We start from the raw sequence: 538,881 nt of genomic DNA, 5'->3' as shown, positions 1-538,881 counted from the left end.
AGTAGGGTTCTGAAGCTGGATCATACCAATTTTAGTTAAATCCATAATGTTGCTGCAATCCACAAGACTAGCTCATGAGGCTTGCCTTTCCCATTCAGCAGTATATTCAGCTTCCTTTGTAAACAAGATGAACTCTATCTGTGCTGACATTATTTGACCCGATGAAGAGGGTGAAAATATCAACTGATGCCTCTAAGGACGGAATTGGTGCAGTACTCTTACAGGCTGAAGGTGAGCATTGGAAACCAGTGGCCTATGCATCCAGGTCCATGTCAGAGACCGAGTGTCGATATGTTCAGATAGAAAAAGAATGCCTGGGTGTTTGGCCTAGAAAGTGTTTGGCCAAGAAAGGTTCCACGACTACATACAATATGGCCTACCCACCTTCACTGTAGAGACAGACCACTGTCCACTAGTTGCCATCATCAAAAAGAAGCTGAATGTCACCAAGAATTCAATAGCTCATGATGAAAATGCAGAGATATGACTTTGAGCTCATCTACATGCCAGGAAAGCACCTGATCCTTGCCGACGCACTCTCACGAGCACCCACAGGGAAAAGTATGAGTATAACCGAGGAGGACGGTCAAGGTCATGTGAACATGGTGTCTGCTGCGCTTCCTGTATCAGACACAAAGTTCAGACAAATAGCTGAGGAAACAGCAAAAGACACAGAGCTGCAACGTGTCATTGATAACATAAACAATGGATGGCCTGCAGGTTCCTGTCCACTGTTCTACAACATCAGAGGTGAACTGAGTGTTGTTGATGGACTGTTGCTGAAGCAAAACAGAATCATCATCCGACAACAATTGAGACAGGACATACTACAAAGACTACATGAAGGTCATCTCAGTGTCGAGAAGCGCAAAAGGAGGGCGAGAGAGACAGTCTTCTGGCCTGGAATTAATAAAGACATTGAGAGACTGATAAGCAGGTGTGAGGTATGTCGGAAACACGGAAACAAGAAAACCAAAGCGTTTCTCAAAGGTCAAGACTTTTTAGTGGTCATTGACTATTATTCAAACTTTCCTGAAATGGCATTGCTGTCAAACACATCGTCAACCTGTGTCATAACACACACAAAATCAATGTTTTGCCAGACACGGCATGCCAAACGCAGCGATGAGTGACAACGGACCATACTTCACCAGCACAGAGTGGCAGAAATTTGCAGAACAGTATGACTCCAAGCATGTGACATCTAGTCCTCCATATGCACAGTCAAATGGAAAAGCTGAGAAGGCGTCCACATTCTCAAACAGCTCCTGAAGAAAGCTGCTGACAGCGAGACAGACCCCTATCTGGCTCTGCTCAGCGACAGAGCATCACCACTTGAGTGTGGACTATCACCTGCTGAGTTGCTGATGAATAGAAAGCTGCGCACCACACTGCCGAGCTACTCAAATCAGAAGAAACATCCCAAACTGGAACAAAAGCTACAGCAACAAAAGATGAAGCAGAAGTCATTTTATGACAAGACAGCCAAGCAGCTTCCACCACTCTATAGTAATGATGCAGTCAGGATTGAGGATCCTGATGGACGGAGTACGAGAGCCACCGTTCTTCAAGAAGTCCAAGGTCATTCGCTGTGAGGACGGAAGAAGGACAGATCTTCAGACGCAATCGTCGAAGTCTGCTCAAAACACAAGAGCCAAATCAAAAACAGTGACACCTTTGAAAACGCCTCTACAGACGCAGTGGGACATGCCAGCAATCAACAGGTCTGTTCTGGTTTACCGAAGCAAACAGATGCCGCAGGTCCTGAGGTCAAAACATCTGCTGAAACATGCAGCAGACAGACGAGCATTATTACGAAACCGGACAGATTAATTGAAATGTCTGAGATGTTAAAAAAAGTTATTTAAGTGTATTGTATTTTAAGAGCTTTCATACTGTTCATCCTTAAGGAAAGACTTTTTTACGGGAAGATGTTTTGTTAATATGCCTTTGTTAGGAACTGCGTTACCCAGAATCCTAGATGTTATGTTGCAGGCTGGTGACGTGCTGAGGTCAGAGGTCAGGACGTACGAACACGGAGTGTGGCGTGTGGGATAATAAAAGCTTCGGCGTGACTTTAGAAAAGGTCTCGGTCCGTTCATTTTAAAACAACAAACAAAACACCAGCCAGACACCTTCGACACACCTCCCGCACTCCACACGACGACGCCAAAAACACAGCCAAGGCTAGGCGAGGCTGCCGCCAGACCGCCCTCGGCGTTCCGGAACTGCCCGTCTGCACGGGCTGGACCCACTGGACGCAGCAGACCGAGCTCTCCCAGCCGTCACACGAAGACGTGGACAAAGGCACTGCGTGGACGATAATGGGTGAGGCCCGCAAATTTAAGTTCGCGCCACCATCTTCCCACACCGGAAGCGGAAGCTTAAGTTTGAAACGACCTGTAAGCTTTCAATGCGGCATTTCAGTTCAAATATTTTGCTAATCAACAGCATAAATAAACCTTTACAAAAGAGACTCCCAGTTCCCATGAACTTGAGGATGTGGAACGTTTACCTGAACCGAACACACACACAGGGGCGTCCGGGCAGCATGGCGGTCTGTTGCTGCCTACCAACACGGATCGTCGGATCGAATCCTCCTGTTACCTCCGGCTTGGTCGGGCGTCGCTACAGACGCAATTGCCGGTGTCTGCGGGTGGGAAGCCAGATGTGGGTATGTGTCCTGGTCGCTGCACTAACGCCTCCTCTGGTCGGTCGGGGTGCCTGTTTGGGGGGGAGGGGGAACTTGGGGGCATAGTATGATCCTCCCACGCGCTACGTCCCCCTGGCGAAACTCCTCACTGTCAGGTGAAATATAAGCGGCTCGCGACCCCACATGTATTAGGGAAGGCGTATGGTGTCTGCAGCCCTCCCCGGCTCAGCAGTGGGTGGAGCAGTGAGTCGGGTGATTGACCGGATATAATTGGGGAGAAGGGGGGGAAATCTAAGACACACACACACAAACACACAAACAACAACATCATCATCATCATCATCGGCAGTCACTCACGGTTGACTGTCCGTCCTCCCTCTGGGTCCTTCTGGGTCTTCAGGTCGGCGTAGAGGCCGATCCTGGAGCCACATATTTTGGGTCAATGTGCACAAGGGTGTGAAGCAGCGGTTGAGGATGTGGTTTGGGCCTTTGCTCCTTTCTGAGTCCGTGCTTGTTTTCAGCGGCACAGTGGAGGTCATGGTTGGAGCGCCCAGCACCCTCACGGACAACCAGTTTCCAGGCCTCCATGTTTTCTGGAGGTCGAGGCCAAACCTCTTGATGTGGGCCTTGATGTTATCTTTATGTCGCTTCCTTTGTCCTCCAGGGACATGGCGTCCTGTCACGAGCTGAGAGTGAAGGACTTGTTTCAGGAGGCGAGAGTCAGACATGCAGAGGACGTGTGCGATGATGGCGGTTATAGTAGGCATGTTGGCCTCCTCAAGGCCGGTGAAGATAGTGTGCTTATCCTCCCAGCTGATCTTAAGGATCTTCCTCACACATACACACACACACACACACACACACACACACCATCTGAGCTGCTCCTCTGCAAAAACAGCTCAACTTATGAATTTGTTTTTTGTATCTGAATCATTAGATATGTAACAAAGAAACACAAATATAAGGCATGAACCATGGACGAGCAATGGCAAAACTGAGCTGGTTATTATTGGAAAGAATTCTAAAGGCAGAGGTGAAGTACAACTGTTTTAATTGCAAAAGGATTAACCGGTTAATACATGAAGCACTGAAACAAGCCACTGTGACATTGCAAAATACCACTTAAAAAAAGACATCGTAAATTCCCAAGGAAAAATGTCATTCATTCAACGGAAAAATGCGAACATGGTGCTGTACTGTATGTGAGAGGACAGGAAGGGAGCAGGTTTCACACTGAGATAAAGTGTCCCGTAACTCTACAAAACAAAGTATGAAGGGAGCTCTCCTCATTCAAGACACTGAAAAAATGTTTTACAAACAGTTTCCTAACAAATAACACGTCTTTAAGTTTTTTTTCCCATTTCATGTTTTATCAAAAGACAGTCATCTAAAAAAAAAGGCACCACTGTAGGTGATGAATTAAGATTTTACACCATCCATCTTACATGGCGGCGGTAGGGGAGGGGGGTCACACAAAACGACTGACATTTACCGTTAATGTTTGTTAAACACTGTAGAGCTGTTAGAAGCAGTAGAAAATTTAGGGGAAAAGAGACAAGATATCGAACAGCTTGTGAGGTTATACAGAGCTGATTTTTTTAAACTTTTTTTTTGTTTGTTTTTGTTTTTTTTAAAAATGACTACAAATGGGTGTTTTGTACAAAAGCTGATTCCCGTAAGGTGAGAGTGGGCCCTGCTGTTGGGTTAGCTGATGTTAGCCGCTGTTCTGGCATCGTAGTGTTTCCCTGCAGGAGACGGGTGCAACTGACAGACCCTGATGACTCTTGTATGGGTCAAATTTAGCTAATGGGCCCAGCAAGTCAAAGCTTCTCCAAACAGTGGGGGGGGGGGGTCACCAGACATATATCATGACCTTCAGACTGTTGCAGCACCACGATGGAATAACCGAAGCAAAATTCATCATTGCAACTGAACTTAGTGGTTCCCCTCCCTTTAGGCTATCTTATGTCAGTGGGGATCCCTTGAAGAAGAGAAGTGGCTTTCATTGGTGTGTTGTTCTGAGAAAATCCAAATGCATAGATGTCATTTTAAAGTATGCAAAGCGTGCAACGTTTTCTAATCGTAAAATTTTTGGGGAAAGAAAAAATAGCGGTAGTTGATGCGTTTTGTCATCTGCGTTGAGAAGACAGCGCATGACGGCCAGTGTGATGAGAAGTAGCTCCCTGCCTTGTGCTTTCATGTAGTCCACATCTCAGGCTTGACCCCCTGCTAAAAAAAAAAAATCTGAGAAAGCCCTCCCTGCAGACGAGTGAGACGCGCATCGAAACTATTGGCATGGGGGAAATGATCAAAAAAATATGCAGAACAAAAGAGGCTAGATTAAAAGTACCACTCCTCGTTGTGACGGTTCATTTGACGGAGAGAAGATCTGGAGAAAAAAATCTCAAAACGGGTCACCCCCTTTATAAGTTTCAAAAGTTTACAAGATTTTACAACCTGCACGTAGATTGAGACAGCCTTCGTTTTCCCCGCGTCCCTCTATCTGAAAACTGTGGTCTCGAAGCGCTATGTTGAGCCATGCAAAATATGAGAAGCCTCACTACTGTTTAGGATCCTGCTAGAAAAATCTAACTGCTATGGGTGACTGTGGTCTAGTCTGATGCTATTTTCGACGCGAGTAACATGCATAAATCGCCATGTGTTTCCGCCAGAGCATTTACAGAACATTACAAATAATAAAATTACATACTTTTCCCCATCTCTATATCTCTCATCCCAGTACATACTTTGGCTTTGACACTTTTCTCTCTGGATTTTACTCATATTTTGCGAGATATAATAAACCTATTGCGCCGCTAGCCTCGGTAGAATCCGTTACAAAGAGCAGAAGGGACATGAGGCTTATTTAGCCTCGATAAGATTTATTCAGCCTCAGTCAATTCATGGATGCACATGTGTTTGTTTCCAAAGGGGTCAAATCCTTGGCCTTTGGTTATTTTTCCACACTATAAGGTCTTCCAATTCAGCTTATTACATGCCTGTGGTTTAACAACCATTTAATACTACCATGCACTGCAGAATGTGAAAAACCTAAAGTACATTGGGTATATACGTACCATGTATAGCCTATTATGTATGTATGCATAGGGTCAAAATAGAGGAAACACCAATATCAAGTTTTCCCAAACGGTGATGTGGGATTGAAACGTCAGTACTAATAATTCCTTTCACACAACATGGTGGCATTCCATGTTCCTGATGGTTTTGGGGGGGGGGGGGGGCATTTTTACATGCAGCATAGCAGTCGCCTGGCTGTTTGTTCAATAGGGAGCGTACGTTCATACTGCGAAGGCATTGGCTTATGGGATAGCAACCACGCCAGGCTCAATATTTGTTAATCATTGGTGCCTTATAGGTCAAAAAGGGCACAAAATATGGTGGGGGAAAAATCCATCCACCAAGAAATGCATTAAATGATGCTGGTAATAAGCGGGGATCGATATATTAGTAGTAATACGAGTTTGCTCACCCGTGTTTGGGATCACTGCGTAAAGTCCATGCCAGGAAATGCAATCCACACATCAACCCAAGTGTGGTGGGGCTTCATTTTGGTTTTTCTTTTATTTTGACAATACCCTGTATAATGCTGAGTGACCGTTAGACAGACATTGTACTGATGCTATGGAAGAACAGTTGTGGACACTGGGCGACGATGTTATGATAGCTATACACAGTATTTACAGCAGATGAGAAAGACCTTCCCCAACTTAGCGGTCTTCCCCAAAAAAAAAAGAAGGTACCATTACTATTCACACCTTACACCCTAGGGCAGAAAGACAGGAGGAAACAAAGCAACATTGTGAATACAAGTGATTCAAAACTTGAGTCAGTTCTGACCAGTACACCCCAAAAAAAAGTTCCATTTGCTGCCTGGAATTGTTCTGCGGATATTGCGAAGAAAGTAACAAAAGAAAATCTCATCATTGGACCTGTATTAGTGGTGAATTTTTGTGCTCTCTTAAAACAGCAGCTTACTTTCACGTGTTGTAGAGCAATGCCGACTGACAATACTGCTGTTCAAACTCCTTTTTTTTTTTTTGCCACAAAGGGATTTTAAAGAGGTTTGCCTGTGTAATTCTCAAGCAGCAAATGGTGACATAGCCCTGGTGGCTAAGGCCTTCATAGAGAGACGAGAGTGATCCTCCTAGACGATAGGTGGCACTGTTAGTGAAGGGGGGGGGGCACGCAGCAGAGGTAAATACTTCTGCCTGTCAGGCCCAAAGGAGGCAGGCTTCAGCTGCGAGGAGAGTCTACATGGATTCACCGAGAGAATCGTCATCCTCCAGAGATAAGGGCAGGTACAGATCCTACAGAGACGGAGGGAGCAAAAGTCACATTTATAACCGTGCGTTTTGGGGGCATAACAGGATTGAGCAGAAGAGTGAGGAGGCGGGTGGTGGAAGATGGAAGGGTAGGAGCGGGGGAGAGGGTCGGCGTCGGTGAGGTATAGGTACCTTTTGCTTGCGGCTGAGGCCTGGGCTTGTAGGGGTGGAAGAAGTGGGGGAATGCTTGGATATTGGGGTGGAGAGCTGGCTGCTGGAGCCTGTCCCATTGGCTGCAAGAGCCCATACAAAGAAGAAAAAGAGGGAGAAGGGGAGGGAAGGGAGAGAAGTTGACAGAGGGGAAGGAGAGAGAGAGAGAACAAGAGGTAAACAAAGAAGGGTGTGGATTAGCCAGTATGTTAAGAGAAGCCTGCAACCTTTCCTTGGCATTAGAGGTAAGTCATCCCTGAGCCATGGCCTCACTTGGCAGCAATGCAGACAGTTTTGTTTGTGTGTGTGTGTGTGGGGGGGATCTAGGTGGCTGACTAGACTGTTTGTTCCTCTCTACTAGATGACATTTTATTCACTTCTCTCCATCCTGCCAGGTTGCTAGGATCCCTCCTGTGTGGCACATTGTGTTTACATCTCAGTGGTGTGATGTGATGTACATTGTGAGCTAAATGTTTTAAAGACTTTTTGTGTATAACAGATAAAAAGATTTTCAAAGCCCATGAGCCAGATGGCCAGTGTAACTTTGTGCCAATGGGCATTGAAAACACAGTGTGCAAGACGCTTTGTTGTTAACCAGGACTAATGCCACCAAGTTCATCTCAACAAACGGCACCGCCAACTAAACCAGACTAATGAGTTGGGATTCAGAATGAAATAGCATTTCCAAGAAAATAAAACTTCTTCAAACAAATAAATTAGCCTAGAAATTAATTTGAAATTACTATCCCTATGATCTAAAAATGAATAATTTTAAACATAAATAATACTCTCCAAGCCCGCCAACTAAGAGGACAGAGATTCGTCATCTCACCAAGACACCAAAATTTGGGGCAGCTCATGTGACACGGATTTGGGTTCCATTTTACAATAAAGCACATTTTATAAAGGGTTTATAAGTGTTACTAATTACTTTATAAATGGATATTAACTCATTTTAATGCATTACAAACCAGTAACAAAATGTTACAACTCAATACTTTTTGAGTTGCCAGGTTCAGGACCCACGTTTTATCAATACTAGTCTCCAACTACGAGTTACAGAGCTTCGGTTCAGGATTAAGGTTAGTGAGCCATTTAATGATTTTACCGTCTTCATCTAATCCCGTGGTTTTGAAGAGAATTTCGATGGAGACCGACCCTGCAGGCTCCTTATGAAAACCCCAAAGTTTTTTTTTGTTAGCAACTTAATACCGACCTAATACATGAATTCCCTGTTGACCACTAATAAAGTAGTTAGCAACCACTTACAAACGATTTATAAAGTTTGCATCATTGTAATTTGGAGATTGATTTTGCAGATTAACACTGTATCTCGACATCCTAACATGGTTTAACTTAATTGTAATGCCCAGGCAAGGTCTAAGCCCAATCGAAACCACATTGTTAGCAGCAAAATCTCCTCCAAAATTGTCATAGGAGGAGCTCCATTACCGTGCGTCTGATTTCTGGATCTGCAGGTGGAAACTTCTTGTTCTGCAGCTGGTTTAGTAAAACGCTCTATTTTCTAGCATTGTGGCTGCTCTCCAACCAAACGTGGGCTCTTACACCCTCGATGCCTTGCCAAGCACACTTGCCTTTCAGCTTTTCAAAGAGCGGTGGTGCACTTGAGGTGGCTGGTAGAGGCCAGGAGATACAACCAGGCACAAGGGAGACTAGAATGCATTGGTTTGTCTCCTGCCATTTAGTTTACTTAGACTTGTTTCTTAGCCAGGACTGACAGGTGGAGATCTGAGGTCATTCTCCATCCTCTCAAGTGGGCATCACTTGCAGGTATGACTTCTTGTGGAAGGAGGATTTTTTAAAAATATATTATTTATTTATTTTTTCTCTCTGGTTCAGCTGCAGGTATTTTGGGGTTCAGAACTAGAAGTACCAACAGTTTGTAGTGTAGCTGAGGTTTAAAAACAAATGAGACGATTGTTTAAAAGAAGGTCAGAAAAGGGTTGAGTGGAAACATGCACACGTTGTATAAATATATGGCTTTTATTTTAAAAAATAAACATGATGGGAAAAAAAAGACAAAATGCCAAAAAAGCAGCAATGATTCCAGTTTAAAACATAAGTGTGGGTACATACACCTGCTTTTATTAGACAATGAAAGATGACTTTTCTTATACCAAAACTTCAGCAACCAGATAAAGTACTTAAAAATCAAATGTGTTGTGAAATAACTGAGATCCCACTCTTGTGTGATGTTTTGTTCCTCTGCTTATGATAATGAGGGGCAGTCTAAGTGTTTAAATAGGGGCAAAAAGTGTGAAAACTGTTTTAAATGACCTTTTGTTTGGTAAACTCTTTCCACCACTATTTCCCATTTCCATTCCCAGACAACTTAGCCCTGTGAGACAACTCAAACAGCATCCTCTGGGAAGACACTGTCACCTTACTGGCCTTGGCAGCGCTATGGACCCCCTGTCAATGCGGGGGTGGTTAATGCTTTCTATATTATGGCCCCAGCAGCTGCTTGGCCCTTCAGTCTGCCATCCTAAAGGCCAGGCCATCTCCCATGAGTATTTGCATAAGTATTAAAGGAGAAAGTCAGTCAGCAGGTCCTGCAAGGACAAAGGTCCCTGCCACACAGGATGTGGAGTGGAGTGAAACTTATATATCGGGATAGGGGAGCAACCCACTGCCAGCCAACTGCCCAAAGGTCAAAGTAAAATCATTTGCATGTACACATGATAGAACACCTTTTGGGTCATGGCCCCCCCCCCCTCACTCCAGTCCATGCCACACTGGTTGCTTCAGCACCCCCAGCAGCCTTGACCATCACCCTGTCCATTCCTTGCTCTCTTCAAATTATGAGTTAATTTGATTAAAAATCTCTACATCTCGTTCCAGTCAAACTGAACTAAAACAAGAAATAAGCAGTTTAGTTAGTTGGTGCATTTCTTCTCCCTGCGGTATGTCTGTCAGTCCCAGCTCATAAATAAAAAGTGGGCAACATGGCAGATGTTAACAGACAAACATCCGAGAGGTGTTTATGGCCCTCCGCCACCTTTGTTTGCCTTTCATCTTCCAACTGATGTAAATGAAATGACTAATGCATCTGCAGTAATAACATTTTGGGGTCCTTAATCTCTTTAGATTACCCTCAATAAACACAGACGGGATTTCAGGCGTCCCCATTCTGCTGTGTGTACTGGGCCTTTATGAGGCGTTGTGCTGGGATTAGGGGTCGCTGTCCCCTGGACCCCCAGTGAACGGTTTACTTCGTGGGCCCCGTGCACAGACCAACAACAATAAAAAGAAGCAAGCTTTAAGCTCCTACTCCACCCTTTTGTCGAATCCCAGACTGTCCAAGTCCGATTAGAGATGTAAACAAATGTGCGAGAAAAAAAAATTAAATTAGAAAAACAAGAAAAGAACAAAAAAAGAGCAAAATCACATACCATGCAAATTGATCAATTGAAAAAAAAAATCATATACCCATTAAATTGACTATGTGCTACTTTGACTGATGTCGGATATGAACAGCAAAAATGGATAGGTAAAACTAGTGCGATGCCCCAAAGTTAGACTTATCACCTTTCAAATGTAAGATAATGTAATTATCTTGTGAGACGCAGTGTGTGCACTTTGTTTTTGATTGCTCCCCCGCAGATGTGAAATGTGTCTTTCTGAATTCAGCCTCTCAGTGACGGACTCGAACCTGCAAAAAAAATCAGCTCGACATTTTCACTAAAATTCCTACGTACATGTGCACAGATTTATATATTATATATTTATATCACATAAAAGAGCATTAAAACCCCGAGCATTGCACACGCCCAGTTTGTTGTGTCGGAGCGATGTTCGTTGATTTGAATGACAGAACTAAGCGAACGCCCGTTTGTCGTCAACGAGAAGACAAGCAAGTGTGCTTTCAGATAATCATGGGCTCACTCGATTCAGTGGGAGACTTGCTGCGCCTGACCGGGCCGGGACTTTTGGCTGAATTCCTCTGAGCTTTGGGTCCCTTCATCACCCTGCACTCTGTGGAGAGAAAGACACACACACACACACACACACACACACACACACACACAGTTACAAGAAAAAGAAAGCGGTTTTGTTGCACTTCCCATGTGAGGAGCTGTGTGTGGCTGGCACATTCCTGTCCAAAACACATAGTTAATCAAAATAATTGTAATCAAAATGATTGGATATGAAAGAAAAAAGACATTTTCACAGGCCGTCATAAAATTTCGTTCTCAGTAAAGAGACTGATGAGAGCTGATCACTCTAATTCATGGCAAAACTGTACAAAGATATGTCTGCAGCAATAAGCTTCATTCTTGCTCTATGCTGCACTGCACTGCTTGCTGGGAACAGTGCACATCACAGCCCTGTTCCGGTATTAAAGCCATGCGATCGTTGTCGTTCATAGTTTTGATGCCCTATTCCACTCCCCCCGGTTTTATTTCCCTTGATTTTTCTACATTTGTCTCCCACAGTCTTTTGATCGGCGGCCAGTCGATTCAATGCAAATGTGTGGCGGCGAACTGGTGTGTACCGCATGCAAAAATGTATGCTGCGGTGTAGTTTATTCTGGGTCACTGTATTAATCAGGGTAGACAGAACCCAGACATCTTTACCCCTCCCTCCCCATTTTTACCCTCCGTTTGTACTCTCTCTCTCGCTCTCCCTCCGTCTCTCTCTCGGCTAATTATACTATCTGTCCTCCCTCCGTCCCCCGAGACCTCACAGAGTCTTTCTTCCCTCTCTTAACCTTCACACACTGGTGGAATCAGACAGACACGCACACTCAGGCGTCGTTGTTTGTGCGGCACGTCACCCTGCTTTCGAATACACTTCAGACTGACGGCTTGTCTAGTCTGCTCAGTACAATCCCTGCTGAGTGGCCCGGGGTCTGTGTGTGCAGAACACTGCTCCACTTTAAGCGCCGCTCTTAATGTAGAAACGAGCAGAACATACAATATGAACAAACCTCCAGACTTGCTTTTTTTCTTTTTCTTTACCAAGTGCGTTTATCTATATTCTCCTGCATGTATAGGGTGTGAAAATTCAGCAAAAGGAACTGAAATTTATTTTTAGACTTGCCATTCAAAAACAAAAGAATTTGACTGCGAGGCATGGGGAGTGACCGCCATTACAAAGGAGCTGCCTGTGTAATAATGTCCGTACGGCATGGCAAAGTCTTTCCCTGTCCACCCAAACTAGGCCAGCTCAGTGGCAGCCCTGTGCTCTAGACTTGATGCCAGTTTGTTCGGCATCACCCTGCTGACCTTGGGTTATTATAGACCACGTGGACCAATTTAGGTTTGGTTCCACTGGGCTACTAGGCTATAAGGAAAGGGGCTGGATCGTTATAGGGACTTGGGCATCTCCATCCTCCCCAGACCCACTTAGAAACTGAAAGGGAGGGAGTCAGGGAGGCGGCAAAGGCGCTGCAAATGACAAATCAGCCCTTTGCAGAAGATGTTTAATGTGTAGGAGACATTCTTATTCACGATATGTTCGGCGCGTTGGAAGTACAACGCGGAGGCAGGGGACAATAGTGGAGCGAAAACGCAGCGGATTGCGTCATTAAAAATAACATTTTCAGCTCCACGGGAAACAGAGAGGCTCAGTGAGAGGAGACGTTTTACATCTCGTCTCCTGTACTACTTAACCCTATCAGCACCACTGGATCAACTGGCCCAAACCTATCACCACCTAGATTAATGGCTGCTGCAAAACCTCTCCCTATCCCTGCTGCTGGCTGCAGATAACAGTCTTTTCTTTTTCTCTCTCCCTCCCACAAATCCCCCCCCCCCATCCTTACAGACATACATATCTTCTCACTATAAACAATGAGCCGTTCGCTACAAAAACATCTGTTCCTTACAAACAAAATTCAAAGAGAGACCCCTGACAGACCAGTGTTTTCTGTTAAAACAGCACCAAATGAACTACATCTTAAACGTATCAATTATATACTGTAAACTTGATATAAATTGGATACGCAAGTCAGAAACCAGGATCTAAGCTTTGGGTTTAGTGTCACGAGTTTTCATAATACTTAGTAAGCAAACTTATTTCTCATCTCTCATCTCATCATCAGCTGCTTCTCTAGGGTCAGGTCGCGGTGTCAGCAAGCTAAGTAGGGAACTCCAGACGTCCCTCTCCCCAGCAATGCCCTCCAGCTCCTCCTGGGGGATCCCAAGACCTTCCCAGGCCAGATTGGGTATCTAGTCTCTCCAGCAAGTTCTGGGTCTACCCCGGGGTCTCCCCCGAGTTGGACGTGCCCAAAAAACCTCCAAAGGAAGGCATCCAGGAGGCATCCTAATCAGATGCCTGAATTATCTCAACTGGCTCCTTTCAACATGAAGGAGCAGCAGCTCTACTCCGAGGTCCCGCCGGATGTCCGAGCTCCTCACCCCATCTCTAAGGCTGAACCCAGACACCCTATGGAAGAAACTAATTTCAGCCACTTGTATCCGCAATCTCACCCTTTCGGTCACTACCCAAAGCTCATGACCATAAGTGAGGGTTGGAACGAAGGCTGACTGGTAAATTGAGAGCTTTGCCTTCTGGCTCAGCTCCCTTTCCACAACAACGGTCCGGTACAACATCCGCATTATTGCTGATGCTGCACCAATCCGCCTGTCAATCTCCCGCTCCATCCTACACTCACTTGTGAACAAGACCCTGAGATACTTGAACTCCTTCACTTGAGGCAACAACTCATCCCCAACCCAGAGGGAGCAAGCCACCATTTTCTGGTAGAGAACCATGGCCTTGGAGGTACTGACTCTAATCCCGGCCATTTCACACTCAGCTGCAAAGCGCCTCAGTGTGCACTGGGGGTCTTGTTCTGATGAAGCCAACAAAACCACATCATCTGCGAAGAGCAGAGATGCAATTCTGAGGTTCCCAAAACAGACACACTCCTCACCTTGGTTGCGCCTTGAGATCCTCTCCATGAATATCACAAACAGAATCGGAGACAAGGGACAACCTTGGCGGAGTCGGACACCCACCAAAACATGTTTGATTTTGTGCCGAGAATGCGGACACAGCTCTCACTTTGGTTATACAAGGACCCGATGGCTCGCATCAACTGCCTTGGTACCCCATACTCCCGCAGTACCCCTCACAGAGCGCCCCGGGGTACATGGTCGTAAGCCTACTACAAGTCCACAAGTCCATTTCTCTGAACTGAGAAACACTGTCTTGTCAAATGTGAATATAACATGTCAATATTTGACTTTTCTCCTATTCCAGAACACTTGAAGTGAGTTATTTGTATGATTATAACAGGATGGCCATACACTAAATGCCTTTAATTAGAATGGCTCTCGACAAATAACCAATAACATCAATCTCAACCAAAGACAAAGTTTCTGATTCCCGCCTATGACGTTTATGATGACATAGCTGCATACGGGTGCTAGCCAAAAAAAACTAAGATGAATTCCTGTCTTGTTTGTATCATTGCTATAATTATTGCTTAATATCACAAAGTTATCGTTTCAGAACAGGTTGCTGGCCTTTTATAACAGGTATCTGGTAATAATTGAGCTCTCCTGGTCTGAAAAACAGTAAATACAAACTGAAAGATGTGTAATTTTGGCATTGTAAAAGTGACTTCACTTGCAATTACTGCTTCAAAGCTGCCATCTTGTGCTTTCATAATAAACAGTGTGTAATAACAGTGGAGCAACCTCAGCATCCTAGTGTACCAGTGGTAGTATTGATTAAAATGTACCATGACTGACTCGAGAAGGTAGAATTTTTCTTTTTGAATTAAGCAATACTTCACACAGTTTTCAGTTAAACCGAGAAGAAAGGAAGCGAAGTGTTTTTAATAATTTTGTACAATCTTATATGATTAATAATTTCATAGAAAGATTCTCAATGGCTTACACAGAATACATGCACAAAAAAACCCCACAACTGCTTGTGTTGATGTCTTTATAAAAATTACCTGCTATGAAAATAATTTCGGGTAGTTCTCCTTAATTAGAAAAAATAACTGGAGCGAGGGTATGACATGCGACACACTGATGAGCTGGATTCAAACCCAGGACATTGTGGTTGGACCTGAGCCTGGATGCTAACTGCTTATTAACTGAACCTCAATGGGTAACTAGTTAATCAGTTTTAGTCATTAGACTGTTGTAGTTGTGCAGTGTGATGTGAGGAGTGATCTAATGTCCTTGAACTTACCGTTCTCATCCAAAGAGAAATCATCCTGCGCATAACGGAATTTCTCTGGTCCACATGCAATAAAGACGTCATCTTCACCGAAGAAATCTTGCAGGCAGGTCACCTGTGGAGTTCAGAAAGAGAACGCTTGAAAACTCGGATAATCTGGCATCAGTTGGCCGCAAATGTAAAGGGACCGTCCAAACCATTACCACAGTGAGAAAGACTACTCCTGGATGCACAAAGTTAAATTGCATTGATAAAAGACTTACAAAAGAGTCACGAGTTACAGAAACCAAGCGCTTTCAAGCCCCGAGAGGGCATTTTCCGCTACTTTATTATTATTCATATTCAAATGAAGTGCATTTGAAATGCTGATTCAGGGCTAATTAATTAGGACGAATTAAAAAATGATGTTCCCCCATGCTTTGGTTGGGGTGAAAAGTTACTGTATTTAGTTGGAAATGCTGCATAGTGTGAGGTTGTGCAAGTGGTGTGACAAAATTAAAGCTTCAACAAAAGCCATTGTTAACTACCATTTACATATGATGGGAAAAAATATACAGCAGGGAATTCTGAAATTGTCTGGATATCCTAATTAAATAGTCGGCAGACCTATGATTAGGTTACACCTAATACAATTTAAATATTGATGACCAGCAGCAGAGTCTTTTTGGGGAAAACACATCCTTTGTCCATTAACCAAAGGTAGTATTGAGCTTCAAAAAAAAAGTAGGTCAACTATGTGTTATACATACATACGTTTGGGCTACAGTTGCATTTCACTAGACACAACCACTATGGCATGCACACACACACACACAATGACACCTATACTCAACGCCAGTATAAAGTTACACCTCCCCTGTAATGAATAAATGATTGAACTTAGTTAAGGCCGGCGTCTCCAGGGCCTTTTCCCACTACAGCAGCTGTTGTCACAATATGGCCTACTTAGTGGACAGATGTCTCTGGCCACTCCTTCTCCTCAGCTCTCCAATCTATAGACCCTGTCACTAGCTATATTAGGCCTATTACAGCCATTTGAATAAGGAGCCATGTTGCCCCTGAATTTCTTGTAGCAGTGTGGCCAGAGGTAACCAGAGTTTCACGACCCAGCGGCCTTTCGGGCCAGTTTATCATGAACACTGAAATGTTTCTGATGTGAACACTGAACTATCATTAGGTATGTTCAAGTTGATATGCAATTCCTCTCTTTGTTTTACCTTTGCATGTTTTATACAGGGTTTCTACAAGCAGGGGTAACTTCTATCAAAGGTGGCTGCCTCTGCTGGGTTTATATAGGGGAAGCACTGAAGAGGACTCTCCCCTGGCCTCTCTGGACCAAAGTACTTAAGTTTATACTCTACTGGGAAGCTCGCCAGAATAGCTAGGATGCACCATGGCCTCCTTTGTGACACACATCCAAACTATGAGCTGCAGATAATTCTGGATCACTCCACCCAAGCAGCTGCCATGTTGGTTTTCTGTACTGCTAGACAAGCTAAATGTGTGCGATGGTGACTCGCTGGCGTGGCATCTAACAGCTGTACCCTCTCTGTGTCCTACAAGATTCCCTGGATATAAGGCAGGGGAGAGGAGATGTGGCACAGAGCCGGTATGAAGAGGGAGGTCTGACTCCCATAATCAAACTCTAATGCACAATCCTCGTGAATTACAGTATCTCTCTCTCTGAGTCCTCATTCAGATATTAGACATAAGCTACTTTCATGAAGATAACTGCTGTGTGGCATTTGCTAGGTAATGAGATGGGTTGAGCTGGGGTTGGGGGCCATGGCAGGAGGTCGTCCATGTTTACAAGGCTGAGGCCTCAGCAAGCATGGGGTTATTAGAGTGGTAAGTGTCCACTGACAGGCAGCTGTAAACTCCCTGGATGAATACACTCAAGGTTTGTGTATTTTCGCTGTCCAATCTGCCTTTTGGAAACAATGGGCAGCATGGTGGGACTGTGTCTAGGGAGCCCACCTATCAAAATGGAAAACATGGGTTCATTTCCCTAAGAAAGCAAGTATTCACCCTCATGGTGTTTCCTGAGCAAGATGCTGAATCACTGCCAGCTGCAGTGGTTTTCTGTGGCTCACACTTTGGAGTGGGGGGGGTGTAAAGTGTACATGAAATGTCCCCACAGGGATTGATAAACTAACACAGATCTTTGCATTGCGATGACGAGGATGCATTGTTTACAAAACTTAAACTGGTACTGCGCCCAAACGCCGTTGCATAACCCCACAGTTTACACGCACAGCAAATTCAATACAAAAAGCCCAAAGCGATATCTTTACATCAGTGTTAAATATTTATTTCAATCTGAAAACCATTTGAATACATGTGGTTAGTAAAAGTCTGGAAAATCCTTTTTTGGAGGTATACTGGGGGTTGAAACTCACCACAACCCCCTGACAAATTCTGGGCCAGAATTTTATCTACAATTTGACAGACTTTTTTATGGATAAACAACTCGGTCCTGCGTCCATTTACATTCAAATGTGAAAGGTCACAGTCCCTTTCGGACCATGGCTTTGGTCAGAAAAGGGCATGCCATCTCCAGAACGTTTAGGTTTAGGAAAGGGAAGTTCATCTTCTGTCTGAAAAGGTCAGTCTTGAGTCAACCGGAGCCACCTGGTAACAGTGTTTAAGGGAAGGACAATAGTAGAAAACATGACAGCATTCCTCTTTCTCAGCTCAGTCTTAAACAGTGTTACACTTCTAAGCTCCTATATACATTACATACGCAATGTCCAAATCTCTCTCTCCCATCCTCCCTCTCTTTTTATGTGTGCGCGTGTGTGTGTTGGGGGTTGGGGTGTCCTGCTAGGAGACTGGCTCCTCCCAGACTCCAGGTGCCCACCACCCTCTGTCCAACCGAGCCCATCCCTAATCTCTGCCTCACCAGCTGTCAGGACCACATGACCACCCCCCACCCCCAACCCCAAACCACCAACACCACCAGAATCTGAAATGGGGATCCAACAATTACAACAACTGAATTATTCAAGTTCTTTTACCCCCAACTCTGCACAACGGCCAATGGCCACAGAGGCTGCATGAGTGGTAATAGTAGCGGTTTGGAAAATTCAATAATGGAGTGCTCCTTTGCACTGCCCCTTCAACTAATATAATATAGGGGACATTAGTGCCCCCATAAACTGATGGAAAGTTCTATGACCTCCCTCCAAGGCAGTCAAACCACATCCTTCCAGTTTACTTCATAAGAAACGTTTGAAGCACATTAGTTTAGATGGTTCGCCTTTTATGGCATCGATTCCCAGGCAATCGTAAAATAAAGCCGGTGCAGGTACAAACTAAATGAGGTGCAAAATATAACCTCTAAGACAGGTAATATAACCGAAAGTATGACATCCACTATTAGAGGCAGCTATGAAGATTAAGCTGAAGAAGAGAAACAACTCCCACAGTTATACATCCACAGAGGTAATATGTCACAGTGAAAGTGCATGAACATATGCTGGAACAATTTATGCAGAACCACAAACAGAACCCAAGTCTGGGCAAATGACCTCAATCATTAGGAATTGGATCAACCAGTGCCAGCTGGCTTCAGAGACTTCTGTGTTAATTTCAAGCAGTGGTGAGGGCTATGAATTCCTGCGTAATTCAAGATGTAAATGCCAACTACATGTTACCCACTGTGGTTTTAGTATAGTTTAATCACGCAAATCAGTCGTCTTAGAAACAAACTGTGAAGTTTTTCAACTCAGCTCAGATACTTAAGACAAGTGCTTTCTACTTGGGCCAAAACTGTTAAGTAATTAGCAACCACCTCCTCCAAACATGGCTCACACGTTGGCCATATTTATTGTATTGTTCACCATTTACAGCAGAGTTTCAGTTTGGATCCTCAGACATGAATTAATGAACAGCTGGTGACACCCCCAAAGTACCTTCTGTCTCTTGGCACCTCTGCCGAGACACAATCGTGTTAACTGATCTTTTAGCAGAAGTAACGTTTAATGTCTAACAGCAGTGTTTTGACTCTTGTTAACTTGAAGTCTCATCTAACCAGCTAGAAGCACAGGCGGCTGCATGAAACATGTGAAGGGAATGCACTTGTCTAGCAACGGCTCCATTGCGGTTACTTCAATTTGAACGGGCACACTTTCCGAATGCTATGATATCATGAAACAACTTAAAACTGCCATATAAAATATTAAAGCCGCCCCAAAAATGAGATATGGGCTGTGGGAAAGTGCAGATCACAGCACTTTCTACCATGGCTTATTTTGTAGGTTAAAAGAGGATGTGGCTCCTAAGAAGATGGAGTCCATGGTTGCCAAATTTAAAACTAAAAGGAGGGGTGCATAGGTGAAACAAACAAAAAAACACAAGACATCCCCATCCCACTATCATGTCACTTTTCACTGGATGTTATTTGGACCAACATTACCAAGTTGTGCGCAAGACAACACAAGAGAATTTCCTGAAAAGACAAAAGGCTGAAGCAGAGCTAGAACCCGAGTTTGTTGCGATGCCCATGAGGCTACTCCCACTCTTCCACCACTGCAGAAACTCAAACCTGATCAATAACATGGCCTCTGCATACAAGAGAGCCGTTATAGCTCCCAAAAAGGCACACCGTTTCTCATACCATGGCCTGAAAGCAGGCACGCACGACCTCTCTGAAGCAATACCTTAGCTTTAAAGATGGAATCCATTTTGTAAAAGGAACTACAGCAGGGAAGTCCATTTTGTTTGAGCGTTATCGGAGGGGAAAAAAATACACAAAATACCGATGGCTCCAAGCACAAGCACCTTTCATGTCACATAATGACAGTCCTTGTCATTCAGAACTCATTCGTCAAGTGCCCGGGTGGGGAAAATGCCCTCAGTCCAATCAATGCCCTTCGACAGCCACTGTAACTCAGCACGGAGTGTCAAACCTCAGTTCCAGATTATGCTTCCAATAAGGGGCATTTTGTGTTTTTTTTTCTTTTTAAAATCACTGACCTCTCTTTATCTGACTATGACCCTGCTCACTAGCTCTGAGCTCTGCACCCCAATCACTAACCAAGCGCTAGTGTGGAGTGCACCGGATGCAGTTGGTCCACAGATGTGTCAGGCAGGCAGCAATATCTGCACAGTCACAGGGAGCAGCTGGTGCCTGATATCATCCTCCGCACCCAAACCCCCTGCCTCCAATCCCCCTACCCCATCCATACGCATTGAGGAAGTCAGCTTGCCATTTAGCTGACTGATGTGGCCTTAGCCTTATTAAATTATGTTTCTGACTGTCCCCGGGTTGTGCTCACTTGTTGATGTGGTACACACGCAGGAACAGGGACGGGGATGGGGAGCGGGGGCAGCGGATGTGTTTTCGCTAACATGTCTATTTGAGATGCTTCTCGTTATGTCTGCAAGCCTGTGTTCCTCCCTCCCTTTCACATTTTCTGCAAGTGTGTGCGCATAAGCGTGTCGAGTGTGAGATGTGGGTTGTCGGAGGGTGAGGGGCAGAGAGTAGGCAGGTAGAACCAAATGGAAAGAGCATACTCAGCGTATTACAGCCATTGTCATAGACAGAAATCATCACTGCAGAGCTTATTGCCATGACAACTGCCTCCGCTGCATGGCGAGGAGCAGGCAGACATCATGAGCACTGATAACCAAGGAGAGGCAGGCTTTTTTTCCCCGTTACCTGATGGACTCATTTGTTATAAAGCCCTAAACCCGTGCTTATATCCGTCTCCTAGCCAAGTGAATATACGCTCGGAATTAAAATCTTTTGTCAGACAATAACCGACTTAGTGCTTGACTCGTGAGCTCTCAGAGAATCGATTTATCATCTTTTGTGGCTCTTTTCAGAAAAATATATTTTAAAAAGACTGGCAAACCTTGTAACTAGACCATGGCAGAATAATGAGTCTGCAAAGCTCTAGTAAGGTCACTTACAAGGCACTGCTCTCATCAGCATCAAAAATAGTTTAAGAAAAAGACAATTGGCACAATATTATAAGATTTCGACCTATTTTACGTGCTGCAATGACAAGTGAGTTCACCATCTATTAGTTAACAACCTCTTTAAAATGCACTTGTTGTGATAATCCAATTCTTATACATTGAAAATCAGAACCATTGTACGAGTCAACCACTTTTAACAAAAGGGATTAATATAAAATGGCCGCCAGCAATTAACTAAAATCTCTGATTTAATGTGCCCTTTAGAGGTGATGAGAGTAAATTTAGGATTTACTCTCTTTTTTTTTTTGGTCGAAGGAATAATAAGTCTCCATCAGTGAATACTAAATGATCCCAATTTGCTTTAAGGGGGGGGGGGATGCCTCACTCGCCCCACCCTTCCAGACTGAGCTGAAAAGCACAAGCATTTGAGGGGAAAATGGGCGTGATTTTTTTTTTCAATGACAAAAAGAAAGAAGGGAAGGTTGTCTTTCAAGTCTACACGGCGACAGAGAATGGGAAAGTCGATGTTCAGTGGAAAAGTGGCAAGCAAGACGCGAGTGTGGCCATTTTATAAACCGTTGCACAACGCCCTCTAAATCTCCCACCAAGTCCTCCAACCCTCTGGCATTTTTGTCTCTCGCCCTGACACATGCATGCACACATGCACACTCTGAACTCGTTCACAGCGATGGAGCTGCGGAGAAACATAGATATATAAAAAAAAAACATGACAGGTGATTCTTTCAACGGAGGCTTGCGTAGACAGTTGACTTCCATACACGCTACAGGATGTGGTGAGTGACAGACCAGTCCGCACCAGCTGGGCTCTCTTTGTGCCTGGGATGTGGTCTCCTAGCAACCAGTCCTAGCAGCTATCGCTATGGAATGGGAAGAGGAGGAACAGTGCAGAGTCAGGGAGGGGCTGGCGCTGCATCAATATTGCCTCTACCATATCACCTCCACCACAGAGCAGCTGCAGTCTGCAGCCTCCCTGCATCTGCACACAAAGAGCCCCTAAAAATGCACACGGCATTTCTCACATTTCTGTGCCTTACAAACAGAATCCATGACAACTTGGTGATCAATGGCCAGACCGGTTTATACAAAACTGAAATCCTATGCACAGGACCAAACTTGAGCAGAACCAATATGCTCTGGGTTAAATAGCAAGCATGCAGGTTTTTCATTTTTCAGGAAAAAAATTCACAAGTCTGACCAGAAAGAAAAAGTTGGGGGGGGGGGGATTAAAATTAAGATAGCCATCTTTTCATTTCAGCTCCCCTCCTCCAAGAGACCGTGATGCAGGCCTTGTAGCAAGCATATCAATAGGGGGGAGACTGAAGGAGCACAGCACCTTCCACATCAATCACCAAGCAGCAAAAATCAGATGAAATTGTACAATGGCAGTAAGGAGGATTTTCTTGCACATTGTGGCCCCCAATCTTCCCGTTATGAATAATCTAATCAGAGAGGTCCCTACACAAGGATTAGTGAACATTTAACCATATCAAAGAGATAGGATTGAGGAAACAGATGTAGACGTTTATATCCCCACGTGCTCCGACGTTTTCTCCACCTCCTAATTTGCCGAAGAAGTATAACTGTGGTTGTTCAGCTTATACAGTAAATCGTTACCACTTGTAGTTATAAATTATATAACATCTCAATATCAAATAAAAAATTTAGGAATTATTCCTCTAGGGACGACTTTTGAGCAATATTTTTAAAGTGTGTCGAGTATATAAATCTAAGACAGGGAATGAACAAAAAAAATTCAAATAACAGGAAAGAATTGGAAAAAATAGAACAGATAATTTCAATATATATATATATATATATATATATATATATATATATATATATATATTAAAAAAAAGACAAAAGCCGTTTCGGTCTCCAAATCAAACACTTTGAGTCTATATGTTCATACATCCAAAAGGAAATTGTGCTGCAAAAAATAAATAAATATGCTACATAGACCAAAATTCAGACCCTGAGGTTTTAATCCACATCCTAAATTAGTCTGGCTACATTAACATCACTCAGTTAGAAAAAAAATACACCAACAAGCTGGATACAACCTTCCAGGCAGGTACTGGTGCAATTAAGCTTATCCCCGCATCTCCCATTAAACCACACTTAACGTTTGCCTCTCTCTTGCCCCCCTTGGGCTTTTGCTTCAGGTTATGGCATGTCCTCTCATAAATGTGAATGGTCAAGACCAACTGCTACCGCTGCCAGCACACCTCTGCCTTCTTACAGTTACTTTTATTTAAGACAATTACTAGAGGCCAGCTGGCCTTTACCTAACATCCCTTTTCCCCTCAACCTAATTACTATACAAGCCATACTTCGAGGACTGGCTTTTACAGCCATCCATGGCTGATTCTAGCTCCAACATAATGAACTGCTCTCCTTACCGTTTCTATCAACGACTAAAAAAACCCCCTAAAAATATATTTGCAGCACAGTATATTCAGGCAGTATAAAAATAGATCTCGACAGCCGCTATTGAAGAGGCGCTGCATTTTCTATGAGATCAAACTGCTCTGTATATCATTGGGCATTGTTTCAATAAAAGTCTTTGTTGCTCACTACCGGTCAGGTAGAGCAAATACAGCCAAGGTGTTCACAACCGCAAATTTCCCTTCAGTGTCTCCTCATGGGAAATACATATGCCCTGGATTTTCCATGGCTGAACACATCCTATAGAGCACTGACCTGAGCACATGAATGGGAAAGTCAAGGTTGTTCAGGACACTGCACCTTTCTTGTTGTGGACTCCCATTATACTGAACAAGACGCAGCCTGTTCTAGCACCTTAATGTGGGTTCTACCCAGTGTAGTCTTACAGTGGTACTTAAAACTCGCTGAAACTCTAGAGGAGTCACTACCTTTCACATGTCTTCTTGATCTCATGTTTCCGAAGGCACTTCTGCTTTTGTTATATGCTCAGAAGAGGCTGATGTCTTCATGAGCTTCCCACACCATTTTCTCAACCTTTTTTTTCTCCCCCCCCCTTCGCTCCCCTTGATGCAGATCTGTGTCTGAGCAAGCTGACAACTAAATGGAGGGAACCGCTGACACGTTTACAGGATTCCAGACGAATACCGTCCCCTCGACTTTCATCTCGGCGAAATCCGGGGATGAGCTATTTGTATGCATCTTCACATCCTGCCCGTATTTTTTTCTGAAAATGGAAATAGAAGGAATAGTCCTAATATTGCCATGGAAACTGAGTAGCCTAAACGGAACAAGGTGTATATCTCAATATCCCAGCCATTAGCGGTATAAATGTGGCAGTTTTCAACACTCAGTTAGGCTTTTCTTTATTCTCATCCTGGTACTTTTTTCCCCCCCTAACACACCTGCGAGCACCAACCCATTTAAATTAACAACAGAACACAAGTTGCAAAGATCAAATACAATACTGGGTTGGGTCCTGTGTACATTGGTCGGACACCATAGCGGGTGAACCAAAGTGCTTTCGAGCTTTCTGAAAGACAGATGGACTCAGAATTGCCAGTGACCTAAAAAGTCCCCTCAATGACAAAGGCTGATGGACAGTGTGGTAAAGATGGGTGAGACAAAGAGAAGGAAAATGCGTTTCATGAGATAGAGTTAGCATATAGACCGTGGACAAAGCAGGTCATTATGTACAGACAGGTCATTCTCATGGACTTTCATTGTGTCACTACTGACTAAGGGCAAGAGTAAACAATCGCATTTTGTCTTCTACTGTTCCTTGAAATAGACACCGGGTAAGATCTAATCGGCTTTCGAGAGGAACATCTACATGTGTGGTGCATATCAAAGCAAACCCTTTTCATTCAGCTTTCCTTTTGAAACTAAGGATAGCAGTCTGCATGCGGGTAGCCGTTTGAATGAGGAATTGTGTCCACAGTGTTTTCAACAATGAAACACTGTTACCAACTGTTAGCCATAATTCCTTCATCTAGTTTTCTCTGGACCTTCGTGTTATGCAGACATGTACCTGGTTACTGTGTCTCAGAAAAGATCTCCTGACTTCTGACTTTTCATCTACATATGTGCCCCCCCCCTTTTTCTCCCTAATTGTACACAGCCAATTCCCCCACTCTTCTGAGCCATTCCGGTCACTGCTCCACCCCCTCTCCCCCGATCTGGGGAGGGCTGCAGACTACACCACATGCCTCCTCCGATACATGTGGCATCGCCAGCCGCTTCTTTTCACCTGACAGTGAGGCGTTTCGCCAGCGGGACGTAGTGCATGAGAGGATCACGCTATCGCCCCCCCCGTTCCCCCTCCCCCCCGAACAGGCGCCCCAACCGACCACAGGGGGCATTAGTGCAGCGACCAGGACACATACCCACATCCGGCTTCCCATCTGCAGACACAGCCAATTGTGTCTGTAGGGACACCCAACCAAGCCAGCAGTAACACGTTTATGTGGTTTTTCCCCAACAAACTGGCGCAGGGCAGTAGTTCTGATCCCATATCTTCTGTCTGATGAAGAACAGGGGGTGTGCCAAGCCACGACTTGAGGTTCAACTCACCTGTTTGCCATCCAGGGTGTAGATCCTTTTGACCACGCCACTCTCGAGCTTGATGGCCTCTGTGATGTCGGTGAGCACCTGCTCAAAGGAGTGTGCCGTCTTCTTATTGAGCAACACGCGCACAGCCTTGCGCGGCTTGACGCCACTGCGCATCACCGTCACCAGCTTGGGACGAACAAAGTCCTTGGTCTCTTTGGAATCACCGGCAGCCTTGGCAGCCAGGGACTGCATGTTTTTCTGGTTGGCCGAGGCCTTCACGTTCACAGACCAGTTGGGGTTGACGTTCTTTGTGTAGTCAACCTTCTTGTAGAAGTTCTCTGATGCGCAGACGTAGCTTTCGCCTGAGACAACAGAGGAAAACAGGGTTAGAGTGTCGCGAGGGACATGATGAGCTATTGAACTTTGTTGGACATCTGAGAACCAAAAACAGCTTCCAGATCAGTAAGGGGGGAATCACACCAACAGGAACAAGAGTCATACAAAGTATTAGGGCCAGTGGATTTCAGAACAATCTCAAATGTCATATAATGGAAGATCGATTTCTTAACTTCTGAGAGAAGGAAATCTTACTACATTACATGATGTTAACGTTGGCTGCTTCTCAGATACCTCTAGTATTGTTAAGCACAGAAATAAATTCAGAGAAATATATCCAGCATATGAGTTTGTTAGGACGTTCATTACCTCATATACTGCTATGATTTCTCTCTGGCAATGTACAATAGGCATATTTCTTCTCTTTTGTTTTTTTTTGGGGGGGAATTTTTCCACCTTTTTCTCCCCAGTTGCACTTGGCCAATTACCCCACTCTCCGAGCCATCCTGGTTGCTGCTCCACCCCCTCTGCCGGGGCCGGGGAGGGCTGCAGACTACCACATGTCTCCTCTGATACATGTGGAGTCGCCAGCCGTTTCTTTTCACCTGACAGTGAGTTTCACCAAGGGGATGTAGAGCGTGGGAGGACCACGCTATTCCCCCCAAGCTCCCCTTCCCCCCTGAACAGGCACCCCAACCATTTGGGGGGGGGGGGTGAACGGCCACAGGAGGTGCAAGTGCAGCGACCAGGACACATACCCACATCCGGCTTCCCACCCGTAAACATGGCCAATTTTGTCTGTACGGATGCCCAACCAAGCCGGAGGTAACACGGGGATTTGAACCGGCGATCCCCATGTTGGTAGGCAACGGAATAGACCGCTACGCTACCCGGATGCCCGATCGGCATATTTCTTGAAGTGTGGGCCTGATTTACACCTTGACTGATGGTGATGCCAACCCTGTCACTACGGGATAATGAAATTCTGCTCATGAATGCTTGCTTAGTAAGTGGGTGGTGTTTAATCAAAAAAATAATAATTCTTAAAAAAATGAATTCCTCCTCTTGTGAGAGAGCAGCAGGGATCAGTAACCTGTTTTACATTACAAAACAAAATGTTTTCTGTGCGCAACAGTGGCTTGATATTAGTCGTCCTTTCCCAAGTGAGCATAAATTGCTCATCATGTAACAATTACTCCATCCCACTAACAGTGACTTTAACCTTGGGTTGACTGCTTTGTCAGTCTGGACACATACCCACAACTGACTCAGGATGAGGTCATCTAACTAAGCATTCCTTAGCAGTGTGAGCTTTCCTCACACCACATGGCCAGGGACCTAAGAGACACTAGTCCTTCAGCCTAACCTCGAATTCCCTTTTTCCCCCCTCAAAACTCTTAATCTTTTTCCATCTTCCTCTCTTTTCCATTTTCTATTCCCTAATCCATCTTCCATTATTCTCTCTAGGTTGTGCTGATACCGCTAACAGGGTAGGAGGAGGGAGAGGGAGAGGAGCCAAAGCCAGGCGGCAGAAAGGAGAAGCGGTAGAGGGAGTCTAGAGGGCATATATTAGTCCAAATGTGGAGAAATGTGCTAGAGACAAAGGCACCAACGGAGATGACTTCAGGCAAAGACGTCCGAGTGAAAAATTCAACCCCACAAGAAGAACAGTGTGTTATTCGACAACACACACGGACATACCAAATACATACACTCTTACCCTCCGAGAAATTCATCTGTCACTCTGCTCACTATGGTACACTGCCCACTATTCCTGTCTTGCACCCACCCACCCAAATACACCCACATGCACGCACACACATTAAGACCACATCCAAAATGCAGAAAAACACAAGATACAGACACAACCTCTTTCCTAAGCAGCTCCAAAAAAAAGATAATCACTTCATTTTGAACAAATTAAGATGGGATTAATCTTTTGCTTCACTTACATTATCCAAGCTCACCTCATCCACATTATCCTACTTCCATGCTAAAATCTATCTTTATGGAAAATAGATTTATTTACCAAAGTTGGGTTATGGCAGAATTTAAAAAAAAAATCTATCCAAGTCCATTTATTCTACAGAAAAAAATCTTATAGTTTTTGTTGGAAAATTATGTTATGCTGCAATAGCAAGTCCAACTCACTGCAATGCAAGATTTAATGAACAAAATCCTATTGCCTAGCTGATAATTAACCTAATGAAGAAGATGTGTTTTCTTGCATTAATCTCCAAAATACAAGTCCCAAAAATAGATTGTTACCCAAACAAATATTCTGTTTAAAGTGAGCCCCTGGTTTGAATGTTCAAAAACCAACTCCCTCCTTATCTTATCTAAAATTTGGAAATCATGTGTGCCCTTAACATTTGAATCAGCATGTTGTGCACTTCAGTAAATCTTTTTTTTTTTGGGGGGGGGGGGACTTTTCCCCCTTTTTCTCCCAAATTGTACCCGTCCAATTACCCCACTCTTCCGAGCTGTCCCAGTCGCTGCTCCACCCCCTCTTCCGATCCGGGGAGGGCTGAAGACTACCACTTGCCTCCCCCGATACACGTGGAGTCGCCAGCCGCTTCTTTTCACTCGACAGTGAGGAGTTTCACCAGGGGAACATAGCGCGTGAGAGGATCACGCTATCCCCCCCCCCCCCCAAATAGGCACCCCGACCGACCAGAGGAGGCGCTAGTGCAGCGACCAGGACACATACCCACATCTGGCTTCCCACCTGCAGACACAGCCAATTGTGTCTGTAGGGACCAAGCCGGAGGTAACACGGGGACTCGAACCACTGATCCCTGTGTTGGTAGGCAACGGAATAGACTGCTATGCTACCCCGACGCCCCACTTCAGTAAATCTTACACTGAATAGTTACTTAGAAGCAAACAGATATAGACCAGATTTCCATGCAGGCAATTGCTTGCTTGATTTCTACAGGAACATGCTTTGGTTGCATGCTGGTAACAGTCTGTGTGGGCAGCGAAAGGGGGCGGAACGCATTGGGTGAATTGTCATCTGGACCTAAAACACCTACAAAAAGTATTGATGTTTGTGTATTGTGTGGAGAAATATTCGACTCGTGTCAACTACTTGTGAAACAATCAGGTCGTAGACGCCGTCTCTCAACTCCAACTCCACGCTCCCGTCTCAAATTGCTAATCTGACTGTAAACAATGACAGAAGAGGAAGTCTTCATAGGAAACGGAAACGAGCAGCCAGCAGCTACACCGGAAGCCCTGAAATATTGGCCGTTGTGGCGATTTAGCATCTGGGTTCCGAGACTGAATAACCTCTGGCTCTGGTGAGCCCTTTGATTCTGAAAAAAAAAAGCTATTTTAGACAACCTACCGGAGCAGTAAATGACGAATCATTTAAATCAAATGGCTGGAAAATGGTTTTATGGGATTTAACTTAGCTCAAGAAGAGTGTTGTCTGCTTGAAAGGCTGGCCCTTGTAAAGCTTCTTTCAAGTCATCTCAAAGGTCAAACTTTACAGGGGTGACAATGTTTTTCATTTCCAACCTTTGGAAATGACTAAATACAAGATAGCATATTTTAGGTATATATTTTACATCTTCCTAGGTTCCGTTTGTAACAAAAGCTACCAAATAGCTTTTTTGATAAATAATTAAAAAAACAGGTGAGAAAAGCTCCTTTGTAAAGACCCAGTAAACAGGTTTCATTTCAGAAGAGGTAGCACTCCCACAAACATTCCAGCTGGCTCATGGTCATGGCCATTTTAAAGTTATTTTGGCTCCGTAGGGAAAACTAAATCTAAATCAAATTCACGAAAATCTACAGAAGCAGCACCCCTTGCCTTATCTTACTGTCAAGATTCAAGGCAGATGATGCCCACATTCACTGTACACTATTAAAGCAGTTTGACAGAAAGAAGCACTCCAACCATTTACACCAAACAAAGCACTGTGCTATGCTCTGTACCAGAGGAACCCTTCAGATTACAAATTCATACTTCATATGAAGGGATTCAGAAGTCTAAACCAAACAGATTAGACTCCTAATCTCAAAGTACAGAAATGCTCATGTTTCCAAATCTTCTCTGCATTGACAAAGGCTTAAAACTGCAGACCCTACTTAATAAATAGGGCTGTGATGTCTCGCTGTGATTTCAAGAGACACATTTAACCCATAAAGTAATCGATGACTAATTGAGACTAAATAATGGAAGTTAGGTAACAGAATTAGTCACAACGTAAGTAGCCACTTCAGAGACCCACAGAACTCTTGTCCTCCTCCAATGAGCTTACCTTCCTCTAGCTCATCCATGGATGAGATTTTACGTGTGCCATCAATGGTGAAGATGAAGCGGACGCCCTGTGGCAAGTTGATGTGGTCAGACAGCGAACGTGTGAGGTCAGCCAGGAGGGAGTCAAAGGTGCGAAATCGGTCAAGGGCCACAGCATACACAATGCCCTTGAAGTAGCGGTCTCCATTGCGGTAGAAGCGCACCTTTTTGGCCTTCTTCTCATTGGTGAGGGCCTGAAGAGTGCGCGTGCGGTAGAAGCTGCAGTGGGCGCTATGGGTGGGGCTGGGCAGTCCATTCAATCGGCCGCCTCGAGGGGTACGGGATGACTTGTCTCGCTCGTCAAAGTGTCCAAAGTCTAGCTCCATGATGACTGAAAGTTGTGAGGGCTTGTGACAGATGTCTGACACTGGCTGTGGGGGTAGCTTTTGGAGATTCTAGCAAAAATGGGAGAACAACACTGGGTTAAAATCATAAAATATTAAATTCTTGACCAATTCACGACAATTTACTACAGTGGGCATGTAGGTGTTTGGTGTGTTTTCAAGAAGATTATACATACAAATCCATCTTAATCCTACAACATGTTGATAATTCATAATTGAATATTGTAATATTTTGGTATTTTCATGAAATTCTGGAAGAATAATCTAATTGTATTGATTGTTATTGACCCTGGGTATAAAAAGGTTCAAGCGTTCAAGATTATCTTTATTGTCCCACTAGAGAAACTTTGTTATGTAGCCAGCGTTCACAGAATACAAAAGGACAACATCAACAATAAATCAGAGAAACATCAATAATAAATCACAAAAAGGTTTGTGTACAAGTGTGCTTCTTGGAGTTAGTTAACCAAGATGCTTTTCCAAGCATGGTTTGCTCATCCAATATCAGCAAGAATCAATTCTATCAAAAGTCAGAATTAATCAGAAGAACACTACAAGGTGTTAACAGACATTTGGTATAATTCATTTTTTCTAAAGACAGACTGCAGCTAACTTCCATGAATAGAAGTGCATTTACTAAGTAGATTCTGAAAATCAGCCATGACTATAACGGTTTCATCTGCATACAGGCTAGTTTAAGCCACTTGGAAGAATTTTTTTAAAGAAACTAGACTGATTTGGACCTGTTGGACTAGGGACTCAAACAAAACAGAAAATTAACAGTATAAATGGGCAACCTCGTCACAAGTTGCAGGTCTAGATTAATCTCTTCACAGAATGAGTTTCCTGTGCACATGTGGGTTCAAAGATGAGCATGCAATAATTTACTATCCCAAAATTTCACAACTCTTCATGTACTATTGCCTCCGAGTAAGAACTGTTATAAATATCTTCCAGTCCTGTTCAAAGTGTGAAGTAAAGGCTTTTCAGCTTTTACATAGACCAAGCCCTGATAGTCTGGAACCCTACATTAAAAATTCAGCTCTGTGGCAGTGCCAGGGGCCCCTGCACCTCAGAGACTCCTGCAGTTAGGATGCTCTTGGGCACCTGCCTCTGATGAATGTCTCATCTGGTGAATTAACGCCCTCTTAACAATAAAACACTTTCTTAATGCCATTTTTAAAAGCGACTCACTGGGGAAATGTATTAGAATAAGGCATGTTAAGATTTGGCACAAAGCCGGGCAATCAAGATGGCTGGCTGAGTGACTGACTGTCAGACAACAGCTAGGTTTCCATTGACCCAGATTTTTTTTGTTTTTTGGAAATGCCATGAGGTAAAAATATGAATTACTCTACCTAATAAGAATAAACTTATTTCTGAAAAAAATATTTTTCAATCTAAAAAGTTTGTTCGTGACAAGTTCCATTATAAGTATTTCAATTCTTATTTTGACAAGTGTTGATGGAATTAACTGGATTACTTTCTTAGGAGAGCTTTGCTCTATAGACAAAGCAGACTATGTAAAGCCCAGACTGCCATGAAGTTAAAAAAAAAATTGGAGAACAACTACATCTCACAAAATAAGGAGACCATTTTGCTGATCATAGCTTAGAAGAATTTAGTGAGCCATCCATGTTAACCAAGTCATGCTGTAAGGTTGTCCATGTCTTACGTTTCATCCTCTTAACAACCATAATCAGATCTGCACTATCATGAAATTATGAGAAAATTGAAATATTGGGCTTTTAATCCATCTGTGTACAACTGATTAGTTGTAACACAATTTCATCAAAAATCCCAGTATTGTGTGTGTTTTTTTCTTTCTTTTTTTTTTTTACATTCTCATGTTGAGTAAGAAGGCCTCATTTGTTTACATTTAAGAACATTATCTAACTGTTTTAGCTGCTGCAATGGAAAAATTTCAGAACACATTGTCACACCAAGAGTGAATGTAATCTTTCTGAACACACAGACATGGGGTAAGTTAATGGAAACCTGGCTGTTAGCGAGGAGATCTGATAAACTTGTTAAACACATGTGAATTAATGGCCCAAATGGCTACTGGATTTCTGTACACATCTGTTGTTGTCAGTTTGGTCACACATATGGGCAGAGAACTGTCTCTACAACAAACCAACCCTCCAGCTTGTCACTTACCCCTCCCCTATGCAATGATACCTATATTGGTAACATATATATAGCTGGTAATGAGTTAAAATAAGATATGACAATCCAAGAATCTCTAATATCAAGCTGACAGCAAGAGATCGTGTTCTAAATCAAACCCAAGCAACTTTCTGTGCTCTTTTCATTCAAGAGAAGATGTTAGATCACAATAATTCTAGTCTAGTCCCATTAATACAGCATATATTTATGCTATTCGGTATAAGTAATGGATTGGATCAGTGCCTAGTGGTGATGGGCACTTAAGTTCTGTCATTTTATCAGTTCAAAGTGGCATCCTGACCCAAAGTACTGTCCAATTTTGCAAGAGGAAGTGTGAACAACCTGATGCCTTCACATATATGGGTAGGAAATCAGCTTCGACCTTAGGGTGCAGATTGGACTTAATAGCTACAAGCAGATAGCAAACACCAGCCCCTTGAGCATTCAATGCAATGATTTATGCTTGGGGATTCAGAGGCTCCCCTGAATGAGACTATTGCCTATAGTTCAATTACTAAAATAATAAAATTAAACTATTTTAACAGTTCTATAGTCAGGTCTCCTCTAATAACCCAGTTTACATGTGAAAAGTGTTTAATGTATGAATTCAAGCCAACTGCTTTCAGGCAAGATATCGCTGAACAAACAAAATAAGTAAAATCATCAACTACACATGCACAACTTCTCCATTTCTAATGAAGTACAAGCAGGGTGTTGACATGTTTTGATTGGCAAGTAAAATCAGAGTACTCCACATATGCTGCTGTGATAACTACTTGTGATACAAATGCCCCTTTTTTTCTGTGCAAGGAAATGCGGCCGCTAAGTCGGCAGATTGGCCAAGAACACGAGTAGCTTAGCCATTTAAAAACAGGTCACTTCCTGTTAAATCCTCACACGTTGGCTGTGACCTCACCTCAGGCTTTATAGCCACAGACGGTCAACGAGTGAAACCTTTCAATTTTAGCATTTGTATAAACCCATACACACCCATAGAGACCTAGCCCCAACCTCACGCGCACTGGAGAATCCGGAATGAGTAAATGGGTCCAGTTACCTAATCAGGTCATTCACATTTTCATGTTCTAACACAACAGAGGCTGGTTCCAGTTATTTCCATAATGCCAGAACACTGATGCACACATTTGTGCATCAGATGTCTTTCAGCTGTGTTATAAAGTAATGCTTAACTTGCAGCCCTTGCTTGCTGATGTCATGTTGTTTGTGAGGGCACTGGGCTTTGAACCTTATCCAACTGTCAGGGTTGATAATTGAAAAACACATAGCCTACATTTTGCAGCTAATCCAATACATTCTTGCCTCCCTTAATGCAAATTTCACTAACACCTTACACCATTATTTCTTATCTTTTGTCCTTGTGTTTTTATTTCCATCTGTGTGCTCTATTTGTTGCCTTTTTTCAGCAATTAATCAGTGCCATGAACTTCCAACGTTTCTGACAGCCTTTAATAGACCTTGAAAACACCTAAATGTGGCAATCTCCATAGAAATCTCTACTACTGTCTTTTTTTTAAGCTGTTCCTCCATCACCTCCTTTCACAATTAATAAATTAAACCAGTAAGCATACTTTTTCGGTTTATAGAAAATGTTAGTGTTTGTAATCCTTCACATGTCAATGGCTTTTATGTGAAACCACCACAAGGACAAACAGGGGGCACTAAAAAAAAGAGGGAGAAAATACATTGTCGCCGCTCATAAATTTGCCTGGGCCCTCCAGTGCAATCCCCAGTTAACCCCCCGACTCCAACTGGGATTTTATGACAGGCGGAGAAATAGGGGTGGGACTGATCTGGAATGGGTGCTCCTCAGCTGACAAAGGCCAGGTTTCAAGCCCATCTGCTCCACTAATGGGCAGAGCCAACAGTGACCCCTTCCCCACCGGAGCATCAACTAGGACGGTCCATTGTCTCAAAAAGAGGGTGCCTTCGGTGTGACATCACCATCCCTGCCTCTGCCAGTGGCAGCAGCAGCAGCAGCATTAGCCTACGTATCCTTCATGCAGTAACCGCACAAGTCAAGGAAAGTACACCCTCGCAAAAAGAAAGTGACATTATTTTCATGCTCTCTTCGTGGCTGGAATAGGTAAACCTCAAAAGCAATGACATCCATCATTAAGAGAGCTCAATCTCTTTCATTGCGAATGACTGCTACAGCAGATAAAATAGATGGCGGGAGGGGGACGTATTGATGGGGGCATGCTTCCAATCCAAATCCGGCATTAATCAGCAATGCGGTGACACTGGGTGTTCGGTTTGGTCCTGCGTTACTGACAGAGCCCACCCACAGATTTATTAGTCACCCCCAAACATCACATTATTACGCTCCGGCCATCTTCACGGTAACACAGCTGATCGATGTCATCCCTAATGACGCTAAACCAGTCTGAGCTCGGCTTTGCACGCAAAAGGAGAAAACGAGGAAAAAAATGAGAAAAAAACTTTTCGGCACTAAACTTCTCGTTTTCGGGTGAGGTTAGACCTGTCGGTGCGGCAGTCTGGCGAAAGGACGGCGTCTTAAACACAAGTTTGAGGAATCGGCTTTGGGCGTGTACGCACCTACGTTGAAAACCACCTGCTCATCAAGACAGCGTACGCAGCCGTAAAGAAATTTTAAAAAAATATAAAATAATAAAAAAAACCGCTCAACATCGTTTAATACTCAGATAACAGCGGTGACATCTCACTTTGTGTCAAAATACTGAATTTTTTTACGTATTTTCCCCCCGTGTTATACTGGTCTGAATCGTATCTGTCGGAGACGTGAACTCACCTGCGTCGCTGGGAGCTCGTGCGGAGGGAGGGAGCGGGTGTCGATGCTGCGGCGGAGCGGCACGCGGTCCCTTTGCCTTTGTCTGCCTCCGGTCTGCGCGAGCGCTGCCTACCTCGCTCACCATGGCGGCGCCGCCGGGTCCTAAAGCCCGCCCGCAACCACGGAGCACCGCCCACCTTGCGCCGATAGTCCGACGTTGAGCTTACTCCAAGGCTGATCTGGAGTTGTCTGATTGGGATCGGAGGAGGATCCTGACTTATTTATTCCACCACCTGCAAGATTAGAGAAGATATATATTTACATATATGTTTGTTTATTTTAATTTTTTTTGGGGGGGGGGGCAAGTTTTTACAGCGTGTGTTTGTACTCTTGCTCGGCTATATTTGAGTGCCAATTTGAGTTTTTAATCCATAAGAGTGAGGGGAGCTTTTTTTTGGTAAGGTGAGGACATTTCTGCCAGTTCTCAGATCTTCAAACAGGGGTCAGGATCAGGATTGGGTGTAAATTAAACAAAATTGATAATTAAAGTGTGAAAGCTGGGGTTAGGGGCGAGAGAATTAATGTAGTCAACGAGGTTCCCCACAAGTGTAGAAAAACAAGCGTGTGTGTGTGTGTGTGTGTGTGTGTGTGTGTGTGTGTGTGTGTGTGTGTGTGTGTGTGTGTGTGTGTGTGTTTCAAGGTGATGAAGGGACCCAATGCGAATGAATGAGAATGCGTTCATGAAGAAAGTCTGTTATATGTAGTTTATGTGGGATAAATGTATGTAGCTCACATTATGTGCTATATAGTGTTTGTGACCTGAGCTGTTTAATGCTACCATTATGTTATATTGCACTGTTTACGATTGTACGTTGAATACTAGTTAAGCTAGTCTATTAGCCATTTATGCTTATCTTATTATATTTCTTATTCTGTCTTACAGAAACCATTCAGTTGTTCAGTTGTTCTCCTGCTCACTACACATTATTTGTTCGTGGATATGTTTAACCCTTGATTGTGCAAAACTTATACAAACAGCCGACACTGTTCCCTGTGTCTACTGGATAAAGTGGTCCCAGCATTAGCCAAGTTATCACAAACACATTATCCCAAATAGTTTACGCACGCGCACACATACCAGTTTGATTGCACCACAGTGTATACCAGTGTCCGTGTGCGTCTGTGTCCAGTCTATCTCCTGTCTGTTTGTGCATGATCCAGTCTACATCTGCGCATAATCAGCTAAGACAAAGCCACCAGAGTGTGTCTCTTTGAGACAAATCACAGCAGTTACTTGGGTTCTGCTAAGGCTCTTTGTTGAAAGGAGATTAAAGCACGAACACCTCTGTGCTTGCACGGCTGCTTTTGGCAGCTGATGTTATAAAAGAGATATTTCACTCCAGCAGCAGAATGTTATATTTAGTATTTTATTTCAGTGTGCCTCGCTCTGCAGCAGTTCAGGAAAGGTTTAACATCAAAAACGCTTCATACCGGAGAGTGAGGCGCTCTTCCCACACAACAAGAGCAGTGGAACCGTATATTCATTAAGGATTTTATTCTGGTCTTCAGATTATATGTGCTTTTAAAAATATTATCTGCCTGTTTGCAGTTTCTGACATTGCGAGCTAGTGTGAATAGTAAGGGGAGTATTGATGCTAAAAGTTTCTATATCCCCTAAACTAGTAGACATACCTTCAGGAACAGTTAAGACTGGTCTTAAGATCAAGACACTAATTTCATAGCACTCTATAAATAGTTCATATTTACATGTATTAAGTGAGGTCATTAGCTGTACTGAATAAACACTAATTGCTACGCAGAGGTATATATTGATCACAGTGGGTCACACTGGAATGACAACAGTTTTTTCAACATCTTGGCGATATAACTTCTTTTTTTTTCAGGGAAAGGGCAATGTGCTGTAGTCACTGAAGTGCGGTTTCGACTTTATGTGAAACCTCGAGCAAGCTTGTGGAGACTTGATGGCGTCATGCACTGGAAAAGATTTGAGGGATGCATCATACGATGCTCTTTGATTTGAGAGATGTCATCATAAGATGCTCTTTAAAAGGCCCAAATGTGTCAAAGGTAAAAACAATGTCATTCCAGAAGTCAGAAGTACCATGAAGATGGGAAAAAAAAGAAACACTGTGGTCAGATTCCTTGAACAATGATGAATTCTGGGTCTCACAAATAGGTCAAAATACAAATGTGTAATGTTTCATAAAGCTCATGTCTAATGTGTCAGTGGTCGAGACTGCAGGTCCGAACTTATCACAAATGTACTTTACACCTCAAGAAACAAAAAGAGCAGTGACGGTGGCCATTAGGCAAGCAACCCTATCACCTACCATCCTACCAAAGCAAACATGCAATTATATATGTAATATTTAGAGCTCTTGGATCTGCTGTTGCACCACAGGGGTCCATAGGGAGCGATTGTCCCGCCCCGGTTGTTTCCGTCTTTAGGCCTTTTCCTAGCACATAATTCTGTCTCTAAAATATTGGTTTTTTCTGCCCGAATCCCAGTGGACGTCGTGAATTCACTCGAGCTCTCAGCCGCCGGGGGCTTGAGGATGTCTGTTACAAAGGCTTAAGATGGAGGAGCCCAGGTTCATCCCGATACGAGCACACCCGCACCATTTAATTAAATATGTACGACATCTGACATCCACGACGGGATTCAGTAGCCGTTCTCCCCTGGAAGAATTACACGGGGTAAGGCTTTGTTCTTCTTTAAAGGGCTATTTTAAAAGAGTAATGTTGACTCTCGTCACAGGAGGCCACTCTACTTTTTCTTCTTTCGTTTTTTTTGTTCCCCAGCTATTCCTCTCCCCTCGGGCGTAAAAGCCTCACTTTTGCACTCAGCTGTTGCCACATTCTGGAGTCTCTCCTTTTGCATGTCACGCATAACTCTAATTCACTCTGACCGGTGCCCCCTCCACGCCTCCCCACCCGAGCCCCCCCGAGGACTGCTGCCCATTCATTGCCTGTGGAGTGACGGGGGGCGGGCATGGGCACGGTGGGGGTACTTCTTTTTTTTTTTTGGTGGGGCGCATACACAGAGGGGCAGATTTTGGAAAGCGGTCTCTCGGTAGGGTTGCCATGTCACACAACGCTCCACGCCAAAGGGTACAAGCGCTGAATTTGTTTCCAGATCTGATCCACACAATTCTTTGTGTCCACCACTGTACAGCCGCCGGCAGGGCGCTTTGTTGTCAGGATGGGATTAGCAGTGATAAAGGTGGACAGATTTGTGTTTGATGTGATGATCATCTGCCGACGAATTGGTGGTGACTCCGGAGGTCTGAAAATCTAGAGGAGGGTGGCGACCTGATGAATTTTAAAACTAGACTTTTGGATTTCCTTCCCTGATGTTAAGTGTGAAAACTTTTCCCGTGTGACAATACCCACTGTGAAATACAGTTTTAGGGAGGGATACTATAAATTGGATAGATTTGATAACAGCCTGACGTTAGTGACCCGGCTCTACCCCAGTCCTCCCCTGTTGGACATGTCCTCGTGGTCTTGAAGAACAGAAATGAAACAGAAAAAGTGAGAACACTTTTTTTTATTCAAATTTCTGCACAACTCTAAAAGATTTCTGTGCTGATTTTTTGGTAAGTGTATTCAGGGCTGGGTAATTATAAGTTGCTCTGTCCTGGAGTTTCCAAGATGTCTCTTTATGTCTTCCATGTTACCCTGACCACCATCCATACACACACACACACACACACACACACACACACACACACACACACACACACACACCATGTCACCCTATACTTGTGGTGACCCCTCATTGACTACATTCATTCCCTAGCCCTTAACCCTAATCTTAACCATCATCACTCCATGTCTAATCTTAACCCTTACCCTAACCTTAACCCAAGTCTTAACCCTAACTAAAATAGACCCTTTTCCTCATGGGGACCCATAAAATGTCCCCACAAAATGTCCCCATTAGGATAGAAATACCTGGTACACACACACATGCACACACATGGACACACACTCAATTTGTTTATTTCATAGCTTACCAAACTTTGAGTAGAAAAATGTCTACAAACCACCATTATACATGCATCAAATTTACATAACTTTTCTCTATTAGTTAAAATGGTATACATGGGAAAAAAACATATTAACAATGCAAAAAAAAAAGGTGGTGGGCTAGCTGTTGATGTGACAAGGCTGCAGAGGTGGGCTGCGAGACAAGCATGAGTGGTTAGCAGCTGGTGTTTTGGGGCAACAGGAGAAAAGGCTGGAGAGGGAGGGCCTGTGATGGGAGGGGCTCGGTGGTGACTGTGTGTGGGGGGGGGGGGGGCTGCAGCCATGATGACTGGTGCAAGAGGAAGTAAACAGATGTCCACAAGCTGGCAGGCCGGCCGGCCCAGGCTGGTCGAGCCACCGGGAGACAGGTGAACATGCAGGGACGTCCCTACACTTTAGAGACTGGATCACCAAGACTGAACACTTCTTGAGAGTTTTGTTCTTCATTATTTAGGAGCATCAGAGTGATTTTAACGACTTTACAAGAAATAACCCGTATAATAGATTAAAAAATGTAAAAAAATAGAAGAATCTTTCTTTTTGCCGTGGAGGAGTAATATTCGCAGGAAGTTTCGGTGTCGGCCTTATTCATTGCTCTCCTGTCGAAGAAATCCAACTCGTGAAAAATGAATCTCAGAGTAAATTTCCAAAGTAAATTCCATCGAATCAACTTGTTGCTTTGTCTTACCTCAAGTAAACTGACCACACATCCTCCCCGTTTACTTGCATCACATGAAAGGTAAAGCTGGGATGATGGACACTTTATACTTATCTGAAACATCCCTTTAATGACAAAGTTGAGTAAATTTATCCTCTAAAAAAATATACTGGATACAAAAAACTGGATCATAAATTATGACAGACTATCTTGCGTTGCATGGAAACAGTATCTGTAATCAAGCCCTGGCATGTAAAGTTTATTAATCCTTTCTGCAGTTTTGAAGTCTATCTTAATTACATCGAGGTCTAGCAGTCACCTCACCTCAAGTATATTCGATCCAATCTGAACCAATATATTTGGGGTTTTTTTTTTGGTAAATTAACTGAATACAATCAATTAAGACTGGTTTCCACACAACAGTGGTGGAGAACTACATATGGACAAATAGTATGAACGATATTACCTGCCATGATGGAAAAAGGTGACTGGGTCTGAATAAACCGAGCTTTTGCTGTTCTGAGGAAAAAGTCTGATCAGCACCAGTTTGGTGGGAGTTTGAAACCTACAAACAAGCCGGGTCTGTTTTCTGCACGCATGCAGCAGGGGTCTCGTGGTCAGAGGGCCGAGCTTGTGCACAGAGAGCCTCCATTTTGAATCCCACGGCCAGCTGCAGAAATCTGAGAAGAGGAACTGTACAAAATACATCCTCTCCCCTCTCAGCAACAGTTAACCTTGAACAAGAGACGTGAGATCCCACCGCTCAGATCGCTCTGATGTTCGGTGGACAACAGCGTGGGACTACACCCACCAACACCCAACGTAGACAATACAGCGCTGTCTGTTGTACAGAAGTTGTATTCATCGCTCCGTAATGCTGATCAGGGCGGTGAGGTGGGACCAGTTAAAGGGGGGGTGAGCAAGAACATCTCTTTTAAACGGTGACAGTGTTGCCAAGACATCACATCATCAAATTTAATGTGAGCTCATCTTTGGCCGAAACGGTCATGTGGCTGTGAGCCAAAAAAAGTTCACCCACATCCAAAAGAAATATTGAAAAATAAATAAATAAATAAATAAATAAGTGCACGGTGGACAACAGATCAATGGTGATGGGTGCTGAGAAGCACACAAGTGCCATCTCTTTAACACAGCTCCTCATTACTATCGTCTGGCTCAGTCGTCTCACATACTGCGTGTGTGTGTGTGTGTGTGTGTGTGTGTGTGTGTGTGTGTGTGTGTGTGTGTGTGTGTGTGTGTGTGTGTGTGTGTGTTGTGCACCTTGCTCCCTTCCCCCCACATCACATTGCTCAAGACAGTCCTTATTGTGCGGCAATCTGAAAGTTATAAGGGCAGATTGTTTTTATTGTTTACAGCACATAACGCCAGGCCTGCGTGTTCGTTTTTATCAAAGTACACCGGAAACTGGTCAACGAGAGAGCGAGGTGCTGCCTGTGTTGGCACGTGGAAGCCTTGGCATCCTGTTTTAGATGAAACAAAGCAGGATGTTACTGAATAACTGGTTGGATGGGCTAGGATTAAGGAATGGGGCTCCCAAAAAAAAAAAAACCCAAAAAAAAGAAAAACAAAAGATATGACCTGGATTTCCTCTATGGCTGTTTTGAATCACCATGTGGTGAGTCACTATTGTGCAGTCTCAAGTAGCTTTGTCTACATGGCAGATTTTCTAATGAGAGGCTTTGGGAAGGGGATGACAGGACATGCTGCCTGTTCTCTTGGGGAGGAGGAGCATTTAAAGGAAATGCCCATGACAATGTGCACGGGTGTGCTTAATACTAGACCCCCCACCCACCCACCCACCCAGATGTCCTGCTGGCAGCTTGGCAGTACAATTCAGACTGAGAGGGGTGGTATTAGTCTGAAAAGCTCATTATGCTGGATAAACTGAAAACCTCTAATCTACACAGGAAAATGATAGGGGTTAGATTTAAACCCGACTGGGATCCACCAGACATCTGAAACAACTTTACTTACCTAGTAAAAGCCACGTCCAAGCATGTAGAATAGTTTCCAGTTAACTGAAGTATGCTTTACATATAGATAACTTCGTCAATATAGTCTACTTTTTAAGAACTCCTTTGCACACATGTCCCACTGAGACGCCTCAGGAGTCAGGTGAAGGATGCCCTGATATGCATTATGTCTCCAAAGATCCCAGATAATGTGACTGCTCATGGTGCTCATGGAGGAGCACCGATCTTTGACCTTTGATCAACGAGTCGGTCAACCACAAACAGGTGAAGAAGAAGAAGGCCGAACAGCAATAAATTAAACCCAGACCCGAGTTGGTCTCCATTTATATAAACCAAAGGCGGCTTCTATGGGTACATTTCAGCGAGTCTTACAAGTCTTGCAAGTCTTACAAGTCTTTTGACACGACATTTGCACAGAAGCTGGAATGGGCCCCTCTTCATAACGGCTATTCATTGGGAAATGACTTAACCACTAACGGAATATAGTCCTTTTTTTGGGGGGGGGGGGGAATTTCCCCCCCTTTTTCTCCCCAATCGTATCTGGCCAATTACCCTACCATTCCAAGCCGTCCTGGTCGCTGCTCCACCCCCTCTGCCAATCCGGGGAGGGCTGCAGACTACCACATGCCTCCTCCAATACATGTGGAGTCACCAGCCGCCTCGCCAGGAGGACATAGCGCGTGGGAGGATCACGCTATTCCCCCCAGTTCCCCCTCCCCCCTGAACAGGCGCCCCGACCGGCCAGAGGAGGCGCTAGTGCAGCGACCAGGACACATACCCACATCCAGCTTCCCACCCGCAGACACAGCCAATTGTGTCTGTAGGGACGCCCGACCAAGCTGGAGTTAACACGGGGATTCGAACCGGTGATCCCCGTGTTGGTAGGCAACGGGATAGACCGCTACACTACCTGGATGCCATGTAGTCCTTTTTAACACTCAGTAATTTCTTAAATTAATTCTGTAATTGATTCAGATTCTGACCGTTCCCAGGTCAAGACAGTGGGGATTACTGTAGAGAGACACTGTTTTGACACAATTTTGAATTTGTTGCATCCGTCCTGTATACAGAGACAGTATTCTGTATGTTTCTGCACTCTTATCATACAGCTCCTACATATATAGATGTAACATGTATGTTGCTTCTGCAGGCTTGTCTCACTACATCTGTATACAGAACTTTGTTGACATTCTGTTGTGTTTGGATTACTTTTTTTTTTGCACAGAATTCCTGCGTCATCAGACCATCAACCTTATACACATAGTATACATTACTTTTTTATATTACTTTTGATATTTTTTTACCTATATTAGCTTTTCCTTCCTATATTTCTTTTTTTACATATTCATGTTTAAGGGTCGCAGATGGCAAAGTAACGAATCAAATGTGAAATCTTGCTTGCAAATGAAACAGATTCTGACTTCCACTCTGATTTGGATTTGGATCCTGATTCAGTAGAGGGGATTGGACCACATAGTAAGGTCTGCTCTGTGATCCAGGCAAGCTCCCTCTCCTGAGGGGAAGCTGGCTGCACCAGTAAAAAGTGAGATACAGTTTGAGGTGTTGCATGGATAGCCATTTCTCTAACAACACCCTCGGCCTTGCCATAGGGAGACTCCTGCTGTGCCCAGATGCCACTGCAGAGCCTTCACATATGATGTGACGGTTGAACCCTGGTCCTTCTACATAAGCGTGAGGTCTGTAGAGTCGTTTTAAGGGCTGAGTGATGCTTTCAAGTCACAGCATTTTCCCAGGTATGTCACGCTAGGTGGTTTTCTTTGCTCCATTTGATATCTTAAAGCTGTTGAAAAGGCATTGTGCTGCGAGTCGGATGTTGAATCGAAGCAGGCCATATCCGGCTTGCCGATAGCTGTAATTGTTCCTCGACCCTAGTGGTTGTTGGATATCTCTCAAGAGCACAGTGTTTCTGGCCAAGCATATCAACTGAACATGTTAGCTTCTCTGAGTCTAAAGCACTGAGTTACCCACAGGTCAGTGCTCTCTGAACTGTCAGCTTGAGGCAAGAAGGGTACAGCCGGTGGTCCACTGGTGGATTTGAAAAGCCCGGCACAGTTTGCCTGTGTGTGTGTGTGTGGGGGGGGGGGTTTAGAGATGGTCGTTCCCTCTTCAAATAGATGGCCTCTATGACTCCCCGTTCAAACCAGCGTTTCTCCCTATTGAGGATGTGCACATCCTCATCCTTGAAAGAGTGGCCACTGGCCTGTAGATGGGTGTAGACTGTGGAGTCCTGGCCTGACGTGTTAGCTCTCCTGTGTTGTGTCATCCTCTTGTCCAGCGCCTGTTTAGTTTCTTGATGTAGAATGTGAAGAGGGAACGATCATCCCTGAACCGGGGGGGATGAGGATGTGCACATCCTTGATAGGGAGGGATGCTGGTTTGAACGGGGAGTCAAAGAGGCCATCTATGTGACAAAGGAACAACCATCCCTGAACTGAGGGGGGGGGGGGGATAAGAGTACATCTGTTGCTGTCTTACAATGCTGTGATTGCAAACATTCCCAAATCCTCTGTGAATAGCGCACATGGCCACTGTAACTCTAGTTAATGGTCACACCCATATTTGCATATGAAACTGATTATTGGTTTTGGTCGTTATGTAACTGTATTGTTTATAAGGGTGGGGATACCTGCAGTCAGTTTAGACTGAAGAGGTCACTTAGATGAGTGATGAAATATTTCTGTCAATAAATGTTGTATCCAGATGAACTGATTCAAATTTCTGTGATTTTCTTAACTGGATTATTATATGCATAAAGAGACTTTCCTAGAAAGCTATGTTCATGACATTGCAATTGTTGAGTTTTCCAGCAGGTGGAAGTATTGCAAACAAGGTATATTGACTATAAACAGGTTTTTAAAAGGTTTGGTTTTTGCACACTTTATTTTCAATCAATATTGGTCACTTGAAATTGCACAATTACTAGAAAGTAATTTTATAACTGTTCAATAAAAATGGTCTATACTTGGTCTATACTGTCAATGCATGGGTCAAAAGCCTCTTGGCCTCTTGGCCTCTTGGCCACATTTTCAGGAAATTTGGCATTCAATTTCACTGCTACGCAGATGACACCCAGCTTTATCTATCCACTAAGTCTACCTCCACTCTTTCACCCACTTCCCTTTCTGACTGCATACTAGAAATTAAATCCTGGTGTTCATGCAACTTCCTCAAACGTAATCGTGATAAAACTGAGGTCCTCTTAGTAGGAACTAAATCTGCTTTGGCTAAACCTAGTAGTTTTTCCCTACCTATTGACAATTCTATGGTTCCTCCATCACCTCAGGTTAAGAGTCTGGGTGTCATCAGACAGCACATTATCTTTCGAAGCTCACATCAACAATGTTACTCGGTCTGCATACTTCCACCTACGCAATATCAATCGTCTTCGCCCGTCACTTGTACCTAACAGCACCGCCATACTCACTCACACCCTGGTTACATCCCGTATTGACTACTGCAGTTCTATCCTCTTCGGCCTTCCCCTCGAGTGTCTTCATAAGCTGCAGTTGGTCCAGAATTCGGCTGCCTGTATCATTACCAGAACTCCTTCCATAGATCATATCACTCCTGTTCTTCAGCAACTCCACTGGCTTCCTGTTAAATACCGTATCGACTTCAAGATACTGCTTCTCACCTTTAAGGCCCTTAATAACCTAGCTCCTTCATATCCACACACCCTCTCGCACTGTCAGATCCTCTTCTGCTCTCCAACTCACTACACCATCGGCCTGCTTGACTGCCATGGGGTCTAGAGCCTTCAGTCGGGTTTGCCCCGCGGTGTATGGAACTCCCTCCCGCAAGACATTCGCAACATTGACTCTCTTTCAACCTTCAAATCCCATCTCAAAACGCACCTTTTCAAACTGGCATATTCAGTCTGATCCACACTTCATTGAGTTTTGTGCAGATGACGATTTTATACTTATCTGTTCTATTAACTTTTTATTGTCTACCCTGCTTTGTTTTGAGTTTATGCTGTCTGATACAGTGCTGCTTGTTTTTTTTAAGGTGTCCTTGAATGCTCTGAAAGGCGCCCACAAATAACATATATTATTATTATTGTTACATTACATTACATTACAGTCATTTAGCCGACGCTTTTATCTAAAGCGCCTTACAATAAGTGCATTTAAGGTAGGAAATCAGGAGAACTGCTAGTCATCAGAGGTCATAAGTGCATCTTCTCTCTAAACAAGCAAAACCAGTGCGAAAGTAAAAGCGCAAGAAAGATATTTTTTTAAATGAGTGAATACAATAAGTGCTAAGAGCAAGCAACAGGCTAGTAGTTTATTATTATCATTATCATTATTATTATTATTGTTATTATCAAAATACTTTTTTTCAAAACAGAGGCAAGAATATCTGTTCTTCCAGGCAACACCATGAAAGTAAGTGAAAATTAGAAATGGCCAGCATGTCATGTTTGGATATTAAATTCTTTTTTCAGCAAACGCTTCATTTTGGTGCCCCTCCTGATAAGAAATACCCATGAAAGTGTATCTGCTAATATCTCTGCTGTAAATGTGTCCTGTGCTTCTACTTGTGGCTGCTTCTACAGATAGAAGTAATAATAGCAACAGCGCAAATGTTGTTTTTTATCATCAGTTTTGCGACGACCACTTGCATCAAAAAATGTTTCTTTGTCGCCATCTGCTGGCTCTTTCTTGCACATTACAATATATACATTTAAAGCTTTACACCCCCGTGCATTTCTCAATCAATATAATCACCTAACCCACGTCGACATGAACATCAGCAAATCCATATCTCCACCTATTCCTTGCACGCTGCTTTGTCTACACATTTATATGACGGAAGTTATCGCAGTGATTTTTATCTTCCATGTCCTATGCCCTGTGAGCTATCCGATCCCCCAAAATACGATCAGTTTGCATTCCCATGACGTCATGCTTACTGTATGGGTGACCGTATCGCTGACACAGATATTGACGCCCAATTTTTTATTTTTTTTTTGAGAAAAATGCTTGCGACAAACTTGGTAAACTATGACCGTCCACCCAAAAAAGGTTGGTTCGTCAAGTTACGTTTAACATCAACAGGAACGTTTAGGTTAGCACGTTTGCCTTCAAAATAAAAGCACACAGCATTACATTAGGCTTCTACTACTACTACTACTACTGCTACTACTACTACTGCTACTACCATCAATCAAGTTGTATTTTATATTGCGCTTTTCTAGCTACAACAACAACAACTACTGCTATTACTACTACTACTGCTACAACTGGTGTGTGTCTGACATTCTTCTGTGCGTCTGACAAGAAGTGGGGTTGTTGTAAAGCGTCTAGTGTGTTGGTGTAGTGTTGTGTGTCTGTCACGTCTCACTCTCAACCTTCACCGCCGGCTAGCAGAAATGCGAACAGGAGAGCCGAGCGCGTAAGTCTCTCCCTGCCAGTACATAGCCTCTCCAAACAGCGAGCCCTATGTAGTGCCCCCTCGTGGCGACACATGGTAACCGGGTACACCTTGGACCCTGGCTGAACTACAAGGGACTCGGAGGAGGTCTGGCCCCTAGACGTGCGGTACGCAGGCCCGCCGGTGTGTGGATATTCCCTGATGCCCATGAACCAGCCCCCAGCTATGGGTTAAATAGTGCCACTGCCTGGTGGATACCTCGGGAGAGGACTAGGCTGCGGGAGTAAACCCCTATAGAAAATCAACGTCCACAGTGCTGTTGTTTTTTGTTTCTTTTGTATGTGTTTTAAGTGGGAGAGTACTGCTGGCGTCGTGTGTGGCTGCCGCTTCTCCCTCTTGAACCATCCCCGGCGGCACTCCCCTTCATATCGTGAGTAGCTAGCCCCACCCCACCCGCGCTCTGTGCTATCCTTCCTACGCTTCCAAGGTTATTAACCCACCCGTCAACTGGTGTCATGGAACCAATACTCTGCCCTCCTCTGTTTTTACTTACTTACCCCCTTAATACGGCTACATGGAATACCCTGGTTCCCCTTGTTATTTTCTCCCCTGATTGGCTTCCCTCCTCCTCCCTTACACTACTCTCCCGAAGAACTCCTGTCCCTCAACAAAAACTACCTGCTATTCCCCACGCACCTCCACTCGGTCTGCTTGCATCCTCCGCTGCCGCCTTTATCTCCATCGCGGCCCCAGACACTCCCGCCATCTACATCCTTCCACTAACCCCAATATCCAAACGGTATCCCACATCCAAACCCTATGCCCCCCCCCCCACTGCACCTCCCAGCACTGCTAACCTGGACAACCTCAGACATCTCCAGCATGCCCCCACTACATTGCCCTCTCATTCGATCAACCTTGCCCTCCGTAACGCCCGATCATTAAATAGCAAAACCCTCACCCTACACGAAATAATCCTGATAATTCTCCTGCTCACTGAAACCTGGCAACAACCTGACGACTTTATCTCCCTCAGCGAAGCATCCCCCTGGTTTTGGCTACACCTGCAGACCTCATCCCTCCCGTCGTGGAGGTGGTCTTGCTGTTGTATTTAACCGGAATTTCAGGACCACTAAGCCCTCACTCCCCACCGTCTCATCATTTCAATTCCTCGCCTTTAAAACATATTGTTCAATGATTGCCATGCCCATCTACCAGCCACTCACACCAAATCCATCTTTCCTGTCTGACCTCTCTGAACTACTCACAATAGCCTCATCTCTCTCCTCGCGCTTACTACTGCTTGGCGATTTTAACATCCATATTGATTTACCCACCTGTAAGTTTCCATCAGAATTCATCACTCTATTGGACAATTTCAACCTCACCCAGCACGTCACTTTCCATACCCATGTCAAAGGCCATATCCTTGACCTGGTCTGCTCTGTCAATGTACCGGTACACAACATCCATTCATCCCCATTTCCTCTGTCAGACCATAATCTCATCCAATTCACTATTCCATCCCCAACGCCTCGGCCACACCTCCTCAGAGAAATAACATTCCGCAATACTAAATCTATCGACCCCCTCCAACTCTCTGACCAGCTCTCTACTGCTTTCCCCTGGAACCAGCCTCTACCTCACCTGATGATCTCACCAATCACATCAACGCCGCTCTGTCTGCCTCCCTCAACACACTGGCCCCTCTCAAAGCAAAAATAGCCTCCTTCAACACCTCTGCACCCTGGTTCACACCTGAGCTCCAAACACTGAAACAGACTGCCCACCAACTGGAATGACTGGTCAAGAAAACATCTCTCACTGTCCATCAAGAAGCCCACAAACTCCACCTCTCCGCTCACAAAGATGCCCTCACCGCCGCCAAGTCTGCCTGTTTTTCCACCATCATTGATGACTCCAACCGTAACCCCCACACCCTCCTCTCCACTGTGAACAACTTCCTCAAGCCCCGTGCCGATGCTGTCTCCAACTCTACTCCTGAAAAATGCAACTCATTTCTCCAATTTTTTGCAGACAAAATCACTGCTATTAACAAATCACTATCCCCTGCATCTGACTCAGCAGCCCCTACCCCGGCCCCTCTTCTCCCCATTCCTCTCGACCTCCCTACCCCTCCCCCTGATCGCCACCTCTCCCAGTTTGTTCCAGTTGCCCCTCAAATTATCTCTGAACTCATCAGCTCGTCAAAATCCACAACCTGCTCCCTTGATCCCCTCCCCACCCCCCTACTGAAGAAATGCCTCCCTGCCCAATGCCCCTACCCCACCAACTTTTTCAGTTCCTCACTGTCCCATGGAATTGTCCCCTCTGCTTTCAAAACTGCCACTGTCACCCCAATTCTCAAGAAACCAGGTCTTGATCCATCCTGCCTCAACCACTACCAGCCAATATCCAACCTCTCCTTCCTCTCAAAAACCCTGGAACGCATTGTCGCCACACAACTCCAAACCTACCTACACTCCAACAACTTACTCGAACCCCTCCAGTCTGCTTTTCGCCCACTCCACAGCACTGAAACTGCACTCCTGAAAGTACTCAACGACCCCCTCACCTCTGCTGATACTGGAGCCCTTAGCATCCTCATCCTCCTCGACCTGAGTGTAGCCTTCGATACTGTGAGCCACAACATCCTGCTCACCAGTTTGAAAGATGTCGGTATTGAAGGCACCGTACTCAGCTGGCTCCAGTCCTACCTCTCCAACAGGTCACACTTCGTCTCACTTCACAACCATTCCTCTGTTCCATCCACAGTCACACAAGGTGTTCCCCAAGGTTCTGTACTCGGCCCACTCCTTTTCATCATCTACATCCTACCTCTTGGTCAGATTCTCCGCCATTGCAACTTGGACTTCCACGGTTATGCTGATGACACCCAGATATACCTCAGCACCAAATCCCTTCACAATCCACCCCTCTCTCACATCGACTACTGTCTGTCTGCAATTAAAGTATGGATGCAGCAAAACCTCCTCAGACTCAACAGTGACAAAAGTGAACTCCTCTTCGTTGGCTCCAAGTCCACTCTCAGCCAAATCAACAACCTCACACTTAACCATCGATGGCACTACTGTCTCCCCTTCCTCCCAGGTACGTAGCCTTGGTGTGATCCTTGATCCCACCCTCTCCCTTGAGCCCCATATCTGCCAAATTGTCAAATCCTCCTTCTATCACCTTCGCAACATTGCGAAAATAAGACCATCTCTCACATGCCCTGCTGCTGAGACACTGATCCATGCCTTCATCTCCTCCCGCCTTGATTACTGCAACTCACCCCTCTATGGCATCAGTGCTAGCTCTATCAAGAGACTCCAATTGGTCCAGAACGCATCTACCTGACTTTTAACTTTCACCGAATCCACATCACCCCAGTCCCAAAAGACCTCCACTGGCTACCCATCTCCCACAGGATCAATTACAAACTCCTGGCTCTCACTTATAAAGCCCTTCACCAATTGGCTCTCTCATACCTCACCGACCTCCTCTCCCCCTACCAACCCTCTCAGTCCCTCAGATCCACCTCAGCCTCCTTTCTTTCCACCCCCAGGTCCAACCTCTGTGGCTTTGGTGACCGAGCCTTCTCCAGGGCAGCTCCCAGGCTCTTGAACTCACTCCCCCAATCATTAGAGACTCAGAATTCCTCCCACTCTTCCAATCCTGTCTCAAACACACCTCTTCTCCATTGCCTTCTCGTGCCCCCCCCCCCTTATCAACCCCTAATCTGAGGCAGACTAAGGACCGAGCACTCAACCTGCTGCCCCCTCCTCTTGGAACTCCCTCCCCAAGCACATCAGACACTGCTGCGATCTGCCCACATTCAAGTCATTAATCAGGACTCACCTCTTCAGACTTGCTTTTTTGTGTGATTTATGTTGTGTTGCATGTTTTTGGTGTGTTGCTTTTAAGTTTATTCTAATTTATGTAAAGCGTCTTTGAGTATGATGAAAAGCGCAATATAAATAAAATAAAAATGCATTATTATTATTACACCCTCCAGTTATGTTTTAAGTCCAGCTGAAAAATAGTTGAATGTCGGCTTACTTTTGTTAAAAAGCAATCTGTGCTGGCAACTCTGTGGGTGCAAGACACAAGCAGAACCACATCTATTTGTAGTAAATGAATAATCCCTTTCATTTTCGCTACCTGCCACTGGTATGAAAGCATTATTTAATTTGTAGAGTTAAATGTTATGCATCTTTTCTTTAAATTTTCGGCTTTGGGTTTTGACTCCTCCTTAAATCTTTTTTGCAGTCCTGTCCGTGTTTAGCCCTCAGAACAAGCAGAATTCATCTCCGGGGCAAATGGGTTCAAAATGGAATCCAATTCTTTTATTCTAATAGTGGACCTTCTCTTGAGATAACTTGAACGCTAATTTGCTTTTGAACTTTTGGATCAATCGATAACATTTTCTTTTTGCGGCGCTACTCTGACGATAAGTCAACACCGGGGGTGGGGGCTTTTATTTTGTAAACAAAAAAGGCCGAACGACCGCAAACCGGAAACAGCGTAATTACCATCTTTTTTTTTTTACACTATTCTCACTATCGGTAACGCAGCCGGAGACGGACGGGCGGGTAGACGCGCGTCGGTAGCGGACCGGAGTGCATGGTGGCCTCGACCCAACTCAGCGAGGGCTTTTTGTCGTTCAGCTTAGTATGAAAAGATGTCCGTAAATGAAGTCTTTGTTTTCCGACCGTTCAAGCTGATCGCTCTGCTCTGCGTTTTTCTCGCACTGTGCCTGGACGTCGTCGCGCTGCTGAGCCCGGCTTGGGTGACGGCGGAGCATTTCTCCTTGTCGCTGTGGGAGTCGTGCACCCGGTCCGGGGCGCGACATCTGGGGAAGGAGGCGGAATGGAGCTGCTTCTCCACCCTCACGTCAGGTGAGAGCCGTGCTTTGTCCTCAAGGTGTGCGAGTTATTTGCCCGAAGTTTACAGAGGACAGGGGTGGTTGGCTGGACACGCACGGATGCTTTGTTGGCAATCAACCATGCATCACATTCCTCCGAGGTGAATCGTGCCAGTCACCGAGTCGATGCTTTGGAACGGTACATCCAGAGCAACGCAACAAACTTTATACAAGCCATCGAGGCTAGTAAATGAGAAACGGGCACAAAGTGCTTCTGAAATCCAAACTTTTTACACCAAGTCATTTGAAAAATGTTGTGATGGGTTTGGAAAATCGTTCTCTTTTTTTTTCTGCTGTAACAAGGACAAGACTCGCAAAAGCAACGCCACCCCAGTTGTAAACCTTATTTCACTGCAAATGGAACATGGAGATGATATCGTTGCACCAGTTTAACTGATAACTTCATTTCTCGAGGTTTTCTATTTAGTTTCTGTTTAGTTTATTAGGAAGACATAACTGTCTATAACAAAGACAGAATATATTGCAGTTTGGAGATGACACGTTGTTGAAATGAGCTCCTTTGTGTGTGTGTGTGTGTGTGTGTGTGTGTGTGTGTGTGTGTGTGTGTGTGTGTGTGTGTGTGTGTTGAGCACTTTTATCAACATCGTTGATGGTTTCTGGAAAAAAATGCTATATATATTAAATATATGTATGTGTGTGTGTGTGTGTGTGTGTGTGTGTGTGTGTGTGTGTGTGTGTGTGTGTGCAAAGGGAGGGAGCTCATTTCAACAACTCTAGCGAGAGTTAATGAGATGCCGAGCATCTGTGTCAGCATCCATTTTCTTAGGCAAGAAATCACCGGGTTGCCCTTTTGTCATCAAGACCGAGCAGTGTTAACTCAACACTTGTATTTACTCAGCAGTGCCCCCCCCCTCCCCATCAGGGTAGGAAACACCACCCCAACAGCCAAATGGTGGCATACAATGGCTGCAGCCTGTGCTGAGTTTGCCTCCTCTTCCAATCACTTTGTTATAGGCAGCTGGTCATCATCAGGAGTTTTCATTTCAGCCATAAAAACCTCAAGTTGCGATTGGGAGACCGTTTACGCAATACGAAAGACATACAAGAAAAAGTTTTATTGATTTTCATCAATCTAAAACTTCATTAACAGCTGAATTTCACCATCGTCAACTGCCTTTCCATACACTCCATCTAAATTAACACCGTTTCGCAAACATAGTCCATGTAATCCAGACACTGCACTGTGACAGATATTTCTGTAAGTGTTGAAATGGTGCTGGAGCTGAGTGAGAAGTTGTTATTTGAAATTTCAGCTCCATCACCCCCCCACCCCCCACCCCAGAGTCAGTGCAGGAAGGCTCACTGGGTGTGAGTGTGATTGATAGCTCCCTGATGTTGAGGAATGTGTCGGCCTGAAAAGGAGGCGGGTCGGTCCCAGTGAAAGGGTGCCCGGACTTGCTTATTAAAAGCCACGGTGGAGGGGTGTGTTTGTGCGAGAGGGACTGTTTATCCAAACACCACTTCCGATTTACCCCGCTCTTATACAACACAAATTCCCCCAAATTATTAACAGGAAAAAGTAGTGCATATACTTAGATAAGCCCAGGGAAATGATTGAGTTTATATTATGATCATTGGTCATTTCTAGTCTTTACAGGTTAAGAAAGCATCTGAGGCATAAGTGCAGACATTTGAGCTTCAGACGGGGCATCCCAGTAATGCAGCCATATTGATCACAGCCAGGGTCCATTCTGAACATTGGATGGATGCAAAGGAAGAAGGAACGAATGTGATTTGGATCTATTTGGGATTTAGCAAAATATCGGGCAGGAAACCGAATAAGCTTAGTTGAAGTAGTAAAATTGTTTGCCGTCACTTATGTACTACTTTGCTTCCACATTATTGACACACAACCAAATTAGATTGTAATTTGAATAGTCTTTTTTTTTCAAAAAAAAAAACCCAAATATAATTTCAAGGGATGTAAAATTAGCCTTCTTTCCATCATCTCACAATATTGCAACACTTCAACCCTTCAAAATGCATCTGTTGGTCCAAGTGAACTTTCTTTGTACCCAGTCTGACTTGTCATACACAAGCTTTCATGAGGAGGTTCCCAATGTCCGGTTGTGTATAATCTATGATCATCACCCCTGCTCTAAAGTGGTCCCGGACCGCCATTGCTTCACACATTCGCATGTCTACCTCTGTGGGATTTAGCTCTTGTTTTCATGTTTGTCAACACAGCGGTTCAATTCAGCACAAATGGTGCAGTGCTCATAATCGAGCCTTTGTTTGGACGCTCTCCTGTAAACTGTATGTATCCCCTCCTGCAGACTGGCAGATCGCCACCCTGGTGCTGCTGATGGCAGGAGCTGTGGTCACTCTGGTAGCCTTTCTAGTGGCCCTCATCTCTCTGTGCTATGGGACACAGAGAAAACACTACCGCACCGTGGCTGTGTTCCTCTTCACTGCCGGTGAGTCTCTCTCTCTCTCTCTCTCTCTCTCTCTCTCTCTCTCTCTCTCTCTCTCTCTCTCTCTCTCTCTCTCTCTCTCTCTCTCTCTCTCTCTCTCTCTCTCTCTCTCTCTCTCTTCAATTTCTTTTTCAGTGTCAGTGTGCTTTATTGGCATGACAAAACACGTGTAATGCCAAAGCATTTAGAAATACATTTGTGATTCCTTTGCCTACCAACACGGGGATCACCGGTTCGAATCCCCGTGTTACCTCCGGCTTGGTCGGGCGTCCCTACAGACACAATTGGCTGTGTCTGCGGGTGGGAAGCTGGATGTGGGTATGTGTCCTGGTCGTTACACTAACGCCTCCTCTGGTTTGTCAGGGCGCCTGTTCAGGAGGGAGGGGGGAGCTGAGGGGAATAGCATGATCCTCCCACGCGCTACGTCCCCCTGGTGAAACTCCTCACTGTCAGGTGAAAAGAAGCGGCTGGCGACTCCACATATATCGGAGGAGGCATGTGGTAGTCTGCAGCCCTCCCCGGGGGTGGAGCAGCGACCAGGGCGGCTTGGAAGAGTGGGGTAATTGGCCAAGTACAATTGGGGAGAAAAAGGGAAAAATCCCCCCCCCCCCAAAAAAAACTAAAGTAACTCAGGTTAACAGCATTTAATGGATAATGGGGGGAGAAGGGATTACGTACACAACTACTTATTCCCTCCGGTGGGGCAAACAGAACACCATGGAGGATATTACACAACCTTTATTTATTTATATTGATTTATATATTTGTGTATCGGACGCTTACTCACTCATGACACACGCTCGTGCAAATACACACACACACACACACACACACACACACACACACACACCAGTATGGTCTCGTCTCTCAGAGGAACAAACATACACACTCATTTACTGTCTTTCCCTCTCACTCTCACACACACATGTACACACATACACACATCTTTGTGAATTATTGTATTATAAAACAGAACAACGGAATTGAACGAATGAACACATGTATTTTGAACAACAATAAATACCAATTCTACAGATAAATCATGTCTGTCTGTCTGTCTCTCTCGCTCTCGCCCTCTCTCCTCTTTTTTTCTGTCCTTCTTGCAAACAAGAACCCAAAGCATCTTTGGTTCGCACTCACACTCAAGAAGCACAAAGGTGTTCTTCTGCAGCAGTTTTCAAATAGACTGGCCACCTTTTCTTTCTGAAGACATGTTCCAGTGTTTAGATGAAAAATGGGGGAGAACGGAGAAGGAAAACAGTGGCAGAATGATTCATTTTAGTTGAGCTCACTCTCTGTGGTCTGGAGTCGGCTGTGTGCCCCAAAGAGTTCGTCTCCTCTGCCAAGAAAAAGCAGCCGCAGAATTTCTGCAGCTACCAATGGGGAGAGGTCTCTGGGAAGGAAAAACCATTCTCCCAAAAAATCCTCACCACCCAGCCCTCTTTTCACTCGAACTCTGGTTCTTATAAATTTACACATATGTGAAATGATCTTTCCACAAAACTATTTGAAAATAACGATTAGACTCAATTACAGATTTGATTTAATCTAGGAGACTGTGGAGCGTAGGCCTATGTATATGGCCTATGTAATAACAGAGGGATGGCCGGGGCTTCATTGTGTAGTTTTAGAACACTTAGCTGGTCCCAACCTTGTCAAAGTTTCCAATATAAAATCAGATTGTATAACAAACAGATGTCCGGTTATGCAGTTTGCTTCATATACCCTTCCTCCTGCTTTTGCAGTTTCATGTTGCTCTGACAGAGGATGGAACTTGCTGTCAAATGAAAGTTATAATCCATATATACATATATATATACACACACACACACACTACATGTGTGTGTGTAACGTGCATGGATAAGTAGACTCGCTAGCCCTTGGCTAATTGGTTGGACCCTTTAGTCGACTGCTTAATGTTGTAACTCGTGGTGTGGGAGATCTGGGTTAGCGTCCTGGCTGCGGCGGTTCCTGGGCTGCCCCCCCCCCCCCGAATTCGCTACACATATCGGTCGACCCCTAATATATATATATATATGTGTGTGTGTGTGTGTGTGTGTGTGTGTGTGTGTGTGTGTGTCTGCCCTGTGATGGCCTGGCAGCAGGGTGTCTCCTCGCCTGCCGCCCAATGACTGCTGGGATAGGCTCCAGCATCCCTGCGACCTTGAGAGCAGGATAAGCAGTTTGGATAATGTATGGATGGATGGATATATATATATATATATATATATTATTTATCCGTGCACGTTACACGTGGACTAGGCATCGATCCTTTCACTTCGAGGGAACAGTGACTGTTCAATGATTCGTTCAGTGAACGAATCATTGAACGTGAGCCATGAGTGATATAACAGCCCACCCCTCTCCCTCTCTCATGTCTTTTTTCCCCCCCTTCCTCTCCCCGATTGTATCCAGCCAATTACCCCACTCTTCCGAACTGTCCCGGTTGCTGCTCCATCCCCTCTGCCAATCCGGGGAGGGCTGCAGACTATCACATGCCTCCTCCGATACATGTGGAGTCGCCAGCCGCTTCTTTTCACCTGACAGTGAGGAGTTCCGCCAGGGGGATGTAGTGCGTGGGCGGATCACGCTATTCCCCCCAGTTCCACCTCCCCCCCGAACAGGCGCCCCGACCAACCAGAGGAGGTGCTAGTGCAGCGACCAGGACACACACCCACATCCGGCTTCCCACCTGCAGACACAGCCAATTGTGTCTGTAGGGCCACCCGACCAAGTCGGAGGTAACACGGGGATTTGAACCGACGATGCCCTTGTTGGTAGGCAACGGAATAGACCGCTATGCTACCCGGACGCCCTCTCTCTCATGTCTTGAAGTCTCGGAAGTAGGAAGTAGTACCAAATATTTTAATAATTAGGTGTCGCAAAAATATACGTGCTGTACATAATAGGGTAGGACTCTGTTACAGTAGCTCTGTTTGCAGACGATATCTTTATCCAGCTAAATTCTCAGTTCATTGGCTTATCACGTCACAAAACGACTGCTCTCAGTTACTAGTTAGCAAGCTGAACTGAATGCTCGGTTGTGTTTCAGTTCAGCGAGAGGGACTCTACGCAACCGGAGCTCCGGTCAAGCACTGAACGAATCAGTTCAATGAACTGATTCAAATGATTCAGTACACTGAAAAGAACTGCTTTGCCCATCACTATTCAGATTGTTTGTGTCAGAGAGGGTCTGAAAAGGAAATAGACTTACGTTTGGTTTAGACTGTCAACTTCTGACCAGTCTGTGGTGCTCTCTTAGGTGTATTTGATACTACTGTTTTCCATTTGACAGGGTCTACCTCCATAGTTTTATTTTCGTTAATTAACAAGAAGGCTGTTGTTAGCTAATTTACATGGAAAATTGCTTTTATATTCATATTCAATAAAACTCAACAACAGTGTATACTGTCTAGTTTGGCGATTTTTGTTTTTTTGCCATGAAATTGTATTACTTTGTCCATTAACAGGTATAGAAAAAGGCCTTAAAAGTAATTAGATTTGTACTTTAAAAGTGTGCCGATGCCTGACTCATTACAACATTTTGACTTAGGAAATCTTTGTCATGTTCATTTACCGGGTGGAATGTCACTCACAAAGGACCAATATATCCTGGACCGGATTGGGGCGGGTGTAGCTCTGGCTGTTAGCCATTTACTGAAAAATGTAGGAATTGCCATATTTTTCTTTTTCCTATGTGCAATTACCTTAAAGGACGTGTGAGAATAAAGTCCCCTTATTGCCCGGGAGTCCTGGGTTGGGCAGAGGGCGTCTCTGTCAACTACCCCTTGGTAAGAGTGAACGTATGGATTGAAGTGTGGTATTTTTTCCGGCGACCCGAAATATGACCTCACTAGTCAGTCATCTCAGTCTGGGCTTCATCAACACGGCCACATTCTTGGGGCCGATGTCCTCCCTCCTGCACAGCCACTGCCTTGTCCTGTAGGAAGGAAAGGTGGAGTTGTTAGTAAATTACTCCAGATCCCCTCTGGTTGAGTCAGTCCACCGACAGGCAGAAAGGAACTCTAGTCACCGGTATGTGAATAGGCCATTGTGCGCCTTTTGATCGCATGCAACTTACCCCACAGACACACTCACGCTGACGTCGACCGACAACCGCCGGGGGAATTTGTCCTCCCAGACAGAATGACAAGCCAACCATTCAGTATGCTGGAAGTAGTGAGGTCATTGTACTTCTGTGTTTTCATGGTTAAAATCATAATTTGGATTGGTAGATGCCGTTTCTAGCATTTAACGAAAGAGAGGGATGTGAAAGACTCAATGCAGTGCAGGGCACAGAAATGGTAAGAGGATTTAAAGGGCGACTTGTTAGGCAGGACACTCCAAAACAGACACGGAAATGATAAATCACATTAATTTCAACTGAATAAATGTCTCCATGTTTTTCCTCCCATATTGCAAAGATTTGAAGCCAAACGGACTGATTTTTATTTCAGTTCAGAACTCTAATTCATGGTTGTCTTCTCGATGTTGCGAGTATGTCAGCATATTTAGAAGCAAAACAGGAATTCTGTCTTCAGTAAAACAAAAAAAAAGTCAATTACTGTGATGTTAAAGGGATAAGAAGTTCAATTTACCAAGAACAATATTCATCCACTATTGATGGAAACCAGATGGGTTATAATTGGCACAACCAATTAGGCCTATTTTGGAATTTTTGTTTTTGCAACTGGTAATTTACGAATGCCAGCAGAATTAGTCTAATTTCCCATCCTTATTCCTTCTGCTGGTAATCTCTTCGCATATGGAAAGTCTTTGTGGTGGAACAGTCCACCGAAAGACACGTTTGGATGACATCATTCAGTTTGGGACAGGAACCAGCAGTAACTGGCAAGATATTCATATTTATATAACCGGTACGTTAAAAATAGTATAGGAATTCATTCAAAATTTCCTTCGTCCCACCTTTGGGTCCTGTCTGTTTGTTTTAAAAAAGGAGTCTTTCTCTCACTAATACTTCAGCCTTTTGCAGCATCTTTATCCCTTTTAAACCTGTTTTACAGTTCTGTTCCAGTCGGGGTGAAGGTTCACATCCCTTCTAAAATAATGAAAAAATTTGTTTTTATCCACAACAGACTAAAGGTTGTAAACACATTCTGTTAATCTGTTAATGATAATGTTAAATGTAGGAGTTGAGGTTTGCAAAAAAAATAAAGTACAAAATTGGTGGGATTTAAAGGATTAGGTTGGATTTTTTTTTAAATCTTCCCCTATTTTATCATCACTGCTCATGCCGTACATATGCAGATTTAATTTGCATCGTCGTCCGTTCTTTTCCTCATACTGGACATGCAGCTCCAGCTGGGGGGGACAAATCCACAATCTTCGTTCAGTGCAACAACAAATAAAAACCACACTCCACCGTTCAGCCAAAGCTAACATGACGCTACAGCAGTTTGTCACAGCAAATATGAGTGGTCATTTAAAAAAAAAAATTACAGTTTTTCTTGCTAAATTCCCTCTTAGGGTTGGCTCTGCCGTGCCCCAGCGGAGTGACTCCTGCTGGCAATTGCTTGCAGGCTGTGTTGCAGGAAGTAACACAGCAGGAAATGACCGTATCATAAAAAAATGCAAGCAATTTTAAAAATGACCTGTTGAATTTACTATTATATAGACTGTTGTTATGTCATGTCAGCTTTGGCTGAATCGTGAAGTGTTTTTTTTCCACTCTGAACGAGGATTTTGGATTTGTCCGCCATTAATTCAATTGAACTCTAAACGGCATGCTGGAGCTGCATGTCCAGTATGAAGAAAAGGATGAATCACTGAAAGTGAAATCTATTCCTGTACTACATGTGCAGTGAGTATAAACAAATGGACAGACTCAAAAAAAAAATCCAGATTATTCCTTCAAGAATTAACTTTTGTTTTTTGTTTTTGTTTTGTGTTCCAGTGGTACTTCAGGCCTGTGCTCTGGTCCTCTACCCGATCAAGTTTATTGACGGAACAGTTCTTCAGACCTATCACGAGTTCAACTGGGGCTACGGCCTCGGCTGGGGAGCCACCATCTTCATGTTGGGCGGAGGAATCCTCTTCTGCCTGCGAACGGACATTTACGAAGACGCGATGTACTGAATCCCTTTCACTGGGTCGGGGAAACGACCCCCTTCCCCCCCAGCACGCACAGTACAAACAGACATGCATAGATAGGCATATACACAAACGTAGACGCGTATCTTCCCGCACCGGGCGATGGTGTGCTTCTACCTTTGCTCAGCTCACATCGAGTGGTCTATATTAGCATAAACACGCTCTCCACACACCCTCCCACCCCACCCCACCCCACCCCACCCCACACACCCCTCTCGCCCTCTCTCTATCTCTCTGTTACTTTGTCATTTTTAGACAGAGTGCGAAAACCTATTCTAGGTCAGGGCTGTGTGGATAGAATAGCCCCCCCGCCCTCCCCTCCCCTCCCCTCCCGTGGCCAATGGGTACCTCAGCTCTGCCTGTATCAGGGCGAAGCGGCGGTAGCAGAAGCACAGAGAGCTTTCCGGAAAGAGTCGGGTCTGTTCTACAGCGCGTTTTGCCGCAGATCTCTATAGTCAAAGAAACGAGATGTTGGGTGGTCAACACAGAACTGTATGCCCAGAGGCTGAACATTCAAAACGGGATCGATTATATATTTCCCCTTTTGCTTTTTATTCTTCTTGATGCATTTCATGATGATGACTTATACTGTTAACATATTGATGGTATCTTTATTACTTTATATATATATATATACACACACACACACATTGAAAACCCAAACCCGTGGCTGGCCATTCGTGTTTTCATAGCTGAGACATATCTAGCAGAGCTAAGGGCCTCCTGACCTTTTGAAGTGTTAAGTAGTCAGTGATTAACAAACGCTGTAGCTGTTCGTTGTCCGTAGTTTGTTTGGAAAACTCACACTAGTTTGCCTGAAACTGTAAATTTGTACAAAGCATTTCTACAGGAAGTAAAATTCAGAGGAAGCAATTTTAAAACATTGTGATAATGAATCCTTGATAAATATGCAACTTGAGAGTTTTTTGAGGGTTTTTTTTTCTATATAACTCGTGTTCAATTGCACCATCCAGTCTGACCAATACACTTGGGTGTTAGAATAACCATCCTGGATTTTGAAATGTTAGCAGGGTGCTGTTACTGGGGATTATCTCCTGAGCAAGAGTCAGGCCATATATATATATATATATATATATATATATATATATATATATATATATATATATATATACACACACACAAAGAAAAAAATGCAAAATGGTTCCTGCTGTTACATTGTTGTGGGGTTCCTATGAATCCACCGTCCATAGAAACGCGGTCCTTATTAAAACACCATCTGCTCAGAGTTGTGTTACTTGTTCTGCAAAAGCAACAAGTGTTGCTTAAACTTCACATCTCATTTGGACCTTAATGACAAATATAAAACTCGGATTTTCATTGCCAACCAATATTGCATTTAACAGCGGTAAATTATAGGTGCCCAGATGATTATAATTTGAAAATTTACTTTAATGGTGGGCAGTTCTGTTTTATTGTGAAAAGTTGAGTTTATATTCGCTGCTAAACAAAAAAAAAAACAACAACAAATTAATCTGCCGTCAGCGGCGCTCGGCTGCAAGGTTAATTTTCCATAAATTATCACAGCAGTCTGATATAACATGTTTAAAAGTGCTGTTCTGTGTGTCCACTATACTGTGAACTGAAACAGCTGCTCAGCTGGTTCTCGCATACCCGTAATAGGAAAACTTTAAAAAAAAAAAACAACAACAACAACTTGAGTTGAACCTATTTCTGTTTTAGTGGTACCATTGAGAAAGTTCTTCATTTTTGTGGAATATTACAGCTACAATCACGTTCCAAATTACCACGTTAACCTAAGATGGAGGATGCTGGGTTGCTGTGTGTGTGTGTGTGTGTGTGTGTGTGTGTGTGTGTGTGTGTGTGTGTGTGTGTGTGTGTGTGTGTGTGTGTGTGTGTGTGTGTGTGTGTGTGTGCGCGCGTGCGTGGGCCAGGTCAGTGGTTGTCCCATAATAGACGTGAAGTGACCTCCCAGGAATTTACGGACTGCAGCTTATTGGTTAGAGGCGACATGGTTACATGGCATGTGGCAGAGGAAACATAGTACATCATACGAGCTTCCAAAACATGACGCTTACATAATTGCGTTACACATGGAGGTGGAACCTCCCCCTGCACCAGACACATACAAAGCCTGTTGTCTCGGGTTAAACATTTCTCTGGATGAAGAACACATGCCAAGGGACATTTTTGTTGGGTAAAAGAGTTTGAACTAGTGGAAGGGTTGTTCAGTACTTCCGATTTTAACCCGAAATGATTCATGTTGGCAAAGCATTTTCACTTTTCCGCACGCACACGCCTCCACCTAGTAGTAATAATAGTAAATAGGCTCAATTAACTCTTGAAAAGTGTGACGCAGGGTAAATGTTGATGTTTTGTAGATGTGGCAGAAATGGGTTTGTTAGACTTGTCTTTCCAAGTCAAAATAAGGATGTGATGCTTACTGCAGGTCCCCATTGTAGCCAAATGTATTCGCTGACTTTTCATGAATTCCTAGGGCAATGTGCACCCATTAAATGAACATGTAGGGTATATTAGTAAGATTTAGAGCTCAAATGGGGGGGGGGGCATACCGACTAAAAGGTTCATGAAGGCTGAACATTTTGTTATCAAATGGTTATATTTTTGTCCATGCGGGAAATTAAAAGTCCTCTCAAACTCCCCACACTGTGCAGTTTTCATTGTTTCGATAATGACTGCCTAAAGAATTGGCACAAATTACTTTGCACGCCCTGTAATCCCTCTCATTACAGTGTGACAACAACGCCTATGGCATTATGGCTCACACCGTTAACGTTATTCCCTTCCGCCATCTAGTGGTCAAGTGGTTTAAAACAGTTATTTCCATCGTCACCAATATCAGTGTAGTAGTTAAAATTCTCTCTCTCAGATCTGTTTCCCCACTTCATGGATTAAACGATGGTTGCAGCTTTGCCTCACTGGAACGTTTGGCCCCGATGGTTATTTTAAGAAGCAAGATAACTTAAACGCGTGAGCATTTTTCAACATGCTATATGAAGAGTCGCAGAATCTAGGGCTTCCGTTTATACCTCTCTAGCTCTTGGGGTAAACTTGCTCTTGGAAAAAAAACAAACAAACAAGATCTCACTCATCAGCAGGATGTTTCCCCAGCTGTTACCACACATCCTTGCCTCCTGGAAGTGTCAGTTATTAACACCTTGTAAAATCTCAGCCTCTTATTGCCGCACCTGACCACCCCAATTGTTGGGGGGGAAATGCCTCTTCTACATCCAATACTCATTCCAGCCCAGTCTGTCTCTGTCTGTCAGCAAATACATCGTTGGGAGGGGACAATGAAATGTCCCACAATTAAAAGCAATGCAAGGAAAAATGTTTCGGCAGCAAACGCACACAAAAATAAATAAATAAATAGATAATTCGTCATTCACACTGTAATGAGTAACTACTGTAATCCTGTGCAGTCTGTGGTGAACAGCCTGTCCCCTGGGTGCAGTAACCAGACAGGCCCTGCACTCTTTGACTCTGCAGGGACAGATTCCAGTTACTGAGCCTTGGGGACAGAAGAGCGCTGGGGAGAATGCACGCTGCCTGAAAGAGGAAAGCAAAACAAATCAGCGCTGTTTCACAGTTGCCACAATTTACTATTCTGAACATGCAAAAGAGGAAATAGCTTAAAAGAAAGTACACGAGGGGTGTTATAGAAAAGCAAATGTGAAAAGTTAACCTTCTCCGTGTCTTTTTAGATGTTCTTGTGGGTTACAATTCACAGCAGTTGGATCCCCGTTTCGACCAGCAGTCTTCTATCGAGCATGGCGGCTAGGCTATGAGGGCAGCTACATGGACTGAAGCTCAATGTCTGAGCTATACATTACCCTTCCTCCAGTCCTCTATCAAGAATGGCTCCGCCAAAATTACATATTAACCTGGCAAAGGTGCACCACACTCCCCCTTCATTGTCAAGTTTCTGTTCTCCCTCTCTTATCAGGGTCTGGCCAGCACAACATGCTGTATGCCCACAGAGAAAACCGATAGCTACATGGGCAATTTTTAAATGGCATGAAACATTGCTCATGGAAAGATTTTTGCTTGTGAAATTTTGTTTGACTACACCAGTTGGATGTTTCATATCCATAGTTTGCCCAATGGAAACTTGAGTACTGTGCAAGTCAGTGAGCTGCACTGATCTATTCTTTTTCTGATGCATGGAGCAACAGAAATAAGTAGCTCATCAGGAGTGGCAACACAATAGCCATTAAGTGGATTCATCCAACTTATTTGTATACTCACTGTTCAACCATGCCACAACAACCAATTGTCGCTGGTAGGTGCGTTTTGAATTTTGATATACTTTATTAATCCCCGTAGGGAAATTACGCTCTGCATTTAACCCATCCTAGCTGTGTAGCTAGGAGCAGTGGGCAGCCACCATGCAGCACCCGGGGACCAACTACAGTTCATTTTGCCAGGCCTTGCTCAGGGGCACAGACAGGAGTATTAACCCTAACATGCATGTCTTTTTGCGTTTGTGCTGGGGCGTAATTTCCACTGCGGACAGGGGGACCCCCCTCTTTTCAAAATCTCGTTTATGCCCCCGCCCCCCCCCCCCCAATTTTCAAAATCTTATTTCTTTTAACCACAAAAAATGTGCTTAACACACTACTGTTTGGCCAGTCATCAGATCTGGCTAAGAATGTGAATTGAGCTGTTGATTGTAAGGCCCTGATATACACAAAAATTGCCATGGACAAGTAGTGGACAAGAACAGCCTGCCTACGCAGTTCTATATAGGTCTGGGTATTGGCAAGGACCTCGCGATACGATACGTATCATGATACATGGGTCACAATATGATTGTATCAGGATACATTGTGATATGAAACATATTGCGATACACTGCAATACTGTACATAATTTACTGAACATTTCAAATATAGCTGAAAATAAAACTTGCTGTGTACCACCTGGGTAGTCTAATATATTACATTATATTTTGATAACTGCAGAAAGATTGAGTCAAAACTATTTTATTCAAAATTTAAATTCGAATTTATCAGAACGGCATCTCTGCATTGCACAGTGCACACTGTGTCACTGAACACACTGAACTGAAATTTAGATGCCACAACATTATCTACTACCACTACTTTCAGCTGCTCCCGTTAGGGGTCACCACAGCGGATCATCCGTTTCCACTTCTTCCCATCTTCTGCATCTTCCTCTGTCACACCAGCCACCTGCATGTCTTCCCTCACCACATCCATAAACCTCCTCTTTGGCCTTCCTCTTCTCCTCTTCCCTGGCAGCTTCATTTTCAGCATCCCTCTCCCAATATACCCAGCATCTCTCCTCCACACATGTCCAAGCCATCTCAATCTTGCCTCTCTTGCTTTGTCTCCAAACCATCCTACCTGGGCTGTCCCTGTAATATAATAATTCCTAATCCTGTTCTTCTTCGTCACTCCCAATGAAAATCTTAGCATCTTCATCTGGCAACTCTTCACTACCACCCAGTACCTATCTTAACTCCTCCCTGAACTCCACACAACAATCTTTCTTCTTCAACTTCCACCATTTGATCTTTGGCTCTGCCCTCACTCGCTTCCTCTTCTTGGTCTCCAAAGTCATCCTACAGAACACATGTGATGCTGCCTAGCTACGTTCTCCCCTGTCACCACCTTGCAGTCTCCAATCTCTTTTAGATGGCGCCTTCTACATAAGATATAGTCCACCTGTGTCCACTTTCCTTCACTCTTGTACATCACCCTGTGTCCCCCTCTTCTTGAAATATATATTCACCACAGCCATTTCCATCCTTTTCGCAAAATCCACCACCATCTGTCCTTCCACATTTCTCTCCTTGACACCATACTTACCCATCATCTCCTTCCTCATCACCTCTGTTCCCTTCACCAACACGTCGGTTGAAGTCCGCTCCAATCACAGCTCTCTCCTGCTTGGGTACCCTCTCCACCACGTCATCCACCTCACTCCAGAATTCTTCTTTCTCGTCCATCTCACACCCAAATTGCAGGGCATATGCGCTGATAACATTCAGCAATACACCTTCGATTTCCAGCTTCATACTCATCACTCTGTAAGAGTGTGCTGGAGATGCCATCAAGTATTCTTATTGTGTCACCAAACACATTGAACTGAAATGTAGATGCCATATCATATGAAAACAAAGTGTGCATCTTAAGTATTCTTGTTGTGTCACAGAAAACACTGCACTCGACTGCTACGTTGATGCCATGACATAAAATAAAGTGCAGATTAAGTATTCTTATAAACAAAACTCATAAAACTGAATTAGTCAGTATGCTGTAAATAAACTGTAGACATTAACATACTGTAGTCCAACTCAAAAGTTATTTGCAAGTGTCCGCTATACTTTGATATTAACTCTTGAATGGTTACATTTTAAGTATTAAGTGTTTTGACCGTCTGGCCTGTCTTTGGCGGAGTCACTTTAGGCCTGTCTGAGGTGAACACTGAACAGACACCTTTTTTCCTTACCTCTCTGCAGAGGTAAGAGACATTCCTAACAGTTTTCTTCACCTCTTCGTAAAGCCTGGGCACCGCTATATCCGTCACGTGTCGGCGAGTTGGGGGGGGGATCACATAGCGCAGCTCCATAGTGTTCGCCATATTGTAACGTGCATGGATAAGTAGACACGTTGGCCCTTGGCTAACGGGTCTGACCCTTTAGTCCAGTGGTTCTCAACCTTTTTGGGGTCCTGGACCCCCTGCGTATTTTTGATCTACCCTGAGGACCCCTCCACCTGATCTTGGGGGAGGGGGGTTGCAATTTGATAGAAACAGTAGAAACTGCATTTTAAATTGCATTATAGCATTTATTCACTCTTTGGGGCAAAAATAAGAGCTTTCAGTTGTAACTTAGATATAGTTAACAAAACAGAATTTTTATGCAGTAACTTTTAACAATGCAAACGGGAGCGAGATCTCTTATTAAAATACAATAAATTACACTTGTGAAACAGATGTAATTAGAGAAAAAAGTCCTGTTACCCTTTATAGTTTAGGTAGATAAAAGTCTCAGTCACATTTGAGTAAAATAATCCTATTTCTATAAATGCCATAGGATCTTTTTTTTAAAGATATTTTATTTTCACGGACCCCTTGCAATCACACCACGGACCACTAGGGGTCCGCGGACCCCCGGTCGAGAAACGCTGCTTTAGCCGACTGGTTACTGTTGTCACTTGCGGAGTGGGAGACATGGGTTCGCGTCCCGGCTGTTTGAAGCCGGGGTTTTCAACTGCGCTATATGGGCGCAAGTCTTGACAAACAAAAAGCACCACCGACTCTGCAATCTACTGTGCACGAGTTGACGGAAGCCTGTAGGTGTGTGTTACCGTCCAGTGTAGTCCGCCTTGGGTCCGCCGGTTTCGGATGAGGCTACTGCGGTGCTATTTTATCTGCGTGGTGTCTTCAGTTGGTTGTGTTTCCTGAATATTTTATCAAAGCTTGCAAACGGCATTAGGTTTATCCAAATCGTTACGTCTTTAAAACCAAAGTGCGCCCAAACGTCGACTTTGAAAGACGAAGGCGCTGCCTTAACATTTTCCGCCACGCCGGCCTCGGAGATAGTGTCGGGAGGCAACCGGCCTACTACTAGCCCACAGCGACATCTACAGGAGCAGAGGTCATAGGCTATTTGATCACAGGAATTTGAGGGATATTTAAACGCATTTTAAGTTTGTTTAATACACGAATCATTTTTATGCATCGATACAAGGGGCTGTAAAATCGATAAAGTATCGTGGGAAAAATATTGCAATATTGGAAGAGAGGAGTTGGATGCGCCTTCATATCAGAGATCAGGTGAGGTGGAGGTATCTATCCTGGGGGGGGGGGGGTGAGGGGGTTTCCACTGGGGAAACGATTATGGATAATACTCCCACTTCTTCACATCATCTTCCCAACCATCTATTATGGACGGCAAAGGTATTCTCATTTCACCCTTTTTGAGCTCCGTGAGGTTGTGTTCCCACATCATTAGCTAATTTGGCTTGCTAGATCTTCACGAATGAATGAGGCGCCGTACAAATCGCTCTAAGACGGTGAGTGTACCGTTACCATGGAAGTCGCGCCCATAATTCACACACGCTATCATGGGAGCTAGGAATAAGGTGGATAGGGCGAGGTGAGGAGAAGTAGCACTGAGTTGCAGGTAGGTTGTGATGACCAACTTAATTATTTCCCGAATTTTGTATTGGTTACTGTAGTCCCTAAATGTGGGTAGAAATGCAGGAAATGGGAGTCACAAATTTCTTTCTGGGGGAGCACCCAGACCCCCCCCACTTTGTGCCCCCCACTTCTCAAACCAAAGTTACGCCCTTGCATTCATGTATCATGCACAGAAATCTTGATGGGGCACATGCAGTCAACCTGAGGTAGTAGCATTGCTTCTCTCACATTCATTTCTGTGCTCCTCTCATCCCACTGAGTTTATGGGTGGGTGGTCGCTTGCTTTGAGACAGGATATGAATCCCTTCTGATTAATCAGTGGTGAAATCTGACTGTTCTATAAACAATAAGTTGAACTGAGTGATTTGATTAATAAAATGTCTCCTTATAATGACACCCATTCATCAATTATTCACACGTCATGCATGAATGTGTGTACAGGTGCGCACGTGCGCGCACACACACACACACACACACACACACACACACACACACAACACAAATAAAACATAAGCCCAGTTTGGAAGAAGAGATATAGTGTGGGAAGTAGTCACCTGCTCTGCTGACCTTGTGAAATTAAAAAAAAAGACCAAAAACGGGGTGGACAGGGGCCAGATGGTGTTTCTCCCACCTCTGCAGATAAATATTTATATGTATTTCAAGAGACTATTCTATACCAAATTTATGCCTCTGTAGCAACTACAGAGGTATAAAGTTGATCAGTCACAGCATGAAGATATGGGAAAGAGTAATAGAAGCTAGGTTAAGAGGAGAGGTGATGATTAGCGAGCAGCAGTATGGTTTCATGCCACGAAAGAGCACCACAGATGTGATGTTTGCTTTGAGAATGTTGATTGAGAAGTATAGAGAAGGCCAGAAGGAGTTACATTGTGTCTTTTTGGATTTAGAGAAAGCATATGACAGGGTGCCGAGAGAGGAGGTGTGGTATTGTATAAGGAAGTTGGGGGTTGCAGAGAAGCATGTAGGAGTGGTGCAGGATATGTATGAGGGAAGTGGGACAGTGGTGAGGTGTGTGGTTGGAAAGACAGATGGGTTCAAGGTGGAGGTGGGACTACATCAAGGATCGGCTCTGAGCCCTTTCTTGTTTGCAATGGTGATGGAAAGGTTGACGGACAAGATCAGGCAGGAGTCTCTGTGGACTATGATGTTTGCGGATGACATTGTGATGTGTAGTGAGAGTAGGTTGCAGGTGGAGGAGACCCTGGAGAGGGGGAGGTATGCACTGGAGAGAAGAGGAATGAAAGTCAGTAGGAGCAAGATGGAATACCTATGCGTGAATGAGAGGGAGGAGAGTGGAATGGTGAGGAAGGAGTAGAGGGGACAAAGGCGTATGAGTTTACATACTTAGGGTCAACTATCCAAAGTAACGGGGGAGTGCAGGAGAGAGGTGAAGAAGAGAGTGCAGGCAGGGTGGAATGGGTGGAGAAGAGTGTCAGGAGTGATTTGTGACAGAAGGGTACCAGCAAGAGTTAAAGGGAAGGTTTACAAGATGGTTGTGAGACCAGCTATGTTATATGGTTTGGAGACAGTGGCACTGATGAAAAGACAGGAGGAGGAGCTGGAGGTGGCAGAGTTGAAGATGCTAAGATTTTCATTGGGAGTGACGAAGAAGGACAGGATTAGGAATGAGTATATTAGAGGGACTGCCCAGGTTGGATGGTTTGGAGACAAAGCGAGAGAGGCAAGATTGAGATGTCTTGGACATGTGTGGAGGAGAGATGCTGGGTATGTTGGGAGAAGGATGCTGAATATGGAGCTGCCAGGGAAGAGGAAAAGGGAAAGGTCAAAGAGGAGGTTTATGGATGTGGTTAGGGAGGACATGCAGGTGGCAGGTGTGACAGAGGAAGATGCAGAGGACAGGAAGAAATGGAAACGGATGATCCGCTGTGGCGACCCCTAACGGGAACAGCCAAAAGTGGTAGTAGTAGTAGTAGTAGTAGTAGTAGATTCTAGACCAAATTTGAATTTGTCTGAAACTTAACTGTTGCCAAAACGAGGAGAACAGGATAACATATTATGACGTAAAAAAAAATCACCTTTTACATGAATTGGTTTTGGGGAGGAAATCCAACACAGTAGCCCATAACTACTTAAAAACACTTAAATACAGAATTGAAAAAAGAAAAAGAAAAAAACACCACCACATGCTGCACACTTCAGACTCAGGACAAGACCTTGTGATTATGCATTTGCCATCTGCCAGCACCTTTTGAGCACATGCTGTGCATGGGCTTTTTCCATTTTTGCATACTTTAAGTCAAAGTCAAAGTATCTTTATTGTCCCTTACAGGAAAATTAGTTTGCAGCCAGTATATATAAAACTCCCACACAAAACAAAACATACAAACATCAAGGCAGAACTGACACATCACTAATGGACAACAAAAAACAACAGGACATAGCGGGCGAGGAGAACCAAAGGAGTTCAAATATACAGACCACGCAAACAAGCGATCTGCAGACAACAGATGAATACTATCTACCATTTAACAATTGAACGGCAGCGGGGACAAAGGAAGCCTTGTATCTCTTAGTCCTAATACAGGGCATCCTCAACCGGCAACCTGAAGGGAACAGCTCAAAGTCTGGCCGAAGGGGGTGACCTTGGCGCTCCAGGTGGGAAGTATTCTTTCTGAATGCCTTCCTGTTATAAAGGTTGGTAAGCTGGGCTTGACTTCTCGCTGAAATCTTAATAGTCCATTTGATGAGTCTATTAAGCCTTTTTTTTTACTGGCCAGAGTCAAATTATCAAACTAAGCAACAATACAGTACATTAAAACTATTTCAATAAAACGTGTATAAAAGAGAGTCATCATCTGGGAGGAGACATTAAATGTACACATTTCCCTCAGGAAACAAGCCTCCGTAGATGTGGGAGCAACATGAGTTTCAAAGCGCAGTTTGTTGTCGAGAACAACCCCCAGATATTTGTAGCTGTACACAAGCACGGTGTCAGCACCTTTAATTCTGGTTGGTACAGGACCAGGAGGAGTCTTTCTAAAGCTGATTATCATGTCCTTAGTTTTAGACACATTTTAAGTGGCGACTCATCACACCAAGACACATCATCGACCACAGGTCCATGTTGTTCCTCCTCCCCTTCAAGAAGACTTAAAATCCCTTGAAACATCTGCAAATGTGAATATGTGTCTATTGTTAAGGTTGCTATAGCGACAGTCATTAGTTTACAAGATGTAGAGTTAGCGGGGAGAGGCGACAGCCGTGAGGGGAACCGGTTGAAGAGTACAGCTGATTGGAAAAGAGCCATTAACCCTCGCACACTGGGACCCATCAGTCAAGAAGTCCAGTATCCAGCCAACTAGGTCCAGTTTGAAAAGATGAATTAGCTTTTCTGCTAACAGATGTGGCTGGATCGTGTTAAAGGCTGAGGAAAAATCTATAAACAACAGCCTGGCATGAGCATTTGTCCCCTCAAGATGGCGGTACAGAAAATGTAATAGTGTTACCATGGCATCTTGTACACCCCTATAGGGCCTGTATGCAAATTGCAGTGGATCAAGGATTTCTCCACCTGTGATAAAACCTCGTTTTTAACGAGCTTCCTAAATATCTTCATGATTAGAGAAGTCTCAGCCTTAGCGATAGGGTGAGAAGCTCGGACATCCGGAGGGAGCTTGGAGTAGAGCCGCAGCTCCTTCGTGTCCAAAGTTGAGGTGGTTTGGGCATCTGATTAGGATGCCTCCTGAGCGTCTTCCTTTGGAGGTTTTCTGGGCACGTCCAACTGGGAGGAGACCCCGGGGTAGACCCAGAACTCGCTGGAAGGACTAAATGTCCAATCTGGCCTGGGAACGTCTTGGGATCCTCCAGGAGGAGCTGGAGGGCGTTGCTGAGGAGAGGGGCATCTGGAGTGCCCTACTTAGTGCCCTACTTGCTGCCACCGCGACCCCAGAGAAGCGGCTGATGGTGAGATGAGAGATGAGATCAGATGAAATAAAATTTGTTTAACTCATCAGCCAACTGTTTATCTGAATTAAAACCAGCCCGAGCAAATTTCCTGTTGCCTTTGTCTTTTACACCCAGTCATAGATTTCATATCGTTCCAGGCTACCCTTAAATTGTTATTGCTCAGCTCAGCTTCTCTTTTATCTCTGTACCTGAGTTTAGCCTTTTTGATTTCTGACCTGATCTCCTTCTTTGTTTCCTTAACTACAGTATCATTGCTCTCTTTAAAAGCATTTTTCCTTTTATGAATCAGACCCTAAAGGGCTGATGAAGCCCATGGTTTGTTGTTAGGGAAAATCTTGACAGCCTTGGTTGAAATCACATTGTCTGTACAAAAGGAGATATCGCTACACATGTTGGCTCATCAATATTGTCTGAGGATTCAGTAAACACTGACCAGTCTGACCAGCCGAAGCACCCCTCCAGGGCGCGAGAGGAATCAGCAATCCAGACCTTCACCTGCCTTACGTTCACTTTCTCTCTCCTCAACAGTCTTATAAATAGGCAAAGGATGCACCGTATTGTGATAGGAAGATCCGAGGGCGGGGCCTCCAACTTGTACGCTGCCTTTATGGAGCCATAACAGAGGTCCAGAGTTTTAATATGATGTGTAGGGCAGCTGACATATTGATAAAAGCTATTCAATGTTTTCTTTGATAATACAACTCTATCTCTAATAAAACTTTTTTTTCTTTGTAAGGTCAAATCAAGTGAGAAACGCAAACACATGAACATGCCATTTTCTTCCAAGGCTATGCATATTATTAAAAACCATGTATATTGCAAAACACTGGATGTTTTTTTTCTTTTTTCAGTTCTCAGCATAATTCCTGGCTCACTGTATTTGTCACTAAGCATGAGAGGCAAACCTGTGAAATTTTGTCTTAGGTGAGAGAACACAATCTAAACAAGCGGCATTGATCAGTATTAGCTACAATCAATCAGGTCCAGTGACTGCTAAGTGAGCTTATCCACATGTTGCAGGTTTTTTTTTTGAAGGTGCAGCTGATACAAATATCCATGAAACCATGAAAATTCCATATTAATATCTCTAGTATGAATCGTTACGCTGCCACAGATCACAAAGCTAATACCACACAGCCATCTAGTGGTGTTGTATGGTAGATCAACTGAGGCTCAGTGTGCTGGAAAAAAATTAGATCAGGAATCAGGAACGCTGTCATTTCGAAACAAGGTCTGTTTCGAAATGACAAAGTGTCAAGCTGGGGGACTCCAGCCCGCAGCAGTGCAACACAAAGACAAAAAGCACATACTAAAAACTACAAGAACGCATATCGAATTACAAAAAACAAAAAAAAATCACTGTCCGAGAGAACGAATGCCAGGATGACTGGCGGAACTGCCGGTCTGCATGGGCTAGCAGTTAGCTTAGCCCGTCCCGCCTCCGCGGCCTGTCAGACCGCCCTCGGTGTTTCCTCCTCGGGCGCAGCTCCAGGCAGGGCCGTGGTCCCTGAGCCCACCGGATGCAGCAGACCAGACTTCCCCAGCCGATCCAACGCGAGCCCTCCCAGCCAGACACCTTCGACACACCTCCCCGCACTCCACACGACGACGCCAAAAGCACAGTCTACGCTAGGCGAGGCCGCCGCCAGACCGCCCTCGGTGTTATCAGAACTGCCGGTCTGCATGGGCTAGCTAGCAGTTAGCTTAGCCCGCCCCGCTTCCACGTCCTGCCAGACCGCCCTCGGTGTGTCCTCTCCGGGCAGGTCCGTGGTCCCTGGGGCCACAGGACGGATCAAACCAAGCTCTCCCAGCCGATCCAGCGCCAGCTCTCCCAGCCATCAAACGAAGACGTGGACAGGCATGGACAAAGACACTGCATGGACGGTACTGGGTGAGTCCGCTGCAAACGTAAATTCGCGCCGCCATCTTCCCACACCAGAAGTGGACTAAATAAGATAGATAATAGTTAGGTAAATAAGATAGTCATTACTATTTTTAAAATCACATTAACCTCTAACAAAAATATTTTTCAAGAAAATTGCTATTTAATCTAACTTTTCAGCAGATTATTGATGATTATTATTGCACACAGGTTATTGATTTTATGGTTTATTGATTTTTTTTATTGATTTTATTTCATTCTCTGCCAAGTCTCCAACATGCCGTCTATGTTTTGTCAGGTCTACTTCAGCAGCTTTCTGCTGTTAGGTGATTTACACCAGTTTTCCCCACAGCAGATAACAACAGGAGCTTTGCCACATTTTGCATGTTTTAATTATGTATAAAAGAGTGAAATGTAAATATAATGTACAGCTCCACAAAGCTATAAAAAAGAAACTACAGTCAAACTGTTTCTGAGAGTGTAATGAATCAGCATTTCATATTGCAAAGTGGATAATGACTTTCTGATATTTGCAGAATGTAAATTTTAAAAAAAAAAGTCAATGGACACTGAGTTGAGTTCAAATCAGCTAATTTAAGTCCCTGACACTAAAGTCAAAAGTATTGTGTCCACCTTCTCTGGTCTAGTTTTTCTCTTATTAAAGTCAATGGTAAATGAACCAGGGAACTCACACTGAAAATGTAGCCCTCTAAATTCTCAAAAGCATGGCAAGGAGCACATAATTGTTTTCCTTTGTAACAAGAATAGGTACTGAGCTTGAAAGTAAGATGAACCCATTCCACGCTGTGTGCTTGGAGGCTAAGTGAAACATTCAACCCAAAACCCATCTGTTACAATAAGGAAAGCACTAAATATCATTTTCTACACTTTAAGGAGAATAAAAACCCATAACCCTGTTGTCTGAAAGTAGGTGTGTGTGTGTGTGTGTCTGTGTGCATGTGTGTAGGGAGACTTTTGATATCACCTGGACATTTTCAGATGCAAAGCACCTCAAAATTGGTTTCTAACTCACTCATTCACAAAATAACAATACTTATGAGATACCAGGGGCGTAGCGCCTCCAAAAACATCAGTCAATGCATCTAAAAATACATGTTGCATGACGTTCTCTCCCCCCCCCCCAAGACTACAATCCTCATTAGGAAGAAAATTGGCAAAATATATATTTTTCTGCAACCCTACCACTGTTCTCTCTTAGCCTTTCCCTTGTTTTCTATCACTTGGTTTCCATCGAGGTACCCAGGTAGCATCCGGATGTGGTCCACTTCAGGCAATGATGCGGCACTGATGGCCTTCTCCTGGCCCTGACAAAATGGATGTGAGCCTGAAGTGGCCCACATGTACAATAGCAAATATGGCCCAAATAGCCAAATCAAATGTGGGCCTTTTTTGGCAAAGATGCGGTGCTCTCGGCAACATGTAATCTGGATGTGACCGTGAAGTGGCCCGTGTGGTAAATGGTGACTATGGCCCAAATATCACAAAACAAATCCGGGCCACCTTTGGCAAATATGTGGCACATGTGGCATTGCTATGGCTTGGTTCTGGCAAACGGGTGGACCGCCGAAGTGCCATCATTCCACGCAGTATGTGGGCCGGATGACGTGTCGGGTGTGAGACTGGTCCGGGCCACAGCAGTTTTGCTATCTGGGAGGGTTTCACAAAGACGGCAGTGACAGAGGTGCAAGTAAGACCATATATTCAAAACTATTCATTTAATTTTTACTTTGATGAATACAGCAGCGATGTTTTGCAGCTTTGTTCAGCTGTACAGACAGAGCAATGCAAAAATACACCTTAGTCAACCAGCAAGAGCTGTGGCATCACAATACCTGACACATATTTTGCAACTGTGCATTACAGTTCTATCATAGGAAATATTATGACTACATTGAGCAGTTATGCCATCAAAAATGGGTCCGTTTAGTGACTATAATGGCACAAAATGTGAAGACCCCTTAAATATAATCATTCTTCAACACAAATCTCCGAACGATGAATACAAAATGTGTTATACGAAGTGCTACATCAAATTCTCCTACATTGTCTACTACAATAACTGGCAAGAGTTGTGGCAAAAAGTAAACATGCAACAGAAAGTAAAGTCCTTAATAACGGCGTGATGGTCTACAATCAACCCGGTATCATGTCTTTTCGTGTCATAGTCACGAATGATTAATCGATGGCTGTTTCGTGTCTGCACCACTTTTTTTTTTCTTTCCCCTTTTTCTGTCAATCGGGATTCCGGAGCACAGAAGCCGTATATGTAGGTTAGGGTTAGGGCCGGAGAGGATAGATCTGTGGATTTTAAAGACATCTTTAACATTTCTCAACACAAAAACACCAACGTGTCCTTGATACCTCAGCAATATGACAGGCTAATGTTACGCCCATCCGTTTTCATTATTTCCCCTTCGATTCTGAGAAATCAAGCTTGTTTCGGTCGGTTTCAATAGTGGAAGGCTACGTTAGCCTACCCATGATCCTCAGAGAGTTTGAAAGTCATGCTGAGTGTCACGAAAAAACAAAAACAAAATTTGTGTCCGTGTACACGAATCAATAGATTGTCGTGATGATTTTACGAACTGCTGTGATACCGGGCTGCCACAGTGTAACATTTCCACACACCGGCCAACTTTAGCGAACACATTTATCATCACGTACAAGCTATAGCAGGGAAAATGTTAACGATATAGTCTGGAAGGTGTACCGTCTATAATCCTTGTAATGCCCCGTGTGCATGTGTGCTAGTGTGCATGCATGCGCGCGCGCGTGTATATGTATTTTGACAGCTCAACTGATATTTGTAGTCCTCCCAGCCGTTTAACATTAAATATTGTTAGTAACAGCCGCTCCTGCAAAAGGTTATATAAACTCACATAGTGTCCATAATCTAAATACACGGACTATTGCCAAACACATCATTTGACACTTTGAGACTGCACCAGAGCATGCAATATAAGAGAGGACCGAGGCCTTGTGCATCATTCGGCGGTGGTCCTTTGAACTGAACTGAGGCCTCTAGATTATCAGGTGTCTTGAAGATGAACATTTCATCAGGCTTTTTCGTGCTCTGCCGCTGTAGCACTTGATTTACTGGCAAACACATTTTAAGACTTCTTTCCATCCTTGGGCATGACCTACAAGTGAAATAGATTAATAAAATAAAAATTAATAATAAATAGAAACAGTATGTGTGTGTTTGTGAGGAACAATTTTAGGTTTTCTTTTTCTTTTTAGTTAGGATTTGGTTGTAGGGTTAGAGCTAGGATTAAATTACGGTTAGGATTAGGATTGAGATTAGGTATGTAGTTCTGCTGGTTAAGGTTAGGGTTTGGAGCGAAGGAACGAATGCATTCAGAGAGGATCCTCACAAGTATATACAGGGTTAAAAGATTAAAGAGTCAAAGGTTTATTTATCACATTCTTCATGTACAAGTACAATAAGCAGTGAAATTCTTAAATTTTTTTTGCATCTCCAAAACTGCAAAGAGAAATGACCAACAACAATAATAGAATATAATAAAATATAAACACAGTACAATTAAAAAAAGTTAAAAAATATCCAGGGAGTATACAGAAGGTATATCCCACTAAAAACATACAGTTAGGTCCATAAATATTTGGACAGTGACACAATATTTGTAATTTTGCCCTGTACACCACCACAGTGGATTTGAAATGAAGTAACTAATATGTGATTGAGGTGTGGACTTTCAGCTTTAATTTAAGGGGTTGGACAAAAATATTGCATTAACCGTTCAGGAATTACAGCCAGTTTTATACATGGTCACCCCATTTTCAGAGGATCAAAAGTAATTGTACACTTGACTAAGAAGTGGTTTCATGGGCAAGTAAGACCTTTTCCATCATTATTCCACAACAAATTAAGCAAATAAAAGGTCTGGAGTTCATTCCAAGTATTTACATTTGCATTTGGTAGCTGTTCATCAGAACTCTCAACATGAAGTCCATAGAGGTGTCAATACAAGTGATGGAGGCCATCATTAGGCTGAAAAAGCAAAGGAAATCTATCAGACGGATAGTAAACACTTCAGGAATGGCCAAATCTATATTTTGGTACATTCTTAAAAAGAAAGAATGCACTGGCAAGCTCAGCAACACCAAAAGGCTTGGAAGACCACGGAGCACATCTACAGTGGATGATCGCAGAATTCTTTCCCTAGTGAAGACAAACACATTCACAACATCTAGTGAAGTCAAATCACTCTTGAGAGGTAGGGGTATCATTGTCCAAGTCTACAATCAATAGATGCCTGCATGAAAATAAATACAGATGGTTTACGACAAGGTGAAAACCCCTGGTGTCACTTAAGAACAGGAAGGCCAGGTTAGACTGTGTTTAAAAACATCTAACAAGCTGAGAAAGCAACCCAAGAGTCTCTCAAGGCAGAAAAGTGGAATATTCATCAGTGAACAAGTCAGTCACCTGACCTCAACCCAATTGAGCATGCTTTTCACTTGCTGAAGATCAAACTAATGGCCAAAAGACCCACAAACAACCAGCAGCTGAAGGCAGCTGCCGTTAAGTCAGAGCATTTCAAAGGAGGAAACTCAGAATTTGAAGATGTCGATGGGTTCCAGACTTCAGTCATTGACTGCAAAGGATTTTCCTCCAAACATTAAATAAAATTGTTATAGTAATGATGTTTGTTTGTCCAATTATTTTTAAGCCTCTGAAAATGGGATGACCCTGTATATCCATGGCTGTAATTCCTGAACAGTTACAGCCATATTTTTATCCAACCCCTTAAATTAAAGCTGAAAGCCTACTCTTCAATCACATCTCAAATACTTCATGCCAAATCCACTATGGTGTTGTACAGGGGCAAAATTACAAATATTGTGTAACTTTCAAATACTTATGGACCTAACTGTACATAGGTATAATGTGCAGCTGCTCGGCGGTCGCTCGGGGTCGAGTATGACTGTCCTCCTTCTTGGTCCTTGTGGGTCTTCTGGTGGGCGAAGAGGCTGATCCTGGAGCCGTATATTTTGGTGCAGTGTGGGCAGGGGTGGGCAGTGGTAGTCGTGGGATTGGTTTGGGCCTTTTTGGTGGAAACTCCCTCCTTTCTGAGTCTGCGCTTGTCTTCTGCAGCACGGCGGAGATCATTATTATATAGTGCAGCTCCTTCCATGACAAGTTTTCTCCAAGTCGCCTTGTTGGTTGCTGTGTCCTTCCAGGTCTTAGGGTCTATGTGGCATTTTTTGATGTTCGCTTGGATGTTATCCTTATACCTTTTCTTTTGACCTCCCGGGGAACGTTGTCCTGTGAGAAGCTGGGAGTATAGGACTTGTTTTGGAAGGCGAGAGTCAGGCATACGGATGACATGGCCAGTCCATCTGAGCTGGTGTTGGGCGATGGTGACAGTGATAGCGGGAATGTTAGCCTCCTCCAGGACGCTGGTGTTGGTGTGTCTATCTTCCCAGGTGATCTTGAGGATTTTTCAGAGGCACCTCTGATGATGTGCCTCTAGTGCCTTCAGGTGCCTGCTGTAAGTGGTCCAGGATTCTGATCCATACAGTAGGGTGGGTCTTACAGTAGGAAAAGGGTCTTTGAAAACCGTGACCTCCAGGCCAGGATGAAAATTCTGGTCTACAGAGCGGTAGTGTTGCCCACCCTACTGCATATATAATATAATGCTATCAGGGATGGCTGGTATAAATGGGCTAACAGGGCTAAGCCCTCCCTATCTTTTATAAAAAAGATGAGAAAATTATTTTTTTAAAAACCTTACAAGATTATTTTAAATTTTGGTGGAATCTAAGAGCAGTAAATGCACTAAATAGTCACAGAAAAACACTAAATACATCTATCCATCCATCCATCCATTGTCTTAACTGCTTATCCTGCTCTCAGGGTCGCGGGGATGCTGGCGCCTATCTCAGCAGTCATTGGGCGGCAGGCGGGGAGATACCCTCGAATGGGCTAATTTTTTACAGCCCAAACACATCAGCTTCCATTCATCTTCGTGTTACGTGAGTGACAGGTGTCTTGGCACGTCCCCTTGACTTGCTGATCATTTGGGCTGAATTCAATCAGCCCAAAGGCCACTGACTTTTGACCAATGACAGCACAGACAGTACGTACAGTGACGTGCTACTTGTGTGAGAGTGGGAAGGGAGAAAAGTGAGTGACTGTGGCAATGGCGGCCGCGGGCATTAGCATGAACGAGGTGGATTGTTTACTTTCTTATCCATTTTCTTCAATGTCTTTGGAGGAAAATTTGTAAGTGAAGAGACTGGGGACACATCGCCCAAACGATGTTTAAATAACACAAAAGTACAAACGAAAAAATCGTAAGTTTTGTGTGACTTGGTTTCAACAAAAGGACTGGCTAATGGCAAGTGTAGCTAAGAATTCACTTTTCTGTTTCCCATGCTTGCTTTTTGGGGGAGACACGGCTTGGACCCAACAAGGAATTGTGGATCTGAAACATTTATCCGACAAAATTAGGGAATATGAATGCAGCATAAATCACATTGGAAACAGCGTAAAGCGAGCAATGCTGGGTAAAGTTAGCATCACCCGTCAACCTGATGAGGGCCACTGCATTTCTGTACAGGGACACAACGAGCTGGTAAAGAAAAACAGGCATTCATTATCACGTATTGTGGACTGTATTAAATTTTGTGGGGCACATGAGCTAGCTCCACGGGGGTCCAACTAATCTCCGACTTCACTCCAGCGGGGCATGTTTCTGGACCTCGTTGACCAGTTCTCTTTTTTGGATAGCCAGTTAGTCGATCACCTGTCAAACACACAGGTTGCCAAGTACACGTCTAAGACAAGCCAACATGAGTTGCTTGACTGTATGTTAGCTGTTTATGTACAAAAATTGGCTGATGAAATATCGCAGGCGCCATTTGTGGCTGTACAAGCTCATTAGACAACCGTAATAATCCTTTGAGCCATCCTGCACTGCCTGGTGTGTACGGGGCAAGTGTGGTCCCGGTGGTACCCTCAGCCAAATGTACGACTCTCTGCAGGGCTTTTTGTCCTTGAGAGGTGCAGTTCCCATACTGGGCGGTGATGCACCCTGCCAGGATGCTCTCGATGGCACCAGAGTAAAAGGTTTCCCAGATCTGTGGTGAAACTATGAACTTCTTCAGTTACCTGAGGTGATAAAGATGCTGTCTCACCTTCTTCATCAAAGTGTCTGTGTGAAGTGTCCATGTTAGGTCCTCTGTGATGTGAACACCAAGGTACCTGAAGCTGCTCACCCTCTCCACTGGGACCGTGTTGATAGAGAGAGGGGTGTAGGTCTTTTGCTGTGTCTTTCTTAAGTCTACAACAAGCTCCTTGGTGTTACTGACGTTAAGGGAGAGGCTGTTGGCCTGGCATCACAGTGACAGATCCTCCACCTCTTCCAAGCAGGCCGTCTCATCGTTGCTGGGGATCAGGCCCACCACTACTGTGTCATCAGCAAATGTAACGATGGTATTGGAGCTACTCGTGGCCACATAGTCATTTGTGTACAAAGAGTAGAGCAGGGGAGTCAGGACACAATCTTGGGGGGGGGGGCTCCTGTGTTGAGGTTGTGAGAGGTGGAGATGTAGCTACCCAGCCTAACCACCTGGGGTCTTCCTGTCAGAAAGTCAAGGACCCAATTGTACAGGGAGGTGTTCAGACCGAGTTCCCTAAGCTTGGTGGCTAGTCTGGGGGAACTATGGTATTGAAGGCTGAACTATAGTCAGTCAACAGCATTCATGCATAATTAATTAATTTACTTGAGGTGAACTCACGGGGAAGGTAAAATGGATGACATTTGATCGTCAGATGTTCCAGCTGAGGCGAGAAGGAGCGTGAGAGGGCTGAAATGTTCCGGGGGGGGGGGGGGTCCTGTCATACCACATGTTGTTGGACATGAAACAGGTTCCACCACCTTTGGGCTTACTGGACTCAGCTATTCTGTCCATGCGGAAAACTGTGAAGGAATCCGCGGGTTGAATAGTTTGGTCCGGAACCACAGGGGTCAGCCATGTTTCTATTAGGCATAATATATTGCAGTCTCCGATGTCTCGTTGGAATCAGTTCCTGGTCCTGATGTCATCCGGCTTTTTCTCTAGGGATCGACAAGCAGGATACCGGGCAGAGGTGGACGGAATTCCTGAGATCATAGTCTGTTCCAACTCCAGATCTGCCCGGTGTTACGTTCCTCGAAGGCGCATCTCTATTGTTGTGTTTGGCACCTCGCAGGATGTCCTCTGGCCATGAAGAATTGGATAAACTATATTTTACGTGGTTAGTTATCCTTAATCCGATGTTTAAAATTGCACTCCCATCATAAGAAATCTGTGCTGACGAAATAGGTGCACAGTAATAACAAAAACTAACAAATAAAAAAGAAATGGAATGTAAGCACAGCCTAAGCGGAGCTGCCAAGTGCGCGTATGGACACAGCTGCACTGAGTAACATTTAAAAAAAACAGTAGGGTTACAATAACAGTTAAAAAACAAACGTGTGTGTGTGTGTGTGTAAGTTTGTGTGATCACACGTTAACATCTATGTTTAAGACTCCATAGTGATATGTGCACAAACCTTGACGGCATTCCACTTCTTTCCGTCACCATTTTTCTTCTTGTCTATGACACACATGGGGGAAAAGAGATTTAGGCAAATGTACACACACGTACACACACACACACACACACACATACCTCTTTTTTGTGGAACTGATAAGTGACTGTGTATCATAAAATACAGGCTAATTAATTACATACATAGAATGCATTCCAACATTTGATATTCTTACTGTAATCATTTGTTTGCAAGTGAATACAGAAAAATCGTAAGTCTATTGTTTAGTAATGCTTGGACCATGGAATAAAGCTCTATCATTCTATTCCCTTTAGGTCCCCCATTTGGGGACATTAAGACTTATGGTTATGGGCCAGAGAGAGATCGATTTACTGCAGGTCTGCAGTGACAAACAAGAGCTGAGGGACAGGAACGGTATACTGTCTGCATCTTGACTAGGCCAGTGGGGGCTCGAGATACATTTTGATGTTATTCTCCTATAGAGAAATGATATCAACGTCTTTAGTCAGGTCTGACCCACACCAAGTTTGCATGAATTTCTGTTGAAATCAAATGTAATTTGGGGTGTCCGGGTAGCATAGCACTCTATTCCGTTATCTACCAACACGGGGATCGCTGGTTCGAATCCCTGTTACCTCCGGCTTGGTCGGGCGTCCCTACAGACACAATTGGCCATGTCTGAGGATGGGAAGCCGGATGTGGGTTTGTGTCCTGGCCGCTGCACTAGCGCCTCCTCTGGTCGGTCAGGGCGCCTATTCAGGGGGGAGGGGGAAGTGGGGGGAACAGCATGATTCTCCCGCGTGTTATGTACCCCTGGCGAAACCCCTCACTGCCAGGTGAAAAGAAGCGGCTGGCGAGTCCACATGTATCGGAGGAAGCATGTGGTAGTGTGCAGGCCTTCCCAGATCAGCAGAGGGGGTGGAGCAGTGACCGGGGTGGCTCGGAAGAGTAGGGTAATTGGCCAGGTACAATTGGGGAGAAAGGGGGGGGGGGTAAATTGTAAATCAAGTTTGCCAAATTGAGAGGAATGGTAGGCAGCTTAGCACAATTTCCAAATTGTATGTATTTTTGCAAGGCCACGATCGTTTAAGGCTGATTTAATAATCCGGACCTTCATTTTTACTTGTTCTTGACCGAGGTGCTTCAAGCACTTCTTGGTAATTTCGAGCAAAGCAGAGACAGCTGAATGCTGAATTTTCAAACAGGTAGAATAAACACAAGTTCTTAGATAACGTTCATAGATCCTCTACTACTACTTTTGGCTGCTCCCGTTAGGGGTCGTCACAGCGAATCATCCATTTCCATTTCTTCTATCATAACATTCGTAGATCAAATTAATAAAATCCCATTCATGTTCAAAACATTTACGGTTCCCAAAAAATGAGATGGCTAGAGTGTAGCCAGCTAGGTTTCCACTAAAGTGGAATTGAGATAATTCACTTATTAGATGTTGCTTCACTGCTTTGTTGATACAAGGTGTACATTCATCATCTGGGAGCATCAGCAAGCTCATTCTCGCAAGTTGGATTTGTGATGGTGTAATTAAATGGTCTGAAGTTATCTCATTGCTTAGTTTACATAAGGTGCAAGGTATTGCACCTTATCTAAACGAAAACCTTCAAAACAAATTATTCTGCCAAGTAGTGTGACTCTTAACTGCAAAAAATGTGGGGGAAATTGTTGGTTTATGAAGTTTTACTCATAAATCCTTGGTTTCCTGCTCTCAAGTGTGGAAGTTTATATATACTGCTCAAAAAAATAAAGGGAACACCTAAAAACACAATATAGACCTCGATGAATGAAATATTTCAGCTGAAAATCTTTATTTATTAGACAGAGGAATGTGTTTAGAGCAAAATAACCTAAGAATGATCAATGGAAATCAAAATCATTAGCCCATTAAGGTCTGGATTCAGAATCATACTCAAAATCAAAGTGGAAAATGAGAACATAGGCTGATCCAACTTCTGTGGAAATTCTTCAAGACGATTCAAAATGAGGCTCAGTAGTGTGTGTGGCCTCCACGTGCCTGTATGCACTCCCTACAACGTCTGGGCATGCTCCTGATGAGACGACGGATGGTGTCCTGAGGGATCTCCTCCCAGACCTGGATCAGGGCATCGGTCAACTCCTGGACAGTCTGTGGTGCGACATCGCGTTGGCGGATGGTACGAGACATGATGTCCCAGAGGTGCTTGATTGGATTCAGGTCTGGGGAACGTGCAGGCCAGTCCATAGCATCAATGCCCTCGGCATACAGGAACTGCTGACACACTCTGGCCACATGAGGACGAGCATTGTCATGCATGAGCAGGAACCCAGGGCCCACTGCACCAGCATATGGTCTGACAATGGGTCTGAGGATCTCATCCCGGTACCTAATGGCAGTCATGGTACCTCTGGCTACCACGTAGAGGTCTGTGCGGCCCTCCAAGGATATGCCTCCCCAGACCATCACTGACCCACCACCAAACCGGTCATGCTGGAGGATGTTGCAGGCAGCAGAACGTTCTCCACAGCGTCTCCAGACTCTCTCACGTCTGTCACATGTGTTCAGTGTGAACCTGCTCTCATCTGTGAAGAGCACAGGGCGCAATGGCGAATCTGCCAACCAAGATGTTCTCTGGCAAAGGTCAATCGGGCTGCACGGTGTTGGGCTGTGAGCACAGGCCCCAATTGTGGACGTCGGGCCCTCATACCATCCTCATGCATTCTGTTTCTCACTGTTTGAGCAGAAACCTGCACATTAGTGGCCTGTTGAAGGTCGTTTTGTAGGGCTCCGGCAGTGCTCCTCCTGTTCCTCCTTGCACAAAGGACCAGATAGCGGTCCTGCTGCGGGGTTGTTGTCCTCCTGCGGCCCCCTCCACGTCTCCTGGTGTACTGGCCTGTCTCCTGGTACCTCCTCCATGCTCTGGACACTGTGCTGGGAGACACATCAAATCTTCTTGCCACAACACGCATTGATGTGCCATCCTGGATGAGCTGCACTACCTGAGCAACTTCTGTAGGTTGCAGATACCGCCTCATGCCACCTCTAGTGGTGAGGGCACTAGCAAAATGAAAAACTAACCAAAGATCGGCCAGAAAAGATGAGGACAGGCAAATGGTCTGTGGCCACCACCTGCAAATCCATTCCTTTTATAGGGGTTGTCTTGCAAATTGTCTAATTTCGACCTGGTGGAAATTAGACAATTTACCAACTTGTGAAATTGAGTCACAAATCAGTGTTGCTTCCTAACTGGACAGGTTGATATCTCAAAAGTGTGACTGACTTGGAGCTACATTGTATTGCTTATGTGTTCCCTTTATTTTTTTGAGCAGTGTAGATGGTTGGGCTGCACTGCATCAACTGCAAAAAGTTCCCCCAGAGTAAGTTTGATTTTGCTCTTGTTCAAAACAAATTCTGAAGAAAAATAACATTAATAAAGATGTATGGGAGTGTGCCACGAGTTTCCTTTGGAAACAAGATATATCATGGCTTTTGAAGGCCTAAGTGATTTCCTATTGAAAATCACTGTTTTGAAGCCTAGCAAGAAATGTCAGAAAACTGCTGTTTCTCAACGCTGAAACGATCAGTGATGGATTTTTTTTCTTCTTTTTGTGTTTTTTGTCTAAAGATGCCCAACAATTTTTCTTAATGAAGTATGGGTTCAAAAATAGTGAACATATCCTTTGGCATATTTAGAGCAACCATCGGAAGTTCCCTCAGCAATGCATGATTAATTATTGGATCCTCATGAGATTTGATATATATTGTTGTGAGAGTTCCTTTTTTTCCAAGTTTGTACCCTACAGAGGACTAAACATCATGTTGAAATAGATTAAAATCTTTGTTAAGAGTGAATACATTTTTACTACCCGACCTATTTTCAAAACCAACATAAGGGGGGGGGATTCCACATGAGTGGTTGGATGGGGTTAAAGTTCATTTTATTTATTTTTCGTGCTCTCATTTCAGACTCATTTTAGATCCCCTGAGAGAGGGAGCCCATTTTAGCTCTTTCGCGTAATGGATACTGTGGAAGAAATCTAGCCTAAGAATACACTAGCTTTTTTATTGTAAAGTCATAGCTCAAACTATTCATGTATAGATGAGTTTTCCCACCCTTACCTAGGGCGCCGAGGTGGGTGCATTGTTCTTCCAGTCTAGACATCTGTAGCTGGATGTAAACATGCAAGCCTAGATCTGCGATATCTTCAACAACATTAAACATTAAAAATGGACATTAGAAAATCAAAAAATGGATCAGGGACACGTTGTGCGGTGCGTGACTGTACTAATACATGGAAACGCCTGAATGAGTGGTTGGATAAAGAGTGTGTTACCCATCGACCTGCCACAAAACGGCAATGTCCCTGCATTCCATTGTTTTCCTTCCACAGAAAACCAACAGCAGATTTAAAATCATGGATGTGGTTGAAGGCTTTGAATTTGAAGAAACCACCGAAAAACATCTTTGTTTGTTCCCATCACTTCATTGTCAAAAAGCCAACCAAAGAAAACCCTTTCCCTGAACTGTGGCCAAAAAGCTAACCAAAGAAAACCCTTTCCCTGAACTGTGGTAACTAGGTAGCTAAACCGTACACCGGAAAAGAAAAGCATTAGTCCAGAGGCTTAGCACACATATTAGGGCGTACCGTTACGGAGTGGATAAAAGCACCAAATTTTGCATGAGGCTTCTCTAGGACCAACTAAAGGATTTTAGGGTAGGAGCCCCACAACAATATTGAAAATACCCATACAGAACACAAAAGTTGTTCTTGTATTCAAAAAAATATTTTTTCTGAGTCATAAAGAGGACATTGATGATAAATTGTTATTTATTGCACACAAAAGAAGTTGAAACTGATTTTTAATTGTCCCCTGATTATTAACCCCCCCCCCTAATGATGTGTAAAATGGAGTACAAAGACACCTGGTGCCTGTACATCTTCCATATAGCCCTGCACACAATAGGCGGGAATTCAAAAAAAGTGAGAAAAATGCCCTGTTCATCATGGAGTGTTATCTCTTTAATTTTTGTTTTAGATTTTAGCATCAAGTTGTTCAAATATAAAAATACTGTGTCACTATACATTCAGACCACCAGATGGCGCTACACAAAATAAGCTCAACTGTCAAAATGAATTTCCCTCCATAACTCATCACATATCAGCATTGTCTCAATGCAACACAGTCTCACACAGAGCTGCAACCAAACAAGTGAAATTCAGGTAAAAATCACAATAATAATCAATGAAAATGTGCTGTATGTTGCTAAATGAGCATATGGAAGTAAAGATGATTAGCTAAGCTATCTCCATTAAACAGCTAATGCTAGCACAGAGGTCTGTTTTTCAGCTAGCAACTAGCTAGGGCTTGTCAAAAATGTTAGCTGGTGCAATCTGGAATAGTTGTTGTGTTGTTGTTGTTGTGTGGCCCAGAGTTGGCAAGATTGCTAAGGGAATTTGAAGATGGATATCTCAAAGATAATGAAGAGAACTTCCAGCACCACGAGCAGGGTATTGCAACGCAGAAGACCTTTCAGAGACAAGTCAAAAGTCTATCTGAAACCATGAAAAGAATGGGAAATCCTTTCTTGGATGATTTCAAAGATTTTGTGACTCTTGACAGCCGGAACTGCACAGATAAATCCGTCGTGAATACAGTACTCATCTTGGAAGAGACAGGAAAGAGACAATATCAGGATTTTGTCAAGAAGGTGCTTGAAGAACAGACACGCTCCATCCATGATCCAATCAAGAGGAATGCCTTGGCACTCTTCAGGCAACCTCAACACAAGACAATGGCGAAACATGGGAAAAAGATCAAAGTGCTTCAGAACAACGTGGCACTCTTTGGCCAGCTATATATAGCTATGCAAAGCCGTGAGAGTAACTTGGATGAATTCTTCGCACATGAGGTACAGTCCTTCCCTCCTTCCCTCTCAGACTTTGGGAAACTTCATCTGACCCGCACCAAATCTGACCTGCTGCAATGTCTTGAGCACTCAGGGCAACCAGAGCCACCCTCAACCTATGACTGCAAAGTCCTTGATGGAGCAGTCATTGTCCACTGCCTGCCCACTGTGAGAGTGACCACATTTGATACCTATGCAGATGAGGTTTTCATCCCTTACTTACAGAAGCAGCTACATAATACCAAGCGGCTGGATGTTGTATGGGACACATACATCCCAGACAGTTTGAAGGAGTCCACCCGCGAAAAGAGAGGACAAGGTGTTCGCAGAAAAGTGTCAGGCCTGACAAAGCTGCCTAGAAATTGGATGGATTTTCTCCGTGATCCAAGCAATAAGAAGGAGCTGTTTGACTTTTTGACATCCAAGATTGAACTGTTCAGCTGGCCACAAACCAAAGCTTTGCATGTCACATCAGGGCAAGCTGTGTCGTCTTTTGGTTCCAGTAGCACAATGAACTCTTGCAATCATGAGGAGGCTGACACTAGGATTGTGGTCCATGTACAACATGCACTGGAGCATGGAGCAAAAACTGTCCTTGTGCGCACTGTGGACACTGATGTCATCGTCATCCTTGCAAGCTTGTTTCATGATTTACTGGTAATTCAACCCCTGACTGACATCTGGGTGGCTTTTGGGACGGGCAAAAAGTACAGATTTTACCACATCAACAGCATGTGCAAAAGCCTGGGGGAACCTAAATCCAGAGCTCTGCCTATGTTTCATGCGTATTCTGGCTGTGACACTACATCTGCCTTCAATGGAAAAGGTAAAAAGTCACCTTGGCGGGCCTGACAAGCCTATGATGCTGCCACAGAAACATTCATCGACCTGGCATAGCATCCCTTCCAGCAACTAAATGTAGATAGCCAGCAGTTCAGTGAGCTTGAAAGATTGACTGTCATCCTGTATGACAAATCCAGTCCTTTAAACTCAATTAACCAAACAAGAAAAGAACTCTTCTGTGAAGAAAATAGAACAATGGAGAAACTACCTCCTACCCAGAATGCACTCCTCCAGCACGTGAAACGGGCAGTCTACCAAGCAGGTATCTGGACCACCAGTACACAAACCCACCAAGCCATTCCTTCTCCAGAGAGCTACGGATGGACCAAGGAATCGGGATCATGGGTGCCAGTCTGGCTAACAATTCCTGAGGTCTCCAGAGCTTGCAGAGAGCTCATCAGATGCTCATGTAAAGGGGATTGTAGCTCTTGCAAATGCAGCACTGGAAATTTGGACTGCTCACCTCTTTGCAAATGCAACTGTAACAGATAGACACAATAAACAGTAACTCACTTCTTCTACCCCATGTTTTCACATTAAGATGCATGTTCATTTGTATTCATCATTGCATTAAATGTGTTGTTGATAATACTTAATGTTTGGGGACTTTATTTCTGTAAAAGTTGGCCAACTTTATCACATTTGGAAGTGATTTGATGATTTTATGATGCATATTGTCTGAAAAATACTAGGCGGATTTTCAGATACTTCATTGACATTGACAGTGTTGCAATTTGATATTTTAAATTGAGATTTTCCAGGGGCTCCTACCCTAAAATCCAATAACTGACCCTAAGGAACCATCCTACCAAAAATGGCGCTTTTATCCGCTCCGTAACGATCATTTCACTAAGCCACCGGATTACATAGGGTGGCCCGAATGCAGAAATGCTGTGTAAACTTGTGTATTGGAAAACAAGAAACTGAATTACTTATGTGACAGGTCCATTGGCTCCAGTCACTCCAGAAGCTGTCAGTAGCACAATACTTATGCATCTGGCACCGGACCCTGAAGCAGTTCCTCTTCGTTCCATACATGGGGAACTTAGTCAGCATCATCTCCCTGGTTAAACTCTTCTCCTGTCAAAAAACAAATAAAGACCTCAGTATTCTAACATCACTGAAAAATATCTTTTCAGTATATTTATCTCATTTTTTTTACTATTTCTACAAAAGATGTGAAAGGTTAGATTTAATGTTACATCCTCTGTCTAATTACCCCCCCTCCAAACTTTGCAACTTAAATGACTTGCAAAGGCACATTTTTGAGGGGCGAAAGCAGTGACAATTTTTTATGGTTCTGTTGTTTGTACAAGCAGGTCAAATGTAAAATGTCTGTCTTGGTAATGTGACAAACTATCTTGTCGTCACTACTTCACCAGCTGTCAGGACCCATTAAATGCAGCTGCTGGTGTACTATCTTGGAATCATACAGCTATCATCATGAAACCATAACACAATCATCTAAACCTCCTTGAGATGTTAGGTCAAGTCATGTTTATTTGCATAGTCCTAAATCACAGATGCAGTCTGAGGGCTTTCCTGTCTCTACATCCCATATTCGGGTGGTGAAAAACTCCTCTTAAGGAAAAAAAAAGAAAGGGAAAGCTCAGGAAGAGAATTACAGGAGGAGTGCCTCTTCCAGGCCTCCATATTACACACCTCCTGGAAGAGGCACTCCTCCTGTGATTCTCTCCCTGAGGTGTGCAATATATGCTGAGTAGAATTCAAGATGAAATTTGGAGTCATAGCAAGTCAGCGTGTTATACCACTTTCAGTGCTGGGATAACAGTCGAAATCATATGCCCAGTCTAGGAGGTAAAGGCGTAAGGGATAAACTGTAAATGTGCCTCGCTCTGCAAAGCCTTTATCAGTCTTACACCTGCTCCATATCCCCTAAAAAGTATTACAGAAAACAAGATTTTTCTAGTTTTGGGGTGGACTTTGCTTTCAGTGAGGAGTGTAATTTCCACGCTTTCGCTGCACTTTTGATTCATTCATTCATCATCAGTCGCTTCTCCGGGGTCGGGTCGTGGTGGCAGCAAGCTAAGTAGGGCACTCCAGATGTCCCGCTCCCCAGCAACTCCCTCCAGCATCTCCATTCCCAGGCCAGATTGGTCATGTAGTCCCTTCAGCGAGTTCTGGGTCTACCCCGGGGTCTCCTCCCAGTTGGACATGCCCGGAAAACCTCCAAAGTAAGGTGCCAAGGAGGCACCCTAATCAGATGCCCAAACCACCTCAACTGGCTCCTCTCGACGCGAAGGCGCAGCAGCTCTACTCCGAGCTCCCTCCAGATGTCTGAGCTCCTCACCCTATCTCTAAGGCTGAGCCTAGACACCCTACAGAGGAAACTCATTTCAGCCGCTTGTATCCGCGATCTCACCTTTTTGGTCACTACCCAAAGCTCATGACCAAAGTTGAGTGTTGGAATGAAGATATACTGGTAAATTGAGAGCTTTGCCACCCCCCACATTCTTGGCTATTGGGCTATTTTGCGCTCTTGGCTATTTCATTGGTTGGAATATTGATTTATTTTTATGTATTTTTTTACAGTACAGATTTATTTTATTAACATTAGTAACATATTCAGCTTGGTAATGAGCTGTTTCTTCGATCTGCCAAGTAAACTAAATCCATGTAACGTAATTATTAGCTTGCTAGCTATCCTGCTAACGCTAGCTACCTCACATGCACCTCGACTTCCAAAACAAAGAATAGAGAAACTCGGATTACAACACACACAGAGGGAGTATGACGTCATTCTCTGCTCAGGACGCCATTACTCCACTATTTCTTTACATAGCAAATAGTTGTTTGCTACTATATTAATGTTCAAAATCTCATATGTAGCACCTTTAAACAACATCTGTTTCACCAGCTTTTTTATATGATGAAATAGCACCATTTGAACAAGCCATTCAGAACTGTCCCCTTAGAGTGATGTCACACAGGGAATAATCAACTGATATTTTGCATTAAGGCACGTGCCGAGAGCAAGTTAGCATCTCGTTGGGCAGCCAGTGTTTCTGTCAAGGGCAGGGGCAGGGCCAGCAATACTGCCTACCAATTTGCATTTCAGCTCCTTAATAATGCTATCATTTTGTTAATGGCCCCCACCCCAAAAATCCTGTTTCATTAAAGGTGAGTATGAGGCACTGGGAAGTGGGAACTGAACAACTTTTGGTGAAAACAAACTACCTTTGGTGAAAAAAATGTCACAGGTATGTTTAACAGGCATAAAGTAGTTATACCAGTTTGTCAAAAAGTAGGAATATAGTATCTCCCCACACATCCAATAAGAACCAGGGAAACGGGGCATGTCCGTATGATGAGCATGAGGGTAAGTAGTAAAGAACACATCTTGTGTTACTGTGAGTAAACCATACCACCAAATGGCTTCCATTAGTTCTCTCTTGGCTGTGTTCCACCTCCCACTGCAGGCAGTGTCTGGGAACCCTCCCATCTGGGTCTTCCCAGTGCAACTTTAGCTGCTTGTCTGCATCTGTCTGCAGATACAACTTCTTTGTGGATGCAGGCTTAACTACATATTTAGGGCAAAAAAGAAAGAAAGAGGAGACAGATAATGTCATTAGCATTACCGTTATTACAGTGGAAGGTCTACTCCCCACTGTAAGCTTTCTTTTCCGATAGGCAGTAATGCATGCAGGACACGCATAATAGAAAAACATAGTAGAAAAGGTTTGGAATGATTTGCTACAAATGTGCATACCATAGTTCTGAATCTGGAGGTAGAGGTAAGCTGGCAGCAGTGGTCCCTCAGGAGAAGAGCCATTCACGCAGAAGTTTATATCAGTGAAATCAGGGAGAGATTTCCATGTAAAATTACAACCATGCCTGACTCCATTAGAGACAATATATTCTGGGCATTCCTCAACTTGTCCCAGTTCCATGTGCCTGGGAAATGAAATTTTCACAACCCATATTAAGAAATACATCAATATCTCTTCTACACAGAAAAGTACAAGCCCACTTTACACTTGAGATCCATTGTTTGAATTGAAGATGACGGTTTTGTAATAGTAGTGCTATAGGCTGATTTCACAAGTCATAATCACAAGTCATTAATCTCTCTGGCATCTCATCTCAACTTTCCTCCAAACTCTCCCATCATATTTTTGTTGCCATGCAAATAATGGTTAAAAGTAGATTAGAATGATTTTAATCTTGATTGTTGACTGTTTTTGAGGCAAGCGTTATCATTTTGGTTGTGTCAGTTTAGGGTTAGGTTTAGTGTGGGGTTTCTAAAATGTTGTTTGCATGCTTCGCTGTAATTGAGCTGTTCAATTAACTTTGGTTGATCAGCATGACATACCAGTAATAGAGACTCTGTTGTGAGTTGACTGGCTGTACTGGGCCTTTCTCCCAGTTGCACTCAATGTACTCCATCTTGTGGAAAATGCAGGTGAAATTTTGGACCATTGTGCCCTCAACACCTGGAGAGAATTTGTGAGAGGTTGACAAAATCAAATCATGTTCAATGTAACATACTGCTGAAACCAAAAAAGCCTTATTATATTTCATTTTGGTAGACCATTTCCAATTTTTCACAAGACTTCACTGGAAGAGTAGAAAACCCACAATGTCATACGGGGGTGACCTCCCAGATATCAAAATGCCACTGAATCAACATTGAAATGTCGCCAGGTGGAGGCATTGAATCCACATTGATTTACGCGTGGATTCACTGTTGAAAGCGCTCGATACGTCCAATGTTGAAATGGCATCGAATGTTCATTGATTTCCGACACTGATTATATGTTGAAAGTGCTCGTTATGTTCAACGTCGAAATAACGTTGAATTTTCAATCATGGCTGATATTGAATCAATATTGATTCAGCTATTATCTAAAAGGTTAAATTTAGTATATTTGACATTGAAAAAATGTTATAATACTCATTTATATGCTTTACAGCATGCTCTTCATCTGGCCTAGGCTATACTAAAAGAAACAGAAGAATCATAATTTTTTCTTTATTGTACAATTTTAAGTTGAAATCACTTTGAACCTGAGGCAAACATCTTGCAATTCCACACTATCAAAACAACAAATTCCAAATATTTTCTGTTATCGTATACACTTCTTCAGTCACTACTACACCACTGGGTTTAACTAGGGCTATAAGATAATATACACGTAAATTATCAGTGCAAAGTGAATTTTAATCAGAAACTCCAGAACCATCCAGGCCGTCCCACCCACAAGCCAAGAGCACATGACGAGCAGCCTCTGAAAAGAAAAAAACAGATTTTAAGTTGAGAGATAAAGAGATAATGCAGTGGATGTGTTCCATTCCAAAGTGACTTATGTATTAACCCTAGTTTATTGGAATGCAAACTTAACAGACTTTAATAGAGAATACCTCTTTAAGAGAAGCAAGGGGTTATGGGACAAGTACGGAAGTAGGAGGGAGGAGCAAGCATGTATGCAGGACACACAGCATGGATGTATGAACGCCAGAACGAGAGTGATAAAATAAAGCCCCAGTTATTCGTTCACACAGTCGTCCCGTGTATTTGTGGACATTACACCATCCTGATCATGCAAGCTCATATTGTTTTTCTCTACAGATCAGTCTGGACTTTCTCCATCCAGACCTATTTAAGTGGGCGGGAGTATTTGCTTGACAGACAAACGCCTTCAGCCAATCAGCGTGACAAAATATTTGATGCCAAGAGAGCAAGTTGATTTTGGTTTCTGCAAATTGATGTGGATGGGAGAAAGTCCACGCTGATCTGTGGAGAGCAGAATGTGAGCGCACGTGATCAGGATGGTGACGCCAGGCTAATGCAAACTCACCAAACATGCAGTCTTGCACCACTGTCTCTTTGAAGGGCCTCTTATTCCCCTTGCCTGCCCAGTTGAAGCTGCAGGCTAGAGTGTTGGTGATGGTGAAACACAGCATTCTACGAACCATGGCCTGTGATGTACTTCCTCCGATTAACGCCAGGCAGGAAACTTTAACAGAGAGAGAATGGATGGTTAGTGTGATCAAGTGTAGTGGATTATGCATATTCACAAAGATGTGTGTGAAGATTGTTCACCATCGTTCGACGGACAGAGTCATTCCTGAGTGCTGATTCCGCCTCGTTGAAGTCCTCTTCACTGGTTAGTGGCAGCTGGATGGGGAGCATGTCAGTGGTAGAGTCAAGTCCTGCTCCATGAAGAACTCCCAAGGTGGCTTCGATGTCCGTGATTTCAGTCTTGACAAACTGGATCTCTCGTGACATTTGCTTCACCTCCACAAGTAGCTCAGCAAGCACTGAAGTAATTTTGTTGATGGTAATGTCTTGAGAAAAACAAGACATTGGTTTCAAATTAACATTTGAAGGATAGGTTCACCATTTTTCAACCCAGGCGTTATTAAAATGTTTTCCTTAATTTAGAATTGTACATAGCACCTCACTGATAGCTTAAGTATTGAGAAATGTACCCCTTTGCTCTACTGTAGCTTAGAGCAATCGTTTAGGCCTTCAAATACCATAATAAATCTACTCTTTGAAGATGAGGAAGTTGCAATATAGAGGGGTACGTTTCTCAATACTTAAGCTAAATACTCTGTGAGGTTGGCATTATAAATTATAACCCATGCTTAAAGAAGCAACAGACACCTTTTTTGCTTTAACGTATCATTATGAAAAAAAAATGTAGATTACAGTCTAATGTCTATAGAGAAATTACAACATCAGCGTTTAAGCACAGTTGTCTTTGCGACAGCCGTGCAGACAATAATACCACTTGGAAACACTAGGGGGCAACACTAGGGTGGAAAAGTTGAAAAGGTATCTGTTGCCTCTTTAAATAACTTACATTTTCAGAAAATATAACTTGCCTTTTAACAGTTGCCTGGAGTCCCCTTGGCAGTGCTTCTCTGGTGCTGAATCTTTAAAATACAAACACAAAATAGTCAGCACTGCACATCAAGACATTGATTATGTTTGTGTGGTGTCAGGCTAATTATCAGCCTTAGCATTGGTGAAATCCTGAAGTTGGACACACTTTCCCCTCCAAGTGGGGTGCCATCAACAACCTCTCCTTCATATTGATTGGAAAAAGGACCCACAGAGGGCTGTGTGCCATCTTGAAGGATAACACCATTACATAGTTTAAAGATAATTTGTTGTTTAGATGACTTGAAATTAATATCTAAAAAAATGACACCGCATAAAGCTTTTTTTTTTTGTTGCTTTCCCTCCCTCATGGGGTAGGAGCAGTAGGATTGGAATGGCTGCAGACTCAGAACAGCATGTGCCATTAATTAAACCACAGCACACGTGCGAAATGGTGCTGCGAACTGTAGCATTAGCAGCTTACCATCTTGCCAACTCAAAATAAAGTAGCTAGGCTCATGATAGCTACACACTATTTTATGTTAGGTAACTGGAGCCTAAAGGAATGACACAAGGCCAATTTGCTTACCATCATAATGGGGCTGGATGATAATCGGTCTATGTGCGTGTGCCTGCAACCCCTCTCCCAGTCCCCGGAGTCTGCTCCTTGCTAAACACGCGCTCCTTGCGGGAGTAGTTAGTACTAAACATGTTCTGCTTGTAAGCTAACAAATGTGGTAGCTAAATTAATTGGCGCTTCATCTGAAAACCTCTCCGGCAGCTTGTAGACTCTTTTTCGCCATCATTAATACAGTAAACAGTTGCTAAGCAAGCAATGAGCTGCCAAATGAGCATGTAGACTGTCCATCCTAAAACCAGATAGATGGCCACCATTGAACAACTAGCCAACTCTATGACGTTAACGTAGCCGGCGCCATTTTAGCTCGCCAAATTAACTTTAAATCAACTTGCTAAAGCAGTTCACAACACAAGTGTTGCATAAATGGAAGACTGTATTGACAGCTGATTCAAAGATTTCTATTAATACAACTTTCTCGCTAAACTAACATAGCTAGACTATCTAGCTATTACCAACTGGCAAGCACCATAGAAACGGAGAATTCCGTTCAGTGGGTTTTTTCAGAGCAAGCTAGCTAATGTTAGCACAGTTAACCTACTACAGCCGAACCCAGATGAGCATCAGACTTCACAATTATTTAAGACAACCAGCACAGTAATGTGTCATGGCAATAATGTACAAGTTTAACATTAGCCTTAATTAAAAGATCATGACTTACCACACACTGACAGAAAAGGACTTCGAGGACGGTGCGAAGGACCAACGTGTAACGTGCATGGATAAGTAGACACGCTGGCCGCTAGCTCGCCGGTCGACTCTTTAGTCTAGCGGTTAACGATGCCTCCTGCGGTGCGGGCGATACGGGTTCGCTTCCCGGCCGCGGCTGTTCCTGTGGTTGCGTTGTCCCCCGAATTCGCTACAAACGGTTTTGCGTTGTACTAGCCTCGTGAGATGATGCAAGCTCACGTTCTGCTGCACGACGTGCGTCAACCAACTGACAATAAATTCAAATCGATTGAGCGCCAACAGAGAAAGCAGTCTAACCAATCAGTCAGGCGGGCGTTGTGCACATTGAGACATTGATTTAATGTTGCCGTTTCCATCCTGAAAGCCTAACCCTTATTGCAATGTGGATTAAACATTGTTTTTTTAAGTGTTTAAACTGTGTCTGTTATTAAATCTTAAATCAATATTGATTTCTCAACCTCAACCAAAAACAACCATTTTGACCATAATTAAATGTTGAATTAACAACTTTTGCTATCTGGGCTGTTATCACAGGAATCTGGAATTGTCGGTTTAAGTGATAAACCGCTTTAATAACCCAGTGGAATGGAAAAGTATCATTTGCAGATAAGTGTTTGTGTTGAGCTCTTATGCCTACCTACATGTGCTGTATCGTTCATGTCTCAAAGTTGCCTGTCAAGTATGTTTTCATTTCATTCGACCCCTCAGGGATGAATAAACTATTGTAGCGAATTCGGGTGGCAACCACAGGAACTGCCGCGGCCGAGACGCGAACCCGTATCACTCGCACCACAGCAGACATCGCTAACCGCTCGACTAAAGGCTCAGACTCGTCAGCCAGCGGCCAACGTGTCTACTTATCCATGCACGTTACAGTATTCTGATTCCAAATAAACTTTTGTTTATCCCCGGAGGGAAATTCAGGTGTCATAGCAGCAACAGCAATGAAGATGAAACACAGGAAAGGTACAGATGAGCATAACAGTCCAGAACCAACCCAAGATAATAAGAATAAAAATATAGCCCTGAGCAGGGCGTCCAGGTGGCGTGGCGCTCTATTCCGTTGCCTACCAACACGGGGTTCACCAGTTTGAATCCCCGTGTTACCTCCGGCTTGGTCGGGCGTCCCTACAGACACAATGGCCGTGTCTGCGGGTGGGAAGCCGGATGTGGGTATGTGTACTGGTTGCTGCACTAGCGCCTCTAGTCGGTCGGGGCGCCTGTTCAGGGCGGAAGGGAAACTGGGGGGAATAGTGTGATCCTCCCACATGCTACGTCCCCTTGGTAAAACTCCTCACTGTCAGGTGAAAAGAAGCAGCTGGCAACTCCACATGTATCGGAGGAGGCATGTGGTAGTCTGCAGCCCTCCCCAGATCGGCAGAGGGGGTGAAGCAGTGACTGGGACGGCTCGGAAGAGTGTGGTAATTGGCCAAGTACAATTGGGGAGAAAAATAGGGGGGGGGGGGGGGATCCACAAAAAAAAAATATCACCCTGAGCTGCTGGCCCTAAATATCTGCACTGGATCTCTGAACGAGTGAACATATGTACAGTCTATCAATAGATATAAATGTACATATATGAATATGAATGAATATACAAATTAATTAATATATGAGTCTATGTGCAAGTACACCAGAGTCCATGCAGGATTCAGTAGTTAAAAGTCAAAAGTCGGGGGTGCCCCTGTAGCTGAATGGTTACAGCACATAACAAATGGCCACGTGGTTGCAACCATCACCGGTTTGATTCCAGCTGGTGACCTTTGTCGCATGTCATACATCTCTCGCTCTCTCTCTCTCCCATTTCCTGTCTGCCTCTTCACTATGCTGTCTAACAAAGGTAAAAAATGGTAATTTTTTTTTTTTAAAGTCAAAAGTAAGTAACGGACAGTACAGATCTTCTCATATAGGGGTCAAGCTTTGACTGGGGAGCCTGATGGCTACTGACACTAAGGACTGGCCAAGGTGCTTTGTGGTGTGCCAAGGAAGGATGAATGTTTGGACTGTCATAGAGGGAATTTGGGCCGATAAGTCTGATAGGCCAGTATGTTTTATTTCACTTTCCACTGAATTATATTCATCAAATAGTAATATGTCTGGCAGCGGCCTCGTCTGGCATTGACTGTGGTGTTTTTGGTGTCGTCGTGTGGCGTGCAGGGAGGTGTGTAGAGGGTGTCTGGCTGGGAGAGCTGGCATTTGATTGGCTGAGGGAGCCTGGTCTGCTGCGTCCAGTGGGCCCAGGGACCACGACCCCTGCCCGGAGCTGCACCGAAGAGGAAACATTGAGGGCAGTCTGACAGAATGTGGAAGCAGGGCAGGCTAAGCTAACTGCTAGCCCATGCAGACCGGCAGTTCTGACAGTGATCCTGGTTGGCGTTCGTTCCCTCGGATGGTGATTTTTTTTGTTTAGTTTGGATATATGTGTTAGTTTGGATATGTGCGTTCTTGTAGTTTTCGGATGTGTTTTTGTCTTTGTGTTGCACTGCTGTGGGCTGGGGGAAATGATATTTTGTTTCTATTCATGTACTTGTATACATGACATGACATGACATGACATGACATGACATGACAAATAAAGTGTTCCTGATTCCTGGTGATGCACAGATAAGAGAAATCACAAGATAAACAAGAGTTTGCGCACACCCCAGTGTTAAGGACCAAATAAATGTGTTTTTATTTGGGCAAGAGTTTTTTTTTGTAGGTTTGTCAGACACAGACATTTAAAATTTCACTGGAAAATGCAGATGTTAATATTAACCACCACAGTTTTATGCACTTACTGACACATTTATTAATTTTATACTTGCTGGATGTTGTGAAAAGTCCCTTGAGGCAAATTTGTAATTTATGGTATTGGGCTATACAAATAAAAATGACTTGACAACTTTATTACTCAATGTGTAAACAGTGGGCTGAAAGCATCAGCTATTTTCTAGTTTCGCTTTGAACTTAGAGACAAATATTTTACTCAGTACTAGGCAACAGGTCAGACTAGCTGAATGCTGCTTTGAGTACATGAAAAAAATAAAACCCTCACCGCTCCCTGCATCACATATTCACATATTCCATTTAAAGTCACAGCTTTTCTTTTTTTTTTTTTTTTTTTTTGCACGTGTCAGGCAATAAACACCATCTCATGGCGCTTGAAAAGAACCCAAATTCTTAGATTGTGTGAGGCGTTAAGCTAAGACTGATTTGTGAGTAACTTACCAGAAGAGACGGGGGTCTTAACAACTTCAGTGTAGCGTGAGCTCATGACCTCTAAGCCATTCGTGCAGGGTCCTTTCAGTAAGGTGTACACTCTGACCCTGACCTCTTTCGTCAGATCAAACAGGGCACTGTATGTTGTCTTAGTGGTCCTGATGGCCTGCCAACCCAGAAACAATATGCCGTTACTCAACAAGTGTTATACTCACACTGGAATTTTATATTTAGGGTGAAAGATGTTTATAGTGACTGACTGTGCCTTCCTGAATGCTTGTATTCAAAGCTGGTTTGTTCAAAAGGCAATATCAAAAAAAAGACAAGTTCTTGAATCACATATCAAGTTTCAGCTATAGCTCTTTGGCAGGAATCTTATGAGTGGAGTTTGTAGCCCTCCATCATATTATCCCATCACCAAACAAGCCCGGAGTCATTGGCCATCTATCAGCTGTGCTGCATGGCAGTGTTAGTTAAATTATCATGTAATCAAGGAAAAGAAACCTGTCACTAACCTATTAAGATTGATCACCTCAACAAACCTCAATAAACACGTATGCTTACAGCAATCAACGCTCCCTCAAATATCTAGACCCCATTCACACATGGTATAAACCAGAGATGGGGACTCGAGTTTGCGAATTGGACTCGAGTCACACTTAAGTCACACACACAGCGGCTTGAGACTCGTCCTCAAAAGACTTGAGACTCAACTCGGACGCGAGATTTGGGACTCGTGAACAATCTTTATTTAATTTTTTCATTTTTTGGCGCATTAACATTAAGGAAATGTCTGACGAGCAGAATGTCATTCCCTCCCTTATTATCATGCGTAATTTTAAGCATGTGCACGGCCACAGATGACTAAGCTGCAGCAGCAACACCATGACCATGGCGAGCACACCTGCAGTTTAGTGCTACACGATTAATCTAATTGCAATCGTGATGTCAGCCTGTGCAATTATATAACTGCAAAAGACTGTGATTTAATTAAATTATAAAACGTGTGTGTGAATGTCTGTTCGTGTGAAGTCTGCATATCTACGCCCATAATTGAGATGACCAATCAGTCTCTGTTGAGACGATGATGTGTGTGCAGTCTGCGGTCACATGACTATCCGGTGTGCTGTGTGCAGACCAGAAAGAAGGGAAAAATGGACACCGATGACAACGAGCAGATTAACGCTGATGAACCGGTGGCAAAAAAACAAACAAAAAAAAGACTGTAGCGGACTATATGAGCACATCCATCCACCCATCCATTATCCAAGTCGCTTATCCCAATTGGGGTCGTGGAGATGCTGGAGCCTATCCCAGCAGTCATTGGTCGGCAGGCGGGGAGACACCCTAGACAGACCACCAGTAGGGCCCTATTTCAGCAGCTCAGATATATTCTGTATTTCAAAATCCTCTCCCAGATCTTAAATCTCCTCACTAGATTTGAAGGTTTTGTTTGGTGTTCAGTATTATTTATGTTGATAGTCAAATATGTTGTTACCGTTCTAATAAATTGGAATAGACATTCCAATACAGAATACATAAAGAAGAAATATGTTAAATATGTTCTGATATTCAACTGAATTCACACCCAACGTGGTTGACTAAATGATTTGGGATTAGAGGTGACTGGTTTCATGTGGATATTTGGATATGTTAAGTGGTTAAGGAAAAACACATTAATCCAACAAATGAACCAATGCAACCCGTACTGTGACCGAAATGTGATCTGATCTGCCCGACCTCAACCAGAGACAGAAAGTGACAGCTGTAAATGCAGTTGCTTTGAGAAAATTGGATTGACGCTCATTGGTGCAGTGCGGCTCAGTTGAAAAAGGAGTTGAATTAGGATGAATACATCATAGGTGGTTGGATTTGGGACAGGCTTCAACTTTGCCAATGAAATCAGCTCCTATGTCACCCTTTAAATCTGCTGTAGCACAGCGTATTGCCATTTGCGTGATGGATGAAGAGGGAAGCCTATTGGCTATTAAAAGTCCTCTTAAGTTAACTGGATGAATGAAATCCGGTAGAGGTAAATTCTTTCCTGCACCACTGCCTTCATCATATTATATATTCCATCCCTATAGATTGTGACTAAAACAAAATAGACGTAATTTGAAGCAGCACGCAAGGAGATCATTATTAAACAGCCTGACTGACATGAATTGCCATCAGTGTTCTCATATTATGCACAAGCCTACAGAGACTGAAAATGGACACAAAGGTTTAGTCAAGAGTCTTAGTGGATTTTCACAGCCCGATCCCAATCCCGTAAACAAACTCTCTTGTCCCGTTCCTCTCATAGTATTGACAATGAAAGCGACTCAAAATTGCTTCATTTTCTCATGTCTGGACAGAGCATTACTTTTAATTGTCAACCTACACTCACCGGCCACTTTATTAGGCACACCTGTCCAACTGCTCGTTAACGCAAATTTCTAATCAGCCAATCACATGGCAGCAACTCAATGCATTTAGGCATGTAGACATGGTCAAGACGATCTGCTGCAGTTCAAACCGAGCATCAGAATGGGGAAGAAAGGTGATTTAAGTGACTTTGAACGTGGCATGGTTGTTGGTGCCAGACAGGCTGGTCTGAGTATTTCAGAAACTGCTGATCTACTGGGATTTTCACGCACAACCATCTCTAGGGTTGACAGAGAATGGTCCGAAAAAGAGAAAATATCCAGTGAGCGGCAGTTCTGTGGGCGAAAATGCCTTGTTGATGCCAGAGGTCAGAGGAGAATGGCCAGACTGGTTCGAGCTGATAGAAAGGCAACAGTTACTCAAATAACCACTCATTACAACCGAGGTATGCAGAAGAGCATCTCTGAACGCACAACACGTCGAACCTTGAGGCAGATGGGCTACAGCAGCAGAAGACCACACCGGGTGCCACTCCTGTCAGCTAAGAACAGGAAACTGAGGCTACAATTCGCACAGGCTCACCAAAATCGGACAATAGAAGATTGGAAAAACGTTGGCTGGTCTGATGAGTCTCGATTTCTGCTGCGACATTCGGATGGTAGGGTCAGAATTTGGCATCAACAACATGAAAGCATGGATCCATCCTGCCTTGTATCAACGGTTCAGGCTGGTGGTGGTGGTGTAATGGTGTGGGGGATATTTTCTTGGCACACTTTGGGCCCCTTAGTACCAATTGAGCATCGTGTCAACGCCACAGCCTACCTGAGTATTGCTGCTGACCATGTCCATCCCTTTATGACCACAGTGTTCCCATCTTCTGATGGCTACTTCCAGCAGGATAACGCGCCATGTCCTAAAGCTCGAATCATCTCAGACTGGTTTCTTGAACATGACAATGAGTTCACTGTACTCAAATGGCCTCCACAGTCACCAGATCTCAATCCAATAGAGCACCTTTGGGATGTGGTGGACCGGGAGATTCGCATCATGGATGTGCAGCCGACAAATCTGCAGCAACTGCGTGATGCTATCATGTCAATATGGACCAAACTCTCTGAGGAATGTTTCCAGTACCTTGTTGAATCTATGCCACGAAGGATTAAGGCAGTTCTGAAGGCAAAAGGGGGTCCAACCCGGTACTAGCAAGGTGTACCTAATAAAGTGGCCAGTGAGTGTATGTTTGTATAATTTAGTTAATTAATTCCCCGTGGGCTGTAGGCTGCTAGTATACATAACATACCTGAGGTGGATGTGGCAACAGATGAACTACGAGCTAGGCAGTTGAAAACTGCATTTCTCTGCCTGTATGTGATGCACTTTCACGAGATGTTTCGAAAGATTGCATGTGTTTCCACCCTTAATTAAAAGAGTTGTCGCACTTGTGGCAACAAGCAATGTGTGCGCGTGTGTGTGTGTGAATTAATTGTAAAGTGCTTTGAGTGGCTGTTGCAGCAAGAAAAGTGCAATATAAAATGCATCTTGATTGACTGATCGGCTTCCGTCCTGCAGGATTTCCAACCAGATGTCAGGATCAAGTATAGACAGTTTGTACTAGTGGATACATCTGTCTGGATCAGATAGACACTCACTTTGACAAGTTAGGTTAAAATGTTTGATGCATGCATCATGATGAGTGCAAACTGTTTGAGTCACATCAATTTCAGAAGCCACATGTGGATACTTTTTAAGTTATTAACAGCATTGCATTCAATTTTTGTTGATTCAATGATTTATTTCAGTGGGGTGAAATGCATAGGCTAACATCCATTTAAACACAAGTGAGTGTTGATAATTCAACACTCACTTCGATCAGTGACAAATCCGTCAATTGGTTTGTTATCTCTGACGACCTTCACATATCTGCCATGTTTGATAGTTTTATTGTGCTCTTCTTTTAAATCATCCAGCCCACCATGTTTAATGGAAATGTCGCATCCACAGTACTCACAATACGCATAAAAATCAGAGAGTTTACTTGGCTTGATAAACGAAAATAGTTTAGAATAGTCATTTCTAAACTTTTGGTGGCAAGTCCTGACGTTATTGGAGGTAGACGCCGTCGTCATTAGGACTGCATTTAATTTTCTCGTTAAACTCACGCGGGTTCTTCTTGCTACAGAGAAAAAGACCGCTTACGTTGCAGCTGTTACTGAACTCTCGTTGTCGTGATTAGTCCCGCCTATTTCTCTCATTGGATGCCCAAGTTAAACTGCCATCGGGCTGGTGGGTAAGTGGTGGTGGTGGTGGTGGTGGTGGTGGTGGTGGTGGGGGGGGGACAGCATTTATGACCTTTCTCGTAGCACTGTAGCAGAGGGTCAAATCCGTAGCTACTACGGGTAAACCGGAACAGTTGGCGCCACTGCAAGGGGCTTTACAGCAACACAACATCCTGTCCTTAGACCCTGGCATGTTGGAATGTGTAGTTTGTTTGGGGGTTTGACTCAGACTAAATAGAAGACTGTCTACTGACTGACTGACTGTAGTACCGTGACTTAGACTAACGTCGCCAGTTGTGACCTGGGGGGCGGGGGGGGGTGTCGTTGTGTTGTTGTCTGTTCCAAAGGTAAATAAAAGAGTATTCCCGGGGCTGTGCGGTGTATGGGGCACAGGGAATGTCTGCCTCTGTCATCCATTCTTCCACACAAGCTTGCCAGAATACTAAGTGTAAGTGGGGTGCTAAAGTAAACTGGTTGGTTAAGATTCAAACACTCTGTGAAAGGCCTCATTCACATTCCTCTGTCAAGGCTCCTAACTTTTCGGTGTTGCTTTGCCAGTTAAGCCCATAGGCCAAAGCCCCTATTGTTTTCCCAAGTTTGTTTGTTTGTATTTCCATCATTGTTGTCACTCTCCATTCATTTACTCTCTTCCCAGTGAGATAGTTGAAACTTTGCACACTCATTGATGTCTTTATGCATGCTCAATAATACAGGTAAGAAAATCACAGAAAGTCACACTGAGTGTGTGAAATAAGAGCCGAATACAACATTTCCTGACGTGGCCACACGGTAGCGCTATAGTTAAAACTGGCACTACAATGGCCAGAAAACTATCTCCAAATCTGCTGAACTAAATATCCACTATGACATTCTGATGAACCATATAATGTTTTATATTTAAAGGTTTTATGCTTCACGAGTTAATAAATATACTGATGTTAATGAGACATATTAACTTTTATTGTATTAATAACTCAACCATGGTTCTCTTTCATAACATTCGTTTCGATGTCTCACTATGGGATACGCCCCTCGTGTATTCACAGAAGAGGTGAATACGTGAGGGGGCGTATCCCGTAGTGAGACGTCTCACTCATGCTACTCAGAGAACCGGGGTTACGGAAGTAACCTAAAGTTTATCATCTCCATTGCACTTTTAAAACACGGTGTGGTCTGCTTGTCCACTGTGTCCCCACTTTGTTAAAATATACATCTATGTCAATGATAAATATAAACTTCCACCATAAACTTAGGCATTCAATGCACAATCTTCATTCAATTCTGTCAGTACAAAGGATGAGATGAATGTTGAATTCATTTGTGCTGTGGTGTTTTTATAACAACCGATATGGACACCACAAAGGTAAAAAATTATGAAATTATGTGAAATTTTGAACTCGTGCTCTAGGACCACATCCAAGTCACAAGCTATCCAAGCCTCAAAAATTTACCTTGGGATCAAGTCCTTGTATTTTCTGCTATTATGAATATTGGGAAACAATTTTTTTCCACCTTAAGGCTTTTTCCTTTTTTAGGGATGACTAGTTATGCCAGGACTCCTAGGTGTGGCTTTTACAAACACTGCTGGCACCTCTCCTCTGGGCTCTGACCAAGGACCAGGCGCCTCATGAGGTGTTTTCCTGGGCAGGATGCCGAACCATGATAACACACTTGGTGATGTGCTTTTACAAAATGAACTGAACAAGGATCATTTGCAAGGCGGGACGTTGGTACATGTTACCTGCTTAGTAGTGTTTTCTGCATAAGAAACGAATAGAAATAGGATGGTTCACAAGTCGGGACGTGGGATTATTTTAGCCAGCTTGGTGATGCGCTTTTACACATAGAACAAAGATTCTTTATTCTTTTATTTTTTCACGGGGGGGGGGGTTCCATAGCCCCAAGGCCCAAAGTAATGTTAAGGTGCCTGATACCTCATGTAGCAATTAGTGCTTGCACCATGAAATTGCTGCTTGTAATTTCATTTACAGGTTTAAAACACCTGTTTTTTTTCTATGCAACAAATTCTCCAACCCATATGATCACATAGGTCGTTTGTCCTCTAATACGACCCACAGGAACGTTTCCTAAATTAGCGCCCCTACCGGTGGCAGGAGATATGCAGCAGATACTTTTAACCTCTGTGCATTGTGGGTTTTTAAAACATTTTGAGAACAACAGAATATGTAGTCAGTGCGTTTTTGTGTTTTTTCATCGTCTAGTACAGTAACTAAGATTGCTATTGGCAGTATGTTTACCTATGAGTACCGTTATAAGAGCTAACTTAACGTTAGCCAAAAGTTAGAAAGTCAGCTAGCACGGACATTATAACCGGTATGTGACATTAAACTTTTATTTTATTACTATTCAGTCTCGCGATAGCTTATGGAAGGAGATGGCTTATTGTTACAGGGAAAGTAACATATTATAATTATGGAGGACCGCGAGGAAGTAGCTTAAAACATAACTATAGGTCGTAATAAGCTGCTTGTACAAACGACCTATGGGGTTGTTTTTTGGTGGAGGACAGTCTCTTTTAATGATATCCTTGTTGTCCTTTTCTGTACATCTGCTCAGTATCCTATGAGATGATGAATCACAGAGACTTGATCTTTGCAAACTCACAGTCACTAAGGCCAGACTTATTGCTCATAGCATTTCATTTATTGATGTCCATCGGGATGTAAAGAAAAAAATACCAAATATTACCAAAATGGTAAATACCAAAATTTTAAAAATTAATTGCCTACCCTGGCTTTAAATGGTTTAAATCCCCTTGTTGAAGCTTGCTGCGATATTTAAGAAATTATATTGCTCTTTAGGTAAGGGAAATACTCATCACAACCAGTAAATCAGGTACCTTTTGTGTGTTTCAGATGCTTTGTGTGTGCACATCAATGGGCCGATGCAATTAAATATAATTTGACAGCAATGTCTAGACTCGTGAATTGTATGTGACCTGTATTAATAAATATTACCAGAAGGTCCTTTTATTGAAGCCTATGATTAAGTGTAACAGGTTTGTCCTTATAACTTACTCATCTTGCACCCCCCCCACTCATGGCTTTTCTTTTCCAGGTTTTCACCCCCGCCCCCCCAAACCACTCATCCATCCATCACACAAATTAGAACATGTGCACACTATGACAACACAGTCACAGCTGCCAAAGATAAACAAGTTTTAAGGGTCTATTAACTAAGTCTGTGCAGGTACTTACAGTCCAACTGTCCTGGAAAGTGTTGAAGTATTCCAGTTGAAATCGCTTGTGGCTTTCTGTGGCATGAAGCAAGCTGAGTGGAGGTTTCCAGTGAATTTGGAGAAATCCAAGTTGACCTGGGTCAAATATCATCACATCTTCAGGGGGGTCCACTGCAAAGGAATGAAATTTCAGTGAATAGGTCCGGTTCAGACCATTACATGGGAAATAACGACATGGGTTATATTAAGTTGGCTAAGCTACACTTCATCAATCAATATTTGCATTTGAAAAATAGTTTGCCCATTAAATAGCCATCTGAGGTAAGTATTCATTCTAACACTCGGCCTCAGTTTATTTTTATATAGCCCAATATCACAAATTACAAATTTGGCTTCAATCGCAAAGCCAGAAAATTGGTCAAACAACCATTCCTTACAGCACAGCACATGGAGTTCACTGTAAAAACGCCTTAGATTTCCCCTCAGAGGCAGTTAATTGCTGAAAATACATCTAAATAATACAATTAATCCTGGAACGGATTCCAAAGCTGGAGTTACCTGTTATTTGCTGGCATTCCAGACCTCGGCTCTGATCTAACAAGAGCAGCATCAGTGTGGCTCTTACAGTGAACAGGAGTTTTCCCACAATCATCCTGTCTGTCTGTCTGTCCGTCTGTAGATGTCAACAACTGAGACACGGATGACAAGGATCACAATAAAGACTCCAGATAACAACAGTTGTTAACTTGAGACAAGTAACAAAATGTGGAATAAAAACCAAATTACCAATTGATCAATATCACAATGCTAACACATAAATACGACTACAGTGAAATTTGACATTCAACATTAGCTAATAGCATTTAACCGTTTCTGTCAATGAATACGAAAATAAAATCATGATTATTTTTTTAATATTTTTTTCAGATACTTTTGAACCAGCAAATATCCATAGTTCTTTCTCCTATGATTCATACTGCAAACGTAACAAAAGCTGAAAATGTTATTTCTTAAAAAATAATTATATATAGATAGATAGATAGATAGATAGATAGATAGATAGATAGATAGATATAGATAGATATAGATATGTATGTATTTGAAATGTGTAAAATTGCAGGTAGTAGGCACGGACAAACAACGGTAATTAGAATACTTACATTAATCTAAGTGATGAGTTTTTCTCCCTGCAGGCTCTCTTGTAACGGTGTGTTATGAGACTGGGGGTGGGAGGCTTGTCCTTTTTGTGTGCTCTCCACAGGATATCTGGAAATCCCAACACTCAATAGACTGTTAGAGATCTCAACTGGGTGCGTCAACATCTGTGAGTACCAGCACAGGAATGGGAAAATCACCATTTCGGCAAGTGCTTTACTTCTGAGTAACATGGAACTCTCCAGAAGTCTTGCACCAATCAGGGAAGAGCTACGCAAGTGAAGGAGGCATTTGAAGTGGCTTGAAGGACGCGTGCGTGTGTGTGTGTGTGTGCGTGCGTGCGTGCGTGCGTGCGTGTGTGTGTGTGTGTGTGTGTGTGCACTTTGTGTGCAGCGTTGCTGCACAGTAGCAATACAGTGGAACATGATGTTTTCTCTCCTCTTCCAGTGTAACACATCCGCTCGTTCCCGTGTACGACCTCTCATCTCGTGATCTCGCACACGTGTGTGTTCCCCGTGCTTTAAAACCCACCAAGCGTCAACCGTGTAAAGCTGTTGGAGAAATGCTCCCGCGGTGCCCCTCTTGCAAACACACGTGTGTAAAGAGGCGGAAGGTGCAGAGGTGTCAGCAAACAGCACGCAGAACATGCAGGGTGCAGAACATGCAGGGTGCAGAACATGCAGGGTGCAGAACATGCAGGGTGCACCTCTGCACAGAAGACTGAGGAGATGAGAGGAATGGTGAACGAGGCAGGCTGAGTTGAGAAGAATTTCATTTTATTTTTTTTTGTTGACCTTGTTTGTCGAGTTTTTTTTTTTTAAGAAACTCCCCGGTATATATACACACAATATGTACAGATGTTGGGCTTGGTCACTCATTACCCTTGCATGCGTTTCATTTTGCTTTTTCATACAAAAGGTTTATGTACATGAATAAGTTCTTTTGTTCTTCTTGTTGTTGTTCTTGGCAGTATCGCGTGTAGACAACTGATTTTCTCTCGAGGAAACGGCAACATGACTTAACTCCACACAGCAGGGGTGGTGACACGCGAGACACACGGTGCCGATACAGTCCGGCTGTTGTGATGCGGACGCCCACAGGAAACTGCAGGTGGCCTTGAAAACAAACACGTTCTGGTAACAGGAAAGCGAACACAAGCCACCGACGCAAACGACCTTGATCCAATCACCACAGACGCGTCAGGGTTCGAACACATTCGGCGATGCATTCAATAGTTCTGCGAGTCCAAAATGTTTTTTGACAAGTTGCCCTGTAAGGAAAATGACAAAACCAAAGGACAGTTCCGCACATATAAACCTGTTTCCTTAATGCGCATACCCTGTTGTTTTTCTCACACAGCTCACTGCCGGGCAGACGACACAAGGTACAGGAAGCTGCCCTCGGTTTGGGAATCCCCCCCCCCCCAGCGATGCTCTTCGACAAAAGCGATCTCTGCTCATGTCTCCCACAGTACAAATGACTCATACAAAACCTGCCAAGCATTCATTTCTTATTCAATCAGGGACTTGGCACAAAAGGGGCAGCAGAGACATGCCGAAACACATGGGGAGCAATGGTACAATTTGAAAATGAAGATGGTTTAACAATAGTTGTTAAAAATAATAATAAAGGTAAACGGGCACAACCTTTCATTTATCATTTCCCACTGGCATTAGCACACACGGACGATCAACTGAGGTCAAGTCGGCAGCATTCTGCCTAGGGGAGAAATGGGAAGGATAATGATGCTGTTCAGGGTGGCGCTGGACCACTGCACGCAGCGCTCAGCATTTAGTTTCGATGTGACACACAAGTCAAGCTTGAGGACATCAGTACCAAACTATCCATGTGGGCCCTAACGCCAATACCGCTGGCACTTTGTCATTGATGGCAGATACTGTGTTAAGACATAGATAAGAGGGGCGTTCGGGTAGCGTAGCGGTCTACCCCGTTGCCTACCAACACGGAGATCTCCGGATCGAATCCCCGTGTTACCTCCGGCTTGGTCGGGCAACTCTACAGTCACCATCTTGCCGTGTCTGCGGGAGGGAAGCCGGATGTGGGTGTGTGTCCTGGTCGCTGCACTAGCTAATGCAGTTTCGCCTGCTTGGGGGGGGGGAATAGCGTGATCCTCCCACGTGCTACGTCCCCCTGGTGAAACTCCTCACTGTCAGGTGAAAAGAAGCGGCTGGCGACTCCACACGTATCGGAGGAGGCATGTGGTAGTCTGCAGCCCTCCCCGGATCGGCAGAGGGGACGGACGAGCGACTGGGATGGCTCGGCAGAGTGGGGTAATATTGGCCGGGTACAGCTGGGGAGAAAAAAGGAGGGAGGGAGGGAGGGGATCCCCAAAAAAGACATAGATAAAGCAGGTTTATGTGGAAATGAATAAAATCCGTTTAAACGTTCCATGGCGCGGAGATAAGACGAGGTTTCATATGCTTGTGAGAGATAAACAAGTAAGGCATGACTGCTAGTACATGAGGGCGAGAACTTTTCGGGGTTGACTTCCTTTTGAACTGATAAGTCGTTATAGATTTCAGTATATACAAACCAAAGCATTAAACACCAGTAACGCACAAATTTAATTTTTAAAAAAAAGAAGAAAAAAAAGGTGCTGCACAAGCCATAAGTCTTCAGCATGTGTGTGAGTGACGATGACTGGTAGGCACAGAGGTCAAAAGCAATACAATAGGACATGAAAGGCGATATGATTCACGAGTAGACGGCAACACCCACACCACTTGTTTTGGGTCGTCTGTGGTGCGGGGATTCAACTCCCTCAAAGATCCGATTCCGGATTTCTAAAAAAAGGTCAGTTCCTGCCCACCGCTCACATCCGCGTTGATTCATTAAAAAGCGCGGGCGTTTCAGCCCCCGAGGACCCTGCTCGAGGTATTTATCATCACTCCCCTCAAGTGACACGGCTTAAATACGGCCGCATGACAGTCGCGTGACAGTGCTCAGCAGTGTTGCAGGTGTGTCCACGAGCACATATACAACAGCTTAATTATTTAAGCGTCCCTCAGCTGCCAACACATACAACATCTAGACACGTTCAGAATACGTTTGATATTACTAAAAGATGTAGGGGGAAAAAACCACTTTTAACACATAGCAGTAGGAACTGGTTTCGTGTGTCACGCACTCGTCAGCTGCTGCTCCTCATTTGTTGAGCACCTCTATCAACACCGGGGACGGTTCCCTATGACTATGCACCGTAATTAGGGGCATGGCACGAAGCAACGTAGTCTTCGTTCGCTGGGTTTTTCCTTTGTTGTTTGGCCACCATGGCAGCTGATGATTGCGTGACACAAGAAACAGGCTCGTACTGTTATATATATATATATACATATATATATATATATATATATATATATATATATATATATATATATATATATATAGTAGCGTTTTTTTCCGAAACCGTCAATGGTGTTGTAAGTGCTCGACAAACGAGGAGCGGAATATCACCACTGATACAGGGGGAAATATTTTAATACATTGCAGCACATGCCTGTTTCGTGCATCTCGCACGAATATATATGTAAAAAAGACTCCGACATTTATAGCCCCCCCCTCCCTTCAAGACTGCCTGCCCCTTTAAGACTCTGGCCAGATTCTCCGGTTGTGAGTGACGCAGCCTATGTTCAGTTGTAGTTTGAAGCTAGATGCCTTGCCTAGCGCACGTTGAGACTGTGTTCGTGTTATAAGTGCACACTACATGTAGTTCTCCCCTGCAATACTCGTGTCTAGGTGTATAGTGAAGTTATCCTCATTTGTCCTTTTTGCGATCCAGTTTGTTCTTTGTGTCACTGACGAAAAACTCGCTATAATTTATGCTGGATTTCAATACAGTTCACGCAAACGAAGTCCACGTCTCCTCTTCATTCCTGTGTTCTGACCGACACACCATCCTGTTTACTCTCTACCTAAGACAAACTAGCCATTCCAAATTATCCCACTAACATATATATAGCGTTTTTTTCTTCCAGAAACCGTCAGTGGTGTAGATAAAAGTGCTCAAGAAATGAGGAGTGGAATATTAATATTACTTAATATATATTTATCCATTATCCGAACTGCTTATCCTGATCTCAGGGTTGCGGGATGCTGGAGCCTATCCCAGCAGTCATTGGGCGGCAGGCGGGGGGACACCCTGGACAGGCCGCCAGGCCATCACACAGGGCCGACACACACATACACACACACACACATACATACACACACATTCATACCTGGGGGCAATTTAGTATGGCAGATTCATCTGACCTACATGTCTTTGGACCATGGGAGGAAACCCACGCACACACGAGGCGAACATGCAAACTCCACACAGAGGATGATCCGGGATGACTGGGACTACCCCGGGGCTCGAACCCAGGACCTTCTTGCTGTGAGGAGACCACGCTAACCACTGCGCCACCGTGCTGCCCTAATCAATTAATAAATAAATAAATAAAATATACAAGGCATAGCTCAAGTCTACAGTATACAAATGAACCATAGGGTCCTATAACTTTAGATTCATCCATGTATTGATTTAATTAAACCAAAACACCTTTTCGGGAGGACAGGCCCAGCCAGAAAAAGGACAAAAGAAACACAGATGTGGGCTGTCATGTAATTATGGGTGGTGTGTCAGCACTGTCACTTCGTCACTTTGTCAGTCATAGGTCGTGAGAAAGGTCCTCGCGACTGAAACATTGACACTTTCTAATAAAAGAGTGCAGAGGTGGGAGGTGTGTATGGGAGGGGATTTGTTTTCTTGGGAGATGTGATTCATGCCAATGTGACTCATAGGGGAAATGGCATCAACACTGCAACCACGCACACATCGAAACAAATGTAACGTGTGTAGCAGTTCAGGAGGTGCAGTCTAGCTGGTTTTCCATGCTAGTGCTAAGTCAAAATTGTGTTGCACTTGCCATTGCTTAGATATATCCTTCTCCGCAGAACTCAAAAAACATGAAAATGTGTTACGACTAATGTGGTTTCAGCACTAATGTACAGTCTGCTCTTCAGTTAATGGACGCGGCAGTAAACTGTGCCGGTGATTAGGCGAACTCATCTGAAACTGTTATATACGATGTACTTCCTGCTCTCCGTTCTCCATAAGAACAGACAAGACAAGAGCACTGTTGGTAGTCATTTTATATTATACCTCCTGGTGAGTATGCAAATTAATTCACTTTCTTCACAGTTTGTATTATTCATTAGCATCCAAAGACTGTCAAGGCCAGCTAAGGCTCATGTTATGCATTCTTTTTTTCTTTTTGGATTTTCCCCCTTTTTCTCCCCAACTGTATCCGGCCAATTACCCCACTCAACCGTCCTGGTTGCTGCTCCACTCCCTCTGCCGATCCGGGGGGGGGGCTGCAGACTACCACATGCCTCCTCCAATACATGTGGAGTCGCCAGCCGCTTCTTTTCACCTGACAGTGAGGAGTTTCGCCAGGGGGAAGTAGCATGTGGGAGGATCACGCTATTCCCCCCCAGTTCCCCCTCCCTCAAACAAGCGCCCCCAACCGACCAGAGGAGGCGCTAGTGCAGCGACCAGGACACCTGCCCACATCCGGCTTCCCACCTGCAGACACGGCCAGTTGTGTCTGTAGGGATGCCTGACCAAGCCGGAGGTAACACAGGGATTTGAACCAGCGATCCCCACGTTGACAGGCAATGGAATAGACCGCCACACCACCCGGACACCCCAATGTTATGCATGCTTGTGCCTTTTTTACATTATTATGCTTGATGCTTCCTATGATTCAAATAACTTCAGGGCAAAAACTGGTTTGTATGATAGCATGTCTTATAGCGTTCTGCGTTCGTTTGTCTTGAGGATGTTTTTGGATTAACGTGGGAATTGAAACAAAAAAAAAAGCGGTTTGTTCACCGTATGACAGCAGAGTACACAAGGATAGAGGTAGCGATTTACTTACAACAAAGGTGTAAAAACTTGACTTCAGTATGTTACGGAATACAAACGCATGTTTACCTTCTGTGGTTTCAAGTTGTTTGTGTACTAAAACTTCTTGCCCGTAGAATTGAATGATTCCTTCTTGACTGGCAATTAAGGTACAGATATCCTACAGTTACAATCTCAGCAAGCCAGCCTTTAAATGATTAAGTTTGAAGAGGAGACTACAAGATGTTGGCTGGGAGATATACCAGAAGCCAAGGCAATCGGTCAACTGGAAAAGGAAAACGGGTTAAATTTCAAGCCAGCACAGACATGTGATGTCAGCTGCAGATTATAGCAAACTGGTATGTGAAGAATTAGACATCTTCAGCCAGCTGCTTTGTGCACACTGCAGCAGACGGAAGTCAATGTGATGCATTGCTTCATCTGCAAGTGTGTCCTTTTGCTCGTGTGTATGGCGGCTACATTTTGTTTCTGCAGTGAGTATGTGAAGAGAAATATGGAAAACGTTAGGGTGCTTCGGGAGGGCACATCAATTGGAGGGGGAGAATAAACCGACAAAACCGTCATTGAAAACTAATTTGAAAAATGTTCACTGAAATAACAGTCTGGCCACTGAGATAACGCCATTTGTATTCTTTGAGGATCACCGCTCAAGCGTAAGTAGGTGCAGTTAAAGATCTTGTGTTTGTTTCTGTACTAGCCTCGTGAGAAGTGGCAGCCTCGTATTGCTTTGGAGCTCTGTGGTTTAAGTTCTTTGGAGTCCCATGGCACTGAGTGGGTTAAGGCGACCTGAGAGGCTGTATCAAGGCATGATAAGTTAGTATTTCAAAGGGGGCATGGTAACAGCTTTTGACTTTAAGCTCCGTTTTCCCATTTTATAAAAATGTACTTTACCTGAAATTCCTAAAATGCCAGCAACGGGCGAAACGTTAACAGTTATGCAAAATATGCCTTAAATGCCATCCATCGTTTTGTAAGGACAGTCGTCAGTTATATCAAATGGTGCACATCACACTTTGGAATCAAAAGAACCAGAACAACTGCCAGCAATTTTTATGGTCATCCAGGCATGGACAGCACAGAACTGACACCGCAAGATGACTTTCGTTTCCCCATTTAAAACAATCCCTATCTATAGTACTGTTGCTCAGGAAGAATTGTTTGGAGTAAATGAAATGCAGTTTTTAAATAATTAACCAAAAAAAAAATGAAAAAGAAGGTTTTTCAGGGCTAAGAAATCCTGTCACATACTTTTTTAAGCTTTACAATTCGATATTTTTAAACAAACAACTTTCACTAAAAGAGGAAAGCAACAGAATCTGCCCTATGTTCCTTAATGTTGTCAAAACAAAACCAGAGCAGCTCTAATGATGATGACAGAATGACTTTGTGCCTGCTAAATATTCTTTAGCTTTTACACTTGAATAAACTTCAAGCAACATCAAAGAAATATGAATCAAATGAATAAATACATAAATAATTTCACGTCCCTGGTACCTTTTGTTAGCACACAGCAAGATGAACCAGTAACAGGTAAGGCCTTGCTGTGACTTGAAAGATTGTAGGTGTGATTACCACAACTGTGTCTCAAGCCCGTCCACCATTTACCAAGACACAGAACCCCTGCCGGAGGAGGCCTTTCCCTCCAACCCCTCCAGTGATGTCGGCATGCCTAGACATGCGACAGCTACACACACACGTATGCTTCTGTCAGGGCACATGTTAAAAACTATAAAGTGTTTTGCAACTTTGTGGAGAATGTGGCAATCTCAGGCTCCAAACAGAAGAGTAAAATGACAGCTGGCAAACGCTCATACTTACAGCAAAGTTGGTAGCTCAAAACAAAAAACAAAAAAAAAATTTGTTAGAAAAAATGTCTTTTGGTTCTATTAAACTTTTAAAAAATAAAGCCTTGCTCACGCAAAGAAAAATCCTCCAATCCATGAACATTGTGCTTTTGGCAAATGCTCAAACGGCCACAGCCAATCACATGATGTCACAGTGGTCAGAGGTCCCAGACGTCCCATCTACAGTTGAGGTCTTGACTTGACAGTGAATGGATACTTGCATCACAGTATTATAGTGCAGAGCCACAGATGATAACCGGGCATTCGAGTATTACCCCACCCCCTGAAACAGTGTTTATCCATATCTGGAATGCTTTGCATTTTAAAGGTCAGCCTGCCATTTATACCTTGAATGGCATTATTACTGTTGCTGTAATTCTAGAATATTTTGGTAAATATTTCAACTTTTGGCAATAACTGAATGTGCCAAATTGGATTAGTTTTGACAGCAGCTGCACGTCTAATGAAAAAGATAACATACGAAAAATGAGTGTTGCATATTACAATAAAGGTCTTATGAAAATGATAAAACAATTTCATGGAAAAGAACAAACTCCACAGGAAAAAGAAAAATACCTCAAGCGTATAAGGATCACTTGAGTCTGTGGCTAAATGTCCAACATGGAGCTCGATTCTCTGAGTGAAAGAATGAGTTGCATGCCTTTTAAATTGCCATCTCTCATTACTGCCAATATCATGGGCACCATCACTGAAAGTCTGTCAGTATTGGCACTTCCAAGCTCAATCATCACTGAGCATGGTGAACGAGGTGCACAGTTCTCAGTTCAGGAACCGTGTCTCTGTAAATGTACCCTTAGCAAATCCAAACTACTATGCAGCACAATAAGATAACACACAGTCAGTCACCTTGGCAGTCCACACACATATAGTATTACCCCAGTAAGGAGGCCAGAAAACATGTTTGAAATGCGATGGACAGGAGGTGGGTCCAGGCTGACATCATTTGAGGAGGTGGGCCCATTTGGTCCCTTAGCTCCTGATTCAGTCAGCTAGAAGCAGACCTCCTTCTCCCATGGCAACCGGGTCCTCACCCTTAGGGGCTTCCTGGGCTCCGGCGATGGGGTGCAGCATTGAGGTGGGGAGTGGGTATCAGGATGACTACAGGATGGGCACAGCATTGAGGCTGGTGTCAAACAGCTGACAGCTGTGAGCTTTTAGAAGTAGGCAGATCCAGCAGAGCCTGGACAGTCACACCCACTTTCACCAGACCACGCTCCTCTAAAATGTGATGGGGCAGGCACAGCTTGTCCTGAGTAGGCAGAAAGACATCCCTCGTCAGTTTAAGAATAAGCAATAAAGAGAATAAAATGTGCAAGAATATTTACATCCTTTCTCCAACATTACCCAAAATCCGTTGTTTCCTGATCTCTAAACCCTGAATTTTCCCTAACCATAGCAACACACACTACATAATGGGATAAAAAGAAGCAGAGAAAAAAAAAATCGACCCTCCTATGGAGCATTACATTTTTATATAACTAAGCTCCCTTTCCAAAATTCCAGTCTTTTCTGTCAGTGGCTGAGATCCTGATCCATGCTTTTGTTTCATCCGGATTAGACTGTCCTTTTTTCCCGCCTGCCACACGCTAGCACTACAATTCTTCAGATGGTTAAAAAAATGCTGCTGCTAGAATATAACTAAAACAAAGAAGTTTGACCATATTACGCCGGTTCCAGCCTTCCTTCACTGGCTCCCTAACTTTTTTTTTGTTGGATCCCCCCCCCCCTTTTTTCTCCGCTCTTCCGAGCTGTCCAGGTCGCTGCTGCACCCCGTCTGCCGATCCGGGGAGGGCTGGCAACTACCACATGCCTCCTCCGATACACGTGGAGTCGCCAGCCGCTTCTTTTCACCTGACAGTGAGGAGTTTCACCAGGGGGACGTAGCATGTGGGAGGATCACGCCATTACCCTCAGTTCCCCCTCCCCCCTGAACAGGTGCCCTGACCGACCAGAGGAGGCACTAGTGCAGCGACCAGGACACACACCCACATCCGGCTTCCCACCCGCAGACATGGCCAATTGTGTCTGTTGGGACACCCAACCAAGCTGGGGGTAACATGGGGATTCGAACGGGCAATCCTCGTGTTGGTAGGCAATGGAATAGACTGCCATGTTGCCCCAACGCCCCCTACTTTTAATCTATAAAATACTCAATGGGCTTGCCCCCTCATATTTGACAGATATTATACAACTTTAGAGCGCAGGCCTCCTCTGTGTCCCCAGAGTTAAACAGAAGTCTACAGGCTGCAGAGCCTTCTCTTACCACACCCCCTTTCTTTGGGAGAGTCTCCCAGCCACCATCAGAGAATCTGACTCTGCAGACTCTTTCACATCTAAACTGAAAACCTATCTGTTCTCATTAGCGTTCAACTAACGGTCTTATTTCTGAGGTAGTTTGACTTCCTTCCGAGCTCTGTCATAACTGTCCTCATCTGGGAGGGTCTCAGTCTCAGTGTATTAGCAGTCATCTTAGCAGTCATCCCTGGGTTTTGTCCTGCTGACAAGAATGTTCCTAAACTTTCCGACTGCATCACACCATCCTAACTTTGTTTCTATCTCTGAGCACATGTGTGTGCCTGTCCCCCCCTCGCTCTTTTTCGCTCTCTCTTTCTCCGTCTCTTTCTTGTTTTCCAGGACAATTTTTCTTCCTTTATGGACTGTCTGATGACCATTATTTTTGTTTTATTTTTTCTCCTATTGTTCACAGTAGTTGAGTTTGTATCGTGCAGCACAACTTGCATAGAATTTGAACCATACAGTACAGTGGGAATTGAGTTTGAAAGGTGTAGTAGCTGAATTAACTTAAGAGTAGGTGAGAAGGGGTAGGAAAAAATAAGTGTATACTTCCTCCTACTCCTTTTCCAACATGTAACAAATAATCTGATGCACACGGACATTTGCTCACTGAGTTTGAGGTGTGGATTTGTTTATCACTTCAGATTATTGGCAATGGCTTATTTATATGTTATATCCTGCTTGTTTACATGTTCAAAATAAATCATCATCATCCCTCTCCCCCTCTCTCTCTTTTGACCGCCTGATGACTTCGGAGCCCGTTTGTGATGCATCCTGTTTTCCCTTGGTCACAGTCCCACCCTGCTGGAGATTAACCAGGAATCAGGGACAATTTATTGTCATTTCTTTCATTCCATTTCCCCCAGCCCACAGCAGTGCGACACAAAAGACAAAAACACACATCCCAAATGTCCCAAAAACGACACCACCAAAAACAGAGAGAACAAAGCAACAAAAAAAAAAAAACAGTTATGCTATCGTTTGTGCTGTTCTCATTTAAAATTGCTTTTATACTATTTGTTTTAGCTATGACAACTTCTGCATCACTCTCATCACTTCTCTCTTCTGTGTGTGAATGCTGTGTGGAAGTCTGCCTCGCCTCTTGTGTGTATGTGTGGTCTCTGCAGGACTCCACTGAGCAGAGCTGGTTTGTGGCGCGGGGTCCCGCCGCCTCTCGACTGCATCTGTGGGGGGTTCCTGACGTCATCTTGTATGGACACTGAGTCACTAAATTTGCCTTGCACTCTCTTTACAAGTTTATTACCCAGCACATTTAAATGTGCTAAATGTTATTCATTAACTGTATGTATTCCACATTACCTTGCTCTGTGTAATCTATGATGTCACATTATGATTCTGTTATTTATGTGTGCTTTTTGCATTTGACACTTATTGTACGTCTGTCTGTCCTGAAAAAGGGATCCTCCCTCTGTTTCTCTTCCTGAGGTTTCTGCCATTTTTTTTTCCGTTTCCTGATAAGGGTTTTTGTATGGAGTTTTTCCTCATTCGGGTTTGGGGTCCAAGGATAGAGGGTGTTGTATGTCATGCATTGTACTGATTACCCTGTAATTTGGGCCATACAAGTAAATTTGACTTGACTTAATAACTGAACTGATTAAACTGGTGTGTATGAATGCACAGGTGTGTTTCTTTTACCTGCGGGACACCGAGTTTCTTGCAAGCCTCCAAGAAGTTTTCTACATTCCTACGGCACTTAGCCATGCTAAGTTTTGGCTGGAAACCAGAATAACAGTAACATTAGCAACAAATCAAACTTCAGGACATAAAGCTCAGTTAATACATAGAATGTTTAAGATAATCCCCTTTTTGTTCATGTACAATGCCAAAAGTGAAAAGACATTTACTATTACAAGGTGGTGCAGTCCAAAGTCTACACAGGTATACCTTTATTTAACGTGGTCTCCACAATCCCAGCTTTATACTGAAAGGCTGCTTAGTGCTTACCACTGCAGGGGAGGGTACATGGATGCTGGCAACAGACCGAGGGCAAATGTGATTGGCTAGATGGCAAAGGACGACTCCATCCATCAGAGCAGCTCCGACATCATCTGGGAGAAACACCTTCAGTCTCGATTCAATATTCTGAAATCATGTTTCAAAACATTCCCTTTACATAACTGCCTTTTCACAAACAATACATAGCCATCATTATTACCTATTCAGAAACAATAAAACACATGCAGAGCTTGAAAGGTTCTACATTTTCCCAATTTTCAGCAATTCCATCCATTTCATTATGGTCTTTACATCATATTGCTTAAAAAAAGAACAATTACCAATTCAGAATAAAACAGGGTACGAACCCTGATAAAATCTAAAAAAACAAAACAAAACAACAACAACAAAAAAAGAATAACTGGGTGTCCGGGTAGCGTAGCGGTCTATTGCATTGCCTACCAACACGTGGATCGCCGGTTCAAATCCCCATGTTAACTCTGGCTTGATTGAGGTTCCCTACAGACAAAATTGGCCGTGTCTGCGGGGGGGAAGCCGGATGTGTGTATGTGTCCTGGTCGCTGCACTAGCACCTCCTCTGGTCAGTCAGGGCGCCTATCGGGGGGGGGAGGAGGAACTGGGGGGAATATAGTGTGATCCTCATACGCACTACATCCCCCTGGCAATACTCCTCACTGTCAGGTGAAAAGAAGCGGCTGGCGACTCCACATGTATCGGAGGAGACATGTGGTAGTCTGCAGCCCTCCGTGGATCGAGATGGCTCAATAAGAGTTGGGTAATTGGCCGTATACAATTGGGAAGAAAAAAAAAGGGGGTGGGGGAATAACCAGCACCTCTCTCTCTCCACTGAACTTTAGGTACAGTACATTTTTTCACATATGTAATATTCATTGCCCTGGCTGAAAGCCTGATCGGGTCTAGTCAGTTGTGCTGCAAATCCAGAAATGAACTGTGCTTCATTCAGAATGCACTTGGGAGAGAAGTGAGACAACTTCTACTTGGTGTTTGTTATACATACATTTCAACCACTTCTTCTGATTCCCTGTATCAGAAGAAGTAGCTGACTACACAAAGATTTATTTGCCCATTGACAGCCAGAAACGGCACATTTGACATGACCAGCTTTACTTATCAAGTAATTTTGCAAGTCACTTGTCCCTCTTAACTACGCTAATCATTCTGAAGACAGATGTGATATGATGGCCATTACTTGGCTCTCAGGAAAAGCTGACCAGCAGTGAGTTTACATGAATTACGAAATCATAAATGATTGATTGAAATCACAGGGACCCAAGGGTGATGCAGAACCTGGCACCAGTTGTGATTGGCTTGTTCAGTTTGGTAAAAAATAAAATTCCCCTGATACATGACCACCAAAATGGCAAGAAGTACCGACTTCATGATATCTCTACACATAAATATTTCATACTGCTGTCGATACCAAGACTAGGCAAACCCCTTTTAAAAATGCTATAGGACTGTTAAGTATTTGGTAAGCAACTCGTGTTCAATGCTCTGGCACCATAATCTTGTTTTCATTACTATAAATGAAAAAAAAAATACCTGGAAAGTCAGCCACATTTTCTACACCACTATGGCTAACTTGTACATGCTCCCCCTATTTCAAGGTGGCAAGCGAAATGAATAACAAGTATCATTAAGGATGCAGTCATTGGGACATGGAGGCTCAGTAATACCAACATGCAGTTGATAATTTCTGGTTCCAAAATCCTGTACTTTACTTGATATACATAAGTTGCATTTCATGATTTTGCATTATTTTCACATATATTTCAAAATAAAAACCAGATTAGCTCTTAGATCCCGGGAATTAATAAAATAGGCTAAAATAGTACTATCATACAGTAGCATGTACTGAGCAGTACTGAAGAAGAGATCCTGTGCTTCTTTTTATTAGGTGACATGTTTATACTTGATATCATGTGCTGTTTACATTCATTTCAAATTTAAAGCATTACAAATGCAAGGCAAGATAGCTGGATAGTGACGCTCTCAAAGTGAAAAAACCTAATGTTGATCCAGAAAGTTTGCAAGCTGTGACTCATCCACCGAGTCAAGATCATGGCTATCATTGTGGAGTTATTACTTGATGCATAAGAATTTCACAGAACATACATCTTTTTTAGCACGTTCATTAGGCCAGTGTTTTTCTAACGGATGTAGTAGTAAATTCAAATTAGATTAGAAAACCAACAGTGCCATTTGTCCTTGAAGCCTGGACTGAAAATCACAGGACTGTGTGCTATGAATGCTCAACTGTGTTAACCACACCTGCAATGTGGCAGTCAGTTCAGAAAGATCCACGCTTGACCACATAACTTCCATAGCTATCCAGACAACAGCCGGCAACCACTTAATTCCCAGGAAAGTGTCCCAGTGCAGATTTACTCATATAAACAAAGGCATTAACAGGCTTTAACATGTCTGACCTGCCGTAGGAGTCCTATTTGCTCCATTTCCTCTCTCAAGTGCTCCATCTTCCGCCTCATAGTGAAACTGGGATCTGTAGAGCTGTACTCCTGGCGGCTTCCTCTAGTAAAAGCTGAAACAGAACAGCATGTATTGTTTTGAAAAACAGATGCGGACAGAGATACCACAAACCACACAGCTACCACAAACAACTCCACCCTGAAATGAGCGGGTCAAGGTCACTGTACCAAGACCTCAGAAATAGTTGGAAAGACAGGATTTGCAACCTTAGACAATTCATTTACAACAAATAAGATACTTTTTTTGGCGCTCAGTGAAATATGTGATGTGTCCACGTTTTATAACTAACGTCATCGATGTAGCAGATCAGTGTCTCACTCCCATGGGCCAATTCATAAGACAGATATTCGCTGTGGTCGACACATACTTAAAGGTGTATCACAACGATGTCCGTATAAGATGTCTGCACACTACACAAATTTTCTGTCTGGGTGTACCTACTACTGTAAACGTTTCAGCATGGGCTTTTAGTATGTCCCAGTGTATTCAGAGTATGAAAGGCAAAGAACTGCGGACTGTCTGTCAGCATACATGCATGAGCTCCGCATTTTAAAAAACCCCAAGAAGAAAGCCACTTTATTTTGTCACTGTAGTTGTTAGGTTACAATGAAATTTGTTCTCTGCATTTAACTCATCCTATTGTATAGGAGCAGTAGGCAGCTGTGGTGCAGCGCCCGGGGAACAACTCCAGTTCTCTTTCCATTGTCTTGGTCAGGGGCACAGACAGGGGTATTAACCCTAACATGCATGTCTTTTTGATGGTGGGAGGAAACCAGAGCATCTAGAGGAAACCCAAGTAGACATGGGGAAAACATGCAAACTCCACACGGAAAGGACCTGGGACGGTCTAGGGTTCGAACCCAGGACCTTCTTGCTGTGAGGCAACAATGCTAGCCACTGGGCCTCCGTGCCCAGATAACATTGTATTTTCTTAACTAACAAAATGATGTAATGTAAGTCTTTGACATGTGGTAGTTTTAAACTAAATTGGAGAACCTGTATTGTTAAATCCTTTCCTGGATGTCTGTAATCTGATAAATAAACCAGAGTATCATTTTACATTGATTCATGTAAATGGAATCCTGATTCAAGAGTTTTATTTGCCAAATAGCAATAATCCTCGTACAACATGTAGTGAAATGCTTTTTTTTAAAATATTTTATTTATAAAATTTTCAATTAACAGGGATAGACAAGACAGATCACAAAAACAGTATACATCAGAAAAGCATTTAAAAATATCTGACCAGAACTTATTTAGTTTAGGGCAAGACCAAAAAAGATGGCCCAGTGTGCCCTCCGCTGCTTTACACTTCGGGCAGATTGGGGATACAGCGGGATAAAATGCGTGTAGCTTGGTACAGGAGTAGTGCAGCCTATGAATCACTTTAAATTGGATAAGTTGGTGTCGGGAGTTTATAGAACAGCTGTGGATAGCTTTAAGGCTTGTTTCCCAGCTCTCATCATCGATTGCCATACCAAGATCCTCCTCCCAAGCTTCTTTTAAGTGCTGCGTGGAGACTGAATCATGTGTTGTAAAAACATCAACAAATCTAGTAAAAGTCTCCTTGAATGAGGGGGCTGATTCCTAAGGGTATGTACAGTTAGGTTCATAAGTATTTGGACAGCGACACAATATTTGTAATTTTGCCCCTGTACACCACCACAGTGGATTTGAAATCAAGTAACCAATATGCGATTGAAGTGTGGACTTTCAGCTTTAATTTAAGGAGTTGGACAAAAATATTGCAATTACCGTTCAGGAATTATAGCCAGTTTTATACATGGTCACCCCATTTTCAGAGGATCAAAAGTAATTGGACACTTGACTAACAAGTGGTTTCATGGGAAGGTAAGACCTTTTCCATCATTATTCCATGACAAATTAAGCAGATAAAAGGTCTGGAGTTCATTCCAAGTATTTACATTTGCGTTTGGTAGCTGTTCATTGGAACTCTCAACATGAAGTCCATAGAGGTGTCAATACAAGTGACGGAGGCCATCATTAGGCTGAAAAAGCAAAGGAAATCTATCAGATGTATAGTAAACACTTCAGGAGTGGCCAAATCAACATTTCGGTACATTCTTAAAAAGAAAGAATGCACTGGCAAGCTCAGCAACACCAAAAGACTTGGAAGACCACAGAACACATCTACAGTGGATGATCGCAGAATTCTTTCCCTAGTGAAGACAAACACATTCACAACATCTAGTGAAGTCAAAAACACTCTTGAGAGGTAGGGGTATCATTGTCCAAGTCTACAATCAAGAGACGCCTGCATGAAAATAAATACAGAGGGTTTACGACAAGGTGAAAACCACTGGTGTCACTTAAGAACAGGAAGGCCAGATTAGACTGTGTTTAAAAACATCTAAAAACCTACCCAGTTCTGGAACAAGGTTCTTTGGACAGATGAAGCAATGATTAACTTGTACCAGAAGGATGGGAAGAGGAAAAGTGTGGAGAACAAAAGGAACAGCTCATGATTCTCAGCATACCATATCATCTGTCAAACATGGTGGAGGTAGTGTTATGAAATGGGCATGTATGGTTGCCAGTGGAACTTGGTTATTGGTGTTCATTGATGATGTGACTACTGACAGAAGTAGCAGGATAGATTGTGATGTTTATAAGGATATACCATTTGCTCAGATTTTGCTAAATGTCACAAAACTGAGAAGACGGCGCTTCACACTGCAGATGGACAATGACATAAAACAAGCCGAGAAAGCAACCCAAGAGTCTCTCAAGGCAGAAAAGTGGAATATTCATCAGTGACCAAGTCCGTCGCCTGACCTCAACCCAATTGAGCATGCTTTTCACTTGCTGAAGATCAAACTAATGGCCAAAAGACCCACAAACAACGAGCAACTGAAGGCAGCTGCCATTAAGTCTTAGCAAAGCATTTCAAAGGAGGAAACTCAGAATTTGAAGATGTCGATGGGTTCCAGACTTCAGACAGTCATTGACTGCAAAGGATTTTCCTGCAAACATTAAATATAATTGTTATAATCATAGTTATGTTTGTTTGTCCAATTACTTTTGAGCCTCTGAAAATGGGGTGACCCTGTATATCCATGGCTGTAATTCCTGAACAGTTAATGCCATATTTTTATCCAACCCCTTAAATTAAAGCTGAAAGTCTAGTCTTCAATCACATCTCAAATACTTCATGCCAAATCCACTGTGGTGGTGTACAGGGGCAAAATTGCAAATATTGTGTAACTGTCCAAATACTTATGGACCTAACTGTAAGTTGACAGCGGCAGGGAACACCTCAAAGTTAGGCAGGTTGGTACGGACGTAGTCTCTAATCTGGAGATAACGGAAGAAATGGGATGCAGGGAGTGCATACTTTTCCCTCAGCTGTGCGAAGGTGGTGAATGCATTATCTATATAAAGGTTTGCAATAGTGATGATACCTTTGTTTCTCCAAATTGTGAAGGCATTATCAGTTAGAGAAGGGGAAAAGGCATGGTTGTTGCAAACAGGAGTATAGGCAGAGATGTCAGGTAGAGCAAACACTTTCCTAATTTGATACCAGATTTTTAGAGCGTTAATAAGCATAAAGTTATCACCCACAGTGGCTTTTGGAGGTACGTTCCTAGCGAAGAGAAGAGCGGGGAGAGAGCTTTTGGTGATATCCTGCTCTATTGCAAGCCATGAAGGGGTGGAGGTGGTGAGGCTGTTTGTGTACGCACCTTGCCAGTACATCAACGCTCTGCAGTTGGCAGCCCAGTAGTAGGATTGGAAATTAGGCAGACTGAGGCCCACCGCACTTTTGGGTTTGAGTATGTGCTTTTTGGCTATACGATGTGCCTTGTATATCCAGACAAAGGGAAGGACAATAGAGTCTAGTAGCTTAAAGAAAGACTTGGGCAAAAATATTGGTAGATTCTGGAAGAGGTATAGAAACCTGGAGAGAGCCACCATTTTAACTGCGTTGACTCGTCCTATCATGGATAAAGGTAAGAGCCTCCAGGTTTCAATATTGGATTTCAATTTGTCTACCATGCTCAAATAGTTCAGTTTATAAATCAGTTTGGGATCTCTAGGGATGACCACGCCTAAATATTTAATCTTATCTGTAGTAATGCGGAAGGGAACATTTTTTACAAATGTTGAGTTCAACTTCCCTTTAAGCTGCATGAATTCGGTTTTGTCCCAGTTTATAGTGTACCCAGAAAGCTCACCAAACTCTGTAATTAGTTCTAGTAAGGGTGGTAGAGATTCTTCGGGGCAGGAGAGAAGCAGAGCCACATCATTCGCGTAGAGCAAGATGAGGTGATCCACCTTGCCTAACATCAATGGGGCTATAGAAGGATGATTTCTTATACTAATAGCAAGGGGCTCCATGACGAGTGCGAATAGTAACGGGCTTAAAGGGCAGCCTTGATGGCAGGGGCGGTGCAATGTAAAGGCGGGTGATTTATCACTGTTTGTGATAACTGAGGCTGTTGGGCTGGCGTATAGCATTTTGACCCATGAGGTGAAATTGTCACCTAGGTCAGACTCTCTCAACACTGTCAAAATATGTCTCCATTCAACCTGATCAAAGGCTTTTTGGGCATCGAGTGCCAAGACAGCAATACTGGCATCTTTATCATATTTAGAGTACATTATATTCATTAATCGTCTAACGTTAAAGAAGGAAAATCTTCCTGGGATAAATCCAGTTTGGTCATGGTGGATTATAGTTGCTATAGATCTATTAAGTCTGTTTGCCAGTATCTTGGTGAACACCTTTAAGTCACAGCCGAGGAAGGCAATAGGACGGTATGATGCTGGATCAGTTTCACCCTTATCTTTCTTCAATAACAGGGATACGTTAGCCGCGTACAGGGATTCAGGGAGATGTCCCGTTGCAATAGAATGATTAAACATCCTTAACATAATGGGACAGACTTTGTCCGAGTATGCTTTATAGAACTCTATGCCATACCCGTCCGGTCCGGCATCCTTCCCATTAGGGAAAGAGCGTATTGCTTCTGTAACTTCCTCTAAAGTTATATCTGCATTTAATTCAGTTTGCGCCAAGGCACACAGTTTAGGTAGGTGTAGCGCGCTGAGAAAGTGTGAAATCCGCGCTGTATCAGCAGTGATTCTCGAGGTGTAGCGATTCTCATAGAATTCACGGAAACACTCGATCTGTTTAGGGTCTGTGGATATAGAGCTCGTTTTGGTTTTAATTTTATTAATCATTCGTTTGGCCTGAATACCCCTAAGTTGGCACGCTAACAGTTTATCCGGCTTGTCACTCATCTCAAAGTGTTTTTGTTTCATTTTCAATAACGTTTTGCTGACCTGTTCGGAGAGAATAGAGTTATATTTGAATTTTAGTTTCATTATGTCACTAAGTGTGGAGGGTGAAGCTGACGATCTATATTCATTCTCAAGTGCTGAAAGCTTAACAGTAATTTCCGACATTTCTTTCATTCTGTCCTTTTTCAATTTGGCCTCGTAAGCAATAATATGGCCATGTACGACAGCCTTAAGGGCTTCCCACAAAGTGGAGTGCAGTGCAGTCTCTGAAAGAGACTGGAGACTGCAAGGTGGTGACAGGGGAAAATGAAGCTAAGCAGTATCAGATGGTGGCCTGTAGGATGACTTTGGAGACCAAGAAGAGGAAGGTGAGTGAAGGCAGAGCCAAGAATATAACAGTGGAAGTTGGAGAAGGAAGACTGATGTGTGGAGTTCAGGGAGGAGCTAAAACAGGCATTGCGTGGTAGTAAAGAGTGGCCAGATGGCTGGGCAACTATTGCAAAAATGGTGAGGGGGACAGAGGAAGGAAGACAAAGAGACTTGGTGGTAGAATGAGGAAGTACATGAAAGTGTACAGAGGAAGAGGTTGGCGCAAAAGAAGTGGGATAGTCAGAGAGCTGAAAAAAGTATGTGGCGTAAGGCAACAAGAAAGGTGGCGAAGGCAAAGAAAAAGGTGTATGATGACTTGTATGAGAAGCATAGACACCAAGGATGGAGAAAAAGCCTTATACCAATTGGCTAGCTAGAGGGAGCAAGCTGAAAAGTATGTGCAGCAGCTTAGGGTGATGAAGGATAGAGATGAAAATGTGAAAAGTTTGACAAGTGAGGAGAGTGTGCTGAGAAGGTGGAAGGAGTATGTTGAGGGGCTGATGAATTAAGAAAATGAGAGAGAAGGTTGGATGATGTGGGAATAGTGAATCAGGAAGTGCGGTGGATTAGCAAGGATGAAGTGAGGGCAGCTATGAAGAGGATGAAGAGATGAAAGGCGGTTGGCCCAGATGACATACCTGTGGAGGCATGGAGGTGTTTAGGAGATGGCAGTGGAGTTTTTAATTAGATTGTTTAACAAAGTCTTGGAAAAGTGAGAGGACGCCTGAAGAGTGACAAATAAGCATACTGGTACCGATTTTCATGAATAAGGTTGATGTGCAGAGCTGTAGTAGCTACAGCAGTATAAAATTGATCAGACACAGCATGAAGATATGGGAAAGACTAGTGGAAGCTAGGTTAAGAGGAGAGGTTATGATTAGCGAGTAGCGGTATGGTTTCATGCCAGGAAAGAGCACTACAGATGTGATGTTTGCTTTGAGAGTGTTGATGACGAAGTATAGAGAAGGTCAGAAGGAGTTACATTGTGTCTTTGTGGATTTAGAGAAAGCATACGACAGGGTACTGAGAGAGGAGGTGCGGCATTGTATGAAGACGTCGGGAGTGGCAGAGAAGTATATGTTAGAGTGGTGCAGGATATGTATGAGGGCAGTGTGACAGTGGTGAGATGTGCAGTAGGAGCGACGGATGGGTTCAAGGTGGAGGTAGGATACATCAAGACGCCGAGCCCTTTCTTGTTTGCAATGGTGATGGAAAGGTTGACGGACAAGATCAGGCAGGAATCTCGATGGACTATGATGTTCGCGGATGACATTGTGATCCGTAGTGAGAGTAGGGTGCAGGTTGAGGAGAGCCTGGAGAGGTGGAGGTACGCACTGGAGAGAAGAGGAATGAAAGTCAGTAGGAGCAAAATGGACCACATATGTGTGAATGAGAGAGAGGACAGCAGAATGATAAGGATGCAAGTAGAGGTAGTGAAAGTAGCTGAGTTTAAATACTTGGGGTCAACTGTTCAAAGTAACAGGGAATGCGAAAGAGGTGAAGAGGAGAGTGCTGGTAGAGTGGAGTGGGGTGGAGAAGAGTGTCAGGAGTGAGCTGCGACAGAAGGGTACCACCAAGAGTGAAAGGGAAGGTTTACAAGATGGTAGTGAGACCAGCTATGTTGTTTGGTTTGAAGATGGTGGCACTGACGAGAAGACATAAGATTTTCGTTGGAAGTGATGAAGATGGACAGGATTAGGAAGGGGTATATTAGCGGGACAGCTCAGGTTGGACGGTTTGGAGACAAAGCAAGAGGTGAGATTGAGATGTTTGGATATGTGTGGAGAAGATATGTTGAGTATACTGGGAGAATGATGCTGAAGATGAAACTGCTAGGCATGAGGAAAAGAGGAAGGCCAAAGAGGAAGTTTATGGATGTGGTGAGGGACGACATGCAGAGATGGAAACGGATCATCTGCCATAGTGACCACTAATGAAAGTAGCTGGAAGAAGAAGAAGCACAAGCAGAAGAAGCAGCAGCAGCAGCAGCAAACCAAAAACAGAAGTGTGCAATAGAAATGCATAAGGTGCCAGAGTGGAGATAAATCGAGAGACTAAGTGTGTGTGAGTCTCCAGTGTCCTTATAGTGGCTGGTTGCTTCACAGTCTTATTGCCAGTGTGTAGAAGCTCTTTCGTAGTCTTTCTGGGGCCTTGAGGCTACAGAGGCTTTTTCCTGACCTCAATAGTCTAAATAGTCTGTTGCAGGGGTGGCTGGAGTCTCTGAAGATCCTGGGGGCCTTAGTCTTGCACTGCCTGATAAAGATGTCTTGTAGGGCAGGGACTGAAGTCTTGCGATGACATGCTCTGTTAGACACACCACCTGCTGTAAGGATTTGCAGTGCTGGGCAGAATGGCTCCCATACCAGGCAATGATGCTCCCAGTTAGGATACCTTTAATGGCTCCAGTGTACAAAGTCTTTTGGATGTGAGGGGGGACCTTGAAATTCTTAAGCTGCCTGAGATGGTAAAGCCACTGTGTAGCCTTGCTGATCAGGAAGTTGGTGCGTGCCATCCATCTGAGATCCTCTGTGATGTGGACCCCGAGGTATTTAAAGCTGTTCACTCTCTCCACAGGGGTCTCGGTGATCATAACAGGAGCATAGCTCCTCTGCCGAATCCTCCTAAAGACCACGACAATCTCCTTAGGCTTACTGATGTTCAGGCATAGGTGGTTGGCCTTGATGTATATACCCTCTGGCACACTGTTAACATATAGTTGATAAGTAATCACACTGGCTTTTCCAATAACTGTGTGAACTTGATTTATCCATCTTGTTGTCTCCAACGGTCGCGGGTGTTCCGGTAACATAACTCCACGGTGTCCTGTAATGCACATATCAATTTGGCTTTGCAAATAAGGATGTTACATCCCCCTTCTTTTAATAAAAAACCAAAAGGAAATAATAGTAAAATGCTCTTGGGTACAACAGATTAACATAGTAGTCCTTACTAACATGTAAACAAAACACAATAGGTCATTTCAGGTTAGTAAACAGAACATAACAGGTGCATTCACATTTATTTATTTTTTACAAATCAAGGACTTGTTTCGGTCTGATGGTGTAGCCGTATCTCGTGGTGTAGCCAGACTGCTTGCTGTTGGTCAGCTGACTGCCTGTTTGTGGGTGTTCCACAGCTTCAGGCTGTGGGAGCTCTGTGTTGTTGCTGTGTGTTGGTTGTGAACTCACAACTCACAACAGCTGTCACAGTGATGCATTTACCTCAGAGAGCCGTGGTGTGAATTTGGCCAGATAGTTGATCATCCCGAGTAGGGTTTCCAGTTCAGCCTTGCTCTGAGGTGGTTGCATCTCTTGGACTGCCTTCACTTTTAGTGGGTCTGGTTTGATGCCTTCATGTGAGAGCTTGTGCCCAAAATAGCTGACTTCTGTCACACATATACGAAATTTGTCAGGGTTCAGCCTCACCCCTCTCTGTCTCGTGTGCTTGAGCATGGCTCTGAGGTTGCCATCATGTTCTTCTTTGTTTTTCCAAAAACAAGGATGTCATGAACTATAGCAGCTATGCCACCAAGTCCTTCACACGTCTCATCCGCGGCGTCTCTAGAACTCATCTTGGGCTGAGCTAATCCCGAAGGGCAACCTGAGAAATATGTATCTGCCAAATGCTGGGTTGCAAGTTGTCAGTAGCGATGATTTGGTGCCGATTTGGTGGCCCAGTAGCCTGATCTAGCGTCTAGAACACTGAAATATTGGGCTCCGGCAAGTTTTGTTGTGACATCCTCTAGTGTGGGTAGAGGGTAGTGTGGTCTTTGGATTGCATTGTTGAGGTCTCTGGGGTCTAGGCTTACTTTTAACTTGCCTGTTTGGGGCTTTTCGACAACCACCAAAGCATTTACCCATTCTGTGGGCTCTGTTATCCTGCAGATAATGTTGTTTTCCTCCATCTTGTCAGGCTGTTGCTTCAGCTGGCTCCGTAGCGCAATGAGGATCCTGTGTGGTGGGTATACAAGAGGTGTTGCATCTGGGTTAATGTGGAGGTTACACTGTTCTGGGAACTCTCCTATGCCCTGGAAAACATCTGCGTACTCCTTTAGTATGCTCTGTGACTGTGGGTCGTTGTCTGGTGACTGTGACTCACTGTCTGGTGGTTTGTAGTTTCCTTCAGTCACTGCCAGTACTTGATTGATCAAGTTCATGTCTAAACAAGCTTTCAGTCCTAAAATGGGTGGGGCTTTAGTAGAGCTCGAGCATCATGTTCTGTCCTTGTGTTGACATTTCAACTGACAGGTGCCTCTCACTCTCAAGTCTTTCATCTCCATAACTGGTGAGCTTATGTGTGGCTGGTTTTATGGCAGTGTTATTGAACAATGCATCAAACATGTTTTCTGGGAGGGCGTTGATTTGTGCTCCAGTGTCTATTTTGAATTTCACTTTCTGATCTGATGTGCCAACTTTAATTTCTGCATAAGCTTGATCACTGCTTGCTTTTGTCTGTGTTTTCAGCTGTGAGGCCGTCAATGTACAGTTCCTCCTACTCTTTTCCGTCATCCTCTCTGATGGTGTGTACATTTCTCTTGTAAGGTTTTGTGTGCTACGAATTTGTTTTGCATGTCTTTGCAAAATGATTTAATTTTTTGCATTTTATGCATTGTTTCCCCTCAGCTGGGCAGACGTCTTTTGTGCTGTGTGAGCCTCCATATCTGCTGCATACCTTATTTGCTGCATTAAACTCCCTTGGTCTCACAGTTTAGCTGCTATCTTGCCATTTTGTTTCTGGTCTTTTGTTTACTGCATGCACAGTGTCATGGTTTTTGTTGTCTTTGCTGCCGACCATTTCTTTCAGCTGCATCTGTGCTAACTCATGTGAGCGGGCTATGTCTATAGCTTTATCCAGCATCAGCTTTGCACCCTGGCTGAGCAGCTTCTCACACACGGGGGGGGGGGGGAGTTACTGGCAAACACAATGCGATCTCTGATCATTTCGTCACTGTTTGGGTAACCACAGTCTTTAACTAACAGTTTTAACTTGGTTACGAAGTGTTCAAATGTCTCACTGTTTCCTTGCATTTTCTCATGGAAACGATATCTGGCATATATCGGGTTAGACTTGGGAGTGAAGTATTCTGTGTACTTATCATAGTACTATGTCTTTGGCGTCTTAGCTTCATCTTCTGTAAGCGTCCAGGTATTGTACACATCTCTTCCCTTTTCCCCGATCCACAAAAGAAGATAACTGCATTTCTCTTGTTTGCATTTCTCATGCAGGGGGGCCTGTGAACATCAGCTCTGTATGCTGCTGGAATCGCCTCCATGCTTCGGGTAAGTTCGTTGAATCCCAGTCCATTCTGGGTGCTGGAACGCCGTACGTGTCCATTTCTTTATCGGTCGGTGGGTATATGAATCTCTACTCTGACACCATGTTGTATATGCCCTCTGGCGCACTGTTAACATATAGCTGATAAATAATCACACTGGCTTTTCCATTAACTGTGCGAACTTTATTCATCCATCTTGTTGTCGCCAACTCTCGCGGGACTTCTGGTAACCCAACTCTACGGTGTCCTGTAATGCACATATCAATTTGGCTTTGCAAATGAGTATGTTAGAGGCCTGGCAGCACAGCACCAGATTATCCACATCATCCAGGTAGTCACTCTCATCATATTCGGTTCCTTTTGTTTAAATTTTGTTGGCCCTTATTCACGGTTTGGAATATATATTCACGTTGTGAGTGGTGGGTGACTGTTGGAGTTAGGAATCACCCCCTTCACTCACATATCATAGATGTAGCACAGTACAATACATGTTCCCATGCAATGATGGAATGATGGTTGCTTTTCTTCAGCTAATCTGCTGATAAACTCTCGTAAACGTCTCTCACGCTCCAAAATAGAAAAAAGAAGAAAAGACACTCGAGCTCATCTCACTGAGCAGGATAAACACTGCAACAGCTTGGAACATGTACTCCCCCCCCCCCCCCACCGCATTGTTTTCCATGTCTTCCAGTCATGCCTCTTAAAGCTAAAACAAAATCGTCTCATTAGTGAGTTTCATGGTTATCCACCTGAAGCAGACTGCATGTTTTTTTTCTTAACAACTAGAGTGGAAGATTAAAATCATGAAAAAAAACTGCCAGCAAAAATAAACAGATACGAGTCCAATGACAACATTTCATCTCACTGTGCCTTGTGTACTTTACACCTAATGAAGAATCTGGCATAAGCGTGTACAGATCCGTGCTTCCCTAGAATCCTTCCCGAGTTCCAGAGAAAAGGGGCCGGCTTCATATTCATTGTTTTGACTTGCTAGCACAGCACATTCTAGTTAAACGGATGACATGGCCAATGACTTACGTGGAAATAGTACAAGCATTTGTTGTGTATAAGTAGGTTGGTTTGAAATTTGGCTAGACACAGTACTTTTTTAACTTTTCCTTAACCTTTAAAAACAAGATGTGCATGACAACTTTCATTTTCCAAATTTGTTAGCTAATCTTATTTTTCACTGAACACCCATGTCTATAATAGGCATATACTATTCATTATCATAAGAATTTAACTTTGGGAATTTCAGTTTGATAAGTTTAATAATAAGTCTAATAGTATATGTAATAAGTTTGATTTCTTTTGGAGACTTCCCTTGCCTTGCAACATTCTCATAGGGAATGCATATGACTGTTCCCTCATCCATGACTCTTCAAATACATCTTATTGTTGGGGCCTTGTATGAAGGTATTAATGGGGCAAACCAACTGAGCAATGTGACAGTGGAATTTTAAGTTGTAGAAAATAGTCACATGTATATCAATAAATTTGAAATCACAGAGAAAATGTGTTAAAGAGTTGCAAACATGTAGATTTATTTTTCTCTCCCACAAACACAACACAACAGTTACACCTTCTCAAATTCTTCATTGCAGGTGCACCAATCCTATTTTACGAATCACAACTTAATAAACTCATACACTCACATTTTTGCTATATTTTGCTGCAGTGAATATGGTGCAAAACATATTCACACACCTATATCACAAAATGTGAAGTCATGGACAAAATTTGCTCATCCACAAATCAGTACATGAATTCATGCGATGAGAGTTGCACACCTGTACAATATTTTCTCACAAATACTTTTTTTTTGTAGATATTTTTCAAGCACAAATACATGTCAGTAACTTGTTGTGGCGATTGCAACCCAAGATAATTTGATCAGAGTTCACATCATGGTTAAGCCTATTTAGTTGAGCGTGTTCGATCTGGTGTCTTGCCACATTCCCCATCTCTGTGGCGCTTCAGTTCAACGTATTCCTTTGCTTGAGCCCCCTGTCTGAAACATTCTGGAACTTCTCCATGAACTATTGTTGCTGTAAAATTTATAGTTTTATTTTTTGCTGGATTAAGTCATACAACCAAGGAGTAGAGTCAGAGAATGAAAAAGAGAGTGCAGCAGGACAGACCAGGACAGCACAGAAATGAGCCACACAGTTCAGCAGAAGCAGGTGAGGCAGCACACTTAGCAGAGGGGACTCATCCAGGAGCACAGAGAGGAGCAGTGCAAGGCCAGTCACGGCAGAACGGAGGACAGAGCAGGACTGCAGAACAGTTCAGTGGGCCTATACCAGACTGTTAGAGTGATGCTCAATTTGAATATTAAAAAAAAAACCTTTCCATTTATTGTAGTTAATGACAAAAGAATTGGATATAAGATGGATGCTGTGTCACTTGCGGTATATAGAACAGCAAAACTAAGATATTCATTCTCTAGTGCAATGGTTCTCAACCTTTTCGAATCACAACCCCCAAGAATAATCAGGTTGGTGTTCGCAACCCCCCCGATTAACACTGGGATATTTAACACACAACGCCCTGATGCAAACACATTGATCACTCATAAACTGTCTGCCCAAGACTGTTCAGGGATTACTGTAATCTAGCACGTGAAAGCAGCCAAACTCACACAGGAAGACCATTGCTTTGCCCACAGACAGATTTACTGAGATAACAGCACCTCGTGTGCACACACTTTGATTCTCACAAACATACTGAATAAAATCTATCCTTTTGGGGGGGGAGGGGTTATCCCCCTATTTCTCCTCAATTGTACATGACCAGTTACCCTATTTTCCAAGCCGTCCCGGTCGCTGCTCCACCCCATCTCCCGATCCGGGGAGGGCTGCAGACTACCACATGCCTCCTACGATACATGTGGAGTCGCCAGCCGCTTCTTTTCACCTGACAGTGAGGAGTTTCACCAGGGGGATGTAGCGCACGGGAGGATCACGCAATTCCCCCCAGTTCCCCCTCCCCCCAAACAGGCACCCCAATTGACCAGAGGAGGCACTACTGCAGTGACCAGGACACACATCCACATCCGGCTTCCCACCTGCAGACACGGCCAATTGTGTCTGTAGGGATGCCCTACCAAGCCGAAGGTAACATGGGGATTCGAAACGGCAATCCCTGTGTTGGTAGGCAACGGAATAGACCGCTACGCTACCCAGACGCCCCATAAAATGTATTCTATGGCAAATTATATCACTGGTACAGGCGATGTAATGTAAAAAGCATTCCCCAGTCTAAAATATGTTATTTTATTTTTCCCACGGCGCAGCAAAACTGCTAATGTGGGCTATGCCACGCAAACTGGCCACTCACACGCAAGCGTGTCCTACTATTGATCTTTTAACTATATACATTAACCTTCTTGTTCTGGACTGCACCTGCTGTTAGTCTGCTATTGTCCTCGTTCTCCTTCGATTGTCACAACTCATGTGTCCTATTTGCATCTTTGCAACACTTTATTTGAAGTGGTAAGAGTGACATGAAGCCATCATAACCATAACATGACATCTGTAATGAACATGAGGGAGTCTTTGTGAATGTTTATGACTGTTGTCATTATGTGTCATTTGGTCCATTATGTCATTTTTAATGCAAAGTTGACATTGTTTGAGGTGTTGGGCTGAGGATGGCCGGTAGGAATCCCCACCCCCTTTTACCCCCAATTATCTCTGGCCAATGATACCACTCTTCTAAGTCATGCCGGTCCCTGCTCCACCCCCTCTGCCAATCCGGGGAGGGCTGCAGACTACCACATAACTTCCTACGATACATGTGGAGTCACCAGCCACTTCTTCTCACCTGACAGTGAGGAGTTTCACCAGGGGGACGTAGCATGTGGGAGGATCATGCTGTTCCCCCCAGTTCCCCCACGAACAGGCACTCCGACCGACCAGAGGAGGCGCTAGCGCAATGACCAGGACACACACCCACATCCAGTTTCTCACCTGCAGATATGGCCAATTGTGTCTGTAGGGACGCCCGACTAAGCTGGAAGTAACACGGAGATTCGAACTGGTGATCCCCGTATTGATAGGAAATGGAACAGACCGCCACGCCACCCAAACGCCTGGTAGAAAACTTCTGACACATCGCCGAACCCTAAATTCTCTGCTGTGAGAGATAGTGCAGATGGTGGTCCATACTACAATGCTTCATGTGTGGCTATTCAGACAGGTTCCTTTCATGGTGTGCCTTTACAGAAGGACAACAGACAAAAGGTTATTGATCATGGCAGGTTTTATGGTGCATTAAGCACAAGCATGACAAGTAATGGTCACAAATGCTGAATGTGGTGGATCACCAAGCTCACTGCTATTACTGTATGGTGAAAGGAAGTTCAAGAACTTTGCAGAGTTAAAAATAGGGTTCTCTGGAGTCAAACAGAGCTACAGGGATTTCAAGAAAAATCCAAATATGCCAGTATATGGACGCCTGATGAAACTCAAGCATGCAGTGAAAATGACTGCTGTTAGCAGTGCAATGTGTGAAAGAGGTCTTTCAGAAATGAATAATGTTGTCACACCATTGCACAGTCAACTCAAAATTGTAAATACATCAGCTCTATGTTCATCAAAATGGTTGGCCCTCCACTTGAGTCTTGGAACTAGTATTGTCATGATACCAAAATTTTGACTTCGATACCAATGCCAAGTTTAGTATCACGATACTCGATACCGAAACAACACTTGAAACTGAAATGATACTGATCCGATACTCAACACCTAATAGATCAGAAACAGAATGTCCACAAGGGTTGATCACATTTTTGAAATCACATTTTATTAACAAATTCGTAACACTGTGAGATTGCTGGAAAAGTCCCAAACAAACTTGTTTTTCGCTGGCTCTACAAGTCAAAAAAACACTAATTTAGTGTCAAAATGTTCAGAACACTTTCAACTTGTAAGGGAAGGTCCCATGTTTAGCTCAATTTCAGTGGTAAAGAAAATAATAGCCACATAAAACCTCTACATCTCTCATTGGAGTGAATGGAGTTCGTGCCTGCTCTAGTCTGCTAAGGTGGAAGGGCAGTAAACCTGCCAATGCTGCACCTTGTGTAGCTCACGTGACAAATTAAGGAACGTGAGAAGGATCTGGTTAGTCTCCTTTTGAAATGTTTCTGGTGTAAGTTAGAACAACACCATATTACTGCGAGGCAATAATGGTACCGCAGCCGCCAAGTATCATGGGAGTAGAGCAGCAAGCACGAAACCGTCCAGATCCACGGCGGTGTTACACCGAAATCTGTGATCCTTCAGATTATGTGACCATGCTTTTAAAACAAGTAATTTCAGACATGATATGGCAGTCAGATCGATGCGGTTAAATTTAGGCATAAAATTAGAAATGGTTAACATTAGGCATTCTGTTGGAGAAGGTTAATTTTTGACGTGGGTTTGGTGTGGTTAAGATTTGAATTAGTGTCTGGGGGACAGCCTAAATAGCGCATTTTATGGGCAGGGTCACATAATCTGATGGATCACAGATTTTGGTATAACACCGGCAGTCACTGAACTAACAACTGCGGGGAGAGTGTGTATTTTTGGAACAATAGGCCTTCGGAGCAATGGCCGTTTGTTTTCGGGATAACGGGCTGTCGGGCAAATTGCCTTTCGGTCCAATGGGACATTTTTCGGACTATTGAGGTTTCGGAATAATGGGCCGTCGGAATAATGGTATGGCAGCACATGTAGCTAGTAGCCCTATGCTATTTAGCTATTGAACCGTTTAAAAAGCACCAAAACAAGACCCCCAAATAACTGTAGCTCAATACATTTGTCGTTCTGGAACTCAAATTATCTAATATGCTATTTACGATACAGAGTAGGCCTGGCATTGATAAGCTACGTATCTTGTATAATTTAGCAACTCATCGCCATCCTATCAGCTGGCTAGCCAGCTAGCTTATTCGCCAACCCGTCGGGTTTTGTTCTCCTTGGAGAGGTCTTGGTGTCTGTCACTGAGGTGCTTGGCGAGGTTTGAAGAGGCAGCAGTCCAGCCGTTTACGGGACTATGTGGTTGAGGCCCCGAGTCATCAGATGACCTGCGCACACAGCTTTTTTCTCCGGTAATTGACAGGCTGGTCAATGGCTTGAGGAGACGCTTCTCCACAGATGTGGGTCATGTGCTGACAGGGGTCTCAGCCCTCAACCCAAAACACAAATCTTTCTTAGATAAGCAGTGCATATTGCCAATGGCACAGAACTATGGCATCACCGAAGATAATTTAAATGCTAAGTTACACCAAGTCCGACGTATACTTGAAAGTAAATCACAGCAAGGACACACCGTTAATACTACTTTGGAATTTTTGTCACTGATGGCACCATACAAGAACGCGTTTATGGACCTGTGCAAACTCACATGTATATCCTTGACACTTCCCGTTACATCTGCATCCTGTGAGCGAACGTTCTCCCGTCTCCAACACTTAAAGACATACTTGAGGCGCACCAGCAGGGATGCTCATACCAGTAACCTTGGACTTTTGGCCGTGAATATTAGGACAGCAAGAGCCTTGTGTTATGTATGCACACATCGACAGTGCTGCATTTGATTTGGTGCTGTTCTATTGTGCTGGGATCGATTGGTGATGCCTGCGGGCTCTGGGTTGTTTGATCGGGTCTGCCTTTGATGCTGTGTCAGTCTAAATAAAGAATGCCACGGAGAGGTTGTGTCGAGCGACAGCGCTGTGTCCTGACGTGATTTCTAAATACAATATTGGCGACGAGGATGGCTGATATCTCTCTCCCACCACCTGCCCCCTTCCTGGCATTACCTGGCGAGCCTCCGGTACCATGGACTCGCTGGCTACATAGTTTTGAAAATTACATCATCGCCTCAGGGCTCGACGACGTGAGCCAGGCTAGGAAGACGGCTCTGTTGCTTCACTGCTTGGGAGCAGAGGGTCATCGTGTGCTCGGGACTCTGGGGAACGTCACAAGCTTTGCCGAAGCTGTGGGACTTATGAGCACCCATTTCACTGCTCCACAGAGTGCCCTCCTTCGGCGATTTATATTCCGTCAGCGACACCAACTGCCTGGTGAGTCTGTGCGGCAGTACGTAGCTAATTTGCGAGGGCTAGCTAGCTCATGCAAGTTTGGCCCGCTTCAGGACGAGATGGTTCGCGACCAGCTAATCGAACACACCAACAACGCAAAGGTGCGTGAGACTCTCCTGCTGGAAAAAGATGATCTGCTGCTGTCCAGAGCAATTACCATCGCACTACAGGTTGAGGGAGCAGCTGAGTGTGCTGCTATGCTAAATACACAGCAAGTGGCCACCTCCAGTCAAGCTGCCAACGACTCCTCCCTCTACTCACGGCTGCCCCTCGGGACGCAACCCAGCCTCTCTCATGCTAGGCCGGGAACTGTGCATGCCCCTTGACAGGCTCCGCCCCTCCACACCTCAGGCACCTCCCTCTGGGGTCAGAGCCTCAGTCACTCATCAGCAGACGCGGATGAAGCAACGGTTTGACCAGTCAAAACGAACCAGGGTGCCAGACATCAATGTGTCAGACTGGGTCAGGGTCCGCAGGCCCCACAGGGACAATAAAATGGCTTCATACTGGTCATCTCCTCTCCAAGTCACCCGTCAGCTGGGCCCAGCCACTTACCTCCTCAGCGATGGCACTCGGTGGCACTCCAGTCGTCTACGGAAGGTGTCAGCTCCGCCACACACAGCTGGTGACACAACCATAGCCATTCCCTCAGCATGGCGAGACGCCCCGGGGCTTCATGCAGCTCCTACACGGGCCCCAGACATTTCTGGGCCTCAGCTCCCCCTGCCATCTCCCTCCCCACCTCGGCCTGCCCAGCCTCAGGCCGCCCCGCGACCTGTTCGCACACGTTTACGCCCTGGCCACCTAGAGGACTTTGTGTCAACCTTTCATGTTTGAAATCCTGCCCGGGGGGGGGGGGGGAAATGTTATGTATGCACACATCGACAGTGCTGCATTTGATTTGGTGCTGTTCTATTGTGCTGGGATCGATTGGTGATGCCTGCGGGCTCTGGGTTGTTTGATCGGGTCTGCCTTTGATGCTGTGTCAGTCTAAATAAAGAATGCCACGGAGAGGTTGTGTCGAGCGACAGCGCTGTGTCCTGACGTGATTTCTAAATACAATACCTTGGATGTCCAACAGATCATCAATACATTTGCCCTCAGCCACAACAACCAATTGTCCTTCTGTGAAACGTCGACTGGTAATTGACTGGTGTTTTTTTTCCCCTCATGGCGATGGGTTGAATATTATGTTGCATATTGTGAATGATTGTAACTGTGTTAACTATTATCATATAGATAGACATTTAGTTGTTTTGGTATCATATCGCATTGACGGTTATAACCAATTGCTTCATAATTATGTGGATACTGTGTCTGAGTTCCCTGCAGTTTTGTGTTTTGACATAGAGGCCTCTGGCGTTAGGTTTGCGCTTTGCATCGTGTGTGTCGTGTTGTGATTATACTATAAATCTAGCTGTTTATCTAAATCTGTGTGGAACGCCACATTTGGCTTTTGTATTGGGTGAATGTCAGCCATTGGCATTATAGCAATTACAGTTCTGTGATACTTGCGAACTAATATTAAATTAGCGTGCACACCTGTTTTCGTGTTTTGTACCTATGCACTAGGCTAGCCTATATCTCAGAGCTCCCCCAGTCAAGGATCAAGCACCCCCGTAGCACCGGCAATCAAAGTTCTCTGGCGCTGCCACCGAGTACCGAATGTTGGGAAATTCTAATACCGAACTGTTTTTAACAAAAAAGTACCTAAATTTTGGTATACCGTGCAGCACTACTTGGAACCCATGTGGAAAAAAGTGGGTACTTACCAGAAGGCCGGCTGACCATTTATAGGGTGACCAGATTTTAAAAATCCCAAACCGGGACCCTAAAAAGTGTACCACACGTCCGTGCACGCGCACACGCATATGTACGCGCTCACACGCTTGTCTGTCTCGCCGGACATGATAATGGCAGGATTTCTATCTCCTCCCACCAAAAAGACAGGCTTGAGTAGCAGAGTTTTTTTTTCTTTTTTTAACTTCACACACACAGACAAATCAGTGTTTAATTCACACATGTGGTGCAGTGCTTATGTTTTTTGGTAGAATTAGGTAATACTGAGTGGGACAGAACATGGGAAATGTCTCTGTAAGCGCTGAAAACAAATATAATATTCAATATTTTTTTTAACTGCCGTGAAAACCGGGTCATTTGGGGGATGGATGTTGAAAACCGGGACATTAGACTATTTTACAGATATCTGTTGGGACTCGGGACACCCTGCTTGAAACTGGGACAGTCCCGGACAAACCAGGACGTCTGGTCACCCTAACCAATTGACATGTAGAAAATGGCGTCTTATCACACAGGGTTCAGCATACCAGCCTATTTGGGATCTGATAAACTAAGAGTGTATCTCAGCGTGCTGTGACCTAGCAATTAGCATTAGTCTATGTGGCATTCTGTAGGATGCATTTAACCATCTTTCCAGAAGATGAAGCATATTTTCTCTAAATGAACATCGGGGAAAAAAAGGTTTTATATAATATTGTTTGTTTAACATTGTAGAATTCGGGTGAATGTAATTGCGGATGTAATAGTGGTAAACATTGTTAGTGGGTGAGAACACAGTAATCTTTTTCTTGTCTACCCTGCTTTGTTTTGATCGTATGCTGTCTGATACAGTGCTGCTTGTTTTTTTGTTTTTTGTTTTTTTACTGTGTTCTTTAAGGTGTCCTTGAGTGCTCTGAGAGGCGCCCACAAATAAAATGTAGTATCATTATTATTATTATTATTAATCGATGTGGAAAACACAATTGTTATGTAGTATATTGTTTTTGGTATTTTGCATTGTGTTATTCAGAATTCAGGGTTGATATGGTCTAACTGTTTACGAACAAAAAATATTGACACACTTCACTAAATGTGAGGTCAAATAAGAGTCAAACTTGCAGCATTGAGAATACATTCTTTCAAATATCTGAGAGATAGACTATTGTAATTTGCCTTGGTCAGATAAGGCGAGCACTCCCAAAAATAAAACTTTTATGAATTATGAAATGGAGAATTGAATTGTGTCTTACAATTTTATTTTGTCAAGCATACTCAACTCAATAAGTCCTTATGCTATTTATAAATCAAACACCGCCGTCACTGCAGCCGTCAAGCATGCACATCCATGCCAACCCTGCTCAATCAGGACCCCACCACATAAATTCCAGTTTAACCCCTGCCTCTGTGCTTCCCATAGACCCTTTTACAGCCTACGTCATTAAAAGTATGCGCGCGCATTTAGGCAACGGAAGTGAAATGCTACCCCCAAGTCTCCCATTCATTCACAGATTCAGACGAGGAAGAGGAGATTACAAAGTTTATTCAGAAGTATAACCAGTATCAAAATGTCCGATTGTTGTGTGTTTGGCTGTACGAATCGCTACTCTACCAACAGCGGACTGACGTTTTACCGAATTCCGACGGGATCACGGCCATTTCAGAGCAACCGGAGGCGCCTGTGGATGCAAGCCATCAAACGTATTGATGAAAACTGGACTGAGGACACTATCAAAAATGCTGGCGTTTGCAGAGCCCATTTTATATCAGATAAGTTATCTATCTACTCTTTGGTTTCACTGGAATGCCTGGTTTAGATGGAGACTAATATCTAAAGTAACCGATAAGCAGCGTTAGCTGGTATTATTTGGCTAATGTGGTGTCTGGCTATTTACAGGTGAGGTGTCACTGGACTCGCAGAATCCTGATTTTGTGCCCTCTACACACATGCTTCAGCTGTAACTGCTGCTTTCTCTGTCCTCCCCATCCTAACACAGAGCTCAACTTTAAATAAAATTGCTGCTGCATGGCTGCAGCATGACCCAAGTCTGAAATGTGAAAAAGACAGAATAAAAAATATTGACTAATCCAATATATGTTTAAATTTGATGACCAGGGCTTGCAATTAACACTTAATCTCAGTCAAAATTAGACCGTGGCTGAGAAGACTGTAAATTCTACTATATAATTTCGCATTTTTCCACTGCAAACTAATTACATCCACAGCTGGAACTCTGAATCAACAAGACACTGTGTGTAGTTCATGATAATGTGAATTTCATGCCCCGTTTATCATGACTGAGTTACAGGGAAAGGCACATTTTGATGTGATGAGGGGAGAAAATGACAGTAAAATAGAAGCAGATTTAATGTTTGCACAACAACTAGGCCGATATCATTAACCCTGAGCAAACTAGAAAAGCAACACGACAAAAAATACTCACCCTGCCATGCATGTACAATTGGCTGTGAGGACGTAGTTCTCAGGTTTGTTTATGATGACCCGTGCCTCGTACATAGCCGCCTTGTGTCCTTGTCTTGGCAAGACTTCGTATTTCAGGACACAAAACTCAGAGTCTATGTCATGGTATTTTACATTTTGTATGTGACCACAGACAACATAGTTGTAAGCATCCAGTGACTTGTACGCTCGTAACTTCTCTCTTGTGTATACGCTCGGTTTCTCCACCAAATATGTATATACTATGTCTGGCCACTGGATATTAGGCCACTTAGTAACGTCTTCCACCCACTCGGTAATACCACACGGATCTGGAAGTCGGTTGCCGTTCGCCAAAGTTAATTTATTCAGGTAGCTTTCGCAATCTTTTGTCGTTAATCCCCTTGCATAGTTTGGCAAACTAGCTAACTCCGCCATACTTCCGTTGCCTAAATGCGCGCACATCCACACCTACATCATCACTGTTTACAAACTGTAAAAGGGTCTATACTGCAATGGAATCTAAATGCAAACTAAATGGTACACAGATTGCATTTATATAGCGCTTTACAATCAATGAATGCCTCACATTCACCCCCCCCCCCCACACACACACACACACGCGCGCACACACACACCGATGGCGGTGACGGCCATGCAAGGCACCAATCTGCTCATCGGGGGCAGTTAGGGGTTAGCGAGGCACCTCGACACTTTTGCATGAAGCAGCCGAGGATCGAACGGACAACCCTTCAGTTACCAGATGACCTGCTCTACCTCCTGAGCCACCATAACCCCCACTAATGTGTATTATATAATGGTAGAGACAACTGAAATTGATAAATGTTTTAGCATGGTCATAATAATTTCTTCCAAAACCTTGTGAAGGAAATGGATAGTCACAGTGCCCCAATTCCAAAATGTCAGTTTATCCTTTTCTTTGTAATTCCTTTTTTATCTATCCTGAGTTATCATGTTTAGAATAGGGACTTATCCATTACCTGACCGTGGCTTTAGTCCAAACACCGTCAGAGTTGAGCTGAAATCAGCGTTGCGCAATCCCTCCTGTGCAAAAAAACAAAACCCCAAAAAAACCCATACATGTATGATTTAATGACAGTTGAGATTTTCTATAGTGCTGCATTATGTTTTACATTTGGTCCAAAATCAGTAAAGAAATTAAACTTTTCATGTCTAAAAACCTGGAACATGGTGTAAACCATTCAGCAAACATTTATTTGTAAATTACACTTTTATCCATAACTGTTCTCTATTGTATAAAGATCTGCGAGGGAGTGATCTAGTCCTCAAAAACTGAGCTGGCCCAGTTAGGAGTACATGCAAGAATTGGTGAGGCGGGTGGAGGGCTTTTCACAGTTTGATGACTTGATCTGATAGGCTGTATGTAAATGATGTGTCCGACAACGTCATGAACATCCGGGAAAAAAAAGATCGCTCACCTCACACTCCTCATTTCCACTTGAGGATTTCCGAGCACTCTGGCATTTGTACTGTGAAAAGCAAAACAGCTTCACTGTGAAATATATAATGATGCTCAATGTAATTGGATCCCACTAAGGCAGCTCCTCTGTTATCCCCAAACAATGCTCTCTTGTCCAGCACTCTGTCTATCACCCACTGGACATCCTGCATTTGGCTCGCCTCTCTTTAAGCATTAGAAATTTATTCCCCCCTATCCCCCCCCCCAATTGTACCCGTCCAATTACCCCTCTCTTCCAACCCGTCCCGGTTGCTGCTCCACCCCCTCTGACAATCTGGGGAGGGCTGCAGACTACCACATGCCTCCTCTGATACATGTGGAGTCACCAGCCGCTTCTTTTCACCTGACAGTGAGGAGTTTCGCCAGGGGGACGTAGCCCGTGGGAGGATCACGCTATTCCCCTCAGTTCCCCCTCCCCCCCGAACAGGCACCCCGACTGACTAGAGGAGGCGCTAGTGCAGTGACCAGGTCACATACCCACATCCGGCTTCTCACCCACAGACATGGCCAATTGTGTCTGTAGGGACGCCCGACCAAACCGGAAGTAACACGGGGATTCAAACTGGTGATCTCCGCGTTGGTAGGCAATGGAATAGACTGCTACGCCACCCGGACGCCCCCCAGCATTAGAATATTTTGACAATTATTCAAGGAAATTTTCATGGAAAAAAAAAAAGAGTACGTTGGCTAATCTGTCACTGCTGCTCACTGTCTAACTGGTTCAAGTTGTTCTAGTGCACATTAAGATGTTCATGTAATTTGTCAAGAAAGCAATGAAGGTATCTATAAAACTGAAAACGTTACAGTGATAAATGGTTTGTCAATTTTGTTGTTTCAGATTTATTGCAATCTAAATATTAAGGGATTCTCTGTGGTTACATAACAATGAATTCTCCATCATTCAGATTTACATTGGAGACAGTGATGCAAGGGTTGGTAGTTAACAGAGTTGCCTCACAGCAACAGGCATCTGGGCTTAGCCACAGTCCCTCTGTGTTGAGTCTGCATGTTCTCCCCTTGTTTTGCATCACCTTTTTGGTGGGTGCTGTGATTTTCTTCAACAGTCCAAAGCTTTGCATGTTGGATTAACGGGAGACTCTAGATTTCCAATGCATATGAATGGCATTTTGAGGGATTGTGTCCTGAAATGAACTGGTGTCTTTTTCGAGGGTGTCTCGCTGACTTCTGATCAAGGTATGTTGGAATAAACTCCCAAAACCCTCGCCACAACACCTGCCTCTAAGTGGTTTTTGTGCAACCAGTTAGGGGCAAAAAGATGGCCTAGTGGTTATAATGTACAAGTCAAAGTGTCCTTGAAGGAGACGCTTATATGCTTCGTCTCTTCTTCCTGTTCCAGAGGCATCACACTGGTGTGCCGACCCTATGGCTCAAACACAACACTAAGAAAACAATTTCTGCCTTGGGTGAGTAGAATATCAAGTATATCAAATCCGAAATCATCAAGTTTAATCTATCATTCATTATCTTGAAATGAAGAATGATGGATGAAAAAAACTAGGATACTGCTCTGCATGTCATGCATAGGGTTAGGGGTTTGCTAGTTTCAATATCTCTCAGTCAAGAGGACTTTCAAATAACTTCTGCGTATAAGTTCTTCTAAAGTTTCTCCACATAAAGGACTGTCCATTTCATATTTCAATTAATCATTTTTTTCCACTTATTAGCCTGAGGTAAGAGCAAATAAATAGGCAACTGCCACCCACTCTTTTGCTCAATATTTCAAATAAGAAGCATGAATCAACTTGACCTACACTGGGCTATATATAGCTGTGTACACAGGCTCTCGTACCTTCAGATAATCTTTTCTTAAGTATTTGTTCCTCCTGCGGTCCTCATTCTGGTTAAGTACTGGTGGGACCTCAGGCCACTTTGTCTCTGACTCACACTGCTCTGTCTTCAGGCTGCCGTCAAATGAGCAAGAGGAGGAGGGCTAGAGAAGCACAGTTTAAATTCAGTCACAGGTCACGGCAATTTTCCGTGACGTCAGAATTCTTACCATGACAAAAAAACAAAAAGAAAAGAACAACTATTAAAAGAGAAATGAAAAGAGTTCCGTGAACAACAGAGAAATGAAATGTAGAGCCATAACAGAATAAAACACAACTAGTCATTTTTTTTGGGGGGGGGGGGGTTCCCCCCCTTTTTACCCCCAATTGTATCCACCCAATACCCCACTCTTCCGAGCCGTCCCTGTCGCTGCTCCATCCCCTCTGCTGATCCAGGGAGGGCTGCAGACTACCACACACCTCCTCCGATACATGTGGAGTTGCCAGCCGCTTCTTTTCACCTGACAGTGAGGAGTTTTGTCAGGGGGGTGCAGCGCGTGGGAGGATCATGCTATTCCCCCCGAACAGGTGCCCCAACTGACCAGAGGAGGCGCTAGTGTAGTGACCAGGACACATACCCACATCCGGCTTCCCACCCGCAGACACAGCCAATTGTGTCTATAGGGATGCCTAACCAGGCCGGAGGTAACACGGGGATTCGAACCGGCGATCCCCATGTTGGCAGGCAATGGAATAGACCACCACGCCACCTGGATGCCCAACTAGTCATTTTTTTAATGCCATGGTAGCGTTTTAAAGGTAGGTACCTGTCCACTCAGCACTGATGCTCCGCTGCTTCCTTCATCCAGAGAAGCACTGGGAATGAGACAAGTTCAAGATTAGGATTGAAATTCCCCAAAGATTATATCATCAATAGATAAAAACATACTTTAAATTGAGGCAACTTTAACCGTAAGGTGCTATCTGGAGTCAAGGGTTATGGGTTATAATCGTTAAAAATATATAGTTTCCATGTGCTTTATGCGCCTTTATAACAGAGCAGCCCTGGGCTAGCATTTTTGTACATTTTCTATGACATGTACTTGTCTTGCACTTTTATCTAATATTTTTAATGTTATTTGTGTATTGTCTTGCTTTTTCAACTGAGTTTTTCTGTTGTAATGTACTGGAGTTCTGCACTGTGAAATTCCAATTCGGGGTTTACTGCATTTTGCAAAACCATTGACTTGACTTTATTAACCTTTCAGTTGTAAATGAACCTCTAAATTTGTCTGCTATAATGTCACCTAGGAATGGTATATAGGCAACAAAAACAAAACAAATGATATCCTGATATCATTCCTGATATTTTGGGGTATTTTGACAATTATAATATGTTGGCACTGTTTTGGTTGAGGATTCAGCTGATGTGGGAAAGTGTTTTGTTGTTTCCAGTTTTGTTTTTTGGGGGGGAATAAAAAAGGCCCAGTCACCTGGCATCCTTGTTCTAGCATTTGGAACAACAAGAAAGACCCAAGTCTGTGGCTCTAAGGCTGCACAATGGCTCATAAGGGGTCCAAAGGTCTGTAATATAAATGGGGTCCAGACACAGCCTTAAATCCTGAAACCCACAGGTAGCCAGTGCAGGGATGCTAAAACAGGGTAGACGGGTTTCCTTTGCATGATTCTAGAGAATATGTGAATTTTTGAAGAAGTTTCAGTTAGTTAAACAGCAAGTCAATCTTTTTAGGTAGCAAGTAAACAATGTGCTGAGCTGCATGAGACAAAGATAGGGGACCAGTTCTTCTGCATCTGGCAATAGGAGGAATGATATAACTTTTGCAATATTTTGAGTTGATAAAGTCTAGCTAAAGTTCATGATTAATGTTTGGAGTATTTTTTGATGCAGAGTAATAATAATATTAATAATAATAATAATAAATCAATCTTATATAGTGCTTTTCTAACACTCAAAGTCGCTTTACAATAAATGGGGTGAAACAAGGCAACAGATAAACATAACACAAATATCCCACACAACTCCCCTTCTCATGTCCCTACACTGGCTCCCAGTAGCTGCTCGCATCCAGTTTAAGACTCTGGTGTTAGCCTACAGGGCAGTGAAAAGAACAGCTCCTTCCTATCTCCAGGCCATGGTCAAGCCCTACACCCCCGCCCGACCACTTCGCTCGGCTACCTCGGGACGCCTGGTCGCCCCGTCGCCCAGAGGCCCCTGCTGCCGATCGACCCGGTCACAGCTCTTTCCTGTCCTGACCCCACAGTGGTGGAGTGAACTCCCCACTGATGTCAGGACAGCGCAGTCGCTGCCCATCTTTTGGCACAGGCTGAAAACTCACCTCTTCAAGAGCTACTACCCTACTTGCTCTTAGCACTTATTGTATTCACTCAGTGCAAAAAATAAAAAAATATATTTCTTGCGCTTTTACTTTAGCACTGGTTTTGCTCTTAGATGCTTGTTTAGATGCACTTATGACCTCTGATGACTATTAGTTCTCCTGATTCCCTACATTAAATGCACTTACTGTACGTCGCTTTGGATAAAAGCGTTGGCTAAATGACTGTAATGTAATGTACAATATACAGGAGTGGATGGGAAGGGGGGGGCTACGAGAGGGAGAAGCGGTAGCCACACATGATGTCAGCAGTACTCGCCGACTTAAGCAGATACAAAGGGGCAAGGAAAAAAAACAAAACAAGAGTAAATGAAATGATAGCACTTGTACGATTAGGCAGCAGTACTTACCTACGAGCCGCTGGGGCTGGTGACCTCTGTTTGCTGCTGGAGCTTCCAGAATGACTCAGGAACCTGTTGGCAGAAACCACCTCTAATGGAGACAACGCTCTAATGCCAATAGCTGGTTTCGTATGCAGGGGAAAAATCCCTTAATGAAAAAGTTCTCTCCTATTTCCAAAAGGAAATCACCCCATGTACTGTAAGTGAACTAGAGTAGCCCAAATAAACCCAGTTAAGCTGAAAAGTCGACCGTACCATTTTAACTCTGATAATCCTTTTGACAGGGGAATATTATCCTGCTATTATAAATACAAACTTTTGGTAGCATTTATATTATAGATTATGTTATAATATTTGGATCTGACGTTTTCCACCTACACTCTTTTTGGAAAGTATGCACGTTCTGGGGTTTTTTTTTTTGGACTTTAGTATTTAAATCATATGAGTGAGCAGTGAACAACGCTTTGGCATTTTAGAAGATATACTTTTCAGTTCAAGTAATCCACAATTTTGACATTATAACAGAGTGTTGTTCTTCACAGTAGCTCCAATTATGCCTCCACAGCTGAAATGGCAGTCACGCACCTACTCTGACAGACAAAACAAATACAAAAATTGGAAATGAATAGTTGTTTAATTACAGGTGAAGTCTGAAATTACCAGAGTCCGCTCATGAGTGTGTGGTTTTCTGTACAAGTAAATACACGCTGAGGTATGTACACTATGTGTTGAGCTTCAGATAAAATCAGGTTCAGAAAGAAGATTAGATAAAAAATATCTTCTTGAGATCTTATTCACTGTACGTTCTTGCTCACTGTCTGTGTGAGGCCAGTGATGTTTAGGTCCGTGACGCAATTCTTGTTTTTAATGCCCTTTTTGTCTCCCCGCCTGCCGCCCAATGCCTGCTGGGATAGGCTCCAGCATCCCCGCGACCCTGAGAGCAGGATAAGCGGTTTGGATAATGGATAGATATTTATTGTGTGTTATTTGTTTTTATGTGGCACCAAGGTCCTTGTGAAGTGTAATTTCGTTCCCTTGTATGTATGTGACATGCATATATGGCAATGACAAATAAAAGCAGTCTAAGTCTATCTATCTATTCAAGCTTCATGAACACTGATGGCCTTTGGGTTTCCGAGGGCTTCTGGTGCGTTTGACGTCACTGGGGGCCATCTTCTCATCCTGTAACTTACCCTGTAACTACACCTTATATGACGCAAACTGTCTTTAAATGAAGAAACAATGCCTCTCCCTTCACCTGTGTGCACGGCCAGTCACCCGCCGTCGGTGAATAAGACTCTCCGCTCTGCACATGAGAGACCGCCGTCTAGAGGCCATGTACCATGCGGGCACCAGCCACAGTCAGGGAGAGAGTAGGGGTAGAAAAGATGGTTGAGGCCAGAAAAGAGGAGGCAGAAAGAGAGGAGAGTAAAGCTGATGAGAAACCAGTTTGTTAGTGCGGAGCAAAGGTTATAGAGCGGCAGCATGGTGACAATGGAAAAATGCTGGGAGAAGGGCAGAGAGTTTCTCTGTGCTTCACGACACAGAGAGAGCAGTCAGCAAATCATTCTCATCATGTTACACAGCACCAAATCTGAATGACTCACTCTCAAAAGAGAAGCCCATTCTGAAAATGAAGTGCTGTAAGCCCAGAAAAATGCAAGAAAATGGCCAATAAACATGAACCGGACACCGGGGACAGCTTGTTTTATCCTTAAGTGTTTATGGTGAGTTACATGGAAAAGCACACACCCCGGCCTTAATCATCATTTGCGTACTCATCAATATAGGATGTCAAGATGTAGAGGAAGCTTTCAGCGGTACAGGGGATAGAAGTGTTAATACATGGTTCACTGCCATACTAGCAAAGTTCACATTTGTTTGTTATGCTTCTCAAAGTGCAGGAAGTAATGGTGAAAGGTAAGGAATAAGGAGCAAATGAGGCTAGGAGCCACCCAAACACACCTATTCTGTTGCTCCTGCTGCAGGAGCTGAACCGCAATCTTCCTTAGGTCCATTACCTCCTTCAGCTCATCATCCTCCTCTTCAACTGGCTGCTCCTTATCAGAGCTAGAAGAAGTTTAGAATCAGCAATTCCCATTAAAAACTGACGGTTAACCCAGCTTACTTATGACGCGTCATCTTTTGACTCAGTGATGATGCTCGAAAAAGCTTCTTCTCGTCCTTCCCGGATATATTTTCAATATTCTGTAAAGCATGTTGAGTGACTCATGTCTTAAACACAAAGTCCATTAAAGAGAGTTATAAATGCTTTAAAAAAATAAAGGAAAAATTTTAAACCAACTACTCACCCTGACTCCTCTTTCCAGCTGTCTTTATCTTTGTTTTGGTGTGACATACTGAGAACCTTCTCCAGTTCCTGAAACACAAAAATAACAAGAGCATTTACCATCTATAAAACTGCACTGGACCATACCACAATCATTCTGTCATCTTTCATCAGAGGCCTTTGTTCTTTTCAATATCAAGGACCAACACATAGTATATGTTTTCTTTGATCGCTTAACGTGAAATACAGCTGAGGACCTCCTTGTTAAAGACATTTTGTATTTTAATTAGAATGGCAAGGCACATCACAATGTGGCAAGGTTGTCTGTGAATGTTCTCATTCATCCAGGTCATGGTTATCCACAGGAGTTGAATCAAGTGCAACTGGACTTGGTATATATCCGTGAAGACGTTTCGCCTCTCATCCAAGAGGCTTCCTCAGTTCGTGCCTTTCTGACTAGACCAAGCTAGTCTGACTGGCTGGTGATGAGACTCGGAATTTATCCTCTAGGAGTCGTTGTCAGAGCTATTGATATGCGTGGCTCTTTGTAAACATCGGATCACAAAGAGCCACGCATATCAATATCATGTTATGCCAACAGTAATGTTGATGGTAGCAAGTGTTGGTTGACAACACTGCTGCAATAGTGACTCACCAGTCAGCAACTTAGTCCATTCGTCAGTCTGTTTGGACTTTTTGAGTGACATGCACTGAAATGATAAATCTATTGGAACAGTTAACATGGAAACCCATTCGGCCATGTCAATGTGCAAAGCCTGTGTGCTATTCAGAGGCTCTGATTCATTCCCATGTGGTAATAATGGAAATGGCAACGTTAAGTACAGGAAAATAACTTTGTAGTTTCTGGTGACCATTCCACTGCTGTCACCAATCCATTATCTGCATACCAACTAAGGTCTGTCACTGGTCTGCTTAATGTCAATAGTCTCAAACGGCCCATGTCAAATCTTTTTGTAATACACGTGTGAATAAGTTAATCGTGGTAAATCACATTTCGGTGGCCTTACGCATATGAAATAGATAGCGATTGTACAGAAAACGGCTTGTGTTCTATTGTAACAGGTGTTTGAAATTCAGATTTGATCAGAAATGTCAAGCGCTTTGGAGTGGCTGTTGCAGTTAGAAAAGCGCTATATAAAATGCAACTTGATTGATTGAGTAATAGACTATAAATCAGTATAATGGAGCAAGAATCCAAAGCACTGGCACTACATGCAGTAAAGTAAAATTTAGCTTCACACCTCTGGTCACGAGAAATCTAAACCGTGGATGCATTCTATCTCATCCTTTGCCTGTGAGGGGTACTGATGGGATTCACAGTAGCTAGCTTCACTGAGCTGCTGGCTGGCTGGGTTCTGTAAAGAAAAGGGTTTTGTATTTTCAGATAACTGGCTCTCCTTCTGGGGTAAACCTAGCCTGCTGAAAGCAGATGGCCTCCACCCTACTGGGGAAGGTGCTGCTATTATATCCAGGAATATAGATAGTTGCTTACACCAAGTTTGATAATGGTGACTTAAGGCCTGGTGGGCTGCAGGCAATTAGAGAAACTGCTAGGCACAATTTTAGTGCAGGTGTGGGGGCTACTAAATCAGTCAATGTGTTGATCCAGGTCATCTCAATAATGTAGGTAATAGCGCAATTTCAGGAAGTGCAGTTTATCAGACAGAGACTGTCTCCTTCCCCTGCCCTGTCAAGTGCAAGTTTGCTTGCGGACCAAAGCTAACCACAGCAATCTAATCACTATATCTACTTCTGGGAATGGCAATGTGAATGAAAAATTATCTCAGGCCTCCCAGTTCCTCAATTGCTACCCTTAAGACATCTTGCCCCAACTAAAAGTACCTCACCCACTGCTAGCCCCAATCAAAGGCCTATCCCAGCAAACTTCAGCAGTACACAATCTCTGAACATTGGCTTATCAATATCATATCACTGCCCAGAAACGTTATGCTAGTAAATGACTATCTTGGAGCATAGTTTTGATAGGCTCAGCTTATGTGGAAGTTGGCTGAAACCAAATGTTTTCTTACCACTAAAACTCCCAGTAAACTCTGGTAGTACATAATTCCTGATAATTAGATTAATCAATGTCAGATTACTATCTAGCAAAGTGATGCTGGTAGATCGCTAGATCTTAACAATAATAATAATTATACATTTTATTTGTGGGCACCTTTCAGAGCACTCAAGGACACTTTACAGAACACAGTTTAAAAAAAAAAAAAACTTGGAGCATAGTTTTGATATGCTTGGTTTACGAGAAACTTGGCTGAAACCAAATGTTTTACCACAAAATGACGCCACATCGCCTGACTACACTAGTGCTCCTGTTGCTCAGGTTACCAAACAAGGTCGAGGTGTTGCCCTAACTCATGACTCTATCTTTACTCTTGGCTCAAAATCTGATAGTAAATTAAAATCTTTTGAGGTGTTAGTCCTGTCTCCTTCTGCAACAGCGTGAATAGCTCTCTCCGGAGTTAACGAACTCCTGCCATTTTAATTTGTTGTTCTCTACCAGCCACCTACAGCTCAAACTGGACAAAAATGGGTAAAACAGAAGCCATCAGAGCATGTGAGGAGAGAGCGAAATGGCGGACAGTTGTTGAGCATGTTTTTCGGCGGCCAACATCATAGCTGATGATGCCGACTGACCAGCCACCTGGAACTATACTTGCAATTTTTAGATGATTTCACGGAATTCTGGTCAGACCTTGCTTCTCATGCGGACAATATCTTAATACTTAGTGATTTCAATATCCATCTAAATAAAACATCTGATCCTCTTGGGTAAGTCTTGACGAGCGGTGACCTTTGAAGCTGGGTATGCTACCTCGTCCCCAACCCCCACCCCGGGCACGCACGCACAAACGACCACCCGCCCACCACAACCCCCTCCCACCACTGCAAATGACACACTCGCACCCCTCTCACACACACACACACACACACACACACACACACACACACACACACACACACACACACACACACACACACACACACACACACACACACACACCCACCCTCTTTGGTAACGTAGCTCCAGACTGTAGAAAGCTGGGCAAAGTTGGACACATCTGTTTCGGCCGCGCACAACACACTCTGTCACAAACAGGCCCATGGAGGGCATCAACTGCCCTGAATAGAGTCTGAGCTTGGTGCTACTTGGCATCAGCGTTAAATCTTTCTCCCTCAACAAACGTCTGCGTGTGCCCTCCTTTGCAATGCCAAGTACAACTTTGCAGACCCAGCACCAGACACAAATTCATGGGCGGGCATTACATTTTTTCAGGGGGGGCACAAATGAAATCAATCTCATTGCATAACATTGATTATCTTTCAAATGACCACGTATTGAGATTTGATTTGTTATTGAATCAGATGAATCCGAAACGGAGGCTATGAACAACAACCATTACGCAGAACCAGAGGATAAAACGAGGAAAAATTGCATTAACGTAGGCCTACCCCTTGAACCATATGAAAGCAACCTAGAAGCACCCTAAGCACCAGTAGGCCCCTATGTATTTAAGCCATTTAATTGTCATTATAGCCTATAGCTATAGGCTAACCTTTTTAATGCATTTTGGAAGTTTTTGGCATGTTTTATTTTAAGTGTCACTCGCATTTTTTTTCACAATGCCTACACAAGGCCTAGCCTGCATAAAATACAAACCATCACAGTATACTGTAAATAGTAGATTTTTTTTAAGTGAAGGATTAACCCCATAATAAAGATGTAATTCATTTGAAAAAATAAAAAATGGCGTAAACCCAAACGTGAAGTCTTTCATCTTACATGACATACTTTCTGTTAAGTTATAAATGAGCACCGTCAGCTGCGAAAGCAGCACAATTTTTTCCCCACCTAATTGATGCCAATCAACACAAGCCGAAATGTCTCTGACACTGTAGCTAACTTACTCAAAAGCAACCTTCCTGCCAATATTAGGATTTTTAAATACTGGCTTCAATATGACATCGCTGGTTATCGAGGCAAACTCCACCATGCCTGTATCACTGAAGGCTCTAGTACACTCTTCTATTCATTCTTCCACTTCCTCCTATACCAAGAATGTGATTGTTAAAATCGCTCTTAAAGAGAGACTGACATGCCCTTTCTGAACACATTTTTTAACAATGGGAGTTTGAATCATAACCGAAAATAGGTGTGGTTTTATGAATTCAAAGCTATTGGCTACTGTCTTCCTGGGTGGTTGTTTGGGTGTGGCTCGGTGTTCGCATGGATGGGCTCGGTAGCTCGGTACCGCTCATCACTTGCCGCAGAAAAAATGAGAAATTCAGTGGTGCGAGGATTTGAATAACGTGCTTGGGAATCCAGGGACCACGCATTTCGCATGCGACCATGGCATGGTGGTAGGCCTACGGCACGGCAGTGCAATACAACTTGGTGAATAATATGTTCGATGATATAAATAACTTAGATAGATAGATGATAGATATTTAGATAAATAGATAGATAGCAATATGTCGTAGCAAGATCGATAATAAAGTCTCAGCAGAATAGCACAAACTCGAGCCAAGTAGCCAGCAGGAGGGGGTGAAAGAACGGCTTTTCCGTGGTTTTATAGCATCTCGCTACGGACACACCTTATATGCAAATTGACCGGTGTCTATGTATCCACCGGCACAATTTGTCATAGGACACCATCTACAGTCAATCACAGATCTCTCTCGAGTGGCCGCAGACACACTGTTTTGGCAACTGAATTTCTCCGTGTTCACATTCCAACTTGGAACATAGCCTATCAATAGGAATTTTCAGATTTTGATGTCAGTATTACTTTAACATCAGCTGAAGGCACCCAACCAACTTGTTTCATTGAATCCGGTCTCAGAGAAATATTTGGTGCCGATGCTTACTCCCGCCCTATCCACCTTTTTCCTGACTTCGCGAGTTTACCCAGTTTTGCTCTTGCTGCTGAACACTTGTTTACATTTGCGTAGCTAGCAGGGATGCTGTAAAAGCCGAGGTTCAGCCATGGATTAGGTACAAATAGACAAAAAACGGAGGTGGATACACACTAAAGATGCTTTAAAAAGTCGTGAGGACATTACTGTAACAGTGCCTCACCCGTCACTTCCCACGGAGTGGGTAGATGACATGAGACAGCGGCCTGATGTTAGCTACATCTACTACTACTTTCGGCTGCTAACGTTAGGGGTCACCACAGCGGATCATCCGGCGATGTTAGCTACATCAATATTGTTAATTACCTTGTGTTTTCTTAAGGTGTTGATGGCGAAGAATTACGCAATTACAAAAGCACGGAGGCATGTAAACCTGCGCAGTAACAAAATAGGTAAAGTCCTGTTAAAAAAAACACAGCGACTTTGTATTTCTGAAGGCAGCAGTAGAGCCCAGCCAAAGCGTCAGTCAAGCTAAACAGCATGGGTCATGCTGAAGGAAAGTGGAGTCGTGGAGACAGTCGGCTGTTCGTGCATTGCCGGGTTAGGGAAGTCATGTAGCCATGCAGCAGCTATTCTGTGGAAGGTATTCATAAACCCAAATTCCTCCTCTCTATTGTTGAATTCAAATCATTGATCATACTGTCCATTCTGTTACATATCTGTTATGACACTGTAAACCAGTGGTGGAAGTAGTATTCAGATCCTTTACTGCAGCAAAAATACCAATACAGAAAAGTAAAAATACTCCATTACAAGTAAAAGTCCTGCATGAAAAATCAACTACGGTAAAAGTTCCTAAGTATTATGAGCTTGATGTGGTTAACATATTGCAGTAAAAGTAGTGGTTTGGTCCCTCTGACTCAAATGTAAATTTATATGATATCATAAGAAAATAAAACTGTATTTAAATACAGTACTTCAGCAAATATGGTAACTCTCCACCACTGACTGTATACACTCACTGGCCACTTTATTAGGTACACCTTGCTAGTACTGGGTTGGACCCCCTTTTGCCTTCAGAACTGCCTTAATCCTTCGTGGCATAGATTCAACAAAGTACTGGAAACATTCCTCAGAGAGTTTGGTCCATATTGACATGATAGCATCACGCAGTTGCTGCAGATTTGTCGGCTGCACATCCATGATGCGAATCTCCCGGTCCACCACATCCCAAAGGTGCTCTATTGGATTGAGATCTGGTGACTGTGGACGGTGAACTCATTGTCATGTTCAAGAAACCAGTCTGAGATGATTCGAGCTTTATGACAGGGCGCGTTATCCTGCTGGAAGTAGCCATCAGAAGATGGGAACACTGTGGTCATAAAGGGATGGACATGGTCAGCAACAATACTCAGGTAGGCTGTGGCATTGACACGATGCTCAATTGGTACTAAGGGGCCCAAAGTGTGCCAAGAAAATATCCCCCACACCATTACACCACCACCCTGAACCGTTGATACAAGGCAGGATGGATCCATGCTTTCATGTTGTTGACGCCAAATTCTGACCCTACCATCCGAATGTCGCAGCAGAAATCGAGACTCATCAGACCAGGCAACGTTTTTCCAATCTTCTATTGTCCAATTTTGGTGAGCCTGTGCGAATTGTAGCCTCAGTTTCCTGTTCTTAGCTGACAGGAGTGGCACCCGGTGTGGTCTTCTGTTGCTGTAGCCCATCTGCCTCAAGGTTCGACGTGTTGTGCGTTCAGAGATGCTCTTCTGCATACCTCAGTTGTAATGAGTGGTTATTTGAGTTACTGTTGCCTTTCTGTCAGCTTGAACCAGTCTGGCCATTCTCCTCTGACCTCTGGCATCAACAAGGCATTTTCGCCCACAGAACTGCCGCTCACTGGATATTTTCTCTTTTTCGGACCATTCTCTGTAAACCCTAGAGATGGTTGTGCGTGAAAATCCCAGTAGATCAGCAGTTTCTGAAATACTCAGACCAGCCCGTCTGGCACCAACAACCATGCCACGTTCAAAGTCACTTAAATCACCTTTCTTCCCCATTCTGATGCTCGGTTTGAACTGCAGCAGATCGTCTTGACCATGTCTACATGCCTAAATGCATTGAGTTGCTGCCATGTGATTGGCTGATTAGAAATTTGCATTAACGAGCAGTTGGACAGGTGTGCCTAATAAAGTGGCCGGTGAGTGTATATCTTAGCACATTCATACCTACCTCTACTGCTTAGTCTAAAATATATGATACATACAGTATGTACATTACACGGCACTTTACTGCTTCTTTTGCACGTCTGGTTAGATGCTAAACTGCATTTTGTTGTCTCAGTACTTGTATTATGTGCAATAACAATAAAGTTGAACTTAATCTAATATACTTATGTTCATGCCTAATAGAAATGTCAATAGTATGTGGAGAAATTATGGAGATACTATTAATGTCATTATTTTAGGTGCAGAATGCAGTGGGCGGTGGAAAGACAGAACTTGCATGTACAGATGAACAGCACGGGTGGAATGCAGGGACATCGAAGAACCTTGAGCCTAAACGTCAGAGCCAGATTAACTTCAGGCACCGCAAAGCAGAACAGCAACGCAATGTGAGCTGTAGGGCTGTAGTGACTCAAGCACTCCCAAATACCCCACATCATCTGTCACACAAAGACTTCAGAGATAGTGTGGACGAAGCCCCTATCAGACCACTTTTTGTCCTGAAGAACACTTAACTTGAAAAGTATTAAAAATTAAAAGTGCCTCACCATCAGCACAACAAAACAGTGCAGTTGATAAGAGATTTTCCAGTCACACCAGACTCACAGTTATGATCTTAGCTGTGACTCATGCAAGACATTCTATCCGGCATACATTGGAAGTTAGTGATGCGCAAGCAACTCAACTAGAATTAGAAATGAGAGACCAAAGTGCATCTGATTTGTGGCACAATTGTAGGAAAATCAGTGACAAGTATCACCCCCCCCCCGTTTTTTTTCTTCCTTCCCCCCTTCTCTTTGCTTTCTTATTACCTTCTTTTCCCCATTCAAGCACTCTTGTTATATGTATTTGTTATATGTATATTTTTCAAACAGGACATCCCTTTGGGCTACCAAATCTGGTTTGCTTCTCCCTTTTTATTTCTTTTCTTAGACTGTCATGGTAGGTCAATCCAATAAGGCCACTGATAACCCTACTAAGTTCATATCCTGGAACGTAAAAGGGGTCAATAACCCAGTGAAAAGACGGAGTTATGTCTCATTTGCAGCAATTGAAGGTAGACGTACCATTTTTACAAGAAACTCATCTTTGTAATGCCAATATTTCTGGTCTTAATCGAAATTGGGTTGGTCAAGTATCCCAGTCCAAAATTAATGCAAAAGCCAGAGGGGCGGCCATATTAATAAACAAAAACATTTCTTTTCATTCCAAAGAGGTAATTAGTGGTCCAAATGGGCAATATATTATTGTTGTTGGGCAACTCTTTGCCAATCCTGTTATTTTAGTGAACTTAAATGCCCCTGAGATGACAGCAATTTTTTTGAGAAATTATTTTTCACACACACACACACACACACACACACACACACACACACACACACACACACACACACACACACACACACACACACACACACACACACACACACACACACACACACACACACACACACACACACATACAGGACAGGGTAAGATGTGATTTGAACTGAATTGTATAGCCTGGATGGTTTCAACAGTTTGTACATTGGAATGATTTATGTATGTCTTTGCTGTTGGATGATGACTTATGTGTACTGTAAAGTTTAATGTAGGTTTTTGCTATTTTTGTTTGTTTTTGTTTTTCTCTGTCTTGTTTTAAATGTATGTATTAAATGTATTGTTTTTATGTGGACCCCAGTAAGACTAGTGGTGCTTTAGGGCACAGCTAATGGGGATCCTGATAAATAAACAAAATAAACCTAAACCAAAACAATACCCAAGCTTGACCGTGGATTTCTCATAGTGGGAGGTGATTTCTATCTTGTTCTAGATGTAACCTTAGATAGGTCATCAAACACTCCCCAGAATCTCTCTAGGTCAGCTGGCGTTCTGAGTGACTTCATGAATCAATGTGGTCTTTCAGATATTTGGAGGTTTAAGTTTCCCCACTCCACAGCTTATTCCTTTTTTTCCTAACGTGCACCATACCTATACCCACATAGACTATTTCCTACTCGATAATAGACTGCTGCCTAAGGTTAAAACTTGCTCATATAATACTATTATTATATCTGATCATAGTGCCATCATATTTGATTTGGATCTTCCAAATCGACCCCCCCCCCCCAAAATAGAATCTGGAGACTTAACCCTCTTCTATTATCAGACGACAAGTTTGTGGAGTTCATTTCAGCCCGACTACAATTTTTCCTAGAGACAAACACTTCCCCAGAGATCTCACAAGCCACACTATGGGAGACTCAAAGTTTAGCTCCGAGGGCAAATCATAGCTTATTCTTCTACAATTAAAAAAGAAAAAAACTCAAAATTAAATGAGATTTCTCAACAAATCCTGAATATTGACTCAAAATATGCTCAATCCCCGACCCCAGATCTATATAAGGAGCGTGTGAGGCTGTAAACTGAATTTAATCTTTTATCCACTGGTGAGGCAACACATCTCATTTTGAAATCCAGACACATCATCTATGAATTTGGAGATGAAGCGAGTAGATTATTGGCTTTGCAAGCCCGTCAAGCAGCTGCTACTCACTCAATCACAAAGAACAGATCATGATGACATAAACAAAGCTTTTTTGCAATTTTACTCTAGCCTCTATGCATCAGAATGTGGTGATGACCTTGCTCCCCTACATGCCTTCTTTGAAAACTTGACTATTCCCACTGTATAAGAAGAACAAAGTACCAATATGAGTGCAGACGTTTCAATCTCTGAAATAATTACGGCCATTAAATCTATGCAAAATAACAAGTCGCCCGGTCCTGATGGGTTTACGACTGAATTTCATAAAAAGTTTTCCCTCCAATTGGCACCAATTCTTCAAGCTATGTTTATGGAGGCACTCTCCTCAGGCATTCTTCCTATGACTTTGAGACAGGCCTCTATATCTCTGCTGGCAAAGAAAGATAAAGATCCATCATTATGTGCATCATATCCTCCTATTTCTTTGCTAAATGTAGATTTTAGAGTACTATCCAAGGTCTTAGCCAAGCACCTGAAGAGTGTGATTCCAAATATCATTTCACCTGATCGAACAGGATTTATTCAAGGCCGGCACTCTTACTCAAATCTAAGAAAACTGGTCAGTGTTGTCCACTCGGGCCGGTCAAAGTGCCCAGAAGTCGTGATTTCATTACATCGAGGTGGGCTAGAGTTTACAGTTTCTCTCTATGCTGACGATCTGCTTCTGTATGTCTCTGATCCAGCTTTATCACCCCCCTGCCTTCTGGACATCCTGAATCAATTTGGAAAAATCTCAGGATATAAGATAAATTTGCCAAAAAAGTGAACTCTTCCGTTTAAATTCTGAAGCAGATGCACTTCCTCCTAGCCTTTTCCTCTTTAAAAGGGTCCAAGATTATTTTAAACACTTGGGAATTGAGGTCACTGGTTCCTTTCCAGCTGCTTTTACAAAAAACGTCACTGCTCTACTTAACAAGTGTAAACATGATATGAATCGTTGGTCCTCTTTACCATTATCATTAATGGGGCGCATTAACCTAATTAAAATGATAGTATTACCAAAGTTTTGATATCTCTTCCAAAACATCCCCATCCTAATTAAACACTTGATAACTTTTGAAACACTTGATAAAAGCATCATCTCTTTCATATGGGGGAATAAGTCTAGCCGAATCAGCAAAACCCCTCTCCAAAGACTAAAGCGCTCAGGTGGCCTGGCTTTGCCTAATTTCCTTTTTTTATTATTGGGCATGCAATATTCAGAATACAATTCACTGGTTTGAAGACAAACCAACTGCAGGAAAGACAGACTGGGTACGATTAGAGTTCTCATCATGCCAATGCCATTTGGGCTCAGTGGTTGGTGCAGCCTTGCCCCTTCTTAGCAATAACTTGAGTTCAAATATAATAGTCAATCACTCAATAAGAATATGGGCTCAGATTAGAAGGCATTTTGGGCTGCCAGGAACTTCTATTCTCTGCCCTATTAAGTCAAATCACATGTTCATTCCCTCCTGTACAGACCCTGCATTTACGTTATGGTTTAATAAAGGGATTAGATCAATCCATAATCTATACATAGAAGACATATTTGCATCTTTCCTTCAATTATCCAAACTCTATGACTTACCTAAGAACCACTTCTTCATTATTTACAGATCAGGAGTTTTGTACAAAAGACATTTATCTCATTTCCAAACAAACCCATAAAATCACGTCGACCATATCCTGGAATTGAATTCAGACCATAGAGGTACGACATCCCAGATTTATGAGTTCATTAACAACATCAATCCACATTCCATGGCAAATTTAAAACTGACCTGGAACTCTGATCTTGGAATAGCTTTAACAGATGACCAATGGGACTCTCTTTTAGATTTGATAAACACATCGTCTACATCTGCTAAACATGGCTTAATACAACTGAAAGTTGTACACAGAGTACATTTTACTAATGCTAGATTGGCAAAGATTTATCCAAACAATGAACCTTTATGCCCTCAATGTAGAGGCCAGCTGGCAGATTTAATGCACGTTTTGGCTGTGTCTGAATCTCTCCAACTTTTGGATAAGAATTTTCAAAGCTTTTAGTGAGATGTTTGAAATCCAATTTGACCCTGACCCAATCTGTGCTCTCTTTGATTTAACATCACAGCAAACTCATGCTCTCTTACCAAATAAAGCCCATGTGATCATAGCTTTCGCCACACTGTTTGCGAGACATTTGATCCTTTTAAAATGGAAACAACACACTCCGTCCTTTTCTCATTGGGTCAAAGATGTTATGCATTTCTTAAATCCAGAGAAAATTAAATACACACAAAAAAAGGGTAATCTGGAACCTTTGCTAAGATATGGAGACCCTTTCTGAATTTCTGTGACTCTCTACAGGAACCCTTTGAAAGAGTAGGGAAGAAGCCATAAATGTCCTATTACAGTAATGAGCACCCCCCCCCGTTTTTTTTTGTTGCTTTGTTTTTTTCCTTCTCCCCTTCATCTTTTCTTCCTTTGTTTGAATAATTAATACAATTGTTTGATTATCTTATGTTTTTCCTTCTTTACCTAAATGTATTCTGTAACCTGTGATCCTATGAGTGGGTGGGTGGGTTGGTAGTGATGGGAATGGAGTTTTCAATTTGTAAATACGTGATAAATAACACTTTGTATCTGGGAATGAGTAGCTGATTTGACGTCATACACGTTTTGTAATTCTTGTGGGATAAAACATTTGAAAATCAATCAAATATATTTACTACAAAAAAAAATCTCTCTTAGGATCTGGGTTCAGTTTAAGTGCTATTTTGGTCTACAATCATTTTCTACCTTGCTCCACTAGCTGCTAATCATGTTTTTCCTCCTTCCCCAGCAGACTGTGTTTTCTTAATGTGGTCAAAGCTTGGTATCAATACTTTGAAAGACTTTTATATTGATGTTTTTGCATCCTTTCAGCAACTCTCAGACAGAATTTCACCTCCCAGCTAAAAAAATTTCAGTATTTACAGGTGCATAGCTTCACCCATAACATGTTCCCTGTGTTTTCCAACCTACTTAATGATTACACATTAGATAGTTTCCTGACAACATTCCTAACTCTGAAAGGCACAATTTCATATATCTACAACCAAATTAATCTTTTATGTCCAGAGTCATTATATAAAGACCCTTTGGAAAGATGATCTGGGGGAGGCAATACCAGAGTTAGTTTGGGAGGAGATTTTAGAAAGTGTACACAAATCTTCTATTTGTGCAAGCTAGGGTCTTTTTCAATGTAACAACCATGATGGTGCCATGGATGGCAGCCTCGGTACAGTGCTCTCCGGTATTCTGTTTTTGTTTATTATCCGTGTCTAGTTACTCAAACCCGATTACTTTCACTAGAGAAGAACTGCTTAACATTAGGCAGTTAAATTCAAAACAGTTTCTCGGCAGTTTTCACAAACCCGGAAAGTTTTTTGAGATCTTAGTTAGAGGAACAGCAGCTCTCCATGAGACATGGAGGTGACACAGACAGGGGAAGCAGGCCAGTGCGCTGGTGAGGCTCTGACAGCAGGGATTTTGATTCAGAAAACTTTATTTATCCCAGAAGGGCAATCCAGGTCTTACAGTTTACCCAGACATACACAAACTCACAGACAAGCAGCAATCATCACCATGTCAGAGACAATAGACACAGCAGTACATGGGCAAGAGATGCACACCGCCACCCCCATGTGGCCCCGCATGCAGACTCACACAAGGACCAGGCAAAGGGCAAACACCCACACAAGTCAAAAGATGTTTTTTTTGGAGAGCAGTGGCTTTCTCCTTGCAACCCTGCCATGCACACCATTGTTGTTCAGTGTAATGTGAGAGGGGTCTTTAGTTGCTTAGAAGTTACCGTGGGTTCCTTTGTGACCTGGCCGACTATTACACGCCTTGCTCTTGGACTGATCTTTGACGGGAGACCACTCCTGGGGAGGGTAACAGTGGTCTTGAATTTCCTCTATTTGTACACAATCTGTCTGACTGTGGATTGGTGGAGTCCAAACTCTTTAGAGATGGTTTTGTAACCTTTTCTAGCCTGATGAGCATTAACAATGCTTTTTCTGAGGTCCTCGGAAATCTCCTTTGTTCTTGCCATGATACACTTCCACAAACGTGTTGTGACGATCAGACTTTTATAGGTCCCTGTTCTTTGAATAAAACAGGGCGCCCACTCACACCTGATTGTCATCCCATTGATTGAAAACACCTGACTCTAATTTCACCTTCAAATTAACTGCTAATCCTAGAGGTTCACATACTTTTGCCGCTCACAGATATGTAATATTGGATCATTTTCCTCAATAAATTAATGACCAAGTATAATATTTTTGTCTCATTTGTTTAATTGAGTTCTCTTTATCTACTTTTAGGACTTGTGTGAAAATCTGATGTTTTAGGTCTGCAGAAATATAGAAAATTCTAAAGGGTTCACAAACTTTCAAGCACCACTGCATGTTGTGCACTCCTGAACTAACTAATACATACACCAGAAAGCTAGGTGCAGAACAAGGAATAAGGTTGTGATGAAGGGCCTCCTTCCCTACTTGAAACTGAGAAAAAGCTGATACATCCATCCATCCATCCATCCATCCATCCATTATCCAAACCACTTATCTTGCTCTCAGAGTCGCAAGATGCTGGAGCCTATCCCAGTAGTCATTGGGCGGCAGGCGCGGAAACACCCTGGACAAGCCGCCAGGCCATCACAGGGCAGTTAAAGACAAAGAGATAAACTAATTCAACCATGATGAAAGTGAGATTTGACTAAAAGCTACACAAAGCTACAAGTATATTTGAAAACAGAAACATTTACTACTTAATGGGTAACATCTTGGTTATAGGGTTGATGAAGTTAATACTTCCATCCATCCATTATCCAAACCACTTATCCCAATCAGGGTTGCAGGAGCCTATGCCAGCAGTCACTGGGCGGCAGGCAGGGAAACACCCTGGACAGACCACCAGTCTATCACAGGGCTGACCCATTCACACCTAGGGACAATTTAGCATGGCCGATTCACCTGACCTACATGTCTTTGAACTGTGGGAGGAAACCGGAGCACCCGGAGGAAGCCCACGCAGACACGGGGAGAACGTGCAAACTCCACACAGAGGATGACCCACAAGGTTGGACAACCCTGGGGTTAAAGCCCAGGACCTTCTTGCTGTGAGGCGACTGCGCTAACCACTGCACCACCCTGCCGCCAAGGGTTCAAACATCCATCCATCCATTATCTGAACCACTTACCTTGCTCTCATGGTCATGGGGATGCTGGAGCCTATCCCAGCAGTCATTGGGCGGCAGGTGGGGAGACACCCTGGACAGGCCGCAAGGCCATCACAGGGCCGACACACACATTCCTACCTAGGGACAATTTAGTACGACCAATTCACCTGACTTAAATGACTTTGGACTGTGGGAGGAAACCGGAGCACCCTGAGGAAATCCACGCAGACACAGGGAGAACATGCAAACTCCACACAGAGGACGACACGGGACCACCCCCCAACGTTGGACTACCCCGGGGCTTGAACCCAGGACCTTCTTGCTTATGAGGCGACCGCGCTAACCACTGCATCACCATGCCGCCCCGACTGCGCTAACCACTGTATCACCGTGCCGCCAAGGTTCAAACAATATAAGAAAAATTAGTGAGAAACTCAAAACTGTTCAGAGGTGGGGAACTATCAGTAGGGAGAACAAAAGATTTGATCAAAGTGCCTTTGATGAAAATCAATAACAACATGGGGAATTTGGACTTCGCCTTGAGAATCACTGTGTCAGGACACAGGTTTGTTACTCTCTGAGATGGACACATACCTTTATGCATGATACATGACCACTCTGCTGCCCATCTACCTCTGACAGAGAGGGGTCCTCGTCTGGGTTGGGCTCTATGAAGTCATAGAGATCCTGATCTGACGGGGAAAACACATCCACATTTGTCTCACGGTTGTTTGCATTTCATACAGCGAAAGAACTTCTTATAAACCTTATATTCATTTTAAATAACCTTTGCAAGAATCCATCTTGGAGAGGAGGGAGAGGGCATCTGCACGGGCTGTCTCTGAAACCTGAGAGTGCAGGCTGATGGTGTCGTCATCTGAAGGCTAGTGGAGGATTGGGTTTGTTATGATGAGGAATACAAATGTGTTTCTCAGTGATGCCCTAACTCCTTGTTTGATAGTATTTTGAGGCAAACTTGGGGAAGCTAATACCTATGCATATCATCCTATGACAACACTGATTGAGAATACACTCAACAGATGGCAAGTTGGGTGTGGTTTGAGCACTGGTTAGGAGGTAGGGAGAATCTAGAGAGGCCCAGCTTGTAAATCTAACCTGAACACACGTCTGTTTGAGTAGGCATGGATAGAGGGGCATGTAAACTAAGTATTTTTACACAGAGATCCCACAATACTGCCATGTTCTGTCCTGCCAGCTGTCCTTTTTACACAGACATCGATTCAGCTTTGTGACTACCTCTGCTGCCGGTTTAACGCCAGAACAATGACACCCCCCCCATTTCGTATTTGTACCTTTTACCCATAACGGCAAGGCGGCTTAATTGCACAACATTCCCACCTTGAAAAGGCTGTGTAAAAAGCTTCGAAATTATATACTGTATATATGTATGTACACTACATGGCAAAAAGTATCTGGACACCAGAACATCACATCCATATGTGCTTGTTGAACATCTCATTCTCAAACCATGGGCATTACTATGAAGTTGGTCCCAACTTTGCTGCTAGAACAGCCTCCATGCTTCTGGGAAGGCTCTCCACTAGATTTTGGAACAAGGCTGTGGAGATTCGCTCCCATTCAGCCACAAGAGCATTAGTGAGGTCTGGCACTGATGTTGGGGAGAAGGCCTGGCTCACAGTCCGGGTTCCAATTCATCCCAAAGGTGTTGGATGGGGTTAAGGTCAGGGCTCTGTGCAAGCCAGTCAAGTTCTTCCACACCAAACTCGGCAAACCATGTCTTTATGGACCTGCTTTGTGTACGGGGGCATCGTCATGCTGAAAAGGTAAAAGGCTTTCCCGAAACTGTTGAAACAAAGTTGAAAGCATGCAGTTCTCTAGAATGTCTCTGTACTGTAGCATTCAAAACAGAAAAACATTCTACTTAATGGGTAAGGACTCGGTTACAGGACTCAGTTACAGGGTTGGCTAAGTATTAACTTAGTCAACCCTGTCTGGAAAATCACACTGAATCTGGGATCAAACAATGTAAGAAAAATGAATGAGAAATTCAAAACTGTTCAGAGGTGGGGAAGTGTAATTCCTCACTCCAGAGAACATGTTTCCACTGCTACAGAGTCCAATGGTGGTGAGTTCTACACCACTCCAGCCAAAGCTTGGCATCGCACATGGTGATCTTAGGCTTGTGTGCGGCTGCTCAGCCATGAAAACATGAAGCTCCTGACAAACAGTTCTTGTGCTGACGTTGCTTCCAGAGACAATATGGAGCTTGTCGAGTGTTGTAACTGAGGATAGAAGATTTTTACACACTACGCCCTTCAGCACTCCCATTCTGTGAGCTTGTGTGGCCTACTGATTCACGGATGTTTCCACTTCACAATAATAGCACTTACAGTTAACTGGGGCAGATCTAGCAGAGCAGAAATTCGATGAACTGATTTGTTGGAGAGGTGGCAAGCTATGACAGTGCCATGTTAAAAGTCACTGAGCTCTTCAGTATGACCCATTCTGCTGCCAAGTGTTAATCTATGGAGATTGCATGCATGTGTGCTTGATTGTATGCACCTGTTAGCAATGAGTGTGGCTGAAATAGCCGAACCCACTAATTAGATGTGGTGTCCATGTACTTTTGGCCATGTAGTGCACGCATGCGTATCAAACAGAGAAAAACTGTTATTGACCTTCATCAATAGAATCGGAACTTTGCCTGAAAACAGAATCCCAACAGAGTCCTGAGCTGACTGAAGTAATTTTGTTTATGTTTAATGAAATTTCACTAGTCCTTCAAAATCCACTATCCTTTCTGAGAGTTCCTTAATTTGTTACAGGACATTTGTACAAAACTGTCATGTCAAATATATCTTGTGTGAATGTATAAGCCTGTATAGAGCCCTCTTTGGTGGAGTGTGATGTTTTCCTGTCTTCTATCATTGAGAAAGTGGACTGAATGAACCAAATCATTTTTGCTGATGCTATCTGGATAGCAAAATAAATCTAAAAATGTAAATCACGTAGCAGTATGTTATAAGCTATTTCCAAATGGTTACAATGGATCCAGCTTTTGTGTCTTGTGTAAACTCTCACCTCAGTTGTAGAGAGCCTCTTGTCACCATTGTCACTACCAATACCGGAATCAGGCCCATGGTTTTTACTAGGATAGAAATCTTCCATGCTGGAGTGACACACAAAAAAAAAGACTTATAATGATTTTATTTTTCTGACAATGTCTGTGATAACAGCAAGTTAACTGATGCAGAAGAAATAATAACAATAATATGCACTGTGTTAAATTATTACAAAAATGTTGCTAAAACAGTTTGAAAGGTATAAATTAAATTAACAAGATAAATTTTTAAAAAATCATGATGAGAAAGCATATGGTAAGTTTTTAATACCTGTCTGTAAGAGGCTGCGGAAGGCATCGTTTACCCAGGGTAGGAAGGTCCAAGGAATCAGGCTTTTTATCCATCCGACATGCTTGGATATTCAGGTACTTAAATATGTGCACCTTTCCTTTAAGACAAATCTGAAATACACAAATTTATGCACTTTGTATCTTGAGTTTTGGATTCTGATGAGCCATGACCAAAACTAAGAGGGATACATTTGTCCACTAGATGGTGCAAGTGTTCTAAATTCAGAGAGTGTAAAGGAAATGACGGCTTGTTGTAGGACCAGAGACTGAAGTGATGTACACATTTGAGATACATGGAGACTGATAATACTGTGTCTTTGACACAGCAATGATGCATACACAGCATATGCATGCATACACACCTGTGCGGGTGGAGACTGCATAGGGTTGTTGTCGAGGATGATGTGCTGCAGTTGCCTGAGTTTCCTGTATGCTAGAGGGATCTCTGTGATCTTATTGCAGGAGAAGTCCAGCAGGATCAGAGGCAAGTCGGCTAACTCTAGACAGGTGGAAAATGAGGTGAGAAGACATGGACAGTAAATACAACAGGGGTATTCACACATGGCTATTTTAATGAGTAGTAAGGGGATAGCTATACTTCCAACATCAAGTTCAATCAATCAAGTTGCATTTTATATAGCGTTTTTCTAGCTGCAACTGCCACTCAAAGCGCTTTACATTTCTGGTCAAATCTCAGTTTCAGACACCTGTTATAATAGAACACAGGCCGTTTTCTGTACAATTGCTACCCATTTCTTATGCGTAGGGCCACCGAAATGTGATTTACACTGGTTAACTTATTCACATGTGCATCAACATGCGTCCAAACAGCATCTGTAAATGTGAGCAGCTTTTATAGCCTCCAGGGATGTGCAACATGATCCAGAAAGGGTCAGTGTGGGTGCAGGTCTTTGTTCCAACCAAGCAGTTACACACCGAAGTCTACAAATCAAGCAAAGACTATTGGTTGACTAATAGAATCAGTTGTGTAACTGCTTGGTTGGAACAAGACTATTGTAAGACCAATACAATCAGGTGTGTGGTGTGTAACTGCTTGGTTGGAATAAAGACCCACACCGGCCCTCTCTGGATCATGTTGCCCACCTCTAATCTACCCTGACTAAGCATGCCCAGGCATGCCTAAAACAACATTTGCATGCCCAGGTATGCTTGGACTGACCAAAACAGCTTGCTCTGTGGGCAATACACTAGCAGACTTAAAATATGATGGGAAATCGCAAAAATAGGTTATATCTACAAAACAGTATGTGATGGGAAATTTTAAGGCGATTTTCATGATCAGCAGCCCAAAATACATAGAATACACCCAAGAGTTCAGGAAGCAAAATCTTTGTTGTCCAGGAACTATAGTTACCGACCTCCAGGCCTCTCCAGGACAAGATGTCATGACAACATCATTGAGCAAGTCAAGAGCTTTTCAGTTTCACTACGCTTGGCAATAAGAGAATACCTATTGTCAAAAGTGTGATGGTTGCTGATGTGAACCAGCAAAAGATAAGCGTTAACAGATGGCATTCTCTGAATCATTTACTATTTATCAAATAATTTATCAGAAGTTAATTAGCTGGTATGACTAAATCTCTTATCAAGAAGGATGTGACAAACTTACATGGGGGCAAATAGCAACATGGGGGCAAATAGCATATATAGTGCATTACAATGGACCATGCCTGATGGAATTCACAGTGTTACATTCAAAGATATGCTGACATAGATATATGCCAAAATGCATACCCAAATATCAATCAGACCTAAACAACACACATGGACTATCTTTAAAACTGACTTGGCTCAAGGGTTTTGAGTTAACCGGTGGATTTCTAGTATGACAATCTAAGGTTGGTGCTACGCACTCAGTCTACAGATGTATATTTCCTTTAAAGACAATGAGACAGTATGAAACGGCGGCGTTCACGCTGTCTTAAACTGTGGTTAGGTAGGTGTAATGAAAATATGAGTGCAACAAAATTGTCAGCTATCGAGAAAAGACACATTGAGAGGGAAATGAGACCATGAGAAGAGAACCAACCTTCAGGCAGCATGTGAAGACAGTTCTTCCTGATGTTGAGCTCTCGTAAGGCTTGTAGCCTCCCCACCTGAGCAGGCAGCACCTGAATCTCATTACAGCTAATGTCCTACAGGGGTAAACATAGAGAGGGGGTGCTGCAGGATAAATGTATAAAACAGTTATAATCATGTGCCATGGAGAGCGTTGTGCATGCAGGTTTTCTCCTAAACCCAACACTATATTACACCAGCTGATGTCATTGATTAGCACCCCTTCTGCCATAGATCGGGGAGGACTGACCGACTGGGAGTGAAATCAGATTGTGTAGAGTTGGGTTGGACAGAAAGCCCAAATACACATGGCTCTACATGGCACATGGTGGAATACCACTGGTATAAAAGACGGTACTATACAAGCCACATATAAAACTCAACGTACATTTGGAATACAGGTTCACACAAGCATGAAAGCATACACACTGCTTACCAGCTCCATCAGATCTTTGGCTTTTCCAATCTCCTCTGGGATGGACACTAGCTTGTTGTTGCTTACAACCAGAACTTTGAGAGGGAGACTGAACAGGTATTTTGGCAAAACTGATAGAAGATTTCGGCTATAGACAAAGATACATAATAACAGATGCTGAAAACAGTATGCAAGTTTCCTCTTCTTGGGATCAAAAAATCACTTACTTTCTGTATCAGATAATCAACATGTGTTTGAGTGACTGTGAGTTAACAGTTTCTTTTCCCCAACCCAACTCTTTCACGTGACTATCTGAGACGTGAACTTACGGAATGGGGAATACGGGCTACTTGAGATATACAAAACTTAACATGGTCAATTTTTGCAATATGTGAACAAATAAGGACACACAAAGACCAAAGCAACATTGTAGCATGGGGCTGTGACAGACCTGATATCAAGATAGGTCAGCATCTGCAGATTGATAATGGCTTCTGGGATGCATTTGATGCAGTTGTGGTAGAGGTTGAGTGACTCAAGGGGGGCAAACAGACATACTTCCGGCGGGATTTCTGCAAGACGGTTCTTTGACAGGTCTGCAACGGAACAAAAAGAAAAACAGAAAATGAAATGCATTGCATACAAACTACAGTCTTTATCAAGCAAGATCTGTGTTCCTTCAAGTCTGTTTGGTATGAGAGTCCACATAATGGCTTGACTCCAGACTTCCTGACCGATCAATAAGTCTGAAAGAGGAGCTGATGGGAACATTGCCTTTTCTTCAAACACAGATAGAGCTAAGATTATGTTGCAGTGTGGGACGTGTTGTACAGGCCATGAGAACTGAAATATCTAATTATTTCCAATACTGATCTCACTGGCAATGTATATCAATGGCTCGACATTTACAAAGATGAAAGATATGTATGGATTTTGAAAACTCCTTTATGCAGAGCTTTACTTGTTGATATAGATCAGCACCAGAAAAAGAAATGAATCCCAAAAACAGATTCTTATGTATGTGTATTTTGCCTGTGTTCTGTAAGAGCTACTTGGGAGTTATATGCATGCAACACTCTTGGACTGTTCTATTTGCACTGGGATGGGAATAAATCAGGAGATGTTTCTATCAAGCTGAATCTTATTATTCGGTATTTTTCATGTTCTCAATTAAAGTCGGGTTATATCACACAATGCTTTACTGTACCATAGACATTAACAACGCCTGTCAGTTGCCACCTCTTGTTAAAATTGTTCTGCGTTGCTCTGGATTGGTAAAAAGGCTGGTTTCAATCAAAACTGTGTTGATTCCAATAATATGAACATAATAAATGTGTTCTGCTTCAATACAAAAGATAGCACCTGCTAAATCACAGCCCTACATTCATGAGAAGACGGGTGCTTGCTTCCATTCCACAACATAACTGTGATCCCCGTACCAGTCAATGAGTCTAGGGCAAGCCTCCATCTGCATAAGCCTGGGCTTGGTCTCATAAAATATTCAGTTAGCTCATTCAGTGTGGTTCACACACAACTGCCAAAAGACACACAGTGAAAGAGGGAGAGATGTATATATATATATACACACTCACTAGCCACTTTATTAGGTACACCTTGCTAGTACTGGGTTGGACCCCCTTTTGCCTTCAGAACTGCCTCAATCCTTCGTGGCATAGATTCAACAAGGTACTGGAAACATTCCTCAGAGAGTTTGGTCCATATTGACATGATAGCATCACGCAGTTGCTGCAGATTTGTCGGCTGCACATCCATGATGCGAATCTCCCGGTCCACCACATCCCAAAGGTGCTCTATTGGATTGAGATCTGGTGACTGTGGAGGCCATTTGAGTACGGTGAACTCATTGTCATGTTCAAGAAACCAGTCTGAGATGATTCGAGCTTTAGGACATGGCGCGTTATCCTGCTGGAAGTAGCCATCAGAAGATGGGAACACTGTGGTCATAAAGGGATGGACATGGTCAGCAACAATACTCAGGTAGGCTGTGGCGTTGACACGATGCTCAATTGGTACTAAGGGGCCCAAAGTGTGCCAAGAAAATATCCCCCACACCATTACACCACCACCACCAGCCTGAACCGTTGATACAAGGCAGGATGGATCCATGCTTTCATGTTGTTGACGCCAAATTCTGACCCTACCATCCGAATGTCGCAGCAGAAATCGAGACTCATCAAACCAGGCAACGTTTTTCCAATCTTCTATCGTCCGATTTTGGTGAGCCTGTGCGAATTGTAACCTCAGTTTCCTGTTCTTAGCTGACAGGAGTGGCACCCGGTGTGGTCTTCTGCTGCTGTAGCCCATCTGCCTCAAGGTTCGACGTGTTGTGCGTTCAGAGATGCTCTTCTGCATACCTCAGTTGTAATGAGTGGTTATTTGAGTTACTGTTGCCTTTCTATCAGCTCGAACCAGTCTGGCCATTCTCCTCTGACCTCTGGCATCAACAAGGCATTTTCGCCCACAGAACTGCTGCTCACTGGATATTTTCTCTTTTTCGGACCATTCTCTGTAAACCCTAGAGATGGTTGTGCGTGAAAATCCCAGTAGATCAGCAGTTTCTGAAATACTCAGACCAGCCCGTCTGGCACCAACAACCATGCCACGTTCAAAGTCACTTAAATCACCTTTCTTCCCCATTCTGATGCTCGGTTTGAACTGCAGCAGATCGTCTTGACCATGTCTACATGCCTAAATGCATTGAGTTGCTGCCATGTGATTGGCTGATTAGAAATTTGCGTTAACGAGCAGTTGGACAGGTGTGCCTAATAAAGTGGCCGGTGAGTGTATATATATATATATATGCAGCTGATGAGTGTGCAACACACGAAACAGGCCTGTACTGCGACGTGTTAAAAAATTATCCTGTATCTGTGTTGATACTTTTTTTTTTACTCATTTTTTAGCACTTTCCCTACCGTTGAGTGTTTCTTTTAACAGTTATATATATATACACACACACACACGCACGCACACACACACACACACACACACACACACACACACACACACACACACACACACACACACACACACACACACACACACACACACACACACACACACACACACACACACACACACACACACACACACACAGAAGAGACAGAATGAGTGCAAGAGAGAAGAGGCAAGAAACAGTGAGGGAGAGAGCAATACAGAGAGAAGGAAACAGATGAATTAACTTAGGCAGGTCTTTGAAGATGGCCTACATTTTTGCCTAACTGAGCTAGACTTATCTAAAAAGACCACATACCCACAACTAACAACAGTTCCAACAGCCTTCAGCATGCCTATGGTATACTGATAAGGTCCTCTTTCAAATGAATACACACAATGTTTACATTAGGATATATCAAATTTTCAGTTTAATGAGTTTTTCAGGTACAATTTTGATTTTGCATTTTAAGAAAGACAGGAGTACAAGGAGATGCAGCGTAAGGTGAAGAGAGAGGTGTTGAAGGCAAAGAAAAAGGCGTATGATGAGTTCTATGAGAGGTTAGACACTGAGGAAGGAGAAAAGGGCTTGTACCAATAGGCTAGACAGAGGTAGCGAGCTGGGAAGGATGTGCAGCAGGTTCGGGTGATGAAGGAGAGAGATGGAAATGTGCTGACAAGCGAGGAGAGAGTGTTGAGAAGGTGGAAGGAGTACTTTGAGGGGCTGACGAAGGATGAAAATGAGAGAGAGAAGGTTGGATGATGTGGGGATAGTGAATCAGGAAGTGCAGTGGATTAGCAAGGATGAAGTGAGGGCAGCTATGAAGAGGATGAAGAGTGGAAAGGCAGTTGGTCCTGATGACATATCTGTAGAGGCATGGAGGTGTTTAGGAGAGATGGCAGTGGAGATTTTAACTAGATTGTTTAACACAATCTTGGAAAGTGAGAGGATGCCTGAGGAGTGGAGACGAAGTATACTGGTACCGATTTTCAAGAATAAGAGCAATGTCCAGAGCTGTAGTAACTACAGAGGTATAAAGTTGATCAGCCACAGTATGGAGTTATGGGAAAGAGTAATAGAAGCTACGTTAAGAGGAGAGGTGACGATCGGCGAGCAGCAGTATGGTTTCATGCCAGGAAAGAGCACCACAGATGTGATGTTTGCTTTGAGAATGTTAAAGGAGAAGTACAGAGAAGGCCAGAAGGAGTTACATTGTGTCATCATGGCTTTAGAGAAAGCATACGACAAGATGCCGAGAGAGGAGGTGTGGTATTGTATGAGGGAGTCGGGAGTGGCAGAGAAGTATGTAGGAATGATGTGGGATACATTTGAGGGCAGTGTGACAGTGGTGAGGTGCACAGTTGGAACGACAGATGGGTTCAAGGTGGAGGTGGGATTATAACAAGGATCGGCTCTGAGCCCTTTCTTGTTTGCAGTGGTGATGGACAGGTTGATGAACATGATCAGGTAGGAGTCTCTGTGGACTATAATGCACACGGATAACATTGTGATCTGTAGTGAAAGTAGGGTGCAGATTGAGGAGAGCCTGGAGAGGTGGAGGTATGCACTGGAGAGAAGAGGAATGAAAGTCAGTAGGAGCAAGACGGAATACATATGCGTGAATGAGAGGGAGGACAGCGGAATGGCGAGGATACAAGGAGTACAGGTGGTGAAGATGAGCACATTTAAATAGTTGAGGCCCTGTCCAAAGTAACGGGAGTGCAGAAGAGAGGTGAAGAAGAGAGTGCAGGCAGGGTGGAGTGGGTCGAGAAGAGTGTCAGGAGTGATTTGTGACAGAAGGGTACCAGCAGAAGTTAAAAGGAAGGTCTACAAGATGGTAGTGAGACCAGCTATGTTGTATGGTTTGGAGATGGTGGTGCTGACCAAAAGACAGGAGGCGGAGCTGGAGGTGGCAAAGTTGAAGATGCTGAGATTTTCGTTGGGAGTGACGAAGAAGGACAGGATTAGGAAAGGGTATTTTAGAGGGACAGCTCAGGCTGGACGGTTTGGTAACAAATCAAGAGAAGCAAGATTGAGATGGTTTGGACATGTGCGGAGGAGCGATGCTGGGTATATTGGGAGAAGGATGCTGAAGATGGAGCTGCCAGGCAAGAGGAAAAGAGGAAGGTCAAAGAGGAGGTTTATAGATGTGGTGAGGGAGGACATGTAGGTGGCTGGTGTGACAGAGGAAGATGCAAAGGACAGGAAGAGATGGAAATGGATGATCCGCTGCGGCAACCCCTAACAGAAGCAGTCGAAAGAAGAACAAATAAACCCTGTTTCCAAAATTTGTTCATTTTCAGCAATTTGAGGTATAGAATTAACAAACACTGTAGCCTAGTAGGTTAGAAAACATTTAACATGTTGGCAAACATGAAAGTCTGAAAGGTTTATGATGCCCTGTGAGTAAGACTATGATAACATTTGAATCACAATAACTTGACAGAAAGAAGTCACGATAAGCTGGAACGCAGAGAAACACAAAACGGTCAGCTCATTCCTAAGCCCTCCCTCTTCATTAAGTACTATGTGACAAGCATAGAAATAAATGTATTGCAAAATTGTGTCATGAATGTCTTGTTTGCCATGTCACATTCATGCATCCAGGTAAAGCAACCCATGGAAACACCCCTTTATGAGCAATGTCACTTACCAAATCTGTCCCTTTAACGACTGCACAAGCAAACCGTGGTCCTACAGAATGGAGTTTTGCCGACATGCTGTATCCCCCAGGGCTGGCTACCACTGACAGGTCAGCAGATCAACTTAACTACATCTTGGACAGAGCAAGCTATGAGGTCTGGTGGTAGCTGATCAGCAAATATAGGCTCTACACTATGCAAATACAGATTCAATGATACACCTGCTTACATGCACAAATGTGGTTTCTCCATTATTCTCCAAGTAATTGCCCCCTTTGATGTGAATCCATGGCTTTGACAGTTAATCTGCTTGTAGAGAAATCATATTACAGACTGTCAAGCCCTATGCTACAACCCATTAGGTGGAGGTTAGGGTTAAGAGATAATGTATACAGTGGAGTCATCAGCTACTGCCCAAAATGGGGCTAATCCCCTCCCCCTCAGTCTCTTCTTCACCCAACAACAAACACGAGCCCTCCTGGGAGCATCTTCCTCCACAGTACAGCCGCTTTTACTGGAAGAGCGGGGAGTGGGAGAGAAAGAGGGGGTTTGCCACACTACATCATTCCTACTCACAACCCTAAAATGAGTCCATATCACTTACGCCTCCCTGGAGGCGGTTCTGCAGAAGTAGGGATAACAGGGTCTGCATAGGAGTGACTGCAGTGAGAAAGACAAGGATTCACATGTTATTTCAGGAGTCCCATATTCTTTTAAGAATAACATCAGTCTTCTTATTTTGTCCAATGCTGCAAAATCAACTTGTAGCGAAAGCTGATCATTTTTCATTCTTTAGTTTGCAACAACCTTGCGGCATTTGTTATGACTATGCAAAGCTCCATATAGCATGTTGCATATAGCATAGGCTGCACATAGCATAGGCTGCATATTCCACACACCTGCCAGCTTTTTAAAAGGCATTTGATTCCCAAATCTAATGGTATTTTGTTGCAGTGCAATTCTGGCCTCTCAAATTAACCTAACTGCATGTGGTATTGACTGAATGCATGCATAAAAACTATCAATTAATATATGTGTGATTATACACTAAATGATGACTTTTTAGGAACACCTGCATACCTAATTATTCATGCAATTATCTAATCAGCCAATCATGTAGAAGCAGTGCAGTGCACAAAATCATGCTGGTATGGGTCAGGAGCGTCTGTTCATGTTCACACCAACCATCAGAATGGGGAAAAAATGTAATCTCAGTAATTTCGACCGTGACATGATAGTTACTACCAGACGGGCTGATCTGAGTATTTCTGCAACTGCTGATCTCCTGTGATTTTCCCATACAACAGTATCTAGAGATTACTCAGAATGGTGTGAAAAACAAAAAAATCCTGTGAGGGGCAGTTCTGTGGATGGAAATGCCTTGTTGATGAGCGAGGTTAACGGAGAATGGCCAGACTGGTTCGAGCTGATAGAAAGGCTACAGTAACTCAGATAACCACTCTCTGTACAATTGTGGTGAACAGAAAAGCATCTCAGAATGCACAACACGTCGAACCTTGAGGGTTCCACTTCTTTCAGCCAAGAACAGAAAGCTGAGGCTGCAGTGGGCACAGGCTCACCAAAACTGGACAGTTGAAGACTGGAAAAACATAACCTGATCTGATGTATGTGGCTCTCTGCTGAGGCACACAGATAGTAGGGTCAGAATTTGGCACCAACAGCATGAAACCATGGACCCAACCTGCATTGTGTCAACAGTCCAGGCTGGTGGTGGTAGTGTAATGGTGTGGGGAATGTTTTCTTGGCACACTTTGGGCCCATTAATCCCTATCAACTATCGCTTGAATGCCACAGCCTATTTTAGTATTGTTGCTGACCATGTGCATCCCTTCATGGCCACAATTTACCCATTTTCTAATGGCTACTTCCAGTATGATAAAGCACCATGTCACAAAGCAGAAGTGGTCTCAAACTGGTTTCATGAACATGACAATGAGTTCAATGTTCTTCAGTGGCCTTCCCAGTCACTGGTTCTGAATCCAGTGGAATCAGAATAAGAATCCTTTGGGATGTGGTAGAACAGGTGATTCGCAGCATGAATGTGCATCTGATAAATCTGCAGAAATTACTCGATGCAGTCATGTCAACATGGACCAGAATCTCACAACATCTTGTGGAATCCATGCCAAGAAGAACTGAGGTTGTTTTGAGAGCAAACGGAGGCCCTACCCAATATTAGTATAGTGTTCCTAAAAAAAGGTGCTCAGTGAGTGTATATACTCTGTCGTCTATTGTATTTGCTGCACTATTTTTACACAGTGCATTTCTTTGCCCCTCTTTACGGTTGCCTTTATGCACTTCCACAACTGTTGGAATGCGCCTCCAGAAATGACACCCAGACAAAATCCATGTACCTTTATTAAGTGCGCCTGCCAATTTTCATATTTCACCCTTAACCTCAATGGTAACGAGCATTGAGGTTAAGGGTGAAATCCTCTCGTTCCTAAGGAAATAATTCTTTATGTTGTATTTTGGTCATTTGTTATCGCTATTTCAGTTAACGTAATAAGAAATGTGCATCACTGTTACAGACATTGTGAACAGACATTGCCATAACACTGACAACACTGGTATAGAAATGAGCAACCCTGAATTGAAGGAGACTAGGGAGCTGTTTTGTGCAAAAGAGCACAAAGCAAAGAGCAACTCTCATCTTTCTCAATAAAACCTAGTCACTGAAAAAATAAATATATTAATAATAATGGATGGATACTGTGAAAACTCTAGAGATCCACCATTTCATATTTCCTTGCTGTTGTCATATCCTCCTTTCTCCATTGAAAGTGTTCTGTATACTTATCAAAATAGCTCCTAAATACATAGTATTGGATTTTTTTTAAAATTTTTAAATTTTTACCGCAGACTTGTCTCACTACCTTTTGAATGCATAGATTTTGAAATTGTTTATTACTGGAACAAGTTTTTGTACATGGAGACCCAGTATTCTAATATACATAGGAAACCAAACTTCCACACATTTACATTGTTTTTTCTATATATTTTTGCCTGTTTTGAAGAATTGTTTTTTTTAATGATACTTGTATTTCTTTCTCGCTGTGTCAAAGTGTCACAGTGAGCAACACATCAAGCCAAATTTGCTGGTATATGAACACTTACATTTCATACACCTGGCAGATTCTGATGTGAATTTGTGTTAACTATGCAGATACTAGATATCTGCTTGATTAGTGGCTTTTTCTTGATATTGTGATATTGTGTGCTTTTAAATACTTGCTAACAAATGCCCGTTAGCAATATGTATATATATATATATATGCGTGTGTGTGTGTGTGTGTGTGTGTTTCTACACACAACCACAAACACACACAAATGTGTGGATTATCTGGATTATCGCGAGTCTTTAGTGACAAGTGGCTTCAGCCCCTGATAAACCATAGGGAGCTTTCACTTATACTCTCCCATATTCATAACTGGTACAAGAACAGACAGCACAATCACATTATTGCATACAGTCATTCATAACTATCAGCCTCTATTAAACAATTAAAATACATGCATATGGGCTTTGCTCTGAAAAGCATGTTCTATGCAAGATCAGTTCGCCTTAATTTGAGTACATATTGAGTTATCCAAATTTGTGAACGTAAGAGAGGAGGTAATCTTTAATTTGGGGGGTAAAATGAAATAGTAAAAGTAAAGTAACCATTTACTGGTCCCATGTAGCACAGTAATAAAACTCCACTTGAAATAGGCGGCAATCAATTAATAATGAAGGGCTTTTTGAGTCACCCGGCCAATAGACACAAAATGTTTTCAGTTCCTCTTGTTGAAAATTGACCATATATCCTCACGCACAGAGTAAGTCATCAAACTAGCATCAATACAGGGGCAGTAAAGAGAGCAGGAGTGTGTGTGTGTGTGTGTGTGTGTGTGTGTGTGTGTGTGTGTGTGTGTGTGTGTGTGTGTGTGTGTGTGTGTGTGTAAGCAGCTATTCATCTTTGACAGGCCTTAAATGTCCCACAATGTGCCAGACGGACCTCGCTCAATAGCTCTAATCTGCCCGAGACGGCAGCCAGTATGCAGAAGTGAGAAGTAGACACAGACGGTTACAAAGTCAGTAACAAGAAGACAGGAGATGAAAAGTCAGATGAAAGGTTAAAGGAATCAGAAATAACTGCATGGGAAGGGAACGAAGCTGGGGTCACAAAATATAGTAAGTTTTCCGTTAGGAGTAAATTCAGACTCTCGCTGAGCCCCAGACCTTGACGTTGTGTCCCAGCTGTATCTCCCCCACCCCACACCCAACCACTAGGGCTTCTTCAGTAGCAATGGAATCATCTGGGCCGATGAGAGATGGGGGTGGGTGGGCGGGTGGGAGCAGTCTTTGTGAAGCTGTCCATCTCCATCTTTTTCCCTGCTCCTGCCTAAACACCATCTGTGGCCCACAGTAGGCCTTTTGTCTGCCCGCCGCTTGGCCAGAACCACAGCAGGACAGGGCCGGCTGGGCAGACAAGCGCCTCACTAAACCCACTGCCCTCTTATTACAAAATACAAGTTGTAATCCATCAATTTATGCTGGCAGCATGGAGAAGTTTGGATGCTAAGCTTGTTATTGAGGTTTACAGGTAGGTTAGTTGTCTGTGTTGATTCATCCAACATCTCTCCCAATAACACAGTGAACTCTCCTATGGCTCCTGCTAAGCGCTGGATCACGTGTATGCACCCCAACTGCATTTCCCTATTGTTTCCAATGGAACAGTGAGTTGCTGGCGAGGACCAAAGAAAGCATCGGCTTAGGCACTACTATTGTAATTTGTCAGTAACTCTTAAGACTAGACAAAGTAGGCATTTACAGTTGTGACCGTATCTTCAATGAATTTGTGGAAGACTTTTTGTTACGGGAGAAATAGTGGCCTAGCAGAATCAGAACCAGAATCAGAATACTTTATTCATCCCCGAGGGGAAATCGGGTTCTATTACAGACACTCACGCTCTAATAACTAAAAACTAACAAGATACAAGATAAGAAAATAGAAACAGAAACAAATATATCAACAAACACGGTGCACATAACACCCTATCTATACTGCACTACCACAGCACACAACAAGCAGCACAAACAAAACCCGACAAGGCCAATCCAATGACCATTAACCCAGAGTGTCTGACAGTCTGAGTCTGAGGGAGGAGTTGTAAAGTTTGATGGCCACAGGCAGGAATGACCTCCTGTGGCGCTCTGTGGTGCTTTTTGGCAGAATGAGTCTATTACTAAAAGTACTCCTGTGCCCAACCAGCATGTCATGGAGTGGGTGGGAGACATTGTCCATGAATGGCATGTAATTTCAACAGCGTCCTCCTCTCAGAAACTGCCGCCAGAGAATCCAGTTCCACCAACATCACCGGCCTTGCGGATCAGTTTATTGAGCCTGTTAACAGGCTAACAAGTCTAAGAGGAAGTACTTAAAATCCAAAAAGAAACATGGTCAAATAATGTCTGCATCTTCGTTTTTATATGTAGTGAATATTAATAGCATCTATTTAACTCCATTTGACTGAGGTTCTGTTTATGGTCTGTGATATGCATAGATGTTATTTGTCATCAGTGGAACTGAACTGGACATTGACTGACACAGTTCATCCGCATCCACGACTTTCAGTTTCCCTTTTCTTTCTACATCATCTTCCCCGGAGCTCCTAATTTGCATGCTTTCTTTACCCCGGTGTATTTGATATCATACTGCTGACTGAAGGGGAAGTCAACACTTTGTTCTATATTCTGCATTGTAGGGGGATTATGTGACAGCTTTGATAGCTACTTAGCTTGATACAGAGAGTATTTGCTGGTCAACAAAATGAGAGTTGCGAATTACAATTTCCAATTTAACTTAACAGTACAGTACTTTAAAATATCTGGATGTGGGATGTAACCACTTTGATATGATATAGTATATAAGAGTTTTTCATTTCATTTGACAGCTATCTATTATATGGGGTTTAGCATTCCAATTGTGAGCTGCCTACAAGATGTATTTGTCATTTTGTCTCATTGTAAATTGTGATTTTGAAAGACTTTCTGTGCGGTTTACCTTTACAACCTACAAAGATGGTGCGGTTATGAGTCACGTCATCACCTCAAGCATCACTCCATTCAAGTGCAAGATTTTAGAATCTAAAACACAATTCCATTGCACAAAATAGAAATCATTATTTCATGGTTTAACAGCAGACAATATTAAGTGGCTGGTGGTTTATTCCCCTTTCTTTCACATCTCAAGGTCAGTTAATGCTTCATCCAACCAAAGCTTCACCAGCAGCCAGCACAGGCAAAAAAAAAAAAATACTTCCAATGTACATTAATTAAACAAAATATTTCAGCAAAAGTAAGTTAATTACTTTTCTAGCTCGGATCGTCATGCAGCCATTTGCAAGAATTCATTCATCAAGTTTGCAGTACAGACTTTGAAAAGCCCAAATATGACCTTCATAAGGATCTCAAGCTATGATCCCATTCATAAGGAATTAGCCGTTTGGGATGTACAGGGGAAGCCGGGATAGTGATTAATAGAACATTCTGACTATAGGGAACAGTTCCACAAATGAGCACTTTCCCAGAAACATCCTTCAGCTGTGATTGAAGGCAAGTCGTTGGAGTCATCAGGAGGTCAACTCCTAGTTGAACATTGCACTTGTTCACAATATAATGTGCAATTTTCAGGCAAATTTATTCTATTCATTTAATTTATACTTTTAATTTTGTTTCTTGATGTGTGTTTTGTGTGTTATTTTTCAGAGCGCAATGTGCCAAACCAAATTCCATGTATGTCTGAACGTAATTATCAAATAAAAGGATTTTGACTCTGATTCTATTATATGAAGCTAATCTCCCCTTTTCATCACTTTGCAATAGAAAGCATGTGCATGTCATATGAATCATAAGAGAGCATATGTTCTTCTTATATTCTTGGGACAGTCTTTGGGCAGAAAAAAAAATAGTCGACTAAAATATAATGTATATCAGCAAATACAATATATATCTCCATTCTTTTTGTAAGCAACTTTAACACCCAGTTTTTAAAAAAGTGAGGCGAGAGCTACGGTAAGGCGTGCCATTTTTGCAGAGGTATGCTCATGTTCTGCCTAGACATGTTGAAACACAGGGCATGGAGAAAGCTCATCAAGCCCTAAACCAGACACGGGGTGTAAACTGCAACATTAAGCCTCTCTTCCGGTAAAAATCCCAGTTCCACTGATAGCACCATACCAAACAACAGCCAATGGCGATGCAAATACAGGGCATGCAGAGATGTGCACAAGGTAGTCATATGCAGTGTATGAGAGATCTCGAGCAGTGCAGTACATAAAGCAGTACATACATTTTGATAGGTGATGATGCCTTTCTTCACAAAGTCATAAAACAACACACTGGCTATGGCCAAACTAAACATTTAATAGGGACATCTGGGAGGCTGAAAAACCTATGATAAACACATTTTTGTTAGGGTCCAAAAGTTCTTGCTGCATATACAGCATCCCCATAATCCTTCTATTGACTCCACACTTAACAAAATATAACGAAGCAGAAAAGTCATCACAACTGTCTTTTAAAGCAAGATGTAGCCTACATGAAACGCTAGGGTCAAACATGTCTCTTCCCTTTGAGTCTGTTTAAATGTAATGCTGATCATGTCCAGGATCATACAGTACTATTATATAAAAGTGGTGGATGTTACCATATCATCCAGTTTAACTTGGATGAGCTCTGGATAAAAAGAGAGCATCTTTCTTCACAGCCTTTACATTTAGTCAATACAAGACAGACCAACAGGAACGTAGCTCATTAGCCAACTATGCAAAAGATTGAAAGACTGCGTCATACAAGAGTCACTCAATACAGGAAGAAAAACCTTATGGGCAAAACATTTATGCAAACAAAACTAATATTAATATACATCGATATGTCAGTGTAAGTTGCACTATAAAAGTATATATCCCAATTTAGTGCTGCATTTTGCAGCAAGCATAAGACTAGTTGTGTCGATGTTTAGAATATTGTATTTGGGAATATTTACAATAGAGACCCACAGATACATATAAATATTCATTCATTTATTCATTCATTCATTCATTCATTCTCTATACCCACTCTGTCAAATCAAGAGTCACAAAGCGTTGGACATCAGACAGGGAGACACTTTGGACACGTTGCCAGTCCATCCCAGGGTTACAAGTAAACAGCTTATTCTGAACAAGACTGTAACTGAGATGTGACTACTGTGCGTGTTGTTTTGAGGTGAACGTAACCTGGTTCTCTCAAGTTGGGTGTGTGTGAAACCCCGGGGGCAGGGTCACAGCAGGCAACAGCATGTGGGATACTGCCTCGAACATCTGGCCAGGGTGATGCTGTGCTCCCTCAACCTCAACCTCCCCTCCCAAGGTCAGGGCATTAGTACAGCGCGCTCACACTTTCCCATGGGAAAACAAACTGACCGAAGACAAACTGCCAGTGTTTTACTGCAAACAAACACACCCTTGTGTGAGCAGACCCCCTTTTCTTCGTTGTTAGCATGGGTTGGGACTTTTCTCTGGTCATTTGCCTGAATGATATAAGCCCCTTATACCCTGCAATGGCTGGGCAATTGCTCCATATGTTCTGCTGCAAGAAAGCGGTCTCTCTAACTTTACACTTCTAGATAAAGATGCTGACAGTATTCCAAAGCTCTTCTATGCTGACCGTAAAGAAAATTACTGGACATTACCTGCAAGGGCAGATACCACAAAAGTCATTTTCTCCGGGAATACATCTTTGGTCTTTTTTCCTCAGTTTCCAATTGTAAATTGTAAAAAATAAGATCCTCTCGGTGGGGCAGCATGGTGGTGCAATGGTTAGCACGGTCGCCTCACAGCAAGAAGGTTCTGGGTTTGAGCCCCGGGGTAGTCCAACCTTAGGGGTCATCCCGGGTCGTCCTCTGTGTGGAGTTTGCATGTCTGCGTGGGTTTCCTCTGGGTGCTCCGGTTTCCTCCCACAGTCCAAAGACATGTAGGTCAGGTGAATTGGCTGTACTAAATTGCCCCTAGGTATGAATGTGTGTGGTTGTGTGTGTATGTCGGCCCTGTGTGATGGCCTGGCGGCTGTCCCGGGTGTCTCCCCATCTGCCGCCCAATGACTGCTGGGATAGGCTCCAGCATCCCCACAACCCTGAGAGCAGGATAAGCGGTTTGGATAAAGGATGGATGGAAGATCCTCTAGGTGCTGCGTTTGTCACTACATTTAAACATATTCTTGACATCAAAGCATGTGTTAGTGTCCCAGATTTTCCAATACAAGAATCACAACGCGTAGAACTGAGAACCGAGCCAAAACCTTTACAGGTAACTATTAAAACCATCGCTTTTCTCTGAGTGCGAGTTCCACGCGGAAAACCTGTCAAAACCTTCAAACACAACACTAAACTGTGAGGTAAAGAGGAAGAAACGGTTGTTCACCAGGGCAGGTCCACAGTTTTCCTCATTCTTCATCATCATCATCATCATCAACCTTCAGGGACTTTTTTTCTGGTTCATGTTAGCAAGTGATGATGAGATGATGTAGGATCTATGAAAATGTTCCATTTGAGCAGACTCTCTCTAGCTCTGTAAGGCTGTCTTCTGTCTGTTGTGATTGTGGTTTGCAGAGGACAGTACTAATGTGGAGTTATGTCTCTTATGTGAGAATGAGAGTTGGAGTTCCCTGTGATAAAGTTGTGATTTAAGACATCTAACTGGAGATATGAAATACTGGTAAGTGTAAATAAGAACCTTGTTACACAGACTCGAGAATAATGCAGAAGGGTATGCTTCCAGATCTTATTCAACTTACCACGCTCAAGTCTCTTCTGACTACCTACTTCCAGGTAGATATCAGTATTTTTTTTCTCTCCTGGATATGCCATAATTCTATGAAACATGGACATTTTTGGGTTGGATAGAGCCTAGTTTATATGACACACTCACATCCTAACTGCTTCCTTATTGTGTAAGTTTGCACACTCACCCCAACAGTCCAAAAATAGTTCAAACTAACTTCCTGTCGTGGCTGCCACTTTGACAATGCACCTTGAATATATTATTTCGGTGTCACAGTCTTCAATGCAACATGGGTTTCATGGATTAAGATTTGAGGGATTGCCTCAAAACATTAAAACATTCCAGAAGATTTGAGGGATTGCTTAATTGGGAGTGGATTAGATATCCATTTAAATCCTTTTGACAGTCCAATACAGCTCTTCTCTCATCTAAAGCAAGCAACTGGAGAGTTAAGCGTTAAATCAGGAAGTCCTCACCACAGTGTTAGACCTAGGGCTTCTCAATGAACAGTGTATAGGAGACAGACAAAATGTTCTGGTGGCTTTTTGCATATGCACCGATCGTATTCTTAATCTCATGTAAATTTCCCCAAATTCATGGTGAGGACAGAACCTTTTTGAAAACTGTGGTCAAGGCTCAGTATCAGAGGAGGAGGAACTTTTGCAATCGGGGTCATTGTAAAATAACCCACCAGTAGCTTAGTTTTATGTACTATGCTCTTCACCTTATTCTATTTTGAGCATCTTTTTTTCTTATTTTAATGATGGTTTATTTCTATTATGCTTGTTTTATTATCGCACTGTCAAGTTTTCTATCTTTTTTCAGTTCTGTTTTGGTGAAGTGCTGTAAAGGTGACAATACTAGTATTTCCCTAAATCCTCTCCATAAACAAGTAATTAGAGAAGTCACATACTGATTCATTTGTCAGTCTGTCTAACTACATACCTCTTTTTTGCATCTGGGAAAAGCACAAAGGCCCAATGTAAAACATAAGCCCACAGTGTGTGTGTGTATATATATATGTGTGTGTGTGTGTGTGTGTGTGTGTGTGTGTGTGTGTGTGTGTGTATTCCTGAAGATATTTTTGAGTTTCACAAGTGGCTTCAAAGTTACAATAAACCAGCGCCATATACATAAATGGCAGTTTCTTGGTTTGACACCATTATCCACTTCACAGTGCAAAGCTTCCACAAACACGAGGCCATTGGCCCGTATGGGGACCATGGGAAATGCTTTTTGCTACTATGGTATCGACCATGAAGGGCAAATGACGGAGATCCTAGATGCCATCAATTTGATCCACCTGCTCTACTGTCACAGCCAGGCCAAGAGCCATCTGCAATCTGATCCTGCTCCAGCTAATTTGTTGTTGTGGTCATTACAGAAACCAGACAGGCCACCTAAAGCAAAAACAGAAACAAAACCCCAGGCATACATCCCCCAACAACCTGAAAATACAACTCATGTCCTACACAGTGTACTGCCTGCCTCTCAGTTCCTTCAAAATCAGGAAGTGCGTATGTGTAAGTGAGACAAAGTTAGAGAGAGAGAGAGAGCGGAAAGATATATATATATATATATATATATATATATATATATATATATATATATATATATATATATATATATATATATATATATATATATATATGGGTGGTTGATGCTCTTTCCATCCCCCAACAATGACAATCAACACTCTGTATAAAGTCCAAGTGATTCATCAGTTTAACATAGAACAAAACTCATGGTCAGTATGTACAGTATGTACAGTACATCAACACTGGAATAAAAAAAAAATTGTGAAATGAAATCTATTTCTCATTCTATTCTATACCCATGGATTGTTTAAAATGCCCATTGAGAATATAGTGCAAACTGAATATGGGCACCTCCTCTTATAAGCAGCTAATAGACTGAGCAATAACAAGAATATGTATTTTCTTAAGATTATTGGAAAAATTACTGGCTTGAAAGTAAGTCCCAACAAAAATTAGCAACTAGTAGAACCAGGCATATCATTTCATTACTTCAATGCAAGAAACCAGACCACAAGCATTTGCTACACTCAGATTGGTTGCTCGCTGATATATATAATATATACACACGTATTAAAATCTCCCTCTCACCCTTTTCGGGTTTCAGGTGGTGTATGTCTTCCTCAAGCTCGGGTCCTCTATCAGAGGCCTGGGAGTTTGAGGGTTCTGCACAGTATCTTAGCTGTTCCTAGGACGGCACTCTTCTGGACAGAGACCTCAGATGTTGCTCCTGGAATTTGCTGGAGCCACTCTCCCAGTTTGGGGGTCACAGCCCCTAGTGCACCTATTACCACTGGGACTACAGTGGATTTCACCTTCCACATCCAATCTAGTTCTTCCCTCAGCCCTTGATATTTTTCTAGCTCCTCATACTTTCTTCCTGATGTTGAGGTCATTCGGGATTGCTACATCAACTCGACCACTACTGCTGTCTTCTGTTCCTCATTAGCCACCATGATGTCTGGTGCAGCTAGATAACTCAGTAGGTAAGAACGCTATAGCTTTCCAGCAGGAGGTTGGGACAAGTCGCCAGTAAGAGTCCGTGGCCTAGACTCCTAATGCTAACAAGCCAACTACCTCAAGACATGAGTGAGAGTAACACAAATAGAGTCATACCGGCTCGGACATCACCCGGAGTAACAAGGTCCATGTCAGGTGTTGAGGAACCAGGACAACCTGATGAGTAACGGGCTACTGGACCAAAACATTCATGGACAAGAGTCGAGAACCTGTAACTGAAGTGTGTGTGTGTGTGTGTATGTATGTATGTATGTATCTCTCTCTCTCTCTCTCTCTCTCTCTCTCTCTCTCTCTCTCTCTCTCTCTCTCTCTCTCTCTCTCTCTCTCTCTCTCTCTCTCTCTCTCTCTCTCTCTATGTATATATATATATACACATATACATATACACACACACACACACACATATATATATATATATATGCACACACTATTAAGTAAACTTATTGTTCAGATGCTAACCATCTGGAACATACTGTCATGTATGAAAGTTAGGCCTATCTCTTCAAGCAGACACTGCAAATGAAGATAATGCAACTAACAAATGTAACGATAAGGTAAATGCAAACGAAGAGAACTGACTTTTAATTTGCTAATCTTGATGTGCTGTGTACACTGACAAACATCCGGGTGTGAAGGGCCACAAACATGACCATGGTGAGCAGAGCATCTAAATTCCTTTAAAATGAAGGCTCTCAAACCAATGTCTCCTGCCATGGGTTGCACGTGCTGTAAGAACGACACCTTATCCATCTTACACCACGAACGTAGACACTTCAGAGCAAAACTAGCCACCATTTTATAGCTCGAAGCTCGACTATTAAGTGTCTAAAAGCATCATATATATTGCATTCTTATGTGGCAGACTGATAACTTAATCAGATGATGGTTGGATTTACAGCCACGGCCGGGAGGGAGGGAGTGGGTGGGTTGGGTGCGTGTGAGTGTGGTGGGCTTTCAGCTCACTCGGTTAAAATGAATGAAGTTGCTATTTAAAGCACCGTGAAGACCAAAATGATTATTGGCCTAGTTGCCTCTTTAAAACGTAAACTAAATCACCATGGGACAGGTCCATCCGGCAGAAATGCGGCAGACGCGTGTGGGGAGATTTCTGTCACGTCCCTGGCATGTTATAAAGGTGGTGTAGCTGGTACGCGTGCCCGGTGCACTATTGCAGGCGGAGGCTCAAGCTGCAACTACCCCACATCTTTTGTCTTGATGTGCCAGAGATAAAAAAAACCCCGCGTGCTCGCCCCCCCCCACACACACACACACACACACACACACACACAAACAACAATCCTATTTAGCAATGGGTAAATGTATAACTCGTCACCCGGTTCATTCTCATTCTGCTCCGAGTCCGCCGCTGCCAAATCAATTGAGGAGGTTAATGTGCAACCGCTCCTCCGCATCGCGGTGCTTAGACTTGGGTGCGCCTGCCGCCTCATTCACGCGTCTCGGGGGGAGCTATTGAAAAGATATCGCCGTCGACCAAAACAACCACCTACAGTAACCTATATCTCAATGTCTGGCAAACTGGTGTGAGGTCGATATATAACCCCCCCCCCAAAAAAAACCAAAAAAAATATGGTGTGCACGTTGAGGATACGTGCAGTGTTCCGCCGGAGCGGATCATTGGTTCCGTTAATGCACTGGATCGTATTCTCCCAAAGTATTGTCACGTTTGCTGAAGGACTACCGGGCAAAATAAGACACACACACAAAAACTCGCAAACGAATTCAAAAGACGAGACTGGCAGCCTTCCGGGCATTGCATCTCGCACCATTCATGCGTCGGTTTTATAACCTTTTTTTCCCTCTCCAGTGACACATGGTGAGGTAAACTATGCCAGCCGCTCTCGTTCATTATAGGCTGAATCTGCCCACCTGCTTGTGTCGTATCGGTCAGATCATAGCTCATTCCCGGGTACTCTCTCAGCTTCCTCCCGCTGAGGTTGAGGATCCCCGAGCACACGGCATCCTCCAGGGCCCGGTCAAGGCTGCGGGCCGTGTGGTGCTGGTGCTGATACTGGCTAATCCCCGGGCTCCAGTGGGGTCCGTCTGAATAGTGGTGGCTTTGCAGAGCGGTAACGGCTCCCACACCTCCCTGACTAGACGCCATTTTTGTAAAAAGAAAATTACACTTAGAATAATAACAGCCGCGGCAGTTTCTCCGCCCATGCGCATACAGGGCACATCCCCATGCAGGACGTTAGGGGATGGGCTTCTCGGAGGTAGTGATGGGCAGTGTACGGTGGCCATTTTGGATAAGACCCCCCTGTTCTCTTACCTATTTACTACCTCTTACCAGAAAAACTGTAATTCAAGCATGGGGGTGATACGTTGCTTTCCACGTGGATATGAGATCCTAAGGAAATTAAGCAAATTTTGCCTCAGGGTTCTTCATTTGTGCAGTATTGTAATGATGATACACACATTTGTACTCTGATTACTAATCTAGGTACTAATAGTATATTGCTGCTGCTACTGCATTTTGGAGGCATTAATGATAATGTAATTGTGAGTGCCATTAAATCACCATACCAGACCCCATTGCCCCAAACCGAATACCTGAGACGAGCAGAGAGGTCGGAAAACCAGCCAATGCTTGGATGGAAATAGTTTGGCTGTCCTGAAGCATAATAGGCCTCTGACTAGCAAATATGGGATTGCTGAATGGCATTGATGTAAATGACTGACTTTACTTACCCCCCCCCCCCACACACACACACACACACACACACATACACACACACCCTTGACGCCATGCCCCAAATAAACTTGGCTCATTCTCCTCAGCAAACTATGCAGAGTGATCACAGCAAAGAACATCTGAAGGGAGCTTGAAAATGGAAGCTAATGTGCATTCTACCCTGAACATTTTTATTGGAATAAATTATAGCGAATTCGGGGGGACAACGCAACCACATGAACTGCCGAGGCCGGGAAGCGAACCCGTATCGCCCGCACCGCAGGAGGCATCGCTAACCGCTCGACTAAAGGGTCAGACTCCCGAGTCAGCGGCCAGCGTGTCTTGTTATCCATGCACGTTACAACATAAAAGATATAAGAACTAGATATAGGAAATCTACAAGATCCGATAGTGATAATCCTCGGTTTTGGTGTTTAAAATCGAGAAAAAGGGCAGCATTGTGGCATAGTGGTTAGCGCGGTCACCTCACAGCAAGAAGGTTTTGTAGTCCAACTTTGGGGTCATCCCGGGTCGTCCCTTGTGTTGCGTTTGCATGTTCTCCCTGTGTCTGCGAGGGTTTCCTCCGGGGGCTCCGGTTTCCTCCCACAGTCCAAAGACATGTAGGTCAGGTGAATCGGCCGTACTAATTTGCCCCTAGGTATGAATGTGTGTGTGTGTGTGTGTGTGTGTGTGTGTGTGTGTGTGTGTGTGTGTGTGTGTGTGTGTGTGTGTGTGTGTGTGTGTGTGAGATGGCCTGGCGGCCTGTCCAGGGTGTCTCCCCACCTGCCGCCCAATGACTGCTGGGATAGGCTCCAGCATCCCTGAGAGCAGGATAAGCGGTTCGGATAATCGATGGATGGAAAACTGAGAAAACACTTCCTCACCCAGACTGAGGAAATAAGTCAGATTCACTTAAAGGATTTCTGAGACTTTAGGCAGATGGTGTACCATTAGTTTCCTGGAGAAGAGCTGACATTCAAGTGCAAGTAAAAAAAACAAAAAACAAACTACTGCCCAGGAGAATGAATGCCAGCCAGGATCACTGTCCGAACTGTCGCATGGGCTAGCAGTTAACTTAGCCTGCCCCGCTTCCACATCCTGTCAGATTGCCCTCGGTGTTTCCTCTTCGGGTGCAGCTCCGGTCAGGGCCGTGGTCCGTGGGCCCACAGGATGCAGCAGACCAAGCTCCCTCAGCCTATCCAGCGCCAACTCTCCCAGTCATCAAATGAAGACAAACTTGCATGGACTGCATGGACACTGCATGGACACACTGCATGGACTGAGGCCACTGCAAATGCGGATTCGTGCAGCCATCTTCCCACACCGGTACTGGGTGAGGCCGCTGCAAACGTGAATTTGCGCCACCATCTTCTCACACCAATGCATCTCAATGCAATTTCCTCCATCATAAAGATGGATGACTATGATGACCATGGGGGGGGGGGTATAGGATATGGGGAAGTCTGGGGTAGGGTGAGGGTGCACATGGCTTTAGAGGCCAATCTGAGCGACACTTCACAAGTAAGGGATAAATTATGACATTTAAATCTTCACTGGTCAAAATGTAATCGTTATGAGTCAGAATAGTTGACTTACAAAAACCCATTATCACTATGAAAAGTCATTTGATCAAATTGATCATGACAAGGTTCAAGCACTTATGGAGGAAGGACAGTGATGACAGCCCTCTGATTTACATGTCTTTATGCACGCTCAATAATCCAGGTAAGGAAATTCCATAAAGTTGAATCAGTTCATCTGGACACAACGTTTAGTGGGAGAAACGTTTCATCACTCATCAGTCACCTCTTCAGTCTCAGCTGACTGCTGTTATCCCCCAAACCATATAAACAGCACAGTTGCGTAATGACAGAAACCAGTGATCGGTTTCATATGCAAATTGTCATGACCATTGACGAGAGTTACAATGGCCATGTACACTATTTACAGAGTATTTGGGAATGGTTGCAATCACAACATTGTAAGATGGCGACAGATGTACTCTTAGCCCCCCCCCCCCACACACACACACACACACACCCATCGGTTCAGGGATTATCGTTCCTTCTTCACTTAGATGGCCTCTTTGACACCCCGTTCAAACCAGCGTTCCTCCCTATCAAGGATGTGCACATCCTCATCCTTGAAAGAGTGGCTACTGGCCTGTAGATGGGTGTAGACCGATCCCCCCGGCACAAACAGAACAATATAGTGTGCGCTGTTAAGTATATGCAGACGAGTCTGCATATAGACAGGAGGTTGATCAGCTGGCCCTCTGGTGCAGCCACAACAACCTGGAGCTGGACACACTCAAAACAGTTGACTTCAGGTGGGTTGCCCAACACTGCCCCCCCTCACCATACTCAACTTTTCACTCAACGGTGAAAACCTACAGATTACCGGGCTCCACAATCTCCCAGGACCTAAGGTGGGCATCCAACATAGACACAATCATCAAAAAGGCCCAGCAGAGGATGTACTTTCTCTACCAGCTCAAGAAATTCAACCTGCTTCAGGAACTGTTGATTCAGTTCTACACTGTAATAATCCAGTCTGTCCTCTGCACATCCATCACTGTCTGGTTTGGATCGGCCACCAAACAGGACAGGGACAGACTACAAGGGACAGTTAAGTCTGCAGAGAAAATCATTGGTGCCAACCTGACCCCCATTCAGGACTTACACACCTCCAGAGTCAGGAAACGGGCAACGACATCACTGCAGACACATCACACCCTGGTCTCAACCTGTTCCAACTCCTCCCCTCTGAAAGGCGTTACAGAGCACTGTACCCCAAAACAACCAGATAAAAAAACAGTTTCATTCCGCGGGCTGTCATTCAAATGAACGCTTAACGTTGTCAAATAAATCCAACCATTTTGTATATACTGTACTGTACATTGTACGTGTACTGGTACGCTCTGTCATGTCCATCTACCTCAGGCATGTATGTAAGTAACCTACATCTATTTCAGCATCTCTGATATATTCTCTGCACCATTGCACTTTATCACCTTGTATTTTGCCTGTATAAGTCAATCCTTGTGTATATATCTGAAGATTGTTGTGTTGTAGTGCTGTTACTCTATGTTAACTATACCGACGGAGCCATGAAGCCGGAGTCAAATTCCATGTATGTGCAAACCTATATGGCCAATAAATATATGATTCTGATTTTGATTCTGATTCTAATTCTGAAATACTAGGAGGATTGCCGTGACTTGTGCATTGGGGAAACCAAACAGATGCTGGTGAAGAGGATGGCACAACACAGAAGAGCTACATCGTCAGGCCAGGACTCCGCAATCTACACCCATCTACAGGCCAGTGGCCCCGCTTTCAAGGATGAGGATGTGCACATCCTTGACAGGGAGAGACGCTGGTTTGAACAGGGAGTCAAAGAGATCATCTATGTGAAGAGGGAACAACCATCCCTGAACCGAGGGGGCCTAAGAGTACATCTGTCACCATCTTACAATGCTGTGATTGCAACCATTCCCAAACATTCTGTGAATAGTGCACATAGGCATTGTAACTCTCGTCAGTGGTCACGGCAATTTGCATAGGAAATCGATCGTTGGTTTCTGTCGTTATGCAACTGTGCTGTTTATAAGGTTTGGGGTATAACAGCAGTCAGCTGAGACTGAAGAAGTCACTTAGATGAGTGATGAAACGTTTCTCCCACTAAATGTTGTGTCCAGATGAATCGGTTCAACTTTCTGGGACCTCTGATTTGTAAAATTCAAACATGAAAAAAAAGGCATGCAGTCAGTACAGGGGTCCATTTTCCTCAGCCTTTTCACTTTGGAAGAAAACTGGCCTCTCTGAATTAAGCCTTGGTTTATGCTTCCCAATGCTGGAATACTCCCAACACTGCTGCCCCCACCTCCCCAAAAAAAATCTGCCAGGTGCTCACTTGTTCCAGGTCTAAAAACCCATCCCCCCGTTTTTCTCACCAATTCTACCCAGCCAATACCCCACTCTTCTGAGCCGTCCCGGTCGTTGCTACACCCCCTCTGCTGAGCCGGGGAGGGCTGCAGACTCCGATACATGTGGATTCGCCAGCTGGTTCTTTTCACCTGACAGTGAAGAGTTTTGCCAGGGGGACGTACTGCATGGGAAGGTCACGTTATTCCCCCCAGTTCTCCTTTCCCCCTGAACAGGCACCCTGACTGACCAGAGGAGGTGCTAGTGCAGCGACCAGGACACACATCCACATCCGGCTTCCCATGCGCAGACATGGCCAGTTGTGTCTGTAGGGATGCCCAACCAAGCCAGAGGTAACACGGGGATTTGAACCGGTGATCCCCATGTTGGTAGGCAACGGAATAGACCGCTATGCTACCCGGATGCCCTAGCTAAAAACCCAATGAACTGACTGTTGAATACCTGACACAACAGGTTTTGAACTGCCTGACAGAATTGAAAACCAGCATGTCAACATACTCAAGCACCAGGCTTTGGAAGCATAAACCAAGGCTTAATTCAGTTAGTCTGGGTAACTTCCAAACTAAGCAAGGTGGGATAAATGTCAGCTGTGTTGTTTTATGTGTTGAGCCAAACCTGACCGGGATAATGTTTTAAAGATGTGTCAACCTGCTTCATTAGTAAAGAAGATCCATCTATCCATCCATTATCCAAACCGCTTATCCTGCTCTCAAGGTCACAGGGATGCTGGAGCCTATCGCAGCAATCACTGGGCGGCAGGCGGGGAGACACCGTGCACAGGCCGCCAGATCATCACAGGGCCGACACACACACAAGTAAGATTTCGGTTTCACTCATGGTTGCGCAATTTGATATTACCTACTAAGGATATATTGGATGTGGATTTACTGTCATATATAGTACTTATAAGTTCCCAAATTATAGAAGTTTCATACTACACAAATTTGCTAAGGATCTGGTGTCTGTGGTGAGTGAATCTAATTTGCCATGGGCGGTTTGTTCCTTAAGGCAATCAGGTGGCGTGCCTCCAAAGGGAAAAGGTAGAGAATTTTTCTGTCATATTCTAAGGTAGGTTAGACTCAACCCCATTGTGATGTCCATCATTTTATCAGTTGCAGCTTTAAATCTGTAATTCGAAGGATGATTGCAATTTTTTATTCTTTTTTTTGTCAATAGTATTTGAAACACTGGATGTGATTGTGTTTACATGGGGTCAACATGCGAGTGGCTAATCTAGTTGCTTCTTTGAAATTGCAAGTCTCCCATAAATGCTTCTCATATCCTTCAGTATATTTTGTTAACGGGAGCATTAGTTCAAATCCTGAGTACTACAATACCATATTGCATTGCAGGTTTAACCATTGCTCACCATGCCTGTCCCTTCACCTTTTCACAGGCCTGGATGAGGCGGCTTAGGGTGGGCCCGACTTTTCTTCCTATTAAATAAAAAAGGATATACTAGGACAAGTTCAGAACCACAGATAATTGGCTATGGCATTTCTTAAATGTTTGTTCATACTGAGCCATCTTAACTGACACCACAGTGAAAGCAGCAGGCGTCATCTAATCTGCACCAGTGTCTTCCTTTATTCAGACTCACGCTGATAAAGTGCATTCAAAGAAAAGTGGTGGCAAGTTTTTACAATAAACTTGATTGATAAGACAATTTGACAGCAGCTGCAATGATAACGTGAAGGCCTTTGGGGCTGTAGATGTAGCATCTTGAATACCTAAGCATACATAATAAGAATACATAAGTAATACTCAACACGCACACGTCTGAAAGGTACCAGTCTCTCTCTCTCTCTCTCTCTCTCTCTCTCTCTCTCTCTCTCTCTCTCTCTCTCTCTCTCTCTCTCTCTCTCTCTCTCTCTCTCTCTCTCTCTCTCTCTCTCTCTATATAATATATAACGTATATCCCTACCCACTGCGGATGCAGGGACTAGCCAGCTCAGGGGACATCCCCCCAGGAATCCATCATTTAGTTGTCCCCAGCTGAACTCGAGGGCCAGCTCTTCTGCTGGAGTAAATGGCTTTGGAGCTGTCCCCCCATAAAACACACATCCGTAACAGCAGTTGTGGCCTTCTTCTTGATAGCTTCAATATTTTATAATCATAAGCTCCTGCGGAAGAGGCGAAAGGCATCTACTCATCTGTCAAAACATATTTTTAGATTTAGTTTGGCCCTGAAGGGCAGTTCCTTTAGTTCCACTGGACAAATGATGAATGTGGAATATATACTTAGCATTTAAGTAATGCACTGAAAAAGCTGAAGGTGGCAAACCACCTCATGTAACTGAACTAATCCAAGCTAGAAGTTGGCCCCTATTGAAGCAAGGCTTAAATGGGAAAATCCTGTTTATTTAGGCCACAGTCATGAAATACCCTCAGGTATAAGAGCAACCCAGTCTTAGTCATTGACTTTTCAAAAGCCTTAAGTTAAAGTTCAGAGTATTAGCAAACCAACCGTACACACCATCCAGCATATCGGTTTATTAGCACCTCTGGGCTTCTTACTATCTCTGCCTGATGAAAGACACAGGCAGAAAGGTTAATTAGACACAAGGTATTCCTTGTTGCCCAGATGAATCTCCCTACATCCAGGACCAACACCATCCAGCTTTGCAGTGACATTTTGACTAATTGTATGCGATTCCACCCTGCATGTCTAAGTTTCATTTAACTTTAGTCACGAAAACAGTTTGATTGTGACCACTGAAACCATTTTGTACAGTCAATATGAAATTGCAGAAACCTAGATTGGGAGTGTTACGATTTTTAAAAATACTAATCATTCTATATTTTAAAAAATACATGAAAATATACACAGTATAATGTTCTTTGATACACCATGTGAGGCAACCTGGGACACATTTGTCAGTAATGAAGCCGGGGTCATCAAGGTGTTTCAAGTCTTAACATCAGACATCCTCACCCGAGGACCCAGCCAGGGGTGGTCAAGCCCCGACTTGTGTCCAGGTAGCACATTATGCCATGCATCACCCCTCTTCACGTAGAGCCAATGGGAAGCCTTTTTCAGAAGCTTGCAAGATGCTTCTAATGGCTGTTCTTCTTTGCAGTCCATAAATCCCTAAGAGTCCCAGGACATGGTGCAGACACTGGTCTGCAAAGCCCCTGCAGCCCACTTCAACTGGCTCACAGTGGGCCAGTTGAAATGGGCTGCAGGGGCTCTCCATTCTTCCGGCACTCAGCTACGAGATCTGCATACCTGCTTCTCTTCCTTTCTTAATCCTCCTCCATCCAATATTCCTAGGGTACAGTTAGCTCCAGCAAAACCACTTGCTGGGTTGCCACAGACAAATACATCATACAAGGTAAGGATGATTACAAACTGGTTAAGCTAAGGGCCAAGGGCATGTAAGCACATTTGTGAATGTGCTGATCTGCAATGTTGGGGTAAAAATACCGACCCCGGTTAGAGGAAGGGAAATGTGGTTGTGGTTGAGCCTGGGTTGATACACTCCCAGGTTCAGATAAGGGTGAACATTTATGTCATTAAAAAATGCACATATATGTTCTTTAGAAACACTACAGAATCACAACAAGGCAGAATTATCTGGTTATAGGCATTCTCTATCCTACACCTTTATTCTGTGAATGCAAACAAAGCGCTACATTCATACATGGAAATTAAAGAGGGCAGGGATGGATAGATGTTTAAAGGATAAGTTCCCCTTTTCGAAGGTAGACCAGATAAAGACGTCGCAGGAATCATTTAGAATCATACAGAGTTCAGTATCGAGGCTCTTCCCACTTTGCTCGGTCTTCTCACGGGGCATATTTTGAGCAACAAAAAAAGAGGTCTGGATTAAATACAACGGAAATATCCCTGGCAGTGGGCTTTACATTTATATTCCAGAAAGTTGAATCAGTTCATCTGGACACAAAGTTCAGTGGTACTCTCTCCCACTACACTTTGTGTAATAATCCATAATAGTCCAGGTAGGGAAATCCCAGAAAGTTGAATCAGTTCATGATTAGTAGCAATTCGAACTTGAATTTGACTGAAATTGGAAATTATTTGACAGATGAAACACATAAATTGAGAGTCAATTCTAAAAGATCGTTGTTCTTCAGAGTAGCCGAGAGTGATGATGTATTCCCCACAACAACAGAAAATGTTGGTGTTTTTCAGATAGGATCAAACCAATTCAGGGGAGAAATAACATTATATTAAATATTCATTGCCGCATTTATTTATTTGTCCATCACGTGGAACACCTCAGTCTCCACTGATCTGATTTTCACAAAACTTGTGGGAATGACACATCTCGCCCCTGATTTCTGCTTTAACAGAATTACAGTAATTGGCTGAGAACACAAGAGACAACACATTTGACTTTGACTATATAAATTAACTCTTGTGTCTTTTCAGCACCCCTAGTGTATATCAGTAACCCAGCTGCTGCGTCTTTTTAATGATTCCTTTTACCTGGTTCTACCGGATCTTCTCTTTGAGTATACCTAAAACAAAAACTGGTCTAACAAGAAATCTCTCCAACTTAGCGTAGCGGTCTGTTCCGTTGCCTAGCAACATGGGGATCCCAATTCGAATCCCCGTGTTGCCTCCGGCTTGGTCGGGCGTGCCTACAGACACAATTGGCCGAGTCTCTGCGGGTGTGAAGCCTAATGTGGGTATGTGTACTGGTCGCTGCACTAGCGCCCCCTCTGGTCGGTTGGGGCGCCTGTTCGGGGGCAAGGGGGAGCTGGGGGGAATAGCGTGACCCTCCCACGCACTATGTACCCCTGGCGAAAACTCCTCACTGCGACTCCACGTGTACCGGAGGAGGCATGAGGTAGTCTGCAGCCTTCCCCCATCGGCAGAGGGGCAGCGACCGGGAAAGCTCGGAAGAGTGGAGTAATTGGCCGGATACAATTGGGGAGGAAAAAAAAGGTGGGGAGGGGGTCTCTCAACTGAATTTGACCAAATTGCCAACTTATTCCAGAAAATTGATCTCAATTTCATCAGTTTTACCAAAGGAAAAAATGAAATATATGAATAAGCCAGAAGAAATTCTGAAAAGCAACGATCAACAAAGAATGAAGCCTTTCATTTTTTTTCTATTCTACCTGCAGATAACTGATCTGGACGGAGCATAAAGCTGTCCTTAGCCTTTAGCTGCGTTTTCGTCACTTTAAGTTATTGCCGCAGATGAAAATGTCACGTAAATTATTTCTTTCGTACCGGTTGAAAATGATTATATTCGTCTAAACAGTGGCTAAAGAAGCACTCCCAAAGTTATCATTATTTATTAGAGCATCAGTGCAGGCCTTGTACATTAAGCATCACATGTGATGTTGTGGCAGGAATGAGGAAAAACACAGGAGACCAAGGCGAGTTTGATGTTTATTCCTCAACTCCAAAAACCAACAGCAGCAGGAACCACCCTGCACCGGCGAGCCCGGGAACGTAAACCACGCCCCCAGCTCACAGTCCTGCTGGGTGAGAGGCATAGCCCCTAGTGTCCGCCACACAGCCCCCCCCCCCCCCCCCAACACCCAGAAGGGACTCCTGGAAAGAAAATTAGTGTCTCACTGGAGGTTTAAGCAGCCTGCCATAACGGCTGCGCCGTCCCTCAGCCGAAACAGTAGGTGAAACACAGTCCAAAGCCGGCTGAGAAGCAGAACGCTGAACCCGTGAAGACACTGCCGGGGTCCTGGAAGGAGGACGACCCCGACGGGGAACCTGGGCCGGAAACACAACTTCGCCTGCCACCCTGTGCGCCGGTTTAAGCCTATCAAGCGTGACACGCTCCCTACGCCCACCCATATCTAAGCACAAAACCCTTAGGACCCGTCTCAAGAACCCGAAATGGGCCATCGTATGGGGGTTGGAGGGGTGAGCGGTGAGCATCATGCCGTACAAAAACAAAACGAGCCGACATGAGCTCCGCAGGCACGAACGACCGCGGAAAACAGTGGTGAAAGGGGCCTGGAACCCGAGTGCTGTCGGACAAAAAAGGTTTAACAGCCGGACGGGGTCGAGGAGCGGAACTCCCAGGCAAAAATTCCCCAGGGACGCGGAGCGGCTGACCGAGCACCAGCTCAGCGGGTGATGCGTCGAGGTCCTCCTTAGGAGCCGAACGCAACCCGAGCATAACCCAAGGTAAACGATCCACCCAGTTACCATCCGAGAGCGCAGCGCGCAGCGCGCAGCGCTGCCTTGAGCGACCGGTGAAAACGTTCACACAACCCGTTAGCCTGAGGGTGATACGCGGTAGTGCGGTGTACCTGCACACCCAAGGATCGCGCAAGTGCCGACCAGAGCTCTGACACGAACTGGGGGCCCCTGTCTGAGGTGATATCTGACGGAATGCCGAAACGGGCGACCCAGGAGGAAAGAAAAGCGCGTGTAACATCCGAGGATGTTGTGGAGGATAGAGGGACAGCCTCTGGCCACCTGGTGGTCCGATCCACCATTGTGAGCAGGTGCGTTAAAACCCTGTGAAGAAGGTAGAGGGCCCACCAGGTCCACATGCACGTGGTCGAAACGTCTGGCCGGGATCGGAAACGGTTCGAGGGGCGATTTAGTGTGCCGGTGGACCTTAGCGGGCTGGCACGCTACACATGCAGCTGCCCACCCCTTGACGTCCTTGCGGAGGCCAGGCCAGACGAACTTGGAACCGACCAACTTCACCGACGCCCGAACTCCAGGGTGCGAGAGGGAGTGAATCGAATCGAAAACTCGACGGCGCCAGGCCACTGGAACAACGGGGCGGGGACGGCCGGTGGAGACGTCGCAGGGGAGGGCAGGACTGCCTTCCTGCATCACAGCGTCCTCTAGCTTGAGACCGGTACGCGTTCACCTAAGGGCAAGGACGTCCGGGTCGCTGGGCTGGTCGGCAGCCATAGCGGAGAAATCCACACCGAGGTGCACAGGACACACAAGCACACGCGACAGACAATCAGCAACTGGGTTGGACTTCCCCGCCACATACTGAATGTCCGTTGTGAACTCGGAGATCGCCGCTAGGTGGCGCTGTTGACGAGCAGACCACGGCTCAGTCACCTTGGACATGGCAAAAGTCAGCGGTTTATGATCCACATAAGCCGTGAATGGGCGACCCTCCGAGAGCAGGAAGCGGAAATGCCGGGTTGCAAGGTGCAGTGCCAGCAACTCCCGGTCAAAAACGCTGTACTTGCGCTCGCTATCCCGCAGTTTGCGGCTAAAAAATGCGAGCGGCTGCCACGCATTCGCCACACGCTGTTCAACCACAGCCCCCACGGCTATGTCAGACGCATCGGTTGTTAAAGCTATGGACGCCGTGGGTGTGGGATGAGCGAGGAGGGCAGCGTTAGCCAGGGCGCACTTAGCTCCGTCAAAGGCCTGGACCTGTTCGGGAGTCAAGTCGACAGGGTCGTTAGCCTTCTTAAGCCGCAGGGCTTCGTAAAGTGGCTGAAGGAGGTGGGCAGCGCAAGGGAGGAAACGGTTATAGAAATTCACCATGCCCAAGAATTCCTGCAATGCCTTAACAGAGACTGGGCGGGGAAATTCCGCCACCGCTTGCACCTTAGAAGGCAACGGGACCGCGCCTTGCGGCGAAATGCGGTGACCCAAGAAGTCAATCACCGGCAGTCCAAACGGACACTTGGCCGGGTTGACTATCAGGCCGTGTTCGTCCAGACGACGGAAAACCTGTTTCAGGTGCGCCAGGTGCTCTTCAGCTGACGGACTGGCCACTAATATGTCGTCGAGATAAACGAACACGAAAGCAAGGTCACGCAACACCGAGTCCATCAGCCTCTGAAAGGTTTGCGCTGCCCCCTTCAAGCCAAAAGGCATGCGCATGAACTCAAAAAGCCCAAATGGGGTGATCGCTGCGGTCTTGGGCACGTCCTCTGCGCGCACGGGAACCTGATGATAGCCGCGCACCAGGTCCACCTTAGACAAAATAGTGGTACCTGCCAGGCGTATGGAAAAGTCCTGTATGTGTGGGATGGGATAGCGGTCATTGGCGGTGACGTTGTTCAGGCGGCGAAAATCGCCGCAAGGCCGCCACGACCCATCTGCCTTGGGCACCATGTGAAGCGACGAGGCCCACGGGCTGTTGGAACGCCTCACTATACCCAGACGCTCCATGATGGCGAACTCCTCCTTGGCTGTAGCCAATTTTACCGCGTCGAGGCGCCGCGCGCGCGCAAAAACTGGCGGTCCCAGAGTGGGAATGAAATGTTCTACCCCGTGTTTCGTAACCGCGGTGGAAAAGGCAGGCGTAGTCACCGATGGAAAATCCGCCAGCAAACGCTGAAAAGCATCCCCTAATGCCAAAAAGTTAGCGTGTGTTAACGGCCCGGCTCCCCCTGTCTCGCACGGAACAGTGGCGAAAGACACAGCATCAATTAAACGGCGGTTTGCAACATCAACCAGCAGACCATTAGCACACAGAAAATCCGCGCCGATAATAGGAACAGTAATGGCGGCCACTACATAGCCCCACTCAAAATGGCGCCCGTGGAAGCAAACAGTCACCAACCTTGTGCCAAACGTCGCAATGGACGAACCGTTAGCTGCACTTAACTGTGGGCCGCCGCCTTCGGCCGACCTGTCTGTCTTAGCAGGAGGGAGTAGGCTCTTTTGCGAGCCGGAGTCCACCAGAAACCGTCTTCCTGACATCGTGTCCTTAATGCAGAGCAGCTCACTACGCCCGCCAGCGCCCACAGCTGCTACTGAGCGCTGGCCCTGGAGTTTCCCGCCGCCTCAAACGTGCACGCTGGTGGAAGAAACAGAGGCCTCTCCCGCGCTGTCTCCGGGCAGTCACTCCAGCCACCACTGCCGGGTCCGCGTCCTCCGACGTCAGCTCCAGAGGCTCCGGTGCCACACTCTGCACAGAGAACCGTCTGGTAGCCAGCAGGACCCGATCGGCCTCCTCAGCCAAACCTCGGCAGTCACCAGCGGCCAGACACGGGGAGTTAGCCAAAGCCGCGCGCACAGGGGACGGGAGCTGGCGCAGGAAAACGTGCGGGAAAAGGAACCCACCGTCGTCTGAGCCTAGCAGCGACAGCATATTGTCCATGAGATCCACAGCCGTCCCGTCGCCCAAACCGGATAGGGAAAGGATTATATCTGCCCTCTCTGGAGCAGAAGATGTTTGAGGGCGACGTATTTATCGTGTTACGGAGGGGCGCGCAACAGCTGCATGGCCCGGCGTGTGGACTGCTGGTCCAGCGCAGCGACGACCAAATAGTATCTGGAGTCGTCCGCGGAGATTCCACGCAGGTGGAACAGCGCCTCGACATGCTGGAACCACGAGGCCGGGTCGCTCTGCCAGAACTCTGGGAGTTTCACAGCCGCGGCGAGAACGGCCGGCTGTGAGAGTTGGGGCGGCGTGGCCGAAGTGGATTCACACTCCTCTTCTGCTCCAAACATGTTCAATTCGGGGTCACCAATGTGGCAGGAATGAGGAAAAACACAGGAGACCAAGGCGAGTTTGATGTTTATTCCTCAACTCTAAAAACCAACTGCAGCAGGAACAACCCTGCACCGGCAAGCCCGGGAACGTAAACCACGCCACCAGCTCACAGTCCTGCTGGGTGAGAGGCATAGCCCCTAGTGTCCGCCACAATGTCAAATGTTGCATCCCTAAAAGAATATCTATCCCATGTAGGATAGAAGCTATTCTTTTTTTTCCTTTTAAATTTAGATTTTTTTTCTCCTTCCCCCGTTTTGTTGTAGTGGCGGCACGGTGGCGCAGTCGCCTCCCAGCAAGGAGGCTCTGGGTTCGAGGCCCGGGGTAGCCCAACCTTGGGGGTCGTCCCGGGTCGTCCTCTGTGTTGAGTTTGCATGTTCTCCCTGTGTCTGCGTGGGTTTCGTCCGGGTGTTCCGGTTTCCTCCCACAGTCCAAAGACATGTAGAGGTCAGGTGAATCGGCCGTGCTAAATATTGTGTATATGTGTTGACCCTGTGTGATGGCCTGGCGGCCCGTCCAGGTTGTCTCCCCGCCTGCCGCCCAATGGTTGCTGGGATAGGCTCCAGCATCCCCGCGACCCTGAGAGCAGGATGAACGGTTGGGATAATGATGGATATTTAGATAATCAACACGGCTCTACAACATACAAACCAGGCGATTTGCAAACCGGAAAAACGCTTGTGCTTTCGGTATTCTACTTTGATTTAAAATTCGTGCTGATTATTTAACAATAAAAAACATCAAACCGCAAACAACACATTTTGCTAGTTCATTCCCTAACTCGAGACGCAAATGTAACGCAGACGTAATAACCGAGGTCCGAGAACGTGTGCGCGCTCCCGCGACTCCGGACGATCAACTTTGGGGATTCGATATTTTGCATACACCCCGCCTACCTTCCCGAGTTGGAAACCTAGCGCTGTGGTAGCATGTTGTGATGGAGCGCTATTCGTCGTAGGCTAAATGGTGACGCGATAGCATTGCAAACCTTGTTAAGTTACAGTTTTAGCTAAGGTAGGAAGCTGCACGGATGTGACATTACCGGTATCATAAGTGGTGGTTTTGGGAAATGTTTTATATTGTTACCGACGCTTTCCACCATCAGCAATAGGGTCGAATCGGGTTAGCGAATGCTAACCTCAATATATGGCTTTATTGTACCTGTGTGTCTTGCAAGATGCCGTACGCGCTCGACATGGTTGGTGGCTAACAAACAATCGTGTGCCGACGTTTAGCATAGCCGCCTACTCGTTCGAGAGTCGTCATTGCTTTAGACCGGCGTCTGCCTGCACTTAAAACGTTTGTTTTGATGGCTAACAAGAGCTAACGGTAGCAAACTCTAGTACTAGCTAGGTCTAAGGCCTTTTTTTCTTAGTGTTGTCAGCCCTCTCTGTGAAGTAGACTCACCATTATCCGCAGTTCATCGGGCTGCAGGGGAAATTGGGAGATTTTTCTGACCGTATTAAAGAGTTGGTGAAAAGAGTTAAGACTGTGCTAAATCTGTCGTGAAGGTATGAGTCACTTGTTACCCTCACTTACATTTTAGTTTACGATTTGTACTATATGTGATGTGCACGCTTTGGGTTGCCTTTACCGATGTCTTCGCATTCAGACCTAATTTCACCTCCATTCAGTCAGCAGCAGAGGTTTTGGGCAGCCTCATGACGCCCCAAAAAAGATTTTGCACCAATCTAGTTGACTTATTACAAAACCGTGGTTCATTTCAATGAATGGTGGTGTTGTCTGTGTGTAGCTGCAAAAAAACTCCAAGTGCTGCACTGTATCTGTAAAAGCAGTAGTCATGTACTTTTTGATTAATTAGATGATCGCTCAAACTTCAACGAAGCATTCCAGTTATTTTTGATTTTAGCCTAATTTTCCTCATCATTTGATGTGTTGCACATCAATTCTACTAAGGATCTGTTTAGTTTGACCATTGCACAGTGATTTGAGGTTGATTAGGCGGATGGATTCACGGATCCCAAACTAATAATGAATCGGACCAACAGCAAAACGTCTTTAAAAGATATACTTATTTCATCTCTTGTTTTGGTAATGGCCTCAAAACACCAAAAGGGTCTCTCCCAGGCTACAACTAAGCCATCCAAAAAAAGAGGGATTTTGCAGACATTTTAATTGTGTGCTTCTCCTTTTTACACTGATGGACTGTGTTGGAGGCCTATCTGGCATGTCACTAGTAATGGGATAGATGAGATCAGATGGACAAGCTGACAATGAGTGGGGAAAATAAGGCCAGCGTCAAAAATAACCCAAATTATCCTTCACATTGTGAGAACAAAGTTAAAAAGGCATTAAATAGTGAAACTATCCTTGATGCTTAATTTTGCATATTATGATTTAACGGTGGATTGGTGTTTGATAACTATCAATAAATAATATCTGTGCCTAAGAAACCCACAGACGTCACGAAGTTTAAATTGATATTATTGGTTTTTGGATAATTACTTTAAGTGTTCAGGTTTAAACAGGTATTAGTTAATATATGATGGAAAACTTAATTTTAAAGTAACCTCAATTATTTTGTTCTTGCAATTTTAAGCATGGCAGATAAAAAAGGAAAACCTGTCAGTGCGATGAAAACATTGACAAAGAAGGAACAAGAAGAACTCAAGAAAAAAGTAAGAGGAATGGGGACGGTATTAGTTTGTTTATTGTCATTTTAGTTTTACCTGTAATAATTTTGATGTATGAGGTAAGCAGTCTGAGGCTGGCATTTTGCAAATATTGTTTTCACATTAGAAAATACATGTGCTTGGTATTGCCATGTAGGCATATCAGTCAGTCACTGCTCGTAGAAGTCATGGCATCAAAGCACTTTCTGATCAACAGTTGAAGGAGAGAAACCAAATTTGTTTTGTCTTTTCCACACTTTTAACTCTACTTATTCAGGAGCAAGAAAAAGCAGCCGAGGTTTTTGAAGAATTCTTGGCATCATTTGAGAGTAGTGACAAAAGTGGGGTGAAAACCTTTGTTCGCGGTGGAATAGTGAACGCGACTAAAGGTCAGTAGCTGGGGAATTACTGCATTCACAATAGCATTACGAAGGGCTGCACTGTCATAGCAGTTTTGTGTTTTGCTGTATCGCACCATATCTGAATATTTTCCCTTTTGCATGAAAAATGTGGAAAATATTTACTTTAATAATGATGAACAGGATTGGCTAGGAAATTTAAAATCATTATTGGTGAGAGTCTGCCCGAAACCGTCAATGGTGCAGCTGATGAGTGCACGACGCAAGAAACAGGCCTGTACTGCAGTGTATTAAAACTTTTTTTTTCCTGTGTCTGTATTTTTTTTTTGCAGAGGAGGAAGCAGCAGAAGTCAAAAAGAGTAAGCTTTATCGACCCTCCACAAAGTTTACTACCCCTGTATCCCAGCCTCATGTTTCACCAGTACAGTCTCCTGAAATCAAAAAACCTGTAAGTTTGTCCATTTAAGCACAATGATACCATGACACCTAATTGCAAACACTGTTATTACTTAACATGTATAATGTGATATGTAAAAACTACTCGCTACTCAAAACCTCTTGTTTATCAGTGCTTCAAGTACAGTATTAGTGAGAGTTTGGGGCGGTGGTAAACATTGGTGTTGGAACCCAGCCCAAGCCTTTTCCATTTAGTTTCATAATTTGTTGTGGATTTGAAATAAGTTCCAAATTGTATACTTCCTTATTAACACATGGAATGAGTGAGTTTGAATGGTAAGTATTTCTTTTAATGGGGTCGAGAAATAAGGTTAGAAGAATAATTTTTATTTTGCATTTTACAACAGGATGGTTTGCCAGAACTGGCAAAGCATGCGGCGACTCGGGAAGGGGAAGCAGGGCTTGACTCAGGCTGTGTTCAGCCAGGGAGGGGAACTGTTGACCCGGACTGGGGATGTTGTCGAGCGGTGGAAAGAACACTTTGAGGAGCTCCTGAACCCGGCTAACATGTCCTCAGTGGAGGAGGTAGAGTCTGAAGACTCAGGGGAAGCCCCACCCATGTCCCTGGCAGAGGTCTCTGAGGTAGTTAAGAAGCTCCTCAGTGGCAAGGCGCCGGGTATGGATGAGATTCGCCCTGAGATGCTGAAGGCTCTGGGCATTGTTGGGCTGTCTTGGTTGACGCACCTCTTCAGTGTCATGTGGAGGTCTGGGACAGTACCTGTGGAGTGGCAGACTGCGGTGGTGATTCCCATATTTAAAAAGGGGGACTGGAGGGTGTGCTCCAGTTATCGGGGCATCACATTGTTCCCCCTTCCTGGGAAAGTCTACTCTAGGGTGCTGGAAAAGGCTCCGACCGCTTGTCGAACCTTGGATCCAGGAGGAACAATGCAGAGACCGTTCTGGCCATGGAACAACGAACCAACTCTTTACCCTTGCGGAAGTGCTGAGGGGGGCATGGGAGTTTGATCAGCCAGTCTACATGTGTTTTGTGGACTTGGAGAAGGTTTACAACTGTGTACCCCAGGGCACTCTGTGGGGGATACTGTGGGAGTATGGGGTACCAGGGCAGTTGCTACAAGCCATCCGGTCCTTGTATAACCAAAGTGAGAGCTGTGTCCGCATTCTCGGCACAAAGTCAAACACGTTTTCGGTGGATGTCGGACTCCGCCAAGGTTGTCCCTCGTCTCCGATTCTGTTTGTGATATTCATGGACAGGATCTCAAGCCGCAGCCAAGGTGAGGAGTGTGTCCATTTTGGGAACCTCAAAATTGCATCTCTGCTCTTCGCAGATGATGTGATTTTGTTGGCTTCATCAGAACGCGACCCCCAGCATGCACTGGGGCAGTTTGCAGCTGAGTGTGAAATGGCCGGGATGAGAGTCAGCACCTCCAAGTCTGAGGCCATGGTTCTCTACCGGAAAATGGTGGATTGCCCCCTCCGGGTTGGGGATGAGTTGTTGCCTCAAGTGAAGGAGTTCAAGTATCTCGGGGTCTTGTTCACGAGTGAGGGTAGGATGGAGCGGGAGATTGACAGGCGGATTGGTGCAGCATCAGCAGTAATGCGGACGTTGTATCGGACCGTTGTGGTGAAGAGGGAGCTGAGCCGGAAGGCAAAGCTCTCAATTTACCAGTCAATCTTTGTTCCAACCCTCACCTATGGTCATGAGCTTTGGGTAGTGACCGAAAGGGTGAGATTGCGAATACAAGCAGCTGAAATGAGTTTCCTCCGTAGGGTGTCAGGGCTCAGCCTTAGAGATAGGGTGAAGAGCTCGAACAGCCGGAGGGAACTCAGAGTAGAGCTGCTGCTCCTTCGCGTCGAAAGGAGCCAGTTGAGGTGGTTCAGGCATCTGATTAGGATGCCTCCTGGGCGCCTTCCTTTGGAGTTTTACCGAGCACGGCCAACTGGGAGGAGACCACGGGGTAGACCCAGAACTCGCTGGAGGGACTACATGTCCAATCTGGCCTGGGAATGCCTTGGGATCCCCCAGGAGGAGCTGGAGGGCATTGCAGGGGAGAGGGACATCTGGAGTGCCCTACTTAGCTTGCTGCCACCGCGACCTGACCCCAGAGAAGCGGCTGATGATGAATGAATTTTACAACAGTGAAGGCTGTCAGGGCCACAGCTGCTAAATAATATTGGGGCACACACTGTCTAACCATGGAATGACTGAATTAGATAAGAATATAAATTGCTTATAAACTGTATTTACCGTTACTGCTTATGTACATTAAGTTTTGCACAGAGCCAACAATAAAGTGAAACTTTGTCTGTTTGCTTAACTCCTAGACATTTAAAAGAAAGACCGAAGAAAAGAAGAAAAGTAACCTTGAACTCTTCAAAGAAGAGCTTAAACTGTAAGTGTTTTCTGTAACATATTGCGTTTTCTAGCATATAAGTATATTCCTATGTGTGATATGAATTGTTTAATATGAATTACTTGACAGAATACAAGAAGAGCGTGAAGAAAGGTACAAAAGAAAAAAAAATGACCCTGAAGGAGTGGGATACGGAGATGGGGACACACCATCGAGACGATCAAGTAAGAGTCATCGGATCAATGGGTTAGATGTTTTTAGTTTTTGTGTTCCTGGTTAAATATATTGGGGAAATCTCATTTTTGTCCAAACAATAAAGGCACCAGCTGTACATAGAATAGTCCTAGACATTCTTGTCACTCAGTCATATATTTCCTCATGATACTACTCTGTGAATCGTGACCTTAGTTGCTCATCTTTTCTGTGCATTTCATTGTCAAAGCATGAATTCCATTAGGTAAACCTTTAAAAAAAAGCCGTTTTGATTCAAATCATTTCTTGATACATTTTGTGGATGGGATTCACCAGGGTGCCAGTAATTGTCAGATACAAAAAAAAACAAAAACCCACACTTAGCAGACTGACAAGTAGGGGTGTAAATCATAAGTTTCATCATCGATATTATGTTGTTTCTTTGGTCAACGATATGATATTTGCTGATATCACAAAGTCTGCCACAATAAGATTTCAGTTCAATTCAGGGGCCTGCGAACTATATAAGATGATGTCATATGCCCACATAAGACAATCAGTTACATTTATATCAACACACAAAAAGCAGCTAAAATATGATTTGACAATTTTATTACTGAGCTCTTTCAGACATTTAAATGGAAAACAATCTATTCTTTTTAGTATGGATTGGTGTTTTCACTTTGCGTCAATGATATTGAATCGTTGATCACTGTCAATTCAATGATCAACGATTCAATATCATTGATGCAAAGTGAAAACACCAATCCATATCATCATCTTTAAGATATGCCTAGGATGTGAAAATTTTAAAGCTCAATATCTATAAACCACTGAGCACAGAGATAGAACCTTGTAAATCCAAAGTGAGGAAGCATAGATGTGCATGGTTTATGTTCATAATGAAAGGTCATAAAGGGCTCTTTAAGTTAACTGATAAAAACATTTGCAATTAAACATGAAAAATGTGTCACTATATAGTGAACAACATGGTCTATTTTTATTCTTTTTATTAAAAAGAATAGATTGTTTTCCATTTAAATGTCTGGAAGCGCTCAGTAATAAAATTGTCTAATCATATTTTAGCTGCTTTTTGTGAGATTTAGAGATGATATGTTATCTTCTAATACCAAATTGAATCTAGCCAATGGCATATTGATGCCCACGTTCTTCTAACGGTGCTCAGCCACCATTGTCTTAGACTAATCAAACGCCCTCCCCTCACAAAATCCCACCTGACTGTTAAATTTTAGACATACTATATCAAACTGCAAAAGTTTATTATATGGTGCTCTAAATCCCTTCACTTTGTACCCTTTTAAACCAATTTTCAAACAGTTTGGCCCCGAGCTGGTAAAAATGTTAAGATGGTGTTAAAAGTTACCACAATCTTTCATGGACTGAGCGCAAGTGTACTTATGAGGCAGCTGTAATCTGTGTTGACCCCTATTCCATGTCTCCCGACAGCTTTTTACGATGACCTAGCAGTGCCAACTACTACTAATCTCTACATTAGCTGTATTAGCCCAAAGGTAAAGGAAATCACCTTCTTGGATTGGCTTTGCAAGGTGTCAATATATGATTCACACTGTGTTTCTAATGTGTTTCAGATGAATGAGGATATGCTCTGCAAAGAGTTTGGTAAGTACGGTCCACTTGCCAGTGTGAAGATTATGTGGCCCCGGACGGATGAGGAGCGCTCCAGGACCACAAACAGAGCCTTTGTTGCATTTATGACAAGAAAAGATGCAGAGAGAGCCTTGGCTGCACTAGATGGTACAGTTGTCATCTTAACAGCCATCAAAATGTTATTTATCTAGTGACAATACTTTTGTATTAGATGTCAAAGTTCTCCACTGACTGTATGCCATGTGCGATTACCTTTTATTTTTCCTGCTATAGGTAAAACTGTAATGGGGTTTGAAATGAAGCTGGGATGGGGGAAACCAGCTCGCATTCCACCTCAGCCCCTCTACACACCAGTAGGTGTCAGGGCCTTACCGCCACCCCCATCGGGCCTGCCTTTCAATGCTCAGCCAAGGGACCGCCTCCGCAATGACTTCACCAGGCCTTTGAACAGGTCCAAGGGGGAGTTTGACAAGGTAAAATGGTCTCTCTACTCATATATTTGCATGGTAATTACATTATTATTTGTTACATTATAATGTCTTCTACACCAATGATAAGTTACGGAATTGGTGTGTGCTATAGGTGATCATGCAGTGAATGAATAGAACATTACTTTTGAGCTACTACATAATATGTTGGGATTATTTGAATGTAACCGATTAGGAATTCGGCAGCACGGTGGCGCAGTGGTTAGCGTGGTTGCCTCATAGCAAGAAGGTCCTGGGTTCGAGCCCCGGGGTAGTCCAACCTTGGGGGTCATCCCGGGTTGTCCTCTGTGTGGAGTTTGCATGTTCTCCCTGTGTCTGCGTGGGTTTCCTCTGGGTGCTCTGGTTTCCTCCCACAGTCCAAAGAGATGTAGGTCAGGTGAATCGATGAATACTAAATTCCCCCTAGGTGTGTGTGTGTGTGTGTGTGTGTGTGTGTGTGTGTGTGTGTGTGTGTGTGTGTGTGTGTGTGTGTGTGTGTGTGGGGCCCTGTGTGATGGCCTGGCGGCCTGTCCAGGGTATCTCCCCGCCTGCTGCCCAATGACTGCTGGGATAGGCTCCAGCATCCCCGTGACCCTGAGAGCAGGATAAGTGGTTCGGATAATGGATGGGTGGATTAGGAATTCCAGTCTGCAAAAGATTGTGCAAACGAGTGGGAAAATTAGCCTCTCAGGATGCTTTTTTTTTAAGTGGACACTGGCTCCTCGAAGTGAAAATTCTTCATTTGGCCTGTATGTGAAACCAAATCAAAACAAACACGACAGCAAGCTGTCAACAACAATTTGTTCTGAATATTGCAACATATAGATTTCAAGCTACTTTTAACTAGAACTGGTCCAAGGTCTGAATTCAAGAATCCAAACAAGGTTTTAGAAGCAATACTCTGAAGGGATTATGACGAAAAACACTTTAGTTTTGTGTTCTATAAGTTTCTACTTGTTTTTCTTGGGATATGTAGGTCTATAGCTCGCCTCTTAAGCTGTAGTATAGTTTATTTTAGTAAAGGGTGAGTGTTATATCCTAATGCATGGGTTTGGCCCTGAAAGAATTCAATGTTACATATTGGTGAAATTTGTGATTTAAAATAGTATTTCAGTTTTAAAGCTGGAGATGTCTCCTAGATGAGTTAGTTGTACAGTTTTAACTGTTTCTCCTCTCAGTGACTATGAATGCTTTCATCGTTTTCTATGCTGTATGTATCCTGCAGTGTTTCATCTGTACAAATACTCACTCTTTTATATCTTCACCATTTGATGTGACTTCACGAACAGAGTCTGTCCGAAGCCATAGTCAAAGTGGTTATCCCAACCGAAAGGTACACACACTCTTATCTTCTTGTTACTTCGACTGACCTGCTGTTCTCTCACTAGTGTTGTAGGACAGAGGCTGTGGTGCACTGTTACTGTCTCCATACAGAGTGTGGCAGAGCACAAGCCCCAGTCCTAAGAGCTGTCACTATATATAGAACACGACAACCAAGCACAATTTCCAAAATTTTGCATTATTATGTACAGTATTCCACCACTAGCTCATTTGAGTGGGAGTTTTGACAACACGGCCTTAATGACACCAGCAACTTAGGACTGGATTCTTTCACTTTGAATTTCAGAGGTGCTCATGGCCTTACATTAACAAAGTTTATATGAACATGTCCTTTCTTTCCCCAGACTTTTTGAATTCCTGAGCGTATTCGTATTCTCTCTGTATGGTTATTGTAATTTGAAGGCACTGTCTTTCTGTAAAATGCAGAGCTTTAGACTACACAATATAATGTTAAAGGCATTAATTTATGACAACATCTTACTATCGGTTGCGTCCTGGGTTTCCTCCGGGTTTGCTGAGATACTGCAGACAAGATACAGCTAGAAGGCAGATCGATTTTAAAAATTCAGTCGCTCTCTGTAGTAGCAAGCTGTGTTGTTAGTGCCACGTGTAGTGCTACTCAGCAAATTAAGACAGTCCCTCATGTGAGAACAATGAGAATTATTAAAGTTATGATTGCAATGATACAACTGACACATTATCTGAGCAATGCTGCATGAATATGAATATGATGTATTGTTCTACTCTTTTTTAGAATATTTAGACTAAAAGTCCCAATCTGAAGTTCTGATATGGTGCCTTTCACTAAAATATATTTGCCCATTACTGATTTTGGTTATGCCTTGAGTTATTCCAGATATCAAGATGAGTGATTTTGATAACTTTTGATACCATGGATGATGGCTGTAAAAGCCAGACTTAAGTGTATATATGTTTGTATATAAAGGATTTAAAGGGTTTTGATTTGATTCTAAACTGATTTTGAACTGCTGCCTGCTTGACAATGGTCCCTGAGCTTTCCTCATGTTATCATTCAGAAGCACAAATCAGAAGATTTTTATAGTCTGCCGCCTGACAAACTTTAGATAAGAAGATATATTCAATATATTGATGTAAATATTGCAGTAGCAAATTCCTACAGGATGTAAAGCAGCCCTCATCTAGTTTGCATTGTGAATACTTAAGTTGTGCAGGGCCAAAGTAAAAGTTGCCTCTTTTTGAGTGAACAATGATTTTAATGTATAATTAAAAACTTTTAAGCTATGCAGTATATTTTTTAATTTCTTATTTTTATTTTTTTTATTTAGTCAAACAAATTCTGGATTGGAACTTTAAATTTAAACCTCAGCCACTGCCCATGAGCAGTTATTGCTCTTGCCTCATTATGACTCCTTTTACCCCTTTCACAAACATAACTGGGAAATGTGTTGTTGTGCTGATTCACATCCATCCTGTGTTGGATGTTCAAGTTGCAATCATGCTCACACAGCATCAAAAGCAGATGGGTTTAAACTCTATGCCACCGTTGTGAAAATTTGGTGCTCTCAAGAGAAGCGGGCCTCAATCCATATTTCAAATCTCAACCCCCCCTACCCAGGCTGACACCCATATTACCCAGTTCACCAAAGGGCTATTGGGAAATCTCATGCAGCATCTTCAGAGACAGGCAGGATAAGGGATTCAGGACCAGAGTGCAGTGTTTGCTTTGACATAAACCCCACTATTATGTGCTCTCCTCTTACCCACAGGAATCTATTAGTCCTTATTCACAGGATGATAGAGTTTGTGGTGCGTGAAGGACCCATGTTTGAAGCCATAATTATGAGCAAAGAGAAGAATAACCCAGATTTCAGGTGAGGTGTTTCTGCTGGGATTACCCTGGCTCCGGTTATTCGTCAGCCTACAACTAACTATGCTGGATACGTATGTTTTTCTTTTTTTTATTGTCTCAGGTTCCTCTTTGAAAACAAAAGCCAAGATCACGTTTACTACCGCTGGAAACTCTACTCTATCCTACAGGTATGTCAATCTCGTCTGCACCTCCTTCGTGGCAAAGACCTTTCATCAAAAAAGATGGGAGCTAGAGCAGTGTCTTCCTGTCACTGACTGAATTCATTGACTTTGGTTTTATCTGTGGAAGTTATTTGTTGCCCAGTGATAAAAATCAAACTCTACCCACTGACTGAAAACTTTCTATCTATCTACAGGCAGCGGTAACTACCGGAACACTACTTATGTAAACTCTTTCCAGATAGCTAACGCTACTCCTTGATAATGAGAATATGGCATTTCTCTACAGGAGCCACTGTTTTTTCTGCCCCTTACCCACGTGCCCTTTCCCTCCCCTCTCCATAGGGAGAGTCCCCCACTGAGTGGAGGACCAGTGACTTCCGCATGTTCCGAGGAGGCTCAATATGGAGGCCGCCTATCCTCAACCCTTACCTCCAGAAGGAAGGTAAGGGAGCAGAGGAGGATGTGGCTGCTGCTTCCCAAGAGGACGAGGAGGTGAAGAAAGGGCAGCTCAAAGCTGAGTACGTCAGTGTAAAAGGCAACGTGACATTAATGTGAGTGATTGCAGCAAAACAGAGGAACAACTTGCAGAACTCTTTGGTTTTCTTTTGGCTTGCGTACATTTCAGATGCAGACAGAGACTGGAGACACTGCTAAGAGAGCTTACTCCACGAAGAGAGGACATCGCTGATGCCATGCTGTTCTGTCTCGGAAGGGCAGAAGCAGCAGAAGAAGTGGTGGGACACGTCACTGAATCCTTCTCTCTGCTTCAGACACCACTACAGAAGAAGGTTATTTACATTACTTACATGTTTGATATACTCAATATGTGGCTGTATAGACATGGGGGTGTCATTTGGGGCACATACCACAGGCTTTAAGATTATGCAGGCATCAGTTATTTAACGTGCATTTAATTATGACTTATTAGTTAATACGTACATATTATTACACCTTGTGCTCAGTGCAAATTCTATAGGTGAAGAAAGGTACATTGTTCAAGGAAAGTGTACTTGATGTAAATTGCAGTCCTAGAACATGATGCTTCCAGTACATGTCTCCTTTTTTGTATACTTTGACAGCATGACTCTGGTGTTGTAAATTAAAAAAAAAAGTCCTGACTTAGCAGATAGCATGACAGAAAGACAGAACTTTTGACTGATTTAGTTTACTGGCTAATGTTAGCACAATTCTCTCAGCATTTTTTCACAACATGACTATTAAACTTTAAAGAATTGAAATAGAAGCATTGTATGATCACAAGGTCAACCAGGCCTCAAACCAGAGCCAAAGAGAGCATTCTTGTGCCTTCAGGCAGTGCCAAAAAACAAATAAGATAGACAGTGAAATAAAGTATTGCTTGTGAAGTAAGACCAAATTAATATTTACACCTTTACTTAAAAATCTCAAAAAGTTATTTTGCCCTTATTTCATTAAAGTGGAAGTAGACAACTTTTCAACTCCCCCCTGCCCCTAGTGTTTCCAAGTTGTATTATTGTTTGCACTGCTGTCGGAAAGACAACCGTATCGGTTCCGTTTAGTAGCAGCCTGGCTACTGTCCAAAGCAAGAAACAACAATGTAGTTTTGTATATTGCCTTTCAAGGAACCCAAGGATGCGTCAACCATGGGAATCCCAATTTGAACTAGAAACCCTGATCTCAGTGCTATGAGTAAAACATCTGGTAGTGTTAATAAGTCGGCAGGTTGTGTTGCTTACTGATCCAGTAGAAATAATGCCATCTGAAAGTCGGTCAGAACTCTCAAGTCCTGGAGCGCTCTCCATTGAGTGAGTGCCCGTCCGAGGTCCACTCTTGTTTTATCTCATTTTCTGTCACTCTCCCTCCGCCCTCTTTGCCTCCTCCGTCAACTGGGTTCTTTTTCTTTTGCCGGGTAGAGTTTCCTCAGTTACTTCGGTTGTTCCACCGTCCACCATTGCCTATTCTGCTACTGGGTGGTTCACGCACTTCCTGTGCAGTAAATCGATTTGCTGGGGAAAATCGTGCCTGGTGGCACACAGAATTGCATAGTGAAAGTGAGGCTTATAGAGAACCAATCTAAACATTGATAGTGTACTATTCTATAGCTATTACACTGTGCAATCAACATTTACTGCATAATGATGAGTTAAAGATAAGATGCTAACATTTTCAGTGGGAGTGACAAAGAAGAACAGGATTAGGAACGGGTATATCAGAGGGACAGCTCAGGTTGGGCGGTTTGGAGACAAAGCAAGACAGGCAAGATTTGAGATGGTTTGGATGTGCGAAGGAGAGATGCTGGTTAGATTGGGAGAAGGATGCTGTATATGGAGCTGCCAGGGAAGAGACAAAGAGGAAGACCAAAGAGGAGGTTTATGGATGTGGTGAGGGAGGACTTGCAGGTGGCTGGTGTGACAGAGGAAGATGCAGAGGACAGGAAGAGATGGAAACGGATGATCCGCTGTGGCGACCCCAAACGGGAGCAGCCAAAAGTAGTTGTTGAGTTAAAGCAAAAAACTTGTCTCCTTCCACTTTTAAGTCAACAGCGCTTATCCTGGTAATATGGACGACACATCATTGTGACTCACATTGCATCACATGTTTTTGTCTCTCTTACTGCAGATTGCCAGGTTATATCTTGTGTCAGACATTTTACACAACTCTTGTGCCAAAGTAGCTGGTGCATCCTATTACCGGAAATAGTAAGAAATTTGTCCTCAGTTCAGCATAACACCAGTCATATTTCAATGCTCCCTGGCCTTTCATCTGCAACTTGTTAAATGTTTGTTTTCTTTGTCGGTTTAGCTTTGAAACAAAACTGTCCCAAATATTTGGAGACCTCAATGCAGCCCACAGAAACATACAAGCCAGGTTGCAGGCTGAACAATTTAAGGTAATCAAGCCTGCTATCATTGTTTTTCATTAATAGAAAAAGGGAAAAGAAATAGCACTGTGCTCACTTTTGTTCCATCTCCTATCTTCACAGCAAAAGGTAATGAGCTGTTTCAGGGCATGGGAAGACTGGGCCATATACCCAGAGCCCTATCTAATTCAACTGCAGAATATCTTCCTGGGCTTTGTCAAAGCAGGAGAGGAGTTAATAGAAAAGGCTGAGGTGAGTTGGATTTATATCCGCTCTGTACTGCTAACATTTTTCCCCCCAAAGTCAGCTGATCTAATAGAGCGGCCGAACTAATAGAATGGCTGTTCTATCAGTTAGTTGTACTGTTAGATGGGAACAGGAGTAAAAGTACAACTCTCACAGGCAAACCTGCTGTGTTTTCTCTCTCAGGAGACGTCCTCAGATTTGGATGGTGCTCCGCTGGACGGGACACCTTTAGATGGTGCACTAATGGATAGAGCTTCCCTGGATGACCTAGATGGCTGCCCAATGGGCTGGGACCCTCTGGATGGAGTGCCTGTTGACGACATTGACGGTGTTCCATTGGGAGCTGCTATGGATGACATTGATGGAATGCCTTGTAAGTCAATTTTACAGATTTTGTGTGAAAAATAGCCACATTTTAGGGCTTCATGGCAGTTTTTTTTTTACATTTTCAAGATTTTTTTTTTTCTTCATTTAATAGTGATAGTAGAGAGAGACAAGAAAGGCAGGGAGAGAGAGGGGATGACATGCAGCAAAAGGTCTGGGCCGGATTCGAACCCAGGCCGCTGCAGTAAGGACTCAGCTGTATGTGGTACACACTCTACCAGGTCAGCCACCAGGGCACACCCTTTGGTGGCAATTTAATAGTTTTAGAAGCCGTGGGGAAGTGGGATGGGTATAGAGAAAATGTCCTCACAGAAATTAAATGGGATGAAATTTAATAAGCCCTTTGGCCAAAAGGAGCTGTTACCACAGAAAATATTAGCATACTTGTCATGCTAATACAGATTAGATTCAAGATGGCAGTTTACAGATCTATGAATTTGCAAGAATATCAAAAAATTGACATTTTCAAGAGCCCTAGAAGAGTTATTTTTTTGTTTAACTTACTGACACCTATGGTGTTGCTGTTTAGAGTGGACTACTCCAAATCCCAGAATCCCGTTAATTCCAAATGAAATATTTTCCACTGTTGTTGTGTCGGTACCTTCCCTACTGCCAAATCGAAAAGACATGGGTGACCTGAATTTTAACCATAGTATTGATTTGTGAAATCTGTTGGTAAAGGTCGTCTTATGAGCTTGGTCTGCTCTATCTGCTTGTTAGCCAGAACAGTATTTGTTCCTCTTCAGACTTTCCACTACCTGCCTTATTGTTCCACATTTAGCTGCTATGGGGCAGACATACTTGGTGCTCTGCACCGTATGATTTTCCCATAAAAGTCTTACCTGACAGTAACCATTAAAATGAGGAACTACAAAAGCAGTCATGAGCTGGATATTCATGGATTAGCGTTTGACATAAATACACTGATGATAGTAGATGTCAGAAAAGTACTGATTTCCATGTTAAATCTTCACGATTATAACTTTAAAACATATACAACAATAATTTTGGTTGTCCTGACCATTTTTCCCTTGCTTAGTGGATGATGGCAACAGTCCTCTTTCCAGAGTGGCTTTGTCTAAATGGGAGCAGATGGGTGACAATGAGGCATTTTCCCAAGGTATTGTGAACCCCCACATCACAGTGACTTTTGAATCATGCTACTGTGTCCACTGTCACCCCACTCATCCTGATGCTTTTTCCTTCAGCCAAGACTGAGTCTAAATGGGATGCCGTACAAGAACAAGACAGCGATGACGACATGAATGTAGGGTGAGGCCCATGTACATGCTCTCCTGTGTGTGTGTGTGTGTGTGTGTGTGTGTGTGTGTGTGTGTGTGTGTGTGTCTTCTCCTGGATCGCTACCTTGCTGTGATGGAGAAGCTTGCGTGTACCAATGATCCCAAGAGCTATGCCGTCCGGAGCTTGGCTCCTGATAGGGTCACCTAAGGCGGATTGGTCAAGGGTGAGGTTCCAGACGAAGCAAAATCCAACAAAAACCTCAGCAGCGGAAGATGTCTCCAGGTCACAACGGCAGTGAAGGTGGATGAAGGCTGCAACAGAGGGTGGTCCCCAATCGTTTTGGTTCTCCATGTCATTGGACTCTGGCCACCTCCTGCCAAGGACTGTGTGGTGGCTGCAGGCGCATCAGCCACTCCACATAAAAAGATGTCACACACAGGCGTCCTCCCATTTTGCGGCTCCAGGATCAGTCTCCACACCCACCTGAGCACCCAGAGGGAGGACAGTCATACTTGACCCCGAGTGACCGTCGATGAGTGTGTGTGTGTTTGTGTGTAATGTTTGAGTAATCACGTTTGAGATTGATTTGTAGTTTGAGCTAACTCTCTCTTTGCTATAGTTCTAACCATCAGGACGGAGGCGGGAACTCTGAGAGTGACAGCAGCGATGACTCCTGCAGTTTGTCCAGATACGAGGGTGCAGACTTTGAAAGCACCCTCAAGCGTTTTCAGACGTCTGAGAGCAAGAAGAAAAGGCTGAGAGAACAGGAGGCAAGTGCACATTCTCTTTCATTCATAGCATTCGTTTTTTTGTCTCACATTGGGAGATGCCTATGGCGTGACCTCATCAGAAACTCCTATTGCATTTTGCCAGCCAGGATTGGCTAGAACTAAGCGTGTCTGTCAGGGCGGGTGGAGACCTCTCCCCCTATAAAAGGGCTTGACACTACACCGCCAGTAATTCAAAATCCTCTTCTCGCTATGAGCATAAGTTCCTAACACTCTCTTGAGCTAACTGTCTTTCCGGAGCCTAGCTAAACTGTCCATAGACACGAGCGAAAACTCACGTCACCAAGTACTGCTCATACTCGTCTGTCACCAAACAGTAGTCTGAGTTGCTAACTGTGCAGAGTAGTAATTACTTTGGCTAGAAAATCTTGAGTGGCAACACTCTTCAGTAGCAATACCCAAAGTAGAAATACTTTGACAAATTAATGTTAGCTCCTCTTGGTTAACACATTACAGAGTAGCAATGCTCCCACTGTATAACCCACCTGGAAGTCGCAACGCTCCCAGTTGGTTCCCACTATTCCCTAGCCACACCAGGTTAGCAATAGCACATGCAAATACAGTGTAGCTTCACAGCTAACAAACCCTGCTAGTGACAAATGCAGCTGCCGCTAATGTCTCCATTTAAGCAGAGGAGAAAACACAGGCGCGAGCCTGCCCTTGCGAGAATAAAATATCCAGTAGGGACACTCACCAGATGTGTATGATATGATATATCTTGGCCTGAGATATGCACAATGCGCCTTTGAGCCCACAGAGGTGTGCATTCACTGTAGCCAGTTCACCCTCAAAGTGCTCCATTACCGACTGGCATGTCAGACGAACTTATCCGGTGGTGGCCCGATTCTGCCTTCAACCGCAGCAGCTAACAGACCTCACTGAGACGATGGCTCTTGAAGCTGAGGCTGGTCCAAGTTTGGGGGACCAACCTGACTTCATTGACCTGATGCCCCAGAAATTAGCTGGGCCCAGCCTTGCGGCAGGTCCGCTGGATTGTGCAGTGGAAATGGCAGCTGATGGTTCGGATAGTGGGTTGGAACACCTCATGTCCGATGAAGATGATGAGGACAATTCTTCACTGGTACTGTCAGGCCAGGTTGCAAAACCCCAATCCTCAATGGTGAGTCTGACGGGAGACCTTTCTTCCCACAAATTGTTAAGCTTGCAGGACGTGCGCAAACGTGCGCCTGCTGAGCTCAGAATCCAGTGGCCGAAAGTTCAAGCTGAGTCTCTTATGACGGAAAAAGTTGCCCAAAGCTTAGAGGATGGGAAAACAACTCCTGCCGATTTTCCCAGAATTACTGGAAGAATTTACTTTAACTTGGCGCAACAAACCATACAGGGAGAAGCATCCTGTGGCAGGCAGCTCCATCCTTGATTGTGAGGGGATGGAGAGCCATGCTCTCCGCAACATGTCCCCGGTGGAGCCCGAAGAAGCAGCTGGCCTGATAGTCCCCCTGGATGCAGCGAGCGTGATGGTTCTGGATAGTTGAGACCATCCAGAATGCTAGGGCCCCTTGACAAGGTCCCTTTATGACAGCAAATGGTAAATTTTTGAGAAATGGTGCTCAGACTTACAAGAAGTTCCCTTTCAGTGTTCGGTAGCTGTGATCTTGGCTTTTTTACAGGACATGGTGGACCAAGGGAAGGCTTTCTCCACTGTTAAGGTGTACTTGGCAGCTATCTCTGCCTGCCATATTAGTTTTGATAGGAAGGCTGAGAGACAGCATCCCTTGGTCTGCCACTTCATGAGGGGCGCACACCGTAACCTCCCGGTTTCTAAACCACTGACCCCTTCCCATCGTATCTGATGCCCTTTCAGTCCCACCTTTTTAAGGGTGACCTTACAATCTTACCCTGCCTTTACGCCTAAGGTGTTAAGAGTCATGCTCCCCAATTGACCGTGTGTCCTTCAATCCCCTGCCATTCTCCTCAGATGAGCATCAGTGGTTACATATGTTTTGTCCAGTGCGAGCCTTATGCATCTTACATGTCTCTTCCGGGAAGCCAGTCTCAAACCAGCAGCTCTCGCTGGATTGTGGAGGCTATAGCTTCACCTTATAGCTCTAAGGGTTTATAGCCACCAGAGGGGCTGCGTAAACATTCTGCCAGGGGTCTCACCACCTCATTGACCCTTTTCAGAGGGATCTCCATTCAGAAGATTTGCGCTGCAGCAAGTTGGGCCTCTCTACACACTACCAGTTTTTACAGGCTCGATGTTACTGCTCCTCCATTAGCCCATTCAGTGCTTAGTGTGGCTAAGTCTCGGGCTCATTTTGGGACAGTTGGTCCCTCGGCAACATCTACCTAGCAATCTGGGAGTCAGTATTTCCCAATGTCAGACACGAAACTAATGCTATGAAAAGAGAACTTTAGGTTACTGACCTAACCCCGGTTCTCTGGGTAGCATGTGTGAGAGTCTTACCAGACCACTCTCCTTGCATATTCGTAGTTAGGAAGCAATGAACATTTTTGTAATGACTGGCAGTTTATTTTCAAACCCTTTTATAGGGGGAGGGTCTCCACCCTCTCTGACACTGATATACTTAGTTCCTGCCAATCCTGGCTGGCAGAATGCAATAGGAGCTTCTGATGAGGTCACGCCATAGGCGTCTCCAAATATGAGACACTCAGACATGCTACTCAAGAGAACTGGGGTTACATCAGTCACCTAAAGTTTTAATGTCCTTGCTTATCTCTGGCACCCAACCTTACTCATCAGTCAACAGTAATGGCATTCATTGTAGTAGTGGCCATTACTTATACTGTCCACCATTTTAGATTTGACTCTGCAGAAAGTTGTCTATTTTCTACAGTTTCAGACAGCTACAGGTCCTTTACGTAATTTAGATGGGTCAGCTGAGGCATTTTCAGAGTATAAGTAAAACTCGAAGTAATGTCTCAAATGTAGGTGAAAGTGATAAAGATTCAGGATGAGTTATTCTGACAAGAGGGCCAGAAAGTCTGGAATGAGCATGCAACAGGAACAGGCTGCTTAGAAAAGTGGATTCTGGTCACCTGTTTAAATTAGTGTAGTTTTTATGCCATGCAGTTTCATTATGCTCTTGGGGCAATAGAATTCAATCCTAAACTGCTACATATATTCTTACAGATCTGATATGTCTTGTTTTTTTCAATATTTGCTCAGGTGGGCTACCAAATCAAAAATGGCAAAACAATGATTTGTGCCATTTTATTCAAAATAAACCATCCAAATGGTAGTATTAAAGTAATAAGAACTGGAACCAAGACGGGGAACTAAAAAAAAAAAACTCAGCCACAATCTTTTTTTAACAAAAATACACATGCAAAAATGTTAATCCTTTCTGAATATTTCCACTGTCAATTGTAGGAGGTCAAAAAGGATGGCGAGATAAGGAGTGAAAGATCTACATCAAAGTCAAAAGACGGATCAAAGGACGAGAGGAGGGACAAAGAGAGGAGCAAAAGGAGTGAAGATAAGGACAGAAGAAGGGGACGAAGCAGAGACTCGGATGAGCAGACCCAGAAATGCAAAAGCATCTCTCCAAGGCAAGTACTATGAGATGTTTTCTCTGCGATGGAAATGCATTTACTGTCATTTTGCTTCTTTGATCGCTGACACAATGTTTTTGGGATATCACAGACCAAGGTCTCCCAAACGGTCCAAGCGCTCCAGATCCAAATCATCAGACAAGAAGGTACGGAGGTCCAGGTCCAGATCCAGGTCACCACATCGCTCCCACAAGAAGTCAAAGAAGAACAAACGCTAACCACAGACCTTCAACCTTGCCTTTCACCTTTGCCCCGATTTAGTCCGTCAGCATCCAGGGATTTCTGATTCAATGCTTAATGTACCAGTGTGCAAAACACACTACTCTATCCCACCAATATCTCTGATGCGTTCTTCAGACCAACTGACGACTCTTCCCTTCCGTACTTTTGCCCTGACTTCTCCAGGCAAGATTCAGCACATTTTTATATGAAGTTCGAACACTGTAATTAATTTTGTTTTATTGTTTGTTTCTAAAATGGGGACTAATTAGAATGTCGCTGCCAGACTGTGACACTTAATAAATCACTCCTGGTGATGCGTGTGCCTACTGTTTCAGCATTTGTTCAGAATAGGAGGAGGGTTTCAAGGATAGGGCAAGGTATCCCAAAAAAAATCGTTACTAAACTGAATTTTGGATGAAGGCATGAGAAAGCTGTTGGATTTTAGCACTGAAAACAGTCCCCCCCCCCCCAAGTTTAGGTGTAATATTTTATTGAGGAAATTAATAGGACACGCTCCAATTATTTTTAGAAAAGCAGACAGTGACAGTTTGTGCAAATGTTAAACAGTAAATAATTTACTCTATGAGGAAGTGTGCTTTTATTCAACAAAGATCTGTATTAAAAAGTACTTGAGCTGGTGAGACACCCAACCCTAATCATTAGTAACCACAAACAGACCTCCTTTACCTTGCAATTTAAACTGAAAGATTTAAGAAACTAATTGGGCTGAAATCTGGACTGAAATGTAGTCCACTTTTTGTAGGCACAGTAAGATTATTTGGTAAATGACATTTAAAGTGAACAACCTTGTTTTGAACATCGTATTTTTTTTTTCTTCTAAAGACAATGAAGACATAGAAATTCATGATCTAAATAATTACCGTTGGTGGCTAACCGTTGACGAAAGTGTCGCTCCTTGTGAGGTTTGATGAGTTTCGGGCACTGGAAAGTGATGGGGGAGAAGAAGGTGCACATAATATGGCGGCACAAGTTTAAAAACTCATTATGAATTAACATATCTGACTAGATTCTGTTTCTTCAAAAACACCATCTGCTTTTCCGCATCCAGTTTGCAACTCTGTTTAGTTCAAAACACAGTTCACAGTTGCTTGGTATTTGAGAAGTGTAACAAAGGATCAAGTTGTCTGTTATTTACAGTCCAGTTGTTCTACCTTTGTCTTTCATTGTAGAGTCCCTTATCTCCTGAAAAAGCCATGGACAGCTCCCCTTCTCAACACTTGCCAAAAGGTAGTTGTTGGATTTTGGGGGTCTCCTCCCCCCCCAACAAGTTGCTCTGCACGTTGCAGAAGGGTTTAACGCTGACAACCAGTTCCGGGGAAATAGAAAAAGCTGACAGCCTTTTGAAGTGCTCAGTACTTTTTCACATTGATAAAAACCTTGATGGCTCCAGTGAAGTCAGCTGACAGTAAAACTTCAGTGTGATCCGTCTTTAAGGCCCCTGCAAAAGGAGAACACCGTTCACACATTAGAATTACAATATTCTGATTTATTTTCAGTCACCAAAAAAAACAAATTGATTTCTATCCAATTGTACAAGACTTAACAAAATGCTTTGAAATTCAATGTTCATCATACCCGAGGGAATTGTTTCAGAGTCAGTCGAGTCCAGACTCTTGCACTCAACATCGGGCTTCTCTGCCCCTGCCTCCTGTGGAACAATGAGGGAGGGCTGTGGTGCAAAAATGGCTGAGGTGACTACTGCATTGTGAGCTGAAAAGAAACAACAGAAGTGGCACATGGATCAGTAAAAATAAAAGCAATTAAGTTGTGCCGCTTAACCAGATAGCTGTTGAAACAGTTACCTTTAATCCCTTCCCAGAAGTCATTGCGGTCCCGTCGAACAGAAGTAAATTTGCTTAAGTCATGGTAAGTGCTCCAGATGTACACATACTTGTCTTCTGAGCCACTGACAATGAAGGAGTAGTCGTGGCTGTGAAAAGTGTTACCTTAAGTTTAGTCTGGCATTTCAAGTGTGAGGTAATTACAAGTTCTTTTCGTAAATTAACAAAAAGATAAACGGATGAGCAGTCCTGACCTGAAACTAGCCTTGATCTGGCTGCTGCTGTTCACATAGCCCTTGTATTTCATGGATAAAGACAGGTCTCTCAGGTCATACAGCCGAATGCGGGAATCGTTGGATGTTACCAAAATCTGGAGTTAACAAAAGGAAAAAGTTCCACTTCATGCACCTCTCTGACATGTTGCTACACAGAGAGACCAAACATACATGATCACAGCCTCATAACCAGAAACCTATTAGCCAAGTATATGTTTGCTCATACAAGGAATTCGATTTTGTAGGATGGTAACAAAAGTATAAAGGACATAACGCCACATTAAAAAGAATATCCAGGTTGAGAAAACGAGTACAAGAATCATGCATTAATCTCTAACAAAAGTATCAATACAAAACATCACTTGGGTAATGAGTTTAAGTAAGACATGTATCAGAAGTGGTTGACTATGTGGAAACCTTCCCATGATGCCTGGGTAGACAGATACTTTGTGACCTTGGGGTGACTTATATATTTGTTACACACATATACCATGTGTTTTCCATTCATGTGTCTTGTAAGTACAAAATGGGCTGATCTCCAGAGGCAGATGAAAAAGAAATAAACCAGATCATCATAACCAATGGCGATGGGTCAGAATAGTCGACCACTGTCAATTTTTTCCCCCCAAATTTTTTTTTTTATGATAATTTTTCAGATGGATCTAGGTAGTTTTTCCTAATCCCTTAAAGTAATTAAACAGATCAGCCAAATATATGTAGATTAGTCCTACAACAGTTTGGCGACATCACTTTTCTTTGAGGGAAACGCTTATTGTTAATAAGCAGCACATTACCTGCCATGACGCATTATGGTGTAAATAAAATTATGGTGTCAATAATACAAAGATTAATGATATACTTTTTTTTATAAATGCATCTCTTAATTGTGAATGTGTGTAAGCCTAGATAACAAACATGAGTCTTCACTAAAGCAAGCAGATCCAGGAAAAAAAAAAAGTCCGATTAATAGAGCTCCCTTGAGACAGGCTAGTTAGCTATTTACTCAGACAAGCCCCCGACTAGTTGACTTGGGGGGGGGGGGGGGGGTCGAATTTTGCACATCCCTAATAACTAAGTATTTCGGAGAAGAGATCAGACCAGACCTTATTCTCCCCAGGCAGAGGCTCAATACCAGTGATTTTGCGGCCGACTCTGTTCCTCCCTCTGGTGGACCTCACATGAATTTGGGTGTGGTACTTCAGCCGCTAAGAAAGGCATTAACCATTAAGACAGATCATTGGTAAATGGGTTTCTTTCATGGGTTTAACAGTGACATTACAAATACAATCAAAAATAGAATGCAAGTGTACATAGATGTGATTTATTTATGCTGGGTAAGCTGAGGTTTTGCATTATAACACAGAAGATTAAATAACCAAACCATACCCAACTGTGCTTAATAGAAAAGAAGTAGATAGGCTAGATACCTCTGTGTCATAGAAGATGCATCGGCCATCATAGGTGCCAATGACAGCGTACTTCCCATTCTGGCAGAAGTTGGCAGCAGTGATGAGGCGTGTTTGACCATCCACCTCATTCCACAGCGCCACCTTCTTGTCTGGAATGTTCCAGAGACGGAGCTTCCCATCCAGAGAACCACTAAGGAAGTACCTGTCATCCTTGGAAATGAGACAATACAATATACGCTGAATACAGTTATAGAGCAAAAATGTAAAAACAAAAACATCAATTATCCAAGCCACTTATCCCAATTGGGGTCGCGGGAGCCTATCCCAGCAGTCATTGGGCAGCAGGCGGGGAGACACCCTGGACAGGCTGCCAGGCCATCTCTCTTTCTCTCTCTCTTTCTCTCTCTCTCTCTCACACACAACTACATTTCTACAAACAAAAACAGACGTGTTAAATGCAGGAATAGTAGGTGACTCAACTTACTCTGGGATGGAAAGCAATGGCTGTGACAAAGTCAATGTGCTGAAAGCAGCATAGACACTCCCTCCTGGATATGTGCCACAGTCTTACTGTCTTGTCCATGGAAGACGAGAGCAGGAAAAAGTTCTGGAATAAAAAGGAGAAAAAAGTGAGAAACTGGTAAATCTTAATAAGGCCTATGGGTATCTGAAAGGTGTGAGGATGGGGCCTGGGGAAGTAAGACCACCTTGGACCAGGACAAGTCCAGCAGGTCAGCCGTGTGGCCTTTGTACTTGCAAAAGGGAACTTGGCGAAAGGGTGCATTCCGGTCCTCTGTGTCTGGATCCTCTGGAACACAATTTGTCTGTAAAAATACCAAATGCATCATTTATTGACTTCTTATGACCTTCCAGAAAATTCAAAGATAATGCAGATTTGGTTTTCATTCAAAAGGTAGAATACCTTAATGCTACTATCATAATCTAATGCTACTACTACTTTCGACCACAAACGGATGACTACAGCGGATCATCTGTTTCCATCTCTTCCTGTCCTCTGCATCTTCCTCTGTCACACCAGCCACCTGCAAGTCCTCCCTCACCACATCCATAAATCTCCTTTTTGGCCTTCCTCTTTTCCGCTTCCCTGGCAGCTCCATATTCAGCATCCCTCTCCCAATATACCCAGCATCTCTCCACACATGTCCAAGCCATCTCAATCTTGCCTCTCTTGCTTTGTCTCCAAACCATCCAACCTGAGCTGTCCCTATAATATAAATGTTCCTAATCCTGTCCTTCTTCATCACTCCCAATGAAAATCTTAGCATCTTCAACTCGGCCACCTCCAGCTCCACCTCCTGTCTTTTCGTCACTGCCGCTGTCTCCAAACCATACAACATAGCTGGTCTCACAACCATCTTGTAAACTTTCCCTTTAACTCTTGCTGGTACCCTTCTGTCGCAAATCCCTCCTGACACTTTTCTCCATCCATTCCACCCTGCCTGCACTCTCTTCTTCACCTCTCTTAATAATTACCTTAATACTACTGCTACAATAATAATAATAATAAAAATAAATAATAATCCAACTTTTTAAGATGACAAATCAAAGGGCTCCACAATCAACTTACTCCAGGATCGGTGTCAGATTTAGAGGAACATAAACTTTCTTGAGAAGGAGAAGGTGAAACGCGACCTGAAGACAAAACAAGAACAGACAGACCAACTAGGGAACATAGCCAAAACAATGTTTGCTGTCAACTGTCTCGTTTGCAGTCAACAAGACAGTGATGCATAGACTGAAAGTAATTAAACAATAATTTCACTATAAAAAAGTATCTGAGAGATGCAGGAGAGTTTACCATCAGTGTTATATTTTATCCTCATGTTGTTAAAGTAGTCAAATGCGTTCTTGAGGACCCAGATGCGCACCACGTTGTCTTGGCCTGCAGTTGCCAATAGCCTCCCACAGTGAGAGAACTTCATTGTCCATACTGCCCCCTGAAGAAAAAACAAAGAACTTGTTAAATTGTTACGTACAGTGAGCAAACAAGTCCCATAGCTAATCTTTCAAAAAAGGGCATGAAAAGATGACATTACAAAGCATTGGTCCTCCTACCATATGCTCTCCACTTAGGTCCTGGACAACCTTGATTTGATCAAAGTCAAAGGGGCCCTTGAAGCTGTGCGCTGCCTTGAATTTGGCTGGCCTGGTGTAGGGCATGCCTTCATCATCGCTGGAAGATGGGTCATCCTGGTCTGTATGGAACACTGATGAATAATTTAAAAATCAAAGATAAAGAGGAGACCTTTGTGAGAAACTTCAAAAAGCTATGTGGTAGTTGCACAGATGAATCAGGAGGAAGTACACTGAACTGTCAATTTTTTTGCAGCAAGTTCAAGAAAAGTTTCCCATTTTAAGGGTTTAAGCCCTTTAAAAAAATTTTTTTGTCTGATAACATTATCAACATCATTGAAATGTTGTTGTTTTTCTTTTAATTAAGCCATTCTTCCATAATTTTTCATTAGAATTTGAACAAAGGTGAGAGAGGACAAAATGCATTCCACAGGCAGTCTATTCCAAATTGTGCCCATTTTTCCAAAGTTGTTGCAGCAGTTTCATTCGATAGATAGCCTCGCTTGTCCATAAGGGCCCACTACAGATGACAGTACTAACAGTTTGATGATAGCGTATGTAAACAACTTGCTTCATGAGTACATGCAAGTCTGAAGCCAATGAGGAGACAAGCAGGTACAAGTGTAGATAGCGAGTTCACTGCAGGATGAAAGGAAAGACACCGGAATGTCCCACAAAAAAAACTTGGGGGCATAGCAGTGAAATAAATTACATTCAACTTGCAATTTCTGTGTTGTTTCCCTACATGGTCCCAAAGAAAACACATATCTCCTGCCTCCCTAATCATTTTATGATATTCCCAGCTGAGTCAGGACAATCAAGTGTGACCATATTCCACTTTAAACTCAGAACCCTTTTCTTCAGAGTTCATCTAATTTCTACTTCATTTCTCCTGCTATTTTCAATTTTTCTCCTTCCATCAAGCAAAGAAACAATCTATATCGAACATTTATAAAAAGTTATAGTTATAGAAAACTATAACTACTTCGAACAATTTTCAAGCACTTTGCAGTTCAGGATGATGGCATGAAAACCTATGATGCAATATAAAAACGTATTCAAAAAGACAGCACCCATCCCAACCCCACACACATACAAAATAACGTTGCTGATTAAATAAATGCTGGGAGAATGATTAACAATTCAGTCAAACTTGACCTGAACTGCCATTTTAGCTTACCTTCATCACGAACACTTTTCACCTTGTTAACTGCCTTCTCTCCGTACTCCTCAGCGAGATGCTTGGCTCTCTTCACAGACTTGCCCAGGAACTTCTTAAACTGGGTTCTGTTGAGTAATTAAACCCAATGGAAATTTTTAAATCCACAGTGCTATATTGTGCTGCAGGAGAAACTGCCACAGTGATGGGTATCGAGGAAGCATCAGAGCCTTACGTTTTCTGTTTCAGTTTCCCTCCGTCAGTTTCCGACAGCGGAGCCTGGGCCTTGTCATCATCATCTGACTGTGCAGCATCATTACTAAAAGGCAAGGGGAAAACTGATAAAACAACCTCTTGTGAATTGCTCTGTGTACTGTCTTTAGGGTAGTTCTTTAAAGTTTTCATGACATGCTTGGAGTGAGCACTTCAAAACACAAATTTGGTGTTTTTTCCCAAAGTAGTTCTACAACTGTATCTTAAACAAGACTAGGTCAAAACCTAGTATATGGTTGGACTGTGCATGGTCAATGTTTGAAATTATGGCCAATTTGGGTCCGCGGTGGTGTAGCAGTCTAAGCATCGGCTTTGTGTCGATGCAGTTGGACTGGGGTTCGCGCCCCGGTCTCGTCAGATCTGACTGACTATGGCCGGAATCGATGAAGCAGCAATAATTGGCAACGCTGTCTTCGGGAGGGGGGCGGAGTCTGCTTGTGTTCGTCACATGAGTGCGTCTCTGGGTGTGTCGGAAAAAGCAGTGGTTCGGCCTGGATTAGCCTTGTCACGAAAGTGGCGAGGCGTCTCCTTCGAGACTGCCGGCCGGAGAGATGCAGTTGGCGAACGCATGCATGGGTGTTTGAACTAAAATAGGGATCGACTGGCCACTAAATTGGGAGAAAAAGGGAAAAATCAGAAATACATTTATATATACTATATATATATATATATATATATATATATATATAAAGAAAAGAAATTCTGGCCAATTTGTTACAGCAATAGTCAGTGGTAGTGTCCATAATGTGAATTCCTGGATGCTAAATGTTCAATTGTAATTTTCTGCAGTGGCCCCAATATTTGTTGTTAAAGTGTACTGAAATAGCGTATCACATGACATGGTTAAGCTACGTTCCGAGTAGAAAAAAAAGAAGTTATAAATGCATCTGCAAGAAAAATACTTTCCACTTATCTTGGGATGTTTAATGTGAAAGAGAACTTAATTTAACTGTAATTATAACTATTCTAATTACCTGTTAACTCCCTCTCCTCTTTCATCTGTTTTGATCTCATTTTTCTAAGACTCACTCTGTGTTGACAGGTGAATTCACAAAGAATGAATTGCGGTCGCTGATAACACCATGAATTGTGCATCCCTTGCAACCGCTATCTGCCCCGTCTCGAGGTCTGATTCACAAAATATACTGCGCTAATTATATTACAGCACAAACACGCCCATAAAGTTTTGCTGCTGTGTGCAATTTGCCCTTGTTTTGTATCTGATTGCAGTTATCCATGTGGCGAAGTATAAATGGTGGCTTTGCACCAAGAACACCGTGCCAGGTTCAATGTCATCCTTAATGTCATAAAGTATAGCATGAATTTGTTTGACCTGCCACCCTGCATCTGCAAATGATTTTGGTCTCAGTTAAATCAAAAGGTGATATTCTCCTTCTAAATATCCGCTCACACGCACGCCTGGCATGACGATGCATTCGCCTGGCTACAATCACTGTTGCCATGGTCACTGGAATGTCTGAGCATCAGTTACCACCAACTCTATGAAGACACCAATAATTTTCACTCTGACTGCATGTAGCTATTAGTGCTGGTGTTTATGAATTGGACTTCTTTTTTTCTTTTTTTTACAACAAAGCTCATTTTCATATAAAGGGGCCAATTTTGAACCAAATGTATGCATATAACCTAATTTAAATATGTGCAAATAGTTCCGAAGCACCGAGACACTAATTGCTTGGCAGTGCAGTTAGGGGTGCATTTCACCCATGTGGGTACTTTAAGAATTACACAGTTTCTTTTTGTCTTATTTGTGCAGGTTTGGCGGTTGTAAAAGCCATGCAATCCTTTTGTGAATTCGCCAGTGAGTGTTTTGTCAGAGTGACTGTTTATTTGGGGTGCTTTAACTGCGCGCTCGCCCTCATGCCTCTCGGCGCTCAGCCGACCAACTGTGTAACTTCAGCAATGTCACTGGTCAGCTGATCCAGCAGCCCAATCATGTCAAACATGATCACTCACAAACATCACTCTAAACATGGTCGCTCAGTCAGTCACTCTAAACATGTCGCTCAGGGACATTTGGGTTTGTAGGGCTGGCCCGCTGGTCCGGTCCAGCCAAAACAACCACCAAAGAGAAAAGTTTCCCCTCACGTGATATATTCCTTGGTCCTCCTCATGATGTGTAGGGTGAGTGGGTTAATCCCAGCTGGGAGCTTCTCCTCTGCCTGGATAAGAGGGATCTCCTCCCCGGTGTCCAGATTCTTAATCATTACACTGGCCAGGATTTCCTGTTACATGATTAAATACCAACATGCAAAATGAAAATACACATGCAGGATGAGCTAGCGTAAAGCTAGTGGTTCTTAACTGTCTCAGCTTGTGAACCCACCAGAAGCAAAGAGGACCATCTTGCATGTGGACTTTCACATCAAATCATTTATTTTCCCTTTTCAAGTTATTTTTCTGATTAATTATTAGGAGAAGCCAAGAACTGGTAAGTATTTCATCATTTCAAAAAGGCACATGTTGCAAAATTTCAGTCATAAAGATACATTTGTACTCTGATTTTTTCTTTTAATTTCAGATAGATATACACAGTTCATGATAAGATAGTTATAGTTTGGAATCAAGTCATGTAAAGGCAATACAGGAGTAACAAGTAAGCACACAGGGACTCTAACCTCATCTGTCAGCTCTCTACCAGAGTTGGAACGTGGTCGCTGAGGGCCTGGAGTATTTCCACCGCTGGACACTGAGGTCTGCTCCTCCTCATTCTCCTAAGGGGACAAACCAAACAAAACCACAACATGTAACATTTCTACACATCCCAGTATCATCTCTGAGGGAGTAACGTTCTGTCCGTGCATCAGATGTCAAGTGAAGGTCAAGCCCGCAGTCTCACTGACCTGTGCCGTCACCACCTTGTCCCCGCTGGTGGCACTTGCCAGATCGAGGGAATGCTGCAGCTCCTTTGTGATACTCCTCACTGTGCTGCTAGGAGAAACTAGGCCAGAGGGTTCCAATGTATCTACGTTGATTGCAATGGCAGTGGACACTGGGCAATTACACAGCAAAATAGAAAGTTTAAAGTTAATACAGCAACACCGTATGCAAGTCTTATCTGTTATCATTTTAATAGGTTTTGTTTGTTTTTTGACAGAATAATGGTTGATAGCTCAGAAGAACTTTTATCAACTTATTTCTACCAGCTCATCCTTTGTACAAGTAGAGAGGGATGTTGAGAAGGAAGGATGACTGACATAAGACATGGGGAATGAGAGATTACTTTAATACATGCTGGGTAGCAGCATGTATTAAGTTTTCAGCCATGCTAATTTTCACTTTTTCTTAAATCAATAATAAAATGTTGATGAGAGAGTCGCCCCCTTGAATTCACCTAACTAGAAGCATTTACTAGAATTAGAAGAATTGCTCTTTAACTGGTATTTTAGCACAATGGTGAATACCTAAATTCCTTAGAACATATACTATTAACTGCACCATTGTTGTTTAAAAGGTTGCCATGTCTGGTTGTTTAAAAAGCATTTTGAATCAACATGACGCTTATCAATTATTGTGCCCTTTCGTGACTTTGTACATTGTTATCTACCTTCAAGTCCACTCAGCCTGAGAGACTCCTGTGGCTTCCTGGTAATGGGCAAAGTCGACCAGGATGGTGGAGGAGGCCTTGGTGGTGGGGCGCCACTTGGAGGGGGTGGCCGTGTGGGAGGGGCTTTCTTGGTGCTGGCTACAATGTCTGGTTCCACAGTGAACTGCCGTGGAGGCTTGGTTGGCCCACAGGAGTCTGAGTCAGCTGGCCTGTCAGTGAGGGGGACCTGGTCTAAAATATCTGCAGGTCTCTGCTCCAAGTCCCCCTCGATACCCACAACAGGCAGGTCAGGTTGACTCTTTCTTAGAGTGCTGGTAATGTCTGGTGGCTGAACGTATTCTTGTGGCCCGGCTGATGGGCCAGGGATATCTGGGGGTCCAGGGACAGATATTGAGCATGCTCCTTCCACAACGACACTTTCTTGTAGTTCTGCTGGCCTCACAACAAAGTGAGGCTCTGCAATAGGCTCAGGAAGCTCCACAGGAACCTCAGAAGCTTTACTATCATTCTTTAGTTGAGACTCTGCTTTTACATCAACGTGCAGCTGATCTAACAGCTGATCCACTTCATCAGTGCTCCCTTTCTGGCTCTCCTCAATGATGCTATCAATGATCTGGGATGGAAAGTAAATAACAGTTACAAAACAAGACACAGAATCTTACATAATCATCCCTGGTGCAGTTCGATAAATTAACTTTATTATCCACATATGGAGCCTCTCAGCCCCTGCATAGGGACCTGCTTTGGATAGTACAGGAGACAGCATGAGTATTTGAGTGGGTACCTGTCAAAAGAGTTTAATTAAATAAGGCTTAGGATGCCTCAAAGAGGCTCAGTAATGAATTCTGGTGTGCCAGAGGCAACCCCTCTATGACCATTGCTGCTGCTTATTAGACTTACCTTAAATACTACTGTATTGATAAGTGAACACTTCCCGATTTTAGTACTGATCGTTAACTTATACCTTTACCTCACGTTCAATTTTACAAGAGGCAATAAACAATGATCAATGGAACCACACCTGAAGGGAATCATCTTGGTGAGTTTCGGCTTGGGCCAGTCCACTGGTTGCATCTTCCACTGGGTTCATCGAATTCTGCAAGAGAGGTTAAAAATTCTACCAGTGAACTTAACACAAACAATTTAAGAAACAGCAAAAGCATGTGAAAGTTGATGTCTGGGAGAGAATGCAGTGGGGAAATAAAAAGACACACCCAAACTTATTCATAGCAAGGTGGGGCAGAGGTAGCCTCCATGAAGCACACACTGCATTACAGGTGAGACCAGTCTGTACGATAGATACTAATTCAAATGATTGTGATGGTTTATTAGCCTGGTTGTTTCAGTTCTCTTTCCCTGAATTTTCTCCTGAAGTTCTGCGCCCCCCATTTATTTATTTTGCTCATAGCCTTTATTGACAGGACAGTTAAGAAGGAAGGAAACGAATAGGGAATGACATGTGACAAAGGTCCCAAGCCAGATTCAAACCCAGGACATCGCTATAAACCTTAAGTGATACGCCTCTACCAGCTGAGCTACTGGGGTGCTCAAGTTCTTGGCTCTTTACCTTGTAATCAATATTTTGCACCTGATGCACAGTACTTAGAATGAGTTGTCAACACTCTGGTAGCATGTTAAGTACTCATTGTTTATTCAATCGATACAAATCATTTTTGGAAATTTGTTCAAGAATTCAAATCAATTTTCATGCTAGTCAAGGCTTTCCTGTAACAACAAATGCTTATATGGGGATCTGTAATAATTTCTGGGAGCCATACTCCCTCGAAGGATCAATTCCAGCAGGTGTTTAAGAACTATTGTTTGGATGATTACAAGTTGTGGAAAGCAAAAGGGCAAATATCTTAATTCAATTGAATGCAGAAAAAAAAGCTCACTAAACACCGGTGAAGACATTCCAAATAAAAATGATCATGGCAAGTAATTGGAATATTTTCAGGAAAAACAAAAGAATAAAATACCCAACCAGGTAAACCTGGATGTTTCCCACACATTGCACCAATAGCTTAGTTTTCAGTAAATGGTAGGTGTCTCTGCATGAAGGACTATAAACACTGCAGGCACCTTTACAACGTGCAACATTTTAATTGTAAAGTACTCCAGGTAATATTCCTGATAAAATTCACGTTTGAAAGTCTTAGTTATAGCCAAACTAAGGCCAGAACTTCTGGTTATGGCACAAAATAGTTTCTGGTCTGGATGCTTTAATCTACAGATATTGCCTCTTTCTAAAATCAACGCCAGTGTCAGATAAGCATACCTGAGGTGAGGGAATGACAAACTTTGCCGGTGACCTACACAACAAAAGAGAAAGAAACGGTTCAGAGGTACAAAAGATCCTTGTTTGAGATGCACAATTTAAAATCCAACCTAAAATCATTTCATGTTATACCCATTACTTGTGCAGTTGTTGAGCTATTCTCTTAGGAAATAAGACAGAGAACGAAGGCATTGGCTCTGCAATGCTATTAAGCAAGACTGCAAGTGCTTGATTAATAATGGACTGTAAACTGCACTGTGGATTTAGAGAATGTTTGCTTGAGCTATCACGAGTTAAACATTGATTCCTTGGTGTGATCAAACGTCTGACGCAAGAAATGCATCCCAAACATTAGAAAAAAAACACTCTGGTGTTCAGCTCAATAAAGAGGTCCAGAAGTGTAGTCTGTTAACTCTAGTTTTTTCTCCCCTAGGATCAGAAAAGAGCTAAGGCATTAACCCCACATAAGGACATCTAATGATATACTGCTATTAATAATCAAAAACTGATTACTTTAGAACGATTCCTTTGAGGTTTACTCTGATTTAGCCCCTCCATGCACTTATCGTTGTGTAAGGGATACGTTTTTAAAAGTATCCCACAAGTGAAGAATCCCACAAAGCAAATGAAGTCTTGTTTCCCTCCCATTGAAGACAACAATGGGTCATTTACTGTATGAATGAGAACATTCACAGACATGTCATTTAGTGTCCACAAAAAACCAAAATAATGTGAGGTGTACTACAGATCTGGTGAATCTCATTGAAGTTCTCTAATTGGCTGAACCACAATTTTTTCAGAAGCGTTTTCCTCCTGTCATCGTACGCCCAATACAATCCAATGGGCCTCTAAACATCAGTCCTCTATTTTCTTCCTGGTGTAAACATTTTCATGAGCAATCTTCGTGAAGGACTATTTACGTTGGGGGGAGGGGGGGGCCGCTGACTTGGCTCTTGGTTAAACTTTCTGGAGGCTTGTTACTGCGCTGATTGTAACTAAACTTGCTGAGATTATCGCAATAACATCATGTGACTTGAGATTTGGGGTGAACTTTAGGTCCAAGTAAATTTAACTTGTAGACTAGAATCTGGGTGTTTCCACATGTAAAACACCTATTGGTAAGATCTTACGAATGAGGCCCTTTCCGACAACAGTAAACAACCCCCTGAACGTAGACTGGACTCCACAACAGTCCAATTCAAAGCTCTCTTGTCCAAATTCATGAGATTGCTTGATGTAAGTTAGCCGGACTACGTACATGACAAAGAGCTAGCACACAGTAAACAAAGATGTATGATTTTCCAGCTTTCTCGCTGTGAATTATAAAAACAGGTTCTTACACTTTGGGAGATGGGGTAAAATTGACGTCCTCTGGAGCATCATAGAATTCCTCTGTGTCACTTGTATCTGACGCCATGCTAACTAGAACTTAGCTAGCAAATATTAAATTAGTCGCCAGTTAGCAACCCAACCTTAGCTAATCCGCTGATGCCTCGAGTGTATGCATGCACACGTCTCGCGATTTCAGCGTTCAGAGTTAAAATGTTCTAAACGAAAGCCTTGGCGTAATTAATCTACACGTCGTCCCAATAACTTCTTTCCTGTTTACCGTTACGCCATAACGTTAAAGTAAGCTAGCCCAGAGCTACGCTATCAACGTTACCCACCCCTGCCACCTTTAGACATTCTAGCTTTCTACAACGTTCAAGTTGATGTCGTCTCGAAAAGTGTATCGTAAATAGCTCAGTGTCTTCCTCGACATCAGACTCCCAGAAGTCGTGAAATTAGAGCATCATGTAGTCGGTTATCCTGCAAGATAGCTGCCACTGCCACTGTCTGACAGTACCTCACAAACCCACCGTTTAGCACAGACACCAAAAGCTGGCTAAGCTACAACTGTGTGAGTGAAAAGGGCAGGGCCGATGCGTTTCTTCCTCCTTGACTTGTACACTAGTCAGCGTCCCTTTTGAATCACTACCGCCGACCACAGGATCCACAACGAATGGCTTTCTTTGTAAGCAAATCACCGCCCATGTTTTTGTGGTTGTTGATTTAGTGCAGGGTTGCCAACCGTTCCTTAAAATAAGGAATCGTAGCTTATTCGCTACAATATATATAAATTACATATATATTGATGTCCTACGCTAAATGCACTTACTGTAAGTCGCTTTGGATAAAAGCGTCGGCTAAATGACTGTAATGTAATGTTATATGTGTGTGTGTGTGTGTGTGTGTGTGTGTGTGTGTGTGTGTGTGTGTGTGTGTGTGTGTGTGTGTGTGTGTGTATAGTGTAAGGTACATTTGTTATGCCCGCGACGCCCCGTCCATCCAACCCCCATCCCTGTCCCCTGTTCCTTATTTTCCTTTCAAGGAGTTGGCAACCCTAATTTAGGGTTCTTTTACACTAGGGACCCGGGCCCGGATCCGAGTACACTTGACCCTAAAATTCAGTTCGTTTAAGTAGTGTGAAAACGGCGGTACCGGATCCGTTCCCGGGTCCACTTAAAAAGGTGGTCTCGAGAAAGGTTCACGTGTACTCGGATACGGTTCGTACCAAAACACGGAAGTGGATCGCTACGCTACAAAAAGCATTTCTCAACGCCGCTCGTCCACTCCGAAATGTGCGTGTGCGCCCATCCCGCGCCGATATGCGGAACAACGTTGTACTCAGGCACGGCACTTATTTGAAAACGCCCTTTACTGTTTGGCTTCTCAAAAACTTACAATTCCCCCATTTGAAACTCTCATCAAAGCTCTCACTTCTACTAATTTTCCTGGACCTTTCTGTGTATAATAATCTTTCATGCTGCCCTTCCCCATGTCAAACAGAGCTTCTTCAGGCAAGCCTCTCACACCATCCACATTTTCTTAAAATCTGCCGCACTCATTTTGGAGTAAAGCAAAAATCCTGATTTCAGTGGGCTCCCAGAGTTCCCCTTGATAGCTATCCATCAAAGTACAGCATTACTCTGACTTTAATCCTTTCTACGTAAAACAGGTACAGTCTGCTTTGACAGATCCCTGCAACCTCCCTGAATTACTACATCCCCAGTTACTACATCTGATTTAAACCATTTTAGTTCCACTGACCTCGCCCATTTCCCCCTAGATTATCCACGCTAAAACTAAATGTTGTCTCTTCCTCTCCACGTCACAAATCATCTCATGTTCACAATGGGGACACGTTTAAATCTCCAAGGGAATGAGCAAAAGTGGTCGTTACACACAGCAGATAAAGCCATGTTTTTTCTCTCTATATGAAGTAATAGTGATCTTACTGATATGCAGACTGGCTTGCATCACATTCTGTTGAAAACCTCAGAGTCCGAACTTGATGTTAGGAAGGTGGAATCTAGAATAACTGAAATCACATGAGATTCCAACTGGAAACTGGAGTGAGGCAGCCCAGACACAAACAGAGCCAATACCATTTTGAAGATGTTCCAACATAGCATGATATTTAATGTGCTGTGGTGCTCATATTAAACGAAACTGGTTCATTCCCTATATCCCCATAGTCCAAGAAATCTATTCTAGCAAGCATTGGCTACATTACAGGAAGATGTCCTGGAAACTGTGCCAGTCGACAAGCCCTTGAGGAAAACCGTGCAAACATGGGAGAGCACATGCAAATCGCACTGGGTATAAACCCTCCTGGCATGGAAACAACGGTTTTATATATATACATACAAGCGGCCCTTGGAGGTGTGCTATGAGGCACACGTAGTAATGGTCCATATCAGCTAGCAATAGCATTGAGTATGCAGCAAGCACACATCATCTACAATGACATGATCTGTCACTCTTTCGAATTGGTTTGTCAACAGCGTGTTTCATTGTTCAGAGTTGAAAAGTGATCTTTATAAAACAGTGCAGACCTTTATAAAACATAACCCACTGGGAGCTGTCCCCATAGCTACTACCTTTTCCAGTATGTTTTTGAATATGGGCCTCCTTTTTGCTTGAGGTGTACAGTTCACCTTGAACCGTTATACTCGTGGAAATGGGCTCCAGCGAAATAAGAGGTGTTGCAAGCTTCCAAAAATATCATAAACCCAGCTGTAACAAAAAACTAGGGGGCAATGGGGGTAAGGCCACCATAGTTCAGAGCTAATCTGGAAGTCTTGTGTTTAATTTTAAAGGATAGGAATTTGGGGTATGTAATTTGTGCGATAGTGATGCATAAATTAAATTACCAGTACTAGGCATCTTTTTTTTTATAAATATATTTTAGTTGGCTCGTTTTGGATAGAAAGGGAGAGAAGCTCAAAGGACGTTTGTATGATTGTTATTGACGTTTTATCATCTGAATTTATGTTGTAAAATTGAGACTGCCACAAAATGAGAGTTTAACCTAAATATTGATTTAAAAAAGTTGCGTGTTGTCGTGCGGACATCTTTCTGTCGTTAGCTTCCTTTTTTTTCTATTTTCACTATATACAAAGACACCTTTTATTGCATAAAATCCCCTCTCTCCGTTCTTTCCGAAATCAAATGTTCACAGATTAACAATGACAACAGTAGCAAAACCCTATCGCTGGCTCAAAGCTATCAACTGATAAAAACACAGTAATTAACGATAGTGACAACACCTTTATTTAAAAGAAGATGGCTTCCCTGTTATTGTAGGGCTTCACCCGGCCACATATTAAGTCCCTGCTTGTGAAAGCTTCGCGTTGTAAAGTTGTTACAGAATCTCGCAACATGCCACACAGCGTCTCCGAGTCTCCAATACTTCTGCTGAACCACTTTATTTAGTAACGGAAGTTTTCGGCCAATAGATAAAGATTGCCATACGCTTCCACCTGTGACAAGTTTGGATGCGGCAGCTTTTCCAGTAAGCGACAATTCCATTGGATACCGGCGGAAAGGGCGGTTCAACCAGCGTAAGTGGATTTGAGGGTTCGGAAGGAAAACAAGGACGCTAGTTAACGTTGCTCGTAAGTTGGAAGGTATGGATTTAATCGCTTAGAAGTTCATAGAGAGCATTTAAGATTGATATAAGTGGTAAAATATTGCACATAATGTGTTACGGATATGCCAGCATAACGCCAACAATTTGTCACAGTCATTTGTTGGTGGTGGCAAACGAACTAAACAGACTAATAACTGACCTGACCTAACTCACGTTAACGTTAGCCTATTAGCATCGTTGGCTCTTTGCATGGCGAACGCTAGAGTTAAACTAAACTATGTGAGTTTTTTGACGTTTGTGAAGACAGTAACCGGCGAAAAAGTCAGTACGCTGATTTGTCCTAATCTATTTCAGTCCGGTCGCTAGCTAATGGTCAAATTCAAGGGTCAGCTAGCTAGCCATAGCCTGTTCACACTGATGGTGGCAGGACAGCTAACAACATGGCCAGAAAATCAGTTTTGCCACGGGTTCATAGCATTACCGTAAATGACTGTGTTATTAATTTGCATAGGTAGTGGTGACGTGATTTGCCGAATATAGACGAATGCATTTAGCTAGCAAGCAAGGTTTTTTCTCACTGGTCTTAAAATTTACCCAGCTGTATTACACTTGGCTAGTAAAACACCTTTGCATAACTTATACGGGCATCATTCCTTGTAACTGACAGAACAAGCATGAGTCTTAGCATGACTGAAAGTAAAACCCAAATCCAGTTCAATGTAGTTTATAAACTCCACCTTTTACAATTAAATGAATTCCCTAAATGCGCACATGGAAATAAGTTACTAATCGCCTGTACAAAATACTCGTTAATTATTTAGAGAGTTTACATATAAACATAAATCATAAAGTAGTAAATCTGATGTAACAATCCGATTTCATTAGTGGGGAAAGGGTGCCCAAAACATACCTTCATTCAAGCCTCTCCTTCAGATATGCTGTTTATAGATTTTTTTTGTTTTTTGTTTTTAAATCTGAAGTGCCTTTCGGTACGAAGAGGGTATTGTCTGCAAGTCCCCAGTGGGATCAGCCCTTGACTAACAATAGTGCCATGTTAAACCAGCTGAGTTTAACATGACCATAGCCTAAAATAGATTAGACGCATTCCATCCATAAAGTTGAATCTTGAAATCAATCAGAAAAAATCTGTTTGCATGTTTTTAAGATTAACTGTTTGATACATCTGCCAGCCGGACTTTTTAGCGTCCAACTTGATTGTTTGAACCTTGCTAAGACAAAAGTTAAGAGCATTTCAACTTTTATATGACAAAATAAAGATGTGTAATAGCTAATAACCTTTAAACTTAAAAGGTGCTCCATTTCTAGCAGAAATCACACAGTCATCACTTAGTTTTACAAGTTAGACATACTCCTAACTAGTCAGATTTTATTTTGAAAGTAGGTGGCAGTTGCAAACAGTCATTGTAACTGAGTAGACCCCATGGAAAAAATGTATAAAATGAATAAAATGATAAAAAAATATTGATCAGATTTACCTAGAGGCAGTTCATTTTTCTGAGGATAAAGTTTTAAAACGCAACTCATGTGCAGATGGCCTTGTTGGGATGTAAAACCTGTTAGATTTGACATTTTAGAAATTAAAGAGTGGAAATTATTTTTTAACAAGGACATGCAGAGTCATAGATGAGAGGTACTACTGTCACTGGATCCAAGTAAGTAAAGACTTGGTGAATTGTCATTCGATAATCTTAGGCTGTGTTTTCACTGGAGACCTTGAAAAAAAGATCACCGTGTCACTATTGTTTTCTATGGAAAAGTCTGCTTTGAGTGCTCTCGGCCCAGTGCAGGGACCTAACCTCTTTTTAGAGCCTGGGTCAGTGAGCATTTCACCTCTTTCAGAAGTTGAAGCAATTTCAACTTCTACTGAAGCGCATAACTAATCAATATCACTTCTATTTCCACCAAAAAAAAAAAGAATGAAGGAGAGGCAGGACTATAGGGGAAACAATCTAGATCTTCTTTGTCAAAGCAGAGGGGAGAAGTGGAATCAAACAAAAAAGATTCAATAAAAAGTGCTAATAAAAAAAACCTTTTTATCTGACAGTTTGCCTGTGAATTATCACACCATGTAAAAAGAAAGCAGGAGTAATATTTCTTTTGTCATGAAATGTATCTCATTTGATAGCAAAAACTACCCAGCATCTCTGCCCAGCACTCAGCACAGGCTTTTGACAGAGTCCAATCCAAGCACTCATCTCTAGCTCTGTGAGGTAAAAATCACTGTCAGAATTCATAAGATTTAAATCAAGAATTGTTCAAGACTAAGATTTGGAAGTTTAAAACTAAGATATGGAAGCTTAAAACTAAGATTTGAAAGTTGCAAACTTAAGATTTCAATGTCCGTAATTACTGCTTAATACCTGTAATGTTTGCAGTATTATAATCCTTTCACTTCAGAGTTTTGGACCCACTTTTCATAGATTCAGCACACTCATTAAATCTGAGCTTTGCAGTTTTGCATTATAGGATTTCTAGCAGTATTCTAACTGAGGTAAGGCCTTAAGCGTTAGCCTCTTTCTCACATACATTGTGTAGCATTGCCAGAGTGACTTCTTCTGTACCACCGGTCGTTTCCCTTGTTCACACATACAGTCTCTATCTGTAAGATTTCCAGATAGCTTTTGTTTGCACATGACAGTGCCAGAAAGGTAGGCAAGTTGCGGATTAAATGCATCATTCATTCCTTGTGTTTGGTTTGTTTGTTTGTTTGCTTGCTTGCATTAAACCATCTTCTGTAAGATTTGCGCAACCCTTTATTTGCTTGGCATCATAATGTTATGACTTTTGTGTGAACTATTGTTCTGGAGCATTTCTGGAAATGTTACTAGGTCTTGAGCTGGGAAAATGCCAGTACAACTTTTCCGGAATATTGACTCCAGCTCACGTTCACATATGACCCCAGCACAGCAAAGTGCTTAGAAATTTTGTGAATTACGCCACATTGTGAAAGGGGCTTCTGAAAGGAACAGCTCACAACAACCCAAACCAGCCTGGGTGGGAACTAACAGGTTGAACTAATCCTGTGTGCTCCAACAAAATGTAACAAATTAACTAACACATTTGAAGATAAACTGTTGTATTCATTTACATGATGTGATGTCTGACCAGTGGAACTCATTAGTTGGACATGTGTTGATTGGTTACATGTACATGATTAGTTGACCCTCCATTAGTTCCTGCCCAAGCTAGTTTGGGTTTTTTAATCTCACGTAGACAGAACTCAGTCTTCTCCAAACTTGGTTAGAAAAGGGGCAGAGACTTGATGGGTTTTTGTCATGCTTCAGACCAATAAAATTACACCGTCTCTGAAGACAGATCCTTGCGTTGGTGCTCACCCGTGCAATATCCTGCAAAGAACAACTTATTTGTTCAATGCCAGCAAAACTTTGGCTTGGACAAGATAACAACTGCAAAAATTCCATCCAAAACATTAGACGTTTGCCATATCGCTCCACTTTAACAAGAAAAAAAATAATCCATTATTATTTTTAGCATAACTTAGAAAAAGATGGAAACTTGTTTCTACTCAAACAGGAAATGCAATCAGAGATGCTGTTTCCAGAGCCAAACGTTTTCCAACTCATAGCCAATCATATAGCTGTTTCAGGATCTCGTGGGGGTCTCGTTATCCCAATTTCGATGAAATTTTCCTCAGACCCTTAATAATTTTTACAAAGCGGAGAGGTCTGACTACTTGAGATTCAGGTTGTTTTGGGCTGTTCCTTTCAGAATTTCTGATTTCTGTCCTGTTAGAATTCTGCCAGAAATCTCAGCATGCCAAGCTGCAAAGATCAGATCTGACTCTGCAGGAGGGGAGATGTATTTCTGAAATGAGTATCTTGAAACTCTGCAAGGCATATTCAGAAACTCTGAAGTGGAAGTTTTGTAACACTGCAAACATTACAAATGTTAGCAGTTGTCATAGACATTCACATTTTAAACTAAGTTCATGCTAAGTGACTTTCCCAAAGACTTAGTCCTAGCCTTAGTTTGTATAATCTTAAAAAGAGTTTTCAGGACTGTCACAGCGCATGCTGTGATGTGACAACTCACTTTTAGTGTTCTTAACACCCTCTAAGATGGTTTTATTTTTGAGTTCAATGTAGGTATTTGTGGCAGGAATTATTACTTTGGTAGAAGGGGAAAAATCGCCAACATGGCCCATCCAGATGGCATTAAAATTATTGAATAGCTTGGTTGGGTGTCCCTACAAACACAATTGGCCGTGTCTGTGGGTTGGAAGCCGGATGTGGGTATGTGTCTTGGTTGCTGCACTAGCTCCTCCTCTGGTGGGCTGGGGCACCTGTTCGGGGGGGAGGGGGAACTGGGGGGAATGGCGTGATCCTCCTACGCGCTATGTCCCGCTGGTGAAACTCCTCACTGTCAGGTGAAAAGAAGCAGCTGGTGACTCCATGGCTCGGCAGAGGGGGTGGAGCAGCGACCGGATGGCTCAGAAGAGTGGGGTAGTTGGCCAAGTACAATTGGGGAGAAAAAGGGAGTCAAATTTTTAAAAAAAATTATTGAATAGTGCTGTAATAAATGATATTACCCCACCTCCCTTAGAAAAATTTGCCCTGTCTGAATGAGCCTTAGTTTTCACCTTCCTTATCTTGGTTTTAAATATATGTATTTTAGTTTTAACCTTACAAATTCTGACTGTAATTTTACCTCTTACAGCTGTAGCATTAGAGCTGTTTCTTTGAAAGAGAAATCCAGTGGAAGCACATCCTTATTCTATCATACTGAGGCCATAATGAAGCCTCTGCACACCTTGCTGTCCCGGTTAGGAGTCATGTGCACAGTTATTGTTTGTGTTTCCATTAGTGATGGCACTGAAATCATGATTAGGAAGTACCACAGAAATACTACAATGACTACAACAAATGATACCCTGAAACAGCATCTGATATGTAATGCACATGCGGTATTGGCACCAGCTTCTCCTCCATTGACTGCTTTGCCTTGTTTTGTTTACTAATCGAAAAAGACAAATGCCTGCTCATTGTGGTTTCAATACGGACTGTAGGATGATGAGTGCATGATGTAATATGGTATCAACACAGTATCAAAGATGGTCCCCCAGAGAAAGTCACACTATTCTGTAACTTATTTCTATTCAAAAGAGAGTGGTGTCTTTCTCATGGGAACGTCTGACCGTATGAGATGTGGCGTCACTAGATGATACGTGACTGTAAAACCAGTTATTGAATGCTAATGTTATTATGCCCACCCGCCGGCACGATCTGGCCATGTTCAGCATGGTTATCAAATGGGGCAAAAAATTCAGAAATGAGCAGTTTAGAACCATGCCATGCCAAGCCATTCACTCATGGAAAGTCTATCTGAAGGGTTTCTTTCTGTGCTCAGAACCGTTCGGCCTTGCTGTAGAAATACGTTACACCATATGTAACATTAGTAGACATTAGTCCTCTAAGGGCAGATTTCCGTTAAGGCTCCCACACCCTTGGTGGCTGAACCAGGCTTTGCTGACACAGGCTATTCAGACTCAAAAACTGGTCTAAATGATCAGTCTTGACTTCCGTGGTGAGCCTATTCACATGAGGTGACAGGGGACCGATTGAGAGTTTTACACTTGAAAGACTTGTCCAATTCTTCATGTCTCATCTCAAATTTAGCAGAACCTCGCAGAAACACGTCTTGCTCAAAAAGAAAGCCGAGGAACACAGACCGCTGAAGAAAAGAGCCAGACAGTTTGCCAGTCAAAGTACAATTAAATAAATAAATACAGAGCAAAGCAATTATTTGGTTGCGTAGTTTGTACAGCAGTCACTGTGCTCCAAACGCAACAAAAACAAAAGTCACGATGTCGCACATTGAAGGAGACCCTGCTTCAGAGACCGCTACCGCAAAGCCTACTTTACATGAAGAGTAAAGGCAGCTGATCATGAGCCATTCTCTAGGCCATTATTATTGAATGCTTTTCCCCTTGTGTGTACTGGTTGGATTTATTGTTGATGAAGTCACTGCACATCTTACCCATTCTGTTTATGTTCCAAAGCTTCAACCCCATTGGCTGTTGCCATAGCTGGCCTCTGATTTCAGTCTCTGACCCATTCACTCTATGCGACACAGTTGTGACAAAATTAAACACGCTTAAAAAAAGTCAGCTGCAAAGACTGGGCGGGAATCCGCACGGAGGGTGGGGGGTAAATTCTTGGGTGACAGAATCTCGAGTCTTGAGCCCTTTCACACTAGAGGATAATCTACCCCCGATTGTTAGCCTGTTGTGGTTTCAGTCAGCGAGGACAGCCCGGCGTGAGAATCGGCCCAGTTCTCGTAAAGTATAGCGCCACCTTTACCTGTCTGTCTAACTGCATTGTAAAGGTTCCTCAGTGAAAGTGTAAAAGCCCAACAAGGCATAAAACAATAATTGACTTCCACACCATTATCAATGAAATCGTAAACAAATGCTATTTTTATAAAGCGTAGAGATTGTGAAACTGTTATAGTGTTAAAAAAGTGTCACAACAAAACTGTTGCATTGTCTATTATGCTATTATTATCATATTGTGTTCTTACCAATGCAAGGATAATTTTTTTCCTTTTAGTGTTACAAGCATAATCATGTTCACTTGTATTTTTTTAGAGGTGTGGTTTTGGTGAGGGTATGGAGCACCCTGCACACAGAGGAGAGACGATGCCCATCGGACTGCATGACAGGTACTGTGCAATGTCTATGCCTTTTCTTTTGGCCATAGATATGAAAACATTTAAATCAATATTTCACTTTCGTTGGACATTTTCACGTTTCAGCTGTTGTACTTTTGCGGAAAGTTTGAAAATAAAACTGTATGAATATGAAGGATACGGAGGATCTTAAGCAGCTTGTGTAAATGGGGATGCTGTGCAGGACAATTTTTAATGGTATAATTTGTATGGTTTGAATGTATTTGTGTACATGCAAACATATATTATGGCTTTAGCTCACCGGCAAGTGAAGTATTTACTTTACTTGTTCCAGTAGCTCACTAGGGTGTTCTGGTATTTTGGTTAGTGTTTGCTTGAGTTATAGCTTTTGAGGCTGGTGGAGGTGTTTATCTGTTAAGTTCAACGAAATTACCGTGGGACTCCTTGTCAGGGTTTGCACTAAAATCAATCATGAATAGTCACTGTGACAGGGTTGTAAAAAAAAAAAAAAAGTATATTTTTACATTGTATTTGCACAGATTTTAGATTTTTCATTGCATTTGTGTATGTCAATACTATAATACTTAAAGGTCCCATGAAACAGCATTTACAGCACTGCTAACTTCTGAAATTTGACGTGTATCTGAATGGAATGGAGCTGTCGAATGGGATTTTGTGAGGGGAGAGCGTTTGATTTGACTAACAGCCAATAATGACCAGACATTTTTTGAAGAATGTGCACATCAGTATGCAGTTGGCTAGTTTCAGTTTGGTGGTAGACGATCACTGGTCCTCTCTCAAACTCATGTCCCATTCATTGGACGTTTTTTAGTGTACGCCCACAGGTGCAGGGTGATGTAACTAAAAAATTATAGTTTTCAGGGAGAGAAAAACATTAAACACAAAAATAAAACACTTTTTTTTTTATTTCTAGCACATTGTGTTAAAATAATTGTAAATCAAGTGCAGATAAAAGTGATAACAAGAATGAAAATGCATTTTTTATTTCATTGGTTCTTTAATGCCAAAATCACTGCAGGCCTTAGGGCTGTGTTGAACATAATTATTAAAAGTTATGGAAAGAATTAAAAAATGGTAATTTATTCATACTGGAGCCTTGCCTGTATATTTGGGCAATATTGAATGTGATTTTTAAATGCTAGTAGCCTTTTTAAAACAAACTGCAGAATATATATCTACCACATAGACCACATTTTGATAATGCTTTAGCAAAGGTTGTTGTTACCTGTTAGATGTGGGGGGGAAATCAATACAGCATTGTATCCTGACATGTGCGGGGCGTTATTGTATCGATACACAGACACCAAGTAGCGATCTTTTTTTTATATAAATAATATGAAAGGTATCTATGACAGTGTTGGTCAGTCTGTCTGCTTGTCAATCCCATTTTGCTGTAATAAACATGATTGAAGTGAGATGAAAGGACTGAAAACTTTATCTTATTAGATAAAACAGATGTTGACAAAGTTTCCCTATGGGGACCTAATTTGCAGTTGAAAAAGGTAATATATCACAATATACGTATGTATCGCAATATATGTGTCGCAATACTCAGCATATTGCAAAATGTTTAAAATCGCTGTACTACCATATCGTGACTTAAGTATCGTGATATTGTATTGTGGGGCCTCTGGTGATTCCCACCCCTATTACTTGTTAACCTTTTTCGGTAACACTTAAGTATGGGGAGCGTAGTCACCATTAATTAGGTGCTTATTAGCATGCAAATTGGCAACATATTGGCTCTTAATTGGTCATTATTACGTACTCATTAATGCCTTATTCTGCATGACCTTATTATACAACCAGTAAGCCATTAACTATGAGTTTTCCCTCTATAACCTCAGAATTATTAGTCTGGTCAGTTAAGGGCAAATATGGGGTCAAGGCTGCAAAAAGTCATTCACATTTGAGCCAATGTTTTTCTGTTAATTTAGGGTCCAATAAAGAAAAAAATGCAAGGAGCCCAAAATTTTAGGTGGGGGAAGTCTCTGAAATGGCCACGCCCACTTTTTAGGCCTGGAAATCAGTATCTCGGCTCCTGAATGTCGCAGAGAGCTGATCATGGGCTCAAAAGAAGCAGAAGCACCACATTTATATAAGCATTATGAACAAACATATACCCCAAAACCTTTACTTTTTCAGGTATTTACAAAAAACTAATTTTCACTGGTCACATACATGGCCACGCCCACTTTTTAGCCCTGGGACTATATCTCAGGCTCAGCTCTCGGAGGTTGCCCCGAGTTGATATTGGGCTCAAAAGATGTGGAAATAACTATTTATATTAGTGCTCTGAACAAATATACTGTATGCCCTAAAACCTTCACGTTTTGAGCTATTCATGAACATGTTCTTTTTTCCATTGAATTGATCAGCAGCATGCAATCAACTTTAGCCAAATCTGTGCAAGAAGGCTATACAGTTTGTTTGAGTAAAAGTGTTACATCTACTCATGGAGTGCTAGTATTCAAGTTGACTCTTTGTTATAAGAGGAGGAACCCAGTAACCACCAAAGAAACAAAGCAAACCATGTGAGGTCCAAAAAAATCTTTATTTTAACCTCACACATCCCATCAGACTGGATTCAAACACTTGCTGAGGCACTTGCAATAAATGAGACATTTCATCCCTCTGCCAGCACAAGAACATGAGGTACACTTATTAGATCTGCAACTACACACCCCTGTTACTTGAGACAATGTATCTCTTGTGGAAACTGTGCTCCACTTGACGAAGAGTTCCTCTCCTTCGGTAGTCCAACCCCATTCAATGACAGGGGGACAAGGGAGTTGTAGCAGGCTGTTTCCCCACAGCCATCCTGCCTGGAATGTAGCTCTCAACAGATGCTGTAGAAGCGCATCCTGACTTGGGGGTAGGTCTCTCAGCTCATCATTAACTGAGTGCTTGAACAGCTGGAATCTGAGCTCATCTATACTGACACAGTTGTACAGTCCAGTCTTGTTGTACCAGCTCATTACCCAGGGCTCAATAACTTCCATGCTTTCCTTAACTGTCTCGATACTAGGGCAGCAACTTAGTCCTCTCAAAGCAGCAGTGAGTTCTGTGGACTTACTGTGGTTTATCCAGGCTTTGTATTGAGCAGTCTTTGAGTGGCCAAAGAAGGCGCTCACAGAATCACAGCCACTAAAAGAATGGAACACAGGCATGGCATCGGCCACATCTCCACCAAGCTTCTTGTGTGCTTCTGTGATTGAGTAGAATTGGCGTTTGCCAGGAACTGCAAAGTCAACTATAAGTTGCAAGTCATTACATACTGATAGGAACTGTGTAGTGAACCCTAGTAGGATGACTACCACATCGGAGTCGACTGTTCTAACTGTAACTGACTTGATCCCCTTGTTTAGCATGTGCATCACATGGCAAACGATGCGGTTGTCAGCCTCCTCAAGCATATCTATGCTGTCATAAAGCTGGATCTCGAAGCTTTCGCCGAAGTTTGCAAGCACCTTTCTGCCGTAGGTGATGCTGAACTCCTTGTCCCAGTTCCACGCTTGTGCCTTAGCAATCCTGGCGAACATTAGATTCAGGGCTACTTTGTTGTCTACATTAGACAGAAAAGCTTCAAAGAATTGCTTAGATTCTGGCATGGTGTCATTCTCACTGAAAGCCATCTGTGAACTACCTGCTGATCCCCGGTTCTTCCTAGTCGCAGTCTTGATACTCATATTCTGGTAGAGGTCAGCCACAATGTCAATACGATTGGCTTTCTTCTCATTACCGATCCTGGCAATGCTGTTCAACACTTTGATTACAAAGTCTTGGAATGTCATGCCTTTGGTGAGAGACTTTGCCATGATTCGTACTTGCACAGACAAATCTATCACAAGTCCTTCTGAGGATGTAGATTGAACTTGTACACCGATGTCCTTAAGAATTTGAGACTTTTGGCTATGATAAATATCTCCATCCTTTGTTGACAAGGCGTCGGGTAAACCTGAAATTGAAATGAATAGTTAAGCTAAGTGTAACTCTTGGGCTTACTGTCAAATCAATTAACTTGAATGTGAAATTGAATCAATGAATATCACTGTATTAAAAATCTGGTAAGACTTAAGTAACATCTAAAATATTTGAATAACTGACTTTATATCAATTAGTTTCACCTGTGAATTCACCACCAAATAACTTCCTTGTCTCTTCTTCTCTTGATCTGCAGGCCTCCTTCAGCTTTGCAAAGGTTCCTTTGGGTGGCTTGATTGCAGGGCTAGCGAGTTGGACTTTTGCACATGAACTTGGGAGTTTCAGGGCATTTCGTGAGATGGTTGCATTGACATCCTTCTTACTTAATACAATTCGCTCCTGCACAAACTGGTCATGCTGAGTTTTGCCGACTGTAAAGACAAAACTGGAGTCTTTACTTATGACATCTGGGAAGGGAATGGATGAGTTCAACCTCATGAACTGAGCTTCATCGAACGGGTTGGTAAGGATACCCTGGTACACCTTGAGTGTGTGGCTTGAAAATGTTTCCTTGAAGGAATCCAGCATTTCTTTGTGCCCGTGTGATGGATCTTGACCTTCGACCTCATCTAGGTAGCGCTGGATTTCGGGTAGCGCAAGTTCGAGTTTCCTGAAGAACTCTTGATCTTCCCGATTGATATCGACATATCCAGTGTCAGACTTGATGACCTTTATGTTATGTTCCTGCTTTTGATCACATGCAATCTTTGAGAATGGGTTGTCTCTGGTGTTTACTGTGAAAGAGCCTGAAAGAAATTCCTTGAACAAGTATGGGTGTCTCCATTTGAGCTCTTTGAGATCCTGAAGAAACACTGATGCCCATCTGGCATAGTGTGTATGATCAAGTGCAAAGAAAAGAGGAATGAGCTGCTCAAGTGCACTGATCATCATGATGAAGTTTGCCTCTCGAAAGGATCTTATGAAGATAAGAACCTTCTTGATTGTGTCAACAACATTGTTCCAGTAGTGAAACATGGGGCTGTTTTCATTGGCCACCCAGTTACTCCAAGTCAAACTGTTGTCCTCTAGACGTTTTGCCTGAAATGCTTCATCTCTCTTCTTGGCCAGCACCACAGCCAGGAGTTGAATACAGTATCTAGCCTTCTTTATGGAATTCACATCGCAGACAGCAGTTGTCAGACCTGTGATATTCAGATTAGCTGAGGTTAAGATGGTATCAAGGCCAGTTCCTTTTATCAACTGCCCAACACAGACAAGAGAAACCTTCTCAAGGTGCAGCCCACCCATGAACGTGAAGTATGAATGAGAAAACTCTTCCCCCATGGCCCACTGTATCATCTTTTTGATGGCATAAAGGGGCTGATCGGATCCACCCACTGCAACCTGGCCTGGGTTAAGATATCTTGTGTATGATACTGCTATTCTCATGACATGGAGCTGAAGACAACTAAGATATTTTCTAAACTCATGATTCGTGTGTGTATTGTGCTTCATGCTTTATAACATAGGCAGCGAATGAGATTCATGTCAAATATAGCTTTTTACAACCTTCAGGAGCTGATACGTGAAACGTGACCAGTAAAAATTAGTTTTCTTAAAATATCTGAAAAAGTAAAGGTTTTGGGGTATATGTTTGTTCATAATGCTTATATAAATGTGGTGCTTCTGCTTCTTTTGAGCCCATGATCAGCTCTCTGCGACATTCAGGAGCCGAGATACTGATTTCCAGGCCTAAAAAGTGGGCGTGGCCATTTCAGAGACTTCCCCCACCTAAAATTTTGGGCTCCTTGCATTTTTTTCTTTATTGGACTCTAAATTAACAGAAAAACATAGGCTCAAATGTGAATGACTTTTTGCAGCCATTTTGCCTTAACTGACTAGACTATATTGCTTATTAGTAGTACCATCTGAATATGCTTTGCTTAGTATGGACTTTATAAGGTGGTAGTACCACAAGAAGAGTTATTCTCCCTTACTAACACTTAATGAATATGGTCTGTTCTTACATAACAAAACACAAAACTACAAGTGTTAATAGTGTTAAATTACTGTAAATTAAGTTTTTGTTACTTACAATATGTTCCCCATACTAAAGTGACATCTTGATCATTACTAATTCACTAGTAATTAAGTTTTTTTATGTTCCCCATACTAAAGTGTTACCCCTTTTTCTAATCGTAAATACATGGATGTGTAATTTCTTGAAGTTGGCAAAAAGTAAGAAGTCGGTTACAATAAAAAAGCTTAAATCATGCGTTTAAGCTTTTTGGACAGTAATTGACAGGCAACAAGAGCAATTCCTTATTATGTTTACTCCGTCAAAATGATGGATGGCATTTGGAATTATTAACCTGGAGGGGATTGTGTGTGTGTGTGTGTGTGTGTGTGTGTGTGTGTGTGTGTGTGTGTGTGTGTGTGTGTGTGTGTGTGTGTGTGTGTGTGTGTGTGTGTGTGTGTGTGGCAAACTACAGGACCCATCAGCCTATGAATAACTTCTCATGGTTGCAGTGATTTAAAAACCTTCAAAAAAAGTTTGTTCTCGCCATCACCACTCCCTCTCTTCATTCACTCTGTAGCTCGCTCGACCAACGCTGCTCTCTGTCGCTGCCCTGTCCGAGTCAACCAGTTGACTCGGGTTGGGCAGCGACATTATCAAAAGTTGTTAAAAGAAGTTTGATTATCCAAAAAGTGCGCAAGTTATAAAGGAACAACTTCCTCTAGTTTGCAGTCAAAACAAGAAGTGCTGCATATTCTTGTTGCTGCCCAATCTGAGTCAACTCTAGATGTGATTCACGCATGTGTGAGTGTAAATGCTTTACCCAGCTTTATTGTATTTTGAAACTAAAGACCAGGTTAGGTTTACTCCAAAATGGTCACATAGCAAAACCTTTTTCTTTTTGGAAAGTGCAAGTTCATATTAGCCTTGGTCGGATTTATGTAAGGGTCTGCCTTGGGGGCTGCGCATCCAGACTGACAGGCAAAACGTTTCAATTAGATAGATTTTTTAGCTTAAGCGCTGCATATTAAAAACTTTTTCCCCCCATATTCTCTGTTCAATTGACTTGGGTGCTGCGCAAAAGTCTTATAATGGGGAAGGGGGGGGGGCACAATGGCAGCAAAAGCACTTTTGTGTACAGTTAATGACTGTATGATCAAGGACCACTTGTGGTTGTGGTGATTCAAAACTTTTGAAAAACCTGTTTTATACCACAACTGAGTGCTAACTCCTAAGCTGGTTTTTTGCCCAAGTCTGAGTACCAGAGAGGGGGAGATATGCAGGCAGTGCCTCCATATTTGCACTTCCCCTGATAGGTGAAAAAAGAGGTGGTTTGTTGCCAAGTCCGAGCATCGGAGAAGGGGAGCTACGCCTGGCGAGGCTCTGCACTCTACCGAGTGCACTCTTCTAGTCTGTCAAATGTTTTTAAAATTCAGTGAATGATGGAACATTTTCAGCTAAGTGAACCCCGGCTCCATGTCATGGAAGCATTTGTGTTATTGCACCAATATACTCTTGAAGACATGGCTCACTGCTCATGTTGTGTGTGGTTCTTTTGTTATGAAGGATGTAGGTGTTTCTGGTGTATTTCCAGCTGAGAGTACATGTCCAGTTTCCTTGTTTTCAGTGACTTGACTTAGATCTGTGCTGAATGGCCCCGAAAAGCTCATGGAAGCCCGTCTCACAACTCTGGTTGTTACTGTACTGCTTAAGAGTTGCACATGATTTTCCAAAGTTTTTTATATAGACCATCTTGTGAAGATGGCAATAATGTCATTGGATTGCTGAAAGTTTTGTTTTGATAGTCAATCTTAAAAAATACAATGGTTTCAAAGATCTAAAGCAACTTACAGTGACTGTAACTTAACTCGTGTTAGTTATATTCCTATATTGCCTGCAGTGAAAGCAGCCCAGTTGTGCAAAGAGCCATGGTCAAAGCCACAGTGCCCTGACAATAGATGCAACAAATATTCTTTTGTCTCTTTGTTATAGGGAAGTGCTAGGTGAAAAAATAAGATTGGAAAGTATTGGCAAAATTCAAAAGCATTTTACATCTAAATAAATTAAGATACCAGGGATGGGGTTGGTTATGGAGGAAAGGGGAGGCGGGAGAGAGAGAGAAGTGTATTTTTAAGAGCTGGGTTTCTGGGTTACAAGTCTCTGCTGTCCTTACTTGCTTAGAAAGGTCATTCTGGCATTTGGGAGGGGGAGGATTTGGTGGAAAAGTCACTACAAGGAAAACGAAAGCCAAGCACCAGGTAATTACCTAGGGCAGCAGGGTTTTTACTGGCTCAGAAAAGGGTGTTGTTGTTGCTCAGTGCACGAGTTCAGTGCTCGCTGCTGGGAACCAGGCCCCTCTCCAATTTTGGTCTCTAAATTGTAATAGGTTTTTGGGAGGCTTTGGCTGTAAGAACAAGTAGGATTGGGTTCAGGAGTAAGGGTTTAGAAATGTTTACTTTATTTATATTGTACTATAACACACACTTAAAGTACAGAAGACAGACAATTTACAGGGGACAACACTGATGAAAAGATGAAATCAAAACACAACCATGGTTTAGGTAAAGTAGTAGGCCTATAGGAATTACTCAAGCACTTATTTTTCATTTATTCTATTTTGGAATAAAGCCTTGGCTATTAAAAAAAAATCACCACTCTTTCTCATCTTCCTCTCTCCTTCTCTTGCAGGATAAAGCGTCAGTTGTTAGAGCGCTCCTCATTATGAAGCTCTTTAATCATAATGATAACAATTAGGCATTTTGTCATGGCTACTGGGTCCGTGCCACCCTGTTTTCCCTACTTCTCCCTGTATTCCTGCTTGGTGTGGGCATGGCACTCCATCCCTGTCCCCTGCTCATCCAAACTTGTCTTCCATGAAGTTCATCACCTCTGCAAATCATGACACATTTTCCATTTCAAACCATTATCAGTGTTTTGAAAACCTATATTGGGAATAAGTGTTGCGTTTACATGCACACACACACAAAAAAAGACTCGATGCATGAAAAGACAAGTTTGCAGCAACACATGCAGTTTGGATGCTTACCCGCATGAACCCATTGTAGACCGCAGTGTTGATTATAGCTGTTTGTGTTTTCAACACGAGATTCATGACTAAAAAAAATCCATCTGATGTAGACCAGGGATTAGTGGCATGGGGGTAAAGCTTCCCTTGCAGCCTAGTCTACAGTCACTGCAGTTTTGAAATTGATGCACGTAGCCACAGGAAGACTAAAATGCAGGTGATGGCATGGAGAAGGTTGGTAAGGTGGGCAATAGAATTGTTTTTTTCAAGTTTAAAACAGTCCAGATGGTGGAGAATTTAGAAAAGGAGGCAAGCAAAGTACCTGCCAAGGAACAGTTTGATTCAGTGAATGTTGTGGAGTGTAAACCTGTAGGTTTGAGATGTGATGTGGGCTTGCGCAATGCTAAATTCTATGCTGTCATTCGTAGAATCATAGTGGTCAGGTCTCTTTAATTTTTTTTTACCCATTGAACACACTTAACTAATCCATCCCTGGCCATCAGTTAAGTCAAAGTGTTGTTCTCTTACTTCAGAATGTGAGAGGATGCTTGGATGACGGTGTTGCGGAGTGGGGAGTAGACCAGCTGCCTTGAGTTAGTCTGGTTAACTCAGGGCAGAGAAGATAATCTACACCCCAAAAAAAGACATCAGGGACAGGGAGAGAGCAGAACCGCTTAGCTCTCTTCCCAACAGTAGATTGTTTGTGTTTTTAAGTGGTTTGACTTTGTTTTTCATAAACGGGCTGTTGAGCCCTCAACTACCATATTTGTCTGTGTCTCTGTGCCAGAGAACTTCAGCTGTGGTGCAGCTTTGCCTCAGATTGATTTGATAATTTTCAAATTAAATCTGCATTAACTGATTTTCTGACCGCTAGATGGTAGACGGTGGGGCTACAGAGATTGAGCGTGCACACTTACAGCTAGGACTCTCTTACCCCCCCGGCTTGTCTCTGTGGTGGCCAAGGTGTAACGAACAGTGTGCTCCTGATATATTTTTTCCAACTGATTTAAGTTCACCAGGGGTTTAAAAGGGACTTCTATGTTGCTCTGTTTTTGTCACCTGTACTCAACTCAGAATATTTTCTTCTAGATGGCCGTTTGGTGGCTATTTAGCTTTGGCCTAAACCCCTTATAAATGTTCAGGCTCAATCACCTCCAAAGAAACGTGTAAAATAAGAGGAGGAGAAGCTAATTTTGGCATGTATCCACTGCCTGGCGACAAGGACAGATGTCTCGGAAGGGTAGGGTCCCTCCATGGTGCAAACAAGTCCTATAGGCAAAGAATCTCTCCCCTGCTGCTTCCTTAGCTGAGTCCAATTTTAAACCTCATTTAGTATTTTTGATTTTGAAACAGATGCAAGTGTGCAATAAAAGTGGCTAGTCATGACCGGTGGATGATAAAGGAGACCTGGGGCACATGCAAGTCAAATAAATGAGTCTTCAACCCAAGTGTCTGAAGTAGATAAAATTATATTTTGAAGACCGAAAAGATAATGATTTGGCTGTTGATTCATCCACTGCCCATTCCTGCAAGTGTTGTTATTGCGATCAACCAAATTCTTTTTAGATGTATTTTTGTGTATTCGCATCAGAACGTGTGTATTACAGTATATAACCACAATATCTGTAAGAAACTTCTGTCAGCTTCCCCAACAATTTGCTTCCTTGCCGCCCGTGATGCAGTGAAATCACTACCCATTTAAATAAATGGGCCTGTCACCTGTTTTTCATCATCACAGTAACTGACAGAAAATAATTCAGGCAGTTTGTTCAGGGGTTTGAGTACATCAAGTCTTTGATGGAAAATAAGTTGTATGACAATGTACTGAAAGAAGGAAAGCAAAAGGGACGAGTATATAAGGGTATAAATCAATAAAGAGGGGAGTGGTTCTTGTCATACTTTGAAATGTGTATTGAGGCCTTGGGATAAGATCTGATGCTGTCCTTTTTAGAAACCGTGTTTACTCATCCTGTCAAAGGGTTATTGAGTTCATCATATTGCTGTGAGGGGTGAAGTGGTTGAAATTCTTTGAGCGATTTAAGTGGATAGAAAGGCGAGCATGCTTTTGAAAGCTGTTCTGTGAAAACAATATATGACACACAGTGCTTCGCAGTTTTTCTCATTGACATTTTGTGGAGGTCAGGGACAGTAATCATGGAAACTGTCCAAGTGCAGAACTGACTGTTGTGTTGGTCCATGGTGTGACGAATCAAGGCAAGGCCGCACCTGTCTAACCTTCTTAGTAGTGTTTCTGTATGGTAACATGGCGCCAGATTAAGGTTTACTTTTATCAAGTCTAAATAGAAAAAACAAAATGTAGTCGTGTACAAAAAAGGCAACAGGAACAAGTTGTGAATGATTGTGAGCAAAACTTTAAACTCAAATTGGCTGAATGGCATTTATGGTATTAAAAGTTCTTTAAATCTTACCGTTAGTTGACAAGGATAAATAAAATGTCCAAATCTGTATGATTTCTCTCTGTTTACACTGGATAGATTGTGCAGTTACAATGCCCTTAGCTTATTTTGGCCTACATTCAAAAAATTTAATCAAAACAGACTAAATTTGAATGCTGAAACGTGCCTTGAGAGTGGCATTGTGAATCTTGTGACAAAGATATCAGCTGGTGGTCGCAGGAATCACATTTTGCAAATAATGTAATTGATTCTGAGCTGTATATAATAAGAATGAAATTGGTATGTAGAATATACCACAGATTCTTGATAACAGGGGGCACATTGTTATTTAATTATTACCATAAGCATCACATTTTTCTATTATCCTTACTCCCCCACGCACCCCTCTCCCCACTTCTCTATATAGAAAACCCCAGCACTGTAATCATCTCTCCTTTTTACAAGGTGGCACTGTTGCTGAGCTACTGGGCTATTCACAAACCCTGAAAGGGCAAAAGAAGGCAGGGCTCCCCCCCCCACCCCTCCCACTAGGAGATGACTGTGAATTGCAGCAGGGCGGGTAGCCATGGTGGATGCAATCTATTGGCTTCCCAACGCTTCCGCTAATGTCACTAGCCTGTCTGCAGCCTGCACTGCCTCTTCCAGGGTATTTCTGTAGCTGCTGCTTCTGTTGCTGCTGCGCTCCCTCCCCCTTTTAATGGTGTGGGCAGAGTGGGATGGAAGCCTGCATTGGAAGCCTTTTCATGGAAATGCTCTTTGCTGTTGGTATTGCTGTAGCACCGCTCTGGTGACAACAACATGCCGTTGAAATGGAAAAGCGGTTCCCCCGTCAGCTGGAAATTCCCAATGCCAGTGCTTAAGACGTCCAGGTCTTCACCTCTTTCACCTGCCTACATGTGAGTAGGGGCAAAATAGCATTCATAGTTCGGTGTGATAGTGGTGGTACATATCTAGCTGGATTTGTTTGAAATACCCCTCCCATTTCTTTTTTTAAAGAGAATTATTTTTGGTACTTGAAGCCGTTCTCTTTTAGTGTTGTCCTTATTAGACAAAATATGACTGTTGTGTGTCAAGAGTGACAATTAAATGCCCTCCCTTGCCCAGCATGCATTACATTGCTTGCTAGCAAAATGCTGTGCTCTCGGGCAGTGAGGCTTATTTTGCTTTAGTTTGGTCATGGCGAAGACTACATCTCCGACTTGTGCACTCGCCCTGTGGGTATGTTTGTTTGGGCGCAGAGAGCCAGCAAGCTTGGGAGGAGTCTGCCTTTGTCAGGATGTCTGGCGTGCCCTGGTTTAGGAGCTATTGTCATCTGCTACTGCTCAGGAGGGGGGAAGGGTAAAATGTAGTCAGTTCAAACAGGCTCTCTCCATCCTTTCCCTTTAGGGTTTTTTTTTTAAAGTGCTCTGCAAAAATGGACCTTACACATGATTTGTACACAGTAACCCGGTTTAGGCCTAACTGCAGTCTGACAACTGGCATCCAGAAAAAAAAAAAAAAACGAAAAAAAAACGATGACAGAGCTATCAAGTCAAGCTAGCATATAATGGAGGGAATTATAATCTGTGTGACATTAAGAGGATTTTTACAAAATTATCTTAAAGCAGTCTTCATTTTTGTTACGGCTCATCTGTGCCTATCGACGTTAAAAACCTGAACTCTGATTTTGCTAGTGTTTCAGAAACGTTGAGGTGAAATATTCCTGCCTTTCAACAAATAGCATAGAAATGACAGCCTATGGTCTAAAACTTTTGGCAGTTTATTTATTTAAAATGTCAACTTCAAGGGCATCACCTGCAAGATGTCTATTTCCTGGTTTTAAGGTGCTGGAAAGCCTCTCTTTGATCATGTAGCGATTTCTTAATCTTAAGAGACAGCCTGGAAAAATCTGTTTCTATTTATGAATTGAAGTGACATGAAGGTGAAGGTATGAGCATTTTTACGGGGCAACGATGTACAATAATATGTGGTGGTATTGGTGGTCTGTACTTAAAATTTTAGCCAAACAGGAAACATAACATCAAGTGTCATTTATGATTTTAGTTGACATTAAACTGACTCTAGTTAACTTTTTTTTTTAACAATGTGAATTACACCAATTCAAATTTTGTTTGCCACATAAACTTAATTTCAGTAATGATAGCTGTGACACATATGAAACGGCAAGGTGGTGTGGTCACACTCACGTGTAGCAGCACTGAGTGGTGCTCCACCTTAATCTGCCCTCTCTGTCTCTGCCCTACTCAGCCACTTACTATTTTGAAAAGTGCACATTGTGTGTTGTGTTTTTAGGGAAGCTGATATTGGGCCCCCAATTATAGGTTCCTCTGTGGTCAGGGAAAAGTTACTCTTTATAGGTCCTTTGAGTGGAGCCTCTATCCTTTTGGCTTTTGTGGGGTCATTTGGCCTAGTATACTGTGGGGTTGTACAGGCTGAATGCACAAATCACAAAAATGAGGGAGAATACAGGAAAGTGAAGTGTTAGGGTGCACTGATGCAGGTCAGGCGTGGTGGTCTCTTAAATGAGAATTGTGATGGAAATGTGTGTACACGTGCTTGCCTACAGTGAGCCCACCCTAGTCTATTTAAAGACTTGTTAGCTGCCTGTGGTGCAGATTTCATACAGGAATGGTGAGGGTTCACTGCCTTTAGGACCTATGGCATAATTCAAAGTTCAGTGGGAAGTCATTGGGTTTATGGATCCTTCACTCCACATAAAGTCCTTGAAAAGAGATGACTTTCATCCTGGCATCCAGTATATGAATAAATTCAACAGTTAAATAAATACTATGCGCAGGTAGCTTGTTTGGCAACAGTCTTTGGTATTCTGTTTTTACGTGTTTTGACCTTCATATTTTCTTAGCAGTTTTGAGCATCTAATAATAAACTCTCACCCATTATCTAGCCCTTGGCTCTATAGATTCATCAATTGTCAAGTGAAAGTCATACGCTGTAAATTAATGCAACATTCATCAAATGTGCTTGTTACTGGCTAAACAGCTTGAGACTCTACTGTTGGCCAGCTGTTGATTAATGTCCTCAGTTCTTCTCAATGAATGCAAAATTATTTATTTTGGGGATGTATCTAATATGACATTAAAAGGAGGATATACAACATTAAACTAGGATTACAAAAGTTTCAATTTACATAAATTTAGTCAAAAGATTATGGCTTTACTAAACGTTTTGTCTATTAGATCAGTAGTTTTTGCAAAGGTGGACACTTTGAGTTTCTCATGTAGTGTGTGGCTGACTCAACAAGAGTAACAGCATACAACTGAGGTGCATCACTGAATTGACCTGCCCTGTAGAGATGCAGACAAATTTCTCTCTGTTATGCTGTGGCAGAATGAAGCATGTGACGATAACATGGACATTTCGACTACTATTTCTTCCTGACTTCTAGTTCTAGGTTGTTGTGCTATTTTGCTTTTAATAGTAAATTCAGTGTACTTGATAATAATAATAATAATGAATGATAATAAATGTTAATGAATGATGATATAGATTATGGAGGTAGTTCATGTCTGCTAGGGCCTGCTAAGGTTTTGTTTGTAAACTGATATCAGACCTGATTTAGAAAATAAGCTTAATCTTTTTTTACTCATATGTATTTAAGTACTAAATTAAAAAAACAATTACCTTTAGTTAATCCAAGCTTGATTTGAGTCAGGGCATAACGTCACTACATTATAAGAAATTGTCTTTCTGATCATTATCTTGATAACATCACATAGTCCTGTCTCTGTGTAGTCTACACATATTGCTTAAGCACTCTTGCTACAAAATAAGCAATGCAAGCAGTGTAATCTTTAACCTCATAGTTGTTCATCAAAAATTATTATTTGGTTTGTATTTTTGTGTTTTGTTTGCGCATATTCTTCCGTGTGTTTCTGTACCTTCTAATGTGACCCCTAACTGAATGTTCAGTACAATCAAATAGCCTGATTGCACGCTCAATTTCCAAACTTGATCCCCGATCTCCTCCTGAGATTTAGAAACTTGTTTTGTTTAACTGCTTGAGAAGCAAGTTTAAAGAATAGATGTTTATTATTATTATTATTATTATTAATCACTTCTTAGCTCAGATACGCAAAAAAAGACTGACCGCGTTTGATGTAAAAGCCTTGACCTTATATTGCTCTGAAAGCTAGAGTCATCGACTATCTTGGATAGTTGGGGCTAATGGCGCTATGAATTATTTTTTATTGAATGTGACTGAAGGCTTGCAAGACTGTTGCTAGTCTCTTTATCATTTAGAATTGAACGTGGACTATTAGCAAGTCACAGAATGACCAGGAATGTGCACAAAATATGTTTGAATGTTTGGAGATCTTCAACAGTGTCTCTCAATTTTTAACCGCCATTATTGATCACTAAACAGCAAATACATGGGGAAAAAAGGAATACGGAGGAGGATAAAAGCGGTGCATAAAACAGCCAGTAGCCCTCGCCACTCACTGTAAAAGCTTTGCACAATTCACATGCGCTTCACATACCCAAAAGCATAAACCCGCTGACCCTATGGATTTTCTATGTCTTGACAGTTTATGGCTGTGCGTTGAAATTTTGGTTTCATCATTCCTTTATTAACCTGCATCGACTTTTCCATATACATTTAAAGGTAGTACAAATAGCAGTGGTAATGATTTCTGGTCATCTTTTAATCATAGAAGATACTCAAAATTATCAGCATTCTGCAATTTTTATAACAGTTCCCCAATATTTCCCAGTTCTGACAGGCCACATGATTCTGTCTGATTTACTGCAGCAGTGAGGGCTGTTGTGTCAGTGAAGTGTGCTTTGCTGTTGTTAATCAAACTGGGTAAGGCTGAGCTTTCGATAGGGCGGTGTCGATTTTAATCAGTTGGCAAAAGAAATATCACTGGCACAGTACATGGCATTCCTTGTCTGTATTGGTTGGAGAAAGTATACACATTCAAAAGATTTTTCACCTGTTTTTTTTATTTTACCTTTTTTTTTATTAGAACCTAATGAATGCATAGACAAGTAAATAACATGTAATTAACAAAATAACATTATTTCATGCATGGTATATTTGAGCTGTTGTCAATTGTTTACACCTACCTAGTTGTGAATGACGATATTTTATAAAGGTTAATGTATTTGCATTTTTAATGGCACTTTCTCCAGTGGGGGGGGGGGGGGTTATAGGACTGCTCTTTTCCTATACATGTCAGCCATGGTTCCCTCTGTTTTACTCCATTATTCCAAAGCAACAGCCCTGGAAAAACCTGTGTTTGCTGTTGGTGTGAATGGGTTAACATGGGTCATCCAGCACAGGCCAGTGGCCCTGGTTGTCATAACTCGGGCTTTAACGCATGTCTGACACTGCCCGGCTTTGGTATGAAAGGGGGAACACGGGTAGTGCTGAGCTTTTAGCCAAAATGTTTTTTAAATTTTTTGATGTTTAAAAAATTAATTGATCAAGATTGGTTCAGTTATTAGAAATATTAACATTTGGTTAACGTTCTTTTTTTTCTGATCTTGATGCTGAGCAAGAAAATGAGATGTAGTGTTATGTATTGTCTGTGCAGCGAAGTAATATGATAATAATAATAATAAATCAAACTTATATAGCGCTTTTCTAACATTCAAAGGCGCTTTACAATAAACGGCGGTGAAACAAGACAACAGGTAAACATAACACAGGCATACAGGGGTGGATGGGAAGGGGGGGCTACGAGAGGGAGAAGCAGCAGCCACACATGACGCCAGCAGTGCTCTTTGACTTAAACAGACACAAAAGAGCAAGAAAAACAAAAAACAACAGCGCTGTGGACATTGATTTTCTGTAGGGGTTTACTCCCGTAGCCTATTCCTCTCCCGAGGTATCCACCAGGCAGTGGCACTATTTAGCCCATAGCTGGGGGCTGGTTCGTGAGCATCAGGGAATCTCCACATAGTTCAGCCAGGGTCCAAGGTGTGCCCAGTTACCGTATGTGTCGCCACGAGGAGGCACCACATAGGGCTTGCTGTAGGAGAGGCTATGTACTGGCAGGGAGAGACTTATGTGCTCGGCTCTCCTGTTCGCATTTCTGCCAGCCGGCGCTGAAAGTTGAGAGTGAGACGTGACAGGCACAGAACACTACACCAACACACTAGATGCATCACAACAACCCCACTTCTTATACAAGAATGTCAGACGTGCCTTACAGTGTGTGTGTGTATATATCTATATATATATATAAATAAATAAATACCTTACAGCGTCTAACCTGCTGGACATTGTAGTTTCAAAAGTAAGATTTTCAACACAGTTCAGCAGCAGAATAAGTGTATACATACTCTGCAAGCTTATTTGCCTCTTGGCTTCTGCAGCAAATGTTGCGCTACTTAGGCTACTTAATGTTACTGAAGCAAAAAAAAAACAAAACAAAAATCTGACGGAGACCCATATAGCTAGTCACTTCTGACAACAGCAGGAAAAAAATTTGGGGCAAACAACACTCAAACAACACACACACGGACACACAGAAAGGGAGGGAGAGATATTTTTTTTACCTCCATCATAAAGATCTGATGACAAAGTAGGCCATTCAAAACATTGTGCTATGCACATACACAGTCCAATCAATAAAACACCTACACACAGTAGGGCGATATGGTCCCTTGTGATTGGTGGAGATTGCCCTGCACCAGCCATGAGCCTCTCAAAATGTTAGGGAAAACAACATATTTGCAGGGACAGAGTTAGTAAAATATTATTTACAGAATGACTGACTGGATATTTAAATGTCCGGTTGATGCTTCTGACCGAACCCAGGCAATGCATCTGAAAATCAGACAGTCCAGTTGAAAACCAGACATCTGGCAACCCTAGTGCTCTGGCAAATATAAATATCGCAGAAGTAAATCGTCATTAACTTCTCAAATGAGAGCCATGCTTAAGCAATGGGGCAAACTAGCAGTCTCTCCAACTGTAGCCAATAAGGTTCCTTGTTTGAAACCTGGGTCGAGTTAACCCATGTTTAGAGCTGAGCAATGTTTTTGAGTTCAGTTCGATTTCAGTTCTGAAAATGTTAAGATTTTTTAAAAATTTTGACTATAACCAGTGAAACTGTTTTTTTATCATCCACCATTCAACTCAAACTGACATTTAAAATTCTAAATATCATCAAAATACCATTAATTTTAGGCAATATTTGCAACCACAATGAATGTAAACCAATCTTTAATTTTCATCTCTCTCCTTCAGCCATAACACTAGTTTACCTCCCTTAGTAGCACTTTGTGAAAACTGTGCAACTGATTTTGGTCACTGCTGTCTCTGCCCTCTATTAAAAAGAACGATATCTTATTAAGATAGTCATTGTCCCCTGATCTGCTGACTTTTTCATGTTGCTCAATGCCAGAATGAATGAGGTAATGTCGGGATTGTTCTTACCATACATGTGTCAAATAACAAGTCGTCATGACGAAAAGTGATGGACTCCTGTCAATCAAAACTGCTTTGTTGCAGATATCAGCTGTAATGTGCAGTTCACTGGCACCTTTACATGGCTAGAGACACCTTTCTAGTCCAGACAGTAGCTGAAAATCATCCCTTTACTTAATGCTCACCCTCTGAAAAAAGTATATTCGTGTGCACGCGTGCACAGACCTGCACCAACGTGCACAATATCCAGTTTTACCAAGATGCAAACCTGTTTTTCTCTTTTGCAAACCAGTTTTAAACTAAGAGTATCATCCATTGAGACGTTCACCTATGGTAAACACGAGCACACAAAATAAACAAGATTACTTACAAAAACTCATTACTCCCATTGAAATTATTCATATGCATTACAGTGTGTCTGCATTGTCCACCATGTTGAATCTCTACTGTTAACAAAAACAGTAAAATGGCCACTTTTAAGACACCTGAATGTGACTACTCTGTTTAGCAGTGTGGAAATAAAGTTGCAGACCCAGGAACAATGAGAACCCAGGATTTTCCTGTGTCGTTCATGGGTTTTAGGTGTGAAGGGGGCTCTTGTGTTTAACGCTGTGGCAGGAGGGGGGTGAGCACGACTGGAAGCACCCATCCAAATGGTGATTTGTGGATCACAGGAAAATTTTACTTTTAAAGCTGCAGTCCGTAACATTTCTCCATTAATGAAATAATTATTTGATCCATCTGGACCATGGAGTCTGGCTACACGATACTAACTTGCACCTTTACCTTGGTTGTAGAAGCACTCTGGTCTCCATATACCGCTGTTAAAATCTTTTGGTCAAGTCGCATCCGCTAGTGCAGTGGCAAACATGTACGTGTTGGAAACAACTCCAGCTGAAAAAAAGATCGAAACGTGATGACGATGTGGTCATGCTTCTGTCAGACGGACGATCAGTATAACTGTAGCACAATGTGGTGATGTATTTTTATGACGTTTGCACTGCCTGCATCAGCTCTGGTCCCAGGGTTGCATTTTTATTGTAAGCTGGCGGCACATGAGCCACAATGGCTGCTACGTCTTGTTTAAGGTCCAATAATGTTGGGACGCTGTTCCATTGTAATATTGATTGATCGTCCAACAGAATCACTGCATCGTCATCACATTTAAATAAAATAACACAATTACAGTTCTCACTAACAAGCTACAATGAAGATAATCTGTGGACAAGCTGAGTGAAATATGCAGCAATAGCAGTATAAACATCAGTTACTGTAATGATTACATGTCGCATGTTGTTTTACAGTCTAATTTCATCAGGTCATTAAATGCACTCATTCTTCCGAGTTTGAACTTACGTTTCAGCAAATCTACAGATTGCAGGTTTAAATGATCAAACGGATTTAAAGCGTGTATGCAACATTATGAATAACTGAGTGGGAAATTATAAGGCTTGTCTCTTAGCCGTTGGTTAACTTTGATTCATCTGAGGTGGACAACAAAGTATTTGTGCTTCATAGGGTATTGATGAAAAACTGCAGAATATTTGTAGGCTGATTTTACAGGAGGCTTAACTGCATTGTCATCACAAACTCGTCTTTGTTTTAGAAATGCAGCGGAACAAACACACAAACAACAAATGCACAGGAAAAAAACAACATTTGATTATTATATATTAAAGTTGCTTTAATTCTGCTGATCCGTTCTTCAGCTTCTCTGCAAGCCCTTCAGCTGCTTGGGAATTAAGTCATTAAACAACCATATGCGCAACAAATTAACACATAGTTTTGCTATTTATTACTCAAAATCCCACCACTTCTATTCATTGAATATTGTGATTTCACAGGATAACATTAAGCCTATTCAAGTGAAAGTACTCAACTTTTGAATAATGCTGATGCTTTTAAACTCATCACCTTGTTGCATGCTGCAGACAGCACACATTCTGTATTGCAAGCAAGTCACAGTTAAATCACTTCATCCGCCTCACTCAAGTTGTTGTGAACGTGCTGTGCATGAAAAAGCTGCGATATACGTCAGCCATAATGCATCACAAAAATTGATAAGCTTTGCTTTTAGAAAGCCTAGTTAATCCACAGCATGAAGTTGTATATCTTCAGACAGTTCACAATATGAGGGGCCATCAGCTGATAAAATATGTGAGCAAAAAAAAAATGAACATCTGATTTGGCAAAACTGTCAGCCACTAAGATATAAGAGCCCTTACAGAGACTGTGCAGTTGAAAAAATTGCTGTGATGGGGAAAAGTGTGAAAGATGATGGCATTATTCTTTTATAACAATGTTAGCTGACGGCTGCTACACTTTGTGGTTAGTTGTGCTTTCTAATCAGCTTGAGAGATATACACAAACTGCAGCATAGCGTTTATGGGGCTTCATGAGCAACTTGAATTAACAAGAGTAATCACATCTTGCTGGTTTACTTATTTCATGTGTGTTGATAACTTAGCTTGCCTTGAAAGGTTTCCATCCGTACAACATAGAAGAAAGAACAAGTGTAAAAGAGTCTTTATTTTTTTGTATTTGCCAACTGTCCTTTGGTCGTCATCCAGCTAAGGGATGGCTGCACAGCAGGAGTCAAATGCTGAATATAACTTTTTTTGTCCCAACTGGGCAAATGATTTGCAGCATGGCACGATGACCAAGACGATACAAACCACACGGGCAACAAATACAACATACAGTAATAAGTCAAAGACAGTGAAATACTGTAGGGACTGTGACCTACTAGGACAGTAACCTAGTGAATAAAATCACATTGCCTATACAGCACCAAGTAAAATGCACTACATTTACAAATGTAGCAATACATAAAAACAAACAACCAATAACACTATGGGTAGTAGTTTAAAGGTAAGAAGAGCATGAAAATGCATGATAAAAAATATCAATAAAAGATGAAATGATAAAAAGATAAATGTAGTAGCTCAAAGTCAGGTAAAATTCATCGTCAAAAACCACTTGTCACCCCTCTAGCTATTCATCTCTAGATGAAGAACAACAGTTACCACTGGTATAAATGATTGTTAAGCCATACTTCACCAGAATGAAGTGTCTAAAATTCACATTTGAGATGAGTGGTGTGATCAGACAGGAATGCAGGGAATGAAGGATTTGTCCTTCAGGTCTTTATACCTTGAAATAGGTTAGACGAGATCAATAATATCAGTGCATTCCTAAGCATAACAAACGGTAAAGCTTCTCACAGTCGTTCATCTTCAAACACCCTTCTGCTGCTGCTGTCCCAGGAAAATAACTGTCGATTTGACGCTTCTTGAACCATTACTAGTGGTGTAATGTGATTCAATGTTCCCCAGTGTTATATGATCAGGAGACCAGGGAGACAGAGCTGTCCCCCCCTTTTTCTATCATTGCCTCATTCCTCTTTCGTGTTCTCCTTCTAACTTCCACCTACTTTTCTCTTCCTTCTACCCCTACCCCACCTCCTCCTCGACAAAAGCTTAAGAGTAGACAGATAGATAAATGAAACTTAACAGGCATGTCCAAGCTCATGCAGAACAACATCACTGACAGAAGAATATGGGGCATTGCTTTCCTCCCAGCTGTCTTTCTCCTCGTAGCTGAAAAACTTGATTTTCAATGCTGCTTTTGGGCAAAAAGTTGAAACCTGTCAAAAAAGGAACCTCCAAATACACAACCCCTCTGGCCTATGGTATAAATATGAGGACTTTGAAAACTTTCCTTTCGCTCAACAAAAGTAAATTTGCTCAAAGCTTACTAATGACTTTCTGCATATGCGGAGTTTCGTCCTCCTTACATCGCTTCCTAACATATCGCGAGCAGGCAGACTCCAGCGGGTGGAGCACGAAAAATTGCCCAGATATACCATGAGCGATTTTTTTTTTTTGCACCACGTGTTATTTCTCTCTCTGCAAATGATTGTCTACGTTATTTATTCATAACTAATGTAATTTTCTTGAATTTGAATCATTTCCTGTTTTTTAATTTCCTTAATTTCCTTTAATTAACTAATGGCTGGTGCTACTGCTGACTGGAGGGGAAATGGAAACATCCAGGACGTCAGCATGGATTTTGACCAGTGAAAATAGGATGGAGTAGGAGCGAGTGTGCGAAACTTCGCAAGAGTCGAGTCAGTGACGGGTCGCTCGCCTGTTCGCTGACGCATGGAGCAGGTCAGGGCGTCTTCACTGGGAAAAACTGAAACAATCTGATGTTCGCATCGCACCCAGTTACGAACCGGTGTTTATACGTGTTTTTTTGGGGGGGGGGGGGGGGTTCTTATCTGTCCACCACCAGTATATCTTTGCTCTGGTTAGTTTTTTACTTAGACCGTTTGATAAGGAACTCAATGAGATTGGCATTTTTGGTGACTATTGTATTTGCGTAGATTTTAGGCTTTTGACAGGTACTTAATTTTCATCTAAAATTAAGTTTTTTTTATTTTCATTGATTAATTACAGTTTAGCTTTTTCTATTTTTTTTTTTTGTAATAACACAAAGTCTACTCCATACATACTACAGTGTTTTACTGCTATAACCTTCTCATTCTGCAACTGTAATTGGTATAAAATGTCCTGAACATGAAAAAACAGGAGAAAACCTTTCCTGCTTATCAGTGTGGGTTTATGAAGTGCCAGTACCATATAAAGTTTTTTTCTTCTTCTTCTTGCTGTTTAAGAGATGACCTCTGCAGTCATTGCAGAACTACAGACATTTACTAACATCAGTATCTTTTATTTTGCTTTAGTACATTTTTCTGGTCAAAGATGAAACTTTAAAGGCCACCTCTGTCTGTCTCTTGCTATCTTTGGGAAGAGTAGGTTTTTTGGGGGGATGCTGTAGCTCTTTGTTTCGTTCCGGCAGCCACCAACACTCCTCTGTGGTTTGGACAACCAACTCTCTCCTCGCTGCCTGTCCGACTTACCACCTGATGGGGTAAATGTTTCAGTAAACTGCCTCTGCTGTTTGTTAGTGTGATCGTGATCACTTTTGTAGCCATGAACATTTCTCAGCATCTCAACGTAGTGATGTTCCTAATATCCTTATTAGAAGCTGTCCACTCTTTTCTTCCTGTAAAATGTATTTTGTAAATTGACCCCGTCCTCTCATCTCTGTTAGTTAGATGGAACTGTATGTGTCTCCATTATCTAGGTCTGTATGCGATTAACTGTAAGCAAGTGTAGCTTAGCTCATAGATATGTTGGCTAGTTTTCCTTCCCTTATGATGGTGCACACTGTTCTTTTCAGCCCTGAAGGATACATCCATCTCACATTTTTGTTTTGGCTTTTTCTCCTTGTTTTTGATGCATCGCCAGTGATTATCTTTTCATTTCCTTGCCTTTTAAATGTAGCACGTGACAGGAATGATAATTAGATTGCACCTTGTGTCTTTATGCTTTATGCTTATCCCACATATTTTGTTTAGGCCTGATCATTATAGCTTTGAATAAAAAAAGGACATTGTTATTTGGTGAAAATGACTCGATAAGAAGCAAAGAGGAAGGCAAAAACAATTTCAGCCAAGATGAATAAAGGTTTCACATCTTACAAAGTTGCCTGTTGACACTTGACTCTTATTGAGTTTTAAACCTGTATAGGTCAGTGCCAAATATACAAGCTACTGGTTAGACTATAGCATGGGGTTTATTACTAACTCCTAAGGGGTTTTTTGTTTTTTGTTTTTTTTACCTGAAGGGTCAAACTGGAAAACAATAGCAGATTTGACCTGCCTGTATGGAAAGATTTAAAGAGAGAAAAGATCATCAACACTGCCTTTGAAAATTACATTAGCTAATGGTAGGTCACAACCACAAACTAGTTTAACTTGTACACAAGAGACTGTACACCCACTATTAATATGTTTTATGCCTGGACTCAGAATGCTAACCTGCCAACACTGACCTCGATGATTAAGGCTTTATTGATAGTGTTTATAACTGGACACTCAGTATGCATTGAATCAGAAAATGATTCAGAACTTGTGTGCAAAATGAACTACTTGTCATTCATTCAGCTAGTATCCTACCCCAAGTTTAAACCATTTTGAAAAGTCTGGAACTGTGCAGAAATTTTTCACGTCTTATGCCGTTATTCTCTACACTTAATCCTTCTTGACGGCGACGCTTCACCTTTCTCTATGAAATGAAAACCCCTGGGAAATGGTTTAGGCCAAACACATTAATGAAAATGGTCAGTTAAAATAAAAGTAAGGTTACAAAAAAATACAAGTTCTCTTGTCTCGATAGGCTAATGAAGGAGGAATAGGCAGATAAAAATTGAAGGCCCATATGTTTTATAAAAACCAAATGAATTTAAAATTGCATAGGCAAGCTAAAATTTAGCCAAGCTAAAATTAAGGCAATCGTTTCTATTTGAGTAAAAATGTGTGACCTTGACATTTGCTTGCCAAATATTTTCAGTTGTGATTAGACACTATTTTTTTTTATTCAAGCTGAGTTTTATCTGTCAAGCTTTCTCCAATGGATTTGTCATAATTTAACCCATATTAGGATTGTTCTTACAGCAGTTGTGTTAATTTCCTGAAGCTGCGTTTGTTGAAGGCCTACAAAGTAGACTCTTCTGCCTTACACTGCCCCTGTCACGTTGCAAAGTAAATGAGGTATTGTTTCACAGGCTATTTATGCTGCGATAATTGGGCTTATCCAGAGTCAGAGGACTTATATAGCCTGAGTAATCACGCTTTGGAAGAGGCATACAAGGGCTGGACTTTCCAATCAAAGCAATGATTTTACCTGATTTGCTAGCAGTTTAACCTTTTTGAGATTCTTCTGACATTTGGTAACAAAGAAAGAAAGCAAATGGGTAAATGATTTGGTAAACCCACAGTGTTTTAAAATATCAATACCCAAATGAACCTCATTCTCTGGTAATGTCAGTTTTAAAGAGCAAAATATACTCAATGTCCCACGGAAACTCCCCTGGGTGCCCTGAGTCACATTTTCCATCTTTACCAATTCATTTCTTTGGACCAGCTATATACTTGACTGATTACAATTTCGGCCTTTGTTTTGGCTCTTCAGAGAACATATTTTCACCAGCTCAAAACAGAAAGATGTAAACCATAGTTACTAACAGGCACTGCACCTGCAAAATGAATTGAAAAACATGTAAATTTCCGCTTTGTTTCTGCATTTCTTGTATTTTATTTTTTTCTTCTAAAAGGTAAGATGTTTCGGGGGCGTCCGGGTAGCGTAGCTGTCTATTCCGTTGCCTATCAATATGGGAATCGTCGGTTCGTATCCCCATGTTACCCCCAGCTTGGTCAGGTGTCCCTACTGACACAATTGGCCATGTCTACGGATGGGAAGCCGGATGTGGGTATGTGTCCTGGTCGCTGCACTAGCACCTCCTCTGGTCGGTTGGGGCGCCTGTTTGGGAGGAGGGGGAACTGGGGGGAATAGCGTGATCCTCCCACATGCTACGTCCTCCTGGCGAAACCCGTCACTGTCAGGTGAAAAGAAGCGGCTGGTGACTCCACATGTATCGGAGGAGGCACGTGGTAGTCTGCAGCCCTCCCCGGATTGGCAGAGGGGGTGGAGCGGAGATCGGGACGGCTCGGAAGAGTGGGGTAATTGGCCAAGTACAGTTGGGAGAAAAAAAAGGGGGGGGGGTTTCAGAATGTCTCCAAAACAGTGGTTCTTGTAGTAGTTTAGGATCCCTGACTGACAATGTAGGTCTCGCACTCGAGGAAAAAAACTCATCTAATTTAAACCAAAGACACTTGAGTATTAGATTTTTGTCCCAAGTACGGGTAAAACTTGGCTGTGATGTAAAAAATGTTACCATGTTTCACAATTCACAGTACAATTATAATATTAAACCTATTTTCCATCAATGTGCACAATGTGCAAATAAGAAATGTTTAATTTAGTGGTAGCCACTTTAACTCCGAGATTGCTACAGCACTCGGCTGTGCAGTTCATTAAAGGAGTCAATTTCTGCACCCATCTGTACTCCTGCATCCGTCTGCATCACTTAATTTATTCTTAAAGCTCTACAGAACAACTGTTTGCATTTCTTCAGCTCAACACCAAGTTCCATGGGTGAAAATGGAGATTTGCTTTAAGTTTTTAATGCACCACACAAACAACAAATCACAGTACCATAGTGATTTGGATTAACTCATTTCAGTCTCCCATTTGAGATCTGTTGTTTGTGAAAATACAGCAGCTGAATGTTTTCTGTAATATGTTTTTTATGGCCCCTGTGTTTTATGTGTTTTGCTTTGATGACTTACCTCAGTTTATTTCTTAATCTTTTATTTATTTTGAGTGTTGACTAGTTGTTTTTTTTCTTGGGTGTAGAACGCACATTAAACTTTTATTTTGAGTATTTCTCTCTGCAGATGTGTGATCCAGTTTGATTAAAAAGTTGAAAAATAAAACATTTTAATCATATAACCTTCCATTGCAAGTAAAAGCGCGTTTTAGGAATAAATTAAGCCTCGTGAGGCCTGTACAGTTTTACTGTATGGGGCCAAGTGTTTGCGTGCATACACAGATATTTGCATAAACACTTTAATGTGAAGTAATGTTTAGTTCTAATTAATGAAATGGTAGTAAATGTGAGCTCCAAGGAATTCATGTTGCACAATCAGGATTTGAGCACTCAGTTATTACCCCATGAAAATGGTGTGATTCATGACAAGGTTACAAGGTTGCTTGTTGTACAGAGAGGGATGTCATGAGGCTGCTCTTGTCAATTGAAATCTTGTTTTAAAGATAATTAGAACAAAACCGTCCAAGGCTAGTGCTTTGTTATTGTGTTGTTATTTATAGGGGAGTAATTAAATAGGGCAAGAGGTTTACATCACCATACAATCACCCATGGGTGCAGTCACTCTCGTCACAGATGGCCGATGTGTAGCTCAACTGGAGCAATTGAGTACCTTGCTCAAGGGCTTCTCAAAAACTGTTATTGGGGGACGAGGGAAGAGGCCTCTTTCACTTTGATTAATTTGATTAAGTTTGACTGATATCTGCAACCTTGTAACATAGATTTGCTTCCCAGACTACCATATCTTAAAGTAGTTTTTTTCCCAGATGCATAAAGGAAAAGTGTGTTTTGCTAGCCATGTGAGGTTAAAAAAACCCAACTCTCTTTGTCCGGTTAGATCCCTCGTGGAGGACGACGACGCTCACATGAAAGTGGCACTGGGGTATGGTGATATGGGCATTTCTGCTCACCTCCAGGCGTCAAAGACGGGGAACACTCGCTTCTTCACGAGCAACACACACAGCTCAGTGGTCCTTCAGGTGAGCGCTGAGACATACTGTCCCAACGTCTAGTGAGGACACCATTCAGACAGATCTCATAACGATCTGTGGTCCGAATCAGTTGCTCCAGAGAATCTGGGACTTTGGTAGGCTACACAGATGCCTTCACAAAACTTGGCTGCTGGAAGAGGAAATGAGGCCATGATCCAGATTCAATGATTATTAGCACAACCTTTTTAAAAAGAAATATACTATATGTATCTAAGCTATAGTTATCAGAGGTAAAGAAAACGAGTCTCTTAAGAATGTAAATTGTAAAATTTGACTCTTTCAGTCCCACCCATTTTTAAAACCCTTCTTGATATAAAGAGTAAAAATATTTAGTATTTTATCAAAAAATTGAGACTTGACATGATCTAAATATAGCCTGTAAGCATGAAAGTTAATTCAAAAGAAACTAAGTGGTTTGCTTCTTTTGTTTAATTTGATATGAAGAATGAATACAAGGTGAGTATTACGATTTTGATTTTTCTGTCAGATATTACGAAAAACCTGGGTAAACAACATCGGAGAATGGCTACAGATGAGCGTGGTGGAGGTGGGGAGAGCTGTGATGGATAGGGAACGGTGAAAGAGGCTTGTTGAGGCATGATGATGATATTAAGAAACCACAAAAAGTTTTATTTAAATAATTTTTTGGAGCAAATTATTGTTTGTCCTGCAGAGAGTCTTTTCAGGCTTTAAAATACTTTGACCTGTCACAAGAAACGAAGAATGATATCTGTATTTTTTTCACTGAAATTTTTGAAGTGAAGAAGTGGACATCACCTTCCAGGCCTTGTAGAATAGTTGTTTTTGTGATATTTCAATGCCTGGCTCCAAACATCAGTAGTCCCAGCTAACCTAACAGGAGGTGATGGCACTTGGAACATATGTTGAAAGAAAAACACTAGTTTTTGTTCTGGATATCCATAGATCCATCTATCCATCAGGGTCGCGGGGGTGCTGGAGCCTATCCCAGCAGTCATTGGCGGGCAGGTGGGGAGACACCCTGGACAGGCCGCCAGACCATCACACAGGGCCGACATGCACACACACCCACACACATTCATACCTAGGGACAATTTAGTATGAACATTCCAGAAGGACAACCATCTCTGCAGCACTCCACCAATCAGGCCTTTATGGTAGAGTGGCCAGACGGAAGCCTCTGCTCAGTAAAAGGCACATGACAGCCCGCTTGGAGTTTGCCAGAAAGCACCTAAAGGACTCTCAGACCATGAGAAACAAGAGTCTCTGGTTCTGATGAAACCAAGATTGAACTCTTTGGCCTGAATGCCAAACGTCACATCTGGAGGAAACCAGGCACATCTCATCACCTTGCTAATACCATCCCTACAGTGAAGCATGGTGGTGGCAGCATCATGTTGTGGGGATGTTTTTCAGCGGCAGGAACTGGGAGACTAGTCAGGATCGAGGGAAAGATTAATGGAGCAAAGTACAGAGAGATCCTTGATGAAAACCTGCTCCAGAGCGCTCAGGACCTCAGACTGGGGCAAAGGTTTACCTTTCAACATGACAACGACCCTAAGCACACAGCCAAGACAACGAAGGAGTGGCTTCGGGACGAGTCTGTGAATGTCCTTGAGTGGCCCAGCCAGAGCCCAGACTTGAACCCCATTGAATATCCTTGGAAAGACCTGACAATAGCTGTGCAGCGACGCTCCCCATCAAACTTTACAGAGCTCGAGAGGATCTGCAGAGAAGAATGGGAGAAATACCCCAAATATAGGTGTACCAAGCTTGTAGCTTCATACCCAAGAAGACTTGAGGCTGTAATCGCTGCCAAGGGTGCCTCAACCAAGTACTGAGTAAAGGGTGTGAATACTTATGTACATTCAATATTTTAGTTTTTTATTTTTAATAAATTTGCAAAAATTCCTACAAAACCTTTTTCGCTTTGTCATTATGGGGTATTGTATGTAGATTGATGAGAAAGAAAAGGAATTTAATCCATTTTGGAATAAGGCTGTAACATAACAAAATGTGGGGAAAGTGAAGGGGTGTGAATACTTTCCGGAGGCACTGTACAAATGGCCATGACCATTTACTAGAATTACAATGACCATGTGTATTATTCAGATGATTGGGAATAGTTGCACTGCAGGAGTGTTGGAATAGTTGAAACATGTATTTTACAAACATCACATCTCAGTTGCTTTCAAACCCCAAAATGTGCTGCGCCAGAATTTGGTCTACCCCGAGGATCGGATCCCCCAGCACAAACAAAGCAAAAACGTATACGCATAGGGGAAACTAAACATGCTGGCCAAGAGGATGGCACAGCACAGAAGATCTAACACGTCAGGCCAGGACTCTGCAGTCTACACCCATCTACAGGCCAGTGGCCACTCTTTCAAGTATGAGGATGTGCACATCCTTGATAGGGAGGACGCTGATTTGAATGGGGTGTCGGAAGAGGCCATCTGTTGCCCCTTTTCCACTACATGGTATTGGCTCGGCTCGACTCGACTCACCCTTTTTTCATTTTCCATTTCTGGAAAGTGCCGGCATTTTGGTAACTGTTACCACTTTTCATGTACCACCTTTGTCGAGGTTCCAAAAAAGCTATACCGAGGGGGCACTGTTATGGTAATGGAAAACGACACAGAAGTGAGTCGAGTTGAGCCGGTACCATGTAGTGGAAAAGGAGCATAAGTAAAGATGGAACAACCATCCCTGATCCAAGGGGGGGGGCTAAGAGTACATCTGTTGCCATCTTACAATGCTGTGATTGCAACCATTCCCAAATCCTCTGTGACTAGTACACATTTCCATTGAAACTAGTTAATGCTCATTTTGCATATGAAACCGATCATTGGTTTCGGTCGTTAGGCCACTGTATTGTTTATAAGGGTGACGATATCTGCAGTCAGTTGAGACTGAAGAGGTCACTCGTCTGAGTGATGAATCATTTCTCTCAATAAACGTGTCCAGATGAACTGATTCAATCTGTGATGTAGCTGTTACGGTTTCTGAGACCTAGATACTTGTAGGGCAGAACCTACCAGATACAATAGGGTTCCAGCAGCTTTGAATCCCTAATAATCCCTACAAATACAACAGGGCCTTTGCACCATTCGGTGCTCGGGCCCTTAATATAGCAGCAGAGCAGCCTGTTTTAGCACAGGCACATTTTTAGCTGTGGGGTTAGCTATTGCCACCATTTATCAACCCTTGTAAGAGTTGCTTTCAAAAATATGTGTGTAATCCAGAGAACCTATGTGCACTCCTTTCGACCTGAGCATCAGCCCAATTAAGCCTAAAGCTCAACAGCTGGGCCATGATAGACATGGGCTACAACTTGATCTGCCCACTGCTAACTAATAAATCACCACAGAATTGCTCTGCCAGCCTTTCGCCTCTATCTTCTATCACCAACTCCGGCAAAGGTTCATGATATAAACATCACTGAATTACGGTACATTATTTTCCTTTGTTGATATTGTGGTTGTAATATGCAAAAATATATTCACTGTTTGGAAGGTTCAGGGAGGCAGGCTCTCCCTGTGCCTTCCTTCCATTCAGAGTACTTCACTAACGGGCTGGCCTCTTTTTTCAACCACTCCTTATCAGGGATTTGATCAGCTAAGGATAGAGGGGTTACTGTGTGATGTCACGCTGGTAGCTGGCGATGGAGACGAAGCTTTCCCTGTGCACCGTGCCATGATGGCCTCTTCGTCTGACTATTTCAAAGCCATGTTCACAGGTAGGTTGTATGCGGCCTCTCATGAGCCCAGCGTAGCAGATAATGATGCTGGATTATAGCAGCCAATACTTGATCTATAGCACCAATTTTGAGTATTTTCACTTTAAAGAAATTTTGAATAAATAACATCCTGGTATGCTAATTACTGAGGTTATTTGGTTGTTGTTGTTTTTTTTTAACTAAAAACTTTTTGGATGCGCATACTTAAGGAGTCTTCTTTTCGCTGCTTTTTGACTTTTTTCCCTACCTAAGGAACTTTCCATGAAGATAAAGACTTTATATGGTACAAAAGTTAACAGTCAAAACTGTGTGTGGAGGAATTATGTGAGCTGTCAGTTGCATGTAGGAATAACTGGTGGCAGGGATATTGAGGCGCTGATGTGAATGAAGTAGGTGAGAGGAGAATGACGTCTGGGGCAAAATAATCAGGCCATCCATACCATTGCTATCGTAAGATCAGAGAAAACTTGGTCGGACGTCTGTAGGGATGTTCGACCAAGCCAGAGGTAACATGGAGATTCGAACCGGCAGTCACCATGTTGGTAGGCAACAGAATAGACTGCTACACTACGCGAACGGTCTTTTTTTTTGTTTTTGTTTTGTTTTTTTACAAAACTGGAAGACTGATGTGTCAGTCACAATGTAGTCACTGTGTCAGAAGTATGTTAACATGACTCACATGAATAATTTGTGCACCTGCCAATATTAGGTCTTGAATAGGTAGCCCATTTGACCTAGAAAGTATGGAGAGTTCCTGACTAAACTAAGATGCTTGCAACACATAGCCATAGGCTTTTTTTCCCTTGGCTTGTAACTGTTATAAAGTTATACAGATAAGTTCAAAAATTAAGGGGCGTCCGGGTAGCATGGCAGTCTATTCCGTTGCCTACCAACACGGGGATCGCCAGGTCGAATCCCATGTTACCTCCAGCTTGGTTGGGCATCCCTACAGACACAGTTGGCCGTGTCTGTGGGTGGGAAGCCGGATGTGGGTATGTGTCCTGGTCGCTGCACTAGCGCCTCCTCTGGTCGGTCGGGGTGCCTGTTCGGTGAGGTGGGGAGGAGGAACTGGAGGGAATAGCGTGATCCTCCTACGCGCTATGTCTCCCTGGTGAAACTGCTCACTGTTAGGTGAAAAGAAGCGGCTGGCACCTCCACATGTATCGAAGGAGACGTGGTAGTCTGCAGCCCACCCCAGATTGGCAGAGGGGGTGACGCAGCGGCCGGGATGGCTCATAAGAGTGGGGTAATTGGCCAAGTGCAACTGGGGAGAAAAGGGGGCGGGATTAAAAAGGTAACATAGACAATATAATGTAAAATCCTTTGCTTCACTTCATTACTCACACTGTCGCTTGTCTGAAGTGATGGTGACCATGTGACCAAACAAGATTGTACATTAGGTGTTCTTTTTTTCTTTTCTTTTTTTTTTTACTTTTTGGGGGGGATCAAACCTTCCCTTGGGGGGGGGGGGACCAAACCTCCTCTTATACCAGCATTCATTTCGATTTAGGATTTTGTTTTGTTTGTTAGCTTCCTTTTTAGTATCCTTCCATTGTCATGTTACTTAATGGGAATTATTGACTTAGAACTGCCCATTATCTATATTCCACCAGAGCTATATGTAAACCAAATGGTTTGTCTATAATTCATGAAGGTTTCCTTGTCAAAACTCAGACCTAGTCAGGCCATTGCTATGTGTGCATGTTCAAGGTAATGTATTCCTGTAATGAATATGTAATTTTTTAATTGTTTTACCCTGGATCATTTCCTTGTGACACAAGATAAAGGACCATCACTTAAAGATTTAAAAGTTCTGAAAAGTAGAATTTGCATGTCTGTTGCATGTCAGCCTTTCCATCTAAGCAACACTCTGCTTCACATTCACGCAGTTAACACATTCACACCTGGGACAGTCTACTAATGCAGGCCACTGAGTGAGGTTGAGTTCCTTGCTCAAGGGCACTTCAATGGTGAGGGAAGATAGAGAATCAATCATTCCCATCCCCCACCCAGATTTTTCCTGCAGGTCCGGGGAACAAACCGGTGACCTTCAGTGACAATTCCACTTCACTCTTCTACAGTCATATCTTATATTTATTCAGTTGAATAAACATTTTAACTTCACAGCCAGCATCATTATTATTATTATTGTTATTATTATAATTATTAACATTGTTATTATTGTTGTTGTTACTACTACTTCGGACAGCCTAGTTAAATAACACAGTATGGAATGGTTATTAAAACTTCTTTGATCAAATTCACTTTGGGTCTGTTTCATTATGGGAGTGAACAAAGTCAGTTTGCAGGTTTGATATTTAAATTTAGAAGCAACTGTAGATATACAGCCACTATCTAGCTTTTTGAAAGAAGATTTAGAAAAAACGACTCAAAGTAGAAGAGAGCTAATTAGTGATAAGGAAGCTATGGGGGTATTAAGCATGGATGCTGAGTAATGGTTTTTCACTGAGACCTTTAACCGTCATTGGGTGAATTAGTGCCCTGGCACTGATGAATACATTACCTTGGCATTTAGGCATAATGGTGGGTGGTTGGAAGTTAGTGAATGGATATTCTATATTCTACTTTATTAAGTTTGTTCAGCCCAGTATCTTTACATATGAAAGGTCTTCAGAAATCAAATAGATCCACTACCTTTCAACTAGTGTAGAAATGGGATGTAACCACACATTTATATCTAACAGTATTCTCTCTTTCCCGAACTCTACTTTTATGCAGGTGGAATGAAAGAACAGGATTTAATGTGCATTAAGCTTCATGGTGTTAACCGAATAGGCCTGAAGAAGATCATTGACTTTATCTACACAGCCAAGTTGTCACTCAACATGGAGAACCTTCAGGACACACTGGAGGCAGCCAGCTTCCTTCAAATCCTCCCTGTTCTGGACTTCTGCAAGGTCTTTCTCATATCTGGGGTAAGGAAGCTGATTCACCCATTTTAACTACACATAACTGGTGGGCATTCTACTCAGCAGCCTAAGTTTCCTCTGACTGCTGCCTCCAATAATGCAAATTCACACATATTCTATTATCAAGAGTCTGTCTCTGTACAAGGAAAGTAGTTGAACTGTACAAATGAGTCTGATCCAGTTATTGATCTCCTAAATTATGTTATCAATCTTGGGCTCAGTTTTTCTTCGACTCTCCTTTCCTTCTTCCTTGTAGGTTTCTCTTGACAACTGTGTTGAGGTGGGACGCATTGCCAACACATATAACCTCACAGAGGTAGACAAATATGTCAACAATTTCATCCTCAAGAACTTTCCTTCGCTGCTTGGTACGGGGGAGTTTGTCAAGCTGCCATTTGAGCGGCTGGCTTTTGTGCTCTCCAGCAACAGCTTGAAGCACTGCAGTGAGCTGGACCTTTTTAAAGCTGCCTGCCGCTGGCTACGCTATGAGGAGGGCCGTATGGATTATGCCCCCAAACTCATGAAAAACATCCGCTTTCCCCTTATGACCCCGCAAGAGCTCATCAATCACGTGCAGACAGTGGACTTTATGCGCACGGATAACACCTGTGTCAACCTCCTTCTGGAGGCCAGCAACTACCAAATGATGCCCTACATGCAGCCAGTTATGCAGTCAGAGCGAACAGCCATCCGCTCAGACAGCGCCCATCTGGTCACTCTGGGCGGGGTCCTGCGCCAGCAGTTAGTCGTTAGCAAGGAGCTACGTTTGTTTGACGAGAAGGCCCATGAGTGGAAGGCACTGGCGCCAATGGATGCACCTCGCTACCAACATGGCATCGCAGTCATCGGGAACTTCCTCTATGTGGTGGGCGGTCAGAGCAACTACGACACCAAAGGCAAGACTGCAGTGGACACGGTGTTCCGTTATGACCCTCGCTATAACAAGTGGATGCAGGTGGCGTGCCTTAATGAGAAACGTACCTTCTTCCACCTCAGTGCACTGAAGGGACACCTCTATGCTGTAGGCGGACGCAACGCTGCTGGGGAGCTTGGTGAGTTTATTTCAGTGTTGGGTTACCTTTACTTCTCCAACTCTAGTTGCAATCAAACTGTGTATTTGACACTGTGTCTTATCCTTAACTGGCCTTGCGTAGTCAGCCCAAATCTCATAGGCTTAGCTCAGTTCACCTCTAGATATCAGTTTGGATAAGATCCTTCATTGTGTCCGGTGCCCGGAAGCTGGACCAATGACAACCAGTTAGTAATGCGGCCGTTGTTGTTTTCCAAATACAGCAATGCTCACTGAATGTCATCATCCTAACCCTCTGTAGTTCACTGATTGAGGCAACCCAAACCCAGATAAATTCCTGTTGAGTCTGTGCAAAGCTCACTTCTTCATATGATTCTATATAATAGGAATCGGAAGAAGCACAATGCTATTAATTATTTTCCAAGGATACTGTCATGATGACAGTTCTGTGAAATGATGTGCTGAGAGGCACCTGCAGCCAGGCCAAGAAACAACAATAGTAAAAGGGGAGAAGAGAAAGGTCATGTGTAAATCATTACCAGATGCTGGTTGTTTAAAAGTGGTTGTCATGGTGCATCTGTGCTCAGTAATCTAGCTGTTTTTTGTTTTTTGTTTTTGTTTTTTAACGGCTGCTGTAGTAAATAACAGCAGTTTGGCAGGAAGTGATTTCAGTCTCATGAGAACATAGTGAATAAGGATTCTGCATCCTAAGTAGTATACCAAAGATCTGTTTGATTTGATGCCAGTGACCAACTCAGAATCCTAACACCCCTAACTGTTGACCACAGAGGGGTGCCACCCAGTACTTAAATGTAGCTCAGTAACTACTACAGAGGGCGGCTGCCATGCAAACAGTCCCTCTGCTCTGGGCTATAATTAGAGCAATGAACACGGCTCCTGTGCAGTGGCTGTATGCACAACTGCCTCTCCTGGTTTCTATTTTGCCCAACTCTTTAATTCCATGTCTTTTGCCCTCAATTTTTTATTTTTTTTGCTTCATTTCCAGCTGCTTCATTTTATTTGTTTACCTATGGCTGGTCCTGGGGATTTGGTTTGACTTTTATGTCTGTAATATCCACATCAACACTGGACTAAAGATGCTGCGCTTACAAGATATTTACACAAAGGTCTTAATCCTAACGTCCATCTACCCTTTGTGACTTAAAAGAATGAGAGAAAATTCAAAAGATTGGAAAATTGGAAGAATGAGAGAAAATTGTTATCCCCGCCAAGCAGATACCTCTGGAGGGGATTATGCATTTGGTTGTGTGTGTGTGTGTGTGTGTGTGTGTGTGTGTGTGTGTGTGTGTGTGTGTGTGTGTGTGTGTGTGTGTGTGTGTGTGTGTGTGTGTGTGTGTGTGTGTGTGTGTGTGTGTGTGTGTGTGTGTGTGCGTGCGTGCGTGCGTGCGTGCGTGCGTGCGTGCGTGCGTGCGTGCGTGCGTGCGTGCGTGCGTGCGCAAGTCTGTCTCCGAGGCTACTCTAGCAAACTACTGGACCTATCAGCTTAATTTTTATTTTATTTTTTTGCACAGTCATGACTGTATGATGAAGAACCTCTCGTGGTTGCAGTGATTAAAAACCTTCAAAAAAGTGTGTTCTCCTTATCGCCACTCCTTCTCTTCATTCACTTTCTGGCTCGCTTGACCAATGCTGCTCTCTGTCGCTGCCCGATCTGAGTCAACCTTGCGCATGTTTGCGCATTAGGAATGGGATAATATGCTTATCTTCTGATTCGATATCATCACGATACTTGATGCCTATCAGTATGTATTGTGATTCTTAAGAAATTGCAATTCTACAAGTATTGCAAGTCGATATTACGATTTATTGCAATTTTTGTTTGCTTTTTGCAATACTAGACCTTGGGAAAAAGTTGAATCATACACTTAGAGTATATCATGAGTCATATTTCCAAAAACAATGCATATCACTGGTCTGTCAGTCTTTCTGAGTTTAATTTCAGCAGCATCATTGCTATACTGTGTATAAAAGTGGTAAACAAAATACTTTCGAAGTAAAGCCGGAAGCCATACCAACATGTACCTTACCCTGGTACCGAATGACAGAAGCTAAGCAAGTATGGGTTTGGCTAGTACTTGGATGGGAGACCTCCTGGGAAAACTGAGTTGCTGCTGGAAGTGGTATTCATGGGCCAGTAGGGGACAGTCTTCCCGCTGGTCCTAATTTAACAAAAAAAAATCCCAATGCTGCTGTGCAGTGATGGGGACACTGTGCTATAGGAAATGCCGTCCTTCAGATGAGATGTTAAACTGACGTCCTGACTCACTGTGGTCATTAAAGATCCCATGGCACTTATCGCAAAGAGTAGGGGGGTACCCCAGTGTCTTGGCAAAATCCCCAACCTGGCTCTCTCCATCTGGCCATCTCAAGCTGATGTGTTGTGAGCCTTCTGGTACAAAATGGCTGCCATGCATCACCCAGGTGGGTGCGACACATTGGTGGTGGTTGAAGTGAGTTTCCCGCCTTCAGTGTGAAACACTTTGGGTGTCTGGATAAAGTGCTATATAAATGTAATCCATTATTATTTATAATATTATTAAAGTGCTAGTAGTAGTAGTAGTAGATTAAAGTGCTACATTTAACTGTTCCTACTCATCAAGCTAGTCTTCTTCTGCGGTTAGGGGTTGCCACAGCGGATCATCATTTTCCATCTCTTCCTGTCCTCTGCATTTTCCTCTGTCACGCCAGCCACCTGCATGTCCTCCCTCACTGCATTCATAAACCTCCTCTTTGGCCTTCCTCTTGCCTGGCAGCTCCATCTTCAGCATCCTTTTCCCAATATTCCCAGCATCTCTCCTCTGCACATGTCCAAACCATCTCAATGACGCCTCTCTTGCTTTGTCTCCAAACCGTCCAACCTGAGCTTTCTCGCTAATATGCTCATTTATAATCCTGTCCATCTTCATCACTCCCAACAAAAATCTTAGCATCTTCAACTCTGCCACCTCCAGCTCCGCTTCCTGTCTTTTCGTCAGTGCAACCGTCTCCAAACCATATAACATAGCTGGTCTCACAACCATCTTGTAAACTCTTGCTGGTAGCCTTCTGTCAGAAATCACTCCTGACACTCTTCTCCACCCTGCCTGCACACTCTTCTTCACCTCTCTTCTGCACTTCCCATTACTTTGAACAGCTGACCCCAAGTATTTAAACACATCCAACTTAACCACCTCTACTCCATGCATCCTCGCCATTCTGCCATCCTCCCTTGCATTCACGCATATGTATTCCATCTTAATCCTACTGACTTTCATTCCTCTTCTCTCCAGTGCATACCTCCACCTCTCTGGGCTCTCCTCAACCTGCTCCCTACTCTCATGACAGAGCACATGTCATCCGTGAACATCATAGTCCACGGAGACTCCTGCCTGATCTTGTCCGTCAACCTGTCCATCACCATTGCAAACAAGAGAGGGCTCGGAGGCTATCCTTGATGTAATCCCACCTCCACCTTGAACCCATCTGCACTCCTACTGCACACCTCACCACTGTCACACTGCCCTCATATATGTCCTGCACCAGTCCTACATACTTCTCTGCCACTCCTGACTTCCTCATACAATACCACACCTCCTCTCTTGGCATCCTGTCATATTCTTTCTCTAAATCCACAAAGACATAATGTAACTCCTCCTGACCTTCTCTATACGTGTCCATCAACATTCTCAAAGCAAAAATCACATCTGTAGTGCTCTTTCCTGGCATTAAACCATACTGCTGCTCACTAATCATCACCTTGCTCCTTAAAATATCTTCCACTGCTCTTTCCCATAATGTCATGCTGTGGCTGATTAACTTTATGCCTCTGTAGTTGCTACAGCTCTCCCTATCACCTTTATTCTTGAAAATCGGTACCAGTATGCTACTTCTCCACTCCTCAGGCATCCTCTCAATTTCCAAGATTGTGTTAAACAATCTTGTTAAAAACTCCACTGCCATCTCTCCTAAACACCTCTATGCCTCCACATAGAGGTGTTTAGGAGAGATGGCAACCCTGCACTCCCACATTGGTGGGAGTGCAGGAATGAGGAGACAGAGAGGTCGAGTTAATTCTGTTTACTCGCCACACAAAACAGCACCGATACAGCACAGTCTCTCGTGGCAACAAGCTAATGGCTAGGCCGTCGAAAACATGTCATCTTGACCAACTGCCTTTCCACTCTTCATCCTCTTCATAGCTGCCCTCACTCAATCCTTGCCAATCCAACACACTTCCTGATTCAACATCCCCACATAATCCAACCTTCTCTCTCTCAATTTTTTTATTCATCAGCCTCTCAGAGTGCTCCGTCCACCTTCTCAACAAACTCTCCTTACTTGTCAGCACATTTCCATCTCTATCCTTCATCAACTGCTGCACATCCTTCCTATTTTACTCCCTCTGTCTAGCCCAGCGGTCGGGAACCTATGGCTCGCGAGCCATATATGGCTCTTCCGGTGACGGCATATGGCTCCCAGAGAATTTTGAGTTGAAAAAAAATTTTTTTTTAAAAATCAGTTTGGAACTGATTTTAAAATACTTGTGATATTTCTTAATAATACAGTGTCATTTTAAAGTCCACAGAAATTAGTTTTGAAGATAAATTTCACGGGTCACGGTGTCACCCGTGGGTCGGGTCGGGAACCAATGGCTCGCGAGCATGTCCGGGTCATTGTAAAGGTGAAGAAATCAATTTTATCAGATAGCCATCTAGTTTAGCTTCATTTGCATGGAAATCTCCAGCGGGGGCCAGCAGGAAAAGGGCATGCGAGGAGCTACAGCGGAGAGTGCAGACGAGTCAGCAGCAACTACGTGTGTGGACCAAGCAAGGTGACGGGAATTCCGCTAGCTTTGCGGGGGCTTTGGCAATAGTAAGGAATGGAAAGTCATTCACAGATGGCGAGTATGCCAAAACATTCATGCTTGATGTGGCCAATGAACTGTTTGATGACTTCCCAAATAAAGACAAGATAATCAAACGAATAAAAGACATGGCCCTGTCAGCAAGAACTGTGCACGATCGTAGCATCATGATGGCAAATCAAGTCGAGGAAACACAAATTAAGGACATAAAGGCCGGGACATACTTTTCTCTCGCATTAGATGAGTCAACAGACGTTAGCCATCTATCTCGGTGCAGTATCATTGCCAGGTATGCTGCAGGTGACACACTGCGTGAGGAAAGCTTGGCTGTTTGGCCAATGAAAGGGACAACAAGAGGAGAGGATTTATTCACGTCTTTCATTGAGTTTGCTAAAGAAAAAAAACTACCGATGGATAAACTTATTTCTGTCTGTACTGATGGTGCACCCTGTATGTTGGGGAAGAACAAAGGATTTGTAGCGCTTCTCCGTGAACATGAAAAGAGAGCCATCCTAAGTTTTCATTGCATCCTGCACCAGGAGGCGCTTTGCGCTCAGACGTGTGGCCAGGAGCTTGGTGAGGTGATGTCGCTGGTCATTCGAGTGGTCAACTTTATTGCTGCCCGAGCTTTAAATGATCGCCAGTTTAAAGCTCTGTGAGAAGAAGTTGGGAATCATTATCCCGGTCTGCTTTTACACAGCAACGTGCGTTGGTTGTCAAGGGGGAAGGTGCTCGGCCGTTTTGCAGCTTGCCTGAGTGAAATCCGGACTTTTCTTGAAATGAAAGGCGTCAAGCATCCCGAGCTAGACAACACTGACTGGCTCCTGCAGTTTCACTATCTCGTGGACATAACTGGCCATCTGAACCAGCTCAATGTGAAAATGCAAGGTATTGGAAATACAATCTCATCCCTTCAACAAGCAGTGTTTGCATTTGAAAGCAAGCTGGAAGTCTTTCTCAGGGACATTGAAACAGGCCGTCTTCTGCACTTTGAAAGACTGCAACAATTTAGAGATGCATGCTTAGCAAGTGACTCCACTCAACATCTGGATCTCCAGCAGCTAGCTGGCTTTACGTTCAATCTCCCGCAATCATTCAAAGCACGTTGTGGAGAATTTCGTGCGCGCACTGGTCTTTTCAAGTTCATCACTCATCCACATGAGTGTGCAGTGGACAAAATCGACCTGACATGCATCCCCGGGGTCTCTATCGGAGACTTTGAGCTGGAAGTTGCTGACCTGAAGGCATCAGACATGTGGATGAGTAAGTTCAAGTCACTTAATGGAGAGTTGGAAAGGCTTGCGCGACAGCGAGCAGAGCTGGCGAGGGAACACAAGTGGACAGAAATTAAAAATCTTCAACCTGAAGACCAGCTGATTCTTAAAACTTGGAACGAGCTTCCTGTGACATACCACACAATGCAGCGTGTGAGTATTGCCGTATTGACCATGTTTGGCTCTACATATGCATGTGAGCAGTCATTCTCGCATATGAGGAACATTAAGACCAACCTGCGCTCACGTTTAACTGATGGAAGCCTCAACGCCTGCATGAAGCTCAACCTCACCACGTATGAACCAGACTACAAGGCCATCAGCAAAACCATGCAGCACCAGAAGTCGCATTAAAAGTGAGACATATTTAATTTATTATACGTTAAAAATACTATATGGCTCTCAATGAAATATATTTAGAAATATTTGGCTTTTATGGCTCTCCCAGTCAAAAAGGTTCCTGACCCCTGGTCTAGCCGATCGATCCAAATTCTTTTCTCCTTCCTTAATGTCCAAACTCTCATACAACTCACCATACGCCTTTTCCTTTGCCTTCACCACCTCTCTCTTTGCCTTACGTCACATCTCCTTGTACTCCTGTCTACTTTATTCATCTCAAACTATCCCACTTCTTTTTCGCCAACCTCTTCCTCCATATACTGTCCTGTACTTCCTCATTCCATCACAAAGTCTCTTTGTCTTCCTTCCTCTGTCCTGCTGGTCAAGCTAGTGCCATAAGAAATTAATAAAATGAGTCCGCGGTGGTGTAGCGGTCTAAGCATTGGCTTGGTGTCGATGCAGTTGCCCACTGGGGACTGGGGTTTGCGCCCCGGTCTCGTCAGATCCGACTATGGCCGGACTCGATGAAGCAGCAATTATTGGCAACGCTGTCTTCGGGAGGGGGGCGGAGTCGGCTTGTGTTCGTCATGTGAATGCGTCTCTATGTGTGTCAGAAAAACAGTGGTTCGGCTTGGATTCGCCTTGTCACGAAAGTGGGGAGGCGCTTTCCTTCGAGACTGCCGGCCGGAGAGATGCAGTTGGCGAACGCATGCAATACGAGGGTGGGTGTTTGAATTAAAATAGGGATCAATTGGCCACTAAATTGGGAGAAAAAAGGGGAAAATCAGAAATAAAAATTAAAAAAAAAAAAAAAATAATAAAATGTTAGGCCAAAATGAATCAAGCCCTTGAAAACTGCACAGAGCACAAATGCGTGTCTTGGAAGTTAAATTAACATCCTTCACATATGAAATTAAACTTGAAAACGGTCCTTTCCCAATTCCCGATTCAGGAATAATAAAAAAATAAAAATAAAAAAAATCACGATATTTAAGTGAATTTATTTTTTATTTTTTTCTCCCCACCCCTAGTGTGCATGTACGACTCATATCTATGGTTGACTCAGATTGGGGGGGGGGGGGCATTATCAGAATCTATTAAAAGTGTTTCAATAATCCAAAAAATGCAAACATGATAAAGGAACAACTTCCTCTAAGTTGCAGTCAAAACAGGAAGTGTTTCATATTCTTGTCGCTGCCCGATCTCAGTCAACCGCAGATGTGAGTCATGCATGTGCAAGTTTAATTCATACCAAAATGGTCTCATAGCAAACCTTTTCTTTTTGGAAAGCGCAATGTCATATTAGACTTGGTCGTATTCGTGCAAGGGTCCGCCTAGGAGGCTGCGCATCCACAGACTGACAGGCAACACATTTTTATTAGGTAGATTTTTTTGCTTGAGCGCTGCATATTAAAAACTTTTTTCCCCATATTTCCCATTCAATCAACTTTAGCGCTGCGCAAAAGACTTGTAATGGCAGGAAAAATGCTGATGTATCTGTCCATGTGTGCATGTGTATGTCCGCTGCTAATCTTGCATACCACTGGGCCTGTCAGCCTAATAATGTTTGTGCACAGTTATGACTGTATGATCAAGGACCTCTCATGGTTGCAGTGATTCAAAACCTTTGAAAAACCTGTCTTCTACCGCAATTGATTGCTAACTCGTCAGCTGGTTTTTCACCTAAGCCCAAGCACCGGAGAAGGGGAGATACGCAGGCAGTGCCTCCATATTTTTCCTTTTCCCGGTAGGTGAAAAAAGGGGTGGTTGGTCACCAAGTCCGAGCACCGGAGAAGGAGGGATATGCCTGGTGGGTATCTGCACTCTACTGAGTGCTCTCTTCTAGTTTTTCATTGAATGATGTCCATGTGTCTTTCCATGTTTTTGCTTCTGCAGTGTCCAGTGCTATTGTGGAAATTGGAGAACTCATGTTATTCTTTTCCTCAAGTCTTTTTATGGCATTAACAAACTGTGGGTGAATTTCATTTAATCAAAGTTTGCAAAACACCATACTGCTAACGGTTTCTGTCAGTTGAATGGACCTGTGTAGTGATGCACATTAAGGCGGTGGCAGATTTGGGTGTGAAATAATCATTTTTGATATGGTGGTTGCCCTGTGATGGCCTGGCGGCCTGTCCAGGGTGTCTCCTTGCCTGCCGCCCAATGAGTGCTGGGATAGGCTCCAGTATCCCCGTGACCCTGACAGCAGGATAAGTGGTTTGGATAATGGATGGATATGGTGGTGTAATTGTTAGGATTATTTGGTCTGTTTTGGATTATCAGTTTTCTGGCTTTACTTTGGTAGGCATATGCAAACTAGAGTTGGGTCCAATCCAGTATCGGGTATTGGGTGCCAACGCTGACGTAATTCATTCATTGGATATCGGACTAATGTTACCAATCCATGACTGATCCGGATTCCTTAGTCTGATATTTGTATGCATTATGAATGTGTAATGATGCAATTTTAACCCCATAGCCAAAATAGTATATATAAGTTCAGGTAGTATGAAGAGAACAGGAAGCGGAGGATGTGGAAGCCACCAACCAAGTGGCTGAAGTGGGGGGGAGGGGGTAGTGAGGTGGTGGGGGGAGTAACAAGTGAAACACCACAAAATGTAAACCTGGCGTCTCCTAAACCTAATAGTAATTCAGAGAAAGATAAAATGGCCATAGATGACATAGTGACTGTATCAGAAGGACCCAATGTGTGTGGAGTTAGTTTTGCTGCTGCGTGTGTAACCTCCCCTGCAGCTGCTGCACCCGAGCCAGGGCAAGAGGTGCAGAGTGACGGGGAGGAGGCAGCGGCAGACCCCCCCCCCCCCGTCACCGAGAGCCAGGAGAAGGAGAATGATAACATCCTCATCCTCCTTCTCCTGGCTCTTGGTAATGACAAGTGACAGGACAAGTGAAGAACCACATTTGCAATCTTCCATCACTTTATCCAGGTTATTGTCACAATTTGATTTAATTGATGCTTGGAGAATAAAAAATTTCAAACACAAGACGGTACACATGGGTAAAGGTTTAAGGGAACAGGGTCAGTGCTGCCAGGCTAGACAGGGTGTATATCACCAGACACCTTAACACCAGGTAAGTCAGGAGCAACATCACTGAAAGTTCATCTAGACATAGCGTTTATTGAGAGAAACATTTCATCACTCGTCTAAGTGACTTCTTCAGTCTTAACTGACTTCAGGTATCCCCACCCTTATTAACAATACAGTGGCATAATGGCCGAAAACAAGGATCGGGGGTTTCATATTACTGTGACCATTAAATAGAGTTACAATGGCCATGTGTACTACTCACAGAGGATTGGGAAATGGTTGCATTCACAGCATTGTAAGATGGCGACAAATGTACTCTTAGCCCCCCCAGTTCAGGGATGGTCGTTCCCTCTTCACATAGATGGCCTCTTTGACTTCGCGTTCAAACCAGCATTTCTCCCTATCAAGGATGTGCACATCTTCATCCTGAACTGATTCAACTTTCTGTCCTTACATGGATTATTGAGCATGCATAAAGTCAGGAGCAACATATTTCCAGTTCGTTTTACAGATCACCATTTATTCAGTGTTTTTTTAATGTCTTTCACCAACAATAAATAAATAAATCTTGCATTTTAACAAGGTGTTTTTGTAAATAAATTGAATTATTTTGGGTAATTTGGAGAGGAAAAAAAGCACAGTTTGACACTTTCAATCAACATATTAGTTGCCATAGCAATTTGCAGTTCTACACTTTGTTTATATATGAGGCCTACTTAAACCACAGTTCAAATAAATTGCTTTGGAATAAATTTAATTTAATACATATTTGTATATTTTTTGCTCTTTTAATAAGTGCTGTTTGGTTTACTACAGCCTCACGTAATCTTACACAACAACAACATTCAAGGAAAAGCTCAGGTATTGGTATCAGCAGATATTGGCAGATTACCAAATTCAGGTATCGGGATTGGAACTGGGGAAAAAAAAGTGGATCGGTGCATCTCTAATGCAAACATAGCACTATGTATGTATCTTGTCTTCCCTCTTTGATTACTGCAACATCAATTTAAAATTGTGCAAGAAAACCCCAAACCATACGTAAAATTAAACATAGAATAATTTTGCTACACATCTTAAAAGAACCTGACTACCAGTAACAACAAATTAAACAGATGCCTCATTTACGTTACACAAATTTAAAAAAGCAGCTAAACGTTTAAAAAAAATTCAATTTAGCAGAGCTGTACTGGTATGGAGTGCGTCCACAGGTGGCGGATAGTGGAACACTCCCTCAAATATGGGGGCCAGCTGAGAAATAAGTATGCTTACCTGACGAGTAAGCAGTCGTGGACCAGCAGCTGTGGTTGCTACCAGGGCGCAGTGGGCCATTGGGTGGCACTGGTGGACCTATAAAAAGCTGCAAAGGCCCCATAACGGCACTGTGACAAGGTGTTTGAAGGTCGCCTTTAAATAGACCTGCTCCACACTGGGCAGCAGCAGTATAGTACCTGTAGCTGGTGGATGAGCCAAACCGTCTGGCCAACAGTAGCTTCAGGACAACACGAGGCATGCTGGATACTCTAGTATCTGGTCTTCTGTACTGAGGGCAGAAGGCAATGGTAAACCACTGTCTATTTCATTACCGAAAACCCAAAATATGCATAGCAATGGCGGACAGTTGTTGAGCATGTTCTGTGGTGGCCAACATCATAGCTGATGATGCCGAAAGAAGAAGTTAAAAGTGTGACCTTTTCTTCTGCAGAGGGTAAACTGTTGAACATCTTGAGCAGGAAGTTTAACATGTGTCAAGAGCTCAGTATGGTTGTGTGGATGGAGAACTGGGGAGAGAGGAGTTCCTGCTGGTTTCCAATGGTTGCTACTAGAAAAACATTTTACTGAATGCATCAATCATAAACACTGACTAAGAGGGCACCTGTTGAGTCTGAGGGGAAAAAGGGAAGAGGCTAAAGCTTTTCGAGGATTTATCTGTGCATGTGCCTGTTCATTTCTGAGAATCTAGAAAATTCTAAGCCTTTTACTGCAAAATAGAGTTATTTTAGTGGACTTAATTTGACGATCAGAAATTGCCCTGAAGGATTACATTGGTGCTGGGTGCAACACAGTCAGCTGATGATAGATTGCTCATTGTTGAATTATTTTAAAGACTCTGCTAACCATCACTCAATTTGACACCTGACAGTGGGAAAATAGGGTATAGGTTAAAAGAAACCAGAATTTTCCATTTAAGTTATTAGGTCTATAATTTTCGTACGACAGCTGTTAATTTTTAACCAAATTCACATCTGAGAAAATTTGTGGCAGAAATTGACTGTGTAGTTTTCCAATATTTGCTGTCTTTGTAAAAGTGATGCCAGTTTGAAAATTAGCTCCAACTTATTCAGAGCTAGGAAGCCCCGCTAGCTTGGAGTATTGTGCAATACCAGCAAGTCCCTGTCATCTCAACTTGTAAATTGGGTTTTCTACCTGCTTGCAATCTTTTGTTTGTAGTACTCCCAAGTTAAACTTGCCAACTACGTACTCCCCAAGAATGAGAATTAGTACTTGGAGTACTCAATATTGAAAAATGTCTCGGGTTCCACAGTTTCCCATTTTTTTCTTTCTGTCATATACTAGCTTGGAGTCATAAAGCCCTTCTCTCAGGATCTCTTTTGGGACACAGAAGGGGAAAAATCCGGAGATCGAGGTTTTTGGATTTATTGTTGGTGCAACCAACTACACAGCAACTCTTCAGCATTATGTTAATTTTATCCACTTTCGAGACATCTAACTTTGTGCATTCAAATTGTTTACCTACTTGTTCTATGCAGGGATGTGTGATTGCTATCACCTAACAAGGGGTGTAGCGACAACAGTGCACTTTGGATAACGTATTGCTGGTCCGATGCATGAGCTGTCAAGTACAACACACAGGTTTTACAAAGAAGACAGTAAAACATTACAGTGAAAAATGCGAGGACATACTTCATCTCACCTCAACTTCTCACTCAAGTGTAGTCAATCCATATCATCCACAACCTAACAAATATGGTCTACTCTTTGTTTGGCGCATCCTCTTCTTTCTCCTTTACTTATGTAGGAGTGAACACGCTACACCAGCAGCCACAAGTGGTATATTCCTGCTCTCCATTTTATTTTTTTCACTTTCGCTTAGTTAATTGGCTACCAAAATGAGGCGACCTCATTATCGACATTCGGTGCAACGAGAGATTTGAAATGATGGCAGAGAATCAAGTAATCAGTCACCCAATATAATTCCTAGTTATCTAAAGTGACACCCAAAGAGCAGCAAGATTCAGAATTTGCTGTGTTTAGATTTGACATGCTCTGACTAGAAGTTCTGTTGATTCATGTAACATGTATTTAGATTTACAGCCCCATATGTAACCTCAGCTCTTAATAACTTCCTGTTACTCTGAGATTCAGTCACAAAGGCTTACCATAGGTGGCTATAACAATACAATACTATATTTTACCTTTCTTCAATCAGCTATAGCATTTTTGAAGGTATGCACGTGATTCCCGAAAGTCTCTGCAGTCCCACTGGTGGGGTAAAATGTTTAGCTGTATTGAAAATGTTTTTTAAATTCAATGTCTCGACAGCCTTTCCTGTGAAGAAATGCAGCAGACGGCCTCATTTGTAACTCAAAATCAGAAGCACAGCCTGTTCTCGGAGTAACAGGAGGTTATGAAGAGCTGAGACCACATATGGGGCTACTAGCTTTACTAACAACCATAATGAAGAGTAAATACTGTAATGAGAGTGTGAGGTGATTACCTGCACCCAGTCAGGCAACTCTATAGCCCAATTAAACAGCCATCTGAATTACTGCTATGACTAACAACGGCCAGCCACTGTTGGACTCCGTGACATTAATAATACATTGTAGTAATACATGTATGGTTAATGGAATGGACTCGGCCATGTCATCGCTATGGACATCCACACTATGGAACTCACTTCCTGTTGGACTAAGACAAACCAAGTCTCTAGCTTCATTTACATCTCATCTTAAAACGTTCTTTTTGTAAAAGCTTTCACAAATGTTTGATATTTGTTTTTATTTATTCATACTGTTTTTATTTTTACTCTTACTATTTGGTCTTCATTTTTATTTTTGCCTTGTCTGGTTTTATTTCTTTGTAAAACAATGTGTAACATTGTTTTAGAAAAGTGCTGTTTGAATAGTTATTTTTATTATTATCATTGCATTGATGTGCAGCAGTATAATGCGCACTGTGGAGGAACAGTACAAATTCTGTACTAACCACAGCACTCAACATTCACTCATAGATTGTCAAAATTTAAAGTTTTGGCATTTAAAGAAAACACATTTGTATTGTGTTGATCATTGACCTTCATTGTCACACTGAGTTTGAGTTCAGTGGTGCTGCCGCCATGAATTTTTAAAACTGCACACGCGCTGAAAACCAGTTGTGCTCGACATTATTCTCAGCAGTATAGAGATTATAAACAGATGGTTTGAGCCGCTGTAGTAGAGAGTAAACATGCTCAATTCAGGTCTTCATTGCATTCACTTGCATTTACTTGTACTTGATAGAAAAGTCTTTACAAAATAAAAACAACTAGGCAAGCCTAATTAAAACAACTACCAAGCCTAGTGCAGATGTGGCAGGCGGGAACCCCATGCCACATTTGAATGCGCCCTTCCTGTACTTGTGTGCTCCTCCTTCCGCCATGCCCCTGACTTGCTTTGTAGGACGAATGTCGATTCGTCCTTGATGTAATTGTGAAAGCTGTTTAGTAAGATTTCAGTGACAATTGTGCCGGAATTGTGTAGACGCCACTTATCTCGCCTCCCCACCCCCTCCCTCCCGCTCCCTGCACTCACACAGGTAGCAATCATACGTTTGAAAATGACCGAGCTGATAAGCCTATGCATTAAAATAAATATTTTAGTAAATCTCTGTTACATAGATATTGTGCTGTCAGAACAGTTTTGCATTGACAATTTGCTCACTATTTTCTTGACAACCAGAAAGTCAAACCCATAATGATTAAATATTACATTTAGGAATCTATGCACCAAAAAAATGATTTTTTTAAACAAATCCCGTAATTAAAACAGGATTGCATTAATAAGGCATGTTGTTGTTTATAGGTGAAGAATTCACAAGCATCAATTCATTGTTGATTTCTAGATTGTGGCACAATCTTGCACTCGCCTTTTCTCCTGTTGTTGAGGCCCACCTGCGTGCTTGTGTGCGCGTGTGTGTGTGTGTGTGTGTGTGTGTACCACTCCCCTTACTGGTGTAGTAATCATGCCCTTTTGTGCGTCTGCGTTTCAGCAATGGGGTATCGGTCCCTTACTCAGTAAAGGCTCTTACACACATGGCAACTGAAACAAACAGTCTTTGCTGGTTCAGACCTAAAAAGAGTGGCCTTGGCAATCAGTCTTGCCTGCTGTCTTGATCATATTCATACAAGACAACAGGGGACAGGGGCGTCCGGGTGGCGTGGCATTATATTCCGTTGCCTACAACCACGAGGATCCCCATTCGAATCCCTGTGTTACCTCTGGCTTGGTCAGGTGTCCCTACAGACACAATTGGCCGTGTCTGTGGGCAGGAAGCTGGATATGGGTATGTGTACTGGTTATCACACTAGCGCCTCCTCTGGTTGGTCAGGGGCCTGTTCGGTGAGGTGGGGAGTCGTGGGGGGAATAGCGTGATCCTCCCACGTGCTACGCCCCCCCCCCCGACGAAACTCCTCACTGTCAGGTGAAAAGAAGCAGCTGGCAACTCCACATGTATCGGAGGAAGCATGTGATAGTCTGCAGCCCTCCCTGGACTGGCAGAGGGGGTAGAGCAGCGACCGGGACAGCTCAGAAGAGTGTGGTACTTGGCCGGGTACAATTGGGGAGAAAAACGGAGAAAAATCCACAAAAAAAAAGACAACAGGGAACGGATTAATGGTTTGCACATGAAGGCTCACCAACCTGATTTGTCATATCTCATTGCAAATTTCACAAAGTCTTGTAGAAACTCATCAGCTCAAAAAAGTAAGTCAAAGAACTGAGAGTGCTGAAGAAGAAGAGAGAGAGGAGAGTGCAATTATTAGTCTGCCGGTTAAAGTACAAGTAAAAAATGAGAAGATACCAAGCAACTAGTATAATTTGTAGGGCAGTTACTGTGTTCCAAACTCAACAAAAACAAGTCAAGACTTAGCTCATGGAGGAAGATATGACTTGATAGACGGCTGCAGAAAAGATGTATACTCTGCATAAAGACTAGAGGCAGCTCTGCAAGAGCCATAGTCTTGGCCACTGTCATGAAATGTTTTCCATGTGTGTGCCAAAATTAGCTGTTGTTGATTAAGTGAATGCACATCCTGTTTGTTCTTTTTCTATTCCCGCTGAGCTTCAATTCCATTGTTTGCTGTCTCTGACTGAAATCCGAAATGTTGAATCTTGAGCCCTTTCATACTAGAAGGTAACCTGCCACCTTATTATCGACCCCCAGTGGCTTCAGTAGGCGTGGATAGCTCGACACAAATCGGCCCAATTCTTGCCAAATATAGAGCCACTTTAAAGGACTTTTAGTCCCATAGGCCGCACCGCTATATGCTATAGAGCTTGAATCAGGCCAGAGGAGTTGAACCAAACCTGACTGTAGCCCAACAACATTCTGTCCAAACCCAAACTTGACCCGACTACCAGCATCAAATTTTGGACTCGAACCTGATTACAGCACAACATTCTCTTTTACTCTGGCAATTCCCCACGGACAAAAAAGAGCTCACTCATGGGGGTGTCCCGGTAGCGTAGCGGTGTATTCCATTGCCTACCAACACAGGGATCGCCAGTTCGAATCCCCGTGTTACCTCTGGCTTGGTCGGGCGTCTCTACAGACACAGTTGGCCGTGTCTGTGGGTGGGAAACTGGGTGTGGTTATGTGTCTTGGTCACTCCATTAGCGCATCCTCTGGTCAGCCAGGGCGCTTGTTCAGGGGGGATGACGTGATCCTCCCACGCGCTACGTCTCCCAGGTGAAACTCCTCTCTGTCAGGTGAAAAGAAGCGGCTGGCGACTCCACATGTATCGGAGGAGGCATGTGGTATTCTTTAGCCCTCCCCATATCGGCAGTGGGGGTGGATCAGCAACCGGGATGGCTCGGAAGAGTGGGGTAATTGGCCCAAGGATACAATTGGGGAGAAAAAAAGGGAGCAAATTAAAAAAAAAAAGAACTTGCTCATTAGACTGCGGAACACACACAGGTCTTTTGGTTCCTTTAGCTGATTATACTGCTTCTGAGTCTGAGGTTGGGTGGAGCTATGTATAGTACAAAGTGAGGTCAGCTTGTACCATGAAAATTCTGTTGAGTACTTCTTTTGGCTTGTTCCCTGTTTCCAGGGGTCGCCACAGTGGATTTGATAGTTTCCATCGGTACCCTGTGAGGGCACAGCACCGATGGCGGTCTTGTTAATCCGCATAATGATTTTGCAACATTTTACATCAGATGCCCTTCCTGACACAACCACTAACCCTACGGACGGGGGCACAGGTAAAAGCGCTGGATGCTATCCCAGTATTTATGGACTTGCACCCTTGCCTGTCGACATCTTTTGATACTTTTGAGTACAATGTACTCAAAAGAACCAAGAAGGTAAATTGTTCCTCCTAACAGGTGTAACAAAACTTTGGAGAGTCAAGTCAGAGTCAGGGAGACGCCAATCAAACAGTGTGCAGATGCCCAGACAGACCTGAAAAGAGGTCTAATCAGCCACTTAACTGAAAACACTGGCGAGCGTGTCCTGGGTCTTTAAATCATAAATAGAATATCAGCCAAGAACAGGAGCCGTTCTACTATTTCAAATATTTTTATTTATGAAAACATTTTTAAAATGGCTTGGAACATAGGCCATATAAATCAAAATTAGGGTAACGAAAAATGTGTAAGCTGTCAACTACAATAACAAGTATGGAGGAGAACAGATGCAGACCATTCATTTTCAAGTCTGATTAAACTCACTGTCTAGAATAGATAGTCTTAGAACATAGGCTTATAAAATAAATAAAACAAATATCCTAGCCTTCGGCTTGGAATTTGGAAAAATTCTGAATATGCAGCACGTCTGGGGAGGAGACTTAACCCTTTTTTTCCTCCCCCGTCTGGCACAACCAAATTGTAATTGCCTGAGGCCAGCCATGATTTCACATTTTCAGCATCCATTTTGCAGTTTCTCACTAATCCAAAAGAAGCAGCATCTCAGTATGAATTGATCTCATTCATTGTTCCATCATCAGATCCGATGTGAAGGGGAAACTTGATAGAAGTTGCTTAGACAGGTGCTACAAATAAATAAGTAAAGAAATACAACCCGAACCTGCCATGAACCCGAAAAATATTTAAGGAATGAACACCAAATACAAATTAGATCCCGTCGGGTCCCGTCAGGTTCAAGCAGAAATGTCTGCAGCTCTACTATATACAGTCCAGAAAAAAGATGCATTGAAACACAGCAGTACTAGAAACAAATGAATCAGAAAGCACGTTTTGTTTTTAAATCTAGACAATGGCTGTTTCAATTCCAGAGAGACCCTTAATATCCCGTGTGGTCATTGTCTTCTCCTTTAGCAGAAATTAAGTTCAGGGTAGCAAAGAAGTGCCAGATGGAAACCTGACCTTAGGAAGTTTGCATGAATCCATGATAGAACAATTCACCGAATCAGCGCAAAATCACTGTCACAGTAGCTCACAGTGCCTTAAAAAGAGCCTGCTCATTCCACCATTCTCACAAAATCACCTTACTCAGATGTAATTGTCAAATATTAAGGAGGCTGGTTAATCATTGTACAAAGAAAAAGATTTCTATCTGCTCTGTGATTCTAAATACTTGCTGCCACATTCAAATAACACAACTCCTTCCCCTGACTACCTGGAAGGTGGCATGCAATCTGATTGGTTTGAAAATCATGTCAGTGAAGGCAGGGTCAGTGGCAGTGTAGAGAGGCAAAGGTAAATAGGCTTATAACCAAGTGGGAAATGATAAACACTAAGACCTTTTTCTGTGAATGGCAAAATTGGACCAATGACTAACCACTATTGCACAAGTAAACATCTTTCTTGTCCCACTGAGCAATCCGTCGTCCAACACCAGCCCATTCAGTCACAAGTGAGTCTTCCATTTCTTTATATGCAGATGAGAGTATTCTGTCTCAGCTGGGCCCTTTCATTGTTTTCAGCTTTCTCCTCTCTTACTAAAACTGCCTGTACTGGCTTTGAATTTTAGATGGCCATGTCCTACGAGTGCTTTATGATGTCATTTCACAGCACCTTGCACTTCTAATTACACTTTACCAAATTCCAAATAAGTTTTTTTTTCCAGGATATCCCTTCTGCATCACAGATGGCTTACTAATCATTATCCCTTCCCATTCCAGAGGTGAATTCCTTTCCAAGGTTTACATTGTCCTTGCATAATGTGTTTGGTTAAAGGAAGGTTACTTGTGTTTAAAAAGCAAACACATGGGACTGAAGTGAGAGCGCAGCTTTTACAATGCTGGTCCTCTGGCAAGCCCGTGGTACAAAGGATGCTGCTTTTCCAGCAGCTTCATCCCACAATCTTCCTATTCCCTGTGCACTCATTGCAGCAGCATTTTTTGTGTATGTTTGTCTTTTTGTGTGTGTGTGTGTGCACGCATTTGTTTGTAACGGGGGGGCGGGGGGTCTGTATTTAAATCCTTGTTTCAGCTCCCACACTGAGACCCTCCAAGGCCTCATTTGCTGCTGTTTGTCCTCCTTAGTTCTTAGTTTTGTCTTGACCTACTTTCTACTAAAACTGTTTTTTTTTCCATCCCCCCCAAAAGCAACTGTGGAGTGCTACAACCCCAGGACAAACGAATGGACGTACGTCGCCAAAATGAATGAGCCACATTACGGCCATGCAGGAACAGTCTATGGTGGTTATATGTATATTTCAGGTAAGTGTCATCAAGGAAGTCAGCTATCCTGTGGATACTGTCATGGATTTGTGTAAATTGATTGATTCCTGAGGCATATTTCCTCCTGAATATTTTACTTTTTTGGATCACAATTAGATATCATGACCCTCAGTTCATTTTAGCATTTGGACTGATTATTAGCCAGTTTTTTAACTGCAGTAAACAAAATTTTAATTCGAACGTGTGAAAGTTGTTGTTTGAGGAAAGAGAAAATTATGATTTTTAAAATCATCCTCAAAGACAAAGCCCATGAAAACCTGTTTCTTTAACTGGTAGTGTTTTTACTTGTCTTACTCTTTTTAGTTTTGTAACTTGTATGATTCTGACGGTCCGTCTTCAGCATTAACAACAGCTTTTACGCCCCTAGATGTTGCAGTGATCTTAGAAAGACAATGTGGTGTGATCAAGACTAGACAGGAACCGAAAGCAGGAATTGGGGGGGGGCATGGTGGCTTCGAAAATTTGACAAAGAACCCCAAGTAAAGTGAAAAATGGACAGATTGTCAAACCTTTACCTGTTACTCTTTCATTTTGTGGACATTGTTTAGATATGACAACAAGGTAGCTTTTTTTTTAAGTTGTCAATGATTTGTTAAGAAGAGCCAGGAAGAATGATGAAATGGTGAAATAATCTTGAAACAAAGCTTTCATATCTTTTTTTAAAATTTCACAGCACATGGTAAAGTAACACATTGCAATTTGCTGAAAGTGGATTATACTTGTGGTCAAGTCAAAGGCGAGGGAAACATGAGATTGTGTGCTTGTCAGAGAGATTGAGTGTAACTAATCCTCTGCTCTGTTGAAGTCACCTCGGTGCTTGTTCACTTCATAGGCCTGAAAACAAATCCTGCGTTATGTAGATGAGCCCTAGTTTTCCAATGTGTGACTAATCCAAAGTGATGCTGGAGAGAAAGGGGGGAGGCTGGATGGGAGGAACGGAAGGATGGAGCGAAGGAAGGGTGGAGGTCTGTGTAGGTGGTGTAACACAGGAGGGCCTTGTTTCAAGCCTTGCTGGCTTTAGATGCCAACAGAGTTTGCCAGTGCAACACATAACATAAATTGTGCTGTGAAACTTGAACAACAGTCACAGCTCCTGTTTCAGATGCCCTGATCCCCACCGTGTGGGATATTGCATGTTAAAAACAAGCCAGCCGTACTGAGCCAAAATTCTGCCTTAGGGCTAGGTGATGGTGTGATTATAGCTGCATTTCAGAAAGGTTTGTGTTGCCGCCTGTTGACTAAATGTTATTTATTTTAAAAGTTAGTAATTTAGTTCAACAAACATGGGATGTGTAAGGATTTTAAAAGTAATAGAGTGGACCATGTTTATGTGCTGCACCACTGACACATGATGGAGTAAAACCATCGACGGTCCTGATCATGAAGTTGATGAAAGTTATGATAACGGGGAGCAGTTGATTCATAAACCATAAGGATTTCCAGAGTTGAATACGGTTTCTACATTTTTTCAGTGGCTGACTTATAAACACAATTGATGTCTGCTGAAAGTTGGTTAATATCTATGCTAGAGTTGCAGCATTTTTTCTTTCAGGCTACATTTTTTCATTTTTGTTCACTAATATCTACAACCATCGCAACATTGACTCTCTTTCAACCTTCAAATCCCATCTCAGAACGCACTTTTTCAAACTGGCATATTCAGTCTCGTCCACGCTTCATTGAGCTTTGTGCAGATGACGATTTTATACTTATCTGTCGTATTAACTTTTTATTGTCCACTCTGCTTTGTTTTGATTTTATGCTGTCTGATACAGTGCTGCTTGTTTTTAACTGTGTTCTGTAAGGTGTCCTTGAGTGCTCTGAAAGGCGCCCACAAATAAAATGTATTATTATTATTATCTTTTGAGATATCAAAATGTCCCTTGCAATTTAGAAAGATGATCATCCCTAGATAACGTGCCAAAGGAGGTTAAAATCAGACTTTCTAGTATAGAAATTGTTTTCAAAAAAATTAAAAATCACAGAAATTCCAATATGGTGGACTTTTTTTGGGGTTTCATGAGTAAAATTGTTCAGCATGACTTACTGCAAATCAGTAAACTATTTCATGCACTTAGGTCTCATTGGGTGGCCATGAAAAGTTTTTGAAACTGTAAAATTTCTTTCTGTGACTATAGCGCCACATAGGCTGTCATTGACCTGAGCTTTGACCAGTCTGTGAAGCAGCTGTCAATCTGACAAGACTGCCAGGTTTTCGAGTGTTGGAACCTGGTGAAAATTGAGCTTAAAGGGACAGAAGAAGAAGTGGAAGAATAAAAATAATAAATTGGATAATTATAAAGGGGGGGTCTATGCACCCTTGGTGCTTGGACCCCTGATTAATATTCACTTACACCAGTTAGTTGGGTATCAAAGGTTGGCTAACACCACGTAACACCAGAATACGCAGCAGAGTTCATGTGGCGTGGCAGCTTGTTGTTGGAGGCAGAGCAGGCATGGGGTCTGCAAGACTCCCGATATGCCACAACCTGAAATGACTAAACACCCGTTTTCATGTCGATAACTCAGCGACAAAACCATGTTCACTTGGAAAGCGATATTGTACAGGAGATCAGACATTTATTGTCTCTACAGTTATGTTAATTGACTTTAGTGCTCATCACAAGAAGACAGAAGTATAGGCTGTTAGATGGTGTGAAGCCTGGGCCTGTGTGGTTCTAAGATATGATTCATATTTGCTAATGAAATGCATTTCACAAATTTATTTTTGTCAACGCAGCACGCAGCGCTACATCTACGCAGTTAGTCCTGCATGGCAGAAACCCAAATTTTGTAAAAAAAATATGGCGTGCACACTTTTATTACTAAGCAGTTGTTATTTTCCCATGCTGAACCTTAAATATGTAACTCTTGCCTCAAATGAAGTTTGTGTGTTTAGTTTATTTTATTGGTCTTTATTGAGGCTGTTGAGTTTATATAGGCTATAAACGGGCCTATATGTTGTTCCAAAAAAAAAAAAACCCAAAAAACAAAAAAACCCTCCAGCCAACTGTTTTCCATTATGGTTAAACTTTTACACATTTACAATAAAATGTTGATTTGTGACATCTTTAGTCCATATGTTCATATTCAACCTTTCCATCCCCTAATTTGAAAGTGTCTCTCTTAGAAAGTTCAGGGGCATCAGCAGGTGATAGTGTTTTGTTTGCACTGGGTGAAATGTGTGATTTTAAGCAACGCCATAATAATGGATTATGCTCTGGCGCATGTCATTTCCCTCGTAGTCCTTCTGTGGGTTTTGCAGGTTTATTTAAATACTGCATTACCTGAATTAAAGTTTAGATGATAATTTTACGTCTTGTTTTTTCTGTTTAGAAAATTACCCCTCTTTCTCTAATTTGCTGTAAAAAATTATTGTAATTAAAAAGAAACTATCATGAAGGCACAGCTTTATCTTGATTACTATCATTATCTGAGTAATTCATTGATCAGGACCCAAACGAGAACCATTTTATACCATGTTTTTTTTAGGTGGCGAGTGTACTTGGCACACATAAGACACGGGACATGTTAGGGACCTCAAAAACCACATGATTTGGCGAGCTTAGTGTTACAGTGGCGTGAAGATGAAAGCTATATTTTCGCTGCTTGAAAATAAATCTTGATAATGAATAACACGGCTATAGCAGTCCCGGGACCGGGCTCGTCTTTTAGCCAGCTGTTGTCACGTTGCTTCAGGCGTTGCACTACATATTCATAGCTCATCCTGTTTGATGCTGTGATGGCTGAGTGGCGGGTGGTGCGATCATTTTAGTGGCATCATGTTACGGTGAAGTAGGGAAGAGCAGTCTACCAACTTCGGTACATTACTTCATACACTACTGCAACAACTGGCCTAGCTGCGACATGCGTTAGTCCTGCAGCAGCTAAATATAAATACGGAGAAAAATCCTCCAGTTAGCGTCTCGGATACAAAATAGAGCTGTCCAGGCAGTTTTATGATGACAAGTTGGTTTGTAAGGCCACAAAGCGGCCAAAAAAGATTTTTGCAGTGGCTAGCTAGTAAATATTTCATGTTGCACATGTCGTTGTTGGCACGGACCACGGGGACCATATGACATACAAGTGGCTGACATGTTTTGTAAACAGCGTATTCAGTAATTCTGAAATCAGACCATATAGGAAAATTGATCTTTCCATCCGAAAGGGGCAGTTTCTATTTTAATTTCAACTAATATCAAGTTCTGGTGTCTTTTTGGTTCATTGTAGTGCTTCAGTACAAGAGGTTCAAGTAACAGAACAATACCTGCTGTGAAGGTCCACTGTACAATTAGAGGCTCAGGGGTTTCAGTCTCACTGTGCAAGGTGACCCATGCTTAAGTACAGTTCCGTGTCTGCCTCTCAGACCAGATTAAGTCACATTGCTCAGCTGTGCTGCTGTGCTGTCTGAAGGTGTTCTGTCAGCTGGGTGAACCTGACAAACACAATCACCCCACAGACCATCACAACTCCAGTGGTGTGCTCGGGTTCAGACATGACCAATGAATCAGTCCGGCCCCACATTCCTGCTCTGTATGTGTGGAGTGTATTGGAAAGACACGGGGCGTTGAAATGCTGCGTCGCAAGATGATTCAGGGCAAGTTTGTTAATCAAGAGCCTTGAATTTTGTTCCCTTTTTTACATACTGTGTATTTATTCGGCCAGTCACTGTCATCCCCTGCCTCAAATCCAGGGTTCGGGGTAGTCACAGCTGAGATTCTAGAAAATGCCAAACGACCGGAAAGAGATCCTGACAATAGGATATCCAGAGCAGAGATTTTTCACTCAAGACAGGAGATTGGCTGCTTAATGACTATTCTCAATTTGTCTCATTACATCAGGGCAACCTGGAATGGGGAAAAGGGGGAGGCATTAAACAAAAAAAGATGTATTTTTCTTACTATTGATCTGGCTTGGCAGTAAAAATACACAGAGATTAAACCTGACAGTTTACATCAGAGTAAGGGCCTAGCCTTGTGTCAAAACTGAAAAGCACCTCTTAAAATTTTAAGAACACGTTAGCCTCTGAACAAACACTGAGCTCACTTTATTGTGGCCTAAAAAAAATGTTGGTCGTCATCTTATTCACTTTTAAATCAAGTCAAATTTTGGCTTGGTTATTTTAGGTTTTTAGCAAAGTGAATCCTTGAGGGAATTTGCCACCTTGCTCAAAACCTGGGGTAGATCTTCAACAGTAAGGACTGGAACTCATGTCTGCCCATGGTTTTATGATGGTTGTGTATTTTTGGATTAAGCCGAGGCATTCTCTTGTGTTGTTGCTGTCTGTCTGCACTCTTTGGGCCCCGTTTATGCATGCACCGCTATTCGACCAAGCAGGTCATCAATTTTAACAGCGGGTCATGGAGGCGGCAGCGTTTTAGCTGCTTGATGTAGCGGGGAAATGTGTGACTCTACTGTCGGATAGCTCCAGATGTAGCTCCAAACACAATTCTTTTGCTGTTCTATAGAAGGGCAAAAAATGCCCTTGTGTCAATTAGATGGGTAAAATTTGTTAAAATATGACCTGCATGAAAAGAATGAGGATGCTGATAAGAGGGTATTGTTACAGAGAAAGGTCAAGCCCATACACTGAATCAAAATAGCAGGGCGTCTTGAGAGGCCCTCGGTAAACTGAATCCCTGCTGATGTTCCCTTGGTATCATTTTAATGGCACATAAGCCCTGTGGACCACTCAGATAAATAGAATACACTGGTTTTCCCAGGATCTGATAAGTTAGTTAAAGGAGGCTAAGTACCCCAGATCTTGGATCAGTCACGACAGCTGATTCGATAGCTTAGACTTGAACAATAGCTGAAGAGCAAGACCACTGGGTGGGTGCAGTAGCGAAAGGGGTTCTTGCTCTGTTCGGCATGCACTGCAAATCCTCACTGCGCTGTATTTGCTCCAAGTCACTCTGCATGGGAGGAGGGGGGAGGGTTGGGCTGGCTCTCACCCAGATGCATGCTGGGATTGTGTTCCTCTTTATTTTAAGCCTTCCCTGTAGACATGTCCTGTTTTTCCCCCTCTTTTTTCATCTCCACTTTCCCTCAGCTTTGTATGTCCCAGCGTCTGCACGCTCAGCTTCCGCCATCATGCTTGTATACATTTACAAATGCATCGTAATGATTATACTCTTGGGACAGAGCACCCTACTCAAAATACAATGCAATTTGAAATGGTAGAATTACACACCGTGGTTGTCTGAATATTTGAAGCTATTTTGGTTCACAACATTATGAGAACTTTGTGTACAAATGTGTTAGTGTTAGGCTAGTGTTGTTTTGTCAGGCTTGTGTGACCTCTCCATGCTGTGGCCTTGGCTAAACATGGTTCCAAACAAAATTGTAGTTTGGTTGATGCAGGAGTATTGCATCGCCAGTGGGTCCAAAGTTGATTGATGAGTTTGCTGCACTGTTTTCATTCCCCAAGAGATCATCTATGTCTTTTCTTTTTTTGCTGTTTCAGGAGGAATCACTCATGACACCTTTCAGAAGGAGCTGATGTGCTTCGACCCGGATGCAGACAAATGGACTCAGAAAGCACCAATGACGACAGTGCGGGGCCTACACTGTATGTGCACAGTGGGTGACCGTCTCTATGTCATCGGGGGCAATCACTTCCGGGGCACCAGTGACTATGATGATGTACTGAGCTGTGAATACTACTCCCCTGCACTTGACCTGTGGACACCTATTGCTGCTATGTTGCGGGGCCAGAGCGATGTGGGTGTGGCCGTGTTTGAGAACAAGATTTATGTGGTGGGCGGCTACTCGTGGAACAACCGATGCATGGTGGAAATAGTACAGAAGTATGACCCGGAGAAAGACGAGTGGCACAAAGTGTTTGACTTGCCCGAGTCGCTGGGTGGAATTCGAGCATGCACGCTCACAGTCTTTCCCCCTGAGGACATCACAGGCTCGCCCTCCAGAGAGTCGCCCCTCTCAGCACCTTGAGGAGCAAATGCTGGGGGTGGGGGTCCACCTTACTTATACTTTTGTGCCCCTACCCCCAACACACACACACACACACCCCATGGACATTGTTTGCACTTCCTCTTTGGACTACATCTGTACTGCATCCCTAAATACCCCCAACTCTTCCTCCCCTAAAGCTGTGCAGAACCCCTGCCCCCACCCAAGCGACTGAATCCACATACCGATATGGTTTGGCAACCTAATTACTTGTTACTGTTGCATATTCGGTATATTTTGGCAGGAAATACCTTGACTTGAAAAGTGACTTTGCAAATCAACTTTTCTACCTGATGTCTACAAAGTTTTGTTATGTCTCAATTCTTTAGACATTCTTCTACCTTGTTGAGATCCATTACATTGACTACAACACTGACCCTCTCTCTGTTCTGGCCCATGCCAGGTTAGGTGCTGGTGACCCCAGAGAGCAGAAGCGTAGGGACGGATGAGCTGTAAACACAGTTTGTTTTTAACTCAGGGGTTGGCCCATGCCCCATCTATCTCTCTCACAGTTTCAGTTCTTTCCTTTTGTTGGTATGAAACTGTTAACAAAACGGTATTTTCTAAATTTAATAAACAAGGTTTTGAAAGAAAGTAAAACTCGTCCTCATTTCTACTCACAGAAGATTACAATCCAAACCACCGTTAAGTGAATCTTCACCATGTTCTCAACACATACAACTTCGTACTTGCATGCACTGACCCATTGCTCTGTACGGTCACACTTTGACATGTAATTGCCTTTTATCACACTCATCAAGAAGGAGACAGACAACTTCCACTGATTAAACTCTATTTTTGCATTACTGTATGTTTTTGTGCATTATATGTATCATGTAGACTGATCAGTATGGTTTTGTGTTCCAGTGTTTTGACATTGTACTGTGATTTCTCATATATTGACATAGTCAATGTATTTTGTGAAGCCTCCTGACCATCCAAAGATGCAAGGCTATGACTGTCACACGTATCACCACTATTAGACAATGGGGCTAATTTTTTTTTTTCAAATTTGATTTGGATTATGAGTCAGCTGTAGATTTGAAGTGGAACAAGCTAAACTATTTGCTCTAAACAGGGATTGGCCATTAGCCTATGTCTCCTTTTCATTAACTTTACATACCATATTGTTACATATAGCTTTTAAAATCTTACATTTAAATTCAACTGCTGAGACTACATAGTCTAACTTGACGTTCTAGATTTCTCAATGAGCTAGCTGATGGATATGGAAAAAGTAATTTATTTAAAGTAAAAGGTAAATAAATAGATATCTCTCAGCCACTGTCTGTCTTTTGAATGGAGGAGGGTTGAAAGGTATCCACAAGGGTTGCTCCGCCTTGTAAATGCAGACATTTGCAAAGTGGAGCCAGTAGCAGCTAAATGTGAGTCTTCTAATTCTACACTGAAATAGATGTCTGAACTAGTGGACGTTTTTCTTGACGATACACTCCATGTCAGTGTACTCATGTCGGTCCTAGAATATCGTGAAACTACTCAGTTGCCCGCTACTATCAACAACATACTCCTGATCGATGTTAGGGGGAAACCGACCCTTCTGCCCTCTTCCGAATTATTCCCCACAATCTGCTCACCTGCTTCTGGCCCATTAAAGCCTTAATGACAGCATATGGTGTTGTGGACACTTGCTGTATGCCATTGCAAACCAAAAACGGCTTGTACATTCATCAGGGGAGTTCTTGTGCTTTATGAATTAAGGACCAAGGATATCATGTCAGAGAACCACTGCCAAGCTTTCTGACAACCTCATTATAACCAATTATCATTTACAGTGATCCCTCTTGCTGTGACTCCTCATGCCTGCCCTGTTCAGAGGCATCTGAAGGGCTGCTCTTAAAATTGGTTACTTAAACTCAGCATGCTGTTCTAGTTCATGTCCTACACCAGTACTGGGTTATTTTAAAAATGCATGGCATTCAGAATGGCACTCTTTCTTTCATCATTGTGTGTCGCCCAGCTGAGCATGCCAAGCCCACATGGCTTTACACAACGTTGGAATAAATCAACATACATAAACCCTTCAGCTTAAGAATACATTATACATTGTTGTTCTTGTCCTGTCACTTGAAAGAATTTGTCATTTCATGAACAATTTAAACATTACGTAAATGTAATAAGTATTGGTTAATATGTCACGAGGCCCTCGTAAGTCCTCATGAAATGCTTATGTGTTAAGCATTACTTAATAGGTAATAAGGCCCTTATAAGTCATAGCTTTTGCACTTTGTGGACTATCAAAATCGTTTTAACTTTTAACCACGAGGGTTCGTAGGTGCTACGTACAATGTTTTATGCAGACTGGATTTACAACCTAAAACGAGTGTGGAAAAAGTAGGTTTTGCGTATTTCTCAAGCGCCACCAAGTGGCCGAAAACGTATTTACGACGCTGTTATTAACACTTCTATAGTGTTATTTACATATAATAATATTAAGCATTTTGTAAGGACTTATAAGGGCCTTATTACATGTTAACTAACACTTATTACATGCACTTAATGTAAAACGTTTGTCATGACATCTTAGTTTAAGCTTGGTAAAGCTGGTCAGTGAAAGCGTTCCAGCAAGTGTCTGTGAATGTTCTCATTCATCCAGGTCATGGTTACCCAAAGGAGCTGAATCAAGTGCAGCTGGACTTGTTGCACTTGATTCAGCTCCTTTGGATACACAACACAAGTGTTTTGGCGTCCTGGTAGAAAGAAGAGGGGGGGGGGGATTGATTTAACATCCATTGCTCAAAGGAATGGCGGAAGACGGCAAAAGCGTGGAAACGCTGGAACTCCTGGTGCGGATCCGCGTGCCGGTCAGAGCACGGTGGGTGGGGACGGACGCGACTCTGAAGTGTCAGTGAAAATAACGATCACGTTTCCGGTCTACACTCGCGCAGCGCTGTGACGCAATCGGTCTTCGAATGCACCCTCCGAAGGATGCAGACCCTGAATTGGGACACAGACTCCAAATTTGAACGCGCCATTAAAAAAGACGATCACATTTTTGTTCCCTTTTTGAATCGAGGTCTAATTAAAACGTCTGCCGAGAATGATTCCAGTGAGACGTTTCATTAGATACGACGGGTCAGATCGTTCAAACGCTGCCACTTGTAAGAACATACATCACCCCCCCCCCTCCCGAATGGGGACTGGCGAACTGGCGTGAAAGAATTGGGAGATTGAGATCTCTTGTTCGCTGCTCTCGTGTCCCATACACCACACGACCCTGTGAGTGCGGTTTAATTGTAGCACCCCATCAGAACCGAATGGAACTGACTGGAAAGGAGAGGCAGGGATGCAGTTTTAGAACGGCAGCACCTTTATTCTGCCCTACCCCAGCAGTTGCCAAATCACCGAACATACACGTATCAGTCATGATCCTTCAGTCAGTCAGTCAGTGACATAGTCGTCTACCCAGTCCAAGTCAACCCCGAAACAAACGATACAACAATAATCAAAACATTAATACAACATCACTAAAACAATAATTTGAACACAAAAGTCAACAGTCCCAGAATCCACTGCGCTTCCCTGGCACACAGCCATCAGCTCAGCAACCACCTTCTCCAATCGCTACACAGCCCCCACCTTAGAGGTCAGTTGTCCTCGATGACCCCATCACCCAAGACATCCATCCATCCATCCATCCATTATCTTAACTGCTTATCCTGCTCTCAGGGTCGCGGCGGTCCCTCAACTGTGCAGGGGGCCGTCGCTGGCGAACAAGCCACCCAAAGCACCGTGTGCCATAGGCCCTCTTCTGCCGCACTCCAGAGCTGGCCCTAGCCCCGGCGGGTGAAGGAGTCACAGTAGTGCACGTGCAGCTCCATGTCGCGTCGATAGCCAGGCCTGTAGAACCGCCCCCGGAGACGGTGAAGAGTCTTGGCGTTCCCGTAGGGCCCCGCGCCCACCAAGCCATGGACCATCTGGAGAACCTGGGGATGGAGCACACGGGGCACCAATAGCTGCAAGAGGCCACTCCCTCATTCGGGAGCCTGCCACCTCTGGTACACTAACCCATCGGGGAGCTCAAAGTTTCCCCACTGCGAATGGTAGGCCCCCACCATTGGGCCCCAGTGCTGACACCTCTGTCCACTCGGGGCGCTGCCCTATCTCCAGCCAGTCCTTCACCAGCGCAAGGGCCACGTCTGCCTCCTGCGTGGTCAACAGGAATAACCTCTCCTCGTTGCTGGCGGTCTGGCTGGCTGCCACCATTGGCGTCGTCTGGCCCCGCTCCTCCTACCACTAGCAGCAGCGGCACTCCAGTGCTGCTCCGGGGCTCTGAGCCTGCTGAGCGGCAGTTGCTCGGTGACTGGCTCGCCGCCGGGGCCTCCAGGGGGCGATTGACGGTGGCGGGAAGCTGCTCTCCGGCGCTGGTCCTCTGGCCTCCAGAAACCTCGCACGGACCAGGAACAGACTCAAGAGCCAATCAAAATGCCTTAAACCACTCCCGCTTCACCCGATGTTACAAGAAGTCGGGTTGCCTCCTCCTGCGGTTTAGCCCCACCATAGATGGCAGAGTTGGGGTTGGCCACCTGGTTGAGCAGACCGGCCACCGTGCAAGGCTTCAGCTGCAGCCGTGGTCTCTGCGCCCGCTCCTCATCAGATGATTCTCTGAAGTCAGTCAGTAACATAGTCTACCCAGATAAAAACAATACAACCCCGAAACAAACAATACAACAATAATCAAAACAGTAACACAACATCATTAAAACAATCATTTGAATACGAACGTCAACAGTCCCAGATTCCCCTGTGCTTCCCCACCGCACAGCCATCAGTCCAGCGACTGTCTTCCCCGATCGCTACCATACTAAGACGCGAGCATGGATTCTGCTTCACATTTAGTCATGCTACTATGAGGGACCGCTACATGGCCCGTAGCGGCTATGTTTCAAATATATCCTACAAGATCTGTCTTGTGCGGCATGGTGGCGCAGTGGTTAGCACGGTCGCCTCACAGCAAGAAGGTCCTGGGTTCGAGCCCCGGGGTAGTCCAAGCTTGGGGGTCATCCCGGGTCATCCTCTGTGTGGAGTTTACATGTTCTCCGCGTGTGTGATGGCCTGGTGGCCTGTCCAGGATGTCTCCCCACCTGCCGCCCAATGACTGCCGGGGTAGGCTCCAGCCTCCCTGAGAGCAGGATAAGCAGTTTGGATAATGGATGGATCTGTCTTGTTTTTTTCCAGAAATTATCAAACATAAGCTATCTGACATCTCTGAGAGGCCATTCGTTCGTTTCTGGTAAAATGGTTTCAAGTGAATAATGGTAGGATACATTTTTTTTGCAGCAATTTTCAGTAATTGGGAGCACTTTGTCTTTTTTTTTCCTATTATGCATTTCCATTCTGGCACAGTAAGACCTTACATTTTCCACCGTGAGTCTGAAAGCCTGATTTTAACCAGTGTAGCGTGGTAAAACATATACAGGGGCAAAGGTCATCAAGGCACAGCTTAATAAAGTTCTTCAGCTTTACATTGTTGTTATGGCGGTGGTGGCAGGGAGGCGCACAGTCTTCGGGACAGCACCTTGCTGCTCCTTCTGGGACGGGATTTGATCATGCGTCCACTGATTTTTAAACGCTTTTGAGAGCAGCAGCGTCTTGCGGTTTCGCAGCGGCGGCTGGAGGTTGGATTAGTAAAACCCCTGCTGAGTTTGTGTGTGGCTTTGGAGTGACATTGACAAATTGTCATCATATCCATAATCTCCCTCCGTATACAGTGTGTGGCCCAGATACTGTGTGTGTGTGTGTGTGTGTGTGTGTGTGTGTGTGTGTGCGATTTGTGCCGCGCAGTTGCGCTGTTTTCTTGCGTTTGTGTTCGTCAATGTAACCATTAAACGACGCAGAGCCCTACGTCGCCTCAAGACCGTAGGCTTGTTTCTTTAACGAGCCCCGTGCCCTAAATGCCAACTCAGCAAGAAATCCCACGCAAGGACAACTGGAGCAAGATTGAAATTTCGCCGCCTGCCACCTCTTCCCGCCCCCCCCTCTGCTCTACCTGCCCCCCCCTCCTTGGACCTCCTCGCCGTTGTCAGCATATTCTCTCGTTCGTAAGACAGATAGATAGAGGCAAATGTAAATTATACAGTGATTTTTTTTGGATCACTCAGCACACATCGGTGGCTTTGTGTCTGCAGAGGGCCTCTGATCCAAAGCAGCCAATGTCCTAGATTCTCCACACTGCTGAAACTACCCCCCCCTTCTCTCTCCACACACACACACACACACACACACACACACACACACACATATATATATATATATACACTACCGTTCAAAAGTTTGGGATCACCCAAACAATTTCGTGTTTTCCATGAAAAGTCACACTTATTCACCACCATATGTTGTGAAATGAATAGAAAATAGAGTCAAGACATTGACAAGGTTAGAAATAATGATTTGTATTTGAAATAAGATTTTTTTTACATCAAACTTTGCTTTCGTCAAAGAATCCTCCATTTGCAGCAATTACAGCATTGCAGACCTTTGGCATTCTAGCTGTTAATTTGTTGAGGTAATCTGGAGAAATTGCACCCCACGCTTCCAGAAGCAGCTCCCACAAGTTGGATTGGTTGGATGGGCACTTCTTTGAGCAGATTGAGTTTCTGGAGCATCACATTTGTGGGGTCAATTAAACGCTCAAAATGGCCAGAAAAAGAGAACTTTCATCTGAAACTCGACAGTCTATTCTTGTTCTTAGAAATGAAGGCTATTCCATGCGAGAAATTGCTAAGAAATTGAAGATTTCCTACACCGGTGTGTACTACTCCCTTCAGAGGACAGCACAAACAGGCTCTAACAGGTACTATTTAATGAAGATGCCAGTTGGGGACCTGTGAGGCGTCTGTTTCTCAAACTAGAGACTCTAATGTACTTATCTTCTTGCTCAGTTGTGCAACGTGGCCTCCCACTTCTTTTTCTACTCTGGTTAGAGCCTGTTTGTGCTGTCCTCTGAAGGGAGTAGTACACACCGGTGTAGGAAATCTTCAATTTCTTAGCAAGTTCTCGCATGGAATAGCCTTCATTTCTAAGAACAAGAATAGACTGTCGAGTTTCAGATGAAAGTTCTCTTTTTCTGGCCATTTTGAGCGTTTAATTGACCCCACAAATGTGATGCTCCAGAAACTCAATCTGCTCAAAGAAGTGCCCATCCAACCAATCCAACTTGTGGGAGCTGCTTCTGGAAGCGTGGGGTGCAATTTCTCCAGATTACCTCAACAAATTAACAGCTAGAATGCCAAAGGTCTGCAATGCTGTAATTGCTGCAAATGGAGGATTCTTTGACGAAAGCAAAGTTTGATGTAAAAAAAATCTTATTTCAAATACAAATCATTATTTCTAACCTTGTCAATGTCTTGACTCTATTTTCTATTCATTTCACAACATATGGTGGTGAATAAGTGTGACTTTTCATGGAAAACACAAAATTGTTTGGGTGATCCCAAACTTTTGAACGGTAGTGTATATATATATATATATATTGCTTTTGGTAGAGATAGAGCACAGAGAGGAAGATGTGCAACTCAAGTCTCAGCTCTTCCTCTGTCTTGGTGGAAAAGAGATAGAGAGGTCTCTGCCGCTCGTCGGCTCCATACGCACCATGCGGGTGTAAATGGACATTGATTTTACGGGCTGGCTGACAGCCAGGCCGGTCATGATGGCCTGCTGCCACGATCCTGTCACTGCACTTCGCTCATACACCAACGGAGCCCGTGATGGCATTTTGGGGCTGTGAGGATTTATTTTTCACTGAATCAAAAAACCGGCTCCCATAATTAGACTCGGTAAAATGCCCATCAGCAGTAAAATCTCCCAAGGTTTAAATCAATCTCTCTCTCTCTCTCTCTCTCTCTCTCTCTCTCTCTCTCTCTCTCTCTCTCTCTCTCTCTCTCTCTCTCTCTCTCTCTCTCTCTCTCTCTCTCTCTCTCTCTCTCTCTCTCTCTCTCTCTCTCTCTCTCTCTCTCTCTCTCTCTCTCTCTCTCTCTCCCTCCATATTTGTATTCCTCTGGGTGGCTGTAAACTCAATGATTTGTACCAAGATTAATTTATTTTCCCAGTAATGAGTCCTTCCCCCTTCCCCTCCAATACCTTTTTTAGCAGTCGTGGTGGGTGGGTGGGTGGGTGGGAGATTTGCATTTGGTTTGCTTGAGGTCTGGCCATGTATCAAACCAACTTTGGTTTTTTTGGGGGGGGGGGTTTGTTATTTGGAGGGAGGGGGGGGTTGTTTGTGTTTTTTTGCGTCCGCTGTATTTTGCTAGTTGATTGAACAAAAATGCAAACAAACAAAAACACACACACACACACACACACACACACACACACATTTAAACAGATATGTACACACCTACACCGTTCTGCACTTTGTTTTTCAAGGACACGGCCATGTAGGGCTAGTTTTTACCATCCATCCATCCATTATCCAAACCGCTTATCCTACACAGGGTCGCTGGGATACTGGAGTCTATCCCAGCAGTCATTTGGCGGCAGTCGGGGAGACACCCTGGACAGGCCACCAGTCCATCACCTAGGGACAATTTGGTACAGCCGAGTCACCTGACCTACATGTCTTTGGACTGTGGGACAAAACCGGAGCACCCGGAGGAAACCCACGCAGACACAGGGAGAAACTCCACTCAGAGGACGACCCCCGAGGTTGGACTACCCCGGGGCTCGAACCCAGGTCCTTCTTGCTGGGAGGCGACCGCGCTAACCACTGCGCCACCGTGCCGCCCAATTTCAAGTATTTTTACCCAGTTTTACTAGTTTTTACCTGACGGCTAAACGCCATCATCCAGCAACGTGAACAACACTCACGAATCAAAATATTTCGAAAGGAACGGTAGCGGGTATCCAACACATTTGCCAACATCGGCCGTTCTCATGCATCTTCAGCTGAAGATGTCTGAGACCACTGCATAGTTTGTTGAGGAATGCAAGCATAAGGCCCAACGCCCTTGTTTTTCCACACAGATATCTGGAGTGCAGAGGGACCGTGAGTCATTTGCTCTGTTTCAGTCACTGCCACACTGATATTACCCGTCATGTTACGCTCGCCAGGAAGTCAGCTTGTCTTACTCATAGGCCCCTTTAAGCAAAAAGAGTCTCCATTATGGGCCGCAAAGATGATCTAATTTTACAAGTGCTTGAGGGGCCATCCCTCTGGACAAGCTGAGGGATAAAAGTCCACTGGGAGAGCAGGGAACTGGAACAGCTCGGTTGCCCTGTGGGAAGACTGCTTAACCTCTCAGGGTTAAATACAGCTCAGGCTGTATGTCCCTCCAGAGTGACAAGCTGAGAGATCCAACTGATAACACCTGGGCTTCATCAGGAGGCTTGTTCGGCATACTGATGCTAAAAGGGATGTTTTTTTCTGATATAGATGTGCATAAATGTTCATCCAGAGAATACTGTCAAGTATATTTTAAATAATTACGTACTGGGAAATCAACTCAACCAAGTCAGCCAGCAACAAACTCAATGGTCTACATCCATCCCGGCTTGTGCTTCAGTACGGTATGTCTCAACTTGGGCTGAGTGAAAAATGTAATGTTTTTTGCAAAATGTAAAAGAAAAAAAGAAAAAAAAAGAGGTTATTTTATCTTGAAAGAACACACATTAAGCGCCAGGGTTGAAAAATACTGTCTTTTCATCACTGCAATCAGGAAAGCCAAATCTGACTACACAAAAAACTAGAACATCAACTCACTACCAGTGACCCCAGAGCAGTCTGGAAAAGCCTGAAAGAGATGACAAACTACAAAAAGGGGTCCGCTTCACCGCCAGATGAGGACCCTATTCTCCCCAATAGGCTCAATGATTTTTATGCGGTTTGAGGATGCACACACCCCAGCACTCATCCCCCCTCTCCCACCTTTTTCCATCCAGGAGGCTGAGGTGAGGAGGCCTTTCAACAAAAAAAAATACAAGGAGAGCAGCAGGGCCAGATCCGCTCACCCCAGCTATGCTTAGCCATTGTGCGGAACAACTGGCCCCAGTGTTCACAGACATTTTCAACACCTCCTTACGACAGTGTACAGTGTTTTCAAAAATCTATCATCATCCTGGTCCCCAAGACAGCCAAAACAACATGCCTCAATGACTTCAGGCCAGTTGCCTCCACTTCAGTGGTTACGAAAGTGTTTGAGCGCTTAGTCCTTTCCTACCTGAAGTCCTGTACATCCCCACTGATGGATCCATATCAGGTTGCTTATCAGGCTAATCTGTTCAGGATGCTATAAACCTGGCTCTTCACTTTGCAACACCTGGAACCAGCACTTACGCAGTGCACGTGCATCCTGTTTATATACTGTAGCTCGGCTCTCAACACCATTAATCCTCTCACACTTTTCACCAGGCTTCTAGACATGAACATCAACCCAGCTCCGTGTTATTGGATACTGGATTTAGAAACAGAATTCAAATCTGTCAAGGTTAACAATGTTACATCATGACCTCTGACCCGCAGTACTGGTGCATCACAAGGCTGTGTGCTATCTCCCCTGCTTTTCTTCATCTACACTGATGAGTTTACAACTCACCACAGCTTGGTCAAAATATTCAAGTATGCGGACGACACCACTATCATTGGACTTATCAATAACAATGACTCAGTACCGCCAAGAAGTGAACTGGGCTGTACATTGGTGCAGCAACAACAACCTCTTACTCAATACCTCAAAAACAATGGAAATAATTGTAGACCTTAGGAAGAGGACAAACGTCAAAGCCCCGGTTCATATTTCTGACCAACCCATAACTCTGACAGACTCCTTCAAATTCCTCGGCAACATCATGGAACATCAACACCAACCACATCATCAAAAAGGCTCAGCAAAGACTGTACTTCCACAGGCAACTGAAGAAGTATGTCTGAAAGCACCTGTTGGTTGACTTCTATAGAGCATCATAGAGTACACCGTCTCCCACTGTCTGGTATGAGAGCTCAGACAGTCACCCCAAGAGGAAACGAGCGGATTCTCACTAAAGCCTCCAACATAATTGGTGGTGGCCTTCTCCAAGTCAGTCAGTCACCCCTCCCACCCTGCCCACCACCTCTTCCAGCTTCTCTCCTCTGGATGGCGCTACAGGTCCATATTAACCAAAACCACTCGATTCAAAAACAGCTTCTTCCCTACAGCAGTCATAACACATATCGTCCCTTGTAACAAGATCCAGTATACTGATCTGAATGCACTGTATGCACTGGACTGAGCTCAGCCTGGACTTGTTTGCATTGGTACATCAGTCATTGTACTCTCTGCCTGTGGGGCTACTTGATATGCTGGGGAACTGAACTGTACATATTGCAGCGTTCACCGCTATAAAGATAACACATAACTTACAACAAAACGTCATCTTTATTCTCGGCCGACCGCACAGACCGCCACTAACTCAACAAGTCACTGGTTGTGCCCCCCCGAGCAAAGAACATGAAAACAATAAGTAACCAGCGGGCCAGCCCCCCTCACTCCACCAACCACAGGCATGCACACTGACCGACATAACATGCATTCCAGTGATTGGCAGAGAGCAGGGGGGCTGCTAGACTGACTCCGCTAATCAGCATTTCCAACAATACAGGGTCGCTACAATATACCTTAACAAATACAAACATGGGCGTAGCATAACACAATGGACTATAAATCAGAAATTGTTTGATTATAAAACAAACAGGATATGTTTTATACCCAGGTGATAGGTGTTTCAGTAGGCTATCTTATAAAGAATGACACACACACGAGTTGCTCAGTGCAGCCAAGTATATTCAAAGTGATGTAACATGTTCCTGAGCGCGGGTCATGTGTATCTAAGGTAAACTAGTGGATAGCCGATGGCATCGATCTATCTAGACCCGTAACATCCTCCTTTTCCAAGTATAAACACATACACATGAAGTTAGTGCAAAATAAAATTACTTTCATATACGAACAACCAATAACAGTGCAACAGCAGTAAATCTCTTCATATCCCATACCAGTGTAATAACCACAGTAGCGTATGATAACATTTCTCCTCTTTTCCCCCTCTCTCCCACATAGCAACCATCAACATTATTCAGATTACATAGTGAGTTTCAGTGGAGGTTTAGACAGCCGTCCAACCCTTGTGTAAGTGTGTCCATCCGAACGCGGAGCGCCAACAGGAGTAGATGGCGCCTTGGGCATGGACCTGATGGGGCTCGGCTCGAACACAGCCTGAGGGGTCTCAATGACAGTTTCTGTAGCTGGATCCCCGTCCGGTGTGTGTGCCGCAGCGGGTTCAACAGGATCGTGCGCGGCTCGTGCAGCTGGCTCAGCCACTCTGAGATCGATCCTGTTACGACGGTACAGGGAGCCATCAATGTCCACAAGATAAGACCTCGGCGCAACCCTGCGGAGACAAGTTCCGACTCTCCAGCGGCCAGTGTTATCACCTGGCAGGGGCTTCATCCGTACGACTTCCCCAATTTCAAGTGCCGGCAATTCACGGGCAGATCTGTCATAGAAGGATTTGGCGAGTTGCTTCCTGTGGCGCAGCTTTTCAGTGACGCCCACGACAACAGCTGGTTCCAGGAGCTTGCTTGCCGCCGGGATGGACGTCTTCAACCGGCGGGACATGAGGCGTTGTGCTGGGCTGCTGCCCATGTTTTCCGTAGGTGTATTCCTCCAGTGAAGCACGGCTTTCCAGGGGTCTTCACCATCATGCGCGGCCTTACGCAGAAGATTTTTTACAATCTTCACGGCCGACTCGGCCTTGCCATTCGCTTTCGGGTGTCTGGGAGAGGAGGTCACGTGCTCAAATTCCCACTCAGAAGCGAACCGTGTGAACTGAGCTGTGAACTGAGGGCCGTTGTCTGTAATAACCTTCTCTGGCTGACCATGTCGGGCGAACTGTGCCTTACATCGCTTGATGACTGTCTCTGCAGACATGTCGGGTAGAAGCTCAATCTCCCAAAAATCGGAATAGTGGTCGACTATTAGGGGATAGTCTTTCTGTCTGAAGCTGAATAGGTCCATGCTCAAGACCTGCCATGGCCTGGTTGGTACTTCGTGAGAGAGCATGGTCTCCTTTTGCTGATTGTGGGCGTACACATTGCAGGTTGAGCAGCTGCTTACAAAGTCCTTTATCTCTGACTGCATGTTGGGCCAGTACAATGTCTCTTGAGCGTGTCGGTAGCATGCATCACCCCCTATGTGACTTGAATGTATGCGCGTCAACATTTCTGGGCGGAGTGACTTTGGGATGATGACTTTTTGCCCCCGGAACAGAACTCCGTTCTGCACACTGATTTCATCCCTGAAGGGCCAGTACTCCCTAGCGATGAGGGGCGCTTCCTCCTTTACATCTGGCCAGCCCACGAGAACAGTGTTCTTCAGTGCCTGTAAGCATTCATCTCTGTCGGTGTGTCGTCTGATCTGTTCCAGCCGCTGGTTAGTCACATTCAGGTACTCTGCCTGGTTCACGTGCTGTATGTCTTCCTGCTCTTGTTGCAGAGAGCAGATAGCGTGTCGCTGATATGCAGTCCCTCTGCCGGAGCATCCAGCCGTAGCTCTGCTGAGCGTGTCGCTTATGAACATCTCTGGGCCTGGTTTGTAGATTACCCTCAGGTCGTAGTTCTGCAGAGTCATGAGCATGCTCTGGAGTCTCTTGGGCGCATTGAGAAGTGGCTTGCTGAAAATAGAGATCAGAGGCTTATGGTCCGTCTCTGCTGTGATTGGGTCGCGGCCATATAGGTAATGGTGAAACCTCTGGCAGGCGAAGACGATACTGAGACACTCCTTCTCAATTTGTGCATAGTTTTTTTCGGTGGGGGTAAGAGCCCTCGAGGCAAATGCGATGGGCTGACCTTCCTGCATGAGACAACAACCGAGACCGCTCTGGCTGGCGTCGCTCTGGATTGCGATTGGCTTAGTTACATCATAGTAGCGCAGGACAGGCTGTCGCCAGCGCCTTAAGCTCATGAACCGCCGCCTCGTGCTTAGGCAGCCAGTGCCAGGGTGTGTCCTTGTCCAACAGGCGTCGCAACGGCTCGCAGACAGTAGATAGATGAGGCATGAACTTGGCTAAATAGTTAGCGAAGCCAATGAGACGCTGCACGCCCTTGGCATCTGTTGGGTTCGGCATGTCAATAATGGCTCTCACCTTCTCTGGATCGGGCTTCAGTCCAGCAGATGAGAGAATGTGGCCATGAAACTGCACCTCAGCCACCTTGAACTGCAACTTCTTCAGGCCGAGGCGAAGCTTGACCTCGCGGCAGCGTTCCATCAACGCCGCAAGCTTGACGTCGTGGTCGTCCCCAGCCTCCTTGTCTGTGTCCCCGCAGCCGACGACCAGGATATCGTCTGCAATGGGCTCAACGCCCTTCAGACCGGCGAGGAGCTCGTGCTGCTTGCGCTGATATACCTCGGGGGCCACCGATACTCCAAATGGTAGCTTGAGCCACCGCTTCCTCCCCCAGGGGGTCCAGAACGTGGTCATGAGGCTACTCTCATAGTCCAGTTTGCATTGCAGGAATGCATCCTGAGCGTCCACTAACGTGAAGACTCTGGCCTTGGGCAATTTATACAAAATGTCCTCCAAGGTAGGCATGATGTAGTGAGAGCGCTTTAGGGCTTTGTTCAATGGTTTAGGGTCAATGCATATTCTCAGCTTCTCCGGTTTTTTAACAATCACCATGTTGCTGATCCAATCTGTAGGATCTGTGACAGGCGCAAGGTGGCCGTCAGCCTCGTACTTGTCCAGCTGGGCTTTGACTGCTGCTTTCATTGCGATTGGGACATTGCGAGGGGCACTCTGTACTGCAGCAACACTAGGATCAAGGTCAAAATGGACCTCCCCAGGCACGGATTCCACAGGGGAGTTGAACACGTCACTGTATCTGTTGATAAGCTGTTCTTTAGTTAGGGCTCCTGGTTGTGTGTGTTCCATTTTGAGCACATCCTCTGGAATTGTGAAATGCATGAGCCCTAAGCGTTCACAGGTGGAGCCTGACAGAAGAGGATGTTGGCTGGTCCTCCTATTTCGAATGAGAGCTTGTGTGTTTGGCCTCTCACAGTACAGTCAGTCTCAAAGGTGCCCATAGAGCTCAGTGTTTCCCCCGAATACAGCTTCAGTCTGGTGTCACTCGGGCGGAGAGGTGTGTTTGGGGCCAGCCTTTTCTTGTCTTGAAAGCCCATTACATTGCAGGTGGCTCCAGAGTCCAGCTGACATTGTTGTGGCTTGTCGTGGAGTTTCAGAGTCACAAACCACTTCTTTCCTTTGGTGTGCACTGCGCCGATTGACTCAAACATGTACAGATCATCTGCATCATTACTATGCTCTGGGGGTTCTTCTGTGTATTCCACACAGTTTACCTTGCCCTCAGCATGCCCCTTTTTGCTCTTTAAGCACACTTTAGAAAAGTGATTAAGTGTCCCACATGACCTACATTGTTTCCCGAAGGCCGGGCAATGCTCTCTGCCCCTTGAATGCGAGCTGCCACAATATTTGCAATTGCCTGCATCTCCTGCTGTTCTGGGTGGATTGCTCTGTTTCCATTTGTTTTGTCTGGGTTGCCTAGCAACGGCATGCACTGCCTCCGGCTGCGGTGTTGTTGCAAACTCCATTGCTCTCATACGGATGTCAGTTTGCTCTGCTGCGCGACACATGTCAATAGCCGTGACCATGTTCAAATCCTTCTCTCTCAACAGCCTGCGCCTAACGGCCTCGCTTGCAACTCCCAGGACTATCTTATCACGGATCATTTCATCTTTCAACTGTCCATACTCACAGGTTGCTGCCCTCTCTCTCAGTCTCGTCACAAAGGTATCAAACGATTCTCCTTCCTCCTGCTTGCAACTCCCGAAAATGTACCTCTCGTATATTGTGTTTTTTGCTGGCTTGAAGTATTTCCCCAACTCTCTCAGTATGGCGTCAGGATCCCCTTGATCATCTTCTGAGAGGTTCAGATTGTGGCGGTAAATATGCCTGCATTCACTTCCCATCACACTTCTTAGAGTAGCCGCTTGTATTTTCTTGTCCTTGCCAAGTATGCCCGTGACGAGGACGTAGTCTTCATATTCGGCCCGAAAAATGTCCCAATTGACACTCCAATCGCCTGTGAAGCTCATCGGGGACGGTGGTGGAATATTCACGTTAGCTGCCATTGTATGTGATGCTATCGGCGCCGGTAATGCTAGCGTTAGCTCCTCTGTGACAACGTCTTCAGCAGAAGTACTTTGCTCTGAATCGGAATCCTCCGACATGTGACCTACTCGGGCCTACAAACTTAAACATGCGAGCTAATAAAATAAGAAATAAGTTCTCCGACTTCTGGCACCATGTTTCAGTAGGCTATCTTATAAAGAATGACACACACACGAGTTGCTCAGTGCAGCCAAGTATATTCAAAGTGTAACATGTTCCTGAGCGCGGGTCATGTGTATCTAAGGTAAACTAGTGGATAGCCGATGGCATCGATCTATCTAGACCCGTAACAATAGGCATAGGCATGGGTGCAAGTCCATGAAGTATACTGACCTGAATGCACTGTATGCACTGCCTGCGATGGCATCCAGCGCTTCACCTGTGCCCCATCCATAGGGTTAGTGGTTGTGTCAGGAAGGGCCTCCGACGTAATATTTTGCCAAATCATTATGCGGATTGACAAGACCATACCGGATCAGTCAAAGTCCGGGTTAACAACAGCCGCCACTGGTGCTGTGCCCTCACAGGGTACCGATGGAAACGGTAAAATCCGCTGTGGTGACCCCTGAGAAACAGGGAACAAGCTGAAATAAGAAGAAGAAGAAGAAGAAGAAGAAGAAGAAGAAGAAGAAGAAGAAGAAGAAGAAGAAGACGATTTAAAAACATTTTTTAATCTTTTTTTTAAATCAACACTGCAGATATACAAACACATCAAACAAAGCCAGTATACTCTAAAACAACAGAGTAGGCTAAGAACAGTACAACAAACATGCCAAAGACAATGAGAACAAAACAAGGAAACAGAAAAGGGGTTTTTCTAGGGGTTAAATTACATTAAATTGTTCAAATGCAAAGAATAATTTTTGGCCATTTCTGTTTTTCATACATTTTAGAGATTTGGACAAAGTTACTAATTTGGTTTTAAAGGCTGCTAAACAGGGATGCGTTTTGCAATATTTACATTTGTGTATGAAATATTTTTCCAAAACAATCACATTATTCAACAAAAACTCTATATTTCTATCCTCCATAAACATTCCAAATTTGACACTTACTAGTAGAAATGGCGGTAGAGCACTAATGCTCGACTTCATCCATACATACAAATTATACCAAAACGTATAAGTCATGTTACAGTGGAAAAATAAATGACCCGTTGTTTCTATGTCTGTCTTGCAGAATTGGCAGAAATTACAGTCTACATTACATTTTAAACTTATAAATTCACTGGAGGGGTAAATATCATTAATTATCTTGAAGTGAACCTCTATGGCTTTGGGGGGGATAGGGAATGAAATGTATCTTTTTCTAATTTTATGGGCATTCAAATTTGAGTACATGTCTAAAATATAATTCCTTCTTAAAGGGTCAGGATAGCATATCTTCAACAGAGAGTTTCTGATAAAGAGATTATTGCAGGTTCTGTCGACAAATTTTAAGTTATCAATCATTAAGGGGCAAAGTGTTGGGCTGACCGAGTAGTAAATAAGACACTGTGATACCATCATTTTGAGTTGTATAGGGATCGCACCTATTACCAGGAGGATACACTATATTTCAAACACAACTCACTATAATTCAATAGATTGCCTCTGTCACCCATGATGTGTGCAATGGACCAAAAACCCTTTTTCCACCACTCTTCCAAACACACAGATTTTCCCTTAAACAGGACACATCTATTATTCCAAATTGGAACTGCATGGGGGGTAAAGTTGTGTTTAAACAACAGTTTCCAATATTGCAAAACTTGTTTATGAAAGGCGGATAAACATAATGGTATCTTAGACAGTTCAAAATCACAGTTCAAAAGAAAAGCAATCCCTCCCAACTTTTTAAAGATTGCATTAGGAATGGCATGCCAAAACACAGTCTCATCCATGACACGAGGCTTTTAGCCACTTCAGTTTGATCATACCATTCATAAAGTCAAAATCAATGGCATTCAACCCCCCGTTTTCATAACTTTTCAGGAGGTCACTTTTCCTGATATAATGACACTTGTTTTTCCAAATAAAATTGAATTTAGTTTGGTTTATTGATGAAATAGCCAATGAGTAAGCAGGATATACAAATCTAGAGAGAATCCCCATCTTGGTGAGTAGAGTCCTCCCAAACATAGTAATGTCCCTCTGTAACCAGCTGTTTAATATAGCTTTACACTTTGTAATATTCTTCTGAGCATTCATCTCTTCTCTTGATTCAAGGTTTTCACTTAAGTTAATTCCTAAATATTTAACCTCAATTTTAACAGGGACACCAAATAAAGAGCTAGAATGATGCTCATGTATCACTAGAAGTTCACATTTGCTTATATTCAGAGTTAAACCTGATGCTTTGGTAAAGAGCTCAACTGATTTAAGGGCCAAGGGGATCTGGGAGACATTTTTTAAGAAAAGTGTGGTGTCATCCGCAAGTTGGCTTATCAATAACTTGTTGCCCAAGGCCTCTAGGCCCTCAATGTTATCATTTTTAATTAGAATGGAGAGTAATTCTGCTACAATAATGAATAACAAAGGGGAGCTAATGCCTTTCTTAACACCAAATCTTGGGCAGGTACCACCAGGTAAGGACACACAACTGTGTATATCCTTGTATAACATGCTTATGACACCAACAAACCTTTCTCCGAAACCAAAATGATGTAGGGCTTGTAAGATGAAAGGGTGCTCAACAGAATCAAGCGCTTTGTGAAAATTTAGAAACAGTAAGAATCCATCATCTTCAACTAAATCACTGTAATCTAGCAGATCCAGAACCAGACGGATGTTATTGTGAATAGATCTTTCCTTGATAAAACCAGACTGTGTTTCACTAGTTATTTGTGAGAAGAAGAAGAAGCAGAAGAAGAAGAAGAAGAAGAAGAAGAAGAAGAAGAAGAAGAAGAAGAAGAAGAAGAAGAAGAAGAAGAAGAGGAAGAAGAAGAAGAAGAAGAAGAAAGAAATGTTTTCTATAGTACCAAGGTTGAACCACGTGTGTAAAACTATTTTGAAATCGTCCGATAGGGGACGCCACCAGTTCCAAACACTACATGGGCCTGGTGCAAATTTGGCCATAAATCAATAACAGTTTTCCCAAACATCACCAAACTTAGTAGATAGTTTTAAATAAGCTGTTGAGGCATTCAACATCTTGAATCCTGACTATATTCACTGTCCAGATGAACTGATTCAACCTTCTTCGACTTTCTTCCCTGGATTATTGAGCATGCACCAAGACATGTCTATCTATCTGTTTCGATAGAGACTAACCCCGGGTTCCTGACCCCTCGTGTGTGCCCTAAAGTGAATCTAAATTACGGCTGGGCAAGTCGGTTTTGAATTATACCATGTCAAAGCCACCACAGTGCTGTGTCCCCCATGAAAGCAAAGGAGTCTCCTCTACACGAAGTTAATTTCCCTGTCTTGTCACAGACAGGACTCCAATAGGAGTAAAAAGACAGGCATCTATCTGATGGACGGAAAAGGGAGTTTTTTTTCTTCATCTATTTCTTTTTTTGCCCAGGTGAAACGGGAAATGCCACAATCCTTGGCAAATGCGCCCATATGATTGGAGAGAAGTGTGTGTGCGTGCGTGCTTGCGTGCGTGTGTGTGTGTGCGTGTGTGTGTGAGAGAGAGCGAGAGAGAGTGTGTGTGTGCACGCACGCACCATACCAAAGTAATTGATAAAGCTCTTCGCCAAGCTGAGCTCTCTAGCAGCCTCCTCAGCTCTCTCCTGCATCATGCCAAGTTTCCATGGTTACCGGGCTCTTCATACAAGGAAATCTTTTCGTTTCTTAAATGGGGAAAGATTTGCTGCCGTCCTTTATGAAATACTCCATCTGAGCTATGCTGGAGAGTTAAGAGGAGAGAGCTGACAAGTCTGTTGAGCCGTCAGTTCACAAGATCAAAAGGGTCCAGTCAGAGCAAAATTTTAGATACTGCTTAAAATTTTTAGATACTGCTTAAAAGTCAAAAGAAAAAAAAGAAAATGGACATATGTGTAAGATGTAGGGATGTGCCGGCTAAGCACTCGGTGTACTCGTACCAAGTTCTGCCTCACCCATTGATGCGCCTCACTCCTATGATGCTCTCTGTAATATGGACATCTAGTGGTTGTTATGAAAACAGCTCTGTCTGGCCACAAGAGTCACTACTCATTCATTCATAATTCCCCTAGTACCATTCATCCTCTATATCTGCTTAATCTGATTTAAGGGTTGCAAAGGGAGGACGTCTATCCCAGCAGACTTTGGGTGGGTTGCAGGGAGACGCCCTGGACAGGTCAAGAACATCAGAGTCCACACATACCAGTGACACTGGGGAGATCTCCAATTCCGCTATCAAGCATGTCTTTGGGCTGTGGGAGGACACCCATGAGAAATCTGGAGAGGATACGCAAACTGCACATAGAAGGGCTTAGATCGAACCTGGGACACATATGTTTTGAGGCAACAGTGCTGACTGCCAAGCCACAGTGGTGCCCCAATAGGGGTCAGATTGAACACTTTTGAGTGATGTTAACTGAGTGATTAAGCAAATTTGGTTGTGTTTATGTATCCCTGTGAGAGGCTAAGAATGACAAACATCTAGAGACACAATGGTGAAGGAGGGGGGGGGGTGAAATGCCAGATAATGAGTTTCGATGCAACACCACCCACTCACTTCTTGGACTTGGTTTGGTGAAAGCTGTGTGTGCCTCTATATGCACACGCTTTACCAATGTGCTTGATGTTGTGTGATACTGAGTGTATAAAGTTGTGTACATTCAAATAAAGTTTAATGTAAAAACACATATGTACAATTGTTAATCACTGACTGATTTTCTTTCCTTCTTGACTTTCAGTTATCACGGTTGCCCCTTCATACTGAGAATATGGTCTTGACTGACAGGACCAATGTGCACATTACAGGGGTTTTTAGTGCATGTTTACTGTATTTTCTGCAGTAGACCTATAGAACACTAAAGGATGTATGTACTTATTAAAACTCTGTATTAAAATCCATTAACACGAGCAATGCAAGACTACGAGGGTTCATATTTGACATAGATGGTTGACTTCTGTGACATTTTTAGAGTCAAGGCTCATAGGAGCTAACCCTTTGTCGCCCTGTCCCTGGCTGGTTGTGGGGTTTTTTTTTTCCTGAGAAAATCTTTATTTATCTTCTAAATTACAATTTATCAAAATCAAATGTAAGAAAACCATCGACTGCATGAACTTGATCACAAGAGTACTTTCTGAGACGATAATGCTGTCATCTGCAAGAGTAAAATAACATTAATTGCATTAAAATCTTAAATGTAAAACTAAAAGTGTCTTCGGCGCCTCTGTAAAGCTAGAGTAAACATGAATTCTCCTTGCTGAATGCAATTTATAGATTTTGATTACATTACAAGATCACAATCAACGTGATTTCTCGTTTGTCCCCTATAGCCAACCTTTCCACTCTTTCTAGTCTTTAATGTGCACATTTGCAGGGCCGAATAGCCCAGATATCATAAGGCAATCTCATGGCCTTTATTTAGCCTTTCACATTCACATTAGCAGCCTGATTCATTGGCAGCGGCAGTCACCGAGGTGGGTTCTGTGGAACTCAGGAATCTTAATTTTTGATGATTCACTGCTAGACATGGCACTGCTGTCACTGAAACAGTGACGTGAGGGAGAGTCACTTGTTTAGTGGATGTGGCGCCAAGGAAAATGTGATGACTCACTTTCAGACCAAGCAGACTGAAGTACCTGCTGACCTGTGGAGAGATAGCTCATTGTTTTGCACACAGGCCGGATTACTAAACCATTCAGACAGTCATGGTTTAACAGCACTCATACTCATAAGAAGGAAAGGACTGGAAGGAAGGCTCGGTAGACTGATCTCGCTCTGGGCTCATTAAAAGACACTGAAAACGTGGTTGTAATTCATGGCTCATTTCACACATGGTTGATTGTGTTGCCTCGGATGCTTTCCTATTCCATCACCACCACCATTGAGGAAACCCAAGCCAAGGGCGACCACTCGGCTCGTTCCAGAAGTCTTATCTACACTGTACAAAAATGCAAAGAATTTATATCAAATTTAGTTACTTTTATCACGTTGTTTTTTCCAAGTTTGCTGCTATTTCCATCTGGATACCTTTCAGCCTCCACAGAGATTTCACAAAGTGCTGTGGATAGCCTTAAAAGAGAGACTGATATTAAAGTATTAAAGTTCAATGTCACACTGAATATTGTAATACTGTCCAAAGGTTTTTCCCTTTAGTATGATTATACACTTTTCAGCAAAGGACATTTTCATTATGCGAATAAAAACATGTTGCGTTATCACAACAGAAATTCATAACCTTATAAACTCATAGAATCACATGTATCATCATCACAATTCAAACAAACAGTTATCTTATCCTCTTTGGTCTTCCTCTCCAGTGTCTTCATAAGCGTAATTTGGTCCAGAATTCAGCTGCCGTATCATTACCAGATCTCCGTCCGTAGTTCATATCACCCCTGTTCCTCAGCAACTCTGTTGGCTCCCTTTTAGGATCCTATTCAGGATCCTGCTTCTCGCCTCTAAGGCCCTTAATAACCGAGCTCCTTCATATCTTTCACAACTCCTTCGTATCAACACGCCCTCCCGTACTCTCAGATCCTCCTCTGCCATCCAGCTCACTACACCATCTGCCTGCTTGGCTGCCATGGGGTCTGGAGCCTTCAGTTGTTCTGCCCCCTCGTCTCTGCAACTCTCTCCCACAAGACACATCCACATTACCGACTCTCTTTCCACCCCAAACCCCGTCTCAAAATGCACCTTTTCAAACTGGCATATTCAGTCTGATCCTGACTTCAGTGGTTGCACCCGCAGTGAGTGTTGCACAGATGATGATTTTACACCTATCTAATAATAATAATAATGGATTACATTTATATAGAGCTTTTCTAGACACCCAAAGGGCTTCACATTGAGGGGGTAACTCACCTCAACCACCACCGATGTGTAGCACCCACCGGGGTGATGTACGGCAGCCATTTTGTGCCAGAACGCTCACCAAACATCAGCTTGAGGTGGAGAGGGAGGAATCACTGAGCCAATTACACGAGGGATGATTAGGTGGGCAGATGGGGGGAGCCAGGTTGGGAATTTTGCCAGGACACCGGGGAACCCCCCACTCTTTGGATAAGTGCCATGGGATTTTTAATGACCACAGTGAGTCAGGACCTCGGTTTAACATCTCATCTGAAGGACAGCATCTCCTACAGCACAGTGTCCCCATCACTGCACTGGGGCATTGGGATTTTTTAAAAAACTTTTTTTTTTATTAGAACCAGAGGGAAGACTGCCCCCTAACACCACTTCCAGCAACAAGTCATTTTCCCGGGAGGTCTTCCATTCAAGTGCTAGCCAAGCCCATACCTGCTTAGCTTCTGTCATTCAGCAGAACCAGGGTACATGTTGGTATGGCTGCCAACTATTGCATTGAATATTGTATTAACGTTTTATTGTATATCATTGCTTTGTTTGATTTTATGATGTCTGGTAGGCAGCACTGTCTTATACAGTGCTGCTTGTTTTTAACTGTGTTTTGTAAGGCGTCCTTGAGTGCTCTGAAAGCTGCCCATAAATAAGATTTATTATTATTATTATTATTATTATTATACAGATGTCCTTTAACTTCATGCCATAATACAACATAATAACCGGGCGGGTCCATTCCTTGGGTCTAGGGTTAGAATGAGGTAGAAGTCTGTGTGATGGATAGTGCCTTTCTTAGGATATGAGATGTTCCAGGTAGTGTGATCTTCTGTAGCTCTTGTATTCTGATGCTACCTGGGATCCATTGGGTGTATTTCTCCATCCCTTTTTTTTTACAAGTCCCAGGGCTCCTATCACTACCGGTATTGTTGTGGTTTTCATTCCCCACATTCGCTCAATCTCTATTTCAAGGTCTTTACATTGCGACAGCTTTTCCAATTACTTTTACTGTGGTGCTCCTTTCAGTCGGGTGGTTGATGAGTAGGCAGCTTTTTTCTTTTTTGTTCTTGATGACGATGTCTGGTCTGTTGGCCTTTATCTCACGATCTGTCTGCATTGGCATGTCCCATAAGATTGTGATGTCATCTTTTTCTCTTACTGTTTGGGGCTCGTGCTCGTACCGTTTTTCTTTTGTGTTGATGTTGAATGTTTTGTAGGTGTTCCAGGGCAGGCATGTGGTGGCTTTGTTGTGTCTTTGTAGGTATTCAGTTTTGGCCAGCTCAGGGCACCCTGCCATGATATGATTAATGGTTTCCTGGAATTGACTATAAATCCTACACACTGGGTCTTTGCCATCTTTGAGGACTTTGCTGCAGTAGTAATTGGTCTTGATGGCCTGGTCTTGGGCAGCGATGATAAAGCCCTCTGTTTCGGATTTCAACCCAGCTGTTTTGAGCCACTGGTTGGTCGTATGTTGGTCTACATCTTTCTCACCTACTCTTCTAGATCGTGAAGAAGAGAGGGGGAACGTAGAAGCGTGAATAAGATGAACTGTGTGCAGTTTTGCTTGACGAGGTCAATTGCCGATGAATATTTTCAATTTTGGCATTAAAAAAGGCCAGGAAGGTGTTACATTGAGCAACTGAATACGGGTGAGGTGCAAGAGTGTCTAAAATATTGTTTACCATGGAAAACAGGGTTCTTCGCCTGATCTAATTAAATTTTCGTAATAAGACAATTTAGCTGTAGACAGAGTCTCCTTATAATGAAGTATGTGGTCGTTACACATGTCTTTATGAACAACAAGGCCAGTTTTCGTGTAAAGGCGTTCCAGGCGACGGCCTTTAGCTTTAAGCCGGCGTAGTGCAGGTGTAAACCAAGCGCAGAGTGGGTAAAGGAAACAGAATGGGTTTTTAAATAATAATAATAATAATAATTATTATTATTATTATTGTTGTTTTAGTTTTTATTATTATTGTTATTATTGTTGTTGTTGTTATCATCATCATCATCATAATTATTACTATTATCATTAATAATACCAATAGTAGAACCACTACAAACACTGTATTTTAAAGGAAACCACGCTAAAAGTATACCCCTAATATACCTTTGTGTTACTTGTCCCATCAACTTTACTTTTATTTCTATTTGTTAAATGCGCTTGTTCTTTCATCAAAAACAAAACAAAAAGACGAAAACAGCAGGATTTATTGTCTCGAAATAATATATATTTGTGATTACTTTTCTAACACAGTTCTTTTTATCGTGAGAAAACAGCAAGTTATTTCAGACGCAGCCCCTTCAAGGTTCCTGACATGCGGAAAAAGACTCATCACTCGGGAAGAGAGGAGGTCAAAATTTGCCCACAAAACCAAGCGATGTGCTGAATACGGTTGGAGATTGTGTAATAGCTTGGAGAGCCAGAGCCGGGCAATGGGACAAAATGTTCAGACACTGTATGGCACATGTTCCTTTAATAGCACCGTCATTTTTTTCATTTTCATCTAATTACTCATGTGTGTTTTGAAATTCGTCTCAGGCGGGTCTGCAAAATCATGTCAAGAAATAATTTCTTGGAATTCGGTTTGCGTTTTTTAGAAAGGCGAAGCAAGATTTCCTCCCATAGATTGGAATGGTTTAAAGTCGGCAGTGAACCTCCAGGCTTATATCCAATTGGAAAAAAAATGTAAAGAAAACATATGTGATGTTTATACAAAAGCAATCCAACACTGACTGTGTTTGATTGCGATTCCACAGCCATCAACAGCCAGATCTGCTTCTTACTAGAGGTTTGAACTCTTAACCTGGGACGTCCTCATGGCGGTGAGTCAACAGTAATCACGGCCCGCCTGAGGACGGCATCCAGCTTGGTGCACATCTTTTCCGCTGTAACACCCAGGATGTTTTTTCTGCAGCCGCCAGGCACTGCGGGGCTGATCTTCTATGCTTTTCATAGATGCGCGGAGTGGAAAGCAGTGTCAAAGCTGATGGTGCCGGGAGGCCATGGCAGCCAACCTCCATTAGGCAAAATCAGAAACTCTGTCCCTTCCCTCATATCTTCTTTGCCAGGCATGAGTACTTTTCTCTCTTGCACTGTTGTGCGTCTTCACATCTTTCCTCCCAGAGCACTGTGAAGCCCTACCATCCCCATGGTGATGATGATGTCTGCATGGAAAATGGAGATGGTAGGATGTTGACGTGCCTTGTTCTTTCCTCCTTCTTGCACATTTGCTTCGTGCACATTTTGTGGCTCCTATATGTATGTAAGTCCAGCAGGACCAGGAGTTGATCTCGTTCTAGCTTTGTTTACCACCTTCACTATCTCTTGAATCCTTTCTTAGTCTGAGTGTGTTTACTTTAGGCACCATTCTATCTTTAACTTTGTTGCTTGAAGATAGCCAGATTTTCCATTTTCGAGATAAATTGAGCCTTTTTTGCTGCCTCCCATCTCCACTCCTGTGCTCTCTTTGCGTCATGGAATGACTTGAGCCTTACTCTCAGCAAACCCCTTAGTTATTTTAGGGCTTTTCATTTTACGACATCTGCCTCCCTAAATTGCTCTCAAGTGTTATTAGTTCTTGACGAGGCCCTGAGATTTCCACCAGCCATCTGTTGGGTTGGTTACTTCACGTTGTTTTCTCCGCAGCTTCATAACTAAAACTTTCTGCTGCACATGGCAAGCAGCAGCTTGGTCAAGGGTGTGGCTTTTTTCCCCCACCAATGTTATTTCAGTGATGTTGCCAAGGTCGTCATCCAGCCGTTGCCACATTGCTCTGCTGTTCATCTGTGGACACTTGATATTTTTTGTTCCTCTGGGGTCTATGGGACATTGTCCTCTTCAGAGGCCGCAGCCTGAGATGTCCCAGTCGTGGACAGATCATGAGCACTGTGGTGGCCGGAAACCTCTCATGTCTCACCAGATGTCACATCTGCACCCTGCAACTGTGCTGGCTCCCACTGGCACTCAGCCTTTGTTTGGTGGGTACAAAGTCCTTGTATGTTCTTACAGATTTTTCCTCAGCAACTTCTTACTTAACTTTTTACTTGTCTGTCTGTCTGTCTGTCTATCTATCTATCTATCTATCTATCTATCTATCTATCTATCTATCTATCTATCTATCTATCTATCTATCTATCTATCTATCTATCTATCTATCTATCTATCTATCTATCTATCTATCTGTCTATCTGTCTATCTGTCTATCTGTCTGTCTGTCTGTCTGTCTGTCTGTCTGTCTGTCTATCTGTCTATCTGTCTATCTATCTATCTATCTATCTATCTATCTATCTATCTATCTATCTATCTATCTATCTATCTATCTATCTATCTATCTATCTATCTATCTATCTATCTATGCGATAAATAGCCTGAACACATACAGAGTAGTCTTGCCTGTACTTGTGAACATGAGGGAGAATGGCTCTGTGTCCTACAATAGACCGGCACCCAATCTGAAATGTGCCTAGTGCCTGCTGGGATAGGGTCCTGCCCCCAGTAACTCTAAATTAGATTAAGAGGGAAATGGAAAATAAAGAAATCAAAGGATTCACTCCTGGTTACAATCAACAGTCACTGTCTTCAACAAGTGATTTCTTTAATTTTGAAAATACAGAAAACATGTATTTGTAGTTTGAAGCAGGTACATTCGGTTGTATTTTTGCCCATCTCGGGGGGAGACACTCATCCAGAGCACTACTTAAAACACAATGAGGTAACAGCGAAGTAAACCTATAGATGCATATTACAGCAGACACAGAGGTTGCTACTGAGCAGGGACTCAAAATGCTCCTTGTCATGTACCATCTGTAGGACCCTCCTCTGAGAAGGAGGTTCCTCCTCACAGGAACCGGGTCAGCTAGACATTGACTGGCATTAGCAGGCGGACGAAACAGTTTCGCACCCACAACAGCTGAAGGCCAGCCTCTATGTCCATTTAACCTATTCTGCGAGAGACCAAGTCCACTAAATAAATCTGAGAGATAGCATTACAAAAAAAAACAAGTATTGAGGAAACAGTATTAACATACTTTAACATACTTTGATTTGCTAATAAATGTTAATTCACTTCTCAGTCGACATGAGGCTGAGCAGCCTTGAGAGCTCAGCATGTTGTGACGGTAGTGTACAGTATTAGTAACCCATCGCTGCCCGATGAACTTCAGAATCTGTAAAAGCTGACATGTTGATCCAGTATGTATGGAAAACAGGCTAACGCTAAATAACAGCGCACAGCCACATCTGAGCAAAGGGGCAACTCACTGTTTGTATGGAGATACTGCCCAAGACTTAGTAAGTTGGTTTTGACGGCGATATCAAATTGACTGATGATTAAAAGTCACAGAAAAACTCGATTTCATGTGTGTGTGTGTGTGTATTTGTGTGTGTGTGTGTCAAGAAGGAAGCCGTTGTAAGCCGTCGTTTACCAGCTGCTGTGGCTTTTGCAAACATCGTCTGTTGCAGAGGCGGATCTACAGGGTGGCAAGGGGTGGCAGCTGCCACCTCTGGGACACAGTCTTGCCACCCCTTTGCCACCCCAGGAACAAATCTCTAGATCCACTACTGGTCTGTTGTCCCGTTGATTTCAGACACCGGGTGAATTTCGGCCACCACGAATCTCATCGTGAGGGTTGTGCGACGCAACAGGAAAAAGCAGCGAGGAAGAGGTGACGTCTCGAGTTCAGCTTGCTCTGTAAATGATCATTACCACATTCTCATATCAAGCAAAGCAAAAAGGAATTATATCATGGTTGTAAAGCATACAGGTGAACTGGGTCAGAATACCCTCGCCTCTCATCGGCTGATAGTAAACAGTGGTTTAAAGACCAAAAAAATAAAAAAAAGGTTTCCAAGTGTAGGCTCTCAGTGCTTGACAGTTATACATTTCACTTATACTTAGATTTTGTTGACAATGCTAAACAACAACAGCTAAAGGGGGAAAAAAACCATCTTTAAAAAAAATGACTGAGCTCTGAAAAAAAATAAAAGCCTCCTGGTAAAATATCTGTGAAGTCATACTTTCCATGCTATGTATATTTCCTACCATGAAGCAGGGAACACCCATATAAACATGTTGAGAAATTAATAGATGTTTCATAACGAGGGACGGTACACACTGAAGTAATGATTTACTTTAGTGGGATAGTCACGTCTTTCAGCACGTACAGGCCACATTCACATACAAGTGTCAACCGTAACCTGTGACATCAGCTGGCCCAGTGACCCGTTAGTCATCACCTCCATCCCAACGCTGTTCTTACAGTTCCTCATTCGCTTGCATCAGCCGGTCTACTGGCTAAAATCTAAAATCCTACTTTTAAAATATGTTTGATCTAAAGTCACGTTGGACCTCATTCATCAGTCGGCCGTATGTACAAATTTGTTCTTCCACACCTATGGATTTTTTTTTTTAGCCCTTTAGTTTGTCTGACAGAAAGTAGACAAGCCTGATGGGTAATTCCTCCCCCCTGACATCTATCGTCTGCCTCTTGCGATGAGCAATCAGCCATGCTTGCGAAGAGAGCAGTGTTAGCCAATTGGTGTCTACATTCAGGGGTAACCCGGGTTCCACGCTGGTCTCTCAGACAAATTTCAGGGCTAAAAAAAAAACCCATGGGTGTATAAGAACACATGTGTATGCAGCTATTTGACTGACGAATGAGGCCCATTAAAGCAGGGGATAGATTTAGCTCTCTGGCCAGAGATTTGCACACACTGGCCAAATACAACGCATGCCTTACCAATTGGAAAAAATAATGATGGGAAAAATAATAATCATAAATGATAGGTCCTAGCAATACTTGTTATTTTCTGATATGATTGCCATCCATTTTCAGCCACCGTGGGTTACAGGCTATCTGCCAAGTCTGCAGACTGTCTGTCTGCACCCATCAAAACGTGAAACGTAAGAGAGAGACAGCATAAAAGAGGTGAACGACTAACGTGTCCGTCTCCCTGAAAAGTATGCGTTCTCAGTTAGCCAGCTTCCTGTCAGTCTCTGGTGAACATATTGTACAATATGTGACCTTAACATCCTTTTATTTAGTGTGTTGTGCCGTATCCATCAGTACGGCCGCTCGTTTTTTGCTTAGCTCCTCTAGAGACCTTTTATATCACATAACTTACATAGCATTATTCACTCATCAAATTATACATATTACATCCATCAAATCAAAAGATAAGTTCATATTGAAAGTACCATCAAGTTTTACCGATTGTTCAAAATAATAAATAGGTTGATAGATATATAACATATAACAAGACAGTTTTAACTGAGCCCTCATAAAGGAGCACATGGCCTTGGTACTCATCTGCATCCCAGCTGTGTCGATTCAGCTCCACTTGCATGTGTTCAAAATTATTCTGAGCACACTTTGTTTTTTTGTTTTTTTTACCCCATCACTGTCACTCATATTTTGAAGAAGGTGGAAAAAAGGGGGTACTTCCCCTTTAAATCGTTGGGAAGGGTCTGTCCTTGAACTTAAACGAGTGAGACATAAGCTTTATGTAAAAGGACTTAAAGTCTCCTTGCACAACAGAAATATGCCACATCCGCCGGAGTGTCTGTGTAGGGGTGTCTTATTTTCCCTCTCCGCCTCTGTCTCTATCTCCCTTCCTTTCTTGTAAAATGAAACGAGACATGGTATTAAGAATGATAATCGCATTCAGCTGCATCACCGGTGACGGGCTACAGAGAGCTGAGGCTGTAGAGGTGGATAGGTTAATAGGAGACCAACATAGCAAAAATATATTTGTGGCAGACCTTTTTTTCTATTTCTATATCCCTATCAAAAACAGGGAAAAATGGCACGCTATTTCCTGACTCTGTCTCTCTCCCCCTCTCCTGTATATGAAGGAAATTCTCTCATTAATGTGGAATGATCAATGCGAATCAACTGTATCGACAGCCAAGGCAGATTTTGTCACAAGGTGCAGCGTGTTACCTCATTGAACACCCAGTTCCGCTCTGTTCTCTGAGTCTGTCCCGTGTGTGTAAGCCACTTCCTGTGTGGAGATCCTGCTTTCTGACTTCCTCCTCATCCTGTGTCTCCAGAGTAGGACGGCTAGTGAGAAGAGCAGGAGGAAGCCCAGAGCACCTCCAATCAGTCCTGCTTTCAGAGACTCATTATGCCTGCTCTGGTAGACCCTACAGGACCCCTTGCTGACCCCGGCCTCATTCGCCGCGACAACACAAACCTCCGCACCGTGGTCCACCACCCCTACAGAACCCCTCCGCTGGCCCTCCCCGAACTTCCCTCGCTCCTCTCCCGCCACCGTCACGGTGTAAGAGGTCACATGTGAATATGGGGCGCACCACCAAATCATCACCTCTGACCCTTCTCTGGACACCCTCTTTAGGACGGGCGCCTCTGGGACACCAAGGCTGATCCCCGGACAAAGGCAGCCGGTAGAAGATGACAGCTGAACGCAGGTGAACTGCATCTCGAGGCAGATGTCATAGTCGCACAGCTCAACCTTCCTGTTTTGTGGGGAGACCGAATCGGTGGGGAAAGTGTCGTCAACTGAGTTGTAGTAATCCTCCGTGGTGAAGCGTTGCTCTCTGCCCAAAGACCCGCGTGGTCTCGAAGACGATGTGGGATCTGTTCCCGGTCCTTGCGGTGGTGTTGTGAAAGAAGCGTAGCCTTTAAGGAGAGCTAGGAAAATGATCACCAAGGGGAGAGAAGACTCCATGTGGGTTGTCATGATGGCACCTGGAGATTATAGAGAGTAACATTCCATTAGTTCAGATTGGAAAATGGTTTGTTTGTGTATACCACTGGAATTGTTTTAGTTTGTATTGGGCCCTGGAGTTCTCTGTTGATGCATACAGTGGTCTAAATGTATTTTCCCATCTTGCATCAACTGACAGCGAGAAGAATACACATCTTTCTTCCCTGATTCTTTGTCTTGTTGAGATTAAACAAATGCTGCAGAGAGGGATGGAAGCGATGAGCAAGTAATTTCGAGACGAGCGTGTTGGGAGTTAGAAAATCCTAAAGCTTGTGAAATAAAAAGATACAAAAATTAAACTACAGCATCGCGGCGACAGCACAACCAATTCCCTCCTGTACGGATAGGCAAGGGGCAAACCTTCGATTCACCAGGTTCACAAGGCTGTTGGTGTTGCGTGTGTGAGCAATCCATCCGTTGTTTATGAGTGTTAATCCACGACTTAGCAGTGATTTACAGTCATCGGGGTTTTACTCCACTATTTATACAAAGCTGCCACAAAAGAAAGCCTCACTTGTCTAGCTTTTTAAGGAAGCCCAGCACAAATCAGCATTCCAGGCTGTATTGCACAAGAGGGCTGAACCGCTACACACACCCATGAAAGAGCAGCTCTGTCAGCTGGATCTAGTTACAGGATTGCTGGCTTGGCGATTTCCATAAGACCGAACAAACGTACCTGAAAATATGTTCTGGGAGAGAAGGCATGGAGTTTAAAAGTTGATAACAACCACATGGCACATGTAGTGCTCGTTCCAGTCTCGTAGACATGCAAAGATAAGGCCATGCTAAACCACAGAGGGGAAACCCAAATGAGTGCATATATTAAGTGTGTGCCAACTTCTTTCAATGAAAGCTGAGGGGGGGGAAAATTGCTCTTTTTTGTAGAATGAACTTGAAAATATAGGATATTATCAGCTTACCTGTTGCTTCTGTCAGTTTCTCCCCATCAAAGTCGTATTGACGTCTCTTCTGATTGTGCTTCCACTTGCTGCTCCTCTCGGTCGTCCCCCTTTTTATATGCGTTTCCCCCCCTTTCACCCAACAATCGCCTCCTTCCTTCTGCCCTCCCCCCAATCCTTCCTCCGCTTAAACACCATCCATATCCCTCAGCTCCACCCACGCCCCGCTCAGTCACGGTTTAGTCCCGTGCGTGAGCGCGAGTGCGAGTGCGCGCGCTCGCTCGCGGCAGAGTGTTTGCATGTTAGTGTGTGCTTCACTAGTTATTTATCTTATCTGTTGTAGCGAAGTGAACCGCCGCAGAATCAGTTAAATTCTTCTTGCATTCCTCTGGCATGCAGGTTTTGAAGTGCATGGCTCGCTGGTTAGTGACGGTTTCGTCTGCCTTTTTAAGGAGGAGGGGAACTGAATAGGATTGAGTTTACATTATGTTCATTCAGGTGCTGATTCACAGCAATTTATCATTCCTCTGTTTGGGACAGTGGTTAACACACCCTCCTACCCACCTAACATTTAACCAAAATAAGTCGGATGACTGCACTGTAAAGACTGCATATTGCCAAACAACGCTTGTGTAATGGGCCAAGTGTACCGGATTTGTCCAGGAATAAACTTGTCCATGGGGTTATTTGTTATGGAATCCAACACAGAAGTTCCTCAGATGTGTAATACAGGAGTATAGAGAAATGTTTGATACGTATATTTGAGAATAACACGATCCCCAGCACCAAGCACATCACTAAAAACTGTCGATGGTAAAGGAGGACTTTAAAAAAAACACTTTGGGGGGCTATTTAAAGAGGCTATGTGTAATTGTATTTAAATCTCGTCCTCTGTGGTTTAGGGATGTGAATAACAGCAAATCAAAGGGAGCGAGACCACAAATTCAAATAGAAAAGGTACACATAGTGGGGCAGCTTAGCATAAAAAATTGTGCATTTTGTGATAAAGGCATGGACGTTATTAGATCGCTTTTAGCGGGGCTGTGGCCTCCCTAAATTCCACTATGACAAGACCAAGGAGAATGTTACCTTTCCAGAGATACCAATATTATTGTTCTGGTCCAAACAGAACCAGAGACATGCCATTTCACATATCGGATGTCACCAATGCATGTTGAAAAAAACTAAGTTCCCAGTCACTTTTGAGACATTATTCATCTATACACTCTGTATAGACATCTACACCTAAACACTCCTCTATTCATCTATACACTCTGTATAGACATCTATACCTTAACACTCCTCTAGTCATCTATACACTCGGTATAGACACCCATACCTAAACACTCCTCTAGTCATCTATACACTCTGTATAGACATCTACACCTAAACACTCCTCTATTCGTCTATACACTCTGTATAGACATCTATACCTAAACACTCCTCTATTCAGCTATACACTCTGTATAGACATCTACACCTAAACACTCCTCTATTCATCTATACACTCTGTATAGACATCTATACCTAAACACTCCTCTATTCATCTATACACTCTGTATAGACATCTATACCTAAACACTCCTCTATTCGTCTATACACTCTGTATAGACATCTATACCTAAACACTCCTTTATTCATCTATACACTCTGTATAGACATCTACACCTAAACACTCCTCTATTCATCTATACACTCTGTATAGACATCTATACCTAAACACTCCTCTATTCATCTATACACTCTGTATAGACACCCATACCTAAACACTCCTCTAGTCATCTATACACTATGTATAGACATCTACACCTAAACACTCCTCTATTCGTCTATACACTCTGTATAGACATCTATACCTAAACACTCCTCTATTCATCTATACACTCTGTATAGACATCTATACCTAAACACTCCTCTATTCATCTATACACTCTGTATAGACATCTACACCTAAACACTCCTCTATTCATCTATACACTCTGTATAGACATCTATACCTAAACACTCCTTTATTCTTCTATACACTCTGTATAGACATCTACACCTAAACACTCCTCTATTCATCTATACACTCTGTATAGACATCTACACCTAAACACTCCTCTAGTCATCTATACACTCTGTATAGACATCTACACCTAAACACTCCTCTAGTCATCTATACACTCTGTATAGACATCTATACCTAAACACTCCTCTAGTCATCTATACACTCTGTATAGACATCTATACCTAAACACTCCTCTATTCATCTATACACTCTGTATAGACATCTATACCTAAACACTCCTCTAGTCATCTATACACTCTGTATAGACATCTGTACCTAAACACTCCTCTATTCATCTATACACTCTGTATAGACATCTATACCTAAACACTCCTCTATTCATCTATACACTCTGTATAGACATCTATACCTAAACACTCCTCTTCTGTTGGGCAAGGTTTAGAACCAGCGATTGCAGGAAACAATACACAATTCAGTACTTCAACAGTGTTTATTGTTTTTTTATTGTTTTTTTATTTACAAAAGTAACTGCTTATCCACTTAGTTTTTTCAACGTGCATCGGTGACATCCGATATGTAAAACGGCATATCTTGTCACGCCCCGTTTGGATAGTTAAGTTATGTTTTGTTTCTCCCAGTATTCTTTGTCGTATACTTCCTGTTTTATTTTGATACTCACCTCTTGTCTCATTTCAGGTGCTTTGCTTCCTGCCCTCGCGTGTCTCCCTCCTGTGTGATTACCTGCCCCAAATGTGTTGCGCCTGTGTCTCATTGTCTCCCCTCCTGCAGAGTATATAGTCTTACTGTTCCCTTCCTTCTGTGCCAGCTCGTCTTGTTCCTTGTGACGGCGTTCCAGCATTTTGTCCCTTGTGTGAGTTTCTTGAGCCCTATAGTTTCCTCACCTGTTTGTTTGCCTTTTCGACCTCGCCTTTCTGGACACTGTTGCCTTGTTATCTGACCACCTGTGTACCGACCTCTTTCTGATTAAAAGGACTGATTTTGTGAACTGAGTCTGCGTTTTGAGTCCAAGCCTGTGGTTCAGTACTGACATGTCTCTGGTTCTATTTAGACCAGAACAATAATACTGGTATCTCTGGTAAGGTAGCGTTCTCCTCTGCCTTGTCATAATGGCTGACGTGAAATTTAGGGAGGCCACAGCCCCGCTAAAAGCGATCTATTAACATCCATGCCTGCCATGGCCACTACGGGGTTAATTTTCAATTGCCCCATATCCAGATTTCTTCTAAATATATTAAGCTACATATGTACCAAGTTTGGTGCTCTTATCACTAAATGCACAATCCTTATGAATATTGGAGCTAAGCTGCCCCACTGAGGGCACGTTTGCTGACGTCTGTTATTCTCCATGCCCTCAGCGGGTAAGGACTACTTCAGCTGCAGTGCAAGTCAAGTCAAGTCAGTTTTATTTGTATAGCCCAATATCACAAATTACAAATGTGCCTCAAGGGGCTTGTCAGCAACACAACATCCTGTACAGCTTGCTGAGGACTGTATGATGTGGTTAATCTCTTGGGTGGGCGGGTGGGGGTGGATGGTGTCAAACAAAAACATTCAGCTGGCCTCGCTATTGTGCTACTGAATCCATAAGTCTGTGGAGTGAGCGAATCCTTCATTTTGTTTCGGTCGTTCGCTGATGTATTCACTGGTCCTAACGTGTCAAGAAAGCCCAAGATGTTAAAGCCTCTTTGAGGCCACTTGTCATGTGGCACGTCGTGGAACAGAGACACCAGACTGGTGGTCTGAATAGACCATGTAACGATAATGTACAGGACTCCATTTTGATACCGGCCCCTGACCGCAGAGCTTACCACCTTTTAGCCTAGATTTTGTCATCTCATGTCTAAATATTTTGAGATCAGGGTAAAATCCCAATGCTTGAGTATCACCAAGGAGCTTGGCAGGTGCTGTTGCTCTTGAACGGTTGTGAATATTGTGCCTCAGTTTGTTCTTATAAAATTTGCCTCTGTATATCAAACAAAAGCACAACGGTGGTTCTGGTCCAACTTTTGAAACTATGGGCCGCTCTCTTACACACACTGAGGTAGTTGACTGGAGCAGACTGCCAGCCTTGGAGGTTGCCATTATTGACAGCAGAATGTTTAAGTTAATTGTCAAAAACCTAAAACTGTTTGTGGAGTGACTTCAGAGGTGAAGGGGCACCTATTTATTGGGTGCGAAGTGAGTTTACACATCCTGGGATTTGACTTGGTAGGATGCTTACCACGAAGACACAGGTGATGAACATAATTTTATTCGAGTAGAAAATCAGAAAACAAGTCAATCAAACATGATCAAACGAAGAAAATGAAAAGAGGAGTGATTGAGGTATCCCCTGATCTGCTGTCTGACAAATATGATTACATTTTCCTGTTTGGATTACGTCTTATGTATGATCTACTATGATGAAAACATAGTCGAGCTATTGCTCAACTACGGCTAACCCTTACTTATGAGTTACTATTCATCATCACAACATAGGCTACAACCCATCAATAGAATAAAAATCACCACAACTCAGACTGTGGGAAGTGAGACTTTGATTCATCAGTTTATTCATTCCCTTACACAAGCCCCCAGTCTCCAGAGTCATCATCCCTGATGGGAACCCAAGATCCACCCCAAAACAGCGGGCTACTGTAGTAAAATCTTATGTCACAACTGGAATACGAGATTTTCCTTCATTAGATAATTATTTTATCTTTATGGACCATAGGCTAATACCAATTGGCAACTTTACCATGGTTGGAGGCACTCTCCATATACCGCTGATTTTTTTTTAAATGGGTAGGACATAGGTTCAGATTCAGGGTACTCTATCTGTAATAGCTGGATAGCTCAGTAGGCAAGGACACCGGCTTTCTGATCAGAGCTTCAAACCCTGGTTGGAACGAGGCTTTTGATTTCTGTACATTTATCGGGTGATAAGTTTACATTGACCAATGAGATGACTGGTTTTATTTATTTATTTATTTTTGTGACACACTTCGTGGTATTGTTTTGGAAAAGTGCTATATAAATAAAATTATTATTATTATAATTATTATCATTATTATTAGACTCCTAATGATGTACAGGCCAACAACCTCTCAGATGTATGTCGCTTTGGATAAAAGTGTCTGCGAAATGAAATTGTAAATTTGTACCCGTAGGTAGATTTGGTTTGCAGTAAGAAAAGGCATCCATCTTAACACACATTTTATAGACAATAGACAAACATGAAAAAAGTGCAACGTTGCTACAACTTGTTCATGAGCGTGATGGCTGCTGGAACAACATTATTCTAATACTGCTTTGTTCTGCACCTTGGCACTATAAACCTCCATCCACACGGAAGAAGGTGAAATTCACCTTGCAAAGGGTGGGGGTTGTCATTTGAAATGGAGCTGGTTATCTGCTGTGTAACTGTCTGGTGTGCAGGGATGCTTGGCCAAGCTGTGATTCACCCATTAGCCTGCAAGACCACTTCACAATCTGATTCAGAGTTTCCGTTCTTACATGTTTCCAAACCATGACACCGCAGAAAAAGTTTTGTCAGTGTGGAAATAGGACAGTTTCCTCAAATAAAACGAAAGCCGGGTCCCATTTCTGCACGCACGCCTTCACAATTTGCCTCAGTCGACAATTATCACAAGATATTCATAGTATTGCACACATCCCACTGTCTGACCCTTAATGGGCATGACTTCATGTGTGGGGCACGTCTTCCAAAATCAATTGGTTTTAGATATGTTTAAGTGAAGACAGGACAAAGTCGTCGATGCCGTGGCTGGTCTCATTGTCCTGGAGCCGACTAACAATAACAGAGTCACCTGCATATCTTAAAATGGCCGTTTTTTTCACACCTGCTCTGACACATGTTTGTGTAGGGGATAAATAATAGGGTGAAAGCGCACATCCTTGTGGAGGAGCAAACTTGGTCAGATGGGAATTCCATTCACCCCCTACTGTTCGTGTCCTGTTAGTTAAAAAGTCAAGAATCCAGCCCACAAGATTGCTAATTAAGGCAAATTGTTCTTCAAATCTGCTGGTTGACATATGGAGTTGAATTGTGTAAACAGCAGAGGAAAAGTCAATCAATCAAGTTGCATTTTATATAGCGCTTTTCTAGCTGCAACAGCCACTCAAAGCGCTTTACAATTAATTAATTCATTAAGATAATAGTTTACCCGCCGACAAATACAAAGTCAACAAATAGAAGTCTAGCGTGAGACCCATTTCCCTCCAAGTGTTTAAAAAGTAAGTTAAACAAAGTGAGTGTGGCATCCTCTACTCCTCTGTGTGGCCTGTAAGCAAACTGCATGGGATCAAGGGCACGCTCGGTTTTCATTAAGATTTCTGACCTTACCAGTTTTTCAAAGAGTTCCATTAAAATCCACGTGAGAGCAACCGGCCTAAAATCATTAAGAGTTTTGGGGCAGATGGATGCGGGGGAAGGAACTGCCACAGGATTTTCGGTACACGCTGTGCCTGTAAAGGCTTATTAAGAATGTAGTGGACTTACAGGACTCCAGAGTAAACGACCACAGATGTTGTCAGGTCCATGACTCCTATTTACTCCTACTGAGAGGAAGGCCTTTTCAACACCCTTTTGTTCTATGTCAGGGTATTGGTTGTCTTCGAGTTTGTGAGTCAGTTCCTGAATTTCATTTCTAAAATCAAAAGTACCAAGATTAATAAACGAATAAACGATTAATGATCATTAACTTGTATAGACTCTGTCTTTGGTCCATCTTGCATCCTGGCTGCAGATGGTAGCGTTTTTACCCTGAGCTGTTTATAGGAATTAACAATGGTAAGTCTCCCAGCTCACACCCTTCCTATCAGAAGGCGTTCTGAATAGAGGCACTGAAATCATATCTTACATTTTGGGATTTGTGTTTTGATTCACTTCAGATTCATCAGTCAGCATGCAAAGGTGTGGGGCCTGTGTTTTGGATGTGAGATGGACCCGAGACTGGGACAGTCTGCAGTTAGTTAGGTAGTCTACATTAGGTCTGTACAAGAATGTAATAATTTTCTTGACGGCCAACAGTACTTGTCGCCTTACATTTAGACAAGAATTGGAAATATTATGTAAAAAAGTCCCTTCACACGCTGCATGTTTTAATTACCGAGATGGATTGAGCCATGTATTCGACTGTAAACTTAATCAAGCTTGTAAAGAAATTATAACAAGAATCAAACATTTTCCAGCTCTTTCGAACTGGTAATGAACACAGCAGAGGATCTCAAGTATCAAAACCTGTCGGTAGATACAATGACAAGAACTACATTTATAAATATTGACTGTTAATGTTTCTGTACATGGCAGCTACAAACACTTTAAACTTTTAAATACTTTGTTTTAAAAGTATTTGATACTTTGTAAGCTACTCAGCAAAGCCATTTTGAGGGGGGGTTTTCTGTTTAGACAAAAGTAACATGACATTTTCACATGATGCATAAGGGAAATAGGAACATTTGCCAAACATTTCTTTTCACTCACTGAAAGAGCAGTTAACTGCAGTACTTCAATCAGACATTGCATTATGAGAAAAAAAACAAAATAATGATCTTTGTAGCATTTTAGGGCATAAATAGAGCAGGTGGAACAGATCTCTGATACATGCGGCTTCATAACTGTCCTACAATCCACTACCCGAGGCAAGGTTCACCTGCGAGCACACGCTCGGATACATTGCACCATGTCCATGCGACAGGAGCTTCCTCATCAGTCAGTCAGGTGATGGACACACACAGGCCATAGGGCAGAGTCAGGAGCAGGAGATGGGATGCATGCAATTTACACATGCAATGCAATTTTCTCTGTTATCCTTGAATGTTAGGGGAATAAGGGACATCACTAAACACAAGGCTGTTTTTCTTTTCTTAAACGAACATCTTATAGTAAATAGCTTTATGTTACAGGAAACACACTCAGTTGAGTCAGATGAGAAATTTTGGAGAAATCAGAGGGGCAGTGATATACTTTCTTTTCACGGCACCCCTCACTCAGCAGGCGTGGCGCTTTTATTTAATCGTTTTGCAGGAAAGGTTGTTGGTCACAAGAGGGATACAGTAGGACACTGGTCAGCAGTGGGTTTGGAGCTGGATGATCAGAACTATATCTTAATTGATATTTATGGTTTAAACAACCCAAGCAAAAAAATAGACTTTTATTGTCAGAGCTAAGCATAATGATTGATGAGTAAAGAAATGTGTATATAACAGACAGGGGGTTATTGTAGTTGGAGACCAATGAAGTTCATGATGAATGGTCTGATAGGTTTCCTCCTCATGGCCAGGATCACGGTTACTACCCTTTAATTTCTGGCTTTTCCCAAACTAGCGATTTAGCTGATATCGTAAATCTAATCCGAATACAATACGATACATTTCATGGAAAACCTTAATAACAACATACCTGATTTGATACATTTCATAATCATTATGGGTAAATATCATATTCACTGCTGTAAATGGAAAGGCACAGAATCATGTCACACCCACTTTACTGCCAGCTTAATTAACTTCTGTCTGTCTCTCAAACTTAGCAAGGAAAAAGGTAGAAAATTGAATAAGTTGTACCCATCTATTGTAAATTAGCTGTTCTTCTAAGTGTATTTCAGATTCAGTAAGAAATGTTATGTAAGTGTCCCTTCCCCTTTTTGGTGCCCCCCCCCTTTTCTTTATTGTAATTTCTCTGTATTGTTTTGATGTGTATCTTAATGTTTAGCTGCTGCTTTTTTTTCTTTTTCTTTTTTTTTTACAAATTCTGAATCAAAAAGGGAGCATGAGATGGGATGTTCGCCACCCATTAATGCCTTGCTCGTTGAATCCAGTGAACTGCCATTGCGTTTGAGGCAATGGCAGTTCACATAGTTAAGTTATCACTAACATGTTAGATAAGAATTCAGAGAGGAGGAAATGGAAGTTTAATGTCAACTGTTCTGCAGAACTATTGGGAGTACACAACTTCTTCTGGTAAAGGTTTTGGATGGAACATTACAAAAGAAAGTCAAACAGTTTAAATTAGATACTATACAACACAGTTCAGCGGTTATTATTTGCAGCATCCCCCCATGGATATTTCCACAACCCAAAGTAAATCTTCAAATATTGGAAAAGAGGAGAGAGTGGACAGAGAGGAATACTAATTGGGTACTCGGTTCAAGAATATGTGAAGAAGCGATACTACATATAATAATCTAAATATTTTTCCAGATGGAATGAAACACTCGAATAATGAGCATGTAGGAGTGGGCATTTACATTCCGGAATTCGATAAAGGAATTGTTAAGAGAATTTCAAACAGGGTATTAGTGTACACAGCAGAACTGATAGCAATAATCATCCGTCTTCAGTGGGCAGGGGAGGTTAAACCAATTAAAGTAGTGATCTGTTCAGATTCTGCTGCTGCAATACAAAGTATAAAATCGGGACAAACAGTTCGAGAGGATCTATTAATTGAGGTTTATACAATCCTATTAAATCTGCAGCAACCAGGAATAGAGATTTATTTTCTGTTGGATACCAGCACATGTTAGGATGGAGGGAAATGAGGTTGCAGATGAACTTGCTAAAAGTGCATCAAACAGAAATGATAATGATGTTTTAGAAACGTGTTTCATGAGATCTGAAGTAAAATCACAAATTCATCGTGGAATAATGAAATCGTAATAGGAAATATGGAATAGTGACACTAAGGGTAGAGAGTTTTATAAAATTCAAAGGTCTGTCAGAGTGAGAAGTAGTAGAGGTAAATGTAGGAAAGAATATATTATTTTTTCTAGGCTGAGATTAGCACATACAGGACCCAATGCTACTTTATACACAATGAAAAAGACCGTATAGGATAAATGTGAGACTTGTAACTGCAAGGAAATGGTAAAACATGTGCTGATAGGTTGTAGGAAGCTCAGTGTAGAAAGAGAAAGAGTGAAGGGCAGGGTGGTATATATGGGAAGGGAATTGATTATCAAAGGTCTGTTAGAGAAAGGAGACAAACGACTACAGGTGCACTGGACTTTATTTAAACACTTAAACGAAACAGGTTTATTATCCAGAATATATCTCTTTATGAAGTCATGACGTTACACACTCCTGTACAGTAGGTGGCAGCATGCACTTTAACGTTGGTTTGTAGCCCGCCAGTGAGGAGGAGGAGGAGGAGGAGGAGGGGAAGACGAAGAAGAAAAAGATGATGAAGAAGAAGAAGAAGAAGAGGAAGATAAGCAAAAAACAAAAACAAAACAAAAACAAAACAAAAGAAAGAGACAAGAAGCAAAGGACAAGTTGGTCAAAAATCATGCTGAGTTTTGCTTTTTTAAGGACCAGACTAAGTTTTTGGCCTTTTTGGGAACGGTAATTAACTGTACTGCTGGAGTAGAAAGAAAATCTGAGAGAATTAACATAATTGTAGACGCAGTCAGGACAATTGTAAGTGTTGTTGGAGTTTCTGGGGAAGGTTTGCAGCAGCTGCTGAGAGAGGCTGTTAGTCCCTCTCAGAAACCTGTGAAGTAACTAGTTTGAGCAGACATTTTTTTAAGCACGTTCTGCTCCACTCTCCAGTCCAGTTGGTGGCGGTAACGCGCTAAATCGTTGTTTGCCAACCGCCAATAGGCTTAAAAACGAGGAGGAAGAAGAGGAGGAAGACGACGAAGCATAAGGAGAAGAAGGAGAAGAAGAAGAAAACGGAGCTGGGATGTTAACCGCGCTAGGACGAACCCCGTGGTATCAACTTAATTAACATCGCCTTTCCGACATGCTAATCGTTATGCGGACCATTGGCGAGCATCCGTGTATGATTGTTGCAGAGCTAGATTGCGTATGAAAATACGGGTTTTCATCGAAGTATTGGTCATTTTTTTGTTAGCTGTCAAGCTAATGTTGGCGAGCTAGGCCCGATCGGGGCAGGCCCAGTACCGTCAACTCGCATCTTTTAAGTTTACTGACATTGTTTTTGTTAACGCCATAGACCGGCGAAGTGACTAATGAGGCCGACGTTATTCAAAGCTGTTTGGCTGCAATCTGCAAAAGCGACGGGGAAATAATAGGAGTCAGTAAAAATTGAGATAGATAACATTTGTGATATTGGGCTATACAAATAGAATTGACTTGACGACCGCTCAGCTAACTAAGCTAAAGCTAACTAACAATATCATGACTTCTAGGAGGACCGGCTATGCCGGTAGTATGGATTCTTCTCCATCGAGTAGTGGTAGTATTACAACTAATAGCGGAAATCGCAAACAAAGTATAATTAACGTCCCCAATAGGACTGGGACGGATTCCTGCTACGATCGGAAAGTAGACAAGACTGGATACACAACCTCCCAAGGCAACATGACTGTAACATCCCTGAAATCACGTCTTGCCCCCACCATCCAAACTGCAATGTCTGCTGCAGTCGATACTCTTCTGGGTGAGGTAGTGCTTGTACTGAATGAGACACAGCAAGAATTGTTAAATAAGGAGCAAGAAAATGAAAGACTTAAAGTGCGTCTTGAAGTGTCAGAGAGGGAGTTGAAGACTTTACAAGAATGTCTTTGTAGCGCTCAAAAACTAATTGATCAACTTCAGATACCATATTCTGGTACTCAGACAGTTAGTCAGTCAGTGTTTGCCCCCTCGCTGTCATCCATGACTTCAATGACTACAGGCATGGACAGGGACCATCAGAATCCCCGAAATGTGAATGGTGCCGGAGTTGACTTGGGTCTTGGTGGTTCAGTGGATGAATCCCTACATGGTTTTGAACCAAGAGATGACTACAAAATGTGTCAGCTTTCAATACAACCAGATGGTTCTGTCACCAATCATTCTCTTGACTCCTTTGGGCCCAACACAACTCACATGTGCTCCGATTCCAGTAGACAAGGTAAATACAAGAGCTCACTTTTTAGTATTTTGCAATGTACATACACAAATCCCTGACATTTAAAGATTCTTTTGAAAGAGATCTTGGGTTTTAGTCTCACCATCTTGGTTAAATAAAGATTAAATGGCTCAGTTCTTTGTTTTGCAATGCTCTCTAGTTGACCATCTCTCTGTAATTTAATGTCTTTTAGATGAGAGGCAGCCTCAGGTACCAAGTGGAGGATCACGATTTGAGATTAAAGGGGAACAGGCACCAGCTCCGGGCCAACCAAATAGGAAAGAAGCAGGGTTGCGGGGTGATAACAGAGTGGGCGATGGCGAGCAATCCTCCCACAACCCAGGTGAGCTTGGCCACATTCAGGTGGTTGGAGAGGAGGGAGAAGCCCAACGCCCGTATACTTACCCTCTTCGCCATCCAAGACCTGTACGACCACGCACCAGCACCCTGCAGCAGGGTGGGCTTGATGTACAGAAAGGTGTTGCTAGGACTTCTGGAACTGGGAGGGGAGACAATGTGTCGCCCGGAAGGGCCGAGGACTCTGCAGGGCCTTCAAACTCTGAGCCTGCAGTAGAGCCCTCTGGAGATCGCCCCCACCACTGCCTTGAGTGTGGAAAAACCTTTCGTCTGATCTCCAGTCTGAAGAAACACATCCGGATCCACACGGGAGAGAAGCCGTACCCATGCGGGGTCTGTGGCCGCCGTTTCCGAGAGTCGGGTGCCCTGAAAACTCACCTGCGGATCCACACGGGAGAGAAGCCGTACTCTTGCTCCGAGTGCGGCAACAGTTTCCGTCATTTGGATGGCCTGCGCAAACATCGCCGCACCCACACTGGGGAGAAACCTTATGTGTGCGCCATCTGCGGCAAGCGCCTAAGCCGACTGCAGCACCTGAAACACCACCAGCTCATCCACACTGGGGAGCGGCCCTGCTGCTGCCCCTTCTGCAACCGCAGCTTCAAGGAACCGGCTGCCCTGAGGAAGCACGTCCGCACGCACCGGGAGGAAGCCGGCCACATGGGATTGGGTACTGGTGATGAGACAGACCCCGATGCAATAGACGACCTAAACAACCTCCACCCGGCTGCTCCCTCCCCTCAGATGAGGTTTGGGGAGTGGGGAGCTGAGGAAGATGAAAGCTCAGTAGTGGACTGTGTGTAGGGTGGGTTAGGTCGTGCTGTGGGTCCTCTATCCATAGTGGATACTCCAATGAAAAACGGAGCATTCAAAAGCAGTTTTCCTACTGTCTATAAACGTGGTGGATAGGGAAGTCTCAGTCTCATCCTGTTTTTGATAAAGAACCTGGCTATATGTATCCCTAGCCTTGGAGTGTTGTTTAAAAGTCAGGGTAGCCTATTCTGCCATTTTAATATTTTACATACTTAAGATGTGAAAGTAGCTCTTAGGATATCAAATGTGCATCTTTTATGTTCTTTTAAGTAACGGCAAGTAATCGCTGCTACATCTTTCAATAATAAGAGCAATGGATTGGGGTAAGAGAAGCATTTTTGTGGTAGTGGGTTGCCAGTTTGGCACTTTTGTTTCGAATAGCTGGGAAACTGGGGGAAGTGAATGATAAGCTGTCTACCCAGTTTCAAAAATGCCCTGGAAATGCCTTAAACAGAGCACTCAACCGATTCAGCAGAGCTAATCTATGGCCCAGGGTTAAAGAGTGGATTCGGGGATGTCCAAATTGCTGAGATTCTGGCAGTTATCTAATGAGGCATTCGTAATTAGCCATGTTTTGAGTCAGTTAATGTTTATTTTCATCATCACATTTCTAACTTGGCATGCCTCTCGCACAGGTCTAAACTTTAGAATTGCAGATATATATATATATATATACACACACACACACATACTTTTTATTAATACCCACATCCGGCTTCCCACCCATAGACACGGCCACTTGTGTGTAGGGATGCCCGACCAAGCTGGAGGTAACATGTGGATTTGAACCGGCCATTCCTGTGTTGGCAGGCAAATAGACCGCTACGCTACCCGCACTTGCGGAACATATTGATGCATGCTGGATATTCCAGGTAAGCAAATCCCAGAAAGTTGAATCGGTTCATCTGGACACAATTATTGAGAGAAACTTTTCATCACAATCACGGCATTATAAGATGGCAACCGATGTACTCAGGATTTGGGAAATCCTCTGTGAATAGTACACATGGCCTGAACGCTAGTTAATAGTCATGCCCATATTTGTATATGAAACTGGTTGTTGGTTTTGGTCCTTATGCAACTGTATTTATAAGGGTGGGGATACCAGCAGTCAGTTTAGACCAACGACGGCTAACCGTGTACCAGGTTTTCATTCCAACCCGGCTCCACGCCAGGTGATTTCACTGATGCATTCCTCCTCTTTGGTTGAAGGGTTGCTAATCGGTGAAATCCCCCTGGTGTGGTGTCCGGCTGGAATGAAAACCTGCGTAAACATGGTTAGTCACCCCTAGTTTAGACTGAAGAGGTCACTGAGTGATGAAACGTTTCTCTCAATAAACGTGTCCAGATAAACTGATTCACCCTTCTTTGGTTTTCTTACCTGGATTGTTGAGCGTACATCAAGACAAAATGAGAATCCATCGCTTTTATTGTAAATGGTGTCTTTTGTAGTTGACAGACTAGCTCATGAATAAAAGTGAACTGGTGATACTGAGCAGAACCAAACTATTGCTAGTTGGGAGGCAGCAGTGGAAGAGTGAGAAACAATTAGTTTCTCTGTATGCACCACAAACAAATGGCTTGGATGCTGGTTTCTATTTTCTTTTCCTTTCGAGTCTGGTTAACACCTCATTAAGGACCATATCTTAACAAATAGCATTCCTTTTTCTAATTAATTTTTTTTGGTTCCAGGCACTATGTTTTAATGGTTTTAGTATAGCAGACCTGCATTATTTTTACTAGCCACATACTGGTAGTTACCAGCTGACAGACTGGTGCATGCATGCGTATAACTGTCCCTCCTAATGCACCTGCTCTCACTCAGCTGTTTCTGTAAATTAGGTGTTTTTAGTCAATTTATCTCATTAGATAAGGGTTCAAATGTGTGGAAAGGTTTATGTGCAACAATATTCAGACTTTTTTTTTAAATGTCCTTTGCAACCATTAGTATGATATCATGTAATGTAAATATGCAATCCTATTCAATTGCTTCTCTGAAGTGAGCTGTTCTGATGCAAAAAAGAAGAGCTCCAGTGTGATATGCCTGATGCATCAACACGAACAGCAGAGCACAGCTCTCGTCTCAACCTTTGGATCTATGGATTTCCCGATATCATATAAACATGTATATTACTATATTGAGCTTCATGTAATTATAGAGCCATGTACATTTACTAGTGTAAGCCATTGCTAAATGGGTTCAAAGTGTTAAAATATCTGTCGCTGTATACCTGGAATACATTTTGCCAAGGTTGTCTTTACCCAAGACAAGATATCACATTTGTTCTTTTTTGTACCATACCCGGGGGCCTTTGCATGTTGATTGAAACTGAAGTGGTATATTTCCCTCCTAATAAGACTGATGTAAAATGTTTAAATGACTTTTTTTTGACGCCTCTGTGTTTAAACTATTCCCCCCCCCACACCTGATTCATCCTGTTACCTAAATGTTACTATATTAAAGGGCCTTTGTTTATATGGTGTTTGTGTTTCTTTTCCAGCTGAAAACGCCCTAAAAACCGTGGCTTTGTAATTCGCGTGTGACGAAGCAGCGGTCCAAAAGCTCACTGCCGACATGGCGACCAGGCTGCTGTCATTACGTCACAACGAAAGCACGACGACTACCGCGCTGAACATCTTGCGCCAGTAAACATAGCAGGATAGGAATCAAACGGTATAATTGATAGTTTCGATTAAAAGAAATGCATAGTTTCAATGACCTCCGTAAACTTGTCCCTAAATGTTTTATGGTGTTATTTGTTGTTGCTGTTTTGGTTTCGAGCTGTGGAGCCTCGTTCAGCAGTTATGATCAAACTCCGGCGATGAATTTCGGCAGCCGGGGTCCTCTTTTGAAATGCGTGCGCGCTGTGGACACGCCCACCGCCGACGCTCATATAATAACACCTTGTCCCCCACACGGCCCACGCCGAGGACTCAGCTGTGTTCAAGCACGCAAACATCCGCAGGAGGTAGCCCTCGGCACCATGTTAGAAGTTAAACTGACTCAATGAACGAAGCAGGAAACCTTCTTTAAAACGTCATTTTGTTGTTGTTTCAGCAGTAGCGGTGGGGAGACGTGGTAACACGACTTAATGGGGACATGGCTGCACGCTGCGCTCCGTGCCCATACGTCATGGCTTCAGCTTCCTTGACACAGCTTGAGCCTCAATGCTTTTTTGAATTAGTGTCATCCGCCAACCCCTGCTGTCATTTTACTGGTCACATGCTTCAGGAAAGTGAACTATAACACTTCGCACCTTTAACTGGGCTCCCTGTTATTATTATTATTATTATTATTAATGAATTTATTTATTTATATTTTTTACGTGATTTTCCCCCAACATAGCAGACGACGCTAATTATTCTCCCTCACTGGTCATTTCAGTATATTAAGTATTACACTATACTATCAGATTGAAGATTAAGTATCACACTATACTATCAGATTGAACTCTGGAGTTTTTTGTCAGCCTTGTTGATATGTTACCATGAGGCCAATTCAGTTGAAAAAAAAAGTGAACAGTTGAATTAGTAGTCTAATATCCTGCATGTATAGACATAGTCAGTGAGGAGGTCCATAGAGGCACAGATAGCAACCATGCTCTGCCCTGTGTTCTGTCCTCTGTAAAACTACTTGCAGAGTCTTACCTACCATTGTGCAAAAATAAGCCAGGAATATGGTATGGTGTAAAAATCCACCAGACTACTCACCTTTCTTGCAAGAGGCAGGCATTTGAGCTAATTAATAGTGGGCAATTGTGATGTTAATTTATATTACTTAACACCAGAACTTCACTGAATGACAGAAAAGGACATTTATTGGGTGAAAACGTATGTTCTCTTATTTGCAATACATCTAGAATGTAGCTCCACATCAGTGCCCAAGAGACGTGGATGGGGGGGAAATGGACAATATGTAGTGTCCCATATGAAAAGTCCTTATTCACTTTCTGACTATAAATTCATACTAGAAGAACAATGTTGCAACTCGTCTCAGTCTTGTTCATATGATACTAATTTGATTGTTCTTCTTTAGAGACCCAAAACACTCTGTCAAACCCAATAGTGACAACACAAGGATGTGAGGGTTTATGTATTGTGAGAGAGGTTGGCTGCAGTAATAATTTTATTAGCTTCACTCATAGAAAGTTAAGAAAAAACCTGCACACCGCTTTTAAAATGCAATATAATGCAAGTTATTCCCTTTTTCCTAATTTATCATGTTATACTCTGATGTATCTTCATTGAGCAAGTCTGGATCTGCAAGGTCTGCAAGTTTATCTGACTCAGTAAACCCTGCACTATAATTTGCTATGCAATGTATTGCTTTATTTTGTAAAAAAAAAAAAATCCTATCATTAGCAGTAATATGTCATTAAAATGCAACAGATGACAATTTGGCATGCCAGTGTGTAATTCCAGTTTGATAAGGGCTACTTATGCTCATTAATAGGCCTCAGGGCCAAACACTGAATGGGCCCACGTCATGAAGAAATGTAAGAGTTCTATTCATCTCCGACTTTCCCTTTTTCAAACTTTTCATCCGCTCTGCTTTACAGAACCGTGCTAAGCTGAAGCAGTTTTCGGTGGAAATTTGGGGGAAGACAGCGAAGATACACGTTTAGAATAAAACTGCCCTCCTGAAATGATTAAAAAAAAATTGACAACAACATTACTACTACTACTACTATTAGCGATTTACTACGAAGATGACGATGATATGATGAAAAAAAGAGGAAGTAGTTGCAGCAGTGGTGGGAGTAGTACTAATAGCAGGAGTAGTAGTAGTATGACATCAGCCTGTTAAAAATGGACTATAGAATCGTTTTTTGCATATCAGCTACTTTCTGATATAGTAGTGTGTGTGTGTGCGTGCATGCGAGCATGCATGCATGTGTGTGTGTGCAAGCATGCATGCATGCGCGTGTTAGTGTGTGTGTGTGTCCCCGCGCGCATGTGATCTTTCTGCATAAATGTTTTTGTGTGTTTTTACATGTGTCTTGGCAGTGGGTTTTGCTGTGACTGAGAGTAGCTGGGCTGCAGAGTAATATGAGAGCAGCCTGTGAATTCTCCCAAGGCCCATGCAGTCATTTCCTTAGTGACTGAAAGTAAACATGCTCACTTTTTAGAAAGGAAGTGACTCAACCTTCTCTCTCACTTTCTCCCCCTTGCCAGTCATGTGACCCCAAACACCAACTGGTCACTGCACCTCACAATAGTGCACCTCCGCTTCTTTGTTCTAATGTGTGGTTAGTCAGCACGCTTTGCTGTCCTGACCGCCTAGGATATGCTGCTGTGTGTAGTAGAGGAGGATAGAAAAAAATTATAAATTAATTAACGAGAGGCTACATTTTGCAGCTTATAGACTTTCTAGCCTTATAGACCGTATGCACAGCATCACATCAAGCAAATCACTGGCCTCTTTCCATTTGATTGGACATCAGATTTTGGAGAGTAATGATTCATGCAGTAGTTATAAAAAAGTGGTACGTTCAAACTGATTAGTTATTTACACAAGAACAGCAGTCAGACTAGAAACAAGTTTGGGGGGAAAAAGCAACTAGGGTGATGCTATTGGGTCATGTTAGAGGGGCAAATGGGTTTTTTTTTCCCCGACTGTCGACAAATTCTACTTTATCAGACTTCGCCATGGGCATGCTACTGACAGGGAGCAGTATGTGACTAATATTAGGTACTATGCGGTGGAAAAACAGTATTCCTGTATCCAAAAGCCAGTGAAAACAAACAGGTCATATTTCTGCAGAGTTACTTTCCCAACACAACACTGTAATTGCCTCACACCGTTACAAATTACACGAAAAAACCCCACCAACACTTATTCCCCCCCTCTCTTCCTCCTCCTTTCCCTCCATCATAACGTTTCAACAGTTAATACGCCCTCTGATCAGAGAGGCTTACAGATCTCTGATGGATGGGGAGGTGCAGACGTCTATTTTGCGCGTGCTAGGCAACACGCGCACGCGCGCGCGCTTCCCCCTGAGCGACACGCACAGCTGTGTCATTATCGCTTGTTGAATGTGTGTGTTTGTGTGTGTTTGTTTGTGTGTGTTTGTGTGTGTGTGAGGGGGGGGGCTTGGGGGGAAGTGTTAGGAGAAATAACCAACAACGAACCCACTTTCAGCTTTAGCTGCTGCGCTGCCTGGCCCGGGGCCAGGTCTCTCCAGAGAGGATTGGCTCCCTCCTTCACTCTCCTCCCTTCTTTCCTCTAAACGCGCATACGCTCGCCGAGCGACAAGGGGGGAAAGAAGAACGACAAAAGCGGAACGAGTTCGGGCAATTTTGATTTGACTTTCTCTCCCCCCCTCCGCCACGGACCACCACCAACCAGCCAGCCAGCCTGCCTCTGTAACTTGGGAGCAAAAAGTTATCAAGATGCCAGCGAGGTTTGCCTTTCCGGATGAGTTTACGTCACTTGTATGTGTGCGGGGATCGTAATTTGTTTCTCCATTAGGGTTAAAGAGGAGAAAGGGGGGGTAGGTAGGTAGGTAGGTAGGTAGGTAGGTAGGAAGCTCTCACTAGGGGGCTAAGCCACAGATACTCCCCGCATGACACTTCAAAGAAAACAACGACGACGGTCAGCTGTTCGAGGGGGTTAAAAAAGACAAAAAAAAGAAAAAAAGAAAAAGAGAGAGAAAGAGCCGCCGGGTGAGCGGGTCGGAGTGATTGGACGCCCAAGCCTTGCCCGCGGACGGCGGCGGCGGAGGATGCCAGGATGCCCTCTCTGATTCCTCATCTGCTGGTCGTCTGGCTGAGTGTTTACGGGCTGGTGCGGTGCACGGAGCGCGCGTCCGCCCGCGAGCGCTTCAAAGTGGTCATCGCCCCTCTGATCTGCAAGAGGATCTGCCTGAAGGGACAGTGCCGGGATACCTGCGAGCAAGGCAACAACACGACGCTGATCGGCGAGAACGGACAGGCGGCGGACACGCTCACCGGACCCGGCTTCCGAGTGGGTGAGTCGGGGCGGTCATGTAACGACTCTCGGCGGGTTGTTTTGTGTTGTTGAACAAATGGTGTGTTTGTTTGCTCGGATGTATAATTAGGTCACGGCAACGCGGCAGTAATGTCGCTTGATTCGCTGCCAGTAATGTTTTCTCTTCGTGTCTCTGTGAGGGAAAACGGCCTGTTTTCAGAGGTCACATTTGTGAAAGTTTGTCTTAAAATCAGTGCCCCCCCTCCCTTCCTCCTCCTCCTCTTCCTCCAACTTTCTGGCACTGCAGTAAAAACACCAAGTGTCGCATGATTCAGTGCTATAGCATGCACTGTAATTTCACTCGTTAGATGCAGATGTGCGTTTAGATGTACACGGAACTCCCCCGGTGGCTGGCTGATGTAAACTGGACCTCTCTGGGCTGTATCAGATAAGCTGTGGTAAGACATGGAGGAGCCATGCAGTCTACATCAGCCTAACGCCCTCTCTAGTATTTAATGTGCCCTTCCTTCTCTCTCCCTTTCCCCAGGATAGAGAAGGAGATTCTGTGGAAATTATTTAGAAATCCTGCAGCCTACTGATGAAACAGTGCTGGGCGATGTGGAAAATATCATTGTCACGATAATCATGCTGGATTTTACACTATATTCACACACACACACACACACACACACACACACACACACACACACACACACACACACACACACACACACACACATATATATAGCCATCCATCCATTATCCAAACCGCTTATCCTGCTCTCAGGGTCGTGGGGATGCTGGAGCCTATCCCAGCAGTCATTGGGCAGCAGGCAGGGAGACACCCTGGACAGGCCGCCAGGCCATCACACAGGGCCTATATATATGCAAAAATACCGTATTTGAGAAATTGCATTGAACTGTTTGGTAATGTAAAGTATAAGCCAAAACTAGTTTTCAGTTTTCCTCCTTTTGTGTGAAATTTCAGGTGACAGATTATCATAATAGGTTCCCATAGTGATTGATTTAGACAGCGTACAATGCCATCGAAAGACAGTAGATGATGACGTTGAATTAGTGCCCAGTTCCATGTCGCAGCAAAGTCCGGGGATGGTTCTGTAGTGCTTAAGGACTCAAAACTGTCTAAGTAATTGACCCGGTTGGGCCTTGCCTCTTTGTTTATTACCATCCACTGTGCCCGTTTCTCCAAGGTGATTCTCCGCTCCGCCATTTGATATGAATGAGGTTTCAACATCTGATTCTGTGCCGTACGACTTTGAGGGACACAGAAAAAGCACATTTATATTTAACCTGTTATAAATCTCACTTTGGAATGATGCAGATATATGCATTTGTGCAGCGCTTCGGTGATTTGATTCAGCATTTTGCATTTTCAGCTTGTTTGCCCTTGCTATTTTGATTGACACACATATAAAAGCTATTGATGCTGTCATCCGTTTTATTTACCAAAGTGTAATACTGTGCAGATTTCATGGCCATGTTGTGAAATGGCTGCGTGGCTGTGTAAGTGAGCGAGGGCACTATTAAATTTAACAACACGAACTAGTGCACCTAACCATAGTGTACTTCAATATTGTTAGGTGACGAGAGGTTTTTGAAATTTAGCTTGCGTGCATGTTCATGTGTCCGCTGTCTTGTTTTAGTTAGCGCTGAATATCCCTTATTGCTCCATGAAGCAACAAGCATTTCTGACAAATCTGTTTATGTAAGGTACTTTGCAAAAATTCATTTGGCTTGAGATAATTTCAGTAATTCATGGCTTGACTTCATTTCGCAGTAAATTCATAGGTCATTGCTTTTTTTGTCATTGTGAAAATGTATGGAAAAAGTGCACATGGATAAGTGAATTTAAGTGTGAAATCCATCTTCGGTTATTACAGTGCCGATACATCCTATTGTAGTGTCAGATTTAGAGATATTGCACAGTCAAGTGAGACACATTACAAGGCTCTCGTGTTGCTGGTGGACTGGTCTCACTTCAGCTGGGAAGGGAGAACTTGCACGGAGTCTGCGGATTATGTGGTCAAATTGTCCATACATTATCACGGTTAGCATTTAGATCTGTAAAGTCTCTGTAAAAGGAGAGAATTGTGTTCCAGACAGAGATCTGCTCTTGGAGTAATGCTTCAAAACGAAAATAAAAAATGCTTGACAGCAGTTCCTAAATGATGGTCCTAAATATAACGGGTACATATTTATCTGTGGCTCTGTATTCCAGATGCATGGAAGTTAATGGGTACAGTACACCCCCCCACTTCAGGACCGCTAGAGAGTATGTTTAGTGGCCAGACTATGGTGAGCTATCACATCCATCACATCTTTTGTAGGACGGGTTTCAGGCATGTCCTCTACCCAGGTAACCTACATGCAGTCATTGGGCCTCATCCATCAACCGTTTGTATGTACAAATGTGTTCTTACACACTCGTGGGATTTTTTTAGCCCTGGAGTTTGTCCCAGAGGTCAGTGTAGAACCTGGGTTACCCCTGAACTTCGACACCAGCTGGCTAACACTGATGCCTTTGCAAGCCTGGGTGATTGCTCGTTGCAAGAGGTAGACAATAGATGTCAGGGGGAAGAAATTACAAATAACCAGCAGGCTTTTGTGCTGCCTGTCAGACGATGTTGAGAGCTAAGAAATTCCATGGGTGTGTAAGAACAATTGACGAATGAGGCCCAGTGTGACTGTGCTCTCTTTGTTTGCATGTGTGGAGGCCAGTAAGGTGGATGCAATGTAAAGTTCAAGCGAGTCCTCCTTATAGTACCACGACGGTATTTTATCTGCTCATTTTCTATCCCTGTGACAATGCCACGTAGTGACGTAGGCTCGCGGAGCCGGTAGACCACCCAGCCTCCCCTCTCGTCTCCCGATTTCCTTTTAGGTACATGATCTTCTCGAGCTTCTGCTCCTTTTGAAAGAGAAATTTCGTGAATTCTTCGAATGCCTCACGTTGCTTCACATTTGGTCTGGAGCACCAGCCCTGTTTTACAGTCACCTGCGTCTGGGATTTTTACAGATACCGTAAGGCGCCTTTGAAAAGGCCTCGGGTCCTGTTGTGTGTGGGTTTATCTGGCAGGGGGTGCCGGCTTCGACTGCAGCTCTTGGCAGACATGGGAGCGTGTCTTTTTTTTTTCCCTCCTCTTTCTGTGTGTGGGGTGGAATGTGGTAGTGTAGACCAGTGGAATTTTCTCCCTCCTGTGTTAAAATGACCATGGCCACAGCAACAATATTATGAAGACTTTCCATATTTGAATGGCCGTGACGTCGGAGGAGGCTGAGGTTTATACTCGGCAAACATGCCTGACCTTTTTTTTTTTTTTTTTCCCTTTTTTTTTTTTTTTTGTCAAAATGTTTTCAGAGCGTCTGGCTTTTCGGAAATGTTTTCGTCACAGTGAATTATCATGTAAGTGTTGCTACAGTCATATCAGTGGTTTTACGTGTGTACGCCCCCCCCCCGCATCAGATTTGTGGGCAGAAAAGAAACGCGGGAGCAAGACAATTTGCTTTTCAGTTACACAGTGAGTGGCAATAATTGCCGAAAAGATTTGCTAGTAGTCCTTTTAAAACATTTATAGCATTGTTTTTTCCTTTGTTAGCGCATGCCAAGCTGAATGACCTAAGTGAGACTTGCTGTATAACAGCTGCGAATGAGGACTGGCACAGAGGACCACCCTGATGTTCTGCAAACACAATCTGCTGGTCCACATGAAGTCAAATGAGTGATAAACAACTAACCCTCGTAGAAAATTAAGGGTCACCTGCCTCCCATTCGTGGAGTTCAGGCCACGGGTTCTGCGCTGGAACAGTTCCCAGGTCAGCTACAATACAAGAGGACGAATCACTTGACTGATGGTTTGCAGCGTTGTGCTTGACTGATGGGCTGCGGCATTGTGCTTTGCTGCATTTCCAGAAGTGTCTCTATGTGGCTCTGCTCATCACCGGGTGGCTGTACATTTCGGAGCCATCCGCTTTCAGTCTGGTCTGTTTAATGTATAGTATGACCACTCAAAAGTTTTATCTTCGGTTTAGTATTCTATGTCTCTGTCACAGTATTCGCTGTGTGTTTATTAAGATTATTAGTTTGGGGCGTCCGGGTGGTGCGGTGGTCTACTCCGTTGCCTACCAACACAGGGATCGCCGGTTCAAATCCCCGTGTTACCTTCGGGTTTGGTCGGGCGTCCCTACACGCACAATTGGCCGTGTCTGCGGGTGGGAAGCCGGATGTGGGTATGAGTCCTGGTCGCTCCTTGCACTTCTTCTAGTTGGTTGGGGCGCCTGTTGGGGGGGCTGGGGGGAATAGTGTGATCCTCCCTTGTGCTACGTCCCCCTGGCGAAACTCCTCACTGTCAGGTGAAAAGAAGCGGCTGGCGAGTCTACATGTATCGGAGGAGGCATGTGGTAGTCTGCAGCCCTCCCCGTCAGCAGAGGGGGTGGAGCAGCGACCAGGATGGCTCGGAAGAGTGGCCTATACAATTGGGGCAAAGAAGAGGGGGGGGGATTAGATTGAGGATCTTCACCATTGTCCCATGAGACAGTGTTGGTCTATTTTCCATCCATTGCAATGCAGCTCATGTGGTGGATGGAGGATGTAGACACGAACACAGAATGCCCTCCGGACGTCTTTGCGGAGGCGTCGGGATGCGCCTCGTCTCCACATTGCGGATGTGCAGAGCTGCTCCTCACAAGTCCAAGTGAAGGAAACTTGCCTCGGAGGCATGAATCCAGAAATGTGGAAAAGGAATCCTGGCAACAGTGTTGATGCGCCCAGATTTAATCTATTCACTTCCTAAAGACTTCTGAGTGTGTTGGCAAGCACCGAAAAATGATTTTTACAGCTCACAGGCCCTATTCTTGGATTCTGTGCCGTGTCTGTAAAGGGCATTGTAGCTCACCATGGATATGTAGTCAGCGGTCCGGTCCGATAGGTCTGGTAGGGAGTACCGCACACCTCCTTCATGTGAGCAACACGGCAGGAATGGGAATGTGAGTGTTTGTTCCTCTGGACCCAATTCCATCTCACAACTGTGTTTCCGCCCCTCTGTATTTCCCTCTGTGTTATACATGGAGAGGTTAAACTGCAGAGACGGCGAAGATAGTTTGTCCTTATCTCTGGAAGTTTGCCTGACTGACTACTGGTGGGCGGATTTTATTTTACAACGGGGGGCAGAGCTCCTCATAAAAAGACATATCCGTGTCTCTGACCTCTGCAGATTGGATGTGTTTTTGATTTGTGTGCGTGCGTGCGTGTGTACTTGTTTGTGTTTGAGAGGATGTGAGCATGGGAGCCGTGCCCAGTTTCGCTTTTAGACTCGGCCCGACCTGTGGCTAAAATCCGAAGTGCTGAAGGTTTTTTTGGTTGCCCGTGTAAGACAGCCCTTTCCCAGGCTTGGCGTAAGGGGAAGAGGAGTGTGTGTGTGTGTGGGGACGAGTGGAGGGCTTTAAAAGGTAAAACAAACAACCTTCTCGAAATAAAAAGAAAACAAATCCAGCTCCATCAGTTTGACTGACTCGTTTTCATCTCAAGGAACTCTGACCCATATTGGGGGGGGGGGGACAACGCAGACCAAATTGATGGACAGGGTTACTGCCATCGCATTACTTGTCAAATATGAACCAGCACGGCATATTTGGAAAATAACCCGTATATGTTTATCCCCACGCCGCTCGTCTGAGAGGAGGTATCGATTGAGCGGGATGCAGTTACAGTTCCCTTTGCCCGAGGGATGCAGGGCTCCTGGTTTTGGTTATCTCTGGACGGCTGAGTCAGGAAGCTGGACTCGGAGCGCCGATGAGAAGGGTTTCTGTTGAGATGCAGAGAAGAGCCGGGGCTTCAGAGAGCCGGCCGGGACCAGAGCCACCGCTGTCAGTCATGGTGACAGATGGCATTCCTGGGTTGCAGCTACACCTAAATAAGCCACACCGTGGAAAAAAGCTGCAGAATCCAGGATGATATCATGGTCACGTAATTTGTTTGTCAGACAACGTGCGGGATTAAATTTCACTTTGTTCGATAAAGTCCTCAAATGACGGCGAGAATGAGTGTGTGCATGTATTACTGTCATCTAGCCTCTTCACTTCAGGGTTTTTTTGGGGGGTTTTTTGCCAACTGTATCCAAAAAAAATAAAAAATATGTTCAAAACAAAAATAATCAGAATAAATGGAGTGGGAGAAAGACACATCTGATCTGCAAAGGTCACAAGTCTGGATATGTCTCTTCCCGAGGAGCTCTGCCCCCCATAAAACAACATTAGGCCACACACACAAACGTGGGGGAAATCATACTCGTTTATTGGTATCTGACTCACGGCGAAGCTTCCGCTAGCCTCGCCCTTGACAGTCTTCGCCGTTACCGCGCATGTCCCAAGTCGTCTTCATCGCCCTCCTCAAGTCTGCCGTTTAATGGTCATGATTGCGTGGCTGGGCCGTCTCCCTGTATCACTGCTTTGTATGGGTGTAAAAGGCGTAGGTATCTCGGGGAAGCTGTTTTCGAGTCCCGACCCTCTCTGTGTAAAGTTTAACAGGGCGCCGGAACACTTCTGCGCACATTTACACATTTTATGAAGTGATCTCAGTAGGAATTTCCTTTCGGAATTAGATTTCTCTTTTGCCACTGCCGCTTTCAAAAGAAACAGGCCCATAACGGCGAATTCAAATTGGTTTTGGCAGCCAAACCTCCGAACTCAAAGCACCAATTAGAGGTCTTTTTTTGAAAGTGTTGAGGGAACACCATGTGCATGGTGTGAGTGCATGGTGTGCCCATGTGTGTGTGTGTTTGTCAGTGTGTGTGTGTGTGTGTGTGTGTGTGTGTGTGTGTGTGTGTGTGTGTGTGTGTGTGTGTGTGTGTGTGTGCGCGCTCGTTGGTGTGTGAGTACTGTACAGGCGGAGGGTATTGGATGGCAGACTACCGAGTCCAGCTCAAACAAACAACTCTCTCTGCCATCCTTAACACCCCCCCCATACCCCCCCACCCATTTGCTTAGCAAGGCGGGAGAAACGGAGCAGTTATTTAAAGCTTTGCGGAGGAATGCGAGCACTAGAGACTCCGTGCAGAATTCTGTAGCTGTAGTGATTAGCCAAGGTAAACAGAATAACATGACTTCTGCCAGGGCTGCTGCCATAGCCTGCAGCGAGATGGGCCTTGAACGCACGGCAGTTAACAGCCATTACTGCCACAAGGCGCAGTGTGAGGTGGTGGGCATGCTGTCAGGCAAGGTACCTGACATAATCTCAAGCAGAGCGGTGCTAGCACTCTGCTACCTGCCCTGCCTGCTGTATGGTCCCTATACAGTTAGACAGTTGTATGACATCATTCATGTCGGTGCCAAGATCCTGTCTGACTCGCCTTCCAAAAACATCTCTGCCTTAAGGGAGCGACAGGGTAACTCTGGGTTCTTGCCCACCCTTGAGCTATGGAAACCACACCGCATATTTTCACGACATGTGAAAAAAAAATTGTGCTATGAGGAATTTAATTGTGGGGGGATTTGTATAATTACAACTTCTTACTCAGACCGGGGACTGACAGCACATTCAGTTTTCTCAAGATAATAGCGTCAATTGTTTTCTTCATTCCTTTATGCCTGTGTATAAATAGGGTAGCAAACAGTTGTCGTTGACTGACTTGTTGTAGGCAGCGGCTGTATCGCGGCTGTGGTCGACTCCGGTGTAGAAAAACAACATACTGTTTGGCTAGCTAAGGCCGTGTGAACTCAAGCTTCAGGTCAACTGTTTTGTGGGGTTTTGTTGGAGCATGGCGGTTTTGGGGAGAAGCAGGGTGAAAAATGATACTCAGGGTTGCGTTCTCAAAAGCCAGTGATTATGTCATTTACTCCCAATGAGTGGCACAGCTACAGGAGGCTGACCCACTTCGTAGGACACTCTCTCCAATGTGGCATGTGGCCTCACAGCGCCAGTAGGCGTACTTGGGGATGCGGTTTCCTGCTTTGCAGCGGACGGTAAAAAGAAACGCGTCATGAAATTATAGCCTTTCCACTGCTGTCACTGTTCTCTTTTAAACCCATGGTTGTACCAACAATGGCGTCCGTCCTTTTTAGTGAGCCAAATTTTATTTTGTCCTCGGCAGTGTGTTGCCTGTTGGTGTAGATCAGAAGACATTGATTCAAGATGGACTGTGAGTTATTCTGATTGAATTGTGGCACAAGTGACTCATGGTGCATCATCCCTTCACATAGCCAGTGCTTCCCTAGGCCCAGTTTTGATTTTTCATGTAGAATGATTCAGGACATTCTGCATTCGTCTATTAGAAAGTGTTCAAGCCATTTTTACGTACCACGTACATTCCGCTTCCAGTGTGGGAAGATGGCGGCCTCATCCAGTACGGTCCATGCTTTGTCTTTGTCCATGTCGGCATCTTAAGTTTTCTCTTGGTTTGATGGCTGGGAGAGCTGGTGCTGGATCGGCTGGGAGAGCTTGGTCTGTTGCGTGCTGTGGGCTCAGGGACTATGGCCTAGCCCGGCACTGCGCCCAAGGAGGTAACACTGAGGACGGTGTGACAGGGCGCAGAAGCGGGGCAGGCTAAGCTAACTGCTAGCCCATGCGGACCGGCAGTTCTGATAACACTGAGGGCGGTCTGGCGGCGGCTTCACCTGGTGTTGACTGTGGCGTTTTGATGTTGTCATGAGGAGTGCGGGGAGGTGTGTCGAGGGTGTCTGGGTGGGACAGCTGGTGTTGGATCAGCTGGGAGAGCTTGGTCCGCCTCGTCCGGTGATCCCAGGGACCACGACCCCTGCCTGGAGCTGTGCCCGAGGAGGAAACACCGAGGGCGGTCTGAAAGGACGCGGAAGCGGGGCGAGTTAAGCTAACTGCTAGCCCATGCAGACCGGTGGTTAAGACAGTCATCCTGGTTGCTGTTCATTCCCTTGGACAGTGATTTTTTTGGTTTAGTTTGGATATACATATGTGTTAGTTTGGATATGTGTGTTCTCGTAGTTTTTGGATGTGTTTTTGTCTTTGTGTTGTACTGCTGTGTCCTGGGGGAAACAGCATTTGTCAAATGAAGTTTTCCTGATTCCTGAAAGTACTTCTTGTGATAGTCATTGAAGTATTTGGGGCTCTAACCTTGTTAATCCTTGCAGCGATCTTTTGAACTGGAGTTTCAAGAGCTATAATTTGTTGTTTTTGTGCCGGCTGGGTGTGGCTGTGACTGAAGGGATGCTGCGGTGGGAGGAGGCTGATGCTGCGTCATCTCCAGACAGGACCGAGTGGGTGGGCGGTCACAGGCCTCGACACCAGGGGCATTTAAAGGGCAACCACCCTCCCCCTCCTCTCTCACTGGGTAGTCTGTCTTTCTAAATCTGACTCTGCTCTTTTTCTTTCTTTGTCTTTCAATCTCTGTCTCTGTCTGTCTCTCTCTCTCTCCCATAAGCACATACACTGACATTGCGTATACACACAAACAAAACACATTTTTCTTTTTCCAAGTAGCTACACTTATATCTGTGTAATCTTAGCTTGCTTTCTTCACAACAGAAGAATGTTTGCATTATAAAAAGGAATCTGTATTTGTTTTAAAAAAAGAAAAGAAAAAAGTTAGCATCTGGGAAAAAAACAGTCCATCAAGATGTGAAATCTTAGTTCCCTGGGTTCGTTTTGAGGTACTTTCCTCCGCTTCCCTTTCCTTCTCTTACTGATATATGATGTAATAGAAATAACATTTCATTTTTTCTCTCTGTCTCTCACTCCCCCCTTCCCCGCATGTGCCGTGCCTTCTGTGGCAAGACCCGTCTTTGTTGGGGCCAGGGGAATTAACTCATCTCTCTCACTGTCTCTCGCTCTCTCCATTCTTCAGTAGCCTAAATCATGGCGTTATGCAGAAGGAGCTCTCACTCCACTGTCACATGAAACACTCTGCCGAGAAGACCCTGAAGAGGCAGCCCGTCTCCTCTCTCCGTCTCCTCTCGTTCGTCGGTTCACTTCTCTGGTCGCCGTGAGTGCTGCATGGGAAAATGATCTATTTCCCGACTTCAGCTCAGCGCTTGCTGCAAGTCAGTCATCTGCATTACATCAGATTTCAAAGCTGTGGCAGCGAAGGCAAAAAAGTACATTTTCATTGTTCAAAGAGCAGATCCAAAACCATATTAAAAAAAAAAATCGAGTCAACTTTTTAGTGACGTAGGTTCTCTATGGGAAAATTCATTCAGTTGAATTATATGGCATACTTATGAACTGTGTAACAGTTTTTCGCACAAATTTTGATAGGTCTAAAGGGTGTAGAGGGAAAACGAGTACTATGTGGTTTTTGGATTGGTGATCGTTTTTGACATCCATAAACCCATCCCCCACCACCTCCTCCCATCTGCAACCCGCAGCCAGGGCCCTGCTCATGCTTCTCATAGTTCATGCCTCTAAATAGCACTTATGTATTTATGTGCATTATTTATTTATTAATTACCCCCCCTTTTCTCCCCAATTGTACCTGGCCAATCACCCCACTCTCTGAGCCGTCCCGGTCACTGCTCCACCCCCTCTGCCGATCCGGGGAGGGCTGCAGACTACCACATGCCTCCTCCGATATATGTGGGGTCGCCAGCCGCTTCTTTTCACCTGACAGTGAGGAGTTTCACCAGGGGGATGTAGCACAAGGGAGGATCACGCTATTCCCCCCAGTTCCCCCTTCCCCCCTGAACAGGCGCCCCAACCGACCAGAGGAGGTGCAAGTGCAGAGACCAGGACACATACCCACATCTAGCTTACCACCCGCAGATACGGCCATTTGTGTTTGTAGGGACGCCCGACCAAGCTGGAGGTAACGCGATGATTCGAGCCGGTGATCCCCGTGTTGGTAGTCAACGGAACAGACCGCTAGACCTAACAGACCCGGACACCCCATGTCAATATTTCTAATAACATACTTCTTTGAAGTCACAGGCATGTCTTAGATCCATAATGACAAAGGTGTGGCATGATGCAGAGTGACTGCCTGTCTGCTGAATGGGTTTCAATATTCAATGTTAAGGACGCGAGCAAAATCATGCCCTGAATGATTGATTACAGGGCATAAATCCTGCTGATGAACTCACAAGGTGAATCTTTAAAGGTAAAGTCCACTCCAAAATAGACTCTGCATTGTGATTCCAGTCCTAAATCTTCATGCTCTGTCACTGCGCAATGTGGAATAGTCACCTAACCCTGATGGTTCTCTAGGAGGAGGTACACCCCCCAGTTAATAACAATAGCATCAGTACCACCAGTCCCTCTGCAAACACACACACACACACACACACACACACACACACACACACACCACAAACATCTCACACATTCATACACACATGTACAACCTCTGCAGAAAGCATTAGTCCATGGGTCATCTACACCTACAGTTGTCTTTCCTGAACAGCCAAGCTTCAGATGGAGAGAGCAGATGTGAACATGAGGAATTGCAACATGACATGATTGATTCAACTTTTATCAGTAAATAACAAAATTTTCTAATACAACTTTTTCAGTTGAAAAAAAACCCCAACCTTAATGACACAAATTAATCAGTAAAACATTTGATAGTTTGTCAGTCAGTTTAGCGTGGTCAGACAACTAACTTTAATAGAGATGACATGAATCAGAATATAGTCAAGTCAGTTTTATCCATAGAGCACATTTAAAAACAACAGATATTGACCAGAGTGCTTTACAAAGAGATTAAAATGATTACAATCGAACAAAAACACAGAAATGATCAAATATAAACACAGGAATTATCAAATAAAAACACGGACATAAGGACATGAGTAAAATTAAAAAAGCATAGCGTCTTTGTAATATCATAGAAAAAACAGCACTGCACAAACAACAAATAAAATATGAATAAAAGCCAGAGTGGTCAGGCATGTCATGGTGACAGTTAAGAGGATAAAGAAAAGAGATGGGTCTCTAGATGGGTTTTAAAAATATTGATGGAGGGGGAAGATCTAATTATTATTGGCAAACTATTCCACAATTTAGGGCCAGCAATAGAAAATGCTCAATTGCCTTTGTTTTTTGTTGTTTTTTTTTTTTGTTGTGTGGGTTTTTTGGATCCTCCCCCCTTTTTTCCCTCCCCAATTGTACTTGGCCAATTACAGTATTTTCTGAGCTGTCCTGGTCACTGCTCCACCCCCTCTGCCAAGCCAGGGAGGGCTGCAGACTACCACATGCTTCCTCCGATACATGTGGAGTCGCCAGCTGCTTCTTTTCACCTAACAGTGAGGAGTTTCGCCAGGGGATGTAGCGTGTGGGTGGACCACGCTACTCCCCCCAGTTTCCCCTCCCCCCTGAACAGGTACCCCAACTGACCAGAGGAGGCTCTAGTGCAGTGACCAGGACACATACCCACATCCAGCTTCCCACCCGCAGACACAGCCAATTGTGTGTGTAGGGATGCCCAACCAAGCCGGAGGTAACACGGGGACTCGAACTGGTGATCCCTGTGTTGGTAGGCAATGGAATAGACTGCTATGCTACCTGGATGCCCCCTGCCTTTGGTTTTTAACTGGGTGCATGGAATGAAGAGCAGTGATTGGTCAGCAGATATAAGGAGTCTAGAGGTGGAATGGGGGATGAGCAGTTCTGAGATGTAACTTTGTGCCAGTCTATGCAATGCTTTAAAAATAAAACAAAAGAATCTTAAAATCATTTCTGAACTTCACTGGCAACCAGTGAAGGGAGTCCAGTACAGGGGAGATGTGGTCTTTCTTCTTGGTATCAGTGAGGAGTCTCACTGCTGCATGTTGAACCAGCTGTAGGCAAGATAGGGCTGACTGACTGATTCCTACATAAAGGGAATTGCAGCAGTTGAGGTGAGAAGAAACAAAAGCATGAATTATAGTCTCCAAATCTTTAACAGATAGGAATGATTTTCATTTTGCAATTGATCTTTGATGAAAGAAGCCAATGCTGACAACAGGACTGATTTGTTTAACAAATTTTAAACCAGATCAAAAAATAACACCAAGATTTCTTGCATGGGACTTTACATTCAATGACAGAGGCCTAAGGGCATTGATTGTAGTTGTGGAGTTGTCTGCAGGGCCAAAGATTAAGACCTCAGTTTTATTATGGTTTAGCTGAAGGAAGTTTTTTTTGCCATCCAAGATTTTACATCCTAAACGCAATTTAGAAGGGAGTTAACACTGAATGGATCACAAGATTTCAGCGGGAGGTACAGCTGAGCATTATTGATATAATGAAGCATATATAGGGAAACTAAAATAGGGCCTAAAATGGACCCTTGTGGTACTCTACAGGTGATGGATGTGGAGGAAGAGGCGACATTATCAATTCTAACAGAGACTGACTGGTCTTGGATGTAGGAAGCAAACCACTGAAGGGCCTGTCCCTGAATGCCAAGAACATGCTTAAGGTGGTCCAACAGCATGGAGTGATCGACAGTGTCAAAAGCAGATGAGATTTCAAAGAATTAAAAAAATGTTATTTCCAGAAACTAAATGCAAGAACAAATAATTTGTCACCCTCAGGAGAGTGGACTCTGTGCTATGGTGCATCCTAAAACCTAATTGAAACTTATCCAGTATGCTGAAATTGTCCAAGAAGGAGATGGGTTGAGAGAAAACTACCTTTTCAAGAATTCTGGCTTAAAATGAGAGCTTTGAGATTGGTCAGTAATTATTAGGAACAGACAGGTCTAAGTTAGGTTTTTTGATCAGAGGGTGAATGACAGCTGACGTGACCGAAGGTCTTCTAATGGAAACTTCCCGGCGATCTTCTGCCAGTCAGTTGGTTTCATTCTGGAGATCAACAGTCCTTTAAACTCAGAGATGGTTGGTCTGAACTCGTTGCAGAAAATCTCCAGTTGCTCACCGAACTGTTGACCTGAAGTGACAGGATCGGGGAGGTGTTGGGCGGCTGCCGTGATGTCCGTTGATGTCCATGATCGAAACACCAGCATCGGCCCATCAGGGCCAGCAACTTTCACCATGGGCAAGTTGAGAATTGGTCCATGCTGATGTTGACGGGTTCTGTTGGCAATGGGAGAAAAGCTAGGGGGTTCCTCTTCGTCTGCACCAAACGAAGGACCTGGTAATTGGGGCGGAGTCGGGACAGAGGAGTCCGCTGGATACCCAGATGCCCATGGTGCTGATGGTTGGGCAACCGATCTGGGTTCGGGCGGAGGGTGTTGGGGTTCCGGCAGAGCCTGAAGATGTGGGTATGGTGGTGGTGGGGGTTGGTCTGGGGCTTGGTGACGGATTGGTGGGCAGGCGTCAAGGTCAGGATCCAGCTTCAGCACCGTCAACTGTGGGTACAGAGAAGAGGTGTGTGAGTATGGGGTTTGGGTTTCATGTGTATAACCATTCTGTGTATTACTACTTTTTTTTCTTTTGAACCAGGTAGTTCTTTCTGTAACTTCTACCTTTCTCTGCTTCCTTTTTCCACATATTCAAACATTCTCTATGTCTTCTAAATCCTTCACTGACGCTTTCTTTTTCTTTCTCAGTTCACGTTCTTTTTCCTTCAGCTTCACTTCTAATTCATTGAGTCTTTTCTTACTCAATGATCCTCCCTCTGGGGATTCAAATTTCTTTACCCATGTTGATAGACAACTCACACTTTTTTCGCCCCATTTATTCCTCATAATATCCACGATTGGGCCCTCAAGAGGTCCAACCTCCTTTGTTTCTTTATTCACCATCCCGGATGAGGAACCTGTGCATAGTTCTCTTACAATACAGACATCTCTGTAAGGGATTAGTTTGTTTACGGCACAACCGATCTGAAAGTAATTGTCAGTTCGTTTTACGGCACAACCGATCTGAAAGCAATTGTCTTGTTCTAAGTCCCGGATTTAGAAATGGCCCTCGATCGTTATGGACAAATATGATGAGCCTGGGTGCGAAATTATGTGAAATTTCAAAACTCACCAAGTATCTAATTCAGTTATAAATTGAGTTCGTGGAACCCCAGTGGTGACGGTCCAGGGCGTCCGGCAGCCAGCCCTCGTGTCTCGTAATGCCGAGTTGAAGCTGGAAGTCTCTTCCCAGGGTGGCCAGCCACTGTCCGCCTTCGTCCCAGACGGATCACTCAATGGATACCACTTTTGACACCAAGTTGTTGTGGAAAAAAAATATTTTGTCCTTGCAAGGTCTCTGGTGAGAATTGAAATAACAGACAAATGAGGCAGAGTTGTCTTTCTGAATTTAATTCTTGCAAGAAGGAGCAACATCGTAACAGAGTGCTATGCAGTCTGTCAAAGAAGCTCAAAGAGGGGTAGTCCCGCAGCCATGTTTATACACAGAAAACAGGAAAGGGAGAAAGGCAAACGGAATGTCTCATGGTTACACCTTAGGTAGAAAGCCAGTCCAGACCAGTTCTTCGTTTGCGTTTGGATATATAGGTCGTGGCTCAAAGTGGTTTCTAATAACAGAAGTTCAACAAAAGTGCAAGTACAGGATAAACGGATGGTCTCTAATAGCAGAAGTTCAACAAAAGTGTAAGTCTAAATTTTGCCATTATACAGCATGTTTAAAGCAAGCTGGGACATGGCCATTTACTAGGGAGCTATTTATTATTGATAAAATACTAGCCCAACAGTGTCCAGCACTTCCTTAAGGAGGCATGAGGGAATAATGTCTAAGGGACATGCACTAGGTTTCATATGTGAGATAATGTGTCAAAGAGGACAGAGAAATGAATTCAACGTTGATGAGAACCGATGGGCATGAGCTAAACTCTGACAGATCATAAGAGGGTGGTCAGATGTTAGATCCTAGCATGTCAGTTTTGCTAAAAAAAATAATCTTGGGAAATATTCACAGGTATCTGGTGTTGTTTCATGGCAATTTGTGACTGCAGCTTTGAGTACTGTATTTATTGTATTAAACAAAACTTTGGTTCTATGGGCATATTTGAAGATGATATCAGAAAAATATTTGGATCTTTCTGCTTTGACACACTGGTAGTATTTAGCCAGACAGTATCTCAGATGCTGTTAAGACACTTGGAGTTTATCTTTTTTCCATTTATGCTCTGCTCTACCGCATTCTTGCCTAGCCACATGGGTTATGGAGTTAAACCAAGGCTGAGCTTTGATTTTATCTTTTCTAACTTTGTAAGGGGAAATTGCACCCCTTGCATTTTCAAGGTTGCATTGTATCACCACGCTTATTCACACTATACACAGAACAAGTGCGTGAGGCAGATATAGATGAATATGGAGTGAGCATAGGTGGTTATAAGATAAGCAATCTTAGATTTGCAGATGACACGGTACTAGCAGCTGATGGACAACAATATCCAAATGAAATGTTGAGTAGAGTAAATGAGGCAGGGAAAAGAGGCTGCTCAGTTTGAATGTGAAAACGACGAAGTGCATGAAAGTGGGTGAATCAGATATTGCAATCTCAGTAGATGGACAAGATGTAGAATACCTAGAGAGCTTCAAATACTTGGGTTCAGTTAAGAAAAATGACAGTGATTGTATGGATGACATAAAAATCAGAATTACCCTAGCAAAGAAAAGAATGGTGGAGATGGTACCAATATGGAAAGATAGGGGGATAAGAAAAGAAGTGAAAGTCAGTCTACTTAAATCACTTGTCTGGCCAGTGTTGTCATACGGAACTGAAAGTTGGGCATTGAAGAAAGCGATGGTAAACAGGATTGAGGTTGCCAAAATGTGGCTTTATCGTAGGATGCTTCGAATAAGTTGGACAGAGAAACGAATGAATGCGAGCATCCTTAATGAATTAGGAACAAAAAGAGGACTAATGGCACATATAATGAAAAGAAAGCTATCATTCTTTGGGCATACCTGTCGTCCAGGTGGAAGTAAATTAACAAAGACAGCGATTTTGGGAACTACACCAGCAAAGCGCAAGAGAGGCTGACCAAAAAGGCAGTATCATGATGACATCAAAGAACGGCTTAGTCTGAAAATATCGGAGGCAACAAGATCAGCTCAGGACAGAAAGAACTGGAGGAGACTTGTTTGGCAAGCATGTCATCCTGATGGTGCTGGCAACGCTCGCTAACGGGGAGGCCTTGAAGAAAAAGGGGAAATTGAGTCGAGAATGTTAGCGCAAGTGCAATTGAATATTGTGACCAATTCTTCTGTGCCAAGACCAGCAGGGGGAGCATTAATAAGAGCAGAGGAGAAGGCGTCTGAGAACTGCCTGGAAGTGAGAGGGGTAATGGACCTGGAATAGTTTTCTGGCAGACGGGGTTTTAAAAGTTTTTAAAAGAGCTGATTTCACCAGGTCTTTGCCAGGTTTAGGTGAGAAATAAGAAATCTAGTTCATGGGTTAAAATAAAACCATTTAAATAAAGGACTTGTTGGCGAGTGATCTGACATTTAAAAGTACAATTTTTGTGAGAGGTGCTGCCCGGGGAGTATGCAGAATCGATTCCCTGTGATTGGATGAAATATGGATCAGATTACATGCATTGGAAGCAGTAGTGTGGCCATACTAGTGGGAATATAATCTGGTAATATTTTTAGTTGTTATTCATACCGTTATACTGGCCTGTGTAGGGGGAGTGCAGTGTGTGTAGAACATAGCCCAAACCCTTTGGAGAATTTACTGTGAGAACTGGAATAATCGACGCCATGAGTTAAAGGGCTTGGGCTGAATGGACATCATATAGAGGCGCACACCTCCATTTGTTTCTGGCAGTTTAGGCTATAAAACCAATTTGCTGTGAGCATACGTGACCCCAAAAAATTGGGTTGGAGACCATCTCTTTAAAACAAAAGTCTCGGCAAGTCCAGAATAGATTAAAATTGTCCACAAAGTTCAGCTGAAGGCTTTGACATGTAGTTTTTAACCAGGTGTTCAAACTCAGGAATTGGAAAAATAATCCCATGCCTTGGTTGATTGTGGAGAGATGACCGGAGATTAGCACATATCTATTTGACTATTTAACAACGTGTAACAAATTACAGAAGTTCTGCTTCAGTAGCTCTGACTGCAGAAGGAGAATGTAAGCCGTACCAACACAGATAATAACAGCTTCTGCATGTGGATGAGTGTTAAGAATTGTTGGGAGTTTATTTGTTATAGCCCGAATGTTTGCACCTGAGAAGCAACAGGTTATTGCCAATCTCTTCTTAACACTTTTGACAATGGAGTCACCTACAATCAAGGTAGAAGGGGAAGGCAGCTGGTGAACGCCTGCAACAGGGGTGATCATGTACTGGATTACTAGCCTGTCTGCTTGGCAAGCTTTGCAGCGACATCCCCTGCTGGATGGTAAGGAGAGCGCTCCAGCGGTGAGGAGATGGAGCTGCTAAATTCATCCAGGACAGTAAACCTGTTGCTCAGCTGCAGCTCTCAGGCCAGTGGATGGGAAGCGTGCCTGTGTCGGTTTCTGTTCCGAACCAGGGTCCAGTGGTCAGCAGCCAAGGGAGTTGTACAGTGCAGTGTCTCATGCTCTGCTGCTGCCTGAACCAAGGGGTGGTTCACCACACCCGCTGCAGGATGGGGAGCACAGGCTGCATAAGTAGAGGGAAGCCAGGCAACTGTTGTTTCAAGAGACATCGGATCAGAGAGTGCTCCGGCTGGAGCCAGGCCACCACACTCCACTGTATGGAACTGGTTCAGATGTATGTCTGGAACATCGTTTCCATGGAAGTGGAGGAGTTTAGGTCCACAATTCATTTAACCTGTTCAACAGCCATGTCAGTACAACTGGTAAGAAATTCAGTTTTTTTTCTTGAGCTCCAATGGCAGCCTGTGCACATCCTCCTTTAAACGAGAGACAACCTTATTTCCCTTTCCATTCAAGAGGCATTAAACATTTTGCAGCATAAACATAGCAGTGATAGCGAATTTTCCAAGTCTGTTCCAGGTATAGTAGGAGTAGGGTACATTCTGTATGAATGGTACACTGGTGTTACTGAACCAATTGTTTAGTGATGTAATGGATGTAGTATGATATGTCTATTGATTGCTGGTTGATACAAGAAAAACAAATGTACAGAAGATGAGTAAAACAACTTAGAAAACTCACTGGTGTTACTTCATTCAAAGGAGGAATTGGTAGCCAGACATCACGTATATGAACTAATGCAAAGAGCTGTTTTAAAAACCAACTCTACAGTGATGGTAATATACAATCGACAGTGCTCTCACATCGTTTCTGGATTTAGATTCTACTTTGCAATGACAGAGTGACTGTCAGATGGATGGCCTTTTGCATGTAAGATGCTTTGGTCTGGTCCTGTATCAGTCCTTTGATCAATTGCCTTCTCCACAAGGGGGTTAATCCCACTCATTAAAGAGCATTATAGAGATCAAGTTCCAACCCTACCCTGTAAGAGAAAGTTTGTGCAGAAGTGAATGAAATAAAATAGAAACTGTCTTGATGTTTAATCGTTCATCCTAACCTAAATTGTTTTAATTAAATGATTTCTTTCTGGATTATTTATGCGTAATTTTGATGAATAAGAGATGGAGATGTGTTTGGTTCCACACACCTCACCAGTCCCATCTCTCATTTCCTCCGAGCTGGCCAGTAAGTAAAAATGGGAAAAACACTAACTGGACATTAATGTATGATATAGGTCAGGGGTCGGGAACCTTTTTGACTGGGAGAGCCATAAAAGCCAAATATTTCTAAATATATTTCATTGAGAGCCATATAGTATTTTTAACGTATAATAAATTAAATATGTGTTACTTTTAATGCGACTTCTGGTGCTGCATGGTTTTGCTGATGGCCTTGTAGTCTGGTTCATACGTGGTGAGGTTGAGCTTCATGCAGGCGTTGAGGCTTCCATCAGTTAAACGTGAGCGTAGGTTGGTCTTAATGTTCCTCATATGCGAGAATGACTGCTCACATGCATATGTAGAGCCAAACATGGTCAATACGGCAATACTCACACGCTGCATTGTGTGGTATGTCACAGGAAGCTCGTTCCAAGTTTTAAGAATCAGCTGGTCTTCAGGTTGAAGATTTTTCATTTCTGTCCACTTGTGTTCCCTCGCCAGCTCTGCTCGCTGTCGCGCAAGACTCCTCGACTTGATTTGCCATCATGATGCTACGATCGTGCACAGTTCTTGCTGACAGGGGCATGTCTTTTATTCGTTTGATTATCTTGTCTTTATTTGGGAAGTCATCAAGCAGTTCATTGGCCACATCAAGCATGAATGTTTTGGCATACTCGCCATCTGTGAATGACTTTCCATTCCTTACTATTGCCAAAGCCCCCGCAAAGCTAGCGGAATTCCCGTCACCTTGCTTGGTCCACACACGTAGTTGCTGCTGACTCGTCTGCACTCTCCGCTGTAGCTCCTCGCATGCCCTTTTCCTGCTGTCCCCCGCTGGATATTTCGATGCAAATGAAGCATGGTGCGTATCGAAGTGCCGCTTTATATTTGACCGTTTCATCGATGCAATTTTATCATCGCATATTAGACATACCGCAGATCCTGCTCTCTCCACAAATGCAAATTCCTCTGTCCACGCAGCCTGGAATGCACGGTAATCATCGTCTTTTTTTCTTTTCGCCATCTTTTCCGTTACAAGGGTTGAAGCGGATAAACTAGTTGGCTATCTGATAAAATTGATTTCTTCACCTTTACAATGACCCGGACATGCTCGCGAGCCATTGGTTCCTGACCCGACCCACGGGTGACCCGTGAAATTCATCTTCAAAACTAATTTCTCTTTACTTTAAAATGACACAGTATTATTAAGAAATATCACAAGTATTTTAAAATCAGTTCCAAACGGATTTTTTTTTTAATCATTTTTCAACTCAAAATTGTCTGGGAGCCATATGCCGTCACCGGAAGAGCCATATATGGCTCGCGAGCCATAGGTTCCCGACCACTGAGTGATGGTTCAGATTGGCGATTAACAGTAACCAACACTTGGGTGACTCCAGAAAGACATTGTTTGAGTATAATTTGAATGAATTATATTTTGGATAATATGTTAAATCAATCATTTTGAATTTAAAAAACAAGCATATTGAAATTTCCTATACAGTAACCCTAGACCATTTTAGTGAGTTTGCTGATATCAACAGGTTGAAATCCATCCTAAGGTTAAAACATGCTAGGCTGGTCTTGGTACTCTGTGATGTTAGCATAGCAGGATAAACACAGCTGGAGCTGATAAAAATGGGTCCGTTCATATTATCTTCTGCTTCTGGTGTGGAAAGATGTCAGCGAGAATTCACGTTTGCGGTGGCTTCACCCAGTACTGTTCATACAATGTCTTTGTCTACGTTTACATTAAGTTTTGTCTTCATTTAATAGCTGGGAGAGCTTGGTCTGATGCATCCTGTGGGCCCAGGGTCCACGGCCCTGCCTGGAGCTGCGCCCGAGGAGGTAACACCGAGGGCGGTCTGACAGAATGCGGAAGCGGGGCAGGCTAAGCTAGCCCATGCAGACTGGCAGTTCTGATAACACTGAGGGCAGTCTGGTGGCAGCCTCGCCTGGCGTTGGCTGTGGTGTTTTCAATGTCGTCATGTGGAGTGCGGGGAGGTGTGTCAAGGGTGTCTGGCTGGGAGAGCTGGCATTGGATCGGCTGAGGGAGCCTGGTCTGCAGCGTCTGGGGGGCCCAAGGCCCCTTCCCGGAGCTGCGCCTGAAGAGGACACACTGAGGGCATTCTGACAGGATGTGGAAGCGGGGCAGGCTAAGCTAACTGCTAGGCCATGCAGACCGGCAGTTCCGACAGTCATCCTGGCTGGCGTCCGTTCCTTTGGACAGTGATTTGTTTTGTTTAGTTCGGATATGTGTGTTAGTTTAGATATATATACGTATATGTAATCAGAATCAGAATCAGAATACTTTATTCGTCCCCGAGGGGAAATTGGGTTCTATTACAGACTCTCTAGTGAGAAAAAACTAACAAGATACAAGATAACAAGAAAATAGAAACAAATAGAAACAAGACAAACAGAAACAAATAGAAACAAAATATAAAATAATAAATAGCAGTAAGAACAACATATATCAACAAGCATGGCACATACTTGACACCCTATCTATACTGCACTACAGCAGCACAAATCAAACCGCACAAACAAAACCCGACAGGGTAAAACAAATCGAAGGGCCAGTCCAATGACCATTTCCTCCGAGTGTCCGACACTCTGAGGGAGGAGCTGATGGCCACAGGCAGGAATGACCTCCTGTGGTGCTCTGTAGCACATTCTGGGTTTAGTAGTGCATTTAGATTGAATATGGATAGTTGGATAGTTATTGTAGTTTTTGGATATGTGTTTTTGTCTGTGTTGCACTGCTGTGGGCTGGGGGGACAATATCTTTTTTTTTTCATTTCATGTGCGCAAGTACATGAAATGAAATGACAAAATGTTCCTGATTAGGTGTACCAAAGAACCAGCATTGACAGTACTATTAGAGCTGTCTCTTTCTGTCTGGCCATCTGTCTATTAGTGCTGAGAGATATACTGACAAACCTAAATCAGGCAGACCAATTAGTGATGTTGTTAGCTGCAGCTTTTCTTTTTTTTTTTGAAACAACAAACTTCGCATACAACCTGTTTTGCCTTTTTCCAAATGTGAGTGGGTGGAGGTAGGCTACAAATGAGTGTTTACTTGCTCTTTAGATTAATTAAGTGATACTAACAAGTGCGTGTCGGATAACTTCCCTGGCTTAATATTAAGAAATACTAATTTTAGGCCATAGGGAGGAGTGGCCATACAGCATTTGTGTCCAAGCGTTCGTTGTACGCCCAGCTGTTTATTGAAATGATCAGAGAGAGGGGTGATATTATTGAAACCATCTATAAAAAGATGTGTTGGAAGTGACAGCTGTGTGCTGCTGTGTTCGGTGGCCTCATCCTGGTTTGATTTCACGACATTCAAGAGGGCTGAATCAACCTCTCCCTCCATACACACACACACACACACACACACACACACACACACACACACACACACACACACACACACACACACACACACACACACACACGTGTGTGTGTGTGTGTGTGATGTGATGTGGTCTAGTGAGCAAAAAGCTCTGATCTCACTGAGTCACCCTCCGTGCCAGACAGTCCATCTCCTCAGCCTACTTTGCCTACACAACGTTGTCTCTCCGGTCTGTGTGAGCCCAGGTTGTATAATCACTAAAAAAAAAAAAAAAAAAAGAGGTTACACCCCTGTCTCAATCTGTTTTTCCTCCCATTCCCTCCTCCTCGTGTCTGCGATCCTAATTTTACAACCCCCACTTCTCTCCCGGTCCCATTTTCATTCTCTTTTCCAGTACTCGGGACTGAGTCAGAGTCTGCACCAGCGGTAATTTGAGAGTGGTTTATATGTCATAAGGAGTCTGCATGGCGTTGGCTGGTCTGTCTCCCTTCGTCTGACTCTTGCCTGAGCCTTCTGAGCTGATTCTGCAAGTCGCTGCCTGCGCTGAAGCCCATGGTTAAAGACAGCTGTCACGTGTCATTATCAGGCAGTGGAAGACGCGGCTATCCGCCTCGCCGTGGATTCAAACATTTCACTCCGCCGCCTTTTGTTGTTTTATCGGTCGTTTGTAGTTTTTTTTTCTTCTTCTTCTTTTGGTCTAACTTTCACTGGGTGAAGATGTTCCTGCTGTGTTTAAAGTGATGTAGTCACCCTAATTACGCCGCGGCCTAGACTCCCTGGCAGTCCACACCTAATTATTTCCATGTGTGCACGTTTGGCTCAGCAACAGAAAGAGGCCTCCTCCTCCTCCCCTCATCCACTCCTCTGCTAAACGTTCCTCGACGTTCCTCCCTCCTCTGATCTCTCTCCTCTTCTCCTTTACGTTCAGTGCCTCCCCCTCTACTCTCTTCTCTCCTTTCCCTTCAAGCTCATCTCAAAAACCTCTTCCACAATTTCCATGAGTACAACACCAAAATGGATTTCTACATGGACTCTATTATTAAGGTTTCTTGTGTGTCTGTTGACACATACACACTACCCATCAAAAGGTTAAGGACACCTTTTTTTCCCCTAATTTTCCAAGTAATGTTTGATTTTTTTCTGTTACTCTTCAATCAGTTAAGAAGAATGCCTGAAGAGGTTTTGTTAACATAGACCTATTCTTCTGGGACACAGTCAGTAGTTGTGTTAAAAGGCGAAGGTCATTCTTATCGACAAAGCGAGGTCCCCCCGGGCAGCGCATATTATTTGCTGCATTCAAAGTCAAAATGGATCTTATCCAGTACAGCTACTGTCTGTCATCGTCCTCTGGATCTATTATCTGCTCTCAGTTTCCCCACAGCTCCGCTTTCTTTTTCCGCCGATTGTTCGATTCAGGGGATTGAAGAACAACCACACTTAAAACAAACGCAGTGGAAAACCCATAAAAAAAATCTTTGGAGGATACTCTATATGCCACCGACTTGTGTTTTTCTCACCAGTAGGCTTCCCATAGCTCTCTTCCAGATATTTCCCATATGTTAGCAAAAGAGCTGTCTAACAGATCACTACCTTGACCTGTTCCCCAGTGCAGCAAAGGCCCTGCCGCCCAGCACTAACAGCTGGCCAAAGAGGCTTGCTAATGCCCCAAGATGATTTGATTTGACCGTGTTGCGGTTCATTTGTCCATGAGGTTTTCATTTGCCTCCGTTCATGCCAAGAGCTGTTCTGTTGTGCCAAATTTATGAAGTTTTCCAGAATGATATGTACTGAACTAAAAGCATGGATAAGTTCAGCCCAATCATATAAGGCTCACTCTGAAAATGAGTTTCGAGCACATCGAAAACCAGCAGTGTCATCCCGGGGATAGTTTGGAGTATGGCCCAACAGAAAGGTACATTTGCAGGTTTTCTCCTGGATCGCCACCTTGCCGTGGTGGAGAAGCTTGTGTGTACTAATGATCCCAAGAGCTATGCCGTCCGGAGCTTGGCTCCTGGTAGGGTCACCCAAGGCGGATAGGTCAAGGGGGAGGTTCCAGACAAAGCGCGATCCAACAAAGACCTCAACAGCGGAGCTGGCAGAAGATGTGTCCAGGTCACAACAGCCGTGAAGGTGAATGAAGACTGTAACAGAGGATGGTTCCCAATCGTCTTGTTTCTACATGCCATTGGACTCTGGCCACCCCCTGGCAAGGACCATGTGCTGGCTGCAGGCAAATCAGCCTCTCCACATAAAAAGCTGTTACGCGCAGGCATCCTTCCAAGAAGGAGGACTGTCATACTTGACCCCGAGTGACCGCCGATGATGATGAGCTTTGCAGATATTAAAGATATTTTTTCCCCATTCTGTTTGTTAGGTAATTACATCACTCCAGTTCTGGCAGATTTGTTATAAACCCATATCATATATGTCCCTTTAACACCCTATAAGCCAGTGAGCAGCTTCGTATTTTCAGACATCCCAAGGCCATCTCTGGCCACCCCAAGGTCTATGCTTACCACTCAAGGTGACGGAGCATTTAGGCTCAGCTGGTGGTACTCAAACAGTCTTTATAATCACTCATCACTTTTATTGACGGGGCTTTTTATGACATTTGTCCTATCTTTTGCAGTTACATTGTTTTACCCTCTGTTCCTATCCTATTTTTGTGGTATTGTCCTTATTCTCATCATTCATTTTATATCAGTATTGATCACCATAGTAGTAGTATGTATTCTTCAGTGTAAGTACCTGTTATTTATAAGTTGTGCCTTTGGTGTGACCCAGAAGAGGCACGTCAATTTTTATGCCTTGGGTTATTTACCTCCAGAATCTGTAATGCTTGGTGTGACCACTCTCCCTCTCGCCCCTCCCTGTCTTTCCAGTTGTGTGTCCACTGACGTGTATGAATGGCGGAGTATGCAGCTCCAGGACTCACTGTCTGTGTCCGTCTGGTTTCACCGGTCGGCTCTGCCAGTTTCCACTCCAGCAGATGCAACAAGCTCAGGCAGCACGTGGCAACAAGCAGCCTGTCTACCCTGTATCAGTAAAGCCAGACAGCCAGAACCAAGGCGAGCAAACGGCAATGGGGCGTACCCAGCTGGCACAAACACACTCAGTTTTTACCCTGCCCCTGGTGCAAGGAGGGCACCACTCATCAGAAGGTATCTACCCTGCACCACAGTCGACACCAGGATTTAAAGCCTCTGCTTCTTGCTCGTTGATTGGTTTTGAGTAACACTGACAAAAAACATGCATCGGCACACGTGTCTGTCATTTCTCCAACGCATACCTTTTTCTCCCTGTCCTCTTCTCTCTTTTCAGTGCAGATTAACTTACGGGTCCACCACACCCCGGACACCTCCGTGATCATTCATCCTCTTGAGCAGTCCGACGCCAAGCCTCCTCACAAGGCCATGGCGCGCGTGGCCCAGCAGAGACACAAACCGAAGGGCCGTTGCTTCCAGGAGACCACCCCCAAACAAGCTGTGAGTGTACTGACATTTTTAGCACATTTCAAATCGGTACTAATGATCTTTTTTCTTTTTCTTTTTTTTTACGCTGATCGCCTACATTTCTGTCTCACTGTCCCTCAATGCCTCATGCTTCAGTGTAACAGCACCCCACTCCCTGTTCTGACCAACCAAGAGGACTGCTGTGGAAGTGTGGGGAATTCATGGGGACAAAATAAATGCTATCAATGCCCAAAGCTACCAAGTGAGTGAGCTGCAGCGCTTATTTGTTAAGATGTCTGTTTGTTTTTTCATAGTCTTTGTGTATCTCCCATGGCTTATCTCTCTTCCTCAATCAGTAGTTGATTTAATTTTGCCTTCCAAGCATCTCTTATCCTCCATTTCCAGTTTACTCAATGCCATTTCCTTTTTACTGAATCTTATCTGTTGTGCTTCGTCGAAATGCGAGGGTAACAACATTTTCTCTCTTTTTTTTTTAAACTAACGCTTGGCAGATGTTTAACTGATCTACATCTCGCGTATGCGCCAGGAAATAAATCAGTGTTTATGGAGCCAAAAATGTCAGGCGCTCCCAGTAATTTCTGTCTTCTAGCTCATGAAATTATGGCCCTGCATTAGCACAATCAATTCATATGACTATAAACGTGTGTGTGAATGTGTACATGAAAGAGTGAGTCGGGGAGGGGTAAGAGTCACGTTTAAAGGGTGGGAGGTAGAAGAAAGGAAAGAAATTATTGGAGTTGCAGTTACACAGACAGACAGTGAGACAGAAAGGGAGAATGTGGAAAATAATCCTCAACTCAAGCATGTTCCTTTGGGCCTGCCCAGTGGAGGACTGTCATCACATTACTGAAGATTGAATTTCAAGAAAACCTTGGCTACTCGTTTTTTTCCACTCTGCCATTATTCCATCTCTCAGTTTTGACTCAGACAATGCTGCCTTTGACAGAACCTTATAGGTCTGCTTATTCTTTAGGCTTGGGAAAGCTGGGTTCATGGTTCATGTCTGGAATGCTTGTCTCTTTTTGCTGCAGTCATATCTATTTATAAGTTACACTATAGACGAAAAACGCCAAGTGAAAACAGTGGGCTTCCCCCCGGCCCTTTATTCTGCTTTCAAAATCCTGGAGCACAGTCCTCTTGGCTCTCAGCTCAACCATTCTTATGCAAAATATTGTTGTTATTCCTGTGTTTTCGTGACCCTTTAAAGCTACATTAAGCAGTATTTTTGCTATTAACAGGGAATCAAATGACGGTCTGGGCAGTGAAAGAATGGCTTGTACTGCCAATAGCATTGAGAATCAACACCGTGGTCTACAGTTCTCCTTAACCAGAGACAGACTTTGTCTTCACTTTAGCTCATTGTTGACATTGTCCAGTCTGAAGGACCCCCCCCCCCCAAAAAAAACCAACCCTGCTCCCAACCCAGAAGTTGAGAACGGTGTCTAGGGAGAAGCTCTTAGAGAGGGGCAGGAAGCGTTCGACAGTACCAGCAACCCCTTCATATTACACGGAATCAATTGATTCACTAATATCAAAAATATCGCTTAGTGTAGCTTTAAGGAAAGTTGCACATTTTTGTTTTCCACCATTTGATGTGATATTGCAATTATTGCTATCGTTTCAAAATCTTTTTTGAGCAATTTTCTTTTTCCTACACGCTAAAGACATGTGCCATCTGATCCATCACTCTTTTGTATTTTTCATATTTCTGTTTCAGATAAGAACACACCGTTTTCTATGTCCCTTTTTTTTAAACCCATTACCTCTATGTTTAAATGCAAAGCAATTTGAAGACTTCTGCTTTATTCCTATTTTGCCAGTATCAATCAATCAAGCAATCAATCAATCAATCAATCAAGCAACCAACCAATCAATCAATCAATCAATCAAGTTAAACCTAAACTTGCAAGGATGCATGGCTTATCATAAAATTGGGCACAACACCAGGATAGTTTATATGCTTACCATAAAATTTGATTCAAAATAATGAAGGGCACAAAAATTACATTTGCAAAGCTATTGTAAAACCACAATTGACAAAATATAATACTTTTCTGTTCTCTCTTCTTGATGCATCTTCTCTGCTGTACGGCCAACATATGATGTGCCGTTATGGTTGGTACATGTATGACTTAAAATCTAAGGGGGCTTTACACAGTCAATGTATAATATGTGTCTCAAATGCAGTCCTCTTGTTTCTATACTGACAAATATATAAATCTGTTCAACGGAAGCACTTGTCATCGCAGTGTTTTAGTATAATAAATCTGCTCTGGCGACCCCTGAGAAACGGGGAATAAGCTGAAAGAAGAATCAGGAATCAGGAACAATTTATTGTCACATGTACTGCGTACACAAAGAGATGAAAATTAATTTCTCCCAGCCCACAGCAGTGCAACACAAAAGACAAAAACACACGTCCAAAATTTCCCCAAAACGACACCACCAAAAACATACAAAAACAGAGAACAAAGCAAAAAAACAAAACAAAAACACAAAACGAAACAAACAAAAACAAACAAACAGTTAACAACACAGTCCACTCACTGCAACAATAAATTCCTCTGTCCAGAGAGTGAACCCGAGCCAGGATGACTGCCGGAACTGCCGGTCTGCATGGGCTAGCAGTTAGCTTAGCTTGCCCCGCTCCCATGTCCTATCAGACCACCTTCCGCCGCCAGACTGCCTCAGTGTTTCCTTTCGTTAGCAACCCAGGCAGGGCCGTAAGCGCTCTCAGCTGGTCCAACGCCAGCTCTCCCAGCCATTAAACCAAACAAAATAAATAAATAGTTAATATATATATATATATTTGTTATTTTTTTTCAAAATAAAAACTTCACACGATGACATTAGCTTAGACGTGGACAAAGACACTGCATCGGTACTGTGTGAGGCCGCTGCAAACGTGAGTTCGCACCACCATCTTCCACATAGATTAACATTATGCTAACGTACAACTTTTGATAGTTGTTTTCAAACGATATACAGTACAGTACATGACTTATTTTTGCATGTGTGGGCCCAGTAGGAATCAAGCCCCCAATCCCAGCAGCATCAGCGCCATGTGCTGCCCATTGAGCCACACAGAACTTCAAGACAACATAGGTCATAGAAATCACCATTCAGTTGTCACCAAAATAGAGTAGAGGTGCTCTAAGTACATTTCAAAGTATAAGCCTGCTTTGAAACCCCTTAACATCAAGACCGTGAGCCCCATAGTCATTACATTATGCGTGATTCCCCCATGATGGATTTTCCTCCATTTTGAAATGTTTGATCCGAACCCCCCCCCCCGAGAATATTAACATTTTTCACAATTTCACATCATCTTTTCTCTCTTTCACCTACGTTCCTCCTCCCCCTGTCAACACTTTGTGAGCCACGCTCCTTTAACCTTCACTTCTTGCGTCATCCCCTCTCTCTCAGATGCATCTGTCAAGCAGACCATTGTTGAAGACTATGGCTCCACCTGCCCACAGGGCTACAAAAGATTCAACAGCACACACTGTCAAGGTATATCACATGCTGGATGAGTCTGATGACCCAGACACACCACTGAGCAGCTCAAAGCTTGTGGTGTCAGGTGGCTGTGAGATGAAAAGTCATTTCACGACAACCGAGTAACCTGATGTCCATTCTTTTTGGGTTTATTACTTAAAGAAACTGTTCATGTTTTACTCGTATCCAGTATTGACCATTAAATTCATGTCATATCAATTGCATGCTCTCTCCCCCTTCGACACCTTTAACATCCTCTGAAGATATCAATGAGTGCTCCATGCAGGGGGTGTGTCAGAACGGAGACTGTCTAAACACACTGGGCAGTTTCAAGTGTTTCTGCAAGGCTGGTTTGGTGCTCGACAGGAACAGATGTGTAGGTGAGTAAGAGGCCCCTTTGGAATTTCTTTCTGTTTTGTTCTTCACTCTTTCTTTTTTATAATCTTCGTTCTGTTGCGATTCTGATTCTTTTGTTTTCCCTACTTCCATTCTGTGCTCCGTTAAGCAATCCCCCCCCCCCCCCCAGTATCTAGTGCCACTTTCGGAGCGTGGATTGGTGAAACTTGATTTTCACTGTAAATTAAAAACTATAACACGACCCCTATTGTCACAATATAATTGGTTACATCAAAGTAAAATATCTCATGGGTTTACTGTCACATCTTTAGACTTTTGAAATGTGATTAAATCATTTTTCCCCCCCTCACAGTAACTGAAACTCCATCTGCATGCTTTATGTATTGCGTTGCAGCTGTGTGATTTGCTGTTTGGAGTAAGAGGCTGTTTGCTTTGGTGGGCAAGCGCACCTAATAAAGTGCCCACCAAGTGTAGTATATCCTTTTTAGGTGTTAACAGTGCTAACCGAAGGGTTTGCTGGCATGCACATTCAGCTGAAAAACAAGTGGTATTGAACATTCAAGGCACATGTAAGAGTGTATTTGGATGGGGAGAGGGCCTTCTGAATCCAACGTTTTCTCTCATGCACTTTGCACAAGAACAAATTTAAAGGGAAATTTCACCAGTAGTCTTTTGTATATGCAGTCAGTACTGATGAATAATGTACTCCATTGATGCAATAAAGTCTTCACTGTGTACGATATTGGTGGAGAAATCGGTGTTACTCTGCTCGCAGAGTCTTTTCCACAGCACCTACGCGTACCAGAATGCATTGCACGTAAGCCTCTGTATTGTCATCCATGAAATCCTCTGCGCCAGTGTTGTGGGCTCTCCACCATCGGAAACGTAGTTTGGCCGAGAGAATGAGGTTGTGTTTTCTGAACAGCGCCTTGAGAGTAGATTAGAGTATCAGAATATCAGTTTTTCCAACCACCAACTGACATAATGATACGTCACTTGACAGCTTGAAAAAAAAAACTATTTCACTGCCGGTCCAGAGATGCAGAAATGATCGGGAACTTGCAGGTGTTTTTTCTGTGCTATTTCAGTCATAGACAGACAAAGATAAGGTTGAGTATCAGTGCATTTTCCCAATTTAAATGTAAAATTCACAGATTTTTTTTGATTTTGATATACTCTAATGATCCCTACAGGGAAATTATGCTCTGCATTTAACCCATGCTAGCTGTGTAGCTAGGAGCAGTGGGCAACCCCCATGCAGCACCCGGGGACCAACTCTAGTTCGTCTTGCCATGCCTCGGTCAGGGGCACAGACAGGAGTACTTACCCTAACATGCATGTCTTTTTTTTTTTTTGATGGTGGGGGAAACCCAGGGAAAACCCATCGCAGACATGGGGAGAACGTGCAAACTCCACATAGAGGACGACCCCCAAGGTTGGACAGCCCCGGGGTTCGAACCCAGGACCTTCTTGCTGTGAGGCGACAGCATTAACCACAGCACCACCGTGCTGCCTTATCTATGTCTATCTGCAGATCGTGATGTCATTTGGTGACCTGAAAAACTACAGCCTAGCAGGGTTTCTGATACTCCAATCTCTTCTCAACATTCTGTTCAAAAAATACATCATCGTTCTCTTGACAAAGCAAGGTTTCCAATGGTGGAAATGACGTCGTACAACACTACCACAGATGAGTTTATGGACCATAATACAGAGTCTTACAGGCAATGCATTCTGGTACATATAGGCACTGTGGGAATGACTTCAATCGATGACATTACTTGTCAGCACTGATTGCACATACACAAATCCACAGGTGAAATTTCCTTTTAAGAAAAATATAAGGGGAACCTAAGGGGAGGTTCTTGCATGATGCCAATTTGTTCTGTAATGAAACCCGTCCGTCTGTGTTTCTCCGACTGTCAGAGTCTCCGGCCGAGCAGGGTCAGTGTTTCCTCATGGTGTCTGAGTCTGGCCATTGTGAGCATGCCCTGCCCACTCCACATACCCAGGAGATGTGCTGCTGCACGGTGGGCAAAGCCTGGGGCAGCAATTGTGAAAGATGTCCGCAGATTGGCACAGGTGAGTGGACGGACAGGAGCAGTTGGTACCTGGCAGCAACTTGTTAGTTAGTAGAAGAGATTATAGCAAACCACTTTGATAATGGCAAACGCAGATACAAGTGTATGGGACTTTGATTTCAATGTGCGATGACTATTTTATATTCTCCTGGGAAATGTAACTATAGCCTATTGAGTTTTCCCTGCAATTCTGCCAATTTCAATTAGGTGGCTTAGTTAATTCATGCAAATAAAGCTGGTTGTAAAATATATATAGTTGAATAGTTTGCTGTACTTGTCCAACAGGAAAGTTTGAAACTGTTTTTAATAATATGAAAAATGGTCATATTTACACTTATGATAGAAATGCTACTGCTATGACTAATTCTGCCACTTCTATTACTAATAATGCAAACAACAACACTGATAATAACAACAGCCACCATGGCAGCACTGGCCAGTGTACTGTACCTGGTCACTTAAATGCACCTGGGAGGATTCAGAATCCAGTTCACATGGGACTAGATGTTCCTCCGTTTTAGACGAGACCACTTCTCCCTTTGACCACACAGCTGTGGGGTCTTTTATTTCCTCCAACAAACTCTTAAGTCAGCAGTTCATTCTGCTAAAAAACCTCAGCCTCGTGTCTACCCACAATACCCCTTGCTAACCCCCGCCCACTGTCCTAAAGGGACCGTCTCTGGCCTGCATGGTGAATATCTAACCTGCAAGTAGGTCACTACACTGTCTTGAAATTTGCAAGGCACATTTTCAGAAGAGGCCTTTTTGACTGTTTGTGGCTATCGGAGGCGAGAGCCAGGAAGAGTAGCCTGAACTGCTGCAGCACCTTCAGATTATTAGGGCCAGCTATGTGTTTTACGAAGTATAACGCTCTGTGGAAGTCGAACATAACTTGGAAAAGAACGATACCCTTTTAAGCACCTCCTCTTTCTCCTAATGGACTTGTCATATTGTGGTGTTTAGCGGCGTTCAGTAAGATTTGCCCAGCCGGAAGAGGCTACATCCTCCAAAATGTGAGAGAGACTGTGGCCTTCCCTCCTCATATCTACGCCGTCGCGGAGAATGGTGTTCGCAAGCCAGACAAGACACAACAGGGAGGTGAGGCCTCAAATTCACATGATTCAGAGTTGTCTCTCAAGTTTTTCTGAATTGAGGGCTCTAAGGGTTAGGGGTGTCATCTACCGTATCTGGTTTACTGTATCCAGTGCGTTTCTATCAGTGTTTTCACTGTGGGGATTTAAAACCCTCTGAAACTACCTATGATTGATGGGTATATCAATAACCCGACTGTTAAAAAACATGACTTTGAAAGGCCTGTGGAGCACATGAATTCATAACTGTGATACTATCCTTTTGTGTGTTCTTCTTCCAGAAATCAAGACACCGGTAAGACATAATTTTTTGGGGTAATGCAGCAGTGCATTTACATTTATGTTTATTTATTTGGCAGATATTATTATCCAAAGCGAGTTTCATGAGAGTTAGCAATTAGCACATGCATTCAAGTGTTATCAGCTAGCATCATAGAGCACTACTTTAAAATGTCAAGTCCAAGCAGAAGGACGCACAATAGTGGACACCCATATAACGGTATTCAAGTGTGTAATGACAGCTCGTGGTTGTTGTTAACTTCTTTAAGACCTCTGTATCTCTTTACATCAGGAGAGACCACCAGAGACGACCACCGCTGTACAACAGGCTCCCATCAGTACCAACGGTCCACGTGTGCCGAGTAAATTGACATTCAGTTACACCAGTTTATATTCACAAGATATGCTGATCTCTCACATACTGTATATTTATACTTAATAATAATAACAATAATGATAATAATGAGATTACAAATGAAAGTAGAAATTAGAAAAAGCATGTTGACCTACCAGAGGGCATTGAACTTATATCATGAAGTCCTAATTTTCAGTCAATGCAAGTCATGTGCTTTTCTTTAATATCACTTCAGTCATTTGATAAACAGCATGTTGGTATTCCTCGTTAATACCAATGGATATTGCTAGCCAATATGCTAACAATGTTATGGTCAACGTACAGTTGTTTTTCCCATGTTTGTTACAGTAAAATGATATTTCTAAAATTCAAAATGTCTGCCTTCTGCATTTGACTGGCTTGTGGCTCCACAGTTGCCAAACCCACTCCTCCACCAATCATCAGGGTGAACCCAGGCAACGACCCCTTTGAAACACAGACTCAAGTGTCACGTGAGTTCTTCTGCAAGGCTTGTTTTTTTTTGTTTTTTTTTTTTGAGAGCTCCAAATGCCACCACAATACCACTCAAACAGAGTGTGGAGATTTAATTTTGATATGTGTATGAGGTATTAGTCATTGCGATGTATTACGTCTCTGCCAGTGTTCATATTAGTCACTTGCATGTTGACACTAAAAGCAGAAATCAGGTACTATGTCCTGAAAATGACAAGCTGAAAACACTGCATTTATCACAGATGCTCTTTTAACTATATTGAGATCAGTGAAAGATATATGATAGGTGCAACCTAATACCACAAAGGCTGCCAAAAAAAGGCTGTTTGCAACCCTGACCAGCAGGTGTTCATGTAAGTGTGCAGCCAAACATAATGATCTCATAAAGACTAGCTTGCTCTGTGTTTTCTCCATGAAGCAGAGATAGATGAATGCAAGCTAAGCAGGAACATATGTGGTCATGGAGAGTGTGAGAACAGCCCGAGCGGCTACACCTGTCACTGTCATCCTGGCTACCGTCTCCATCCTCAGAGGAACAGCTGTGTGGGTAAGTGAAAGCGAAGAGATCAGATAAGGTGGTATAAGAATCAAACCGTGATAAATAGTGGCCAGATAGGCTCTAGCCTGATGTGCACATCACGGGGGCGGGGGGCCTGGGGGGGCCTGGGGCCCTGTGTGAACTTGACGTGCATGAACCTGCTCATTCACATGCATGCACATCAAACACGGTCACATGCACATAGCTATTTTAGTGCTACTGCATGCAACTATTCTAGTTATACTACATGCATAATCTCATTGGAATACTTTTTTTTAACAAGTAGAATAATACAGCATCATCATGCACAAAGTCTCAGCTATGACTTTCTGCTATTATAATCTTTCGAAAAGAAATTAACTGTAAAACAATTTTTATACACCATCAAGTCAGCTGAGCTGTCACTTTATTTTGGCATGTTGAAATGTGACAGTATGTTAAAATTCAATATTTCAGGTCTATAGCCTATATTTCATTCAGATTTTAGATAATTTTTCAGACCCGTCATAACACACAGCCTACGGTCACAGTCGCATGCATTTAGCTATTCGCCACATCTCAGGAAGTGTTCACAAATTTATCCAGCGATCCTCGCAGTGACTGAAATTCTTCCTTCTTTTTCATTTTTTTCCTTTTCTCGGCACCAGACTCATGTTTACAAAATTTGTCACGCTCTAGTGCAGCCGACATTGTTTCCCCTTCTCCTTCTTCCTCACCATGTGCAGCAAAAGGGAGCACAAAATGGAGCACGTACTACGTAAAAACGCAATATCGAAAATGAAAAAAGCCTGAATGATTTGTTGGATCTTTTTCATCCGACATTGACTATGCATAATGGAACTGACACATATGAATTTCATTTTAGAAGCATGTTGGGTCAAGAACAGTCATAAAAATCATAGATTAAAAAAAACTGCAGGATTGCAGGCCAGGCGCGAGGCCCTGTGCACACTTTGTACAGCCATGCGATGGTTCTGGTACATCCCCTAGCTGCATGACTGTGGGTCCTGAGAGATTCTTGTTTTTTTTTTCTTCCTTGTTTTTTTTCTTCTTCTTTTTCCTCCCTTTTCTCCTCCTCCTCCTTCATCATCATCATGTACTGATTTGCCCATAGAATTAGATTTATCAGAAAGGGAACGACCCTAAATAATATTATAAGGAGCAGCTGGCAAAAATCTTCCACTCTGTATTTGTGCAATATTTTCAAAAAGACTCATGGAGACCTGGTTGGTTTTTTTTTCAGTCTTGGTTTGGTCTTAAATTTCTCAAATTTACTATCTCCCTTTTATTCACTTTTTATCAGTCTGCCTCACACCAGTGACTGCATCTTTCTGAAGCCCGAAAAGGCAGGAAATGGTGGAACACTTTCCTTTCTAAGCATGCTAAGTTTGACTTTAAAACCTTCCTCTGCAACAGCATATGGGCTCCATTTGAAATGTATTCTGTAAAGAAAATAATTATATTCAACTTAATATATACAGTAGTGTTTAATGAAATTCAGTTTTAGTATTATTCTCAAACCATTATTCGGTTGTTTCTAGTTTTGAGTTTGGTTCTAAGCAGATGAGATGGAGGGTTTGACTGGTAGTTAGTGGAAGACAATTATGTTGCCTAGAAGAATGCGTATGGTCTCAGTACATGGGACATATAATTATCCCTAAAAGACTTATGTCGGGGGTGCCCCAGTGGCTCACCTGGTCGAGCACCTACCACATATCAAGGCTGAGTCCTTACCGCAGCGGCCTGGGTTCGAATCCAGCCCAGGCCCTTGCTGCATGTCATCCCCTCTCTCTCCCCTGCCTTTCCTGTCTCTCTACTGTCACTGTCAAATAAAGCAGAAATGCCCCCCCCCCCAAAAAAAAGATTAATGTCACCTTGGAAAACAGTATCTGGAATCACAGCACTACACATTTCTGAGCTCTATAGCGTCCCTAATCCTTTTCAATATTTTTGTCTTTGTTTTTGTCTGTGAAATTGAAATTATGTGTGTAGTAAATATAATTCTCCTACTTTATCACCCCTTCCTACTAGATGATGATGAATGTGACTCAGAGCCATGTGGCCATGGCAGAGGCATCTGCGTCAACACAGAAGGAGCTTACCAATGCCACTGTCGCCATGGCTACAAGCACATGGTGCATCATGGGAGACTCAAATGTGTAGGTGAGTTAGGTTGAGGGATCGCCACATTGAAACTGGTCTTTTCTAATTGATCTGACCTAGAATGTCTTTAACTTTCCTTTTTACAGATATAAACGAGTGCTCCAAGCAGGACATCTGTGGTGCAGGGGGTCAGTGTATGAACTTGCCGGGTTCCTATAAATGTGAATGTCACAAAGGCTTTAGGAGCAAATCCCACCGTCAACCAACCTGTGAAGGTATGTGCAGGGCACTCATTACCTCTGCTTCTCTGACAGTGGATGTACTGACACGCAAGTGTCACTTAATGTGTGTTATTACGCAGCGTTGTTGAATACACGATTCTGATTGGCCATTACCGAGTTTCTACGGTCTGTTATTTCTGAATAGCAGACCGCTGCGATGAATAACACCGTTGGTATCGACGCAGTTCTAACAGACGAATGATGGACTATTTTTTTTTTTTAGCGGAAGCAATAAAATCAACGAAATCATTTTAAAATCAATATTTTGTGTCAAATTGTTGTTTTCTTTAGTAAGTAGCAGTGTAATAAGCAGGATAATGTACAGTGAGCTGGTCATTATTGCGAAATAAACCCCAACAGGGTGATACAGGACCCCGATGCGAAGGGGTTTATTTCACGATAATGACCGGCTCGCTGTACATTATCCCTTCCTCAACATATGTTTGAACATACTGTACGTGTATGTGCCTGTGCATGGGCATCTCTGTTAAGGAGCAGTTGTGTTTTTCCAGACTTTGTAGGTGTGTCACATACACGTACTCTCTCATTTCAGATATAAATGAGTGTTTGAATCCCAACACTTGTCCCAACGAGCAATGTGAGAACACGCCAGGCTCCTATGAGTGTGTTCCTTGCTTACCGGGTCACGAAGCTCAAGGTGGCACCTGCTATGGTAGGAGTCATTCAGTCACACACCTAAATGATCCACCTATTAGCAGTGCTTCATTTGTAATTCATGAGGTCCTGGCACTTGAATGGGGGATGATCCAGCAAGTCGACTGTAAGGGAAGTGCTCCTGGAATCAATCATTATATCAGACAGGTCAGATACCATGAGGATGTTATATTGTCATGGTAAAGGCATGACTTTAACATCATTAAATGGCTTTATTATACAGACAACCAACTGAAATTATATATAACTTGTATTGCAAACCTGTACGGTAGCCCTCAAGTAACATAACACAAATGCCAAGTTGTTAAGCATACTGTATGTGAAGAGTCCCGGTGTAACAACAATCACCCAAAGCAGACTACTAATACATTCAAGAGCAAATTCATACATATTCAGACAGTAATACAATCAAAGAGGGTCACTAATTACAGTTTCAGATGGACTATAACATAGTATGCAAAAAAAAGAAGTTTACTTGCCAAAAGAGGTGTGAGGTGTGGAATCCATGCAAACAAGTGCTGAAATGCAGGTCATCCAAAACTGAGACCAGCAAAAATTAAGAAAGGATTTTGCAAGCCATTGGGCATTGCAACTGTTCGCACTAATTTGAGATGATATACCTCTTAAAATGACCCAAAACGTAACTAATTCCTGTCATTCCCGTGTCAGTTATGACTGAGGATGCACAAGTAATACAGCAGAGTGTCTATGATGTGTTTTGGACTTGAAAACAATCGCAGGGAATGTCTTAATGCATGCTCAGCAATCCAAGTAAGAAAATCACATTAGGTTGAATCAGTTCATCTGGACACAACGTTTATTATTCAATAAACATTGTGTCCAGATGAACTGATTCAACTTGCTGTGAATCACAGGGGAGTTTTTTTCCTACTATATTCAGCAATTGAGGCCCACTTTGTCCACTAAAGACGAGGAAAATTCATCATCTGGCCCTTCAAAAGTCAAATGCACAACAAATATGGAAAATCATCTATATGTCATGGCGCATGCCTCCAAATGAGCCAGCCAGTTAACCAGTGCTGTCCACTACTGGTTTATCATTGCATTACAGTGCTACAACACCATAACATATTGCTCCTTCCTGTCACTCTACCTGTTCCGGCAGATATCAACGAGTGTCAGAAACACGGTGTGTGTCCCAAGGGCCGCTGCGAAAACCTCCCTGGTACTTATCGATGCCTCTGCAATGAGGGCTTCCTGCCATCCGCAGACAGCAAAAGTTGCATAGGTTGGTAAAACAGACATGGTTCTCTCATTGGTTACTATGCAGCGGGAGGTATTTATGGCGGTGGCCGTAGAGTATTGAAGGCATGCCAACGAAAGAAATCCTAGATTAAAAAAAGGGGTATGTTACAGTGATGTTTACTGACTGCATGTTTGTCCGTCTTCCACACAGACATTAATGAGTGTGAGGATGACCGGCTGTGCGCCAACGGCCGCTGTGTCAATGCAGAAGGCTCCTTCTATTGCCGGTGCTACCCAGGATACCAGCGCACACAGGAAGGAAGCCACTGTGAAGGCATGAATTACTGCTAAGAAACCATTTAGTCCGTTACTTTGTGTTGGTGTAGTATCTTTCCACACAAGTGGAAATGTCTTGCTTTCAAGAGTGAAGTTTTGGGTACATTTTTTTTAGAATTCCATAATAAGATTTTCATTGCAGGTGTTTAGTTGGGTTTTTTTGTGTGCTTGATTCCTGTGCTAAAAGATCATGTCTCCGACATGGATGGGAATCTTACATTTTCATTCGGGGTGCCTCGGAATGAACAGGAGAAGGAGAGTAAAAGCATGAGGAAACACACATCATATCTTTAGTACCAGTTCTATATGATGAACTATCTGTCATCATAACTTTAATTGATATACAACAGTATTACGCAGTAATGATGATTATCCATCCATTATCTAAGCCGCTTAGCCCAGTTGGGGTCACGGGGTGCCGGAGCCTATCCCAGTAGTCATTGGGCGGCAGGCAGGGAGACACCCTGGACAGGCCGCCAGGCCATCGCAGGGCTGACACATTCACATCTAGTTCACATTGATTATACAGACGCATCAAAATGAGATAAACTGGTAGAAAACTCCTCACAGTAGATTTAATGGTCTGAATCCCCCCCCCCTTTTTTTTTTCTTAATCAGGAATCATCTCAATCACACCTTTTGTGAAACAATATACTAGAAAGTTCTGGCCTACACTGAAGTCACTAGCCTTCATTCACCTCAGTAACACTAAAATACTAACACATTTTAAATACAATACCCAGCTTCAATTCAGCTACAAGATGTTTAATCTAGCTCACACAAACATGAAGAGGGTGTGTGGTTGAAAGGGATGAGTAAGCTGTGTTTGGCCTTAAATGGTGTCAGTGAACTACAGTACATCATTAAGCCATATACAAAGAGCATGAGGAGCAAAACTCAGGCCTGTCTAATCCAGTTTCTGTCCAGTCCCACCCAAGATTTCATTCCAGTGCCTTACCGAACCCAAACCGGACCAAGGCCAGAAATTCCTAATGATTTACTTAATAGGATTAGGTGCTTTCTGGACAGCAGCATTGTCTTGCTAGTAAAAAGACCATCCTTCAACTGGAGGACCTGGTTTCTAGCCCGCATTTTGACCAGTACCTTCATGGACTGAGTGCCCTTTAGCAAAATACTGAACCCCTATCTGCTTTCAGGGGGGCTGTTATATAGATGACCCTGTACTCAATCCTCCCCGGACAGGGGCAAGGGAGTAGAGAATGTCTTTACGGGGATAAAACATGTGCTGAATCATTATTAGTATGACTATGATAATAATTTTTTATTGTATCTGTGTTTTTCAACATTAGCCAAACCCAAATGCCTTGCAATGCTAATCATATCCTGTGTACTTTGAGCATCATGACCAGCTCTGTTGCCACCTGAGAGCACTGAGCAGTTCCCCATGGCTGTTGTCTCATTTTTAAAAATGTATTCCGTCCTTAGATATCAATGAGTGTGACAGGCCCTCAAACTGCCAAAGGGGCCGCTGCATCAACAATATGGGCTCTTACCACTGTGAGTGCCAGAAGGGCTACATGCTGGTTGGAGGCCAGAGATGCCAAGGTTAGCGCTCACCTACCTTTGAAATCGATATGTTTTGACCTTCATCAAAAGGAGGCCTTCATTTGCTTCCATGCTAACCACTTGCACTGCAACTTGGAACAGGTGTGAAAATGAAAATGTCTACGCCACACTTACTCAAAAGAGTCTGTAAAGTTTTGCTGTCTTCTTCTTTCCAGACATAGATGAGTGTGCAGCAGACAGAAGTCTTTGCCAGCCTCACGGGAGTTGTGAGAACAGACCTGGTTCATATATGTGTGTGTGCAATTATGGCTACGTCCTCTCTGAGGACAAACACAGCTGTGAAAGTAAGTCTGGTGTTTGCTACTTTAGTCAAGACCCTAATCAAGCTATATGTGGTTTTAGTTATTTTATAGTCTTATATTCCACACCGACAGCTTTAGCCTGATATTTGTACCATGCCTGATCCACAAAAAAAAACATTTCTTTTTGAGCCCAAATTTAACTTAAACCTGAAACTGTCAACAATCTGCAAAAATGAATCTCTAATAATATTTTCAAACAGTACTTTTGCACTTCTTGAATCCTGTCAGGGCCCATAGGGTGTGTACTCCAATTAACTTCCCTTGTCACTTTCGTTCTTCAGCATCAGTCATATGGACCTGCTCTGTTCATTCTTTCTTTTCCTCCAGCAGTTGAGGTGCAGATGGATGAAAAGAAGGAGTGCTACCTGAACCTTGATGACACTGTGTTCTGTGACAGCGTCCTGGCCACCAATGTCACCAGGCGAGAGTGCTGCTGTTCTATCGGGGTCGGATGGGGGGATCACTGCGAAATCTACCCCTGCCCTGTCTACCACTCAGGTACCTTTGTTTCCAAATAATGTAATGCATGCACTTGCGCCTGCACAGAGATAAAAAAAAAACAGAAGTTAATATCATTTTACTCACATTTACTAGAGACAATGTATGGAATATTCCATATAAGGTGCCTTGGCGATACTAAAAGTTGTGCATCCTGATCAATAGATTGCTAAACTCAGTAATCGTTCCCTCCCTTGAACATCACATCCAGCCGAGTTCCACTCCCTGTGTCCAGTGGGGCGAGGTTTCTACCATGAGGAAGGAACCACAGAATATGGCCTGTTTCTTCGCAGAGGTAGATATTCTCTACACTGGCATAATATCAGCAACCACTCAGCCATCCATCTGTAACACAGTTTGCTGTTTATTTTGGAGGTTTTTGTCTGAGTGGCTGCTTCACACCACTATCAAGGGATCGAGGAAATAGTCTTCGTTTGTTTATCAGTCAATCCATTAATCAGATTTTGTTTATATAGTGCATTTCGTACAATAAACTACAATAATAATGTGCGAGATGTTTAGCAGTTGTACTTGTAATTGAGGATTTTCCAGCGGGACGTTGCAATGTGGTGCCACCTGCTGAAACACCATTGTCTTTGTTAATGAACCGATTTATTGGCGTTGTATGATTCCATTTTGAAACGCTATTGTCTGAGGTGTTGTTGTCAAGGGTGACAATATCAGACAACAAAATGTATTTTAAGTTGTGTAGCAAATCAGTCATCAGTAATGGGAAATAAGGTTAAATGTCAAAAAACCAGTAGTGCAATAATTTTTTTTGGATTAATGAGCCCACTGTGTGTGCCTGTCATTGACCTGGGGTTTCTTGTATTTGTACATAGATATAGATGAGTGTGTGCTCTTCGCCAATGAGATCTGCAAGGAGGGCCGCTGTATGAACACACAGCCAGGCTACGAGTGCTATTGTCAGCAGGGTTTCTACTATGACAGTAACCTCCTTGAGTGCATTGGTAATTACTAAGATACACAAGAGGCAATTGCCATGTAATCATTATTGAATGCACACACACACACACACACTAAAAAAAAATTTTTTTACTTTCATGATGTTTGTAAATAGTAAAAGAATAGATATATAAATCTGTATTTTGCACAAACCCATGGCCCGTCACTAATCCCTGATATCCTTGACATTTGCATGTTCTCATTCAGATGTGAATGAATGCCACGATGAGTCTCTGTGTACTAACGGACAGTGCGTCAACACCAGAGGGTCCTTCTACTGCAACTGTAAGGCCCCCTGGACACCAGACTCCAACAAGAAGAAGTGTGTGATCACAACAGTATCAGGTGATTCAACGTTAACTGTGCAAATCATGTTGCAGAATCGTGTGCAAATCTGTGCAGATCGCGTGGTGTCTAAACAGGAGACCTGCTTAAACAGTGAGTGGACTTAATATCTCGTTGTGTTTTTAGTTTAGTTTTGTTAATTATCCTTTCGGAAATGTTTTTTTTTTGTGTCTGTGGCAACTGTCAGACAAATACAACTACAACAGAAAATACATTACAATTAAAGACAGACATTTAACAACAAAGTGGTCCACAAAAATATCACCAACAATGAAGAACTAGGTACAACAAAATACAATTGACCTTTCGCAAAGTACCGCCCCAGAATGGTGCTTGTCCAATCCTACCTTAGCAACGGTCTGTCAAGCTTTCAAACACACAACAAAATGCTGAAACGGTGTGCCTATGGGATCTGCAAATCGGATACTAGATATCTGAAAAGTTTGGGGGGGGGTGTAATTTTCTTTCCCTTCCCGAAACCCAGAACACAAAAAGCGCAATGTCGGCAATAGATTTGGCAGTATAGCAGACCCCATGGCCAGCTTATGCCATCCAAAATCAACAAAAATACCTGTCTGCTCCAAGCTAAGCTTGCTACTAGCTATTATTGACAGCTAATACAGCTAACGTATTATTACTGTTACTTTTACCGACACAATGCGCTGATTTCTTCCTTCATGTTTTGGTGTTTCCCGGCTACTTCCTGGATAGTTCTGAAATGCTTGACGGGCATAGCAACAGTAACTAAGGGGGGCGGGACTTTGCGAAAGGTCAATTGACACACACCTCATCTCTTCAGGATTTGTTTAACAGAGCTATACTGGATGGTATAAAGGATCTCTGGGCACGGGAAGTCCGTAGAGGTGGTACCCTGTATACCTCCGTCCTGATGGTAACGGCTCGTATTCACCATAGAGAGTGGGTGGGGTACATCACTGAGGATTGCCCACCCTTTCCCCACCACTCGGGACTCACAAAGCAGTGTCATACTGTGTTGTTGACCTGCAATATTGCTAGACATATCAACAATCTTATTGAGTTTGTTCTTGTCAACTACAGACAGTGAGAAATACCAAGCAATAAAGCAGAAAATGAGAATACGCTCCACCAGAACGATGAACAAGAACCAGTATGTCTGTCCACTCCAGTTACTCCTGTACCTAGATATTTATATTCCTTCACAACTTCAATACAGTCACCATTAAAAGCTACCTGGTGTGTCCTTCTGCTCGTTGTGAAATTGAAATAATTTCCTTAGTTTTCTTGGTATTTAGCTGAAGAAAACTAGCGTGACACCAATTAACAAACTCATCCACGGGACGTCTGGGTAGCGTGGTGGTCTATTCCGTTGCCTACCAACACGGGGCTCGTCGGATCGAATTCGCGTATTACCTTCGGCTTGGTTGGGTGTCCCAACAGACACAATTGGCCGTGTCTGCAGGTGGGAAGCTGGATGTGGGTGTGTGTTCTGGTCGGTGCACTAGCACCTCCTCTGGTCGGTCTGTGTGCCTGTTCGGGGGGGAACTGGGGGGAATAGCCTGATCTTCCCATGCACTCTGTCCCCCTGATGAAACTCCTCACTGTTGGGTGAAAAGAAGCGGCTGGCGACTCCACATGTATCGGAGGAGGCATGTGTTAGTCTGCAGCCCTCCCCGGATCAGCAGAGGGGGTGGAGCAGTGACCAGGACAGCTCGGAAGAGTGGGGTAATTGGCCGGATACGATTGGGGAATTGGGGAGAAAAAGGGCAGGGGGGGGGAACTCATCCACACACCCACGATACTGTTTCATCTTCCATGGTCAAACCAACAATCACTTTATCATCAGCAAATTTAACATTGAAAGCATGTGTGTTGAGCCTGCCTGCCTATTGTGTGCAGGTATTGACGAATGCCAGGATCCAGCCAACTGTAAAAACGGACACTGTGTGGACACCCCTGGGTCCTACTACTGCATCTGCTCACCACCCTGGACCCTGGCCACCGACCGCAACAGCTGTGTGACCCCCGAGGAGCAGGCTGGTGAGTGGCGACCCCTTGCGGAGGCGAGCTAATGATGAGAGACTTGAAAGTTATGTAGAAGTGGGTGTATGGGTAGCATGCCTTTTTCCCCCCTTTCTTTTAAAGTGTTTGTGTATGCAAACGTAAGAGATGGAGCATGGATCAGAGAAAAAATGAATACTGGTTTCAGCTAGATAACACATGATGCGTATTCATTGGTGCCTGGTTGCATAAAAAAAAAACCTTAAGCAAGTTTTATCCCCGACCTTTCTATGATGGTAAACTATCCTCACTTGAGCTGCATCAAACATACAGGCCAGCCAACCAGAAAGCAACAACAGAGCCAGGGAGGGACAGAAAACTAGCATTTGAAGTAGTAACAGGTGGAGTACCAGCAGGCACACAACTTAAGAAGAAATGAACTACACATCATCTTGGTCATATTAAATAGGGAGAAACCTCTTTCTGCTCACAATTTAATTATTTAGCAAGTTGTATGATCTTGCTGTTTGTAGTGTATATGGACTAGGGTTTCTTTAGTAGTTCAGAGAATCCATATCATGTTTCATTTCCACTTTGAGTATGTAATTGGCATTATTATTATTATTATTACTGAGATATGTTTTAGTGATATTTAATGGTGTTTTGGTAAGGTGCAAATACTTCAGAAATATGGCTTTCAGTTACATCTGAGCTCCACAGCAGTACAGTCATATGGAAAGATATTGCACCCCATTAAGTTTTTAAAGTTTTGTTTTATTTCTTGTGTTAGTGAAGACTAATCAGTCAGACTCGTTCTACTTTCCTGGTTACCTTTTTATTGAAAAAAAAAGAATTCTCAAAGGACTTCTGAGAACATTGTATCACAGAAGGTACAGACCAGCATAGAAATAAAGATATAAATTTAGATTCTTAACAGGTAAGTGACTAGTCTAAAGGACTTGAAGCTATAATCCTGGAGATACAAACCAGTGTCTGTTCTTATACTGATATGATTTTGAGACAGTAGTTAATCCAGAAATCATGAAGACGTTTATAGTAGTTTATTTTGGGCATGTTGGTGAAGGGAACAGAGGTGATGGGCAGATATGGTGTCAAGGAGAGGAATGTGGAAGGACAGATGGTGGTGGATTTTGCGAAAAGGATGGAAATGGCTGTGGTGAATACCCATTTTGAAGAAGAGAGAGGAACACAGGGTGACGTACAAGAGTGGAGGAAGGTACACACAGGTAATTTAATGTAATTTAAACATTTATTTGGGAAGGGACAATGTACATTAATCAACGTTCAAAACAAACGTAAATGTACCCGAGTTAGGTAATAGGCTAGTTTCCATCGGCAGTCCTATATCTTATGTAAGAGGTACAATCTGAAAGGGATTGGCGACTGCAAGGTGGTGACAGGAGAACGTAGCTAGGCAGCATCGGATGGTGGTATGTAGGATGACTTTGGAGATCAAGAAGAGGAAGCGAGTGAAGGCAGAACCATAGATCAGATGGTGGAAGTTAAAGAAGGAAGACTGTTGTGTGGAGTTCACAGAGGAGTTAAGACAGGCACTGGGTGGTGGAAGGTACTTGGTGTGTCATCTGGACAGAGGAAGGAAGACAAGGAGACTTGGTGGTGGAATAAGGAAGTACAGCAAAGTATACAGAGGAAGAGGTTGGCAAAGACGAAGTGGGATAGTCAAAGAGATGAAGAAAGCAGACAGGAGTACAAGGAGATGCAGCGTAAAGCAAAGAGAGAGGTGGCAAAGGCAAAGGAAAAAGCATATGGTGAGTTGTATGAGAGGTTAGACACCAAGGAAGGAGAAAAGGACTTGTACCAATTGGCTAGACAGAGGGACTGAGCTGGGAAGGATGTGCAGCAGGTAAGAGTGATCAAGGATAGAGATGGAAATGTGCTGACAAGCAAGGAGAGTGTGCTGAGAAGGTGGAAGGAGTACTTTGAGGGGCTGATGAATGAAGAAAATGAGAGAGAGAGAAGGTTGGAGGATGTGGGGATAGTGAATCAGGAAGTGCGGTGGATTAACAAGGAGGAAGTGAGGGCAGCTATGAAGAGGATGAAGAGTAGAAAGGTGGTTGGTCCAGATGACATACCTGTGGAGGCATAGAGATGTTTAGAAGAAATGGCAGTGGAGTTTTTAATTAGATTGTTTTAGAAAATCTTGGAAAGTGAGAGGATGCATGAGGAGTGAAGTATACTGGTACCGATTTTCAAGTATAAGGGCGATGTGCAGAACTGTAGCAGCTGCAGAGGTATAAAGTTGATCAGCCACAGCATGAAGATATGGGAAAGAGTAGTGGAAGCTAGGTTAAGAGGAGAGGTGATGATTAGTGAGCAGCAGTGTGGTTTCATAAAACATAAGAGCACTAAAGATGCAACGTTTGCTTTGAGAATGTTGATGGAGAAGTATAGAGAAGGCCAGAAGGAGTTACATTGTGTCTTTGTAGATTTAGAGAACGCATATGACAGGGTGTTGAGAGAGAAGGTGTGGTATTGTATGAAGGAGTCGGGAGTGGGAAGAGTTGGGAGTGGGGAAGTATGTAGGAGTGGTGCAGGATATGTGTGAGGGAAGTGTGACAGTGGTGAGGTGTGTGGTAGGAGTGACGGATGGGGTGGAGGTGGGATGACATCAAGGATCAGCTCTGAGCCCTTTCTTGTTTGCAATGGTGATGGACAGGTTGACGGACGAGATCAGGCAGGAGTCTCCGTGGACAAATGTTGACGGATGACATTGTGATCTGTAGCGAGAGTAGGTTGCAGGTGGAGGAGAGCCTGGAGAGGTGGAGGTATGCACTGGAGAGAAGAGGAATGAAAGTCAGTAGGAGCAAGACAGAATACATATGCATGAATGAGAGGGAGGACAGTGGAATGGTGAGGATGCAAAGAGTAGAGGTGATGAAGGTGAATGAGTTTAAATACTTGGGGTCAACTGTCCAAAGTAACGGGGAGAGCAGAAGAGAGGCAAGATTGAGATGGTTTGGACATATGTAGAGGAGAGACGCTGGGTATATTGGGAGAGGGATGCTGAATATGGAGCTGCCAGGGAAGAGGAAGGCCAAAGAGGAGGTTTATGGATATGCTGAGGGAGGACATGCAGGTGGTTGGCGTGACAGAGGAAGATGCAGAGGACAGGAAGAAATGGAAACGGATGAAAGAATTCAAGTTGTTTTTGCTATCAAGCAGATACGGTAGACCAAGCTTAAGGTAGACCTTTACCAATAGTTAGCGCAACATCAGTTGGTGGGGAAGGTGCTGACAACTCTGTGTCATTTCAAGTGGATCTTTGGGATTTCAAACCCCAGTGCAATTACCAGTAACACCATAAGTGTCAATAAATTAATCAAAAAATGACAATCCTCAAGCTTGTCGCTTTAACACACAGCAGTGCCATTAAAAAATGAACCCAGAAACATTGTGTGATTAGATCCTAGTTTTTTTTTTTTTTGTGTTTTGTAACTTTGATAAAGTCAACATGGGGCCAATACACAGACAAATAAAATGAACTGTTTGGTCGGGAAGCCTTCTGCCTCACATAGCTAGGAGAGTATGACCCGTGTCTGTGTGTGTGTGTTTGCACGTGTTTTGTGATGTTTATCCCAGTGTATTAACCATCATTATGTTGACACAGCCTGTTAGGTTTCCCCTGATAGTACCATAAAAACACATCTGTTGTTGAGGAGAAAGATGTGCCGCTATCAGGACTGGCTCCAGCGGTGATGGGATAATTTATTCATGATGGGTAATGGTTTGAATTTTAAAGTTTAGATCGCAATTCATGCGTTTAATCCTTTACAAACTTAGAACATTGGAACATTGCAGTTTTTACCTATTTTGACCAAAGTTGGGACATGTTTTTGAGGCGGCATGCATTGGTCTAAGAAGCCTAACTGCATGAATAGTCTCTGACACTGGTCTTTAAAAAGTCCCTGCCTATAAAATGCTCATAGCTGTATGACCTAATGTCCATTCGGCATTAAACTTGGTAACTATGTCAAGGACAGGCCATGTTTGTGACGGCGTTTCAGACGAACCCGTAGCCGCGGATTATTGAGAGGTTGAGCACCGTGCTGCTGCAGAGACCTAGGAATGAATCTTGCCAGAGCTTTCGCTGCCGTCATTCCCCGAGCCATCTCCTTCTTTACTTTCTCCTCTGGAGGTTAAACTGCTGAGTGAAAGTGCAAGAGGAGAGGGGACTGTGTACCCTGCCATGAAAAACAAAACAAACTAAAACTGGCCAAAGCCTTATTCTTTAATCCAGTGGGTTGGCTCAAACTTGATATAACACCTAAGTATAGATTTGATCAGTCCTGTAATGTCCAAGATGGGGTGGGTTTGGAGGATTGTTAAAAAAAGGCACACACGTCTGTGTTTCTATTTTGAACATGCATTGCATAGTTTAAACTCCAATGCCTTTGTGTAGTTTGTGGGTACACAAGATAACAAAGTCTTGTGACTGCCTTGGTTAGTATTGGTTTTATCCAAACCCCAAGATAAAATAAAATAAAACAAAGGGAAAGAGCAATGCAAAAAGAATTAAAGAATAACAACCGGTTACTCACTGCTTTGCTGATCAGAGTTGGTACCGTTATGTTTCCTCTAAGCTGACTTTCTACCAGATAGCTAGCATATTTCTATGACACTAGCCAAAGAAGCTAAGACATGGGGGGAGTTCTTAAGTAGTCATAATTGTATGATTTTTATCATGCACTGTAATCTCTGGTGAAGAATTGAGCCATCGGGATGTTGTCATTGCTTTGGACCAGTTGCAGTGCAACTCACAACCAAAATTCAGACAAAAAGCAAGCACAACGTCCTACTAACAGCTAATACAAACTCACCTCATGGCAGTATCATCTCCTCAAGGATGCTCTGATTAAACAATATGCCCATGAAAATCCCATCGTTGGCCTGCCAGTGCGATCAACCCTGATACTTTAAACAGCGTCTTTATTACGATAGCGCAGTGTATGGTTGCATGACAACGTGGGACCCAATGTGGTGTTTAAGGCTCAACTTATTGTTAAACAAAAACTTTTGACTTAAGTAGTCCCCTAAAAACACACAAGGCAAGGGAAATAAGATGTTTAAGGCTGATATTTTTGCTGATATTTTATGCAACCTGGCACATATTCTTCCCCTCCGTTGTTTGCCTACCTGGCAGGTGTCAGGTCATATGGTTAGGTCACAGCTAATCATAAACACTGCTCAATATTTATCTCCTTGCTGTCAGAAGAAATAAATAACATGAATCTTCAACTTTGTAGTGGCCTGTGCCACTCTTAACTATCTGCATGCCCTCAGAAAGCTAGTGCCATGCATATATACATCTGCCCACAGCTTATGGGTCATAGCAGAGAGCTGACCCCAAGCAGATGCTTATAATGTAACCAGTGTCTATGGTGCCCTTTGCAGATGTGAATGAGTGCCAGGACCCCTCGTACTGTAAGAATGGGAGGTGTGTGAATACGCCAGGCTCCTTTCACTGTATTTGCAACCAGCCCCTCACCTTCAGTGCAGCGCTCAAACAGTGCGTCTATGACGGTGGGTAAAATCCTCTAGGTGTCAGCTCAGCCGGGCCTGACCGATCATAATGAGTTTTGGCTTATCTTGACATCTGCCACTCATGTCACTCTTTTTTCAACCCCACCCTATTTGTGTCCCATCTGGCCAGTGCTGGCTTTATGTGTATATAAACGTTTCCCTCTTACCTGCTTTTTAAAACAGTTCCCATCCCTAATGAGATAGCGATATGATCTCTGATGTACTGTGTGTATGCATTCATACATGCACAGCAATAAGAAATTACACCCAGTGTGAGAAAATGTATTTATTCTGGCAACTTCTCTGCATGTTTCTTTTTCATGTTTTTCTCTCTTCAAGTGTGTATTATTGATAGATGTTAGTATGTACATACGATGACAAATGATAACATTGTTTTTTACCTTTAGGTCAGGTCAAATGTATAGTTTGCATAACTCAGCTTTTGAAAGCTGTATTGATGTTGACGAAAACTCTCAGCTCTACACACACACATCAAGCCCCGCAGTCAATATAGGAGACGGTATACAACACCCATATGATCTTGTTAAGTGTCCACTATACTGAAGACTTTACAATGCTAGTGCACCGCCATTTTTCATGAGATGGCATGCAAATAATTGCTACTATCTGTTAAACTTCAGTCGGGGGTCGTCCGAGTGGCGTGGCGGTCTATTCCGTTGCCTACCAACACGGGGATCCCCGGTTCAAGTCCCCGTGTTACCTCTAGCTTGGTTGGGCGTCCCTACACACACAATTGGCCGTGTCTGCAGGTGGGAAGCCGGATGTGGGTATGTGTCCTGGTCACTGCACTAGCACCTCCTCTGGTCAGTCGGGGTGCCTGTTCGAGGGGGAGGGGGAACTGGGGGGAATAGTGTGATCCTCCCACGCGCTACGTCCCCCTGGTGAAACTCCTCACTGTCAGGTGAAAAGAAGCGGCTGGCGACTCCACATGTATGGGAGGAGGCATGTGGTAGTCTGCAGCCCTCCCTGGATTGGCAGAGGGGGTAGAGCAGCGACCGGGACGGCTCGGAAGAGTGGGGTAATTGGCCGGATACAGTTGGGGCGAAAAAAGTCAGGGGAGCATTTCACATCTGTCAATAAGAAATTAGTTACCATATTATTGAGTTATTTTGGTAAAATGACACCTTATTGTTATTATAACATGAGCATGAAGTCAGCATGTGCAGTCGGTTTTCTTTCACCATGTCAATCACTGGATAATTTTAAAAAGTAGTTGTGGTTTACCGTCCATTAGGGGAGGTTATCTACTTCTCAGTCAGTTAGATAGGCTTGCTCATATGTATGTAACCATAATCTACAAAAATTATTAATTGCTCTTCTTATCAACTTCTATATCGTGGACGCCTCATAAAATAGTAAGTAGGTCATAGGTCATATGAGCCAGGCGATATGAGTGTCAGATGATAATAAAGTACATGAAGATGGGCAGCGGAGCAGCTACTTTGACATGAGTGTTATTGTGAATGACATGGCTGTAGGGCTTAGGCGATGACTTTACATTTGAGGGCAATAGAAAATTATCCTAATATTGGCCCAGTGGTTAGCGCTGTTGCCTCACATCACGAAGGTCCTGGGTTCGAACCCCGGGGTTGTCCAACCTTGGGGGTCGTCCCGGGTCGTCCTCTGTGTGGAGTTTGCATGTTCTCCCGTGTCTGCGTGGGTTTCCTCCCACAGTCCAAAGACATGTAGTTCCAGGTGAATCGGCCCTACTAAATTGTCCCTAGATGTGAACGTGTCTGCCCTGCGATGGACTGGTGGCCTGTCCAGGGTGTTTCCCTGCCTTCCCGCCCAGTGACTGCTGAGATAGGCTCCAGCATCCCGCGACCCTAATTAGGATAAGCAGCTTGGAAAACGGATGGATGGATGTTACTTACAGTGGTTTGGTGATTTTACAATATTGATTGAATCTTCAAGTAGCAAATATTTCTAAAGATTCTCCGTTTCATGTCTGATTCTGCCCATAAAAACAGCCAGCCTCTGGTTTAACTAAGTTGTTTCAGACGGGGGAACAGTTCAATACCAATTCAATACTGTTTTCTATTTGCTGTGTCCATTATTTACACGGGGATCATCAATTGCATGAAGGGACTAGAAGTAGGTCTCACTAGTGTTTGCTACACACCAGGTTAATGGAGCCAGAGCAACAAACTGAGAAAAATACCAACACGGCATGGGTAATGGATGGGATGTTTTCTACAGCCGTACTTGTGATTTAATACATGACCATCACCGTTTTCTCCTGAAACTATACTTCTGTGGTTTTTATACCTTTTGTGCATTTTGCTGTCATATCCATGCAAGTTAAACTGTCACTGCTGTGTCCCACTGCTGAAAATGTTAACTTTTCTGACAAGCCACCTGTCACAGATTGCACATTAATGTAGTATGAGGTCCATTATTATAACTATTTTAAATTCCTTTGGTTCTTCATTTTTATTTTTGGGAGCTCAAACAATGTGAATAAACAGTCTGAACTCTTATGAAATGGACCAAAAAGATTTTTTTTAAAATGGTGACAGTAAAACAACTAAACTTGGCACAAAAGTTAAGGAAATTTGTGTTTGGTATATTATTTCTTTGTTGTAACAATGCTTCTTGCCAATAAATCTTATATCAGGCAGCTGACTGTCAGCATCTGGGGTACCAGAAGCTCAAAACAAGAGTCAATAGCAACAGCAAAATAAGCTGTTTGGCATTGGCAGAGAAGATTTGGCAAATTTTTCATGGGCGCCACCCACATACTCAGCTCTGCTGCTCATCCCACAAATGCATGTTCCTTACAAATGTGGCCCCATTTAAAAGGGAAATAAACAGGCTTTCCAACGGTATAAGATTTATTGCCAAGAAGCATTGTTACAACAAAGACATAATCTACCAAACACAAATTTCCTTACTTTTTGTGCTAAGTATATATATAGACACCATTAATTGGCTCACAGAGTTCTTGCACTGGAATCTGACAGACGCTTATCTCGTTTGGTTATTAGGGTTTAAATTGTCGAGATACTAGAAATAAAGATCCCTTCCCACTGGAAAGTGTTGTGCCAGTGGAACATTTATATGGATATTCTTCTTCCCTGTCTTTCTCCCAGACCGCACGGCGGCCCATAAGGACGTGTGTTTTCTACAGGTGGACGAGGACTTGATCTGCAGCATGCCCAGAAACGGCCTGGTGGTCACCTACTCGGAATGCTGCTGTCATTATGGTCGTGGGTGGGGGCCTGAGTGCCGTACCTGTCCACAGAGAAACTCTGGTGAGAAAATCGGTGGTTGAAATATTCGCTGTGGCCTTACAGTTTCTGATGTCCCTCCCATACGTCCATTTTATAGTCCCCTGAAACCGCGTGTGCTGTGTTGGTTATTTTCAGTGATTTTCAGCCGTCTGTGTGAGATGCATCTGGAGACAGAGTCTGACGGGGAACTAGATTTCCTGGCAGCTTTTGCCAACTACAACCCAGGTAGCACCTACGATCATTTTTTCAATTCACAAACGTGCCAGAAAATAGCAGAGGCCACTGTCCCTACTCCAAACATCTTCCCGTCTGTCTCTTTCTTTTCGCCCTTCCTTACTCCTCTTCGTGCTGTCGTTCCCTGTCCCTACCTGTTCTGGCTCAAAAGGTGACAGTTCAGAGGAGGATTCAGATGAATGCAGCTGTGCCAACGGCCGTTGTGTCCCTTCCTACCTGGGAACCATGTGTGAGTGTAATCCGGGTTATAGGCTGGACCACTCCCGTACCCGTTGTTTAGGTAATTTTATCTCTCATCATCCATGCATTTTTTTTTTTGTAAATTTCTGATTCCTTCATCATCAGACAACTTCATTTTTCCCTTTCCATGTTAAGTTATGATTAAGATGAATAGAGATGGGAGCATCCGGGTAGCGTAGCGGTCTATTCCGTTGCCTACCAACACCGTTGATCCCTACAGACACAATTGGCCATGTCTGCGGGTGGAAAGCCGGATGTGGGTATGTGTCCTGGTCGCTGCACTAGCTCTTCCTCTGGTCGGTTGGGGTGCCTGTTCGGGGTGAAACTCCTCACTGTCAGGTGAAAAGAAGCGGCTGGCGCCTTCCCATGTATTGGAGGAAGCATATGGTACTCTGCAGCCATCCCCGGATCGGCAGAGGGGGCGGAGCAGCGACCGGGACCACTCAGAAGAGTGGGGTAATTGGCCGGATACAATTGGAGACAAAAAGGGGGAAAAAGCAACAAAAAAAAAAGATGAATAGAGACAGTATAGGTAATCAGGTGTTGCATAAAGTAATGCGGGCAAGCATGTATGACATACATACCTACATATACACAATAGTCAACATAATTACATAATCCTAACAGTGTCTCTTCACTGTTTGCAAACACTGAGCCGTCAATTTGCACGAGTAGTGTGAGTCTAACTTCTGTTCACAAATTCCACCATAGGGACAATAAAATATATCTTCGCTCAGCTCATCTCATTTTAAAGGCAGAGAAAAATGCTACTAATGGAAATGAAAAAATGTCTACATGAACTTGTCAGTGTGTAGAAATATCATAGAACATGCAATTGTGTAAGGCTATACAAGCTGGACGCACCGATACCTTGTAATTTTGGGCTATACAAATAAACTTGACATGGTGCAACGTAATTTTTAGCAGACTATGTGCTTGAGTCCGTGTGATAGCCACGAACACACCGGTGTCCCTCTGTCTTTTCAGATATCGATGAGTGCGCTGAGCCAGGAGTTCGTATCAACACCTGCAAGAACGCTCGGTGTGTCAACACCTCCGGCTCCTTCAAGTGCTTCTGCAAACAAGGCTTTGTGGCCGCGCGGAGACCGAACGTTTGTGTCCGTCACAGAGCTCGATAACCTCCGTCTCTCGCCTTGTAAATTCCGGTCAGTCTGACAAACCCAAACATGCCCCTTCGAGGTTCAGCTCTGTCTCACAATTAAAACTTGTAATTATTTGCCTGTGTGTATACTGTGTTCCTAAAAACTTGTTCACTCGTTGGGGGGAAGGGGGGGGGGGATCCATACCATTTTGTACGGCTTATTAGAAATGTACCGATCATTGTGTACTCCTTTCTCCTTGTTGCACAAATAAATCTACACAGACCAAGGCATAGGCTTGTTTTGTTATGCATTTTTGTAATTATTGTTTTGTTAAAACTGTTAATGAACTTTAATATGGGTGTTTTGTCCGATGTTGTAGTTGTGTTGGTGTTATGTTGGTCTTCATTCTGCATTTTAATATGTTTGTTCTCAAGGCTTCGGTTCATTTTAATGATGCTTTTCAAAGTAATTCCCCGCAAATGTAGGAATTTGCACATCGTTCTAATCGTGTAGAATAGCACAATACGTGTTTGTGAACCTCTCCCTCCCGAAGCCCTAATCTCACAGAGAATTGTGACCCTGAAAATGTGTCTTTACTTGGACAATTTCAGTTTTTTTTTTTTTATGACATTTACAAGATCAAGGTTTGATAGCTCTTTCATAGCTGGTCATCTGCACAAAACTGACTGGACTTGTCCTAGACCTAGATGCTGGGGCGAGAATACCATGTGAACTTTTCACTTTTAGTGGCCCTCCCTTTGACATCTTCACTTTAGAATAAAGTCTGTAATGTCTGGAATGAGTGTGCATCCTCTACTTGGGATGTGTCTGTCTCTATTTTGTGTTTTTTTTTTTAAACCATGCATTGGTGAATTTGTTTGTACAGTTTGTTGTTTCAGAATATCCTTGGTTCTTGTCTGAATAATGGATGCCTACCTATCTTTGCATTTTTGTTATACAGTATTGGAAGTGGAAGTGTTTTGTATAATTTTGACAAATGCACCTAAGTGGACTTATGGCAATCGTGCTAAGCAATGACTCAAGAGGGAACGTCTGCTTCGTGTAGCAGACTGATCAGGAAGAAAATGTGACAGCTCTTGGCTAAACTGCTGCATTTTGTCTATTAGCCTAATTTACAGAACCAAAGACGCTTTGAGGAAAGAATAATTTTGATTAAAAGACAGATGTCAACCACTCAGATATGTTTGTTTGTGTATATATATTTGTGTGCGCATGTGTGTATTGATGGTTATGATTATGTTATAATTTACCACAGAGGACCAAAGGATATTAAAGCTACAATCCTGAAGATGCTTACCCCCCCCCCTTTTTCTCCCCAACTGTACCCGTCCAATTACCCCACTCTTCTGAGCCGTCCCGGTCGCTGCTGCACCCCCTCTGCCGATCCGGGGAGGGCTGCAGACTACCACATACCTCCTCCGGTACATGTGGAGTCACCAGCCGCTTCTTTTCACCTGACAGTGAGGAGTTTCACCAGGGGGACGTAGCATGTGAGAGGACCACGCTGTCCCCCAGTTCCCCCTGCCCCCCGACCGACCAGAGGAGGCGCTAGTGCAGCGACCAGGACACATACCCACATCCGGCTTCCCACCCGCAGACACGGCCAATTGTGTCTGTAGGGACGCCTGACCAAGCCGGAGGTAATAGTGGGATTCGAACCGGCGATCCCCGTGTTGGTAGGTGTAAGAGTTAAAAATGGGATATGCGAAACACAAGTGCAGAAATGGTAGAGACAAGTTTATTATGCTGTTTATATAGATATGTTCAATATTTTGTTTACAAGACTTTCGCCTAGGGGGCGCTGTTCCTTGAGCTGGTTGGAGGGTAGAGAGAGAAGAAGGGGAAAAAAGAGGGGAGAGCTGGGGACGTGATTGAGTGGAGTGCTGTACTGCTGTGTCGGAGCTCACTAAAAGTTATGAGAAAGATGCAGAACGTGTTTGGACTGATTTCATTCCTTTACCCACCCACGTCGCTTACAGTAGGCAATGGAATAGACCACTATGCTACCCGGACCTTTCTGGTACTATGAATCCGTCTATATAAAGAGGTCATTCATAAGTAAATTCAGGCCGGTTTGACTTTTCATCATTGCAAGGCGTTTAGTCTTTATCAATTTTGAGCACAAAAGTGTAATTCTGGTATAATGCGGTATCCTATTTTTTTTTAATTGTCAAAGACAAATTTAAATGTTTAAGAGCCTCGTGGTGAAGGCCAAATCTTGTTGTAGTAGCTTAACACTAAGCACTTTTATTATCCACGTTTAGATTTAGGCAACGTTAGAAATAAAACAAACTTTTTATGAGTTTGTTGCACCTTTGTGGCATTCACCCCTTCCCCCTACAAAACTAGTTTCCCCGAAATTCCCCGCCTGTCTGAGTCATTACCACTTTGATCAACTTTGTCCATTTTCATGTTATCAATTGATCTTGAGCCCCAATTGCTGCAATATCACTGTTTGGCAAGCAAAGAAATCTCCCAAATTCAAAAATAAACGAGGTTCCATTTGTGCCACCACTATGTCGACATGCACACTGTCTAGGATGTCGACTGACGTAACAAAACACGTCTATGTCTATTCAACTTTAAACTGTATTTCCGTCATCTTGTTGCCTCCCTGTCATTTGACTGTTTCATTCTGCATGTCGTCCTGATGTGTCATCCGATGTGTCATCTGACTGTGTTGTTTTGCTTCTCGTCCTACTGTATCAGTCTAGCTGTCTGACAGGGTTGTTGAATCTCATTGTAGTCTAACCATGGGCCTGTTTCCTTTACAGTTTCGTATTTTCGTGGGCCGTACACAACAATCCACAAAGGCTACTACCTCTGTCAAAATCAAGTTTGGATTTCTTTACTTTTTCTAGCCTAATTAATAATAATCATGATTAAAATCATAATTATTTTATGATGTTATAATGGGCAGGGCGGCACAGTGGCACAGTGGTTAGTGCGGTCGCCTCACAGCAAGAAGGTCCTGGGTTCGAGCACCGGGGTAGTCCAACCTTGGGGGTCGTCCCGGGTCGTCCTCTGTGTGGAGTTTGCATGTTCTCCCCGTGTCTGCATGGGTTTCCTCTGGGGGCTCCGGTTTCCTCCCACAGTCCAAAGACATGTAGGTCAGGTGAATCGGCCGTACTAAATTGTCCCTAGGTATGAATGTGTGTGTGTGTGTGTGTGTGTGTGTGTGTGTGTGTGTGTGTGTGTGTGTGTGTGTGTGTGTGTGTGTGTGTGTGTGTGTGTGTGTCGGCCCTGTGTGATGGCCTGGCGGCCTGTCCAGGGTGCCTCCCCACCTGCCGCCCAGTGACTGCTGGGATAGGCTCCAGCATTCCCGAGACCCTGAGAGCAGGATAAGCGGTTTGGATAATGGATGGATGGATAATGGGCGGGAAGGGGTTAAGCCTGGAAGTATTGCGATATGCTAAGACTCTATCAACTCTATTAAGCATTCAAAGTGGGCTGTCTCCATGCAGGCAAGACACTTTGCCCAAAATAAATCTTTAATCTTCAATCTCGACCCAAAAGAGTATACATGGGTTCCATCCCATGCTTGGATGGAGGGAAACAAAATGGTAGATCCACTTGCAAAAAAAGCAGTTAGATTATGCAAATATGGTCATATAGACATCAGTAAAGAATAACATTAGGCAGAGGTTTCATGACCATTAAAAACCATTAAAAAATAACCACCCAAATATTTTCTTGCTGTTCATTTCCAGCCCTTGCATGATAATTTTCCTATCATGTTATTCTTTGCTGGGGGCTCCAGCTGAGTCCATGACAAGTATGCAGTTACAAAGCATTACACCTGTTTGTGATATCTGCTGTTAACCATGTCATCAGCCTGGAAAGCAAATATCTCTTTCATTTATACTTTGCCCACACAGCACCATATTGCATGCCTATCTGTTATCCACCTGTTTTGACTGTGGGCATGGTACATTTAACTGTGATGGGGGGGTTATATACAATAATTAAACTCAGCATGACTTGACGGTACCCACGCACAACCCCAGAAAGGATGAGATGAGTGAAGGAGTCGAATGGTTGCACTCTTCTTTTTCAAAGCACAATCATCACATTGTTTCTAAAGAAGAAAATATGAAGATTATAAGAATCCCTGTTGTTTTCCAGGCCTGTTTCTAGATTGATCCTGTGAAAAGGTTAACTTGCTCTGACCCTGGAGCTCCAGGACTCCACACCGTAGTTAGGCTGACCTGGAGCTCTCTGGGGATGTTTGAAGGGAAGCCTGGAGAGAAAAGGAAAGAGCTAGTTATCTGTTTGGATATGCATGGTTGTATGAGTGTTAATTGTGTGTGTGCAATGACTTTTTTTCGCAATAAGAAGAGTACAGTATCTGTTGAAGGTGCTGTCTGGTGTCATTTTAGTACCAGACACACTCTTCTAGTTGATTTAATGCTCATGTGTTATGCACAAAACTCCTTTTCATATCCCCCATTTTATCCAATCAAATATTCAAAAAGAATGTTCATTGATATGCATGAAATTATTCCTTTTATAATGTGACATACGTATTCATAACATATAAAAGAGAAACAAAACAAACATGAAACTAAAGAATATGAAAAACACATTATCCCACTAACCCCTTCCCTCAATGCCTTATTATCCCCCCGCGACAGGAAGCCCTTCATTGTTTTGGGGACTCTTGTGTGTGTTCCTGTCATGGTTACATTTTCGTATGGCATTGCTTTTGCTAGCCCACTGCACACAAACTACACATATTGTCAAGTGCCACCCTCCCTTTTTCAATATACATAAATTGCCTGCTTTCTGTACTTTTCTCCTTATGTAGATTGATTGCAAACATCCAGGTGTAGAGGATATATAAAACATATTTTCTAGTCTGCGCGGTTTCAACGTGCAAGTGGAGTAGTGCATTTGCCATAATTCTTTGATTCGTTTGTGAGCTTCGATATCCTGCTTAGCTAAGCCAATCAGAGACCACTTTGGGGGAGTGTTCCAGAACATGGCGGAGTTTTCTGAGTTAGCGTTTTGTCGGTAGAAATTGAGTTTAGTGTTGAAGCGAGTAATATTCTGTGGACTGAACTACTAATAAGGATTTGCGCAAGTATGGTATTGTAACAGCTTCAAGTCCTGTGCATCTCGACGTTTCGCAACTCATTCTTCCCCAGTTTGCTGTGGAAGTTGGCTAGCCTACCGCCAGTTAGCTTAACGTTAGCTATTTGGCTTACCGTTTTCTTAGTTTTCTAACTTAGCTAGCTTTGTGAAAGTGTATAGTCTAACTGTCAAGTGTGGACGTTTTGCCAGAACTGTCGTGGGGACCGTCGTGTATAAACACCGGCCTTACTTTGTGCAGGGAAACCGGAGAATAGAGGATTTCGCTGAAGCTAATTAGCTAGTTAGCGCTGCCTGGGCGGAAGGACACGTTCCGCGCCCGCTGGACCTTCGTGATCAGCACGGACCTTGTGGCACATTCATCACCGCTACCCTGTTGCGTCACCTACCCACCCCGTGGACCACTCGTGAATCGTTTGCGTGGTCGCGTGAGTAAGAGGAGACTATTCAGACACTCAACGTGTTCCTATTGGGCGTTTGCGCCATTGTTTTTCGTGCACCAACGTATCTTTCAGAAATCCAAGCGCTTGGTAATATAGTTCACCATTGCGCTGAGTTGAACTGTTTATTTTGAGACTTTTATTTAGGACTTTGTCTAATATTACAAATTCATTATTGGGTCAAGGTTATTTAGTAAGGTGTTCACTTCATATATTTGATAGTGTAAACTAGTAATAAGACACGTTAGTCCGTAGTTAACGGGTCTGATCCTTTAGCCGAGCGGTTAGTGACGTCGCCTTGTGGTGCAGTACACCTCGTTTCGAATCCCGCACCGGGCAAGAAAATAACCAGTTACAATAGCTTTTCAATTATGTATACTAGTATTTGGTTTGCAATTCCAGATGGTTATTCCTTTTTGATGGTATTGTAGCGAATTCGGGGGGGGGGGGCAGTCCGGGAGACCGTCGCCACAGCGACACCGCAAGCGTCAACGTTAAACAGTCGACTAAAGGGTCCGACCCGTTAGTCAAGGACCAACGTGTCTACTTATCTATGCATGTTACAGTATGTTGATGCGATAACATAAGAGGGATTTGGTTGTTTGATAAGCAAATACTGTTCTGACACATATCGACAGAGGGGAAGATATAAAAACAACAATAGCCTACCAGAGAATAAATGTGATTTCTTTGTTATTGTTGTCCTGAACCTTCTGTTATTCTAAGGTTTATCATTTACATTCAGCCAACTCAACATCAACCGCTGAGAACTCAGGATCCTGTTTGAGGAAAACTGGAATAGTAGCGATAGCTGTCAACAAGGGGTTACACAGGGACTGGTGAAAAAGGAAACCGAGGAAAACTGCATGGCGTCTCTGTAAAGTGTTGCTGATTTGGCAGTGGTGGACGGCTGGTGTTCTGTCAATATGTGCCACCAAACAAGATGTGCTACTTAGCGATTCTGCGCATGGTAGGCGAGGTTTGGGTTGGGGTTATAGTTAGACTGCTATCGATTCTCGCTACAATATTTTTTTTGACAAGGCAGCACAAGTCATCAAGACACCAGTGTTCTGTCAATATGTGCTACCTATCAAGACGTGCTACTTAGTGGTTCTGAGCATGGTTAGGTGAGGTTAGGGTTATGGCTAAGGTTAGACTGCTATCAATTTGCACTATGGTAGCATTTTTCGACAAGGCAGCATAAATCATCAGAACCCCGGTCTTCCAAGTCGCTAAACGGAAGATATACTTCCGTAATTTTTAGGACAGAGTAACAAAGCCTCTGAAACAGCATCTAAACTTGGTGTCCAAAACTTTAAAGTAAAGGCTATTTAAGGGATATTAAGGGAAGGATATCTTATTCTGTTTGTACAATAGGGGGAGAGATGCTAGTGTGTATTTTGTAGTTGTTGAGGCAAGTTTAGATGTTGAAAAATGCTTATCTTTCAGATCAGTGCCATCACTAGCGGTGATGGCCAGTTTGAATCGTATGGACAAAGCACCAAAGAGCTCAGATTTACTTGCAAATGTACCTTTAGAATGAGAATAATGTTCAAGGTCAACTGAGGGTGGACAGCATGGCTTCCTCCCATGGTGATCATTGGAACCTTCCAGAGTTTTGACAAGTCTTCCTCCAGCTGCTCCTTGGTCATTTCAGTCCTGGAGCAGGATTCTCCTTGCTCTACTTTGCATTCTGGAAAATTCAAGTCTGTGCAGGTGATGGAAGAGACGAAAGATCAGATCAAGAAGGATCTCTCTCATCTGTAGACACATCAAGAGGACTTGAGCATTCTGATGTCCGAACTGTGGATTGTGTGATGATGGATGGATGTTTGCATGTTCTCCCCGTGTCTGCATGGGTTTCCTCCAGGTGCTCTGGTTTCCTCCCAACATCAAAAAGATATGCATGTTAGGGTTGACACTCCTGTCTGTGCCCCTGACCAAGGCAATGGAAAGAAGAATGGAGTTGGTCCCCAGGCACTGCAGCTGCCCACTGCTGCTATACAATAGCATGGGTAAAATGCAGAGAACAAATTCATTGCAAGAATACAATGTCAAATAAAGTGGCTTTCATGAAAATTTGGCAGATATGAACCACATGGATGCAAAAGTGAGGGAACTATTTCAACTCCTTGCCTCCGGGATACTGCCTTCTTCCATCCAGCCTGTGGAGGACGTCATTAACAAAACAAGGTTCAACGTGCTTGTCTGCAGCCCTGACAAGTCCATGGTAGGTTGATAATTTCAACTTTAACCGACAGGCTTTTGATTAATTCCATGTGTTCTGAGGCATACAATAATTTGATTTCACGTATACAGACTTGAAACACTTAAACAGAATTTGATTTCACTGTCAACAATCAAGAGTCTAATAAATAAACTTTGACATCAAAAGTGTTAAGATGTCAACATTTTTAAAGAACATCCCTTATCTTGCCCCAGTTGATTGCTAAAATCACTGTAGCCGTTTTGTTGGCATCGGTTTTATTGAAGGTGTGTTTCCTATCAAGTCAAGCCAAAGACATCTGAAAGCCTGCAGACAAGCGCTCCCTCAGCTTTAGCTGCACAAATGATGGAGAGCATTCTGCTCAAACTGGCTTTGATATTAGTCTCTTTGGAGCTTATAGTGCATCGGGCTCTGAGGTGTAGAGATGCCTATCTGTGGCCACAATGCTCTCAACGGCAAACCTGCAGAGCCCAGATCCTCAAGACACCAGCATCCAGGGAGACCTGGAAATCAGGGAGCTGATTCAAGATCCTTTATTGTTACATCTCTAAGTACAAGAGAGTAAAATTCTTGTGTTTCGGCTCCTCAACACTGCAGCAACAATAGCAGTTAAATAACAAAACAAAAAAGCAGTACTAATAATAAATAGTGTGTGGTGTATGTAAGGTGCTGTTTGTATGTAGGCTCTGCCTTAATAAATGTGCATATGGTGTCAGACGTGAGCTCAAAGATCCAAGAGTTCCTATAGCAGGAGCTGAGAAACAGGTGGTGTGGTGCCACCAGCTGTGTGTGATGGAGAGGGGAAAGCAGTGATATCATCATTTTTCAATTTTGGGGGGAAAACGGGAGTTTTAAATTACATTGAAATCTGATAAATGTAAATAATTAAACATCACCAATTCCAACCAGTGTAGCCTAATATATATATCCATTGTTAAAAAGCAGACTGAGATAACTCACAAGAGAAGGCTCCAGCTGACACAAGAGGGCGCTGCCTGATTATTGTAGTTCACATCCACTCCAACTCACTGTAATCCATTGATGCATGCAGTTATTCCCATAATATCACAACATATCATCATCAGAATGTTGTTGACACGGTTGCATACATCTGACCCCAGAATCGAAATGGAGGGTAGTGGGAAGATTACAGAATGGGTTCAAATCCCTGGACCGGATGGAGCCAACGGGTGGTGCTGCTGTTGCAGTGGACCTGGTTCACTGCACCAACAGTGGAGTGTGGCTGTGTTACGTAGCTGACAGGTGTGAACGCGTCTGAACTCTGTTGGAGCAGGGCCTTTGCTTTACCGCAGTATGTTTTTAATAGTCTGTCCCTGGATTGGACTACATTAGAATTCTCCCCACTTCCCCACCTCAGTATATCTACATTACATTACATTACATTACATTACATTACAGTCATTTAGCTGATGCTTTTATCCAAAGCGACTTACAATAAGTGCATTTAACATAGAAAATCATGAGAACTACTAGTCATCAGAGGTCATAAGTGCATCTAAACAAGCGTCTAAGAGCAAAACCAGTGCTAAAGTAAAAGTGCAAGAAAGAGATTTAAAAAAATTTTTTTTTTAATGAGTGAAGTATATTTGATCTATCACATTTGCATTGGACATCTTGGCTTTTTGATCCCCACACCACACAAAACTTATCAGTAGTATATTCTACACACATACTAGATCTGATATTGTGCACACATGTCTTATTGAATGAGTGTTCTTGCAGCACCATGATTGATTACACAGTAAGTATAGAGCAGGAATGGGCAGCATGATCCAGAAAGGATCAGTATGGGTGCAGGTCTTTGTTCCAGCCAAGTAGTTACACACCTGAGACTACAAATCAAGGTCCTTAGCAAAAACTATTGGTTGACCGATAGAATCAGGTGTATAACTGCTTGGTTGGAACAAGACTTCTTGTTCTTTCGACTTGTTACTTTTTTCTTAGGGGTCACCACAGTGGATTTTATAGTTTCCATCGGTACCTTGTGAGGTCACAGCACCGATAGTGGTTGTTGTTAACCCAGGCCTTGACCGATCTTGTATGGTCTTGTCAATCCGCGTACTGATTAGGCAAAATTTTACATCGGATGCCCTTCCTGACACAACCACTAACCCTGTGGATGGGGACACAGGTAAAGCGCTGGATGCCATCCCAGTACTCATGGACTTGCGCCCATGTCTGTCGCCATTGGTTGGAACAAGACCATTGGTTGACTAATAGAATCAGGTGTGTAATTGCTTGGTTGGAACAAAGGCCCGCACCCACACTGACCCTTTCTGGATCATGTTGCCCATCCCAGGTATAGAGCATTAGGCCCTGCCTACACTTTCCATTTGTTTTCAGGGTCATTTCATCGGCAATCGAATTCAAAATTCAACATTAAAACATTCATGCCTGTGCTAGACGCTAAGTCTGCGTGAGCTTCATTGTTACAGTTCGTATTCAAATTGCAGAATACTTGACAACTTGTCATAATGTGGTGAAGACTGATATTCTTTCATCTACTGTGTCTCGTGCTCAATACACACATGGCTTTTTAATTAGCCACTAGACGTTCACCAACTCATTCCTCTCCAGAATTAGTTTTTTTACGCCTTTTAATGCTCCTCCCCTCCAGTGACATGAATAAGACAGTAATATGAGCCTGCAAAAAAAACCTCATTTGTGCCAAAAATATTAAATGCATGTCATGCAGTCTGTCTGCGGTTTATAAATATAGAGAAATTGATGTATCTAAAAAAAAAAAAAGACAGAAAGCTGTGTTCCTATGAGGAAGTCTATGACCCAGACCCTTGGTCCTCATCTTCTCATCTAAGTAAGTCACGTTGCCGTGGCACCGTTGCTCCCGACTGTCCTGGTTTCATTCTGTCGAATGATTATATAACTTCAAACTAGAACAGCAGGGTGACCTCCAGGAACCAGTTTAGACAGACAAGAGAGATGTGGCAAGGGAAAAGAGAGAGCTAGAATGAGCCAGAAGCACAACAGAAATAGCCCCGCTGTCCTTGGGAGATGACTCAAAAAGTGGCGGAAGAGTATAAATATCTTTTAGTAGGCCACGCTGACCGTAGAGTAACCCGCTGGGTTCTGGTGGTCGTTGGGTGAAGACTGCAACATCGAAAGTTTCTTCTGTGTTGTTCAGAGATGTCTTAAACCCATTGTCAGGCTGCCTCAGTGAGATAGCATGGCTAAGTAACATTGATGTTTTATATTAAGGTAACTTTAATTTTAGATGACATGTATTCTTATGGTATAGCCTAACATTTGCATGGCTAAAATGTTCAGTTTGAACAATTTAGAGGGTTTTTTTTTTATCCCCCCCCTTTTTTTCTCCCCAATTGTATCCGGCCAACTACCCCACTCTTCCAAGCCATCCTGGTTGCTGCTCCGCCCCCTTTGCCGATCCGGAGAGGGCTGCAGACTACTGCATGCCTCCTCCGATCAGGGGTGTAGCACAAAATTCTAGGCCCTATACATAAGCAGTCTCTGTGGGCCCCTTTCCTCTTTTGTCTCTCACGCATCACTTTTTTGGTCCTAGCATACTGCATATTATTTACAATTACAGTGCATTAATCTGTTTTAACAAATAATTGCTTAGAATGACTTTTAGTTATCAATGCCGCTATATGAGCTCACCTTGTCTCACATCCTTAGTAACATGATCATCAGGAGGTGAGGGACCTGCTGCTGCTCCACTCCCTGTGGCTGTTTCTGAAAATAAGGGCCATGTGTTTCATGTTAAGCTAGGTAATGTTCATAGATATAATTTCAAATGACATTGTAGCTATGATGCTGATAAATGTATGATACTGCGTGTGTTACAGTACTAGCTAGCTAGCTAGCTAGCTATATAACTCCTACTGTGTTCAGGTAGTATGAGTTAAGCATTAGCTAGCTAGCTGCTACCTAGCTGTGGTCATAAGAGTTAGCTAGCCACCTTCCTTTTAAAAGCTCCTAGCTCACCTTTCTTTTGGAAGAAATTACTCAACAGTTGTTTCCCCTCATTTTGCTTTCTCTCCCTCTCCTTTTTTCTTTTCTTTTCTGGAACCCAGATTTTACGTTCTTTGGGAAAGACATGACTGTGTGCTTGTACTTGCATCAGCAGTCACTCGCAACAGTTCTCAATGAGCTGCATTGAGAGATGCTCGTGAGGGGCAGACTAAAACATTTTGCACCGTTTGTAAGGGGTGCGAGGGGCCTCAGAGAGCCTCCACTCTTTTTTTAAGTCCTTCAACCGATGTATTGAGCCAATTTTAATGGAAGTTATGACACTAATTAGTAACAAAAAAAATGTGCAAAACAAAACAAACTTTTAATTCCAGGCTTCTCGAGGGCCCTCTCCCTTCTGGGTCCTGGTAGGTCCTTCCCACTACGACACCGCTGCCTCTGATACATGTGGAGTTACCAACCACTTCTTTTCACCTGACAGTGAGGAGTTTCATCAGGGGGATGTAGCGCATGGAAGGATCATGCTATTCCCCCCAGTTCCCCCTCTCCCCTGAACAGGCACCCTGACCGACCAGAGGAGGCGCTAGTGCAGCGACCAGGACACATACCCACATCTGGCTTCCCACCTGCAGACATGACCAATTGTGTCTGTAGGGACAGCTGACCAAGCCAGAGGTAGTAACACCGGGATTCGAACCGGTGATCCCCGTATTGGTAGGCAACGAAATAGACCACCATGCCACCTGGACGCCCACAATTTACAGTGTTGTTACGAAAGGGTGATGGCCACCGCTGGTACTGGAGAATGACAGAAGTATTTAAAAAAAAATCTTTACATTGATAAATGGGAAGAAAATGGATATAATACAAAAAAGGTCCCTGCACCAAAACAAACCCCGTGAAGCCATACGTATTGACAGATTTGGTGCAGTGGATTCAAAGCATCGGTCAAACGGGCATTGCTCAGACAATATCGGGACATTTGTCTGGGAAATATAACATGAATGTGGCTTTAGATGGGGACAGGTGGTAATGACGCATCACTGAATATGCAAACAAAGTCAATCTTACCAAATGTGGAGGAGGAATTTCAATTAGCGTACCAGACAGCTTGCCAGCAGTTTAACAAAAGCCGGGCTGCATCTGAGGTAAAAATCACAAGCCCTTCATATTTACTTATGCGGTGCCTTAAACGTGTTTTGACACTAAAAATTAAAAAGCCAAGTTAAAAGTTAAAAAAATCAAGTAAAATCCTTTAATTTAAAATGTATTCTGGGTGGCAGGATTTGGTTCACATCGCCAAGTAGTCTCATCTCCAAGTAATTTATTCTCCACTTCTTCCTATTTTGAGTTTTGAGGTGGAGGTAGAACGGGTTTGAGAATACTTGAGCACGGTGAAGAGTACATGATGTTAGGGTTTTGAAGGAACAGCACCCCCCCCACACACACACACACACACATAACGGCACTGCTTGCAGGGAAGTGTTCCCAGTGATCTACTTTTTGGTTCGACTTTGAAATTCATGGCCATTATTACCTCAAAATCTAACAATACCCACCCAACACACCAGTAAAATAGTCCACAAAAGAAAAAAAGGAACGCATTAGAATATGTTGTTAATAGAAATCAGCTGATAGAATATAGCACCAATGGTCATTAGTAGCCCTGTGATGGTCTGGGGGCCTGTCCAGGGTGTCTCCCTGCCTGCTGCCCAATGACTGCTGGGAAAGGCTCCAGCATCCCCGCGACCCTGAGTAATATGAGGATAAGCGGTTTGGATAATGAATGAATGACTCTCCAGTGAGTCTCCTGTTTTCATGCGTGAGCCGCTTGTCTAAGTGGAGTTTAGCTCTGATCAGTGAGTGTGCAACCACAAAACTTTAAATTCCTTGTTCACTTAGTATGATTCGGATGCCAACTTAAGCCTATTTATGTGTTTTTTTCATCACTGTCTTGTTGACTTAACCAGCTGGGCTTCAGCTTTAGTTCATAGATAGATGCGCTGACATACTCCTGCCGAGTTCTCTTAATACAGAGCAGATTCTCTGCTTTCTTCAAAGATATGGGTTGTGCAGGCCCGGGGGCAACAAAGCACTTCCAGACCACAATACCACTTCCACCATGTGTGACCAAAGGTATGGCCTTAAAATTCAGGCATGCAATGCTTGTGCAATATGTAACAAGAGCCAGGTGAATGAAAATATTCCCCTTTTGACTTTGACTCCCTTGACCAGAGAACATTATTCCATAACGACTGGAAAACTCGAAACAAGCCTTCATGTTTTTTCTTCATGAGCATTGGCATTGACTTGACTTAACTGTTGGCTGTTCTGCCATTCTAACCAATGTTCCCCCAGTGTTTCTCTGAATCATTAACGGTGAACATTAATTTTGTTCTTGGAATCTCTTTTGGCATGCAGAATTATTCTCCTTTTTGAGAGATATATGACAAATCCCGAAACATTAGGGTTCATTACTGAACCAAATGTTTCCCATTTGGACTAGATATCTCAGGCTGGCATTTGGTGGAGGCTCAACGATTGATACACTAGGGCAGTAGCAAAGCGGTCTATTCCGTTATCTTACCAACACAGGGATCACTGGTTCAAATCCCCGTGTTACCTCCGGCTTGGTCGGGCGTCCCTACAAACACAGTTGGCCATGTCTGTGGCTGGGAAGCTGGATGTGGATATGTGTCCTGGTCACTGCACTAGCGCCTTCTCTGGTCGGTTGGGGCGCCTGTTCGGGGGGAAATAGCGTGACCCTCCCACGCGCTACGTCCCCCTGGTGAAACTCCTCACTGTCAGGTGAAAAGAAGCGACTGGCGACTCCACATGTATTGGAGGAGACATGTGGTAGTCTGCAGCCCTCCCCGGATCGGCAGAGGGGGTGGAGCAGCGACTGGGATGGCTCAGAAGAGTGGGGTAATTGGCTGGATACAACTGGGGAGAAAAGGGGGGGGGGGGTCCACAAAAAAAAAAGATTGATACGCTAAACACTTTTTTTCTGAAGATTTGTTTTTTGTTTTGTTTTTTGTTTTTATACTATGGCATAGCATCCTTCTAGTACTGCATTGTCCCCCCATACGGCATCAAACCATACGGGTGCACATATTCATCCCAACCAAACACCATCTTATCTCTCTGAGTAGCGTACCTTCATCCAGAGAAGTGATTAGTAGAATCGGACCGAGCTGTGCTTGCTTGGGATGAAAGCCTGCATACACACGATTCTCAGTGGCACGTGTTTGGAGAAAACGGTTCTGGATCCTGTGTGCTGAAAAGTTTAATGTAGAGCTAAAGTTAGTCAGACATCGCGGGCTCTAGTCGGGTCTGATTATACCAAAGCATTCAAACAGTTGGCTCATTAGAGTAAATTATCCCTACATGGGTTGAGTTCACGTCATCACAAATGAAGATGTGCCCTCAGTGGTGAGTATGTCTTTGGTAAGTAGTCAAAATTCTGTGCTGGAGCCTCTGCACAAAGAACTGACGTAGGTTACTGTTTATTAAAAAACATTTTCCAATCCGCCAGCGGGTAAATTGTACTCATTTTGATATTCAACATGTAAAATATTGAAAACATCTACCTGTGCGGTTCTAATATCTAAACTGTGAATAAACTCCTATATCTGTAGCAAGCTGAGAAGGGGTAATATGGAGACCCCTTCACCTCTCATTGACCAGGACTCCAGTCACATGATCCATGCCTGAGAACGGGACTACGAACTGCCAGTATGCACACTCATGCACACACTTATGCACAAACACATGCTCATATGCACACAAGCCATGCTGACAAAAAAAAAAAAAACGAAAAAAAAATAGAGATCAAGTCCATCCAGCAGTGGATCAACAATCAACAATTTTACAGACCACAGGCCGCCACAGCATGCAACCCCCCCCTCCCTCCCATTCCCCCTCTAGGTCCCGTCTGTAGCCAGTGGACACAGAGGGGTTTAGCTCAAACTGCTGCAATATGCAGAAAGCAGTCTTTCATAAACTCTGTGTTGGCCACAGTCTGGCAGTCCTATATCCTGCACTCAGCTCTTTCCTTTTGTCATGGTGGATTGTAGATGAGCTCTCTGCTGGGGGCGTGGGTGTGGGTTTGTGATCAGAGAGGGCTAGTGAGGGTGGGGACAGGAGCAAGGGGCGTAAACAAGTTGTGTATGTGTGTGTTTGTGCATCTCATCCATGTGGCCACACACACACAGGGGTTGAAATGTGTGGTGTCTCCAACCGTGGGGCCCTCTCCCCTGCCGTCACCCTACACTTACTTCAAAGTATTATTTAATGGGTAAAAACGGATGTAGGGCTTATGTAGCCCGAGGGCCCAGATGTTTTCCTTTGGTTTTTAAAAAGCCTTAACCCCACAATGTCAAGAGCTAGCTGGGCATTAAAGGCAATCAATAAAATCTTAAAATGAGCTCTAAATTTAAGAGGCAACTCTGGTAGGGAAGCCAAAAATGGGTAATGAGGCTCTTAGTCTTTAGCTACAAGTTGTAAAATGCCACCCGGAAGCTGATTCTGGAGTTGTACCATGTCGTTGATTGAGAAAAAAATTACTACGGTCTAGGGCTGAAGAGCATGATTGCTTCAGAATCGACATTGCAATATACCACATGTGTAATACTCACATTGCGAAGGATGCAACATAAGGGAAATTAGACACATCATGTTGTGCAAACTCTCTGCTTGATAGAAAACAAAAGAAGTAAGGTCTGCTTTTTTATAACTACTCTCAAAGAAAAATATTCTAATGCATCTTGGCGAGAGTGATAATTCTCTGCAAATGGGCCTTTAAAAGTTAAAAGCTGCATACATCTTGCGAAAATTATTTACAGGCAACAAACTCCTTTTTCTTCTTTGATATTGCAGTACATATGGCAGAAAAACAAAATATTGGGGTTTTTCTCAATATCGTTCATCCTTACTACAGTCAAAGTGAAACTATATATAAAAGCACATACAATATAGGGTTTGGTATAGGTTTATCACTAAAAGTTGTAATCCTTCAAATCTTCATGATGTTGATAGATAAATAGATAGAAAGTCAAGGGCAAATTAATGTCAGTGCACAACAGATAGCTGACCAATAATGACGCAAGAGGTGGGGGATTCAAATTACAAATTAGTGGGGCGGTGTCGTGAATCGGTATCACATGCATCTATGGATTACGGTATGGATCGGTAAAGTATGGATTATGGTACGCCTGGAAAAGGAGCATTTTTAAGCCTTCCTTTTAGCCTTCCTTGAATCAAGTAAGTGAATCTGCAGCCCTGATGGAAGACGAGCTCAATCCACCATTTTGGGGGCAGGGGAGAGGAACGTCCTAGAGCTCAGTCCAAGCAGTGCTGAAGTGGGTGTCGTAGACAGTATCCCTCCCAGGAGTGTAGATGGTAATATTAATATATAATCAATAATAGTTTATATTTCAGACTGATAAGGCATAGATAGATAGATAGATAGATAGATAGATAGATAGATAGATAGATAGATAGATAGATAGATAGATAGATAGATAGATAGATAGATAGATAGATAGATAGATAGATAGATAGATAGACAGACAGACAGACAGATACTTTATTGTCCTATAAGAGGGAATTTGTTTTCACCTTTAATACAGAGCCTCACATACACTAAATACATGTACACATTCTACACATACAGTACAACACACACACAGACCAGTGAGACAACAACACATTAACAAGTTTAGAGGTTCAGTGAGTTTACAACTTCAGCGGCAGAAGGAACAAAAGGTGAAAGCGGGAACACACCCAGAGCAGCTTCTCTACAGTGTTTACTTCAGTTTCAACTTCTAAATTCTGTCCTTTCTCTCGGTGTGTAATTTGCCAGCCCACCTTGATAATTTGGAAAAAGAAAACATCCAGCCCACCTTGATAATTTGGAAAAAGAAAACATCCAAAAAGAAAACGTCTGTGACACTGGTTGGGAAGTATTCTCTTCGGAGTGTACTGAAACGAAATCCATTTTGATAACCGTGGTGTTTGCTGAAGCTTTGCGAACCTTTTTATTGTATTTTCCAGCGACCCCATGAAAAAAATCCATTCGGTCAGGTGCTTAGTGCACATATAGCGTTTGAGGAGTTGCAAATTTATGCAAATGTAGTCCATAGATGCTGAAGTCACAGATGAAAAAAAAACAAAACGTCAGCCTGGTAATTGCTTCCTCTTTTGTAAGAGAAGAGTGCCTTCAATGGTGATGTTATTATCTGTCCATCTATATGTTTACACCCTATTTCCTGCACAGGGATGATTGCCTGATGAGGACTTGTCATCCGAAACATTACAGTAACAAAACTTGCAGGGGAGATATAATAGAGAATATAATTCAATGGCTTGATATTCTTTTTTTTATTGCATTTGCTACTACTGCTCATCCCTTCTTTTTTTTCCTAAATGTTCAGATCTATAACCTGCAGAGCCCTCACCACTAGTACTGTGTAGGTGTAGCCCTGCCTACACATACTGATCCATGCAGATAGAGACAGACAGAAACAGCAAGAGAGAAAAAGACCAGGAAAAAGTGACTTTATAGATGCCTGCCTTCACATTTTGTGCAAAAGGCATCCTTCGCTCTCTCTTGCTTTATATTCTTGGACCCTTCTGTGTAAAATGCAGTGAGCATGAAATATCGAATGACTTCCCAACAAATTTCAGCTAAAATAAAATAGACTGGGGGGAGAAAACCTTAAAATAAAACATCAGCAGTCCTGTAACGCTGATGGGTTTCAGACATCTATAATTTATTGCACAGTAAGAATTTTTTTGACAGTACGGTAAACCTCAATTCGGATTTACAAAAAGCACTGCAGATTTTATCATGAAAATTTTTCACCTGATACGGCTCAATTATTTTGTTAAAAGGGATTCAATAATCTACACCTAAGCATAGTTGTCTTCGAGTCATCTAACAGTCAACCTATGAACAGAATAAAGTCAAAAAGTACGCTGTCAACATTTTTATGGCTAACAATTGTTAAAAAATATTGGTACTAATGACCGTTGGTGCTATATTCTATCAGCTGATTTCTATTAACGTATTCTAATGCGTTTTTTCTTTTGTGGACTAGTTTACCGGTGTGTTGGGTGGGTGTTGTTAGATTTCCAGGTAATAATGAACATGAATTTCAAAGTCAGACCAAAAAGTAGATCATTGGGAACGCTACCCTGCAAGCAGCGTTGTTATGGGGGACCCAGTTTTTTTTTTTTTTTTTTTTTTTGTTCCTTCAAAACCCCAATATCATGTACTCTTCACTGTGCGCAAATATTCTCACACCCATTCTACATCCACCTCAAAACAGGAAGAAGTGGAGAATAAATGTTGGCAGGAATACTTTGTTTAAACCCTGAAATCTTAGTCCCAACCGGGGTCGCTGGGATGCTGGAGCCTATCCCAGCAGTCATTGGGCGGCAGGTGGGGAGACACCCTGGACAGGCAGCCAGTCCATCACACACACACACACACACACACACACACACACACACACATATATATATATATATATATATACACACACACACAGTGCATCCGTAAAGTATTCACACCCCTTCACTTTCCCCACATTTTGTTATGTTACAGCCTTATTCCAAAATGGATTAAATTCCTTTTTTTTTCTCATCAATCTACACACAATACCCCATAATGACAAAGTGAAAAAGGTTTTGTAGAAATTTTTGCAAATTTATTAAAAATAAAAAACTTAAATATTGCATGTACATAAGTATTCACACCCTTTGCTATGACACTCAAAATGAGTGGAGTCCACCTGTAGTAAATTAAATTGATTGGACATGATTTGGAAAGGCACACACCTGTCTATATAAGGTCCCACTGTTGACAGTACATGTCAGAGCAGAAACCAAGCCATGAAGTCAAAGGAATTGTCTGTGGACCTCCGAGACAGGATTGTGTTGAGGCACAGATCTGGGGAAGGGTACAAAAAAATTTCTACAGCTTTGAAGGTCCCGAAGAGCACAGTGGTCTCCATCATTCGTAAATGGAAGTTTGGATCCACCGGGACTCTTCCTGGAGCTGGCCAGCCCAGCCAAACTGAACAATCGGGGGAGAAGGGCCTTGGTCAGGGAGGTGACCAAGAACCCGATGGTCACTCTGACAGAGTTCCAGCGTTCCTCTGTGGAGATGGGAGGACCTTCCAGAAGGACAGCCATCTCTGCAGCACTCCACCAATCAGGCCTTTATGGTAGAGTGGCCAGACGGAAGCCTCTGCTCAGTAAAAGGCACATGACAGCCCGCTTGGAGTTTGCCAGAAAGCACCCAAAGGACTCTCAGACCATGAGAAACAAGATTCTCTGGTCTGATGAAACCAAGATTGAACTCTTTGGCCTGAATGCCAAACGTCATGTCTGGAGGAAACCAGGCACCTCTCATCACCTCGCTAATACCATCCCTACAGTGATGCATGGTGGTGGCAGCATCATACTGTGGGGATGTTTTTCAGTGGCAGGAACTGGGAGACTAGTCAGGATCGAGGGAAAGATGAATGGAGCGAAGTACAGAGAGATCCTTGATGAAAACCTGCTCCAGAGCGCTCAGGACCTCAGACTGGGGTGAAGGTTTAACTTTCAACACGACAATGATGCTAAGCACACAGCCAAGACAATGAAGAAGTGGCTTCGGGACAAGTCTGTGAATGTCGTTGAGTGGCCCAGCCAGAGCCCAGACTTGAACCCCATTGAACATCTCTGGAAAGACCTGAAAATAGCTGTGCAGCGACGCTCCCCATCTAACCTTACAGAGCTCGAGAGGCTCTGCAGAGAAGAATGGGAGAAATACCCCAAATATAGGTGTACCAAGCTTGTAGCTTCATACCCAAGAAGATTTGAGGCTGTAATCGCTGCCAAGGGTGCCTCAACCAAGTACTGAGTAAAGGCTGTGAATACTTATGTACATGCAATATTTCAGTTTTTTATTTTTAGTACATTTGCAAAAATTTCTACAAAACCTTTTTCACTTTGTCATTATGGGGTGTTGTATGTAGATTGGTGAGAAAAAAAAAGGAATTTAATCCATTTTGGAATAAGGCTGTAACTTAACAAAATGTGGGGAAAGTGAAGGGGTGTGAATACTTTCCGGAGGCACTGTATATACACTCACTGGCCACTTTATTAGGCACACCTGTCCAACTGCTCGTTAACGCAAATTTCTAATCAGCCAATCACATGGCAGCAACTCAATGCATTTAGGCATGTAGACATGGTCAAGACGATCTGCTGCAGTTCAAACCGAGCATCAGAATGGGGAAGAAAGGTGATTTAAGTGACTTTGAACGTGGCATGGTTGTTGGTGCCAGACGGGCTGGTCTGAGTATTTCAGAAACTGCTGATCTACTGGGATTTTCACGCACAACCATCTCTAGGGTTTACAGAGAATGGCCCGAAAAAGAGAAAATATCCAGTGAGCGGCAGTTCTGTGGGCGAAAATGCCTTGTTGATGCCAGAGGTCAGAGGAGAATGGCCAGACTGGTTCGAGCTGATAGAAAGGCAACAGTAACTCAAATAACCACTCATTACAACCGAGGTATGCAGAAGAGCATCTCTGAACGCACAACACGTCGAACCTTGAGGCAGATGGGCTACAGCAGCAGAAGACCACACCGGGTGCCACTCCTGTCAGCTAAGAACAGGAAACAGGCTACAATTCGCACAGGCTCACCAAAATTGGACAATAGAAGATTGGAAAAATGTTGCCTGGTCTGATGAGTCTCGATTTCTGCTGCGACATTCGGATGGTAGGGTCAGAATTTGGCGTCAACAACATGAAAGCATGGATCCATCCTGCCTTGTATCAACGGTTCAGGCTGGTGGTGGTGGTGTAATGGTGTGGGGGATATTTTCTTGGCACACTTTGGGCCCCTTAGTATCAATTGAGCATCGTGTCAACGCCACAGCCTACCTGAGTATTGTTGCTGACCATGTCCATCCCTTTATGACCACAGTGTTCCCATCTTCTGATGGCTACTTCCAGCAGGATAACGCGCCATGTCATAAAGCTCGAATCATCTCAGACTGGTTTCTTGAACATGACAATGAGTTCACTGTACTCAAATGGCCTCCACAGTCACCAGATCTCAATCCAATAGAGCACCTTTGGGATGTGGTGGACCGGGAGATTCGCATCATGGATGTGCAGCCGACAAATCTGCAGCAACTGCGTGATGCTATCATGTCAATATGGACCAAAATCTCTGAGGAATGTTTCCAGTACCTTGTTGAATCTATGCCACGAAGGATTAAGGCAGTTCTGAAGGCAAAAGGGGGTCCAACCCGGTACTAGCAAGGTGTACCTAATAAAGTGGCTAGTGAGTGTATATGGGGGGTGCTTTTAGAACCTAGATTTCTCTTATTTCATTTTGTTTATGTGTAGATATGAGATACTCAGTCATGTACCATGTAAGGCCATGTGTAGTATGCAGACATTCCTTCCAACCCAACATTACATCAGCCGATTCCACAAATAGCACACTTAACTAGAAATGAGAGGAATAATTAGTGTGATCAGCTGGTGCAGCTGATCTCTGGTGTTGGGAAAATGTTCATACACATTTCCCTCCATGGCACACGATTCGACACTACCGATGTAGAATAATTTGTGGATTTTCCAATTATTTGATAGAATATAGCACAATGGCTGTTGTATAGACCTCATGGAAAGCATACCCCATCTTTTTAGTACCCCAAAATGTCGTGTTACCCAGCTCTTTTGAGAAACTGGAAGTGCACATTATAGAAGCTGTCATAGGTGACTTTTAACGTGATCATTCAACCTAAAAAATGAGCTGGATTTTTTTCTTTTTCTTTCAAAAAGGTTCTCGTCCTGCAGCCATGGGGAGGAGTAGGGCAGCAGCCCATGTTTAATTCAATACATCGCGGCCGTATTCAGAGTATGGGGTAGCCCACGGAGGGGATAGCCCTCTGCTAGGCAGATACCGTCTCTGTGCAAGATCCCCCAAACCTCTGACCCAACTGTAGTTTTTCCTCCACTTCTAGAATCTGATCATCAATAAGCTCGTGGAAACACAAAGACGGTGCGGCTGCCGTGCGCAGGTCTGAGCCCTATGAAGAGCGGGGAGATCGAGGTTGATCTTTTGAGCCTCGTCGTTTTTTAGCACCAGGGACAGCACCAGGCACAGGGCATCCGCACGCACTGCCGGTGACTGTTAAACGCGGAGGGCTTGCGAACGGTGTTTCCGATGTGATGGACTGCGTGGGGTCAGCCCACCCCCACCTCCCACCCTCCCTCCCCCTCATCACATCACCGCCACACTCCCTCTTCCTCCTCCCTGTTGAACGGGAGTCGGAAGGGACGGCCTCTCGGATGCTCGGGCACGGGGAAGCTGCGGATAACGTGCCGATTCTGCCTTAAAACGGGATTTTTTTCCTCCTTTCTTTCATTTCAACGATACGTAACATACATTTTCCTCTTTTTTCTTCTTCTCCTTCCCCCCCAAAACCCCCTCTCCTCTCCTTACCCCCACCCAGTAACGGTTCGCCTGATGTATGAACGTAGATGAAGACGTTGTTGTCGCCCGTTTCGTAACGTGCGGGGGGCTGCACTGTTCGCGGCGCACTGTACACCCGTTTCGGAGGATGCGGATTTAGCAGAAATACGCGATCGGTGTGTCCGCTGAGAATCCATCCGTGCAAACCCAGGTAGCAGAGCTAAGGCTGAATCGTGCGTGTCAGCAAAGCAGAAGATTTCTCTTTTTACGTTTCGTGAAACGAAAAGAAATCACAGACGGTGAAAAAAAAAACAAAAAAAACAAAAAACCAAACCAAGAGCCTCCTCGCCCACAAGGGAAAATCAACGGGTAAGGGTAGATTTTTTGTGTGTGTGTGTGTGTGTGTGTGTGTCGTTGTTCTTCACCAACCGGTGTGCTCTCCACCAGCAAGCACGCCAAGGCTAATGGGTAGGACTCGTGATATTCAGGTTGGCTCGCTCGTTTGTTAGCTAGCCGGGCTAGCGTCTTAGCCCCGTCGATATTTCATCTCGCCTCATGCATTTTTTTGGGGGGGGGGAGGACTCCTTCTGAAAGAGACGCCGAGGCGTAATTCAGGAGATGTAGAAGTCTGTAGTGATAACCTAGCCACCGGGCTAAAGCAGAGTATGTGACCGCTTCTGAGAGAGCGAGAGAGACCCCCTTCCCCTCCCCTCCCCTCTCTCCCTCCCCACTGTCTGTCTGTCGCTTGCCTTTGTTTGAATTGGTGTCAAAAACAGCCACATTTCATCTGCGTGTTCAGCTAGCTGAACCTGGTGCCGGGCATCTTTTAAGAAATCGGCCATTAAACACCTCGTGGTGGGCAGCCAGACGATTTATGATTAGGTATCATATGGAGGTATGGCCAAGACCCCCCACCCTCCTTAAAATGGGATGCGTGGATATGTTTTGATATGGTAGAGAATGGCTGCGTGGACGCATAGCTTAGCCTTTGGGTCATAGCCAGAAATGCACAAGGTAAATGTAAAGGTAGCCTCATCTACACGGGGGCGATTGAAATCAAAGGTCACTGGACAAACTAACTTTGAAGTGTAAGTGCATCATATTTCCTATGGCCATATAAACATCCTGTCGCCTGTTATGCCAGTGCCATCTTTAAAGTAAATGCAAGATGACATTGCTGTGCGCACCTGTGAAACACGATTGATTCTCCAGGGACAAAGACCACCTATTGATCACGTATTGGTGTTAAAAAAAACACGGGTGTCAAAGATTAATGATATCGCCTGCCTCTACTCAAGCCTCGAAACATAAATCCTTCAGAAATCTTAGGATTTGTACGGCATAGAAAGGCCTACAAGACTATCAAGATGGCATACACTGGTTTCAAGCAATCCACTTAATGGTCACCATATTATCAAACCCTATAACAGAAGATCTCTTTTTCTGTCTTATTTACAGTGAACTAGAGATTGGCTTTATGGATTCATAGGCTTTGCGATCGTAGGTTTTGTAAAAGCAGCTTGGATAGTCTCAGAGTTGATCTTATCCAGTCTCTGTGGCAGCTACAAGGATTAATCTCTTGACTGCTGAAAGCGATGCTTGTTTCTAAATTCTGATGGTATTTATGTGTTTGCATATAGAATATACTGAATTGTCCAGGACTGAAGCCTATCTAAAACGGTCTTGACTCTTTTTGGGTTTGTTTTTTTTTCAACACTGCTTCCAGCAGCTTGATGATTCATGGCTCTAAACTCAGCAGCATCTTATTTTTGTATGATGTATCTTCTGCATTATTCTGCTGTTTGTTCTACCCTGCTGTCGTGTCATGCACATTTGCTTTTCTTCACTCATTGTTTAACATGTTCAGTGTCAATGCCATGCCATGAAACGGACTTAAATGTTTCCAAATCATTAATAGAATAATTGGCACAATTGATAAACCAATTCTTGAAAATGGACTGTTATGCATACATTATGCACATTTGCTTCCCCAAAGTTGGTGGTGGGCAAATAGGTGGCTCTGAAAACCATGATATGGACAAATATTTATGGAGCCTCAGTAGCAGTAATTATTAATCTGTTGAATTGTGTCGAAATAGGAGCTACTTTTTCCAGATACTCATTGCTCATGGTTGTAATTAAGAGGTGTCATTACTTTTAAAGGATCATCTTCACACTAAGCAGACATGATGATCTGATATATTTTTCTGAAAAATGACGAGACATCAGAGAATGAGAGCTGGAAGAGTTGGCGATTAAACGCTGGGGTACAAAACATAGTAACCGGTGCAACATTAACATTGGCTAATGGAGCAATATGGGTTGATCAACATGGAAGGGGGGAAATTATACATTTACAGCGTTTAGCTAACGTCATCCAGAGACGCTTACTGTCCGAACAGGTAGGTCACGTTTTGCAGAGAACAATTTTGGCCACATTAACCCCAATGACTGCCAGGATCAGATCTTTGACTTTTCCATCATGGGAAAGTAACTCTCAATAAGCCACCCTGCCACTCAAAATTGCAAATTTAACTATCACTATTATATTCAACATCATTCAGCAATTTTTAAATCATCGTTATTCAAGATTGTTTCAAGGAAAATCCCAATTCATCATTCCATCATTTATGACTATTTAAAATGTTAAATTTGCAATAAAGCACATAAACCATTGCAAAAGCTAAATTTTAGCAGCTTGCAAGTAATTAAATTCGATCAAAATGAACACTAAGCTGTTTTCCAAATCCATACTAGACATTAACACTATATATTATCAACTATGTACTGACAATATGTTCAGAAATGTTCTATTTGTACAAATAGTAAATGATGGAATGTGTGCACCGCCAGAAGTGCGAAGGAGAAGCCACCAACTTCAACCAAAAAGTTATTGATTAAAATGTTCTTTGGCTTTATAATTGTTTGTTTTCATTAATTGTTCTTTTTACCCTTCTCCTTTGAGACGGTAGAGATGCTTTTGTTGACGACAGTCGATTCATTTACTTACTCCAATAAGTTAAGCTAGTTAAGTTACAGCTTGTTCGTGTTAGCTTCCTTTTCCGAAACACGTTGCATTATGGGACAATAATGCTCACAAACGGCACACTCAAAAATTGAGCAGATTTAGTATGCATGCTGGATTTCTGAAGTTACTTAATTTTGTCAGTTTTCCAGTGTGAGCAGCACACAACATACTCAAAAAACAGAATTGGTATGTTGTATGCACTTTGGGACACAGAGCTACTTGTTTAATAGGCTTTAGCTTCAGATGAGATTCTCTAGTGGAGGTCAAGCCCTCTCAAAGCTGATACCACCAGAGGGGGACAATGGGACTTTCTCTCCCCATTACAGATGGTACAACTGGTGAGATATCGGCAGTGGCAGTTGTGTTAGGATGCAGGCACTAAATTTACCTTAGAAAACACACTGCCTTATTGCAAGGAGAAGTTTTCTGATACAAAAGCAAACCTAATATTACACCCCACTCAGCCACAACAGTGTTTTATGCAAACATGGAGGGCTACTTGCAGTGCTTTGAGAAAAATGGAGCTATTTGACAGGCTGATGAGAAGGAATCTCATCTGTTCTACTTGCCCTAAATGTACGTCAGAACAAACATGTTTTTACACCAATCAAAATCCCATTAGAGCTGTGGCAGAAACATTGCAGCTGATGCTGAGCAGTGTACTTCTTCTTCGGCTTATTCCCTGTTTCTAAGGGGTCGCCACAGCGGAGATTACGATTTCAGTTGGTACCCTGTGGGGGCACAGCACTAATGGCAGCCATTGTTAACCAGGGCCTCGACCGATCTGGTATTGTCCTGTCAATCCACATTATGATTTGGTAAAATTTTACATCGGATGCCCTTCCTGACACAACCACTAACCCTATGGATGGGGGCACAGGTAAAGCGCTGGATGCCATCCCAGTACTCATGGACTTGCGCCCATGCCTGTTGCATGGAGACACTGAGCAGTTTTGCCAATGCCTAATGGAAATACTGAATAGTATTTGGGTTGCCAGAATGGACAGTTCATAGTGACACTTTCCGGTGCATTTGGATTGAGACATGGCTAATTGGTCTGCTCCTGTATTGAACTTTCTGATGTGTATTTTGGAGGTCATTTCACCATAAAACACCAGTGTCTATGTTAGAGCTGAACAGTACCTATATTGTTTCAGAATTGACAGTGCAATGTGCAATAGTCACATTGCAAAGGATGCAATGTAGGGTGTAAGGCAAATTAGGACCACCAATTATGGTGGACAAAAACCCTTATTAGAAAGCAAAATCTTGCTAGTCTATTTTCATGACTACTCTTGAAGAAAATTATTGTAGCGCATCTGATAAATAACATAATTCAGTCTGATTTAATTACCTCTTGGACAGCTGCCTTATTTCCCCCTCTAGAATCACCCTAAGCATTGCTACGGTGATAAATTCTCTGTAAATGGGGCTTTGAAAGTTAAAGCTGCATATATCTGGTGAAATTATGTAAGTGATTTTTATTCTTTAATATGCAATACATTGCAAAAACCAAAAATAGTGCAACGTTGAATCCCCCCCCCAATATCTTTCAGCCCAAATTTATACTGTAGCTATGAAAAGACAGCCAGCCTTCACCCAGGCATCTTCTCGAACAGTCTCTCTTGTCTTAGAAAGGGACCGTGTAGAGACATCAGGGTGTCACACACACCTTTATGATCAGTAGTGAGCCAATCGTCCAACAATGCAGTCAGCAGCTTAATAATTCTTAGTTGTAGGCATGACAAGATTTGTCCTGTGACTAGAAATGAGAGGCGTCTACACCCCCACATCTCTTAAATTTGACCCTGTGCCAACTTCTGCCTACACATAGTAGGCATCAGCACATTAACAGATTTTCCTCCACAATTCCAGTTTTTTTTTTATAAACCACCAGTACACATCTCGTTTAAAAGTTTCAAAAATGTGTTATATAACAATTGTAACCAGTTGGAAAACCTGTAACATGCCTTTTTAAGCAGTTTGATAGATGTCGGTTTTATTTTATTATACATTGTGTGTGGCGCACTAGGTCATCGAATTTCATAGCCTGCAACACTTGCTTCCATGCTGTCTTGTTGTGTTCATGACAATAAAAACCTTGAACCTTGTAAAGGATATTCTAAATGTCAATAATTGTTTTCTCATAATTGCTGAGTCAAAAATTCCCAATCATAGCGATTGCATTTTTGTCCAGAGTTTCAGATGGCTGTAAAGCCTTATGGTGGTGGGACAAAAGGTTGTGATGGTAGATGGTTGAGGAATGGCTGGCTGGCTGGGTCACTAGATGGCTTGTTAGATGGACAACATTCAACAATAGAGGCTGGGAAATGGGAATGTGGGCCCCCCATAGTGCTGATGTGCAAAATCCCTCCAGAACAAGCTTGTTTCAATTCCTGCCATTCATAGACTCATTGTGCTGCAGTGAACCATATCAGTTTCTGTAAGCCTTGTACAACAACTGTTCTTTATCATATGTGCTGCAACATTTCAGGCATCAACATTCATTTAGGAGCTGTTGCACCACTAAGTACAGTGCAGAGTTTGCACTGGGATACTACGGCAATAAAAAGTAAATGAATAGGCCTACATAATGTGTTTCCAATACACAAGAAAAAAGCTCATGATTCTAAATTGATAAGCTACTTATGATGGGTTATTTGTCAAGCTTAGATATTTTAAAATAACTGATGTGCATTTTATCAGAATTATGACCCACAGAAAAAAAAAGTATTGTCACTTTTTGTTTGCAACCAGTTGTGGCCTATTGAACTGAAAACAAAATGTAATAAGTAAGCAATGCTATCAGAATGTTGTGTTATATATATATATATATATATATATATATATATATATATTACACATTCTTTCCATAACCACTTCGAAATGTAAATTATTGTCAATCAAACTCTATTCAACCCCCTTTTGATACTGTCCTGTCACAGAGTAGGGTTCATTAGTCAGTACTTTTTTAATTTATAGGCTGTCTAGAGATATTTAACAGGTATTAAGTCACGTAGTACCCCTCAGTTTTCCATGCAGAAAAAGAAACTGCTATGAACTCCTAATATAATAAAAATTGTAAAAAAAAAAAAAAAAACTGTAGACTACGTGGGGTTGCATGGCGATGGGATAGACAGTACAAGTGATCCTTTCACATTACAGGGAGTCATTTGATTCACTGTTAATATCCAAAATATCGCTTAATGTAGGTTCAAATGGTCTGCAGCCATCAAAACGGCCCTGAAGACAGTCTTTTCTTAACAAAAATCTGATTGCAATTAGTTACATATACTCATTGCCCACGGAAATCTCTAATGAGTGAAAACGCTCGCATAAGCGGAACTTTTAACAAAATAAAATGTTGAAGCTACAACAGTAAACTTGGGTCATGCAGTGCTGACACAGTTACTGAGGCTCCTTAAACCAGTTATTCCCACCCACATTTACCCACTTTCTATTATTTTTTTAATTTCTGGGATCAGATCAAGATTCGGACACCTTAGTGACCACAAAGCTTCATGGTCTTCCGTTTAGAAGGTTTGTAGCTTCGTATTCTTACCTCTAATGTAGCATGTTTATATATATATATATATATATATATATATATATATATATATATATATATATATATATATATATATATATATATATATATATGCTCCAATGTTAGAATTGAAGGTCACTTAGGCTATTGTTTTTTCATAGGTTTGTCTTGACCCTAAATGAGGTTTTGTCTTTGATACTTGAAAGAAGAGGTTTTTTGATGCCTAGGAGGGAGTAGACAGTTGGTTTTGAGCACGTTTTGCCAGCTGTTAACACATCTGCTTGTCCTTACACCTCCCCCTCCCCTGGCAGTTTGGACATGTGTAAAGAAATGTGTTCGTGATATTTTTCTGCCAGGATCTATTGTTCATGTCCGCCGATCTTTACTGCAGTTTTAAGATCGAGCCATGAAACCCAGAACACACGGCTAAGGTGGTTTGGGTAAAAATGAATTGATGACCTTGAGTAGATGAAAGTAGGTCATGCTACACTAGCTTCAGTCACTGTGGGACCAATATCAGATACAAGGGTTTGAGTATTAGTGGGAATGTGGGATGTTGCAGTCTTCTGACTTTCTGAATCCGACATGCGCTACGACTTTTTACTTCTGCATCATTTCTCCCAGTCACATTGAAGTCAAACATAATTTTACATTTCATGTAGCTATTACTGCCAGAGGCTTCAGTACAGTAATTGACCATTGCTTATATGAAGACATAGTAGCAAGTGCCGTCTTTTCACTTTTAATATTTCCCTTTCAAAGTGGAAGTCACTATTTGAAGTTATTGTAAATGTGTTTATACGAGTCTGAATCAGCAGCTGAGGCGATGGATGATCAGGCACTTTAAGACAGAAGGATTTCTGTGGTGGATGTTGTAGCTGATCTGCTGTTGGCTGATGATGGAGAGTGAAGTATATATCGTCATATTTTAATTTTCCCCAAAAAAGTCAAACACTGGTACTTGAAGTAGTAATTGTTAATATATGCCAACGATAAACAGCGTCAAGTTTATTTTGGCTGCAATAGAAGATAGTAAAGACGACCCAAAGTTTGCTGTGATGATGTGCAGCAAAATTTACATCTAGCTGCAGTAATATGACACCAGCCGACTTGTCAGAGACATTTAAACACATGCGACCAAAAGCTGCCAGTCAGCCTACGTTGGGTGTATGGAGAGATAAAGAACACAGCATGTGAGTCAGTCATGCTTACAATGCCCACGCATGAGTTATTTAATGACGGAAACTAATATACAATTGATTAGCCTAGTATGAATTCATATTTCATCCATTTTTGTTATTTTAAACTTTTTATAGGTTTTTTTTCAAGATTTTCCCCCTTTTTTTTTCACCTCAATTGTACTTGGCCAATTACCCCACTCTTCCGAACCGTCCTGGTCTCTGCTCCACCCCTTCTGCTGATCCGGCGAGGGCTGCAGACTACCACATGCCTCCTCTGATACACGTGGAGTCACCAGCCGCTTCTTTTCACCTGACAGTGAGGATTTCCACCAGGGGGACGTAGCGTGTGGGAAGATCATGCTATTCCCCCCAGTTCCCTCTCCCCCCTGAACAGGCGCCCCGACCGCCCACAGGAGGCGCTAATGCAGTGACCAGGACACACACCCACATCCGGCTTCCCACCCACAGACATGGCCAAATGTGTCTGTAGGGACGCCCGACCAAGCCGGAGATAACACAGGGACTCGATCCGGTTGGTAGGCAGTGGAATAGACCACCACGCCACCCGCATGCCTTATTATAGGTTTTTAATACAATAGAAAATTGTGCACAAAGATATTGCGTCAGCAGTGTTATTTCAGACAGTAGACAAAAAAGTACCATTTCAGAGGGTATTACAAATCCTAATAATGTTAGTAGTCATAGTAAAAATAAACAAGATAAAGAAAGCGAAGGACAGACATTGGATAATGGGGGGGGAATGAATAAATAAATAAATAAAGTAGAATAAATCAATAAAGCACCCATCCAAATGATGAGTCCAAGTTTAATGGAGCTTTTACATTCCAATAGGAGACCAGCTGAATCTACACCCTTATGCTAATGGGAGGGAGCTCAGTTTTAGTCTGCCTACATAAAATAAAAATGGCTGTCATAAGCTATAGAATCTGTCAGTTGAGCCTCTAAGAGTTTACTTTATTTTTTCTAGGTGGAGTAACTGCACAAGATCTCTAATCCACTGAATATATGATGGTAGCGATTCTTGCTTCCAATTAGGCATCTATCTAGCTACTAGAGAAGCAAAAACTACTGAATTAGCCTGTTTGGATAAAGATAAGTCCTTTTGGACAACACCAAACATTGCTGTTAGAGGGGAGGGTTCAAATGGTATTCCAAATACCTCTGTAAATGTCTCAACAATAGAGGTCCAGTAAAGGGATAATCTTGGACAAGTCCAGAAAGTATGAATAAGAGAGCCTATATGTTATTTACATCTCTTACAGTTAGGATCTAAATCAGGGTAAATCTTAGAAAGCTTTTCATTTGAAAAGTGAAGGCAATGTACTACTTTATACTGAGCCTGTTTCGAGAGCAAATAGATGAAGTATGGACTCTTTCTAGAATAGACTTCCAATTCAACCTCCAAGTAATTTCCCAATGAGACTTAATTATATCAAGGGAAGGGCAATTAATAGCTGAGAGTATGTCATATTGTAGATATAACCCCTTTATTCTGGGGTTTTATTTCTAGAATCTCATCTAGAATGGATTCCAGCAGCAGTTGTGGAAATTGGGATGTTTTATTATGTATAAAGTCACAGATTTGTAGCTATAATAGATAGATATTTGAAGATAGAAGATGGTGGCGCAAATTCACGTTTGCGGCGGCCTCACCCAGTACTGTCCATGCAGTGTCTTTGTCCATGTCTGCATTTAAGTGTTGTCCTTGTTTAATGGCTGGGAGAACTCGGTCTGCTGTGTTCTGTGGGCCCAGGGACCATGGTCCTGCCTGGAGCTGCGACCGAAGAGGTAACACCGAGGGTGGTCTGACAGGACGCAGAAGCGGAACAGGCCAAGCTAACTGCTAGCCCATGCAGACCGGCAGCTCTGACTGTAATCCTGGCTGGCATTCGTTCCCTTGGACAGTGATTTTTTTTAGTTTGGTTATATGGGTTAGTTTAATTTTGGGATAGCTGAATATAGGAGACAAAAACGTTGTTGACATATAAGTCTTTAATTGATTGTTGCCCTTGTCTTTCCCATAATTTAAATGTGGAATCGGTCAAAGATGGCAGGAACATATAATTCCTGTTAATTGGAGCAAGTTTTGACGTTGATTGCAGACCAAACTTTTTCCTAAATCGTATCCATCCTTAAGAGAGTGGTACGGATTATTATTGAAAGGTGTGACTTTTAGCAGGAGTGCCATACAGAGCAGAGATGCTAGTGAGGTTTGTTTGTAATACAGTGATTCCAGTGGAGTAAATTTCATATACTTGCAGCCCAATAGTAGAACTGGACGTTGGGCAGTGTTAGGCCACCAGAAGTTTTTGTTCTTTGCAAGCATTCCTTACAAATCCTAGGGGGTTTACCATTCCAGATATAATAAGATATTGCTTTGTCCAGTACATTAAATATTTTTTAGGGATAAAAACGGCAATACACTGAATTTAGGCCACATATTCATTTTTACAAAGTTAACACGACCAGCTAAAGATAATGGAAGGAGTGACCATCTGCTGAAGTCATTTTTTGTGTGTTCTAGTAAGGGGGGAAAAATTAGCTGGGTTCAAAAGCTGTCGCAAATAACAGAGGAGAGAGCAGACAAACCTGCCTTGTGCTGCGATGGAGTGGCAAGTATCTTGATTGAGTAGAGTTAGACCGGATAAGAGCCAATGGGGTGTTATCAATGGGGTGTTACAATACAGTGTTTATCCAGGATATTAATTTCTGCCCAAACCCAAATGTGTCAAGTGTATGGTAAAGATAGTTCCACTCCACCCAGTCGAAAGCTTTTTCTGCATCTAATGCGAGAATCATTTCTGGGTGAGGACCGAGTGACGTGTACAACACGTTGAATAACTGGCGAAGATTAAAGAACCCCTGGCTGTTCTTCACAAAGACAGTTTTATCTGGTGAGATTGAGGGAAGACTCAGTGCTAGTCGGTGAGCTAGTATTTCTAGAAACTACTACTACTACTTTTGGCTGCTCCCGTTAGGGGTCGCCACAGTGGATCATCCGTTTCCATTTCTTCCTGTCTTCTGCACCTTCCTCTGTCACACCAGCCACCTGCATGTCTTCTCTCACCACATCCATAAACCTCCTCTTTGGCCTACCTCTTTTCCTCTTTCCTGGCAGCTCCATATTCAGTATTTCTAGAAAGTATTATAATAAAGTCTATATTTAATAATAATATAGGCTGATATGAAGCACAATAAAGCAGATCAAGTAGTGAAATAGTAGCCTCTCCTATAGTAGCTATCATTGAATTTCTTATAAAATTCGGTGGGAAATCTGTCAGAGCCAGGACTCTTGCCACTCCATTAATTTAATAGCTTCCTTGAGTTCCTCAAAAGCAATTTCGTCTTCCAATTCTTTTGCTATATCTGGATCTAAAAATGGAATGGGGAGATTATCAAAAACGAGTCGAGCAGGTCTAGGTTGTTCGACGACTCTGAATTGTAATGATTATAGTAAAAATCTATAAAAGTATTTATTTTCTGTGGATCTGTTGTTAGGTCACTTGACTGAAGTCTAATTTAAGGAATAAGCCTTGAGCTATTTGACTGTTGCAACTGATGAGCAAGTATTTTGAGGCTTTCTCCCCATATTCGTACGTCGAGTGTTTTGCTATAAAAAATTTGTTCCTCTGCTTAGTGGAAAGTAAATTGTATTCAGTTTGTAGGGAGAGCCTCTGTTTATGGAGTTCAGGAGAAGGCAAGGTTGAGTGGAGCTGATTTAGTTGTAGTATGAGGCCAGTTAGCTCTTTTAATCATTCCCGCTTTCTTTTGATAAGAAGTTAACTATACAAGATAATGTGACCGCGTAAGAATGCCTTTAAAGTTGCCACACAGTTCTAGGAGATGCGTCTGGGTTGGTCTTAAGAAAAAAAATTATTTGTGTATCTGTGTACTGGACAAAGCAACCATCAGAAGGAAGAAGTGGGTTGAGACTCCAGGACTGACAGGATTTTTGTTGTTCTAGGAAGTTTAGTTCAAGTACTAGGGGACTATGGTCAGATCTCATGATACTTTGGTAGGTGAAGGAATGAATATGGGGAAGTAACTGTTGGTCAGTGAAAAAGTAATCAATATGCGAATCTGTCTGGTGAACTGGAGAAAAAAATGAATATTGTGGACCTGTAGGGTACAAGCACCATGGCTCTAGGGGTCCTAGCATCTCGAGGAATGACCGCAGAACTTCAGAAGATTTTGATGGTAGTGAGTCGGGATGAAGAGCGATCTAGCTGTGGGTTTATAGTGCAATTAAAATCTCCATCTAATATTAACTGATGTGAATCTATGTTGGGAAGGTTAGATAGAAAGTCAGTAAAAATTTTGCTGTCACATTTGCTAAAATAAGAGGAGTGTTAAATAAAGAGCCAGCAACTACAATAAAGCATCCATTTGGGTCTGCAGTCATATCTGAGGCAATAAATGGAGTTCATTTGTGTATTAAGATTGCTGCCCCCCGAGCCTTTCTGTTAAACTTAGAATGAAACACCTGTCCCACCCAGTTTCTCTTAATTCTTAGCTGGGCTGAATTTTTTTTAGATGTGTTTCATGTAAAAAGGCTATATTGGTCTTAAGATGTTGGAGATGACCCAAGAACCTTTTTGTGTTTTACAGGATGATTTAGGCCTTTAACATTCCAACTAGTGAAGTTGACATGACAGCCATCAAGTCCTTCAGAAGAACACATCCCCACTTACAATGGGAGAATCTGATTGAGTGTAGTTCCTATTGGGACCTCTATATAACTAGAGTGTATACCTACTCTGGAGTGCAAGCCTTTTTCGTAGCTGTGGACATAAGCCAAGAAGAAAACTGGGATAAGTAAAAAGAAAGATAAAAAAATAACAAAAAGTAACTACATATAACATATACATCCCCTTCCTGTTCCCCTCCCCGATTCACCTGTAGAACCTAGGTGACAGAAATCCCCAAGTTTCATTATCCAACTATACCCAAAACCTTTACACAGTATTCCTACTTTTAAGTAACTGGTCCATTCAAACATACGTGTCAATGTAATCCTGTTGTAAGGGGGGGGAAATTTTTTCACCAACTGTCTACCATGCTTACTTTCAGGTTACATAAAAACAAAAGACAGGTAGAACAGATGAGGTTACTAGGGCTGCAACTAACAACTATTTCAATGATCGATTAATCTGTCGATTATTTCTTCAATTGATGAGCAAGAATTTAAAAATAAATTTTCCATCATTTTATTCAAAAACAAAATGTTATTCCAAATTGAAAATTAACACATAACAGACATAAAATGTATGCTATACAACACGTGCAAAAGCTATATGCCTGCTTTTTTTTTTCTTCTTCTAAGAAAGCGCACAAAAACAGGTAATTTGTACATTGCTTGAATGGACCTGAGCTGTTAAAAATGTAATAAATAATAAATAATAAAAAAAGAAAAACGTAAAACAAAGTAAGTGTTAACAGGCTTTGCTACATTAAATGGCATTAACATTAGTGATACTGCAATGACACTTCCTCACACTCACTCACCATCTCTCTCTCTCTCTGTCTCACACACACACAATTCTACAGGAACTTTGCATTGCAATGCAGCATGTCCACACGCCCCTGGCTAAGTGAGCTCTCTTGGAAATTTGATTTACTAGACCATTCAAGTAGGACTGCGAGCAAACGGCATTTTGTTTCATTTCATGTACGCAAGTACATAAAGGTCATGTACGCAAGTACATAAAGGTCATGTACGCAAGTACATGAAATGAAATGACAAAGTGTTCCTGATTCCTGATTATTATGTAAATAAACAAGAACTACCCGCTGTGCCTGTGAGACGAACAATCAATCCCTCACTTCAAAAGGTAACTCGTTTAATTAAGATTTTGTACTTACCCTGCTGTTGCATCCCCTTCATCCATGGCTCCAACATGTTTTCGTTTCAGGTGTTCTCTCATTACTGTGGTGCTCCCATGCCATGCAAGATCAGTTTTACACAGTTTGCAGCTAACACACTCGAATTTAATGCGGAGTGCTCCCGTAGATGATTCTGGTTGAACAGTTTTCTCGGTCTCCGCCATGTCTGAAGTGACTTATTCAGCTTCGCGACACAGTGTGCACCAATGAATCAATAATGAAATTCGTTGCCATCTATTTTTATTGTTGAATTTTATCGATTCGTTGTTGCAGCCCTAGAGGTTACCAAGTAAAATAGGCTGGTCTGGCATAAGATCGTCTCCATCCGTCTATCCATCCACTATCCAAACCGCTTATCCTTACCCAGGGTCGCGGGGATGCTGGAGCCTATCCCAGCAGTCATTGGGCAGCAGGCGGTGAGACACCCTGGACAGGCCGCCAGGCCATCACAGGGCTTATTGAAGAATAACCAAGCTTTATAACACTATAGCTACAAACACGTAGTACTCTCCATAAAAAAATAAAAGGAAAACGGTGGACGGCTGGTTTCGGACTGAGGCTATTAGTGCTGTGGGCTTGGTAATCGTGGCCATCAAAACTGGCTTGTCAAAAAGTTGACTGAAACATTGAACTAATAATCATGCATGTTTTAAGATAAGATCCATAAGTATACATATACACACTGGAGGTATTAGTAGTGATACTTACCTAGATACTGTAGCGACTGATGACAGCTCTGTGCTGGGGAAGTGCAAGGGATTATGGGACTGTTATGTTCTTGTTCAGATCATTGTTTTATTAATGTTGTGTTCATGTAAAAAAAATGTTGTGTTCATGTTTTGATTATTGTGTTGTTGTTTGGATGTTTGATGCGGACTGGGTAGACGACCATTTTACGGACTGACTGACTGACATTGGAGAGGGGCAGAATAAAGGAGCACTCTTGGGGTCGTGCGGTGTATGGGACACAAGAGCTGCTATTCAACTGAATCCTTGCGTCTTGCCTCTCCTTTTCCGTCAGTTCTGGTGGTGTGTGGAAATTAAACAGCACTCCCGGGGTCGTGCGGTGTATGGGACACGAGAGTTGCGAAAGAGATCTCAATCTGTCATTCTCCACGCACTACTACTACTACTACTACTTTCGGCTGTTCCGTTAGGGGTCGCCACAGCGGATCATCGTTTCCATTTCTTCATGTCCTCTGCATCTTCCTCTGTGACACCAGCCACCTGCATGTCCTTCCTCACCACATCCATAAACCTCCTCTTTGGCCTTCCTCTTCCCTGGCAGCTCCATATTTAGCATCCTTCTCCCGATATACCCAGCATCTCTCCTCCACACATTTCCAAGCCATCTCAATCTTGCTTTGTCTCCTAACCGTCCGACCTGAGCTGGCCCTCTAATATAATCATTCCTAATCCTGTCCTTCTTCATCACTCCCAGTGAAAATCTCAGCATCTTCAACTCTGCCACCTCCAGCTCCGCCTCCTGTCTTTTCATCGGTGCCACTGTCTCCAAACCATATAACATAGCTGGTCTCACAACCATCTTGTAAACCTTCCCTTTAACTCTTGCTGGTACCCTTCTATCACAAATCACTCCTGACACTCTTCTCCACCCAGTCTACCCTGCCTGCACTCGCTTCGTCAACTCTCTTTTGCACTCCCCGTTACTTTGTCATTCTCCACGCAAACTCGCCAGAATACTAAATGATAACCAGAGATCGAACTGTTACCTATTCAGCTTCGCGGCCCCTACGGTTCGGGGTCTCGCTAGCCTATTTAGCTTAGCCTGGCTCATAGCTGGTAACAAGCTTTACAAGGAGTCCATGCCACCTCTGCGGTGGAGAACGGGACACTTTATTTCCGCACTGCAGGTCAAGTTTAACATACACAGCCTCCCTATGTTGCACTAGAATCCTAACGGTAACGTTGGCAACCTTCCTTTCTGAAGGCACACTGCTACTACATACTACTACCGCTGCACGGGCTCGCTGCGTCTACGTCACCCACACAGATTACCCGCAACCCCCCCCCACCTCCTTAAAGGGGCAAGGCTCGGCTTGCAACAAAACCAGAAGCCTCAACCGAAAATAGGAAAAACAAAGTGGGAAACGCTTTCAGTAAGGAAAAAAAAAATTTACTGCGCTGTATTTCCTAAAGTTGTCATTACAATGAGCCATATTTTACAGTTGGACTAACTTCTCGCTATTCAATAACACTGACCTGCTAGTCTGCCAAGAAGATAACGTAACTATAATGTGCCCTCTACCGTTGTAAGCGTGTTACTGCAGATTTGCCATTCCGTTTTGCTCGTACCGTAGCCATTTCTAGCGGGCAAGTAAACGTTACCGCCAAGCAAATCAGATTTGCAACATTAAACGTGGCTTTCGCCAGTCAAATAGAAACGTGCGATTACAGTACCGTAATTACTGACATTATATCACATCATTGTAAATCAGAACGACAGGAATGTATTGCTAACTACCCAAAGTTCGTCATACCAACGTTACCCAGTGCGATACGTTAGCTAAGTAACGTTAGCTACATTGCCCCACTGCAATTACGATTATCACAGCAACCGTTAACGTTAGTTAAGCGTTTAGAATGCAATGAAGCGTCGCGCATGGATAACTAGCACAGTTAAATAACTGTATTGTGCTATTTCAAAGTAAATTGCGTCGTTAGGTGCACTAACTACCTTCACTGTACGACTGCTGTTATGTGACACCGTTGACTCAGTAGGTATCGATTAAAGCAGAGGCTCTTCCGAGTAAACGAGTAGGGAGGAAGTAGCTATATCAGCAACTCAACAAGTCATCTTTTAGTGTCCTCCGGGTATATTAGCATTAGCCAACGTCTGTCAGTTTACTAGGTAGATGGCCCAAGGCCCATCCATTTCGTCAGTCCAATATATGTCAAGTTGAGATGTAACGTTACCCGGTCTTTGCTGGGGGTTTTTTGTGTTTGTAACGCGAAGTTGGGCCGGGAAGAGAAGCCAATATCTCACTTAAGCCTCGCGAAGAAGAGATTTCACATCATTAAAAGAGGCCCCACGTTTATCTAGATCTGCGCTATAGTCTGGGAAAATATGGATTCGTCTTCCCCGAAGAGTAAACTTGTCTGTGAATGTTCTCTCATTGCTGGCTCCTCTTTCTAGCTAAGCGGAGGATCCGTTCTTTCTCCTGGAACTAGTGGATTCGTTCGATGAATGGCCGAGATCTTTCGCCCTCACTGGGTTTCGGTGCAGCTGAACGACGAGCGCGGTCCAGAATCACCGGTTCTTGGGGGCCAGTATGTCCACCCATTAAAGACAAGTAAAAGTTCCGAATTGAAGTGGGTGGGGTTGCCCTTCTCCAGCCCTTCACCAACACCCAAGATGCGTTTGTTGTTGCGCCTGTAGGAGTTTTTCAGCGTGCCCAGTGTAGGCTGACGTTTGCTGTTGGCATTAGCAGCTGGGTATCATTAACGTTTCCAGTGTGTCCACGCTTGACGCTAGGACGCTCATACCCTCTTCTGCACCATCAATCCTAGTTTCATGGTCTGCTAAGGCCGTCTTAATGGATTCGATGATTTGATGGATGTCGTCACGAAGCGAGTTGACTTCGTCCCGCCTGACTTCTTTGACAATCACTCCGTATGTAGTTCACTTGGCAAATCAGAAGCAAAGTTAGCCAGCGCCTGGCTCCGTCGTCGTCGGTTTGCCTTTTCCTGCTTGTTCAGTGGGCCCCATCTTGGGGTAAGTGACACCTCAATATTATAAAGCGCACCTGTAATCCAAAAATTGTGAATTATAACATAGGATTACATCGAATTTTGCGCAAATATCGGAACCTCGTAGAATACCTCGTCTACTCCATTTATATTTTTTATTTATTCAGAAGTCCTACACATTGGATATCTTTCAGTCCATGAGACTGATGCTGCTTCTGCGAGAGTCCCCCTAACCCTGCTAATAGGGGAAGGCAACACCCCTTCAAAGCATAAACCCGAACTGTGGACTCGGACAACAGAGGCAGGGCATTAATAACAAGCAGGGTCATTTTCCCTCTCCTTGTTCAAGATGATCAAATTGTGAATCTTAAAAAGACTCTCAAGAATCAGCAGCTGCTTTATTTAGTCTAAATCGTTGCAGTGAGAAGAGGACAGTGCTGATGCTGTAGATATTTATTAGGCCCATCTTAACTGTCGATTTAAATCATAAAAATTATTTGACAATCTCCTTTGTGCTGATAGTTAGTTATCCTTCCATCCATTATCCAAACTGCTTATCCCAATTGGGGTCGTGGGATACTGGAGTCTATCCCAGCAGCCATTGGGCAGCAGGCAAGGAGACACCCTGGACAGGCTGCCAGTCCATCACAAGGCCAGAGTTAGAGTTATAATATCTGAATAGTATGGGATCATCCTTTGAATTACTTTTCATCAATTCAGCTAGTGTAATTGTTTATGGACACCGTGCACGTCCGATTGAAACTATTGGGTTACAGGGGATTCCTAAATGAAATTGATTTGTATTTGAGTTTTGAAACTCTTGATGTCCATAGATGGATCACTCTGTGTTAAGGAACAATCTCTACTGTGTCCTGTCCCCAGAAATAATTAATAAGAATGTAAATCACTCCCCAATCTGGGTTTTCACAGCGATGGACAGCTCCAAAGAGAATCCAGAAATATGTAGACCTAAAAGGTAACCCTGACACTCTCCAGAATCATTTTCAAACTATAGTGATAGTTTTGTAGCATGGAAGTGGTAATACCCATATGTGAACATTTAAATAGATATCCAACACATGTTCACAATGTCAGCATGCCAGTCACTGTCCATAAAGCAGCTTCAGACATACCCTTTCTCAGAGTCTTGGTTCTTAGCTTGGTGGTTTAGGAGAAAGACATAAATGTTCAAAAATGTTGATCAGATCCAAGGCTATTGGAAGTGGATACAAGCATAGTTAAATTGACCTATTGCTATTTGACATGTTAATGCCCCCCAAAAGTAGTGTTGTTGCTTTGTATTAAAATATGGAAAGATAATTGAAGGATGAACATGGATTCTGACCAACTACCTTTTTAGATGTTTTTTTTTTTTGCTAACGGAGTAGGATAATTGAGTCAGGCTAGCTTACATCAATTCAGAATTGAAATGATTTAGTAGAGGTCATTTTTATAATCTGCAGAAATAGCTGCAAAAAAATCCCTTTTAAAAAGTAAGATCCCAGAATATGTTCCTTGGCTGGTTCATTTACTGCACACATAAGACCTGTAATGGGTGTGTCTGCGTGTGGAGGGCCTGCTGGCCGCTTGAGTGTTTGATAAATGTGATGCTACAGGCCAACAATAGACTACTGCTGTCCTATTCAGCGGGAGCATTCAGGCTGGGATCAGTGGCCCGTGAGTGGGCCTCTGATGCATATGTGACTTTGGCTGTCTCATTTCTGCAAACAGGAAAGGCTGGAGCTACTGGCCCCCAACTCTCTGCTGACTCCTCTGTTGTGTGGGGCCTTTTTGGCGGGACATGCTTTGTGTACTGCTTTTTGGGATTTTTTGGGATCTGACCCTCCAGTCATGACTTATCTTGAGTTAAACAGGCAGGCCGGCTGGCCGAGCAGGAGAGAGTTTTGCCTTTCACTTTGTGTGAACCAAGTGGAGAGCTTTGCTGCATTTTTTAGCATAGATGATTGTGATCGCTAATTCAATACATGTCAGCTGCATCATTTTAAATGGTAATAGCAGAGTCAAAGCATCAATTCCACCTGAAGTGGAAATATTCAATTGAGGTACAAGTATTTCATGAAAGTCGGCATAGCATTTGGATAAAGGACACTCTCAAGTCCAGTTATCTGCTATTGATGCCCCTAATTAGCAGAACATTGAGATGATATCGCTAGCGGGGCATGGTATTCAGGTATTTTATACTTTTCACTTTGCCTCCCATTTTTAAAGAGCGATAGCCAGGCTTATTTTTGGGTTAGGGTGAATGCATAGCGAAGCTTAAAGCTCCTTTGTTGGTGGCACTCAGAGGGGTGTGTGCGCATGTGTGTGTGTGCGCCCGACTCCCCTGGTGAAGGGTTGCCGCGTGGCTGTCTGGCATGTACACTGGGCTAATTCCCTGCGGGCAACTGGTTGTGCTGGGCTATATTTCCCTCTTCCTGATTAACTGGCGCAGTGAAAAACAGACCAGCTGGGCATGTGAAAAGCAGTTCAGGGGTGGGGGGTGGAGAGCTGATTGGGAGGTGATGATGCTGGCCCTGCCCTGCTTCTGCAGCTCCAGTCAGTCCGCCGTGAGCCTGGCGTGTGTCAGCTCAGTCGGAGGCTGGGGTTTAGCCCAGAGGCATTTCAGGAAGCCCCGCTTTCACCCGTGCTTTTCTTGAAAAGAGCCATTCTTCTGGGCCGGCGCACGTCTGCTTCCCTCTTTTATAAATATTAACTTTGAAAGATGCCATTGAGCTGCCACGTGTGAGAGCAGAGGTTGGCTTTCATATAGGTCATGCTTTGGTACCCACTGTGAGGATATTCACCAACAATATTCACACTATCTAGCATCCCATCTCTACTGATTTACTAGCCAGTCAATGAATAGGATTACTTTTACTTCTTTGTTTGTTTTGTTTTGTTTGTGCCTGTGTATGTTTTAGATTGCTGTATTTAAGAGCGCAAGTCTTTGTCTGCTTGTAGACATTAACAAATCACACATTTGTGAAAACCTCTTAAGTCAATTAGTTCTACATAGGCTTCTTTGTGTGTGGGGGGGGATGCTGTTCTTAATTAAACCACCATTTTAGTGCCTAATAGCAGGTGTTTGTAAGTGCACTTATAGGCTTATCTGATCATTATCATAAGACTGGCCAGGGACAACGTTCCCTAAATCCTCAAGTCTTTACATTAACATAATTGCCACCCGGTATTTTAGAAAACTGAACAATTGGGTGCTTTTGGATGGTCTCTATGTCTTTGTGTTGGTGGGTATGGTCAATGCAAATGGCTGTGATTGTGCTTGTACTGTGTGTGTGTGTGTGTGTGTGTGTTGTTTTTTATTCAAATTTATATATACTATATATATATATATATACTATATATATATATATATATGGGAATAAAGAGCATGCATATGACAACACTGAAGTGATGGCTCTTTTAAAAATGTTATCATGTGCAGAACTTTGACGTTATATACACCCTTTTTTGTTGTTGCGTGTAATACTGCATTATAGATCTGTCTTGTGATTGTCTCTGCACAGTCTCTGTATGAAATAGTGGACTAGTAGGTCTCTTTGTGGCCTTCTGAAAATTGTGGAGCAAGGCGATCTTTCGGAGAGTGCGTTTGTTTGGGACTGAATTGATCAGTCAGCCGATAAGACAATCAGTCAATCGATTGCACAGCGAATCAAAGATTTTTCCATGTGACAGCTAGGTGTACAAGAGTCTCATGTTATGTGTTGACATATAGTCAACTCACACAGTGTGTTCATGTGTTCACACTCTGGGACTGTCTTGGTTCTTGCATTGTTGGTTGAGTGTTGCGGAGCCTATTTTGCGAGTGTTTTTGTGCCACAGTGTGTCGTGTATTTGTGTGTGTGAGAGAGGTTGAGTATCGTAGATTGTTTGAGTGGGTGAGGGGGGATTGTTTGTATGATCCATTGAGGAGTAATTAGTGGAGACGCTGAGCCATGGCCCTTCCTACCCTCAGGATTGCCCTGCATTTGCCACCCTGCCCCACCCCCAACCCTGCTCCAGATCCACAGACATATCATCGTGGACCTTATGGCCTCTGGGCCTGTCCTGCATGGCCATATCCTCTTGGTGGCTCCTGGCTCTATGCACTGAGGATCTGGTACCAAGAGCTGCGTAGACAACTCACTACTTTACTCTGTGCCTGGCCATGTTTACATGGAGTCTAGTATGCCACAGACAATGGGACATAGCCAAATCTGATATTATATTGTCCTTCGAGAAATAGTCAAAATTTTGATTAAAAGGTCAGAATTTTGTTGATTGATGAATAATTGAGGAATGTTGATTATATTTGCTGAATTAAAACCAAATTTTGAGAAAGTCCAAAAGCTATATTTCTAGACGTTCAGTCTTAAAGACAATTTTGAAATTTAGACATACCCTAAGGCCGGTATTTGACGCTAACCTGCTCTTGTGATTACTGGATCGTGATTTGCAATTCACTGAAGATTCTGGACATTGAAATGTCAAAAAACAGCTATTGAAATCTTTTCTTTGAATTTCATCTTAATTCTCAAAATAGATCAGCATCTATCTCGAAATTTTAATTGAATTCTCGTATTTTGATTATCCGTTCTTGGAAAACATTGAAAATGTATTTTTGGCCCGAATACCCCTTCATATGGGCCTAACCCGTTTGAGTGGAACAGTTGATATGGTGATGTTGGCTATGACTTGGAACTAATTTTGCTGTAAAAATATGAAACCATATTTGCATTGATTGATTGCTTTCCATCATTAAATGCACACTGATGTCAGACAGAACATTTCACACATCAACAACAGTTAACTGGAACTGAGGCTATGGGAATTTGGAACATACACACACACACACACACACACACACACACACACCTGAAGACTGGTGAATGACTTACGCTCTGGAAGATGAGGTAACAGGGTTGAGGGTAGTGAGACGATATTTTCTGGATCTTCTTCACTAATCCCTGGATAATGTCTCTGTATTTAGTTTCTATTCCTAGCCACTACTTAATCTACCACTAATGGGATCCGCCTGGCTTTTGTTTAGTTTTTTTGTTTGCTCAATTGGTTTATGTGTGAGCAGGACTCTTGATTTATTCTAGGAAGGTGACAGGCCGGAAGTCTGTTGTAGATTTTCAGTTTAATGGAGAAGATGCAATGACTCATAATGAGGTGACTCGTCTGATGATAGCCCTGGTAGACCCAACATGCAGCCTCATAGATCAATATCGGCAGCCATTTTTGTGTTTATCAGTGACACTCCTAGGAAAAGAGCAAAGATCGTGACGGCTTAAACACGTCAACATTTTGGTTAGCTGGGCCAGTTACTCTCTTGAACACCATCTCTGGTTGGTTCCCTGGAGTTTCTTCCTCTTCCCGTCACTGTAGCATAATGCTATTCTCTCTTTATCATCCTTGGCATCTATTCATCCAGTCATTAACAGGGAAGGGCCGGTAATTGTACACTGCATCAGTACATTTTGAGAAAAGGCCCACTCATAACATTAATTGTGCAACATCACAAGCATATGAGCAATGGTTTGACCGGATCAGGTCTTTGTTGTGCATCTATCTTTAGATGTGCTTGCGTTTTCAGGAAATGTTCTCAAAGAAGTGCCCTCGGAAAGCTTGAATCTTTAATGGGAAATCTGTGAATGATCAATGATTAGAATTTTCTTGCCCTTTCAGACAATTTCATAAACGATGATCAAGGGCAGTCACAGCTTGAATGGGATAAGTGCCATAGAAATAGGGTTTTCAGTGTATGGAAAACTTCTTCCCTCCCCTCTCTCTCTCTTTCTCATGCACACCAAGGTCACAAAGGTTGATGAAATTGAAGGTTTGAAAAACATTTGAGTAAACTGAAGTAAAACTGGAGTGGAAATCAGATCTGAAACTGAATTAGATATAGACAAACAGAAACCATTAGATAACAAAAACATAAATACAATGTCACTTGGACACAAACCAGTATGTGCATGTGTAGGAGGTTAACTGGTGGGCGGTGACTTGTGAAGATGCTAGGCTCTAATGGAGGTATAGAGTTGTAGGATTATGCAGATCCCTGCAGAGCTAGGCAGTGATGACAGGGACCCGTCGGTCTAGCTGTGAGCCTGACAGAATAGATAGAATAGCTCTTCATTGTCATTGTGCTCCCAACAATGAACATCTGTTTAGCAGCTCTTGAGCAATGGGCAGCATAAAATTTCAATAAGTACAAGCAAATATAATAAAAGCAAAATATACACAAAGACAAGCGATAAAAAAACAAGATAAAGTGATCTAAACTTTACAATATTGGTCAGTTGGACAGTGGACAGGAGTAGGCATCCTCAACTTTGTCTGGCCTTGAAAACGCTCGTCCTTGCTGCCCACCCTGCCTCGACCTCCAGCCTTTCTCTGCCTCGATCCTCATTATACAAGCAGGCTCACAACTCCAGTGATATACAGCTGTCAGACATAACCACAGAAAGGCAAACGGGCTTTAATGTGTACAGACAACTGAATGGAACCTGCTAATCTTTTCAGTGCTCTTAAACTAATGGCACCTGTTAGTTAATGGTTTCCTTAGTTAATGGGGGAGGGGGTTCATGTCAGTATAGATGTTTCACAGGGAGTCAGTATTCAATACTCAGGACTCTTTCTTGTCCTCTGAAGTTGGCAGTGAAAATATTTAACATGAAAATGTATCCTGTTGTTAATTGCTAAAAACGTGATTCATCTGTATGGCACCTCCATTTTTGCTAGTAGTTTGATCTTGCAGGGATTAAAATCACTGATTCCATTCGAAGATTGTGGGGTGGACTGACTGTGAGCTCGGATAGCGTCACCAGTGACTTGTGTATGTGTGTGTATATATATATATATATATATATATACACATACACATTTGTATATACATTTGTATATACATTTGTATATATATTTATTCTCATTAAAGGTTTTGGTTGAGCAGAGAAATTTAGGTAGAGAATTTAAATGTGTTTGGTCCTTATGAGCTTTTCTCTTTTTTTGAGAAAGTAATGATTTATTAAGAAATAAAATCCCATTAATGTTGAGTTAGGCTGCATTTTGACCATAGCAGAGTCTCTTAAAAGAACACGTCAGGTTTGTTCATGGTGATGGGTTGAAAAACTAGAGTTTATATATATATATATATATATATATATATATATATACAGTGCATCCGGAAAGTATTCACACCCCTTCACTTTCCCCACATTTTGTTATGTTACAGCCTTATTCCAAAATGGATTAAATTCCTTTTTTTTCGCATCAGTCTACACACAATACCCCATAATGACAAAGCGAAAAAGGTTTTGTAGAAATTTTTGCAAATTTATTAGAAATAAAAAACTGAAATATTGCATGTACAAAAGTATTCACACCCTTTACTCAGTACTTGGTGGAGGCACCCTTGGCAGCGATTACAGCCTCAAGTCTTCTTGGGTATAAAGCTACAAGCTTGGCACACCTATATTTGGGGTATTTGTCCCATTCTTCTCTGCAGATCCTCTCGAGCTCTGTAAGGTTAGATGGGGAGCGTCGCTGTACAGCTATTTTCAGATCTTTCCAGAGATATTCAATGGGGTTCAAGTCTGGGCTCTGGCTGGGCCACTCAAGGACATTCACAGACTTGTCCCGAAGACACTCCTTCATTGTCTTGGCTGTGTGCTTAGCATCATTGTCATGTACAAAGGTAAACCTTCACCCCAGTCTGAGGTCCTGAGCGCTCTGGAGCAGGTTTTCATCAAGGATCTCTCTGTACTTCGCTCCATTCATCTTTCCCTCGATCCTGACTAGTCTCCCAGTTCCTGCCGCTGAAGAACAACCCCACAGCATGATGCTGCCACCACCATGCATCACTGTAGGGATGGTATTAGCGAGGTGATGAGAGGTGCCTGGTTTCCTCCAGACGTGACGTTTGGCATTCAGGCCAAAGAGTTCAATCTTGGTTTCATCAGACCAGAAAATCTTGTTTCTCATGGTCGGAGAGTCCTTAAGGTGCTTTCTGGCAAACTCCAAGCAGGCTGTCATGTGCCTTTTACTGAGCAGAGGCTTCCGTCTGGCCACTCTACCATAAAGGCCTGATTGGTGGAGTGCTGCAGAGATGGTTGTCCTTCTGGAAGGTTCTCCCATCTCCACAGAGGAATGCTGGAGCTCTGTCAGAGTGACCATCGGGTTCTTAGTCACCTCCCTGACCAAGGCCCTTCTCCCCAATTGCTCAGTTTGGCTGGGCGGCCAGCTCTAGGAAGAGTCCTGGTGGATCCAAACGTCTTCCATTTACGAATGATGGAGACCACTGTGCTCTTTGGGACCTTCAAAGCTGTAGAATTTTTTTTGTACCCTTTCCCAGATCTGTGCCTCGATACAATCCTGTCTCGGAGGTCCACAGACAATTCCTTTGACTTCATGGCTTGGTTTCTGCTCTGACATGCACTGTCAACAGTGGGACCTTATATAGACAGGTGTGTGCCTTTCCAAATCATGTCCAATCCATTGAATTTACTACAGGTGGACTCCAATCAAGATGTAGAAACATCTCAAGGATGATCAGTGGAAACAGGATGAACCTGAGCTCAATTTTGAGTGTCATAGCAAAGGGTGTGAATACTTATGTACATGCAATATTTCAGTTTTTTATTTTTAATAAATTTGCAAAAATTTCTACAAAATGTTTTTCACTTTGACATTATGGGGTATTGTGTGTAGATTGATGAGAACAAAAAGGAATTTAATCCATTTTGGAATAAGGCTGTAACATAACAAAATGTGGGGAAAGTGAAAGGGTGTGAATACTTTCCGGATGCACCAATCAGGCCTTTATGGTAGAGTGGCCAGACGGAAGCCTCTGCTCGGTAAAAGGCACATGACAGCCCGCTTGGAGTTTGCCAGAAAGCACCTAAAGGACTCTCAGACCATGAGAAACAAGATTCTCTGGTCTTATGAAACCAAGATTGAACTCTTTGGCCTGAATGCCAAACGTCACATCTGGAGGAAACCAGGCACCTCTCATCACCTTGCTAATACCATCCCTACAGTGATGCTGTGGGGATGTTTTTCAGTGGCAGGAACTGGGAGACTAGTCAGGATTGAGGGAAAGATGAATGGAGCAAAGTACAGAGAGATCCTTGAGGAAAACCTGTTCCAGAGCGCTCAGGACCTCAGACTGGGGTGAAGGTTTAACTTTCAACACGACAACGACCCTAAGCACACAGCCAAGACAACGAAGGAGTGCACTTCGGGACAAGTCTGTGAATGTTGTTGAGTGGCCCAGCCAGAGCCCAGACTTGAACCCCATTGAACATCTCTGGAAAGACCTGAAAATAGCTGTGCAGCGATGCTCCCCATCTAACTTTACAGAGCTTGAGAGGCTCTGCAGAGAAAAATGGGAGAAATACCCCAAATATAGGTGTGCCAAGCTTGTAGCTTCATACCCAAGAAGACTTGAGGCTGTAATCGCTGCCAAGGGTGCCTCAACCAAGTACTGAGTAAAGGGTGTGATTACTTATGTACCTGCAATATTTCAGTTTTTCATTTTTAATAAATTTGCAAAAATTTCTACAAAGCTTTTTCACTTTGTCATTATGGGGTATTGTATGTAGATTGATGAGAAAAAAAATGAATTTAATCCATTTTGGAATAAGGCAGTAACATAACAAAATGTGGGGAAAGTTAAGGGGTGTGAATACTTTCCAGATGCACTGTATATATATACAGCATGTAACTCTGTGGTGGAGTTGGCTGTAGCAGCACCTGTTTTAAGTCGGTCTAATTGGCTCGAGACAGGTTAAATTGTGGCTGCACCACAACAAAGACACACCCAGGCCAGGGAAAGAGCAAGACACTGTGAGTTCTCTTCCTCAGCTTAAGTCTTAAGACATTTGTGTTTTTTAACTGGTTTTATTTCTTGATGTTTTTAATTGTCCTTGTTTTAATAAACAGGCTGTTGAGCCCTCGGCTACCATTATTGTCCTTGTGTTTGTGCCAGAGGACCCAGACTGTGGTGCAGATCTGTCACAGGCCCAAATTGTACTTTTTAAATTAACTTGTTACAGTATGCATGCTAGCCAGAAATTGGGCAGATTGGCAATCCATTTAAAAAAAATGATCGCTAATTTTATAAGTAATCAATAAGATGCCCGAGTTGGACCCCTCATGTTTTTACAGTAATATGCATCAATTTCATGACAAATCTCAACCCTAAAACAATTCAGACCACTAAATGAAGAGACTAGGGTCAAAGGTTATGCATCATAAGCTCTTTCTTTGCTTTCAAAGGACACATGAGGTTTGGAGCACCAACCCCATCCCTCTGCTTTCCCTGTCATGGTGGTGTAATGACTCTGCTCTGACTGTACCAGGATAACATCATCCATTATCTAGGTTTCCTATCTCAAAGTTTGCTTTTATTTATTTATTTATTTTTGAGAGGGCATTCCTCCAATAATTCAATTTATTATTCACTCACTGGAAAAAAGGGGAGGCTGAGTAGAGGAGCAGGGAGGGAAACCTCTGGCGGGATTTAACCCTAGACTTGGAACCGTCGCATGGGCTGTGCGACCGCACAGGGCCTCACACCTGGCCTGCAATCCTGCAGTTTCTTTTCTTTCTTTTTTTTTTAAGTATATAATTTTTTTATGACTGTTCCTGACCCAACATGCTTCTAAAAGGAAATTGCTGTGTGTCAGTTCCATTATGCATAGTCAAGGTCACATTCATTTTCGATATTGCATCGTTACGCAAGGAAGGAGAAGGGGAAACAATGTCGGCTGCACTAGAGCGCGACCGATTTCGTAAACACAAGGCGGGTGCCGAGAAAAAGGGGAAAAAATTAAAAAAGAAGGAAGAATTTCATGAGTCACCGCGACGATCACTGGATAAATTTGTCAACGCTTCCAGAGATGTGGTGGCTGAGCAGGTGTCCAAAGCTAGCGGGTGCAGGTGACTGTGACCGTAGGCTATGTGTAATGACGGGTCTGAAAATCTAAAATCTAATCAATGAAATGTAGGCTATAGACTTGAAATATTGACTTGTAACATACTGCCATACCTCAACATGCCAAAATGAAGTGACAGCTCAGCTGATTTGATGATGTAAAGCCAGTAGTTTGACAGTTGATTTTTTTTCGTTTGAAAGACTACAATAGCAAAAAGTCATAGCTGAGACTGTGTGCATGATGATACTATAATATTCTACTTGTTGAAAATCTACTGAACCAAGATTACACAATCATTAGAACTAGAATAGCTGGGTGTTACCATGATTCATGCGCATGCATGTCAATGAACAGGGCCTCGTATGTCAAGTTCGCACAGGGCCTCGCACTCCCCCCCCCCCCATGCGACAGTCCTGCCTTGGCTGGAATGGTTGCGTGATTGGTGACCGAGGCGTGTGACCCCAATTCACTGCACATCTATAGTCACCTCCCTTGTTTGTTTGTTCTTATAACTTTTTTTTTAATGGATACGTTAACATTTTTAGTGTTAGTTGATTGGCATACTGAACCTCACATATTCAAGTTGTCTGAACATTTGTCCTTAAATGCCTTTTGCGGTTGTTAAGGTTAACTATTACTTTTAACGCTAACTAGCTAGAGCCATAGTGTGCCAAAATTAATCACAGATATTTAGCAGTTTGTCTTGGAAATTAGAGTGATGAGAAACAGCAATTGCATCTGGCCAGGTGGTCTTTTGCATACATTGCAGAAAAGAACTGGCATCGGAGTTGGATCATGCATTGTGTGTGTGTTTATTTGTGCACATACGTATGCATTTTTTGTTTTTGCTTGCTTATTGGAGTTGTGACCTATTGTTGGATATAAGGCGGTTTGCCCTTCATTTGTCATACAGGCAGTTTGCCCTTCATTGGTTATACAGGTTGGTGCTCATATCATTTGCCATGTGGCTGTGTTTACATGTGAGACAAAATGAGATTATGGTACATGGCTCTTGCAGCTTACATGAGCAGTCAGTTAGATTCAAATTAGCGGTCAGATAAGTAAACAGCTTCACGGCAGTTTCTAGACTTATCGTTGCAAATGTATCATCTCATTTTCACACACCAATGCAGTTATGATGTGCCAGGCGAGTATTTGCATGGGCCGGATCCTATCAAACCAGAGCACAGCTGATGAGAAAGACCTTGAAGTATTTTACTCTGAAAAAAACGTTGCCCGTGATGTAAATAGATGGATAGATAATTAAGTCCTGAGCTGACGAAATTAGCCCGTTGTAAAATTCTTAGCATTATGTAATGTCCTGTTTCTTTCCTCTGTCCTCTGACCGTGGGCACTGTTGTCTCTTTGTGTCTGGTTTTTAGGTTGGATGTTTCTTCCCATAGCCCGGGCACCATGAGCACCATCTCGCCTACCGACTTTGACAGCTTGGAGATCCAGCAGCAGTACAATGACATCAACAACCGCTGGGACCTTGCAGCAGAGACCGACTGGGACAATGAGAACAGTTCAGCACGCCTCTTTGAGCGATCCCGCATCAAAGCTCTGGCAGGTACAAACCAGGCCCCGTCCCTGTGCACCTGTGTGACTGTGAGCTAGACAGAAAAATGAGAACACAATTGTTATAGTCATAGCTAATCTGAATTTCACACCAGAGCTTTTGAGATGATCACATTGTAGGTTTGCATTCAGTCTCTTGCAGGCAAGAGACTGAATGCTCAGTGCTTGTGTTATACCCCCAGTTTGCTGGTCAATGTAGAGCTTCATGGCACTAGCTGCTCCTCCAAATAGCTAAGTACCTGCATCAGACCTTGCACAAAAGTATGAAATTTACACCTTTTTTTTTGTGCTGCTCACCTGTTTGTGAGTGTGCAAACTCAGTAGCCCATTGTCTTTATTAGCTAAACAACAACAGAAGTGATCTAGTGTCAGTATAATTTGTAAAGGCCAGGCATCTGGGTAGTGTAGCGTTCTATTCCGTTGCCTACCAACACAGGGATCACAAATCTCCGTGTTACCTCCGGCTTGGTCGGGCACCCCTACAGACACAATTGGCCATGTCTGCGGATGGGAAGCCGGATGTGGGTATGTTTCCTGGTCGCTGCACTAGCGCCTCCTGTGGTCGGTCAGGGCGTCTGTTCGGGGGATGGGGGAATAGCATGATCCTCCCATGTGCTATGTCTCCCTGGTGAAACTCCTCACTGTCAGGTGAAAAGAAGCAGCTGGTGACTCCACATGTATCGGAGGAGGCATGTGGTAGTCTGCAGCCCTCCCCGGATCGGCAGAGGAGGTGGAGCAGCAACCAGGATAGCTCGAAAGAGCGGGGTAATTGGCCAAGTACAATCAGGGAGAAAAACGGGGAAAAAAATAATGATAATAATAATTTGTAAAAGCCATTGTTTAATTAATGAGCAGAATACATCTGCAGTTGTAGCAAGTTATGATGATGCTGGATTGCCCGGTTGATAATGAGATTGCAGCCTTACAGGTCCCTGTTTAATTGAATGCATTTGGGATTTTAATATGTCATTTACCAGAGGACATTTCCTACCATGGAAAATCTGGCTAAATTTAAGCCTGTATTAAGTATCCCGGTTAGTTTTCAATAACATGACAAGGAAATATGTTTTCAGCATAATGCACTGTGTGCATGGCCACCATTTTGTTTTCGTATGACAAACTCACTCACCCATCTGGCAAAGACAAATGCTTCCTCTGAATAACAGTGCATCTCGGAGGGATTTCAAGTGTGTGATTGCTTCTTTCCTAAAGTACTCTAATACTTTTTAAATTAATTATTCAAATATTTTCCGCGTGCCAAGAAAATAGAAAATAGAGCCAGGGATCTGTGAGGTTAAACAGGGTCACCTAACTGGTGGTTTAGGGTTCCCCATCTTTGACCTGATGTAATCCATAATATATTTTTAAAAACTGCATTTACCACCACTGGATTTTTCATAACATAGGCACAAAGCAATGCTAAATGAAAGGGACATAATGGTATTATCAAAATGTTTTCTGTAATAGAGGGATAATTTGGAAAAAATTTGAATGATGAAAAAGATAAAATAAGAACACCATAATACTTGAAGGTGGAGTAACAGTCAGGCAATAGCTTAATTCACATCAGATGGCTATGTATGGAAACAAGTCTGCTTAACAAAGCTCAAATCCAATTGGGCACCATCAAACCCATTGCCGTTAGTATTATAGCATAATTAAGTTAAATAACAAGTTATTTAAAATAGAAGTTAATGAGAATCATATTTTGTGTTCTAAAGGAAGATGCAGCATTTATGTTAGTTGCAAGTTGCTGCAAATCTGAAGGCTTTTACTACAATGCTGGCTTGTCTTTCATGCTCAGTTGAAGTTGTGGTGTCGGGATTCAAGAGCTGCTCTTTCTGTAACATTTTCCAACATTCAAGCAAAGATCTGACCACTCAGGTCACATTCTGAGGTAGCCTGGGACGCATTTGTCCGTATTGCATTTGAAGTGTAAAAACACGTGTGTCCCAGACCACATGGAAGGACCGCCTAGTCAACTGTTGACTCGGCACCAAAACCTCCTCTGGATTTAGTTTAGTTTTTATATTTTTATTGTTATTATTATTTTCTTAACCTCGTCTGTAATTTCTGACACACAGTCATACCCACAACTGTGGAAGAACCCCCACCCGCTTGCACATTCAAGTTCAACTTCAGGTTCAAGTTAATTTATCCACCACAGCGCAGAGGTCCACCCTCTCAAACCCACTGGAATGATTAAATAATCTGAACTGACGTGATCGGGTCGAGCCTGACAGGGTTCGGGTTGAGAATTACAAACTCGTAGTATTCAGACATTTACATTTTTCCACATAATGAGTTTTAAGAGTGAGTTTCAACTTTTGCTGTGTATTTTGAGCAAAAAATGAGCAAAGGCAAACAGTCGGGGAGCCTGGCGCTCCTAATTGACTCAGTTAATTTCCCTCATTTGTCTCTATCTGGCACGGCATGCATTTGCTGCATGTCCATGCCCTTGTAATAATGTGGAACTATTTACCCACAATAGATTATTTAAATGCAATCAGGTCAGGGGTCTGAAGGCTTTCAGACAATCCATATCATCATCATTATCATAATGCTTATTTACTCAGCACTTTTTAAAACCTGTTGTGCTTCACAACAAAGTGGGATGAAAATGAAAGAAAAGTGCAGTTGGAATATGGGATGATTTATTGTGTGTCTTCAAGTGCACTTCAAATTTTGTATCCCCAACATAATTTGGTAGAATAATTGACAGTAATAACTTACAGATGTGAAATACATCTTACTAATTGACTGCACTTTAAAATGAGGCTCGAGCGAGCAAGGATGTCCCCTAGAAAGTTGAATCAGTTTATCTGGACCCAACATTTAGTGGGAGAAACATTTCATCACTCATCTAAGTGACCTCTTTGGTCTCAGTTGACTACAGGTATCCCAACCCTTATAAACAGCACAGTGGCATAACGACCAAAACCGGCACAGTTGTGTCACAACCAAAACCAGCGATCGGCTTCATTATGCAAATTGCCATGACCATTAATTAAAGTTAAAATGGCCACGTACTATTCACAGAGAACTGGGGAATAGTTGCAATCACAGCATTGTAAGATGGTGACAGATGTACTCTTAGGCTCCCCCCTCAGTTCAGGGATGGTTGTTCTTTCTTCACATAGATGGCCTCTTTGTCTCCCCATTCAACCAGCATTCCTCCCTATCAAGGATGTGCACATCCTCATCCTTGAAAGAATACCCACTGGCCTGTAGATGGGTGTAGACCGCAGAGTCCTGACCTGACGAAATAACTCTTCTGTGTTGTGCCATCCTCTTCGCCAGCATCTGTTTGGTTTCCCCAATGTATAATTCATGGCAATCTTCCCAGCACTTAACAGCATACACTATATTGCTCTGTTTGTGCTGGGGGACCTGATCCTTGGGTTGGACCAGTTTCTGGCACAGGGTGTTTTCGAGAAGTGGTGCTTGGGCCACCACCAGCCTCCAGAACTGCTTCAATGGTCCTTGTCAAAGATTCTGCAAGTGTCTGAACTCTACTGGAGGGATGGAACTTTATGTTGGTTTTTCCTCTTTGTTTGTCGCCCATTTGTATGTATAAATATGTATGTATCTATGAGAAAGAGAGAGATTCTGCATGTCATTTGCATTGGCAGAATTTTAGCACTTACACAACATGCCAAAAAATATAATGCTTACACATACCGATTTTTTAAAAAAATTTTATGAAGCAGTGTCTCAGTCTTGCTGCTTCAGCTGGGGGCCTCTGTCAGTGTGCAGGGCAGTACTGCGATGACATTTTATTACTCAGTCTGGATGGATGACAGGTGAATGGTTAATGAATATCTGGTAATATGTTTGCTTCCTAGACACGAGACTACTACTAGGGGCAGCCAGGTTGGCTTTCAAAGCTTCTTAGTAGGTCAGCTAATTCTCCTTTCAACCATACAACAGCTTTAAGAAGGAAAATATGACCAAACAACAGAAACTTGCGAAACAGATCAGTCCTATAGAGACAAACTTGGAAAAGAAATGTATCGGAACATCTAATTAGGCTGAGAATACTAAAGCACAAGCTTAATTCTTTTCTGTCCCAAAAGACAGAGTTCTCCCTTTTTAGGGCAAGACAGAAATACTTTGAGAAGGAGGGCAAAGCCATGGAGCCGGTTATTCAATTCACCATGCTGCAATAATCAGTGAAGGAGCCGGGTGAAATGGAGGTGGAGTTTCAGGGCCCCTTTGTTGCTTTGAAAAATACTACCGCTTTCCTTTTTAGTTGAACGATGGGAACAGAAGAGCAAATGGGTGAAAGCTTTGAACCCCCCCCCCCCCCCCGCCAAAAAAAAGGAAACAAATTTTAAATCTCTCTGTGTAGTTTACTTGCCTAATTGCAGTTGCATAATTGAAACGTTGTCCAAGCAGCTTCTGCTTTATTTGCTCATTGTTCAGGCCATATTTTGGTCAAAAATGTTGTGGGTCATAATTCATCTCTTCACTACAGCAGGAAACGAAAGCATTTTTTCAAACAAGGCTTTAAACATTGTGGTCAGACAAAGACCTCTAGCTTGTCCTTGTGTGTCCGACATTCTCACAGGTTGTTTAGCTGATGCGTGTTGGTATTGCCAAAGTTGACTGTACATGATCCCTTTAGCCACCCTGTCCAATAGGATGCTGCCAACAAGGTAGGCTTAATGAAGACTCGAAAGCTTCCAAAAGTCCTTTTCTGGCCTCATCTCTTGAGATGTTTCCGATTTGTCGTCATAACAAGTTGCAGTATCACGGAGGGCCAGCAGAGGGCATCAACAGGCTGGCCAGCATAGGCTGTTGTTCTGTCTCTTAAAACGCTCCCTTAAACTCATACGCATTCACTCACACACACAATCAAAACCACAGACTCTAAGACACTTTGAGCACAGTGTAGCCAAAGTATTTTCTGAGAAGTTGGCATCATCATCATCGTCATGGAAGAAGTGCAAGCCCTGTAGGTTTTGGCTGCGCTCTACTGATGAGGAAATAACAAAGCTGCAGTATTGTTTGTCACCTGGTAAGATAAAGTGACATCATTATGTTACAGATTATAGCTTACTGAACTGACTTTTACAAGCTGACGGCAGTGCTTGTCTCTGTGTTTGTGGGAGTCTCCCTGGTGAATGCCGGTGATACCATCTCTGTTTGACATGCATGGGCTTGATGAGCACATTCTTTGACATGTTGTAGCAGTCGACCCCCCCCCCACCACCACACACACCCACACACACACATACACACACACATCCTAAGCCTGGCTCCCGCCCACCTCCTTTTACCCCACATCCACAAATGTCAAGACCTACATTTTTATGCACAGCTGCCCTCCACCCCTCTCTTTTAGAAACGCTACTTCTTTCTCTTGAAATATGAATGTTGCACTTTTTGCCTCACATCTCTGTTCCCCCTGAAGGTTTGAGTCAGTTAAAATAATGTCCTCCTCAAAAGGACAGAAGAGGTTGCTTCTCGTTTCACAGGGGCAAGTCTGCTCTGTCCTGAACTCATTTGCATAAACAAATCATTCCGTTACCTCTTGTCCTCTTCGGTAGTACGGTTTTCTTTTTCTCGGTTATGCTGGCAAAGTTGACTCGGGATTTTTGAAGCATTTCTTTTATAATAGCAACGCCTATAGGTCTACTTGGAGCACTACATGCGCACCTATTATTGAAAACAATTACATCAGTTAGGGTTCTTTTTCATTCTGAGTAGTACATGTTCCCCCCTTCCTTTAATATAAACCCAAAGTGTATGGATTCAGATAGCATAAACAAGCAACAAGAGATGAGAATGTGATTATGTGCAAGAAGGCTCTGTTCATTTGAGTCATGAATTAATGAGTCACATATTTATTTGGACAACATATACACATAGATAAATCATGCAATGTACTTTATGTAACTGACAAAGCAAAGTCGTTGGGAAAGGCGTCATTATGTTATCGCAATGAAGGCCTTTTTTGGGTTTATGTTTTGTGGAGTTGAGGCACAGAAATACAATGATGACAATGATAAGCTTGCTCTATCAGCTGTTCTTTGGGAGTGGTGTCTGCAGGGGATCATATCCTCACTGCCTAAGGAGGACAGATGGTGCTTCTGAGCTCAGCTGTCCTCACCTTGATGTGTGTCAAATAATCATTCATCTTAAGCCGCTCGGTATAAACAGTCTGCTGAGGTACAGGGAAGAATATTCTGATCCTTGCTCACTCAGGAGACGGCAGCCCCACCTGCTTCACCGCTCCCTTCCAAGATCAGATGTGTGCTGCCAGTCCGGTGTTTGTGAAATTCTGGCCTCCTCTCTTGGTCTGTGTGGAGGAGTTTTGGGATGCTTAAAGTTTACTGTTGCTGTACATTCTAATACAGCTGTCCCATATCTCTTCCTCCTGTCTCATCTCATGTCTTGTCCATTTATGACACCAGACTTTTATCTTGTCATTCCACTATGTTCCATACACAAGCCCCTGCCGCATGTCCTTTCAGTTGTTTATCATGTCTTATTATTTATTCGTCCCGCAAAACAACTTACGGCCTCTTGAAACAAAACTTCCTTACCATAGTGTATGCATGTGTACACACTTCTTAAGCAATACATGCACGCACACAGTCCAAAAGATGCACATACCTGCGTAAACATGCTCGCAAAACCCAATGTCACAGTCGGCCTTCACGTTAACTGGGATGGTTGATGGTCTTGCACTGCTTTGCTGTCCTCTCCTTTTACCGCCGCCTTTGACTGTAGCTGAGCCTCTTCCCTCCCAGCGAGAGGTTTATTCTTTGGGTCTCATTAGATCCCTGCCTCCTCATAAAGACATGGGTCAGTGTGCGCCCTGGGCACTTGGGTCTTCTAATGAGATCCATCCAGATGCTCCCTGCCCATGAGAACAAACGCAGATCAAAAAACTAACAGAGCTGTTTAACACTGCCTCTGGCAAGACCAGAAGGCATCCTCTGGTTGGAGAGTCTGCAACCTCTACAACCTTGCATAGAGCTTGCACATGGCCATATAGTACATTAGTAATTCTGCCTATAGTTATTTAATGATGGCTTTTGGGCAGAGATGTAAAATCCAGGTCCAGAAAGTAAAAGTCCAAACCATGTATTTGCTCCACCCATGTTACTAAACCAGTTGATTTCAAATAACTAATTTCCCCTACTTAGTTGACGAGTGGCGTTGACTAGGATCTGCTGGTGTTGTGCATGGGTGGAGCAAATACACAATTTGGACTTATACTTTTTGGACCTGGTTTTTACACCCCTGCTTTTGGGGTGTCGGTTAGCAGGCAGAAGGAAGAACAAATTGTTTTGAAACAGGAGTAAGATCAGCTCAACCAAGGACATTGGACTGACATTTTTCTTTACATAATACTGAAGCTGACATAACAGACCTGACAGACAAGCCAGATAGAACGGCAGTACTTTTTGTTTGTGTTTTACTTGTGAGCACGACAGTGAGAATCATACACACACTTATTTCAGCCCTGATTCTCTGCTGCTTGTGCAAGCAGCTATAACCACTGTTGTTATTATGTGGGTTTTTTTCTTTTTGTTTCCCGATTAGGGGGAAACATTAAATATAGAACCTTCAGATCCAAATGTAGCTAAAAATACAGATCCATTTTGTTCAAATGTTAGCAAACAATCCCATATAAAAAACAACCTTAATTTCAAGATTAAGAGAAAATCTAGTGAATAGAAATATAAACAAAGCCAGCATTGTGATAATTGATTTAACAAGGAGCGTCATATGGTTACTTTTTACTTTTGGCTCAGTTACAAATCAATACCAACTGTGTGTGCTAGCACTTTGTGGTCATTTAATTGTATTACACTGATAAGAAGGGCGCACACACACATGCGCGCGTGCACACACACACACACACACACACACACACACACACACACACACACATACATGCTGCTTTCAAATCTTGTGTGGGCAGGAAAGAACTTGTTGCTGTTCTTACTCATTCTCAGCAACTTCCTTCCTGTTTCAACGCCCAATCAAGCTTTTTGGTGTTGAACTTGAAGGAGGGAAGACAGGGCTCGGATATACATGTCTTTGTGAGAGAAAGAGAGAGAGCAAGCTAGAGGGAGAGACAAGATAAGACGGCACAATCTTATGTAGGTGCTTGTGATGTCGTTCCCTGGTCAGCCACAGCCCATGGTGTGCCTGGAATTAAGGTGGAGCTACATAATCCACCTCCTGCTACACTGTGCATACAACTCTAAGAATGGTTTAGTCTACCTCTTAACACCACCCCGCACACACACACACCCCCCATCAACCTTCCGCCATGTTCCCGCTCCTGCCCCTCCCTCAAACACACCTTATGCAAATGACCAAGCTCTCAGAGGGCAGCAGGCTTTGTTTACACAGCCATTCGACCACAGCCAGTTCACTGCTCTGCTTCACTCAAACAACCGTGTGGGTTCCTGGTTGTGTGCTCAATGTTAGGAGGGAAGGCAGTGCCAGTGTGCTCTTGCTAGAGTCTGGAGGAAGTGTCCTTAAACTTTTACTTTGTTCAGAGGCCCAGCCATGCGAGGGAGGTGAAATACTGGAACATTTTGTCCTTCAGTTTTGTTGTAAATGATTCCATGAGAAGAAGTCCCCACCGCCACCCTGGCTCCTACTAGTTTTCTCTCAGTGGAGAAGGTAGGAGAGAGGTAAAGAAAACAAAAGGAGGATACAATTTCCTATTCTGTGTCGTGCCTTGTCCGTTTGTTCCAGCTGAAGAGATCTGGAGGCGGAGGACAACCCGGGACATTTGGGATTTACTGAGATCTTTGCATTCTGGGAAGCCCTGTCGTGGAGCCTTTGGTTACCTTATCAGTAGGAAAGCCCGCCTTTTCTGGGCTATGCTGGAGAGCTCCTGGCTAAACTGTATCTGAAAGGAATATCCAAGAGTGATAGAGAGTGGTACGGAAACAGAAGCCATGGAGTGGGACCAGAGGGACAGAGAGCCCTGTTTGTCTCCAGCAGCATTTGTTAATCAGGTTCAATACGCCAACATCCTGGAAGGAAGGTTCAAACAGCTGCAAGGTAAGAGACCCTCACTGAAGCTGTCCCGGTTGAGGAGGTGAAAAGGAAATTTCACTCCATTTAAGTATCCTGATCCTATGGACTATGACGGTCTACTCAGTGTTTTTGGATAGATGCAATTGCTGAGGTCGCAGGGTAGTATATTTTAGTTATTTTTTCCCACTGGTTTCTTGCTTTTGGAGATGGATACACATGTTAAATATCGATTAGAGTGCACAAGTTACAGGAGCTTTAGCACAAAAAGATTGAACTGTACATTCTAATGGGAATGCTGAAGCTGTTTGGAGAGAGCGTGACTGTCCAAAAAGTTATCCAGACTCTTTTTGGTTTTGGTCTCGGTGATCACCTGTGTGTCCCTGCTGCAGAGAGAGAATCTTTTTGCTATTCTAGCTTCAGAGTCAAGTATACAGGGCAACGAGGGAAGCAACCACTGTGGACACACAGTAAGCGTCAGCACAGCTCTAAAGCAGGCAGGGCAGCACGGCACCTGATCACTGGGCCACCTGTCCTCTCTTATCCTATTACAATGCAGGTCTGTGTCCACGGCTAAAGCCCGAGAAGTCCTGGACACAGAAATCACAGATGACAATTGTTGGCACTGAGGTATTAGGATGCATGTGAACGACACCCTATCTGAAAAGGAAAAATTAGACTCGGTGTAGAGTAATTGTGAGAACTGCCCTGGAAATGGTTGAGTAAGTATTGAGTGGTTCATTCAGGGAAATCCCGTTATCCCCTAAGCTCTAACTCTTTATCTGTAATGGAATTCCAATTTAAACAGTTAAAAATAGAAGGAAGAAAAGGGGGGGGAAAACTCAGAATCCCTGCCATGGTTCTTTACCTCATGTAGGTTGTAAGTGTATGAAAGTTTGTTTAACCTCAAACTACATGGAACATAGGTCACATTAAGTGTAGCGTGTTCCTTTGAGGTGCAGACCTCTGAGTCACAGGGCACAAGGGTAGGTGGCTGCACTAGTATGTGTGCTGAAGTTTGTGGAGGAGGCTTTTGAGTCAGTCAGGCATATCAAGATCATGTTGTTGTTGTTTTTTTTACCCGTTTCTGCTTCCTCTGTGGCTCTTGGCTGCTGTTTTGAATGAAGAGCTTCTTCAGAGTTTACCTGTGGGCAAAGTCTGCACTCTTGACATATTTGACATTCCCCCAGTGCTCTTACAGTATTTCAGTGTACCTCCCAGAAGAAGTAATCTCACCTATAACGGGGAGATTAATCTTTTGCGTCATGTAAACATATCTCTTGGGTGTTGTCTCCCAGACTCCTCCACTTGTCCATGACCTATGGTATGTGCATGTGTGCACGCATGAGTTTGCACGAGGTTTGCGTGTGTACAGATAAACGCACATACATCTCCAGCCACTACGCCAGTCTGAAGGCTCTTGACCTGAGATAGGGCCTAGGTATGAGATTATGTCCGTGATATGAACAGGCTATGTTCAATTTGACTCTCTTTTGAGAGACACACCCTCTTCTTTCACTAGCTGGGGTATATAGCTAAACCTCTCTCTTTTCCCCTGTCAAGCAACATAACCTAGAGCTTCCCAAATAATGCTCAGGTGAGGGTTTACTCATTGAAATTGGCCTACCTCCCTGCAGCAGGCATTTGAGATGAACGGGCGTTGAAAGTTAGAATCTGCCCTCTATCATGTACAGTACTGATGGAACCTGTTTATGCGGGGCTACTAAAGTGTCTGTGACACATGAACCGTACTTTACTTGTTTTTGTGGCTCTATGCATAGGTATGATCTGTCTGGAGGTTTCTCCATTACTTCACACATGCGCGTGCACACACACATATATTTTGGCAACACCGACTTGCAATTCCAGTCTGACTACCCTTGAGGCTCATTCCTGCTGTCCCTCTCACCTTCCTCCTATGCTCTGAAGTCATGATGTCTGCCGGAATGACAAAGCTCCGTATTAAAACATAAACACTTAGGTGTCATTATCCTGCCGATTGCTTCACCCATATGGTTCCACAGAATTATGTCACGTGCACAAGACATCCATGTTTTGCATGTATTTGAAACCTTGCTGTGTCATTGTTCCACAAACCGTTTATGCAAGAGCAGATCTTCTTAACTGTTTTTTTTTCCTTCCATGCAATTTCACCTCGCCGATGAAGTTGTGACCCACTGTATGAAAAGTAACGTATTAACTAAATTGCTCTTGACGAGACATTTGACAAGTCAGACAAGTAAAAAAAAAAAAAAGGGAATTAGCTCTGTAATGAATGATTTGTGGGTGGGGAAAAAAAGCAAAAATTAAGCTCTGTAAGTAGAAATGTATGGACTTCAGGTCCCCATGGTCCTGCAAAAACAACAAAGTATAGATTTATACCACTTCATTAGTCTCGACGGTAAAGCATGTCCACCATGTAAAGAATCTGGTGGGGGTCTCATAGTACTGCTGTTTTTTTTTGTTTTGTTTTTTCAAATCCTGACAGGTATCCAGTTATTTAATCTGGCTTTTGTGTGGGGGTGACCAGGTTTGGGAGCCACTGTAAAGGATAATCCATCAACTGTAGTAACTGTATAACCATGATCAAGAAAAGCAGTCGAGGCAAGGAGCACTGACATGGTTTCGTCGTTGGAGAAAGAAATTCTCCATGTCTGTATTGCTAGTGAACAGAATTTCTAAAGTACTGTTTTTAGTATTTATTTATCTTTTACAAATTGGAGGCCAATTTATATGGTTGTTTCCCAATAGCAGGAATTGTACCAGATCTTTTTTTTGGGGGGGGGGGATTTTTCCCCCCTTGATTCTCCCCAATTGTACCAGGCCAATTACCCCACTCTTCTGCGCCGTCCCAGTCGCTGCTCCACCCCCTCTGCCGATCCGGGGAGGGCTGCAGACTACCACATACCTCCTCTGATACACATAGAGTCGCCAGCCGCTTCTTTTCACCTGACAGTGAGGAGTTTCACCAGGGGGACGTAGCGCGTGGGAGGATCACGCTATTCCCCCCAGTTCCCCCTCCCCCCAAACAGGCGCCCGACCGACCAGAGGAGGTGCTAGTGCAGCTACCCGGACACATGCCCACATCCAGCTTCCCACCTGCAGACACGGCCAATTGTGTCTGTAGGGACGCCTGACCAAACCAGAGGTAACACAGGGATTCGAACCAGCGATCCCCGTGTTGGTAGGCAACGGAATAGACCGCTATGCCATCCAGATCCCCAGATCATTCTCTTATAGCGTATACCACTGTACCAAATTATGCTATATTGTACGCTAACCCATTCAAATCAGTACTTGTCAAAGATTAGGCTGCCTGTACATCTAGCAGCCTGTCATTGTTTCAAATGGCCGAGAGATACACTACGTTGCTTATCTATGCAACTATTTGATTAGTTATTTGTCTGTTGCATATTAGCAGCAAGAAACAGTGAAGATTTATAATCCATTTCATTCCAAGGGCATTCTTCACTGACTTGATAAATACAGCATGAGTTAAGTCAGAATGATACTGTGTCCTGGTATGAAAGGTCAGTGTCCTTGGTGCGAGTCACCTCCGAGTCAATGCTCTGCTGTGGATATTTAGTGGACCCACAGCCCAGCAAGCAGTGACGGTATGGCTGTTTTTAAAATAAAGGGGGGTTAATCCCTTTTAAGAATATAAAAAGTTCCCCTTTTATTTTCTTACCAAAGAAGTTAAAAATTGCACAAGGCGATTCAAAGTGTAAGAGTTCAGACTTGCACAATGCAGGAAATGCACAAGGTTCCTAAATTAACCCAACCAACCTGTCACAGCTGGTTTTTACACTCATGACCCCCCCGGTAAAGCTTGTTTGCTGCCATCCAGTTCAGCTGATGAAGGGTGTACCCTGTGCCCAGTTTGTTTTGTCAGTGGCAAAAGGATTGTCATGCAACACACTTGAAATGCATTTTTAAGGTGCCTAGCAGCCACTGTTTGTTCATCTCTCCATTAATAGGCTTTATGCGTGTTCTAGTAGTATGGCTAACCTGATTACTTTGTACATGTAAATATTAATGAATAAATAAATTGTGGATATTGATCAAACGAAAGGTCATAAGAGCTGTTGTGACAGTATTATTTGGTGTAAGACCTGCATGTTAGGGTTAATACTCCTGTCAGTGCCTCCTGACCGAGGCATTGCAGGAAGAGCTGCAGTTGGTTCCTGGGCGCTGCACGGGGGCTGCCCACTGCTACTCGTGTGTGTTGGGATGGTTTAAATGCAGAAGATGAATTATGAGGATCAATAAAAGTACATCTTATCTCATCTTATAAATATGGCTGACGCCGTACTGCAGTATTGTTTCAGCTATTAAGTCTCTAACCGTTCAGATCCAATCCCCAGCATTTTTACTCATTGGCAGTTCTGTCCTGGCATTTGGATGCTTCACTCAACCGTTGACAATCACTTTTTATACTTTGTCCCAATTTGAATGGGCACTGGGGGAGATATCCCTGTCCTATTTTAGTTTAAGTTACAGGCATAGTGGCAAGCTATGAATTAGCTGAAGTAACTCAATATTTCTAAACCTCATCGTGAAAGCTCTGACTGCACTGGCCTCCAGCTGTAACCCAGAGTCACATTACCTAAGTAAGAGTTTACCACACACACGAAAACACACAGCACACCGTGCTTATCATGCATATTTTTGTTAGCATAGTTTAGCTAATATTGACTGCTTCCTACTTGGGAATGTAGCAGAAAAGTGTGGTTTTGCGGGCTTCAGGGCAATTATTGCCTCCCTGACATTTCACACCATTTCGTTGTCCAGATGTTATGGCTGAGAGGTGCCTTTATCTGTCTCCAGTCCCTTAGGGATTGGCCTTGGCCGGCCTCCACCTTTCTCCTCTCCACCCATTATCAGCAGCAGCTGCAGATGACAGAGAGAGACCATAACCCGAGAGACATGGTCCACTGCCTTTACTGTCCTCAGAAGGGAGACAGGTCAGGGCTGTTAGAGCTGTCCTCCAGGCCTTCATCTGTCTTTTCCATCTCCCTCCATTTCTCTCTTTGCATGGGCAAGCTGGGTGTCGAGTTAGGCAACGGACATAACACACCATGTTTTTATACTCGTGCCCGCAAACTGTTAAAAGTTTAAAAATAACCCGTACCGCATGTGGCAAGGCGGTGGTTGCCTTTCACAAGGTTTTTGCCACAGCCCAACTTTGTAAGTCCCAAGTAGAGGAAGGGCTGCTCCGTTTCTATAGAGACGGAAGTGTGTTAAGCACATGTGCTTGTGCATCTGCTTCTGTCTTTTTGTTTGCCACTCTTTACAGGCAAATTTGTTGTTCATTTGTAGTCATTGCTCTGGAAGTCAATGGTTTCACGGTGTATGGGGGCGCACACTTCGGTGCAGTAGCCATGTTGATGATATATTTATTGGTTCAGGCTCAAATGAGAGCTTGAGCCTGATTATTAAGTATTACAGGAGGGAAATGGAGAAGACTCTCACAGACAAATACTGAAAATGAAGATGAAGATTTTATTCAAAGCTTATATGGATTGACATAAAGTGTGTAGTTTGTGTTTCAGCGGAGCTGCAAGTAAAACACGTCTCTCTCTCTCAGGCCATGGTTTGGGTTGCACTGCAGGGTTTGGTATCAGGGTTCCAACGTTCACTACACAAAAAGGCAAATACTTCTCTCTGACATAAAGTTAATTCCTGGAATTTCTTTTTTTAATATCATTGTACAGCCGCCAGTGTCATAGGCAGCAGGATGCAGCATTTTTTGGCTTGTCCCGGTTAAACTTTGACAACCACTGTCTTGATTTAAGTAATACACAGAATCCCAATATAAGCTGCACAAATAGGTGCCTATTTACGTAATAGGCCTTCAAGTCTTTGCTCATCAAGTTATTTTAGCTAGAGGACAGTTTCAGTTAAATAAATTTTGTTCATGCCTTCAAAAATTGCATTAAAGTTAATGTGTTGATTCCCTAATTTGTTTCTTGAGACGATGGCAGAAGATAAAGGAAGGAAAACAACCTGCAAGCTTAACACAAAGTGTAGGTGTTTCGTCCCTGTTTGCAGACAGCTGACATTTACATATTTTTATTTTACAGCAAATACCGAGGTTTAACATGACGGCAGGCTTCTTTGCAGTGCATGTGGAAACGGAGCACAACAGAAAGATCATTGGGGCTCTATTATCATTTTTCTCCTGCTTGCCAAAATCTTTTGAATGCCTTTAATTTTTTTTAATTTTTGGACTTTATCTTTTCTTCTGGCCAAAATGCTTACGACCAAACACTTGTCAACTCAGATTTTATTTGACAAATTCTGTCCACAGCTACCCTAAAAATGTCTATTTCAAGGCACGCAAACGACAATAACAAGCTTGCTATTTGACTAACAGTGGTGCTAATACGGAAACCTTTTTTCAGCGAGTTGCTTTTGAAGAAAAATAACAGACTAAAATTGAAGCTGTTAAGGTATTCCTTTAATGAGCACCCTGCCCCTACACTAATCACACACTGTAAGGCAGCTGGAGGGAAGAACAGATCCTTCATCCCAAGTTTTGAGTTTCAGTTACATGGTTAGAGGGGCCCGGGCTGACTGTGGGATGATTGACCTGATGGCAGGATTGCACACATGTGCACAGAATATGATAGTAGTTCACACCCAGTGAGGTTTGTGTAACAACGCCTCCCACAGAATGCTGTAGGTCTATCAGAAATCAAATTACATTGCAGATAATTATTTAATCCCCATTGAATAGATGTACAAAGTGGCAATTTTTTTTCCTTTAATTTGATGTTTCTGTTTAAAGTGAGGTTTACACAAAAATGCCTCCCACCGTTTCTTAAAATGGTTTGATAAAATGACAGAATGTCAAATAATCTGCTAAATATTTTACTTTTAACAAAGCACAGAACTGGAATGTTTGCATTGGTTAAACTGATACCACTTTACAATAAGAGTACCCTTATAAAGGGTTTATGAATGGTTCACGATAAGCTTATTAATTAGGTTGTGAACACCTTATAAATCATTGATAAGCTGTTATAACACATTAGATAAAAAGGGCAACGGTGACCTGTTGCTTGCCAAATAGTGAGCCTACATAATATATGATGAAGGTGAGAGTTTAACATGCTGGCTGATTAGGGGTCAAGATAAAGTAAGCTAAGCAACTAGCAAGATCTGAGCTCTAGCAGAATAGCTAGATAAAAAGGGCTGCAGTAACTTGGTCTTGCCAAATAGTAAGCTCACATCAATGTATGAAAACTGTTATAACTTGTTTATTTATTAATGATTGTTATAACTTGTTTATAATTATTTATTAATTACTTGTAAAGTGTTACAATGTAATTAATAACCTAAGTATAAACCATTTATAAATCTTTCATAAGGACAGTCTTATTGTAGAGTGATGCCGTTAAACTTTTTACCTTGGTACACACGCATTTTGTATTTATCTGGTCACTTTTTTGTCAATCAAAACAACATGTGATGCTCTGTACATTACAAATGAGACTCCAATAACCAAATGTACTCGGAAGAAATACAAACAACAAAAACCATTGGTGTTACAGAGGTAACCATTGTTTGCTCACTTATAGAATATTGTATTCCTAGAGTACATCTCTCTACCCCTCCATGACTCCATCATGGGTTCAGAGGTACATAGTCAGACTCCCTCGTCTGTGTCTATTGGCATTTGGCAGTATACCGTAAATTTGTAACTGCAGGGGAACGCCCAGGAGAAGGTCATAAATATGGATAGACTGATTGATGGTGATAGTTTAGTCATTCTTTCTGAGTACAAGTTGACGGGAGGCACTTAACATTTCCCATGCTGATGATGGTGGGTGAGGGATAGGGTGTTACACTTTACAGGGTCAAGGGCATTTTGCTAAAGCTCCGAGACTAACCAGTAAGTGCAGCAGAGGAAGAGATAACTTGTTTGGACATGAAAGGAGGAGAAATTCTTAGCAGCTTTTAATGATTACCAGGGAGTGCTTGGGTCGGATGCTTCTTTCATGTATTGCCCTAAAATATTTACATGTTTGGGAAGCTGCTCCCAATCATCCACAGAAGAGTTTCTGACAGCAGTATGAAAGGACTTTAAAACATGCAGCACATGGTTTGTGGCTGTCATGTGAAGTGCTGACTGTAGTAAGCTTATTTACGGAAGGAGTTCTTTGTCATCTGCTCTGATATGACCCCTCTGGGAGGCAAAGGGCAGGGCCATGCAGCGCTGAGAGACGCCCTCTCTGTCAAGTGGACATTGACCAGCAGAGGAAACTGCAACGGTAGAAGGGATGTAACTCCCCCCACCTGCCTGAAGTAGAAACAGAGGAAAAGAGAGAAGGGGACCAATCGGACCACATCTCACTCCCCTTCCGAACGCTGTTGTCTCTCACTGTGATGGACATACAGAAATAATTTCACCGGTGTTGTCGATAAAGAGCAGTGATGACACATTGTGCCAGGCCAGAATGTGTTGTGTATACAGAAATGCAACGGCAACATTCCAGTCTAGATGGTGGGGTTGAAATGGATGTAGCAAGACGCCAGGGGTTTATGGATTTTCACTGACCGTAAAGGACACAGCCTTGGTAAAAAAACAGAGGGGAGTCAGTAAGCTGAGCTACTGTCAAGGCAGACGGATTAACCATGCCATGTTCCTCAGACCAAGTGAGACAGTCTTACATTATGAGCAGGCATGACACATTTCAGGCAAGCAGGTTTTGCTTGAATACATCTTCATCCCTGGAGAGAAGATGCGGTTTACTGTGGATTTGACCCAACAAGTTGGGTTATTTTTACCCCAGTTTAATGCCTGGTAAATATCACCGTTTCTCTTCGACATTGTTACCTCATCTCGCCATAGCTTTTCAACAGGCAAAGTTCAACCTCCATTTCAGGCGGGCTCTTAAGTGTAGTTTGCAAGCGTCATTTTACTCAATAGATAAAATCACTCTCTCAGATGCACGTGAGCTAAATAAAATTTGGTTTTAGCGAGTTAAACAATTATGTAGAGTGGTCGTTTTGTTTTGTTTTTATTCTACCAAGAATATAAAACGAAAGTTGAAAAAAAGTCAGTCATGCTGATATTGGCCTGTTTCTATTTGCCAAACTGGGCAGCTGAACATCCAAAAAGGGTTTACAGCCTAGTCAGAAGAGGGTATAGGTCTGTTCTTCAAGTGCTAAGATATTCTACTCTAATATACCAACACTGTGACTTGAGCTTGTGATGCAACAACTGACAACAAGAGATGGAAAACCAAAGGACCTGGAAATTGGAAGCAATTTCTATGCGCTACTCATCTGTATGTTTGTATGTTTGCTTTGCACAAACTATGACCCAATGGATGGGGGTTTTTAGTCGCAGTGGAAATTGAAAATTGTAAAAAAAAAAAATAATAATGGGCAATTCCTAACCTTCAGCCTCACACATTAGTTTATACCCAGAATGAAAAAAAAAAGGGGGGTGTCACATATTTGGGTAAAAAATGTGTTATGCCATTAAATAAGTAGGGATTTAGAAGTGAAAACGGAAATGTTTGACTGTTTTACCAAAAACTAATAAAACTATGACTAATAAAACGGTGCATTACAAATGTAGTCTTACTTTGCAGCGATATTATTTGTAATGCAGAGTTGTGCGCGCACTATGGGACATGCCCACATCTTCACTTTTCACGTCCTTCTTGACTTTATCACCAACAAAGATCTGAACTTTTATGGACCACACAGACAGGATTAAGTCTGGCGGCATATTTGCTCGGATTACCTGCAGGTCATCATTGTTGCCATCAGTGTTGCTCACCATCCAGTTTGGGTTTGGGTTTGAATAGGAGAGTAGCAGCTAGTTTAACCCTTGTAACACAGGAACCATCTTTTCCCGGAACAGATCCATGCAACACCTCCCCAACTAGAGCAGAAAGCGGCAGCTTGCTGCCAAAGACGAACAATATCAAACTGACAGCACCTGCATAAATATGCATTTGAAATATTGAGTGACGTCAGTAACTTCTTTCGAAAAATAGGGCGTAGCAATTTTCAAACACTTCTTTTTCCAACTCACACATAGAGACTCGCCAGCTGCTGTAAGGGAGAGAAGGTTGATGCTGGTGTGGGTTCTTGAAATAGCATTTGAACTTGTCTTTATTGAATTTTGAGAGAAGAGTATAATTATGTTTTATTCTGAGAAGACTTAAAAGAAAAACTCATGTTAGAGGTAAGATCCAGTTTATCTGTGAGATTTATTCAGTTCCTATTGCAGCACTTAATGGCATGTGGGAGGGCAATAAGCTACTCAGGACTACAAAATTATTACTGTGGACTTAAAAAAAACAATTTTGTTAAATGTTGGTTGGAATATCAAAAATAAGAAGTACTGTAAATGGTGTCTATTGCAAACATTTAGTGAGAGTCCCCAAACAGCCTTCCTGGAATAAACAGACAGCATATAACATCAGATCTGCATCTGTTTTTATGTACAGTGTGCCAAATGGACCAAAAAGGCTGTCAACAACCAAGATGTGGCTTGGACTGATGAGGTCCTTAAAGCAATGCTGTACCTCACAATAAATCTTCCTGCCAATAATCTAACTCAGAACTGGGGGGGGGTCATTTAACAGTTATCTCTCTAGTTCCTCTTACTTCTTCCATTGCACCCCATGTCACCTTCTGTCAGTAGGTTCAGCTCTCTTAAAATGAACCAGCCTGTCAGTGTCCTGTCAGAATTATATACTGGTGAACTTATTTGCAGGTCAGTAATGGTTAATGAACTTATTTGGAGTAGAGGTACAAATTTTAAATTCTGATGTAGTTAAGTGTTACATGCTTACGGAGAACAGCACCACAAGTTTTTACCCTTCCCTACTTCAGACACAACTGATGGCAGGTGTGTTTGTTTTGGTATGATAAAGCAAATACGAAGGTGAGACCGGCTTCTGTTTGCCTTTGTGTCTTGTGCTTGTCTTGCTCCATGGCATTGTCATTAGGAGCACAGGTGAGCAGCATGGATTATTTTAGACCCCCGCTACTGCCCCACCATCTTCTCCCTAGTGCCGGGTGCTGTCACAACATGGGCGTCAGTCAGCAGGAATGTAGACAGCTCTCCACCCAACTCCACCCGCCACCTTATCCACCTTGGGTTGTTCACTGAACAGCTCCTACCTTCCTTGCCCCTTGATAAATGCAGCGGTGCTACATTAATGAGAGTTGATGTTAGGAGCTGGTAAATCAAAGGGAAGTTATTGTATCTGAGCTTATGCATCAGAGAGAGAGAGAGAGAGAGAGAGAGAGAGAGAGAGAGAGAGAGAGAGAGAGAGAGAGAGAGAGAGAGAGAGAGAGAGAGAGAGAGAGAGAGAGAGAGAGAGAGAGAGAGAGAGAGAGAGAACGACAAAGATGGAAAATGAACAGTCAAAAAGAAAGTAAGACAGAAAATGAGAGCGGGACAGAGCAAAACGGAGACAGATGAGTAATAATTGAAGCATGCTATATTAAAAGAACCTGTGAATCATTGAGTTCAAGATTGTTCTGATGTTGCTCACACTGCAAACAAAATCTTATGGTCTATTTCTGCCTACGTAAGCCCCAGCCCTCTGTTTGTTCTCTTGGTTGTAACTATAGTCAGCACCATCATCTCGATTAGAATACAGCAAACGAGCATCCTGGTAGCATAGCAGTCTACTCCGTTGCCTACCAACACAGGGATCGCCGGTTCAAATCCCCCATGTTACCCCCAGCTTGGTCAGGCATCCCTACAGACACAATTGGCCGTGTCTGCGGGTAGGAAGCTGGATGTGGGTATGTGCCCTGGTCACTGTACTAGCGCCTCCTCTGGTCAGCTGGGGCGCCTGTTCAGGGGGGTTGGGGGAACTGGGGGGAATAGCGTGATCCTCCCCATGCAACATCCCCCTGGTGAAACTCCTCAGTGTCAGGTGAAAAGAAGCGGCTGGCAACTCCACATGTATCGGAGGAAGCATGTGGTAGTCTGCAGCCCTCCCCAGATCGGCAGAGGAGGTGGAGCAGCGACCGGGACGGCTCTGAAGAGTGGGGTAGTTGGCCAAGTACAATTGGGGAGAAAAATGGGAGAAAAATCCATTAAAAAAAAAAAATACAGGGGTCCGCGGTGGCGTAGCGGTCTAAGCGTCGGCTTGGTGTCGATGCAGTTGCCCACTGGGGACTGGGGTTCGCGCCCCGGTCTCGTCAGATCCGACTATGGCCGGACTCGATGAAGCAGCAATCATTGGCAACGCTGTCTTCGGGAGGGGGGCGGAGTCGGCTTGTGTTCGTCATGTGAATGCGTCTCTGTGTGTGTCGGAAAAACAGTGGTTCGGCTTGGATTCGCCTTGTCACGAAAGTGGGGAGGCGCTTTCCTTCGAGACTGCCGGCCGGAGAGATGCAGTTGGCGAACGCATGCAATACGAGGGTGGGTGTTTGAATTAAAATAGGGATCAATTGGCCACTAAATTGGGAGAAAAAAGGGGAAAATCAGAAATAAATTTTAAAAAAAAAATACAGTGCAAACAGATTAGAGTTCACACCACAAACTATTTTGATCTTTCTGTAGTTTAACGCGTGACACTCTCAGCATGACAACAAGGGACAATGTTCTCACAGCCCAAGTCATTCAATGGCAGCATCAAATGTCTTCATACGTGTGTACGTGCAGGATTGCATCTATTACTGTTTGATTGCTTCAGGTTTGTGTACATAGTTATATGTGAAGTCAGGTCATGAAGTCTCGAATCTGCAGATACCCATCTTTTTGTCTTGTATGTCTAAAATACAGGTCTAGCCACTCTTGTCATACTCGTTCTATAACCGTGTTGCTCTTTCCCCACTCTCTCTGCGAATTGGCAAAGCCCTCCAGTAGAAATGGGGATGGAGTGAGACATGAGCAGAGGGATATTTCGCTACGCAGGTCTGTGAGACCCGGTGTGCATGCGCAAAGATCTCTCGTGTTTGGTTAAAAAAAAAGAAAGAGGCAAAACAAAGCAAATGTACCTGTGTTTAAGTAAGAAACAAGCAGGGTGTGATGCTGCTTCAGCATCTGTATGTGTTTGTGCATGCACACATTTGCATCCATCGCATGTCTGTGGTTGTTGGCTCTTGTGAATGAAAACCCCAGCTCTGCAGGACCACAAATATATGTAATTGCTATTTAATTAAATCGGTCTGAAACTGTCATGAAGGTGTCACCGTTTTAATCTTGTCTTTGACAACCTTAGTGGAAGATAGGCTTAATTTGCCGCTTAAACACAACGTGACAACATTGTCTTTATTTCACCTGTTCATTATTCTTGCACTGGAATATTGAATAGCTCCTAGGCAAAGCCGTATACTGCCTCGCTTGTTTTCTCCACCGCTGTCATGGATGAAAGCTGCATAAAAAAGGGCTACATGTGTTTAAAGGTAGATAACTTTTAGGAGAGATGTTGAGCCTGGAGATTGTCGTACAGTTCATACAATTCACTGATGCAGATGGAGCAACTCGGGCTTCCAGCAGGTGTGAAGTGAAATTTCCAATTCTCTTTTCTGCTGCCGTTTGGTTTGATTGCACAACGTGCTGCCTTGCTGTTTATTGTAAATTGTGCAGTCAAAATGTTGCTTCATGGTATGAACATGGGGTCCCAAAGAAAATACGCAACAATCAAACTTTAAATACTGTCACGTTCTCCAAAATAGTTAACTTGGATAATGTCTCGATTTATTTGAATTGGTATGCACAGAACACATATTTTCAAGGGCCCCTTAATGATGTTTAAAGATTTATTTCACACAAATTCACACCGATGTCCTTGTGATTGACCTTTTTATTTTTTGATTTAAGATTACCGCAATGGTGTTGCCTGACGTAGTAGAATTTAATGATTGCCTCTTTTTTAATTGAATTTCATTTGAACAAGCCTATATATACACTCACTGGCCACTTTATTAGGTACACCTTGCTAGTACCGGGTTGGACCCCCTTTTGTCTTCAGAACTGCCTTAATCCTTCGTGGCATAGATTCAACAAGGTACTGGAAACATTCCTCAGAGAGTTTGGTCCATATTGACATGATAGCATCACGCAGTTGCTGCAGATTTGTCGGCTGCACATCCATGATGCGAATCTCCCGGTCCACCACATCCCAAAGGTGCTCTATTGGATTGAGATCTGGTGACTGTGGAGGCCATTTGAGTACAGTGAACTCATTGTCATGTTCAAGAAACCAGTCTGAGATGATTCGAGCTTTATGATATGGCGCGTTATCCTGCTGGAAGTAGCCATCAGAAGATGGGAACACTGTGGTCATAAAGGGATGGACATGGTCAGCAACAATACTCAGGTAGGCTGTGGCGTTGACACGATGCTCAATTGGTACTAAGGGGCCCAAAGTGTGCCAAGAAAATATCCCCCACACCATTACACCACCACCACCAGCCTGAACCGTTGATACAAGGCAGGATGGATCCATGCTTTCATGTTGTTGACGCCAAATTCTGACCCTACCATCCGAATGTCGCAGCAGAAATCGAGACTCATCAGACCAGGCAACGTTTTTCCAATCTTCTATTGTCCAATTTTGGTGAGCCTGTGCGAATTGTAGCCTCAGTTTCCTGTTCTTAGCTGACAGGAGTGGCACCCGGTGTGGTCTTCTGCTGCTGTAGCCCATCTGCCTCAAGGTTCGACGTGTTGTGCGTTCAGAGATGCTCTTCTGCATACCTCGGTTGTAATGAGTAGTTATTTGAGTTACTGTTGCCTTTCTATCAGCTCGAACCAGCCTGGCCATTCTCCTCTGACCTCCGGCATCAACAAGGCATTTTCGCCCACAGAACTGCCGCTCACTGGATATTTTCTCTTTTTCGGACCATTCTCTGTAAACCCTAGAGATGGTTGTGCGTGAAAATCCCAGTAGATCAGCAGTTTCTGAAATACTCAGACCAGCCCGTCTGACCAACAACCATGCCACGTTCAAAGTCACTTAAATCACCTTTCTTCCCCATTCTGATGCTCGGTTTGAACTGCAGCAGATCGTCTTGACCATGTCTACATGCCTAAATGCATTGAGTTGCTGCCATGTGATTGGCTGATTAGAAATTTGCGTTAACGAGCAGTTGGACAGGTGTGCCTAATAAAGTGGCCGGTGAGTGTATATGTGTATGTGTGTGTGTGTGTGTGTATATATATCAACATTGTTGATATTCCGCTCCTCATTAGTTGAGCACTCACAACACCATTGACGGTTTGGGAAAAAAAAACACTCTGTATATATATATATATATATATATATATTACCTCATTCATCTTTTGTGATTTTGAGCTGGAGTCAGGGGGTCTGTATGAGTCAGAGAGGTCAGTGATTTTATTCACTGCCACTTGATGAATCACCATAATGCTTACCCCCGCCTTTCACTTTTAAGTGCTCACAATATATCTCCCCGCTCTGCGTATCATTGTTCTTTGAGTTTCTTGATGGGCTGGTTAAGAAAACATGACCAGCCTTGAAGGCGCATATATTGTGAACAGACACCAGAGAGACGCCTTCTCACACTCCCACTTTAAATTATAAGCCAATGAATTATGAAGCTTGCCCACAGGGCTGGAAGCATTGGCAGAAAATCCTGTGCCGTGTTAAGTTTGATTTGCAGCTGCTGGACCTCCCTTTTTGCACAAGTTCACATTTTGTGTGTGAAGTTTACTTTCATTTTGCATTTACATCGCATAGTTTTATTAATGCTTTTTTTTACCTTGTAAAGAATAATTTCTTTTTTTTCTTCCCTTGGAAGTGTGTGTGTGTGTGTGTGTGTGCGTGCGTGCGTGCGTGAGGGAGGTGTCTTGTTATTGTTATTATTATTAGTAGTAGTATTATTATCTTTGTTATCCTGGAATCTCTTTGCGGGCCACATTAAAATGGCCAGCATGTCCCACTTTTGTTGCCTTTCTATTGGAATGCAATCGGTTTAGACGGAGATGAGTTATGACACAACATGATTTTACATCAAATAACATGACAGCTGTCATTTAGCATAGCTAGACAGTTACCACATAGGGTTACCACATCATAATGAGTATCTGCAGTTTTATAAGTTCATTTCTGTCGTACAAGGCATTTGACCAAGTGTGACTGTTCGGTTGCAGTACAGGTCTCTGAGATTCCTGTGACCAAATAAACAGGTGCTTTAGTCACAGTCTGGAGGTATAATCATCACACTTTATTACATTTTCTATGCATTACAGTAGTACCTGGCATGCATGGAATATGTGTAGTTATAGAGCATGGCTGGTACTCCAATGTTAGGTTCAGTATTCTGTAATTTGCTTTCCTAGGTGGGAAGAAGGGAATCAGTTTATCAACCTAGGCAAGGTGTCAGAGGTCCCCTTGAATAATCTGATAAAGCATGATAATGCACGGGCAGCACGGTTGCCCAGTGGTTAGCACTGTTGCCTCACAGCAAGAAGGTCCTGGGTTCGAACCCCAGGCTGTCCCATGTCCTTTCTGTGTGGAGTTTGCATGTTCTCCCCGTGTCTGCGTGGGTTTCCTCCGGGTGCTCCGGTTTCCTCCCAACATGAAAAAGCATGTTACAGGGTTAATACTCCTGTCTGTGCCCCTGAGCAAGGTAATGGAAAGAAGAACTGGAGTTGGTCCCCGGGTGCTGCAGCTGCCCACTGCTGCTATACAATAGGATGGGTTAGATGCAGAGAACACATTTCATTGTAACCTACAATGACAAATTAAAGTGACTTTTGTTAATTTTCATAAACAGAATGCTGGGGGTGGATAATTGATAACTGAATGGGCTGATGGAAGTGAAAGAGCCGTGCTACAGAGGAGAGTGCTGAGTTGACTTGTTGACCTCCTGTCCTGGTTGATTGGATACTTGAGTTATCACCAGTTTGCCTCTGACAGAACACCACTACCTTCAGGCTTATTTTAATGCAATGACTCAAGCACAGAAAGTTCAATTCAGTGGTTGCGATTATTATGCAAAAAAGTTTCGTGCTGCTGTTATATATAAAAAAAACAACCTTTCTCATATTAGTGCCATTAATTGCATTAATAGTTTTCATACAAAACTCCTTTATCATATCATTATGTGTGGCCTTTCCTAACTTGTCAAAAACACCTTTTAACTGTTCCTTATTGTTATAAACAGGCTGCAGGACCTAACACCACTGACAAAACCCATGTGGTTATTTGGGGATTTTATCATAATGAATTGCAAAATTTCAAGTCGTAATTGTTTTCTTGTGTTTTTGTGCCGCGTTTTTTTTTTAAAAAAATAAATGATAAATGGACTGCATTTATATAGCGCTTTTTTAGTCTACCGACCACTCAAAGCGCTTTACAGTGTATGCCTCACATTCACACATGTTCATACACTGATGGTGGAGGCTGCCATGCAAGGTGCCAACCTGCTCATCAGGAGCAGTTAAGGGTTCAGTGTCTTGCTCAAGGACACTTTGACATGACCTCCGCAGGAGCCGGGGATGGAACCAGCGCCTTCCGATTGACCCGCTCTACCTCCTGAGCCATGCCTCCCCCTCTTTAATTTTTTACCTTTACCATCAGTAGACTTTACTATTCATAGTGGCAAGCAGAACTTTTCTTTTAACTCGCTAGTTTAGGACTATTCCTCTGATCCATTTCCTACCTGCTGCAGGTGTTTTCTGTTGGTTAGCTAGTGTTAGGTGCAGTTTAACCACTAAAATTACAGTAGTTCTTTTTGGCCCATGGGGTAAAATTAAAGAGGGAGAGAGAAAGAAAATGTGTACTAGAAATGAGGTCACCTTATTAGGTGGCAGAGCAGGATTAGCTTCTTACTCCCATGGTCCATATGTCTGAGCTTCTGCTGCTACAGCTTAATATATGGTGATCCTTTTTATAGTCTCGCTTCCATAAAGTTACAGCACAAAGTTCAACTTAAGTCACCTACTTAGTCTGAGATTGGATCATCGCTTGCCTCTCCCACACCTGTAACGTTTTTATGTTTGCATAATTTCGAGTCGATAGCAAAGCCCGCATCAGCCCACATCCATCACTTAACACCAGTTGGAGGCATAGTGAAATCCTACCTAACGTGTCCATGAAATGTTCCCAACGACCTGAAAGCATAGTTCATATCTGTGAAATGAACTGCTGCAAAAGCTAAACCCCCTCATGATTTACTGTCACCAGTCTCAACTCAGGGGTGATTGAACGCTACACTGATGTATGTGTAGAACAAATTTAATCTGCTCTAAGTAGTAATTTCTGTGACAGTAACAGTTTTATTTGGCACTAGAGATCATTCTGCCCTGTCAGTCAGCTTAGCCAGTTAATTTCTTGTAATATCGTAGGTTTGACCCCTCCTCTTCTTCTTGGTTTTGTTTTGCAGATGAGCGTGAGGCTGTACAGAAAAAGACCTTTACCAAGTGGGTGAACTCACACCTAGGTCGTGTGACCTGTCGCATTGGAGACCTGTACACGGACCTGCGTGATGGCCGCATGTTAATCCGCCTACTGGAAGTGCTGTCAGGAGAACAGCTGGTCAGTTTTTCACAGAAACTCTTCCTCTCTGACCTAACCGTGACCCCATCACTCAGTATGACTTCCCTGCCCCACAAATCATGAGGCACAGGAGACCATCAGCTTCTTTACTTCTGGCATGATTTCCTTCCTCTATTGCCTCACTTGTGTTTGTCATGTTTTACCACTTTTTCCTTTCTGCTTTTTTCAGTCTATTCTGATCTCTAGTTTGCCGTTGCCATCCTGGTTCACTGTTTTTGTTTGTTTTAGGGAGTTGTTCCTTATCTGATGCGAGTGTCTAAGGACAAGATGTGTTGCTGTAAATCCCCTTGAGGCAAATTTGTGATATTGGGCTATACAAATAAAATTGGCTTGACTTGACTTGGCTTGTTTTTTCCGATACTCTCTCCTGACAGCCAAAGCCCACTAAGGGTCGCATGCGCATCCACTGCCTGGAGAATGTCGACAAAGCTCTGCAGTTCCTCAAAGAACAGAAAGTGCACCTGGAGAACATGGGATCCCATGACATTGTGGATGGGAATCATCGTCTCACCCTGGGTCTCATCTGGACTATCATCCTGCGCTTTCAGGTGACATATTGCTATGTGAAGCTCTGCTCAATCTTCTCTCATCCCCACTTAATTGCAATGTTGTCACACCTCCCACTCACAGACCTGACTTGGATTTAGGTTGTCGGGTCCCGCTATGAAGCATTCTAAACCCCCAGAAAAATGCAGTAATGGGGATAGAAACTGATTTATAATCCACTTTAATGCAGATAAAATGATAATGCCAGCTTTAATTGCCTTAGAATAGTGTTAAATGCACTGCAGGCAGAGTTTAACTGAGATGATGCTCTACTAACAGATCCAGGACATCAGTGTGGAGACAGAGGACAACAAGGAGAAAAAGTCAGCTAAAGATGCTCTGCTACTTTGGTGCCAGATGAAAACTGCTGGGTGAGAAATCGGCATAGCTGGGCAGATGACTAAAAACAGTTTATGTACAGTATGTTGAAGGTTTACTCTACCAAAAATGCTATTTGTGGGACTCTCACAGTGTTTGAAGATAAATCTTGCTGTGTTTTTAATGATTAATGAATATTGATCTGTTCTCTGCAGGTACCCCAATGTCAATGTCCACAACTTCACTACCAGTTGGAGAGACGGTCTGGCGTTCAATGCCATTGTGCACAAACACAGGTCACTGTTGTCTCCCTGTACCTTACATCACCTGCTGCACTGTCATGTGCATTCTATCAAAGCTATGATTTTAGTCAACCATTCTACTAACTGAATAGGTGTCCAGTATCCTGGCCTCATGTTTTTTCCTTTTCTTTTGTATAATAAGGAGCACCTGTTGCAGCCCCATCATACTTTTCTGGGGTAATTTTGTCCCCACTTTCTATTTAGGATCCCTCCTCCTCCTCTCTTAACTGTCTGCCATTTGGCTAAAAGGATGAAAGTAAAATTGGGAGTAAATTGACCTAGATCATAGAAACAATAACCCAGTTATTTTGTATGCAGAGCCATGCTGTCTGGCCCCCTCTGCTGGTAATTTGTTTTTGACGTACTGGTGGTCCTTGTGCTGTAACAGATCTGGGTCAGCTGAAAGCTGTAGGATAGCTTGCATTCATCAGTCAAGTCGAGTGCTGGCACTGTTTGTTGAAATAACTGCTTAAGGCTGATATGCTTGGCAAAGGAGCATTAAGTGGAAAATACTGAACTACAGAATACTGTCATTAACATGCTTGGATCCTGTTCAAAAGCGAGCGGATAAAATCAAGCAGCCAATTAAAATGGGAGTGTCTGTTTTGAATATTGGATTACAAATGTTATTGTAAATTGTCATTCATGTAGCTGTTAAAGACTGCCATTCATGAAACTGTATGGTATTACGCTTAACCAAAAATGAGTCTAACTTTGTCATTCATTCAATTATAAGTTTAGTGTTTTCAATTTTTTATTTTATTTTTTGCAAAACAGCCCTTTTGCTAGGTCACTGTATATGGTGGCTCAGCTTCATAACTTTTGGGATCAGACTTTCTGTAAACCTCCTGAAATCCCACTGAATGATTTCAAATATACATTAGTGTTAATTAGATTAAAAAAATATATTTTTTACATTTCTGAAGGAACCTTCATGCAGACTCAAAGACAAAAAAAAATCAGTAAAATTGAATTTGGTAAAATTATGCTCAAATTAAAATGGGCAAAAACATATTCATAGATTTGAGGCCCTAAAACAGATACCCAACATGAGACTTCAAAACGTTTTTATATGCCAAATATAGACATGAGGGATCCTGGTAATTGAGCCACATAAGAACATAAACAAGAATATGCAAAAATAGGTGTGCCAGTTCAGATATTAGTTTGATTTTATGTTGTTTTTCTTATTGGGCCCTCATGTGAACCTGTTGAAGTAGGTTGCAACCCATTTGTTGAGATACATTGTTTTTGAGTAAGACTAATGATTATTATCTGTCTCTTCAGATCATACGGCAATAGTGTTAACACGTCAATATGATTGGTATTGTTACTATATAGCAGTCTTTTCTCCCTTGGAATCTGTTCTAATTAAAAGCCTCAACTCTGTCCCTCCCACTGCAGATCTGACCTGATTGAGTTTGACACCCTGAAAAGGTCTAACGCCCACTACAATCTCCAGAATGCGTTCAATGTGGCAGAGAAGGAGCTGGGGCTTACCAAGCTGCTGGACCCAGAAGGTGATTGAGTCTAGTCCTCAAAAAATCATTAGGTCCCCTGCTGGTCATTAAGTGGGTCTGACCATTCCCCACCATCCACTAAATGGTGGCCTGTGACCCAGGAAAGCTCGATGGGGTTTGTGTGGCCATCGAGGATTACGGGAATTAATTACAGCTTAGACAAAACTACACCACATGTCAGCTACACTGACAGTCACACAGAGAATGTCTGTGGATGGTGAGAGTTTGGCATTCATAGTTCAAGATAGACTTGGAGACAGAACTCGAGTGTGAACTCCACATTGAGAGGATGAATTGTGTCTTTGTGTGTGTTCATGCTTATGAAAGGTAGATAAGGAATATGGAGATGGATGGTTGATGATCTTACACTTTTTGTCCAGATGTCAACGTTGACCAGCCAGATGAGAAGTCCATCATTACATATGTGGCCACTTACTACCATTACTTCTCCAAGATGAAGGCCCTGGCAGTGGAGGGCAAGAGAATTGGCAAGGTTAGATAGTGAATATGTGTGAATGTGTGCACATTGTTTCTATTTATTGATTTATTTTTGTTTCGTTTTAGGATTTTTTTTATATGTACTGAATGGTATAATGAGTGTTTGCCTGCTGGCTGCCTTAACTCTCAGCTTACTTGTATATCCCTCCCCTCCCAGGTGCTGGACTATGCCATTGAGGCTGATCAGCTGATTGAGAAGTATGAGACCCTGGCCTCGGAGCTGCTGCAGTGGATTGAGCAGACCATCCTGACTCTCAATGATCGGCAGCTAGCTAATTCCTTGAGTGGCGTGCAGAACCAGCTTCAGGCTTTCAACTCCTACCGCACTGTGGAGAAACCCCCCAAGTGAGTGAAGGCCTCACTAAATGAGTGTAGTTTTATTAAAAAAAGATAGTAAGAGATTTGACAGGAAGATTTTCAGCTTCTTGACATAAAGCCACATCTGTGCACTACACATTCAGTTGAACACTGTATTTCCCTAATTTAGAGATGAACTATATAATATGACTGAGGTGTTGTCTGGCATGTCTGTGCTTTACAGATTTACAGAGAAAGGTAATCTGGAAGTGCTGCTCTTCACCATTCAGAGCAAGATGAGAGCTAACAACCAGAAAGTCTATATGCCCAGGGAGGGTAAACTCATCTCTGACATCAATAAGGTATGGGCCTGTCAGGAAAAAGGCTTGTATGTTGGAATTATTGTCCTCAGTGAAAGGGAATTGTACTTGGTATAAGAAATAGTTTGTGGTCTTTTTTTATTTTTAAAGAAAAAGGTTTCTGGCTTTGAGACTTTCCTGAAGCCAGAAACCATAGAACTGGGATTTTAAAGTAATTAAGATGTTAAATTAGAAATCTGGAGGGAATTTTATAGGGCAAATATTCCATGGTTTGTCCTTGACATTTGAAATAGATAATATGCATATTCTTGCAGTGCTGCCAGCATGTGTACAGTAATGGTGCCCAAGTTTCATGATATTCACAAATGGATGTTCTTTTGATTGGCTTGGCAGGCATGGGAACGCCTAGAGAAGGCAGAGCATGAGCGAGAGTTGGCACTGCGGAATGAGTTGATTCGCCAAGAGAAGTTGGAGATGCTTGCTGCTCGTTTCGACCGCAAGGCTGCTATGAGAGAGACATGGTTAAGTGAAAATCAGAGATTGGTGTCTCAGGTAGGACATCATACAATCCATTCACCCATACACAGACTCTCACACAAGGAAGGTTAAAGATGAGTCAACTGAGACTGGTACCAGCATAGGTTCCATCTGGTCAATTTGTCATCAATTGAGTTCCCTCTCTAACAAATTAGCCGGCGTGGCTGCAAACTCATACCAGTTTAGCATTTGAATGAACACATTTTGGAGTTTTTCCTGTCATGAGTTTATGTGTCTTTATCTTTAGGACAATTTTGGAACAGACCTGGGAGCAGTGGAGGCTGCCACTCGTAAACATGAGGCCATTGAAACTGATATTGGGGCATATGGGGAGCGTGTGGCTGCTGTGGAGGCCGTTGCCAGGGAGCTGGAGGCGGAGAGTTACCATGACGTACGGCGTATACTGGCACGACGGGACAACGTGCTTCGACTCTGGGAGTACCTCAAGGAGCTTCTTGCTGCGCGCAGGGAGAGGCTAAATGCCCACCGTGACCTTCAGAGGCTGCTTCAGGAGATGCGTTACATCATGGACTGGATGGAAGACATGAAGGTACTACTTGACACAACACCAACCATAACCACTGTTCTTTTATCTTGTGGGACATGAATGCTGGGTATCCTACACTCTGTTGGCTTTTTCCCCACGGCCTTCTACATGGTGTGGCACCCTGGGCCATAACTGGGAAATTCACTCACTCACTTACTCATTCATTTATTCACTCACTCACTCAGGGACCACTGCACATTGGTGGTGGAAATGTAGGTAGTGCAGACTTGACTCTTTGCAAGTGAGATGCTATTGGCAGTATAGGTATGGCTCAGGCAAGTGAAGCACTCAATAGAGAAAGCATGCAATGACTGTCGGTGCACACTAGTCAAGTCAAGTTGATTTGTATTACCCAAAATCACAAAGTAGTCCCAAAGGACTTTACAATCACAGAAATATATGATGGCCCCTATCCTTAGACCTTCGACTTAGATGAGAAAAACACCACAAGAAAGACCTTATCATGAAAGAAATGGGAGAAACCTCAGGAAAAACAACAGAGGAGGGATCCATCTTCCATGACAGACAGACATACAGTGGGTGTTGAATGCCGAGTAGACAAGAGTAACATAATTACAATGTACAAGAAGAGATTACACATAGAGCGAGGTAATGTAGAATATATACAGTAAATACATATGATATAGTAAAGCAAATTTAGGCCATAAAGATTAGGCCATAAAAAGTGTAAGCGGACAGTGCAAAGCTTAATGGAGTGAATCTGGGATCATTCAAGATGTTAAGCAACTCAATTTCAACCAACCTCACAGAAGCAGTCAAGAGCTGGTTGGACCAAAGTGCCAAAAATTGCAAATTAGTCGTAGCCAAAACAAATGATGTAAATGCAATTATGAACAAGAACAATGCAAATGATAGCTTAAATCTCCAGGAGTATGGGACTGCGATCAAGGGAAGACGAGGCGCACCACAAACAGGATCCTAGATCCCAAAGTCATCAGACCATCCAGAGAGAGAGAGAGATAGAAAGAGAGAGAGGGGGAATTGAACACTACACTGTTTTAGCCCCAATCTACCTGTCCCAGAAAAATCTGTGCAAAAAAAAATCTGCGCAAAAAACCTCAAGAATTGGAGTCAGATTGGCACTCGTGCCTGTCATTGACGCTCTTCTAGTATGAGTGGCCCAAAGACATGTCCTAACCCAGTCTGTTACTTGTCCCAGACACCCTGACATTTTCAAGCATGTTTGAATTTATCGGTACCAAATCTTCTGTTGTGAGTAGCTAATGAGAGAAAGAGAGGCAACCAAGGGTAAGGTGAGAACAACCTCAAAACACAGACAATCCTCACTGCCCATATGTCCGCAACCATTCTCTCCTGCATAGTTTACTTTTTTTGTCCCTGCCCGTTTATCAGCACAGATTAGTGCACAAACAACTTGATCACAAGCTGCTCTTCCACATCAGATTCCGTTTTGGCAAAGTCACTTTACAAAAACATGCCTCTAACTTGTGTTTTTGTGAGCCAGTGGAGTTTTGGGAGAGGATTGTTCACCCTCCAGGTCCAAGATGTTAGAATTTGTGAACCTCGTCTGCAGATCAGTTGTGTAGTGTACCCACCAGTGCATCAACAAGAAGATAGATGTCAAGACAAAACGTGTTGTAGTGTGAGCGGTACAATGATTTTAGGATTTCTAAAGTCACGTAGTGGGCACTTGACATAAGCTGCACATGGGTCATCTGTATTAAATAGGTGTAGGCAAAACCTGTTTTGTAATATTGCTTAAGAAATCTGAGCTGCACAGAGATAAAAGTCTTACATATGAATTACAGTTACTTAGCTAGCTGGGGCGGCATGGTGGCACAGTGGTTAGCGCTGTCGCCTCACAGCAGAAAGTCCTGGGTTCGAGCCCCGGGGTTGTCCAGCCCTGGGGTCATCCCAGGTTATACTCTGTGTGGCATTTACATGTTCTCCCCATGTCTGCGGTGGGTTTTCTCTGGATGCTCCAATTTCCCCCACCAAAAAAAAAAAAAAACAAAAAACATGCATGTTAGGGTTAAGACTCCTGTCTGTGCCCTTGACCGAGGCATGGCAAGACACACTGGAGTTGCTCCCCGGGCGCTGCACGGCAGCTGCCCACTGCTCCTAGCTACACAACTAGGATGGGTTATATGCAGAGCGTAATTTCCCTACGGGGATAATTAAATTATATCATCATCATCATCAGCTACTTCATCTTTTGCACCAGGCAGTGCATTTCCACTTTGTGATTTAAGCCAGATAGGTTACTTTAGGCAGAGTTCCTCATTTTAGTTGAATGAAACACCAGGGCACCGTGGGTTGCTATCAGTTTCTTCTTGTTCAAATTACTAAAACGCAATCTCCTAAATCTTTTAAATCATATAAATTGTTGTACACTTATGCTGAGTCATAACAGCAGTCATGCAGTCAGCCCTGCACTGGGGCTGGTTTAACAGTGACAATTAGCATGACTTTCATAGGCTTACCCTGGCATTGTTCTGCTCTGCTGGCATCACAGAGGTTGGCTAAGGTTGATCTCACTGTGTGTCACATGGCAGACTAACCTCTGTGTATACCCATACACTAATACTGGTGTTGCCAGTGCTTTAAGTCTGTGATTTGATGCGAGTCAGAAGCAGTACCTTATGCAGGTGTCAGCAGATACGATACCCTGATGCCATGGCCAGAGTATTGAGTGGAATACTCTGGCCCAGTTGGCCCTGAAACATCAGGGGTCCCTGTTTAGTGTTTCAGTCACTATACCAACCAGTCAGAATGGACCCAAGTACAAATGCATTAATAGCTGTTTGATTCTCCTTTGCATATATGCATAGGTTGGGTGATGATGTAATTGTCTTGAAGTCAACAATAGGGCAATCAAAGGGTTGCAATGATGAGTTGTGTACAGATGGCATATTTTCAACATCCATCCATCCATTATCCAAACCGCTTATCCTGCTCTCAGGGTCGCGGGGGTCTTGGATGAAAATAAAATATTCAGTATCAGCTATGTTGCCACCCACCGCAATAAAACTTTTGTCGTGGGGGTGGAATGAAGGAAGGAAGTTCAGACCAACTTCTAGCTACATGCCGATACAAATCAGTTATTGTAAGAATTTGAATTGCCAGCTATTCCAACTATTCCATCTATGGATTGCAGGGGTGCTAAAAAAAGCATTAATGCATTCTTCTGCCTTTTGTCAGATCCAGTTGAGTTCTTCACAATACTGCCTCAAGCTCTGACAGCTTGGCCTTGTCAGCCACCCACTACATTTTCTACAAATACAGCACCAGCATGTGCTGTTGACATGACCCCCTCTTAAAATAGTCATTTGCTAATACATGAATGGTGCTTTCTTTACTTTTTGTGAGCAAAGACCCGCAGGTAGGGTTTGGATGGGACACTGGGGGTCAATGGGGCACACACACAATTTAGGTGGGACTTGAAGCAAAAAAAGAGAAAGAAATGTGTGTTTTATTGGTAGTGGAGCACATCTGTTTCTTCTAAATTCAGTTGATATAACTGGTTAGATATTGTTTGGGAATTTTAACTTCATGACCACATTGGGGAGCTTTACACCCCTCAATGGAGGACTGAAGTTGTTCTTCACTCAGAAGAATGGTGTTCGTGGCCCTTTGACAGCAAGTGCCTGCCATCCTTAAGTGTCCTTCCTTGAGTGTATTACTGTACCCTTAGATCAAGGAGTAATTCAAGGGGTGCTGACGTTATGCCCTCACCTCCCTATATGGGGGTGGGCAGGCGAAGAAGACATTTTCCTCTAGGTAGTATCACAAACAAAATTATGACCACAAAAGGTATTGATGCGGCAGTCTGATTTACCACAGCAATCTTTTCTCCTGTTTACAGTAAGACACCCTATTTATACCACATAAAGTCCTACATCCCACTACCTTAAAGTTTGGTTGTTGTTCAAGATATTCTACTTCCTTGTTTACCCTTAACTTGCTTTGGTAGCTCAAATATTGAACATCTCTATGATGGTCTCCCATTGCCTAAAATTTCAAATGATTAAACACAGAAACCAAACATCTAATTGGGTTTGTGTTGTAATATCTAGTTGTATCATCTAATGACCTCTCTCACTTTCTGAGGAAATTGGAGTATTTTTCTGTTGTTATCCTTTTAAGTACAGTTCTGTATCTCTGTCTTTGCATTGCTCTTGCCCTGTAAGAATGTATAGGGTTTGGCTACTGCTCCAGTTAGTATAAACAATTTGTCATTACAGATGTGTGATGAATATCTTCCTTGCTCATTTCAGGGCCGTCTGCAGTCACAGGACAGTGGGAAGCATTTGCATGATGTGTTGGATCTGCTGCAGACGCACACTCTGGTGGAGGCTGACATATCAGCCCAGGCAGAGAGGATCAAGGCTGTGCAAGGAGCAGCACAACGATTCACTTCCCATGAACAGGGTGAGGCTTAAACATTTACTATGCAAATGTTATGGCTTTATCCAGACCTGTTAAATGACTGTAAGATCTAAATCTAACCTCTTCTCATCTTTTGCTTTGCTAGCTTATAAACCATGTGAGCCTGCACTGGTCAGTGAGAAGGTGTCACTGCTAGGTCGGGCCTATGAGGAGCTGGGTCAGCTCGCTGGTGAGAGAAGGGAGCGCCTGGAGGACTCGCGGCGCCTTTGGCAGTTCCTGTGGGAGCTAGGAGAGGAGGCAGCCTGGATCAGAGAGCAGGAGCAGATCTTGGCTGGAGGAGACTGCGGCCGTGACCTCACTTCTGCGCTGCACCTGCTGAGTAAGCATGAAGCCTTCAGGGATGAGATGGCAGCCCGGTACGGCCCTCTGGGTCACAGCATTGCTGCTGGAGAGGCTTTGGTGCAGGAGGGACACTACGGCGCTCGAGAGGTCACGGAGAGGATCGAAGACATCCGTGCACAGTGGGCACATCTTGAAGAGGTGAGTTGGTGTCATTTAAATTAAAGTGCTTTGTATCCAATCAACCGTGAGAGGATTTTCCCAAATGTCAATTAACAATGTTGTCCTTCTCCCTCCCAGACATCCCAGTTGAGAGAGCAGAGGCTTAAGGAAGCAGTGGCCCTGCACCAGTTTCAGACAGATGCTAATGACATGGATGCTTGGATCCTGGAGATACTTAGACAGGTGTCTAGTCAGGAGGTGGGCCATGATGAATTTTCCACCCAGACCCTAGCTCGCAAACAGCGGGAGATAGACGAGGAGATCCAGAGCCATCGCCCCCTCATCGACTCCCTGCAAGAGCAGGTCCAGGCACTGCCAGAGGCCTACACAAACTACCCCCAGGTTTATATGTTTAAATGTCATCTTTCTTTATTCGTATCTGATTATAATACTAATTGAGCAAATTCTAAAACAAAGTTATTATGTCTACCTCTGCTTTGTAGGTGGACGGTCGCCTGCCTGCTATTGAGCAACGCTATGAGGAACTGGAGTCTCTGTCAGCAGCGCGGCGCCAGGCTCTGGAAGGTGCCTTGGCTCTCTATCGCATGTTCAGTGAGGCTGGAGCCTGTCTGCTCTGGGTTGAAGAGAAGGAGCAGTGGCTACATAGCATGAATATCCCTACTAAACTGGAGGACTTAGAGGTGGTGCAGCAGAGGTCAGTGCTGGAGGACAATAAGAAGGCAATATTTGTTCAGAGGGATATTTTTTGTGAAAGGCTCTGTGTTTAGTTTTCTTAAATTGTTATCTGGATGTTACAGGTGTGCTTTCTTAGAATGGTAAAGGCATAAAAAGCTAGCTTTAATGTATACAAACCACCAATTGCAGTTTAAAATTGTTAAAATGATCACCTTTTTCGATTTTGAAAAATATACTTTTTTTTGCATTTCATGCTCGCACATGTCTCTTGGCAGCCTTGTTCACCTTAGGGAGTGAATATAATCTGTAAATATGAAAAGTATTAAAATAATTGGCTTTGGAGCTCACAGTAGTGAAATAATAAAGGCTGAGCTGTTAATATTATTGTACAAAAACATATCCATCCATCCATGCATTACCCAAGCCGCTTATCCACATCGGGGTCGCGGGATGCTGGAGCCTATCCCAGCAGTCATTGGGCGGCAGGCAGGGAGACACCCTGGACAGGCCGCCAGTCCATTACAGGGACAAAAATATATATTATACATAATTTTTTTAAAGAACCAAGATTTCTTCTCTAAAAGCCCAACAGGTTGTGGCAATGCTTCTTTTACAAAGTTAGATAAAATTCAACAAGCCACTGCTTCCTAAGGATTTTTTTTATCTCAGTTGAAAAGCAACATACATAAATTTGTAGATTTTATCTCCCTTTTCTGTAAAATGTAATATATGATTCAAGCCTTCTGTGCAGTATATCGTATTACTTTATAATTACTGTCATACTTTTCTTTATGATGTTCACTGTCATATACATTTACATACAGTAAATGTGGTATATGTATTGTCATACATATACTACCATATCATATTACCTAGGGGGAGGGTAAACTTTTTATTTTTACATGAATGAAGCTGGACATTAAATATGCTTTTATATGTGGCTGCAGGTTTGAAACACTCGAGCCTGAAATGAACAACTTAGGTAGTCGTGTCAGTGATGTGAACCTGGTAGCACAGCAGCTGCTGACCTCTGATAACTGCAACAAAGAGCAAATCCACCAAACACAAGACCAGCTGAACAATAGGTCAGTTCTGTACACATATTGTGTATAATAAAACCCACATCTTTAAGATGGAAATGTATTTGTATACATTGGGCCACTGTGGATAGTCTTATAAGTATTTCCTTTGGTGTGGTCTCCAGATGGAAAGAGTTCCAACTGCTGGCTGGTCAGAAAAAGCAAGCCTTGGAGTCAGCTCTTAACATCCAAAACTACCACTTGGAATGTAATGAGAGTCAAACCTGGATGAGAGAAAAGACCAAGGTGATTGAGTCCACTCAGGGCCTGGGTAATGACCTCGCTGGAGTGATGGCCTTGCAGCGCAAACTTACTGGCATGGAGAGGGACCTAGAGGCTATTCAGGTATGTAAAAATTAGGGGCTTGAGGCTAATGGATCAAGGTTAAGAAGAGAGGAGGCTGGGCTTTGAATGAACCAGCAATAAAAGAGAAAGAAGCTTTTATAGTTAATTGTCATTAATATGCTTATATAAAAACATTATGTGCTTCACATTTGGCAATGTTGTCAACCGTCCTCGTCAATTCAATTGTTTTTTTGTTTTTTTTTTTCATTTCAAGGGCAAGCTTGATGACCTTAGAAAAGAGGCAGAGAAGCTGGCCGAGGAACACCCAGACCAGGCTGAGGAGATCCACGCCCGCCTGTCAGAGCTTCGGGAGGTGTGGGAGGACTTGAACATCACCATGAAGCGTCGTGAGGAGTCACTTGGCGAAGCCAGCAAGCTGCAGGGCTTCCTGAGGGACCTTGATGACTTCCAGTCTTGGCTGTCCCGCACTCAGACAGCTGTAGCTTCAGAGGACATACCAACTTCCTTGCCTGAGTCTGAGAGCCTGCTGGCTCAGCATGAGGGCATCAAGAATGAGGTAGACAACTACAAGGAGGACTATGAGAAGATGAGAGCAGTGGGTGAGGAGGTGACCCAGGGTCAGACAGATGCCCAGCACATGTTCTTAGCCCAGAGGCTGCAGGCGCTGGACACTGGGTGGCATGAGTTGCGCCGAATGTGGGAGAACCGCCATAGCCTATTGGCTCAAGCCTTTGACTTCCAGACCTTCCTAAGAGATGCAAAGCAAGCAGAGGCCTTCCTTAATAGCCAGGTAACAAGTGTTGTTGATTTTGAGGCCTTTCAGACTTTTGGGGCATGACTATTTGAAGCCCAAACCACACCTAGCCTGAAATATAGCAAGCTGAGGGTATGGCTTGAGTCATGGCTGGTGTGAAACGTAAAGCCAGCTGTCTGATGGAAAATAGAAAAATGGAATACCTGCAGTCAACTGAAAATGCTTCTTTGTGACCGTAATTTATTTTTCTGGACTTACACAAACATGTACAGTAGCCTTTTCACCCTAGTTGTCTTTAGAGTTAGCTAAACTAATGCCTGCGGTATAATTATCAAAGATTGGGATAGGCAGACAAATCTGATCGTAAATAGTTTTTAAACTTTTTTTTTTAAATTGTAAACTGTTTTTAAGAGCGCCTCTATCCTACAATAGCTCAAGGTGACATCTAAGGTGAAATAGAACATAAATCTTTATTGCAATTGCAAGGTACACTTTTTTAACTCGCATTGCTTTGATTTTATTTTACAGTCTAAAACATTGGTGCATTATCTAGCTATGGTGTATCACAATATTCCCTTTTTAAACATTGGAAGATCATCGATAAGATTTCCAGGTATCTTGGTCTAGGTTACGAAATCATGATATCTTGGATATTAGACTTTTCAAGGCATTACTATTCCCCTTCCCTCCGTGCAGGAGTATGTCCTGTCCCACACAGAGATGCCGACAAGCCTTCAGGGAGCAGAGGAGGCCATTAAGAAGCATGAGGACTTTCTGACCACTACAGAGGCCAGTGAGGAGAAGATCAGTGGTGTGGTGGAGGCTGGACGGCGCCTCATCAACGATGGCAACGCCAACGCTGACAAGATCCAGGAAAAAGCTGACTCCATCCAGGAAAGGTAACAACAGTAAGAAAATAAGAGATGAACATACCGGTGTGTATAACTTTTCCTCTTTTATTTGATGTAAAAACGGTGAACGATTTTTCTATTTTCTCCAGACATCAGAAGAATAAGCAGGCAGCTAATGAACTGCTGACAAAGCTGAAGGATAACCGTGAACTTCAGCACTTCCTTCAAGATGGACAGGAGGTAATAATAATGTAAAACAGTGAATTGATGACTAGATAAATGTAAAGGGTATGAGCAGGGTGCAAACAGTGGGCTCTGAGTCAAAGAGAATAAAAAGTATTATATGGCAATTGCTACACAGAATGATGATGGATCCATAAAGTTATTGACTTATCAAGTGTTCACATCGATTACTCCAAAAACTCCATAAGCGACAGGAAGTCAGTCATTTCCAATGACTGCTAATGACACAGGCAGACATCAGCAACCAACAGCAACAGGACAACACCAAGGGCATAAAGCTGAAAATGTTTAAACTTTATGCAAATGTGCAGTGACATGGAGATGCAACATCTCAAGCGAACCAGTCATTAGAGCACTTGTCCATGAGTCCTACAAGAAATAGATACACAACACTGGTTCCTATTCAACTTTTGTTCCCAATGGAGAAGAAATTGATTACTGTGGTTTCTGGATTCTCAGTTCTCAGGATCCACAGTTGCAACACAATATTTATGCACAATATTTATTGGCAAAGATTACCTCCAAGACATTTATAATCTGTGGCAAATGAATTAATTGGACAGTGACCTCAAACCAAATATGATAGGTCTACGCTATCTTTGTTGCTAAAAAAAAAATCATATTGAAGTGCATGAAAACATATTGGCTGGTTGGATAGCTGTGTTTTTAAAAGCTAAGCAATGTCAGAAAATAGCTGCCCAATCAGGGTTGGCTTTGTAAATTTGGATTTAAGTATAGCTACACGTACAAGCAACAGAATTTGGAAGACAAAAGCAACACTTGTCACTTTTGCAGTAACAGATTTGAACATGGGGTTAGTCGCAACTGTTTCTAATTGAGAATTGTCTCCCCTCTGTAGCTGACGTTGTGGATCAATGAGAAGATGCTGACAGCTCAGGACATGTCATATGATGAAGCCAGAAACCTCCACAGCAAGTGGCAGAAACACCAAGCCTTCATGGCAGAGCTGGCCTCCAACAAGGACTGGCTAGATAAAATTGATAAGGTCTGAACTAGTGATTATTTCAGTAACACATTTTGTTGTACTTTACTCCTGTTGTGGGCAAAAATTTTCCAAAACATATTGGAAACTCTGTCCTCCTGTGGTTTCTGTCACCATTAGGAGGGCCAGGTGCTGGTGATGGAGAAGCCTGAGCTGCAGCCTGTTGTCCAGCAGACCCTAGAGGGTCTACAACGCCAATGGGAGGAGTTGGAGAGCACCACCCGCACCAAGGCTCAGTGCTTGTTCGATGCCAACAGAGCAGAGCTCTTCACCCAGAGCTGTTCTGCTCTGGATGTCTGGCTGAAAAACCTGGAGGGTCAGCTGCAGAGCGATGACTATGGCAAGGATTTAACGAGTGTCAACATCCTGCTCAAGAAGCACCAGGTACACCATTCAGCACAGGCTTAGCACAATCCAGTCTATCAAGATTCTTAAGAGATACCTAAGCTGATTTAATAGAGTACTCAATGCTTTTTTAATTTGCTTAGGTGGCTTAGGCAGTTTCTCAGTGATGGGGAAAAATGAACAGAAATATGAACTGTCGTAGTGAAAGTACTGAAATCAACATTATTTCTGCAATCCATATGGAAGACTTTTTACTGTAGTGGTATAGAATTTTATATATCCTAATACTTGCACTTACATCCTAGGAGCTGGTGTTACTTTGGGTGAACATGTGTGCAGATACCCAGAGCTATCTAGTAAAATAGTTCGGACCAATTTTGTTTACAGTAGCAGCCACATTACCTCCTTAATGGTGATTAGTTGCTGTTGCAAAGTAAACAGCAAGTACCTGGCAGATTGGTTTGAGAATGTTTGGTATTTCAGCAATGTTTGGTATTGAATGGCTGAACCTGGATATACGACAAACTGTAGCACCTATAGTACACCCGTGCTAAAATATCTCCTATCACTGGATCTGAAGCTGCCTGCTCTGCCATTACATTAACATAACCAAGCCATATTCTGAAAAACCTTTGTGTTCATTAATAAATATTTTGGTGTATTATTACTGACCTTGTATAACTGGAGTAAAGTAAGGAATGGGATTCCTATCACATCCCTTCCATGTCCCTGTGTAGATGCTCGAACATCAGATGGAGGTGCGTGAGAAGGAGGTACAGGCTCTGCAGTCTCAGGCCCTGGCCCTGTCGCAGGAGGATGCTGGACTGACCGAGGTGGACGGGCAGCAGCAGCGCGTCACTGAAAGCTTCAGCCAACTTCAGGACCCTCTCAAACTCAGGAGACAGCAACTACTTGCCTCCAAAGAAGCACATCAGTTTAACAGAGACCTGGAGGATGAGATTGTGAGTGAGATAACCTCACAAATGTGCAAATAATACTGTACTATTGGACTATGTTTATGTGAACTGCTCATGTATGTATATTTTCCTGTCTGCTGCCCTACAAATACAAAATCAGGAATCAGGAACACTTTATTTGTAATTTCGCTTCATGTACTTGCGTACATGAAATGAAACGAAATATCGTTTCCCCCAGCCCACAGCAGTGCAACACAAAGAGAAAAACACATATCCAAAATCTACAAGAACACATATATCCAAACTAGAACACATATATCCAAACTAGAATACATAACACATATATCCAAACTAAGAACACATATGTCCAAACTAGAACACATATATCCAAACTAGAACACACATATCCATACTAAGAAACAAAAAAAACACTGTAAAATGACAATAATAATCAAAATGACTGTAATTCTTTATTTTGTGTTTCAAAAGGTCAAAAGTCACACCCAGAAATTCTGTTGAATCATATACAGTCTGCGTCTTTGATACCCTTACCTTTGAATGGCTGAAGAAAGACTATGAAGACTTTTCAAAGACTTTTTTTAATCTTTCTTGCATTACTGAAACAGTTTCTGTTCTCTGGCTCTCTAGAGCAGATTGCTTTAGTTATTCCGCTGTGTTTGTATTGCATAGCTCTGGGTGAAGGAGAGGATGCCCCTGGCCACTTCGACAGACCATGGGAAAGACCTGTCCACTGTGCAGCTGCTTATCAAGAAGAACCAGGTACAGAGATAGACTGTGGAAGTTATCACCGTTATCATTAGTTAATATTTTTCTTTTTGACTTGACTTTGAGTTTAGCATTTAGACATAATAGAAGGTGTACATTTTTAATGTTTCTGGAAAATCTGTTTTGAATTTGAAGTTTAATGAAATATGGGGACAAAAAATATTCACCTGTCTGTATGACAACAGAATAAGTAAACATCCCTTTCTCATCCTTTATCTCATCCAGACACTACAGAAGGAGATCCAGGGCCACCAGCCCCGTATTGATGACATCCACCGGCGAGGCAGGGCCCAGAGCCAGGTAGATGGGGAGAGACAGTCTGCCCTCGAGGGCCGCCTGGTTGAACTGAGGGACCTATGGGCCCAACTCATAGCTGAGACAGATGAGCGACACGCTCGTCTTGTGGAGGCTAACCGCGCCCAGCAATTCTACACAGATGCAGCCGAGGCTGAGGCCTGGATGGGAGAACAGGAGCTTCACATGATGTCGGAGGAGAAGGCCAAGGTGGGCGTGGTAAAAATGAGTTGTGTGCTATTGCTTGCCATGCAGCTATATCCCATCCTGCACTTTTACAGTCCTCTACCTTGTCAAAACCTGACTGACATTTTTCCCTCTTTCGTGTGTGTGTGTGTGTGTGTGCGCGCGCATGACCTCAGGATGAGCAGAGTGCACTGGTGATGGTAAAGAAGCACCAGATCCTGGAGCAGGCACTGGAAGACTACGCCCAGACCATTCATCAGCTAGCCAACAGCAGCCGCCTGATGGTCACAAGTGAACACCCAGAAAGGTCTGAGGAAGCACAAACCCATCTGAATATTTTAGTATCACTTGCACAATGAAACTTGAATGCCACAAATGTATGCTTATATAGCAAAGTGTTCTGGCACTGTTACTAACCTAAAGCTTGTACTCTTTCTTATCAACAGTGAGAGAATCAACTTAAGGCAAGCACAAGTGGACAAGTTGTATGCAGGGCTAAAAGACCTTGCAGAGGAGCGTCGCGGAAGGCTGCAGGAGAGACTGAGGCTGACTCAGCTCAAAAGGGAGGTGGATGACCTGGAACAGTGGATTGCTGAGAGGGAGGTGGTCGCTGGCTCCCATGAACTGGGACAAGACTATGAACATGTCACTGTGAGTTTTGCCTGAGTAACTCTCAGCAATGACACCAGTGTGGCTTCTGCATATCCGGAAAATGTTTAAAATATATCAAATTTTGCTTTCTTAATTCAAAACCTTTTAGGTTTTGGAATATAGTAAATTAAAGCATGGAAGGTCTTGCATCTTAAAATGTTGCAGTTTCTTGTTGTGATTTTTTTTTTTTTTTTTGGATATTGAATCAGCTCAGTCACAGAGATCTTTTGTTTTTGGACTGGTCTGTAGTACAATATGGACTGGAAATTGGAGACCCCATTTTCATTTACCTTGTTCTCTCGCTCTCTCTCTCTCTCTCTCTCTCTCTCTCTGTCTTTGTCCCCCCCCCCCCCCCCCACACTCTCTCTCACTCTTTCTCCAGATGTTGAGGGACAAGTTCCGGGAGTTTGCTCGTGACACCAGTACTATTGGCCAGGAGAGAGTAGATGGTGTAAATGGGCTGGCGGATGACCTCATTGAGTCTGGCCACCCCGAGAACGCCAGTGTAGCGGAGTGGAAGGATGGGCTGAACGAGGCCTGGGCCGACCTGTTGGAGTTGATTGACACACGCACACAGATGCTGGCGGCTTCCTATGAGCTGCACCGCTTCCACCAGGATGCCATGGAGGCACTAGGCCGTGTTAAGGAGAAGAGGGAGGCCCTGCCCTCTGACCTCGGACGTGACCTCAACACTGTGCAGCACCTCCACAGACAGCACAACACCTTTGAACATGACATCCAGGCCCTCAGTGGACAGGTCAGCATTCTGTCTAAACTTAAAAACTTACTGAGGTTCCAAAGTAGTCAAGAGGAGGTGTATTTTTTTTTCTTAGTCAAAACTGAATGTCCCATCTTCCCTCACCACCTACCAGGTAAACCAAGTGCAGGATGATGCAGCACGGCTACAGAAGGCCTATGCTGGGGAGAAGGCTGAGGAGATTCACAGGAGCGAACACGCTGTGACGGCGGCCTGGGAAGGCCTGTTGGAAGCTGGCCAGGCTCGCAGGCTCCTCCTACTGGACACAGTGGAGAAGTTCCGCTTCTTCAATATGGTGCGGGATCTCATGCTCTGGACGGATGGCGTCAACCTGCAGATCGATGCCCACGACAGTCCGAGGTGAGCACTCCTCTGTTTAATCTTCCAACAAGTTTTGGTGAAATCAACAATGCAGTATCTGATTTGAAGAATGTGTAACATCTTTTTTTGCCCAATTTTCACTCATTCTCCTTTCCTCTCTCACAGGGATGTATCCTCTGCAGGCCTGGTCATTGCCAATCACCAGGATATCAAGTCCGAGATTGAGACTCGGGCAGGCAGCTTCACTGCCTGTATTGAGATGGGCAACACTCTTATCGACAACAACCACTATGCATCTGATGAGGTATTTTGCGGGTGGTGACACTGCCACGGGTGTTCAGTCATGCTCTCAGATTTTCCCATGCCCCCTTCAAGCTGCTATTGTTTACCTGCTACTTGCTGTCACATAGATCCGGGAAAAACTGACCCAGCTCCAGGAAAAGAGGGACAAGATCAACAAGAAGTGGCAAGATAAGATGGACCACTTACAAATCGGTGTGTGCGTGTGTGTGTGTGTATGTGTGTGTGTGTGTGTGTGTGTGTGTGTGTGTGTGTGTGTGTGTGTGTGTGTGTTTTACGTGCCTGTCTGTCATTTTACCAATTCAGTGGTTCATTTCTGATGCCATTTCTGTGTTTTAGTCTGTCATTGTATCGCATCTTTCACTCACATGCGCTCTCATTCACTCTCACATGATATCTGCGTCTGTTAGTGCTGGAGGTGCTGCAGTTCGGTCGGGATGCTTATGTGGCAGAGTCATGGCTGGCAGGGCAGGAGCCCCTTGTGCGAGCAGCAGAGCTGGGCTCAAACGTGGACGAGGTGGAGAGTCTGATTAAGCGCCACGAGGCCTTTGAGAAGCTCGCTGCTGGCTGGGAAGAGCGCTTTGTCCTACTCGAGAAACTCACTACCGTAAGTTGTAGGGTAGACTTGGCAGGATGGGACATTAACGGTGTGGTGTGGATTGGTTTGTCTGTCTGCCTGTCAGGTATGTACTGCCTCATTAAGAAGAAGAGGCGAGGTAAGATGTGTTAAGTTTAAACCAGGAAACATTACGTTGGTGTGTTTCTGATCTTTCAGCTTGAGGAGTATGAAGTCAAGCGAAGGCTAGAGGAGGAGGAGAGGGCACGGCGACCCCCAACACCTCCACCGGCTGAAGAAGTGGCTGAATCTGAAATGGAGAGTCAAGCACACGAGTCTGCAGCCAGGTAAACTAGAGGAGAGTTGCTGGTCGAGCTGGAGGTTGTTTCTGTGTCACCAGACAATAATTTGACAATGCCTTCCCCCGTTCTCTCTCTCTCATCCAGAACCAGTCTGGACCAGACCACACTGAATCAGTCTGTATCAGTTAATGGAGTACACAGCGACAACGATACATCACAGGTGAGCTGTGTTTTTGATAGTTTTGGCCTTGAATATATGAATATTTTCTGTTTTACATTTATTCTTTCTGCATTGTAACAAAGGAAGTTTTCACCCCCAGAATTCCCATGCAGCATGAGTTGAGATTAGGTTTATAATCTGTAATGTCTTGTATTCTCTGTGTTGTCTTATCCATCTACTGTATGTGGAACTTGACCAGACTACATATTTTCAGATGACGTCTGATGCAAAATGAGATATTGGGAAAAAAAACAAAAACAAAACGGTAAAATGCCAGAACTGGAAATTTATCTGAAAACTTAACAAATGTTGAATGCAGATGTCTGCAAAGATTCACCCTACTGGCATACATTAGAAAACCTATGGCAAAATTTGGTCACAGGTATCTTGAGTCAGTCCACACCACATTCACTCCACAGATTAGTTTATTTCCTTAAAGGAGTCTTAACCAGTCAGCACATTCTGTATGTAAAACATGACACTGTATGTTTTTAAGTGTGTCCTTTGTGTCAGGTTCAGCCCAGTCTATTCTCGTTGCCCAGAGTGTCCAGAAATTGGTAGTTTTTCCTTGTCACTTCAAAGATATTCATCAAATGAAAATAAATTAAATCATCGTGGAAACCGATGTTTCTGAATTAGAAAAAAAAATTTTTTTAAATCTTCCATCTGTATTTTGTTGAAGGTCACTCATACTTTTGTCTTGTAAAGAGAGGAAGGGATAAAGAAATGACTCATTTGTGTGGTAATGTGGGTGAGAGTCTAGAAAATGTCTTTAGAAGTGCACGCCTTTAAAAACTATGAGCAAATTCCTACCGCAGTACCTTTTTTTTAACAATTTCTTGCATTTTTGCCACCAGTCATTATCGCTGTCATTGTCAGTGGGAAAGAAATCAGAGCCTAAACGTGTGTGTAAGCCAAAGCAGCCGGAGCGTGTGAGTAACAAGCCGTGGTCAGCCCAGTAGCTTCCTCATTGCCCCATTCACTGCCTTTGCTCAGCTCCTGGTCAGCTACAGTTCAGCTGCTCTTCTCCTGTTGCGACGCCATCGCTTCTGTGTCACAACGCACCATCGCTTTATTTTGAGCATGCTCTACGCAGTGTCAATGAGTTTTATCACTGTACTGAGGCCCGACACAAATCCATGATCAGATTCCGGTCATGGATTGAAGGTTTGGGAACCTCTCGGGTTGCACATGTGTCTATATCGACCAGGGCATGAGTGACTGCAAGACCAGTTACTGTAGTGGTTACCATGGTGGGAATCATAGTAGTTAACCACTAGCTTGTTTTAGTTGGTTTATTTATATTGCCCCCCGCCCATATGTAGCATCCCTGAGTTGGGTGTGCAGTTCATTTCGTGTAGTTGTTTTGACTGTGCTCTTGCTAGAGGTTTGAGAGAGGGAACTCCTGTCCTCTGGGACAAAGTTGGACAGTGTGAATGCAAAATAAAAGCCCTGACGGTGGATAACGTCTTGAAATATTTGAAAAGACCACAGTTGTCTGACCTTAGTGTATAATGCTTTGTGTTGCTGTGATCATGATCTACAGATAGGACCAATGTAGGCTTTGAAACTGATCCCTCTGTCCGTTGATATGACTTTTTTTTTTTTTTGGTTAACTCTTCAAATGTAAGTCAGAGGATTTGTCGTCATTTTGCCATGAAAGGCTCCACAAAGTTGACCTGTGTCTATGTATGTGTGTGTTGTTCTGTCTGTTTCTGTGTCCCATAACCCTGAATTCATGTACCGTCGCTCAACAAAGTACTGACCACCATACCCGGTTAGCTTGAGGGGTTTTTTTTGTTTGTTTTGCTTGAGTTCAGTGCAGTTAGGTCTCTTTTAACAAGTGAAGAGGAAATCCAGGTCATTCATTTGAATTTCAAGATTTAATCTAAACGTATTAAGTTATAAAAACGAAATCTTGCTTAAAAATTCACCCTTTTTCAGGCCTCCGAGTAGCGTAGCAGTCTGTTCCGTTGCCTACCACCACGGGAATCGGCGGTTCGAATCCCCGTGTTACCTCTGGCTTGGTTGGGCGTCCCTACAGACACAATTGGCCGTGTCTGCGGGTGGGAAGTCGGATGTGGGTATGTGTCCTGGTCACTGCACCAGCGCCTCCTCTGGTCGGTCGGGGCACCTGTTTGGGGGGGAGGGGGAACTGGGGGAATAGCGTGATCCTCCCACGCGCTACGAAACTCCTCACTGTCAGGTGAAAAGAAGCGGCTGGCGACTCCACATGTATCGGAGGAGGCATGTGGTAGTCTGCAGCCCTCCTCCGGCTCGGCAGAGGGGGTGGAGCAGCGACCGGACTGCTCGAAAGAGTGGTGTAATTGGCCAGATACAATTGGGGAGAAAAAAACGGGGGGATTCACCCTTTTTTTAAGGGTATAACAACGTTTTCCTGCCAAAATTATTTCCAAATCTGCCAAATGAGATATCGGATTCCTTAAGTACATCTTAATGGTATCTTATAGGCTACATTTGAGGGGCAGTTGGGTTTCATTTTCTAGTACAGCTGAAGAAGACGCACACTGTCTTCTATGGAAGAAGATGACAGATACGTGTTATGGAAAAATAGGTCAAAATAATCAGTACACATTTTACAAGCAAAACCTGTATCCTCTGGCTAAATAAGATGAAAAATTTGAGTTAGGTTGTTTTTTTGTTTGTTTTTTTGTTTTAGTTTTTTTTTTCCAATAAAAACATTCAGACTGTCTATTGGTTCTGAGTGGCTGATACTCAAGGCTCAGCGTTTTCGGTTTTTACTTTTCAAAGCCATCCAGCATGCTGAATTTTGCCACAAGAGGACACTGTCACATAACCTCACACGAACAGGAACAAGTTTTGGATCCGTGGAAACATAAAATCCGGGTGAAAATCAGTTTAAAAATCTGGGTATTTTTCGGTCAAAATCGGTAAAACTGGAAACGCTGAGCCTTGTTGTTACTGCATAAACTGCCATTAAGATCTTTTAGTTATTTAGTCAAGCAAAATGTAGAACAAGGGGCACAGCTGGAATTACTTGTTTGAGCGACTGCATCAGTCTTGTTTAAAGTCGTCGTAATGCCATGTGGCCGTGGTTTTGGCCATTCCAGACAGATGCCATGCTCCTCTCTCAGACAGTCACACGGTGCTGTCAAAGTTAGAGTCCTCATGGCTTCTCGTGGTTTTGAATGGCTAGTTTGCTGCTCACTGCTAGCTGAACGCCCCACGTTTCTTCTTACTGACGGCGTTTTTCATGGTCCCCTGATCCAACCTTAGGGCTCTGAATCTGAGTCAGTGAATGGACCGGGCCGGGACAGTGGGTTGGCGTCCTCTCGCATTGATCCGTCTGCCACATTGCCAAGCCGGGGTGGAGCAGACTCTGAGCCAGAGGCCATGGAGGGGATGCTCTATCGGAAACAGGAGATGGAGTCTCACAGCAAAAAGGCAGCTAGCAGGTAAGCATGAGCAAGGTCAGGGAGAGACGAATGCTGCGATCACGCTGTTTCTCTAACATCGGTAGTTTATTTAGGAGACAACCAAGACTATCTTCAGGTTACCTCTAAAGAGACGATCCTTTCTTTAGAGACTAAGGAACAAAAAAGACATGTATTGTGGAAGAAAAGACACAGGCATCACTCTCCACAGGTTCTTCCTGTGTCTGTGGATGGGACAAATCCATGTGGCAGCAATACATAGTTAGTAAACTTTGAGGCACTAAGAGCAAGGCACTGACTTCTGCACATCTTGTTTTTCATGGAAAAGGAGATTAGCATCATTAAAGGGACCCAGGCACACTGAAAGATATGCAAGCTTGGGAAAAGGAAGATCTTTCTACATATATCAAATAAAATTAACTAATTAATCGCACAATTTGCTGGGATTAATAGTGATTAATTGCTTTTTTCTTCTTAAGACTGAAGCGTGTAATAACAGATATTTAAAGGTAAAATCACAGAATTAATGTAGAATCAACACAAAGGAAGTATATTTCAATTCAGATGCTATTGTTTAGTAGCATCTTTTTAACTTTGAACACAGACTCTCACCTGTGAGCTACAGATTTCCCTTAAAACTGTCAAGGCCATCAAAATTCACTGTCAGCTTGAAAGGCATATTATATGCACCAACACAAATAATAACAAAACCCAGGCCTATATGTTAAAGTGCCAGTTGAAAAACCATCAAGGCCATTAAAATTACATATCATCGTAGAAGGCAATGGTTTCTTGTATGCACCAATGTAAATGATAGTTAACAACATAAAAATGTGTCCCATATTCAAGTGCCAGTTGAATTTAAAGTGTCATGAATTCACAACTCATTACGTGTTCGTCACGTGTGCGCGTCACACCAGTGTTGTAGTCAAGACCACCCAAACCGAGACCAAGTCATGACCAAGACCAGAGTGTATCGAGACCGAGACAATATCAAGACGTTGAGGGGTTGAGACCGAGTCAAGACCAAGGCAGGGCGAGACCGAGTCAAGACCAGGATCAGACCAGTTTTAACACATTAAACATTTTGAATTAAATGCAAAAGTTAACACGTTGCTTTTGACAGCACTACTAATCATGCATGACATATATGGCCTTTTGATTGACCGTTGATTTGTGCCTGACCTGTGTCCTTCCTGATGTGTCCTCCGTCCCTGCAGGTCCTGGCAGAATGTGTATTGTGCCCTTAGGAAAGGCAGTCTCGGTTTCTATAAAGACAACAAAAGCGCAAGCAATGGCATTCCATACCATGGAGAAGTACCTATTAGCCTGGGAGAAGCGGTGTGTGAGGTAGCCCACGACTACAAGAAGAGGAAACATGTTTTCAAACTGAGGTGAGAGAGGGAAAGAAATACACAACTTAAACTGTGACAATACGGTGATAAAATATGACATGTAATGATGAAATGCACAGAAAACGGGTGAAATAGAGATGTACAGTGTATTTAAAGCTTATTAGATGTGCATGCACCTCATTGCAAACTCCTTTTTTTCTGTCCTGTCTGCAGGCTAGGAGATGGTAAGGAGTACCTATTCCAAGCAAAGGATGAGGTGAGAGTGTAGTAATAATTATTGCTCATGGCTATATTCAAAAAAGAAAAAAGGCTTTTAATCCTTTGTGATATTCTTGGATGCCTTGCCCTTGTCTGAACATAGAGGAGTAATACAAGTTTTTGTCCCCCCAAGGCGGAGATGAGTGCCTGGATCCAATCCATCCATTGCTCCATTCCAGCAGGCAGATCGGGAGACTCTCCCGGAGGTCCACCGGCCCTCAGCCGGGCGATGACGATGCCTCCGATCTCTCCCGGCTCAGGGGAGGCCGGAGGCGTGACCATGCGCAACAAAGAAGGGAAAGAGAAGGACCGCGAGAAGAGGTTCAGCTTCTTTGGCAAGAAAAAATAAAACATTTGTGAAAGTGTCAGTGGAAACAATACTTCAGATTCTCAACAAACTGAAACAGGCAGAAAGGAAAAGCACCCTTGTCAAACTAACACATTGCTCTCAGTGCTGGTCCAGTGGAGTTTTTCGACAGCTATGTGGCTTACCTAAACTTTCCTCTCTCTCTCTCTCTCTCTCTCTCTCTCTCTCTCTCTCTCTCTCTCTCTCTCTCTCTCTCTCTCTCTCTCTCTCTCTCTCTCTCTCTCTCTCTCTCTCTCTCTCTCTCTCTCTCCCCCTCTCACTCTCTCCCTCCCACTCTCCCTCTCACGCTTCCCCCCCTTATATCCGTCATTTACTTTTCTTCTGCCCGCTCCCACGCTTCACATTCAGCTGCACCCAACAAATGAAAGCATCGCCAGAAGCCAAGGCGTTGAAGGAGTGGCAGGACGTGGTTAGCATTCGTAGCTCCAGGAGGGATGGCGTGCACTCGCGCCTCCAGTTCTTTCCTTTCCAACCTAGCTGGTCCTTGTTTAGTTCAGATATCTTCTCCCAACGAAGTGTTCATACTAGCCATGTCATTTTGAAGCCGTGTCACCATTTACACCCCCACCTCACCCCCCAAAAGAGCAAAACAAAAAAAAACAACAACAACAATGGGAAGATGGCGTTCCGTTATGGTGCACACTCTTGATTCCTTTCCCTTTTCTCTCTCCTCGGGGAGGACCGCATCAGTTTCTTTTGTTTTGGTATTGATGTTATTAACCTTACCAATATTGTTGCTGTTATTATTGTTATTATTATTACTATTATTATTATTTATCTTTTGCCATTGCAGGTTTGAGAAAATACGATACTAATAAATATGACAGTAGATACTCTTGATTCCTGTTGTAGAGCAAAACAACAATTTGGATACTCTAGTGGAGAATGTTGGACTTGCCTCTTGTTTGTACTGTTTTTTTTTTCTAGGATTGACAGTTGATGAGGTGTTTGGGGAAAAAAATAAAGCTCAATAAATTTTAGCCGTGTGCAGTAAGTGATCATGAGTTTCACCTTTGGGGAAAAGTTATATATATTTAAAGAGGTTTTATTTTTTATTTTATCTTTTCATTTTGCCTGTATTTGATTTTTTTTCTTCCGAGTGATCTTTTCTGCTTTATTTTGGACTTTTCCTTGTTTCTGTAAAAAGCAGAGAAGATTAGTTTTCTAGTGACTGAGTGTGTTTGTGTGTGTGTGTGTGTGTGTGTGTGTGAGCATGTGTGTGTGCGCGGCAGTGCGTGTGTGTGCGCGGCAGTGCGTGTGTGTGTGTGTGTGTGTGTGTGTGTGTTATAGTGCTGTGGATTTTGCACGTTTATGTTATTCCTAATCAGAGGTGGCCAGCTGGATGCTGTTTTTCCTACTGCACATGCACGGACACAAAAAAAAAACAGACACAAACACACAAAAGAACATTAGCACGTGGGCTTTATAAAATGGGCTTTTTTTCACCTTTGGTTTTAATAAGCTAATATTACCAACGAACCTAACAGTCCTGGAAGACGATTGTCAGATGTGGAGTTTGACTATGCCGATACCCAACTCCTGATCTAGCCATGTAGTGCTGCCGTGATGCAGGGGGCATCTTGGCAACCCAAAGTGAAAGCACATCATGTGAGACTGTATAGGTAGACAAGCTAGCAGGGCAGGGTCGGAAGGCCTCGTTACAGGCGTGATGATGGAATGGAAACGTTAATGTGAGATTGGCCAGTTGTTGAAGGATGTCCTTTGTCGTGCGGCCTTACGGAGAGACGGCTAATGAGCCTTACTTTTAACCCACTACTGTTTCTTTCCCCTTTGAGAAGCCCAGTCTGTCCACCATGTTTGAGCGGTCCTCACCCTCACCCCCCCCCCCAAAAAAAAGCTTTATTGTTCACGGTACAAATATAAGGATGTTAAAATGTGCCCCTTGGCAGTGACCTAATGCATGTGGGTACCCAGGTACGAGATGCGGGCAGACGTGTTGGATTTGAACTACAGAGAGCTCTGCTCACTATTGACAGAGAGGGAATATATATTCAAGATTGTTACTTAAGAAGAGCTCGGAGCTCTTGCGTATGTGTGTGTGTATGTGTTTGTGTGTGTGTGGCATGACTTCACGTAGGTTTATACGTGTGTGTGTGTGTGTGTGTGTGTGTGTGTGTGTGTGTGTGTGTGTGTGTGTGTGTGTGTGTGTGTGTGTGTGTATCATCGATTCCTGCGATTCCCTTCTGTGTTGACGTTCTCTGCGTACGCGAGACCACTTGTAAGCAGGGTTGGGGAGTACCTGGCTACATGCAACTGGGTACCGGTTAAGCAGTCTTTAGAGCAAAGGGAAAAAAACGACCTCTTACAGTTGCTGTATGCAGTAATCAAATGCTTTAAATAAAATAAAATAAAGGACATTTGTCGCATTACTCGTAGAAACGTGAATGAATAGGAGGCGGCATTTGAACTGTGAAACTATAGGCAATAATGCATTTCACACACCTTGAAATAACAGATGTTCATTGTCAATGACAAATCTTGTCCAACAAAATGTGAATACTTAAACTGGTGCCAAAGCAAGAGGGAATGGAGTTTGAGTTGATTGTTGCGGATTATTCTGATTACAGTTTACCAGAGTATCTAACACGGTAATCTGTAATGGATAGTGCTCAGGCAGTCTCCCCAGCCCTGGTGATAGCATGGCATTACAGTACATGAAGGCAGGCTATGGTGGGTAGAGTAGGGCACGGGAATGTAATTATAGACCATTATGATGCAAACAACTGGGAAATAACTTGTATAATGTTGTTGTCATTTAAAACCTCACACACTAATTCTCAAGCAGTTGGCAGATAACTGGCCCCAGGCGTGCTTGTAACCAATGGGGATGCATGATTATCTCATCCATCATCCCACTGCAACACCATTTACGCATATGTAAGTTTCCCAAAGTAGGGAAGAGGGAAAATAAACAGTACCATGCAGTTTGTCGGACTTGGTGAGAATGCAGTCCTGATCTAACATTGACAGCAGTTGCCTCATGTTAATTGATCCAAACTACAGGCCTTGTTTTTGTCAATTGGGTTTCTGTGAGACAGACCATCTGGTTTCAGCCTAGTTTCACCACTGAAATAGCCTTCTCACTGATCAACCAAACTAGGATCTGTCATCGTGTTCACTATTGACAGCAAAGACATAAGCGAGCCTCATTCAATTAGCGTTTACTGTGCACTATTTCGAATGATCTGGGCAGTAGACGCAGCCAAGCCAGCTCACGTGAGTGAATGGAGGTTATGAGGTCTGTAATGTATTTCCTTACCAGTTGATTTGAATGTTATAATCTTAATGACTTGGATTAGCGTGGCCAAATTGGTCACGTTGAAGCAAAAATATTTCACATACTTGACGTACACAATCTCTCAAACACAACACACCACACGCACAAATACTTTCAAGGCAGAATGACACCAGAGATCTGGCCTTGTGGAAATTGACTCGGCTGGCTGTGATTTGTTTCTGAGATGCAGCATGTTATTAAGGTAACACTGCAGCACTGGTGGGCTTTGGCCAGGAAAAGAAAAGAGAAAAAGCATTGTATGTAAAACTGATGTCCAAGATATGGTGAGAGCTAAAGGCTGGGTTTTTTTTTTCTGTTCTGTTTTTTGTTTTGTTTTTTGGTTAAAAGAGCACTTCTGCAGAAAAAGAAAGCAGATTTCTTTGACTTTTTAAGAAGTAGACAGGTAAAAAAAAAAAAGACTGGTGGCAATATGAGCTTCTTTTCTTAGAAGAAGGCAGGAAACATGCCATTTAGAAAGAGCTTGTATTTTATCATCCAGTGGTCCGTCTTGCAGCATTTGATAAGCCCACCCACCAACCTTCATTTCTCATTACTTTTGACAAATGTCTGTTCCTTCCTCTGTGAGTAATTCAGAGTTGTTAATACCACTACTATTATTAATTGCTATTATTATTATTATTATATTATTACTATTATTATTATTGCTACTGTTATTACTACTACTACTGTTACTAATGCAACTTATTGCAACAATTATAACTGCTGTCCATTTTCAGGTATGTGTCTGTAATACCAGACCCTTCCACACGATGTCAGTGTGCTGTGGAGCATTTTCATTACAGATCGAAAATAATGTTTGTTGACTTGTGTATCTACATCTAATATTAGGAATAATAAAACATGGTTTAATCAAATCCGACGCCATTGTGCCTTTTTAAAATTATTTTTACTGCCCGTCACATTTTATGTGCTCTTGCCGAAACCAGTGCTCATAACTATGCTCTGCAGTAGCACGCCCATAACTGGTGGTCTCGGATTGCTTTTAAACCCCAGAAACTTCATTTTGTGTGGACAAGGCACCGATATTCTTATCTTAGAATTTAATCGAAAAGTTATTTTTTTGCACATTATAATCCGTACAGCACGTATTTGAGGGGTTGTTGGGATTTCGATGTGGAGAACTCCCACAGTACGACAACGAATTCTTGCTCAGAGAATTGCAAAATTATGCCACTGCTGAAGACAATCCTAACGGCTGGCCAAGCAACCGATACGAGACTTGTTAAATACATGTGAAATGCTGAAACATCAAATCTTTGTCAACAACAACAATCAAGCCAGATTGATTGGTTGGTTGATTGATTGAGTATGTCGCTTCCGTTGCATTACTGCGCGTCGGAGTCTGAGCCGAGAGAAGTGGAGGACTCGGACATGAATTAGTTCGCAGTCCGCAATGACCGAGAGGTGCGTTCGCTCCGAGATGCGAAAGTTGAGATAGGTGACAGTTTTGGGGGCTTTTCATACTGATTTATTCCGGATTTCATAATTTCCTGTATAAGGCAGCAATACAACTATGACACGACTCGTCCTCCGCAAATATGTATTAAGAATAAGTTTACTGTGATTTTTTTCCTTTCTCCGCTTCCGTAATTTGGGCCCTATATTTTGCCTTGTAGGCGCAGTGAAGAGGTTAGCAGACGCGGTTGCTGCCGTTGGCTGTAGCCAGGTAGCAGCATTTCCCCAGAATACACTGGCGTAGGTGTGCGTGTAGTTGTCTCTCCTGAGTGCTGCTCCATCCCAGACTGGAGCATAAATCACTATGTGACCTTTTGGCCACTGCATTTCAACACCAGGCTTGAAGTCATAATATTGTGTCTTATACAGAATTATGCAGATGTTCATTGCATGACTCATACTTGGTGCTGATGCAAGAACTGAATCCTCTTTTCAAAACTGGCCAGCTGATTAAGGTAAAATCAGCATTATATATTTTGTAGCTATCCTGCTTATTGTCGATCGCTCTTTGTTACCTTCTTTATCACATTACACGAAGAAAACCGCTGTTTTTAGCAGCTCCTCGTGTTTAGTAGGAGTCCTCTCATGGGGTTTTTTTTAAATTTAATTTATTATGATACACCGAGAGACTCAGAAGGCGTTTCTTCCCCCAGGCCACAAGGGGGAAGAAACTCAACAAAGTCAGTAATACCACTGCCTCTTATACCACATTACCATCTGCCTCAGACACTTTACTCATTCAGGCTGTAGTGACTACCCAGCAAACAAAAAGCGTCCCCAGCACGTCCCCTAAAGCAGTGTTTCTCAACCGGGGGTCCGCGGACCCCTAGTGGTCCGTTGTGTAATTGCAAGGGGTCCGTGAAAATAAAATATCTTTAAAAAAAGATCCTATGACATTTATAGAAATAGGATTATTTTACTCAAATGTGACTGAGACCTTAATCTAACTAAACTATAAAGGGTAACAGGACTTTTTTCTCTAATTACATCTGTTTCACAAGTGTAATTTATTGTATTTTAATAAGAGATCTCGCTCCCGTTTGCATTATTAAAAGTTACTGCATAAAAATTCTGTTGTTACATATATCTGAAAGTTACTGAATACATATTCTGTTTTGTTACATATATCTGAAAGTTACTGAATACATATTCTGTTTTGTTACATATATCTGAAAGTTACTGCATAAGAATTCTGTT

The 538,881-nt window shown here is 43.2% G+C and overlaps 11 protein-coding genes and 1 long non-coding RNA gene across 23 annotated transcripts; 6 read left to right on the top strand and 6 right to left on the bottom strand.

The window, feature by feature from the left end:
• Window positions 1–6,778: 6,778 nt before the first annotated feature.
• Window positions 6,779–35,772, bottom strand: LOC130116924 (neuronal migration protein doublecortin-like). Its single transcript, XM_056285028.1, has 7 exons — window positions 35,696–35,772; window positions 30,354–30,786; window positions 25,771–26,111; window positions 15,322–15,424; window positions 11,053–11,142; window positions 7,129–7,229; window positions 6,779–6,981 (listed from the first exon to the last, which is right to left on the bottom strand). The coding sequence occupies exons 2-7, from the start codon at window positions 30,715–30,717 to the stop codon at window positions 6,925–6,927; spliced, it is 1,056 nt and encodes a 351-aa protein (XP_056141003.1). The 5' UTR covers window positions 30,718–30,786; window positions 35,696–35,772; the 3' UTR covers window positions 6,779–6,924.
• A 16,588-nt stretch (window positions 35,773–52,360) lies between these two features.
• On the top strand, window positions 52,361–63,799 carry LOC130116929 (transmembrane protein 47-like). Its single transcript, XM_056285033.1, has 3 exons — window positions 52,361–52,677; window positions 55,001–55,141; window positions 61,053–63,799. Exons 1-3 carry the CDS (start codon window positions 52,461–52,463, stop codon window positions 61,232–61,234), a joined length of 540 nt encoding a protein of 179 aa, XP_056141008.1. The 5' UTR covers window positions 52,361–52,460; the 3' UTR covers window positions 61,235–63,799.
• Window positions 63,800–76,991: 13,192 nt separating this feature from the next.
• il13ra2 (interleukin 13 receptor, alpha 2) lies at window positions 76,992–111,171 on the bottom strand. Its single transcript, XM_056285027.1, has 10 exons — window positions 110,960–111,171; window positions 110,358–110,488; window positions 109,819–109,970; window positions 101,967–102,123; window positions 94,913–95,033; window positions 94,310–94,494; window positions 93,966–94,120; window positions 91,512–91,659; window positions 83,837–83,880; window positions 76,992–78,412 (listed from the first exon to the last, which is right to left on the bottom strand). Exons 2-10 carry the CDS (start codon window positions 110,449–110,451, stop codon window positions 78,383–78,385), a joined length of 1,086 nt encoding a protein of 361 aa, XP_056141002.1. The 5' UTR covers window positions 110,452–110,488; window positions 110,960–111,171; the 3' UTR covers window positions 76,992–78,382.
• An 8,658-nt stretch (window positions 111,172–119,829) lies between these two features.
• lrch2 (leucine-rich repeats and calponin homology (CH) domain containing 2) lies at window positions 119,830–196,909 on the bottom strand. The gene is made up of 21 exons (XM_056285189.1): window positions 196,675–196,909; window positions 177,261–177,405; window positions 176,831–176,957; window positions 176,366–176,471; window positions 174,678–174,814; window positions 174,296–174,426; window positions 173,985–174,072; window positions 171,709–171,805; window positions 171,516–171,613; window positions 156,096–156,163; window positions 155,749–155,853; window positions 155,042–155,110; window positions 153,793–153,855; window positions 151,856–151,904; window positions 151,052–151,192; window positions 149,201–149,251; window positions 148,742–148,805; window positions 125,471–125,583; window positions 123,009–123,146; window positions 122,700–122,777; window positions 119,830–119,997 (listed from the first exon to the last, which is right to left on the bottom strand). Exons 1-21 carry the CDS (start codon window positions 196,907–196,909, stop codon window positions 119,878–119,880), a joined length of 2,223 nt encoding a protein of 740 aa, XP_056141164.1. The 3' UTR covers window positions 119,830–119,877.
• A 14,857-nt stretch (window positions 196,910–211,766) lies between these two features.
• zgc:163098 (uncharacterized protein LOC100037380 homolog) lies at window positions 211,767–231,831 on the top strand. Of its 2 annotated transcripts, none has more exons than XM_056284515.1 (23): window positions 211,767–211,868; window positions 213,415–213,493; window positions 213,765–213,876; window positions 214,179–214,294; window positions 216,589–216,656; window positions 216,747–216,841; window positions 218,277–218,341; window positions 218,420–218,585; window positions 218,712–218,911; window positions 220,195–220,238; window positions 221,995–222,099; window positions 222,199–222,265; window positions 222,602–222,777; window positions 222,885–223,047; window positions 224,858–224,937; window positions 225,041–225,128; window positions 225,222–225,350; window positions 225,528–225,717; window positions 226,768–226,848; window positions 226,937–227,000; window positions 227,590–227,740; window positions 231,111–231,289; window positions 231,384–231,831. In XM_056284515.1, exons 2-23 carry the CDS (start codon window positions 213,416–213,418, stop codon window positions 231,508–231,510), a joined length of 2,544 nt encoding a protein of 847 aa, XP_056140490.1. In that variant the 5' UTR covers window positions 211,767–211,868; window position 213,415; the 3' UTR covers window positions 231,511–231,831. The 2 variants fall into 2 exon arrangements, with proteins under 2 accessions (XP_056140490.1, XP_056140489.1); XM_056284514.1 differs by having other exon boundaries at window positions 211,769–212,365.
• A 140-nt stretch (window positions 231,832–231,971) lies between these two features.
• On the bottom strand, window positions 231,972–246,223 carry wdr44 (WD repeat domain 44). Of its 2 annotated transcripts, none has more exons than XM_056284513.1 (20): window positions 245,713–246,223; window positions 244,373–244,406; window positions 243,116–243,190; window positions 242,095–242,707; window positions 241,391–241,488; window positions 241,166–241,261; window positions 240,636–240,772; window positions 238,489–238,572; window positions 238,275–238,381; window positions 237,077–237,228; window positions 236,820–236,958; window positions 236,589–236,653; window positions 235,708–235,824; window positions 235,485–235,607; window positions 235,019–235,210; window positions 234,695–234,796; window positions 233,571–233,686; window positions 233,338–233,465; window positions 233,111–233,245; window positions 231,972–232,973 (listed from the first exon to the last, which is right to left on the bottom strand). In XM_056284513.1, the coding sequence occupies exons 1-20, from the start codon at window positions 245,787–245,789 to the stop codon at window positions 232,885–232,887; spliced, it is 2,679 nt and encodes an 892-aa protein (XP_056140488.1). In that variant the 5' UTR covers window positions 245,790–246,223; the 3' UTR covers window positions 231,972–232,884. The 2 variants fall into 2 exon arrangements, with proteins under 2 accessions (XP_056140488.1, XP_056140487.1); XM_056284512.1 differs by having other exon boundaries at window positions 231,974–232,973; window positions 241,391–241,539.
• Window positions 246,224–249,280: 3,057 nt separating this feature from the next.
• On the top strand, window positions 249,281–318,733 carry klhl13 (kelch-like family member 13). 3 transcript variants are annotated; one of them, XM_056284635.1, is made up of 8 exons: window positions 249,281–249,312; window positions 255,916–255,989; window positions 283,893–284,034; window positions 287,632–287,764; window positions 290,504–290,700; window positions 290,951–291,746; window positions 311,042–311,155; window positions 317,643–318,733. In XM_056284635.1, the coding sequence occupies exons 2-8, from the start codon at window positions 255,937–255,939 to the stop codon at window positions 318,128–318,130; spliced, it is 1,923 nt and encodes a 640-aa protein (XP_056140610.1). In that variant the 5' UTR covers window positions 249,281–249,312; window positions 255,916–255,936; the 3' UTR covers window positions 318,131–318,733. The 3 variants fall into 3 exon arrangements, with proteins under 3 accessions (XP_056140610.1, XP_056140609.1, XP_056140608.1); XM_056284634.1 differs by having other exon boundaries at window positions 249,281–249,324; XM_056284633.1 differs by lacking the exons at window positions 249,281–249,312; window positions 255,916–255,989 and adding an exon at window positions 268,159–268,256.
• Window positions 273,298–302,541, bottom strand: LOC130116657 (uncharacterized). The gene is made up of 3 exons (XR_008810593.1): window positions 302,524–302,541; window positions 275,546–275,653; window positions 273,298–273,432 (listed from the first exon to the last, which is right to left on the bottom strand). It is a non-coding gene; the product is annotated as an uncharacterized LOC130116657 (long non-coding RNA).
• A 27,101-nt stretch (window positions 318,734–345,834) lies between the features above and the next one.
• LOC130117152 (leucine-rich repeat neuronal protein 4) lies at window positions 345,835–350,983 on the bottom strand. Its single transcript, XM_056285309.1, has 3 exons — window positions 350,915–350,983; window positions 349,208–349,975; window positions 345,835–346,954 (listed from the first exon to the last, which is right to left on the bottom strand). The coding sequence occupies exon 2, from the start codon at window positions 349,965–349,967 to the stop codon at window positions 349,209–349,211; it is 759 nt and encodes a 252-aa protein (XP_056141284.1). The 5' UTR covers window positions 349,968–349,975; window positions 350,915–350,983; the 3' UTR covers window positions 345,835–346,954; window position 349,208.
• A 10,616-nt stretch (window positions 350,984–361,599) lies between these two features.
• si:ch1073-224n8.1 (zinc finger protein GLI4) lies at window positions 361,600–366,413 on the top strand. Its single transcript, XM_056284169.1, has 2 exons — window positions 361,600–362,784; window positions 362,975–366,413. The coding sequence occupies exons 1-2, from the start codon at window positions 362,067–362,069 to the stop codon at window positions 363,940–363,942; spliced, it is 1,686 nt and encodes a 561-aa protein (XP_056140144.1). The 5' UTR covers window positions 361,600–362,066; the 3' UTR covers window positions 363,943–366,413.
• Window positions 366,414–370,198: 3,785 nt separating this feature from the next.
• On the top strand, window positions 370,199–427,735 carry ltbp3 (latent transforming growth factor beta binding protein 3). 7 transcript variants are annotated; one of them, XM_056284167.1, is made up of 29 exons: window positions 370,199–370,922; window positions 396,584–396,862; window positions 397,023–397,186; window positions 397,310–397,415; window positions 400,601–400,687; window positions 400,936–401,052; window positions 402,956–403,111; window positions 404,074–404,208; window positions 404,483–404,496; window positions 404,773–404,842; window positions 405,249–405,326; window positions 405,749–405,874; window positions 407,897–408,028; window positions 408,115–408,243; window positions 408,803–408,922; window positions 410,051–410,173; window positions 410,342–410,464; window positions 411,913–412,032; window positions 412,209–412,337; window positions 412,683–412,853; window positions 413,065–413,148; window positions 413,696–413,824; window positions 414,027–414,164; window positions 416,043–416,183; window positions 421,578–421,706; window positions 424,820–424,981; window positions 425,096–425,185; window positions 425,346–425,474; window positions 426,422–427,735. In XM_056284167.1, exons 1-29 carry the CDS (start codon window positions 370,685–370,687, stop codon window positions 426,571–426,573), a joined length of 3,771 nt encoding a protein of 1,256 aa, XP_056140142.1. In that variant the 5' UTR covers window positions 370,199–370,684; the 3' UTR covers window positions 426,574–427,735. The 7 variants fall into 7 exon arrangements, with proteins under 7 accessions (XP_056140142.1, XP_056140138.1, XP_056140141.1 ...); XM_056284163.1 differs by having other exon boundaries at window positions 414,027–414,257; XM_056284166.1 differs by having other exon boundaries at window positions 405,746–405,874; window positions 412,686–412,853.
• Window positions 427,736–479,498: 51,763 nt separating this feature from the next.
• On the top strand, window positions 479,499–533,096 carry LOC130116283 (spectrin beta chain, non-erythrocytic 1). Of its 2 annotated transcripts, none has more exons than XM_056284204.1 (39): window positions 479,499–479,655; window positions 507,018–507,169; window positions 507,565–507,738; window positions 508,016–508,107; window positions 508,270–508,350; window positions 509,761–509,876; window positions 510,257–510,369; window positions 510,532–510,719; window positions 510,916–511,033; window positions 511,385–511,543; window positions 511,776–512,078; window positions 516,335–516,488; window positions 516,592–516,986; window positions 517,086–517,349; window positions 517,451–517,662; window positions 518,591–518,728; window positions 518,848–519,067; window positions 519,282–519,818; window positions 520,479–520,681; window positions 520,783–520,873; window positions 521,736–521,882; window positions 522,000–522,263; window positions 522,962–523,186; window positions 523,832–523,921; window positions 524,153–524,431; window positions 524,584–524,714; window positions 524,854–525,058; window positions 525,441–525,815; window positions 525,931–526,175; window positions 526,302–526,440; window positions 526,547–526,631; window positions 526,847–527,043; window positions 527,212–527,339; window positions 527,439–527,514; window positions 528,372–528,446; window positions 530,773–530,951; window positions 532,151–532,324; window positions 532,499–532,541; window positions 532,677–533,096. In XM_056284204.1, exons 1-39 carry the CDS (start codon window positions 479,499–479,501, stop codon window positions 532,890–532,892), a joined length of 7,140 nt encoding a protein of 2,379 aa, XP_056140179.1. In that variant the 3' UTR covers window positions 532,893–533,096. The 2 variants fall into 2 exon arrangements, with proteins under 2 accessions (XP_056140179.1, XP_056140178.1); XM_056284203.1 differs by lacking the exon at window positions 528,372–528,446 and adding an exon at window positions 488,595–488,702.
• The last annotated feature ends 5,785 nt before the right edge of the window (window positions 533,097–538,881 follow it).

Source organism: Lampris incognitus, chromosome 8 (genome assembly GCF_029633865.1).
Source record: "Lampris incognitus isolate fLamInc1 chromosome 8, fLamInc1.hap2, whole genome shotgun sequence".
Classification (NCBI taxonomy): Eukaryota; Metazoa; Chordata; class Actinopteri; order Lampriformes; family Lampridae; genus Lampris; species Lampris incognitus.
Note: the sequence above shows the minus strand (reverse complement) of the source record. Positions and strands in the feature narration are given on the sequence as shown.

Bases quoted from the DNA above. Each gene is read 5' to 3' on its own strand.
- LOC130116929 (XM_056285033.1), top strand. From the start codon at position 52,461: ATGTCCGTAAATGAAGTCTTTGTTTTCCGACCGTTCAAGCTGATCGCT. The intron at 52,678-55,000 runs GTGAGAGCCGTG...CCCCTCCTGCAG, and splicing joins CTTCTCCACCCTCACGTCAG to ACTGGCAGATCGCCACCCTG. The intron at 55,142-61,052 runs GTGAGTCTCTCT...TTTGTGTTCCAG, and splicing joins TGTGTTCCTCTTCACTGCCG to TGGTACTTCAGGCCTGTGCT.
- il13ra2 (XM_056285027.1), bottom strand. From the start codon at position 110,451: ATGATTGTGGGAAAACTCCTGTTCACTGTAAGAGCCACACTGATGCTG. The intron at 94,121-94,309 runs GTATGCACATTT...CTAAATATGTAG, and splicing joins CCTCCAGATTCAGAACTATG to TTAAGCCTGCATCCACAAAG. The intron at 83,881-91,511 runs GTAATTCAGTTT...TGTGTGTCATAG, and splicing joins CCAATGGACCTGTCACATAA to ACAAGAAGAAAAATGGTGAC.
- LOC130116283 (XM_056284203.1), top strand. From the start codon at position 479,499: ATGAGCACCATCTCGCCTACCGACTTTGACAGCTTGGAGATCCAGCAG. The intron at 510,720-510,915 runs GTGAGTGAAGGC...TGTGCTTTACAG, and splicing joins ACTGTGGAGAAACCCCCCAA to ATTTACAGAGAAAGGTAATC. The intron at 519,819-520,478 runs GTAACAAGTGTT...CCCTCCGTGCAG, and splicing joins AGGCCTTCCTTAATAGCCAG to GAGTATGTCCTGTCCCACAC.
- lrch2 (XM_056285189.1), bottom strand. From the start codon at position 196,909: ATGGCGTCTAGTCAGGGAGGTGTGGGAGCCGTTACCGCTCTGCAAAGC. The intron at 174,073-174,295 runs GTATTAAAAACT...GTGTCACTCCAG, and splicing joins CCGCAGCCTCTTACAGACAG to CATGGAAGATTTCTATCCTA. The intron at 119,998-122,699 runs GTAAAAGAAACA...CTGCCTACTCAG, and splicing joins AGAAACTCGGTGTCCCGCAG to GACAAGCTGTGCCTGCCCCA.
- si:ch1073-224n8.1 (XM_056284169.1), top strand. From the start codon at position 362,067: ATGACTTCTAGGAGGACCGGCTATGCCGGTAGTATGGATTCTTCTCCA. The intron at 362,785-362,974 runs GTAAATACAAGA...AATGTCTTTTAG, and splicing joins CTCCGATTCCAGTAGACAAG to ATGAGAGGCAGCCTCAGGTA.
- wdr44 (XM_056284512.1), bottom strand. From the start codon at position 245,789: ATGGCGTCAGATACAAGTGACACAGAGGAATTCTATGATGCTCCAGAG. The intron at 240,773-241,165 runs GTTAGAGTCCCT...ATCATGTAACAG, and splicing joins GTAGAGAGCTGACAGATGAG to GAAATCCTGGCCAGTGTAAT. The intron at 238,382-238,488 runs GTAAGGCTCTGA...ATTACTCAACAG, and splicing joins GGGAAACTGAAACAGAAAAC to AACCCAGTTTAAGAAGTTCC.
- LOC130116924 (XM_056285028.1), bottom strand. From the start codon at position 30,717: ATGGAGCTAGACTTTGGACACTTTGACGAGCGAGACAAGTCATCCCGT. The intron at 11,143-15,321 runs GTAAGTTCAAGG...TTCTCTCCACAG, and splicing joins TTTCTCTTTGGATGAGAACG to AGTGCAGGGTGATGAAGGGA. The intron at 6,982-7,128 runs GTACCTATACCT...CCGTCTCTGTAG, and splicing joins GCCTCAGCCGCAAGCAAAAG to GATCTGTACCTGCCCTTATC.
- klhl13 (XM_056284633.1), top strand. From the start codon at position 268,159: ATGCCGTTGAAATGGAAAAGCGGTTCCCCCGTCAGCTGGAAATTCCCA. The intron at 268,257-283,892 runs GTGAGTAGGGGC...TTGTCCGGTTAG, and splicing joins CCTCTTTCACCTGCCTACAT to ATCCCTCGTGGAGGACGACG. The intron at 311,156-317,642 runs GTAAGTGTCATC...TTGCTGTTTCAG, and splicing joins TGGTTATATGTATATTTCAG to GAGGAATCACTCATGACACC.
- LOC130117152 (XM_056285309.1), bottom strand. From the start codon at position 349,967: ATGACAACCCACATGGAGTCTTCTCTCCCCTTGGTGATCATTTTCCTA.
- zgc:163098 (XM_056284515.1), top strand. From the start codon at position 213,416: ATGGCAGATAAAAAAGGAAAACCTGTCAGTGCGATGAAAACATTGACA. The intron at 222,100-222,198 runs GTGAGGTGTTTC...TTATTGTCTCAG, and splicing joins AAGAATAACCCAGATTTCAG to GTTCCTCTTTGAAAACAAAA. The intron at 227,741-231,110 runs GCAAGTGCACAT...TGTCAATTGTAG, and splicing joins AAAGGCTGAGAGAACAGGAG to GAGGTCAAAAAGGATGGCGA.
- ltbp3 (XM_056284162.1), top strand. From the start codon at position 370,685: ATGCCCTCTCTGATTCCTCATCTGCTGGTCGTCTGGCTGAGTGTTTAC. The intron at 410,174-410,341 runs GTTGGTAAAACA...TCTTCCACACAG, and splicing joins AGACAGCAAAAGTTGCATAG to ACATTAATGAGTGTGAGGAT. The intron at 413,825-414,026 runs GTAATTACTAAG...GTTCTCATTCAG, and splicing joins TAACCTCCTTGAGTGCATTG to ATGTGAATGAATGCCACGAT.